At 43.4% G+C, this 446,389-nt stretch overlaps 2 protein-coding genes and 2 long non-coding RNA genes across 26 annotated transcripts; 2 read left to right on the forward strand and 2 right to left on the reverse strand.

The window, feature by feature from the left end:
* Window positions 1-14,872: 14,872 nt before the first annotated feature.
* On the reverse strand, window positions 14,873-21,637 carry LOC120403523. The gene is made up of 3 exons (XR_005597567.1): window positions 21,500-21,637; window positions 18,336-18,415; window positions 14,873-14,961 (listed from the first exon to the last, which is right to left on the reverse strand). It is a non-coding gene; the product is annotated as an uncharacterized LOC120403523 (long non-coding RNA).
* Window positions 21,638-48,697: 27,060 nt separating this feature from the next.
* On the forward strand, window positions 48,698-309,113 carry SYNE2 (spectrin repeat containing nuclear envelope protein 2). 15 transcript variants are annotated; one of them, XM_039534632.1, is made up of 115 exons: window positions 48,698-48,716; window positions 84,015-84,143; window positions 99,478-99,539; window positions 103,008-103,103; window positions 103,548-103,625; window positions 103,718-103,810; window positions 104,703-104,878; window positions 106,822-107,018; window positions 107,780-107,880; window positions 108,732-108,833; window positions 110,179-110,316; window positions 111,347-111,511; window positions 112,911-113,023; window positions 114,204-114,360; window positions 117,379-117,475; window positions 117,993-118,180; window positions 118,358-118,522; window positions 118,898-119,053; window positions 120,320-120,493; window positions 122,761-122,919; window positions 123,184-123,357; window positions 125,670-125,804; window positions 125,955-126,110; window positions 126,205-126,255; window positions 127,517-127,734; window positions 128,017-128,092; window positions 129,470-129,588; window positions 130,223-130,346; window positions 132,546-132,703; window positions 133,825-133,972; window positions 135,282-135,889; window positions 140,520-140,699; window positions 141,529-141,679; window positions 145,406-145,564; window positions 146,264-146,425; window positions 149,580-149,681; window positions 151,544-151,744; window positions 152,767-152,938; window positions 153,899-154,011; window positions 155,536-155,738; window positions 156,166-156,285; window positions 156,381-156,669; window positions 157,935-158,104; window positions 160,613-160,925; window positions 164,965-165,120; window positions 166,673-166,938; window positions 168,297-170,418; window positions 171,582-171,904; window positions 172,564-172,708; window positions 173,820-174,035; window positions 174,476-174,741; window positions 175,508-175,676; window positions 178,836-178,991; window positions 180,807-180,947; window positions 181,294-181,476; window positions 182,304-182,441; window positions 184,767-184,952; window positions 186,078-186,200; window positions 188,519-188,701; window positions 194,634-194,759; window positions 200,594-200,791; window positions 201,210-201,284; window positions 205,438-205,557; window positions 206,154-206,270; window positions 209,796-210,029; window positions 213,343-213,525; window positions 214,718-214,837; window positions 216,465-216,577; window positions 218,499-218,634; window positions 219,797-219,928; window positions 220,465-220,617; window positions 220,876-221,085; window positions 225,121-225,222; window positions 226,389-226,508; window positions 226,702-226,902; window positions 228,049-228,222; window positions 228,767-228,898; window positions 230,468-230,664; window positions 231,498-231,630; window positions 232,317-232,499; window positions 232,972-233,121; window positions 233,967-234,143; window positions 235,553-235,708; window positions 237,542-237,694; window positions 243,190-243,360; window positions 243,463-243,596; window positions 244,030-244,234; window positions 245,695-245,874; window positions 247,334-247,462; window positions 251,922-252,076; window positions 252,443-252,590; window positions 253,441-253,535; window positions 255,932-256,166; window positions 258,527-258,721; window positions 259,953-260,078; window positions 263,349-263,504; window positions 266,177-266,335; window positions 267,630-267,796; window positions 282,072-282,234; window positions 288,110-288,297; window positions 288,469-288,619; window positions 289,512-289,694; window positions 292,622-292,759; window positions 293,920-294,114; window positions 295,567-295,849; window positions 296,196-296,264; window positions 297,087-297,226; window positions 298,326-298,461; window positions 300,371-300,582; window positions 301,546-301,746; window positions 302,624-302,752; window positions 303,261-303,452; window positions 306,060-306,146; window positions 306,330-306,373; window positions 307,863-309,113. In XM_039534632.1, the coding sequence occupies exons 2-115, from the start codon at window positions 84,065-84,067 to the stop codon at window positions 308,086-308,088; spliced, it is 20,358 nt and encodes a 6,785-aa protein (XP_039390566.1). In that variant the 5' UTR covers window positions 48,698-48,716; window positions 84,015-84,064; the 3' UTR covers window positions 308,089-309,113. The 15 variants fall into 15 exon arrangements, with proteins under 15 accessions (XP_039390566.1, XP_039390567.1, XP_039390568.1 ...); XM_039534633.1 differs by lacking the exon at window positions 48,698-48,716 and adding an exon at window positions 60,861-60,908; XM_039534634.1 differs by lacking the exon at window positions 48,698-48,716 and adding an exon at window positions 83,637-83,653.
* On the reverse strand, window positions 246,348-421,734 carry ESR2 (estrogen receptor 2). Of its 9 annotated transcripts, XR_005597561.1 has the most exons (14): window positions 416,139-416,795; window positions 415,804-415,999; window positions 414,413-414,729; window positions 400,464-400,943; window positions 388,757-388,932; window positions 383,593-383,709; window positions 371,932-372,234; window positions 358,986-359,124; window positions 351,239-351,372; window positions 339,723-339,903; window positions 320,967-321,180; window positions 310,660-310,791; window positions 284,385-284,491; window positions 277,354-277,444 (listed from the first exon to the last, which is right to left on the reverse strand). XR_005597561.1 is itself a non-coding variant. In XM_039534658.1 (12 exons), the coding sequence occupies exons 4-11, from the start codon at window positions 400,892-400,894 to the stop codon at window positions 320,991-320,993; spliced, it is 1,671 nt and encodes a 556-aa protein (XP_039390592.1). In that variant the 5' UTR covers window positions 400,895-400,943; window positions 414,413-414,551; window positions 415,804-415,999; window positions 416,139-416,795; the 3' UTR covers window positions 310,521-310,791; window positions 320,967-320,990. The 9 variants fall into 9 exon arrangements, 4 of the variants coding, with proteins under 4 accessions (XP_039390592.1, XP_039390591.1, XP_039390595.1 ...); XR_005597560.1 differs by lacking the exons at window positions 277,354-277,444; window positions 284,385-284,491 and adding an exon at window positions 246,348-246,446; XR_005597562.1 differs by lacking the exons at window positions 277,354-277,444; window positions 284,385-284,491 and adding an exon at window positions 263,500-263,584.
* On the forward strand, window positions 420,200-439,827 carry LOC120403521. The gene is made up of 3 exons (XR_005597564.1): window positions 420,200-420,364; window positions 421,491-421,827; window positions 439,590-439,827. It is a non-coding gene; the product is annotated as an uncharacterized LOC120403521 (long non-coding RNA).
* Window positions 439,828-446,389: the final 6,562 nt, after the last annotated feature.

The following is a 446,389-nucleotide window of genomic DNA, read 5'->3' on the forward strand; positions in this document are numbered from 1 at the left end:
GGGAGGGAAGAGCTTCCCTCCTCCTCCACACAACCTGAGCCCCTCAATACACACACCACCACCGAGCATGGAGAAGAGCCTTGAAAGTAATGACTTGTAAGGCCAAAAGGAATGAAGTAGGGGGAAGGATGTCTGGTTCAAAGAACAACTAATGAAATAAAGGCAAGTTTCTAAAAAAATACCAATAGGAGTAACTGCAGATGGGTTTAAATCAAAGAGGATCTTAAAATGAGCCAACACACCTGAGTCCTGGGCCTATGGTAATAAAGATAATAATAACAATGCTAGTGTGCCAATGTTCAAAAAGGGCAAGTGTGATGACCTGTAAACCTGAGGCTGTCTCCCATATGTCCCCTGGTGGCCTCAGGACAGCCCTCCAAATGCCTCCTTGCATCAGTTGCCCTCTTGGTTCATCAGATAAACTCAGTACTGTACAGCATTTGGAGTACCTAAATAGCTCTTTTGTGGAGTTAATTTATTACCAAAAGTCCCACTACCATAAAGCAGAATTCTCCCAGTGCAGTGCAAACAGTATATTAGTCTCAACAGTCCAACACCAAATATGGCTCTGGGGTGTCTCACCATGCATACCCCAGCTCTCAAGTGTGGCTCTGGGGTCTTTCATTATGCCTCATCCCAGCCCTTCTACCTAGGGTGCTTCTCTGCCCTATTTCCTTCCCAGATATGGTTCCAGTTCTTGCCCAGAGACACCACTAGGCTCACCCCTTCATTATTCCCCAGCTTTCAGTCCTCTCTGGCCCTCCAGCTCAAAGAGCCAGCAAGTATCTACCTTTGCTACTCCCATCCTTCTGCCCTCCCCAGCCCTCTCTCTGGCCTGGAGAAATTTGTAGGTGACCTTCCTGCTTTCAGTTTTCACCTGCCTGCTCTGGCTCCATTGCTCTCTAGGGAATTCTAACTGCTCCCCACTTCAGAGGGATTATCTCCCTGAAGGTCACAGCCTAGCTCTGCTTCAGAGCTCCAGTTCTGGACTCCTCTCTCTCAGCTGTCTGAACTCTCATTTAGAACTCCGAGGGGCAGCTCTGCCCTCCTCAGTACACCAAATTAGGACAAACCTGGACTGGAACAGGAGAACTGGGCTCAGTCTCATTTAAGGGGCCAGCTACCCTATCACTATAAGTATCTATAGGACAATTACTCTGACATCAATCCTGGGCAAAACAACAGAAGAGCTGATATAGGATTCAGTTAAATTATTGCTACTTTATTTAAATAGGTTAAAAAGGTTGCAACCTTTTCTTTCAGAAGTAGATCTTTCCACTGTTGTTCATCTTTTGTAGTGTTAAAATTAGACTATTGCAATGTGTGCTACATGGGGCTATGCCTTAAAACCATTTGGAGACTGAAGCTTGTGCAGAATACAGCATCTGCTTTATTGAGCAGGGTATCTTGCTAGGACCATATAACTCTGGGTGCTCTGGGATCTGCCCTGGCCGTCCATTGCTCTCCAGTACTGAACCTTGTACATTACTTTCTTAGTAAGCAATCTGAAGTATTAAAATTAACCATCTATCTATAAAAAAGTCATCACTCATGAATTCCAGTGATTACTTCTGCATTCGGAACTTACAGGAATCCAGCTATCTTTAGCAAAATACATAATGAACCAATGTAGCACTTTATTTAGATAAGGTCCAACTATTATCTCACTCCACAGGAAGTAAAGAGAATAGGCAGTTTTGAAAGAATGAGAAGAGAATGCAAATGAGAAAAAAGAATAGGCAGTTTTGTCCCTTTGTCTCCTTATCACTATGCTGTGATCTTTACACACTGCAATAAAGAGGGATGACACTAACTGCTAATATCCCCAGATACTGACTCTGGTCTGAATGATGCAATTATTCTTGAAACACAAATTTCTATGGAAACTTTTTTTTGGTGAAAAATGCAGATTAATATTTCACTAATTTGTGCTGAATTTGCCAAATTGTTTCAGATGGAAAAAAGAAAGCCAAACAAAAAGAAAATTCTGACAAAATAGAAATGTTTTGTTTTGACATTTTCAAAATGACTTTTTATTTCAAAATTTCCTTCCATTTTATTTGTAAAAATGTTTTAAGTTCAAAATAGAAACAAAATGTTTTATTTTGGGTCAAATGAAACATTTATTTCAGCCCCAAACAAATTTTTCTTTTACTTTTCAGTTCACCAAAAAAATTTCATTTCAGGTCGACCTGAAACTGTTTTTTTCAATTTTTCACTGCTGCCAACAAACCAAAAAATTAGTTATTTGCACAACTCTGTTTACAGTTTCACATTTTTCTTTCACACAGTGTTTGCTTTTATTAAATTTTTCCTAAATGATTGGTGTGCTACAGAATTGCAAAACTTTTCAGTCAGGGCATCACTGTTTGCACACTATTAAAATGCTATAGTATGATAAATTCACTGGCTATGTCAAAAATCTGACTTTGCTGGCTAAACCAGATAGGCCAAAAACTGATGTTCCAAATAACATGAATTTGATGAGCTCCAAGTAGCAGCAAAACCAAAAGCACAAAACTTGTTAAAACAGTGAATACTTTACTTCAGAATCAGAAGATCATTGTCAAGGCCTCGTCTTATTTTTCAGAAGTTCTCACTTGCACCTGGTCTTGGGAATGCAAAGAACTTTAATGACCAGCCATTTATATACAGATGTGAGGCACAAATTGTTATTTTCAGTATAACAAACACAAAAAGAAATGAAGACAAATAATGAATGGACCCATATTGGAGGAGTTCTCTCTGTCAAATCACTACAGTAATCTTGCTTCCCCATCCCGGTGCCTATATTTCCTCCAGTGGGCATGCATTAAATGACTTAAATCCTGATGCCAAGGAACTAGTTGACCTCTAGCTCACACCTAATGCTTAGTGAGCTTCTCAAACTATATAGTCCTCCACCTATCTTGACTGCAGGGCCTGGTCAGGTAGGTGTGATCTGAGCATGCCTACTGGATTAGGCCCCACAAGTAAAATAGGTGGGGCAGGGGGGTTGTCCCCATATATCCTACAGACCATTGGTTAGAGCATTCACTCAACCCATTGGATTAGGGATAGTGGGGACCAGCAATTAAATCTCTAAACCCTAACTTTACTGTGAATTGCTTAAACTCATGCCTACTACACTGTGGCCCATTGTCTGACATTACTACGTCAGGTATACCATGTCTAGCAAAGCTAGATTTGATGTAAAGCTATCTAGTAAAGCTTTCTCAGGGAAGTGAGAATACTAGACTAGGACAAGTACATAGTTTTTTTCCAGCCAGTGTAAACAATCTATGCCTACTTTGCTCCAGGAAGCCAATTGTTTGTGTGCCATCAACATAGGCTGTTTGCTTGACTTGGCCTGTATTTTTGGCCTATGCAGCAAGCAATGACAGCTTCTGCAAGGTGACTCCTTCAAATTAACAGTGTCTTGCCCGTCTCTTAGATTTTTCAGTCCCTAAATGACCTTCATGTGTCCTTTTAAACATATTTTCCTGTAACACCTTAGGCATCACCATTCAGGTATCTTTAAACAAAACCCTATCTAGGACTGAGAGCGCCCCTCTAAATTTGTATTAGGGACTGGGAACATGCTGTCCGGACCTCCCTGTGCTAATATCCTTAATCACTTACTGCAAGTTCTCATCCTGAGCTGTTGCTCTGGCAATCACAGTCTACATTTTGTCTGAGACTGCACAGGGGTTTTGAAATCAAATTGGCGTATGCAATGTATAGCTCTGGACTTTGCTCCACTGCATGTTTGTCAAATGCTCTAGAAAGTGTGTCTGTGTGGAGGATGTGGGAAATTTCTGTATTATTTGTATATAAAAAAAAATACATCACACAGTTTCCCCACTCACTTTGGAATTGTTAGCTCCTGGGATTGAAGGGGTTAATTTCTTTCCTGAGACAGGGGACTGGGTAGGCGTCATATAGTCAGCAGGCATATCATTTTGCATGAATAGACTATCAAGAACTGTCAACATACATGTGTAGATACTTGGAGATAAAATGGAAGATAAATGACTGAATATTAAGTTTTAAAGATGTATGCAATGTTGTTGTTGTCATGTGGGTCCGAGGAAATTAGAGAGACAAAGTGGGTGAGGTAATACTTTTTATTGGACCAACTTCTGTTGATGAGAGAGACAAGTTTTCGAGCTTGGACCTGTTCTTCAGGTCTGGGAAACTTACTCAGAGTATCACAGCTAATAGTCTCTTGAGATGTGTTAATTACTTATGCTAGAGGTTCTCACAACCAATTTTTGGATGGCCTCAGATTGAAGCCACCAACTGTTGCTGGGGGCCACTCTAACAATTCTCCTTAAAATACTTAATTAATTTTAGGGGGGAAAATGCACATATACATGTCCAAATCATTGTAATTTATTTATGTAGGTTGCTTGCTTTTTTTATTTTTGGCAGACTCAATAATTTAAAATAATTTACAGTTGTCTCTCTTCTTTACTGGCTCTAAACAGAATAGAAACACAAATAAGGTGCTTTGCATGTTTTGCTTTTTTTTAATTGCTTTTCTTTTTAGACTTGCTAGTCTGTGAAAAGTGACAATTGTCTATTTGTTCATATCATTTTCCACAGCAGACTTGCTAGCTCGCTGGGAGGCTGTGAATGATATTAACAATATCACTTTTCACGGCCGACTTACTCAGCCCTGGCAAGTTGGAGAACAAATTAAGCCCTGGATGTGGATTGGGTAGGGGGCTCAGGGGAGATGGAAGGCAACAGGGTCAGAGACGATGAGGGGGTGAGCCCAGGACGGGAGCCTGGATCCTTGCTGCATGGCTGGGGACTGGAAGAGGCAGCTGGGGCCAGGGGCAACATGTGGGGGGTGAGCCCAGAGCTGGACCCAAAGCCCTGTGGCTGGGGGATGGACCCTGCTGTCACACAGCCAGAGCCTGCTGCCCACCACCCCAAGGCTGAAGCCTGAAGCCCAACCCCCATCGCCCCCAGGAAGGTGGGGAACTCATGCTGGCCGCAGGCTCCTACAGCGTTTGTGGCTCCTGAAGGGAACATGGACCAGCCTCTGCTGATGGTCTCAGGGGAGGGGTTGCTGCTTTGCCCCATGCCCCCCCATCACTGCCCAGGAGGCTGTGGCCACAAGAAAAGCCCACGGTGGCCACATTTGAGAAATGCTGTTCCATCTTGCATTTAGCTGTGATACTCTGAGTAAGTTTTCCAGACCTGAAGAAGAGGTCAATATAAGCTCGAAAGCTTCTTGGTCACACCAACAGAAGTTGGTCCAATAAACGATATTACCTCACCCACCGTGTCTCATTAATTTTAAAGACTGCCAGCAAAGGGAGATAAAATATGTGAAAACGGCAATGTGAAACAAAGAGCAGCCGGGATTCAGTAGACTGCAGCCCAGTGCAAGGATAGATGGAATCCTGGACTCTTAGGATGACAGAGACAGATAGTGCTGCCAACATGGACATGTAAACAAACTTTGCTTTTCCATTCTAATGTAGGGATCCTTATGTACTATATTCCGGTTGACTAATAAATGCTGGATTGTTTTGAAAAGGCTCTCCTGGGTCACTGCGAACGTCTGCTGGTCCTGTGGCTCCCAAGAAGGTAAGTCTCCAACACAGGTCTGAATTCATTTGGAGCACTGGAGGCACCACTGTGAGAACAGAGATGCTGAAGCCAAAGACCCAGTCTCAGAGTTATGAAGCTGTGGGATTCTCCCTGGCAAAAAGTAGAGGCATAGGGCCCGTGTTCCCTGTAAGCTGCGCACTTGTGCGGCTGCCCAGGAGAGATTCAAGTGCCATGCAGTTGATTAACAGAGCCACACACATCCAGCCAGCAAGATGTGTTCAGGTGCCCCTCTCCTCCCCTGCTGCTTTGCAGCCAGGTTGCTCCTGCAGCTGCTCCTGGGATCCTCCTGCTGGCTACGCAGAACAGGGGGTGGGGGAAAGGAGGATGCTGATGTCAGGGTGTCCCCCTCTCAGTCCCCTAGCCCAGCACCTGTACCCCATCTCCACAGAGCAGGGTAGAGGGGACAGGGCTTAGAACTCGCGGCAGCTCAGAGGTCTAAACAAGCCTTCAGGTGAGTGAGTGCCTTAAAGAGACAGTGCACAGTCTCTCAGAGACTTCCCCAGCAGGCAGCAGCCAGCACACACAATCTCTGTCTGTCTCTCTGTCTCACACACACTCTGTCTCTTCCCCTCCCCTTTCCCCATGTACCCCAGCTCTGCAGAGCAGGGGACGGGAGACATGGTTCAGGAGGAGGACAGCTTACAGTGAGTGCCTTAAAGAGACAGCAGACAGGCATCTCTCAGAAACTTCCCCAGCCAGCCAGCCCACAGTCTCTGTGTCACATGCACCCACACACACACACACACACACACACACACAGAGTCTCTGTGTGTCACACACAACACAGTGTGTGTGTGTCTCTCTCTCTCTCAGACACACACACAGTCTCTGTGTCACATACCTCCCAACACTGTTGTTGTTACTTCTTGGTGCTTCCTGCAATGCACATATAGTCTCTGTAATTTTATTATTTCAAAGTGTGTTATTTTATTTTTTTGACTGGTCAACGTATTTCATAATTTTTATTTCTGTCTTACACTTAAATTTAATTCTTTGAGTAGTGAGTTCTAAAATGCCTAACCTGTCCTGGCTGGAGTAATTATTCCTATTGGTAACATTAAAAAATATGTATATTATATCTAGGTTTTTGGTTTCTACTGGTGGTGCACATCCACACATACTTTGGTTCACATAACAAAATTTATTCTGCACATGGGTGGAAAAAATTAGAGGGAACATTGCATATGACCTTTTCTCTAAAGGGGTATGCTCTCAGAAAGACTGCATAATGGTCAGAGGCATAGCACACTCTGTGGATTCAGGACAGTTTGCAACCACCAAATCTCACCCAGGTTTGTATTTGATTTGCAAATCATATGTTCATTACTAAAAAAATAATCTCTGTATTCTTGGGCAAGGGTTGCCAGCCACTCACAAACCAACAGTAGAGAGGCTCCAGCCAATTCCCTCCAGCTCCCTAGCCTTGCACCCCTGGAAGATAGCATCTTGCCCTGGTCAGAAGCCTGACCAGTGTAAGTTTATTACCAAGTCTGTCTCTCCCTCAAAGTGGAAAGCTCACACACTAAGCCTTTGTAACCTGAACTGAGATTTTTGAAGCACTTCAACCAAAACACACAGTTTTAGGTAAAATATAAAACGGATTTATTAACTACAGAAAGATAGATTTTAAGTGATTATAAGTAGTGAGCATAGAGCTCAAAGTTGCATCTAGGTATTGGGTTATGGGGGGAGTGAGACCAAGTGATGATGTCACTTCCCCTCTTTTATAATTTCTTCCAGCTTGCTGGAAAGCTGTTTGTCTGTGACATGGGGTCTACTCCTATTGGTCAAGCAGCCTCCATGTATACATGCTCTCCCTGAGAAGCCTCCATTGTATACAGTTCCTGGGATAGTGAATTTTCTTGAATGGGCCATCAGCCCATCTGTCTCCTCCATCGTTGTACCTGAAAGGCTGGTTGTGGGAGCTCACAACCTCACAACATATTTCAATAACACACACACAGAGCAAAACTTCATAACTTCACATACAATGATAGCACATTGATAGCAACTGCCCCACTCCTGGAGAATGAGTTAAAAGCAGCCAAACTAGGCTGATTGGGGAAGCACCACAGCTGTCACCAGCTCGGTCAGGGCCCAGCTGGCCCTTATAAGAGGGTTAGGGGCCAGGAGGCTCACTCTAGTCCTGGAGAGGGAAGGGCTAGCTGTCTGAGAGTAAGGTACTTGAAGTGGAACAGTGCTGGGGAATAGGGCAAGGGAGCTCCAGCCTGGTAAAACCCCAGGCTGCAGCTTTTGTTGAAGGCCTACAGAGGTACTGGGGCTGCAGAGATACAGCCTGGGAATAGGCAGAGGCAGCTGGTCCTAACTCCTTATCAATGATGAGTGGCCATTGCAGACTGCAGTCTGCCTCAGTAAGTGGGGGCTAGCACTGGCAGTGGCTACTGAAGCAAAGTAGGTTTAGAGGGTTGGGGGTTCCCCTGAGAGGGGAGACCCAGAATGTGGGGGTACTGCTGGGGCAGAATCCTGAGGTAAAGGGCACCAGGGGCTGGGGGGATACAGGGGCCTGAGGTAGGTGAGCCACTGGCCACCAGAGGGCCCTCTGAAGCTGGAGTTGAGCCAATTCCCAAGATGACCAGCAGGAGGTGGTGCATCAGTGAGTCTCAACTCACTACCCAAGCCCACAGAATATTAATGTTAAATGGATCAAGACTTTCAAAATGATTCCTCTCAAGGCATACTTTGTACAAAACATATCCTAATTATATGACAGTGGTGAATATGGGGATTCCAGGGCTGCTTTGAGGTACAGAGTGCCACAGGGGTGCATCCCTGTGTACAGGGCCGGCTCTAGACACCAGCAAACCAAGCACATGCTTGGGGTTGTAGAATTCCAGGGGTGGCATTCCAGGTGGTTGTGGTGGCACAATTCCAGGGGTGGCACTCCGGGTTGTTGTGTTTTTTGTTTTCCTTCAGCAGTTATGCTCTCAGAGGTTGGTTGGTTTATTTTTTGCTTGGGGCAGCAAAAAACCTAGAGCTGGCCCAGCCTATGTACTTTCAGGGCCGCAGAGTTCAATCTGGTGACTACAGCAGTCGTGATGGGCATTGTGGGACACCTCCTGGACATAACCAAAAGAAGGTGTCTACATTGACTCTATGTTGCTCTAACTGTGTCGCTAAAAACTCTATGGTGCTTGTTGTTTTATTATGTTGGCATAGCAGGGCAGTTACATTGGTGGGAGGAGCACTGCAGTGTGTCCATCTCCACCGTTTTATCAACCAAAGCTGATTTTTGTTGACAAAACTGTCTAGTGTAAACAAGGCCTTAGTGTAGAAAAATACTTGGCATCAGCCATATCCCCCAAAATGTACCCCCTTGTAGGTAGTGGGAAATATTTCCTTTTATATATATTTATTTTATTCTTTTGACTCTATGCAAATGAAGGGTTCAATTTTTTTTATTTCTATAATGACCAACTGTCCCAACTATAGGTTCTTCTGCTCTTTCTATGGTTCACAGAGCAATGAGCCTTCCAGCTCCACTTTTAGTCTCTTCCTTTGGGCAAGCAGAACTTTCACAGAGGCATGAATTGTGTGGTGGTTGGGCTCTTTCAGCTTTAATCCTTCAGTGGGATAAGCTCGCCTCTGGAAGCCCTGGGTTTTACCTATTTACCATTCACTACCTGTGGCTTTTCTTTTAGTTTCTGACAACACACTGGCTTTTGCACTACAGTCCAAATTCAAATTAATAAATGTTCCATTTATTTTCAGGTTGACAGTCCATTCATCTGCTTCTAACAGTGTCCATTGCCCCTATGAAAAATTCATATGAGCTAGTGCTGCTGTCATGCTTTTTGTCCACACTGTGCATACTCTACTGGAGCTTGCAATCTCTTGTAAAGTCAGGTAATCCATTACATTTCTTCCCATAAACCAGGCCCTATCCTGACTTGTGCTGATTGTCACAGCATATGCAGCTCCATGAGCTGTTCTTAATTAAATCTGGTTTTTAGCTCCTTGATTAAATCTGGCTTTCAGATCCATTCCTTTCTGCTCCTGGTTTTTATTCTTGTTTTTTGGATTCTCTATCAGGTTTACAGCACCAGAGCACTGTACACCCTCCATAAGCTTCATTCTGGACTGGCTGGGTTCTCTTGCTTGGCAAATTCTAATGGCTTTGTCAAGGGTTAATTCTGGGTCTTCTGTAGTCTCTAGCTGTGTTGTTGTTGTTCCAGATTCCAGTCACAATCTGATCTCTTATTAGGGGCTCAGTTAGTTCTCCCAAAGTGGTAAGATTGGCTTTTCAGTATTAAATCAGTCACAAATTCTTTTATTGTTTTACTTTCCCTTTGTACTCCTGTCAGAGACCCTATGAGCACTCCTCCTGGCCTTCCGCTAGAACTGCTGTTAGGGGAATGCAAGCCTCTGTGCTCTGGCTCCCCAGGGTGTTTCAAGCTCCTGGATCCTGAACGAAGTCCAGCCATTTTCCCAATCTCAGGTTCCCTACCACACTTTCAGGGTGCAGACCTATCTGACATCAGTCTGTGAGTGTTGGAACCTGCTGTCCAGCTGCCTAACACCTCTGGGCACAGTGGGGACCTGTCATGCTCCTAAAATACACCCATCCCCCAGAACTCCACTCCAAAGATTTACAGTTTAACTCCTTCAGGGACACACACTAGTTGTAAAACAGGTAACACCACACACTTTGCCCAGTCTAATACCTTTTATGCTCTTTTATCCTTAATCATGTAAAGCACAGGAGAGTAGCGACCACACAAAACAATAAACATCTGAAACTGCATTGTCCCTCACTTTCTGTCGTCTCCTTCTCTTCTGAGTCCTTGGGGAACCATCTGGGTTCAGGAAGGCAGGCAAGTGAGCTGTTCTCACCTCATGCAGGCTGTTTGTTGCATGCTAGTTGGGCTCTCTCCCTCATGAAGTCTCATCCCTGTTTCCGTGACCTTGCTTCTTCCTCCCCCATGCATCTTTCTGACCCCCTGCTCCTGTGTGTGCCTTTATTGTAAACCCTTCCTGGTCTCTCTTGTTCACCTCCTGGTAACTTTCCACTACTCCCAACTCTCCACTCCCTTCAGACAAGCGGAGGAAGCATCTTCTCCCACCTAGAGCAAACCTGTTCTCCCAAGGTGTTTTACTTTGACTAGATCGCTCACCATTGTCTCTGACAATCCTGCTAACTCATGTTTGATCCACATACATACAGACTCTCCGTTATATATAATTTCATTAAATAATCCACAATTCAGAAGTGGTAGAGAAAGAACTCCCAAATCGTCACAACCCTAAAGTTAATCCAGTACAGTTTCATAGGTAGCTTCCTATTCCTGAGTTTACTGAAAGCTGTTAAATGCATCAAGTGCATCAGAACCTGCTGTTGTCAAAATTAAGGCTACTTCCTGTTTCTTTCTTTTTGCTGGCACCCAGTGCTTGCAGATAGAAAGTGAAGTGCAGTTTAAATATCTTCCATATTTCCAGAGAGTTTCTGGTCTGGTGGAGCTTTTAACTTCTCCATTCTTCCGCTCAGATTATTTTCTTAAATTTTTATTTACCCCATGCCTTAAATATTTATTTTATTCACTACCATGTAGTGTAGCAATGCAGTTCCTCACATACCTCTTTATAACAAAACACAAGCTTCTGCAGCACCCCTCCCCCAGACTTTGTCTGACAAGCTAAACAACTTAGAGATACCCTGTGGTGTTGGGTAGCGTATTTAATTGTATGAATATTTAGGATGGTGAAATTTGCCTTGACATGTATGGATGTAATAAATGGATATTTAATAATACCTGGAAAAGCATGTTTCTCAGGTAGAGAGTCTCTGATGTCAAACTGCTAAAATGGAGTCTGGCATGCCAGGATTATGATAGGGAGGTGATTCATGTAAAAGGGCATGTCAGTGTGGTAGCTGGTGTTCTCTCATAAGACATGAGACTTCTCTAGGCTGCTTGTAGACCACCCTGGCTCAGCTCATCTTCAATGGGGGAGAGTTGTGACAGTTTGGGTTCATGTCTGTGTCCAGGTATGAATTCCATTTGGGTTTATGAACACTATTTATAATTGTAACCATTACTGTGGATTAATTCATCTGTTTTATAGCAGGAACCTGACACATAGTGTCAGAAGAAGCTGTGTCTGGAAAGCTGTGACCCAGCCATCTGCACTGAATGGCTTTCCCTTGATGAAACAATGGGGTTACCACCAGCAGGACCATTGAGTTTGAATGGACTCTGTACTCAGAAACCTGTCTGGGGATAAGGGAGGTGGCTGGAATTCCTCACCTTCCCTAGGCTAAGCACGTGGCTGAGCGAGCTGCAGTTTCTCCCCAGCCCAAAGAGGGACAGTCTGTTTTAAAAGTAGTGTTTTCTAAGGCCATGTCTACACTACAGTTTTGTCAACAAAAGCTGCCTTTTGTTGACAAGACAAACAGTAGAGGTGTATGCACTGCTCCTCCCGCTGATTTAACCCTTCTGCTATGCTGACATAATAAAACCACCATGACCAGTATAGAGCTTTTGGGGACGAAGTTGGAGCGATGCACTGTCTGTGTAGACAGAGCGTTGCTTATGGTGCACTAAGTGGCCTCCAGGAGGTATCCTACAATACTCATCATGACCACTCTGATCACCAGTTTGAACTCTGATGCCCTGCAGCCATGTACACAGGCATACACCCCTCCCTCTTTAAAGCCCCAGGAATTTTTGCTCAGCGTGCGCAGCTCACAGTGCATCTTCCCAGCTGACCATGCTGGCTTCCTGCAGCAAACACACTCCCACCTGGAGTACACTGAAATTGTTGGATCTGCTGGGTCTGTGGGGAGAGGAGGCTGTGCAGGCACAGCTCTGCTCCAGCCATAGGAACTTTAATACCTAAGGGTAGATTGCTCATGGCATGGAGGAGAAGGGGCACAAAAGGGACACCCAGCAGTGCTGTGCTAAAATCTGGGAGCTGAGGCAGGCACACCAGAAAGCAAGGGAGGCCAACTGTTGCTCTGGTGCGGTGCCAAAGACATGCCACTTCTACAAGGAGCTGCACGCCATCCTTGGTGGTGACCCCACCTCCACCACCAAGACCTCCATGGATACTTCAGCAGCATGAACACCGAGGACAAAGTGGTGGACAAGAAAATGGACTTTGAGGAGGATCAGGGACAGGCAAGAGGGTCATCTGGTGGTGTGGCGAGCCAGGACCTCTTTTCAGCTCTAGAGCGGGTCTAAACAGTCCAAGCACTCCAGCTCTGGTGCTCCTGATGCAGGAGAGGGGGAGTACTCATTGTGCTTTGATACTGCAGGAGGACATGATACTGCTTTTTCTTTACTTATATTTAAAAAAAAAAGTAAGAAAGGGAGGAAAAGGGAAGAAGGGGGATAAAAATAACCAACACTATCACTGTTTGCATCTGCTTCTCATTCCCCTGTGCAGCTAGGCAGAAGGGGTGCAGCAGAAAAGTTTAACGTCCTGGGACGACTCCTCCATAGAGATCTCTGGGGAATTTTCCTGAAGGTATTCTGCAATCCTCTGCCACAGGTTCCTTGGGAGGTCACGCATTGTTTCTTCCCACGGTAGGAAACTTTGCTGTGCCAATCAGCAATTACTTCTGGCAAGTAGCATATGGACCCACTCTGAAGCCACATAGAACCATAGGACTGAAAGGGACCTCCAGAGGTCATCTAGTCCTGTCCCTTGCACTCATGGCAGGACTAAGTATTATCTAGACCATTCCTGACAGGTGTTTGTCCAACCTTCTCTTAAAAATCTCCAATGATGGAGATTTCACAATCTCCCTAGGCAATTTATTTCAGTACTTAATCACCCTGGCAGTTAGGAAGTTTTTCCTAATGTTCAACCTAAACCTCCTTTTCTGGAATTTAAGCCCATTGCTTCTTGACCTATCCTCCTATTCCCTCTTCCTTATAACAAACTTTTATGTACTTGAAAACCGTTATGTCCCCTCTCAGTCTTCTCTTTTTGAGACTAAACCACCCCAGTTTTTTTCAATCTTCCCTCATAGGTCATGTTTTCTAGACCTTTAATCATTTTTGTTGCTTTTCTCTGGACTTTCTCCAATTTGTCCACATCCTTCCTGAAATGTGGCACCCGGAACTGGTCACAATACTCCAGTTGAGGCCTAATCAGTGTGGAGTATAGCGGAAGAATTACTTCTCATGTCTTGTTTACAACACTCCTGCTAATACATCCCAGGATGATGTTTGCTTTTTTGCTTTTTTTTTTTTTTTTTGCGCAACAGTGTTACACTGCTGACTCTTACTTAGCATGTGGTCCGCTATGACCCTGTGAAAGTAGAATAAAATTAAAAAAAAAAAAAAAAAAAAAAGAAAAATATGTTGTGTACTAAATTAAAGAAAAAAAAGAAAATGAAAAACAGGTGCAAGGAAAAAAAAAATTAGGCATAAACAAATGTGCTAAATGCAAAACATTAACAGAAGATGGGTAGTAGTTAGTATAAAAAAAAAATATGCATGCCTAACCCAGGTAAACTTATCTGATTCTGCTCCCTTTGTTATCTTGTTAAGTCCTCATCCTTTTATCTGTATAAATAAGATAGTTTGTGTCTTGTATGGGGCTCACATTATCTGGGTGTTATTAGCAGAAGCGCTGTGCTAATAAAACAGAGTGGTCTGACAAACTGTGAGTCTTGAGTCTAACTTTGACAACCCCCAGATCACTTTCTGCAGTTCTCCTTCCTAGGCAGTCATTTCTCATTTTGTATGTGTGCAACTGATTTGTTCTTTCCTAAATGAAGTACTTTGCATTTGTCCTTATTTAATTTCATCCTATATACTTCAGACCATTTCTCCAGTTTGTCCAGATCATTTTGGCTTTTAATCCTGTCCTCCAAAGCACTTGCAACCCCTCCCAGCTTGGTATCATCCACAAACTTCATAAGTATCCTCTCTATGTCATTATCTAAATACTTGATGAAGATGTTGAACACAACTGGTCCCAGAACTGATCCCTGCAGGACTCCACTTGTTATGCCCTTCCAGCTTGACTGTGAACCACTGATAACTACTCTGTGGGAACGGTTTTCCCGCCAGTTTTGCACCCACCTTATAGTTGCTCCATCTAGGTTGCATTTCCCTAGTTTGTTTATGAAAAGGTCATGCGAGACAGTATCAAAAGCTTTACTAAAATCATCATGCAGGAGCTGCACTCTTGCATCCTCACTTACCCTCAGGTGCAAGATATCAGCTTCTATCACTGCTGCCTGTGGAAAACAGTCCCAGTATTCAGAATAGTGTCCCTAGGCATTTGTAGTGATCCTCTTTGGAAACCACCCCACCACTTGTCCCATCTTGCCCCTTCGCCCCGGGTGAAACTCACCATGCTTAGGTCTCTCATCATGCTGTGTGTCTGCAAAGGGAAAACGAGAAAATGATGTGCATAATATCTATGAATCAAGGCTGTGAGTGCACTTTCTCTATTGTTTCTCTAGCTTCTGCAGATATGCCCTTGAGGGTCTCCTCCTGCACACTGGCTCCGTCTGATAAGGAGACGAACCAGGATAAGTAAGGAAGACTTGTTTAGGGAGGTTGTGATGTTCCCCTCTGGTGTTATCTGGGCTGGTGATCTGCTAGGTCCCTCCAATCCTTGACTCTGGGAGCCAGCCTTACCCTGCTGTGCTGTGAGAACCCCAACTCCTGGGCTGTTCACACACAGCTTCGGGCATGTAAGCTGCTCCTTGGATTGTGCAACCAAATGACACTAGCCAATATCTCTGGGCTCAGACACAACCCTAGGAACCTCTATCTTGCAGTGTCCAGTTATGCCCACTGGACACTGCAAGCTTATGAGTTCATCAATTTAACAAAAATTGATATGTACCAGGCTTGTTATCCTAAGGGGGATCTCTGACACGCTTCAAACCAAATGCACTGCTTCAGGCAGAATAAACAGATTTAAACTATAAAGACACTTATTAAGTGATAAGTCAAGGCATAACAAGTCAGAGTGGTTACCAAAAGAAAATATAAGCATGCAGTCTAAACTCTCAACCCTATTAGACTGGGCAGCAACTAGATTAAGCAGTTTTTCTCACTCCACTGGATATTGCAGTCCTTAATAGACAGGTTTGGCCCAGGTTTAAAAAACAATCTTCTGTGTTGGAGTCTTGTCTTCTGCTCAGCATCTTGGTTGCTTGCAGCATAGGTGGGGGCAGGAGAAGGGCCCAGTATGTGTCGACTCTGTCTGTTTTATACTTTCAGTCCATGTGAGTACAAAGGCATGCCTGGAAGTCTCTCCAGAGTCTCTCCAAGCAAGGTTGAGCAATTCCCCTGGTGTGGCCTCATGCAGGTAAGTCATTGCATTGTAGCTCCCTTGCCAGACAATGGCTGTTGATGGGTTGTTTGACACCCCACCCAGGTGTTTGATTACTTTCCTTGCTGTTGCCTCTGGGGAGCTAATATCTGGCTGATTCCCCAACTTACAGCATGCTTTAGTGACCACCATACAACACAATTCTCATAACTTCATATGCATTAATGATACACATACATGACTTTCAGCAGGTCATAACCTTTCCCGTGATACCTTACAAGGCATGCTTTATATGTAAGATCACGATTATATGAAAATGAGGAATATGAGGGTTACAGTATGCTCCCCCAAGGTATAGAATGGCACAGAGGTGCTGCAATCATCTGATGAAGCTGATTGTGAGCAGAGAGCATGGAGGGAGATATTCAATGAAAATGGATAGCCAGGAGGGGAAACAGGGGCAGGAGTGGATGATACAGCTGCTTGAGGACTAAACTGAGGTCCCTGATTGTGCTGCAGGTAGAACACATCTATGCTTGCCTCCCCCTGCAGCCCACACAGAACTACCTTCCATTCCCTCCCCAAACACATTCCTCACGTGTTCCCAGGCCGTCACAATACCTCCATGCACTCAACCCCTCGGGACATGTTTCCCAGTGACAGCTGGACATACACCTAGTTGTGAGAGTCTCATTTCAAAAAGTGCTATTCATGGATATGTCTCTTGTAGGAAATAGTAATGTTTATAAGCCTGCTTAATAAGAATTTACTTATAGGGGAAAAAAAGAATCTTTGTGTCCTAGACATCGTGGTTGCTGCTGAAATTCATACACAGTGGCAATCAATACATTTGCAGACTATAATTAATGCTCACACAGCATCATATTACAAGGGTCATTCAATGGTGCTAGAAAACAATGCTTGGCTCAATGGATTACAGAAAGACACGTTACTGGGGCTCATTGTCAAAATATTGCTTCAAAGCCTCCCTGATTCCTAGCCCCCTGTTGAGCCTCTCTAACAGATCTGGTATCTGGCTGCTCAAAAGCAGCTTCCTGTTGATCCACCTTAATGCTCCACCCTTGCAGAAACTTTTCCCCCCTTAGCTTCACAAATGTTATGCAGAGCACGTCAGGCTGCTAAGGCCATGGGAATATTTTCCTCATTGGGGTCTAACCTGCCAAAAAGGCAGTGCCAGTGACCCTTTAATCTGCCAAAGGCACATTCAGTGGTGGTTCTGCACCTGCAGAACCTGTTGTTGAAGCACTCCTTGCTGCAGTCAAGGTTTCCAGGGTAAGGCTTTGTGAGCCATGGGATCAAGGGGTAGGCTAGGTCTCCCAGGATCACAACTGGCATTTCCATATCCCTAGTTTGAATCTTCTCGTCTGGAAAGAAAGTCATAGCTTGCAACTTTCTATACAAGCCAGTTTTCCTGCAGATTCATGCACCATACACTTTTCCTGACCATCCCCCATTAATGTCAGTGAAACAACCCCTGCAACACCATAGAGAAGGAGGCCTTTCTGTTGATGTACCTGAGGCCAAAATGGGGTTGTGTGCCATCTATTGCTCTGCCACAGTTTGGGAATCTCATTGTCACAAAGCCATCCACCATTTCCCCTCACATTGCCCAGACTCACAGTCCTTCGTAGCAGGACATGATTAATGGCCCTGCACACTTACATCACTGCAACCCCCAGGAGGACTTCCCAACTCCAAACTGATTCACGACTGATCAGTAGCAGTCTGGAGCTGCCAGCTTCCACATAGTGGTCGCCACTCGCTTCTCCACCATGACCCAGGGAGCTTCTTAGCAGCACATGGGAGTCAGGGGTTGGATCTCATCACAGCAGACTGGTGGCCATTGAGAGAGAGCTGGACTGGATCAGGTTGTGATACCTTGCACAGCCAGGCAAGGGATTAAGACCCACACCCAGGATCTCTGCTCTAGGTATGTTGTGGCAAAGGGAGCGCCATAAAACTGCTGCTACCCACAGCCATGAGTAAGTGGCCAGAGATGGGGTAGAGAGAGGGGACTGGGGGAAGCCTTCACTCCTACTCTGCAGCGGGTCAGCAAACAGAGCTGAGCCAGTGAGAAGGGAAATAACCTGTACCTGGCAAAGAGCTATAGCAAATTATTTCCCTCTGAGAATGGGGGGAGAGACAGGGAAAGAACTGTGCCTAAAGCCTGCTCCAGCAACCCACTGAAGACAAAGGGAGTCCTTCCATTGACTGCAGTGTGTGCTGGATCAGCCTCTCTCACAATACCTTCAGGGGCATATTCATTCATAAACACTGTTTGCCTAACTGCTACATTGGAACTCCGGTGCTTTTTATCAAAAGGCGCGGACACCATGCCAATCTCAATTAAAACTGGGACATTCTGAGTTAATTATTTTGGGTACATGCATTACTTTAATATACACTCATGCTAGAGTAAAAGAGGTGTTATTGACAGGAGTTTAACTTACAAGCAGCAAAGTCACAAGTATGTTCTGCAGCTCTGCCCAAACAGGTACTGTGTGATGGGGTTTGCAAAACCCAGACTGACCTGGAAAGGGTTAAGGGAGTGATATGAGCTTATTGGAGTGTTGGTGTTTTTTTCCTGTTTCTGATTTATTTCCACAGATCTGAAGAATTCTATGTAGTTCAAAAGCTTGGACCTACCAAACAGCAGTTGATCCAATAAAAGATATTACCTCACCTTGCTTGTCTTGCTATGAGCCACTTAGTTAAGGGGCTAGTTAGCTGGGAAGGAGTGTAGATAGCTTCTTTCTCAACAGGAGGGCTAGTGCTCTGAGTCTGAGTCCAGAGTGGAGTCAGACAGCTTCCTGATAGACATCTATGTGTACCTGGGACCTGCTGATGGGCTTAAACCAAGCCAAAGCAGAAGGTATCCTACTTGAAGAGACAGAAGCACTAAACCCAGAGGGAAGATGGATGAATAGTCCCACAGAGGCTGTAAATTAAGTCTAGCTGGGGCAAAGACTCCTTTATCTGGTGTTTGTTTTAGACTATAACTTTGGTCTCTGATACCCTGGAAGGGGATTTAACTTGTATAGTGATCTGGCTGGAGGGTTGAGTCATGTAGGCCCACTGAAAAGTCTAGAAGTATGGTTGGGGAAACTGAGGCAGAGTTCCTGCAGTGCTGTTTCTCTCCATGAGGGGACAGTGACCTGCTCACATGCTGATAAAATCTCGATTGCACCCCACACACATTCTTTTTTTTCCTTTTCTTTTCCCCAGGAACAACAGTTCTCTAGTGTTTTAGATAGTTGATCGTGTGTGTGTGTAGTGTTTTTTTTAATCCCTCCTCCTGTAAACCTAAGCTGTTTTAGTTTTAGTTTTAGTTCAATGAGTTCAAAATATACAAGTTTTGGAGAGAGGGGAGAAGAATCAACTAAATTTTGGAATGTTCTAAAAATATTTTTAAATAGCTGGTGGCTTTCTCCCTTGAGTCTTCTGGAGTTGCCCTGCTCTTCTTTGTTCAGGGTGGTGGTCAGGCTATTGCTCCCTGTCCCATGATGGATCTTCAGGCGTGCACAGATATCCCTAACTCTGATCCTTGAAATTAAAGGCTTCTCTACACTTGAAACGCTATAGTGCACAGCTGCAGCAGCGTTTCAAGTATAGACACTACCTACACTGATGGGAGGGGTGCTCCCACCGGTGTAGGTAATCGACCTCCTCAAGAGGCGGTAGCTAGGTTGAGGGAAGAAGTCTTCTGTTGACCTAACACTGTCTACATCAGGGCTTATTGCAGCTTACCTATGTTGCTCAGGGGATGGATTTTTCACACTCCCGAGCAATGTAGCTGGACTGACCTAACTTTTTAGTGTAGACCAGGCCTAAGGTTATGTCTGCTATGATGTGTACACTTGAAGTTAGGGATGTGATTCCCAGCTCCCACTATAATAAGTATCTTGTGCAAGATTATTTTGCATCCTATTCCTCTTCTGATAGTTTTATTATATTATTGCGGCACAAAAGTAGAGTGAGTTTTAATGATTTGTGTACAATCACAATTGATGTTTCTGATCAGCATGCTGGATATCTTTGTTTTAGCATATGAGGTACTCAGAAAAACAAAAAGCAAGATCTAGAAAAAGAAACAAGAAGGAAGAAAGATATATGTACAACTTCTTCAAAATATACATTCTTAATTGGGAATGGGAGACTTATGGGGAGTCTTCAGTTAAAAAGACATTCATATTGAGGTATGTTTGAGAAACACTTCTCTAAAGCTTGTGTTAAAATTTTAAGACTACGGGTAGAAAATGTGCCAAAAAAAATGTGATTTCAGTGTTACAGTGATAAAACTTATTGCAAAAGTGTAACCAGAACATGACATTCACCATTAAAAATGCTACTTTCAAATTGATAAAATTCAAATCTTAAAATCTCTTTACAAACATGAGTTAAGCCTGAAAGCACCACTGTGAGGTAGCTGGTTATTATAAAGAGTTTAGGGATGGGCAAATTGAGGCACACAATGATTAAATAACTTGCCCCAGGGTATGTAGGCCTCAATTCATCCAAACACTTAAGTAGGTGTTGAAGTATATGAATAGGCCTATTGACTTCAATCAAACTACTCATGTACTAAAAGTAAGCACGTGCTTCCATTCAGGGGTCACTTTGTGTAAGTAGCAGAGCCAAGACTATCACTCAGGATTTCTGATTCACAGCTCCCTGCTCTCACTATTAAACAAATATGCTTAGTTCTTAGATTGTAAGATCTCTGGGGCAGGGAATCTCCCTTATGTTGTGTTCATACAGCACCTAGCACAATGAGGCCACTTGAGGCTAATGAAATACAAATAGTAAATGATTATTAGAATATAGTAGAGGACCTTGTTTAAAAAGTGTCTATTGAAGGAACAGTCATATTAAATTTTTGGAAGTCTCTTAGGTGTATAGCAAGGATTGTAATGTTCTAGAGAAAGCTGGTTATAAGGTAAGGTCCTGATTGTGCTCCTTTGTACACAAATGCATTACCACAAATCTTGATTGTCCTATTATTCTACATGCTTGCATCAACTAGCATTGCAATTTTCATGTCGGGCCCATTCATATCTGAGGTAGATTTGAGCCCCAATATACATAAGAACCTTATGGCTATTAAAGGGTTCAACCTGTTAGTGCTTGATTTCATTTTAGCAGTTAACGGCCACTGCTGAAGGGACTTTTTAAACCAACTACATCCAACAACAAAAAAAGACAGTACCATCTTATAGAGGAGTTGGAGCTGTGGAAAGAAATCCATCTTAAGTTACATTTTCCTGGCTACCTTCATTCTTTTCACACTTGTTTCCATGTAGGCTGAAGGAGCTTGTTCTGTCTGATGTGGTTTTGTCTAACTGCTGACCTGTTGTAACTCTTTGTAATATATTTCTTCTTTCTATTTATCTTATTTTGTTCACTTTGTCTCTTCCACCCCATGGTCTATGGAAAATGAATCCAAGCGCACAGATAGGAAGAACCCATCTAATACTCTTAGGCTTTATAGCTAGCACATTAAAGTAGTTTCAAGCAGTAACAGACAGAACAAAGTGAATTACCAAGTAAAATAAAATAAAACAGACAAATCTAAGTCTAATACAGTAATACAACTGAGTACAGATAAAAACCTCACCAGTAAGCTTCCTTTTACAGATTAGTCTCCTTTTAGCCAGCAATCACTCACACCCCTTATAGTTACTGTCTTTTGTCCCAGTTCCTTTCAGGTATCCTTGAGGGTGGAGAGGCTTTCTCTTTAGCCAGCTGAAGACAAAATGGAGGGGTCTCCCCTGGGCTTAAATAGACTTTATGTTGTGGGTGGCGACACCCTCCTCTTTCTTATGCAAAGTCCAGCTCCAAGATGGAGTTCTGGAGTCACCTGGGCAAGTCACATGTCCATGCATGACTCAGTTTTTACAGGCAGAAGCCATTGTTCACATGCTACCTTGAACATTCTCAAGTAGACTTCTTATTTGGATTGGAGCATTCCAAGATCCATTGTTCCTTAAGTGCTTCTTGACTGGGCACTTAACTTTGCAAATTCCTTTCTAACGAAGCTGACCAAATGCCTTACAAAGCTTACTTAGAAATCAAGTAAGTGTACAGCCAATATTCATAACTTCAAGTACAAAAAAAGATGTGTACAAATAGGATGAATAGATTCAGTAGATTATAACTTTACAGAGATGTGTTACATGGCACATGTAGCATAAAACATATTCCAGTTATGTCATATTCCCATAAAGCATTATGGGATACATCGTCACAGTGTCTTCACTTAAATGTGGCTCCTACCGATGTAAGGGCCTCTTTACACCAATTTAGTAGCATCACCTCCCTGAACAGCATACAGTCATGGCTGATGTGATTAGGTCGATGCAGCATCAAAGTAGGCACTGCACTGCTTGCATTGACTGTTACCGGCTTTCAGAAGCTGTCCCACAATGCCCCACAGTGACAATACAATTGATACAAGTGTTCCTGGTGAGGACACACACTGCCAACACAAGGAGCCAAATGTGCGCCCACACGAACACTTTAATAACTATGGTGGCTGTATGCCGACGTAAGTTAGGTTGACATAATTTTGTAAAAAGAACTATTTGTTAGTCTCTAAGGTGCCACAAGTACTCCTGTTCTTTTTGCAGATACAGACTAACACAGCTGCTACTCAGACTCTGCTGCTCGCGCTGCAAAGGCAGCTTCGCGCGCGCCGCAGCAGCGCGCGCGCGCGCAGCGCTGCGCGCAGCGCTCAGCGAAAGCGCTCGCCAGTCCTGTCCGCTCAGCTCTCCTGTGGAATGGGGGGACAGCGGGACAGCGCTGCGCAGCGCGCCAGCTGGGGCACACTGATTACACTGGCGCGCCGCCGCTTGCAGCGCGCTGCAGAGGGTGTGTTTTCACACCCTGCTGCAGCGCTGCAAATTTGTAAGTGTAGCCAAGCCCATAAACCTGTCATAATTTTGTAGTGTAGATATGGCCTTTGATTCAGTAGTATTAATGTGGTGTCACTCCTCTGCCAGTCTGCTCTAGCCCAGAGAACTGGAGAGAACTGCCTCATCCTTCCCACTCTGCATGTTGCTACTTGGTCCAGTTTTGCAATATCAACTCTGCTTCTGGTGGCCAGGGATGCAAAGTCAGCTCTGCAATACCATACCTAATAGGGCATTCTGAAGTCAATTCAATGATGTCACCATCTGTTGGGTTGCTACAAAGTCAACTTTGTGCCATTCTGCCTAGTAGCAGAGCTGTAAAGTCAGTTCTGCACTACTGCTGTTCCACTCAGATCCTGGTCCCACAAACTTATTCCACATGCATAGAATTTCCAGGTGAGGAATCCAAAACACCGCTCTTTAATATACTCCTTGCTCTTTAGAATAGAGCTCCTGATACCTAGGACAGAGCTCTTTTTCCCTTTTCTGTACTTGGCTTGGATTTTTTACAAAACCCAAGTCTACTACTCACTAAATCAGGATGACCCAATTGCTTCAGGGGATGCTCTTCACTATTCTTTCGCCGTTTCATGAGTACAAAAACATATTTTAAATGTGTACAATCAAAATAACTCAACAAATTCCAACTTAAGCAACAAAACTCCCTAGATGGAACTATGGGTAAGCAATATTATAATTGTATGTAAATGAAGCTAGCCAGAGCTAGCTTTTCACCTTCTCCCCTAAATGGGGAGCCCTCAGCCAGTAGGCATTAGGATTACTCTACCTTCTAATATATCTATATCAAGTCAAACAGAATGGCAGAGGGAGCAAGGAAAACATATTGTAGCTGTAGCTAACTGTGTTGCTTCAAGGATGGATTTTAATGGGAACACCTGGGAGGCTGGGGACCTGCATCCCTCTCCCCCTAGACCAGGTATTTAGGCTTCCAGTCCCCCTGCAATTCACTGTGATTATCCCAGCAGGTCTGAGCTCAGTCTAGATGCGCACCTGCAGTTTGCTGTCTCAGTGGGACAATGCCAGGGTTACCAGTGACCAGACAGCTTTCAGAGAGCACACTACATTTATTTTAGGACAAAAGCATTACAGAGAAAACAAAACAATAAACAGTCTACATGCGAGGTAGCATACAAGGTGTCACCCATCTTCCACATGGAGACCCTAGTAAGTTTCCCTTCCAGTAGGATATTGCCCTCTTGGTTACAATCTCATGTTAGTTTTAGAACCAGTAGATGCAATTCTCCCGCCCCTCCCCTCCTCCCCTGGGTACTTCTCTGGAGTTCTTTACCTGTCCTAAGATCGGCAGTAGTTTATCCCTCCCCACCCCCAATGATTTTAGTTCTTGGGGGAAGCTCAGTAACTCCCCCATGTAGCTAACATGTAATTTCTAGCTCAAAAAATACATATGACACTTTTAAATACAAAAGCTTATGACTAATCCTCATGCTGTCAGCATTTGGTACATTTCAATACAAAAGTCTTTTTGAAGTTTCCAGGCTTCCAAGTTTTCACATCTGTCACACACCCACAGTTCCAAATGAAGCCAACAGGAGCTGTGATCATTCAGCATTTCTGAAACCCATTGTGTTTTAGAACTAGCAGGGATAAATCCTAATAAACTCCCCATCTGAATAATTATTATGTAGTAGTTCAAGCATGAAAACCTTTGCTCACTGCAAAAACAATATTACGTTTAAATTGCTGAGATGTTGAAACTTACCTGCTGCAGGCCCCTTCATGTCTAATTGTTCGAATTTAGTAACAGCAGCTTTGAATCTCCCTCACTGCCAAAAACTAATAAAGTTCAAAAGAAATGGTGGGCGAACAACACGACTACAGTAACATTTGCTGTCTGTAATGAGAAATGCTACGTCAAACTCAAATGCTTGCCTTGTTAGCCATGTTAGTACAGTAAAAATCATTAATACCAGAGTATTTATATATTCTGTTTATCATGTAATTATTTCACAAAGGCATACAAATAAAGAAGAGGATCATCACAGGAGATTCATATAAGACTTTTTTTTTTTTTTTAGAAACACAAAGTGTTAAAACAGAAACACTGTAGGACAGTGGTGCACAAACTTTTCCAACCATGCCTCCTCACCTTTTACCATTTAGGGAATCTGCCTGTGCCTCCCTACATTACTGCACAGCCAAGGCTTCCTCAGCAGTGGGCTGCTTCTACCTGGCAGCCAGGCTGCACCGCTAGGGCAGGGCCCAGACCTGTCCCTCTGCCCCTCCCCCCTCAAGATCTCAGGGTGGGGGAAGGTGCGTGCGATGGTCTCCAGGGGTGGAGCCAGCACTGGGCACAGAGACTGCCAGGAGCAGAAATTGACGTGGCACACCGGCCTACGGGCTGGGTGGCCCACTGAGGGTGGCGTTCCCTCCCTACCCTCTAGAGGGTCTGGCCCAGACCCCGCCATGTGGGGCTGGCACAAGCCGCTTGGTGTCGCCACCCATCCCCCTGAAATTCCCCCGTTTGTGGACCACTGCTGTAGGGTATAATAAGGAAGGGAGGGAGATGACTATCGTCTCACTGAAGAAAATTACGGAGATATTCAAACACCTAGCAGACAGCTGGTCTACACTTAAAATGCTGCATCAGCCTGCGCCACTAGAGTCCTTTAGTGCAGAAACACCTACACTGGTGGGAGAGCTTTTCCCATCAGTGTAGTTAATCCACCTCTCTGAGAAACAGTAACCATGTCAAAGGGAGAAGTCTTCCCATTGATGTAGCGCTGTCTGCATGGAGGGGTTAGGTCAGTATAACTACATCACTCCAGGGTGTGGATTTTTCACATCCCTAAGGCCTGGTCTACACTGGGGGGAGGGGGAATTGATCTAAGTTACACAACTTCAGCTACATTATCAACGTACTATGATCGACTTACCGTGGCGTCTTTACCACAGTGAGTCGACTGCTGCCGCTTCCCCGTCAACTCTGCTTGAGCCTCTCACAGCGCTGGAGTACAGGAGTCACCGGGAGAGTGCTTGGGGATCGACTTATCGTGTCTAGACGAGATGCGCTAAATCGATCCCCGCTGGATCGATCGCTGCCCGCCAATCCGGCCAGTAGTGAAGACATACCCTCAGTGATGTAGTTATACCTATATAGGTCTGTAGTGTAGATGTGGGCAGAGTTGCTTTCAATAGGGCATTGTGGGCAGGTGAGTAAGGCCATCTCTATACTACCACTTAAGTTGGCAAAACTTGTGTTGCTCAGGGCTGTGAAAAAACACCCTCTTGATAGACATAAGTTTTACCAGTATAAGTGGTAGTGTGCACAGCGCTATGTCGGTGAGAGAGCTTCTCCCGCTGACATAGCTACTGCTGCTCATTTAGGTTGTTTTATTATATCAACGGGAGAACTCTCTTCTGTCAGTATAGAGCAACTACACAAGTGATCTTACAGTGGCATAGCTGCATCGGGATAGCTGTTCCACTGTAAACACGCTAGTGTAGACATGGCCTAAGGCTGAGGGTGATGGAGAGGGAGAGAAAGGTAGTAGTCTGTCTGAAAAAGAAAACATTCCACATAATGTGCAGAGTCAAAAGAAAAGTACAAAGGTTGATTTTAAAAGAAATCAACATGCAAAAGATTTACAGACCTTGAGAGTGGAATGAGAAGGCAGATTAGAAAATGTTTAGCTAAATGATACCAATGAAATGGCATGGAACATGTTTTTAATTACTCTGAGGTAAGGATTATGCAGAGATTAAGGGAAGTGCATGTTTGTGAAGATACTATAGTTTCAGTAATAGCCAAAAGATCAGAGGTTGCTCTGGACTGTCCTGATTGTTCATTGCCTTGCACCTTGTGCAGTGAACTACTGAAATGCAAAGTGGGTATTAAACACCACTAGCATGGAGTGGTAGCATGTTAACACTTGTTTGGCAGATGTAAATAACTATGTCAGGAGCATGTCAGTGGAAGTTTAGGTCTAAACTCTTGGAAAATGAATCAAGAATAATAAATAAAATAAAAGTTGATAAACTTCTTGGCTAAAATGATAACAGCAGGAAGAGCTTTTCTGGGGTGTGTAAACTGGAGGATACTTATTTATGTAAAAGAAAGTTAGTCTGGTTTTAAGATGACTTAACCATTACTGATTGCTTTGCTATTTATTATAATATAGTTAGTACAGCACAATTTTACGATACGTACACACAAACACTGGTTTCAGCTGATATCCCACGAACTCTGGGAGACTGGCCCATTTAAAACGAGCCAGCGAGAAAAGCTGGCTGACATTCTCAAGGGTAAAGACTCAGGTTCAGGTCTTTAGTTGGTGTACATCTGCATGGCTCCACTGGGGTCCAACAGAACTATACTAATTTATACCAGCTGAGGATCTGGCTCAGAGCACACTCTTTAAATACATAGCCATTAAACAGCTGATCAAGACCAGCCAACATTCTCTTCACTATTTGCCAGGGTTGGAATCTTCCAGTCTTCTCACAGCTGACTGACCTTCCCCTTCAGCTGAAGCCTGGCCTAACGTGCATGAAGGTAGGTGCATGATAAGTGTTTGCAGGATTGGGGCCTAAATTAAAATCCTACATATCACTGCATTCTGCTTTTCAGGAGTAAGAATTGAATTTGTAATTTCTCTGCTCCCCTAAATGTGCATGAAAGGAGAGCACTCCACTTGTTCGATCTAGTGAAAATGTGCTGACTTTATAACAGAAAAAAAAAAAGAAAGGGTAAAGTATGCAAAAATGAAATCAAGAAAGTGAGAGATGGAATTCAGAAAAATCAGTAGAAATCCCTAAGCTTCCCTTTAAGGCCCTTTCCCTCTTCACTTTCAAGTCTCTCCTGAATGGCATCACAACAGAGATGAATCATTAGTAGGGTGACTAGATGTCCTGTTTTTAAAGGGACAGTCCTGTTTTTTGGTACCTGACACTTGCCCTGCTTGAAGAGCAGCTGGAGTATGCTTTTCTTGTCTATTTACTGGCCCTTTGCAAAGCCATCCACTCATTTGATGTCTGTAGTAAAGTGGTCATGATAGGGTTAATAGGGTTATTCAGAGTATGCTCCACCCCTCTCTTATTTTCTGTTTTAGTTAAAGGGAGTTTCCACCCTACTCTGTTGTGATGTAGTTAAATAAAGTAGCAAGTTCCCAGTCTGCAGTTCTGTAAAGTAGATGTATTTTTCTTATATTAAGTGGTCAGTCTCTCTACAAAAATGGTATTTCTCTGTTAGTTTCTATATAACACAATTTTTGAATGTTGCATCTGCTTAATTCCAAAATTTCAAGGAATGTTCTAGGTAACAGTGGCCAGAATCCTATTGATCGGGGAGAAATTGAAAACCCCAAAGAGGGAAAATGAAGGAGACACAGAGCCCCTTGCATCTGTTTAGCACAGTCACAGCTTCATGCATCTCTGCAATTGTCTATAGATCAAATTACTGGTTGATGACATAGAGTTTATTGTCATGCTGCAAGATGTTAACCTATCGGAAGATGAGCAGGTATAATATTGGCACTCTGAATGGCTTATCTCCTAGACAAAATATAGTATTTGGGAGAGAAGGGGAAATGTGGGGGAAAGGAGGAAATAGAGGTTCACATAGCCCCTGGCATGGAGGGGTGGAAATGGGATATCCTGGAATTGGGAAAGGGTTTACACAGAGCCCCTAGCATAGGGGTGAGGGTAGGGGGACTAGAGAGGAAGTGTGAAAACTCAGGACAGAGGGTGGGGGGTAAATAGGTGTCTATATAAGAAAAAGCCTCAAATATTGGGACTGCCCCTATAAAACTGGGACATCTAGTCACCCTAGGTGAGGGGGGAAATGGGGAGAAGAGAGGCTGACAGAGACCTTGGCATGAAAGGAAGGGGCTGCACAGAGAACCCCTGGCTTGGGGGAAAGAATGGCAAGAGGGTAATGGGGGGCAGACAAAACCCCCAGTGGGTAGGAGATTGGGGGTCCCTCGTATGGGGGGAGTGGATCAGTTCATCTTCGATGGGGGAAGAGATGTGACAGTTTGAGGTTATGTCTGTGTACAAGTATGAATTTCATTTGGGTTTGTGAACACTATTTGTAATTGTAACCATCACTGTGGATTAATTCATCTGTTTTGTAGCAGGAACCTGACACATAGTCTGGAAAGCTGTGATACAGCCACCAAGAGCTAGCTGCACTGAATGGTTTCCCCCTGGTGAAACAATAGGGTTAACCACCAGCAGGGCCATTGACTTTGAACAGATTCTGTACTCAGAAACCTGTCTGGGGAGAAAGGAGGTGGCTAGAATTTCCCACCTTCCCCAGGTTAAGCACATGGCTGAGCCGGCTGCAGTTTCTCCCCTGGCCAAAGAGGGACAGAGTCTGTTTTAAAAGGTAGTGCTTCCTAACCTCCAGACAGAAACCATCACTGGCACAGGACCCAGGGGGGGGTAGTGGAGGTAGAAGGGACTTTGCCTTATCTAAAGACACAGGCGAACCCCAAGAGCGAGAGCAGAGTGAGGGGGGTTTGTTCAGGAGTTTATTTCCCCTAGATCTGTAATTCCCTTGTGTTTTTTTTTTTAAATAAAGAGTAGAGTGTGTGTAAGAAATCCCTTTGCTAAGCCTGTGTTTCTTTGCTTTACCACCACATTGTCCCTGAAGGGATTAAATAGAAACCAGAGCTCCCATAGCAGGGTGGTCTTTAGGGAGAATGTGTCTAAGAACCTTGGGGGCTCTGGAAGATGGAGGCACCCAGACTTGGGGTTCCAGTGCTCAAGAAAGGTGCAGACATAGGGACTGCACAGTACTTGGGGAGTGCACCAGAGAAACCCAGAACTAGGTACAATGATCAGCCACTCCCCAGACCCAGGAGCTTGGCAGGAAGGTGGATTCAGTGCTTGGATCCAGTCACAACAGATTGGGGTCCAGTGTGAGAACAGGACTGGAGTAGGATGTGACAATGCACGTATACCCAAAGGCTTTCAAAATCCTGTGTGCTTAAGGTGAGTAATATTTTTGACTGGAGAGTAAAATATTTGTTTCTGCATCATCATAATTTATCATCACGTTACACAGCTGGTGAGCACACTTTATGCCTTAGCTGGTAAATCTTTATGACAATCTTATGAATCTAAGGCACAGCTAAATTGCAGCAAAAATCAAGTTATGGGAACCTTGGGCCAGATTTCTGCCTTCATTTACACCCGTGTAACTACTCCACTATGGAACTTTGACAGAGAAGGTAAGAGTAAACCTGCTGTATTCAGATCTGAATACTGTACAAGATCCACTCCTTTGAGATATAGTGGCATCACCCCAGGGCCAACACAGAAGTGGGGAGTTTGGGGGGGTCAGAGTGAGGGAATAGAAAGCAAGAAGAAAAGAACAAACAGCTAAACAACCTGCCCCCACCCAAACCAAACCCAACCCAAAAAAACCACTCTGCACATGCGCACTGTGACTGTTGCCCTTTGGGCTCATTGCTATTTTTCATTGTTGTGCAGCACTTAGCTACCATGGCAATAGGTGCTTTACAAACACCTAAGAAGACAGATACACAATCACCACTGTCTACTAGGAGAAGCTCAGAATGGGGCTGTGAGAAGTCAGGCACAGATGTCATAGGGACTTGGGAAGAAGATTCCAGAATTGTGCAGCAGTTGAAGGCTGTGCACAGGATTGCGAGGAGCTCTTTCCCCAGTCTATGTGCTCTGAAATAAGACATTTCTTTGTTTAATCATTTTTACTCTTAATGCAAAAGCCTTCAGAAAAGGAGTAAAAAAAAGAGGCCATTCTTTACTGGAAACAGTGAGTTCATTAATTTCTTTTATTGTCTATTACAATGGTTTTCAACTTGTGCTTCGCAGACCCCTGAGGGTCTGCAGACTATGTTTAAGGGGTCCGCAAAAGGTGACTATGAAAATAGTTTCAGATCCCAGAAAAGGTACCGGTATTCCATTTTTCTGATCAATCAAAAGTACATGAATACCCCCACCTAGAGGTCAAAACCTGGAAGTGTTGTTGTTACCATAAAAGCCCACAGTTTAGCACCATTACTCATGCTGCATCAAATGCCATGCGGAGCATGTGCAACATTTATAGTTGAATACTGTTCAGACAGTTTTCAGTCTAAGACTTCTATGGTAGGATGTACACAGACCACAGGCTGAATTTCCAAAAGGGTCCAAACCTCTACTTGAAATTTTTTTAGGGGCCTGCAAATGAAAATAATTTGCAAATCACTGGTCTGTTACTTTGGTTCCTCTTAAGCTAATGTTGAGAACGGTGACTGAGCAGTTTAGAAACAGCAACAGTTCCTCACAACCTGCAGCTTACTCCATCCCTGTGCATAAATCATGACAGGGATGCACCAGGATATTTAGTTGAAAGTGCAAGAGTCTGATTTTTAGTTGTTTTGTTAGAATGGGCATTTCAGAATTGCAGGTTTGGGGGCTCCTGGAGGGATGGTAGGTACAGTGCTAGAGATGTAGCATGTAGGAGTGACACTTTCAGAAGTACCTGAGACTTAAGAGCCTAAGGGTTTGTTTACACTTAAAATGCTGCAGCAGAGCAGCACATAAAAAGGGATGATGTCACAGTCATTGGGTGGGGCTGGAGAGGCAGGTCACTGTGGCCTGGTTCCTCCTTTGGGCAGCTAGGAACTGGGGCCAGCTCCATCCTGAGTTGCATCCCTGAGTGCTCTGCTTCTCCCAGGTGAGTTTATTGCTCCCCTTCCCAGTGTCCTGGGATCCTGGAGGCCCTGGGCAAGCCAGCCAGCTGGGACTGGCACCTCTTCTGCTCTGATCCATAAACAGGGTTGTAGGCACTTTTGTAACTCCAGCAATGCCCACCCCCACCCAATCGCCATGACTCTCCCTAGCCATCACTCCATTGATGTGCTGGCCTCAATGTGCCATAGAGGGGGAGCAGGGGACCTGCTGCTTTCTTTGCATTCTCTTCTCAGGCACCTGGCAGATGAGAGTGACCTGCCTTTTACCTGCTCTGATGCACCTGTGGAGAGCTCTGTGAAGCTCTAAAGCATGTACCTTCCAACTGAAGTTGTCCAATAAAAGATACATCTCGCTCACCTAGTCTGTGCTATATCCTGGGACCAACACAACTACACCACTGCCTACATCACTTTTAAAAATAGGACTTAGGCTCCTAAGTCAGTTATGTGCTTTTGAACATTTTATCATGAGCCCTAGGGGTTAATTATACCTCCTCCTCCCCTCTAGCATGCCTCAGCTTCCCAAGAGGCATGCTAGAGGGGAGGAGGAGGAGGTATACTACATCAGTCGTTCTCAACCAGGGGTCCGGGGCTCTCTCAAGGGCCACGAGCAGGTTTCAGGGGTCCACTAAGCAGGACCAGTGTTTGGTTTTCTGCCCTGGGCCCCAGCAAATCCAAGTCCCACTGCATGGGGCTGAAGCCTGGGGCCCTGAGCCCTGCCACTTGGGGCTTAAGCAGAAGCCTAAACAACTTAGCTTCACGGTGCCCTTTGTGGCCTGGGGCACTGGGCAATTTCCCTGCTTGCTACCCCTTAACACTGGCCCTGGCTTTTATATGCAGAAAACCAGTTATTGTGGCCCAGGTGGGCCATGCAGTTTTTATAGCATGTTTGTGGGGCTTCAGAAAGAAAGAGGTTGAGAACCCTGGTACTACATCATGGTAGGTGGCAGGGACCATCATATAACCACATATAAGCATGGCCATGACCCTCTAATTCTGTCAGCAACAGCTTTAGCACTCCTTCTTCCCCTATGGAACCCACTGTTGAATGCAGATTACACCTCTCCCCACTCTGTGGGTGGGAAGAGGCATACACAGGTGTCCCCTAGTGCACCCACATGGAGCAGGCATTATAAACTCCATGTTTATCGGAGTTTTTGAGAGGCATGTTTGGAGGTAGGGGGGGGTGTATGTGTAACCTTTCTGCCAGGTGGAGCCAGCAGCAACCAGGGCCAGGTTCAATATCTAGGGGGTTCCTTTCCATCAATACAACTCAGAACCAGTTTGAGCTCTGTAATCTGGCGAGTCGGAGCTCAACCCTCCTGCAGACCGGAGGGGAGCCACACCGACTCGCTCCTTGTCCCCTCTAAAGGTGGGCGACAAGAGTCCGGGGTTAGCTCAACCCTACGCCTCGGGCCCTCTGGAGCAGGGGCCGGGCGGCAATCAGTCTCACGAAGGTCGCAGGGGTTCAGACCCTCAGGCAGGGGCTGACCTCAAGGCACACAGTCAATAAGTATACGCCCCGACCCTCGATCAGGGCGGGCAGCAGGACAGCCGTCCTTGGGCCCAGACCCTTCTAGCAGGGGCTGGACAATCACACGGGCAATGCAAGCCCCGGCCTCTGGAACAGGAGCGGGGCGACAGCAAAGTCAATATGAGCCCAGGCCTCTGGAGCAGGGGCTGGGCAACAGCAAAGTCAATATGAGCCCAGGCCCTGGAGCAGGGGCTGGGCAGCAGCAGAGTCAATATAGGCCCAGGCCTCTGGAACAGGGGCTGGGCAGCAGCAAAGTCAATATAGGCCCAGGCCTCTGGAACAGGGGCTGGGCAACAGCAGACAAAGGGCTCAGACCCTTAGGCAGGGCTGAGCAGCAGTTCAGTTTATAAGCCCAGGCCCTAGTTCAGGGCGGGGCAGCAACAAACAGAGGGCTCAGACCCTTAGGCAGGGCTGAGCAGCAGTTCAGTTTATAAACCCAGGCCCTAGTTCAGGGCGGGGCAGCAACAAACAGAGGGCTCAGACCCTTAGGCAGGACTGAGCAATAGTTCAGGTAAGCCTAAGCCTGAGCGCTGGGGTGAGGGGGAGACTGCCACCCGTGAATGGGGTGGCAGGGGGAACACAGGCCCGCCCACTCCACTGTGTTCCAGCCCGGGGCCCTATTAGCGGCTCTCACAGCCGCTGGTCGGTGGGGTCCAGACCGAAACACACCGACATGGGCACCTCAATGTCCGTAGCCTGACAGGGGTCGGCTATCCCCGGGCTACACTCCATATCCCCCTCGGGGCCTACCTGCACACTGGTATCCGGTTCGGGCCAGCCAAAGGTCCTCGGCTCCTCCGGGTCTGGGCTTGGGGGGAGGTCTGGTAGTGCCTCCGGAAAGTCCGGCCAGGCCTGCTCCAGCGGTTCCTCCGGGAAGCAGGGCCGGGAAGCCCCGCGCTCCTCTTCGGGGCGAGGGGCAGTCCGGCGGGTGGTCCCAGTACCTGTCACGGGGCGGCTCGGGCGGCTCCTCCTCCTCGTAGTGGGCGCGGGGAAGCGGAGGCCAGTCTGGGCAGCTGCCTTGGTCCCTAGAAGGCTCCCGGTCAGGAGCTCCCGCCGGCACGTCTGCTCCCGGCGGCTGCTGGCTCCTGACTGAGCTCTGGCGTCTTCCTTTTATACTTCCTGTCCCGCCCCTTGACTTCCGGGGGGCGGGAACAGGAAGTGGTGTCTCAGCCCACTTGGGCGTCTGGCAAGGAGCTCCCTCTGCTGGACCGGAGGGGAGCCACACCGACTCGCTACAAGCTCCCACACAGTAACCTGTGGAAATTACACACAACCCCAGGCAATACTTCCCCACTCCAAGCACAGAATCTGAGTGTAGAAACGAAACTTAATAAAAAGGAGGGAAGTAACTTGGAATTAATTTGGGAAAACACCACAAACAGGATTCATAAACATAAACCATGAGTAAAAGACCCACCCCCAAGTTAGTTAGGCAGTTCCCTTTTCCTCTCAGGTTCTTAAGTCCAGCAACCAAAAGTCCCTTTCACATGCCCAACCCGTCTCTGCACCCCACTCACAGTTGCTGTCCTTGGTCAGTGCAGACCCAGAGTTCAGAGGTGCATCTGCAAAGTTCACCTCCAGCCACTCGCCAACCACCTACTTACTGCTCTCACTGTACCCCTCCACCAGCCACCCTGCTGGCTGCTCATCACCTTCTGCCTTTGCTGTGACTTATACACATCAGTCTCTCAGTGATTTTAGCTCTTACTAGGCAGAGCAAAACTACAGTCCTACCACAACTGGTTTCAGCTCTGATTAAGCAATTAAAATAACAAAAGAGGCTCCTAATGAAACCTATTTAACTCTTTTCTTTGAACACTTGGAAAACAACCTGGGTAAACACCCTCCTGAACAGGCATCAAGTCCTAACTCCCTTTCCTTTCAAAGGGCTCTGACATTCAAGCCCCTGCTTAATGACATTCTTTAAAGTGAGGGTGCCCCCCACCTCATTTGGGACAGGTTAAGCACAGTCCTGCTTTCCTGTATTGCTACAATAATTACAACATTGGTAACCATATTTCACTATCCTTGCATTCAGTACTAAGGTCATTTGTACCCAACACCAGCCAAAGTTGATCCTTTACATATTCATCATTTACAGCTGTGTCAAACAGAGCAGAAGCAAACTGTATTTACATAAACACACCCATAGTCTCTTCCCCTCCCCGCTAGCTGTCAGGGAAGCATTCATTTAGACTCTGCTTACATCTGTCAAAACCCTTTGCTGTACAGAAGGGATGGGTAAAATAGTTTAGAAAATAAGAACAGCCCCCTGACCCTTCAGCCAGTTCCAGATGTGAATTCAAAACCTTTGCAATGCTCAGATGATGTCACACTGCTTTGCATTCCTTCTTTTCCTCTGTGACTGTAAACTGACATACTGTAAATCTCACAAGAAAACATTCTGACTTGCACTTCTACACAGCACGCACGCAGCACTTGAAGCATGAAGTCAGCAAAGCGCCAGCGCTGGGAGAGAGGGAGACTCCTCCACCCTCCTCCCTCTCCCTCCTCCCTGGGGGGAAGAACAGCGAGCGCTGGGGCCGCGCGCGCTGGGCTGATCACACACTGGCGCTTTGCAGCGCCGCAATTTGCAGCGCTGGAGAGGGTGTGTTTTCACACCCTGCTGCAGCGCTGCAAATTTGCAAGTATAGCCATGGCCTTATAAAATGTCCAACCTTGGTCAGCACAAGTCTAAGGAAGCCCTCTATGCCTGAATTTTCCCACTCCCATGGTGCACTAAGCATCCTCCTCTTTCAGATTCCTCCTTATAACACACTTTCTCCACAAATATTCCCTTTTATTCACCCAGCTAAGGTTTTCCATATTCCTATTTATTTAAGGCAGAAAACCCTATGCTACTCTGTTAAATCCAGCCTTTGGTCACCCTGTGCATTTGGTCTGCTTTTCATTGTTTAATACCGGGCAAGATTCTGCTATACTTACTCATGCTGAGTAGTACCTCATTCCACAAATACTCATCTTGAAGTAATCGATGTTAAGGCCACATGGGACCATTATGGTCATCTAAATTGATTTCCTGCGTAGGGTTGCCACAGGGCCACCCAGAAGATACAGGGGGCCTGGGGCAAAGCAATTTCGGGAGCCTCTTCCATTAAAAAAAAAAAAAAGTTGCAATACTATAGAATACTTTATTCTTGTGGGGGCCCCTGCAGGGCCCGGGGCAAATTGCCCCACTTGCCCCCCCTGGGCGGCCCTGGGTTGCCAAGCCTCCAGGATTGTCCTGGAGTCTCCAGGAATTAAAGATTAAAGATTGTCATGTGATGAAACCTCCAGGAATATGTCCAACCAAAACTAGCAACCCTAAACACAGGCCATATAATTTCACTCAGTAATCACCGCATCGGGCCCATAATTTCTGGTTGGGCTACAGTACAGTATATGTTTTTAAAAAGTCAAAGGCAAGTTGTCTAAAATCAATGCATCTACTTATGGAGTAACATACTACTACGCCAACATAAGGGTATCAGAGTCTGACTCATAGTAAATTACTACAAGCCATGAGTAAAGGTGGCATGCGTAATCTGGCCTGTATGTTGGAAGCTCCTCCAGGCAAGCATCAGGTCTCCCTCCCTGTTCTGTACAGTGATGCTCTGTATAGCAGTGAGCACGCTACTGGCACTCAAATTAACAGTTTAGATTTTGCTGGATATTATATTTAATTCATTGTGATCTGTGCTTGAAAGCCACCCTAAGCAGGCATGGATAATATAGTGTTGGTAAGTAACTGTAATATGACCCCACAATATGGAATTGGACATTTTTTTAATCTCAGTAATGCATTCTGTTATCTGTGTATGCAGGTCACTGTATGTGGGAAGCAAGGGTAATGCCTGAGTATGTCAACTGAGCCATGACATTACTGGAAAAGAGGAGAGAGACTAGATTAGAGAAAGACTTTTAAAATCAGTATTTCTCTGGGTTATCTGCCTGCAGGCTTCCCTGAGCATGAAGACACAGTCTGCACGCACAAAAATTATGTGGCAGCATCTTACAGCTTTTTTTCCCCATGTGAATAAGAGTACAATATCATTATAAATAGATTTGTTGCTGTACATTAACAGTAAGACAAGTCCCAGCATGCTATTGAAGCTTATTTGAAAACAGGGAATGAATGGATGAGCAGACATAGTGTGTCTGGAATGTCAGAGATCTTCTATTGTTCTGTGTCACAGCTGGGATCACCTTCACTGCCTATAGCCAGTTGGCAAACTCTTCTGAGTTCCCATTTACATCTGCTGATTTGTATAGCAAAGCATCCCTTGCTAAGGGAGGCAGTTCAGTGAATGTCATTTCAGCGAGATACAGCTTTGTGACAAAGTGGGATTTTTTGTAATATTTATGTGAGGCTGATGTGTGCCTCAGTTTCCTCAATATGCTACATTGTTAACAGGATGCCTGCAAGCCCAGAGATCTACATGGCTTACCCTGGAGGAAGAGCAAGGCCCTTTGGGGTCTGGCACACTGTAAGAGTTCCTCCTAAAGACCATTCCAAAGCTGGGGCCATAGCACCGATCCTGAGGATCCATGACAACCTGATATGTAGGGAGCTAAAAAGGAGCACATAACAAGGCATGAAAATGCCACCCTACAGACACATCCCACCTGAGTGGTATGCATTACTTTCAGCACCATTCAGGTTTGCCCCCTTATTAGTGCTGCCTCTGTACTGCACAACAAGGAAATAGCACTAGTTCCTGTAAAAGGTCTTTCCTTGTCCTTTTCTACCACCCGACCCTTCCTTTCTGCAGTGTGATTCGAGTTATTTGTCTAGATATAGCTATATCATTTTCACCTTCCTATATTTGTAGACTAAGATAAAAATATAATTAGCAAAATCACTATATCACTCCTGTACCCAGTGCAAGAACCTGTGACAGTTGGGGAACTGCTGATGAATATAATCAAATAATTTGCTCCTGAAATAAGACATCCTGGTGGAAATCTTTATGAGAACTACCTGCTCACTGTTTTGCTTTATGCATTTCTGTGGATCCTCTTCACTTCTCCCCTTTCCCTCTATATGTTGATCACATTCATTCCCAGCAATAGAGTCACTGCCTTTTCAACTGAGGAGGGTTGGCTAGGAATCTTTTCAGAGTCCATACTTTTGCTTCATCAGCTGAAAGGAACATTGTGAAATACAAGACTCCTTCACACAGGTAAAGGCTGTGTTATCTAGTCGGAACACTCAGTCCCTGCCAGCCTAGAAAACGTGTGTGTGTGAGAGAGACACGTTACAGTCTATATGGCTCCTCTCCTCACTTTGTTCTGTTCCACCCCTTTATATATCTTTTGCATAAGGTGGGAATCCTTTTGTCCCTCTCTGGGTTCCCACCACCTCCTTCTCAATGGAAAGACACCAGGTTAAAGATGGATTCCAGTTCAGGTGACATGATCACATGTCACTGCAAGACTTCAAGCCTTCATTTCTCCCAGCCTGACTCACAGGGAGGCTTACGTGCAAACAGAGCCATCCACAGTCAATTGCCTTAGTTAATAGGAGTCATCAAGTTTCCAAACCCACCATTAATGGCCCACACTTTGCATAATTACAATAGGCCCTCAGAGTTATATTTCTTATTTTAGTCTCAGATACAAGAGTGTTACCTTTATACAAACAGGATGATCACACTCAGTAGATTATAAGCTTTGTAATGATACCTTACAAGCTGCCCCAAGCAGCATGGGCCAGCAGCCGCAAGCTCCGCCGCGCCGCCCAGTCCCCCGTCGGTCCCCTCTTCGGGAGGGGCGGAGGGGCGTTGGCTGGGCTGGGGCCTCGCCGCCTGCGTGCGGCGCGCCACGGGACGCCGGACGGGCGGCCGCCCGCGCCGCGGCCTGCGGGAGAGGAGCCTGCGGGCGAAGACGGCGACGGCCCAGGGGCGCGCAGCGCCAGGTCATCGCTTCGTCCCGGCTCCTGTGGCCTGGCATGCGGCATGGGGCGGGCGGGAGCACCAAATGACGCCTCCCCAGGATGCGCCCTGCGCGGGCGCGCTTGCGCTGGTGTGCAGAGCGCCCCTGCTTACAAGAGACCTTTTGCATGAAGCATATTCCAGTTACATTATAAAAATCTGCTAATGAGTGAATATAAAGTCATATAAACTGTAACATCACCGTGTGTATATTTCTCTCATACATCTATATCTATCTTGCATAGTTGTTAGTCCTGAACAATCATTTGGTATTGAATTAGTATCAGGAATTAGTCAGTAAATCCAAAAGGATTCAAGTCCAACTTTATGAATGTAAGTAACCGATTCTGTTATCCAATGAATCAATATAATGCAACAATCTCGGTTTTCATCTCTGTAAAAAGAAAAGTGATAAATGGGGGTAAAGTATTGCTTTGTTAAAAACTGAATGGATTCCAGTAGGTTAGGTTTTGTAAACTCTTAAAAGGAATTGACTGATATATTTAAAAAAAAAAAAGAAGTCTTTGATTAGGCAGAAAAGAAATTAAGCAAATTAAAAGCATCTGATGCCAGTCAACCTTCATCTACATTACTCCTAGGTAAATGTTTCCATTTGAAACAAATCATTGCAAAACTATTAAATTTCAAGACAAAAAAAAATACAGCTTTTTCAGATACAATTACTGAGGATATGTTTCATATAGTATGCCACATTAGGAAATGTGACATACTATAACATAAAAGAACCATCATAGTACATAGCTATCAACGCACAGAGTAAAGCCAAATGACAATCTTCTTGTCTTTTGTAGGTTTAGCATTTCAATTTGAATATTGCAACCATGAAGTTGGACTCCAGTGTCTAAAAGACAACAACCGATAGAACTTTTCCAGTAATCTGACTGGTCAATATACCAGATGTAAATACTCAGGGCCAGCTCCAGGCACCAGCCCAGCAAGCAGGTGCTTGGGGCAGCCAACGGAGAGGGGCAGCAGGTCCCACTCTTCAGCGGCAATTCGGCGGCAGGTCCCTCACTCCCTCTTGGAGTGGAGGACCTGCTGCCGAATTGCTGCCGAAGCTGATCGCGGCTTCCCCCCCGCCGCCTCCTTTTTGTTGCTTGGGGTGGCAAAAACCCTGGAGCCAGCCCTGAAATACTTTAGAAGTGCCTGGCTTACTATGCAAAGAAACTCATGCTAATCCATGTTGCACACAAATTCACAAAGAGACAAAATGTTCTCAGAGTGTTCTTTACTATGTTCCCTTTACAACAGTTACAATGTTGTCACATGCCATTTCCTACTAAGCATAACTCCTCCCAGGAGCTCATTCACTGCCAGGAAATGCTCTGAGTTGATTTGGGAAACGTGTAAGTTTTATAAATGCCCTGAAGAGCTTGAATACTACATTTTCCCACTAGATGTCAATATTGCTTACAGCATTTGCAGAGCTTGAGAAAAATGAAGCTACAATCCAATTATTAGATAGGCCTTAAAGTAGTAAGAGTGTGAGAACCTCCTCCCACCAGTACCCTCTGGAAAATACTTTTAACACTACATTTGTTCCAAATGTTTTCCTACTTCCCAACCCACTCATTCCCCCCTTCCCCCTTCTCTCTCTCAGGTCAGAGCCCAGCTTCCTGCCCCTCCCTCCTGAATTCCCTCCCTCCTCTCTCCTTCTCACTGAAGAATTAAAAAAGAGAGGTCCAATCTCCCCAACTCCAAGAGGGATCTCCATGAATCTCGCCAAATCCTGAACTTTAAAGAAGCAAAGAAAAATAATAAAAAATCCAAGAGAAAAAAGACACTTTAGAAACTAATAAAGATAGACAATGAATTATTCTAAGAATAATATCAAACAAACAGAATCAAAATAAGAATTTTCAATTTTAGTTAACAGAATACATACACAGGGAAAAAGAGACACAATCAATAAGAAGACACAGAATTCTGACTGACTCAGATACATCTCTTTAATAGAACTAGCTTGAATAGAGAGAAGTGAATAAGAGAAATAATTTCAGAAAATTAGTTCACAGTGGCGGGGTCTAGACAGGACTTACTGGAACAGACCAAGTTCCACAACTCAGAAACCAGTGGTCCTCTCTAAGATTTTTATGCCAGGTTGATGTCTGTTTTTGTCCAAATCTCACTTCACCCTTTCAGTTTAAACAGAACTCCTTACAGGTAGAACAAAACCCTTAACTAACTACTTATGACATTTCCCACCATAACAAAACAGCAACACACTCAAAAAGAATTAACAATCACAAACACTGTTGGAAGCTAATAACATTTACTACTGAACATATAACTAAGCCTTAAATATGTAACATCAGAGAACTGGGTTGAAGATTTAGATGTGTAACTGTGAGAGAAGAGAGTTTGTGCAACTTTTTTAGAAGGAATGGTTGAGTATGTGAGTGCAAAGTTGTTGTTTCCAAAGTTAAGCTCCAGCGCTGAAGTTTCTTGTTGAGTCCAAGTTTTAGCAGGAACCTCTCGCAGCATGGTCAGTTTGTAGTTAAACCAGGTCCTCAGAGTTGCTAAGGAAAGCTTTTTTGTACAGGCTCACAGTGGGCTTCACTCTTGGTGCAGTGGACCAGTGGAAGGGTTCTCAGACAGCTTCTGACAGGAAAACCGACAGGATGCCCGGAGGCTCCTTTTCCTGCATTAGTAATACCGCCACCCAGGATGCGGGCTTTCTGCTCACTGTCAGGCTTGCTAACTGCATTTTGGTCCGGGAAGCTGGTCACAGGCTCAGGTGCTTAAGATCAGCCAATATAGCTGGCACAAATCTCCTGTTCAAAGGGCCAAACCTAACTGGAGTTGGACTGACTGTTGGTTAGGTAGAAAGCAGGGTTGTATATCAGTGGCACCACTTTGGCCTGTACCTGTTTCTGATGGTTCCTTGACCCACCTGGTTTTGATTGTTGTCTTGGGCTGTTTGTGGTTGTGGTACTGATCGCCCACACTAGTTGGCCCTGCCTACTGAGTCCTGTCCTGTTTTGACCTTCAAACTTCCCACCTTTTTTGGCTTTTTCCTCACTGTTGGCCACCCAAAATGCCTGCATCTGTCATTCAACCAATCCTGCTAAATGAATTGCCTATTCAGTTTGGACACAATTCTGCAATCATCGGCATATGATCGAGGTATGCAACTGCACAGTCTTCCAATAGTGCTAGTAGACCATCCACCAGCCTTTGGAAGGTGGCATGGTGTATATGATCACAGATGTGGGCCCAGAGGTCTACTACATGGGTGATGATGGCAGATTTGCCATGGCGTTCTCATGGAGTGTGATAAATCAACACCCCCACATTGATCTAATGCCCATCAATGGCAGATTTGGAATGGCGGTCGTCCACTTTGGTACTGCTCATCAGTGCGTGGCAGCATTAGATCCACTGGGTGAGCACATTTCCCAGCTCCCCATCTTGACCAGAATTCGGTGTTCATCCCATCTGCAGCGGGGTTGACCCATGGAGTGGCCACCTTAGGTGTCCTGTAAGGGCGGATAATACTCCATGGCATGTTGGTGTCAATGGGAACCCTTCATGGGGTGGCATGGTACAGGGCAGGACAGAGATTGGGGTCTCCAATCGGCAGTCAATGGGAGGTGTGAAGAGCAGGGTCTGTGAGCAGGTCCCTGGAGAGGTGGGATCTGTTGAAGCAGAGGTGACTCAGACTTGTTTGTAGGGTTTCCTTGCCTGTACCTCAGAGGGCTGTTTGAGAGGGGCACCCCTTCTTTACCACCATTTCTAGGCTTTGAAGATCACCTTCTAGAAGACAGGGACTTTCTCTCCAGAATTTCATGTCTTTTTAGAGTAGGTAGATATGCTTGAAGCCTTCTCAGGGATAAATGATATCAGTAGTTAAAGACCTGTTATCAATAGGAATTTACGAGGAGGATGTGAGACCATGCTTCCGCTCCCCATCTACCCAGGGGTTCTTCAGCCCAGGAGGTAGTTATGAGCTCTCAGGTACCCATGGGAATCTTCCGCCTGGACCTCGATCTTACATGACCCTTTGCTGTAGAGCCTTCAAGACCAAGACCTGTCCCCTCTTTGTGCTGCAAGGGTGTCCCTGTCCCTGCCATTAAGTTCCTTGGGTTAGGAGGGTGAGAAGGAATGTTTCTACTAACACAAAGCTGTTGATGCTGCTTTGACTGCTGTAACAGCTCCAATAATGTAGAGCCCTGAGATAATCTAATGGTGGAATTGTTGACTGATGATGTGGTGAATGTGGATGTAACCATGGCCATATATGCAATGGTCCTGTGAGGCCCATTTTGGATGTGCCCACAGAGCCCCCATTGGTCTTTGATATGGCCATGTGGATCCCAACCCCAGTGTCCCTTTTTTAGTCAGTAGATGTTTCAGATGGTTTGTCCATCAAACCTCAAATGGCACTTAAGGCTGTTTTGGCCTGGATCTGTAAATGAAATTTGTTCCTGAATCCTGGTAAATTTGTCAAGAATTTCTGGCACACAGTTTGAGCCTGGTAAATCTGTCACATACTGCTTTCCACAAAAGACCCATGTACTCCCACCCCTGCTCTCTGAGCAAAGTTTTGTCCACAAAGTGTTTATAGACTGCTACTTCCTTGGCCTTCTTTTAGCAAAAAGGGAAGTGTAATATCATGCTACTCCTCTGTGGGGGCTTTTATGGGAAAGTGCACCCTGGCTCCACAGCTATCGCTGTCTTGGGACCTTCCCCTTTTTTCTACCTGGAGACGGGCCTTCCTGGTGGGCAACTGCCCCCCTCCCCCCGCTTACCTCCCAAGGACGCGACACTGTTGAAGCTTGCTTCCCCCTCCATTTTCCCAGTCTGATGCGCCCACTTAACCTTGCTTAGCTTGCCTCTGGATCGTGGCCACGAACTTGTTTCCTTGTTGCCAGCCTGGTGTCTGAACGCGATGGGGATTTTGAGCTGAGGCTGTCTTGGCTGCCAGTGCTGTCTGGCGTCCACTGGAGATTGGAGAGTGTCCTTTCCTGTTGTGGTGTGTTGCCTGTTCCTGAGGCTGTGGCTCTCTGCTGCTGTGGGTCTGGCTGAGTTGATGTTGTTTCTGCTTCTGCGGCAGGTCTCTTCCTGCTTCGGCTGATGTTGTTTCCAGTTCCTCTTCAGAACCGCTTCCTCTGTCGGCCCGGGTGAGTTAGTCAGCGCCGTTGAGCGCTGGCGCTGGTACTGGTTGTGGCCTGCGCTGGGGCCTGGGTCTGGCTCTGGCGGCTCTGGCTGGGTGTTCTGGCTGGCTGCAGCTGGGACTGGAGCTGGTGCTGCCTCTCTGTCTGGGTCTGCAGTATGGCTGCTGGAGGTGTTGCTCAGGTGGTGGGATGGGCTGCTGCAGGTGGTCTGCTGTCTGGGTCTCTGGGGGTGGGGTACTGGTCTGGTGTCTGATGTGATGGATGTCATGTCTGTTTCTGGGTGCAGCATGTGGAATGGGCCCTATGGTTGGTTGCCCAGTGTCATGCCCTGCCCTGGTCATGACATGTTAAAGCTAGCTAATAATTATCATAGAGGTTTTGACATGAAGCCCTGACCAGCCCTTGTACTTTTTTTTTTTGAACTTGCGGTTACGCACCGAAGGTGTTCGTTGATGATTTGACTGGTGTCACGAGGGTTCACTGGATGATGATGAACTGTCACTTTGGTGTTCGGTCTGTCTGTGGCTTTATTCACATCCACTCTCAAAGTTCAGCTGCTTTATTTGCTTTCTTCTCTATAAATGTGTTCTTTTTTCCCTGGGGAGATTCTTTGCATTTGGGTCTTATCTTTGTGCAGGTGCAAGCCCGGTTCATTGATTGTGCATTTGTTTTGTTTTTTCCAGTTCCTTGGGTTGTCAAGAGGCAAGGGTTGTGTTCATTTGGGGTTGCAGGGGTAGGAGGAAGAGGGGTGAGGGGGTGGTAAAAGGGGTTGGGTGTGGTTGTGCAATTGGGTTGTGTGACTGTGCTTTAGTTGTGGGTGTGCTTTTGTGGCCTCTGTGGGTTTTTGGTAGTCTCTTTGGTGTTGCTCCACGATCTCTGCCATCCATCTTCCTCCCATCTCTACCTCAGTGAGTTTTTGGTTCTCCTCATGCCTCTGTGAGGCATGAACGTTCTCAGACATCATCATCAGGAGAACCATCATCATCATCAGGTTCATAGGGTAAGCTCCTTATCATCATCTGGATCCTGTTATCCAAAAATAGCTCTGTTTTTTCAGGAGCAAGCTCTGGAAGCGCTGTGTTTTTCCAGGTAAGCATTCTTGGCTCTGATGGTGTGTGAGGCGTGATCAGGGGGTGGATGCCTGTTCTGAGTGAAAGTTAGGCATCCTGGTGGAAAGTGGCCATGGGTCTCAGCTGAGCTGTGACCTCCAAGGGATAATGTCCGCTGAGCTGAGACTGAGACTAAGCTCCATTGTATATTGGTCTCAAGGAAGGCATCCACAATCACAGGCCCAAAGTTTTTTCAAAAAAAGGCAACATCATCACCTGCCTGCCTGGCGGAAGGAAATTTTCTCAAAAGTTTGATCATGGTGTGGATGGGGTGGTGGTGGTGGATGCTTAGCCTGGATCTTTTCAGGATGCCCTCTCTTTTCTGAGATTGTCTCTCTCTCTTCATTCTCTTTCTCTGATCTTTCTCCTCTCTGGCTTCTGCTCATCTGGCATTCTCTGCCTCTCTCCTGGCTTTTCTCTTTTGGCTTCCAGGATTTTAGCTCTAGTTGGTCACTTGTCTAGTTGGTCACTTGTCTGTGCATGCTCTGTGCCTTTGCTGGCTGGACACCCCTCCTGTGTATGATAACTGTAAAAGATAAATTGTAATTAGATGTGTTGTGCAAATTGTGTGTGTTGTTCTGTACTAGGCAACTCTAAAAATCTAAAAACTCTCTGTCTCTCTGCAAGAAAAGAAATCTAAAAGTCTCTTTGGCTTCCTAAAGTCAGCATTTCAAAAAAACACAAAAAAAAGTGCTTCAAAACTTCTCTCTCCTCGCCAAACCTGTTTGTTCCTGTTGGACGGGATCCCTCGGGAGAGGCCCCCCCCCCACCTGAAGGAATCACAACACAGAGGGACACACCTCCACCCAGAGCAAACACCTCTAAAACTCTTCAGATTCCCCTCTCTTATCTCCCAGGGCACCTGTGAGGGCACTTCCACCTAACACACTTTACACTTCTTTCCTCTGCTTTGCTTTTCTATGCACCAGAAAAGCTTTTTCCTCTTTCCCCAAGCCAAGCAACCAAAAAACCCAAACTGCTCCTCCAAAGCCAAACTCAAACTCAATTCCCCAACCTGGCTGAAGATTTCTTCTTTTTCTAACAATGGGTTCGCTGCCACCATGTCATGTTATGTCATGTTAACGTGTCTGACCCCCCAAGCTCCCCTGGCCCTTCCCAGGGAACAAATCAATCCAATCCCTCTCTACACACAAGCCCACAGCCCCCTCCCTCTCCCTCTCTCTCTCTCTCTCTCTGAGACTCTTGTCTCCCCAGAGTGGCGGCGCCTAGCTCCTTTCCCTCTGATCCACAGTAAGGAACTTAGCCAAGTCCTGAAAAAAACTTAAAATTAAAAAAGAAAAAAAAGAAAGAAAAGAAATACACAATCTCATCCAATCCAAGATAGACATTCATAGGGTCTAATCTTTATTAATCCCTAATTTCTTTTTCCTTTCCTCAGTACAAACAATACAGGCAAAATTATTAAATAATAAATAAAACACACACACAGACAGACACACACAGGATATATATATGCACTAGTTCTTTCTTTCTAATACTCACTGCTTGAAAGAGAGAAAATTAGTTCAGAAAGATGAGCAGACTTTAAGCTGTCTAGACTGGTGTAGTTCCAGACGGCTAAGAACTCAGAACAAAGACACAGAGACCCCCAGTTTCCTCTCTGGGATTTTCAAAATCTCTTCCCTGATTGGTCCTTTGGTCAGGTGTTTCACCAGGTCTGTGTTAACCCTTTACAGGTAGACCTTAACCCTTAACTAACTACTTATGACACTTCCAATCCTCAATTTCACAAGAATTTGTAATGCTTGTGATGGGTTGGATCACAGAAACCCTGTGAGCTGCCACCTGATGTGCCAAGACTACCTCTCTGCCAGCTCAGGACTCCAGCACCCTGTCTTGCTGAGCCAGACACTCTCGTCTGCTCCAACAAAGATCCAGGGTCTGAATTACTTGCCCCAAAGCTGCAGGTTAACCTGAAAAAGCTCACAGACGTGTGCTTGTCTTTAGCACTCAGATGCCCAACTCCCAATGGGGTCTAAACCCAAATAAATCCGTTTTACCCTGTATAAAGCTTATGCAGGGTAAACTCATAAATTGTTCGCCTTCTATAACACTGATAGAGAGAGATGCACATTTGTTTGCTCCCCCAGGTATTAATACATATTCAGAGTTAATTGATAAGTAAAAAGTGATTTTATTAAATACAGAAAGTAGGATTTAAGCGGTTCCAAGTAGTAACAGACGGAACAAAATAAGTCACCAAGCAAAATAAAATCAAATGAGCAAATCTATGTCTAATCAAACTGAATACAAATAATCTCACCCTCACAGATACTTCAGTAAGTTTTTTTTCTCAGACTGGACACCTTCCAGGCCTGGGCACAATTCTTTCCCCTGGTACAGCTCTTGTCTCAGCTTAGGTGGTAGCTAGGGGATTCTTCATGATGGCTCCTCCCCTCTTTCTTCTGTTCCACCCCTTTATATATCTTTTGCATAAGGCAGGAATCCTTTTGTCCCTCTCTGAGTCTCTTTCCCTCCCCCCCCCGGAAAGACACCAGGTTAAAGATGGATTCCAGTTCAGGTGACATGATCACATGTCACTGCAAGACTTCATTACCCACTTGCCAGCACACACTTATACAGGAAGACTTACAGGTAAAACACAGCCATTTGCAGACAATGGTCCTAGTTAATGGGCGTCATCAAGATTCCAAACTACCATTAATGGCCCACACTTTGCATAATTACAATAGGCCCTCAGAGTTATATTTCATATTTCTAGTTTCAGATACAAGAGTGGTACGTTTATACAAATAGGATGATTACACTCAGTAGATTATAAGCTTTGTAATAATATCTTACAAGAGACCTTTTGCATGAAGCATATCTCAGTTACATTATATTCACTTATTAATTTTTTATAAAACCATATAGACTGCACAATGTCACAATGCTTTTGTGCATCCACCCAGCCCCTATGATATCCAAATGCTGCATCATCCTTCAGAGAGCCTAAAAGAACCCGCAAAACTCTGTCTAAAGCCCAATAAACAGTCTAAGCTAAATAAAAATTCCTTTTCTGTCCACATAGGGGTCAATGGCAAAGTGCAGTGTGCTTCTGTAGATCTGGGTTCAGTGTTTGCTTTAAGTTACAACTGTAAGGGATCTTCTTAATTCTCATGAAAATGAAGGACTAATAGTACTGGTAGAAGCTGGATGTAATATGCATAGGCTTCCCACAGCTCTCTTACACATCTTAACTCTGACCTGCTACAGCATTCTGATTTCATTTCTGGACTGCACCTGAGTAAATACAGAAGCACAGTGCCAAACTATGTGGTGAACTTTATTTGTAGTGAACTAGTATGTGGTAATACTTTGACTTTGATATATTTGCATTTTATTTCAGTCCATGGCAGTAATTAAACTTTCTATGGATAAAACTCAGCTGTGTAGGACAAAGTTTTCTTCGGGCCCAGACCCCAAGACTGTGGCATGAACTCCCCCAGGAACTAAGGACTGTAACAAACTTCACCACCTTCTGCTGTAAGTGCAAGCTGCATTTCCATGACCTTGCCTTCTCTAATATAAACATAGCAACCTGTGTGTGCATGTGTATAACACTAGTTTAAAAAAATTCCAAAACAAAACACTCCTGCTGAGGAGAGGATGAGAAAACAATTGCGTGACACATTAGTCACATCACTTAACGAACTAGTGGAAGGTGCAAATACTATGGTGATAAGTGCCATAGAAGAACCTATACAGAGTACAATATTCCCTAAAGTACAGCACTATATTCTTCAGGGCCAGATTCTGTTAGCTTCAGTCATGTTTAATAGTACCGTACTCTGCAGAAAGTTTCACTGAAATCAGCTGTGTCATTCACAGAGTCATACACTGGTCCATGAGACAGATCCTCAGCCGGTATAAATGACCATATACCATTGAAATCAACGCCAGCAGAGAATCTGCCCCAACGTGATTAAGGGTGGCAGAATCTGGCCCTAAATAGCTATTGAAATAGGAAGCCATGTATCACGATGAGAATTTGAATGAGTAAATATGAGACCGTATGATGCAGAACATCAGACGTTTCTTAAAATATCAGAGCTGTTCCTATGCAAAATATAAACAGATGACTATTTTCTAAATATATCCATGATGCCAATACAAACAACAGCCTAAAATGCCAGAACAAGAGGTCCCAGCAGGCTGTCTGAGTGCCAATCTTACTTTTCTTGCCTACAAGAAATTTTGAATGTAAAAGCCTGAAGAATGAAGCAAAGAAGTAGAGCATATTTGAATGTCAACCATAGTCATGTCTTTTCATATTACTGATATTATATAATTTAATACATCTCAGTTTGACAATAAGATATCACATCATTTTCCCAAACAAATCACATCACATTCCCAACTTCACTTCATTTATGAAAATTACTGTGATTACTATATAGCAACACAGACTAATCCTGAAATTGTTACATTAAAGACAGTGACAATTTTGCATAAGTAAGGACTGAATGAAAATTCAGGGAGGGGGCCCCAGTATGATTAACTGGAAAATTAGAATTCTAGTGAAATGTTAATTATACCTGACTGCCCAGAAGCACATTTTAAATATCCTCTTTTCAAATTTCTATGTAAATCCTCATAATCCTACATTTCTAATTGAAACATATGCTTAGTTCAGCTATTTTCCCACTGATTCTTCTTTGAGGCTTTGTGTTAATAATAATAATAATTAATAATTATAATAATAAAGTAGTAGCAGCAGTATTTATTTATATTGTGCTAGCACTTAGGGACTCCAATCATATACCAGGAACCCATTGTGCTAGGAACTCTACAAACACAGAACAAAAAGACAGTCTCTGCCCCAAAAAAGATTACAATCCAAGTACAAGAGAAGTGATATGTATGTAATATGGAGCTTTGGGGTGAGATTTTCAAAGAAGTCAGTTGTCCAAATCCCATTGAAATTCCATGGGACTTGGGTACATAATTCCCTTAGTCAGCTTTGAAAACTCCAAACAAACTAAACATCTGGAAAATAATTAATATACTGTAAATCCCTTGGCACCTTAGAGACTAGCAGCAGCACTGCATGAGAATTGTGGTGAAAGAAGAAGAAAAAAGAAGTGGGTATTCACCAGCAGCTCATGCTGAACGCTGCGTCTGTTAGTCTATAAGGTGCCACAGGATTCTTTGTTGCTTTTACAGATCCAGACTAACACGGCTACCCCTCTGATACTTAATATACTGTAAACATTGAATGTTTATTTATGCAAATTTTTATTCCTAGTGTGACGGGTTCAATCACAGAGACCCCCTTGGGATTGCTACCTGATATGCTTAGATTACCTCTGATCCCATTTTACCTGCCAGCTTGGGACTCCAGAACTCTGCCTTGTTGAGCCAGACATGCTAGCCTGCTGCAACACAGATCCAGTGTCTGGGCCATGCCCCCAAAGCCACAGACTTTAAGTGAAAACAGCTCTGCAGGTTACCTGACTCCAGCACCCAGACACCCAATTCCCAATGGGATCCAAACCCCAAATAAATCCTTTTTACTCTGTATAACGCTTATACAGGATAAATTCATAAATTGTCCACCCTCTATAACACTGATAGAGAGATATGCACAGCTGTTTGCTCCCCCAGGTATTTATCACTTACTCTGGGTTTATTAATAAACAGCAGTGATTTGATTAACTATAAAAAGTAGGATTTAAGTGGTTTCAAGTAATAACAGACAGAACAAAGTAAGTCATCAAGTAAAATAAAGCAACAACACGCAAATCTAAGCCTAATACGTTAAAAAACTGATTACAGGTAATATCTTACCCTCAGATGTTCTAATAAACCTTCTTCCACAGATTAGATTCTTTCCTAGTCTGGGCCCAATCCTTTCCCCTAGTACAGTCCTTGTTAGCAGCCATCTCAGGTGGTAACTAAGGGTTTTCTCATGACTAGCCTCTTTGTCCTCCTCCACCCCCTTTTATAGCTTTGGCACAAGGTCGGAATTTTTTGTCTCTCTGGTCCCCACCCCGCCTTCTAAATGGAAAAGTACCAGATTTAAGATGGATTCCAGCATCATGTGACATGGTCACATGTCCTGTGAGACCCCCACCTTCATTCTTCCTGGGCTGGCCCACATGTACACAGGAAGGTTTGCAAGTAAACAGAGCCATTTACTGTTCATTGATTCTGAAGCACCCTTAATGGCTTCCACTTAATATGTTGACATCAGTAATACAAGTTTATATCTTCTTCTCCTAACTCTAGGTATAGAAATAATACATGCAAACAAGTAGGATGAACACACTCAGTAGATTATAAGCTTTGTAATGATACCTTACAAGAGACCTTTTGCATAAAGCATATTCTAGTTACAGCATATTCACATTTATAAGCATATTTTCATAAAGCATATGGAGTGCAACGTCACACCTAGGTCAACTTACATCTCAGTTTAGAGTTCACTGACGCCAAACTTTTCTTTGTACATAAGGAGCAACATGCCTAGATTGTGTACTACTATGTATATCCCTTTTGCCTAAGCTTGAATCCCTTTGTGGATAAAGTTTCAAAATTGAAGCTATGACAAGTTGCTAATCTTACTTTGCAGAAGAAAATGAATATACTTCAACTCACATCTAACAAGATGGATGACTTGAGTTTCTAGATTAAAAAATGAATTGTATATATGCATTGTATGCATATATCTTAGTAGTTTCTGGGTTTGTCAGTGGTTTGAGCATTGGCCTGCTAAACCAAGGGTTGTGAGTTCAATCCATGAGTGGGCCATTTAGGGATCTGGGGCAAAAATCTGTCTGGGGATTGGTCCTGCTTTGAGCAGTGGGTTGGACTAGATGACCTCCTGAGGTCCCTTCCAACCCTGATATTCTATGATTTGTACAGCTTAAAAATGTTGAGGAAGCAGAGGCAATATCAGCTTGATTTCTTTGTCTCTGCTATTTACTGTTGTATAGAACCAACATTGTGCTAGGCACATTACAGACAATATAAAGATAAGGGGCCTGATTCTGTTCTGACACCAGGTTTACATTTGTGTGACTCCATTAATTTCAGTGGAGATGATGATGTAAATGAGGGTAGAGTCAGGCACAAGGACCCATATTTTTAAAAGGTATTTAGGTGTGTTCCGCTCAGCATTGCCAGGCCTAAGTGACTCAGGGCAGGTCTATACTTAAAATGCTTCATTGGCACAGCTTCACCAATGCAGCTGCGCTGCTGTAATGTTTTGATGAAGCTGCTCTACGCCAGCGGGAGAGCGCTCACCCCTCAGCATAATTAATCCACCTCTACGAGAGGCGGTAGCTATGTCAGCGAGAGTAGCTCTCCCACCGACATAGTGCTGTTCACACCAGCGCTTAGGTCAGGATAACTGTCTCTCAGGGGTGTGGATTTTTCACACCTCTGAGCGACGAAGTTATGCTGAAGTAATTCTGTAATGTAGACCTGCCCCAAGATGGCTAAGTCCCATTTCCAATGGTGACTTAGGTCTGGTCTACACTACAGACCTATATTGGTATAATTACATTGCTCAGGGGTGTGGTAAGCCACACTTCTGAGGCCTGGTCTACACTGGGGGGGCGGGTTCATCGATGTAAGATACGCAACTTCAGCTACGAGAATAGCATAGTTGAAGTCAATATAAATTATTTCTACTTAGCTCCCGTCCTCACGGCATGGGATCGACGGCCGCGGCTCCCCCGTCAACTCTGCTTCCGTCTCTCGCCCTGGTGGAGTTCAGGAGTCGACGGGGAGCGCATTCGCAGATTGATTTATCATCTCTAGACGAGATGCAATAAATCAATCCCCGATAGATCAATCGCTACCCGCCAATCCGGTGGGTAGTGTGGACGTACCCTGAGTGATGTAGTTATATTGACCTAACTCCCTGTGTAGACAGTGCAATATCAGTGGGAAGTTAGGAGCTAAATATCTTTGTGGATCTAGGCCTTTTTCCCCTAGCCTTGAACTATAATATGTTAGCATTAATGAGATTATATTCTGTAGGGTCTGATTTATGGTTAGACTTCAGTTTGGCAGGGAGAGTGGGAATTGAAGCTTAAGATAAAAACTTTAGGGAGTTTGGAGCTACTACTTGTGAACCTGTTCAATCAGAACTTTGGAATATCTGTCAGAGATGAAGGCATTGACTTATTTTTTCCTCTGGAGCACTGCATGAGAATTCTGCAGTTACACCCTGATACAGCAAAGCACAGCATGTGTGTAAGCATGTGATTAGTTCCATTGACTTCAGTGGGACTACTTGGGTGTTTAAAAGTACACATGTGCAAAACGTTTTGCTGGATCAATGTCTTGTATTCTGAAGACCCTATTAAAAATCATACAAATGGTTCCACTAAATGTGGTGGGACAAGGGAGTGTTGTTAAAATGACTACCTTCAAGCTCTCTCACATGCATGGTTGAAGAAAAAAAAAAGTCTGTAAAATTATGTACATGCCTATATGGATTAAAATTCTCTTTCCTCTTCATTTGGGCTCCCTAACTTTGGTAAACAGGCTGTCCATTATTGGTGTATAAAGGCCTATGGCAAAGCCCACTGAAGTCAGTGGAAAGACTCTCATTGACCTCAGTGAGCATTGGATTGAGACCTAAAAGAGTGTTTCTGGAATAAGTCCCCGAACCTGCTGTCTTTTATCCTGTAATATTGTGGGCTGTTGTGCAAGATGTATCGACAGAAAATCTTCTGGATAAGGGAGATTGCATTAAGTTGGGGACTGGCCTCAGAAATGATGAAAAGGGGAATGGACTTTATTTACATTGACCTAACGTTCTTTTAATAACATCTCCTAATAACAGCAATTTGTCATGTATGACTCGGGAGAGTTAGATGTCATAGAACATTTCCATTTTCCTTCAATGTTATAGCATTCCAGAACCATGCTTCCCCCGGCATCCAGAGCTGAGAACAAGAAGAACTATTACCTCTAAATATATGGAGAGCTGTTGACTCCATTGACTGTTGTAGTGATTTAGGTCCCCATCCTGCAAACTAACCCACACAGACAGACATTTATACTCTGTTATACTGAATTCAGTGGGGAATGGGGATGTGCATTGGAACAAATGGAGATCAGCCTGCAGGATCGTGACCACTGTTTTAATTGGCTTTTGATGCCAAGACTTGTTTTATAGGATTCTATTTCACAGATAAATGCAAATCATTTTGAAAGGAGTTGTTATCTGCAGAGATATTAATACAAATCCTTTCATCACACATTAATGAATGTTGCAATTTCCTTTCCAGTTGAGGGTCCCAAGATTTAAGAAATTGCCACATAATCTGCTGTTTTAACACAGCTTTTCTTTGAGAGGAAGGGGGCAGCAGTACTTTCACACAGTATCTGACCCCTCATTTTTTGTTTTGTTTAAAACCAGTCTTCACTGAGCCTAAATAAATGACGGGAGGTGACTTGCCGAATGGAGAAGAAGATTGTCTGGGGTGTCACAGCTGGAATAGAGGAGGTATAGGGGAAGAGTGGACCATCAATGCCTCCATTAGTCAAGGTTTGGTTAAACAGTAGTTGGCTTCTGGAGTTAAACACAAGAGGAAGAGAAGAATCCAGGGGCAGAGCCATCTTTTTCTCTTCCCAGCACTTCCTGATTTTCTGCCCTCTTGGTTTCTTTCCCAAACACTTTCCCAAGTTCCCACCCTTACCTCAGTGCCCAGATCATCGAGTCTAGACTCGGGGATCTCAGTCTGCATATCTTTTTCTGCCTCTCCCTTGCTCCTTTTTGGCTCTGTGCTATGCTGAGTTGGGAGATAGAGAAAGGGGTGAGGGATGTCATGTGGATCAGTTGCTGCTCATTCTAAAGGCCAGAAGACAGCATTTCAGAGGAGGGTATAGCTGGTTGGAAAAGCCCACACATTTTTGGGGGGTGGACAGAGAGCCAAGGGTCCAGGGACCCCTAGGGGGCTGCAAGCAGTTTTCAGGGGGTCTGCCAAGCAGGGCCACTGTTAGACTCACTGGGGCCCAGGGCAGAAAGCTGAAGCCCTACTACATAGGGCTGAAGTCTGGGGTCCTGAGCCCCACCACCTGAGGCTGAAGCTGAATTTAGCTTCATGGGGGCCCCTGTGGCTTTGCAGGGGGAGGGGGCGGAACAGCAACATTAAACATTGCCCGGCTTGCTACCCCCTAACACCGGCTCTGGCTTTTATATAGCGTGGCCAGATGAGACGAAGAAAATGTCGGGACACGCAGGGGAGAGGGGAGGGAGAAAAAAAAAAAAAGCCGACTGCTGCCGGCAGAGCAAAATATCAAGACAGAGATCGGTGAGGACACGGGACAAACACCTAAATATCGGGATGGTCCCAATTTTACAGGACGTCTGGTCACCCTACTTTTATATGCAGAAAACCAGTTGTTGTGGCACAGGTGGGCCATGGAGTTTTTAATAGTATGTTGGGGGAGGGGCCTAAGAAAAAGGTTGAGAACTTCTGCATTAGAGAACAGACCCAACCACTGAGATTAAAGGACAGCACTGAAGTCCTCCATCACTCATAGCACATTTACATTGCCGTCAACAGCCTTCAGAGTAGACAGGGGCAATTCCACGCTACCCCGGGTCCAGGGGTGAAAGTAACTGAGGACACTTACCGGTACGGGGGGGTGGCTCTGGCTCCAGAAGGGGTGGAGCCTCAGGCAGAAGAGGGGGGGTTGGGGTTCAGCATCCCCCAGCCAGCCCTTGGCCTGCATCGCCCTGGGCTCCTGTGTTGATTTAAAGAGTCCAGAGCCCCAGGCCCTTTTAAATTGCCAGCCCCAGGGCAGCTGCTCCCTTTGCCCCCCGGCTCGTCAGCACCTGGGGGGGGGGGTGTGTGCAAAAGAGGCAGGGATGTTAAAGCGCTGCAGGGTCCTTTGCCACGGCAGCGCTTTAATGTTGCTGTGCCCCCCACGTTGGCGGGGCTGCCGACGGCGGGGCGCAGCAACATTAAAGTGCTGCTGCGGCAAAGGACCATCCTTAAACCACTGCCATGGCAGCACTTTAATATCCCTGCCCCTCCCCCCACCTTCGTCGGTGGCTCTGCTGGTATGGACCCTACCAGCAGGGCTCCCGACAGGGGAGGCAAAAGGGGCAGGGACATTAAAGCACTGCTGTGGCAGCGCTTTAATGTGGGCTGGTGCGGGTTCTTACTGGTACGGAGTACTGGCCCGTACTGGCTCACTTTCACCCCTGCCTGGGTCTAATCTCATCATCTCAAATTCCACAGGCATGGAAGGGTGTGTGTCTAGTGAAACTTGTGCTGTTCTGCTGTGCAGGACCTGTAGGTGGGCCCAGGGCTACAGAAGCAGTTGTAGAGTTGCACCATTGCTGGTTTACAACCTGGGGTCCACGTGTGAAGATTCTCTCTCCATTCCCTGTGAAACCCCCAGTAAACTTCTTGGACACAATTGGGCTGTGTACTGAGTAGAATTTGCCACTTACAGCTATAGTTCGCCTTTCAGTAGACTGCAGAAGATTGCCCTATGAGAATGGCTTGTTGTTAGCCTATTTGGCAGTAGCTATGCAGTTGTCAAAGTGGCACTTCCCAGGACTACAGGGATCTTAAATATGCCTAGCTAGCATAGTGTAATACTTGTAGCTCAAGGGCAGCATAAAGAAAGAAAGATACCTGCCTATTAAGAGAAGGCCCATGACACATTAAATACCTAGAATTCAGCTGATGGCCACAGCTGTGGATACAAAGCTGATTATCTGTTTCACCATCATGTCTCATCTTTAATTGTTTGCATTCTGTGTCTAATAATACCTAGCATTTTATATCTTTTAAGTACTGTACAAACTAATTAAGTGCATTAACTAATTTAGATTGTAAACATCCTGGCAGGGACTTATCTTTGTGCTTTACAAAGTGCCGTGTATGCTTATGGCACTGTATTTATAATAATGAAAGACCTGATCCCACTCCCATAGAAGTCAATGGAAAAAGTCCCATTGACTTCAGGGTGAGTTGGGTCAGACCCAAAGCAAGTAAGAGAGTGCCTGAAATAATTATATTTTAGATGGGTAATTGGGGCCAGTAGAGTCAGTGGATATCCATTTTGGTATCAACAGTGGGAGTTCTAGTGTAGACGAGAAGCTGGTGGCTCTAAGGGCTGGACAGCAAAGTGGTAAAAATGCTTGAGCTCTGTGTACACTACTGTTACCAGTAATGGAGCTGCACTGATAAGTTATGGATATAACATTTACAAGTTTAGACAAGACCATAACACACATTTTGGTACTGCTGGTTTAGAGCAGTCCAAATCATGTTATAGACAAGTTAAGGGAGCAAGTTTTAACTCGGGATAGGTGTTGTTCCTTAGCATGATTATAATGCAGTTTGGTACTCCCCACAAAAGAAAGATCAGCTTGGTATAACATGTTTGGGACACTACTCTGTTTATTGCAAAGACAGTGACCTAAATGCTTTAAGAAAAAAAATTACTAATCAGCTAAATGATAATTTTGATATATTTGGAGATGCTATTTTGATTCCTAGAATAATATGATTAAAGCAGCCAGCTGTTGAAGAATCCATGTGTGTGTGTGAGAGAGAGAGAGAGAGAGAGACATACCACCACCCCAAGATTGCTCTAAAGCAGGGGGAATCGATTATTTTTGTCAAGGTCCAAATTTCTTGGTCAAGGTATAGTCAAGGGCCAAACTCCAGAGAAAAATAATTTAAAAAGCCCAACAATAATGGTGATACTAAATAAGTAAATAAAACGATTTCAGGGTCCATTCAAAAGCATCTGGTGGTCAGGATTTAGGCCCCAGTCCACCTTCTCTAGGATTAAAAAGGGGCAACACCTAAGTGGCTAGTCAAAGTTCAGGCCTATAGATGTTCCAGTTTGAAGTTGCAATTATTTTCTTTGATGCAATTTTGTGAATTTGCAATGAACATATATACAGTCCTGTATTTCTTTGCATGCAGAAGAAGCCAAGAACATAAGGGGCTGCAGTTTCTTAACTTACAGCCCCAAGCCTCTTTAGCCAATACCAGACCCAAAAGCGCTCTCTGGCTTTTTCCAGGGTCACACCAGCCCAGATCCCCAAAGATACTGGCTTCTAATTTCCATTGTATGCAGGCTCCTGCTTGCCTTTCTTGCCTCTCCCCCTCTCGTTTCAGTTTCTGTTCTGTGTAATTTCTGTTCCCTCACCCACCCAAAACAATCCTCAGCCAAAATCTCCCAGGCAGATGCATGCACACTTTTTGTCTTAGGTGAGGGTTTAGGCTTACAGTTATGTTAACTGAAGGGTGAGTTCATACCTAATAATTTCAATGGTGTTTTAATTCAACCCGTAACAAGATTTCACCCAGCTTTTAACAAAAGGATTGGTTTGGGCAAACACTATATTAATCTTCCTAGTCAAAATATCTGGATGTAGTGAGTGATCAGTTTAGACTGTAAAGCTCTTTGGGGCAGGGACCTGGTCTTCATCCCTGACTGTAAAGTGTCAAGCACAGCAGTGCCACTATACAAATAAATAAATAATTATCCATAGATAGAGATAATGTTACAAGAGCAGAGTGAATTATATTATGCGTTTACCAAGGCAGGGCTGTCAAGTTACAACTGGCTGTAGCTGGCACTCCCACAAGCTGGAACATTCTTTAGCTAAAGTGGCACTCAAAAAGGTGTGGAATTCACTTGTCTTAAAATACAAGAGACCAAATCTAGCAGTACTTACTCAGAAACTATTGAAACCTATGACAGTTACCTTGAGTAAGAAGTTTCAGAGTGATAGCCATGTTAGTCTGTATCAGCAAAAACAACAAGTCCTTGTGGCACTTTAGAGACTAACATTTACTTGGGCATAATCTTTCGTGGGCTAGAACCCACTTCATCATATGCACGAAGTGGAAAATACAGGTATAAATACATGAAAGGACAGGGGTTGCCTTCTCAAGTGTGAAGTCAGTCTAACAAGAAATCTATTAATAGCAGGACACTCAGGGAGGAAAAATAACTTTTGAAGTGGTAATAAGAAGTAAAGGCTGCTAGATTTGGCCTTGAGAAATGGCTTCAAATATGGGGCCTTGTTCTACTTCCATTTATTTAAATCAATCAGGGATTGATTTGTTTTTACCAGTTACTCTAAAGCAGAGGTCGGCAACCTTTCAGAAGTGGTGTGCCGAATCTTCAGTTATTCACTCTAATTTAAGGTTTTATGTGCCAGTAACACATTTTAACATTTTTAGAGGGTCTCTTTATAAGTTTATAATATATAACTAAACTCTTGTTGTATGTAAAGTAACTAAGGGTTTTAAAATGTTTAAGAAGCTTCATTTAAAATTAAATTAAAATGCAGAGCCCCCTGGAGTGGTGGCCAGGACCTGGGCAGTGTGAGTGCCACTGAAAATCAGCTCGCATGCATGCATGCCATAGGTTGCCTACCCCTGCTCTAAAGGAACCAGGATTGGGCCTTTGATCCTTAACACCAAATACCCATCTAGCAGAATAAATGAAGGAGAAACCTACTTTATCAGCATGGATAGGAACTGGCTTTTGGAATTTTTTTTTTTTAATCCATATAGCCAAGTGATCACTACCAGCACTGACTGTTAAAACCATCTCCCATTCTGATATTTTACTGTACTACTTTGTAATACATAGCTCTAAAACTATTGACTACTATTATGTATTTCTTAGATTAGACAGTTACCTTATGCGCAGATTGAGTTAATATTGTTTAACCATGCTCTGCCCAAAATAAATTGAATTGGATTAACTACTACTCTTCAGTGTGGTATATGCTGTATTGATGGTGGCCATACTGCTGGTGACTGCAACCCAGCTGAATTAGAAGAGCTTTTTGCAGGGCTAGAGTGGGAAATTGGTACATTTTTGACAGATACGGTGAGGTTTAAAAATATTTAGCACTTCCACAGCTCCTTTCAGCCAAGGATCAGAAGTTTAACTCAGTGTAATTCAGTGTTACAAGGACTCCTGAAGGTAGGTGTCAATCCTCCCATTTTTAGGGATGGGTGAAATGACTTGCAAAGATTGTCCCTTCCCCACTACCACATAGCCAGTGAATGGCAGAGGGAAGGAGAACTCCTATGTAGGGGCCCTGGCTCTCTGCTCTCATTACTCCATGGGCCCCAGTGCAGTGAAGGGATGTAGCAGGCTGAATGGGTTCTAAGTGAAAACACTCCTACTACTAGTGGAGCGATTTGCCCAAAGTCACAGAGCTCATCAGTAGCAGGGTGAGACTAGGACCCAGTAGTCCAGGCTACCATTGCCTGCTCCAGCTGCCAGCCGCCCTAGACAACCCCAGGTGTCGCAGGGGCCGCATTTCCCCGGGGCCCCTCTTTTCCTCCTCCCGTGGCTCGGGCCTCCTGGCCCGGCCTGGCCTGTGGCCGTCAGGCAGGTGCCGGGCGGGGGCAGCCGGGCTGCGGGCCCAGCCACGTGCTGTTTGTTTGGAAGGTGGGCGCTAGGCGCGCGGGGCTGGGCTGGGCTCCTCTCAGGGGCGTGTGGGCCAAGGGCGCTCCGACTTCCTGCACTAGGGGCCGCGAGCGGCGGCGGCGGGAGTCGGGAAAGTCCGGGCTCGCACCGGCTCGGGGCGTGGTTTGCAGCCGAGGAGCGGAGCAAGGGGCCGCGCCACCGCGCCCAGTCCCCTCCCGAGGCGACGCCAGGGTCCCCGCTCCCCATCCCCCAGCGCAGGCGGGTGCCCCCTGCCGCCCCCGGACAGTGAGTATCTCCCAGCGCCCCCTGGAGCCGCGGGTGTCCGCCTCCGGCCGGGCAGCAGGGGCAGCGCGGTCCCGGGGGCTCAGCCCGCCGCCCGCGGAGCGTCTGCTGGGGGAGCGCGCAGGAAAGTTGGCGGCGCTGCGGCGTTGACTGGCCGGCGTGTGGCCCCTGCGGGCAGGCGGGGCAGGGGCTGCCGCCGCCGCCCGGGGGCTTCTACCCGCGCTGCCGCCCAGGCTGGGGGAGGCAGGCTCCGCGCCGGCGGGGATGTCAGCGAGCGAGCCGCACGCCCGGGCGGGAAGGGAGCCGAGCGCTGCCGAGAGAAGCCCTTTGTGTGGGTGACAAGACGCCTGGAAAGTACCAAGCGCCTGCCCCTGCCGACAGCACCGACCCCTTCCTCCCGCAGCCCCAGGGGCCGCCTGCCCCTGCCCCTGCGCCCCTCGCTGGGTGGGATGCTGGGAGAGCCCCCCTCCGCCTTCATTGTCTAGGCTTTGGTTACCGTACCTGGCCGCCTTTGTTGGCTGAAGCTGCCTTTGTTCCTTAGGTGTCAGCTTCACCTTCCCTGGCCTCCTGTGACTTGTAACCAGACGCTTTAAAGGAAAAATCAGGCGCCTTATTTAATCAAGCAGTGCAGTTCCCCGCAGGTGTTGGTATTTTTAACATATATTTCAAATGGCTTCAGTTTACCGTTTATTTCATTTTCCTGGCAGAAAAAAAACCCTACCAGTTGTGCACAGGCATAACCACTTGCAGAATCTTTGTGAGATAAATCAAATTGCAGGAACTGGGAGAAGTAGGGAAAAACTAGTGAGACTTAAGGTACGAACCCTCTAATAAGAGAGTTCAAGAAGCATAGGCCACCTTTTTATGTGAAATCGCCTTATCTGTCATTGAGGCAAACTAGCACCCTTTTGAAATCCATGTTTTCCAGCTTTGAAATATTAGTTTCTAATATGAGTATTAGTCCGAGTGATGTGTTTTTGGAGACACCACGATGCTGGAGGACATGTAAACTTATACGTGGAAGAGACAGTCCACAAACCAAAGGACCGGTATTTCTTCCTGACTTGATGCTCTCTTGCTTACGTAACATATGTTATCTTTTAAGATTATTGTTACATAGTCGATTATGTACTTGGATTCTGAGCCTGAATCCTTATTAAGGCAAAATTCCACTGAAGCGCATGGGTGTCTTGGCTGAATAAGGACTACATGAGTTAGTCGTCATATTAACTTTATTACCTGTGTGTGCTCATACAGTCATGTTGTGATGGACAAAATAATACATAGCAGAGGGTTGCACACTCTGTAGCTTCTGTAGGCCGAGCTGATTACACACGTCGGTGCTCCTTGCATCCCTCCATTCCACCGCACAAGCTCCCTCTGGGCCACTCTCCCGTCCCCCTCTATTTTAGGGACTCCCTGTGACACCCCGAACTCCTACAAGTGCCAAGGGCTCTGTGCCCCCTATTTCTCCCTCCAGAATACTAGGGTCCTCTTTTCCTCCTCACATGCCACGGCTTTATATACCCCATATTCCTCTCTTCCCCGCATGCCAAGGACTCTATCCCCCATTCTCCCTCCACTACATGCTAGGGGCTCTGTGTCAGTGGTGTAGCCACGTGGAGGGAACAGGTGGAGCATCAAAAAAAAAAAAAGGTACCACCCGCTGCAGCCCTTCAGATACCCTTTCCCCTATGCCAGGGGCTCCGTGTCTCCTCCTCCCCCCATATCATTGTCCTCCATTTTCCTCCATTCTCCCCACCATCATGGCGGGGGCTTTTTGTACTCCCCATTCTCCACCACCCAGCAGGGGCTCTGTGTGCCCCCCCTTCCTCCCTCTGCCCATATGGCAGAGACTCTGTGTGCCCCCCATGTTCTCCCCCTATTCCACTGTCCTCATTCTTCCCCCCCATGCCAAGGGCTCTCTGTGCCCCCTCCCTTTCCTTCAACACTAGGGCTCATTATAAGCCAAACAGAGACTGCCATTGAGTTGAGTGTAAGACTTTGCTTCACCCAACCAGGTATTATGATTATTGGTTAAACGTATGAGGCCTTACACTCACGTCAGTGGCATTTCTCCGTCTGTAATGTGAATGTAAAAATTCAGGGAATGTTCTAGATATGAGCAAAACCCTACTGATTTTGGTTAAAATCAGAAAACCAGGAACAGGAAATGGGGGATGCACAGAGCCCCATGCATCTGGTTAGCAAACTCATCAGTTTCAACCACTTCTGTAATTGTCTATAGATAAGGCCCTTCATTTTATCCATTGTCTCTAAAAAATATCCGGGTTTCGAAAAAGCCAATAATGGATTTTATCGCTTTCCTCCCAGATTTTAGTTTTTCCTGCACTTTGCTCCCCCTTTGCACAGTTCCTGCTAGAATTCAGCACAGCCCTGTCCACTTCCACTGTGCGCAAAGCGAGATGGGCAGGGAGCTGAGTCCTGTCAGCCAAGACCACCCAACCACTGCAGCAGCAGGCCCTCAGGGAGTAGAAGGGTGCACCCTGTGAGTACTAGCCCCTTGCTGGACAGAGCCCACTCCTGACAACCCTGCAATACAGCCTCAAGGCAGGGGAAGCAGGTGACAGAACGATTCAGTCCAGTGTTAGGACACCTGCCTAGTAGGTGGAAGACCCTGGATCCAGTCCCCCTCCTTCAGATAACTCTTTCATTATTTATTCACAATGGATTAGCTTCAACAGGAGAGAATGAGGGTTCCCCACATGAGTATATCCCATAGCCCAGTGTTTAGAACACTCCTGAAAGGTGGGAAACTGCTGTTCAAATCCTATCTCCCCCTCTGGCAGAGAGGAGGGAATTGAACTTGAGTCTCTCACATCCTTGCTGAGTTCTCTAAACACTGGATTAAAAGTTGAAGGTGGGAATCGCCTCCACCCCTGTTTTGTGTGGAGCAAAGCAGACACCTAACTTATTCCTTCAATAAGACTTAGGTCCCTACCCCAATGAGAGGGGCAGAGCTTAGCACAAATCGCTGTTTTCAGCATCGCCCATTGGTTAGCTTAGGCAGGGAGCCGCCTAGCATGCTGGCTTTTGTGGATTGCAGTCCTAGGTGCCTCTCTCTCCTCATCTATAGCAGCCCAGGCACCTGACTCAGGCTTTGTGGATTGGTGTGTCATTCCTGTGATTTTCTAGGTGTCTAAAAGTTAGACACTATGATGCTCAGCATTGTAACACCCAAGTCCCTTTGTGGGTCTCACTCTTTGGAGCCTAAAACCAATGCCTAAATACTTTAAAAAATGGACTACAGTTGTTTAAAATACAGCACAGGTGGCTTTTGTGGGTTTTAAGTCCTTTTATTAAGTCTTCCCAATTGAAATATAGTAATTATTTGAGGGTCCTGAGTTTTTTTTTTAAACAAATAGATTATAAGTATCAGTTGGTAGCCGAGTTAGTCTGTATCCACAAAAACAACGAGGAGTCCGGTGGCACCTTAAAGACTAACAGATTTACAAATCTGTTAGTCTTTAAGGTACCACCGGACTCCTTGTTGTTTAATAAGATTATACTGTTCTTGAGCATTTTGAACGGCATTTTAGAGATTGCGTTTTTTCGAGCATGTTATATTAAACATCTGCCCTATTTTGCTGGAAGCATACAGAAGCCAAGTTGCCATAAATGATTATGCAGCAAGACTTAGTGATGATTTAATTTTGTGTAGTGTAGTAAAACTAGAGGGAAAGACAACACAGTTTGTTCACTGAAAGTAAGTTCAGCCATGGAATACAGATATTTAGTTACCCATAAAAGGGAATGCAAGAGAATAAAAGAACAGAGAAGTCAAAGCTAAGGTGGTTGGAGAAGGGGTCTATGTCTAGGTGTAATGGCACATCCTCACTTCAGGGAGTGCCCCTTTGTATCAAGGTGCAGTGTTGGCAGGGGACCTTATCTGGCACTCTCAATGGTCACTTCCTCAGCTCTGCAACAGCTCCTCCCTGAGTCTTTGGCATCATGGCCCTCTGGCCAAGTCACATAAAAGTTCACTCCCTTTCTGGAGTAACAAAAAGTCCAAAACAAATGCCCAAGCTTACTGTTCTTCTGGGGCTCCTCTGAAGTCCTCTGCTTCTTGGCCCCTTCTCCTGCCCCTGCAGAGCTTCTCTGGTTCTTCTTACAGGATTCCCCCACTGCCTCCTTTCTCCGGGGACACTGGCAGCTCCATTTACCGGTCTCCCTGCTCCAGGTAGGCCCTATGTAAGAGCTCTCCCACAGGAACGTACTGCTCTCTGTGAGTCTCTTCTATTCCCTGTTCCCATTCCAGAACATCAGCCCCAGGACTGTCTCCCTGAACAGCTGGCCCCTTCACAGGAGTTAGCTCTACTCTTATGGCTCAGCTTTTTAGTCACAGCCAGCCCCAGACTGCTAGGCTTCCCCTTACAGGCAAGTCCTACCTCCTGTGCATCTCTCCTACACTGACTTCCCTGCTCGGTTTCAGTAGTCCTTTCTGATTCCTTGCAGCTGGGGTCACTAACCATCAACTGGGGGCTAGCTGATAGACCACAGGCAAGGCTGAGCCTGGCTGCCTTAAAGGGCCAGCAGCCAGCCTGTGACATTGAGCAAGGGGAGCTCTAGGTTGATCCCAGTCTTTCCAGAGATGTATGTTTACATTATACATCTTAATGTGCCAACGCCTTACTGTCAGACATAGTGTGACAAAGATTGTGGTCATAGGCGTACAGATGCTGTCTGTGCAGGAACCTTAAAATGCTGTGGAAGTAATTCATTTAGCATAAATGACTCTCTATAACTTCATTTTCATGCGTCTTTATTTCTGATGTAAATAATTTGTAACTATAAAATTGAGGGGAGACCAAATTTGTGTGGAAAGGGAATAACTTTGAGACTAACATGAGTGATATCCCTTGAAAGGAGGACATGTGAGAGGTCTGGTTTGCATTGACGCTTGATGTCGGAGGAGTTGAGACTTACTGTGGATTTCAGTGCGAAAGGTTCCACGTCTCTACTGTAGCTGGTTCTTGCTATATGTGTGATATATCGCCAGCACAGCGCATGCTGGAGTGAGGCCTAGTAGTGAACCTTGCAAGGAACTGGAGCTGTCCTCTGGGGAACAAGGACATTTGTTTTTGTTATTTGTACATGAGCTCTGTTAGTTTTTAAAACTAACATATACAGTAGGTGGTAAAATTAGATTTTTTAAAGCCCTAGGAAAAACAGTGCATTATGTTAAAATAAAATCATTTACCCAAACCCTCTAGGTTGGCTCTTTCTGTAGCAGTTTGACAACACCTGATAAATGCATGCTGGGGTTTCAGTCACATGGAATGGAAGCAGGGGTGGCTCTAGGTATTTTGCTGCCCCAAGCACGGCAGGCAGGCTGCCTTCGGCGGCTTGCCTGCGGGAGGTCCTCGGTCCCGCGGATTCGGTGGCATGCCTGCAGGAGGTCCACCGAAGCCGCGGGACCAGGGACCCTCCGCAGGCATGCCGCCGAAGGCAGCCTGCCTGCCGCCCTCGCGGCGACCGGCAGAGCGCCCCCGGTGGCTTGCCGCCCCAGGCACGCGCTTGGCGTGCTGGTGCCTGGAGCTGCCCCTGAATGGAAGCTAGTGAGATATGATATCAAGATCTAATTAGCTGTGAGAAAAGATAATTTATAAAGACCCGATCCTGCAAACAGTTACTACCCAGCATAGTGCTTACCACTATGAGTAGTCCCATTGAATAGAGCTTCTCATGGTAATAAATATTTTGCTAAATAGTAAGGGCTTAGTCCTTCAAGATGCTGAGCACCTCCTGCTGGGTGCTGAGTGACCTCATTTTCCACTGAAATCAACAGGAGTTGAGATTGCGTAACACATTGGCAGAGATGCTGATGACCTTGTAAGGTTAGGCCCTAAGACCTTCCTTGGGGCTCTGCATGGGTGCAGAGGTTTGCCTGTGTGGAAAAATTTGCAGCATCAGTCCCTGCATTAGTAGAGTTGTGGATGACCCTCTTACCATAGTTATTTAGGGAAGTGGTTCTCAACCCAGGGTACACGTACCCCTGGGGGTACGCAGAGGTCTTCCAGAGGATACATCAACTCATCTAGGTAGTTGACTAGTTTTACAACAGGCTACATAAAAAGCACTAGTGAAGTCGGTGCAAACTAAAATCTCATACAGTGACTTGTTTATACTTCTCTATATACTACACTGAAATGTAAGTACAGTATTTATATTCAAATTGATTTATTTTATAATTATATGGTAAAAATGAGAAAGTAAGCAATTTTTCAGAAATAGTGTGCTGTGACACTTTTGTATTTTTATGTCTGATTTTGTAAGCAAGTAGTTTTTAAGTGAGGTGAAACTTGGGGTGCGCAAGACAAATCAGATTCCTGAAAGGGGTGCAGTAGTCTGGAAGGGTTGAGAGCTACTGATTTAGGGCACTCAGAACATCTTACTTCAATTCCTGGATTAAAAAAAAAGCATTTACAAGTCACCTTTAGGAACAAGGTGTTAAAAAGTGCCCTTCATACCTAGTTAAGAACTGAACATGGAAAAATAAATAAAAGAAGGATTCTTCCTCCCTCTTCCCCCTCCCGCCCCCCCATAGCATATGATCCAAAGTCCATTGACGTCAGTAGAAGTCTTTCAGTTGGCTTTGGTGGGAACTAGATCAGGCCCATAGAGAGCTAGATATTTTTTTATTTGTGAAGCGAAGTTTGTAAGAATAGACACAATGAACCAATTCAAGAAGCAGCAAACATTGCTGGATAATGATCTAATAGGATTAAAATGCTTTCTCTCCGTGACAGTGGTTTCAGTTTTGTGTTTTAAATGATAGCAACAAAAGAAAAATACTAATATTTCACACGCTACAGTTTTAAACTTTACAGACTTGATATGATTTCTAGGTCATGTTCTCTCTTTTGTTGAGAAGCCCTTGTTTCAAAGAAAAATGGGCCCTTATTTAGTCTTTGCATTGAGTTCGCTGTAAGAATGATAAAACCTCTTTACTGATAATGAATTCCATAAATAGAGTTTAGCTCAGCAGTTAGCTCATTTTCAAAGTATGTTAAGCTAAACAGGAACAAGGGATCTTTATTCCGGAATAAGGGTGTCTACATGTGGACTTTTTCTGGAATGACTGTTCCTGAATAACTCCATGTGTAGACAAGTTCTAAGTACTGTTTCCAATCTAGCCCCCAATCTAAAGAAACAGCCAAGAAACATGGTTTGAAAGATCAGGCATAAAGAACAGTAGTCATTTTTCTCATGATTTATTTCTGAAGTGGGGTGATATGGCCTTACTCCATGAGTCGTCTTATTGTATCTGTTTGTGATGGTGTTTTCTTAGCAACTGTGGCTCTGTTTTAGATCTGGATGCTCAATTATTGTTTTTGTTTAGAAAGATATAAAGCGATGACATCTCTTCCTACTGCTGAAGATAGTGACTGTGCCTTGTGAACAGGCTAAATCAATTTCTTTTTCTCTCTGAAGTACAACAGGTATTGTTTTTAAAAAGTATAGATGCAGAAGTGCCTGCTTGTGCATGTGGAATGCCTGTCTGTGTACAGTATTGATTACAATAACTGAACACATTCCCAATAATTTTGGATAACATGTATCAGGCTGTAACTGAGTGTGTAATTTTTTTGTTTAAAGAATGGGGTGAAAGTTAGTGTTGCCAACATGCTTTCCTTGCTTGCCTTCTTTACGGGCTTTCTTAAGGGCAGGGGTATCATTTCAGAAAAATTCTAGGTGGAGCAAAGTTGTTTCAGCATATGAACATTATATGCAATTCTATCCTGCAAAGTTGGGAGGGGGGCTGGAGAGTGGAAGACATAATGGAGCATACAGACCTATGAAAAATCTGGGTGGAGGGGATAAACCAAGGTCTGGGGGTGGGAGGTGACTGCCCAACTTGCCCCATAGCAAATGATGCTGCCCCTACTTATGGGGCTTTTTGATGTGGGAAGAAAGTGTCATCTTTAACTATGAACTTTTAGAAACATTAGAAATGTAGGTGGTAATTATAGGGCTTGGTCATGTAATTCATATGCCTAAGACCTGTCTATCAAAACAAATTCTATATTCAAAATTGAGCTCTAGTAACCATAAGGGTGGAGGGCATATGAAATGTTTCAAAGATACTCTGAAACAACATCTGCACAAGACAAATATCTATGACTTGATCTTTGACAACTGGCAACTGACCACATTGCGTGGCACCACCCCAAAAGCGTGGGTGTCCATGACTTTGAGAAGAACCGTGTTGTGCTATTGGAAGCACAGGACCAGGTATGGAAACAATCAACACAATCAGGCAGATGGCTCTGTGGTCAGTGTGGTAAATGTTGTTCTCCCTGAATGGGTGTGTGGAGCCATGTGAAGACCCATTAGTACAAACTGTGATTGTTGATGTTGTCCTGGAAATTGGGGTGAGTTTTACTGTGTTATGGGCTAAACTGTGACCCAGGGTGTGCATCCGTGTTGGTATGTAAGGAGAACAACCTCTAAATCCGCTGTGTGGATCATCTGCATTGTGGATCTCACAGCATGAGGGAGAGCAGCCTCTCTGGTGCTACCATAGGGCAGGGGTCAAGAGTGGGTGAAGCTTTGTCTTCCCTTCTCCCCCCAGGTGAGGCAAACTGTATGGAGGGGCAAGTAAGCTGTGGTGGAAAAAAGGCAGATATAGATCACATCTCACCCCTACAGCAAAAGGGAACCAACGACAGAGTTTTGATTCTCTGTGTCACACTTTGATCCCTAGTCTGCTCTGGGGCAGCATAATACACACTGCCCGTTACATGGAGGTTGCAATACCTCCACAGTCTAGCTGTAGTGGTCGGGGCAATTTCATCTGGTTTGTGGAGTGGGGTAGGGTAAGAGCAAAATCAGTTCTCAGAAGCTCTAAAACCATGTTGTAAAGTCTATTTAAGGAAAGACTATTTAAAAAGGGGGGGACGGGACCCTTACAATTATTGTTATGGAGGTGTGGGAGGGACAGATAAAAGAAGCTTTATGTAAGAAAAGCCTTTTTCCCTAAAGCACACTGGCTGTCAGAACAGGGGCAGGAGGATGACCAATAACAAAGTGGAAAGACAAAAAAGAGGAATGTACTTTGAGATGTGTCTGATCTTGTTGGTCTGGGCGTAACGTTACGGCAGACAGCCCAGCACGGAAGTATGAAGTATGCTTTGTGAGAAAGGACGCTGTGCACCTCCCAACTTAGTGGCTCAAATAGCATGATGTAGGTGTGAGAAGAAATTACTTCTACTCGCCCAGTGCACAGAGCAGCTAGTGTATATGGTACAGCTTCAATGACAAGACTCAGTTTTTGAAGAACTTTATTCTTTGAATTCTAACCTACCTTGGGAGCTTCCTCAAGGCTAAGTCCAGAAAAGCGCTGGATCAGAGCCAGGTATTATTGTTATAACTTCCCACCACAGCAGCATGCACTACTCATGGCCCCTTCAAGGGCCCACTCCCAAGTGTCCCCAACCTGTTTCTAGAGGGGCAGCTCCCATGTTTCTCATTACATAATTTATATAGCTATTAACAAAAATAACAAATACAACATTAAAATATCCAAACAAATTAGTACTATGTATAAACAATCTGAACCAATTTCTAAAATGATCTGTTCTCGGGTCCTCACATACACATTATTGTTTGTGCTATAGGTCAGCAATCCAACTTGTGTAACACAATCAAGTTATGACCATCTCACTAATCATATATTGTTTATTATGTTGTATGGTAGTGCCTAAAAGGCACAAACTGAGAACAGGGACCCGCTGTGCAAGGCACTGTGCAAGCATGTAGTGGCTGATTCAAAGCCCATTGAATGCAATGTGACTCTTTCCACTGACTTTAACAGGCTTTGGATTAGATCCTAGTGTGAGACAATCCCTGTCCTGAAGATCTGACATTCTAAATGACAGAGGCAAAGGATAGGGAAGGTAAACAAAGGCAAAGTGACTTTTTCAAGGTCACTCAGCAGATTAGTGGTAGAGCCAGAAATAGCACTCACATCTCCTAACTCCCTGGCCAGTGCCCCCACCACTAGACAACACTGCTATCTACTATTGCCCTCATAAAACAGACACTGTCTATCAAAATAATGCTTGCTGGAGGACAACCTAATGTCACTGCTTGTTTCCAACTAAGAAAAACCTATGTTTTTAAATTATCTACGCCAGTGATTCATTGTCTTTTCCCCCTTCACTCTCCTCTACCACAAAACACATTGCTAATACCTCAGGATATATTATTGAGATAAGACTGTGTATTAAATAGATCCTGTTCAGTTCTAATTCCAGACAAATACAAGTGCATTCTCCCATCTCATTCTGGGGAAAGATAGAGAACTTGACAGAAGCAAATAGAAAGTAAAAAGGAGAAGGAAAATACCATCTGAGTCAAGATTTGATCTAAAGTTTTTGTGCCCGAGGGTCAGTGGTTATTCACCAAGAGGCAAAATGAATGATGAGTTGAGGTCAAGTCCTTAAATGAATGGATTAAATAAAAACGAATGAACTATTAAAGAACTGGAAGAAAGCCACTCTACAAAGCTAACCATGAAAACTAGAAAGGATCAATCCTAGTTATTTCCAGACATTGTTTTTCATTTTAAGCAACCCCTTGAGACAGAGCTAACAGTGCCAAAGAAGTCAGCAGACTGGTAGGTTTTGGGGTGGCTATTGGTTTTATTTATTTTTTTAAAGAAATGTAGGCTAGGTCACTTGTACCATTTGTTGCATAAATTCGAGTGGGAGTGTTAGGGGTGAAATACACCAGTCACAGGGGATATTCTGTTTCCTGTTGGAAAAGACAATGGAAACAAATAGCCTCTATGGTCCAGATGTAGTGGCTAACAGTGGGAAAAGGCAGCACAGCTGGCCCTATTTTGAAGTTGTGGGAAATCTGAATTTTCTTCCCAGAATACACACTGAATAGCACTTCTGAGTTGGAGAAACCAGAAACTTTTGCAGCACAGATATCCATGGTGAATGCTGGTGCATGGGGAGTGCTGTTCCTTGAGGAGCAATTACATCTCTTATCTCTTGTGTTGACTTTGAATGTCTTCACAGAACACACCTGTGGTCTGATGCTACCATTTCATATAGTTGTTAAAATTCATATTTCAAATGTATGGCATTAGCTGACTCCCAATTCCCTCACTCTCATCACTATGTTCCTCCTTTCAAATATTTCTCAGTAAAGCTAGTCCATATGTCTATTCAATGGGAAAATAAGTTTGGAGGCATATCCTATTACTAAAGATTTGTGAGACTGTGTTCACATGCCAGATTACTGCACTGTCATGATAAATTGCTACCAGAGCTTTGTTCTGCCCAGCTTTCCCAAAACAAATGAATTGGAAAACATGCAGAAATGTACATTATAATTTTGAAAATGCCCACACTGGAGTCCACCTACAGTACCACAGTCAGTCATGGTTCACTCAGCCTTCTGAGTCTTAGAATCATTCTTTCAAACAATATCAGTGAAGAATGGAACAGTAGCTCTGTTTCTACAACACACTTTTTGTACTGCTTGGCTGAACTTGTTGACAAATAACTTAATGCTTTATAACATTGCCACTTGAAAGTCTGCTTTGGTGAGAGAGACACACAAGATCTGTAGATATTTTCCTGTTTTGGCAAAATCAGAAGAAATCCTGAACTGGCTCTAGGAATAAAGCAACTTGCAGAAAGGAAGGATGGTTCTGTGATTAAGGCACTGACCTGAGACTTAGAAGATGTGGATTCAGTTTCAGGCTCAGCTGCAGACTTCCTCTGTGATCTTGAGCAAGCCATTTAATCACTCCATGCTTCAATGTTCCATCTGTAAAACGGGAACATTGTCTTGTTGATATAGATTTTACTCCCTTCAGGATAGAACTGTCCCTAAGTCTTTGTGTATATGTTGCTTAGTTCAGTGGGGCTCTGATCATAGGTGCAGACTTTCCCGCTTTCCCATGGGTGCTCGACCCCCCTCTCTGCCCCCTGCCCTGCCCCCACTCCACCCCTTTCATGAGACCCTGCCCCTGCCCTGCCTCTTCCCACCCCACCCTGCCCCCATTCCAACTCCTTCCCCAAAGTCCCCACCCCAACTCTGCCCCTTCCCTGCCCCTATTCCAACTCCTTCCACAAATCCCTGCCCCGGCCCCGCCTTTTTCCCACCTCCTCCCCTGAGTGCGCCATGTTCCCGCTCCTCCCCCTCCTTCCCGGAGCCAAACAGCTGTTTGGCGGCAGCTGGGCAGAAAGTGCTGGGAGATAGGTGGAGGAGCAGGGACCTGGTGTGCTCAGGGGAGAAGGTGGAGGAGGAGGTAGGGTGGGAGGTGAAGAGAGCTTGGCTGCCAGTGCGTGCAGCGCGCCCACTAATATTTCCCCATGGGTGCTCCAGCCTCGGAGCACCCACGGAGTCGGTGCCTATGGCTCTGATCCCATTTGGGGTGTCCAGGCCCTACTGTAGTACTAATTATAGGTAGTGCTGGTAGCATTACCTGTAATTAAGGTTGACCTGTTTTCAATTGCTTACAACTTTGCCAAATTGAAATTGTTGGGCAGAAATTTTCCATGCCAGGTGACTGCCTCAAGTAGATTTTTTTTTTCCTGGAACATTTCAGCAAGAATGGTTCAGAGACCTTGCAGAATGAGATTGGGAGGAGGGGGGAATATCTTGTTTTGCCCATGTTAAATAAGTTCTGGTAACTATTTCATGGTGAAGTTCTTGCACCTCTGTGCTTTGGAGAAGGGATTTGAAATTTAGCTGGTGTCAGCCACGTGTCTTTTGATCAGTCCATGAAAAGTCCAAATTTGGCCGAGTTATCAGCCTTTGAAAAATCTCCATTCACAGTTGTTCCATAGAGACTTCTTAGATTTTGACAGCGAAATTTTCCAGGAAATCTGTCTGCACTGGATATGCTTGAGCCCAGGCCTACAGTGGGCTGAGCACAGTATTTTACCAGCTATTGCTGCTCCCAGTGGCAGCAGGATCAGGTACAGGAAATGGGAGGGGAAGGAGTCTGTCTCTCCTGTAATCTCAATGCTACCCCTGCTGGTGAATAGGCAGGATGGAGAAGGAGGAGGAAGCAGCGTGACTGAAATGCAGTGGGGACAAGAGTTGGACAGGGGAGAGCAGAGGAAGAGGGAGTAGATTGGGATAAGGAGCAAGGACAGAAGACTGGGAGTTGGGGTGGGGGAGACAAGGACAGGATGGGAAGGAGCCTACAGGGAGACTGGGATGTGGAGCCCAGGGGAGGGAGACTGGGACTTGGGTGAGTAGCCTGGTACGGGCTGGGCAAAGACACTGGAAATGGAATCATAGGATATCATGGTTGGAAGGGACCTCAGGAGATCATCTAGTCCAACCCCCTGCTCAAAGCAATTCCCAGACAGATTTTTCCCCCATCCCTAAATGACCCCCTCAAGGATTGAACTCGCAGGCCAATGCTCAAACCACTGAGCTATCTCTCCGCCCAATATAATGAGGAGCCCCAGGGAGTTGAGGCTGGGACTGCATAAACAAAGAGACTGGGATAAGTAAGGACTAGGAACAGGAGCAGACTGGGTCTGTGCCCACGAAAGAACACTCCCCTCCAGAACCTGGAAATGAATCCAGAATTCCTGAGCCTCAGCAGTTCTCTGCTGGTAGCAAAAAGCTGTGAAACCCACTGTGAATCAGTGTGTCTCATTCTTCTCTAGTGGCTGGTCTGTATAGAGGATGACAATCTAATACTGCTGTCAGTTACTCCATTAGCTCAAGTGGCAGAGATCAGTGCTGTGGATCCAAACTTTCTGAAGACCCGTGTGGTGATCAGTATGGTTGCATGTGGTAGACTTTTGTTTTTTTCAGTTTGCTTTTTTAAAAACCTAGGAAATGACATGCAAAAACCTTCATTAAAAGAACATTAAGGTTGCAAAGTCAAACATTCAAAAGTTAGGAAATATCAGAGTTAAGGCTTATAGCATGTGATTATGTAATTAAAGACTATCAGAATGCAAATGCAGAAGGGGGGCAAATTAACATTGCACAGGGAATCTTAAATATGGCATTTCCTACCTTTTGAGTGTTTGTCTTTGTAACCTTATTGTTCTTTTAAAGTAGTGTTTTGTGTATAATAATAACTTGTCATAACAGCTCTAGTACAGCATAAAGTTCCTTTTCTGTAGGCAGTTGGGCTGACTAGTCACCTCTTAGTTGTCTTAATATTGTTACCAAAAGTGGCTGGCTTGGCTTTCGTTGTACCAAAAAAGTTATTGTGTTGCCTTGAAACCATCCTGTGAATTAAAGTTTAAAAAAATTAAAAAGCACAAGTTCCTTGAAAGCAGAGACAGATACATTGTTTTACTTTGTCTTAATCAGTTATCTAAACAAAAGTGCTTTGTTTCACAGTGCTGAAGGATTTGGTGGAGAAAATCTACCTAGATAAGTTGTAGAAACACAGATTTTTCTCACATCATAAGCACTAAGGTCATCTTTGTCAAAGGGACTCTCATTTTGCGTGCAGACATTTGGTCATGCAGATTATATGCCTGAAAGCAAAGGTCTGTATGCAAACTATATGTCCACAGAGCAGAAGCCTTTTGAAAATAAGGCACTAACTGTCACTCTTGGTGTAATTCTCACCAGAAAGAATTGCATTCTAGTGAAGACTAAGTGATTTCTTACTCCTATGGGTAATCCTTCCAGGTCAGAGTTCATGTATGTTGGTGGGATGGTGGGTGAAAGTTTACACTGCTGTAGCCTGAACTGGACACGGTCTGTCCATAAGGGATGAATCCAGGGCTGTCAATTCAACATCTGCTACTACAGTTAAAGTTTAATTTTCCTATCAAGTTTCAGGAAGTTTGGTTTGAGTTTTACTTTCCCAATCTCTCTCTCCTGTGGTCGATTTCTCGCTCTCTGGCTAATACTGAGCAGCGAACATTACTGAAGAGAGTTTTTTGTTAAGAACCGCTTGCAGGGTGATGCCTCTTTTCTGTTCTATATAGCAATCTAAACAATCCTTGATCTGTAAAGGAATATTGTCAAGGCAGATAGGCCTAACATGAGACCTCTCTGCTCTGTTTTGGGTTGTGTATGAGCATGACATTGTGCATCCCTTTCTTTCCTTGTCACCTTGTTTGCTTTGTCTGCTCTGTTCTTAGGAGACAACAGTGTGCTGCAGTTTACAAGAATCTTGCTCTCTACAAGAACAGGCCCAGGGTCCCAGAGACAATCCCAGGATTTGGTTTATGAATCCACACCAGTCTCTCCAGCACCACCTCACGCTGCTTGTTTCTTTTGATTTTACTAACAGGTTACTGACATTCAGAAGGATCTTTCTTTCCAAGAACAAACCTGTTATCTCAGAGAGAAACCCAGTGCCCTGGCTAGTGTTGGGTCACACCAGCAGAATAATCTGAATTTGAACCATTAGACTGCTTCCTTTATCATAAAAAAACCCAGGAAGTAGGAACGCTGTGAAAAGGAAAAATCTGTACCATTTTCAAGGCCACTTTGATTGTGTGCCTGATTCTCTGATAATGCACTGTGATACAGCACTCTGATAATGTACTGTGGAAGTAATTATAATTTTCTTCCACTTTAAATGCCCTTTACACCATCAGTGGTATCAAATGGCCTTGTGTAAATGAGACTCAGGCCCTGGGTCTCTGTTAAGACAATAAACAAGCAATCTGAATGGTAATCCCAAAGGCAGAATAGAAATGTTTCTAAATAAAAAACAATTTATTGAAATACACTCAATCAAAATAGGCTAGATTTTCCTGTTTATCTTGGTTTGTCAAACTGCCAAGTGAGAGTTAATGTCACCATAAGGGTCCTAGAGGCCTCCTGCCTCTTCCCTTCTGAATGTTGACAAATGAGGCAGGTTCAGGACACCTGGGAGAATGGTATAAAGAGTTGCTCATGTGGCTGTACATCAAGACACTTCTGTTGTTATGGTGGGAACATGATATAAGGAGTCAGATTAAATCAAATATCCTGGAGCTTCCCATTTTTCTCAGCTGACCAATACTGATTTTATGTCAATCCATGTTTTTTATTTTTTTTTATGATGTCCATTCCCCTCAGCCCTTTATGAATGTTTTATTTAATGGGATGGCCTGTGTTGTGGCTGCATCATGCCATGCAGTGGGAAAGGGTCACAGACACAACAGCTATACAAGGGAGCCTTTGGACTTGCTATGCACTAGAGAAAGTATCTCCATTCTGGCCTTGAATGTGCTGCTCTGGAGGGCAGCAATAAGTTAGCCAAGGAAATTTTTCATGTATCCAGAGGCTTCAGCACAATGTGTAGGGTCTGTCGCTATGAATGGTAGTTTCCAGAGGTGAAATCCCATCCAAAATTCCAACTGACTTTGGTGGGGCCACGAGTAGACTTTTCTAGACTTCCTGCACTCTACTGCTCTCGGCATCAGTCTCTTTTTTGAGTTACTGCATAGACTGTTACAGTCACTCTGTTCTTTACTAATGAGAAGAGATAACTGAATGAGGGTAACTGCAGGTTTTGAAAATTCAGATTTATCAAACTACTATATAGACTCCATTTCTGGATATCTAGTTATGAGGAAATAAATCTGAGGTAAACTGTAGCTCTAAAAATAGAACACAGCCAAATAGAACACACGTTTCTCTGGGGGCCACATTCCGGCCTTGGATGCATGTACAGAATTCAGATAGATTTATTTAGGAGTTGTGTTCATGCATTTTTAGGGCAAAATTTGGTCTAGTGCATTGACCTCAAATAATTAAATTTCACAATCTCTCTAAAAAATTACGACAAAGTCTCAGCAGCTAGTGATACCGGAACGATTACAGTCATTTAAGTAAGAGACATATGCTATGTGAAAGTTCAGTGTTTTTAATGAAAACAGCAACATGCTTTAAAAGTGCAGCAATAGTGCAATTTGAAGTATGTAATTCTCCTGTTAAAATTGGTGATAATATGTTTAACAAAAAGGACTATCAGGAAAGATACTTTAAAAAAAAAGTACACATTGTTGTCTGATAAATTTAATGAGAAGATCATTTGTGCTGGTTTAACAGGAAGCACTATTTGTATATAAACCAAAACAAAGAAGTAAAATTTGTTGGCCTTAAAAAGTGACATAGCCTTTGTATAGCCCTATGTTTTGCTTGGAATCTTGCCAGGATTATAAATAGATTGGTGGGAAGCCTCTGGGCAAGAAAAAATGTACCGTCGTAAATAAAATAATCATAGAAGGGACAGTCTTATAACCCGTACTCCTGTTAGTAATTTTACCCATACAGCTAACCTTCAGTGGGACTGTTCTCATAAATAATTACTCATATGAGTATGGGGTACGGGATTAGATCTATAGTTAGAGCCCAACTGGTTCTCTACTGTTCCTGAGCAGAGCTATTTAGGATGTCTAAACTTTTCCATGTTCACTTCTCTTAGGGAAGATGTAAAGTTGTTCCTGATGGTTCAGAGCTTCCCAACTCACATGAGGAGCACACTTTAAAGGAGAGCTTGATACACTGTCTTCTGCAGCAGGGACTTGTGCGGAGTAGGGACACGGTCATGACCCTCCTCACTACCAACTTTGGGGTGACTAGAGTTCTGATGGGAACCAGTTACTTCTCTTGGGAAAAGATGGGGACTATGTTAGGGTACGTCCATACTACCTGCCCGGGTCGGCGGGTAGCGATTGACTTCTCGGAGTTCGATATATCGCGTCTCATCTAGACGCGATATATTGAACTCCGAACGCGCTCCCATCGACTCCGGAACTCCCCCACCGCGAACGGCGGGGAGCCACGGGCTTCGATCCTGCGGCGTCTGGACAGGTAAGTAGTTCGAACTAAGGTAGTTCGAGTTCAGCTACACTATTCACGTAGCTGAACTTGCGTACCTTAGTTCGACCCCCTCCCCCCCAGTGTAGACCAGGCCTTAGTCAGAACTAACTTGCTTTTAATGGATTTAAAGCATACCTTTAACTTTCCTGGAACAAGTTGAATTCTTGCTTGTTCAATGATTTGGGCGAGGAGGGCTAGCTCAGTGGTTTGCGCATTGGCCTGCTAAACCCAGGGTTGTGAGTTCAATCCTTGAGGTGGCCATTTAGGAATTGGTCCTGCTTTGAGCAGGGATTTGGACTAGATGATCTCTTGAGGTCCCTTCCAACCCTAAGATTCTATGAAAGTATGTGATATGTTTTATTTTTCATGGAAAATGAAGCCAGTCAAGGAGATAATGGGTCAGAGCATCAGCTGGGGTAAATCAGTGGAACTAGCTGATTTGCACCAGCTGAGGAACTGGCTCAGCATCATTTGGGGAAAGAGAGTTGTGGATTTATGATGAAGTGTTTCAGCTGGGTGCTGTAGAACTGCAAAGATTGTCCAGACAGTATCCCCCCAGAACCCCTGGGTACATTCCAAGCATTTTTGTCTGGAAATGAAGTACTTTTACATTCTGTTTAGAGCGGGAGTCCATCCTGCTGAGGGTGTTTTGTTGCAAGGGTCTCAGAGAAGTGCATGTAAAAATACCTAACCCCCTGATGATTTTTCATGTAAGTAAACCTATTTAAAAATGGTAAATATAATGTTGAGGCAGAAACCTGCAGGTCATATCTCAGCATGCTGTAAATTACTTTAAAACAAAAGAGGTATCAACCCATCAGAACTTGGATGAAAATGTAAATACCTATAGAACCTTAATTGTTGTGATGTCTGTGGAATTCTCTCAGTCATATATAATGGCATGACCATGACCTTGTCAATTTCCCATTGAGAAGATGATAGAATGCTGGAAAAATAGTCTAAAAACAACTTTACTAGAAACTAGAAAAGCTCAAAACTCATTATAGGTACAGATACTACTGATTATCTTCTAATGTATGCAAAAAATAAAATATACAAGATCTCTGTTAATTATTAGGAAGTAAATAGAACACTACAATGAAAAAAACACTAAAGACAAAAATCAGCTGTTTCTATCCATGACATCTGCTCCAACTGGACTCATGGTTAATAATAATCTGTTGCTAGGATCAGGCTTTAGTTTATATGTAGAGGCCTCTGCAGAGGGAAATACTTTCAGAATTCCTGAGTGGGTCATAAATAATCAGTGGCACTGAAAAGAAGAGAAAAAAAGAACAAGCAATATGAGGATCCACAGTAGGAATGACTGTCATTCCCATTGCAACATCACGTGTGCAGCCAAACTGGTTTATCAGCCGCCACGTATTAGTTGGATAGCACCCTAGAAATAGTTGCTTATAAATAAACAAGCAGAGAGTAAGACTATTACCAACAACTTTGCAATATAATCTTCTGCATATGAGTTCTAATCTAATTAGAACTTGTCTAGATGGGGAAATTTACTGGCAATGTAATTATACTGGTATAGTTATGCTGGTAAATTTCCCTGTGTAGATAAGACCTAAGTTTTTAGGAGCTGGGTCATTTACTTCCATTATCCCAATGATTTTAAATCCACATCAGTCCCAGATTTGGAGATATGCATGTAGCGTATGACAAAGTGAAACACACCTATTGGGTATAGAGATATCAGGTTCAAACAATACGTCCAAATTATAACAGCAACAACAGAAAGTTCTCAGGCTCGCTTGAGGCAGGATTGTTCTCCACTTATTTAATAACCATGGTGCTAATCCTGAGGTCAAAACATGCACATTAGGACCAAACACAGTAGAAACCCTGTGTGCTGGATGGTATCACGGTCACTTCCACGTGGGAAGAACTCTGCTGTAGATCTTGGCCCTGCAGGGTGGGGGAAAGGAGGCAGGTTGGGGACATAGCTCCACAAAGGAGAGAACCAATTCAGCTGTGGCTCAGAGAGCTTTGTCATCCACTCTACACCCAGACCCCGGAGGTTGTAGCTTGGCTGCATGGGTTTGTGGCCCTTATTTCACTTTTGGTTTTGAAGGGTGCACCTCTGAGCTCCCCTGTGTGAGCTCAGGATTTTTCAGGATTGGGTCCCATAGGAGGACTCAGTCGATGTGCACAATGTTTACGCATGTAGCCTGTGTAATTACTGCACACACCCACATTATTAAACTAAGTTAATTTGTAATTATAACACGATAATTACACAGATATTGCTGAGAATAGCATCATTTCCACTATAAATCATATGGATTCTACAATTGGTAACTTCATTTTTTCCCCATAAAATTAAATATCATGACTGGAGTAAATAAAAATACATTCACAAAATACAGTGATCCAAATTATACACTTACAGCTCTGAAATCTCCACTGGTGAAGCCTCTAAATCTGTCTCCGACTCTCCTTTCTTTGGAGTCCAGAATGTCATAAAGGCTATTTAGGAAAGCATCATTATTTGGTCATCTCTCTTGAAGTTAAGCATGAACTTAAGTCTCATTGGGGCATGGGACTTAAAACAGTGTTGCTACCTCTCATGACTTTGAAGTTAGTCTCATGATTTTTCTGGGTTTGACTCATGATTTTTTTAAGCGCCTGGGACTGGCAATACTTACCTAAGCTTAAATGCTTTCCTGAACTTTCAAGAGAGGTGGATAGGCAAAGGTAATTCCTTCAGCTGAGGTTTCTATCCATACTGAAATGGCACACTGCCATTCAAAAGCTTTTAACTTTTTTAAAACATTGTTTTTTCATAATTACCCATTAATACAGTCTGTTATAAGGAACTGGCTTAGCTACACATAATTGTGTCGGATAGTTATCCAATAAAAAAATCAGTGTAAATGTAAAATAAAAAAGGAAATATTTAATAGGAACATGAAAGCAATAGCAATCAATCTTATTAACCTAGTGGGTGCAGTAGATTTATTAAAGGCTAGATATAATACAGTTACTCACACTGAATAGTATCTTACTTTGAGTGAAGTCCCACTGAAGTCAAAGGTACTACTTTCGGAGTCAGATGCTACTCCATGTGAGTAAGAAGGTTGCAATCTAGCCCAAAATTTATGAGGTGGATATTGCATTTGGTTTTAATTTTGGATATGTAATAAATCCAAGTACAGTATGGGTTGTTAAAATTATTATTAATAATTTATGTGTACTGTAGTAACACCTAGAGACACCACCTGAGATTAGAGAGCACATAGTAAGAGAGTTTTCTGCCCTCAAGAGTTTACAGTCTAAATAGACAAGACAGATAAAGGGTGGGAGAGGAAACTGAGGCATGGAGTGGTGACATGATTTGTCACATAGCAGGTTAGTAGCACAGCTGGGAATAGAACCCAGGTCTATTTTCTCCCAGTCTAGGGCACTATCCACTGCGTTACACTTTCTCTTTCACATTTAAAATGTTTTGTTTTTATTGAGACTTCCATAAACACCCATTGTCTTTTAAATACCTTGGGAAAATAATCACTGTAGAACTTTAGGGCCGAATCCTGCTCCACATTTCACAAGCACATTGACTTCAATGTCAGATGAGTAAGATGAACAGGTTTTGGTTTTTAGTGTAGTGTCACCTCATAAAATAGGCCCATGGAAGACAGGAAACATTGGCATTCAATATACACGTATCTTCTCGTTGTTTGGGGATTTCAAACTGTTTTGGTTTTAGAGGTTTGGCGTTCACTCTTAAAGGAACACTGAAAACTGGGAGCAAGCTTTCTTTTTAATTGAACGTTCTTTTAAGATTATGTAGGCAGGGGTGCTGGAACCATGTGTATAGCAGGGGTGCTGAGAGCTATTGAACCAAACTGTAAACCCTGAATATAATGAAAACCACTTCAATCCAGGAGGTGCTGCAGCATGCCCCGCACCTAGTTCAGCACCCAGGGCTGGCTTTAAGCTAATTCCCCGGAATCGGGCCCCACGCCTTAGGCGTCTTTTTAATTAAAAAAAATTTTTTTTACTCACCCAGCGGCGTGTGTGTGTGGGTCCGTTCCGGGTCTTCGGCAGCATTTCGGTGGCGGAGGGGTGGGGGTCCTGCTCCCGATCTTTGGTGGCATTTCAGCAGCAGGGGGTCCTTTGCTGCTGCGGAAGACCTGGAGCAGACCCCACCACCACCGAAGTGCCGCCGAAGCCCTGGACTGCCGCCGGGTACTCGAATCAGGCCCCACCGTTCATAAAGCTAGCCCTGCTAGCAACTAGGTATGTAGGAAAGAAAGGCAGAATGTTTTTTTCAGTGTTTCGCAGGTTTAAATGTTAGCCTTTTATTCGAACCAAATAAACACAGATTGAACCAAATAAACACAGAAAGGAGGGGTTAATTTTCCGCGTCGTGATCAGGAGTTTAGATACACAACTCTAAATATAAATAAATAATAAGAGTTGGGCATGCCACTCGTTATACTTGGTGCTGAAAATGTTCTGTTGTTTGTGAACAGAGTTTGTTTAAGGTCAGATCTGTTTGACTTCATTTAATTTTTTAACTTTTTGAAAAAAAATCAGTCTGTTTTTCAGAGGCCAGTTTTTCTCCCACTGTAAAGTTAAACAATGTAGTTACCACAGTCAAATACATAAGACTACTTTTAAAAAAAAAGAATACTGCATATTGTTCTCTAAGATGGCGTTAGAGATAGGGGAGGCATCCACAGAAGGGAAAAAACGAGGGCTAGAAAATAAAACTCCTTTGTGAGAAATAGACTTTGTGGGAGAAGAGGAGTAGCTAAGATACAGATAGGAACAGCAAGAATGATTGTTCTGTTATGTCAACCATCACCTTTTTTGTTACACTTTAATTGTGTAATCTTTGCAGGCTCAGCTGCTATTGTTTCCAGTCTGCTCTAACAATTACCAAGCAGGAAAAGAAGTCTGTAAAATATAAAGATTTAAAGAAAACCTTTTGGGTTAGTCAGTAACAAATGTACATGAGCCTTTGTCAACCTGACTTCCTACAAAAAGCCTACCGTGTTTTGAATCTTTCTAATTGCATTGCTTTCCTTTTCATGACAAGACACATTTGAAGCCATTATTTGAATTCTGGAGTTCAGCCAGCCGTTAGAAATAACCTGAATAGAGCCAAGGGACAATAACTTTATGATTCAAAAAGTAGGCGTAGTCACTTTTTTCTACATAAGCTAAGGAAACACCTTAGCAGGAAAAAAAATAAAGCATGTCTCCTATCAGACTAGCATTTAAGAGCACCAGTTCTTAATGAGAACACAGAGGTGCTGATCTCCTAACTTTTCTTTTTCTTTCTCATTTCAGTTTGTCAGCTGAAATAATGTGGAAATGATATAATCGTCCTGAAGTTTAATATGGCATGTAAGAAATCATCTCCATTAGCTGAGGAGCAATCTTCCACCGAAATAGATGATCTTCATATTTCACTGCAAGGTAAGTTATGCAAGTTTCATGTAACTTTTCATGTAAGTTTTTGGCAAATGTCTGTGGCTGTGTGCAAGTTGAATGAAAATCTGTGAAATCCATTAAAACATAAAAATAGTATGAGATATAGTCCATTTATTTCTGTGCTGTAAACAGACTTCTGTAAATATCTCACCAGAGGCTTTTCAACTGTAAAGTGAAACACAGTACTGAGTTTTTCTTCATGGTATTTACCGAGTCATTGCCTTTTTTGGAACAGATTTGCTCACAGTTTATGTTTTCCTTAGCTGAACACGTTACTGTAAACAGTTGTCAAGGGAACTATTAAAGAGTTACACAATTCCTATAATTTATTAGGTATCTCTGCAAATTAAAACATGCCTTTGCTTGCCTAATTTTTATGTGCTATTAGTGGAAAGCACTAAATAGTCTTTGCTTTAGATAATAGTCTTGCTGCATTTTCTTCTTATTTCTTGTCTCCGTCCCCTGTGGATATATATTTCAGGGCCTGAATGAGCATAAAATCTCTCTGGCTTCCACACAAACTCATTAAAGACCAGATTCTGCCCTCCTTACTCACAGAGTCACACCCTACAGAGCAAGCAGTCCCCTTTATTTCAATGGGACTACTTGAGTAATAAGGTGCTGATCAGTCTGAGCAAGGGAGGCAGAATTGGGCTCTAAAAATAATAAGCTAAAGGTTCCTCAACTATTTGTTGGAGTGTGCAGGGCTGAGAAGAATTTTATTTTTCCCTAAACTTGTGTCTCTTTGGATAAGTTTTGGAATGTGTTTTTGAAATAGCAATACTTGTGTTTCACATTAATAGGGAGTTTTGTTTAAATGTTTGCAGTATGCTATGTTTCCTTGTTTGGTTTCTTTGATAGCCAATCCTACAGTCTTTCTGCATGCAAAAACTGATCTTGATTTCAGGATCAAGTCCATTACAAAGCTGATTTTTTCAGTTTTTTGTCTGCTCTATGGGAAGATGGGCTGCATCACCCTCTATAAAAGGATTTCCCAATGGCTTACCTATGGTGAAGTTACTCTCTGATTTATTTGAAGGAAAACATTGAAGACAGATGAAGCTGGTGCAGAAAACAAATCTGCAAGGTGTCTTCTGTCATCCTTATCTACACAAATGTTTCTTGAGCTATGAATTGTGTTTCATTAGTATTTACAATGATCTAAAGCAGCGGTCCCCAATGTGGTGGCGCCCGCGGGGGCATCTAAATGCGCCTGCATCCTGGCCGGTGGTCGACAAGTGACGTCATCGAGAGGCATCGCCGCCGAAATGCAGCCAAAATTCGGCGGCATTTCGGCGGATGCTTGACCGCCTCCACGGTCCTTCGTCTGGCACCCGCCAGACAAAGAGGTTGGGGACCGCTGATCTAAAGCTAAACTTATTTCTAACTGATATCTTTTCCTTTTGCACTTGACTTCATTACAGTCAGACAGGCAAGCAGAAAACTTCCAATGGCCTAAGGTTACTCTAAAACAGGGGTGGGCAAATAATGGCCCGCGGGCCACATCTGGCCTGCGGGACTGTCCTGCCTGGCCCCCAAGCTCCTGGTCCGGGAGACTCATCCACACCCACGGCCTCAGCTCGCTCACTCCACTGCCAGTGCAATGCTCTGGGCGGCAGGGCTGGGAGCTCCTGGGCCTGACCCGGTTCTCTGAGCTGCGTGGCGGTGGCAACGGCGTGGCTGGCTCCAGCTGGGCGGTGCGGCTGTAGCGCTGCCAGCCACTGGTGCTCCAGGCAGTGTGGTAAGGGGGCAGGGAGCAGGGGAGGTTGGATAGAGGGCAGGGGAGTTCGGGGTGGTGGTCAGAGGGTGGGGATGTGGATGGTGGTTGGGGAGGAAAGAGGGGGTTGAATGGGGGCAGCAGTTCCAGGGGGCAGTCAGGAAGGAGCGGGGGGGTTGGATGGGGCAGCAGGGGCAGGGATTCTGGGGACAGCCAGGGAACAGGGAGAAGGGTTGGAGTAGGTGTTCCAGGGGGGCCATCAGGAATGAGAGGAGGGGTTGGATGGGGCAGGAGTCCCAGGGGGGGCATGACCGCCTCCCCTAACCGGCCCTCCATACAATTTATAAAACCCGATGTGGTCCTCAGGCCAAAAAGTTTGCCCGCCCCTGCTCTAAAAAGGCACACAAAGTATAGCCCCATTTTGCCGTCAGATGCACATTTGCAGCACCCATCAACGTCAGTGGGAAATGCCCATGAGCATCTAAAGAGAGAATTTTGCCTCAGGTAAACACTTAGGTGTGTGTTTAGCATGAAGTAGAATCAGAAAAGTAAGTTCTAGCTTTAAGTCAGGAGATAGTGTTATTCTTACAAAGGATCATAGCTAGGGCACTACCAAATTCACGGCCATGAAAAAACATCACCGACCATGAAATCTGGTCTCCCCCCATGAAATTTGGTCTTTTGTGTGCTTTTAACCTATACTATACAGATTTCATGGGGAGAGCAGCGTTTCTCAAACTGGGGTCCTGACCCAAAGTGGGTTGCGGGGGAGTGTCACAAGTTTATTTCAGGGGCGGAGTCAAGGTATTGCCACCCTTATTTCTGTGCTGCTGCCTTTACAGCTGAGCGACCAGAGAGTGGCAGCTGTTGGCCAGGCGCCCAGCTCTGAAGGCAGCACCCCGTCAGCAGCAGCGCAGAAGTAAGGGTGGAAATACCATACCATGCCAACCTTACTTCTGTGCTACTGCCTTCAGAGCTGGGTGGCTGGAGAGTGGTGGCTGCTGACTGAGGACTCAGCTCTGCAGGCAGCAGCACAGAAGTCAGAATGGCAATACCATTCCATGCCATCCTTCTTTTTGTGCTGCTAATGGCAGCAGCTCTGCCTTCAGTGCTGGGCTCCTGGCCAGCAGGTGCTGCTCTCTGGTTGCCCAGTTCTGAAGGCAGCGTTGCCGCCAGCAGCAGCGTAGAAGTAAGGGCAGCAGTACCACAACCCCTCAACTCCTTTTTGGGTCAGGAGCCTACAATTACAACACCATGAAATTTCAGATTTAAATATCTGAAATCATGAAATGTACAATTTAAAAAATCCTATGACCGTGAAATGGACCGTGAATTTGGTAGGACCCTAATCATAGATGGGGATTTTGCTTTGAAATAATATTCATGTTATTTCTGAACAAATTGAAATTGAATTTTTAAGTTAACTGGCCGCCATATTGAAGGAATGGAGAATTCAAGGTCCAATAGCCCAGAGATTAAGGGTATGCCTACACTGCGGCTAGACACCTCTGGCTGTCCCATGCCAGCTGACTCGAGCTCATGTATACATTCCAGCTCAGGCTGGAGCCCGAGCACTGGGACCCTCTCACTTCACAGGGTCCTAGAGTCCAGGCTCCAGCCCAAGTCCGGACATCTGCGCTGCAATTAAAGAGGCCCATGCGCCTGAGTCAGCCTGCAGTGTAATTGCAGTGTAGTGTAGACATACTGTAAGAGCCCCGTTTATTAAAATGTCAAGAGGTTATACATTATCTTTGTGCTGAAGAAATTTGAGTGCTTCAGCTCTGTTGAAATGGCAACACAATTGGGCCTAATTGTTTTTGTCAGAATTCTTTCTGTTGGCATACGCTTCATGTGGTTGGCTCTCACATGGGGCCATGTCTGCACTACAGAGTCTGTGTTGGCATAGGTGTCCCAGAATAGACCCCTAGTGTAGATGCTTTGTGTGCCAACAGAAGGAGTTCTGCTGACATAATAACAGCATCTCCCTAAACCACATTAGTTATGCCAGCAGAAACACTCTTCCATCAGCTTAGTTGCATGTATAGTGGGGGTTCTGCCAACATAACTATGCAACCTAGGGGATGTGAATTTTTCATGCTCCTAGCCGAAGTAGTTATGCTAGCATAACTCTGTAGTGTAGACCAAGCCTAAGACATCTCAAGATGCTTTACAAAAAATAATTACAAATATAAATACAAAAACAGACCAAGAAGTGAGACCCTGGTAGAACCATTGGGGCAGAATTACAGAACTGGAATTATATACTTAGAAGAAGTAAAGACATATTTCTTAAGGTAATAGACAGAAACCACTAGCCTTGAAATCAGTAGATCCTCAGTAACAGATGAGAAGTGGGAATAACAGGGAAATTCAAGAGCAAACGCTAAAGCTAAGAGTTTTCAGAAATAGAAGCCTAAAGTTAAGCTTCTAGAGGCAAGATTTTCGAAGTGTCTGGAGATTTTGTGTTTGTCAGTTTTTGGGTGCTCAGCTTGAGACACCTTAGAGAGGGCTCATTTTCAGAGAGTGACTGCTCAGTACTTTCTGAAAATCAGATCACTTATGTAGGTGCTTAAATATGGACTTAGAAGTGTATCGTTAGGATGTTATTTTTGAAAATCTTAATGGAGGGGAGGATAGCTTAGTGGTTTGAGCATTGCTCTGCTAAACCCAGGGTTGTGAGTTCAATCATTGAGGGGGCCACTTAGGGATCTGGGGCAAAAATTGGTCCTGCTAGTGAAGGCAGGGGGCTGGACTCAATGACCTTTCAAGGTCCTTTCCAGTTCTAGGAGATTGGTATATCTCCAATTATTATTTATAATTCTTAACTGTATGACTTATGTTCAGTTTTGTATAATGCACAGGTTAAAACTAGTGCGTATCTTTCAGTATTGGAAAAAAGAAAAACTGAGCAGGTGTGTAGTCTGAGTGACTAGTCTTGATAATACATTCAGAAGTCAGTACATTACTTTACCTGGAAGGCATCCAAGGACATCACAACATTGATCTAATCTGGTTGCTAAAGGGGCAAAGTCTATAATTTTTTCAGTCAGTTTTGGTCACAGCCAAGCAATAGTTCTAATTATGTCGAAGGAATATTTAACCATTCTACTAATATATGGAAGGGCCAAATTCTCAGTTTAGATTAGATGAGCAATTCATTTTAGATTGTAAACTTAATGGGACAGTGACCATCTTTTTATTCCATGTTTGTGCAGTGCTTAGTATAATAGGGTTCTGGTCCATGACCGGGACTCCTAGGTATTACCACAATACACATACATAATAATCAGCTGGCATAAATCAGTGTAGCTCCACTGAGTGAAAATTTGTATGCATTTTATGAGAACTCTGTGATATACAACATGCAGAGCTACAAAAAGATTATGAAATATTAAAATTACGGGTTGTCACAGCCCATGGCCATCAAGATTATGATATTAGTTTGTTAAATTAATGTCATTGTTAAATCTGTTAAATTAATATCAGTATTCTTCATTTGCTGCATTAGCTACTGAACTTGTAGAAAGGAAAATTGTTCGAGGTGTGGCAGCTTCCCCTAAAATTGTCATACTTGACTACAGAAGAAAAGACGTGGTAAAAAAAAACCTGTAGGTAAAAGGAAGAAATGTAACTTGGTTCATAGTGAGTCACTCTTTGTAGTTAGATGGTTTAAGATGATATAAATTAAGTTTAATAAAGCTTGAAAATATTGGGTCAGATTCTAGGTACAATGCAGGAGGTGAGGAGAGTGGGGAGGAGGGTGCACAGGTGACCTTACACCCAGTATTGCCAATCCCAAGCATTCAAAAATCACAAATCAGGCCCCAAAATCATGAGAGTTAAAAAAATCTCATAAATCATATATTTTCCTCTGTTTTTTTGAGTCTTTAGAGTGTCATGTTTTCAGACCATTGGAGGGCTAAAAACTTATTATTTTTAAATGAAAGCTGAGATTTGTATGTAATCACATGACTCCAGCAACTAGGGTTTTAAGACACCAACTCTTGAGAGACCCTTAGTAAAATCACAGGATTTGTCAGTGCTGTACACCTCCAATATTCTCTGCTGCTGCAGGGTCTGATGTGGCATGCAGCATAACTTAGAGCAGCCTTCGAGACTGCTCTAATATGTGGTGGCTCTGCATAACCACCTCAAGGGGCTGCAGCCAAGTCTGGAAGTGGACCCATTGTATTGATTGGGTGTATGTTTGCAATATTTATCATTCATGTGGGAAGTGTTTAATAAAGGAGGGGCAGCTCCTGCCTGGGCAGAGTGTATTGGAGATCATGCCCAAAACATGATGCATTAGTTAAAGGGATATTGCCTCTATTGTATTTATACACGGTGCCTAAATCAGACAGTCGCAAACTGTGCGCAGTGTTTCTGTGGGACCTAAAACTCTTGCTTCACTTGTTTATTTACACTCTTATAACTAAGAGATGGCTGCCTGAGATTTTCTGTTAGATTTCTGTGTTTCTTTCTTCCAGCTTCAGCTAAACGTTCTCCCATGCACTCAGCACAGCTTCAAGCACTGAGCAGATGTTCCTCTGTAGTGACTGCTCCTGGCCACCAAGTGCCATTCCACTGACAGCAGGACTCTCTGCTCTCCTCACATCCTCCTTGCAGATGTCCAACCAGTGTGATATCAGTGAGGAAGGAGGCAGTACCCAGTTGCCCTCGTGCTTTGTTGGCTGGGTGGTGCAAGGGGCAGTCTGGGGGCTCTGCTGCCAACCCCCCTCCCAATAGTGGTTCTATTGGAGTCCTGGTCCCATGGAGAAACTTACAGGCTGCTCTCCGGTTTCAGTTTGGGTCACTTTTTTTCCTCTCTATGCTGTGGGCATAGAAACCCTCTCGCTGAGCTTTGGCAAGGCCACGTAGCTCATTGCCCTTTAGTAACCATGTATGCCACCAAAGGCGGGTATACAATTATATGCAAATGTTGTCTCTAGTACAGTGGTCCCCAACCTTTTTCATCTGGTGGGCGCCAGACAACGAGCAACGGAAGACCGTGGCGACGGACGAGCATCCGCCAAAATGCCGTTGACAAGCGGCAACGTCAATAGGCGTCACTGCTGAAATACTGCTGACAAACAGCGTCATCCAGAGGGGTCGCCGCCAAAATGCCGCCGATATTTAGCGGCTTTTTGGCGGTGACGCCTCTGGATGACGCTGCTTGTCGGCGGATGCTCGTCCCCTGGCCAGTACGCGGGCACACGTAGACGCCCCGGCGGGTACCATGGCGCCCGCGGGCACCGCGTTGGGGACCTCTGCTCTAGTACATGGGGAAAGGCGGCCTGGGCTCATTTCCTTTGATACAAGCAGGGCTCAATGGTAAAAGGTTTGGGAGCTACTGGGCGAAGCAGGTCTGGCATAATACAGAAATTACCTTGAAATGAGGAAAGGGTGTGAGGGCAGGGGTGTATGGGTGGTGGAGGTTAACAGTGAGATATGGCAGCTGGACTGGTATCTGGAGCCGATTAGAGGCTTTTTTCTATTTGCAGCAGGAGATTTTGTCCATTTCTTTGATGCAGGCTAGGATGGGTTGGTAAGTGTCCCAAAGGACACACTGGTCCTTTCCCCAGCTCACCTTTTCCCATACTATTTTCCTGGCAGGCAAGCCTAGATGCACAGGGGTGGTAGGTGTGGTCTCCTGCTGAACAAGCCTAGGCAGGATACAGAATTTACTTTCAGTGCTTGCTGAGCCAATTTGAACATCAGCACTGGAGCGTAATTCCCGTTCTTAACCTGTTTGAGGGCCACTTAACCCTGTGATTCAGTGCTGATGATAGAAATAAAGACAGTATCTCAGAATATGAAATATATTATTGAGTTATGCAATTATACGCTGCTCTGTCTTTTTCATGGAGTGTAGAAAAGGATTAAAATGATGGTGTATGGCCAGTGGAGTGTACAAGTTCCAATTTATTTTTTTATTTGTAAAGTTGATTGGTGGTGGCAAATTTGCATAAATTGGAGTAATGTATTATTTTTATTAGATTGCATCATGTTAGGTGTCATAGCATCAGTGTGACCTCAAAATTCCACTACACAAATAGTGTAGGGAGGATAGGAGGATAAAAAAAAGCAGGTTTTCAGCCGGTTAGATTTTGGAGCTAAATACAAATTCAAGCATGTAGCCTTTCAACAGATCATTAGCAGTGTAGGTGCTCAGTTGTTGTCTTTATTTATTGATGTGTATATATTAATATTTGATGGCACCCAAAAGGATGATAACATAAGAGGATAAGAGCAGAAACTATTTAGGTGTGTTTAATAATTTAACATATTGCAATGATTTAATTTAATTCAAATGTGTTGAATAGTCCCTGAATGATTAAGAAGAAAGAATAACTGTGTTTTCTGTTTACTTGAAACCTCACAAATAGTGATAAGTGGATAGTTTTTTCTGCATTTTATATTAGATTACATGCTTCTTTCCAAAATTGTCTTCTGCTTAACTGAATCTCCTTTATTTTACTTGCATGAGTATGTACCTGTCAGGCGCACTTGGTATTCCAGAGATTACGCAAACGGGGAATTCCTAGATGGTAATCCTCTGTGGTCTAACTTAATCCCTGGTCTATCCAGATTGCTGTTTTATTACAACTAGGGTTTCTGGGTTTTAGCTAGAACAGGAAAGAGTCCATTAAACAACACTGGCTCTGGTTTTTCAGGAGTCACTTTTAAAAATGGAAAAGTTCCTATCAGGGGACTTATAGTGAAATTTATATCCCGTTTACAGTGTCTGCTGTAAATCCCAGCATCCTGTCTGCAGTTCACTTCTTGATTGCACATAGCAACTGCATGGCATGCGGCTTTTTGGTATGTGGTCTTAGGATGCAAACAGTAAATGAGATATGTTAAAAAGTTTTTATGGGTATTTTTCTTTCAGTTTTCAAGTAAACCTATAAAAACAATTGGTCTAAGAAGTTACCTGGTACAATAAGAGTAAAAACCCAACACTGAAAATGAGTAAAATAAACACTCCTATCCCCAGTAAAGAGGAAGGATGGTTCAGTGGTTAGGGTGCTACTCTGGAATGCAGGAGATTTCCTGCTCCAGAGGAGAGGTCCTATGTGACCTTGGGTAAGTTACTTAGTCTCTCTGTGCCTCAGTTCAGTGGCGATAATAGCACTGTCTTACCTCATAGGGATGCTGTGAGGATAAATAAAGATGAAGGGGTTCAGATACCACAATAATGGGGGACATAGAAGTACCTTAGATATCTAGATATATAGAAACCTAATGATCACAAAGCTCAGTAAAATGAGACTTCGTGAGTTGATGAAGGTGTCTGTGAGCTGGTGAATTTGCTTTCAATTTCTGGGAATGGGAAGTCATAAATAGGTGGTTTGGGGTCAGGGGCTCACATTTACCTCCTGCACAGAGGGGTGATGTGATTAATTGATTAATATCTGTGCAGCACTTTGAACACATAGGGCCTGATCCAAAGCCCATTAAAGTCGATGGAAAGACTCTTGTTGACTTCATTTGGCTTTGGACAGACTCATAAAACTTGATGAAAGTATCTTTATTACTGATTGATAACAGAACACTGTATGGCTGGACATTAGCATCAGCTCTGGAGACTTCTTTTTCTGCCTTCCTATTACGGGTGAATGAAACTGCATTCATTGGTGGAGGGGAACGGAATAAATAGAAAGCTCTGTTTTGAATTTCCGCCCATACGGCAAATGTGTAATTATTTTTCTAAAAGTGCAAGGACTTGCCCAGCATTTGCAGCTAACTGGAATTGTGAAAAGGAGGGGGATGGGCAAGGCTATGCTAGAGGTAATTTTCCTGTTCAAATGAAAATGGTAATAAGATAGAAATAAATGAAGTTGCGGGATTGGTTCAATTATTTTAAAATAATGTAATTGCTGTTTAAAATCTGTTTTAAATTTGCTGTTTTAAATAATGTAATTTAACTGTTTAAAATCCATATCTCTAAAAAAAATCATGCAGTACTTCACTAGCTGTGATATCCCAGAGATCCTGCTAATGAATAACCTGTATCAGAATGTTTTGACAAGCACTCAGGGCCAAATTGTGGCCATCTTGTGCTGGTGCACTGTACCACTACTTCCTGCGTGCAGGGAGAAGCAGGCTCTTCAGTGCTGCTACGTCCCACCTTCATGCAGCTGTGCAGGAAAGGATGGGAGGAGGTGGGAAGAGGCATAACTGCACTGCAATGTCATCCCAGGGTTAGTAGAATCAACTTAGCCAGCCCTGGGTTTGTTAACCTAGGGTTTGAGTGTCTACACTCATTGTAACCCTAGATTAGGAATTGTTGAACCATGGGTCATAATCTGGGGCTTCAGAGTCTACAGTGCATTATGTGTGCCCCGAGTCCAACCACCCATACCCCAGACTTCCTAGCATCCAAAATGTGATCACTCCAGCCCTTTGTTTATGGTGCAGCATGGGAAAACCTGACTGTCCACCAAACTAGACTGTCCAGAGGACAAAGAAAATCTGTCCTTAGAATTGTGGGATAGTTGTGGTGGACTCTTAGAGCATGAGCCCAATGGGGCTGTGTCTACATTGCAAAACAATAGGGTTTGAGCCCTGGGTCTCAGCTTGACTCAGGTTTGGACCTTCCACCCCCGTGGGATCCTGGTATCCTGGGTCTGAGCCCAGGGTGAGTGTGATCTGTATGTTGATGGAAGGAGGGTTAGATTTGAGCCTGAATTCGAACCCTGGTCTTACAATGCAGTGTAGACATACCTGAGTGTGTGTGCTGTGACAAATCTATATGTATCACAGAGTAGTCCTTTCCTGGAGCAATGGGGAGACCAGCTGGGAGATTGCAACTCCCTGATTCTCACTTTTTCCTTTGGGATGCTCTTGCAACAGTTCAGTGGTGCACTGCCCCATACTATGTGCTAGATCACATGCCGATGACCTAGCCTTTACTGATTAGCCTATTAAGTAGTGGCTGTGATTGTCCATTTCAGGACATACTAATAAGTGTCCAACAGTTTCTCTTTATCATCAATTACTATATGTAACATATTAATTATTATTGTTCCCCCAAAAAGTTATGCTTTAAAGACTGACTTTAAAAAGCAAGAGAAAATCTGAGGGTTTTCAGGTGTTCTCAAATTATCAGATGCATGTTTGTCTCATCAGCTCCATTTTATGGCATGATAAGTTTGAGCACTGATTTTGCCAGGGGTGAAGGAAGTGCTTTATTAGTTTTTGGATAGCTTTATTTATTCTGGGTCAAACTAGTGAAAACTAGGGCAAGATAAATCCAAGGCCGTTTAGAGTCCTATTAAAATGGCCAACAAAGAACTCATTCATACTTCTAGAAATAAAAATCCTTTTTAATTAACCACATGATAGATACAAGAATTTGAGCTTTCATAAATCATTAAAGCCTTGGAGCAGTGGCCTAGGGGAAATACACATTCACCATAAAAATGAAGAAATAACCATCTGCCGCTCTGTTAGGAACATGTCTAGGGTAGGATGTGTGGTGTGCATGGGCAGATGTGTGTATACTGATCTGAATGTTGTACTACACCTGGCTACTATCCAAAGAGCTCTGTGAGCTATTGGCTATTTTTGTCCTAGAGCTTGTTATTGATTCATGACAGTTCTTTTTATGGGTCAGGAAAGTAAACCGAGCTGTAGGCTAGATGTGTGCTCAATCCTTACGCAGCCCCACAGGGTGTAGGAAGGAGAAAGAACTCCTTCCCCCCACCTTTGCATTGCTTTCATGCTGTCTGGGCACAGTGGCAGCTATAGGCTGCAGGGCCTGCACCATAGGTTTTTCCCTTAGGAGCAACTGGCAGGAGAGTGAGCAGGGAGGGAAGGGGAGTGGAGGGAGCCAACGCACCCTGCATAGGGGGGAGAATATCTGACACCATTAAATGGGTTAGTAAATTACCTGCCCCCCAGTTCAACATGTGAGACTAGCTGCCTAAGTAAGGACTATTCCCATGAGAAAATGTTTGCAGGATCAGGCCCATATTGTGTAACACTTTTGAACATGAACATCAGAAGCAACTGGCAACTGATAGAGGCAAAAGACATGTGAAAGGGCCTAAGGCTCCTCACTGTCTCTCCGAATCAGGCCCAAAAGCTAGTTCTTTGGCTCAGCAACAGCACACTGTGTGTGAGCCTCAGGTGGGACAAGAAAGGAGACGGAACCACTGGCTTCAGTGAAATATTGAGTCTTGGGTATACGCTCCTTTTCAAACCGTAGAAATACGAGCTGTGCTTGCCTGCTACAGCCGGTAGCCACCACCCACTCGAATTTCAGTTAAATAGTTGGCAAAGGCTCCATGATATTTCTGCAGCTTGAAACATAGCAAAGGGGTGTGGTTTGCTTATGTGCTAACTTGAATCTAATATCTTGGTGGTGTTTACCTAATTCCTAGAGCAGTAGTGATTATGATTTGCCTCTAACACTGTATTTCTGTGTTTAATGTTTTTCAGGTTATCCCCTTTTTCAAAACAAAAATTATTTTAATATTAAATTTCTGCATGCACACAGTCTCCTCTCCTTTTTTATTTTGTTGTAATGTTCATTTAAAAAAAATGAACAATAATATAATCACAAGAGAAAATAGAGTGCTACATACTTTGCTGTGGTGGAGTCAGGGTGGTACTATTACAAATAATAGATACAAAGCATGATGGGTTATGGAGAACCACAGAAAGATTGTTTAGATGGATCATGCAAAGTATTATTGATGTGCAGAATATGAATATTTAATTCTGGGCAGATTTAGTATTAAGGCTTTGGTAGATGATCTAGAAATATGAACCAGAATTAGCTATCTACCTCTTTAGGTGTAGATCCTGCATTGAGCTCTGCCCCTTTGTCCATACAGAGGCTCACATAATGGAGCTCTGTATGGGTGCAGAGTTTGATGCTAGTAAAGTCGGATGCAAGATTGGGGCTTTAGAATGGGAATTTGTGTTAGCTCAGGGGTTCTCAAACTGGGGGTTGGGACCCTTCAGGGGGTCACGAGGTTAATACGTGTGGGGTTGTGAGCTGTCAGCCTCCACCACAAACTCCACTTTGCCTCCAGCATTTATAATGGTGTTAAATATATAAAAAAGTGTTTTTAATTTATAAGAGGGGTTGCACTCAGAGGCTTGCTATGTGAAAGGGGTCACCAGTACAAACGTTTGAGAACCACTGTATATTCTATGAGCATAATAAAGTACTTGCTGCACTGTGTGAAATGGGTTTCATTTTCTCGAGCAGAGCAGTAAGGCGTTTTTTATGGGCATATGTTTTGGGGATCTTTCTACAGGGGAATTGCTGGATTTTCATTGTAGAGTAATTGTGCATTTGGCCTGCAGTGCCAAGTGAACAAACTTTCTCTCATATTTATCTTTTGGATTATTTGTGCAGTCATATAGCAGGAAGGCTTTGGGACAGAAGGGCTGTTCAATTTCACATGATCCTCTTTGTTTCTGCAAGCTGCTTACCAGTTTCGAATCTGGACTCATTACATGGTTAGAGATAACTCCGTCCCCTAGATGGTTGCTAGGCTTTGGGTGCCCACAGAGCAGCAGCCCATCGCTCTCAGATCCAGTCACCTTCTACCTCATAGTGGGAGTTCTGGTTGAAGGCTGTAGGGGCAGGCACAAGATTGGAGCAGTGCACAGGGCACTGCAGTGACTGCAGAATGGATCTGGACAATTCTGTCAGGCCATCTTTGGTCTTCTTTCCCCTCACACATGAGGGAGGGGAGGGCCATCAAGACACAGCCCTCCCTATCCCTTCCCAGGCAGGTGTTGGGCTGGCATCCCTCCTCTCACAAAGCCTGGCTGTTTGGGGAATGGTGTTTGGGAATTGTGAGGTGGAGGGCTTTGGAATTCACCAGTTCCCAGCCTGAGGGGTAGGTCACAGACAGCCTTTCTGAAACCTCAGTACCAGCCTACGGGTGGTATAGCCGTTGCCCCTCTGTACCCTATATGTAGGAGTTCTGGGCCTCGGGATCTATGTAAGTGCAGATCCCCAAGCCCCTTCCTCTGCTCACTTCTCAAGCAGACACTCCCTTTCTGGTGCACTGGGGCTACAGAGGGCCCCTGCGCATGATCACTCTGTCTGCACTCTCTCCTCGCATCCTGCATTGTGTCAGCGATGTGGAGGGCGTACGACTGGCTCTCCCCATTTGGGTGAAAATCACACTTTGCAGATGAAGTTCATTCCCTCTGCCAGGCTGGTGCAGTGAGATCTCCCCTACCCTTTTCAGTCTTCTTTTAACCAGTGTTCTAGAATCATCGTTACACAACTTAGCTAACAAGAGCACTATTTTCAAAATGCCCCATGAGTGTGCATACAAGGTGGAACCAAGAGAGAGGGGTAAGCACTGTACACATGTCAGAATTTGTTCTCATTAAGTGGCTAAGTTAATTGGCTGATTTAATCATCTTTCTAGTTGGATACCATAGGTCTCCTGTTACCTTGCACCTCAGATTTCATGGCTTTAATCAGGTGGGATTCAGGTAGTAGGAAGCTGTCAGGGGAGAGGAAGGTTGGTAGCAACCTAAGTTGAATGAAATATAAGCCTAAAGCCTGGGAGGGACACCAGAGAAATCAAAATAAATAAAATTACTGTGGCCCAGATTATGCCTTTAGATTTGTTCATGCAGCTCCCACTGCCTTTAATGTGAGTCACATGACAGCATTTGATAATAATTGTAGTCGTATGCCAATTCACATACTATTCCTATTAGCGATACTGTATAAAAATGAAGAATTAAACACAATTAGATCTTTGGGGGGGAGTCTTAAATAAAAAGGAGGGGAGGGAAAGAAAGAGAGTTTTTTGGTTTTCTTGCAGAGTCAATGGGACTTAGACCCCTCGGGGTTATGTATTCACAAGGACAAAAGCCCTGTAGCACGGCCTCAACTCGGGGGCTCAGGCTGTGGGGCTAAAAAATTGCTGTGTGGACATTTGGATTTGGGCTGGAGTCTGAGTTCTGGGACCCTTCACCCACACAGGATCCCAGAGCTGGGGCTCAGGCCCGAGCCCAGACATCTACTCAATGATTTTTCAGCCTGGGAGCCTGAGCCCTGTGGGCCCAAGTCGGCTGACCCGGGCCTGCGCAGGTTTTTTATCCCTGTGTAGACAAACCCTAAGTGATTTTTGACACTTTTGACAATTTTACCCTAGATCTGAACTTTTAGAATTGCAACAGTCGATTTATGCTGACAAAAGGCCTAAAGCATTTGAGGCACATTTAGAAATAAGTTGAGGCCCAAGCTGTTTTAGACCTATTGCTTTGTAGACTCATTTGTTCATTTTACTATTTGCATTAGTTGAGCTTTTACAAAAAATCTTAAAGAACATTCGGATTCTCTGCGTGGATGGACCTTTCCCTCAGATCAAGCCCCATCAAATCCACTAAGAGTGCATTTTCCAGTTGTGGAGCTCCTTGGAGATGCTTTCATTTCTGAATGGAGGATAATACCAGTTAGATTCCAGAAAATAATATTAAAATCTATATAAAAAACCCACTGAGATAACTGAGGTCAGAACTTAGATTTGAGATGGATTCCATGTTTCTCTTTGAAAAAGTGAAATAAAAATAGTCAAATTGTTTAATTAAGTGATTTTTCTTTTTTCATAGTGGAGCAGGAATGCATCCAGAAGAAAACCTTCACTAGTTGGATAAATTTACAGTTGGCAAAGGTAAGAAAATGGTTTCTGGAAGGCAGTTTTGTTTTATTGTCTTGCAATAATAGTTAAGGTTGCTTAACTACCCGAAATGCTTTTCAGGTTCTGTATCTCAAAATCCTTTTTTTGTAAACATGCCATGGGAAATTTGAAGCAAATTTCAGTCACTAATGAATATATGTGAGGAATGATCTCCAATGTGTATTTTATATTGCTATATTGTTGTTTATTTAGGAAATTTTGGAAAACAGGAACAGTGAAAAAGCTAGATTCCCCTGCTTTCCCCCTACCCCCATACATTTGATGCCCTCTGCTGTCACATGAGCTGTAACATTGTGACATCAGCGATTACCGCTCATCACTCACCCTCCCCCAGTTTGTTTGCACGCTTGGGGAAAGTCACTGTTACCCTTGTTAGCAGGGCCGGTGCCACCATTAAGGTGAACTAGGCGGTTGTCTAGGGTGCCAAGATTTGGGGACGCTAAAAAGTGGTGCCCCCCACAAATTTTGTAAAGCTGTTTCAGCTGCCACTGTGCTGGGAGGGAGAGGGAATCTGAGCCGCCGCCGGCAGCCCAGAGGTTCCCTTGGGTCAGCTCGCCGCCAGCAGCCCGGGGATTCCACCGCGCAGTTGCTGCTTCGCTTCTCCCGCCTCCCAGGCTTGCGGCGCCAATCAGCTGTTTGGCGCTACAAGCCTGGGAGGGGAATTAGAGCAGGGGCAGCGTGCTTGGGGAGGACGTGGAGCAGAGGTGAGCTGGGGTGGGGAGGTACCACACAGCTCCCCGGGACGGGGGGAGAGAGCTGCTGCGGGAGGGGGGGCGCCTCAGGGTGGTGGGGGGGCGCCTCAGGGCGGAGTGGGAGATGGGGAGCTGCTGCAGGGCTTGGGGGGTGCAAGGTGGAAGTTTCGCCTAGGGCGCAAAACTTCCTTGCACCAGCCCTGCTTGTTAGAGAGACAAGGTGCTGAGGTAATAGCTTTTATTGGACCAACTTCTGTTGGTGAAAGAGTCTCTCACCGAAGTTGGCTCAAAAAAAGCTGTTACTTCACCCACCTTGTCTCTCTAATAGCTTGGGACCAACACGGCTGCAACACTGCACCCTCTTGTCATGGCAATGGCTGCCTTTGATAACTGATTTGCCTCAGACTATGATAGGTCACAGGAATAATTGTAATGAAAGCATACTGTGTTGGGATAAGTTACTGCTGTGCTGTTTGGGTTTGTACTGTTTCATTTCAAGATTAATTGTTACTTTCCTCAAAAATGTTTACATGAATACAAAGCTACAAAATGACAGCCCCTTTTCTGTGCTTCTTGTGGTTTTCCAAGTGTTTTATGTGAATACAAATTAATTTAATTACTTTGAATATATTTGTCAACACGACACCGTGTGGTGAAATGTGGGGCTTCACAAAGGTAACAATGATAATGAAATATACATTGAAAACAACAAAGATAGAAGTGCTCTATTATTTAAATAGGACGTATATAAAATATTTTCTTTCTATTAAAAAAACAAGGAAATTCAATAACAAAAAAGTTTTTGTTTAACAATCTTTAAGATTGCCTTCCTCAGTAAACAAACCATAAAAAGTAAGAAGTACAAAGTTAAGGATATAAAAGGATTAAAAAATTGCAAAGTCAAAGCACTATCAAATTAGGAAATGCCAGAATGAATGTTGCCCAAAGAACCTTAATTCGGTGCCCCTGTGGGTATGATTATTATACAGTCTTTAATTACATGCAGAAGTGACTATGTGAACAGTTTGGAGTAAATGACTTGCCAAGCATCACACAGGAACTCCGTTGCAGAGGCAAGGACAGAATCCAAGTTTTCAGGGCGGCATTGAACTGTTCTGACCACAAGACCATCCTTTGTTTTCCTGCTGGCCTCTGGCTCATTCACTACACACCTACTAACTTCTGCAGCAAATGTGGCAGGGGTCCTACAGACAACAGGCTCCTTAACTACACAATCCCAATTCATCCCCAGAGCAGATCCAGCCTGTGCACTGAATGAACCGGGGTTTTTGTAAAATAATACACCTCTACCTTGATATAACGCTGTCCTCGGGAGCCAAAAAATCTTACTGCATTATAAGTGAAACCGCATTATATTGAACTTGATTTGAGCCGCCGGAGCGTGCAGCTCCCCCTCCCCCGAGCACTGCTTTACTGCGTTATCTCCGAATTCGTGTTATATCGGGTGGCGTTATAACGGGGTAGAGGTGTAATAATATGGGATCATGTAATTAATGACTGTATCATAAGGCATATGCACAAGGGGACTGAATTAAGATTGCATGAGCAATGTTCATTCTGGCATTTCCTAACTCAAGAATGCTTGACTTCACAAACTTTTAATCCTTTACTTTGCATTTCCTAATTTTTTATGATTTGTTTACTGAGGAGAGCAACCTTTAATTAATGTTAAACAAGTTGTTGTTTTTTGTTGTTGTCGTTGCTGTTGTTTGTGAATAAATTTAGAACTGTACTTTGGAGAGCAAAATGTAAAAGAATGAATAAACCAAACAAATTTAAATATTCATGGTTCAACAGGGAAAATTAGCCTGGAAAGATATGTTTTAACTGTTGAATAACATGCATGTGGCAGAGACAGGTGTGTGTGGTTATATATTTGTGTGGTGTTTGTGTTTGTTTGGTTGGGGTTTTTTGGTGGTGGTGTTATGTAGGCATTATCATAGGCTGTTAGTTTTATTGTTGTATATTTGTGCTACACTGGAATGCATTTAAAACATTGTTTTAATTCAGTGAAAGTCAAGGATTAACAGAAATAGCTGCAGAGGGGGCAGGTACTTGTAAGCTTTCACAAATCTGCTCTGTCAATGCACTTTGGTCCTGACCTGTGGCATGCCAGCTGTTCCAGTGCTGGTACCTTCTTGAGCAGAGACAGGCAGCCACAACATGGTTTTGCAAAGTCTGCCAATAGCAAGCAACATTAAGGTCATTATCACTTATCTCCAGAGTCAATATTCAAACCTTAGGCTTCGTTGGTGAAAAGCAACAATGTTAATCAACTGCTCTTTCTGACCTTCATATTTTTCAAAGTTAGTTACTGGAAATTTTACCTCTTCTTCTTAGCCTCCTTAAAGGGATAGCTAGAAACATGATCATTTTGGCCCCAATACAGGAAAGCGCTTTAGCGGGTGCTTAAGTCCACCTTTATTCAGGAAAGCATTTAAGCATGTGCTTAAAGTTAATTGGCTTTAATTACTTAAAGTTAAGCACATACTTACATGCTTTCCTGAACAAGGATGCTTTCTTGAACTGGGGCCCTCAGCTTTAAAATAAATCCATTTTCTGTACTGTACTATTGAAATAAGCAGAAAAATGGTAAGTGGAACCAAAAAAAGGGGTAAAGAAATGAAAACTTTTTTTAAAAAAGAAGCAAAACAATCAGTGATATTTTGCTTGATGATGATTTCAGAATTCAGTATATAACTTGCACCTAAATGTATTACTTTTGCAGCATACTCCTCCTTCCGTTATCTCAGATCTATATACAGACATCAAAGAAGGTCGTGTGCTCTTGGACCTGCTGGAAGTACTTTCAGGTCAACAACTGGTAAGATAAAATAAAGGAATGAAATCCTGACGTTGGCCTAAATCCTGTAAAGATTTATGCATGTGCTTAACTGTAAGCATGTTAGCAGTCCCACTGGAGTCAGTGGGTGAGTATCCTGTCACACCCTCCACTGCCAGGAACAACTGTCCCATGGCTTGCAGGCCCTCTCATTCAGAACCAGCTGTCCCTGCTGCTAGGGCTCAAGCAGCAAGAACTTACTGGCCCTGCGCTTGAGCTGTACTGTGCTAAGGAGCAGGCTTCCTGCAGATAAGGACTACTCACAAGGGTCTTGATGCAGCATCGTTTAAGTCAATGGAAGCTTTGCTACTGGTGTCAATGGATGCAAAATCAGACATCAGTCTTTGCAGAATTTGGACCTTTATTGATGAACAATCTAAAAGCTGTGCAATGTTGACTGTGCAATGTTTTCTTTTTACTTTTTAGCCACGGGAGAAAGGATGTAACACCTTCCAGTGCAGAAGCAATGTAGAAAATGCCTTGAAATTTTTAAAGAACAAATCCGTGAGTATTGAAGTTAACCTTAAAATTCACTCTTCACACCAGTTTAGTTTGTGGAACATGTTCCTTCTTTAACAATGATCCTCTTTTTCCAGATCAAGCTCATAAATATTCATGTTGCTGACATTATTGAAGGAAAACCTTCCATTGTGCTTGGCCTAATTTGGACAATTATATTACATTTTCATGTAAGTATTGCAGTGATGTGGGAAAGTATTTTTAATGGAGAAAAAAAAGAACAAAAAATTGTGGCATGAAATCGTCATAAAATGAGATGAATTATGCATAAGCACAAGCCAAAACGCTTCTTATGCTGTATGCCTGAAGTCTTAGCTCAGAGACGAAACATCTAATATGTTCTAATTGGACATTGTAGCTGCTTCTCTGAAATGGGTACTAGAGTCCCTGTTAACGGAACAAGATATGATTGACAGCAGTGTGATGTGCATGTTAATTTTTTTTATAACTGGTTTAAAACCATGGTCCAGATTCTGCCTGCAGGTATGTGCACAGGAGAGACAGCTACCTGTTCTCTGGTCTGGTGCCTGGGCCCAGCCCAGCCTGTAGCAGGCCAGAGCTGCAACAGGGAAGGTTCTTCTCAACCTGGGCTGGAGCATGCTCAATGCAGACAGAATCTTTGGGGAATTAAGTTTGGGTGAATGGCTTTTAACGGGGATGGAACAAGACACCTTCTGGACACAAAGGTCTACCTAATTTCAAACCCCTGCTCCAAAGTATCGGTATGCCACAGCTTTTGAAAGAAAGGGTCACCAGAATGGGCAAAAAAATGTATTTTTCTGTAGTTTTGTTTTTGGAAATCGCTTAACTGTTTTGGCTAAAATGTTCCAAACAAATTCAGCTTGAGGTAGATACTCAGCATGGAGTATATCAGCCCAACAGTTAAAGTTGACAGAGTTATAAACTACTGAAAACAATCTTATAAGAGGAAGTATTCGGCTACCAGCTTCAGCTATAATAAAATCATACTGAATTTCTTATTCTTAATGGTTCTCTGCATCTGATCTCTGTGATTATTCTTCAGAGTGAAGCATTGTTAAACTCTCCCCCTGTCTCTGGTAGATTGAAGAACTTGCGTGGACCCTTAGTAGTAGTTATAATCAGCCATCTCTTGATTGTTCGAGCGTTGTCGACTCATCTGTAAGCCCACAGGCAAGAAAAAGAGGTAAAGTTAAGAAACGGTGGAAGATGTCTGCAAAAAAGGCCCTCCTGTTGTGGGTGAAGGAGCAATGTTCAGTGTAAGTATCATGAAAGGCTTATAAACTGTATCTCATGCTTATTTTTACTGTGTTACCCTATAAAGGTGCTATATTTTGTCTGTTTAATTTCTTAGTGACTGATTACTAGATATAACAAAAAAGTAGCACATTAGAATCTAGTTGACATTTCACAACAATTCTAACAAAGCTTGGATTTCAATTTGGGGCCTAAATATGTTGGCAGGGGTCCTTTAAATATAAAAAGTTGGAGCTAACTGTACAAATAAAACACTGATAAATTGGCTTGTTTGGCTTTCTTTTTTATCAGCTGTCTCCATTCTCTGTGTAATGTGCCTACTGCAATGCTTGCATGCTTTGCCAGTTTTAATCCTGTTGGATTAGGATTTACTGGTTCTCTTAGTAACAAAGTTACACTAATCGTCCAAGAATTTGTTGAACAAAAAAAGCAGAATGCCTAGAAAAGAATCAGCATCCCAGTTCATGTGTTTTCCCCCCAGAGCACTGCACAAGTCAAAAGAAGGTGTCTGATGAGCTAGGGACTTTTTATAGAGTTAAGAAGGCTCAGGCTCTGCTCCAGCAGAGATTTATACACGTGCTTAACTTGACATGCTGCAGGTCATTCCATTGACTTAAATGAGAGTGCTAATCATATGCATTTGGTTTTGCAAGATCAGGGCTTTACATTTGAATATCCTTGAAAAACCATTGTCTGGCACAAATACATTTTAAAAAATATTACCAAAACATCAGCCCTTTCTTTCTAGCTCTCCAGGTTACCTTTTCAGGTGTCACCCCACTAATGATCCATTCATATTAGTGGAAGGTTAGAGTTAGGAGAACCAGGCAGCAAATGTGAAAAATCAGGACGGGGGTGGGAGGTACTAGGAGCCTATATAAGAAAAAGACCCAAAAATCAGGACTGTCACTACAAAATCGGGACATCTGGTCACCCTAGTTAGAGTGTTTGTCAGCACAGCAGGTGCTTTCTGCTGGATGTATATACAGCATTTGTCAGGAGTTGAATCTTACATTTTCTGTATTTTTCATTTGTTTTATTAAGGCTATGGGCTTTGGGTGTAAATGCAAGCGCTCTCTTTTCTAATCATCATTTTTCTTTTGCCCGCCTTTATTCAGCATAGGTATAATCGATTTGATTGTGATTAGAGTGGGTTTAACATATCAGTGACTGCTATAACATATATATATATATATATAAGACCAACTTTGGTTTTTAAATCAATGGACCCTCACGTTTTAATCATGAAAGATTACTGATACCCTGCGTTAACCCCTGTTCAGATACCATCATATCCACATACAGAAACCGTTTTTTGAGAAGTTGTTTTCTCAGTACTCATTGACTCATGCATCTTCTGTGCACACCAGTTATCATCTAGACACCAGATGCATTGTAGAAATTGTGGGATCCCTCTCCAAATATATATTTTTTCATTTCTCTAGTCCTAATTGAGTTGAACATTGTGGAAAAAAAAAATCTTTCCAAAAGTAATGTATTAAATTTAAGGCTGCGATTTTCAAAAAGGCCTCAGGTAGCAAGATGCCTGACCCCTATTGGCTTGTAGAAAAATATCTGGATTGCACTTGGCTAAGCTTAGTGTTTCATTTGTTGTTTTTTGTGCTGTAAAAGGCATTGATAGATGCCTTAAATGTAATAAATATAAAAAGAAAATTTGGTCATCAAAGTTCCCTTGCAGCACATAGCAAGAAGTAAAAGCTTGATACTAAGCATAATACTAAGCATGATACAAATATTTTAGTTTTTAACCGCGCATAATGAGGCTGACTCAGCTTCCACAGAATTCATTGGAAAGATTCCCAGTAACTCGAGTGGGATTTGGATTAGGCCCAGTCGGACATGGTTTACATTGTATTGATAACTGAATATTAAATATTTTGAGAAAACAGAACATGACATTTTATTCTTTATGATTTTGGGGCAGGCATGGATCTATCAAAGTGGCAGATTTCAAATCAAGCTGGAGGAATGGACTGGCTTTTTTAGCTATCATCCATGCCTTAAGACCAGATTTAGTTGACATGGACAGAGCAAAGAGTAGAGCCAACAAAGAAAATTTGAAGGAGGCTTTTAAAATTGCAGAACATGAATTAAATATTCCAAGACTTCTTGAACCTGAAGGTAAATGATCTGTTTTGCATACACTTGGTATAAGGTTTGATACTGATACTGTCAAACCAAGGTCCGTTTATAACAAAGGATACTTCTACACTGTGAAAAAAACCTGTGGCAGCGAGTTCCAAAGCTTGGGTCAACTGACTTAGGCTCAGGGCTCACGGTATGGGCTAAAACTAGCAGTATAGACATTCCCACTCAGGCTAAAGCCCTGTGATGGGAGTGGGTCTCAGATCCTGGGCTCCAGCCTAAGCGGACTGCTATTTTTAGCCCTGTAGCACAAGCCAAGTCAGTTGAGCTGGAGTCTGAGACTTACTGTTGAGGGTTTCTTTTGCGATGTACAATTTTTAATTTTTAATATTTAATCACTGTGATGATTGCGGTTTAAAATGAAATACTGATCTTTATGATAAAAGTAAGAATGCTCTAACCTGAGGTTCTTTGCTGAATAGTTCATAGGGAATCTGAACTAATAGGAGTTTTGACTTGGCAACAATTACAGGAACATCCTTTAGAAGAAAGAATATAAAGCTGCATTATGATGATGATAATTGCCCGTTTCTTTTCTAATTTGCTGTTTTCTATTACAATATTCCTGAGGGAAAAAATCAGTTTAATACTGTTTTTCTCAGTGAAATTTTAACTGAAATGCTGAAAATAAATTTATTTGTATTTGGTAAATTTTCATGATTGCTTTGTAGAATATAATTGTACAATGAAACTGAGAAATATGCAAGAATGATCTAATAGTGTGCTACCTCTCACAGATGTCGATGTTATCAGTCCAGATGAAAAATCTATCATGACTTATGTGGCTCAGTTTCTGCAGTATTCCAGAAGTTTACCAGTGGCTGAAGAAGACATGCAGGTATGTCATTTCTTTTATCATTGAACCAAGCCAAATGAGTGTACTTTTTGCTTTTCATAACTCTAATTGAGAATTTCAACACCTCCTTTGCAAAGCCTGTAGCATGATTCAGTAACATAGTTATAAAGCATGGTGTGATCTTGTCTACAATGACACAACTGAGCTTATTCTAACCTTGTGTGTCTCTATCTTATTGTAACCAAAATCCCCAACATGGTAGATTTTTTTAATAGTGTAGACAAAAACTTTGTCGCAAAGTTCACTTTTTTATTAGTTAAGATGTCCATAAGGATTCCAAACAGCATTTGCAGACCTGGTTGCCTAAATGCAAGCTCCCAAATTTATAGCGAGGTACCTAGATAGAAGTAGACTGATTTTCAGAAGTTCTGAGCAACCCCAGATCTTTCTTGTTAGAAGCTGATATAAAGAGCAGCCAGAGAAAGCCATTTGGAGGGCACAGCAAGAATTCTATTGGGTCTACAAAACCCAGGATAATTGCTCTATGTTCTTGAATGCCATCTACTGGCACCTTTATCTATTAATCAACTATTTACATGTGATAGAATGTTCCTGTAACACCCTGAAGTCTGGCTACTTGTTTCAAGCTACCTTACTGTATTCAGGAAACTAACTTCTGGCACCAGGTTTTAAGATTTTGGCTTTCATCTATTTGTAGAGCCTGATCCAAAACTCATTAAATCACTGGGAGTCTTTTCATTGATTTCAATGGGATTTGGAACAGACCTCTAGTGAGTGGGAAGGCTTCACTAGTGTGTTGTTTTATGGCACAATGCAAACTAAAAATAAGACTTGCAGAATGCAAAAATGGAATTTTCTGCTCCAATTACCAGGGGAAAGTAAAAGCGGCCTTGAGCTGGCTGACTGCACAAGAGAAGAAGTTAACAAAGTTGTTGGTTGATACAGAAAATGAAACATGCTATAGAAAATTTCAAGTAAGTAGCACTATGTGACATTTTTGAATATGATAGTATTTGCAAAGAGAAATATTAAAATAAACCCCCCAAAAGTAGCTTTTCATGTTATTGTCCAATCTGAGGATTTAAATTTAACAAAAAAAAAATAAAAAATCACAAATCTGTCACTGGATTTGGTAAATAAAGCAAAGTCACCGAGGAAGGGTTAAGATAAAATTCCCTCTCCAGAAGGAATGCAGATATATACTTCTCAGTTACTATGGTGACAATATTGCAGGTCTCGCGCCAGTTTGTTGTCACTGAAGGGGTGCTGGAATTGTTGGCTGCTACTCATGGGGAATGGCTTCCTCCCTTTGTACAGCCCAGGTAACCGAGTACATAGAAGGGAGATTTATGGGGCCATTAGAGAAGTAATTATCCACTTCCACACACAGTGAGTGCTATTGCAGCTTCAGTGCTGCAGCAACCCCTAATGGGTGTTGCACTCTGCCCTCTTTAGGAGCAGGGGAAGAATGGCCATACCGCACTGTCCCTAGCCTGCCCCCAAACCCATCATCCATCAGGGAGACCTCATGGAACTGTACTTCTGGAAGAGTATGGGACTTGCAGTCCCTCCCTATGCAGTGTTTCCCCTCGCTAGTGGTTCTGCTGAATCCTGGGCCCTCTACACTAATAGTGGGGTGATAGTCACAATTTGCCTGAGAGAACATGAACCCATACAAAGTCTGACTGAAAACAAGTGATTGAATATAATAATAGGCAGGGAGGAGTGTTTTCTTCTCTTCCTCTTATTTAAGTTCCATGCAGAGTCAGACAGGCTGGATTTACTCGTATGTTCTGCAGCTGGTCTGACTTCCTTCTTGACAGTCTATGCATTGACAGCCAAAATGCAAAAGTAACTGATTTTGAAATGTTCCCCCTTGCCCCCTCCCCTCATTGGGCTACATCTGTGTGGCACACTGAGGCTTTGTATCTAACATGTAATATCCTTCTCTCCTTCAAGTTCCCCATGTTGACTACGCCTCGTCTCAGACAAGATATTTTTCTCAGTATAGTTGAATAGTTATAGCACTAGAAAAAGTTAGAGATATTACTGTGCATTTGCTTGGGAATAATGTATTAACATGATATTAAATAAAGATTCAGCTATAGTGTTATATTGTAAGGCGCAGATACTGCCGTTAGATGATTGTGCCTGATTCCCATTGACCTCAGTGGTTTTATTATTCCATCATTCCTTATCTGGAACACCCACTGAAGTAAATGGGAGCCAGAAATTCACCTCCAACAGTAATATCTGGTTCTAGGAATTATTACATGTGGTAGTTTTCCACTATAGATTGCCTTTCCATTTTAACCCTAGGAAATGCTGTCATTCATGGAATTGTTTAATGAAGAGAAAAGACCCTTTCTGCCAGTGTTGTCTTCAAAAAGAAGTGTGACTGAGCTAAATGAAGAGCAGAAACAGATGAGAGCAGCATGGGATAACCTAATCTCCCAGGTTACAGAAGTATTTCTAGCTGCTGTTTATGTTGTTGTTGTGAACACATTCTGTGAAGAGGATAAATCTCACCCCAGGAATTTGTACTGTAGTATAATTATGTTTCTCCTTTTTTGGGGAGGGGGAGGAATCACTATACTTAGATATTGACCGTGATCCTGAGGTCCAATTGAGCTGGGCCTGGTGTGCCGTGCTCCAAAGGTGTGGAGGAGAAATTGGGGGTTTGTGGGTGGAGGAGGGTGATGGCAAACGTGGCTCTCTTTATGCCTATCTGATCCTAGAGCTGCCAGCGGCATGCAAAGTATGATCTCAATCTGATCATCCTCTGAGCTTGGCAGCATTCAGATGAAGAGTTTTGGGCCAATCTCTGCTTAAAATGTTCGGTTTGACATAATTAGGGCTAAAATAATGAGGCAGCAGAGAAAAGAGCGAGCAATAGAGTCAGCAGCTGACTAGATATTTTTTTCCATGGCATGGGTGGCCTTCCTGCACTATCCAACTCTGCCATAGCAGTACTGTTAATCCCATTGAATAGTGCTTTGTAACAAGCTTGCTCATGTCAACCGTCTCTGAACTAAGGCTTGGAATGGCTAGGGTTGATACTGCCAAGTATTTCTCTGCTTGATAAGTGGCCAGTGTGGATCAGACATTTTTGGTCCACATGTATGGAAAGACAGTCAGAGCATGTTACTCATGATAGAAGTCATCCGCCAAGGTGCCACTAACATTGGGTAAATTTCCCTGTGACAAAACTTTGTTAGTCATCGTATAGCGATAAAAAATGCTCAATTCCCTGTAGCACCAAGAAGATTGCAAGCAGGAGAGCTAATTCTGACCTTGGATGCACCCAAATGACTCCCATTTGGCTGCTCTGGGAACTGCCTGCTTGCTATTGAGTGCAAAAATTGTCTGTGAGATAGTTAGAATGTTAGATTAACAAGTATTATATATAATAACCTTACTAATCCCCTGAGAACAGGGTAACAAACAAAGAGAGAGATTTTACCATTGACATGTATTTATCTTTTAGATTAATGAATGGAAAACAAAGCTGGACCGTGCACTACCCCCACCTCTAGACAGCATCGAGGTCTGGCTCCAAGAGGTAGAACATCTGCTGGCAGAAGGTTTACCTGATTTGCAGGACCACTGTAAAGCAATGGCCCTCTTCAAAGAAAAAATTATCTTATTTAAGGTTTGTTAAATAAAAAAAGACTTGCTAATCTGACCCACTAAAGAACCTACTATGGAAGTGATGTTAGTTTTTGGGAGGGAATGTGGTTACTGGATTGATTGATTTCTTCTGGAGAATATATGTACTTCTAAAGATGCCTTTGGTAGCAGCTGTTGATTTTGAACAATGGCAGGGTAACCAGATAAATACAGAGTTTTGTAGGAAAGTTTTATGACTTCCTTGGGGTGAGATGTAAGAGAAAGCCTTGGTAGAGGGAGTAAATTAATGTATTTTGATCATATTAACACATGGGTGAGCAAACTACAGCCTGTGGGCCACATCTGGCCTGCCAGCCATTTTAATCCAGCCCTCAAGCTGTCCAGACGGAGAGCAGGGTCAGGGGCTACTCCACGTGGCTCCTAGAAGCAGCGGCATGGCCTCCCCTCTGGCCCCTATGCATAGGGGCAGCCAGGGGGCTCCGCTCTGCACGGTTCCTCCGCCCCTAGCGCCACACCCACAGCTCCCATTAGCTGGGAACTGCAGCCAATGGGAGCTGCAGGGGCGGTGCCTGCACACAGGGCAGCATGTCGAGCTGCCTGGCTGTGCCTCCGCATAGGAGCTGGAGAAGGGACATGCCGCTGCTTTCGGGAGCCGCTTGAGGCAACCTTAATTTGTCCCCATTGTACATATACATTATGATAGTCTTTAATTACATGATTAATTCTAACATATTGTAATTATAACTGTGTCCTTCATCTGTGACACACACTTTTTTGTCACCTGCAATTCCCAGGTGGCATCAGTATTTAATAATAGTTTACAGGAATGCTGCATTCCATATTGTGATCATTAATATTCATATGGGAATGTTGTGCAGTACTCTGAGGTTTTCTATGTGGGTACTTTGTATGTTCAATTTGTTGCTTTTGGCAACTGGCACCTGTGATATGTTCCCATTAGATTTGCAGCAAAAATTCCAACTTTGCCATCAAAAGGTTAATATATTATCAATGGGATAAATGTTTTTTTAAATAGTGATTTTACAGTATCAGACAATTAACTGAAGATATTTATTTACAAGGTCTTGCTGTAAGCTAACGTGGCAAAGGAAGAGCTTCATACTTTGAAAAGATGTAATATTGCACTACAGTAACAAACACTGGTAGTATTGACTTAATGCAATATTATATATATATATATATATATATAGAATGGTGAGGTTTTTACTATGCTGTGGTAAATACTCACATTTGGGGGTAATGTAGGAAATGCATTTATACTGTACTGAATAAAAACTGAAGTGAGATCCTGTGGTAAATGTGTTTTCTTAATAGCTCTCACTGTAATATGGGAGTGGATTGTATATTCCCAAATACAATACTTAGCAGTGAAATATCTTAATTATAATATTTTTTTCCAGGGCTTGATGGATTATTTTGACTGTCACTTGGTCAGCCTTCAATCCTTTGAGAATAAAGATGAGAAGGATATGCCACTGGTACCAACTGAGAAGCTAGATGACATGAAAAGAAGGTTGCAATTCTCAGATTTAACCTGTTGGGCTCCTGAGTTGCCTACATTCATATTAAGTTAAATTATTATTTTTAGCAAGCTTAGCACCATTATGGAAAAACACTCCAATTACTTGTTTTCTATGTTCAGTTGTTGTGCACTTAGATGGCACAAGCATAAATGGCCTGTTCCCAATTCTGCAACTGACTTGCTGCATGATCTTGTCCTATCACTTCTCCGTGCTTGTTTCCCCATCTGTAAAATAAGGATAATGATACTTACCCATCTTTTAAAATCATGTGCAGATCTACAGATGAAAGCACTATAAGTACAAAGTATTATTAAATAATTAATATTTTGAATCTGCTAAAGAATTCTGGAATTTAAGGCTCAGCTGACAAAGTCAGCTCTTAGCTCAAAACTGGACTGCATCATTCTGCCATCTCTGATTTCATTATTTGTTGCGCACCATCAGTGTGCTTTGTGTTCTACAAACATATACAGAAACATGGTCCTACCTCAAGGGGTTTGTTACTGTCTAGTACAAACACAGGCAAAGCAGGTCAGCCACATGCTAGTAGTAAGATAGGCTATGACTTTAAACTGGAGTAAGGATTTTGCAGAGGTCAATTTTGAAAACCTTTGTGAAAAAATGTGTTTTGATGTAGATTTTGGAGGAAGGAAGAGGTGGTTTGTTGTATGAGGATTGTGAGACTGTTTCAAGTAAAACAGAAGATGGGTTAGTAGGGGAATATTAGTTTTAATCTTCTCATTAAAAATTAACCATTATATTGAACTTGTGTAAATTCTGAAACACTTTGTTTTTGTTCCATCTCAGTTATGCTGATCGGAGTATCATCATGCAGTTTAAAGCCTACATTTTTTAAAGTGACCAGTGATTTTGTGTGCTTGAACTAGAGACACCTTTCAAGGGCCTGATTTTCAGACAGTGAATGCACCGCACTTTCTGAAAATCAGCCCTTTTTAAGGTTTCTTAAATTGGACAGCCAAAAATTAAGGTGCCAAAATCATTATTCACTTAAATAATTAACCCTAAATATTTTAGAATTTATTTCCTCTTCAACAGTAGGGACTGTTTGCATATATCTAGAATTCAGGTAATTTTTAGGTTAGAGGTTTCTCTCTGTAAATGAATGGCTCATTATATCCAGTTTAATTCCAAAACTCTACTGTTTTCCAGATTCAGCAATATCCAGTCTACAAACTTCAGCATACTTCTAGAATACCACTGCTGCCTGTGCTCAGCTATCTCGGATGAACTGACATTAAAGTTAAATATCAGGGATATCAAATATGGGACTAAGGAATCTGTGGAGTTATTGCTGAGAGATTGGCATGTAAGCTTAAAAATAGTTTATATTTTTGGCAACTGTTCTCCAATTTAAACTGGTGGTAATTGCCCTCTTGGATACAACCTTAGATCTAACTCCATCCAACATGGACTCTCGCAGCTGGAGGCAATTTGAGATTTATGCAAAGAAGGTTGGGTTTCAGGTTGAACCTGTATCTTTATTACAGGCCTTGCTATCACCATGTTCATCTTCTCATTTTGCTGTAGATATGTGTATGCCTCATATAGTTAAATACACTTCAGTCTGGAATAAAGGTGAGACAAGGTAGGTGAGGTAATATATTTTATTGGATCAACCTCTACTGGTGGAAAGGTACAGAGCTCTGTGTAGCTCTAAAGCTTGTACCTTCTTCCACCAATTGAAGTTGGTTCAATAAAAGCCATCAGCTTGCCTCTCTCATATCTGGAACCAACATGCAATAACAACACTACAAACAACTATGGCATGAAAATGTTATTTATGACCACTCAGCAGTTTGTCACTGTACAGCAAGGAGAAACATATAGAGTGATGAAGGACTAACCCCCTTTCTGAAGCTGGTTAATTTTGCTCATTGAAATAAATGAGCACATGCACACTGTGCTAAATGTGACCATGTGATCATCATCTTACATCATGTGATTGTGATCGTCATCTTACACTAAAATGGACCTTGCCAGTATGGATAATGTTTACAATAATACACTGTATTCTGCATTTCTTTCCTCCCTCCGTCTCTTTTTCAGTATCTCTTTTCTGGTTACAGTTTCCCAGAGTTTCATAAAACACTCTGGTTTGGCTCTGGCCTGGATTCAGTGAGGCTTTTTTTTTTGTTGGATCCAGTGAGAGTGATTTCACTCTTAAGTTTCAATTTCATTTAAACCCAAAGCAAAACTCAGTCCAAACCACTGAGTTTCATTTCATTGTGAGTCCAAATCCTATGAAAGTGAGTTTTTGCAGGATTTTGAGCAAAAGCCATGAGTCAAGATACCTTCTCCATGACAGGCCCTCCATAATCCTCCTTGTCCCCCATTTCTCTCTCTCTTTTCTGATGATATGATTGTCTGTGACCTCTTCTTTTCTGTCATTGTCTTCGGGGACAGTTGACTAGCCTCCTTTCCTCCTGTAGTATATGAGGGCCAGCAATATCAGCCCACTCCCTGCCTCAAATTCACAAATATTTCATGCAGGACAGCAGGTGGTCTGCTGTGCCTCCTGTCACAATTCTGCAGCAGCAGGACTCTAAATGTAGAAGCCGTCTGCCACCACCTGCTACTCCCAGAGAGTAATACTCAGCAGCCCTTCTTTCTCCTCCTTCCCAATATGCACATATCCTTATGGTCCTTGTTGCGGATGAGTTGACCTGTCTGATTACATTTTGTGCTTACCTCACATTTTGTGGCTGGTTATTATAGCACATATGGGGCTCAACATTACAGTCCTTAGACAGGCAATTCTCCAAATAGAATCAGGGAGAATTTAGCCTGCATTAGAACTGCAGGATGGGGCAACATGTTGTGTAAAATCACACTGTTCTTGAAGACATCAGCAACAATAACCCATAACATGGATTGAAAATTGAAATTTAGCCTTTACTCTGAATTTCTTGGATTTTGTCAGTTTCATCTGGCTCCTTGGTGTATTGTTAACACAGATTTATTATTATAATGTATTATTGGGCTTTTGATTTTTGGTTTTAATTGATAAACAGCAATAAAACAGTATAAATATAAAAAAAAATCCATGTTTATCCAATAAACACCAGAAAAACACTGGAAATTGTTACTTGTATTTAAAAGATTGTCTGTACAGAGCATTAATGCAGACTGGGGGTGTGTGATTTCTAAAGTACTCTAAGTGTTGCTCATTAACTGGACCCTGTTGACCCTGCTGGTGCACACTAAAGGTTCCCTAGTGTGCATAAATGTAGTGCTGTTTGAAACAGGACGGTGTTAAAGTGCACTAGGGAACATATAGTAACAAAGTTGTGAAACCCCTTGATTTTTGGACAGCTACATACAGTTCAAAAATTTCAAAAAGTAAATCTTAAAAAATGAACTTAATAAATCCTCCAAACCAGAAGTCCTGTATATTAATTCTGTAGTGCCATAGGTGCCTGTGGCACTTTACAGGCTTATCGGAAACAAACGCATTCCCCAAGGAGTTTACGATCTAAGAACTTAATTCTGAAATGACTAATCCTGACTCAGGCAAGTACTGTGTTCTCTTTGAGTCAATGGCCTCAGGGTCTGTCTATATGAACAATTGTTCACAGTAAACTGGGGTGTGAACCTACCCTGCACTAGCCTGCTGTGGACTAACTGTGTGGACTCTGGCGACATGCATTAACTGTTTATTAATGCACTTTGATCTAATCCTCTTTGAAATGGGACTTGATCAACGCTTATCAATGAACTATTAATTTGCTTCATTAGGGTCCACACAAACAGTTATTCCATGGCAGGTTGGTGTGGGGTAGATTCATGCCCAGCTTGTTGCGAATTAAGGGCTGGCCTATGCCTAAAGTAGACAGTTAGGTCAACCTAGCTATATCACTCAGGGGTGTGAAAAATTCACACCTTATGATACTTAGTTAAGCCGACCTAAGTCCCAGTGTAGACAGTGCTAGGTCAATGAAAGAATTCTTCCATTGACCTAGCTCCTGCCTCTCAGATTTACTGCAGTGATGGAAGAATCCCCTCCATAACTGTAGTAATTGTCTACATTACAGCAGCGCTTCTAGTGTAGACATACCTTAAGTGTTTGTGTAGACAAACCCTCAATGTATGAGTTAGGATTACTCACAGAAGTAACAGTTTGCAAGATTAGGCCCGATAATAGGCATAATTCATACAAAGGGTGAGGGATGGGATACAGTGGAAGTAACTTGATTTTGCTCTGTTTATGTTTGCCCTTTATCTTCTGGGTTCATGTTCTAAAAATTAATTGATCACAAACTGAATTTTCTATATATTTTTATGTCAGTCAGTATTACCCATCTCAATTCCCTTTAACTTTGGGCAGGATTTTATTGAAGAAAGAGGAGTCACAGCTCAACTAGAAACTGCTTTTCAAATATGTGAAGACATGAAAAACAAAAACATAAGCACAAATGTCTTAGGTAAGTGCATGCAAATAACATAATACTTTAATAAGAGTTGTGCTTTAAATTGATCATTATTAATGTTTTAAATTCCTGATACTTTTATTTTCTAAAAAAACAACGAGGAGTCCAGTGGCACCTTAAAGACTAACAGATTTATTTAGGCCTAAGCTTTTGTGGGTAAAAAACCTTCCATGCATCTGAAGAAGTGGGTTTTTTACCCACGAAAGCTTAGGCCCAAATAAATCTGTTAGTCTTTAAGGTGCCACCAGACTCCTCCTTGTTTTTGTGGATACAGACTAACACGGCTACCTCTCTTTTATTTTCTGCAGAATGTTGGTTTTGTTTAGTTGGTTTATGTTTTTTCCAAACAGTTAATGATATTCCCCTTCAGCAGCCAGAGGAGGAAGGATTCACTTCTCTATTTTGTCAGTTTCCAAGCAATTGAGAAATATGCTTAATATTATTTTGAAATTATTAATGTGAATCAGTGTCTATTTCTAACATTTGTTTTATCATGTATTTAATATTCTAGTTGGTGATCCTCCAGACACTTGTAAACTATTTAAGATGGTAGACTCTAAGATTTCAATGTGCAGAGAATATATTTACAATGTAAACACTGTCCTACAAAAAGTTCTATGTTCTTGGGCTACTTATATGGAGAACATTCATTTACTGAAGACATGGTTGGACGAAACACGAAAAGGACATCCTAAAAAGGTATTTGATTGACTGCCTCTTTGTGATTAAGCATAAAGATACTTGTTCACCTTTTTAAAGCACTTTGAAGTCTATGAATGAAAAGCACTATAAGTCCAAATTATTATTATTGTTTTGGGAAATATATTAAAGAACTGCATGGGTGTGGTCTTTAATCCTTTCAATGCATCTCTATAGGTCCCCACTGAGATTCTGGCAGACTGGAACTCAGTGCATGGTTCCTTAAATGAAGCTGGAAACTTCTTAATTGAAGTCAGCAATGAGCAAGTGGGATCAGCTATTTCTAAAGAACTGAAAAAACTGAACACAAGATGGGCTAAATTTATAAAGAGAACACAGTTTGTAAGTAACCGCAGCTCCGTTTTCTTTTCATGTGATCATTTTGTTATGTAGATTTCAAAAGCACAGCTGTATTTTTAACAGTATAATTATCAATTGTTATTTACAGATCAATAATCTTTCATACAATTCAGTGTTCTCCATTTTGGAGCAGGTAAAGCAGGCAATACACACAGGTTCCCAGCTGTAACTCTCACTGCCTCTTTGTGTAAAAGTCCTTTAGAACTCTGTTAGCACTGAATGCAATGGTGTATATGGCTGAGACTATATGAGCGCCCCTTGTTTCAGTTTTCTAGATGAGCCCAGAAAAAGTGTATTTATTAATCATACTGTTGTGTCAATAAATGATAGTAAAAATGCCATGCACCATTTTCACAGGAGATGAGATTACTGAGAATGCAAGAAGAGCAAAAGAAGTCAGTTGTTGACAGTAATGGAAATTCTCAGACTCCTGCTGAGGCAGTGCCAAATGCACCCAGTGTTACAGCAGATATATCAACGGAGGCTAGTAAGAAACACATTCAGAATGCAGAGGTAAAGAGTTCTCCTATATTCTAAACCAAATATCAGCACTTAAATTTGGGTAGTTTTATCTATTGAATATACAGCCCCACCCTTTTGGGTACTGCATCGCCACTTCTGTCTCAGCTTCCACCCATGCTCCTCAGGGTGTATGTGATGGTCCCAGGGATACCCAGGGCGGTGAGGCACCTCACCACTTCCTCTTCTTAGTGAGAAGTAGTCTTGTCTCTGCCTGCTATAGATCAGCTCCCTGAAACGGTATGTGGCAGTACAAGCATGGCCTTCCAGGTGTCCACAGGCCTCGCTCTCTCTGTACAGGTAGCGATAGGCACACAGTAACCCCTGAGTACTCAGACTTCTCTGCAGTGTTCAGCCTCTGTTCCCCAGAACACTTACAGAATTACAGGCCTGCCATTCCCACAGGAACAGAACTCACCGGCCTGTAAGATTCAAGTCAGGACCAGCACTTTGCTTATCACCACAGCACTTAGATATAATTATAGTGAAAACAAGAATAAGTTTATCACAGAATAGAGATTCAAGTAATAGTGAGTAAGACTATTGGAAACAAATGGGTACATATTAAACAAAATCATAACATTCTTTCTAGAGCCTATACTTAACTGACAAGTTACTCTTCTTTAGACAAGAGAGTATCTGAACCAAAGTTCTCTCCAGAATTCTCAGCCAAGCCTGGTTGAGACCCCTCTTTCATGAAACAAATGTGCTTTCCCACACTCAAGATAAGATTCTCTTCTCCCGTCCCGTTTCTTTTCCTGTTAGATTCTTTCTGAAGTTCTTTCTTACAATCCTTCATTTGCATTCAGTTCAGACTGGTGAGGGGATCCGCTCTGAACAAGAAAATACTCAATTTACGTGTAAACAGGTAGCCTGTCTGACAGAAAAACTGTGTTTTACCTTTTCTGGTGACTAGTACCTAGATACAGACTTTAAGAACATGTTTTCAGTTTATACACAACACCTGTACATACATTTCACAGTGATATTGATGACCAGAGTGACACCACCTTTCATTTGAGACCTCACATGTCATTCTTTGGTGAATCAGAAAGTGTATACCAGAATCAGAAGATCCCTGTAACCCCATTGCGCTCCCTTGTCAGTTGGCATTAAGAAGTTCTTGGGTCACAGAGCGAAAGCCAGAAAGTGGCCCATAAGCTGGGTAAATGCTGGAAATGTAGGGAGGGGGGGGGAAGAAATTCTGAGCATTTTACAAATACTAACTTTGCTAAGAGTCTAAGTGTTCTGTGTTCTCAGGTTAGAGAAAAGAATGCAGATGTAACTGAACAGGCCACTGAGCTTCTGCCCAGAGTGGAGAAAATTGAAGAGCTTCTCAAAGGAGTAGAAAACTGGGCCACAGAAACTGAATGCCTTCTTGAGACGATCAAAAACGAAGAATGCGTTGGAAGCTCAACAGAACAATCTTTACAGGTAGAAATGCAAATCTAAAGTTTAAAATATCTACCCATTCATCAGATTCTCAGACCTGAGTTATGAATTCAATAGCTTGTGTTAAATGAAGCAGGAATTAGGATTGATTTTGTATTAATAAATGGCTAAGTAAGGGAAGGAGGTGCTGCAGTGTTACTAGGACTAGGTTAGTTGTCTAACATTATTTTTAAGGATGGCTCCTGTCAGAGTCCTGAGTATCTCATCATGGTAACTGCTTTTCCCCCCAGACATTAGCACTCCCGGATTACAATCACAGTCTAAAGAAGAATCTCAGTCCCATTCTTCAACTGGTTACAGTTGTGTGATAAAGGTGCTCCCGCCCCCTCAGTAATCCAGCACACTCCCTGCTGACTAATACCCTGGAAATTAATGCAGTGAGAGTGTGAGGAATGCTGGTGATAATATTTACTGCAGAGGCAATGCATTTATCCCCTGGGGAGGAAGCACTTTATCCCATCAGTCCTCCTTGGCTGGAAAGGGGACCTGTAGATCTCTGGCAGGGGTGTGAATCAGCTGCCTGCTGTGTACTTTGTGCATCTGACCCTGTGGGAAATTGATTCAAACATCCACTCTGTAAAGAAGGAAGGAGTCCTCAGTGTAGTTGCAAAGATCTTTGTTTTTAGTCTCAGGGTTATTTTACTTAGAGATTGTGCACTCCTGCTCTGGGTAAAGTCTACAGTATTAGGAGGTATGGGCATGTTAAAAGAATGTACATGAACTTTCAGAACGTGTGTGCATGTATATAAACTAAATCTCATTCTCAGTGTGACATTTGCTTGTTAAAAATGTGAAAGTGACAAAAAATGCTCTTAAATTTCTATGAGTTGTGTTTCAATAAGATTGTAACATAATGTCCCCCATGAGTATACAAGATCAAGTCCTTGCTTCACTTGCAGTACATAATAGAGAGAAATTTTTAATAAAGCATAGATCAGAGGAATGGTAATGGATAGTTTGAAAATGAGGTGAATATTCATAAATCAGAAGAGCTCTCATAAAGACACACAGTGATAAATATCCAAACCCAGCGGTGTAAGCTGTGCTTTCAAAATATCCAAGCATGTTTTCTAAACAGTGGAGTGCACATTTGAGGCTCTGTTCTGCAAGCAAATATACACACAAATAAATTTGCTTATATGAGACTTCCTGTTTACTTCAATGGGGACTATTCACATGATACAGTTACCGCTGTGTGTACACATTTTCATGATCAGACAATGCACGTGCAAGTGTGTGCTTTATATATTCAGTTACTAGGTTGTATGTATGCAAGCATATTTTAAAGATATATTTCTTTGCCCAACCTGCTATTTTAAAGTAACATATAATGTAGTGATAGCAAGTACAATCACAGAAGTTAAGTACAAGTCAAATATGCGTATGGATGTCACAGGGTCCACTCACTGCTAGGGCGTCTCCTCCTGGCCACTTTAGGGATTAGCACCTTCCGGGTGCTGTGCCCTCCTCTGGCATTCTCTCCACCCTGAGGACCCTCTTGCTCCAGGAGCTGCAGCTTCCTCTTCGTCACTTGGCCTTCCAGGCAGGTCACTATGGTCCTCACTTTCCGGGGTATCGAAGTCTTTCAGCACGAACTATCCCAGGCAGTCCGATCTCCACTTCCCCAGTGGCTGGTAGGGGAACCCGGGCCGCCCTCTACCCCAGGTTCCAGCTCAGGGGCCCTCTCTTCAGCAGCCAAGGTCTGCCTTGCTGCTTTGTCCCTGAGCCTTCGCTGTCTTTCTGGCTCTCCCCACACTCTGGGGTTGCCAGCCGCACAACTCCCTTCTCCCAGGGAATGACTGCAGACTACTTCCCTGAGCCTCCAGGTGCTCTCAGCTCCTAGGCTTTACACAGTCGCCTCCTGTTCCCATCCAGCTGAGCCTCCTCTAATTAATCCCTGCTCCCTGGCTCTTCTTTCATGTGCAGCCTGGATGTTAATTGGCCTACCTAGCCACCTTAACCCCTTTAGGTCTTGTGTGGGGTGGACACCCCATCACAATGGAATTAGATGGCTTGACAAATTGTTTTCTCTGCTTTCTTTTTTGGTTGGTGCCAAACTCTCCCCCACCCAGATGTTGATACTTTGGACTACAAGATAATGACCTGTAATTGCAAAGCATGGTCCATATATAACCAAATATTGCCTACTTTTTCAGTCAATCCTTGCCTTTCAATTCAGTTCCTAAAGTTAAATGATATAAATAATAATATTTAATATTGAAGACATCTGTTGTGTTTCATCTACACAGATCCTAATTGCCAGAAGGACCTTGTGCCAAGAACAAGTTGCTGCAGCAGAAGAAATCTTGCAAGTTTTGACACGTAATATTTCAGGCCAGGTGTCCCTCACGGATTTTGAGACAGCTGGGCTACAGACACGAATTAAAGAAGTCAGAGAGAGACTCCAGGTCTCTGTTCCCTATCACTATCATATTCAGTACACAGATATCCTTATCTGTAGTATTAAATAGTTAGAAAAACGTCTTTTAGGGTCCATGTAAAATATAAATATTTTTAAAATATTTGAGCGACTCTTCTCTTGTCAGGTGCAAAAGGAGAAAAGACTTTGAAATTAATATCCAAAGCTGAGAAACTTGACTCATGTTAAAAAAGAATATTTTAATTGTTTTAACGATACTCATGCACACTCTCAAAATTATCTTTCTTCCTAGGCTGCCATGAATAACCTAGACCTTGTCTCACCCAAATCTGAAGAGACTCTGTCAAAAAAGGAGGTCATGATCAATTTTGAAAAATCCCAGAAGGAGCTTGAAACATCTATTTTAAAAGCTGTGCAGCTCATTAGCCAAAAAGTGAGCCCTGATGAGCACATTTCAAAAAATGAGGTGGGTTCAAATATTTACTTCCTACCTGTGTCATATGAAGCTTTTGACTGTCAGAGCACATTATTTCATAGTGAGATTTTGTGACTAAAAAAATCATCTTACACAAGTGGTCCCCAAATTTTTCAGGGTCATCCCTCCCTTTCCCATGTGCGCCCCCCCCCACTCCAAGCCGAGGCTGGGAGTGTGGCTGCAGTTCCTGGGGTGGGCAAACGCAGACATGGGTAAGGGGGCTGAGGCTGGGGCCGCAGCTGGGGGCAGGTCTGGGGCCAGGTGTGGAGCCACGGTTGGGGGCCCGGGGTGGGGCGGGGCATGGGACCAGGAGCTGGTGCCAGGGCTGGAGGTGGGGCCAGAGCAGAGCTGGGAGTGCAGTGGGGCCTGGGTGGCACTGCCTCCTTGCCCCCATCATGCCCTCGCAAACATTCCTCTGTGCCTCCACAGGTGGACGCACCCCACAGTCTGGGGACCTCTGTTTTACACTGATGTGGAAAAAAGCACATATTTCTTGGCAGTTCTTACAACTTTTGTTTAAAACTTTTTATTTTATCATTATTAACATACCTGAACTTTCTGTAGAAATATTAAGAAATCTTACTCACAACCTGGATTTTTATGTTATCATTATCTGGGTGTATTTTGTTTAAATCCCCAAAATGGTAACTACACATTATAAAATCTTGATCTTAAAATAAGGCTGTTTTTTCCATTGAAAGGATATCCTGAACTTTGTTTCTTCATGTCACTAATGCTAGGAGGTCTCTCCTTTTCCAGCAATGCCCTATTAAACATCTGGCTATTAGTTGTAAGTGCAAAACTTTGAAAGCTGACTGACTAAGTGGCCATCAGACACACAAGTAACTTTTTGCACGTAGCTTTGACATGGTTTGAAGGGAAGTAAAACCTAGTTTAGATTATGTTTATAATCATATGGGGGTGTTATGATGGAGATTTATATAAAAGGAAATTGAAAGTTCTCAAAGCTACTGTAATTCAACCTCCTTGTTTATATAAGCTATTCTATATACTATCTGTCTTCTTATATGGCTCCATCACTCCCATAGCCAGGCAACTATAAGCACTCAAGAATGTAAAGCTGTGAACCACAGTCGTGTTTCATGGCTAGTTAAAAGCCTTTGGTCTCATCCTTTATTGCAGAGATGGGCAAACTTTTTGGCCCTCACATCAGAGTTGTGAAACTGTACAGAGGGGCGGGTAGGGAAGGCTGTGCCCTCACCCCTATCCGCCCCCTCCCACTTCCTGCCCCCTGACTGCCCCCCTCTGAACTCCCAACCCATCCAACCTCCCCTGCTCCTTGTCCCCTGACTGCCCACTTCCGGGACCCCCGTGACCCCACCCCCTATCCAATCCCCCGTCCCCTGACTGCCCCCACCCCTATCCATACCCCCACCCCCTGACAGGGCCTTCAGGACTCCCACGCCTATCCAACCCCCCTGCTCCCTGTCCCCTGACTACCCTGACCCCTATCCACACCCCCATCCCCTGACAGGCCGCCCGGGACTCCCATGCCTATCCAACCCACCCTGCTCCCTGTCCCCTGACTACCCTGACCCCTAGCCACACTCCCACTCCCTGACAGGCCCCCTGGGACTCCCATGCCTATCCAACCCCCTTTGCTCCCCAGACCCTGCTAGCACCTGCCCTTCCCCAGGTGCTGGTCCTGCTGTAACCCTCTAGGAAGCCAGTCTTCTCCCTAGGGCTCCCTGCAGCAGACTAACTCCCTCTGGTCTGCAGCTTCCTTTTATATGGGCCGACTGGGCCCTGATTGGCTAGTCCATCTGCTGCTGTAATTGTCTGCAGTCCCCACCCTAATTGGCTATTTCCCCTGCAGCCCCTCCTTTGACTGCCTGTTGCTCAGCCTCCCTAGGCTGGTTTTAACCCCCTCAGGGCCAGTGCAGTCACAGAGACACAGACCCCTTCCATGCTTCCTATAACATATAGGAAGTGTGCCCCATTTTCTGGGCATAGGGAGGGAGAATAGCCACTGATCCACTTTGTCCACTCCCCCTTGATACAAAATGTTCCCGCGAGAGGTGTTGTGGGAGCTGTACCTGCACTTTCCCAAGTGCAGGGGCTGCAGTTGTCCTTGGCCCTTTTTCAGGCACAGAAAGTGCAGAAGTGCAATTGTGCTCTGGCCTGCCTATGCGTCCACACAAGGGCCTGGGACAATCTGGCCTTTTGCCATTGCAGCCCAATAATAAGTACCTTGTCATTCATTATTGTATAGTTTTGATATGATAATGAAATTGTTTTATGATATACATAAGTGAAGATCACGTCTGTTTTGTTTTTTTCAGGAAGCTTTTAGCATTTTGAACACAAGAATTCTTGAAAATTTTTTGAAAGCAGCTGAACAATTGAAAAATATTTCACCAGCTCATGAAAAGTTAGCAGTGGAGGAAAGATGCAAAGATGTTCGTGAAAGATGGGAGGTGAGAAAATATACATAAGAGAATGAGTTGCTTTTTCTTATCAGGCCTGGTCTCTTGAAAAACAAATTTTTGTTACAGAATAGAGGTTTTAATTTGCTTTGTAGCCCATTGTCACCATCACACTGAGACAGTGCTTTCTGTACTTTGCAGGCAGTTCATCGTGAAATCATATCATGTATTCAGTTCATAATGGAAATTGAAATAGGGAAATTTAATGCAACTTTTTCAAAACTCAATAAGCAAATAAATAAAGAGAAGAAACTCCTTAGCATGGGTAAAACCAAGGGACTTATAAAAGAACACGAGGTACTGTATAAAAATGCTATCCTCAACTTCTCTGCTTGGTGACTGTATTGTATATCCTTCTGCATTTTTCATTTAATTTTCTTTCTAACTTCAGACTGTTCCATCATTGCAGGAAGCAGGCTTTCAAAGAGACACCTCCTTGCCAGTAGGATGCTAAATTTTTTCAGTTTATACCTTACTTTATAATCATCTCTTACAGGTGGTTTTATTTTTAATCCTTATTTACTCAAAATGTAATAATTGAAAAAACAAACTTGATGTGCACTGTAGCTGCCATGCAATGCAGTAGTTGCATGGCTAAGGTCCTATCCATAGAGCTGACTCTACCCATAATGGTTGTACAGAAGCCCCAGTTTAACTCCTTGTTTGTGTTGCACACAAACTAGTCACGTAACCTTAAGTGGTGCTTTACTGGTTCATAGGCCCGTCCTAGTCCTCTGCCCAGGGGTAAATTTCACACAGTGTGTAATAAACTTTGGTTTACATTTAACATTTTTACTCATGTCTCTTTCTCGGTCATCTCTTCTTGAATTTTCTTTTCACCTTAGGTGAACCTGGCCGTCACTGTATTCCCCAAGATCTGCCTATATTTATTTCTTACAGGGATTCTAGGTGTGAACTCCTGGCCTCAGTAAAGTCAATATGAGTTTTGCCATTAACCGTAACTGGGTCAGGATTTCACCCAAGGTGTTTCTATGTGAAGAAAAACAGCACACGTATATAAAAGCATAAAGAGAAACAAGCATGTATACCAGATGCATTCTATTCCTCTCATATTGGCCAAGAGAGTAGAGTATCATTTCTTTCATTGTAGTTGCTTCTTACAGGGGGGAGAGAGTGATGGAGAATATTTTGGGGAAATGTCTCAGTCCAGCTGTCCCTGAAGTCAGTGGGAGATTTGCTATTGACTTCAGTGGGAGCAGAATTGGTAGCTAAAATTGGAATAAAGAAGAAAAGACCCATGTAAGACAGGGAAAATTTCACATTGCAAAGATATTAAGTGAGGAAGTATTGGTCTGTTGGTTAGAGCTGGGGTCTGCAAGTCAGGACTCCTGGTTTCTGTTCTTTGCTCTGGTTAGAATATGATCAGGTAATCATTTAGGCCCAGATTTAAAAATATATTTAGGCACCTAACTTTTATTAATTTGAGTGGGGGTTAAGTGCCTGATTACCTTTAAGAATCTGGTCTTTAACCTTTTTGTGCCTTTACTCAGGTGTAAAATTGGGGCCAACACTTGCCTGCATCAGAGGGATTTTGTGAGAGTTAATTTATGTTTTCAAAGCGGTTTGAGAGCCTCAGTTGAAAGTGCATTTACATGACGAACACTAAATAGAACAATGAAAATAAATAAATATGAAAATAACCACATTGTTATAATTTATCATGTGTTTGTTTCTTCATTTAGGCTTTTTTTTCTCCTGAAGGCAGCCTGAGGGAACTAAACAATTGCCTACAAGTTCTTAAAGGAATGTGTGAAAGATTGACTGCAGAAGAAACTCACCCAGAAACTAAGACACTAGTTGCAGAGTGTGAACAAAAGCAAGAAGAACTTCAAAAATGTGCTGCAGATGTTTACGTAACTCTGCTGTCCCACGTTGGAGGTGGCCAGGCATCTAAACAAGGGTGAATATTTTGCAGGACAATGTATCATAGCTCCATAAAACTAAGACATCTAGATCGTCCTCCTGCTGTTGCAGGATTGTAAGCTGGAGTATATTTTCTCGTGTAATTGTTCTTTTAAAATATTTTAATGAACTAGTCTATGTCATGTTAGATTAATCTTTGGCAGAGCTGCAGTATTTGTTTTTGTCTTTTGATATATACTGCATGATTGCAATGTTTTTTCTTTGTATTCACTATAGTTGCTGCTGTTATTATTAAGCTGAAATTTCTTTTAAACCTTAGGGGCTCTATACTTGCTCCTGAGAATGGAGAAAAGGAAACATCTTCCCAATCAGTTGATATACTTTCAACTCAGGAGGTATGGAATTCAGATCATAGACTCATTGGGTTAGAAGGAACTGCAAGGGTCATCTACTCTGCCCCCTGTGAAGATGCAGGATTTGTTGTGTCTAACCCATCCAAGACAGATGGCCAAAGACATACCATTAGCAAATATTGGTTTATCTAGAGTGGATCCCGGTCAAATGGGGAGCAATTATTATGTCTGTCTATATCCCAGTGGGACTCAGGCACTCCAGTCAAAGCTCAGGACCTCATTTTGCTCACCATGTACAAATTCTTATTGAAAAGACAGTCTCTGCCCCAGAGAACTTACAGTCTAGTTCCTCTCTCTGAGTGGAAGTCATTCCTGTGCAAAGGGCCAGCTCAAGGCCCACTTAAGTTCTCAAAATAAGGCTCAAGTCCTTGTATTGCCCTTCTTGATGGGGTGAATGTCAGCCTCTAGCACTGGAGGAAACACACTTAGAATACGACATTCAGTTTTGGGCCCCTCAGTAGCCAAAAGATGTGAACAAAAATAGGAGGGGATATAGAGATGAAAAATGCTGGAGGGGTTCACTTCTACGGAAATACTAAAATAAAAGAATATGTATAGCTTTATTAAACAATTGCTAATATAGAGGGATACAACTGTTTACTGGGAGTGGAATGCCATAGAGGAAGAGGTCTTGTTATAATAATTGGAGATATATACCTATCTTCTAGAACTGGAAGGGACCTCAAAAGGTCAGTGAGTCCAGCCCCCTGCCTTCACTAGCAGGACCAAGTACTGATTTTTTGCCCCAGATCCCTAAGTGGCTCCCTCAAGGATTGAGCTCACAACCCTGAGTTTTAGCAGGCCAATGCTCAAACCACTGAGCTATCCCTCCCCATGTTTAGAGTGTGGTCCAAAAGGACTACAATTCATGTGACCTGAGATGTACATAGGCAGCACAGTATTCATCAGCAAGACATCCAAAAACATGCTGGTGATCTACACAGAGTTCAGCTTGTGTCTCCATTGTATTAGCACCAATGGCTGAGGATATAGAGGAAACATCTGTTAAGGTAGTTGAGGTTGTAGTATGCACTACTGTGATGAGGAAGCTCTCTCACGCTGTGCTACAAATACTGTCCATTGTATAGTGATGGAATCTGCTGCTTTGCTGATGGCTCAAGTGTCATGTTTATAGTCCATGGAAAGAGGTGTATTTCATAATTTTATAATTTTACTTAATAATCTAGTTTAAGCGAATCTCATGTTCATAAACAGCTGCTTCTTTCAGAAATTGGGTGTGTTTCGCATGAAGAAGTGATTGTTTCTTTCTGCAGTGTATGTATGTCTTCTGATCTTTGTTGAATGCGTAGATATAAGGTAATGCAGTTATCAACATAACTGATTTTTATATTTGATTAGGCATCAGGACCAGCTTCAGGTGTAATTTTGGAATCAGACGTGAAACAACAGAATGGTGAAAGCTGTACAAAGAAGTTTGAGAAAGACAGTGATTTGCCCTTAGAGACTTTATTAGAGAGGTAATTTTTAAATGGCAAAATACGTACATTGAGAGATAATACCATATTAAAAGTTACAAGTAAATTGGGAATTTCATATATCTGGACTATTTTTGCTATGCTGAATTTTGTTCTCTACTTATTCTTCTAAATTTTGTTTAACTATCTATCTTACTATACAGTCACTCACAGTAGTCTCTAAATGTAAATTAGATCTCTATAACAAGGAAACTAGCAGATTTAGTGATTTTTCTGCTTTTCACTCTTCCTTAGTTAGAGGAAGCTTTGCTTTTGGGTGTGTGTATGTGCCTGAATATGATGAAGCCAAACATTCTGGGCCAAATTTCCAGAAATTCATGGTTTTTACACACAAAAAACCCATGTTTGAGCCTGAAATTAGAATTTGCACACACAAATCAGGTAGCTAGGTGAGCAATTACTCCATTTTAAACACAAATGCTTATTCATGTAACATTTGGAATTTAGGTAAAAAAACCAATTACATGAGCAAATTGCTGAATTTACTTTAATTGCCATTAAAGTAATGGCAATTAAAGTAATTGTTCAGCAAGTCACAACCCCAATTATTTTTCCTTTCCTGTCTTCTATTAAAGTAAAGTTGATACTGTCTAAGAACTATTGCATCTTTTCCTAGCTTTGAAACACAGAGGAGTAATCTCGAACTTCATTTACAAAGAATCAAAGATGAAGTAGAGTCTCCTTTTACTGATGAAATAAAAGACACCTCATGCCTTCAGAATAAGCTGCTAGATCTACAGGTAAATATCAATCATTCTGAAGAATATGTTGCTTGTCTACAATTTATATGATATGTTAGGAAGAGGGGGTTAAATTACTCTCTTTTGAGGCCCTCTTTTTCAAGGTACTGAGCATACTGCTGAGGGGTAATCCGTGTCCCCAACTGCTGCTGGCTTCAGTGGGAGTTGAAGACATTCAACAGTCATAGGAAGGCTCAGCTCTTTGCGAGATTGAGGCCTTACACGGCAGTGGAGTTGTGCCGGTGTAGCTGAGAGGAGAGTTTGGACCATTGTGTGCAAAATTACTCCAGCACTATTGTAGTTTGAGAGGATCTGAATTGTTTGTAAACAATTATTATAAACATTATTTTGTCATGCTCTAAATATACTACACACAAAAAACTATGTTAAAAGAACATTGAAGTTGCAAAGTCAATTGCTCCTCCATATTTTACTCCTGGGGAAACTCTGCAACAAAAATTAAAAATTCTGTGCACAATATTTTAAAACTCTGCAAAATTCTGCATATTTTATTTGTCAAAATAACACAATATAATCACACCAGCTTCAATTATTTTTGGTCATTTATTTCAAAATACCTGTCAGCAAGTATGTCTGTAACAATATAGACAACAAAAAAGATTCAGGAAATGTTTTTTGACAAATAGATTCTTTACTAGGCATATTAATACAGAACTCTGAGTATTAATTCATTTAAACTACAGTACAGAACCGTATTTCCTGTGTCCTCAGAAGCAGTGCAAAGGCTTGGGGGAGTCAGGGATAATGGAGGAGCTGAGGGAGAGGGAAATAAATTGCTGGGAAGGCGCTTGGGTGTGAACTTTGAGGGTTGTTGGGTATGGGTGGGAAAAGTATGGAACAGGGTTTTTTTTTGGGGGGGGGTGTCAGGGAGCGATTGTTAGGGAGCTTCCCCCATGCAGACCCTAGCTGACCCCTAGCCTCTCCCATTCAGTCAGGCACATCTGCTCCTGTCCCCATGTGTCCCTTAACCCCCACTCAGACATCCACTCCCCCCATCATGTGGCCCTGCACCCCCTCCCCTGACCCTGTGTGTCCCTGTACCCCCGCCCCCTTTCCCCATGTGTGTCTGTGCTCTCATTCAGCCACCCCCTGTCCCTATGTAGCTCTGCATGCTCTCTCCCATCACCATGTGGCCCTGCACCTCCCTTCCCCTTGTGGCCCTGTGTCTCCACTCCCATTCAGCCCCTGCCCCAGTCTGTTCTCACCCACTAGCCCTAATGAGCCGCTGTCTGACCCCCCCCAACAGCCCACGCTGTCTGTCTCGCTATAGCCCCTGTCTCCTGACCTTGCCTGACAGGCTCTGCAAAGAAGGCAGGCTCTTTCTTTTCCCTAGCTGGCTGGGAGCTGCTGCTCTGTGCAAGCACTACAGTGCCCTCTGGTGGGAAAAAGGCAGAACTGCAGCAATATTTGAGTAGAAGATTTTTTCTGTGCAAAAAAATTAAAAATATGCATGGCTTATTAATTATGTGCGCACGCAGTAGCACAGAATTCCCCCAGGAGTAATATTACTCTTCCTCTCTGATGCCTGGGCACTAAGAGCACAGGAGAGTTTCCTTGCTCTCAATTCCACTTGGTGCCACACTTGCCCCTGGCAACCAGGAGGAACAATTGCAAGGAAAATTGTATTCAGCCCCTGCACCCTGGGCTGGAGCATTTTCAGTCACTCTATGAGCATGGCACATGCACAGTCCAATCACATCTAGGAGCTGTGAGGGTGTGAAGCATACTTACTGCAGACAAAATCTTTGGAGAATTTAGGTGCTGAACTCTAACAAGTCTCTACTGAGTATGTGAAAACCAAGCTAGTTCAAAGGATTATAAATTGGCCAAATTTGGGTGACTTTTCAAAGGGATGGTAGAAGACACATCTGACCCTCCTGTAAAATTTCAAATCCTTGCTACAAAGCTTGGAGGCACTGGAGCTTCTCAGTGAAATTGGTATAAGATTTTTTGTAAACATAGATAGAACTATGTAATTTTTTCCCTAATCTTGTTCTGAAAAATGGCTGAAACTTAAAAAACAAAAAACAAACAAACAACAAAAAAGCCTGAGGCACCCGACATGGAAAATTGACAATTCCTATAATAACTCTTCTAAAGGTAATTTTCAAAATTGACCAGTCTGTTTGCACAATATGATGCCTTTTGAATTAATTAAATATATGTATTTTCTTTTAGGGCATAGAGAGTAAAGCTAATTCTTGTTGGACACAGTTTGAAATTATTGCATCTAAACTAGAAAATCTTATGGATGACACAGGGAAGCCTGTTATCTCTGAAACACAAAACAGACTTAACAGAGAGTGGAGTGAACTTCAGATTATTCTAAATGCCAGGTATAAAATATCATTGTACTTTGTGTTATTTGAGAAATAGTATGTCATCATACAATTAAAGAGTGTATTGTATAGTATACATTTTGCATTGTAAGGCATAGTTAGAATTGTATGTTCTGCTCGAACCCTGGCATTTTTCAATTTAAACACACAAACTTAACATGATCTTAATGTATTTTTATGGAGTATCTTATGCTATATGTTAGCGGTTCTCAAACTGTGGGTCGGGACCCCAAAGTAGGTCATAACCCCATTTTAATGGGGTTGCTAGGACCAGCATTAGACTTGCTGGGACCCAGGGCTGAAGCCTAAGCTCCACCTCCACCTTGGGCAATGGAGTTCGGGCTGCAGCCCCCTCTCCCTCCACCCGGAGCAGCAGGGCTCAGGCTCCGACCCCCACCCCCAGGGGTCATGTAGTAACTTTATTGTCAGAAGGGGGGTTGCGGTGCAATGAAGTTTGAGAACCCCTGCTGTATATGCTTCATATAATATACCACAGGCAATTAGAGATACTTACACTAAGAACCATAGTAAACAAATCTCCATTTTATAAGAACATAAGACTGGCCATACTGGGTCAGACCAAAGGTCCATCTAGCCCAGTATCCTGTCTTCTGACAGGGGCCAATGCCAGGTGCCCCAGAGGGAATGAACAGAACAGGTCATCAGAAAGTGATCCATTCCCTGTCACCCATTCCCAGGTTCTGGCAAACAGAGGCTAGAAACACACTATCCCTGTCCATCTTGGCTAATAGCCACTGATGGACCTATCCTCCATGAACTTATCTAGTTCTTTTTTGAACCCTGTTATAGATTTGGCCTTCACAACGTCCTCTGGCAAGGAGTTCCCCAGGCTGAGTGTGCGTTGTGTGAAAAAATACTTCTACTTTATAAGACCACTTTATAGTATCCCCAAGTTTTCTAGCACAATTTTTTTCAACCGTTGAGTTAAAATGTTTGGAATTGGGCCTGCTCCTATTTAAGTCTGTGGTAAAACTTCTGTTGACATCAGTGAATTGCTCCCAAAGTCTAATAGTTAATTTTTGGTTTTTGCCCTGAAATATGTGCAGGGTCTTTTCTTGCCAGCTTCTCCTGTTCATGTTTATTTACCTTTCTTGTAGAATGAAGTCTTTAAAGATTGCTTTGGAAATTGTTTCGCCAATAGAAAATGAATTCATTCTTCTATGTGACTCAAACGAGCAACTCCACAGAAAGGACATTCAGCAATTTACTCTGACAAATATTGATCTCATTTATGGAGAACTGAAGGTAAGGAAAAACACAGAGGCCACATCTCAGTTTTCAAATGTGAGTACAAGGTGAAACTCTGCAAAAATAGGCATTTGTACATGCAAGAGCTGGATAACTGCATGGGACTTCTCACTCAGGGATTTGGGAATAGCTTCCAGTAGCCTGAGGGTTTTTTTTTGACCCTTCTGACCTTTAACAACATGCTGCCCTCTTCTTTCCGAATAACATTGCTATACAACAGTCATACCCAAGTGTACACCAATGGTACCCATTCAAAATGGAGTCACAAATAGTCCTTCCTCATAATTGTCTTTTTTTCGTCCAAAATGGCATTGGTCCCAATCTAGCTGTTTAGTATCAGGCTTTCTGAGATGAGGAAGCTCCTGCTGCTGCAAGCATGATCAGTAGCCTTTTCTGTGGATCTTACCATCCAAAACCAGCTCCCCAAAGATTCTTAGAGTCAACCTACTATGTGGTGTAATTCAGATTGCAGAATATTTCAGTAGACTATTATTACAACCCTGAGAAGTTCCCCCTGCTGGGCACTCACCAGGCTACAGTATCTTGGGTCCCACATGGCCTCTGCTTGCTAAGGCTGAGCAGAGTTTAGATACTGTCTCTCTGGCACTGGACTTCTGGGTGCAGACCCTATGTCTGACCTCCTTCTTGGCAGTGGGGACCATACAGTCCAATTGCCGAGGCTCTGAAACTGACTCCAGTTGTCTCAAGCTCTCGAGGTAGCTGCTGCATGCCACCAAAGCTGTGGACTCTCTGTTTTACTGTTTTGTTCTTCAGGGAGTGCATGATACTGTAACCAAGTAACAGACTCTGCAGCGGGATTTCTCAGCACACCCGCATTTTACTTTTAGAGAAAGTAGAAGACTCCCCGCGTAGGGCTGCCAACTTTGTAATATATAAAAACTGGACACTCCAGCAGGAGTGCCAGAACCTCCCCTGCCCCTTTCCCCCGAGGTCCTGCCCCTGCCCCACCTTGTTCCCCGAGACCCCACTCCTGCCCTGCCTCTTTCCCCGAGGTCCTGCCCCTGCCCCACCCCTTCCTCCTGAGGGCCCACCCCCGTTCACTCCTCTTTCCCCTTCCCCCTGTCAGTCGCTGCTCTTTCCCTCTCCCCCACTCCCTGTGTGGGTCGGGAGGGACTCACCTGCAGAGCATGCAATGCAACCGAGAGCCGATCACCATTACAGCTTCTTTTTAGCTGATTGGCTGGGCCTGGGGCTCATTTTTTTCCCAGCTCTATGTTTTGCTTGGAATATGAGATACAATTTCTCTTTCACTTTGCTAAACCTGCTGTGGTTCTCTCAATTTCAGAAGGTCCAGAGCTGTATAGTAAATCAGATTGAATTATGCAAACAACTGGAAAACCTAGACAGCTCAACAGGAGATGAATTTAACCTAATAGATTTGCAAGCAGCACGTGAGATTATGCTTAAATATAAAAGGCAGTTTGAAGAAATGAATCATAAAATGCAGGCCAGTGAAATGGTCCTCAAAGAACTAGAAGCTTTTCTGGCCTCATTGAGAAGAGTTAAACTTTCTATTGAGCATGCAACGGACTCTTCAATTTCTGACAAACCTGCGGTGCAAGGAAACACATCAAAAGAAGCTGTGCAGCAAGAAGTTTCTCTGATGAAAGAAAAGGCTAAATGTTTGGATGAGCGCTTGCAGATGGTTGATATCTACTTGGAAGATGCTGAATGCGGGGGAAAGACTTGCTGTGAAAAACTCATTGCGGCTTTATCTGAAAAGGCAAACAAGACTTTTGCCCATTTGAGTAAGCAGGAACTCATCCAAGAAAATGAGTTACAGGAGATTTTTTCCACAAGAAATAACGAACTCTTAAAAAATGTTCAAGATCTACACGATAAGATTAATAAAATAGGCTTGAAGGACCCAACAATTCCTGCTGTTCAACAAAGGTGAGTGTGTTTATTGGAGCTTTTTTAAATCCTTAGTTAATAATTTCAATAAGTTCTGTTGGTCTGGTCTCTATGGCTCCAATCCAGCAAAGCACATAAACTTGTGTGTAACTTTACAGCATAGTCCCATTGAAGTCAACTGATTGTCGTGTTGGATCAGGGACGGCATTGTTTAAAAAGTCTTCTCCATGATATTACTTCTTTAACCCCATGCTGCTACACTTTGTCTGCTTGAGGGAGTTGGGAGGGTTGAATCATTAGCTATAATGACCACCTCTGTTAGCAGTGAGTTTGCAATTTACAAATGCTGCCAAGTAGAGTTATACAATATATTGCTAAACGGTGATACATATTTTGTAGAAACTTTGTGTGTCAAAAGTCAGTGCATATCACATACAGCAAACTGAGAATTTTTCTAAAATGATCCGCATCTTCTCCTATTAACTTATGGCATTTATATATTTGAGGTGGGTCTCTTCTCCCCTTCAGGAAAATTCATTCACCATGTATCACACAGGGATTTGATACATTTTGATCAATACTAATTTATATCCATTGCTTTATTCATGAAATCCATACATTGCCACGCTTTTCATTGAATAGGGCACCTTAACTGAGATTTTAAATTGGCCAGAGTGTCACTCAGTAGTCGAAGGCACTATAATTAGCTACATTAATATAGAACCTATTGGCCTGTGAAATTTTGGATTAGATCCTCAGATGGTGTAAATTGTTACAGCTCCACTGAAGAACTGTGCCAGATTACACCAGTTGAGGATCTGACCCTTCTACAATTAAAGTTAAGGCCAGCTTTCTGTTTAGAGCTCGACTTTTCTAAATGTTCTGAAATCTACAGTGTTACTTGGATTGCCTTGAAATTTGGAGTGCTTCAGGGGTCACCGGCGCTAGGCATAAGCAGACTGAGGGCAGGTCTTCACTACCCGCCAGATCGGCGGGTAGAGATCGATCTATCAGGGATTGATTTATCCCGTCTCATCTAGACGTAGATAAATCGATCCCCGAACGTGCTCCCCGTTGACTCCAGAACTCCAGCTCGTGAGAGGCAGAAGTGGAGTCGACAGGGGAGCAGCAGCGGTTGACTCGCCACCGTCCTCACGGCCACGTAAGTCGACCTAAGATACGCCGACTTCATCTACGCAAAGTTGCATATCTTAGGTCAACCCCGCCCCCCCTTAGTGTAGACCAGGGCTGGGTCTATGTCTCCTCTACAGCATACGTTGGGAAAACTTACGTCGCTCAGGGATGTGAATATTCCACCCCCCTGAGCGACATATGTTACACCGACATAAGTTATGCCACTTGGAGAGGTGTTTTTTTTAATGCTGTTGGGAGAGCTTTCTTCCATCGCCATAGAGTGTCTTCACCTGATGCTCTTCAGTGGTGCAGCTGTATCAGTACAGCTGTGCCACTGCAACGAGGTACATGTAAGCAATTACTTAGGACCCCGAACGGATCAAAGGGGTCTCCTATTATTAGTATGTGTTGTGTGTGTGTGTGTGTGGGCAAAATATTCCTGTTTAGGGTTTCCAATGGACTAGCACCAGTACTTCACGGGGTTCTGCTAGTGACCCAAATTTGGGGCCATTTCACCAAGCGGGTCCTGAGAAAGAGCTCCTGGAAAAAAACATCTTTTTTTAAAATTGAGAGATTCTTGCAAAGCTATTTTGGGTCACAGATAGAGATCAGACAAGGGCTCTGATCATCGCACAAGGGTGTCCAGTGCTCAAGGGTCACTCCAACAGAGGGCATGCACCCACCCGTCCTTTGGGGGGAAATCAAATTAAAAGGATTTTCCTTCTCCAGTTTGGCTTGTCACAAGCATCCTGCACTAATTCTCGTGTCAAATTGATGATATTGAGCATGCGGGGACAGAGGAATGCAGAGCCTGCAAAGTTTCACACTAGCTGCAGACCTCAAGGGGATGAGCAGTAGTCCTTTGAACCTGACCTTTGAACCTAGCTAGCATCAGATGGAGTCCCACCTTGGTCTGAAATATGGAAAAGGTTGGGAGGCTGTTGCTGAAATCTGTCACTGCGGTATGCCTAGAAATCCAGTAACTTTTTTTAAAATTTAGATATGCAAATGATTGCTGACAGGGGAGGGGCATTTTAGGGGTGGAAGAGTGGGGGAAATAGGGGCAATAGGAGGTTGGAGCAGCATCAAGTGGATAGGGATAAATGAGGATGGGTGGTATGGAAGATGAGAGGGGTTGGGGGGCCCAGGTGAAGGGAAGGGGAGCAGGTTGAGTGTCAGAGGACCTGGGGGACAATAGTGGCAGGCCTGCCTGTCAGCCCGAGATTCTCCCCTGCTGTGTGTGTGTGTGTGTGTGTGTGTGTGCGCGTCAGAATTGGAGGGGGAGAGTCTGAGCCCCTCTCCCTACTCCCCCATGTGAGCTGGAATCTGGGGGTCCCTGTCTGAGCCCCACTCTCTGCCCCCCTGTGAGTTGGCCAGTATATGGGACCTCGGCCTATCTGTGGGGGTCTGGCCCCCATCCCTGCTCTCCCCATGTGAGCCAGGCTTGCTTTTCCAGGGGTGTCTGAGCTCCTTTCCTGCCCCCACTTTAGGAGCTGGCGGTTCCTGCCCCCCAGGGGTGCCTTAACCCCCTGCCCGCTATGTGTGTGCCAGGAACTGGGGGGGGCCCAGTGGCGCTGTGGGATCTGAGCCCATCTCCCTGCCCCCCACCCGCCGCATGTGAGCTGGGATCTGGGATTCTTTGCTCTCCAGTGATATCTGAGCCCCACTCTCTGCCTCCATGTGTGTGCCAGAATCTGAGGGCCCCTGCCCATCTGTGGGGGTCTGACCCTCACCCCCTCACTCCACCCATGTGATCCACGTGATGAGATGGGGGTTTGCTTTTCTGGGGGGTCTGAGCCCCTCTCCCTACCCATCCGATGTGATCTGGGAGTCTCGGCCCCCATTGTTGGTGTCTGAACCGCACTCCATGTCTGCCATGTGTGTGCCAAGATCTGGGGGCTCCTGCTCATTTATTGGAGTCTTACCTCCCCTTCTTTGCCTCCTCGCATTTGAGCCAGGTTGTCGAGGGGTCTTGCCTTTCTGGGGGTATGTTAGCCCCCACTCCCTAAACCCTTCTTGTATTCTGGGGGTGTGCAGGAGAGAGACACGCCAGTCTTCTCTTACATGCTTAAAGTTACCGTAACAACCATATAATAAAATTGTTCACGTTTTGGGACATAGCCCATAGGTGAGATTTCTCCCACCAGCCCTGTTAGTAACTCACTCACTCACTCACGCCCGTCACATATGGCTAACATCTCAAAGCATGACCATTATCCCCATTCCACTATAACAAAATGTACAGGAATGGGAGGAGCACTGAAGAATCACATAGCAATCGTGTGGCCTCATGGAGAGACAGGACTATTCCTAGCTTTGCCACTGGCCTGTTGAGTGACTTGGGCAAGTCACTTCACTCTCTGCGTCTTGGTTTCCTGTCTGTAAAATGAGGGTAATGATGAAAAGTTTGTTGAATTCCGCTGAGGGAAAGCACTATATAAAAGCTAAGTCTTTTGGTTATTTCCTATCCACAGTAGCAAACATCAACTGTGCACATAGGTGAGACCTACAACTATCTAAATGATCACTCCTACCAACAAACATTTATCTTTCTCTTTAAAAAAAAGTAGGAAATTAAACGGCAAAAAACTGTTTTAATGCAGAATTAAGGCTGCCTAGTGATAGCTTGTGCCCTTCAGAACGTGGAGTTCAGTGTAATTCACACATCTGAAAACCAGAAACTGCAGAGTTAAGGTAAACAACCACACAACCTTAACTCTGCCCTCTTTGAGCCATGCCCCACAACACACCACACTCACACTCTGCCTTTTCACTGTAATGGGCAGAGTAATGTACTTTCACTGTAATGTATTTGCCCTGGGCTCAAACACTGCGCCTGCGCTGTCCTCGACAGACTTACAAACTTTAACAATCACTTCATACCCTTTTAGAAACCCTCCACACTTGCACACAGAATATACCTAAACCTATACTTTCCCTTACCCATGGTTAAATCCACAGACTGCTTTCATATTCCACCTCACTACTGACATTACCCCCAGCAAGAAGCCCCAGTGCCCTGCTATTGAGACAACATATGTGATTCTGTATTGAAATGATGTAGACGGCACATCAAGGTCCACTTGCACCTTTTTCCTTTGATAACAAATATGGGGGGACTCAGACTCAGTTCTTAAATCAAATCACAGCTTCTCCAACCTACTCCAACTTATTTTTCCACCCTCCAAAACAACTACACCTAACAGAGGAAACTGGAGTGCATGCAGATAATCCCCAGTGGCTATTGCCAGCTCCAGTGGGGCAGAGTTAAGGTTGCATAGGCATTTATCTTAACTCTGTATTTCCTGCTTTTCAGAAGTTTGAGTTAATGCTGAACTTGACATTCTGGAAGGGCAGGAGCTATCACTGGGCAGCCTTAACTCTGCATTAATAAGGTTCTTTCCCATTTAATGTTAGGTTAGTCAATGTGTGCCATTCATGAAAAACTTTCAAAGAAACCTCATACTTACATTTGAAAAAAAAATCTATGATCTGTTTTAATATAGGGCTATATTTTATTTCTTTTCTGATAAAGGATAAAATCATTAACTGAATTGGAACAGGAATTGGGTTGCTATGCTATTGAAATGAAATCCATACGAGAAATTGCTAACAAGTTTCTACAGATTGAAGAGACAAAAGGAGAAGAAGCAGATGAACAGTGCACAATTACAGAAAGGTTGTGGGAGGATACAAAACTGTCACTTGCTGAATGGTAAGGAGAAAGAATGAAAATTTTAAGCAGGTCATATGAGTAATAACATCTCTCATAAAATCAAACGGAAAAAGGGCCTTAAACAGAGATACTTGAAAGTAAATAATATACTTAGAAAAAAGAAAATGTTGCTGTCGTAGTACTAGAACTAGGCAAAAATTCACATTTAAAAACATATTGTATTATTATTGCAATCCTGTAACCCTATCATATATCAAGCTAAGTATGGAACATGGTGAATACTTGGATGAGGGAATGCTTAAGAAACACCTAGCTCCTGATGGAAGTGATGGTGAGTCAAGAGATGACGCTTCCCTCTAAGTCTATACTTAACTAGTGCTCCAGTATGAGGAAAGGGGCATTGTGCCACAGAAGGTCTGAACATTTAGATGAGATACCAGACTGAGATCCTAAACAGTAAGGATGGTATTTTCAAAGCTGCCTACAGGATTTAGATGCCGCATCCAAATCCCCTAGGCAGCTTTGAAAATACCACCCTAAAGGTCCTGTGGAAGTTACTGTAAATTAATACGAATGGCCTGCTTAAATTTCAGTTTGCATAATTACATTTTGTGTACTGAGTTCCTCCTTCAGTTTCAGTTGGAGATAATATTTTTAATTTCTTGCCCTAAACTGTGGTGAAATTTTGCTGTATGCAGTTAAATAGCTGTTGGGTTTCATCCCACTGGTGGGTGAAATGATCCTTCAGAATGAAAGGTGCAATATAAATGTAAGTTATTAATATTATGTCACTTTTACGTGTGGAAGAGAGGAGGGATTGAAGCTGTTCCTTTATACATGTATAGTAAATAATTCTGCCTTTGAATAGCCAGGAGCAGTGTGTGAGGGTGGTGGAGCTCCTGAAGCAGTATCAAAGCTGCAAAAATAGTTTGACGAGCATGATCCAGAAACAAGAAAGTGTCCTCTCACAGCAGACTTCTTACATGGGGAAAGACAATCTGCAGAGGATGATAGCAAAGGTGAGTTCTGTAGAGGTAAAGGGTGTACCTGGAAAGTTTAAATCCAGATCTGATCTTTCCAAAATTTGAGGGAGTTCAGATGTGAGCTGTTGTTCATTTCATTATAGATGTAGGATTGAGCTGCAAAGTTGAGACTTGACTCTGGTTTCGGCTCCAAGCTATTTCAGAGTATGTTCAGAACCAGATTTTTGTGTTAGGCTCATCTCTAACTTTACACAGTAAACTAAGCTCACTTTCAACGTGTGAGATTTAAAAAAAAAATAACAATGTAATAAAGAGAGAGGGTGAAATACTGACCACATTGAAGACAAAACTTCCAGTGATGTCAGTGGGATTTCAGCCATGCTATTTTAAAATATTCTCCCAACTTTCCACCATTTTTATATATTAGAGGCTTTTTTATTGCACAATTTTTAAATACACAAGCAAAGCAAGTTTAGTTATTTAATAAGAGGACATTTTAAATAGCTGAGATATATAAAGACAGACCCTTTTTCCTTTGATAACACAGTAGCACAGTAGACAACATACAATGAACATAATATTAAATGTCATAATTGTGGGCTTCTTGCTTCAGAGAAGTTTCTGGTGTGACTTTGTACTCTAACAGAAGATCAAAATTACAATCCTTGCATATCACTCAGATAAGCACTTTCCTTCCTTGCTCAGAGGAATACCTGGAACACCTTGGGTGAGTTTTTGGGCTGTACCTCTAAGGGTGTGTCTACACAGCTTGCGGGAGCAAGCCTCCCAGCTCGGGTTAGTGCTCTAAAAATAGCTGTGTGGACAGCACTTTGAAGCTGCTGCGGAGGCAGGAGCTGAGGAAGGTGTCCTTGCAGCCATCTCCAGATTTGATTGTGGGGGTGAGGAGGGCATTTGCACTAACAGAATCCAGGATTTCATATTTCTCCCCTTTCTCCTCCTGGCTCACACGCAGTATGGAGGATAAACCCCATCTATGAGAACTTCAGTCTCAGGAGCCACCATCTATTAGATATGGTATCTGCTAACTGTTAAGTGTTCACAGTAATGTAGGCATCAGCTGATACCATTGCAAAAGTTATGACTGATTTTATAGGGAATAAGTGGTCACTCCCAAGTGGTCCTTTTGGTGTTCAACAGACTTTGAAAATATCTTTTTTGAGTGCAAGTGCATGCCTTTCAGCACCATTAATGTTCACTGCATGCATAGAGCAATAATCATGCCTATATAATAATTGGAGATATACCTATCTCCTAGAACTGGAAGGGACCTTGAAAGGTCATTGAGTCCAGCCCCCTGCCTTCACTAGCAGGACCAAGTATTGATTTTTGCCCCAGATCCCTAAGTGGTCCCCTCAAGGATTGAGCTTACAACCCTGGATTTAGCAGGCTAATGCTCAAACCACTGAGCTATCCCTCCCCCCTAACTCTTACAAAGCACTTTTCATCAGTAGATCTCTAAGTGCTTTACAAAGGAGGTCAGTATCATTATCCCCATTTTACAAAGGGGTAAACTGAGGCACAGAGCAGTGAAGTGACTTGCCCAAAGTCACCCAGCAGGCCAGTGGCAGAGCTGGGAATAGAACCCAGGTCTCCTGAATCCCTGCCTAGTGCTTGGTCTATAGGACCACACTTCTTGCCTACAGGCACTTCATAACTGGATAAAGGATTAAGGGGACATCCAACCTCAGAATCTCTCAAATAATTCACATATTATTGGTGCTATTGTTTCTATACTAGAATTATCTTTCTCCACTGGGTCACATGTCCGGTGCTTTAGTTTCCCCTGTTAGGCACACAAACCTATGTAGTTCAGGTAACATCCCCTCGCTTGGGGGGTCTGATTTATTACACTCAATAAGTACAAGCAGTTCCTCCCCATGGGCTGCAGGCACTCCAGCCTCTATACACCCCTTTGGGATTAGTACTTTCTCTCCTCTTGGTGACCTCTCTCGGGTCTGTAATCTTTCAGCCCTCTGGCTTGCTACTACATAGCAGCCCCACACTGGGATTTGCCTGATCCCCAGTCTCTACCAGACCATCCACCAGGCCTAGGTGGCGAGCCTTCTGTCTGGTTTTCTCTAGGTCACATGCTTGTTCATAATCATGTGCCTTATGACTACAACTTCCAGCTTTAGAGGGCTGGAGCCTGTAACAGATGCACCAGGACATGTGTATGCACTCAGGTACCAGTGCGCTGTTACAGTTACTTTCCCATCAAATATAGGACAGAAAGTCTGTTCTCATTCTGGGCCGCAAGACCTTCCCCCCACCTCTTTCTCAGTGGCCGGCTGCATCTATAATATGTCTACACTGCAATGTAAGCCCAGGGTTAGTAGAACTTGAGTTATTGGACCCTGAGTTTGTTAACCTAGGACTTGAGTGTCTAGGTAAGGTAATAAGTGGAGCTATACCAATCTCCTAGAACTGGAAGGGACCTTGAAAGGTCATTGAGTCCAGCCCCCTGCCTTCACTAGCAGGACCAATTTTTGCCCCAGCTCCCTAAGTGGCCCCCTCAAGGATTGAACTCATAACCCTGGGTTTAGCAGGCCAATGCTCAAACCACTGAGCTATCTCCCCACCCCCCTACACTCATTGTAACCTCAGGTTAGGAATTGTTGAACCCTGGGGCTCTCGTGTACACTGCATTATGTGGGCCGGAGTCCAACCACCCATATCCCAGACTTCCTAGCATCCACCCAAATTTGGCCGCTCTAGCTCTTTGTTTGTGGTGCAGTGTTGGAAAACTGGACTGTCCCTCAAATTAGACTATCCAGAGGACAAAGAAAGTTGGCCTATGGGATTCTTTTGGCAGACTCCCAGAGCACGAGACTGCACCTACGTTGCAGAACAATAGGGCTTGAACTCTGGGATTTAGCTTGACTCAGGCTTGGAACCTCCGTCTCATGAGGTCCTGGGTCCGAGCCTTGGGTTAGTGCGATTTGTATGTAAATGGAAGGGGGGGTTAGGTTTGAGCCTGAGTTCAAACCATGGGATTACATTGCAGTGTAGACATATCCTAAGAGAACATTGTCTGGAGAAAAAAGATAGATCCATTAATGTCAAATTGCCAAACACTAGAGGTCAGTATTTCATTTCCTTCATTTTTAAATGTTGTTTATAAATATGCACTGATATTATATTCGTACACTAAGAAATTGTTTTAGGATTTAAATAAAAATTAAAATGAATGGCAGTATGCTGTTTAAACCAATGTGAATTTATTTTGGCAGTTCCTATTTTTAGGAACATGCAGTGATAAAACTGAGAATCAGAATCACAAATTATATCACTCAGAGCTTGGTGTGAATCAGATTATTGTTATACAGATATTGTTTCATTCGGTATCTGAAACTGTATATGGATGTAATTCACTTTTGATGTCTGTGGATATTAATTTGTTTGAGGCAAATTGTTTGGGTCTCATAAGCCAGAAACTTATTTGTAAACCAATATTCCTATTCCTCATTTAGCAATTTACAGTCTGTATCATGATGTAGTTAGAGTGACAGGTGGAATGTTCAGATCAGTAGTACAGACAATGGGATATAATGACAGAGGATGGATTCTTAGTCTCACTGTATTAGATAAAATGGATTATTTTGGGTCATGCTGCTGTGTTTCTCAATTGAAAAGAACAGCATGATAGTTAACCAGAAAAAGAAAAAGATTTGGTGGATAAACAAGAGTTTTGACCAAATGCAGGACACGTGCTTTCAAATATACATTCTTTCTTTTTCACAGATTGAAGCGGTTAAAGAAGAATTTAACGATCGCTCTGAAGATGTAGACAAAATAAATCAGATCTGCAAAAACCTCCACTTCCAAATCAATAAAATGAGAAGTTTCGAGGAGCCTCCCTTTCAGAATGAGGCTGACATTATTGTGGACAGATGGCTGGATGTATGTAAAAAGTAAATTATCAACGAGGTCTTATCTGTTATGCATTATAGTAATTGATTCTGACTTGCGCCTAATATTTAGAATAAATTAAATGCAGAATGTCAAAGACTCTTAAGAGATAAAGTCAAGTGTTTATCAAAGCAAAGCTTAGACTATGTCTTCAACCTCATTGTTTGTGATATATAAGGCTATATATGTCATGGGCACACTCCTATAATGGACAATTCTGGGGCATACAGAAAGGCAATATTTGCTTTTGCTGGTTGGATTTATAAGCTTTTATGGCAACTTCTGTTGGTTTAGACTTTGGGAACAATATGGAAGATTACTGTGCCTGTGCAATTGGTAAGAAATTGAAATATTCGAAAGTGTCAGTCTAAGTAGTACACTGATGCTGAGATAAAATTGTACTTATTGAGTGTAGATAAAATGTGATTAGCAAGTCATGCTGCTAAACCTGTTTTTAAACTGGAGACAAGCCATTGTATTTGATATGGTATTTCTGAAAGCCATATTTAGTAAGAACTGAAATGTCTTCTCTGTGACCAGTGCACAATGAAGACATATGAATTTTTTTTGAAGCTACTGCCCTTGTTGTTTGTGTGGTTCCATCTCATCTAGTCTTTATCATTTTGCCTTTCTGCTAAGAATCTTACTTTGTTTTCTAAAATTTGTTTTTTATTGTAAATCTTGTGGTAGATCAATGAAAAAACTGAAAACTATTGTGAAAATTTGGGAAGAGCTCTGGCTTTGTGGGACAAACTTATTAATTTATTCAGCAAGACTGACACATGGGCAAATACACAACTTAGGAGCATAGAAGAACATCAGCTGACTGAAGAGGAGGTGACACAATTGAAGGTAATTTGACTGAGATAATATTAGTCAATTAAATACAACAAACTCATTCCAACATGTTAAGGATTTGTAGGATATAAAGGTACATATTGGTTAAAAATATCAGTGATACCAGGAGCGGCTCTAGGCATTTCGCCACCCCAAGCATGGCGGCACGCCGCGGGGGGCGCTCTGCCGGTCGCCGGTCCCGCGGCTCCGGTGGGCCTCCCGCAGACGTGCCTGCGGATGCGCCACCGAAGTCGCGGGACCAGCGGACCCTCTGCAGGCACGTCTGTGGGAAGTCCACCGGAGCCGCCTGCCGCCCACCCGGCGACCGGCAGAGCGCCCCCCGCGGCATGCCGCCCCAAGCACGCGCTTGGCGTGCTGGGGCCTGGAGCCGCCCCTGAGTGATTCACAGCGAAAGTCTCGAAATTTGTAATTTTCTCTGCAATTTTGGAGCAAGTTCACTGAATTAATTGTGTACCTCACTAGGATGCAGATCTTGGAAACTTAATGGTTCATTAATTCACTTTGGTTTAGTCCTCTTTGAAATGGGACTAGATCAAATAATGGAAGTCAGCAGGGTTCACAGGGACAGTTAGTTTGCAGCAGGTTAGTACAGAGTAGATAGACACCTCAGCTTGCCAAGAACTAAATGTTTGTGTAGACAAGCCCTGAGTGCATGAGTATGTATCGTGTAAGAGCACCCACAATGTGCTCCAAACACAGAACCTGTCAGAGAAACAAGGATAAGGGTGTGTGAGTGTGTGTGTGTGTGTATGGCCATGTTTAAATCTATGTGTGACGGGTTGGACCCCTTGAAATGCAACCTCATGTGCTGAGATACCACTGAGCCCGCCTGTTACACCAGTTTGGGCACCCTTTTTACCTGTCTTGCTGAGTCAGGCTGTCAAGCCTGTTCCAACACACAGGCTACACTGCCCCCAGCTGCAGAATGAAACAGACACTGAGATCAGTTCTGGGAAGGCTCAGCTTAAGGGACTTGCTCTAGCACTCAGGTGTCCACCTCCCTTGGAGTGCAGACCCAAAGATATATTATGAAATCCACCTCCTCCCTCAGTGTGGAGGAAGGTATGCAAAATTTCCCTCCCCACACACCCCCAGTTAGAAATTACAGAAACGAATTTAATAATAAACAAAACAAAATTTATTAACTATAATAGGCAGATTTTAAGTCGTAAAAGGGATAACAAACAGAGCAAAGCAGATTATTGACCAAATGAAATTAAACAGGCAAACTAAGCTAGTTTCACTAAAGAAAATAGTATTTTTCAACCAAGATATTGTTGCAGGCAGGTTGCAGAGTTTCTGTGGTTCAGAGTTCCAGTTATATTCCTTTTCAGACTGGACCTCTGTCTCAGTCTGGACTCCCCACTTGCCTTCCCTTCAGGTGGCTTTTGCAGTCTTTCTCCTTGGGCAGACAGCCATGGAGAGGAGGAGCCCCATTTGCCTTCCTCCCCACCCTTAAATAGGATTGACATAAGGCAGGAATCCTTTGTTTTCCAGACTTGACCCCTCCCCCCCTTCCCTTCCAGTGGAAAATTACAAGTCCCAGGTAAGGTTTAGTATCAGGTGACAAGACCACCTGATTCTGTAGTATTACAGCATCCATGAGTCAGTGGCGGTATGGAGCATCCACAGGAAGGCCAAGCTTTTCACAGTCCATTGTCCTCACTGATGGGCCATGAGCCCTGTCTGGCTTTTCCATTGTTGTACCTGAAGTGTTTGCAGTGGGCGTCACCCAAAGTAGCATAGTTGAAATACAGATACATAGTCAATATTGCTAACATCAGATACAGAAATGATACAGACATATGGATTGGATAATTGCATTCAGTAAATCATAACCTTTCCAATGATATCTTACAAGACCCATCTTGCATAAAGTACATCTCAGTTATATCATATTCATATTATAAGCATATTTTCATAAAGAATATGGAGTGAAACATCACACCATGTATTGCTATTTTCATATTTTTATTGTTTATCTTGGAATAGTTTGGAATACCTCAGAGCTGCTCTAAAGTACACCAGCTGGCATCTGTCCCCTAAGAGCCATTTTGTCACCTAGAAACAGTTGAAAAACAGTATGCTATGGCCACACCGCTGGCATGCCTCCTTTACTAGGGTTGGGTGTGGTAGGTGTAGGAACTATGCAGAGTTCATACCAGCTGTGGATTCCCTTATGTGAGGAAGAACCCTCAGCAGGGGAGATAAAATCAGTTTCCATCACCCATGCATCGCTTCAGCAGTGCAAAAGAGATCAGGCAAGGAAGGAAAACTGATCCAGCATAGTTATATTAAATGTAAGACTTGTATAAGTTCCCGGGGAATCTCGGACAGTTATCCATTTTTTCCTTTACCATGAAAGATCTCTGTGAATGTTTGTGCAATAAAATTGTTGCAACATATTTAGTGTGTAATATTAACCATCATCCTTAATCACAGCTCCATTATAGCAATGCAGTTAAATACAGCTCATTTTAAGTCTATATGTTTCCAAAAAGTTTAGCATGATAGGAGCTTGATTGTGAAATATTTTACAGCCTATTTAAAAGATGGTTTCCATATAAATTATGTGAAAGAAGTTGCACAACTTTCTTGTGTTCTTTATGTTGTTGGCATGAAACTGGAAACTCCTCTTTGTGCGAACTGGAATGGGTGAGTGGACAGAAATGAGTCACTCGCTAAGTAGGTAGAGAAGGAGAAAAAGGAATATTTTGCCCTGAGTGAACGAGGCACATGGATTCATGAATGTGACATGTAGAATGTTTCTGACAGCAGCTGTTTCAGAAGTTGAAGCTCACCCAGGGTATTTTAACTTGGACAATCAAATTTTGATAGATTTATCCAATGCCCAAGACTTCAGTAGGTGTTGAAGTGGGCTATTATATACCTGGAAATCCACATAGATGCAGACAGCATTATGAAATATCATCAAATCACCCTAAAGTATTACCCTTAAAATATAATCAGGATTTAGTCCTGAACTCATTTCACACACAACTCCCATGGAAATCTGAAAGGGAACTTAGCACACAGGCTCAATAAATTAGTAATATCATCATTGTACTCTAGTAGGAAAATGGAAATTAAATTCGACAGAAAATTATGTAGTTACAGGTATACTAGTGTCGTCCCCCCCCCCCTTTAGTCTTCTTTACAGGTCCAAGAGCAAAGCTTAGAGGAATTTGACCGAAAAGCGGCTGAGATAGAGCATCTTCTTCATAACAGTGAGCCTCCATTGGAGTTGCAGGTAAGGGGTGATGTATATGGTTAACATGATAGCATTGATAATTGTAATCTAGCCATTAGTGCCCTGTTCACCACAATCATTACTTTGGTTTGCCTTGACCACGGGGCAAGGGACATATTTCTGTAGGATATTAAGATCAACATTTAATTTGCCCCTTTTTTAAAGTAAATTGTCTGAACCAAACCAGTATTTTTAAACGTTAAGGGCTCAGTCTGTCCTCTGCTGTCCTGGGATCAAACTGTGGCATTTAGGGCAGGGGAGGGCAAACTACAGCCCGCAGGTCAGATCCGGCCTGTCAGGGCTTTGAATCCAGCCCGTGGGATTGCCAGCCCCATGGCGCCATGGGGCTGGCAGGCTGGCCCCGCAGCACCATGTCCCTGTGGCCCTGCGGGGGGGTGGGGGGGGAAAGGAGGGTAGAGGGCTTCGTGCATTGCCCTTGCTTGCAGGCACCGCCCCCGCAGCTCCCATTGGCTGGGAATGGGGAACCACAGCCAATGGAAGCTTCGGGAGCATTACCCACAGATGAGGGCAGCACACGGCAGAGCCGCTTGCACCACCCCACCCCCTGGAGCCACTGCTGGACACGCTGGCCACTTTCGGGAGCGGCGCGGGGCCAGGGCAGGCAGGGAGCCTGCCTTAGTCGCACTGCGCGCTGCTGCCACCCCGGTGCTGCTTGAGGTAAGCGGCGCTGGGCTGGAGCCTGCACCCCAAACCCCTCGTGCACCCCAACCCTCTGCCCTGAGCCCCCTCCTGCACCTCAACCTCTTGCCCTGAGCCCCTTCCTGCACACTGTACCCTCTCCCACACCCCAGCCCCCTGCCCCAGCGCTACATTCATGGCCCTGCATACAATTTCCCCACCCAGATGTGGTTCTTGGGCCAAAAATTTTGACCTCCCCTGATTTAGGGCCTGATCCAACGTCCTTTCTAGCTAATGGATGGATGCCCATTGATTTCCAGGGGAGTAGGACCAGGCCTTTAGCCACTGCTCCAAGTAGAGGGCATTGAAGAGCCACTTTGCACCAAGGGGAACTCCAGGCAGGCAACAAGCTACTTTACGATGGATTTTTAACATGTCTGTTGTATTTACTGTGTTCTTTTCTTGTAGGGTTCTGTAGTAAGTCAATATAAATGTTTTTGCACTGGTGCATTAATTCCTTAGGTTAAGGACACAGCCTTCTCCCCATATGGGCACATATTTCCAAAAATGAGCAGAATCAGTGTGGCAAGTTTATGTAGGGGGTTTACAACTCCTGTGCAATTCAGACTCAACTTCTTGTGTGCCTAAGCTCTCAAGGATGGTGTTCTGGGGTGAGGACATGACCATTGTAAGCAACTCGGGGGGCAATTTCTGTGCGTCTAGAACAGCTATGAAGGCCATGGAGTGATTCTGTTGCTGTGTACGCTGATGGGGACTTGTTCTGCTCCCTTCTGTCTCCATCCCCTCCTTGCTGTGTCCTTGGAAGCCTGCAGTGGAGCCATGTGGCGCTCTGGTGGCAATGCTTCTGCAGGATGCCTGGGACAGGGCAGAATGTCAGTGTATGGATCAGAGAGGTCTGGCTCCTTGTTGTTCCCAGAAGTGGAGAGGAGACTAGTGCCCATGTTCAGCTGAGAGTATTCATGTAGTCAGAAGAATAAACTTTACTCATTTAAAGCAGCAGCAACACTCTCAGTGTAGGATTAGATTCTTTTCTTAAATATCAGAGATAAGAAAAAAAGAAAGTACAGTAGTTTAGAATGGAGGAAAATGCAATTAATGTAGAAAGGTTAGGTATAAAAAGGATTAAACTCTCTTGAGCCCCATTTTGTAGGAAACTAGTCCAGTAAAACTTCTTATGCTGCTTGTGCATTTCCAATTTTAAGGTCATCAAGTCATCTGTTGAGAACAAAATGGAGCTAATAAGAAAGCACTTACCGAATAAGATGAGACCCAGTGAACTCAATGGCAATTCAGCAGAGCTAAAAGGGGACCTTGACCTTGCCAAGACACAGATTGGGATGACAGAATCACTTTTAAAAGCTTTATTTCCCTCTGACACTTTAGAGATCTTTACGAAATTAGAGGTACTGTATATCAAATTATGCATCTCCTGTAATTTTGATAACCTTTTCTTTCACGGGCAGCTCTTCATATGTGTTTCTGTCATGTATTTTAAAACGGTTGAAGCTGGTAGAACAATGAAGTAAAGAATTTAACTTGACTCCCAGTATTTCCCAAAGTTACCCACAAACAAGAAGGAAAGGCCTGCTTTCTCTGAGTATTCTATAGCTAGCTAATCAGACATTTTAGCTACCTGAAATAGTAGTTTGTGCTGGGCTTGGTAATCACGCACCACCTCAAAAGGTATTAAATTCCCAGTGCATATATTGGGCTGGGTCACATCATGATGTTGGGCTATATTGTAGAGCTGTATCGTTTGCCAGGAGCTGGTGATACAGAGCCAACTATGCTGGCTTTATGCCACGGGGGCATTCCTCTATGCAAGGGAATCCCCACTTGGCTATTTAAGCCAACTTTCCACCCGTTTGCACCTCCAGAAGGGACAGAGCAGGGCTAAGGATCTTGCCTCCTGCATCTAGCCTTGCAGGGTCTAGAGATAACAAATTCCATGTTTAGGAGAGAAGTAAAAATGTATTTGGCAGAAGAATGTTTATTTAAAAAAACCAACAACCCTGTGGCTGCTAAGTGGTTTGAAATGTTAGAATAAGTCCCTGAGAGAGGGATTAGTGTGCATAATGCAGGTGATACAAAGGTGCATGATAAATGCTATTTATTTATGGCCCTGAAGTTTGTTACATTGCTATAACCTCCACCTGTCTGTTGTGTGTGATGCAGAAGTGTGTGCGTGTGTGTGTGTAAGTGTAATAATGCCTGCTCACCGCTTAGTATTTATTCCTGTTCATTTGTTGCATAAATAATGTTAATGTATTTTGACATATTTTGAAATGACCCCTTCTTAAAACAATTTAATTTGTCACAAAACAGCTTTGTACAGTGCATGCTGAAACCTTCTCCTTAACCTTAGATGCCTTTTAATATATCACTAACTTTCTTCCTTTTTAATTTGTTTATTTTTTTAATTTAGGAGCTACATCAGAAAATTCTCCAACAAAAACACCATGTGAAATTACTACAAAAAAAGACAGGTTGTCTGACTCCAGAAGTGGCTGAATTAAAGAAGCAGCTTCAGTGTATCACTGATTTATTTAATACAAAGAAACACATTTTCCAGGATCATTTTATCAGTCTTTTGAACTGTAAGCAAAAATGGATTTCACTTTTAAAGACTGACATACGTGTCTGTGTCGAGGAAGTGCTTGAATGTTGTAACTTGCAAGTCAAAAGTTGAGGGCTAGTTCCTCAACTGGTGTAAAATGGAATAGTTCCATTTGCTGCAATGGAACCATGTCTCCTTACACCAGCTCAGGATCTGACCCTCAGTCTCCACATTCTTTCTGAGCTGTGGGCCCTGTCCTGCAGTCTTTACTTGCACAAAATTCCTATTGAATTAAATGGAAGTTCTGTTAGAATAAAGACTGTAGATTGGGCCCTGTGTAGAGAATCATGGCAGGTCTTTGTGTTCCATAGTGTCTGAGGAACTCCTTCAAGAGTCCATCCTTTCAGATCAGCATTTGAGATCTGGCACTAGGAAAGGTTACCAGAACTTCACTGCCGCAATGCATGTGCGAACAGTGCTTAGTTTCTTGATGTGGCCTATTCATAAGTGCGTATTTTCAGTTCTAGGTGACATATTTTAGTTGCCAAACACAGGACGATGGGTATCTTTAACCTACGGGTGTAACTCCATTGGAGTTATGCCCACAGAGAATTTCACCCAAAGAGAATATCAGCCTGCAGTCACTGGGAATAGTATTTGCTGAATAGTATTTTTTTGTGATAGAGGCCAGAGTAGCAACAGTAAATCAGAATGTTTGATGATAGATTATCCCAGGCAACGTTTTCTGAAAATGTCACAAACAGGCCTCTGAGCTGGGTGCTCCAGCATGTCATGTTCACTGTCAATACAAGGATGGGTTCCAAAAGAAAGAAGTAAGGACAGCAGCATTTTCTGTCATTTTGCATGTACTGAGAGGCAGCATCCAGGGACAGCATTGATAAATATAATTATTAGGAGATTAACTGAAATCTTCATGTTGAGTAGAGATTTTCTGTTACTGGATAAGAAAAAAAAAAAGTCAGACTCTATCTTTCCGCAGATCAGTGTAAGGATTTTAATGACTGGTTCAGCAGCGCTCAGCTGTCTTTAAAGGATTGTTTTGACCCATCAGAAACAAAACAGACATTGGAAGAAAAATTGCAGAAGCTCATGGTAAGATATTAGAATATTTTAAAATATAAAATATTTTGGAAGGAGGTTGCACCCTCCCATGTTAGCAAGGGACTCTGTACTTTGGAGTAGATTCACAAAGCAGTGTGGCAGTCAGTGGAAAGGGTAATAAAATTGTGTTAAGAAGTGTACATTTGAGATAAAGTTCTAACCTACAGTTAGGAAAGTTCAGATGCTAGAACGTACTAAATTGAAGTCATTGGGACTTAAGGATGTGCTTAAGCATTATGGTGAATCAGGGTCTTAGAGACTAAGGCCTGGTCTACACTAAGGGTGGGGGTCGAACTAGGGTACGCAAGTTCAGCTACGCGAATAGCGTAGCTGAACTCGAAGTACCCTAGTTCGACTGACTTACCCGTCCAGACGCGGCGGGGTCGAACTCCGCGGCTCCAAGGTCGACTCCGCCACCGCCGTTCGCGGTGGTGGAGTTCCGGAGTCGACCGCAGCGCTTCCGGAGTTCGAACTATTGCGTCTAGATCAGACGCGATAGTTCGAACTCCGAGAAGTCGAACTCACCGCGTCGACCCACGCGGTGAGTATGGACCTGCCCTAAGGTGATCCTGACCCTATTGAAGTCAATAGCAAAACCCTATGGACTTCAGTGGAACTAGTATTTCACCCTTATTATTAGTATTATTATTAATCTGTATATTACTGTAGCCACCTAGGAGCCCTAGGCATCCTCATTCCCATCAGCCTTTCCTCTCTGATTTACTCCTGACTCCCTCTCTTCCTCTCCTCACAATCTCCCACACTCATCCTCGATGATGTCATCTTCCACACTGATGACCCATCTGACCCCTTAGCTGCATGTTTCCTCACCTTCATGTCTTCCTTCATCCTGCAGCTTTGGTTCAACTCTCCCTTTCACCAAAATGGCCGTTCACTTGACTCGATCTTCACCACACACTGATCTCTCTCTGATCTCTCTGTTGCTCCATTCCTCCTCTCTGACCATCATCTGGTCTCCTTCAGCATTGCCCATCACACACCCATTCTTTGTTACTTAGGCTCTCCATGATTTCCAGCCCATCAGTGTTGATATTCTTGTTTGCCCTCAACCTTTTCCTTCCTGCCCTCTCTTCCCTTTCTTCTGTCAGACTGATACAATGCAAATTGCAGGTTGGAGCAGACAGTCATAGTTTATCAACAGTTGAAGGCCTGATGGAAGAAGTGAGTCTTAATGAGAGATTTGAATATGAAAGTTGTGGATGCTTGGTTCATTCTTCTGCTTTGTGTACTTTACCCCAGAAGAGAATCTCTGTCCTCTCTTCTTCTTTACTTTCCCCTTATATTTCAAGGGAGTTTTTCCATTTGCACTTAGGTGAGGTGGGTTTTAAATGAATCGAACACTGTAAATATACCTTGCAAGAGACACTAATGATTTTTTTTAAAAAGCTTATAGTGATAACACAAACTAAGTTTATATAGAATATAAATATCTGTTATATAGCAGCAAACTTGCTACATGCATTTCTAATTTGTCATGTTTGTGCTTTTGTTAAGAGTTTCCTAACTTTTGAAGGCAAAGAGAGTGACATCCAAGAGGTAAAATCTCTCTTGAGTAAGGTGAAGAGTTATTTGCCTGAAGCAAGTGTTAACCAGCTTAGTAGCTGGGTGAGAGATCAAGAAGCAGAATTACAAAGCATAACCTCCAAATGTCAAAAACAAGAAAAGAAACTTCATGCTTCTCTGCAGCAACTCATTAGGTAGGGAGCTAAAATTTATTCCCAGCAGCTTACTTATAGATGATATAAAGTGATATCATTCTTAAACAATCATAATGAAGAATAAATAACTCTGATTTTCATTGTAAATCATGTGTTACTGAGGAATCTGCTGTTTTCTTCTGTTTTGTTTCACTTTTTCAGTTTTCTTAACAATAAAGAGATCATGAGGACCCTGATTTAGCAACATATTTGAGCATGTGCTTAAAACTTGTCAATGGTTCATTTGAAATCAGTGGGGCTACTCACATGCTTAGTTACGTATGTGCATAAATACCTTGCTAAATCACAGCCCAGATAATTTCATATCTGTTACAGTGAAATGTTATTGTCAATGTTTTTTAGAAATTACAGATATAATACTTCTTACTTACCAATGTATACATTTTTGTGTATGTTGTTTCTTTAGACTTCAAGAAGACAGCAGTGGCTTGAAGGAATGGCTCACCATTCAGGAAGAAAAATTGCCAGAGACCAAAAATGAGAATATAAAATTAGAAAACTTTTACCAAATGCTAATAAAGCAGAGGTAGCCTTGTCTTGGGGAAGGGGGATAGTTTGTATCTTTCTTGACTCCTCTTTGTTACAGCAGATTCACTGTGATTGATTTGTTGTATTTTTCAGAGAATCATTTGACTCCTTGTCTCAGCTGGCAAATTCTTTGAGGGAATCTGGGTTTACAAGAGATGAAACAGTGTCCGAATCCAGTCATCTCATTAGTCGGTATCAGGAACTACAGACACACATAAGTGAAGCACTAGGAATTAGTCAGACACGGTCCATGGAAGAGCAGAATTTTGAAGCGCTTGCACAGAACATGTCTTCTTGGATAAAAAGACTTAAAGAATCAGTTATTGGCTTGAGTTCACGGCAAGACGAGTTGCCACTGGAAGAAAGGATACATCAAATAAAGGTACTGCAGCACACTTATTACTCTGATTTTGCCAGTTGAGGGTAATATATGGGAAATGTATGGTGTGTAATAATCTCATTAGACCCACCATATGTCATTGATGATTACAGTGTACAACTAAGCACGTGGTTGTGTGGTTAATTAAATGCAGTTGGGCAGCACAGGCGGAAGGGAGGGCTACAGTGGCTTTGTGCCCTCCCAATCCTGACTTTCCAGATGCTGGACAGATCCCCAGCATAAATTAGACCGCCCAGGGCCTGTGTAAGTTATAGCAACCTTCCCACGGTTGCCTTGTAGGCTTCAGTGCTGCCTGGAATATTGGCAGTACTGTGTTCTGTTGGCTCACCTCTGATACACCCCACCTATCCACCAGCCTCCTATGCTGAGGTTTGTGAGAGGGTCCTCATAGGGTAAGACATACCGTTATCTTCTGCAGTGCCCAGGGTGGGAGAATCCTCCCCCAGCTAGAAAGGGGTCTTTATGGCGCTTTGGCCTTTATACACAGCTTAAAGGGGCTGCAGTGGGTGTTAGGCTCTCACTCATAGTATCTGAAGCAAATTTTTGCTTTATTTTATCAGAATGATATTGGTGTTTCTATAGCAGTGGTTCTCAACCTTTCCAGACTACTGTATGCCTTTCAGGAGTCTGATTTGTCTTGTGATCCCCCAAGTTACACCTCACTTAACAACTACTTGCTCACAAAATCAGACATCAAAATACAAAAGCGTCACAGCACACTATTACTGAAAAATTGCCTACTTTCTCATTTTTGCCACGCAATTATAAAATAAATCAATTGGAATATAAATATTGTACTTACATTTTAGTGTATAGTATATAGAGCAGCATCAACAAGTCATTGTCTGTACGAAATTTTAATTTGTACTGATGTTGCTGATGCTTTTTATGTAGCCTGTTGAAAAACTACACAAATATCTACCTGAGTTGATGTACCTTCGGAAGACCTCTGCATATCCCGAGGGGTATGCGAACCCCTGGTTGAAAACCACTGTTCTATAGAAGGATTAGGGAATGTGTGTGTTTAAAAAATCTTAGGTACATTTTGGAATGCTAACATTTAAACTGGATTATCCATCCAATTATTAATATCAATTATGTAGGACATAGAAGTGATAATTGTTTTTGTTCAACAGCAGTAGACAAAGAATAAAACATTTTGCAGGTGATACCCTTTGTTAGAATAACTACAAGTAAATGAATAAAGTATGTTACATGTTCTGCTTCTGCTCTTTTGTTTAATGCAGGAAATAGTTTTTCTCAAAGATAAGGGAGATGCTAAAATGCAAAACATTATAGCGCTGGGCAAAATCTTAACAAGTACTGAAGGAGTGAAGGACCCTGCCATTCAGCAGACGATTTCTGATCTCCAGAATCAATGGGAGTGCACTGTTCATTTAGCCACCGAATATCTAAGGTACCATAGAGCTTACAAAGAGACCAGTACTATAGCTTGACCTACTACGGCTATCAGTTCCTCTTCCTGCTTTGCACAGTATATAGTTTCTGTGCTCTTTGTTTTGGCAGGACAAGAAAATGACAACTAGAAAAAAGTTTGAATTTCTGCACTATTCATGATGGGACATATTGTGGCCATGAGTATGGGGTATGAGGAGGAACAGCAGAAACCCCTAGTAGAAAGGTTTTGGCCAGCTCAGCCAGAATTCCTCTGGGAGCCCAGGATGGAGTTGGCAATGTAGAGAAGAGTTGTTCATCCAACCCCAGTTTTGGAATAGCCATTGGCAGCACTAGCCTAGTGCCCTCTTTGCTCCCATTGAGATGGTAGCTGTTCTGTGTGCCCTTTGTGACCGATCCAGGGCCAGCCATGATCTCGCCTTATAAGAGATTTACACTGTCAGAATCAATCTTAGGATTTAAGGAAATCTGTTTCAGAGTAGCAGCCGTGTTAGTCTGTGTCCACAAAAAGAACAGGAGTACTTGTGGCACCTTAAAGACTAACAAATTTATTTGAGCATAAGCTTTCGTGGGCAACAGCCCACTTCATCGTGGGGGTCAGCTCCCCACGAAAGCTTATGCTCAAATAAATGTGTTAGTCTCTAAGGTGCCACAAGTACTCCTGTTCTTTTAAAGGAAATCTGTGTGTCACTAGCAGCACAGAGGTTTTTAAAGACCATGTAGTGATGTGACTGCTTACTGAGGGCCTCTCTGTGGCTATGAATGCCTCCGCAGTGCATGGCTAATAATTTCGCCCTCAAATAGCTCCTTAGACAAACTCCACACATTTTTCTGGGGTCAAAAATACCCCTGCTTGGAAACTGGGTTTATTCACAGAAAATAACTCAATTAGTTATAATTATGTCCCCCAACCAAACATTTCTTTTCCTACTCTGAGGCTTCCTTGTCTGGAGAGATTTTGCACTCTTTCCTTGCTTGTCCAGGGTCGCCTGCCATAGCAGGCCACTCACAGCCCTTTCTGCCTGAAGTCTTATTCTCAAATCCCAGGCCTTGCTCAAGCCAGCAAACCCCTAGCGGTCTCTGTACTCTCTGAGCATCTCCCCTTCACTACAGCCACCTGCGGCCCTTTATAGGGAATTACCTGATTCCACTCAGGTGGGGCTCATCCTGTAATCAGGGTTAGCTTAGCCCCAGACTCTCTGGGCCATGGGGCAAGTCACCCTGTTAGAAACCAGTTTGTTCTAGCTCTGCGAGAGATTCTTCTTGTTTATATCACATGAATTGAAGCATGCAGTATGTGTCCATGCTGGAAGACAGAAGGCCATGGATGTGGTTTAATTAGTTTGCATCTTTATTCACTTATAATATCTGGGAGTACTAGGCAACAAGTTATAGAGTGCAGGGAGGAAGGGGTCATATCCCTGCTGATCCAAACATAGGAGCCCCAACACCCCACCCCAGCTCCCTTAAAGGAGGTCAGGAAAAGGAAAGGGGGTCAGCTCCCCGCTGATGAGATGGAGGAGCCCCCAAGCCCTCTTACTCAGCTCCCAGAAGGGATTCTTCCAGCCCAATCCTGGTAAAGAGGGCATCTCCGTGGCTCTATGGGGTGTAAATACCCCTTCCACTCTTCCAGTGAGCAGGAAGGGCAATGCAGTGACCTTGACCTCACCCCAAGTGCATTGTGCCCTTCCTTGTAAGCTTTCCTCTTTCTCTCCCCACTGTTGCAAAGAGTCCTTAAAGGGGCAATGCACTTCTTCTTCCACCTAGCCAGACACAGACCCACTCACATAAAGGTTTCAGTGGTCACATTTCAAGAAGAATTCTTTTCTGGGTTCTAGTCACTGTTTTACATTAAATTAATGATGTTACTCTGGATTTAGCTACATCTATTTATTTTGATCTGTTCATAATAGATCATATTTTCAATTATTGGCACATAAGTTCCATCTGCAAAATATATTTACGTACCCACTGAATGTATGAACATACAGGAAAATGTGAGTGTGCTGCTCGCCTTTTGTATGAGTAATTACAGTTGCGTGTTTTTCACAGTATTTAAATCCTTTTAATGATCATGAAAAGGTAATACGTGTATTTTCTACAGTATATTACATTTTTCAAGAACCCTTCAACAAAAGGGTCATAAAGACAGTAGGTTTAACTTAGTAGTTAAAAATAAAACTTGAATTGGAATGAGAAGCAAAGAATATACAGCATGAGCAGCAGATCTCAGATTTTAACAACTATGTTTTCATAGGCTGAGATTTAAAAGGAGCCTAAGGGATTTAAGCACTCAACCACCACTGAAATGTAATGATATTTGGATGCTATACTCCCTTATGTCCCTTTGAAAATTTCTGCCTTACTATTTATGGGTAATTTACAACTCAAAGAATAAACCTCATGATTATAATTGGATCTAATGATTTAATGTCTGCAGTTTAATATTTCTAAACAAATAATACAAAATCCTTGAATTCTATTACTGTATTTCCCCCCCTTCTTCAAGCCACCAAGAACAGATTCAACTTCAAAGCAAACGATACGTGCAAAGCAAAGAAGATTTGAGATTAGTGCTGACTGAACTGAAGAAGCAGCAGCAGGAATTAGGTTTTGATGTTCAGGCTGGTTTGCAGGAGAAACAAACTCAGTTAACAAGTTATATAAAACTCCTGCAGAAAGCAGAAGGTTTAATGTTCCTATTAAATGAATTAAAAAGCCAAGGAGATTACCTACGGGATTGCATTGAGGATTCCTGCTTCATGGAAGAATCACGGATAGAGCTAAAATATCTGCATGAAAGTCTGCTCAGCCAGTTGCAGGTTGGAATCATGCCATATTTCCTTATCATATTATTAGTTTTAGTATACCTAATTATTTAAAGTTCTCATTATTTGCTTGTTATCTCATTAAGCTATCAGATCAGAATGTTGTGGTACAAAGTGAGGACACTCTGAAGTGAACTTCTTTACTAGTTTCCTGTAGTGGAATAATTAAAGCCAAATCTTCTCCACTGGGCAAAGCTGAAATAGTTGTTAGTGGTGAGTTCCTCTGCATATTGGTAGGTACAGAATCCTTCCCTGGGCCACAGAGTGGAAGGGGGAACCACTTAAGGTTTTGATCCTCTACTGCTTTGCGCTTTGCCCAGAAGTAAACGATTACACAAAGTGGGGGCTAGTGAGTGTGAAATACTGACAAACAACAAATCAGAACATTAGCATTTTGCATCTATTGGTACAGGGGTAAATGGTTACAAAGTGCAAAGAGAAAGAGGCCTTTTACTTACACGTGCAGTGAACAGCTGCTGATCCTCTGCAGCTGTTGGATTTAAGAGCACGCCACCTGACTGCCTTAGCCAATCCGGTGTCTCTGCCATGGCGCAGCTGCGCTCCTTTGCTGCCTGGCGACTGGCAGGTGCTGCTGCAGACACTGAGTTCACATCATCCGGGTGTCCCGCTAGCTCCCCTCCCCTTTGGGTGGCTCTGCTGCATGTCTTCATAGGCTAAAGCTCAGTTTAATAAATATCATACATCTTGACTCTAAATAATAATTTAAGAGCAAATTTTGCCGCTTTGACTGTGGGTTAAGAGCAAGGACCTTCCTCCATGAGCAATTCCACTGACTTTAGTGGGACCACAGTGGAGTAGGACACTCCTCTATGTGAGTATTGGTGTCAGCATGGAGCTCTTTACTAATAGTAAACTTTTAAAACAAACAAACCAGGAGAAGCACAATATAGGGATGCCAGTGGTGACTGAACAGGATAGCATGCGAGGAAGTGGAGCACAGCTGAAAATGTTTCCTACTACTCTGTGTGATGATAATGAAATGACAAAGGCAATTGATCAAAAAGAGGCGGTAATTGTACTCAAGGTGCTAAGGGTCAGTGGAATCATAAAAAATACATGTTTAAAGTTTAATTACAGAGGGAATGATAGCAATAAACATCCCATTCAGTTACACTGACGTATTCTCGCCTCGGTGTGTGGGGATTTACGTCTCTAACTCCATGATAATGAAAATGAGAATTTATCCTATCCACTCGAAATACATGTGGATTGATTTATTTCATCCGTGTGGGTGGCCTTGAAGTGATTTGCTGACAATGCTGTGTTGCAAGCCACTTGACGCTGGAAATAAATCTACACCTGTGATGTTCTTTTAGCATTTTACCCTGCTAATATGTATATCTGTGTTTCAGTTTATAAAAACATGTGCTTTTTGTGTAGTGTCTGGCCTGATGTAATTAGTATCTACTATTGTAACTGTACAATACCCAGAGTTTGGTTACAAAAACCTGTAATGACCAAGGGCCAGATTGTGGCTTGTGCTTTGTGCTGGAGCAAAGGAATAAGGGTGTGTAAGTCGCCCCATACTCCCTTGTGCTGGCTATCTGTATCCTGGGTAGCAGCACTGGAGTGGAAGCAGAGCCTACACGTTCTCCCGCCATGCAGGGTAATGGAATGGGGCAGGATTGTGTGAAATCTTGGTTCTGACCTCATCCCCCACTGCCCTTGAGACAATGTATTTGCTGCAGCAGATGTGTTGGCAGATGTATAGACCAGTGCAGTTTTGTTCCTTCCTTGGAGCAGCTGGGGAGCTGGGAGAGAGATTGTGACTTTCTCTCTTGGGCTGCTCCTGAGGCCGTGCAAAAATGCGCTGCTTCTTACTCCAGGTCATAATCTCACTATCTATCTTAAATTTCATTCAAACAGAAATAAAACTGAGCAGAACTCCCTGTTGAATCCACTTCTAGAAAATGCCTCACTATATACAGAGGCTTGTTGGACCAAAACAAGGCAAATTCCAGGGCTGGGGACCATTCTCTGAGAATACTTCGCCTTGTGTCCCACAGGATTCTACTCAGCGAGGGTGCAGAAGGGCATCAGTCAATCTCAAGCATTAGACTGGTACATAGGAAGAGAAGTGTAGTCTTTTACCATATGTATCCAAGAACCAGACCAGGTAGGGCTTTATAGCTCAAAACCAACACTTCGACAGGAAGCTAGTGCATCCCACACATAAAGCAGTGTAAAAAGTGTAAGTCAGAAGAAGAGAGCTAATCCATCACTAACCGCAATTTTTCAAAACATTTGTTATGACAAAATTACAGTTCTGCTTCTTCATATAAACCATCTTCCTTACCATAACCTTGCCCGGTGCAATCTTTTATGAGTCGTAGTTGCGTTTGCCTCATTTACTTGTAATTGTAGGGTTCACCACCTTGTCATTTGAAATACTGTAATTATGAGTCAGCATGTCTGATTAAGGCTTTTTGATTACTTGTTTCTTTCTTTTTCCTAACACAGCAATGTTGGGAGCACTAAATCTGCTGTGCAGGGGAGATTTGAGGGAGAGGAATTACTCCCTTGTCTGGCTGTGTTAGGCTGGGCCTCAGCATCTGTAGTGCCTGAAACCCCACCTACATATGAAGAGAAATGTACACCATATAATACCACCCTGCATTTTCCCTATTTTCATTTCACTTGTTTCTTCATGTTTGTGACTTACGTTCCATCTGATGATGCTGTCTTCCCACTTCCTCTCTGACAGCTAGCTGACTTTTTTCATTTCCTTCAATTTCATGGTCCTTCAGGGCCTCTTAAGATGAAACCTGTTTCTGTCTAGTAGATACAATTGCTGTAGCTGTGTAGTTAGGGTAAATGGAAAAGTTCCCTGGTTATTTGATTTTCCTGACTGGATATATTTGGTTCACAGTGAAAAAGTAACAAGAAGAGTGTTAATTATTGTTGTTATTATTTATTTCCGATAGCAACTTACGTGCAAGGCACTTTACAAACTGAACAGATGGCACGGTCCCTGCCCTGAGGAGTTCACAGTATAAGCAGAGACAGACAGAGGGTTGTGGGTGGTGGTACAACAGATAAACCAGATGGCCAAAGTGATACTTGGACACCTTTTAGTAATACAGTGTTGTGCTGACAAAAGATATTTGTATTATTTATATTACAATATAAAGGGCGCCACCCAGAACCTCCCACTGATACCAGGCCTCATTGTGCTAGGTTCTGTACATACTCATAGTCAGAGACAGTCCCTGCCCTGCAGAGCTTATAGTCTAAATAAAGGGTTGGGGAAGGGAAGTAGTATTATCTCCATTTTACAGATGGGGAATTGAGGCACAGAGAGATTTAAGTGATTTGCCCAAGGTCATACAAGGAGTTGGTGGCAGCACCATGAATTAAACCCCTTTCCCCATCCAGTGCTTTAATCATAAGGCCATCCTCCCTATCAATCACAATATATAGACTATTCACAAATACTCCTCAAACTTGCCATTATCAGTCAGCTCATGGAGAAGATAGTGACCTTGCAAATGGTCAAGAAAGGGCATTCCATGTATAGAGAGCATGGAGATGGTTATGACAAAGGAAGCAAATGAAGTGCTGAGGCTGGCATCACTGCTAAACAAAGGGGGCTTGGGCGCAAAGTGAAACAAGAGCAGATGAGTAGGGTGGGAGAGAGTTGAGCAGGACTTTGAAGACAGTGATAAACAGCCTGAAGAAGATGCATTGGAGGAGGGTAAGCTGGGGAGGAATTCGAAGTGGTGATGCCATGATCAGAATGGTGGGCAACATCTTAGCACTTGTATGAACTGTATTAGTGAATGACCATAGAGGAGCAGGCTGAGATAATCCAGGCAGGAGAGGACAAGGGTCTATATGAGAATTTTAGCTGCAGGGACAGAAAGAAAAGAATGGGTTGTAGAGATGCTGTGGAGGAAAGAGTGGCAGGATTTGGACATAGCCATAACACATTCAGCTAAGTAGAAAAAATAAAAGGAGAGATGCTACATTGTTATGTATATTGCAGAATGAAAAATCCTGTTTTACATTCCAGGGTTCAAATGTGGAAATGGTTTTCCAGAAACAGATTCTTCCTGAAGCCCAAGCAAATGCTGAATATATTGGTGAGGAACAAAAGGTCGCTGAGCTGAAAAATCAAACTGCAGAATTGGATGTTGTGTTAGTAAATGAGCAACTAAAAGAGATAGAGGTATGGAACCAGCAAAACTCATTCCCTCACTAATTACATAGCTGAGTTTATTCAATGTTGTATAATATAGCTAATCACAGAATTATTAAACTGTTGCATATAGTCTCATTTTACATTGGACTGATGACACAGTCCCACATGGCATCCTTTAAGCAAACTAAGGAAATGTGATCTAGATGAAATTACTATAAAGTGGGTGCACAGCTGGATGAAAGACTGTACTCAGAGAGTAGTTATCAATGGTTTGCTGTCAAACTGGGCATGTGTCTCTAGTGGGGTTTCGCAGGGGTCAGTCAAGGGTCCAGAACTATTCAATATTTTCATTAATAACCTAGATAACAGAGTGGACAGTATACTTATAAAATTTGCAAGGGACACCAAATTTGCTGAGAGATGTTGCTAGCATTTTGGAGGACAGGATTAGAATTCAAAACAACCTGAACAAATTAGAGAATTGGTCTGACATCAGCAAGATAAAATTCAGTAAAGGCAAGTTCAAAGTACTTCACTTAGGAAGGAAAAATCAAATGCACAACTACAAAATGAGGACTAACTTGCTAGGCAGTAATGCCGCTGAAAAGGACCTGGGGTTTATAGTGGATCACAAATTGACTATAAGCCAACAACCTGATGGAGTTGCAAAAAAGGATAGTATAATTCTGGGGTGTATTAATAAGAGTGTCGTGTGTAAGACACAGGAAGTAATTGTCCGGCTCTATTCGGCACTTGGCAAGGCCTGAATTGCAGTGCTGTGTCCAATTCTGGGTGCCACAATTTAGTTAGGATGTGGACAAATTGGAGAGAGTCCAATGGAGAGCAACAAAAATGATGAAAGGTTTAGAAAACCTGACCTAAGAGGAAAGGTTGAAAAAAGTGGGCACATTGAGTCTTGAGAAAAGCCCTGATAAGTCTTCAACTATATGAAGAGCTATTTTATAGAATACGGTGATTAATGGTTCTCCATATCCACAAAAAATATTGGGCTTAATTTGCAGCAAGGGCAATTTAAACTAGATATTAGGAAAAATGTTCTAACTGTAAGGGTAGTTAAGGTCTGGCATGGGCTTCCAATGGAAGTTGTGGAATCTCCATTGGAGGTTTTTAATAAACTATTGGACAAACATCTGTCAGAGATGGTCTAGGTCTACTTGGTCTCGCCTCAGCGCAATGGGCTGGATTTGATGACCTCTCAAGGTCCCTTCTACCCCTACATTTCTATAATTCTATGATCAACCATGTGAAAACATAGTTTGTGTAAATCCATCTGCATGAACTATGTCTGTAAATGTTTGTCTTTGCATACAGATATACCTGTTTTGTGCTTGTCTGCTGATGTGCAACTGTATATATATGTGTGATTACGTATGTATGTACATGCATGTGCCTATGTGCATCTGTGTGTATGCTCACATTTAACTGAGCATGCATGTGTGTTCATGTGTACACAAATCTGCAATTTTAACCATATTTTGTAAAGACAGTAGGAAGTAAAAATGGTGAAAATTCTCTTTAATTATCTTTCTTTTTTCACTGTTTGTGGATGTGATTGTAGAATTTATATACTGAACTGGAAAAACAGAGAGCCACAGCTTTGTCTCTGAGGCAAGAGTTGTCACCCAACACAACAGAAATAAGCACATCAAACCTGCAAAATACAGAATATATGGTTTTTTGCTGGGACAGGTTGCTTCAAGAATTGGAAGCCATTAAGAAGGTTACGCAACACCATTATCATCTAGTTAATGATTACCAGGAAAAGCTGTCTGCTGTTCAGTCTTCAATGAAAAGTTTATCAACAGAAAAAGAAAACATAAAAACGTAAGTACAAGGAACTTTTTTAGTTTACTCTATAGGGACCACACTTAGGTTGATTTACATCAGTTACACTGATGTAACAGATCCAAATGGAGTTACTCTAGGTATGCACTGGTATAACTGAAATCTGAATATGGCACTGTATCGATTTAACTGAAGTTATATAAGGACAGAGCAAAAATTGGTGTAGTCCAAGTACATTAGTATATTGGTAATAACATTACATTGCATCTAAAGCACTTCAGTAACAATGGCTATGAAAACTATTATTATTATTTATTACTTTTTGCTATGCTAGCATCTAGAGATCCCAGCCTCATTGAGTTACATGCTTTACAGACACATAACAAACAGATGGTCCTACCCTGCAAAACTTAAAATCTAAGTTCTGTATTATTACAATATTTTTTTCCAAAGTCATGGCAGATACAAAATAGATCGCCCTCTTTCTTTGTTAACAAATGACAAAAATAGGAGGCAAAAGGTATTATTTTAAAAAATCTGACACATTAAGAGATCAGGTACCCATTTGCTGTTTACTGAAATATTTTCATATTCTGCAAATTAACTTTAATTGATAGGGAAAGTGTTATTTTCTGTAGTCAGAATGAACTCTGCCAGTACTAAGCCAAAGATAACCAGTACACGTTCATATTTAGTATGTTCTTCAAATTAGCCTTCAAGGTATGGAACTAACCGATAAATCATAATAATGAGCCGGTTTATTTGAAAACACTTTAAAAATTACTTATGGAATTATTTGTTTATATTTAAGTGGTTGCACAGAATTGAATTAAAATATAAACTATTAAATGGATTTAAGGTAGGATTTTCAAAAGCAGTCTTAGGAGCAAAAGTCTTATTGATTTAATCAAATAGATTGGTTCAATCTCAATAAATGGGAATCTTATAATTGATTCCAAACTTTTACATTCATTTTTACATTGGAAGTTACTATACAACAGTGTTAATTTACCCACAACTGATTTAATATTGTTATTGAAGTTTACTTTTTGTTTAGCTTTAAAAGTGGGCTACAAGATAACTCTTCTAAAGAACTGCACACATTATGTTAGTGAATATTATTCCTGTGCAGTTCATACACTGGAAGTTACTGTTATTGCAGTAATTGGAAAGGATAGTCAACTCTTCCTGGGATTACGTGGGAAATAACTGTATACTGTAAAAAGTATAAACTTACCAGGATAAGAAAATTTAAAAAAATGAAAACGTATATTGATTATTTTTGTGAGTGAATAATTTTCTGGTTGGTGGGTATACAACAGAATTATCATTTAAAAATGTGTCTAATAATTCTAATTCTGGAAGATTGTTTTAAATCTTGATAATTTTATTGACAGGGGCCCTATGAGCAACACAGTTCTGGAGAAAATTAAAAAATGTATGGATTCAGTACAGAAGGAGAGAGACATTTTAAACAAGCTGAAAACTGAACAAGATAATTTATCTAGGTATCTGACATGCATAGATAAGGAATTAACAGAAAGCCAAGTGAAACAACTTGAGCGATGGTGGGAACACATAGAGCAATCAGTGCAAAAGAAACATTATCAACTTGTGTCAGAAATTGATGAATTTAACCTTCTCATGAACAAAGCACAGAACATTCAAAAGTTGATAGAGCACCAGCAGCATTTACAAGCTGGGTTGGGTTCCCCAGATGGACAAAAAACCGGTTGTCCAGTATTTTGGACCTCAGAGCTACAAGCCATTAAACACAGTGTTTCTTTGTTAAAAAGAAGAACTGAGCTGCAGATGAAAAGGATTTGGAGTGAGGAAGAAAAGAAAACTTTGGAAAATGCAATAAATGATTTGCAGAATCAGCTGGAAGTATTGGAGCACCAAACTCCTCAGGAGGATGTTCAGATCCTTAGTTCTGATCCCAAGAAATATGAAATCACGAGAAGGATGAAAGAGAATATATCATGGGTCAAAGATTCATTGTTTTCTCTTGATCAGAAGGCAGCACTTTTCCCAGATGATATTAAAATACAGATCAGAAATTGCAAGGCTGTGAACAGTGCAGCTGTAGACAAAGAGTCTACTATTGTGTCCCTGACTGATGAGATCCAGTGTATCATTCGTGATTTGAATCCAGAGGAAGTTACTGACCTAAGCGCCCTTTTACAAGAATTACAGAATTCATGCCAAGCACTTGTTTTAAAATCAGCTCAAAGATTACAACAGCTAGAATTCCAACTGGAAAAAAGGCAGAGGCTTATTGCAGACATAGAAAGGGTTCACAGACAGCTTCAAAGTGCTGAGACACTGACCATTCCCGACATAAATCAAACAATCACATGCTCTGAGCTAGGCAATTTGCATGTCATTTTAAAGGAGCTTTCAAAGGAAATACAGGAGATGGAAGGTCTCATCTCATCACATCTCCAAGAGAGTGAGCACTCACATGGGGAGCTAAACATATTCGAACAATTATTTCTAACTGACCAATTAAGATGCCTTAAGAATAGAGCTAGGAAAATACAGAAATTAATCCAGAATAAATGCCAAACCATGGAAAAAAAGTTAGCTGTCTACACAGATTTCTCTGAAAGAATAACTTCATTGCATCAGGAGCTTAATGATCTATGGTGTGATGTATTGAAACTGGAGAGAGAGGAAATATTAAGTGTAAAAGCGGAAGTTAAGGATAAACTCAATGTGCTTAAAGAGAGAACCTTAGCTGTTCAATCTAGTTTGTTACAAATAACAAAGTACAAGGAAATATTTGACTTTATAAGGCTAAATTGGGACACTTCACACCATGATGAATTGCAAACTCTATTTCTTGAAATTAAAAATAAACTTGAAGGGAAGATTAAATGCTTTGACAACTTTGTTATAGAATATGACAGGCATCAAGCATTGCTAAATGAAATCCAGGCCATGACATCCAGTATAAAGAATGAAGCTGACATACTAACAAATAGCCCTGGCTCGTCCACAGAAACCAATATTATATCAGCACAAATTTTGTGCCACAGAGTTCAACAAATCAGGTACTTAATCCAGGAGGCAGTAAATCAATTAAATATAAATGAAGTCTTTGATGTATCACTCAAAGAGGCTAAAACACAGCAAATAAAGAGACTGGAGGAAGATATTGATGGGTTGCATCAATTTTTCCAAAACATGATAGTGGATCTTCAGGCAGAGTGTGTAAATAAACAAGATTTCCAGAGCAAATTGGAACACACATTACATACCATAAAGCAGATTAAATCTGAGTTTCAGCAGCCTCTTCTGGTAGACTTGGAAATGAAAAAAATTCAGTATGAAAAGATGCATTGTGAAGGAATGCAGGACAGGGTGCAAGCAGAATTTTGTGCCTTGAAAGATCTAATGGGTAAAGAGAAAGAAAAGCAAGAAGAAACATCTTATTTTATTGCTGGTACAGAAGTGAAATTAGATGAACTGGAAGATCTTGAAATACAGCTGAGGACAGATATTGCTTCCCGTGTAGTAAGTATCTTTAGGAAGAGTAAATAAGATTGTACATCCTTTTGTAAGTCTTGATTAGCTGTCCAGGAGTATCCTCCTTACTACAGTGTTAATAGTTTCATGACTTGTAGATACTCTATTAAGTCAAGTAACTGAATTAGATTGAAGCCTTCATTGCCATCTCAGGAATGGTTGGATTATTGGTTACTTTTTAGATCATGATGCCAATGAACAAAGAGATTATTTGTGTTAAACTTATTATAATCAAACAGTGCCATATTCTCTGGCCTGCTGCATTTCTTTTGCACCATTCCAGTGGCACACAGGGAGCAGAAAGCTGCCATATCCACCTTGCTTGTCATTTCCCTGGCTTGGGGGAATCCCCAGCCACATATATTTGAGTGTGTGGAGGGGATTGGGAGAGGTCATACAAAAGTGAGGTCTGGCAATGGATTATAGCCCGTTTGGGTAGATGAGAGCAGCCCTGAGTATACACGTGGGCTTTCCTTTGCTTTATGGACATTACTAAGGTAGTATGCACAGGTATCCTCACCTGCCCAAGTCAGTATGAGGGTTCTAGGGCTTTCATCCACTCCTTAGTCAGGAATGCAGTTTCCATTAACATAGGTCTGCTCCCTACCACCCCCAACCCACAGTACTTTGGCAACAGCTGAAATTTCAGCACTCACCCTGCAACTGTGAGTGTGATCAGTCATTCTAAGATTGCAACACTCTGCTATGACTTGCTGGCACGAAAGTGTAGCGTACTTACCATGCTTCCTGACTCTGTCCCATGGTACGTCTACACTGGGATAAAAGCCCTGCGGCATATCCCCGGCTCATCCGGGTCAGCTGACTAGGGCTCATGGGGCTAAAAATTGCTGTGTAGATGTTTGGGCTCAGGCTAGAGCATGAGCTCTAGGGCCCTCCATCCTCGCAGAGTCCCAGAGCCTGAATGTCTACACAGCATTTTTTCAGCCCTGGCGCTTGAGCCCTGGGAGTCCAAGGCAGCTGACCCAAGCCAGCTGTGGGTTTTTCATTCTCACGTAGACATACCCCCAGTGGCCTCTGAGAGCATCACCTGCCAGGCCGACTTATGTCATTTCTCTGAAATGGCTGTTTTGCAATCCATTGTGTCCTGCAGTTTTTCTTGATTGATCTTTTTGTCTCTGAAATGCTTTCAGAATGCCATAGATGAAGCTCATGAGAATGTTAAGCTTTATACCAAAGCCGTCCAAAGGGCTGTGGATCTCCTCGCTGAATACGAAGCCAGAATTCTCTCAGCAAAAGTTGACCTTGGTAGCCTAGAAGAGTCCTGCCAAATTCTACACTGGAAACAAGAAGAATTTGAGTCTGCAAAGGCCGACATAGAGGATCTGACCTCCAAAGTGGAAAACATAATTAAACCAAGAGCCAAACCACAACTGAAAAATACTTTAAGTGAGCTAGTCACTAAGAATTCAATACTGAGGGAGAAGGCGCAAAGAAAGAGAACTGATCTGCAGAGGTAGGTTTAAGTGATCTATGTAGGCCATGATACAAGGAAGATGATTGACAGTAAAAGTGGAATCTTGTTTTTACTGTGATGGATCCTTATAGTTTAATAAAAAGGGCTCTGTGCAAATACATGCAATTCCCAGATGCTATTCTAATGTGTGAAAATTACTAGGCATATTTAAATTAATGTATAAAGCATTCGCTTTGAGTATATTCAAATAAGTATATCAGCCAGCACTGGGTCTGGTGCAGGGATCAAACAGAGAGACAGAGCATCTCCATAATCCGAGGCTTCGCCTCTGGTACAGCAGTTAGCCTAACATGCCCCTTTCACAGGCCATTCTAGTAACTGGAGATAGTCAAGGCAAAATCAACACGCAGACCACAGTGTCTTCTGCTCCCGGCCCTCAGATACATGTACCAAAAGCTCATTTTATCTTTTTGCTTTTTTTGTTTGTTTAATTCTTTGCTTTTGATCTAATGTCTTTGATTATGTCAATAATAATGTGAAAAGCAACTCTGGGAACAAACCTAAAATATTCGGCAAGTATTGCTTTAAAAGATATATTTGTTCAGTTCCGTTTGTTTGTTACATTTATTATTACACTGTGCATTAAAACTGCGGCAAGGAGAAACTATGGTAAAGTGTATGCTAATTGTGTTTCATAGGTGCTTTGAAAAATACAAAAGCTACACAAAAATCAAAGAGAAGGTATGTGCTAATCTTAATGAACTGGAAAAGATTCTTGGACAATCTTTGTCCCAAATTCCAACGTCTTACAAGGAAGCTCTGGAGCACTTGGAACAAAGCAAGGTAAGTGTGACTCTGAAGTAGCTACAAAACCCCTGTACAAAACAATGATCCAAACAGGCTCATTAGGTCTTGAAACACAAAGAGTAGAAGTAGAGTTGGTAGGCCTGTGTTTTCCTGAGGTTAGGTTTAAACGGGCCATATATGATGTGTATATCATAGTGTTTATCAAATTAACTTTATATGTGCTTCAGATACTTTTGTATCCATGCAAATGTATTATTTTTAGCACAAGTTCCTCCATGCGTCTTGATTGGGGTCTAGACCCAGAAGGGGGAGAGAGATCACTGCTTCTTCCCTCCTACCTCCCTAAGGCCCTTCCCCTGCCTCCTGTTCACATCCCTGTGTTAAAGAATCCCTAGTTTATTCCTTTTCTGGCCTACTGTTGTATTGTACACCCCATTGCAGGCTTTTTATATTTTATATCTGTAATTCCCCAATAATCGCTCCTCCTGTCAAAAAATCCCCCAGAAAACAAAAACAACCACCCAGCCGTCATCCTTGGTAAAAGGCATTTCTCTGCAGGACCAACAAAACAAAGATCCCAAAAAAGGAGAATGTTCAAAAAGTCAAACATAAGGAACCTTCTTAAATGCGGGGGTGAAATCCTAGCCCCAGGAAGAGCAGTGGAAGTTTTGCCATTGTCTTAAATGGAGCCAAGATTTCACCCAATAATGTTAACATTCTCTTTTTGAGCTTTTTTAAAACTTCCAGAAAAACTTTACTCAAAATGAGATGTGGCATATGAAATCTCAGGTGGATTGGTTTCTTTTTGGGGAAGTTAGAGATGTTGAACCTTAGCTAGGTGGCTATTACCATGCCACTGTGAGGATAAAGTAAAAGGTGGTTAGGCAGGTGCTCTATAGCAGATACTGTATAAGCAAATACGATTTCCATTGTTATATATTCCAAACTCTTGCCCAGATTCTCTCTGTCTGTCTAGTTTACCCTGGTCTATCTTACATTTTCTGATATAAAATTGGCTCATCGGTATAGTATCTAGGCATCAGACAACAAAGTATCTGTTATTTAACCCAGAAGACTAATCATGTAAGGAATTGTTTTATTAGATATCCTGATATGCAATATTGTTCTGCTTATTATTTGTATCAAGGTTTTGGTCTCTAACCTTCTTTCGGCTGAAGAGGATCTAATGACGTTGAGACGGGACTCGAGAGACCTGAGCATGATGTGCAAAGGAAGTGACTGCATGCTTGTCAGGATTGTGTCAGCACTGTGGGGAAAGTGGCTTGGTTTGCTCGAGGCTGCAAAAGAATGGGAGATTAACTGCGAGGAGCTAAAACAGGAATGGAAATTTGTCAATGAAGAAGTGAGTGGCTTAACAGATTGTAGAATATTTTGGGAACAACCATAGCAAAACAGGATGCTTAAAGAAGATTACAGGGCCAAATCTTTGGCTGGTGAAAATCAGTATAGTTCCCCTGAAGTCAGTGGAGATATGTCAGTTTACACCAGCTGACTGTCCCATTATCTATAACCTTTTCTTAATGTAAACACTGGAGATATTTATAGAATGAACAGCTGAATTCAGTCGGGCTACTCATTGGGTTTGAACTATGCATGTGTTTGTGCTTTGTTGGATCAGAACTAAAGTGCTCAGTACCCTGCAGGATCAAGCCCTGAGCTCTCAGTCCACACACTGAGCTCCCATTGCTGTTAGTGCGAGTTTGATGTGCATGTCAAGGACATAATATAATGTGAAATGCTGAAGAAAGTGCACTTTATCTCATACTTGTATTATTTATTTAGGTGGAACGGCAAGCAATAATTCTAGATAATCTTCAGGAAGAACTACCAGAAAGTCCTAAAGAGAAAGAGAAGGCCTCCACAGATGCACTTTTAGAATTGCTAGAATATGTGGACTGTTACGAGGAAAACATTGACAGAGAGCAACTGTTATTGCTTTTACTACTTCATCGTATAAGAAGCATCCTGAATGTGCCTGAAAGCACTGAGAGAAAAGCAGACGTTCCCATTCGATACGAGATACATGCAATGCAAGATCGATGTAAAAAGTACGTGCAAGAAACTACACTGCAAAAACATCTTATGCAGAACTACTTAATAGCAGAATGTTTTACTTGGCTCACGTGCATTTTCTTTGTACTAAGAGAATGTTTCCAAAAGTTTAATGGACTTCAAATATGGGCTAAAATTATGTGAAGGATGTAAAATCTTGAATTTTAGAGGTATTGAGGACCTGCAGCTCCCATTGACTGGAAGGGATGTTGCAGGTGGCAGCACCTGTGAAAATCAGCCTCCGTCTGTGTATTTGTGTACAAATTTTTATCGTTATCACGTCATTACTCCCTCATGTACCAGATTTTCAAAGGGGTCTCAACCCAGTTACCAAATTTGTGAACAAAATTGTACACTTTTGTGTTTCTTCATGCTTGCTCTTTGGTGTTTTAATCTTTGTGCACTTACTTTTCAATGCCTGTGTCTTGACACCTCAGCTGTAAGTGTGAAAGCTCTATGTCAAGCCGACATTGGACAGTTAGATGGCTGACCTACTCAATTTGCTTGACTAAACATACTATATTTACTTTTATCTGAAGATTCATGTGTAAAGAAACTTAGAGCGTGAAGTCAAAAGTGACTTAAGTACCAGAAAGTAAGCACACCAAAATATAGACATGCATTTTAAGGCACAGATTTGGTTCTAAATGTATATTTTTAAATATCGGCATTTAATTTTGCAGAATACTCTTTGGAATATTTCACTTTCTAATTAATATTGAGACTAATAATTAATGTTTTCCCAATGCAATTTTTTTTAAGGCTATCACAAAAGGCTCAAAAACATAAAAAATCTGTGCAGGTTGAGATTCAGGAAAGAGACAAGATTAATGAAGAAATAAATGCCGTGAGGAGTTCATTACAAAAGGCCTCATTTTTGTTGCGTGATGGAGAGTCACAAGAGTCTACTGAAAAGGCAGCACAGTTGGAGGTGAGCAGAAGACTGTCACACTGTATGTAGCGGGTCTCTGCTTTTAGATACTAAATTTCACACAGGGGGCTGGAGCCTGCTCCCATTGAAATCAGTGGCAAAAAATATAAGCACAGTGGGATGTGGACCAAATCCTTGGCTCCGCAAAGTATGTGGTTTGGAGCCAGCTAGAACTTCGTGACCTGATCATGTGCCACAGCTACAGAGGCCTGTTCTAATCCTAAGGAGGGATTCAGCCAATCCTGTCTCACTTAGAAATGGCTGCTCAGCTTATATGCATCTTCTCATTCCTCCCATCCTGCCCAAGGATATCTTCGAAGGGGCTGATTCTTATTTCTTGCAGTGTATATTGGCAGTAGCTCCACTGAAGTCAGTGGATTACACTGGTGTAAAATGTTTGTAAGTGAGATCATTATCATGACCACAACCTCCTTCAGTTTTAGGGCATGTCTATACAGAGAGAGATCGTGCATGGCAAGCTGGGGTGCAAATCTACAGTGCTGTAGCGTGCCACACATTAACTGGTCATATGAACCTTGCTGTTGTGCACTAAAAGTTCTGCAGTGCACTTTGACCTCCTGTTGTTTCAAACGTAATCCACTTCAAACAGCAGTGGATCAAAATGCATGGCAGAGCTTTTAGTGCACAGCAGCAGGGTCCACTTGGTGACTTTGTGTGCAGCAAGCTACTGCGCTGTAGATTTACACCCCAGCTTGTCTATACAGAGTTAGTGCATGACAAGCCCTTAGATTTACATCTGGGTTTTAACACATTTTCTAAAACCTTTATATCATTTAAATGTATTTGTTGTTAATCTTGCATGAGTGGCTTATTTAAACTGTAGTTTTCTTTAACAAACTCCCTTATGTGGATTAATTATTGTTATTGATTATTAATATTATAATATACGTTTATTTACGGTAGACCCTGAACGCCCCAGTGAACACTGGGGGTCAGTTGTGCTGGGTGCAGTACAAACACAGAGTGACAATCCCTGCCCCATAGAATTTACAGTCTGGAAAAGTCAAGATGACGAAGGGTTGAGGGCAGGGAATAACCTACGAACATATGAGAATGGTGATAATGTACCTGGGGATTTCTTTGGGAGTAAACACAATGTGGAATATGCAAATACATATCTAAGGAGTTCATGAGCTAGCATTACTGTGATGAAGTCTTTCAAACTTGTCTGTAAGAATTGTTTTTCACTCTGTAAGTACTTGCAGGTCAATGCTGTTATTTCAGTGAGGTTTTTATAGTATCCAAGGGCAAAAGGCTACCATTTCAGCCTCTAAATTCATGATGTATTCCTTACATTGTGCTTTCTGTAGCTGAATGAGAGGTGGAAAACTGACCGGGAGGGATGCCCCTGGCAAAATGAAGCAGTGTAGATAGTACTCCTAATACCACTGCCAGGAATTGGCAGAAGAATCAGCAATAGCCCTTAAAAAAAAAAAGTCAGTTTCCTTAGTTGACTAAATAACATAACCTCAGTATTTGCAGTGTTCCTTCTACTGAGAGTACAGAAAAATCCTCCAATTTCACTTAAAATAAATATATATAAGACTAATATGTGCAATATTCTCTTTCCTATATTTAATATAAGAAACACCTTGGCTACTGCAATTAGGTTTCTTAATCCTGCTTCAGTGCAGGGGGAGGAACTTTAAGACCTACATTTCTATGATTCTATTCTATGAAATACTGACAAAAATGAACTGCTGTGCTTATTTATCTGTCTAAGGCAGTTGGCCATGTTTTAAAGTAGCACCCATGTAGGATAAAGCTGCAGATAGTGAGGTAATGTTATGTAGCCCCTTGGGGTAGGGACCATCTTTTTCTTCTGTTTGTACAGCACCTAACACTGTGGAGCCCTGGTCCATGACTAGTGCTCTTAGGTGCTAGAGAAATACAAACAATAATAATCATCATTATTATCTAGTTCTTTAGGACAAAATTGGGAAGCTTTTATGTACTACAATTTTGCAGCTAAAAAGTATTAACTGCATGTTTGTATTTATATACTGATACGGAAGTCCATTTTACAAAGGGATATTTTCTGCTTACTGCAGGTCAGAGAGTTGTTTTCTTTCAAATACAGGTCATTTGGGAGCCCATAAATACTGGCACAGCCTTAATTGTGGCACTGTTACAGCAAGCTTCTTTGTGGTGTCTTAGGTTTACAGATGTTTTATGTTCTTTACAGTTGGACCCAGTTGTCACAGCAAAATGGGAAAGAAATCTTAATTTCATCCATTGATACAGTGTTTCTCTGCATTGTACTTAGGTGTGGGACAGGATTCCCAAATGGAGGTTAGGATTTAACGGGGAATGATTAAATTTTATAAAAATCATCACCCCATAATCTAACAGTAAAATAAAAAGTTCTCACTGCATAATAGGAATTTATCACTTTGCCCAGTAACTTATTTAATATTTGACACCATACAAAAATGGCAGAGAGTAGGGGAAAGTAACTGTAAAAACAAGAAATTTTGCAAGCTGAAATTTTAGAAAGCCCAACAAACAAGTTTCTTCTTCCTCCTTTCTGTGAGAGGACTTAGTTCAGGTTTTGTTTCTAGGCCACAGGCTGTAGACAATTGTTCAGGTTTCTTTTGTCTCACAAAACCTACATTCCTCACACGGAACTGGAACCTACTGTTTTGAAAGGAGCTGTGCTCTGCAGTTCTACATAATTACATGAAAGCAGACACTTCAGCTTCAAGGCTGTTGCTTTAGCAGTCTTTGTGATGTTATTATAGTAATGTAGCTGTTAAAATAACGTTAAACTGTTAAAGCTTCTTTGAAAGTAAAAATCGAGTATTTGAAACAGGAATGTCACAAAGCTGAACATTAAATCACAGAAGCACTTTAACGTTTTAAACGTATATTATTTCTGTCAATAAGTATTACTGGAACAATAGTTTGACATTGAGTGGTATCAAGTTTAATTAATTCTTACAGATTGAAAAGCATCATTTGTCTAAACCAGTGAATATATTTCAGGTTTAATCTGCTAGCATAGGTTGTCAAGTCAGGTTTTGTAATGTGAAAACAACTTATTTAAATCAACATCATGGTAGAAGACTCACTTAGTTCCTACTGAGTTTAAGTTTTTTGTGTATTATAAGTGCTGAAACCTCTCTGAAATGTTTTTAGGAGATTCAGAGTATAATTAACCGAGCGAATCAAACTATTAAGGATATTATGGAGAAACTACAAATCAAGTATTCAGAAATGTATACAATAGTTCCTGCAGATATTGAAACACAGTTGGAAGACTGCAAGAAAACATTACAAGACATAGAAGAGAAGGTAATAATTTGTGAAATTCACATTTATTTATTTGGAATGTTTTTACACTGTATTATTGCCATAACTACAAGTGTCAATTGAAATGTTAGTTAGTATAAATGCTAATTTTACTTGTATTCCACACTTAGTAAAAATGTATAAACTACAGATAAAATGCATGTGTTACCTCTGTATCCTTTTAAAATATTATAGCAATCAACAAATTAGGGTATAAAATTTATTTTAGTTAAGCTAAATGGCAGATTCAGTAAGGCTAAGAAGCATATACATTCTTTATACCTTCCAGAACACCACTGTTCTCTTTCCCTTCAATCTTATTCTTAAACTTGACCAATAGTGTTTTTTGTCCTCTGTTTCCCAAGAAATGTGAAACCTCATCATGGTATCATACACAGCTGGATGAGATGAGATGTTCAAAACATATGTCTTTGTTTTGTGGGCATTTCAAAGCCATCAAGAAGTTCAACAAATACTTTTATAAACAGAGCTGCACACATGGCAGGGTATTGTTAGTGCCATAATTCTTTATAGCAACCCCTGAAGCACTGTGGTGCCCTAAAAAACTTGCCAGTTAATATAGATAACTAACATTGTCTCAGTATTTTCAGTATTCCCTAAGTATAATACATACAGAATAAATGAAATATCATTTATTTTTCTAGAGCAAAGCTGTCAAAGTTTTAAGAGGGACTGCAGGGTGTGAAACAAGAAGAAAATGAGAATCAGATTGGTCCATTAAGTTTGAGATAAAATTCTAACCTAGAAGCATAGAATTATTGTTGTTTATATTGTTTGTTCATTTTTACTGATTCTAATAAAAGGGGTGAAAAAGAACAAAATGTATCCTCTGTGGTGCACACTGCTTTCATGCTCCACAGTGATTAAGGAGTCTCAGTCCCATTTTCAGAAGTGACTAAGGCATTTGGAAGCCCAAGGTCTGATATGTATCAGTATAGGTATTTTGGAATAGGAGCATGATTTTTTTACTGTAATAGCTATACCAATACACCCCCTTAATGAGGATGCTGTTATACCGGTATAAGTTATACTCCTGTAAGCTGTGCTGGTTAGTATAAGCATCTTTATACCAGTATAACTGCATCCACACTAAGGATGGTGTACTGCTTTAACTACAGTGGTATAATTAATGTACAATTTTTGTGTGCAGACTAGTCCTAAATGCCGAAGTCTCTTTAAAAAATTGGGCTTAGGTTCCTAAATCAGTTAGGCAATTTTGAAAAAATTACCACAACTTACACAAAAATCTTGGTACTCAATATCCCTATTGCTTGTTCCTGTGGAGTTCTGCTGAGAGAGATTCTGCACTTGATGGTTTTTGGGCCTTAAAGTTATTTATTTTTGTAGTGACTCTGAGCATTAATATAGTGGAAACATGTAAAACCTTGATATTTATTTCTCAGGCAAAACAGTGCTATCAGCTGGCAGATAATAGTTCAGTTTTGATTTTTCAGAGTGAGGCGCTGGAGTGTGTCCTTTCCCTAGTACAGGTTGTATCTCTTACATTACTGGCCAGAACAGAAACCAGCAGACGTGACCCAATATTGTACTATATTCTACTGATTTGTATTTAATGCTGTGTTCCACCTGTCATTTTAGTGGGATGAAACTACTGAATGACCCATGAACTCCACACTATATTACTGTTGCTTCTCACAGCAAATCTAATTCTGCCCTTACATTCTTATGTGACTTGTCAAGGAAGTAATACAAAGAATTCTGAAACTTTTTGTGAGACATTCTGAATAAAGAAACAGATCTTTGTTACCTGCATAACTTTTCCCTTTACTATGACAGGTTAGCACCAAAATCTTGCAGAGCTCTCCTCATTATGTGATGAATAAAAAAGTAGAGAATATTAACAATGGCCTGCAAGCTGTTGAAAAGATGTTACAACACAAGAGTGAAAACATTGCAAATGCCAAGGAAATTCAAAAGGTAAGGTCTCAAAAGTCCCCTTTCTGAGTCTGAAGACCATGGGTCCAGTTACTGAATCTGATTTAGGAGACTGTCAAGGGACCTTCCGTTGTGTTTGCCTGCATACACAGAAGCATCTACTTGATGAATACTTTCAAAACCTTTCAGCTTACAGCAAAAGATTTTTTTTCTCATTTGCCTTGGGCATGAGTGACCCAGGGTAGATGCAGAACATTCTGTACTAGTCATATGAGTTCGTAAACCTTTGGAAATTCAAAACTCACATGCCCCAGACAGGAAATATAAATTCGATATGTATCTTGTCAGAATTAGGTCTGACCTTAATGTTTTTTTACCACATATGCAGACAATCTGGGATGTGCTAGACCTTTGGCATTACAAACTGAATGAACTGGACTCAGAAGTGCAGGATATAGCAGAACAGGATCCATGTCACGCACAGGAATGGATGGACAGCTTAATGATTCCTTTGCAGCAGTACCAGCAGGTCTCACAACGTGCTGAGCGCAGAACCACACTCTTAAACAAGGTAAAGGCAAAGCTACAAGTGTTTGGCTTAATAAAGGATCAGACATTAAAGTAGACTCTATGGTTCAAATTCAAAAGTGCCTGCGTGGCATAGGAGCCTAAGTCTCATTGCGGTCTCAGTGGGACTTAGGCTTCTAAGCCCAGGTTCTCAACGGTATTTAGGTGCTTAACTCCCACTGCTTTTAATGTGAGTTAAATACTTTTGAAGATCTTGGCCTAAGTGCCTAAATCACTTATAAAACTGGGAATTAAGTTCCTAAATCACTCAAGTGTTTTTGATCATTTTATCCTGCTTCTTTATTTCATAGCAAGGTTAATTTCACCAAACTCCACAAAAATATATTGAGTGTTCTTTAATTTTTCCCCTTAAATGTGTTTCTGTTCAGAATATAGCTAAAAAGTCATTCAGCTAATCAGGCCAAACTCTGTTGATGTAAGTCGTTATGAGTTCAGTGGATGCCAGTGGAGAATTAGGCTTTCCATCTCTCACAGTTAGGGATTTCTCTCTGTGTAAGTACGATATGGTCCTCACACTCCTTAATGGATTTATTCTCACGAGACCCTTAAGAAGTAGGAGAGTACTATTCTCATTTTAAAGATAGACCTGAGGTAAATTAAGTGACTTGCCCAAGGTCACACACACAGTGTGGCAGAGCTGGGGATTGAATTCAGATTTTCTGTTTTCTCAGTCAAATGTGCTAACCCTGATTTGAGCAGAATAATACCTCATAATTCAGAACTTACTAATAAATACAACTAGTCTTTCATTTATGAGGGATGTTAACTTCAAATGTTATCAAACATACGTTTATGAGTATTTTTTTATAGGCCACTAGTAAGATGGAGGAATATGAGGAACTCTTGAAGAGCATGCAGTTATGGATAGAAACCACCAATCGTTTGTTAACTGTGAAGGCTGAAAATGACTCTGCAAAAGCCCTGAGTAAACATGCCAGTGCCCTTCAAGTAAGTGTATATACAAAATTTCTGTACAGGGAGCCCAAGTTACAAAAACTACGTGGCTTATTCTAAGTACCACCTGCTCATGTAGGTATGGATTTTGCACCAACAAAATTTTTAGGTACAAATAAGGAAGTCCACTGAAAATTTGAACTTCAGTGAAAAATGACCATAGTGATAAAAAATGTCAGCAGACATATAACAATATGACAGTTTTAGTAGGGGATAGATCTGTCTCAGAAAATGATTAACTTTGTGTCCTGGCCTTTGTCTATTTGTTGCACTGCTTTATAGTTTATCAGATTTTACAAGTCATGCTGTTGTTTTTAGTAAACAGTGCATTGATCTAGAATTAGTAGATCAGTTTTTTGGTTCTTGTGCATTTGTTAAAGCATTTTGAGGTGAATTGTTATTCATAAATCAGTTTTCGTTATGCACTTTAAAGTGGACTGTAGTAAGTTATTTCACGTGTCAGGTTTTTGTAACGTTATCAGAGGGAATTTGACGCCATGGGCAGAATGGTGGAAAGACTGGTTTCTGTATGTGAAATCTTAGTTCATAGAATCATAGAATATCAGGGTTGGAAGGGACTTCAGGAGGTCATCTAGTCCAACCCCCTGCTCAAAGCAGGACCAATCCCCGACTAAATCTTCCCAGCCAGGGCTTTGTCAAGCCTGACCTTAAAAACCTCTAAGGAAGGAGATTCCACCACCTCCCTAGGTAGCCCATTCCAGTGCTTCACCACCCTCCTAGTGAAAAAGTTTTTCCTAATATCCAACCTAGACCTCCCACACTGAAACTTTAGACCATTACTCCTTGTTCTGTCATCTGTTACCACTGAGAACAATCTAGATCCATCCTCTTTGGAACCCCCATTCAGGTAGTTGAACGCAGCTATCAAATCCCCCCTCATTCTTCTCTTTTTCAGACTAAACAATCCCAATTCCCTCAGCCTCTCCTCATAAGTCATGGGCTCCAGCCCTCTAATCATTTTTGTTGCCCTCTTCTGGACTCTTTCCAATTTTTCCACATCCTTCTTGTAGTGTGGGGCCCAAAACTGGATACAGTACTCCAGATGAGGCCTCACCAATGCCAAATAGAGGGGAATGATCACGTCCCTCAATCTGCTGGCAATGCTCCTACTCGTACAGTCCAAAATGCCGTTAGCCTTCTTGGCAACAAGGACACACTGTTGACTCATACCAGCTTCTTGTCCAATGTAACCCCTAGGTCCTTTTCTGCAGAACTACTGCCTAGCCACTCGGTCCCTAGTCTGTAGCAGTGCATGGGATTCTTCCTTCCTAAATTCAGGACTCTGCACTTGTCCTTGTTGAACCTCATCTGATTTCTTTTCTCCCAATCCTCTAATTTGTCTAGGTCCCTCTGTATCCTATCCCTACCCTCCAGCGTATCTACCACTCCCCCCAGTTTAGTGTCATCTGCAAATTTGCTGAGGGTGCAGTCCACACCATCCTCCAGATCATTAATGAAGATATTGAACAAAACTGGCCCCAGGACTGACCCTTGGGGCACTCCGCTTGATACCAGCTGCCAACTGGACATGGAGCCATTGATCATGACCTGCTGAGCCCAATAATCTAGCCAGCTTTCTATCCACCTTATAGTCCATTCATCCAGCCCATACTTCTTTAACTTGCCAGCAAGAATACTGTGGGAGACCGTATCACAGAGCCAATTATTTCCTCATAGAAGGCAATTAGGTTAGTCAGGCATGACTTGCCCTTGGTGAATCCATGATGTCTGTTCCTGATCACTTTCCTCTCCTCTAAGTGCTTCATAGAATCATAGAATCTCAGGGTTGGAAGGGACCTCAGGAGGTCATCTAGTCCAACCCCCTGCTCAAAGCAGGACCAAACCCAACTAAATCAAAATTGATTCCTTGAGGACCTACTCCATGATTTTTCCAGTGACTGAGTTTTGGCATGAGAAGGCATGAATTTAGCCCAGAAGAATCATTTGCTCTCAGGACATGACTTTTAGTATAAAAAGTCATCAGAATGTCATTGCTGTGCCTGGGATTTTACTAGTGGTAATGTAGCCTTCCATGGTATGTTGTTCTATATTATAGATGGTGTAATCTGCCATAGGGGGAATATGAATGCAAAATTCTATGAAAGTTTCACTGACTCCTGTTAATCCAAGGATTATATTATTGCATTTAAACAAAGTCTTGGAACATTAGTATGTTTTGGGCTGGAAGGCCAAAGTATTTGAGAATGCATCAGAGGTTTGTATCTGAGCTGAGGTGCATCAGTGAATCTGGCAATCTAAGTGCCTCAAACATGGTGATGTTTTTATTTTTTTTTCTAGATGGCATTGGAAGATTCAGAACAAAAGCAAAATCTTCTACATACCATCTATTCACAACTGGATGAGTTATCAATAATCTTTGAAACAGAAAATATAGTGCAACAGATAAATGAAGTAAATGGTCAAGTAACATCTTTACAGCAAAAGATAGTGGAAATTCTTCCACGGATCCAGCACATGGCTCATGTAAGTCTGGGTAGTCTGAAAAAATAGCCTTTTATTGGTGTTTCATTAGATCGTATACATTATTTGCCATTAGAATGCAAGCATTCTCATTTTAATAATAGCAATAACATATAGGTAAATGCATCATTTAAAAAAAATCCCAATGTGATAATTAAGCTGTAAAATTCAAGAGAAATAGTAAAATAATTTTGGGGGTGTGCGTTCTGTCTCTATGTGGAGGAGAAATACAGTGCTTATTACTAGCTTATTCAAAGGGCTTGTTTCCACAGAGAAATTTGACAGCAGAACTATACTGTTATATAATTATTCTGCTTGAGTTACACCAGAATAATAGTGTGCACATGGGGAGTTATACCAATAGAAGAGTGCCTTTTTCTGGTTTAGCTCATACAGTTTCAAAGCAACATAGGCTAAATTGGAAAAGGACAATCTTATACTAGAATAACAGTGTCCACACAGGGTGCTGTGCGGGTATAATTATATCAGAATAGTTCAGCCAGTAAACTTCCCCATGTATACAAGCCCAAGACTAGTTCATGTGTGACTTCAAGGTTATTTTGATTCCCTGCTCAGGGATTAAAGCTATATCCTGACTAGCTGACCATTAATACCTAAATCCTTATGTGAGTTATGACAAGGAGCCTGTGAAAGACTGTGTAATTAATAGCAGCTAGCTTCTGGATCAGCAATACCTGCTGAATGTACTGTAAATGCAGCAGCATTCAATCTCTGATATTGTACATAATTATTATTTTTTTTAGTAAGGTTCAGTTTAATACCTTTCTGATATGTTTCCAGTCAAAACATATTGTATCATACAAATTGTTTTATTTAATTATTTATTTATGTTTGAAGGGCATCTTGAAAATATTTGTTGTTAATATGAAACATTTAAATGAAAGCCACACATTTTGTGATTCTTATTTGAATTAGAAGAAAATGTACTTCGATTAAATTATTGGAGTACAATGTATTTAGAATTTTGATAAAATTTAGACCTGGTAATTCATTAATTTATTTGGTATTTGTTAAGATAACAACAATAATAGACACAATAACAATTCATGTGGCTGTAAAATGAAATTTCATAGTCCACAAATATTTTGGATATTTCAAAACATCTAGGAGGTGGATGCCATTGAATCTGAAGTGAAAGTGATAGGAAAGAATGTTGCCAAAATTAAGACGATCTTGTCAACAGAAGATATATTAGATTTTTCTCCTATGGAGCATCTTAGACATGGACAGGTGTGTATGTATCTTATTAAACCTTTTTTTCTTACATTGAATAAACAAATCAGCACATTTCACAGATATGAAGATGGCTTATTAAAGCAAACAAATTATTATGATGCATGACTTGGTTTTGAGGACAATAACTGTAAAATACCGAGTAGGTATATTATGGAAATTGTGGCTGTAATTCCCATAATCCAAAGGCTGAAGGAACTTTTTCACAATTAAATTAAGTGGCCTTGTGGTTAATGTGTGAGACTATGAGTTGGAACATCTGTGTTCTCTCTCTGCAGCAGATTTCCTATGTGACCTTGTGCAAGTTGTCTAGGCTTAAATTTTCAGAAGTGCACATTAATTTTTGGTGTCTCCATTTCTGGAAACTTTATGACCTGATTTTCAGAGGTCATGACCACCCAAACTCTAGAGAATATCAACTTAAACTGCAGGCAATTGGCACTTCGGAAAATCAGGCCCTAGGTTTCAGGTTGGACACTCAAAAGTTGAGGCAAAAGTTGATATTAATTTCTCTGTACCTTATTGTCCTCATTTTGTGAAATGAAGGTGATTATATTACCCAAAAGGGAAAATTCATTTGTTTTTTCCAAAGCACTTGAAGATCGTTGGATGGAAAAGTGTATATATGTGCAAAGTCTTATTATCCAAGTCCCTTTCAGTCTTACATTTCTATAATTCCATGATTTATCAATTCAAGACTTCATTGCACGGATATTTTGGCCAGGATGTTCTGCTTTCCATCCTTGGGTACAATAAATCAAAGTTATAAAGATATTTTCTATTTATTTTTTCCTTGTGTCTACAAGCCACATTTTCAGTTCACCTACATGCAAAATTTGTGGATTCAGTTTAAGAGGAGAGCTGACAGTTTGGTCATATGTTTGCTGTTCTGTTACCCAAAGGGTACTTGTAGCTGCTACGGTATATGGAGAAGTCAGTAATATTGTGAAGAAATAGTTCACCTTGAAAACAGTATTCTTCCTTCCCGCTTTGTAGCCTTTATCCACATTAGAGAAATATACAAAACATTCCCACTGATTTGAACGCTTGTGAACCATAATGTAGATAGGCTTCTGCTAGTTAGACCCTGTAAATGGGCTGGACTCACCCCCGCGGCGCCTCCTGCTGGTCGTCCTTGGGAATTAGCTCAGTCCAGCGTTCGGAGCGTCCTCTGCAGGCCGGTGATCCACCTGTCTTCTCCTGGCCCCCATGTCCCTCCCAGGACCCCGGTGCCCCTTTAACTGGGTCTCCCCCTCCCAGGGGAACCCCCTATCCTACTATCCCCACTTTGCCTCAGTATTGGCCACTGCCAGTCATTGTCTAGCCCCACGTCCTGGGGCAGACTGCAGTATCAGCCTGTTCATCATTGGCAAGGAGAGTTTGGCCTGCTGCCTTGGCCTACCCCTGGGCTGCCCCCTGCAACTCCCAGTACCTGTTAGCCCTCTGCTAGGCCACAGCCTGGGGCTTTCCAGACTAGAGCTCCCCAGCCTGTCCCCAGCCCTGCTCCACTCAGGTACCCGGTCTAGCTCCCTGCAGCCAGGCCCATCTCTCTCTACAGCCAGAGAGAGACTGTCTTCCTTCTGGCTTCCCTGGCCTTCTTATAAGGCCCTGCAGCTCTGTTTGAGGTATGGCCCCATCTGCAGCCACTCCTCCAATCAGCCCAGCCTAAAGCCCCTTCCCAGGGCTGTTTTAAAGCCCCAAAAGGGCAGGAGCGGGTAGCCACCCCGCTACACACCCATTTTCACCACCATTTTAGTGAAACCTGCTGAAAGCAAGTCTAGTGGTTGGATAACTAATGTTTCAATGAGTTCCATCAATTTCTGATGAAGTCTGTGTGACTCTGTAATAAGGTAATAAACAGGTCCAGCAACCTTTACACAGAGTCATGCAGATTTCACCTGAAATTGATGGAGGTCATCGAAATGTTAAAATTACCAACCACTCAGTAAAACTATAGTACATTAGACACGACTTTCTGTCTGCACTTATTCATCAGGTAGAATATTCTGTTCTAATTGCATATGTGTTTTCAGTAACATGCAGCATTTCCACCATATGTCTCAGGTCCACAAGACGGACAGAAATAGTCCCAATGGCCCCTGTCCTGCAAGTGTCATGACACACTCCTCTTGGTTTGTACAGTCTCATCATATATTTTTTGAAAACATTCTGAGGTAAAAATTCTCTGAAGGTAAACTGAGAGAAGGTACAAAATCAGTCCTGCAGAATTTACATAATAGAACTTTTTAACAGCGTGACAAAAGTGATCATTGTTTCTTCTTCATAGCATATTCTGGTTATACTTACATTTTTAGGTTATTCTTGGCCACATCAGTCCCTTGCAGAAGACCCTTGCTGAGATACAGGGCTACGAAGAAGGTCTTAGGTTACGAGGAATGAGAATGCAACCTCTCTCAGTCTTCAAAAGAACAGCCCAACTTCTGAAAGAACTGAAAATGTTAGAAAAAATGACCAAGGAACAAAATGAGCTACTGGAGGTAAAGTACTTGCATTGACATCAGATTCATTTGTTCTGAAATTTCATACAAAATTCCTTAAATTGGTGGCAATATTTTTGGTGACGAGACATGATTGTCAAGGGAAGACCATAATACACTTGCCAGGTCTCTTATCTCTGTTTTTGCTGGGTATTTAATACAAGGACGAAGCATGCTGTAACTGTCGTGATGTTTATTTAACTTTTGGAATTCAGCTAAAAGTAGTGTCAGTTTCTTTTTCCAGATAGCTAATGCCTTGTGGTATTACTTAAATACCTATGCTCCCACAACCCAAGTCAAAGCAAGCTGCGGGTGCTCAGCACCGCTTAAATTCAGATCCTACATCTCTATACAGAACACAGAAATATTTTTGTTACATATAGCTAGCATTTAATAGTAATTTAATTACATTATCATTATTAAAAGGTGAATAGTGCAAAGTCTGTTGCTGAAGGAGTTATTTCTAAAGGATGTAATCTCTTCTTATCACTAAAGCACAATGGGCCAGTTTCCCCCACTGTAACTTGTACTGCTCATAATTTTGAAGCTGAACATCTCCTGACCTGACCTCATATTAGGCACTGCAACTGGACTTCTAATAGAGGTTAGCTATCCTGAGAAGCAGTGACTCTAAAAAAGATTTGGGGGTCCTGATGGATAATCAGTTGAATGTGAGCTCCCAGTGCAATGCTGTGGCCAAAAGGGCTAATGCAGTCCTTGAATGCATAAATGGGAATCTCGAGTAGGAGCAGAGAGGTTATTTTACCTCTGTCTTTGGCACTGGTGTGACCACTTCTGGAATAGTCTGTCTAGTTCGGGTGCCCATGATTCAAGAAGGATGTTCAAAAATTGGAGTGTTCAGAGGAGAGCCATAAAAATGATTAAAGGATTAGACAATATGTCAAGGAGCTCAATCTATTTAGTTTAACACAGGGAAGATTACTAGGTACTTGATTACAGTCTAGAAGAACCCACTGGGAGAACAAATATTTTATAATGGGCTCTTCAGTCTAGCAGACAAAAATATAATATGATCTAATGGCTGGAAGTTGAAGTTAGAAAAATTCAGACTGAAAATAAGGTGTAAATTTTTAACAGTGAGAGAAATTAACCATTGGAACAATTTACCAAGGATTGTGGTAGATTATCCATCACTGACCATTTTAAAATCAAGATTGGATGTTTTTCTAAAAGATGTGCTCTAGGAATTATTTTTGGGGAAGTTCAATGACTTGTGTTATATAGAATGTCAGATGAGATCAGTGGCTCTGCATCTTTCCAGACTACTGTACACCTTTCCAGAGTCTGATTTGTCTTACATACCCCCAAGTTTCACCTCACATAAAAACAACTTGCTTACAAAATCGGACAAAAAAAATAGAAAAGTGTCACAGCACACTATTACTGAAAAATTGCTTACTTTCTCATTTTTACTATACAATTATAAAATCAATTGGAATATTAATATTGTATTTACATTTCAGTGTATAGTACAGGGGTAGGCAACCTATGGCACAGGTGCCGAAGGCGGAACGCAAGCTAATTTTCAGTGGTACTCACACTGCCCGGGTCCTGGCCACCAGTTCAAGGGGCTCTGCATTTTAATTTAATTTTAAATGAAGCTCCTTAAACATTTTAAAAACCTTATTTACTTTACATGCAACAATAGTTTAGTTATATATTATAGACTTATAGAAAGAGACCTTCTAAAAACGTTACAATGTATTACTGGCACGCGAAACCTTACATTAGAGTGAATAAATGAAGACTCGGCACACCACTTCTGAAACCCCTGGTATAGTATATAGAGCAGTACAAACAAGTCATTGTCCGCATGAAATTTTAGTTTCTACTGACTTCGCCATTGCTTTTTATGTAGCCTGTTGTAAAACTAGGCAAATATCTAGATGAGTTGATGTTCCCCCTGGAAGATCTCTGCGTACCTCCACAGATACACATACCCCTGGTTGAGAACCACTGGACTAGATGATCACAATGGTCCATTCTGGCCTTGGAATCTTTGAATATTTCTGGTTGAGCAGGAGAGTGGAGGCTCAGGACTAAACAGTCCAAGATGGATCTCTGCATTTCTCAGCATGATGTCATCAAACAGAAGTTTTTTTTCTTCTTAAACACACCTTTTAACTGTTCTCTATTAACGGGAGTGCGTTAGCACCTCAAGGGCTGTTGTTCCACTGCTGGGCTGTTTGGCATTCATACCTGCTGCTGTTAGCATATGAAGGTAGATATCATCCTAGATGTGTGCTTATATGCCCAATATTTAGAGGAGCTGGTATGGAATATGCTAAAAGGTATGCACATTCTTATTGTTGGGGGAAGGCTGGGGCTCCAGTGGCTGCACCAGTGTACTTCAGTGTTCAGTGTTGAAGCATCATCTTGTGGTGAAGATGTACCTAGGTGTCACAAATTTGGGGTCCTGTTCATTGTTTACCCCAGATTTCCTGTGTGAGCCTCTGATGTCCTACATTTGTAAAATGGAGGTGGTGGCAGGCCTGCGAAGTAGATGTATATTATGAAGTTAAGTTTGCAAAGCACGTTGAGATCCTCAGATACAAGATGCTATTCAAATGCAAAGTATTATTATTACATGGTTCCCATTGGTTCAGATGGGCCCTTAGGTATAAGTTTTCGTGCTTTGAAATATATTTTACTTATTGGAAGCAATATAATGTTTATGCTCGGCATTTCCATAGAATCATAGAAGATTAGGGTTGGAAGGGACCTCATGAGGGCATCTAGTCCAACCCCCTGCTCAGCAGGACCAACCCCAACTAAATCATCCCAGCCGGGGCTTTGTCAAGCCAGGCCTTAAAAACCTCTAAGGATGGACATTCCACCACCTCCCTAGGTAACCCATTCCAGTGCTTCACCATCCTCCAAGTGAAATAGTTTTTCCTAATATCCAACCTAGACCTCCCCCACTGCAACTTGAGATCATTTCTTCTTGTTCTGTCATCTGCCACCACTTAGCTAGCCTAGCTCCATCCTCTTTGGAACCCTCCTTTAGGTAGTTGAAGGCTGCTATCAAATTCCCCCTCACTCTTCTCTTCCGCAGACTAAATAAGCCCAGTTACCTCAGCCTCTCCTCATAAGTCATGTGCCCCAGCCCCCTAATCATTTTTATTGCCCTCCACTGGACTTTCTCCAATTTGTCCACATCCTTTCTGTATTGGGGGCCCCAAAGTGGATGCAATACTCCAGATATGGCCCCACCAGTGCCAAATAAGGGGGAATAATCACTTCCCTCAATCTGCTGGCAATGCTCCTCCTACTAATGCAGCCCAATATGCAGTTAGCCTTCTTGGCAACAAGGGCACACTGTTGACTCATATCCAGCTTCTTTGCCTTTATCTCCTACAAATCTAACTCAATCTTTAAATGAGATTTTTTTCATTAGAAAACAGTTTGGAAAAATTGCATTTCTTGGCAACTTGGGTGTCATACTGTGCAGCAAAGACTCTTCAGTCCTGTTGTGTAGGTTGAAAGCAAGTGTAGTCCAATACAAGTCTATTGTCTGGCAAAGATATTACAAAGGAAGAAGTGTATTAAAGCATGAACATTTTATTATTAACTGTGCATCAGAAATGTAGTAAGTGCTCTGTTATAAAGGCAACCAGAATGGAAATAATGTGCTCTTATTTTTTAAAAAAACTCTTGGGTATTTCTTTTGAATACTTAACTGTGTAGGGGCATATGAATGTTTATGTATATATTACTCTCAGTTTACATACATCACATGATATTGTAATAGAACAATCCTAATAATTTTATCATGATTAAATTCCAGCATAACAAAGCATAGTGAAATATAACAGAAACAAAAAGGAATTAGGTGCTGTTGGTTTGTAAATTCCTTGTGGTTAGGTCATCAATCAACTTACACCAAGGATTAATTTGACCCTTTGTCTTTGTATTTTGGCCCATGGAGTGCCATGCATACCTACAGTGCTATATAAATAACACTCAGGTTAGAGAGTATAAAGAGGACAGCGGGGTGTCCTGACTTTCCATATAAGAAGGACACTGTTTTCATATTTTAAGATTAGGACTGTCAAGCGATTAAAACAATTAATCACGATTTAAAAATTAATCGTGATTAATCACGCGATTAATCGCATTGTTAAACAATAATAGAATACCATTTATTTAAATATTTTTGGATATTTTCTACATTTTCAAATATATTGATTTAAATTACAACACAATACAAAGTGTACAGTGCTCACTTTATACTTATTTTTTATTACAAATATTTGCACTGTAAAAAAACAAAAAAATAGTATATTTCAATTCACCTAATACAAGTACTGTAGTACAATCTCTTTATAATGAACGTTGAACTTACAAATGTAGAATTATGTACAAAAAAAAACTGCATTCAAAAGTAAAACAATGTAAAACTTCAGAACCTACAAGTCTACTCAGTTCTACTTCAGCCAATCGCTCAGACAAACAAGTTTGGTTAGAATTTGCAGGAGATAATGCTGCCCACATCTTGTTTACAATGTCACCTGAAAGTGAGAACAGGCTTTCGCATGGCACTGTTGTAGCCGGCATTGCAAGATATTTACGTGCCAGATGCGCTGAAGATTCATATGTCCTTTCATGCTTCAGCCGCCATTCCAGAAGACATGGATCCATGCTGATGATGGGTTCTGCTCGTTAACGATCCAAAGCAGAGCAGACTAATCCATGTTCATTTTCATCATCTGAGTGAGATGCCACCAGCAGAAGGTTGATTTTCTTTTTTGGTGGTTTGGATTCTGTAGTTTCTGCATCGGAGGGTTGCTCTTTTAAGACATCTGAAAGCATGCTCCACACGTCATCTCTCTCAGATTTTGGAAGGCACTTCAGATTCTTAAACCTTGGGTCGAAGTGCTGTATCTATCCTTAGAAATCTCATGTTGATACCTTCTTTGTGTTTTGTCAAATCTGCTGTGAAAGTGTTCTTAAAATAAACATGTGCTGGCTCATCATTTGAGACTGCTATTACAAGAAATATATGGCAGAATGTGGGTAAAACAGAACAGGAGACATGCAACTCTGCCCCCAGGAGTTCAGTCACAAATTTAATTAACACATTATTTTTTTAACGAGCATCAACATGGAAGCATGTCCTCTGGAATGGCGGCCGAAGCATGAAGGGGCATATGAATGTTTAGCAAACTGTCAAATATTGCAGATAGTGGTGCTGTTGTAGCTAAGTTGGTCCCAAGATATTAGAGAGACAAGGTGGGTGAGTTAATATATTTTATTGGAACAACTTTTGTTGGTGAGAGTGACAAACTTTCAAGCTTACATAGAGCTCACCCACCTTGTCTCTCAAATATTATAGATAGAATTTACCCTTTGACCTGCACCTCTCACCTTTGCTGCACAGCATGATTTATTTTTGCTAGTTGCAAGGCTTAGCCTGCAACAGTGAACTAAACTATGCCAAATAAAAGTAGGAAGGTTTTCTCATAAGGTATCATGAAACCAACAAAAAGGCAAAATCATCCAGTTTCTCTTTAATTTCTTCTTTTTACACAACTGTACTGGTGAATATGATTAAATATGTCTGACTTCACGTTTTACAGCCAAAGGGAGCTGAATGCATAGATTTATTTTGTAATAAATAGTTATAGCCAAAGCTACTTACTCTGCTGCCAGTCACAGCTATGATACAGTATTTTTATTTCATTTTAGTTTATTTTTGTTTACGAGAAAACTAATAAAGAACTTGAAGACAACAGAATTCAGGAACACTGAATAAAATCAGCTCACAAATTCTTAATTTAAACCTAGGTACAGATATAGGAACATGGTTGTTTGACTTTCCAGTGGTTTGAATTAATTGCAATAATGATTAGTTTGTTTCTATATTCTACTAATCAATTGAAAATGGCTAATGAAAATTATCCTTTTACAGTCAATCATACAAGAGACAGATGAATGCGAACAAGAAATTGAAAAGTTGAAGCAGTTCTTAAAGAACCAGCTGGGTGAACTGTCGTATGAAAAAACATTGTTTCCTCAGACTGCTTCCTGTCCAGAGGCGAGTTTCATTATTTTCATTTTTTCTTTGACCTGTAGTGTATACCTCTGTGACCAGGACTTGCTTCTAGTTCTACTCCTGTATGCTAATGTGGGGTAAACAGCAACACTTTTTTTCCCCCTCCCAATCATTTCCTGGTGTGTGAAGGCTAAAATAAGTAGGCAGATAGATTTCAACGCAGTATACACGACTATTCATGCATAAGATGACATGTACCAACTAATGTTACACTGTTGTACCTTTAGTTTGTCAGTTAGGTATATATTTTAAGATATATTTCTCAGATCTCATGAGCTAGGCATTATCAAACACAGTCAGTATGTGGATGGCAGAGCTCCGAAGGACATGCAGAGGGCTGGAGGGAGTGGTGTTGGTGAGTCAGTAGGCAGCACTTGTCTTGAGTTTGTGGTGCTCCAATACCCCAACATGGTATTAGGAAGCAGTGTGTGCTGATGTAGGCTCTGTTTTGTAGATGAGACATATAAGCAAAGTCCAGATCACTTGTGCTTATTGACGATGCAGTGGCACTTTCTGCAAGTATAGGGGTGTTCGCCCCAGTGTCATGATATCACAGGATTGGTCTCCACAGTGCCCCTTTGGGATATGACTGGTTCCTGGACTCACCCAACCTCTGGTCCAGCGTTAACATGGCACCAGCTTTGGGAGACTCAGCCTCAAACTCAGTCATGCGGGAGTCCACCCCTTCCTAGGCTATCAAAGAGCCAAAGGGAAAAGAAGCACAAATTAACTAATACAAGCCCTGAACTGGCCTCCTTTCCTCCAGGAATCCTCTGAGAGGCTGTATTCCTGTTCAGCCCTGAGAGGCGAGTCGCTGGTAATAGTCCCAAAGTAACTGTTCTGCATCAGGCCCACCTTCCCCTCAGGGGGGCTCCAATAGGCAGCAGTGATTCAAGCAGTTCGTGCTCTCAGCAGAGCTTTCTCTAGGAGCTGGGGACTGAAAATCTGTTCCTTCCAGGTCTTCCACCGGCTGATCCCGGCTTCTTCCTCTCCTTCAAGCATGAATCTCCTTGCAGTTGTGGCAGGACAGGCCTGATTGGGTAAAAAGCAGTTCAGTAACCATTACCTGGCCTGTGTGGGGTTTGTACACCCCATCACACATGGCTGTATTCCATGTTGGTTAATTATATTTTACTTAAGTAAATTCTCTCTGCTCATGCAGTTAGAGTCTCTAGTTTCCACTTCCTATCCTAAACTGTTGTTCTGTGGCTTCATTAGCTGTTAGACACCCCAGCCGTGGCGGCTTTTTGTAGTGGATGAAGTGATTATATAGTGGGCAAATTTTATTTTATTTTATTTTATTTTTAAAGCATGAAGGCAACATTAAGGTGTCAAATACAAACCTGCAAAACTTAGGAAATGACTGAGTCATACAAGTATAATAGGTTTCAGAGTAGCAGCCGTGTTAGTCTGTATCCGCAAAAAGAACAGGAGTACTTGTGGCACCTTAAAGACTAACAAATTTATTTTAGCATGAGCTTTCGTGAGCTACAGCTCACTTCTTCAGATGCATAGAATGGAAAAGTATAATAATTATTTATAAAGTGCCTCTGAAGTACTTGGCCTGCTGCATATAGTCATGATAACATTAAGACGTCTACATTGTACATGTATAGACCCCTACCAAATTCACGGCCCATTTTGGTCAATTTCACAGTCATAGGATTTTAAAAATAATAAATTTCATTATTTCAGCTATTTAAATCTGAACTTTCACACAGTTGTAATTGTAGGGATCTTGACCCAAAAAGGAGTTGTCGGAGGTTTGCAAGGTTATTGTATGGGTGGGTTGGGGTACAGCTGCTCTTACTTCTGCACTGTCTTCAGAGCTGAGCAGCTGGAGAGCGGTGACTGCTGGCTGGGAGCCCAGCCCTGAAGGCAGAGCCACCGCTAGCCGCAGCGCAGAAGGAAGGATGGCATGGGATAGTATTGCCATCTTTACTTCTGCACTGCTGCCTGCAGAACTGGGCCCTCAGTCAGCAGCTGCCACTCTCCAGCTACCCAGCTCTGAAGGCAGCAGCGCAGCAGTAAGAGTGGCATGGTCTGGTATTGCCATCCTTACTTCTGCGCTCTGCTGGTGGGGTGCTGCCTTCAGAGCTGGACAACCAGCCAACAGCTGCTGCTCTCCAGCTGCCCAGCTCTGAAGTCAGCACAGAAGTAAGGGTGGCAATTCCATGACCCCCCTAAAATAACCTTGTGACCCTCCCCCCCTTCAACTCCCTTTTGGGTCAGGACTCCAATTTGAGAAACGCTGGCCTCCCCCGTGAAATCTGTATAGTATAGGGTAAAAGCACACAGAAGACCAGATTTTATGGTGGGAGACCAGATTTCACAGTCAGTGATGCATATTTTATGGCCGTGAATTTGGTAGGGCCCTATACATGTATAATACATAGGATTGCTAGTTAAACTTTTAAATATATAGCTAGAGATATGTTCAACAGATTGAACATATGGTGAGTTAATGTTAATCCTGATAGTGAGTCATTTCCTGACTCCTGTGTGAGTTAAATTAAGAACCTAAGTGTTGCCTCTTAATATAGATATTTGCATTTAATTTTCTTGTCCTTTTTTTAAAAGAAAAAAATCACCTGCTTAGTGGTGATAGTATTTCATTGGCTGAAGTAGCCTTTGACTTTCATACCTCACTGAAGGCTTTGGAGTGGGGAAGTGGTGAGTTTACATCTCACTAGAGTGATTGCAGTAGAGGAGGAGTGAGCATACCACTTTGATGTTACTCTTGCTTGTCTCAAGACAATTTCCCAGCTATAGATATTAGCACAGAAGTTGCATGTGGGCTTACGCTGCAAAGTCCACCTTTGCAATGGAAAAAGATAGCAATGTCGTTCTTTTAACTACAACTTAGATAGTGCAGCACATTGCCAAATACAGGCGGTATTTCATGCTGATGACTTTCTCCTGACCCGATGGGGAGGCAGTTATTGGAGGGTTTTGCTACATGTGTTTCAGTGTGTCAGGAAAGGTGTATTTATGTCAGCAGCACTCTATCCCGCTCCGACAGAGCCAAAGAAAATTCTTCCTGCCCCTTAGTCATGTCCCCTACATGAGGGTGGGCTGTAATCCTATCAGATGCCTACTGAGGCCTTCTATGCAAAGGCCTTGCCTATGTTCAGAAAATCTGTAAATGTCCAATGCAGTTCCACTGGTCCTTTTAACAGCAGAAACTGTAGTGGAGACAGGGCCCATGATGTGTCATCTAACCTGGGTTAGTTATTTGCTTTGCTTTATTGATGCTCTGGGTGAGCAGCCTCTAGAAACAAGACTGATGCTGAATTTCAGGCCATCACATCAAGGCCAGCTGTTGGGGTTGCACTGCTATCTGCAGGCCTTGAACTGGGTGTGCAGCTTCTTTTCCCTGGCAGAACTCAGCAAACACTAGCTCTTTGTAGCGTGCAGTGCTGCCGCATACATTGTCAACAGTGAAGAGGAGAGAGCACCAAGGACATCCCTGCTCCTGTCTCTTGTACTTCTTTGGCTGGCTTAGATACCTGAGGGATAGGGATGGGGCAGCAGATAGCAAGAGTATTGAGTGGAAGCTGGAGAATTATGGGAATGTCCAGTGTGAAGCAAGAGTCAATGGGACAACCAGTCCCACTGTTAACACCACATGTGCGAGATGCAGGGCAGCTCTACTAAACAGACATGGAAGATAAAAATCCCTTCCTAGGTGTCACGCTGTCTGGAGTGTCTCACGACCAAGAGTGCTAACCTCAGCGCAGGCTGTCAGAAGCAGGGTAGACACCCCAAACTGGTGTTACATTTTACGGGTAGATTTCACCAACCCAGTAACAAATGTGAACTCCTAGAGCACTGTAATAGTCTTACCATGGAGTCACAGACAGTCCCCCTGCATTCTCCAGTCTATCTTGCCACCCAGGCAAGCTGGACTTAGTGATAATTGGTCACCTATACCAAAGATCACAAAATATTCAGGTTACTTCCAGTCCCAAGGGACCAGTCAAATACCTCAGCTCAATTTGTATCTCAGATCTCATACCAAACACAACGCTTGTAGCCAGTCCTGTAATAAACTAACTAAAGGTTTATTAACTAGGAAAAACAAACAAGAGAGAGTTATTTACAGGTTAAAGCAATCAAACATACACACACAAATGAGTTACCATCTGTGGTTCCTAAAGATGACAGAAATGTAGTAATCTGTCATATGAAAATGTCTTTCAGGGTGGACCCAGGGGTAACCCCTGGGGATCTCTGCCTTAGTTTAGTATGTCTGGCCCCATGAGAGTTCAGACAACAAAGAGATGGACAATTTTCTGTTTTATCTTTTACATTTAGCCTTCCAGTCCATGAGACAAGCTCCCTTGCACATAGCATTTCTAAGATCTGATAGGGCCTTTGTACTGTGATGTTCCTTAATGGCTCATTGAATCTTGATAGGCTTCCTGAATGGGTAGAGGGGACAATTCCTGTGCGTGGGTTCACAAGTTCAGAGAAAACATTTTCAAAGTTATAAAGCAATACTTATGTACTTCCTTAAAACATGGACTACAGACATTACAAGTGAGATTAATGAGTGCAACAATTTACAAGCACTTCATAGAGTCTAAACATTAATACATTCTTATAAGACTAATACCTATTTTGAACAAAACTAACAAACAGGTGAGCTGGTTTGGTTTTCAGCTGTCAGTTTGTTGGTGCTCAGCTGATGCCTACAGATGTGGCAAGAGCTGGCACCTAGTCTGCCAGAGTCACACAAGGGTCTGTTTTTCCCTGTTTTTCGGTGTCTTTAATAAAGATGATGCAGTCCTGAGCTACCCACCAGTTGATTTCTTCCTCATAAATACTTCTGTCTCCCTCTCTTCTCATTTCTGATAGAAAAAGCCTCTTTTATAGTTACTTTGTAGAGAAGTTTGTGGGAAGTACAGTCAAACCTCGCAATAACGTGCCCTGCCATAATGCGAAATCGCGTATAACGCAATCATAAGTTGGCTCCCCTTTAAAGCCTAATACCAGTGGTCCCCAACGCCATGGCGCCCGCCTGGACATTGATGTGCCCCCACCTAGTGCCCAGCAGGGGAGAGAAGCCATGGCCCAGCGCCTGCTGGGGACAGAGAGCACTGGTGCCCGCAGCCCTGGAGTTCTCTGTCCCCGGCAGGCGCAGGGCCGCGGCTCCTCTTGAAGCCGGAGAGAAGCCGCGGCCCTGCGCCTGCCGGGGACAAAGAGCGCCGGCACCCGCAGCCTCGGAGTTCTCTGTCCCTGGCAGGCGTAGGGCCACAGCTTCTCTCCCTTGCTGGGCACTAGGAACTAGGCGGCGCACATCAATGCACCACGTTGTGGACCACTGACTGAAACTGACCGGCTTGAAACCCTGCAACACCGCGACCCCGTATTTATTGTGATGGAATTTTTTGGACCCCAAATATCGCGTTATAGCGGGGTTTCACTGTACCATCAACTGACCTGACTAGCTGAGAAATGCAACCCAGCTGCATTCCCTCTATCCTGGGGAGGAGGATCTCCAGGATTTCCGCTCCCATGGCCCTGCCAGTGAGAATCCAGATCAGTGTTAATTACCAAGCCTTCACGTTCCCTATAAGACTACGGCTGGCTCTGTATACAGCTGGTAGGCTGTGTGTTTTGTTCTGAGCCCGCTGCCTCTGAGTTAGTGCTTACCTAAGCATCTCCTGCTGTGACGATGGGGGAATTGCCCCAGTGCAAAAAAGAAGGCCAAAGGGCTGGGATCCCCTCTCACAGTAAGATGTCATTATTACTTATTATATCATCACTTTGTCAACAACGAAAGTGTAAGTTGCAAGCCTGTTGCTCCTCAGGGGGAAATGGAAGACATAAAAGAGCAGATCATCAAATTGTGCCAGAAAAAAGAAGACATCCTTAGGGGTATGAAGAGGTCAATGCTGGAACTTCACCAGCACTTACAGCAAGAACAACCTGAATCAGAGGATGAACTTTCTGTGCCTCTGTCACCCGAGGAAACTGGCTCGGTTGGGAAAGATGCCTCAGAACGGCAGGTAGGTAGAACACCATGCTATCCCTTTGAATGACCCCAACAAGAAATGGTTACATGCATGATATGGGGGCCCTTTTGGGTTATTTTTCAACATGTGGAAAAACAATGTGAGATTGCATGAAATAAACAAATGCAAAATGCTGGATCTGTAATTTACACTGTAAGGAATTGTTTAAAGATTTTCAGTACATTGTTTGCATGAAACAGGATGATAGTTATCTCAATTGTAGACATGATTTTAAAAGCTGAAAAATAAAGGACTTGATTTTCGAGGTTGCTTCGAACCTGCAGCTTTTGATTATTTTAAATGGAGCTGCAGGTGCGTAGCATTTCTCAAAATTGGGTGCAAAAAGCAGAAGAAAAGAGGCAATTTGTGGACCTAAGAGTAACTGGACTCTATCTCTGTATGTACATTGTAGTTGAAAAAGAAAGGATCATTGTCTCTCCTACCATCTTTAGTTGAAGAAACAGAAGACAGTTCATTCCACAGTGAAGTAAGTATAATGGAGACCTTGGTGGAAATAAGATTTATTATGGAATAAATCAGGGGTCCGCAACCTTTCAGAAGTGGGTGCCAAGTCTTCATTTATTCACTCTAATTTAAGGTTTCGCGTGCCAGTAATACATTTTAATGTTTTTAGAAGGTCTCTTTCTATAAGTCTATAATATATAATTAAACTATTGTTGTATGTAAAGTAAACAAGGTTTTTTAAATATTTAAAAAGCTTCATTTAAAATTAAATTAAAATGCAGAGCCCCCTGGGCCAGTGGCCAGGACCCGGGCAGTGTGAGTGCCACTGAAAATCAGCTTGCATGCTGCAGGTTGCCTACCTCTGGAATAAATTATGAAAAATGTATGTGTAAATGTAAACATTTGTAGAATAAATTGCAGAATCCCTAGTAGGGGATAATTTAAAATTAATTTAAAATATGACAGACAGAAATAAAATATCAGTACATATATTAGAGTCAGATCCTATCACCCTTACTTTGCGTAGTACTTCATTCTGTGAATGTGTCGTTGATTGGACCGCTTACAGAGTAGGACTACTCAGTGGGAGTGCAGGTGGTCCTATTGTAGCAGCATCAGTGCCTGTGGCCTTTTACAAAACACAGCGTAGGGCATCCTCTTCCCTACGGAGCTTAGAATCTAAGAGAAATAAAATAAACATAGACAAGATACAAGGCATAGGATTAAATAAAGAAGGGTGTGGCAAGATTATTGGTGGTGAAAATAAGGTGGAAAGGCTTCCTGGGAGAAATGGGCAGTAAAGGGGGATTTTTAGGAGAGAGAGAGCACTTAATGGGCATGAACTGGGGAACTCTTTCAAACATAGAGGGCAACACAGAAGTAGGTGTGGAGGAGAAGGCAGTAAAGAGAGGTTTAAGGCTGGGTATGGAATGAGGGGGGGAGTAGGAGGAAATGAGAGCAGAGATGCAGACAGGGATGGGGTTACGGAGGGCAGTGATACTCATACCTCAGTGGTTGAGGAGCCAAATTAGCAATCAGCATTACCCAAAAGAGCCACAGTACTGTGAATTCATTGCTTCATTTACTATAGTACTATAGGAAAAAAGATACATTAAAAATTTAGTTTGAAATGAGAGCTCACAGCTTTATTAAGGATCTACAGTAATGACACACACAGACAGGAGATATTTATACAGACACAGAAACAGAAAAGGAGAAAATGCACAAGGCAACAGTATGCATCCAATGAGTGAGAGCTAATATCGTGAGGAAAGTTAAAAAAAAGAATTGATGTAAGATGGCTCATAGAAGGTGTGAGTGAGTGTAAGAGAAAAACAAAATATTGATACAAAGACTGGAAAAAGCTGGGGGATGACAATGTCATTGCACAAGTGAATCTATTTCCTATGTTAAGTTCTCCTCCACACCTCTATAGGCCATCTTAATTATCACTTTTTTTTTTTTTCCTCCTGCTCGATAGCTCATCTCAATTGATTAGACTCTGCCTTGGGGTATGCATACCTTCCACCTCATGTTCTCTCTGTATATATATATCTCTGTCTGTGTGTTTATTTCTATGTCGAAGAAGTGAGCTGCTGCTCACAGCTCATCATGCAATAAAAATAAATGTCTTTCTTTAAGGTGCCACAAGTACTCCTGTTTTTTTTTTTATAGTACTATAGACTCACAGTCAAACAGTATGTCAGGAAATATTTATAAAAATACAAAATACGATTCTCACAGCAAAATGGCTGACCAAGTATTATTTTATCAACTACAATTGGTTTATAACATAGTAAAAGCATTCTGATTGGTCAGTGACTTAGATTGGTTAATAATTAAATCACACTGTTGTAATATGTGCTGCAAAAAGCCGCAGGAGACACGTTAAAGAGCTAGTTGCGGCTTGCAAGTCTCAGTCTGAGTATCACTGATGTCAGGCCTTGAAAGTGAGGAAAAAGAGCCTGGGGTTTGATGTTGTAATGTATAGGGCACCAGTGGAGTGATTCAAGAAGTGGGATACATGGGACAGAAATAATTGGCATGGCCTGAGAGAAAGATGATGACTTCAGGAGTCACATGTGGATAGACTAATTACTCTAAGTATCCTTGCTCAAAGGCCATCATAAATAGTCAAGCAGTAAACCCTGTTTAAATGTATGACCAGCACTATCGGTTACCTTTTGACAATCATAGGGTACAATGGGCCCTTTCCAAGAGACACTGTGATGCCACTACGCTTCCCTTGGATAGAATGCTCTGGGAAGAGGCAACAAAGAGTTCATTGCCATATTGTTGTTATGCATTAAATACAAGAAAATAAACACCAGGGATTTGCATTAAGCTAAATACAGCCTCTTACCCCATTGTTTTATTTTTTATTAGCATCACAGACATATGTGACACTTCAGACAAACGAGGAAACATGGCCCTTGTTGGAAGATCTTATAGCATAAAGCCTCACTCCTGCAAACGCACACGCTCAACTTTAAGCACATGAATATTCCCATTGACTCTAATCATGTGGGTAGTCTCTATGAAGTCAGTGGGACTATTCATTAGAGCTGTCCAGAGATTGGAATTCCTGTTCCCTGGGAAATGCCATAATTTAAAAAAAATTAATTCTGAAAAGGAACAAAAACAATAAAAATCTCCCAGAAAATGGCAATTCCAAAATCGCTCTTTGAAAGACTCCTCCAGATGCCCGGGGCTTTGGTAGCATGCCAGGTGGGGAGCTTGGGAGCCGAGCAGCTTGGAGAGCTTGGGAGCTAACATTCCCAGGGTTTCTGGGCTGCCAACGAGTTGGGAGCTCCAGCTCCATGCCAGTTTCTTTGCTAGACTGCTGAGGAGCAGGGGAGCCACAGAGCTGGAAAAAATTTTCCAATGTAAAATTGAAATTTTCCCATGGAAAGTAAATTTTCCATCAGAAAATAATTTCACTGGAAGATTCCTAACCAGCTCTGCAGAAGTGCTTGCGGGATTAGCACCTAAATACCCTCTAGACAGGGGTGGGCAAACTTTTTGGCCCGAGGGCCACATCAGGGAATAGAAATTGTGTGGCAGGCATGAGTGCTCACAAAATTGCGGCTGGGGTGTGAGAGGCGGGTGTGGGCTCTGGGATGCTCCGGGCTGGGATCGAGGGGTCTGAAGAGCGGGAGGGGGATCAGGTCAGGGGGTTGGGCGTGGGGAGAGGCTCAGGAGTGCAGGCTCTGAGCGGTACTTACCTCAAGCGGCTCCCGGAAGCAGTGGCATGTCCCTTCTCCGGCTCCTACACAGAGGCGCGGCTAGGTCGCTCTGCACGCTGCCTCATCTGCAGGCACCGCCCCTGCAGCTCCCATTGGAGCGCCGGAGGGGGCCATTGGAGCTCATAGGAGCCAGAGCGGGGCCATGCCACAGCTTCTGGGAGCTGCGTGGTGCAGCCCCTGACCCAGCACCCCGGCCAGAGCGGGGCCAAGCTGATGCCGTACTTTGTCCACCCCCACTCTAGGACAACAGTTCATATCCTGCCCAGTTCTTGGTAGTGTCAAGGGTTATTACCATCTGATGGTCTTCAGTAGCTAATGGGAAATGAACTGTGATCTCAGTCATTTTTTAGGTGTATCAGCTTCTCAAAAATCATCCCAGTTGGTACAAAGTGGCATCTTTGTTGGCAGTCACAGCAGAGAGACCAAGAATTGGAAGGACATAAACTCCAGTAGCCTTTCACATCTGGAGTTGTTCCCACCAGGTCAACACTAAGGCACATTGGCATGGCAGCATGCAGGAAATGTGAACTGCTATTGCCTACGCTGTGCATGTTTGTGTGGGCTGAGAATTTCAGTTTCCAGGACTGCCAGTCGAGCGCCTTTGCTGATGATCAATTTCATTTGTATCAAAGTAAAAAAGACAAAGAAATATTACTTCATTGAGATAGAAAAAGTATTATAAACAACACAAGCAATTTAGAATGTTTGAGATCAGTAGAAAGGGCTGTCGGCGTCTATCACCGGGAGACGGGGGACTGGAAGTGGGGTAGATGGGCGGCTGTGGGGTTAGGTTTACTGAGTAAAGAAAGAGAACGTGCATGGCAGAAATGTACCATAGAGTGGCTAATGGTTTTAGTGATTAACATTTTCTGAAGACGCCTTTGAACTGCATGTCCTCAAGCTAATGCTGGGCTGTTGCTGTTTTCAAAGGAAAATGCAGTAGCACCAACAGCTGAAAGTTTTTGGCCTTCAGGAAAGGGAGATAAGAGAGAGAAAGAAGACAGCGGTGCTTCCTGGTCCTCAGGCACCCTATCAGATGGCATTTCCCTGGTAACGTTCTTCATGTTTATCCCTGCATGGGGGAATAACTTGTGTAGAGATCCTGTACAAGGTCTGTGCATTGCTTTAGTCCTCAAATCAGCACTTGAGTGGGATTTAAGGGTGCATAGGTCTTGCGTGGCTCCTCCAAACAGGGCTGAATTTCACCCTTTGTGAGCATCCTTTAACAGTTGCCCTCTCAGCAGGAAAACAGTTTTTGTAGGTGATGCTATCTGCCAGTAACACAAGAATGTAAATGCAAACTCGGATTAATAGAGAGTTCACCCCTCTCCCCCCATCCCTTGATAAGAAACCAAATGAGACTTTTAATGAGTGTTTCCTCTACTCTGTGTGTGGAGTAACTTGTGGAGGATGTTCAGTTTTCTGAAGCAGAAGTGGGCAGCATCTAAGCAATCTGATCAACTACAATCTGTTATGAGAGCTGCAGCTATCTGTCTTTCTGTACCTTCACCTCAGACGTGGTTTCCTGCATTGGTTATTGGCCCAGAATGATGTATGGGTTGAATGACTGCTGCCTTTTGAGGCTTCTAAAGCACAACAAGGCAACGGCAATATAAATCTTTCCACCACTGCCTTTCTTTTTACAGGATGCTGATGTGTTAATAGAATCATGTGATAAACATGGCAAGGAAACATCTTTTCAAGTTCCACAGAAAGCTGGAAGTGATGAAGACTCTGCTACAGACCTTAGTAATTGGGCAGTGGTAAGTATGTTGGTCTGAATTTGGTGACCTTCAGGGCATGCTGCAAAAGACATCTGTTTGATAGGGGTTTTGGAGCAGGCTGAGGGTGTTCTTCCCACAACCATTAAAGGATAAAAAGGAGCTCTTGGGGGGGGGGAGGGGTTGGTTTGCTGAGTTACTGTTTGAATGATTATTTTAATTCGAATGGTGTTTTGCGGTAGCACTGGTTATGTGTGAGGGCACCTAGATCCTTGTATAGGCATCTTTCATATTATCATTAATGATTGTTATTGTTATTTATTATTTAAATCAGAGCAAATACATATATTTACTCTTAGAAAATGCAATTTACCAGAAAGCCAATGTGCGTAGTTTCAGGAAGTAAATGTGCTGTCATATATGTAGGTTTCTCCTGGCGGAATTCTGCACCAAAAATTAAAAATTCTGCACACAATATTTTAAAATTCTGCAAAATTGTGCATATTTTATTTGTCAAAATAACACAATATAATCATGCCTGTTTTAATTATTTTGGTAATTTATTTCAAAATACCCGTCAGCAAGTATATCTGTAACAATATAGACAACAAAAAAAGATTCAGGAAATGTTTTTTGACAAATAGATTCCTTTCTAAGTATATTAATACAGAGCTTTGAGTAATAATTCATGTAAACTACAATACACAAACGTATTCCCTGCATCCCTCAGAAGCAATGCAAAGGATTGGGGGAATCAGGGTAATGGAGGAGCTGAGGGAGAGGGAAGTAATTGCTAAGTAGGAGCCTGGGAGTGAACCTGGGGGGCGTTGTTTGGTGTGGGAAATATGGAACAGGTTTTTTGAGGGGGAGAGGGGAGAGATTGTTAGAGAGTTAGGGAGCCTCCCCCATGCAGACCCTGGCTAACCTCTAGCCTCTCCCATTCAGTCAGGCACATCAACCCCTGTCCCCATGTGTACCTGCCGCCCCACTCAGCCACTCCCCCAATCCCATGTGTCCCTGAACGCTCACTCAGCCACCCCCACTCTCCATCCCCTTGTGGCCTTGCACCCACACTCCCATTCAACCCCTGCCCCAGTTTGTCTACTCACTGGCCCTTCTGAACCCCAATCTCTGACCCCACAGCTACCCTGTGTGCCCCACTCTATCCCCCCCTTTCCCGTGGCTCCTCACCTGGCCCTGTGGGCAGGGCACTGTAAGGAATGCAGCCTCTCCATATCCCTCTCCAGGGCTGGCTGAGATGGCTGCCCTCTGTTCTGGCACCACAACAGCCCCTGGCGGATGAAGGTGTAATTGCAGCGCCTCTCTGGCAGAATGTATATTCTGTGGAGGAAAAAAAAATCTGCGAGGGACATGAATTCTGCATGTGCACAGTATTCCCCCAGAAGTAGTAGGTCTGGAGAAAAGATTAGTAATCTGGGAGCCTGAGTCACTGTAGGTTGAAGGAGAGACTGATTAGATTGAGTTTCCTGCGTGTCACCATTTGCTCTGTACTGGCTAGAAAGCATCAGCTAATAACATTTACAATATTAAAAATGAAAAACCAATCACACAATACTTTTCGTGGATTGTTTTTTATTGATACTATGAGAAATGTGGTTCGATGATGGTATATTTATGAACATTCCATGTGCACGACCTAGGTGTCCATTTTCTCTGTTTTCTTATTATCTGCAACAATTTTCTATTTCTTATGCACCATAGAAAATTTACTTTGCACATAAAAAGAGTTTCTCTTTGTATGGGAAACCCCCAGGTATTGTAGGAAGAGAGATGCAGCTTCAGACTTAGTGTAAGGTCAGTCCTAGAAAGGAAACCATACATAATATTCCCAGGATGATTATTGAGATGTTATGTGCCCATATGTTGTACTGGCATCTCTATGAGCTTTCACCATTTTCCGCTGCCCCTTTCTTGCCCTATCAAAGCCAGAGGAACAAAAACTCAGAAGAACTGTTGCCTGTGACAGACAGGCAGTTGCTTCCGCACTAGCTGTTAGTAGAGGAAGCACTATGGGATCCAGAGCCTCCGCTGCTGCCAAAGTCGCCTTACTGCTCCTGTAACAAATTTTCCATTGGAGAGGTCTTCCTTCCTTGAATTGTCTTGAATGGTCATTTTGCCGGCATTGTGATTCCATCCCAGTTTCCCCCTCATATTATATCATACATAGAGATTTAAACTAGTTTCTTTCTAAGATCATAAATTTACTGGACGGAGACAAAAGGAAATGTATTTCTGTAAACACTAAATCAGTTTTCTTTCTCTTGAGAAATACTTTTAGTCAGATAGACCAGGATTTTGATAATTGAATTTTAAATGTTGTTGTGATTCAGAGTGTAAACAAATTTCAAAATGTCAGTGTTTCCCACTGGATAGCAGTCCCATTTTCCAACAAGTACAGTTTTAAGATCTGTATTAAAGATACATTTAAAAAAAACCTCCTACTCTAAAAACCAAAAATAAATGAATCTGCTTTCACCTCTCCATGTGTATTTGAGTGAGTGAACTCATAATAACAAATATATCTAGACTGAAAGCTGAAAATCTCAGCTGACACTTCCTAATACCGCACACAAGCACACTTGCCCATGTATATATTTAATCAGTTCCTGGATGTGTGGTGTTAAATTAGGATTTCTTTGCATTTATGTGTTTAATTCATAATGGCTGTGTTCCAGACCACTGAAGAGACAAGCAACAAAAGTGATGCTTACTTATTTAATAAAGTAACACAGTAATATTGAAAACAACGTGCTTTTCCTGTCTTGTCATCCACCATGTCCCATCTCAAAAGCTAGTGAATACCATACTATTGCTGTCGGTGTGTCTGTACAAACAGTTATTGTTCCACTACCACATTAGGGCCCAAATTGTCAGACGTATGGAGGCATTTTTGCACCCGCTTGCCTTGCGCGCTAAATGGTCGATTCGCATATGAAAATTAGAGATTTGCATATGCATGTGTGTGCCTGCATACGCACAACGCTGACCTGCGTATGCATTTTTGAAAATTTGCCTACTTGTCCAAAACTTAAGAAAATTGTGTTTATTGCAGAATGTTAAAGGCTGCTCCTAGGGTGACGATAAATAAAAGGGAAATATTATTCAAGAGTGGGTTTGAGTTACGACTCTACAATGTTTCCTGCATAGCCTACGTCCTAAATAAAGAATGCTTTTAAAGTTTATTTGGCACTGAACTCCTAAAAGTAGTGCATAAGTATTGCCCAGCTGCAAGCTGTGCATGCCTTAGAATACAACACTTTGCAATTGAACTCACAGAAAAATACCTATCCTCTGGGACAGCTAGTTAATGAACCGTGAGTCATTGTTCTTCCTGTGTGCTTCGGTATACCTGTGTAAATGCAAATTGGCTGCTTGGAAACCTTTTGCAGCAGATCATATGATCATTCAGCGTAGTTGTTGGGGTTTTTCTTTCTGTTTTAACCTGGGAATAAGGTGACAGCCAGTGCAGGTTCATAGCTCTCGGTATGCCAAAGTTAAACATTTTCCTCTGATAGATTTTCTGTGTTTGAATGTCCTTTGCTTCAGGGTGACACGCCTTCTTCTGACACAAATACTGGCCATTGCTTTCAGAACAAACCAGGAGATTCAAAGGAAACAGTGGATATCAATAGGCCCGAGCCTGAAAAGATCCTCCATGTCTGCCAGGTACAGGTTGCTGAGTTGGAGCTGTGGCTAGACAAAGCTAAAGTGTCTCTGGAATCAGAAACCCAGACCCCAGAAATGCAGCAGATGGTGGAACAGCAGCTTGCTGATTGCCAGGTAAGATTACGTGGTCAAAGTTCACTGCTGCCAGCTAAACCAATCGCCCTTCCCCCAATTAGGTGTGTTTGCATAATAGCTACAATTACTGCTTCAGCTCCTGTTCCTGCATACTCTGACTTACACTGTAGTGAAAAGGAACCACTTGGTTTTTATTTTAGCTGCTTTTTTCCAATTATCTTTTTTAAAACCATGTTGTACACATTCAGTTTCCTTGTGTGTATATTGTAGTGTCTGGGATCTTAGATAGGATTTACAGTATACCAAATTGTGTTTTGTAAAGATTTACTGTAATTTACAGAGATCATTTTGGTTTGCATAGTATAATGTGTATAAAAGTTCACCAGTTTAAATTCACTAATAAAAGGTAGGTGTTTTTTTTTAACAAGACAGTGACCTCAGTCATGATAAAAGGTTGTTTACTGAATAGGGAATTTGCTAACCATTTGACATTTCCATTTTATTTTACTGTAGGCTTTTCAGGTAAAAGTGCTCTAAAATTTCTTCTTAAAATGTAAATTTTTGTTTTGCACCCTGGGGCCCAATCCTGGAGACTTAAGCTGAGCTCCACTCTTGCAATAAGAATAGTCCAGTTGAAGTCCATGTGAAGACAATGTACATAACATTATTCCCTTGCATAAGTCTTTGCAGGATCAGATGGAGCTAGAGTGACCAGATGTCCCGATTTATAGGGTCAATCCCAATATTTGGGGCTTTGTCTTATATAGGTGCCTATTACCCCCTGCCTCCTGTCCCGATTTTTCACGCCTGCTATCTGGTCTTCCTAGATGGGACATAGATGTTCAACACTGCAACTGGACAGGTTTATATTCGTTCATGCTACTGTAGCTACAGCTCATTCCTTTTCACAGAGATAGTGTGGATCCTTTGGGGAACACAATGGCCTAATACAAAGACGCCCATTTTAAATCCATGAGTGATTCCACCACTACAAATGACTACAGGCCTATTCACTCGTGGTTCATACCAGGGCTTTATATAAACTAGGAAAACTAGTTTAACTCCACTATAAACCCTATTTAATACCAATATAGAATCACAGAATATCAGGGTTGGAAGGGACCTCAGAAGATCATCTAGTCCAATCCCCTGCTCAAAGGGGGACCAATCCCCAGACAGATTTTTGCCCCAGATCCCTAAGTGGCTCCCTCAAGGATTGAACTCATAACTCTGAGTTTAGCAGGTCAGTGCTCAAACTACTGAGCTATTTAGCTCAATTTTGACAGGTTAAACTCAAAAAGCAACATTTTTCATGGTCTCAACAAGGCCTAGTAGCACAAGGGAGAGTAGCACAAAGCAGCTGCAAACTCAGATATGCAGTCAAAGCAAATTAAGCTTGATGACTGTGTCAGTGTAGTTGTGCTCTTACTATCACAGTTGGAATGGAGAGCCTGCACCTAAAGGTCAAAGGGGAAGAGGATTTGTGGACCATGATCTCCACAAGTATGGTTCCTTACCTAACCACGACATTTTGGACTTCTGCCAATATAAACCCTGGAGCCAAATTTTGGCCCTAATGGTATCTTACTCTGCTTTTGTAGATAGTTAAAAACTACATTTTGAAATGGCTTCCTTTTTAAAACCCACCTCTTTATATATTAGTTAATAAGCAGATTTTTGTATTTTTCTAAGTATTAGTTTCATAACATGAATAGAACTCCTGGAATATTTCTTGCTTTGCAAATGGATATAATTAAAAGTTAAAAAAAAAAAAAGAGAGAGGAAAAAAAGGCTGTACTGTAATTATATAGTCAGAGCATTTTCCTTTCCTCACTCACTGACTGCCAAGTCATTTACAAGACTCATGGATCATGGTGAATAATCAGCTGAACACGAACTCCTAGTGTGATGCTATGGCCAAAAAGGCTAATGGAAGTCCTTTGATGCATAAACGGGAATCTCAAATAGGAATAGGGAGGCTATATTACCTCTATTTTTACACTAGTATGGCTGTTACTGGAATACTGTGTCCAGTTCTGATGTCTACAATTGAAAAAGGAGGATGGAAAAATTAGAGCGTGTTCAGAGGAGAGCCACAAAATGATTAAAGGATTAAAAAACATACCTGATAGAGAGAGACTCAAGGAGCTCAATCGATTTAGTTTGCCAAAGAGACGGTTAAGGGGTGACCTGATTAGTCTGTCAGTATCTTTGTGGCAAACAAATATTTGATGTTGGGCTGGGACTGAGGGGTTCAGAAGGTGGGAGGGGATCAGGGCTTGGGTAGGGGGTTTGGGTGTGGGGGTGGTGGTGAGGTCTTTGGCTGGGAGGGCGGGCTCTGGCATGGGGCTGGGGATGAAAGGTTTAGGGTGCAGGAGGGTGCTCTTGGCTGGGACTGAGGGGTTCAGAGGGCAGGAGGGCGATCAGGGCTGGGGCAGCGGGTGGGGCTTGGGAGGGGGGTCAGGGGTGCAGGCTCTGGGCAGTGTTTACCTCAAGCAGCTTCTGGAAGCAACGGCATGTTCCCCCTCTGGCTCCTACACGGAGGTGCAGCCAGGTGGCTCCGCATGCTGCCCGTCCACAGGTGCCACCCCCGCAGCTCCCATTGGCCGCGGTTCCCAGCCAATGGGAGCTTCAGAGCCAGTGCTTGGGGTGGTGGAAACACGTGGAGCCCCTATGCCTAAGAGCCGGAGGGGAGACATGCCGCTGCTTCGGGGAGCCGCGGGGAGCCACGGCAGGTAAGGAGCATGTCTCAGCTCCACTGCACTGCCAGTGGGACTTTCAACGGCCCCTCAGTGGTGCTGACCAGAGCTGCCAGGGTCCCTTTTTGATGGGCGTTCTGGTCGAAAACTGGACACATGGCAATCCTATCTCTGGCCTATGTTATACAAGAGGTCAGACTAGATGATAACTGTGGTACCTTCTGCCCTTCAAATCTGTGCACATCAATACCATTTAAGTACTGTGATTGCCTTCACAGCAGGTCAAAATCTAGGCAGCATAAGAGGCCACCTTTGTCCCCCTCTCTTCCTGGGCTGTGACCTCTTTGGGGCATCTCTCACAGACTCTAGTCCGTAATTTTCCTGCCTTGCCTATGAATAATTGTATATTAGCATGAGTAATGGAGTTAATGTTTCTCAATGCACAGCCTCTGGGTTGAAAAGGCATTTCCTTTTGTACACATGGTCATACATACAGCTTAATTTATCATTTGCTAGCCAGGTTGGGGATTTTTTGGTAGCTATTTCTGATTTTCTCCCTCATTTTTCTCTAAACAGCTGAAGTGTGAACAGTGACTAGAGTATTAGGCACCTTGTGCTGGTAAAGGTGAATAATTAACTGCTTTATTTCCTAGGTTATGTTATCAGAGATTGAACAAAAGGTCGCTTCTTTATTGGAGGATTGCAGAGATAGGCAGCAAGGAGATCATGCAGGGCCTCAGAAGGAAGCAGAGGCCCTTTCCTTGAAGCTCAAGGATGTGAAGTGCAATTTGGAAAAAGTCCAGGTGATGCTTCAGGACAAATACAATGAAGAACAGGTAAAAAGCCTGAATACTGTGCAAAGTCCTGTGAGAGAGACATTGTGAGGGCTTCAGAGGACTAGTTATAAGAGGCGATGTGAAATTAAGGGATGGATGCAAATGAATGTGCATGTCTGTCACTGTCATTTTAGTTCACAGTGCTGTATAATTATACTCAGCTTGCTGCTTGTAATGGGTTTTAGTGGTTCTCTGAATGATTTTCGTTTGCTTAAAGAGCACAGTGTCCGAGGTCAAGGTTTTATGAGCCACAAATGAGAGAGAATGAAAAAAAAATTAAGATTTAAAAAAAAAATGTTATGTATAATAAAGATCCTGGTGGTGAAAGGTTCCAAGTGGACAATTCTAGAGACTGTAGCCCTCTCTTCAGAGAACAGGAATAGCAAAGGCAGTGACAATGCAAGCTTTCCAACACTGCCCCACCTATGTCGTCCACTGGAGGATCTCCAGCAGTGATGAAAGAATAGGTTGTTCTCTGTGCTTATTCAGTACTCATCTGAGTATCTCTCTGAATATCTCTGCTGAGATTGACTCACTTATTGGCAGTCAGTTACAGCTAAGAGGCTAGTTCCCCACCCACTCTTTTTATGATGGCTTCAGGAAAGTCTGTTAGGGGTGGGTGCATTGGCAAAGACAGCTGCAGGCTCACCTACCCTGGAACAGCACTGTCTGAAAAGTGAGCTGTGGTAGCCAGGGAAGGGGACTGGTGGTGCTAAATTCTCCTGTTGAATACTAACATACCTCTACAAGTATCACCAGGCAGAAAATCTACACAACTTCTGGACCATACGAACCATTTGTAAATTGGAAGCTAGTTTGACAGGCATAAATTGCACCTCGCCATAGTTCATTCAGGCAAAAGTGTTCAGAGTTGGTGTCAATGAAACCTCCAAAACCATGCGTTCCTAAAATTCTGCTACCAACAGTGTGGGGAAGTGAACTAATGGAAGAAAGGACTTTACTGGGAGATGAGAATAAATTCTAGCTCTCCTCAGGTGAAACAGCACAAATATCTTTGCCGCAAGATTCAACTAATAGCCTTGTCCCATCCTTCTGAGAGATCACCCCTCGTTCATCCCCGGTGTATTTTTCACAGCCTGTCATGATACCATCTCTTTCCTAAACTACACACATATATTTTGCCACTTTTTCAATTCTGAGAGCTTTCACAAAACACTGTCTCGCTTTATAGCTCAACAACAGTGAAAGGATCCCTTCAGAACGTCTTCAGCTTGGCAGCTCCAAAGTATGCAGCCTCCTTACCACTGATGTGCCACCGTTCAGCAGGCATAACGGTTTGCAGCAGCCTCGGGTAATCCTACTGCTCATCCCATAGATACAAAATGCAATTGTCCTTTATCTGCTATGTTCAGATATGCTTGACTATGAGGGCTAGACCGTGGCTTGGATTATGCACCTCCACAGGGAGGGAGAGCTCTCCCTGCATTTCTGTGGGGGGGTAACCCTGCCTTGGGTCTGGGCACATGGGAGTAAGCAGGCACTGCCTGGAGTAGGGGAGTGGGGAGCAGAGGCAGGGAATGAGCAGAGTCTTGGCTCCACCCCCAAAACCCTGACCACTGCAACTAAGCTTGAGATGGGGAGGTGATGTAGTTTGCTCCTGGTAAATGCTAGCAGCAAGCTACTACCCCCTGGAGCTGGGGGGGGAACCGTGAGTGTTATTTAACAGGCCTAAACTGATGTAAAAGAGTCATCACACAAAGCAACACTGATTTAACTAAACCAGTGCAGCTTTTGTGTGTGGACAAAGCCTTGAGGGGTGTGTCTGAGGTGCAGGACCTCCCAAGGGTACTCCTGGAGCAGGGCAGCTTACACTGCACAGCTTGATCATGGCTGTGCCTAGAGGCATAAGAAAAAATTGTCAACAGTGTCTCGGGCACTTAGGAGCCTAATTGAAAGGACTTGGGTTCCTAAGGGCCAGATTTTCAAAGTTATTTAGGTGTCTAAAGATGCGTATAGGCATGTAGTGGGATTTTCTAAAGCACCTAAACATGTGTTCAAGGACTTCTGAAAATCCCACTAGGCACCTTTCTGCACCTTAAACACTTAAATATCTTTGAAAATCTGGTGCTAAATACCTAAGTCACTTTTGAAAATGGGACTTGAGGCTCCAGTGTAATTGAGGTGCTTTTGAAAATTTTACCCACAATCTAGCCCACAGTGGCTTTTAAGGTTACTGTTAGCAGATTAAAAATATGAGGTCACGGTCTCTGCTCTGTAAGTAACACTGTAGATTTGGCTGTTTGAAAATCAGCTTTTCCCTTTTTGTGCCCTCTGTCTTTGAAGATTACTCAAGGAAGCAATCCAGACTGAATCACTGGAGACTGGAGTTGCTGAATTTCTAATTCAACTCCCTCGTCTAATTACAGACACACAGTTAAACCTAGTGGTTCATACTCAAGCAAAAGTCTCATTGAAGTCAATGGGAGTTTTGCCAGAATAAGAATGGAAAGATATGGTCCATTATTTCACAGTGTGCTCTGTTATCCTGCCCTGATGTGATAGACATCAATGAAGGCAACTGGAGAGGTTGTGGAATCCCATTATTGAAGGTTTTTAAGAACAGGTTCGATAAACACCTGTGGGGGTGGCCTAGATATACTTAATCCCATTTTAGCATGGGGGGCTGAACTAGAAGACCTTTGGAGATGTCTTCCCGCCATACATTTCTGTGATTTTTATTATGAGCTCTTAGATCTCAACATAGGTTAAAAACAATTCCATAATGTTATATCATCTAAGAAAAGTTATGTATTTGGTAAAGTTATATGTAGTTCACATATATATAATCAGTTGCTTTTTGTTTTGGTAGCTGTAATTTTTTTTATTTATTTTTTTTAAGTGAGCAACCAAGACCATCCTTTGAGAAGAACATGGTTTACACTCTTTACTTTATCATTCATGTTGTTCCTTATTTCCAGGACCTGCCATTAAAACCGACTGAGCAAAATAATCTTGTCGACTTAATCGAATTTTATGTAGAAAAAATGCAGCCATGCTTTGATGACAGCACTACTCAGAAATTAGAGTCAAGGTACAAAATAGAAAAATTAGTCACTGAGCATGTATTATATGGCTTCCAAAACACCATATGGTCTGCAGGATTGCTGTACACAGGAGTTTCTCACACAGGGGTGTGTTGCCAAAAAAAACCAAAAGCAAAACAAAAAATCACAGAAGGAAAAAATCTGCCAAAAGCTGTGCAGTTTAGTGGAGATCCAATTCACACTGTACTATCCCCTGAAATTGGTACATAACTCAAGTGTGTCTGTACAGTGCCTACCACAATATGGTCCTGGTCCATGACTAGGCCTCCTATATGCTATGGTAATATAAATAATAATTATTATTATTGTGTGTCATAAGCTATGGTAGGCATGACCACAAAAACTTATATACAGATGTAGATCAGGTACCTCTATTCTTTTTATTTCACAATACAAGAACAAGGGGACATTCAGTGATAGTAAAAAGCAGCAAATTTAAAACTAGTAGAAGGTTAGAAGTTTTCACACAGTGTGCAATTAGCTTGTGGTTATCACTGAGGCCAAGAGCTCAGAAATATTCAAAAAAGGACTGGACATTTATATGGATAATGAGAACATCCAGAGTTAGCATAGTAAGGATCTTTAAAAAGGGAGTTTGGGAAGTGATATAATCCCTCATATGTCAGGACATAAGCCAACTTCTAACTGAGGAGAGCTGGAAGAAACTTGCCCTACAGGCATGTTACTGATGCTTTACAATGAATTAATTCCAGATACGTGCCAAAGTTTTGTAATGTATGCAGTTGTCACCTATAGTTATGTATCCTGTTGCCTTAAGATACCTCTACATTTAGGCAGTGTGTAGAGTACAGACGCTGCACACACAGCTAGCATGGGTATAAATAGAAGCACAGAGAGTGAGGCGTGGCTGGAGTGAATAGAATAGAGTGCTCTACATGCCTGTCCCCTAGGTATCTACCCTACACAGCTCTCTACTCACCCAAGCAGTGCCTTCCATGTCTACCCTGTTATTTTTAGCAGTGTAGCATCCTGCTGCCTCCCCTGCTCCAGCCTTTCCCAGCTGCAGTGAAAGTCTGGCAGCAGGCAAAAGCTCAGGCAGAGGGGAGAGGCTCCTGCCAGAGCCCTCCCCACTGCTGGAGCCTTTCACTGCAGCATGTAGCTATACATGTAGTGCCTGTCCTGTACATGCCGCTGTAAGCGTAGACATAGCTTTAGCCTTCTGCTGTGCTGCATTGCATTCTGCCCCAATACCGTATGCTACATCATGCCCATGCTTTTAAATGTCTGTGGTGCTGCCTATAATATTATGCTCATGGTAATTAAAATAATACATCACCTGACAGCCATGGAATATGAATATTCACGAAGGCTTTTCTCTATCATAATAGTAATGTTTAAAAAAAACACTATCTTTTATTTCACCTCTTTAACACAACATTTGGTGGTAAGCTAGTACTGAATGAAAGGGAAAGCTTGAAGGAAGATTATTCTTATTAGTTATTATTTCTGTTGTGCCAACTGTATGCTAAGTACTGTACAGGCATATGGAGATATGGACCCTATCCCCAACAAGCTGACAGTTTAAGGCCCCCGTCCTGCAAGGATATGAGTAGAAGCTTAAAGTTTTCATGCTGGAGTCATCTCACTGAATTCAAGAAGTCATTGAAGGCAATGGGACTGTTCACAATACATAAAGTTAAGCATGTATGTAAATCTTCGCAGGATTGTAGCCTAAGTGGATAAGAAGCAAAACAAAAGTGGGAGGAAAGGGAGTGGCAAAAGAAATGTGATTAAGGGTGAGGCTAAAATCACGTTCCGTTGGTTTCGATATGGGTATATGGGGGGCAGGAGGGTAGGTTAAGGGAGATAATTCTATACACACAGTTGTAACAATCTAACGATATGCTAATCTTTCCTTGTTCTTATGATCATGCTGCCCGAACACAGCAGTGACCTATCTGTCCCAAGGAGTGAGTTTGCTGGTCCATTTTTAAAGGACCAAACTGGTGATAAGTGGCAATATTTACAACAAGAGCTGTCTTCTATGATGAAATCTCCTCTGTGTCAGCTTGCTGACCCTCAGGTTTGTTTATGTTCTTTCCAATACAAAATCATTACTACCTTTGAAAGTGAAAAAGTTACAGCTAATATGTGCTCCTTCGTCAGATACGGCAAAGGCATAAATGAATACATTTTGCTTTCTGTATCGTCATACTCTCTCTCTTAACGTCATTAAATAATTGAAAACTGTGTAATAGCTGTCCAGTTGAAAACGTGATTTATAGTAGTCAGTGGTATCATTACACAGCATTTTTAGTATTCCTGTTTCTCTCTCTCATCCTTGAAAGCCATTAGGAGTAGTCATTAGTGCTTTTCTTTAAGTTTCTGTTAGATGGTGTCACTGCAGTGATGAGTGTAATAAGTAGCATGAAGGCCATCTAGAAGAATTCTTGTATTAAATGGTTAGGCCTGATGCTGTCTTTTTTATTTCAGCTGGGATTTTCAAAGAAGCCTAAGGGAGTTAGGTGCCCAACTCCTAGCCTTAATTAAATGATTGGGTAGAGATTAAAGCCCAATTCTTGCAGATGCAAACATAGATCGCAGGGACAAATTCTGTCCTGACATTCACCATTGCGGGACTCATTTATCCTCTATGAGGATGTACATGATGTATGTCAACACAAAGTTTGAGCTGCAGGGATTGAAGATTATTAGTATGACCTTGCAGGTTTTTACTGTGTGGGAACATGAATAGCTTGTACTGTTGTCAGTTTTGTTTGTTGATATTAAAAAAAATTAGTAACTACAAACAAGCTGAGATTTTGTGTTCTAGGAAATGATTCCATTACATTGGACAATATCAGTTACTCAAGGAGGGTCATGAATGGTGAAGGACTAGATCATGCAGTCCTCACTCAGGTAGAACTCAAACAGAAGTAAACAGGGGGGTTGCCTTACTGAAAACTGCAGCCTGTTGTTTCGAAAGACTGAAACTCATAGGGCTACATTTTCAGCCAAAGGCCCAAGTGGCCCCTTTGCATGCACATAAATAGGTTTTTGTGGATGCAGCGGGTGTGAAAACCTTTTTGCAGGTGAACTTCCTGCCTGTTAGTGAAAATGTGACCCATAGGATCCAGATGGTGTTATTTTAATTTTTTCTTTAAAAAATAATATTATGTAGCAATATGATTCCATTTTTAATCTGAACCATTAATCTATCTGTAATTTGCTTTTCCAAACGTTAGATTACTACAGAACTGAATATTCTGCCGAGAGGTGCTGTATGTGGTATTGGAATCCCAACTGTCAAGGAACTGAAAACTTACACCATGCAGCTTGGAGATCTAAGCCAAGAAGCAAATGTTGTACAGACACAGGTACAAATCACATGCTCTATAATTTCCAAAATGACAAGGACTTCTAGAAAGCTAGACATAGCTTTGGCACTATGAAGCACAGCTAGTCAGTAACCATGTTCCCCCAAACTGAGTGTATTATAGAGGTGGGCTTTGGTAACGTTCTTAATGCACTGTAGAATCAGGTCTGGATTTAGAGAAGCACCTTCTCATTTTTCTACTCCAACATTAGCTATTGCCTGGATGCAAACATTTGCTGGCACAAGTGATGTCATTTGCACACCAAAATTGCAACATTAGATAATCGGTCATGTACATGACTTCAGTTGGCTCTGCAATTGGGTCTGCAATATTGCATGGGTGCAAAATAGAAGGTTGGGGTGAGGACTGTTTCCAAATCAGCCATTCAGTATTTTACTAACTTTTTATTGCTAATAGCTTGAGTTGGCTGAATATTTCACAGTTTTATACACATTTCTTTAGTCAATGTTCTTGCTCAGTATCATCTCTGACTTGGTCGGAAGCTCTGAAAAATGCTATAACTTGTCTTCATCCAGGAAAATGGGGCCGGGGAAGCTTCCTTAAATTTGGACAAAAAGCTCTCTGAGCTGCTTTTGGCAATCATTCGGTGTTTGAGCAACATGGAAGAGATGTTAAACACCTGCGTGCTCTCCAATGACGAGGCTGCTGTGCAGCAGGGACTGTATGAGGTAAGTGCACCAAAATGTAGATGGATGGGCATCAATGGGTTTCTGTTAACAGTGAAATAGATAGGTCTCCTCTCTCACTTATGCTGGTGTAAATCAGGAGTAACTCCACAAAGTCGGTGGATTTACACGGAGAAGGCGAATCAGGCCCATTATATTTGAGTAAAAGTAGAAACCTGAGTCCTGCTGGTGTTTTTAAAAGTTGAATCTTCTCTAACAAGGACCATTTTCACTAGCCTTCTCTATTTTTCAATCCTTTAGACTCTGTCTCTAGAGCTGCAAAAACTTCACACAGATATCAGAGATAAAAAGGATGATCTTTTAAAGTCTATTACCTGTGCCGATGGGAGCACTGATGTATTCTTCGAGTGCTTTAACAACTTGCAAGCCCGGCTGGAACGAACTCAAACTGCTGCTGCTTCTAGAAGCAAATCAATGAAAGCTGGGCTGGATCAGAATAGTAATTATCAGGTACTGTACTGCTGAATGCATGTCTTGTTTCACAGCATCTATTAGACGTGTTAGCGTTAATGCATTTTGGATTATAAATGAGCAGTATACAATGGACATTAAAAAAAAATGAAAAAAAACCCCCAGAGAAAGCTTTTCCTAGCTTATTGCTGATTTCAGATACATCTAGGAGTAAATCCTGTCACGTCCCTGCTCCCCACAGTGATAGTTGCATTGGGCTATGATCACAGTAGACGTATGTGTGCAGAACAAGGAGGGAAGCAACCTGGGACCCTGTGCAGGGGGTTGTCACTCCTCTGCAGAGACGCTTGTTGAACACTAACATGCTGTAGGCTATGCTATAGGAGGGGGCTGGAGGCTTGCTTCTGCCAGATGAGGGTGCAGGAGCAGTGGGAGTTATTACAGTCCTGAAAGCAGCATTAGACACTGCAGATTGGCTTATGGGGAGGATTCCTTCTCCACTGGCCCTCCACAGCTCAGTCTACACTGGAACCAGGCACTGTGGGCTATGCACTGGGAACAGGTTTAGCTCATAATGCTCACTGTATTTTGTTGGGGTGGGTTTTTTGCTATACTTAGCATGTGCCACAGTACTGGGTGTCATAATATCACAGTCTTTATTCTTCTGTGAAAGAGGGGAAAGGGTGATGTGAAATGTTCTGAAAGTACCCAAGACAAGGAAACAAAAACAATTAGTCTGGGCAATATCCAAGATCCTACAGAATGTTAACACCAAAAGACCGTGTTTCCTTAGGAAAAATATTGTGATTTTTGTTATGAAATATATGGGCCACATCTGTCCTTACTCAGGCAGACTCCTATTGAAGTGAACAAAAGCAAAGGAAGGACCTTGGGATTTGGCTTACTATGTTCAAACAAAGCTCCTGAGCCCCCACTGTTTGAGTGTAAATGTAGATACTTCAGTGCTAAATTTCTATTGCTATGGAGAATATTTGATCTTGTATCAAAATATAAGGGGAACCAATCCTGCAGTCCATGCTCAGGCAAACTTACCATTCATCTCAAAAGGCTGCCATACAGGACTCATTTTCTTCAGAGCAGGAGATTTTGTACCTCCTTATGTATTTCATAGATTTTAAGGCCAAGAGGAACCATTATGAGCCTCTGATCTGACCTCTTCATCAGGAGCTCTTTAATGACCTGAAAATCAAAAAGGAATCCTACAACAAGTGGAGACATGAACAAATTGCTAAGGAGGAGTACAAAAGAATAGTGCGAGCATGTGGGGATGCAATGAGAAAGACTGCGGCACAAAATGAGTTACTCATAGCAAGAGACATAAAAGGGTATAAGAAGAGGTTCTATAAGTACATTAGGAGCAAGAGAAAGATAAAGGAAAGTGTAGATCTGCTACTTAGTGGGGAAGGAGAGCGTATAATGGATAACACCAAGAAAGATGTAGTGTTTAATGTCTATTTTGGTTCAGTCTTCATTAAAAAGATTAATTGTGAACAGGTGCTAAACACAGTTAATATTAACAACAAAGGGGGAAGGAACACAATCTGGAATAAGGAAAAAATAGGTTAAAGAATATTTAGATTAGTTAGATGTATTCAAGTTGGCAGGACCTGACAAAATTCACCCAAGAGTACTTAAGAAACTAGCTGAAGCCATCTCGGAACTGTTCGCTATTATCTTCAAGAACTCAATATGACGCTCTCCTCAGGGGAGCTCAGAACTGAAAGCTACCGAGTTGCCCCTCTGCCTAAGCAAGTGTGAGCTTTGCTGCAGATTAGACTGTGTGTCAGCTCCCTACCACATGAGTTCGTCGAATTCACCAGCAAACTCCTCAAGACTCTGCCAGTCTTAACCTTGCCTTGCAGGTAGTGATCAGTGAACCCCAGTTCCCAAGTACCCCAGAGACGTCTCTCTGTAGTGACCAGTCCCATTCATTTGACACTTACAGAAATTATTAAGTTCTTTACCTGCAAAGAGACAGTGTACGCACTAGCCTGTTAGGTTAGCTGAGGACTCACTCTGTACTTCAATATAATGACACTGAAATGGTTTATAGTAAAACTAAAAATAAGTTTATTAACAAAGAACAAAAAAGAGAAAAACAGACAGAAATGGTTACAAACAAAGCAAAACATGCTTTTTATTGACTAAAACTTAATTTTAGGAAGTTGCAGTCTTTGCCTAATCAGTTTTCTCACTTACATCAGGTTACATACCAGCATTTCCAGCACTCCAGACCAGAGGGTCCAACTTCCACAATCAGAGGGTGCTGTTCCCTTTGATGGGTAACTAAGGGGTTCTCTCCGCTTTTTATAGTCCAGTAAACCTCTGTAATGTATTTTTGCAAAGGCTTTGGCTACACTTACACTTCAAAGCGCTGCCGCGGCAGCGCTTTGAAGCGCTAAGTGTAGTCAAAGCGCCAGCGCTGGGAGAAAGCTCTCCCAGCGCTGTCCGTACTCCACCTCCGTGTGGGGAATAACGTACAGCGCTGGGAGCCGCGCTCCCAGCGTTGGGGCTTTGACCACACTGGCGCTTTGCAGCGCCGCAATTTGCAGCGCTGGAGAGGGTGTGTTTTCACACCCTGCTGCAGCGCTGCAAATTTGTAAGTGTAGCCAAGCCCAAAGTAAACCCAGACCCTGCTAGGGTGTAGATGCCATGCTGTCTTCCTCATCCTCTGGTCAATTTGCTTTTTTCATTGGCTTAATTACTTTGTTTCCCATAGAGGTAAATGTACTTCCGTTGTATCTGGCCTCACTTTGCTCAATTTACATTGGAGATAAAGGCAAGCTGGTGAAACAACATTCCTTTGTCTACGACAATCTTGTTTATCCTCTCTACTCAAATTGCGTGGTCTGAACATAGTTTAGTAACATATTTCCAGCATACATACATAATTCTTTACACACTAAGTGGACATAAATCATGCAATATTATTAATGACCAGCGAGTCACCTAACTTTGATACATGGAAAGATACTGGAACAAATTATTAAACAATCAATTTGTAAGGATCTAGTGATACCCGTCATGGATTTGTGAAGAACAAATCACACCAAACCAACCTAATTCCCTCCTCTGACAGGGCTGTGGATTGGGGGAAGCAGTAGACATGATATATCTTCATTTTAGAAAGGCTTTTGACAGTCCCAAAGGACATTCTCATAAGCAAACTAGGGAATTGTGGTCTAGATGAAATTACTGTAAGGTGAGAGCAAAACCGGTTGAAAGACTGTACTCAAAGAGTAATTATCAATTATTCTCTGTCAGACTGACAGGCTATATCTAGTGGGGTCCAATGAAGGTCTGCCCTGGGTCTGGTACTATTCAATAGTTTCATTAATGACTTGGATAATGGAGTGGAGCGCATGCTTATATAATGTGCAGATGATACCGAGCTGGGAAGGGTTACAAGCACTTTGGAAGACAGGGTTAGAATTCAAAAGGACCTTGAGAAATTGTAGAATTTAGTCTGAAATCAACAAGATAAATTGAATAAAGACAAGTGCAAAGTACTTCATTGAGGGAGGAAAAATCTAAACAATAATACAAAATGGGGACTAGCTGTCCAAGCAGTAGTACTGAAGAAAAGGATCTGGGGGTTATAGTGGATCACAAACTGAATATGTGTCAACAATGTGATGCGGTTGAAAAAAAGGCAAAAATCATTCTGGGGTGTATTAACAGGAGTGTTCTATGTAAAATATGGGAGGTAATTATCTTGCTTTACTTGGCAGTGGTGAGGCCTCAGCTGCAGTGCTGTGTCTAGTTCTGGGTACCACATTTCAAGAAAGATGTGGACAACCTGGAGAGAGTCCAGAGCAACACAAATGATAAAAGGTTTGGAAAATCCTTTCCAGCCCCACGTTTCTATGATGAATACAGACTGTAGAATTTCACCCAGTGATTCCTGAATTGAGCCCAGAGCATGTAAAAAACGAGTGATCAAAGTGCCATGCTGAATCACCATTCAAGTGTCTTTTCACTGTATGAGATTTATCACTGCCATTTATTATTGAATACACTTCTGAGTTTGCTCCTGCTATTATCTCTTCACAGAATGAAATCAGGCTGTTGTATGATCACTTAATTGAGAAAAAATCTACTCTGCAACAAACCTTGAATGGAATACGTGGGCGTAATGTTGCTGAACAGCTTCAGGTAATTAACTCAAAATACTAAGTTAAGGCAAAATTATCTAGCACTGGACAATATTGTCTGGTTTGTGTCTGTGGTTTTGTGAGAAATAATTTGAGAAATAATATGAGAAAAAAAATAATGTGAGAAATAATTTCATATTTTCTAAGGGCTGGTTCATGCTGTCAGGTGTGCAAATATGGGGGAGAAGGCCCAATGAACCACTCCCCATACGCACACACACACACTATGCCCCCATGCAACAGCTGGGCTGGATTGCAGTCCCAGCACTAGCTGAAACACAGGGCTCACTCGCGCTTTGACTCCCTTGGGGTGCAAGTCACCCCAGCCAGACGGGTTAGGGCAGAGAGGAACCAAGACAAGATACACAAAATACACACAAGCACAAAATACAGCCCTTTATTTGTAACAGCCTTAATTAGAAAGTCCCTTGAGCTTCCCCTTATGGGAGAGGGGACGCTAGTATTTATTTCAAACCTCCCAGCAGTATAAGTATTCACATAAGGAATATCTAGTAAACGGATGTTAACAAATGCAACAAACACCATAGCATTCGTAGTATGGTACATGAATCAGTTAACCTACCCTCTCCTAGTTAAGGGCTTAAAACACCCTAGGGAAGGACAGACAAGATGACAAGATAGTTCAGCTGAGGGCAGATTGCATGCCCTTTCCAGACCATACAACAGCCACCTACCCCTCAGAGATGTCCCGACACCTACCCCGCTATATCTGAAAATCATACAAATCTAAAACTTCCCTTATTTCAGAGAACTCCCTACACCAGATCTCTCGTGTTCACTGGAAAACAAAATTCTGCACCCTCAGAGGTGGTGATGTGTTTTTATTATGACTACTACTGATTTAGTAAAAATAACTGTGCATGGCCCAGTTCATAGGACACTGAATTGGGAGATCTGGATTATTTTCCTGGCTCTGCTACTGGCTGACTGTATGACCTGGGGCAAGTCACTTTCCTTCTGTTTCCCCTGTAGGTCTTGTATATTTAGATTGTAAGCTTTTGAGATAGGGACTCTTTCACTGTGTGTTTGTAAGTGCCTAGCACAATTAAGTCCCAATCTTTAACTGCTATCATAATACCGATAATAATAGTGTAAAACCTGAAGGAACAAAACTACACTTAATTCCTTATTGTATCTTTTATTCAGAAAACTGATATATGTGCGTTGGAGCTACACAACTATGAGGCCCAAATAGCAAAACTGAGAGATCATGGGGAGAGATGTCAGTTACCTGTTGCTCTGATCCATGAAGTTGATAAATTAGAGGTAAGAATACAGAGCAATCAACATTCTATCCTGCGAGATTTGACTCTTCAAAACGAGACACTTTAGCAGTGAAAGGTTTAGGGCCATCTGGCATCCTAGCACGATACGATACTCTAGAAATGGTGCATGCAGGTCTCTGGGTTGGTTTATATCTTGCAAGAAATAAGCTCATTGAATTTTGTTTAATTCCTAGGATGTTATGAATGTCACCTGGGGGGTTCTGAGAGCCAAGTATGCAGAACTAAACTCTCCTTTCGTCAGCGAGAGCCAATACGAAGGCTTGATTCGTGGGCTGGCAGAATTGGTAGACATTGGACGAGAGAAGCTTGCTCAGGACCCAAAGCAGCTAGCGAAAAGTAGAGCTACCTTACAGTCTCACCTGCAAAATCACAAGGTACAGCACATGCAGCACAGCACGGCTCGAATCGTTGTAGAGTATGACTTTCTGTGACTGACTTTTCTGAAATATCATTGCTGAGTAGTTATTGCTATTTCTCCTAGCATAAGAGAGAGTCTGAGGTACTTGAAGTAAGCGCAGTAAATATTTTGAGATAGGATGGTTTCAAAAACAGTAAGTAAAGAGGCTGTTTTCATGCTGCTGGGCTTTTTCTTTTTTTTCTTTTGATTGGTTTGTTGCGAAGGGTTTTGTTGTTGTTGTTTGTTTGGTTACCTCGGGGGAATGGGACATGAGGGGGGAGGGGACGGGACGGTTAGGGCAGAGAGGAAGCAAGACAAGATACACAAAATACATGTTCTGCCCCAGCTGGCAAGTATGGTCATTCCTGGATGGAAACGCACAATTTTGGGGACCTCTTTGGATCGGGGTCTGGGTTTGCTGATCCATTTATCCCTGGTTCGAGCTACCTCGGAATGTATCAAAGTGTCAGGAAGATGTTTTATTATCTATCCAGTATTTTGTAAATCTGTGGTAAAGTTAATTAAGGAAGAGTGTGCAGCCTAGTGGAGTGAGCAGGGATATGGGCATAGGGGCTCCTGCGTTCTACTCCCGGTTATTAACTTTCTGTCTGACCTTGGGCAAGTCTCTGGGGTAGACCATGGCTTTTAGCCACTGGGATGAGCAGGTGATGGTATGGAGGGAGCTCCTACTGTGTGCCAATGTGACCAGCCCTCTCTGGATCTTCTTTGTCCCCTTCCTGTGTGCTCCTCCCTGCCCCATTTGGGTGCTGAGCTCCTGGGATCATGGAGAAGGAGCATTTGCTGTTTCATTGGGTGCAGGAACTGCACTTGTGACAAACTAATTGAGCTCCCCAGCCCTGCAATCCCATATAAGGTCCTGCCCCAATCCATCCCTTACTTCAGCTAACATCACTATAGTATAATGAATATTATTTACCTGGTTCACAGGCGTGTTTGAAGTCCTTGGATGAAGCAGTATATAATGAATGCAAAGTGTCATTAGTATTTATGATTAAAATCACAACAGATGTCCTCACGTAATACAAAGAGTCTGATTTTGATGGAGCACTTGCTATAAAACAGAAAAATAGGCTTGAAACATGTAAAAGTGTTGGTTTTTCAGGGCTTTTTTCACAAGCTCATCGCTCATATGCTTGTCGTGCAATCGTATTCCAAGAAGGTGGCTCCTGCTACATTACAAAAGAAAGAGAAATTCTGGACTGAGCTGGTGGAAGATGTCAGATTGCTGGAACAAAAGGCTTCCCAATATGGCGTACGCATAGAGAGTTTATTAAAGGTAATGGATTAGAATAAACCTGGTATGGAAAATGGAACCCTTTCTATGCTAAAGATACTGTGGCCAGCAGCTATCTACTAGCCATGTCTGTTTGAGGGCAGTGACCGACTGTTCACGCTCTGAGTGTTAGTAATTCATCTCTTTCTCCTCAAATGTGGAATTTACATGCCTTCCCTCCCTCCAACATGAATGGGAATTCCTGTAACACGCCTGTGGTACTTCCTGAACACCCAGACTGAGACTAAATACCTGTGTGGCACAGAAATACCAATAGTACATTAAAATGAAAAGAAGTTTTAAAAATCCAAGTTAAAAAAAAATGTTGAGTGAGAAATCATTTGTGTGTTAACTGAAATCCTCAGTTTTCAGATGATATAGAAGCTACTCTTTAATATATGTTCTCTCTACATACTCTTGTTTTGATATTCTGTTTTGTTGGTTGAACTAAGAATAATATGTAAGTGTTAAAGCATCAGCATTTTCAATGTTTAGAACAGGCATAGAATAAGAGGTACACTGCATTAACATATGGCTTTTGTTTTAGGAATGGACAGAATTTGATGAGTACTCTGTACCTTTCAACAAAGAATTAGAGGCACTTGCTTCTGCAGTGCCTTCTGTGAATTTGGTAGAAGAGACAGAAGAAAGATTAATGGAGAGGATTACACTTCTCCAGGTATTTTTATTTATTTCTGTTGAATCACTTTTTTTGGTAGGATCATGGTACACTATATATGGCAAAAATACTGTTTTAGAAATATCTGCTTAGCACATGCTTAATGTCCTCCAAACAGGGTCCTTCTCATCTCCCTCTTAGCCAAGATAGCAACTATAGTCTGTGCCCAAATGTACATTTCCATATGAAAACAAAGCTTTTTATACCTTTTAAAAGTACTGGGGAGAGGGGTATTTGTAGCCACATTTCAATTAGTTCATTTACGAAGAGAGAGTCCCTGCAGCTGCTCTAAAAGCCGGCATTCAAATATATACTCCAGTGATACACAGAGATTATGAGCCTTATTCAACTCTCACCCATGTGAGGTGAGAATCAGGCCACTGTTTCCAAATATTTGAGCTGCTCTTTGTAGTGAGAAGTCTATCAATTCTATCAACCTCTTCCAAAATTCTGGGAAGTACAGTTAAATCACCTTGAATTCTCCTCTTTTCCAAGGAAAATAAAGTTTGTTTTCTGGAGAAAGGCAGATAGACATTTGATAATTTGTTCTAAACATCAGAGAAGTGCTGTGTATCTGAAGGCAGAACTGCACCCTCACTTAGGATGATACAGTTCTTGAGTTAATATAAATGAGTTTAAAATACATAATGTATCCTGTTAATATGTTTGTCTGCTGGTGCTCCTTAGACTGAGTGATATATGCTTAGGGCTGATCCCCATTCCTGGGGAGTCTTTCCATTGTCTTCTGAGGGCTGAGACTGAAAGTGTGGAAGACTAATCTACCTTAACTGAAGAGCCATGTTTGTTTCTTGGACTTATTTCTATTAGGAGAAGGAATGATTTTAGGTAGAACACAGCATGTAGAAAAAACACAATAGTTACAGATTTGCATATTATTCCACCTAAAACAGTGGCGGCAGTTAATTGTTTTTTTGTGCCAGCATGTGGCTTTTTCACTCTTCAGGGAGCATGTTGTATTAGCAGTATTGGAGCTCCCATACCCTTATGTCCATAGTCAGTCAAGTTTATAAACTTCTACCCTGTTTGCCTGCATTCTGTTTTGTTTTTTTTCACTACGGCTTCATTCTGTGCATGACTATTTAATTGCAAATAAATCCTTTTACCAACCCAAGAGTATTTTGTGTATAACAAGGAGTGTTTTCTGACTGTGCATATTTGTGTAGTGCCTTTATAGAAGTTCATAATCCAAAGTAAACAAATGGATATGAGATTATTCAGCACTGAGAAGGAATGACTTTATCAAAATCCTTAACAAACTGTGATGAACACAGGTGTCATAGATTATCATTTGAATTTGTATTATGAGATGCCTCAAATGAGCCACAATAATTCTGTTTCATGCGGTGGAGCCATGTCATGCTATTTCGTGACATGTCAAGCTACGTCACAAGGTAATATGAAAAATAACTTGTGTGTCCATTATTCTTACCACTGTTCATAACAGAAAATAAAATAAATGCCAGTTGTGAGGATAAAGTGCATGTTTTAATAGCCATATTTCTCTTTTAAAATACACTGTTGTTGTGCAAACTATTTATACTTTGCTAGCAAACCAAAAGAAACATTGATGAAAAACATGCCAGACTTTACCAGATGGTGAAGGAAGGGAAGAAATTGATGACTGTTGTGAGCTGTCCTGAATTAGTAAACCAAATTGGGAAACTAGAAGAACTGTGGTTGTCCTTAACCAAAAAAGTTGGCCATGAGCTGCACAGACTTCAAACATTACTCAAACTCTTGGTCAGGTAAGTTTTTACTCAAGGGGCAATTAGAGTTAGCCACTGCTCTTTGGGGTTTCTCACAAATTCTTCAGCACCCATATTTCCTGAATCATGAGATCAATATAATTAAACTACAGAGTTTGTGCATCTGTTTGTGGAAAACAAAAGTCCAATTATGGTCAAAAAAGTGACTATTTAAATAAAAAATGTCACCTTCTTACTGAATAGATCTTCTTCCTGTGTGTAGTCAGTCATATTTGCTTCCTTTATGACAAAAAATGTCTTCACTTCTGTTGGCACTGCAAGACCAACATCTCTAGGGGAAAGTGAGCTGGAGTCTCTTCTGACTTGCACATCAGAGTTGTTAACTAAAGCCCAGATTGCACTCCCCTGATCTGTAGATGGAGGGTACCCACTGGAGTGTGCTGTCAAAGACCAGGGGCTGGTGTCTGAGCCAGTGTGAAGACTTTGCCTCTTCACAGATGATCCAAGCCTTCAACAGGGCCCCTGAGATCCATATGCAATTGTGTGGTTAATACAGGAAGAGATTCTTTTGAGGCTCAGAAGCTCTGAGGCTGTCTCTCACAGGCCATAAATATGGTGGTTATTTCTTTAATCAACATATGCATGCTTTCAGCAGAACAGAGTTGTCATATATCAGTTCTGTGCTACTACAGTGATGCTGTCTGAGGTGGAAGGTGGGAATCCTATCTTGTATAAACCTGTACGGTCTAGCAGCATACATCTTTAGGTGGATGGAAGGACAATTCTGAGAGGAGAAAAGAAATGTGTTATAGACTCTACTAAGGGATCGAGTCATTTCTAGTCCGTTAACCTGCTTTGTTTTGTTTCTATAGCTACAACAGAGACTCAGACAAGTTAATCAAATGGTTGGAGTCTGCTCAGCAGAGAATGAATTTTTGGAAGGAGCAGTCTCTCAATGTGTCACAGGACCTACATACTGTCAGAAACAATATAGACAACTTGTTTGTAAGTCAAAAAAATCTGCAGTGTTTAGATGCCAGATAATAATCCCTCTCCCCGCCAAATGACATTGCAATATGGCCAGAATCTGCCAGCAGGGCATAGCCCTGAGTATGAAGTGGGGTAGCACTGCACTGCCTCCAGGGTTCCTCTAGGAGGCAGCATGTCACAGTCCTGCTGCTGCTGTTAAATGTGGGTGAGAGAGATTGGGGGTCTTCAACTCTGCTGAAGATATTTCTGTGGATGGGTGGATATGAACCAACCAGCACCTCAAAGACAGGGGACAAGGAGATCTGGGCACCCTGAAGATCCTGATAGGTGAGAGGGGACCAGCAGGTTATTCCCCTCAATCCTCCAAAAATGGTCTTTCAAGACACTGGAGTTCCAACCTGAGAAAAAAGCACCAAATATAGGGTCCTGTTGGGTTAAAAGGGTTATAGGTGGCAGCATATTGGGGTTAAAAGGTCCTGCAGAAAGATAGAGAAGAAAGATCTTGGCTGACACCTGTGTGGCTCAAAGTTTCTCTGGGGTTTACTGAGCCTCAGCAGGTTTCAAGTTTCCATCAGATGAGATGAGTTTTACCAGGTTTCAGTGCAACCAGAATTGCAACCCATCCAGTCAGTCCCTCCTGTGATTGAGACCCTGTCTGTGTTTTTAAAATATGTGTTTTGTTAACTCTCTGTATATTTCAGGCATTTTCTAAGGAAGTAGATGAAAAATCATCCTTAAAGTCATCTGTCATAAGCACTGGCAACCAGCTTCTTCATGTGAAACAAATGGATGCTGCAGTGCTTAGATCATCTTTGGCACAGTTTGAGCAAAAATGGGCAGAATTGATCACTCAGTTCCCAACCATCCAAGAAAAACTTCACCAGGTAAGGAGGGAATCTCAAGTTATTTCTTCATTTGAGCCAAGCTACATGCAGAATTATTTTAAAATGTTACTGATTGGATTCAGTCAAGCACTACATAATGCAGGGAAAGCACTTTTTTCTTTAGGGCTCAATTACCCATCTGACTCACTTTTGGAACATCCTCAGTATTGTATTGAGACTTAATTATTACTGTATTTCTACCTAACTCTGCCTGTGCCCATCAATGTCATATTTTATATAAAGGTTAGTTTCAACAGGCAATAATAATCTTATTCCAGACTTCAGAGATGTCCAAATTTCTTGTTTTAAGTTTGAATCATATCCTAAATTTGAGTATCAGGGTTTACTTGCAAGTTCATACTTACATAATTACATTATGTGAGGCCTTTTTGGGATAAAGATGTCCTCCTCCTTGATGGTCTGATTTAATATTGCTAGCAGATTGAAGAATCATTATATATTTGATTTCCAGCTTCAGATGGAAAAGCTTCCGTCTCGTGAGGCCATCACAGAAATAATGGCATGGCTGAGCCATGTGGAACAACAAAAAGAAGATGATGAGGCCACTGTAAATTTGCAAAGTAACGCATCCCAAGTCAAAAATCTTCTTCAGAAATATAAGGTAAATACGCAAGCAGAAGAACAAGTTGTCTACAGGGTGCTCAGGTACCACAGTAATGGATGCAGTATAAGAGCCAGAATAGAATTTAATAGAATATCCATTTACTTCTAGGTTCCTTAGGGCAGCTGAGTACTTAGTCTTCCAGCTCAGAACATTGGTGTACTCTTGAAGATTAATCCTGTGCTTCTTAGCCCTTTGAACTTTTGGGGTCAGCTTCTTGGTTCTGGTTAACAGTTAAAAGTATTTTCCTAGCATTCATATCCTAGGACCCCTGTATAACAGAATTGACCGCTGCCTTGTCTTGTAGATATTGCCAGAATTTTCCATGAGGATAAACTTAAGGATATTCCTAGCTTCCTTCCTGAGGGGGACATGCAGTCTCATAGGCTCCAAGATATTTGTATTTTTATTACCATATCATCCAGCAGCCCCAGTCGGGTTGGTACTATTTGGTGAAAGGACTGTGTCTTCATGATAAACAGCTACAATTTAAGAGAGAGAGAATCTGCTTTCTTTTGTCCAAATCTTCCTCCTTTCAAAGAAAAGAAATGGCATTTCCTAGCTGTAGTTAGTATTTACTATCAGGCAGAATCGTCTTCTCTGAAAAGATCCATCTGTGTGGGTAAGGACAAAGAAGCGGGGACCTATCTTAGCCCATGCTGTGCGTCTGTTAGCTACGGACTAAGGCCACCTTTGATTTAGACAATGGAGAATGGATCTCTCAGGAAATGCACTGTATTATGGCTCAGAATAAGAAGTTTTCTCTGAATACCACAGAATTACACTATAAATCAGCAGTTAATGGAGTTTATGAAATTTAAATTGCCATCGTAACTGTTTTTCAGGAATACATGATGGAGATGAACTTTAAACAGTGGACGGTTGATTTTGTTAACCAGTCGCTGTTGCAGATCAGCACTTGCGATGTAGAAAGCAAGCGCTATGAAAGGACAGAATTTGCAGAGCATCTTGGTGAGATGAACTTGCAGTGGCACAGGCTGCAGGAGTCTCTGAACAGAAAGGTTTGCTCCTATTTCATGGTTTTATATCTTTTTTTTTTCCCTTCCAATGTTGATTACACGTGTTATAATCCTTTGTGCTTCTATGCTACCTTTTCCCCAAGGATCTCAAAGCACTTTCACATGTGCTGAGTCACATAACACTCCTGGAAGGGACAGTAGGTGGGTGTTTTCACACCCGTGCAAGAATGGGTATAATTAGTAAATTCAGAAAGGGAGAATTTAGATGAATATTGGGGCGGGGGAATCATAATGGTGAGATCCGTTGAGCTGAAGGAAAGCCATATAGACCCCCCAGCTTGAGACATTTAAAATTGAATATAGTAGGCAGTATATGGTAAGAAACAGTCCTGCGCCAGCAGATAGATGACCAAGACCCACTCAGAAGCCACAGAGACAATGATACTGTTTAAAAAGAGGCCAGTCCCTCTGCACATTATGGAACATGATTGAAAAGGGGCAGGATGCTAAAATATCCTCCCCCCGCCTATTTCCATTTAACATAATGATGTTGGAACCACTAAAAGGACTGACTGGCATATCGCCAGCCACACTCATTTGTTATGAAAAACTGTGGTCTAGTGGATGAGGCACAGGCCTGGGAATCAGGAGCCCTGGCTTCTGTTCCCCGCTGTGTGATCAGGGGCAGGTCACTTAACTTCTCTCTGCCCCCTCTGGAAAATGGGAATGATGGAATATGTTCTCCTTATAGAAGAACTTTAAGATCAATGGATGAAAACCACTGTCAAGGTGCATATCGCTATTATTTATTTTATTACGTGCTTACTATTACATATAAATAAATGCATCAGAGTTATTTCACCCTAGTGAAACTAGAAATAATCTGTGGAACAGGCTCAGAGTTGGAGGCAGTGTGGCCTAGCGAATAGAACACTGGACCTGGGTTGTGTTTCAAGCTCTCCCACCAGACCTGCTGGGTGACCTTGGGCACATCACTTCCCCTCTCTGTGACTCTGTTTCCCCCTCAGTAAAATGGGGATAATGATACTGGCCTCCTTTTTACAGCACTTTGAGATCTACTGATGAAAAACTCTATGGAAGAGCTCAGTGATACTGTTCTGTTAGAGAATATGTCAGCATACCCAAGTATGGAGAAATTATGATGTGAGGTATAGAAACAAATGGGGAAAGAGCTATTTACTGTGAATGGGCAGTTAGAGAAATTCCTGAATCCTACCCCTTCAGGCATGACATTGTTAGAATAGACACTGTCAACTGTTAGTATGCTGTGTATATCTGTATACTGTCTTCAGCTATGGTATGACAGGAGAGACTGCCATGATTGAGTCCTACAAGGGACTCCAATCAAAACAGGGAGTTTAAATCGGCGAAACACTTTCAATCTGATATAATTTAATTAAAATGAAATGTTTTAATTCTGTAATTTGCAGATACAAGATTTGGAACATATTTTGGAAATTGTCACTGAAAATGAAAACAAAGTACAAACTCTGAGCAGCTGGCTGGAAGCACAAGGCGAGAGATTGAAATCTTTGGAAAAGCCAGCGAGTCTAATCTCAGTACAGAACACGCTGGAAGACTGTAAGGTAAAAAGTGTTCTTTATGTTGCAAGCATTACCCTTAAGACTTTGCTGGGTCCATGCTACAAAAGTCACATAATTTTTATTTTAAATTGGAGGAACCTACCATATTCCCAAAAGCTTAGTACAGCGTATCACTTTAATGAAAACATGAAATGCAAAATTTAAGAAAGAGATCAGGGCCAGATCCTCACCTGTTGTAAATTGACATGCACCGAATTACAGCGCCCGAAGATCTGGCACAACACAGATGTGAAATTCCACAGTTGTTTTTTTGAACTCTTTTATCCTTTGAATTTCCTGCAACATTACAACAATTCTTAATATTTTCACTACCTTATTTTAGATTTCTTCTAATGGAAAATATTTCATTTTCGTTCGGTTCAGCACATTGATGGAAAGACTCATCTATTTGATTAGTGTGAAACATTCTTCGGTGATACTTTGGTTAGGAAGAATAGCAACTCTGTGGTAACTTGGTATAATTCAGCATTAGCATAATACTTCTTCTGTTTCTCAAATGGGCCATTTTGTCTTTCCCACTTAGTCCTGTTTGCCTGTTGACCTGTTGATACATGAATATGTCATTCTATTATTGATGCTGTGATGCTAGCCTCGCCACATCATGACCTGGCACAAATGCAGTCATACTGCTCCAGCCCTAAGGATATTTTAGGGATTTTTCAGTGGGATAGCTCCATCAAAATCAGGACAGGTGGCAGTCATCTGCCAGCTGGTCCCCAATTACTCTAGGAATATTCAGCATCCATTCAGTTCAGTGTTACTCCTCTTATTTCCTCCCATTAAATGTTTGTTATTTTATTACCATGGTTACTTGTATCTCTCCCAAATTATGCTGCTATTATTCCCTGCAGTGCTATATTAATGCAGAGTTACTCATCTATCTGCATTTTCTCTGAAGTGTATTGGGGGTGAGAATGTACCAGCTAGTTAATAAGATACTTTTGGTATCTCTAAAGTACCATATCTGATCACAGCAAGATAAGAGTCTATGCTTCAGGCTGGTAAAATGCTTAATTAAAATTCATTTACTTCATTAGAAACTAAATGAATTTTAAATAAATTCAAAAAGCTATTGGACAGTGAATCATTAACAGAAAACATGTGCTGACTTAAAGGGCAACATTTTAGTTAAAGGAATCAGCCCATTTGGATGTCTGATCGCGTTGGGGAGCAGTTCTTCTCACAAGTAGTCCCACTGACTTCAATGGGACTGCTTCCAAATTCCAGACCAGATCATTGGTCTAGCTGAGCTATGCTGAAAGGCGAAGAGAAAGGTGGCTTAAAGCTACCTATGCATTCCTCAAAGCTAGGGTCAGCCAGGGCTCATGTCAGGCTCGGTGTAAGTTAAAGCAGCCTCTGGACTGCTCTAACCCATGTCAGCTGAAAATGACTTCCTAGTAACTGTTAGGAAGCCAGAGATCCTCAATGTGTAAGGTGCTCCTACCTTTGGCGCATGCGTATGCTGGAGTGGGTAGGAGGGCTGGAATCTGACATAGGGAATCTTCTGCTGCCCTGCTTGAAAAACTTTCTAGCCCCTTTGCCTGGCATGGTGCAAGGGAGCCCAAGTGCTGGCGGAGGATCTGGCTCTCAGTTCCAAATCAGCATTTTGCATTCCATGTCACGGCCATATGCAGTTTCTTGTGTTCTGCTTGACAATTGTTCCGGTTTCCTGAGGCAAACTCATTTCTGCCAGAACTCAATTGCTGTAAGTTCCCATGGTTAGAAAAATGACATGGGGTTGATTTTAAAGAAGAATCATTTGTCTTTATTTTTATATTGTCACACAGATAAAATTTTAATCTTTCTTCCCTTTAGGAATTAGAAAATCAGCTTGCAATTAAATCCAAAGCTCTTGATCAGCTAAAGGAGAATTATATGGCTTTGGAAGATGGTGCAAAACAAACCTCAGAAGATATGGCTGTCAGAATGGATAAGCTGCATGAAATGAGGAACAGTGTCATCAGTCAGGTAGAGAACTTTGCATTTACACTTCTCCCCAGGATTTAACCTTTGCAAGTGTTCCTAACCCTCTTTGGGAATTTCCAGTGTTACTGAGCTGTTCAATGACAGATCCATAGTTAAGGTTGCAATAGATGTCCCATTCTTCTTCAAGTGCTTGCTCATGTCAAATCATTCTAGGTGTGCGCAGTTGTCTGAGATTTTTGCCTTAGGGGTATCGGTAGGGTCGGCTGTGGCGCCCCCTTGAGTGCCGTGCCCATGCACTGGTATATACGCACCACCCACCCTATGCCCTCTCAGTTCCTTCTTTCCGCCTGTGGCGGTTGGTCAGAGCGCCTTGTCTTGCAATCACAAGATCATTAGCGGTTCTTCAACCACCCATTGTCTGTCTTCTTTGTATATAGTTAGGTACTCAGTCAGCCTTTAAATTAAGTGTTGGGTTAGTTGGTAGTTAGAGTCCCGGCTGGGACTTTGCCCAGGAGCGTGGCCTGCCCCGCTCTCCTGGCTTCAAACCATGCTTCTCATGCAACAGGCCAATGCCTATTAGTGACCCCCATGACGGTTGTCTGAAGTGGGGCGGGGAGTCCCATAGAAAGGACAAGTCCAGACTCTGTAAGCACTTTTGCCCTAGAACCCTGAAGGAGCGGGATATCCGCTTGAGGACCCTCCTCATGGAGGCTGCATGTCATCCTGCATTGGAGCCCTCCCACTCGAATCCCACGCCGAGCACCTCAGCTTCCGTGCGGAGCGCACCGCCAACACCATTCCCCCTCACCAGTGCCGAAGAAGCGACAAAAGAAGAAGAGCCCCCTGACACCAGAAGGGAAAGGGGCCTCGGGCAAAGGAACAATGTCAGGCCATGTGCCCACCCAAGGGCTTCACGGGAGTACCACCGAGGTCAGACCCCCCTGCCTGGCCAGGGATCCGCCTCCAACTCCCGGGAGCGGCAGGGGACCCCAGCTTCTAGGGGCCTCATTGCCTGAAGCAGCCCAGGCGGCTAAAGAACAAGCAGGCCAACCAGCACCACAGACACTGTGCCAGGCGCCAGCCTCGGCTAAGGCCCCAATGCCTAAGGTCAAGCCGGTCATGGGACCACCCCATAGAACAGTGAAGCACCCTCGTTCCCCGGACCTCAGGCATAGATCCCCATCTCGGGTTTCCGGTCAGAAGGCCCAGGTTCCCTGATGCCACGCTCTTCCCTACAAGACATGGGACACTGGAATCAAGACACCAGTCTCCATACTACCAGTACCAGCACGTTTCCTGTCAAAGATGGCCACGGCGCAAGTCACCATCGTCAAGACAGTCTCCCGGACATCAGTGCTCACCGGGGCAGGATCGCTCCCGGTCACAGCAGTGGTCTCCATAATCCCGGTTCTGCTCATCAGGCAGGCACCGATCCTTGCCCTCATCTCACCAGTCCTTGACTAGGGTCAATTGGCAGACTCAGGCCTCGATGGCTCTGCCCTGGTCGCCGGAGGAGCAATGGTCAGATTTGGATTGGGAGTTCAGCCCCTCACCAAGGAGGGGTGATTCGCTGGCAACCTGTGAAGCTGGCACGGTGCCTGCAGCAATGGCATGGCAGCTGGGACAATGGCCTGCTCAATGGCTGTACTGGGACCCGTGGAGCATGCCTGTAATGCCAGTTCCATATTCCCACCAGTCCTCCCTTGCTGCCCCCAGCACTGCCAGAACCGGAGTCTGAAAACAGTACCGAATCTGATGTGGGGGCAGTGCATTGGACTCTAGCACCTAAGGAGTTGTTCCTGGAGCAGGAAGGGGAACCTGCCCCTCCCCCGGTGGTGCACTCATCGTCCTCTCCGGACAAAGCAGTGGTGCGTCCCTCCCAAGCAGGCAGCTTCTCTCCCTCCCGCCCCCCGATGACTTCAAGGAGCACCAGGGTGGCTACCAACTTGAACTTAAAAATTGAGGTTGCGAAGGAGTCCGACAACCTCTTTAACATTATATCCTCCTCCACCTCGGCCTGGGTTGTGATTCCTGTCCACCCAGGGGTCCTTAAGATTGCCAAATTGCCCTCGACTTGAAGGCATATTTCCACATTTCCATTTTCCCGGGACACAGGCGCTTCCTTCATTTTACGCTGGGCCAGCACCATTTCCAATTCACGGCATTGCCATTTGGTCTCTCATCAGCCTCGAGACTGTTCACGAAGTGCATAGCACCAGTGGCCGTTTATCTGAGGATCCGGTGTGTTCACGTTTACCCGTACCTCAACGACTGGGTAATAAAGGGTAAGTCCCGGGACCGGGTGCGGCAGCATCTCGATCGGGTTTGTTCTACCTGTCGCAACCTGGGGCTGTTAATAAACAAGAAAAAGTCGACCTTAAGTCCAGTGCATAGAGTTCATTGGAGCAGGCCTTGAGTCTACTCAGGCCAGAGGCTTCCTCCCCAAAGCTCGGTTCCAAGCCATGGCGGAACTCATCTTGTGCATGCAAGCCCGTCCTCTTGCCACTGCTCACATGTGCCTGCGTTTGTTGGGCCACATGGCAGCCTGTACTTACATGGTCGGACATGCGCGGCTGTCTCAGGCCCCTGCAGGCATGGCTGCCGTCGGTCTACATCCCCAACAGACGCAATATGGACCATGTGGTCTGGATCCCGGACCACGTACTGTCATCACTCATCTGGTGGCAGAATCCTGCATCGGTGTTGGAGGGAGTTCTCTTCACAGCTCCGTCCCCGTTGGTGACCTTCGTCTCCGATGCCTCGGACTGGGGTAGGGAGCCCACCTGGGCGATCTCAGCATGCAAGGTTGTTGGTCGAGTCATGATCGCTCCCCACACATCGACCTCAGGGAGCTCAGAGTGGTTCGCCTGGCCTGCCAAGCCTTCCTACTTCACCTAAAAAGTAGAGTTGTCCAGGTCCTGACAGACACTACAGTGGTTATGTTCTATATCAACAAGCAAGGCGTGGAGCCAGATCATCTGCCCTTTGCCAGGAAGCTCTCAGGCTCTGAGACTTCTGTGTACAAAACAGCATCCATCTCGTAGCCACACATCTCTCCAGGCCAGGAATGCTTTGCCAGATCGCCTCAGCAGGACCTTCTCATCTTGCCACGAGTGGTCCCTCCATCTGAAAGTGGTCAGCATCATCTTCCAGAGGTGGGGGATTCCCCAGGTGGACCTGTTCGCTTCCAGGCAGAACAGGAAATGCTACGTTTCTGCCCAATTTGGGGGATTGACAGAGGCTCCTTGTCGGACGCTTTCCTACTCCCGTGGTGAGGGGCTCTGTTGAACACCTTCCTCCCAGTGCCGTTAATTCACAGGGTCCTCATGAAGATCAAACAGGACAGGGTGAAGGTGATCCTCATAGCACCGGCTTGGCCACATCAGCACTGGTTCGTCACACTGCTGAATCTCTTGGTGGCTGCTCTGTTATGGCTACTGCTCAGGCCGGACCTGCTGTCCCAAAACCATGGCAGTCTTCTGCATCTGAACCTGCCAGCGCTGCATGGTTAAATGTGGAGGAGCAGGAGTGCTTGGCCGGTGTCCAACAGGTCCTGTTGGGCAGCAGACAGCCCTCCACCAGAGTGACCTACCTGGCCAAATGGAAGCTATTTGCTTGTTGGACCTCGGATAAAGGCATTTGGCCCGAGCAGGCTTCACTGCAATCAATCCTGGACTACCTTCTGCATCTCAAGCTCCAAGGCCTGTCCCTTTCATCTCTCAAGGCCAACTTGGCCACTATCTTGGCCTTCTATCCACTGCACGAGGGTAGGTCAGTTTTCACCCGACATGACGGCCAGGTTCCTTAAGGGCCTCGAGTGCTTCTATCCTCACATCAGGAAACCCGTCCCTCTGTGAGACCTGAATGTGGTGCTGTTCCAACTGTTCTTCCAACTGTTTTGTTGAGAAACCCTAATACACCAATGTTTTGGAACAGGGATTTGAAATTCAGCAATGGGAGGTTGCCACGGTGCCAGAGAAGTGCCCTTTTTTTTTTCCACATGGCCAGTAAAAGCTCTAATTTGACCCAGTTATAAGAATTTGAAAAACTCCATTCAAATGTGCTCAGTAGAGACTTCTTATAGTTTAGCAGTGAAATTATTTGACATTTCCATCTGTACTGAACATGCTCCTGCCAAGAGCTACAGGGGCTGAGCAGGACTTTCTGTGCAATTGCTGCTCCCTGCTGCTTTGGGCAACCTTCATTTTGACATTTCGTAATGTTTAATTGCTTAACTTTGCAACCCTAATGTTCTTTTAATGTGTTTTTTTTTTGTATGTAACAGACAGTAGAACCTCAGAGTTATGAACACTTCGGGAATGGAAGTTGTTCGTAACTCTGAAATGTTCATAACTCTGAACCAAACGTTGTGGCTGTTCTTTCAAAAGTTTTCAACTGAACATTGACTTAGTACAGCTTTGAAACTTTACTATGCAGAAGAAAAATGCTGCTTTCCCTTTATTTTTTTAGTAGTTTACGTCATTTAATGACAGTACTGGACAGTATTTGCTTTTTTTTTTGGTCTCTGCTGCTGCTTGATTGCGCATTTCCAGTTCCAAATGAGGTTTGTGGTTGACTGGTCAGTTCATAACTCTGCTGTTCATAACTCTGAGGTTCTACTTTATACTGCTTTTTTCCTTCTAGCAGGCTGGCCTAATTAGGGTCTAGATTGTGACTTCATGGTCCTCAGCAAGGGGTGGTGCACTAATTGCACCACTGCTGGGAGAGTCTCAGGTAGGACTCTGACTCCAACACTGCTCAGAGGCACAATTCCTCCCATGTGTCCCCTTTGCTCCCTGGTGGCAATAATGTGCTGCTGACTGGTACCAACGGTAAATTTTCCCTACCTCTGCACACTGGCTCAGGTACACGTCTTTCTGTCTGAGTTTGTTGTCCAAGTACACTAGCCAATGGAAAATGGGATTGAGCCAAAGTCTGCCACCTCATTCATTGCACAGCTCGTGTATCTAGTGAGTCCTGAAGTTCCTCCAGCAGTTGAATGTGAATACAAGGCTGTGGTTCTGTTTCATATGCATTGTTATCGCACAATGGCATACAAGAGAATGTAGCTCTCTAGAACACTATGGTATTTTATTAGAAGCTTAAACTACCCCAAACAATTTCTGTTCAATTTTGACTAGACTGGAACTAAATTTCCATCTCAAATTGTCTATTTCCTAAGGAGATTAAAGCCTTCAGGAACCACAGTACTTTATCTGTTAGCGGGTATCCTGATATTGGTAGCAAAGAATAACAGTCGTGCATTGTTTCTGCACATTTTCGCCTAATCTGGAGTTCTGGAGTGGTGGCTGCCAAACCAGCATTGCCTTGGTATCCAATTAAAGTTGTATTTCAAACTTATCTTGATACTTCATTTGTGAAATTGTTGTGGATTGTTATCCAGCATGCGTTGAGCTGAAGTACTGAAGTCAGTTTTTATTTCAAAATTACCCATGAAATAGCTTCATTAATACATTTCCTAGGTAAATGTTAAGAAGGAGTAATCCTTTTTCTCAGCAATGATTGTTTGTTTGCAGGTAGCACAGTTAAAAACCTCAATGCAGTCAGTATTACAGCAATGGATAATTTATGACGAAGCCTATGAAGAAGTTAACCTGATGATAATAAGCTCTCTGTATTGCCTAGAACAATGCAAACCTTCTGTAATATCACTGGAAGCTTTGAAAGGCCAGGTGAAGACTCTACAGGTAAATCTACCAAAGACAAAGTAAATGTATTAGTGCATTTTAGCTCAATGAACTGTGGCTCATTCGTCTCTACATCTAATTGTTGTGACTCATTTTTCACAGTCTCTTCAAGACAAAGCAGAGAAGAGTGAAGAAAGCTGGGCCAAGCTCCAGGCTTCTGCTGCTAACCTCAAGAAATACTGTTGTTCCTCATTTGCAGAGATTATTGATCATAAATGCAAGGAGGCACATACAAGGTACGCCTGAAAAAAGACACAAAATAGATGTTGGTAATAAAGGCCCTCGATTCTGCAAGGTACTGAGCATGTGTGTAGCTTTAGGCATGTGAATGTTTCTATTGACTTCATTGTGAATACTCACACGCTTAAAGTTAGGCATATGCTTAAATATCTTGGTGAACTAGGGCCAGTCGACTTTAACATATTGTTTTATTGTGGGTCTGGGTGGTAGACCAAAAAAACAAACAAACAGAAAAAGCAGCAACATAGTAACCATGCAATGCAGTATGGACATTACACATGGCAAGACTGATCTCAGATGCCCTGGTGTAAATCCAGAGAAATTCCACTGAGAATCTTCAAAAGAGATCAGTGTCTGGTCTGTGCACATCCCCGAGTGTAAGGGCAAAACCTAAATCAATAACCTGTGTTATGTTCTTGTATATTGCAGATGGACTCTGGCAAATGAAGAAGTCACTGATGAGCTACAGACAGCACAAGCTTTGTTATTGCTTTGGGAGTCATTTGATGGGTTATACGCTGAGGCAGCATTGAGGTTAGAACAACATGAAGATCAGTGTCATCAGCTCTTGGGAACTCACTTACCTGAAGACAACATGGTGGAAGCCCTGAAGCAGAAGATACAGGATGTGAAGGTACATAAAAGTGCTCTCGCTGCCTTATTTATGCAAGGCTGGACTTATTTAAAAATCCTGACAGTGGAAACCAGGGCCTGACTTCTCTTTTGTAATCTGTCCTTTTTTAATTTTCTTTAATTACATTGGCCCAGTCCTCAGGTCAGTCCAAGCACAGGATGCAAAGAAGGGAAGGAGATGGTGACCTGACTTCATCTCTTGCACTCTCCATTTCTGTGGGCAGCCTGTGACCAGTTTAGCCTCAGCATAAGTTAGAGCAGCAGCAAGGCTTCTCTAAACTATATTGTCTGCAGTGGTCCCCTAGGGAGGGTGCAGTTTGCTCTGGACATGTCTCCTATGCCAGAGGAGGGGTGCCAGGAGTAACTGGCATAGAGCCAGCTACTCTTGCTTAATCCCCTCCAGTGATCCCCAAATGTAAGAGGAATCCCTGGCTGGCAGTTAATGCCAGATTTCCATCCCCTTGCAGTGGCAATACTCTATGAAGGTAACATAGGGAACCTGAGAATCTGGCTATTTTGTAGCACTCATTGAACCAAAAATGATTGACCTTTATTATATATTTTGACCTTTATAAACAGCTGAAGTGCTTACAGTCTGATCCATGCCAAAGACAGGGTCAATACGCCCCAAAGCATATTTTACCTTTCAGGGAAGTCTGTCCTTTTATAGTTAATCTTTACTCATTTCCCACTGAAATATAGTTTTCAGTGGAAAAATGCCCAGGGATTTTCACGTTTAGTATTAAGTGAACGGGGCAGAGGATTACACATTCCAGGATGATATTCTGTAAATCTCTCTCCAGATAAAAGGAACTACAAGCAGTAGGTTGTAGAAGTACCAGCTACTCCCTTCGTTGTTCATAACATTTAGAACTGTAATAATATTGTTGCTGGAGTGGGGAAAAAAAAGCTCTCAATCAATCAAAATGATTCCAAAATCCTGGCAAAGGTGTTCAGCATAGCGGTTAGCAGGATATTATTATCACTGTATAAAGCCATTCTAGAGAGGATGCATATTCTCTCCAATTTATCTCTCTAATCTCCCTCATAACATTAGTATCCGAGTGCCTGAAATTATTACTGGGCAATGTTATCCCACTGAACTTTGAATCCAGATACTAAGGCTGGGAATTTTTAAAGGAGCTGAAGAGAGCTCGTCGGGAGTTGGATGCCTAACTCCCTTCAGCACCTTTAAAAAATCAGCCTAAATCTCTGGGTAACTGAGAGGCAGACCATCAGTAACATCTATGGTTTTGTCCCTCCCGTCACTGTTAATAGACTTATCATCAGATTCCGCCCTGGAGTAAGTGCTTGTCGCTCCCATTAAAGTCAATGAAAGATACTCTCTTAGTCTATGGCTGAATTTGGTTTCCAATGCACATCAACAGAAGGAGCTTAGTTATAGCAATAAAAGAGACACAGGAACATAGATCTGATTTTTTTTTTAATCTTTCACTTTAGATACTGCAACAAGGCCTTCAAACCATAAAGGGAAGCTTTCTCCAGGTTTCTGAGTTGACAGACCAGATAGCACAACAGGTTAATGCAGCTACACAAGCATTTCTCTCAGAGAAGTTGCATCCTCTCAAAAGGATAGCTTATTTGGAAAAGATGTTGCAGATGAAATCGGATGAATTTGAGGTACTTCCTTATATAGTAAATTTGCTCTCAGTACAGTTTTATTCTTCAACAAAATCATGTAGTTCCTGAACTGAAGTTCAGTTTGAATTAGAACTCGGTGAAATCTGAATGATAGCATCAGCTGAGCTGTGAAAGAGAAATAAAGTCCTGGGGGAACAGGTGGGTTACACTTTTATCGTGTGCCTGCTATGCTGTGTTCACTCAGTTTCAATTGTTTTCCCCTTCCACACACACCCTGCTCTGTCACACACTTGTAAGCAGGCCTGTTAATTTGTAATATGGATGGATCTTAATGTCTCCATGCATCATCCCAGTCCAATGCTTGGAAACTCAGGTTGTTTCCTGGAGATGATGTCTCTGATTCTTGATATCATGTGTAAGCTTTATCTGTAGTGTAATATCGTTTTATTTCATTTCTAGTTGTGTAGTCGTTTTCTCTTGTGTAATTTTGTGGTCTTACCACAAGTGATTTCCTTTGTCGTTCTTGTCATTCATTCCTTACACAAGTGTAATTTGAGAGCTCTCAGGCAGAGGGTGACACCAGACCCCTTCCTGGCACAGGTCCCTCAACCCTGGAAATGGGGAGGGAAGAGAAAACTGTGGGATCCCAGACCCAGTCCTGCATTTCTTCCCCTCAGATGGAGCCAACTGGGAGCTACTAGAGCCCAAGTAATGCCCACAGCCCTATCTATAAGAGCAAATGAACCATTTTCATGAATTTCCTTCCTTCTGAGTAGCTGTGCTGTGGCTCCATAATTTCATCCTAAATCATCAAGTCCTTGGTAGTAGGTCTCTGCACAGCATGTCTGCCCTTTTCTCCTAGATCCATGTGGATCTCCCACAATTCACAGGATATGGAGGCTCAGCTCCTTGCCACATGTCTGTATGTTGGGTTAAATCCTACTTCTCAACTGAAAAAGTGGGAGGAAACTGTAAGTCAAAACTTGCAGAGTTTACCACCTTCTATAAGTATGATGCAGAGCTGGTAAACAAGCCCAGGTTTCCCAAGTTTAAAAAAAAAGTCACTACAGGGTTTTAACCACAACACCATCTCTCCTCCCCAGTGAGTTATTTCTCACCGTGACAGTGGACAGTGGTGCCTCTATATGTAATGAAGCATTTTCTTCATTGTCATTTCACTTTCCTTGTTTTTTCATAGTCACAAAACGTATTGCACTATGGGAAAACAGCCATTAATTTCTAGAACTATGAAGCCAATAACAAGAAATCAAGGCTAAATATTTACTCTAAAAATGCAAGGACATATTCCAAAGATAAAATCTAGAAAAAGAATATAAAAAGCATGGTTTAAATATAGACATAAATATTAACTACAAATACACCAGTTACTCTAAGCTAGCAGCTGTTTGTTTTCCCAAGGACGCTGTTTATTATTCTCTTGCTCATATTGAATATATGTATTAAAGCTGATTATAATAAAAATAATCTCTCATCCTAGTTCAACCATTTACAACTGATGGATTTCAATAATTGTCTGGACACAGTGGAAGATCGAATTAAGAAACCTATAGAAGTTTTGGATAAGTTGTATCTACAGGGAAAAGAAGATGACTCAGAATTACTCATGGTACATCCAGCTCTTATGACTATAAAGAAATAAATTATGCATATGTAAGAGAGTCTGTAGGATACTTATTCATGTAGCACCATAGGTACTTCCTGTAGCTTAATTATCATAAATGTTACATGCACAAAAATTATGTTAAAAGAACATTATTAAGGTGGCAAAGTCAAGCACTCAAAAGTTAGGAAATGCCAGAAATGCCTATGAAACTTGAATTTGGCCCCGACCTGCATATCCATTATGATACAGTCTTGAATTTCCTGATCACATACTATTTTTTTTCCACAAGGCCCCTAACTCATTTAGTGCAAAACTCTGTGGCAGAAGCAGGGATAGAATCCAGTTGTCTATTCAGCTGCCTTAACAATGAGACCCTCCTTTCTCTTCCTGCAGTCCCCTGCCTCATTCACTACACACCTCCGATTTCTGCAGCAAAAAAGCAGGGGTCCTACAGACAACAATTTCCTTTACTAAATTAGCCTGATGGATACCCAGAGCAGGTCCATCCTATGCAGGGACTGAGGTAGGGGTCGTCTTGAAAAAAATAGTAATTTAAGTCTGTATCATAGAATCATAGAATATCAGGGTTGGAAGGGACCTCAGGAGGTCATCTAGTCCAACCCCCTGCTCAAAGCAGGACCAATCCCCAATTAAATCATCCCAGCCAGGGCTTCATCAAGCCTCACCTTAAAAACCTCTAAGGAAGGAGATTCCACCACCTCCCTAGGTAACCCATTCCAGTGCTTCACCACCCTACTAGTGAAAAAGTTTTTCCTATTATCCAACCTAAACCTCCCTCACTGCAACTTGAGACCGTTACTCCTTGTTCTGTCTTATGGTACCACTGAGAACAGTCTAGATCCATCCCCTTTGGAACTCCCTTTCAGGTAGTTGAAAGCAGCTATCAAATCCCCCCTCATTCTTCTCTTCTGCAGATTAAACAATCCCAGTTCCCTCAGCCTCTCCTCATAAGTCATGTCCTTCAGCCCCCTAATCATTTTTGTTGCCCTCCGCTGGACTTTTTCCAATTTTTCCACATCCTTCTTGTAGTGTGGGGCCCAAAACTGGACACAGTACTACAGATTCCATTCAAATTCACCAATGCTGAATAGAGGGGAATGATCACATCCCTCGATCTGCTGGCAATGCCCCTACTTATACAGCCCAAAATGCCATTAGCCTTCTTGGCAACAAGGGCACACTGACTCATATCCAGCTTCTCATCCACTGTAACCCCTAGGTCCTTTTCTGCAGAACTGCTGCCTAGCCACTCGGTCCCTAGTTTGTAGCAGTGTATGGGATTCTTCCGTCCTAAGTGCAGGACTCTGCACTTGTCCTTGTTGAACCTCATCAGATTCAGGGCCGGCTCTAGGTTTTTTGCTGCCCCAAGCGAAAAAAAAAACCTCCTAGAGCGCAACTGCTGAAGCAAAAAAGCCCAACCCGGAATGCCGCCTCTGGAATTCTGCCATCCCAAGCACGTGCTCGGTTTGCTGGTGCCTATAGCCAGCTCTGATCAGATTCTTTTGGCCCAATTCTCTAATTTGTCTAGGTCCCTTTGTATCCTATCCCTATCCTTCAGCTGTATCTACCACTCCTCCAAGTTTAGTGTCATCTGCAAATTTGCTGAGGGTGCAGTCCACACCATCCTCCAGATCATTAATGAAGATATTGAACAAAACCACCCGAGAACCGACCCTTGGGGTACTCCACTTGATACTGGCTGCCAACTAGACATGGAGCCATTGATCACTACCTGTTGAGCCCAACGATCTAGCCAGCTTTCTATCCACCTTATAGTCCATTCATCCAGCCCATACTTCTTTAACTTGCAAGCAAGAATACTGTGGGAGACCGTATCAAAAGCTTTGCTAAAGTCAAGGAATAACATGTCCACTGCTTTCCCCTCATCCACAGAGCCAGTTATCTCCTCATAGAAGGCAATTAGGTTAGTCAGGCATGACTTGCCCTTGGTGAATCCATGCTGACTGTTCCTGATCACTTTCCTCTCCTCTAAGTGTTTCAGAATTGATTCCTTGAGGACCTACTCCATGATTTTTCCAGGGACTGAGGTGAGGCTGACTGGCCTGTAGTTCCCTGGATCCTCCTCTTTCCCTTTTTTAAAGATGGGCACTACATTAGCCTTTTTCCAGTCATCCAGGATCTCCCCCGATCGCCATGAGTTTTCAAAGATACTGGCCAATGGCTCTGCAGTCACATCTGCTAACTCCTTTAGCACCCTTGGATGCAGCGCATCCGGCCCAATGGACTTGTGCTCATCCAGCTTTTTTAAATAATCCTGAATCACTTCCTTCTCCACAGCAAGCTGGTCACCTCCTCTCCTCCTGCCCAGTGCAGCAGTCTTGGAGGTTCGTGAAGACAGAGGCAAAAAAAGCATTGAGTACATTAGCTCTTTCCACATCCTCTGTTACTAGGTTGCCTCCCCCATTCAATAAGGGGCCCACACTTTTCTTGACTTTCTTCTTGTTGCTAACATACCTGAAGAAACCCCTTCTTTTTACTTTTAACATCTCTTGCTAGCTGCAACTCCAAGTGAGATTTGGCCTTCCTGATTTCACTCCTGCATGCCTGAGCAATATTTTTATACTCCTCCCTGGTCATTTGTCCAATCTTCCACTTCTTGTAAGCTTCTTTTTTGTGTTTTAAGATCAGCAAGGATTTCATTGTTAAGCCAAGCTGGTCACCTGCCATATTTACTATTCTTTCTACACACTGGGATGGTTTGTTCCTGCAACCTTGATAAGGATTCTTTAAAATACAGCCAGCTCTCCTGACTCCTTTCCCCCTCATGTTATTCTCCCAGGGGATCCTGCCCATCAGTTCCCTAAGGGAGTCAAAGTCTGCTTTTCTGAAGTCCAGGGTCTGTATTCTGCTGCTCTCCTTTCTTCCCTGTGTCAGGATCCTGAACTCTACCATCTCATGGTCACTGCTTCCCAGGTTCCCATCCACTTTTGCTTCCCCTACTAATTCTTCCTTGTTTGCGAGCAGCAGGTCAAGAAGAGCTGTGCCCCTAGTTGGTTCCTCCAACACTTGCACCAGGAAATTGCCCCCTACACTTTCCAAAAATTTCCTGGATTGTCTGTGCACTGCTGTATTGCTCTCCCAGCAGATATCAGGGTGATTAAAGTCTCCCATGAGAATCAGGGCCTGCGATCTAGTAACTTCTGCTAGTTGCCGGAAGAAAGCCTCGTCCACCTTATCCCCCTGGTCTGGTGGTCTACAGCAGACTCCCACCACAACATCACCCTTGTTGCTCACACTTCTAAACTTAATCCAGAGACTCTCAGGTTTTTCTGCAGTTTCATACTGGAGCTCTGAGCAGGCATACTGCTCTCTTCCATACAATGCAACTCCCCCACCTTTTCTGCCCTGCCTGTCCTTCCTGAACAGTTTATATCCATCTATGACCATACTCCAGTCATGTGAGTTATCCCATCAGGTCTCTGTTATTCCAGTCACCTCATAATTCCTTGGCTGTGTCAGGACTTCCAGTTCTCCCTGCTTGTTTCCCAGGCTTCTTGTATTTATGTATAGGCACTTAAGATAACTCCCTGAGCTCCTGCTTTCTCAGTATGAGGCAGGAGTCCTCCCCTCTTGCGCTCTCCTGCTCGTGCACAAGGTGGCCAAATTAAGATTGCACAGGCAACCTCAATTTTTTTATTTCCTAACTTTTGAGTGCTTGACTTTGCCACCTTAAAAATGTTCTTAGTAATGTTAACATAGTATGTTTGTGTGTAATTTCCTAGGTTTTTTAAAAAGCAAACTGAAAAACCAGAAATCCCATCATATGTCATCTCTCTTCACAAGCATTGGAAATAAATAAAGTACAGTAGCAGCCTGGGTAATTTTAATTGCTAGCAGCAGATGGTTCTTCATCATTAAAAAAATCTAAGGAAATCAGAAATGCAATGGAATACTTTATCTGAAGAGCATTACATCAGAATAACTGAATCCCCAGAGCAACATAAAACATAATGAATTACTTTTAAAAATGAATCAAAACATGGATTGCAGGCAGAATTGTAAAAGAGAAAAGGGAAACCTGCTTGGATCTGGGGTTGGTGTAATTCCACCTCCTCAAACTTCAGTATGAAATTTAAGCCCTGCCACTTACGGATACTACAAAATACGCTATGCAGAACCCTTTACTACTTCCATGAATGAGGATTCAGAAGGTGTGTCTGACTTTCCCCCCAAGAATAGTGCAAAGGAAACTGAAAGTGAAAACTCTCTTGTTTTCAGTCCTCTCTACTGGAGGGACGACATAGCCCAATATGAACTAACTATGCTTCTTGAAATTCACCTTTTTCATCCACGACCCTTTTAACCTGAACATAAGGCATTGTTTACATTATGTTGTCAAACATCACAGAAAAGACTTATATTTTCTAGACATGGAAAAAAGGTGATATTTCTGTCAGTTATTTTGTTCCATTATTTGCAGGGCCACATGTTGGAGCTCACTGCAATGTCTCCTGTCATCGAGAATCTGAATGAAGTGAGCTTTAGGCTACCACTCAGTGATTTCACTGGGAAGAAACTACAGAACCTGAATCGACAGTGGGCTCAGAAGACAGCAACAGCCCTGGAGCATTGCAGGTCAAAAAAGCACAATAATTCCCCCAACTGTTTCAGTGTGCATGAGGACAATTAAAAGCAGATTAAAATATTTTCCACAAGCTGGTCCCCAGATTTCCAAGAGGCTTGTCAAAAATAATTCCTCCATTTGAAACTAACTTAAAAACACTCCAACAATTTTGTTTGTTTGTTTTTTAATATTTTAAGTTGTTTGGAGCACAAAGGCACATGTGTTAGCATGTGTTTTGTGTAGAGACTAGCACAATGAGACCTCATCTTGATTAGGGCCCATGGTGCTACCAATCTGCCCCCTTTGTTAGAGCATAAACAATCATAAGTGGAAAATATACAACAATAGACCGGTTCCTGTATTATTTCTCTTAACAGTGAATTTGAGGGAATTCAATCGGATGAAAAGAAATTTCTTCAGAAATGTGAAAACTGGATACAATTTCTAGAAAAGATGAAAGAGGGTTTAAAAGTAAATATTGCTGGCAGATTTGAAAAGCTTCAGGAACAACAGAGAATATATGAGGTAATAATGCTGAAGATTTAATCTGGGTTTTAAAAAAAAATCTTGAAAACCATATCTTAGCAAAGAGATACTGTGGGTGGTATTATAGAACAGCAACAGTCTGTGCAATATATAAATGGAATCCACTCAAAGTGTCAATAGTACATTACATCTTGGGAACATTACACTGGGGCAAGGCTGAGAGGATGCTTCTTGTCCCAGCTGAAATAAATCACAAAATCTGTATCTGCAATTACTAAATACCATGCATTGCAAGTTAGACACACAGAGACAGGATGTCACCCAGACTTTTTTATAATTAGTAGTTGTTCATCTAATTCCACAAACATTATACTAAACATTTACTACTTTGTGTAAAACAGGGATCGGCAGCCTTTCAGAAGTGGTGTGCCGAGTCTTCATTATTCACTCTAAGTTAAGGTTTTGCGTGCCAGTAATACATTTTAATGTTTTTAGAAGGTCTCTTTCTATAAGTCTATAATATATAACTAAACTATTGTTGTATGTAAAGTAAATAAGGTTTTAAAAATGTTTAAGAAGCTTCATTTAAAATTAAATTAAAATGCAGAGCCCTCCGGACCAGTGGCCAGGAGCTGGCAGTGTGAGTGCCAATGAAAATCAGCTTGTGTGCCGCCTTCGGCACACGTGCCAGAGGTTGCCTACCCCTGATGTAAAACTTGTACTCCTCAGGGCATGTGGGCCATATTCTGCTCCTTATTCACTAAATATGGAGCTGTTCAAAAATAGCTATTCCAGAATAATTCTATGTGTAAAGCCCATTGTAAAGCTTGTTTTTAAATGCCCATCAGTTACTGAACTAATATTGTTCTTATTTTTGCAATGTTTGCAGATGCTGCAAGCGGAGATTTCTGTAAATCAGCAGATTTTTAATTCTATCATATCAAAAGCATTACTTTTGCTGGAAACAGGAGAAGCAGAAAAAAGGTAAAAAAAAAATAGATTTTTTCCCCCTTACTTCTTAACCAGGGGCATGCACAAGCGGGGGAGGGGCAAGCAGGGGCATGCCCCCCCCCCCTAGTTGGCCAGGGCACAGACAGAACTCCTCCAGCCCTGCCACAGCCCCTGGACCAGAGGAGCTCTGTAACCCCGCCGCAGCCAAGTACTTGTGTGGATACATTAATTCAGATGGCTCCACGGTGCATAGATTTTCATTGAAATGGTGAGTGTATGGCCATTTATTTCTATGCCTATGATTAAGGCTGTGAGTCTGTCACGGAAGACACGGATTCTGTGACCTCCATGACTTCTGTGGCGGCTGGTGCTGGCTCAGGGACTGGCAGAGCCGGGCATTCCCTGGGCCAACAGCAGCAGTTTGGGTGTGTGGGTCAGGGCTAGGGGCAGGGGGTTGGGGTGCGGGTCGGCGCTTACCTCAGGATGGGGGGGCTCCCTGGCTCCCACCGGCATGTCCCTGCAGCTCCTAGGCGGAGCGGCAAGGGGGCTCTGCCTGCGCCCACAGGTGCCGCCCCCACAGCTCCCATTGGTTGCAGTTCCTGGCCAATGGGAGCTGTGGAGCCAGCACTTGTGGCGGGAGCAACGTGCAGAGCCCCCGTGGCCTCCCCTCTTCATAGGAGAAGCAGAGACACATGGAGCCAGGTAGGGAGCCTGCTAACCATCCCCCCCCAGTGTCCCGGGCTGTGCGCTGCTGCCTGGCCTCTCCCAGCACCAGCGGGGGTCCTGGGCCATGCGCCACCACCTGGCTCCCCCTCCCAGCACCAGTGAGGGTCCTGGGCCACCACCGCCCCTGGACCGCTCCCCTCTCCCCCCGAGCACCCGTGGCCCCCCTGCCCAAGTTTTAGTTAGGGTATATAGTAAAAGTCATGAACAGGTCATGGGCCATGAATGTTTGTTTACTGCCCATGACCTGTCCGTGATTTTTGCTGAAAATACCCATGACTTAAACGTAGCCTTACCTATGATGTATGTGCATGTGTTGATATGGTTTAATGTGTATAATATGTGGTGTTTAATGGGCCCTTCCAAAAGCAGTCAAATTTAAATTCCTGCATATATTCCTGGGTCTTACACAGAGTAATATTGGTGATTCAAGAGGTGACATGCTTCCCTCTGAGTCAGTCCGGAACACCCTCAACTGTCCCTTAAAAGAGACTTTTAAAACCCAAGTCAAAACCAGGTGTGTTCATTAGAGCCTGTGGTACATCTTGCAAAAGTAGAGGTGTGACCACCGGTGTCCTGGCCAAGTTCCCCTTTGGATAATAATTACATTCTGCCTACCAAAAAAACAACAATCCCCTTGTAGTTTCTCCTGGGATAAGATATCCTTCACTTCCTGCCCTAACTGTTCTGCACTGTTAAAGAGTTGCTGTGTTTGCAGCTGAGGTGGCTATACTCTGGTGGTAGGTAAAATGATTGATTTAGTTCGGGATTGGTCCTGCTTTGAGCAGGGGGTTGGACTAGATACCTCCTGAGGTCCCTTCCAACCCTGATAGTCTATGATCCCATGATGATTCTATGGTTGCCATATGTAAAGGACTCAATCCTCTTTTCCTCCATGAGTACTCATGCTGCAACAGGGTGAGAGAGCACTCAAGAAGGGCACCTAGCAATGGAGCCTGCTGATTCTCCATTCACAACAGGACATGGTCTTCTGGCTAATTTTTGTAAACCCAGAATTTGGGTAGTGGAGAGATGAGTTGTTTATTGGCTGGAGTATGAACTCGTGGAACATCTCTAAGAACGACTTATACATACTGTGGTTTTATGTGAACCCCATCCTCCGTAGTAGCAGTAACATTGCAAGTGATTTACCTTTCCTCTTCCCCATTTTTCTCTAAGGCATCATCTGAGCTATTCAAAAAGTATGTTAGCTGAACTCATTTTTACTAGCATGGGCTGAAAACACTTCAGCTTGTTAATGTGGAGCAGGCAAAAGCATATTATATCGCATGGTAGAAACCAAAAACTGGGTTGAAGGGGTTCAGCACTACACAGATTTTTTTTTGTAATGCAGACGGTCTCTAATGCTGCACCTGCGCTAGAGTATAATGGTGACAGGAGGCTGTTCTAGCATTGCTCAAGTACAGCTCTATTTTGCAGTGCAGTTGCTGCCAGTATTGACTTCCATCCACTTCAAGAATGGATTTGGAACAACTTGCTTCTGGGTCTAGCTGTACCATATGCTGTTGTGCCATAGCAGGAGAAACTCTCGTGTTTGTTCTTGTATCATTTTATAGTTTTCTGTCACACAGAAGTTTTGATGCACAGAGAAGGCTTGCGCTTATGGTGCTCCATTTTGTGTTTTAATGTGCTTTTAAGGTGAAGATGACATTCTGTATTAACACTCCAATCTCTGTCCTCTTCAGAACTGAGTTTATTTCCAAACTCACATTGCTGAAGGAGCAGTGGCAGAGTGTTATCCGGATGGTTCAGCAGAGGAAGAAAGATATCGATGGACTTGTGAAGCAGTGGCAGCACTTCAGGGTTTCTCAACAGAATCTCACGAATTTTCTTACTTGTACAAATAACTTCATAGCTGCTGTGAAGAGCCAGGACGGCTACAGCCTTTACCATCTTAGGAATCTAATTCATGATTTCAAGGTCATATTTTTATTTCTTATAAACAAATAGATGATCAGTGATTTTTCAGATTGAAATGACATGTATCCAGAAAAATGAAAGGACTTCAAAGGCATTCACTTTTTGCTCAAAACAAATTGCTGATTTCTTTTCTTAAAGGGACAGTTTCATTAAAACGTGTCTTGATTTATGCATTGTGGAAACCCACAATAAACTCCTAAATAAAATTATGATCTGGGAGCAGATGCAGTTTTTAGTGAATCTGTCCTGATGAAAAGATTCAAAGAACCTCAACAAGTTCTCACTAAAGCACATAGATTATGCCTGCCCATAATATTGCAGAAAGTCAGCCCTGTTTCCTTTTGCTTGTCTTCATTTGAGTGACCTCTGTGAGTAAATTTTCAAAATTCCCAATAGTTCGTGAGTATTTACTGTAATTGAGAGGTTTTATGTTAATGGGAATGTTGAACTGAACATTAACAATGTAAGTTACCAGAGCTGTTTGTTTTTTAATTTAAATGTGACCCTATTCAAAAAAAGTAACTTTAGGCTGAATTATGAACCAAAACCAGAATCTCTTGCTTGGTTAATAGGGCAACACTGTCATGAATTTCTGGATAGAGAAGCTCTTAAAGCTAATAGTTTAAAGTGTAATAGGAATCTGAGTTTAAAGTTGAACAATGTCTGATTTGAAGCCAGCTATATATTTGGTAGAGTACTGAATAATTTTTTGCTTTGGAGAGAAATATTCCGTGACAGAGAATATTTTAAACAATAATATGTCCGATTAGATTAGCCAAACTATTTTGAATTCATTAGAACCTGATTCTGCCAACCTTCCTCGTGTCCAGTAGTACCTTACTATGGGAGACGAGCCCATAATAGTAAGGGACTTGCTAGTGTAAACATGGCATCGTTCACCTTATTGCACAGAATTGTACTTTACACTTGTCCTTTTTAAAAATAAAAGGTGAGAAAACTTCAGTGTAGACAAGGCCATAATAGTTAGTTACGGAATAACCATCAGACAGAGGAAGGTTCTTCCTAACTTCTGTCATTTAGTGTCTTGTTTATGACTTGAAGTATGAAAGCTTATATTCCTTACTAAAAATATATCTCATGTAGCGTAACTGTAGATTTTCTTCTTATCAATATAAATATCTAAAGGTTTCCTGAGTGGCACTAAACTTTTGGCTTCAGTGATACTTTAAGGCAATGAGTTCCATAGATTGATTATGTAATATGTAAAAAATAATTTCCTTTTATTAGTTTTAAATGTGTTGCCTTTCAGTTGAATTGAATATTCCCTTATGTTATAACAATCTGAATAGGAGTACCTAACTGGCCTGTGTATAAGGCAATCAGAAAATTTGGTTTTGATTAATTATTACACTATTCTTTCTGCACAGACACAAGCCATTAACATTAGGACCTAGGAATATTATAAATTTTAAGACTTTCAGTGCCCCACTCCTTTGTTGCTAGCCTCATTTGTTTCATGTTTATTTTCTCCTATTGTTAAAGGTGACATTCGGGGGACTTTAAAAATTATGCTAGTGCCTGTTTTTGCTTCTTTATGATGCATAATGAAGGCCAGAAAGTCTGGCTTTTATGGATGTTTTTCTGCTTAGTTCTTTACCTTAAAAATAACAGGAATGTTAACTTTCATCTTCCCTATTTTTGATGAAGCAGCAGTTAGATCAATCAGGGCCCTGTTCCAGCAGCTGAGGAAACTGGTTCTGTAATTGGCAAGCCATTCACAGTCTTTGTTTAGTCCTGAGCTGATGGTGTTAAATTTGCAGTCTGTGAAAATTACAGAACCAGTTTCTCTGAACAGGGCCTCATCCTCCTGTCTCTAGCTTGCTTCTTGCTTATATATACACCTGCCCAGAACCAGACTAACACGGCTACCCCTCTGATACTTGACACCTATTTTTGATGAAGATCTTGTTAGGGTTCACAGAGCAGGGATGTTTTTAGCTTATTTTACTGAAATGAGGTGTTCAGTCTTTAACAAAGACATTCTTTCTCCAATATGTTGCTTAGTCATTGAAGTTAAAGAGTTGTTAACAAATGCAACATTTTATTAAACACTTGACTTTTTAACTGTATGACTAAAAATCCCATCTCCTCTCAATTGCTCCAATCATTTAACTCATTATAAAGTCAGCATAGCATCTTTTAGACTCAAAACAAGCAGGAAAAAATGCAGGGTTGAGGGGTTTTGTTTGTTTGTTTGTTTTTACATATAACAAAAAGTTAAATAAAAACAAAGAACAAGCCCATTTTTTTCACCCTTTTAAAAAGTGAAATTCCAAGCAGGTTTGTAAAGCTCTCTAATCCTGGGGCTGAGATTTAGAATGTTGTGGTTGGTTTTTTAGAACAAGGAAATACTTCTTCAGAGATGGCAAACCACATACTCCCTCACTGTCGATACTGGGGAGAAGTTATGTAAAGACTCAGACCCGGAGACCAATGCTGTAATACAAGAGGAACTCAGCCAGTTACAGGAGAATTGGAATGATGCCCAGCTTCAAGTGGAGAAGATCATGAAACAGCTCCTCGGCACTGTGCAGGTACTCGACAGGTGTTCTCTGGGGAGGAGGACACCTTGAGATGCCTGCACACTCCTGTTCCCACGTGGAGGAGTTCCAGGGCAGCGTGACCAGTCCTAGGGACAAGCCAGCTAGTGGCGTCGAGAGGCTCTCTGCAGCAAGTGCCCAAGGAGCCCCAGAAAGGGTAGCACCTTCCCAGCTCGTTGTTTTCCCTTCTGTGGATCCTAATATGCAGGCCCTGCAAAGACTACTACTTGACTGGGCTGTGGTAACACCCACAAACAAGCTTACAGGTTGGGGACACAGAGCCCCTAAACCAGTGCCTTTGATTAGGGGTGTGGGGTGTCATGGTGGCTCTGTTGTCCCCCATTTGCCCTTGCAGGGGTGTGTCAGTCAGCGGCCTCTAATCTCAGGTAACAGCTTCATTCTGAAGTTGTCAAAAGACTCCCATTCCCCTTGCTTCCCCATTAGAGTTCCTTGCCAGTAAAGCATCAAGTGTGAACTCCCCAACTCTAGACTCTGAGGAGGCCCTGTGACTCCCTTTGAGATCATTCCCCAACAGCTCCATCACTCTATATCTGGAGGTTGTGGGAAGGCTAAAGTCATGGACTATACCTCTGTGGAGAGGGGCTGAGTAGCTGGGTGGATACTGCTATAATGGGCTTCTGCTCTTTGGACTGCAGTAATGGTCTGTGGGCATGGAGCCGGGCTGAGCTCTGCCCACACTTTTCAGCCATGAAGCACCTGGGTGAGAATTGGGGCCAGTGGCATTAGTCACACTTCTTTACTCTCTTATAGAGCCATTATAGGTGCAGACTATGCCAGAGGCCATATGCACCTCACTATATATACCCCCTCTGAAAATTAAGAGATAGATTCATGAACGTTTCCTCTCTGTAGTAAATTTGTGTTTCAAAGCATAAAAACTTGATATCACTTTAATTGATCCCCAGCATAATTTGAAACTATGCTCCAAAGAATCTTCGTTTGAATAGGAGGAGATGTGAACCACTTGAGCTAAAATGCATTTCAAGGCAAACATTAAATACAAGAGGGCTCAATTCTCCCATTAATCCATGAATGAAATTCTTATTAGGGACAGTGTGCATGCACTGAGAGAAGATCCTGAGGATCAGTCCTCTAAAACAAATTAATTTAGAAATTGCTGTTCTTTAATTCATCCATACAGTACAGTACGTGCATATTGTGAGGTATTTGTCATTCATAACTTCCTTGTTTCTGTAAAAAACAGACCTGGGACAGCTGTGAAAAGCTAATCAAGGAATTGGAAAGCAGGCTGCGAGAGCTTAAGGAAAAAGTAAAAGATCCACTTCCAGAGGAACATGAAGAGCTCTACAAAACCAAGGAACATGTTAAGGTATTGAAAGCACATTTTGTAGAAAAATATTCCTTGTACAATACTTGAGCCCCTAGGAGACTGGAGTTCTGTCTTGCCTGCTCCTCTGTGAAACTGAGTTCTTCTGTGCTACTGGTAAATTGCCTCTGCCCCTTCCCCCATGTCTGAGGTAACATCCTAATCTCTGCAAGTGCTGGAATTTTTTTAATTTGGCAAGACATTTCTTATGTCCTCGATGGGACACAGAGGTTTATCACTTCCCCTGCCTCTCCAAATAAATAAATACATAAATAAAAATTCAAACCCATTAAAATAAGAAGCTAAAATTCCCTTCTCCCCATTTGTCACTCCACCTCCCTCCCCTCTATGTGGTTGGATGTCTTTATTCATTGTGTTATCAGTCTATTATAGACTGTAAAATTCTCCAGGCAGGGACCTTATTATCCCCCTTGCACACCTGTGGCATGCTAAAAATAATAGAGAAAAGGAAAGGAGCGCCAGAGTGGGGCAGCAGCTGTTTAAGTCTTTGCTGCCAATGTCCTGCCATGAAAGTTAAATGGCATGGAAAGTATTTCCAGTGCATGACTCGTTTTGGTAATTTTGCGTTTGGCTTCATGGCATTGTGCTTTATCACCCTGTTTATGAACTAAATTGCTTGTTCTTTGTGGAAACAAGTAAGTTTACCGATGTCAGATGCCTTTGGATCGCTATCAGCTCCCTGAGATCTTCTTTGTGATAGCTGGCTTCCTTTCATGTGCAAGAACAGTCTACTTTCAAACACGTGTGTTGACACAGTGTTTATTAAAAATGCCTGCACCCTGTCTGCATACAGCCACCACCACTGAGAATACCTACAGTGGAGCTTTGGCAATGGAGAACGAGTGTCAAATTGTGTCAGTATAGAAGCAGCACTTAGGTACAAGGGAAAGTATAGAAGGACCAAATAAGGACCCCAGTTTCTTCATTTGATCTTTCTTTTCATGCATAGAGCACTGGACTGGGACTCACACAGGAGACCTGGGTTCCATTCCTGGGCCTGCCACTGGCTTGCTGGGTGACCTTGGGCAAATCACTTCCTTCCCTATGCCTCAGTTTATCCGCCTTTAAAGAAAATAATACTGGGGATAATGACCTCCTTTGTAAAGCACTTTGAGATCTAAAGATGAAAAGCACCATATAAGAGCTGCTAGGAGGTAGTATTCTGTGGAATGGTGCTTTTCCCATCCCATTGACTTCACTGGGCTTTGACTCAGATCCTTTGTTAATGTATGCTGAGCTGCATAAATACATACCCTTATATTTCCAAGGGAGAATTTATTGTGAACTGGGAGAATTCTTTTCAGTTCAATTATCAACCCTTTTTATTTTAATAGAATTTTTTTCAGTGTTTCGTTTGCGAATTGAATGGTGAGTCAGTCTCCTTTCAAAATGTGAATGTGCATATATACAGATGGATCAAAAGAACATGGGTGGCCGGTGAACCGGCCGTTGGGGGAGGCTAGCCCCCAGCCCCTCCCCTTCTGCCTGAGGCCCCACCTCTCACCCTCCTCTTCTGCTCCCCCTCCCTCTCAGGAGCCCGGAGCAACCTCCCACTTCCCAGCCCTGGGCCACCCGAGCACCCTCAGCCCTGGAGCTCCCTACCCCGGCTCCGGGCAGTCCGGCTGCAGCGCCCCCAGCCATGGAGCCACAGCAGCCCGGCGTAGAGCACCAGAGCTGTGGACGGGCCCCCAACCCCTGCGCTGAGCAGTGCGGTCCCAGCACCCCAAGTCATTGCGGCACCTACCTCCCGCAGCCCTAGCTAGCCTGGGCTACGGAAGAGAGGGGCCCCGGGAAGGAACTGCAGGAAGGGGCTTAGGGGTGGAGCGTGGGCAGGGCCACAGCGGGCTCTTTGCAGGGAGACAGCCTCCCCCAACCATGCAGAAGAACTATGAGGGTAGGAGGAGCTGTCTGCTCCCCTTGTGCTTTTTTTCTTTTTTTTTTGGTCCAGTTTACCTCTCCTAGAGGCAGAGCATTTTTCCTTGTTAGCAGAACCAGGAAGGTTTTTTGACAAGTTGTAAAATGTGACTTTCCCTCATGTTTAGAACACAGATATTTCCCTACCGCAGTTTCTTGTGCAATTACTCCTCTACTTCAGTGACAACGTTAACATAAGCACTTTTTAAAAGCCATCAGGAAAGATTATCTCCTTGATAATGGGTCTGGGGGTTGTTGGGTTTTTTTGTTTGTTTTTTAAAATTTTAATATTTTTTAAAAAGTCCGGTCGGCAGCGCAGCGGCGCTAAGGCAGTCTCCCTGCCTGCCCTGGCTCCGTGCAGCTCCCAGAAACTGCCAACATGTCCGGCTCCTAGGCAGAAGGGCAGCCGGCCAGGGAGGCTCCATGCGCTGGCCTTGCCCTGAGCTCCAGCTCCACAGCTCCCATTGGCCGGGAACTGCCAGGAGGAGCTGCGGGGGACAGTGCCTGCGGGCAGCACACAGAGCCCCCTGTGCCTAGGAGCCAGACATGCTGCCACTTCTGGGATCTGCGCAGAGCCAGGGCAGACAGAGACCCTGCCTGAGGTCAGCGCCACCTGGCCGGAGCCCACACCCCAAACCCCCTCCCACATCCCAACCCCCTGCCTGAGCCCTGAGCCCCCTCCTCCACCCCAGCTCCCTCACCCCTGAGCCCACACCCCAAGCCAGGGCCCACATCTCCTCCCGCACCCAACCCCAGAGCCTGCACCCCTAGCCGGAGCCTGCACCCCCTCTTGCACGCCAACCCCCTGCCCCAGTCCAGTGAAAGTGAGCAAGAGTGTTCGGTTTTGTGCGATTAGGAAGTTGGTCACTCTGCCAAACCCTGCAGCAGTGTATCAGAAGATGTTGGGTGTTGGATATCTAGTAGAGCCTATTTTTGTATTTTATAGAGTAACAGGAGGCTTGTTTCTGCACTAATGAAGTCAACAAGAGCTATGCCATTGACTTTAATGGGCTCTGGATCAGGTTCAGAATAACTAACACTGGAGGGAACCCTCTAATAAAGCTAAAGAGAGATTAATCTTTTAAGCTAACCATTTCTCTTCCCACCCTCCCCCAAACAGGATGCAGAGATAGAAGGAAAAGGAAAGGGAGGCTGACCTAAAAGCATCCTAGCAAAGGCTTTCACAGTTTTACCCTTTTGGCTGCCTATGTGTAAATTTCCCCTCCTCTTTTTCTGTTTTCCCCTCCCCCACAGGCCAATCAGAGGATTAAACCAACAGGTTTTGAAAAAACACAGGCGCTTAATCTAAAGGATTGTTTCCCTTGTGTTTAAATGCAGGAACTGGAGAAGTCACTTGCAGACTGGAATCAAAACGTGAAAGAACTTGATAATATGAAGGCAGACTTGGCTCATTATATCCTTGCAGAAGATGTGGTGCTGCTGAAGGAGCAAGTAGAGCATTTGCACAGGAAATGGGAAGAACTCTGCTTGCGAGTAAGTCACTTAGCTGTTGAATATACTGTTCATGTCCTTGTTTTTTGTTGATGCATTTAGGGTGAAATGTCTTGCCGGGTCTAAACAGCAGAAAGAAACATGTTTTAGTGGAGTCTCTTTTGTTGCATTCTTTGCCGATGCAGTTTCTTTATAGCAGCATGGCTGAACAATAGTGGAATAAAGTTAGTCTGGGCTCTGCTCTCTTTGTTTCCATAACACACAGTGCTCCAGTTTTGCAAACTCTTAGCAATGGAGTGTATGAAAGAAATGCAACTGTTGGGTGAAATGGATGGCTTTGTTCTAACTCACAAACTAGAGTGCTAAAGGCTAAACAGAGGAATCGCCTGATGTGAAGAAGGGAAGAAGTCGGGGGAATTGTTTTGCTGTTCCTGCTGCCTACTTTGTCTTATGAATTCACAAATGATGGCATGTTGCATAGGCTGATGTAAAATACAGCTCCAAGAAAGCTAATAAATGAAACTGAGAAATAAATTAGCTTTTCGGTATGTTTAGTAAAAAGGACTGAAACATTAAAAATGGACTTGCCATTTCTTTAATATAATGTATTTCCAAAACTTTGCACAGTTTACTGTTCAACATTTGCCATCTTTTGTGGCCTACTGCTTTATTACATTTAGTTAGCACTGCGTTTAAATGTACTGGCCCAAATTCATTCACAGAAGCCAATGGAGTTACTCCAGGGATGAATTTGGCTCCCTGAATTTATAGATTGGTATATATCGATGTGTAAAATATATGCGTAAAATACCCCAGGGTATTAATAGAGAAAGGTAATGGATAAATAAACAAAATGCTAGATGTTAAGATTCTTGATTTAAGAAGATAGCTTAGCAGATATTTCTAAGCTAGCAACAAATGGAACCCTTTATAGTCATAGAATTACACAGCTCTTTTTTGTAGATTACAAAAGAAACAAAGTTCTCTTAGTATTTAGGGCCCAAACCTTACCTAGGCAAAGGGAGTTTGGGTGCAATGGGAGTTTGGGTGGAATAAGGATTGCAGTCAGGCCCTTCATAATAACTTTGATGTGGGGAAATGTTTTGCCTTAAACAGAAGCCAGGTCTACACTACAGAGTTAGGTCGATGTTGTCGACCTAACTCTGTAAGCGTCTACACTACAGCGTTGTTCCTACCAATGTAAGTCCTCCAGTATATCGAGCTTAATAACTCCACCTCCACAAGAGATGTAGTGTTTAGGTCAATGTAGTTAGGGCGCCATAGCGTCTGTGTAGACACTGCTTTACTTACATTACCTGTCAGCTCTGCATGGAGCTCACAGCTGTGAGGCACTACGCAGCAGAGCCAACAGCCCGGGGTGTCGGCGCCCAGCAGCAGGGCTCCACACCGAGCCAACAGCCCAGGCGATCATTTCCCCACTTCAGTTGGTGCAAGGACTCCTGATAAGGACACACACCACCAGCAGAAGGAAGGTAGGACGTGAAAAACCGCAGTAATTACTGTGGTGGCTGTACATTGAACCTGGCATAGGTCAGTTTAATAATGTAGTGTAAACAAGGCCTGAATGGCTCATCCAATGAAATATGTTCATTATTTTACTTACTACAGCAGATTCTGAACACTGAGAATGTTAGACTTGAAAACATGTAGGCACAATATTTTCAAAGTTGTATGCCTGATTTGGGCACCTTCTGTATATTCATATTTAGACACCTAAATAAGAGGCTTGATTATGCAGTGATGCTGAGCACCATTAGCTCAGACAGAGAGTGCCCAGTGGCTCTGAAAATGAAAATCAAGCCAATGTGCCTAGCTACAGATTAATCCAAATTATAAACTTTTGGCCATTGTAATTCAATTTAAAACATACTAATAGAATACTCCATTTTGTATGTCTTTTGCGAGAGGAGTCGAAGCAGGAGAGTGAAAGATATGTATTGTTTGAAAACAATTGATATTTAAATGGAGAGGTCTGAAAGACTTTAAAAGTCAAACCCTGCAGCTGTCATGAACATTGCAGAGTGACAGGTTTCAGAGTAGCAGCCGTGTTAGTCTGTATCCGCAAAAAGAACAGGAGTACTTGTGGCACCTTAAAGACTAACAAATTTATTTTAGCATGAGCTTTCCTCACTTCTTCGGATGCATAGAATGGAACACACCGACAGGAGATATTTATACATACAGAGAACATGAAAAGGTGGAAGTATGCATAACAACAGGAAAAGTCTAATCAATTGAGATGAGCTATCATCAGCAGGAGGAAAAAAAACTTTTTGAAGTGATAATTAAGCCCATTAATTATGGAGTGCGTTCGGGGATCGATATATTGCGTCTAGATGAGACGCGATATATCGATCCCCGAGAAATCGATTGCTACCTGCCAATACGGCCGGTAGTGAAGATGTACTCATAGACAGTGTTTACTCCTGGTGTTCCAACCTCATGTTATAACATTCTGGTTACCATCTTTAAAAGGAAAACTGGAGAACTCTAGTAAATGGTCCTGTAAATTGGAACCGCTAATTAATTTAGAATTTTGCATTTATAATAAAGTCTGCTGCAATAATCTATTGTTAAAAATAAACATGAATATATATCTTAGTTATGCATGCTTTTGATTATATTTGTAATCGTTGGCTTCCTGCTGAGAGATTTCAGAGATGTTGACAGCTGTCGTGTATTGTTATCCATAGGTGTCTCTGCGTAAGCAGGAGATAGAGGACAGACTCAATACGTGGATTGTGTTCGATGAAAAGAATAAGGAACTATGTACATGGTTGGTAGAGATGGAAAGCAAAGTGTTACAGACTGCGGATGTTAGCATTGAAGATGCGATAGACAAATTAAAAAAGGTAAACAGGAAAGCAGCTTTTCATGCATTCTAAGAATTTGTTGTAGATAAGCCCACACTAAAATAGGAATGTCAAACAGGATTTACAGGCTAAAGATTAGAAGTTTAAACATTTAGACCCCAATTGACAAAGGTATTTAGTGCCTAACTTCCATTGATACCAAGTCCTTTGTCTTTATCCCTACTGCTGATCAATCTCAGAGTCAAAACCAAAACAGAACACCCCCCTGATTGCGCTGCAGCAACATACTGCATTTACACTTGGGACTCCTGCTTCATACACTGGGGAAGGATGTAACCTATGGGTCCTGTGCTTGATATTTGTAGTGTGTGAAGCTAGAGACTCCTCATCTTGGAGTATCCTTTGTAGGTAATCTACGGAGGCCTGGTAGTGCTTCATTGCTCCCCCACTTCTCACCAGTGCTAGCTGTTGTGAAAGGGGCAGTTGGAAGGTAAATGGGGGATGATCCCAGAATACGGAGGGGTACAGTAGTTTTGGTGCTAAGTACATAGGAGGTCACCACAACCAAAAATCCCTCCAAACCCACAGATCAAGTCGGGACACAAACCTGATTTCCTTCTATGGTACAGGACTTGATTAAGTAATAATATATAAAAGCACTGTCTTAAAGACACAAGACAGTAGTCCACTGCCAGTGTCCTTTCCTAATGGCTTAAGGGGCTCAGTAACTAATCCCAGATCACTGAGTATAAGAATACCAGCAAAGGAAGAGCCCTTTGAACTTGAATTCAGGTTCTTTCAAGGTAACTCATTGAAAATTTAAGTTAAAAGAAAAAAAAACCCAAGAAAATACTAGAAATTTAAATTGCTGTTCTTAGGGTTAGGTACCTGAAAGCTTTCAGGTCTTTCAGCCACTTACTGTTTATAGTGTCTTAATTATGGGTACTTTATTCAATTAAGAATAAGTTTTCAATGTAGTACTTTAATGTATTAAAACACCAGATCTAATGTAGTCCTTTGTGGTTTGTTTTCCCTACCCTTCTCTATTTTATTGATTTTTCTGGTTATGTGCAGGCCTTACAGATAGATAATAAACAAAAAAAGGTTGGATCCTCGGCTAGTGTAAACTGATGTAGTTCCATTTTCCCCAGTGGAGCTCTGCCAGTTTACACCAGCTGAGGAGCTATTCCCCCGGTGTTTCTATAGTAGTCTTGGTCATCCCACTTCAAGCCCATCCCTACCCCATATAACAAAGAAACCCAGAAATGTTATTTCAACAAGAAATTGATTTTCAGTATTTGCTGAGAGTAATTTTGGGATTTATTTTTTTCAGGACTGTATGGAAGAAATAAACCTGTTTGGTGAAAATAAACTTCATTTGCAGCAAATGGGTGATCAGCTGATCAAGACTAGCAACAAGAGCAGAGTCGCAGAAATAGACGACAAACTCAATAAAATTAACAATCGGTGGCAGCATCTCTTTGATGTCTTTGGAGGACGGTAAGAACTTAAATTTCAATACTTGCATTTGATGGAAAGTGATTGAAACTAGGAAGTGGCCTTAAACTTTTAAATAAAATGCTATTTTGACAATTTGTATAATGTCTACATGGGGTTCCCAACTAAACTCAGAAGCATACTGACCTGATTTTAAAGTATATTAATTGGGATTTCAAAATTGGCTTAAAAATAAGATTAAATCTATATTTTCTTATTCAGTTTGATTGTTAGGGTTTTCTGGTCTATTTTGAAACCACACTACTCCATGTACACAGCATCGGGGTGTGGGGGATTTTTCTTTCTAAATCTGAGGATTTAAGGTGGAATCAAAGTGATTTTTACTTTGCTATCATTGTACTGAACTTCATTTAAAAATACCATATTGGCTGTGCAGTGATGCGGTAGATTCTCCATCACTTGGAAATCTTTAAATTAACACTGGATGCCTTTCTAAAAGATAGGCTCTAGTCCATGTGCAAGTTATTGGAATATGTGGACATCACTGGGTCAAATCCTATGGCTTGTGTTATGCAGGTGGTCAGACTAGATGGTCAAAATGGTCCAGTCTGCTCTTAAAATTTTTGGAATGTCTAACAAATAGGAGTTTAATCCCAACATTGTAGGCTGCTCTTACATGACCACATCTCTAAGGCCTGCACATTATTTTTAAAATGCAGCATCCATCACAGACCGATAAATTAGGAAAAGCTTTGCCGTGGCAAATCAACAAAATCTGGATAGCCCCATCTATGACCTCTTCTGATTGGATTAAATGTTTTATTTTACTGAAAGAACTAAGAAAACTGTCACCCTGCCCATTGATTGAGATAATCCAATTTCATTATAATCTGTGAACAGATTGAGTCTTTATCCCACCCCCAGCACAGTACACAGACCCCAAGGTAGTGTCCAGACTCACCCCCTTCCTGGGATTTGGGTTTATTGGTAACTCAGAAACAATAAAATGAATACAACATTGGCATCAACCTAAGCCTTCTGCCCAAAATAAACGCTTTCTAGAGTTTCTCACTGTCCTTGTTTTCTGTGGGCCTTAAAGAAGACTCCCACCCCCTTAATATTCTGGTTGGAGCTAAATGGGCCCAACCATCATCACGGCTCAGCTGTAATTACCCTGAATCGTAATGAAGGGTTTTAGCACTTGAGCCTAAGGTGACTCAATAGAAGAGCCCTTCTTTAGAGTCTGCCACTCAGGTCTGCTCTTAATGGATAGGGCACTGGATTGGGACTCAGTAGACATGGGTTCTATTCCTGGCTCCGCCACTAGCCTTCATGGTGATCTTGGGCAAGTCTGTGCCTCAGTTTCCCCATCTGTCAAATGGGGATAGATACTGACCTCCTTTGTAAAGCGCTTTGGGATCTGCTGATGAAAAGTGCTGTATAAGAGGAAGGCATCCAGTTCTTCATGCAAGAGGTTTCCTACTTGCAGTTCATTCCAGTACCATAAATACAATGGAGATCCATCAACAGAAGTGTTATAACTGCACTTTTTCTCTGCCTGTTATAGGTTTGTCGTAAGGTGCTGGGTTTTTAACTTCTGAGACCACTTAGTGTTGCTTTCAGTTTTGAACGTTAACTGTTGTGAAATAATGTTTTAAAATACAAGCTACCATATTTTAAAAAAAAATCTCTGATCTTTGCAAGCAGCTTGGTGCCACTTCATACATTTTTTAGTTTAAAAACTGAATTACACATGGTGTGTTTTACTGATAATATTTGAGAAAGTACTAGAAATTAAACACAAAGGAAAGATTATTTTCTTCACAACACTGTACTCCACAAAGTACTCAAGTAATCTTTGCCATAAACCAACCTCTGCCTGGCTGCGGCTAGGAATAACTTCCCCTTTGCACATATTATTGCATAACTGTCCATTGTGGCAGGGTTTTTTTACTTACCTCTGAAGCATCAGAACAATGGCCACTGCGTTGGGGTTATGAATATTGAACCAGATAGACCAAGGAGCTGGGGGAGGAATGAGAGTGGAGGAGTCTGGACTGGTGAGACTAGGATTTACTGGGCAAAGGGACTGGAACTGGGATGAGAGATTGAGTACTGGGACTGGCTAAGAGAGGAGAATGGGACTGGGACAAAGAGTTGGGTGGGGAAGAGACAGGACAGGGACAGTTTGTAAGGAACCGAATGGGTCACTCTTGTGGGGAATGCCCCCTAGAATACACTCCCCTCCAGAGCCGGGGAGCCTCATCATTCCCCTGCTGTCACCAAATATCTCACTTATCTCAAGTAGCAGGGGTCTGTGCAGTGATCTAAAGGTTCTAACTCTGATGATGTCAAATGGTGGAATTTCTGTTTTTTTTTTCATTATTTTTTTTTTAAACTTAGGAAATTACCCACACAAAACTTTGTTAAAAGATTCATCCTGTGCCCTGAATGAGACACAGGTCCTGTGGAAAAAATAGTATGTGATCCTATCATTAAAGACTGTATCATGAGCTATATATGCACAAAGAGGTCACATTAATGTTGCACAGGGACTCTTATTTCTGTTATTTCCTAACTTTTGAGTGCTTGACTTGGCAACCTTAATGCTTTTAACTTCTTTGCATGTAATATAATATATATCTGTCTATACAATATTGAAATGACAGCAAAACACAGTCAAAAGCCAATCTAATCAATACAGAACATTTTCAATAAACAACTTACTTCACCTTAAACCAATAAACAACCTGAGACAGATGGGCAAATTAGGTGAGTTCTCAGTTTAGACCTTGGAGCGATTCTCTTAGATCATGGTGACAAGCTCAGATTTGCCATATGGCAGCAGCTACACAGAATGGACTTAGCACTTTTATTGTATGTATCTACTTGGCTTGTGCAGTTCACAAAGGCATTGTCATGTGAAGCATGGTTTGATGTAAACTAGGAAGCATCTGAAAACATAATTCCCATGGAAAAAATAACATGCAGACATCTGTTCCTTTTTTTAGTTACGCAAATGAATTTCTGTACAGCTTTGGAGAGACTGTTAGCTAGCCATGCTCTTCTCTGCTTTTCTTTGTTGGCTGGCAGGAAAGGAAAAAAGTAGGGTACTAGACAAACAAAAGTTTAAAGTCTAATTTGAGATTTTGGCCACTTTTCTGAGTGTTCTGCAATTCTACTAATTGTGGAAACATATACCTTAGATTCCAGAACATCATCCGTAATCTTTTCTTATCGCCACTTATTAGTTAGCAGCTGTTACCCTTAAAATGAAATGCTACACGTATGTGTACACACACACACACACACACACACACACACACAGAGACAAGTGTGCAAGGCTCAAAATGTAGAGGAAATGGCATATGTAGGCTGCAGTGGGAGCAGGTTGCCAAAAACACATACACTAAGAATTCACACCCTGTATGCAGTGGAGCAGTACTCTGCAACGATTGCCTTCAAGGATTGAGAGAGCTGTCAGGGGCAGTCCATCATATAGGGCAATGAAGTCCTGTGGCCTCTCTCTATGGCCTGCTTGCCACCAAGATTCTACTGCATGTAGTGTTTTGTGAGCAAGGACAGTGAGGAAAGATTTGCTCTTGAAGCTGTTGTTTCATTATGACTGTCTGCAGACTCAGGAAGCCACCACAGTGGTGGTTCATGCTCAGAGGATATCTGCACAACCCCAGGGTTTAACAATGTACATATTTATAGATGGATGTTTAAACTGCACAGAAAACACTTGAACCTGCATTACAGCATGGTATCTCGGTGGTGGGTCCCTCCAGTGGCCATAACCAAACGAATTAGTCTACAGTAATAAAGTACTTTCAGTATGCATTTTTGTACCCCATAAACATACTGTATATTGCAAGCAGCTTTTCAATCTAATTTCTGTATAAGATTGCAGAGAATAAGCACCATTTCCAAACAGTGTGTAGTGGCTTATTGGTAATGCCTTGTGCTCCTGTGTTTGTTGCGTAGGTTCACGTTCTTTGCCTTACTGAGAATAGCATGAATTGGATGTATGCCGTGATGAGAGGATTTGTGTAATTCTGTGTCTGCAGGGCAGCTCACAATAAATTATAGCAGGGATTGGTTGGAATAAATACATGGCTACAACCCCTATATAAGCACTGAAATATGGGGACATTACCAAGGCAAGTTAACGTTAAGGCTCCCAACATGGTGGTGTCATTCACCTTATACCCCTTCAAGATGGCTCTCATCCATGGTTGTTTGGCATTTCCTATGCATCTGGAGGCTCATAGCCCTGACCACAGCAAACCCTTTGGATGGATAAACAGGGTAGGCTTTAAAGAGCCTTCCTTCCACTTCTTAGAGATTAAGATTTTTCCCCTCCCATGGACAGTCTGGTGAAATTCTTAAACAGCAATCTAAAACTACTATTAAAATAGGATTTCATAAGAATATTGAGGACATCAGATTAAAGCAAAATAAATCGTCTGCATAACACAGGTAGCCTTGCTGCCTGCAACAGGTAGTCTACATACAGTAGGTCCAATCTGTGTCTTTACTGGGAATGCTCCGAGCTTGTCTATATGGCAAATTGGTGCACAGAAAGCCAGTGTGGGAATCCACAGTAAAAGTCCCATTGTCTGTGGTAGCAGTATCCACATGGCGAGCTATCTTGCGGAAAGCTGGTGTGCTGTAGATTCACACCTTCGCTTACGCCACACTAGCTCGCCGTACAAACAAACCCTTAGGCTCTGGCCATGTCTACGCTACAAACTTTGGTCGACACAAGTTACATCATCATTCAGCCGCCGCACTTAGTATATCGCATGTGCACGTACATACTTATCTCCTTGTGTCAGCGCTGCACATGCTCACCAAGAGTGTTTACAGTGCACCAGGGGTAGATATGCCAGTGTGCAACGCACCACCATCCAGTGCACCATCTTTTGGGAAGTTTTGGCAATGCATGGTGGGGCCAAAATGAGTTGGGCAGAGGTGGGAGCAAGGGGTCAACTTCCCAACATGCAACTGTCTCCGTCTCATAATGTCATCTCTATCCCATAATTTTTGCACCTTTTTTCAAAAATCTCATGAACCCATAAGTCATAAGTGTGGCAAGCACAGGATTCATGATTCTCCAGTATTTGCAGAGCCGCAAGCTGATGATTCTTTTGGAGGACAGATTGCTGTGGGACATAATGAGAACCAAGTTGGCATTCACGGAACAGCTGCAGATGGTGGAGCACGACTTCTGGGCCCAAGAAACGAGCACTGACTGCTGGGATTGCATTGTAGTGCAGGCTTGGGATGACAAGCAGTGGCTGCAGAGCTTTTCGATGTGCAAGGCTGCATTTCTGGATCTGTGTGTTGAGCTCGCCCCAGTGCTCCAGCTCAGGGACACCAACATTGAGAGCTGCACTGACTGTGGAGAAGAGAATGATGATCACACTGTGGAAACTTGCAAAGCCAGATTGCTACCGGTCAATGGAAAATCAGTTAGGAGTTGCAGAATCCACTGCAGGGGCCATTTATTGCCTCCTGCTACAAAGGGCTGTGACGTAGTGGGTGGATTTGCAGCACTGCGGTTCCCGAACTGCGATGCAGCAGTAGATGGAACACAGATCTCTATGTTGGCATCAGAGCACTTTGCCACGGAGTACATCAACAGAAAGGGCTACTTTTCTCTGGTTATGAAAGCATTGGTGGCTCACCACAGACACGTCACTGATGCCATTGTGGGCTGGTCAGAGAAGATGCATGATGCTCGCATCTTTAACAACAGGATTTTTCAGAAAGCTACAAGCAAGGACTTTTCCCCCCTGACCGGCGGATTACCATCGGCAATAGTGTTCCTGGGGGACACGGCCTACCCTCTGCTTCCCTGACTCATACCCTACCACCTCAACAGCGGCAAGGAAAGATTCAACTGCCTCCTCAGCAGGTGCAGAATGACAGTTGAGTGTGCCTTTGGTAGAGTGAAGGGACGCTGGCATTGTTTACTCACAAGATTGGATCTCAGTGAGAAAAATATCCCAATGGATCTATCTGCCTGCTGTGTCCTATACAGAGGCGACACGTAACTGTTGATAGTGGGGGGAGAGGGGAGGAAAGGAGGGTGCAATTTAAAAGTTTGGTTGCCCCCTGAACGGCTCGAGTCACAGCACCTCCCCCAGGCAAGCCTCCTCCCACTTACCCTCAGTCTCCCCTCCCAAAAAGCAGCAGCCCATCCCTGCAGCATCCAGCTGTTGCTCCTGCCTCTCCCTTCGGGGTGCAGCTCACAGCTCGCCCGGCCTCTGAGGTCACTGGACTGGCTTGACTCTGCCAGCTGCCGCACAGGGATGGGGCCTGGCGACACCATATGACTAACCGGGGCTGGCTCTGAGTCAACAGGAAAACCCACACCTAGGAATGGGGCGGCCCCACCCCGAGCCCACAGAGGATGGGAGGTTTCCAGCTGTGTCTTTCAAGGCCCCCCAGCTAGGGGCTCCTGCACATTAGCCACCCCATGGCCCTGGTTAAATCCCCCCAGGTCCCTGTGTGAGACCCAAACCAACACCGAGGCAGGCGCAGAATTTAGCTCCTGCAGGTAGGCCCCATTGGCCTGGTTTGAGGGTCGCCATGGGTCAGCACCAGTGTGAGCCAGCCTGCAAAGGGTGGGGAGGGCAGCTCGCTATTGCTGGTGTCTCTGTTTTGAATAAACTACTGTGCACTCATGTATTTTGAACCCACTCCCTGCAGAAAAAAGAAATAAAAATATAAACCCTGGTAGAAATCGGGGTGGGGACATATATTCCCATAATGCCAGAGAAAATGGTCAAATGCATTAGACTTCCAAATAATTCCTTGGATTTTTGGTGTGATTTTCAAAGTTTTAGTGCCGTGTTGGTGATTTTCAGATACATCTGTGTTTAAAGCAATTTTCTCTCCCTCCCAGCCCTTCTCACCCTTCTCTGGCAGTGATATCAGAACAAGGAATTTGTGGTGATTGATTTTTTGACAAATGATGTAATAAGTAAAGATTAAGGGGCAGTTTGAGCGTCAGTGTAACTCCTTGCACTTCATTGGCCCTACTCCTTCACTGGAGGGCTGAGCACAGGACAGGGTAGATTGAATTGGAGTAAGCTTTAATTTGTACATAAAAAGCTGTAATATGATAGCAAACAAGGCAACAGAGAGCATAATCCAAGTAAGCATTTTGTGCATGTGTTTATGTGTGTTTTAATTTTGGGGATTGCTTCAATAGGAAAATCTCTCTATAAATCATCAGAATCTGAGGCTGAAGGTATCTGATTGTACTCAGAAGACTTTACCTTTTGGTTCTGAAGCTTCTGGAGCGTCATCTTTTCATTACCACCCCCAGGCAAGCCTCAGGGTCTTTTTCTTCATGAGCTAATTCTGTTGTGTCAAAATAAAGCTACTTTGTGTTTGTGGTTGGGTTTTCAGCAATTCGCCAGGTAAAAATTCAGGTTAACAGAAGGAAACCGGGGGGGGGGCAGGGGGCGGTGTGCGTGCGCATGCACGCTGTGACACCCCCGCTAGGGGCTTTGCAGAGGAGGAGGAGGATGAAAAAGGCTTCCCCCCCCCCCCCCCCCCGGGGAGATGCTAAAGCAATGAATAAATAGGGCATCCATAGAGGAGGGGTTTCCTCTTCCATGAGTGCTGTGGTTACACAGACAGAATCCTTGCAGTTTGGGATTTACAAGCTAAGGAATGATTTTTCCTTATAAACGGTAAGTGCTGTTTCAATAATCAGCTCTGCGTTTGGTTATAGTGCGTGTAAGAATAGAAATCACTAATTCAGTAGTATCTGTCTGGGTGGTTCAGCAGCCTGGGGGGATGGGCACTGCTATGTCAGCATGTGTGTGTGTGTGTGCAATTTGCCTGTGACAAGTGGATGAGAAAATGGATTATGCTGTGTGGGAGATGCAGTTCATTAGACTGGATAAATAGCATTCAGGGGCCTTCTCAGTTAAAATTTGTACTGGTCTCTTTGGTGTCTCGTATCAATGTCAGTGGAGATTTGGGACTACAATATTATGGATAAATGGAAGGTTTAATATGAAATGTAGCTTGCCCCTTCTTATTCAGTGATTATGTGATATTAATTATCTTCATTCAAATAATAGAACCAGCCAATGTAAAGGTTTCTGGGTTATTTCCAAGAGCCAGAAGCTGCACAGAGAAATGAACTTGCACATATTTAAAGGTTGGGCCCAAATGAAGGCATCATTTCTTAAGCTTGTGTGCTTTATATAGTCAGTTTGCACTAAAATCTACTGAACAAAGATTTCCTGTTATCAGACAGTAATGTCAATTGACAGTGCAATTTAATTTCACCATATTTTCTTTAACAAATCTGAATAGTATCTCTGCTGCCTGACCAGAATGATATTTACACTGATAAACAAGATTTAAAAATATACATCTGAATCTCTTCATCCCATTAAAGAAAAAAATGAGTTTTATTTAGTTTGTTCTTTCTGCTGCATTTTCTGACAGCACTGATTCTAAACCAGCATAGTGCAGGCAGGCACCGTGCAATTCTTTATCACACCATGTTCCTGCCAACACACTTTAGTCCTGGCCTGCAACAAAAGAACCCTTCTACCCCTGGACACCTCCTGAGCAAGGACTGCCAAACATGCCATCCTTTCACGTGGGTTTATGACACCAACATCGAGAAGGGATTTGTTTCAGGCTCCAGTGGTGGAATGTTAGGGCCTGATCCAAAGCCCATTCACATCAATGGGAGTCTTTCAATTCACTTCAGCATCTCAGGATCAGGTCCTCAGTTATAACCCACTTGCACGATACAGCCCCTTGCCTCTACTTGAATTTAGGCTTTAAGATGAAAACATTTAGTAATTGTCTTCCAAGCATGGCTTAAAGCATGCACTTAAGTGCTCTGCTGAATGAATAAGGGCCATATTTAAGTCATGTTCATTGCAACGTACAGGAGACTTTTCAGCCATTTCCTTTTCATAGCCCCAGAGAAGCAAGTTGCAGCTGGGGAATGTTATGACCCAGTGCTGCTAGGAACCAATAGTCTCTTGAGTGGATCTGAGCAAATTGTTTGCAGCTGATTCTGTTATCTAATAAATTAGTGAGCTATATCTGTTTGTGAGCTACCCACACACTTTGATTGTTACAAATGCGTTTGTCATTCAAAGTTATTTGACCAAGGCCTGTGGGCGATCAGGAATTGTTCACCACATCTATTACTTTGACCATTTGCTTGTCTTAACTCACTGTTCATGCTGTGTGATTGGTCACCTAGCTCACATGGTACAGCTTCTGCTCGCTGATTAAATGACTCTCATACCCATAAAGAGCTTTCATGACAGCCATATGATATGAACACTCGCAGCACAAATACTCCTATGGTTCATATTTGAGGAGCAGTCATGGCATTTTCTGCAAACAAAAGTTAATTCACGCAAACACTTGCAGAAAGCAAATATGAGGCTATGATAGCAGAGAGACACACGTGGTTTTTATTCAGTCAAAGGGTCTTGGATTCTTTGGTCCAATATTCCTCCAGGTCCATTCCTGAAGGAATGCTTCCAATTCTCTTTGACATCAGTGGGAGTTGAGGGCACCCGGGATTTCTCAGGAGGTTTTCAGCACTTTTCAGGATTTTTTTATGGCTACCCGGCAACTTCGTTCCTCTGTCGCAATGAAACTCTCTACAACCAAGTTAAAGCTTGTCTGTGTGGGAGACAGAACTTTTTCAGGGGCTGGTTCTGAGACTGTGGAATGAACTCCCCCAGGAACTAAGGACCATTACAAACCTCACCACCAGCTCCTCCAAGTGCAAGGTGTGTTTCTTTGACCTGCCTGCTCCAACAAATACATAGCAATATTTACATTATCTCCCCTCCTCTACCCCTCCCAAAAAAATCTCTCCCTTCCAAAAGAAAACTCTCCACTGTGCACCCTTCTTCCTCTAGGGAGACGATGAGAGAACAAACAACACGTGACAGATGTTAGTCACCTAATGCGCTACTGGAAAGCACTCACATGTTACAGTGTCGAGCATGGAATACAAACCTATAGAGAACAGATTTAGAATATACTAACCTTGAGCCACATGCACAGTGTTTGTTGACTTCACTAAGAATTTACCTGTCTGTGTGTTTATTCAAGGCAGTAGTTTGTTCACATATTATGATGTTGTACCAGCACTGATTTCTGAAAGATGTTTATTATCACCTGTCCGTTTATCTTAGGTTTTAGTTCTCAAGATCAAGATTAATGACCCAGAACATTAAGGCTGGGACGAAAGACATATTCTAGCTGGCATATGTAACAAATTAGTTAATTAGATTGGCATGTCTCTGATGATAATTGTGTTACAAAGTAAACACATGCTAATAGTGCCACAATGGTTGTGCTATAGTTGCTGGCAATCATAACAAACATTTTCTACTACAACAAACATATTGAGAACAATATTTATATCCTGAATAAGGGAGGTTTCTAAGCCAAACACCTGTATTTGCTTTCATCATTGTAAGATCTTTTCCTTTTAAAAATCATTTCACTGTAAAATTTCTTCCTTCCTGTTTTTCCTGATCTTTGTTTATTTGTCAAAGGTGCAGCCATGCAAACACTTACTGTTACTAAGGCTAAGTTTTAGTCACGGGTGTTTTTAGTAAAAGTTATGGACAGGTCACGGGCAGTAACCAAAAATTCATGGCCTGTGACTTGTCCATGTCTTTTACTATAAATACCCCTGACTAAAACTTAGCAGCTCTTGGGTGGCTCTGAGACACTGCCGCTCTGGGATGCCCCAGGCATTTGACAGCTAGTCCCGGCGTTGGCAGTGGGGGCTGACTGCCCCTAGCTGCTCTGAGGCCCTGAGGACTGCTGCTCTGACGGCCTCCGGGGCGGCCCCTGGGACCGCTGCTGCTCCAGCGACCCCGGGGCCAGCTGCCGGGGTTGCTCCTGCAGTGGCCAGTGCGGCTGGCCCCGGGACCACCCCAGCAGCTGCCTGAGCAGGTGGCCTCAGGGGCAGTCGCACCAGCATCTGCGGAAGTCACAGAGGTCCCGGAAAGTCATGGAATCCGTGACGTCCATGACGGACTCGCAGCCTTAATTATTACTTACTGTCACATTGTTTCCTTGTGCTCCTCAATCTGTGTCTATGTATTCCCCTGTTGTCGCTGATGTTATACTTAGATTGTGAGCTTTTTGGGGCAGGGACTGAATATCTTTGTTCTATTTACACAGTATCTAGCACCATGGGGTTGTGGTCCATGATGGGAGACCCTTGGTGCTAAAGGAACACAAATAGTAATAATAATACTAGGTGTACTACTGATATTGACATCCATCGAAGTCATGGTAGCAAGCGCTAACCTAGATAGTGTTTGCAGGATTGCACCTTTAGCATGAATGTGGTGTGAATGAACGGTGCTAGTCTGAGGCCTGGATACCATCAACCAGCCCTCATATGTTGTCCGAATGCAAAGACCTGAGCACTTTATGGTATTCTGTATGTACAATACACAGTGATTTTGTAGATATGCAACGTGATTTGAAAAGCGAAGAGTAGAAAATTGTGGTGTCCCCCAGGGGTCTGTACTGAGGCCAGTGCTGTTCAACATATTCACACATGAGCTGGAAAAAGGGGTAAACTTTGAGGTGGCAAAATTTGCAGATGATACAAAATTACTCAGGGTAGTGAAGTCCAAAGCAGACTGCAAAGAATTACAAAAGGATTTCCCAAAACTGGGTGACTAGGCAAAATGGCAGACGAAACTCAATGTTGATAAATGCAAAGTAATGCATATTGGAAAACATAATCCCAACTATACATATAAAATGTTAGGATTTATATTATCTGTCACTTAAGAAAGAGATCTTGGGGTCATTGTGGGTAGTTGCCTGAAAACATAGCCAGCAGGGAGCGGATGACAGGGGATGGATCACTTATATCCACTCAGTGTGCAGCGGTACTCTAAAAAGCTAACAGAATGTTAGGAAATTAGGAAAGGGTTATAATTAGGAACCATAAATCCATGGTACACCCACACCTTGAATACTGAGTGCAGCTCTGGTCACCCCATCTCAAAAAAGATATATTGGAATTGGAAAAGGTTCAGAAAAGGGCAACAAAAATGATTAGGGGTATGGAACAGCTTCCATATAAGGAGAGATTAAAAAGACTGGGACATTTCAGCTTGGAAAAGAGACAACTAAGAGGGGATATGATAGAGGTCTATAAAATCTTGACTAGTGTGGAGAAAGTGAATAGGAAAATATTATTCACTCCTTCACGTAACACAAGAACTATGGGTCACCCAATGAAAGTATAGGCAGCAGGTTTAAAACAAACAAAAGGAGCCACATCTTTACACAACACAGAGTCAACCTGTGGAATTCTTTGCCAGAGGATGTTGTGAAGGCCAAAACTATTACAGGGTTCAAAAAAGAACTAGATCCAAGTTCCTGGAGGACAGGTCCATAAATGGCTATTAGCCAGCACGAGCAGGGATGCAACACCATTTTCTGAGTCTCTCTAGCCTCTGTTTGCCAGAAGCTGGGAGTGGACGACACAGGATGGGTCACTTATGATTACTTGTTCTTTTCATTCCCTCTGAAGCACCTGGCATTGGGCACTGTCAGAAGACAGGATACTGGGCTAGATGACTCAGTATGACCATTCTTATATCCAGTCGGACTAGAGCCATTTGCTGCACTAGAGTATCAAGCTCCCTTGTCGTATCTGAAAAAGCATTTCCAAAACATTGTTGAAGCAGGGCAATAGCTGCCACGGCAGAGTAGCAATCTACCTTTCCCATGGAAATCATCAATCAGGAATTGTTAATTTATCCGTACAAAACAGATACACAGGAATCACCATCCTGGAGCAGATGAATGGATATACTACTTGTGACTTTGGCCTATTTTAGATGCTAAGATGGGAGTGGGGGAAAATAAAGTTAACCCAACTGGGCAAGAGAGAGCCAGAACCAGATTCCTTCCTGATGTAACTTCATTGACTACAGAGGAAGTATACCAAGGATGGATCTGGCCCACAGTCTCTGCTATCTTTGCAAATCAGAGCGGGACCTTTTCTGAAACCTCTCTCTCTCTCTTTTTTTTCACGAGGCTTATTTAAATTTCTCATTTTAGATTTATTATTCTAGCTTCACCTCTCTGTTTCATGTATGTTAGGGGGCTCTGTTGCACTCTTCTGCATAAACCAGCATGGACATAGTCCATGTGGCCAAAATATCCCGTCGCTATGGAGACAAAAGTATAGATGGCCTGTTTAAGAAGCCATAGAGATGTGTGCCCTAATCCTCAGATCTGCTGAAAACAGAAGAGGCAGAGGCATAGTCCACACAGAGTGCAGTGTCCAAACTCACACCTTTTCCTGGGGTTTGGCTTTATTAACACAGAAACTAACACTAAAACAACACATATATGCAGTTCAAACCTTTTCCCAAGGCATAGCTGTTCTGAGATTTCCCTCTTCAGACTGCTCAACCCATGCCCTGCATCTTCCATCTCTCTCTCTCTAGAGAACAACTCCCATCCCCCAGGTATAGAGCTGGTGTAGCAAACCATCTCCCTCAGTGGGGCTGCACAACCCACTTAACATATTCCCAGCAGGATCAAAATCTGCTGGCAGGGTGCTCGTCCTTCCAGACTGAACTGTAATTCACATGGGAGAGTAGCTTGAGAAAGAGCCCATCCTAGAAAACTAGGGAAAATAATGATTTTTCCACTGCCTTGCCTCATGTATACTTGTACCAAGTAGTTGTAAAATACTACCAGTGTAAATGAGAGGAGTGATCCGAATTGACCAAGTAGTGTTTTAGACCCATTTTGCATGGATGTAAATGCCTTCACTTATGCAAGCAGTGGAGCATGCAGCTCAAAGATTAAGGAGCAGCTCCTACCTGGAATGCACAGCCCTGCATTTTGGGGCAGTGTGGAGTCACACTGCACCCCGGGAAGATGGGGGTGTCTAGATTGTCTCAAATACATAAAACGTACACTAGGGCAAGTTTTCTGTATGCATGTCCTCAGGGAAATAACCAAGGAACCCACTAGCACTCGAATGAGCCTAGGAGGGCCACTCCCTGTTCACAGCATCTCCTTAAATGACTCACTTAGGACCTTCTGCAGCTGTGGAGGCATCCGCTGGTGCCAATTTGGGTAGGTTATAATTAAAATGTGGCTTTAATCTGCAGAAGGCAGGTCAGTTTGGAGATAAGAATACTCTATAAATCATACTTCCTTCATTTCCAGAGCCTCTTGCTAATACTGCTTCCATGTTAAATGTGTTTATAACAACCTGTTTTCTTTCCAATATCCCCAGGCTGAAGAAATTGGAAGGGACCTTTGCTGTCACACAGACATTAGACAAAAATATGAGTACCCTTCGCACCTGGTTGGCTCGCATTGAGGCCGAGCTTTCCAAGCCTGTTGTGTATGACATCTGTGATGATCAAGAGATCCAGAAAAGACTTGCTGAGCAGCAGGTGGGGAAATCATAGCATCTGAAATAAATGGGCTTAAAGTGATGCTGATTGTGATCAGTCCTATGTGTAAAATCACCCATTTCCTTTCCTTGACAGACTTTTCTGTTGTTCACATTTTGAGCCATTGTGTTTCCTGCCTAAGTGAGACAAGGTAGGTGAGGTAATATCTTTTATTAGACCATCTTCTATTGGTGAGAGAGACAAGCTTTTGAGCCACGCAGAGCTCTTCTTCAGGTCTGGGAATGGTACTCCCAGTGTTACAGCAAAATGCAAGGTGGAACAAATTGTTTAGCATGAATAGCACATATTGTAAGGGACCAGTCAAGATATGTCTTGTCTGAATAGTGTCTGTTCAGTCCATGATTTTTAGTGTCTAGCATGTAATGAATTTAAGCTCCCAGGCTTGTCTTTTGAAATTGTTGTGCAGGTGATTTTTTTGTCTTTTATCATTTTACTGAGGAAAAAGTCAAAAGCACTCTATCTACCTGTGGGTGAACGCTTTTCACAAAATGATCACTCTATATCTGACCTACCAGTCCTCATCCTCAAAAGAAAATGACAATACTTTCAAAAGTTCAGCCTGGGAGTTTAAATTCATTACTCTTCTAGACACTAAAAATCATGGATTGAACAGAGACACTGGATTTATGGCTTATTACAACAATCTATAACCAACTAACCCCCTCTTTTTGTCCAATGACTGCAGAGTTATTAATGGGCCACTCTGTCTTGAATGGTCTCTTAGAGTATGTGCTAACTATTTATGCTAAGCAATCTGTTACACCTTGCATTTTGCTGTGAATACCTTTCTTTGACCTGAAGAAGAGCCCTTTGTGGCTTGAAAGCTTGTCTCTCTCATCAACAGAAGTTGGTCCTGTAAAAGACATTACCTCACCCACCTTGTCTCTCTAATATCCCAAGACCAACCTGGCTACAATACACTGCACTTAACAAAGTGTTTTTGAGACACTTTATAGGGATTTAACACTTAGAGAATGTTTTTGAAATTTAAATATTGTAGAAACAAACAAAAACTCATAAAATCCTTTCCTGCATTCCAGTAATGCATTAAGCAATGTGACTATAAAAGCCAATAATGTGACTATAAAAACCTCTGTCTTGTTGTTTGTTCCCTTATCCTCTTCCCCTTTGGATGAGGCTTTGCTTGGTTAAAGACAGCAGATGCTTCAGGGCTAGCCAGTGACATAGGGCTTTTCTACCCTGGCAATTTAGAGCACTGCAACTTTCTCGCTCAGGGGTGTGAAAAAACACTCCCTTGAGCACAGCAAATTTCAGCAATGTAAAGCGCCAGTGTAGACAGTGCACCAGTGCTGGGAGCTGCACCCCTTGTGGAGGTGGGGTTTTTTAGAGCCTTGGGAGAGCTCCCTCCCAGCGCGCTGCCGCAACCACACAAGCCACGTTAAAGCGCTGCAGTGCTTTTACCATTGCCAGTGTAGACTAGCCCTTACACTGTGCCCATGCACAGGAGCGAGGGATAGAGTGAACCTCTCTGCATGGAGTACCCTGACCCATACCTGCTTGCTTCCTCCAGGGCAGATAGGCAGGAATTCCTCACAGGAATGGGCAGGGCCTTAACAAAGCAGCTAGTACAGCTGAGTTGATTTTGGGAGGCAGGGCAGGGCTGGCATTACTGCACTCACCCACTCTTGCATGGGAGAAGCAGGGAGGGGACTGTGGCTCAGAGGAGTATCACTGAGTCCCAACACCTCCCGAGGCTATTGCTGGAGCAGTGCAATTTATGCATCATCACCCCTTGCTTGGGGCTGTGCCTAAAGGCACAATCTAGGCTGAAGTGTCTGCACAAACAGATTAAAAATACCTGCCGCTGTGGGACAACAGCTCCTACGACTTAACTCTGACCATCGCCATAATAGGGGCATTTATAGTTTACCCTAAAACTTTTAGGGCTAAACTTTCCAAAAGTGGAGGCTTACGGGTCTGCCTGCAAACAACATGCATGGCTGCTTAAGCGCTTCGTCCCCTCTTCACAGTCTGCCCCTTTGTCTGAGAAAAACGACCGTGACTAATCCAGATATGAGAGCTCCGTTCCCTGTGGAATTATTTGAGCTTCCTTTCCACAGAGCTCAACACAGCACTTCAGGAGACGTTACAGTCAGGGTCAGACTCACCCTTCGCAGAGGTAGTGGGCATGGCTCCCATTGACTTCAGTGGGAGGAGCTGCACATGCAGGCAGGAGCAAGGGTGGCCTTTGGCTCCCAGTGTTTAATGGTTTAATCTGCAATGGTAACGGTTCTGTAAATAACAAGTAATTATTTTCCCCTCACTCAAACCTTTTAGCTTCCATAGGCTGTGATAAATTATGCCTGGCTGACACCCTAGATAGCTCCTCCTGGGAGTAGAAAACAGAGACTTGGGACACAAAAGAATTGTGTCCGAATTAATTTATTTTTACTATGGCCGTTCAGACTTCAGCTGCAAAGATACATTATTTACTCCTCAGAGTCCTATAGAATAAGCTACTGTTTCATTGCTTGGATTTCATTTTAAACAAAGAAGTCTGAGACCCCTAGCCTCCTTCTGCTGTAACCTTTAAACACACTGGATATGGCAAGGTAGTGCTCACTCTAAAGAGCTCAAAGCAGAAAGCCTTTCACTAAGCTTTGCTTATTGCATTCACATAGGGGTTTGAAAAGATCTTCCTTGGTTTTATTTAAAAAAATGTTTTGATGGATACAGCCTAATGGTGAGGAATATATCTTAATGGATTCTTTTATGTTGGACATCCATGATCACAAAGGTGCTATGTATGCTGTCTTGAATAACTGTTAATTCTAAAACTCTGGGTAATTGCTTGCAGGCGGAGATGCTTTTATAACATGTTTCATTCATTTACAGGTTGAAGATTGCAACATAAGGCATTCTGTTTAAGATTTAAAATACAAATTAAAGATGTCTCAGTATTGCAGGGGGAGTCCAACATTGTAGGGCCAGTTAAATAATTAAGTCTAATAAACTTTGAGCAGTGAAGTGAGGAGTTCTTTGTTCTGTATGCTTGTTTTCTGCCTCATCATTTAGTGTGTTTTAGTTGGTTTGTTTTGCCACTGCTTAATTAAAATGATGTTAACTCTCATTAAGGTGGCAAAACAAACCCCACTGGCTGATCTAAGTGAGAGTAGCTTGTGTACCTGAAAGCAGAACTAAGCCATAAATGACCAAAGTTTAAGTATATAGAGTATTTTACATAAAAAGAAATATCCTTGGAGTTAATGAAAAGCTGCTGCTATTGATAATGATTTATGATATCATCCGTACTACTCACAGAGGTTTCTTTCTGAGGCTCCTAGAACACCAACTAATGCCAGAGTTTTGTATGTATCTTGCTAAAATTCAAATCTGTCTGTCAAATCTTTCAGATTGGCAAACGGAGGGACAGAGAAGTTAAATAACTTCCCCAGCATTAGGAAGCAGCAAGGATTCTGACTGAACTTATTATATGAACCAAAACATAACGGATAATAACAATACTTTGGTAGTATCAGCAAGACGCTTTTGCATTAATAGAATAGATTTATACTCTGGGGGCAAGATTCTGATCATGATTACACCAATGTAAGTAAGTCCAGAGTAACATCACTCAAGTCAGTCATAGATTTACAGCAGCGTAACAGAGAGTGGAATCTGTCCCTATGTACAGGCCGCAGATTCAAAAGACAAGTCTCTTCTTGCGTAGAGAGAACAGCCAGGAATCCAGCGGGGTTCGTTGCCCGGTGTGCGTCGCGCCAATGAACACATCAGGGTGGAGAAGCAGATAGAGTTTATTTGAGATCTCCGAAAAGGCACTAGGAGACCAGCATGTCTCAAATCAAGCGCCCCGATACAAGCAGTCTTTCCCTTTTTATCTTAGTTCCACCCCCCTTCCTTTCCTCCCTCCCCCCTTCCTTCCCCTGTAGCAATTACATTAAGCAATTTTGGCTGCTGCCATTGTAGCTTGTTAGTAATTTTCCCTTCTGCAAGTTATCTTGTCCTTCAGCTGGAGGCATGTAGGCCCCCCTTATCACTACCGCTTTAGACCGGTTTGAGCCGTGTTGCAACTGATAGCTGGCTGTTACACATTTTGTTTTTCAGCTGCTGGCATTTTAGGTCGGTTAAAGTTCAACATGGAGGAGCTTTGGTTCACTTAGGCCTAGAGCAGGAGGGCTTCATCGACACTCGTGGTCTTCCACCCCCCCGAGTTAACTAGGGTTAAGCCTAGTGACACCAACAGTAATAAACTGCTGGTATAGGCCAACAACAGATTACTACACCCCCAGTGGCAAGGAGGAAGCAGGGTAGAATTGTTACTCAAAGTGATGATTCAGCACAAAGCTACTACCGGGATAGCCCAGCTTGGGTATCACCCCCCTTGCCTAAAGTCACAGTCCAGCCCTCTGTGAATAGTCCCATTGAAATCAATGGTGCTTCTCAAGGAGTAACTCATGGGCAGTGTGAATAAGGGCGGCAGAGTCTGGCCCAAGAGGTTCAAGTCACATTTGACATTCTTCTTTATGTGGTTAGATAACAAACTAGACAGATTTTAATTTTAGCAAGATACATACAAAACTCTGGCATTAGTTGGTGTTCTAGCAGCCTCAGAAAGAAACCTCTGTGAGTAGTACGGATGATGTCATAAATCATTATCAATAGCAGCAGCTTTTCATTAACTCCAAGAATATATTTTTATGTAAAATACTCTATATACTTTAACTTTGGTCATTTAGGGCCTAGTTCTGCTTTCAGATACACAAGCTACTCTCGCTTAGATCAGCCAGTGGGGTTTTGGTCCTTTTGTGCTAACATTTTGAAGTTAAACTGCTCATCTTTTATTAATTCCTGAGAGCATCTTCCTTTAAGCCCTTGTGTTCTTCTCTCTTCCTGTGGGTTCTCCCTGGGCTGTAAAATCAAGAACAAAACCAGCCGTGGATTTCTCGTTCAGGAGTGCTGGTGGAATTGGCATTACCATTTAATGAGATTTCCCATTGACATTGTTTGCTTGTGTGGTGATAAAGTTCCAGCAGAGGCATTGAATCTTCAGTAGTGAAGCCAGAAAGAGGTCATAAAAATGTAAACGTGGTTAATATTAAATGGTATTTCCCAAGTCCCTAGGGTTGCATGGGGTGGCTTTTTAGTAGCATTTCCGATGATGTTTTCTTCTCTGACCCTGCACTTTGGATTTCTATTGCACATTCTGTATTTATTGTATTGGTCTCAATAGGAGTTGCACATATGGGATAAGTGCCACATATACAATGGAAGTACAGACTCTGGAGAAGAAATACATAGTGCAGCTTGGACAAGAGAACTTTGCTTTGCATTTTTAAGTGATACCATGGAGTAGATGATCCCAGAGGCAGAAACCGAAAAATTGCAGATGTGACTCTTTGGTGTGTGCCACTCTTCTGCAGTTTGTTATATTACCAGAGTGACATGAATTGTACTTTTGCATTCACTAAGGTTATGAATTATCCTGTGTATTCACCGCTATAGTTTATAGTGGAATAAACAAAGAAGGAGATGCTGATATTGTAAAAACAAATACATTTGTCTTTACATTTTTACAATGTAGAATGTGTGGTTTGGATTTTGAATGTGTATTATACTTGTCCAAATTATTAATGAAGATACTGGACTTTCACTGAGAAATTAAATGGGGACGAATGCACTTTCTTATGACAACTCTCTCATCTCTTCTTTCAGTTTTTCATTTGTTCAACACATTCTGGAAGTCCTTTCATTAAAACTAAAATTGCATTTACTGAGCTGGCGATCACCCTTCTCTGTCCGTTACAACCTATTACAAGGGAATATATATGTTTAGTTGCTTGTTAATTAAACTCTTTTTATTTCCTAATCACAGGATCTGCAACGAGACATTGAGCAGCACAGTGAAGGGGTAGAGTCTGTGTTTAATATCTGTGAAAAGTTGCTGAGCGATTCAGATGCTTGTGCTAATGAGACGGAATGTGACTCCATCCAGCAGACTACCAGGAGTCTGGACAGACGATGGAGAAACATTTGTTCCATGTCTATGGAGAGGCGAATGAAGTGAGTCCTTTTCTGACACTTCTAAGACGTGTATGTAACTGCAATATTTCAGGGAATTCTGTTACATTCTACATGAACCAAATTTTGAAGAGAAAAGCAAAAATTGTTGAGAAATGATTGGCAAGCTTGTGATAAAGCAGAGCCTTTCTTCCCTCTCACCCCCCAACTCAGAATTGAGGAAACTTGGCGTCTGTGGCAGAAGTTTTTGGATGACTATTCTCGCTTTGAAGACTGGTTGAAATCGGCCGAAAGGACAGCAGCTTATCCCAACTCTTCCGAAGTTTTATACACAAATGCCAAAGAGGAGCTGAAGAAGTTTGAGGTGAACACTTTTCATTTCAGCTATTGATGTTTCACAGACACCATGTGTGCTTATTGAGAAAACTAATTCTTGCACATATAAAGCACCTTTCATCTGAGCATCTCAAAGCTCTTTACAGACTTCACAGCTCCTTTCCGAGATATGGGAATACGCTTAAACCCACCTTCAGATCGGCAAACGGAGGGACAGAGAGGTTAAATAACTTCCCCAGCATTAGGCAGTGACAGAGCTGGGAACAGAACCCAACATTCCTGATAGTTATTTGCTCCAACCAGAAGTGGTACTAGGCCACTGGGGGGCCTAAGCAGGAATATTTTCGGGGGCCCCAACACATGCTAATAATTAATAGGGGCTCCCTTGAGCAGCTTGGGGCTCTAAGCAATCGCTTACTCCACTTATGCCTAGCACAGGCTCTGGCTCTAACAAATAGACTGTGCCCTTGAATTAGTTCCTGGGGCCAGTGCCTGAACTGCTTTTAGACACGTTTTCTCCAAGCAGTTGATAATCCTCTAAGCAGTCCTTAATGGTAGATTATTAAAAGCTACATTGTATTTGATCATGTAACTCAGCTGTTTGTTTTGCTTATAAAAATCTAAGAGATTGCAAGCTATTATATACTACATGTATTTTGGATGTGATCATTTATTTCCAATTGGACAAGAAACTGTAATAGACTAAATTCTGTTAGTAGGACAAATTGCATATGTGCTCTCACGTCCTGTGACTTCAGTGGGAGCTGTAAACACACATCTGAGGGCAGGTTGTGGTGATAAAACATAATCAGGGTTTTGATTGATTTTGAGGATCTGATTTTTCTGTTCCATGATTGCAGTATTTTAACGATTCTTTCTCTGAAGTGCAAAGGAATAAGATTACTAAATTTGCATTACAGGCTTTTCAACGACAAATTCATGAGCGACTCACTCAGCTGGAGCTAATCAATAAACAATATAGGCGGCTTGCCCGGGAGAATCGTACAGATTCTGCCAGCAAGCTGAAACAGATGGTACACGAAGGCAACCAGCGCTGGGACAATCTCCAGAAACGGGTTGCTGCCATTCTAAGAAGACTGAAGGTAATTGCAGGGTGTTGTGAGGGTTAGTGTAAAGCACTGTGAGGCCCATATAGAAATAACACTACCTAAGTGCAAAGTTGTTACGAGAATGCTCATCATCCACACAGTTAGATTTTGCATTTATAAATGCAAACCCCAAAGTTTATGTAAGGAACAATAAGGCTGGAAGTCAAACCAGCAAAATCAAAGACAGCTCAAGCTATGGTTGAACATTTGGCCCAAGTTCTCTGCTGCGCGGGATTTCCACTTAGTGCAACCAAAGATAGGGGATGCCATCAGGCAGCCTGTTATAGCTCCCTGATTTTCAGGGTGGATGTGTTCTTGCTCCAGCACAGGGTTAGGGCAGCCTGGGGGCTGTTCTAATCTACCCAAGGTGGCAGTGGTTCCCTAGGGACAGCTGTGCTCCTGGCACACCCTACCCCACCTCTGACACTCCTGCAACCAGGGCCGGCGGGGAAGGGCTTGGCACAGGAGTCAGGTACAAGAAACTGGCCTTTGTTCTTAACTAGAACTAAATATGGAGACGTGGATAAAGTTATCCCAAGAAAGTCTGTCAATCCAAACTGGGATGCTGCAGTCGTAAGAACATAACATAAGAACGGCCATACTGGGTCAGACCCAAGATCCATTTAGCCCAGTATCCTGTCTGCCGACAGTGACCAATGCCAGGTACCCCAGAGGGAATGAACAGAACAGGTAATCATCAAGTGATCCATCCCCTGTCGCCCATTCCCAGCTTCTGGCAAACAGAGACTACGGACACCATCCCTGCCCATCTTGGCTAATAGCCATTGATGGACCTAGCCTCCATGACCTTATCTAGTTCTTTTTTGAACCCTAGTCTTGGCCTTCACAACATCCTCTGGCAAAGAGTGCCACAGGTTGACTGTGCGTTGTCTGAAGGAACACTTCCTTTTGTTTGTTTCAGTAAAGTGCAACCAGCAGTGAATGCAGTAAGGTGTGTAAGTTACCAATCAATGTGTGAGGACACCTCTTGGGAGACCATTTGGTGGCATTTGTCCTTAACAAATAGATTGGCATTAACTAGCGCTGCTGGAAGGTGAAGAGTAGGGGAGTAATAGGCAATGTTTTGAAGAGCATGTCTTTCACCCCTCCCCCAGGTAGTACTGCTCCTGTTCTGCCTCTCTGACCCAGCACCTTCTGTGGCTGTGTTCATGGTACATGATGCACTCTGCTTAACTTCTGCCAGAGTTTGAGAGACTTTACTTTGACTTCTTCATTTGCCTTATGAACCAGTCCTCAGGTGACCTATGCTGAGTGGCAGTCCTGATGCTAAACAAGGCTCTGGGGGCTGCTGCACGAAATATAGGCTTGCTGGGGGCCTGCTGTATCATAAATAGGGCTTTTCATGGGCTAAAGCATAAGCACATTTTACAGAGAATACACCTCCCTATCTTAACCACATCTCTTTTAGCTTTGAACTCCCTCACACCTAATATTGGGATAATTTCAGCACTGGAGTAAGTAGGTGCATCTCTACTAACTTAATTGGAATGGCACCTACCCGTTCCGAGACTGAACATAACTCTGTGCCTTTCTGAATTTAGAGGGCAACATCCTGAGGTTCAACTGAATTGCACAGAGTGGGGCTGGCATGCAAAAGAAGCACAAAGTTCTCTCCCTAGATCCTGGTGTAGTGTTGTACAAGGCCGTTGTAATTTATGCTGGTTTGTGACAGGCCCAAAGGGTTGAAAATGTGCAAGGTATGGTGAAGGGGCATACTGGCCACACCCCTTTCTTCGGCCAGACCTCCTTTTTCCTGCAACTCGAGCCACAGTGGAGGGGAGCAGCAAAAGAGTATCAGGACACCAAGGGGCTCGTTGTAATACTTAGGTAATCCCCTCTGGGCTGGTTAAACTGACTTCAGGGCTCAAATACCTGTGCTGTGGCCTGGAAAAGCTAGTCACAGCCCAATTTATGGTATAGCAAGTTCCCAGCAAGCAGTGGGAAGAAAAATAAATCCCCCCAAATCAGCAGACCTGACTGTAACCAAGCAAAGGGAGCAAACCTGCAGTTAGAAGGTGTCATTTGTACTCTTTTACCTAATCTCTTTTCAGTGTATTTATTGTTTGGGAGCTGTTTAGCAGGCTATGATGGAGAAAGCTCCTCTTCTGATATCCACCCGGGTGGGAGACAGCAGGAAGTAGAACAAATTTATACAAATGGCTTTAACGCCAAATGGCATGATAATTACACTTGAGAGTATTTCCACATTCCAGCTAATTAATCATTTTGCTAATGTGGGGAGGGATAGCTCAGTGGTTTGAGCATTGGCCTGCTAAACCCAGGGCTGTGAGCTCAATCCTTGAGGGGGCCACTTAGGGATCTGGGGCAAAAATTGGTCCTGCTAGTGAAGGCAGGGGGCTGGACTTGATGACCTTTCAAGGTCCCTTCCAGTTCTAGGAGATTGGTATATCTCCTATTATTAAAATATTATTATTAATTTTAATTAGAGATGGGACTTTTTTCCTTTGTCTAAACTAGCTGCTAAAGTTAGAGCAGCAAAAACAACTAAGGCCTGGTCTAAACACTTTTTTTGTAGTGGTAGAACTATGTGGATTAGGGGTGTGGATTTTTTTTTCCCCAGTATAGTTATACTAGGACACCCCACCTAGTGTGGGTGTAGTTATACTGGTATAAAGGTGCTTTATACTCATACTGGTATAAAGGTGTTTATGCCACACAGAAAGGGGAACAAGGTATATAACAGTTTCCGTGCTAGCGGGGGTTGTACTGCTTCAAGTATACCCAATTTAGACTATCTCTGGTGTGTAGACAAGGCCTTACACACGTCTATTTAAAATGAACAGCAATTCTGAAAGAAAATGCCAGTTTTAAAATGCTCCTATGACCATCTTTATTCTGTAACTAAACTAATAATGTACAGCTGCCCTTTTCTTATTCAGTACTTCACCAACCAGAGAGATGAGTTTGAGGGAACAAGGGAAAGCATTCTTGTGTGGCTCACAGAAATGGACCTTCAGCTGACAAATGTGGAACACTTCTCAGAGAGTAACTTTGATGACAAAATGCGGCAATTAAACGTATGTATCATTCAAAATAGCTGTTTTACAGAACAAAGATGATAATGTCAGTCTGTACTCTCTTGACAATGCCTGCCAGTTATCTATGGGCTAATTTAATGACAACATACATTATATGTCCATCAGATCATAATTTGTTATAGGATCAGTAAACTTTAAAAAAATAATTGTACAATTCAACATAAAAAATACTTTCTATAAAATGTAAGTTCAGTATTCAGAGTCTTCAATTCTATCTTTTCATTCCCCCTTACAATGTAGTGTCAATGACAGTTATGCTAAACTTGAAAGATAGCTTAAATCTGGGTAAACATAAACAGCAATCGCTAAACAGCAGTATACCTAAAATCAAAATTTAGAATGTTAGCCAACTTGAAGATAGGTCCAGTCCTGTAATATTATTATTATCTCCCATGAGGATTTTTAATATAACGCAGCATATTTGGGAGGTGTATTCTTTGAAAATTTCAATCATGCACATGTATACTAGCTTTTGTGACATTCCTTCAGGAAGGTATTAATTCTTTGCTACATGAATAATTAAGCTGATATTGCTTTCAGCAGTACTCTTCTGCCCTTTCCCCCATAACACATTCTTGTTGTTCCACCGCACAGATTCAATTTTATTCTGTGAAAAGTTCAAAAGGTGACTTAGTGGCAAGGGGGACTTGATGGTTCAAGTTACCTATAGGTCACTTGTTTAAGCTAATGATGACCAGAAGTTTTTGCCATCTATTTCAATAGCAAAGGTTTTAGTGGCTCTGTCCCTATATCACAAATACAGTCATTGCTACTGGGGTGCTTACTGGAAGACTTTGTGTAGCTTTTCACACGTTTGAGGTATACTAATGAGGTGGGCAAGTTTGAATCGCTATTGCTTGTGCTATTCCTGTTGTATGGATGGAGCACTTCACTTTGTGCTAATTTCAATCAGCACCTAAATTCACACATTAAATTCACTCACACAACTTTTACTAGCAAAACAAAAACCAAATCTTTACAGATGGTGGATAGAAAGCTATCTGCCAAAAGAAGATAGATGATTGTGCCAGTGTTCAGATTCCTTTCACTTTACAATGCTAGAACAGAAGGACAGCCTCAAGCACAGGCAAGAAAGAAACATTGCTTAAGTAACCATTTCTTATATATGTTCAATATAGGGTTTCCAACAGGAAATAACCCTAAACACCAATAAGATTGATCAGCTAATAGTTTTTGGAGAGCAGCTGATTCAGAAGAGTGAGCCTTTGGATGCTACCCTGATTGAAGATGAGTTGGAGGAACTGCATAGATACTGTCAGGAAGTGTTTGGGCGAGTCTCTCGATTCCACCAAAGACTGACTTCCAGGCATCCTGTAAGGGATAAGTATGGTCTTGGTGCTTTGGCAGAGTGTTGGTATGAAAATGAAATACTCATTGTGTAGCAGTAGCTGAGTAGCAGCATGGTCTTAATGCAGGGGTGGGTAAACTACAGCCCAGGGCCATATTCAGCCCTCCAGATGTTTTAATCTGGCCGTCGAGCTCCCGCTGGGGAGCAGGTTCTGGGGTTTGCCCCGCTCCAGCCGGGGACTGGGGTTGGGGACTTGCCTCGCTCTGCGCGCCTCCCAGAAGCAGCAGTATGTCCCCCTTCCAGCTCCTATGCATAGGGGCAGCCAGGGGGCTCCGCATGCTTCCCCCGAAGTGCCACCCCTGCAGCTCCCATTGGCCAGGAACTACAGCCAATGGGAGCTGCAGGGGTGGTGCCTGTGGACGGGGCAGCATGCAGAGCCGCCTGACTGCGCCTCCGCACAGGAGCTGGAGAGGGGACATGTCACTGCTTCTGGGAGGTGCTTGAGATAAGAGCACCCCAGAGCCTGCACCCCTGACCCTCTCCCATGCCCCAACCCCTTACCCGACCCCTGATTCCCACTCCCGCCCTCCAAATCCCTCGGTCCTAGTTCAGAGCACCCTCCTGCACCCCCAACCCCTCAGCCGCACCCCGGAGCCCTGAACCCAGCCGGAGCCCTCATCCCAAACCCCAATTTCGTGAGCATTCATGGCCAACCATATAATTTCCATACCTAGATGTGGCCCTCGGGCCAAAAAGTTTGCCCACCCCATCTTAATGGATTGAGTGCAGAGGGGTCAGGAACTCCTCAGTAATAATTCCAGCTTTGCCACTCATTTTTTATTTGCCAAGAGACAAGACCACTCACAGGGATGTTGTGGGGCTTAATTAATCAATAATGGTAACGGGCTTGAAAATGTTCCATGCAGATTTTTGTACCAGTTTTTATTCCCTTTATTAGCTTCCATAACATTCCATCAACATTTTCTTTTGGATAATCACAATAGATTTGTGTCCCTGGTTTGTTCTTTACTTTCACTTGGGGGACTAACGCCAGTCTTTACTTGTCACTGCGAGCTATTAGCCAATGCTCAGTGTGTTTTGGCTCAAAAAGAAATACCATTTATTAAAAAGAACTTAATTAGCAGAGTAATGCTCCCCATTGCCCACCTGATGGTGCCTCACTGCAACTGGCTACCCATTCTTGTTTGCAGAAGGGAGGCATCTCAGTGGTAATATGGGGAGGAGGGCTAAGTACTGTGCTGAGGTAGAAGATGTGGCTGCCGAAGAAAAGGAAGGGGAGAGAAGTGAGGATCTTCTCTGGGCTTTCCATCAGTTTAAGAACATACGGCGGGGACAGACCATCACAGGCTGATTTCTGCCTGCCACAAAAAATAATCTTCTGAATTTCTCCACTTCTTACTTGTTAAGTGACCTAGGTCTGTGTTCATTCATCACAATATAAAACAATTATTTTTAGGGGATAGAAGATGACAAAGATACATCTGAAAATGAGACAGATGCAGAAGACTCAAGAGAAATGCAAAATGATCCCTGGCATAAGAAGGCAGTAAATGAGGTGCCTTCTTCTCAGCAGTCCCTTTGCCATCTTGTGTCCCCTGCACCAGCTCATGAAAGGTCAGGCTGTGAGACCCCTGTCAGTGTTGACTCCATCCCACTTGAATGGGATCACACAGGTGATGTAGGGGGCAATTCCTCTCATGAGGATGAAGAAGAAGGAACATACTACAGTGCTCTCTCAGGTAAGAGCCAATGATCCCAGACATTTTTGTTTCAGTATAGCCACCTCCAGAACCCCTGAAGTGGCACCTGTTTGTTTGTTCTGGGGTCTTTTAATTTGTAATGGTACAAAAATGTGAGAGTTATTTAACTTTTCATCATATTGTCTGGACAAAAAGGATAGCTTTGTCTAAACTAAACAAAGTTTTGAATGCCCCCCACCCAATTCTTTGTTTTCTAAAAATGTCTGATGAAAATAGTAATGAAGTTTTTCCTTTCAGTCAGTCAATATTTCAGATGTTTTCTATTTAATATTCAGTAAATATTGAATATTTGTCCAGTGAGGAAAATGACGTTATTCTCTTTCAGATGTAGAAATCACTGAAAATCCTGAGGCATATCTTAAAATGACCACAAAAACTTTGAAAGCATCTTCTGGTAGGCACCTGCTAATGCATGTGTCTGAACATGGCAATCTCCCTGTGGCGCACGCTATACTCCTAAACCTGTTTCATATGTAACGTCTGATTTCCTGCCTTGTGTTGACACCATGTGCCATTGTGTCATGGTGTTTTTACGCTGCAGTAGAAACACATGTACATTACAAAACAGTCAAGAACATGCCATTTAGAATTTTCCTGTCAGATGGTTAATGTACATTTCATTATATTGATCCAAAATCTTTCAGCTCTTTCATGGTGGTTTGGTCTGGGTATTATTTTTTTCCTTTGTTGATTGTAATCACCTATTTACTGACTGAGACAGTAGTTTAGTTTTGCAAGTAAAAGCAGCACTTTAACTATCGCTTATCATTTTGCATTGTGTGTGACAGAGCCTTGGGCATGCCATTCGTTAAATCCCAAATGAGCATTCACTATTCTCTTCCAGTCAGGACAGGTCTATTCTTGACTCACTTGTTATGCATTGCAGCAAAATGATAGTATCATGGGAATAGGAACTTCCCAAAACTACGGTGCAAACTTTTCTTTTTTTTAAAATCATACTGCAGACAAACATTTTCAGAAGAAAATAAAATGTCCCATAACTGCATGGCTGTCATTTCATTACCTTCTGGATTACTGTTGACATTTTGCAAATGTGCATGCTTTGCAAGGAAAGCTGCAGAACTGTCATTTTGATGCCATCACTTGGTGCCATATTCTTCGGAACACTTCTTAATTTATTTAAAAAGTAAATGCTTCACTACAGAGTTGAGGGGCTCAGATTCAGGGTTTTCTAATTTATTTTTTTATGTGGCAGGAAAATCCATTTCAGAAGCTCTTACATGGCATTCCCCGGATAGCCCAGCCTGCAGAAAACATCAGTACCACCAGGCAAAGATGGTGAGAAATGTGCGGTCTGGCAGCCCAGAGACAAGTACCCCATATAAGCCAGGCTATGTGAGTTCCAGATCTGTGGACACTAGTTCTAAGCAATTAAAGATTAATTAATACCTGGAGATTCCAGGAGAATCCTAGAAACTCTAGGTTCAAAGTATCCTTTCCCAGCATGCAGGCTGGAAGAGGGGAAGGGGTCTGCCTAGATACAGCCTGCTAGTCCTCCCTTTTCTGGTCATTCAAAGAGCTGCCCTGATGGCAAAGAGGGAATTGCCAGGGTGACTGTGCCTAAGGCAGTGGGGAAGCCAGAAGAGAGCTCATTCTTAGTGGTTGGTTTCCAGCAGTAGTGAAACTAGCAGCAGCTCTACCTTCATCTCCCTTTGGATTGCTTATTGTCCCCGTCTGCCAGCTCACTGTCTCGGGGGATTGGGCCATAGCCATCAATACTCGAGTTCTCATGGGAATGAGGTAGCACTGGGGCCAGGCTAAAAATGGTTATTGTTAGAGTTGCTTGTTCATAGACTCGTAGACTTTAAGGTCAGAAGGGACCATTATGATCATCTAGTCTGACCTCCTGCACAGCCACAGACACAGACACACCCACCCACCCCCTCCTAAAAAAAACCTAACTATGTCTGAGTTATTGAAGTCCCCAAATTACGGTTTGAAGACCTAAAGCTGCAGAGAATCCTCCATATTATCCTGTTGTTAGTCCACCTCCATATTCTTTCTTATAGTAGCTCTTGCCAAGTCTCAGTATCTAATGGAGTGAATGGAAATGCCATTGATACTGGATTTTATACAGTGGTTCAGAATCAGCTAATTTCTATCAATAAATTACTAGGGCCCAGATCTTCAAAGATATATAAGCTCCTAAACTTCCACTGAAATCACTGGAAGTTACGAGCCTAAACACCTTTGAGGATCTGAAGCTCTCACCAGATTAAGTGTCATTACTGTATTTCTACCAGTAACTGTTTGCATATTTACCTGGTATACATAAAATGCTGTTGCATAGAGATGGCGTTCGCCTGCTGCACCTTCATTAAGTGTAACTTTAAAAAACTACACCCTACCACCTTTTATACGAATGTGCATGCAACTTGAAGGTTCATGGGCATTCACAGCATATGAGTTTAATAAACCTGTGAAATAATTCTAGGTTAAACCGCTAGTGTCTGTAAGCAGTGGGAGCACGGACAGTGTGAAAGAAGTATCCGCTGTATTGAGTGATGAAGAGCCCCAAAATGAACAGGGGCTTGTGAGCATTGCAGCTGCAGAGGAGCAATCAGGTACAGGTAAAGAAACAATGTAAAGAAATGAATAATGGCTATTATGAAATGGTTTATTATGTGACTCTCAAGTTAACAAAGCAAAGACATGACAGTGCACTTACATTGAGAACAGATGTACCACTGGTCTTCGAAAGGATGGATTTTGCTAACATTTGCTAAGCCTTCTTCTCACTTGACATTGTCTGACCTGTGTTTATTGCTGAATTCTCAGCCCTAATATTTTATCTATTACTCAAGCATTTCAGACTCATCATATACTTGACTTTTGTCTCCTTACTGATAAAAGTGAAATTGTTCCCATTCATTTCAGTGAGATTCTAGCGAATTCAAGGGATTTTTAATCAGACTGTGAAAATTCTTCACTGAAGCCAAGAAGTATGTTACTTTGACTAAAACAAGATTGGTATAACTTGTTTTCTCAGTAACTTATACTCCAACCATTATGGCAATAATGGTATATTACAGCTCCCATTTACATAAGCTCTTGATTAACCAAGGCTTGGTAATGTTTGCTACATTTTTCACTGTAGAGCAGGTCCATACTAAGAACAGAGACAGTTGAGTGGGCTCCCTTAACCTTACAAGACCCTGTTTTCTGGTCTCAGGTGTTTCCGAGACCTTCATAAGATCAGGTGTGTACCATAATTATAAACCTCCAATAGAGTGACAGTGATAAATTGCAGCTATACCAACTATTTTATGCTGTGACTGCATCAGTTCTCACACTCTGACCAGCATCAAGCCAGGTCACTGTGTGGATGGTAGATCTCCAAGGCAGGCCGGCCTACGTGCTATGGGAAGTGATGTTGGTGATTGAGTGGGTTGGCACTTTTTCTTCTCAGCACAAAAGCAATACCCCAACATGGTTTTATGTAGCACTATACTGCCGGAAATGCCTCTTTCAGATGATGCATAAAACTTGGCCACTTGTATTTACTTTGGTTGTTAATCCTGTTGTTTTTGCCAAATTCAGTCTGGATAATTACATTCTACTTCTCTATATTTATTCTGTATTTTTGTCTCGATAAAGTATTCCTCATTTACTGTAGAAAAAATTCCTGTGTAGTGTTACTATTTTCCAAATAATTGTCATGTAACCTGTCTAGGTTGTAGATCTGGTTGTCAAGCTGACCTTTCAGAGTACAAGTAGTACGTTATAATCATTTTATTATTATGGTATTTCTATACAAGGTGTCGCGGGGCACATACGGCCCCGCAGCCCAAGTCACTAAGGCAGGCCTGGGGTTCAGGACAGTAAGGCCTATTGGCTGAAGTCTAAGTAGCCGCCTTTCTTCCCAGGGCTGTATGGCCCAATCCACCTCCCTGCATGTCAGCGGTGTCCATGGTAGGTCAGCTGGAGTAGGGGGACCCGGGTCTACCCTTCACCCAGTTCCCAACCCAGGAGCTGAGGGAACTGATACCTCGCTGCTCAGTCTTAGTCTCCCATCACTACCGCTCCTTCCCTGGGTCGTTTCCTACCCCTTCTTCCAATGCAGGGGATCCCTCAGCAATCGTTGCCTTGGCAGTCAGCTGGGGTTTGGTAGAGGCACCAACCTGGCTGGCGTTGGCATCAGGTGACTCCAGCACTCTCCCAGCAGGAGCTTGCAGCACAATTAACAGATGGTCAGCCTAGACTGAGCTGAGCTGCTCCCTCTTATACTGTGGGGCATGCCCAGGATGGGTGAGGGGGCTTGGCTTCCTTGGACCAAAGCATGGGATTAACCTCCTCCGGCCCAGTGCAGGACTGATATGCCCCATCGCACAAGGAAAGAGAATATCTGGTCAGAAACTAATTGCAGAATGGGTTCTTTAGAAACGCTAAACTTGATCGTTTGTAAATAATATTCTGTTCTGTTTTAAATAATATTCACATTATTGGTGTGTTAAAGCATTTCTTGGTATATCATTGTAGGTGTTATTGAGAGATGGGAGCTCATACAAGCTCAGGACCTAAGAAATAAACTTAGAATGAAACAGAATTTGCAGCAATGGCAACAACTGAACTCTGATCTCAGTGATATTACTGCTTGGCTGGATAAAACTGAAGAAGAGCTGGAAGAATTACAGAAAGCAAAGCCTGCAACCACTATGCATACAATGGAACAAAGAGTAAAGAAACTGAAAGTAAGTTATCACATACCGAGAAGTGAGGTTTTAAGAATGTCATTACTATTTAAAAGACTTGTTTCTCTGATAATTGCACTGGGTATTATGCATCTCTCAGCAAACTGAGGGGATCAGCTAGCCCCAGAAACTGGACACATTGTGTAGTTCTTCTAATGGATTATTTCAAAAGGTGGAATCATACCTCAGTTATCAGATATTGACTTCTGTTGCGGTGAACATCAAGATTTATTAATCAAATATGCTGAATAAATTCATTATCTCAGTTAATATTAGGTTAGGAAAGAGAACAATATTTAATTTGAGACACCAATAAAAATTGGCATTCACCAGAACATGAAGTGCAGGTTGCTACACTATTTGTGAGGATACTCTTAAATCTAAAAGTTAAACTGGGCTGAGCTAGGTCTGTACTTGGATGGGTGATATGCAAGAAATTGCTAGATTCTTCCAATTTCTAGCTGCCACTCCTCTCTGTAAGGCAGTGCTGGACCCTTGATTTCAGCCTGCTGTTAGGGGGCACTATATTGCTGAAGGTGGGTTTGGGGTTTTTTTGGATATATAATTTAGACTATAAGCTTCTTGGGACAGGACGCATTGCCATCACCTTTGTTCTGTCCAGGCAGTGCCAGTCATTTAATAACTGTAAAATCAAGGTCCTGAAAACTTGTAAATACTATCGAGCTTCTAATAGAATGTAGAATTTTTAACATCCAGGTCCTTGCAGAATTCTACCTTATGCAATTACTTTATTGCTCCTGCAATTGCCAATGGGTGTTCAACTTCAAGAAACTGGGAAAGTCTGCCTTAAAAGTCTTCCCTAGAAATATCTAGAAAACGCTTTTTCAGATCGAGTCACTCCCTGGAATACTTCTGATTTCTTAGTTTGTGGAGGATTATTTTAAATGGACAATAAAAGGTATTGATAATTCACTGAGGGTTCTAATCTGCGTCTTTCTTCAGGAAATGCTTAAAGCCTTCGATAACTACAAGGCTTTAGTGTTCTCCGTTAATCAGAGCAGCAAAGACTTCCAGCAAACAGATAGCACTGAATCCAAAGAGCTTCAAAACAGAGTTAGACAAGTGAATTTGCGCTGGGAGAAAGTATCTCATTCAATGGACAACTGGAGAAGGGGTTTACAACAAACCCTAATGCAGTGCCAGGTAAATAGCGCAAACATTTGTCTTGTAACACTTCGAATGAGAGTTTATTTGTAATGAGCATCAATGATAAGTAGATCAGAGGACACAGTATGGCAGTTGCAGGAATATCAGGAGTTCCTTGGAATTTTTTCTCAGATTATAGATTTCTTAAATGTGTGCCCTTTTTTATGCACAGGATAGCCACACTAATAGTAATTAGCACTTACACTGTTTTTCATAGAATCTTAGAAATGTAGAGCTAGAAGGGACTTGAGAGGTCATCTAATCTCTTCCCTTTCCTCCCCCACCCTTCCGCACAGTGAGGCAGAACCAAGTAAACCTAGAGTCTTAGTCAATGAGAGGGATTCCACAACCTCCTTTGGAAGCTTATCCCTGAACTGAACTGTTCTTTTAGTTAGACAGGTTTTTTTTTAAATGTTTAACCTAATTCTCCCTTGCAGCAGATTAATCAGGTTACTTGTCCTACCTTCAGTGGAGAACAATTGATCACCATCCTTCCTATAACAGCCCCTTAACATATTTGAAGACTTATCATGTTTAAAGCAATTTACAAGCAATCCACACAACAGGCCTGAGAAGTAGCTCTAGCTTATTTCCCTTGTTTTATTGAGGACATGGCACAATTGAAGAAGACAAGTTAAATCACTTGCTTAAAGCCACAGAAGGAGCTGATAGAGTTGGGACCACTAGTCTGAGCTGTTAACTGTAGTTTTAGCACAGGATGACTAGTCATCTTTTTGAGTAACCCTGCAATTTACAACAAACCTAAGTAAAAATACTTGGTCAACTGTGCATAATAACAGAGCAAGAGTGGGTGGTTGATTTTATTACAATATTCCAGGCACACATTCTTGTAAACCTTTACTTGTTTCTTCAGGATTTCCATGAACTGAGTCAGAAACTACTCTTGGGACTAGCAAGTGCTGAAAGTCGAAGGCATAATGCACAATTCACTGATCCAAATGCTGACCCCCATACAATACTGGAGTGCCAAAAAGAATTAATGGTATGTAATGTGTTGGTTACTGAGTCAAGGTATGAGAATAACATGCAAGTTATTTCCACAAAAATAAAAAGTAATATAGTTATTTCTAAAAAATGGTTGTTTGAAAGGAAGCAGGTACAGTTTGGGGATATTTCATTTATACATAAATGGATTTGTGGCTTTATGAATTGGTTGACTAATAAATCTAGCTGAAGCTAAATATGTTCTTGAGTACATAGTCTATTTACAAACAGTACCTCTAAAATCCAGGATTAAGTGCACCAGTTTGTGTTGAAGTATGATCAGGTTATGAATAATCTTTCCCACAAAACCCTCCATTACACCTAAATCCTAGTCTGCAACACCCTCTGTGAATTGTTCCTTTTGGATCATCGGTCATGCTGCATTGTTCATTGGAACTGTTGTATAAATAAAATTAATTCAGCTTGTTATGAAATTATAATCCTCCCATACGTTTAGAGAAATTAGTTATACTGATTGTTATATTTCAAACCATTTCCTTTTTAAGCAACTGGAGAAAGAGCTGTTGGAACAACAGCTTCAAGTAAACGCTCTACAGGAAATCTCCACCTACCTTCTGGTAGAATCAGATGGAGAAGATTATATTGAAGCTGATGAGAAAATACATGTAATTGGAAAGAAACTGAAACAGCTTCTTGAACAGGTTTCACATGACTTAAAAACTTCACAAGGAAACGTGGTGAGTCAGGGGTATGATTTTTAAACTTGATTATTAACAAGTGCTATGATAATAAAGGATACAAGAACCAGTGCTGCAAAACCAGCCCAAAATATAAAAAATCAAGAGTAGAAAGATTGCTGCATTCAGATTTCCAGTTCCCAAGCCTGGGGCCGTTATGTAGGGGTGGGAGAATGATGCTGATGATGCCAACTTCTGTGCATCTGGCTGCATCATCTCTGGGACACCAGCCAATGAGGCAAAGGTGTGTGTGTACTCCACACCCCTGGGTATGTGGGCCAAGAAAGGAAGCAGGCAGGAGGCCTGCCCTGGTGGTGAATGTGTGTAAGGTGGCTCCATGGAATGGAATGGCTAAACACAGGAGGCCAGATGCCAGTCGTCGAGATGAAATCCTCTAGGAGGAGACACAGGTATGTCGTCGTCCGGTATGCCAGTGCGATGAAGAATATGGCTGACACACACACTTTAGGGGAGGCCGGACACGGTCACAGCTGCACTTGTTGTGAGAGAGACACAGTATATAGTGGGTCCATCGCGCAGCTGAAGCTCGGAGAGAGACTCCTGGCGATGGATGGGCTACAAAGAAAGAAGTCTTTCAGGGACAGTATGCCAGCGAGCATGTCGTCAGTGTCCCGAATGGGCAATCATAAAACTGGCGAGAACCAGGTTAAAGACCCAGGAATCTCCTATCACCAAGAAGAGAGAGCCGAGAGAGAGAAGAACAAAATTCGATCGGTTTAGTTTAGCAGCAGCACAGGCTGCTGTGTGTGTGGGATTACCAGTCTGGTGGTGGAGCTGCTGCGATCCGTGAAATGGGGTCTGGGCAAGAGGTAGGGATAGGGGGGCTGGGCGACAGGGTAGCGACCTGGTGTACCAGTGTTGCCTGCCTGGGGGATACGCTGTCATGATCGATCGTGTGTGCTCCTGCCCTGGCGTTTTAGCAGGGCCCTGCAAGCCAGCGTCCATCAGAAACCTCTCCAAGAGACTGAGGGAGGAGAGGTCTTGAAATGGAGGACTTCTCTCTGTTTTGGATACCGTCCGGAGGGACGACTTGTGAGAGACGGAAGGGATCTGCTGAGGCGATCCGCCAGCGAAAAAGCCTGGCATACAAGGCAGACTGCTCAGCTCTCGGACACTGTGGGGAATGAGGATGTATCCTGGGATACACCAGGGAGGGCACTGACTCGGCTCCGAGGAGCCGAGGGAGCCTAGGGGAACGAGGGGAGGACCAGGTGTGGTATCTCTCTCCGCCGGGGGGAGTAAGGTGGTGAGCCACGGGGGGGAGAGGACAAGCCGGCATGTTTGGGGTTTGGAAACAACAGCCACACAGCCCATGTGAGGAAACCTAGGCAGGGCGAGCCAAAGAGCCAAAGTTGTCCAGAAGGTCCGTAGACCTTGTACCACACCACCCACCGCATGAAAGGCTGAGTGAGGTAAGCAGGCTCTGGAGAGATTAGGTCAGGGTGGCTTCTATTCTATTGTGTATGTGGAAGTGGAACCATGGATTTACCATTGATGATCAGCAGAATATACCGGAAGGGTCCCGTCGTCGATGCCACAGGACTGGTACTTGAGCTCGAGTCACGAACGAGAGCCAATGTGGAAGAGAAATGGGACATGAAAAATATCCCAGCGTGAACTTTTGTTGGACCCCGCAGGTCTAGGATATGTCTGAGACCTCCCTCCTGTAAGATGAAGAGAAGAGCGCACGCACTTGCAAGGAGAGGAACTCATGAAAGGGGGGTCCCTAGAGGGACGAGATGGTTAGGAAGGACCTTAACTTGAGGGCCTGATTGAAAGGGGCGCGGCGTGCGGCGTGCATGCTAATAGAGAGATGACTGCTGCTGTTGCCCCTTTTTGGCTTGCAGCCTAGGCCAGCTTTCAGAGAAGGCCTTTGCCAGTGCAGGGCAAGTCCTATATAGTGGACAGCATTCGATCAGGAGAGAGAGCCGAGGAGTATGTCCTGCCCCCGCCAGGGAGGGGAGAGAGAAGAAGAAAGGAGGACAGCGGGGTCCCTGTGTGGCTCTCTCCTGGACAACCCCCTGATCCGGTGGGATCGGGAGCCCGGTGGAAAATAAATACTACAAACAAATAGAGTTAACTACAACTAAAAACTATACTCCTAAAAGAAAATCAGGTTGATTTAAAACTTGTATGTATCTAGAGCTCCTTATTGCCTCATCAAATATGAGCAATTATTGGGATAAAAAAATACACCTGTGTGTGTGTATACATGTACGTGTACATAAACCCTACATGTTGTATGTTCATCAATCAATATTAGATATACCCTGTCTTATGCCTCAGTGGGAGCTTGAATTAGACCATGTTGACATGAATTGACATGTTTTCAAGCTAATATATCAGCACATATCTGCCTCTCATGCTTTCTGTTCCTTCCAAAGCTGTTTCTCACAACTGCACAGGGTAAAACAAGTATCCTAAGCCATGGGTGCTTAGCACTGGAACTGTTCGTTGCTCACAAGCTGGCTGCCATCCATATAGACACATGGATAATTTTTTTAAGATGTCCCTATACAACATTTTGCAGTTTTTATGTTGATGCTTTATGTATACACATTTAGGGGTGTGTGGTTTGTTTTTTAGGACATCAGTGCATTTCTGACAGCAGCAGATGACTTGGATTCTGGAGGTTATCATCCAGTAGTAGTGAAATCCAGCCTACAGGAAACGGCAAGAACTTTTTAAATGAAATGCCTATTTTTCTAAGATTTTTGCTGTCTTTTCACCCCACCTCCCCTTGAATTGAATCTGTTCTTTAGTCTCAAACCTCTTGAAACATGCTCATTTTAGTTATGAGACAGTTTACATTTTAATGTCCTAGAGCTGGGTAATAATAAATGTTTATCTTAACAGGTTGGTGTAAGGAGAACTTCAGAAGGCAAGAGCAACAGTGTCAGGTAGAACGTTATTTTTGGTAGAAATGTAAGAGTACGTTTTAAAATAGAGAGAAGGCAAGGCTGATGGCTTGGTGCCAGTGAACTATACTACCCAATGGCAAACAAATGTGGGGAGATTCTGCTCCTAATGGGTCTGTACACATTATGGAGGCAATGTATCTGGATTCATGGCTGACTTCACTATTTGCCCCAGATACCAACGTGAGGATATAGTGGTGGTACACAGTGTGTCTGCTTAGCCCCTACAAACCCTCTGTTTCACTGTAGTGTTGCACTTTTATGGGAACTTTTCCCCAGTGTGCCCTTTTGGAGGTTGGCCCCTTTACAATTGGCAGAGACAAGGAGCTGCAGCCTTAATTTTTCTTCTCTTATTCCTGAGGCAATGGCATATTCTCACACCCCATGCACCTACAGGGATTACAGCTTTCGCAGGGCTGGACAAATCAGCCATCCCTGTAGCCTGGTGTGGGTGGTAGGATAAGGGTAAATGGGTTAAAGATGCATTACAGAGTGAGGAAATTTCACAATGTGAGGCCTAGCCTTCTATCAGAGAGAGAGCCCATGCAGATACATTAGGCTCTTGAAAACTAAGATATTGTTTAAAAAAACTGACTCCAATAACCCTATGCAAAATGCAGCTGTTACCTTAACCTATTAACATACAGAGCTAAAGCAGGGGTGGGCAAACTTTTTGGCCTGAGGGCCACATTTACGTATAGAAATTGTATGGCAGGCCATGAATGCTCACAAAATTGGGGTTCAGGAGGGAGTGAGGGCTCTGGGGTGGGGCCAGAAATGAGGAGTTCAGAGTTTGGGAGGGGGCTCTAGCTGGGGATGAGGGGTTTGGGGTGCAGGATCAGGGCTGGGGCAGGCGGTTGGGGCTTACCTCACGCAGCTCCTGGAAGCAGCAACATGGTGCTCCTTAGCGGAGGTGCAGCCAGAAGGCTCTGCACACTGCCCCGTCAACAGGTGTTGCCCCCGCAGCTCCCATAGGCCACAGTTCCCTGCCAACGGGAGCTGACCCTAAATGTTGAAACCGGAGGGGGGACATGCTGCTGCTTCCAGGAGCTGTGGCAGGTGTGAATGGAGCAACCTCAGACCCTGGTCCCTGCAGTAGCTTGAGGGCTGGATTAAATCAGCTGGCATGTGGGTCACAGGCCATAGTTTGCCCACCCCTGTCCTAAAGGCGAAATAATTACATTAAAATGTTTGGAGGGGCTTTTCCTTACATATTAGACTCTGTTATTAGTTTTAATGCCTAATAGACGTTCTCCCCCTCTTTTTTCAACAAGCTTTAAGTGCATTTCACATCTAAAGCAGTCTCTGTTTCAATAAGTGAAGGCTGCCTTACTTTACTTAAAGGGGAGAGGAGAAGGTTAATGTAATGGTGCAAAAACAGAGGGCATGCATGACAGTGTGTGTGCAACATTCTAGTTACCTTGTTTTTAACATTTCCCCCATCAAAATATCTGATATCCTTTATTTACAGAATGGAAAACCAGCCTGAAACCACTCAAGCAATTTCCAGCCCCCAATCCTTCTTTTATCGTGTATTAAGAGCAGCTTTACCCCTGCAGTTCCTCTTCCTTTTGCTTCTGCTTCTGGCCTGCATGATCCCATCCTCAGAGGAAGACTACAGCTGCACACAAGTGAACAACTTTGCCCGCTCTTTCTATCCCATGCTGAGATATACCAATGGACCTCCACCAACCTAGAAAGTGTCCCATCACTCTACAATATACCAAAACAAGTTCTCATGGGTGTTTATTTTCATGCTGCTTCTATCAAACAGTTCATCCATGTACTTAAATATAGTACATTTTGACCTTCACTGCTGTGCTTTCCTGACGCACCTGTTCCCTGGGTGCCACAGCAAGAGTTTGTGTACTACCACTGAAATATAAGTGAGGCATTATTTAAATGGCCTCCCTCCAATGCATAGCAGGGAAGGGAACATATTAAACCTCACAAGATCTTTTCAGAATTTCAGGGTTTTTGTGAGTAATACAGCATTCATTGTTTGTACAGAAAATGAGCTTTTTCTATAGTTTTTTTTTTAAATTCTATAAGCAACATACTTTGATGCACTAGATACAAGCATTTTATAAATACAGTCCTCATAACTTGGAAGGTCCACAGAACACAAGCTGACAGACTAATAATGGGACATTAGTTACAGACACTATGGTAATGCAATGTTAAACACTAATGGTCTGTGTCGTGGTTTAATATGACAATAGCAATCTTAAGTGCATGCACATATCATTGGCAACAGTTTGTATCTTTGGGTACTGTAGTAAACAGATTTAAATCTGATATTTTTGTTATACTGTACTTTATTCATACAACACTTTCAGTGAAAACAATACATATTTTATGTGCAAAGAGTTAGGACCGCTGTGTTGTAGTGGGATGTGTCTTTTTTATACTATGTTTTAAATAAGAATTGATTATATTGCATGGAAGTGGTTTATATTGTGCATATTTTCTAAATGAAAATAATTATGATGTGGATTATACACTATATGTAAACTGACTTTTTAATCAAAGATTTTTGGTTTAATAATCTTCTCAATAATGTACAGTATGCCAAGAGATTTTTATAAGTTAACTTTAAGATTCTTCACATTTAAAGTGAAGCTAAAACTTCAGGTGACGATATGAGAAAAAGTTTTAGTAGAATATGATGTTTGGTGAAGGTCCAGTAAACATTTTTCTCATTAAAATTCTGCTGATGGTTGCAGTGACTGAATCCTTTACCTACTGGACTTGATGCTTATAAATGAACATATGAAGCAAAATGCTTTAGAAACTAAATGGGGTGCAGCAATTTGCAAATAAGGACACTCCATAACTGATCCACTTTTTCCTTGCAAGAAAACTCAGCAATAGGTTATTTGCAACTGCATAGCTCAGTCTTCCCCCAACCCCCACTCATCTCTACAAGAGGCGTAAATTCAACAATTTAGTGCCCCCCCCTTTCAAGACCATTGTCTTGAAATACCTTCACAACCTTAAAGCAATTTCTGTGAACTTCCCCATTATACCTCACTCTTAAAGAAAAGGGGGACGTGTACAGTGAGGGAACTCACTCCAGATGGCAAAAAGAGACCTTGCTGCAGTGCTAATAATCTTCATTCCTGGCTGCGCTGTAGGACACATGAACAAGAAACAAACCTGGGGTCTAACACCATGTACCTTTTGGAGGTGGGGGGAAGAAGAGATTTTAAAACCAGTTTTACAAAAATGCACAAAATACCAGATTTTGTATCTTTCCTACCCCCACCCACATTTGCTTGCTTTGGCATACTTGTAACTCTCCTGCTACTCATGAGATCCACAGCTACACTCCCCATCCCCCTTCAGACAGGTCTGTAAAAACAACTTCTTGTATGTTTGCATCTTTGGAAAGAGGAGAGTCCTTTAAAATCTCCCTGCAGTGAATGTAAATAGATTATGCCCCAGGCCTGTACACCCAGTGTGCACTAGAGCCCCCACTCTAGCTTGTTCTCAGGAACTGCTAGCAGGGAGTGGCGCCACCATAGTGAACGACAGACTGAGGAGGAGAGATTCCAAGTATAAAGAAGCAGAATCCAAGCTGTTCTGCTTCTCACCAACCAGAAGTCCTCCCTGGCACAGGGGTCTCCTATTAGTGACCCCAAATTCTTAGTCCCCGAGATGTAGCACATTAATGCTTAGGGCACTGCTTAATGCACTAGTGTCTTTGAGAATAATCAATTGGCTTTTCTGACTTTTGCATATATGTTGCATTTTTGTATTTCTTTACATTTAATGTTTTTGCTAATCCGGGCTTGAGGGTAGTCGACATGATTCAAACCAATTTTTCAGCAATATTGTATCAGTGGGTAAGAAAGAAGGGAAGAGTGATTTTATCCCCTCTTTCCCCATCCCTCTCTTCCCTGCATTATACCTATACTTATTTCATTTTGAAACGGATTACTTTTATCTTGTCTAGAGCTTCTGTATTTTTAGTTCTTTACACCTTTATCAAATCCAGACAGTCTTTCCCAGTTTGTCATAAATGCCCATGTAAAGCTTTCTGCTAAGTACTGATTTTAAATTGCTGACAGACAATATTCAATATGTATGCTATTAAGCAACTTTTGTAAGAGGAAAATTAAAGGTCAAAGGAAAATTTCAGTCTACAATTTACCTTCATTACGTACAATTTATCAAATTTCCAAGGTGATGTGATATAGAATATACAAGGAGCTTTTACCATATCTCAAAATGTCCCAAAAAAATAAGTTGGAAAAGAACCTTACCAAGCTATCTTTCAGACTTCTTCAAAATTATTTTTACTCTCAGTTGATTACAATAACCCTTTCGTAGCTTGATACTGAAGTCTGGCCTCTGATTTTTCACTGTAGGGTTACTTCCTAGGGCTGGGCTGTTGGCTGTTGAAAGAAGAATTTTTTTAAGATAAAGAATTAAGTTTTGCAAATAGATGTGGTACATGAGGTAAAGCAAAACATTCCTGAAGTTGGTAGACTCTCATTTAACTATTTTACTCCTTAGGAAATTAGCTATTTCTCATGTAGATCACACGTTACAGATGGCTTATTTCTAATAATTTTCTATAGTTCACTGGGTCTACTTTTACTAGTGATTGGAAAGAGTTTTTAGATGTTGGGAGGTAGGCTGCATCAGGATCAGTTTAACCCAAAAGTTCCAGTTCACCCTTCATCCTTGCTGCCAAACAATAAGGGAAAAATCAAGTCTGTGATTTAAAGTGAGTCACCTCCAGCAAATTATTAAAAAGCTACTACTAACAAAAAAATACATTACGCTTTGTATGATACTTGTTTATTCCACCACAAAAACCTACAATCCAAAGAAATACACATTACTTGAAAAATACCACAAGTTTACAGAAGTAAAAAGCAGCTGAGATAAGGTAATTTTTTCCACTTGATTTGGCATTCACAAAATATTTGAAAAGGCACCAAATTCTAAAAACATTTCAGTTTTAACTTTAACTTTTTCACTGAAGGTACACATGTGAAGCAGGATTTAGAATACAAAACTATGGGAACAGTACACATTCACAATCACTGTACAGTATTAACAATTCATCGAGATGCTAACTGCTTTTCATGAAAGCAAACCACAAAAAATATGAAAATCCATTATTTAGCCAGTACCACTAAAAATTAGCATCCTGCTAAAGTGGCAGTCTTTAAAAGCCTTGAGAAAGACAAGAACTGATACTGACCACAGCATACTAGGCATTCAGTTAATTCTTGGTAACAAAGATTGCAAAACTTTTTTTAAGGTGCGTAGATAGAAGTAAAGGCATAGAGATGAACGACAGCATCCCTTTTGAATCACTACAATTTATTAGTAGCAAAACTTGATAAAAATGAATGCGTTTTTACATTGCCCACAAATACACCTTTATTTACATGGCTAAAAATGTTAAATGAGTAAAAAGATTTTGTCCTTTTTTTTTTAGATTTGTCAGTATATCTAAGCATTAAAGATAGTTTATAATATTAGCTATTTTTTGTTACTCAAAGAATATACATAAAAATTATCTAAATCATAATGGTAACAATATACAACAGCGCTATAATTTATCATCATTTATCTCAGATGAATTGTGGTCTTATATAGACAGTATATGTAATGTTCAGTATACACTTCAACAATCCATCTACTTGTATATGCTTATATAATTTTCTTCAATATTTTAGGCATCGAGTCAGCCTCAAGCCCATGCTTAATTGCCTTGCTGAATCAACACCTTAGTGGGATATAAATAGACACACTAATGTAACATGCCTGTTTCTCAAAGTAGTAATAAAAAGTAGATATGTTCTCATTATTCTCAACCCCCCACCTATGCAGCAATCCAAGCATCCATTCTATTTACAATAAGGACACAATCCTCAGCTATGCTGAGTGTAAAGGAGGATATCTTTTTGCCTCCTGCCAACCTCTCCCCGTACAAGGTAAAGCAGCCACAAGGTGTACACCAGCTAGAACAGGCTCCTACAGACCATTCTGCCAACCAAGGAATGGCAGAGCGCCCCACACTCCAGCCCCACCCCCTCCTCAAACTATAATGCCTTTTCTCTTCCCATCAGCTGGCCTCAACACTCCCCCTGTGAGAGACCATCAGGAAAGGCTAGGATAAAGCCAACTATACCCCTTTAAGGTATCTAAAATTGGCCACTCAAAAATGGAGGCACCCAAAAATCACTAGTCACTTGAAAATCTTGGCCATCAAAGTATGAAAGAAACTTATAAACAAACATTCATTCATCATAAATATGTAGGCTCCTCAAACAAAATATATATATTTTGGCAGTACCATTGTGCATTAAAATTCCATGCTGTAATTACAACCACATTTTTAGTACACCTGTGCCAAAGTGTATTCTAGTGTGGAACAGCTACTTCAATACATGGCTACATGGTATCATTTGGACAACCTCAGAGATTCAGAGCATACATTTTGGGCCATGCCTTTCAAAAATTCATAATTCAAGTTTCAAAAATGTTATAATGGATAGAGCCAAACTTTTTGGATACTGCAGTGCACAATTAGATGATAGGGGTACATTTGCAGAAATAGGCCCTGGAAATAAAGGACCTGACTTTGAAGGATGTTGGTCTTCAAATCCCAATGACATGAATGGAAGTTGAGAGGGGCTCAGCATCTGGCAGGATCAGCCCTAGATGTGCAAGTCCCTTTCTGTTAGTTTCATATTCTAAGCTGAATCACCTACAAGCTGCTCTAAATAGTGTGTATATCTTTCTATATAAATCTATCTTCCAGGAATGGCCATACCCTCAGAAGTCAAAGATCATTGGTAGGGGCTTTAGTGGAGTGAGGAGGCCAGGAATAAAGGAAAACATTGGGAGATCATGAAGGACTTCAGCCATCAGAATAAGTTCTCTTTAATATAACCACAATAAAGATATTAAAATAGCAAACAATTCTAGCAGAAAAACATAACATCTATCAATATTTAACATGCCATCACTGGGAAAGTTTTCAATTAACAAAATGTAATGTTTTCCACAGGTTTCTACCTTTCAACCTTTAAGTTAACCATATGGCTGATACAAATCATGGGAACAAGTACTTGTACAGAGAAAATGATTAGTCAACAAATCATTCAAATCCACACATCTTAACTTCTTACTGCTGCAATGTGGGACCAAGACTCTTAAAACATGGGGGACACTGCGGAACCTCTATCCCTGATATGTGAGACACCATTTTACCTCCCTTTCCCCCTTCTGTTCCCTTCCTCATTTTCCATATACTGTTTTCCCCTCGCCTGGCTCTCTCCAGGATACTTCCCATTTGTGGCTCCCTTTTCTTCTCACAGTATCAGAACATTTCAAGTTGTTTGTATTCTGTGAAGAAATGGTTATTAACCTTTTGTAACTATTGTTCTTTTAGATGTGTTGCTCATGTCCATTCCATGCTAGGTATGTGCGCACTGCATGCACTGTTGCCAGAGATTTTTCCCTCAGTGGTATCAGCTGGGCCAGCTCTAGGGCACTCTGGAGCCATGTGCACATGAGCTGGTATAAGGAGTGCTGCCAGCCCTGCACCCTCTCAGTTCCTTCTTGCCGGTAACTCCAACAGAGGGTAGAAGGGTGGGTCATGGAATGGACATAAATAACACATCTCAAAGAACAGTAGTTACAAAAGGTTAGTAACCATTTTTTCTTCTTCGAGTTCTTGCTCATATCCATTCCATGCTAGGTAATTCACAAGCAGTACCCCAGTAGGTGGTCTCGGAGTTCATGGATGTGCTGACTGCCACACTGCTCTCCTGAAACTGGCATCGGGCCTGTTGGATGATGGCATAGTGGGACTCAAAGGTATAAACCGACAACCAGGTTGGGGCTCTGCAGATGTCCTGGTTTGGTACCGGTGCACGTAATGCTGATGATGAAGCCTGGGCTCTTGTGGAATGAGCAGTAATGATGGCTGGAGGTGGGATGTTTGCCCATTCATAGCAAACCCAAAAAGAAGTGGTTATCCAGAATGAGATTCTTTGAGTTGACACAGGTAGCCCTCTCATCCTTTCCACTATTGCCACAAAGAGTTGCGTGGATTTGCGGAAGGGCTTAGTCCTCTCAATATAAAAGGTGAGGGCCCGCCTAACATCCAATGTATGAAGCCGTCATTCTTGTGAGATTTTGGGAAGAAGACAGGTAGAAAAATGAGGTGGTTGTTGTGGAATTGTGATATCACCTTTGGCAGGAAGGCCAGATGAGGGCGCAGTCGGACCTTGTCCTTGACCTAAGGGCCTTGATCTCAGAGACCCTTCTGGCCAAGGTGATCACCACCATGCAGGCAATCTTTCAGGAGATAAGTAGTAGGGAGCATGATGCTAATGGTTCGATGTGGGAGCCAGTAAACCTCGACAGGACAAGGTTTAAGTCCCATGGGGGAAGGGACGAAAGGTCAGTTCATAAACCTGAGGATAGAGTCTTTCCAACCCGTTGAGAAACCAGACCATCATTTCGGATGGAGAAAACTGATCTGCCATTCACTGGGGGATGGAAGGCTGAGAGGGCCATCAAATGAACTTTAATAGATGAGAGTGCCAGACCCTGCTGCTGTAAGTGGAGCAAATAGCCCAAAATAGACTGAAGAAAAGATTGAGATGGAGAGAGATCCCATTCAGAGGCCCAACAAGTGAAATGTTTCCACTTGACCAAACAGTGGAAGGCTTTCTACTGCCTAGCAAGACTCATTGAACCTGTTCTGAGCAGGCCTGTTCTTCAGGGTTCAGCCATGCAGCATCCATGCAGTTAGGTTCAGGGAGGTGAGGTTCAGGTGAAGCAACCAGCCATTGTCTTGTGAAATCAGAATCAGGTGGAGTGAGAGGTGAGATATCTCAAGATGAATGGAGTGTCTCACACAGAAGTCCCATAGATCGACTGCCTTTTGACACAGGGCAGGGGATCGGGCCCCTCCTTGCTTGTTGATATAGAACATGGCTGCTGTATTGTCTGCCAGGACTTGAACCACCTTACCTGAGACCTGGGGAAGGAATATTTGGCAAGCCAGGCACATTGCTCTGAGTTCCCTGACATTTATGTGCAAGAAGAGCTCTTCCTGGGACCAGAGGCCCTGAGGTTGTTGAGATGGGTTCTACACCCTAGGTCTGACACAGATGGTAGTGGGGCAACGAAGGGCACCTCCATCATTACCCACCTTGGTTCCTTCCACCAGCCCAGGGAGGGACTGTAAGTACTAAGTCCAAGTGGTGGCTGCTCAGGGACTATACTGATGCTAGCCACATCTGGAGGTGCCTGAGGCGCAGCCTTGCATATTGAACCACGTAAATACAAGCCGCCATGTGATCCAGTAGCTTCAGTACACTCAAGCTGTTGTGATTGGGTGGGCCATGACCTTAGATACCAGGTTTGTCATGGTCTAGAAGCGAGCTGCTGGCAGGAGGGCCCTGGCTTGGGTCAAGTTGAGCACTGTACCAATACATTCTATTCTCTGAACAACAAGAGTTGATTTCTGCTCATTTATCAGCAGGCCCAGCACCCTGAACATGGTTCGGACTGTGCTGATGCTGTCTTGCACTAGAGCCTGTGACTGACCTTTGATCAGCCGATCATTGAGGAACAAGTAGACCTGAATGCCTCAACACCTGAGGAAGGCTGCTACAACCCCATACACTTCGTAAAAACCTTCGGGGCTGCCGATAGGCAGAAGGGTGGTGAATTGGTAGTGGTAATGACCCACTACAAACCTGAGAAATCTTCTGTGGTCACAGAAGATAGAAATGTGAAAGTATGTGTCCTTTAAGTTAAGGGTGGCATACCAGTCTCCAGAATCCAGGGAGAGAATGATGGAGGCTAGGGAGACCATGAGAAAGCTCAGTTTCTTGAGATTTCTGTTGAGGTGACACAGGTCCAAGAAAGGCCCCTTTTGCCTTTGGGATTAGGAAATATCGGGAGTAAAACCCCTTCCCTCTCAAGTCTTAAGGAACTTCCCTCTACCGCCCCCATATGTAAAAGGGATTGCATCTCCTGGATAAAGAGTTCCTCGTGAGAAGGGTCCCTGAAGAGGGATGGGAGTGGAGGGTGGGAGGGAGGGGTGGATAAAAACTGAAGGGTATATCCAACTGTCACTGTACTCAGGACCCATTGGTCCAATGTTATGGATGCCCAAGCTGGGCTGAAGAGCAACAGATGGTCCAAAAATGAAATGGGAGGGGGAGGGAGCAGACCTGAAATGGTGACTTGTACAGCACTCTCATGCTCACCTTCAGAAGGCCTGCTTGAGACTGCCAGAGTAACTCTGAGGCTCTGACTGGTAGGCTGAGGTGGATGGGAATGGTTGGCACTGTTTATAACCTCTGCCTTTTCTTTTGTAGAGTGCCTGTCTTGCAGCTCCCAAGAACCGAGGAAGCTGCTGCGGCCTGAAGTGTTTTCTAGAGGCAGATGGAACATATAGCCCTACAGGTCGTAGGGTGGACCTTGAGTCCTTCAGTCCATGAAGTCTTGTGTCTGTCTGCTCCGAGAAAAGGGAGGAGCCTTCAAATGGGAGGTCGTGGATTAACTGATGAACCTCATGGGGAAGACCAAAAGACTGGAGCCAGGAACGGCGCCTCATGGTGACCATGGAGGCCAGTGTCCAGACAGACCACTGAGTTGGCAGCATCCGGAACCACCTGGAGAGAGGTCCTGGTCACATTCTTACCCTCTTCTAGGGGGGTCTGCAAAGCGTCAACTCTTGAGGGCAGGGAGTCTGAACTTATTCAGGGAGATTAAAACTATCTCCCCAGCAAAGCTTGCTGATTGGCGATATGCAGTTGGAAGCTACCCATGGAATAAACTTTTTTTCCAAAAAGGTCCAGTTTCTTAGCATCTTTTTGTTTCGGGGTAGCACTCAACTAGCCCTGCCTGTCCCTATAGTTAGCTGCAGATACCACTAGGTACCCTGGGGGAGGGTGCGAGTACAGGTAATCGAACCCGCTTGCTGGCACATAGTATTTTTTCTCTTCCCTCTTTGAAGTGGGGGCCAGAGAAAGAGTTTGCCATAGGGCCTTGACTGGTCCCATCACCGCCTTACTGATGGGCAGGACCACTCTGGAAGGAGCTGCTTCAGCCAGGATATCAATAAGGCTGTGTGATGTCTATTTGAGCTCCTCTATCTCCAAAGCCCAGGTTTGAAGCGACCTGCTTCAGAAGGTCCTAATAGGCCCTGAAATCATCCTGGGGAAGACAAGAAGGTTTGCACCGGAGGAGGGGATCCTTCCTCTGCCTTGACTATGTCCACTAGGGACATCTCCTGGACTTCGATACCAGCGCAGGTACTGGAGTCTGGATCCGGTGCCAAGCTGGAGGGAGCGGCAGCCTGTCTCTTGGAGACCACCGAGTAGGGGCAGTGGGAAGAAGGCCCCGGTACTAGGGGAAAACCCCAAGGATTCCAGTAGGGACACAGGAGGGAACAGAGTGCGTCAGGCATCTTCCTGGCACCAGCTCCTGCAGGGGCAAACCCCGATCTGCTCCTGGCATCCCATTCCCTGGCAAGCCACCAGTCCTTGAAATCCCAGCACTGTATGGAATCCCTGGGGTTTTCCCCTAGTACCAGTACCAGCGTGTGCAGCCCCACCCCCCTGGAGCACTGCTTTACCACGTTATATCCGAATTAGTGTTATATCGGGTTGCGTTATATTGGGGTAGAGGTGTACCTACATTAACAGTGAGACTAGCTGTCAGCTGTTGCACTGAAGAATGTATACAAGTGAAAAAAAGCAAGACTTAAAAAGAGAAAAAAAATAAATAAGTGACCTCTCTATATTGGTTCAGCAAAAATAAGCTAAAAATGACAAAGTTGCAATTGCAACCCTTCCTTAATATATCTGCTCAAAAATCAAATAAAAATAACTTTGAAGGGTATTTTAAAATAGTTTTTAGAGCAAATAGTTTTCTTCATTTTCTTTTGCATGTGTTTATTGTAGGACTGCACATGAATGCAGGACTTTTTTATTTAAACACACACACACACAGTGATCATGTAAACATTTTTTAAAAAAAATTATAAAGAGTTACATAGAGTTTCCAAACAAAAAAGACCAATGGGACAAGTGGTTCAGCCAACATGTAACTACATCTTTTAACACTTTTTAGACAACTATATGTACTGCTCAGTACAGTTTCAATCAAAACAGGCACCTGTGAATTCAAAACTATATCTATATTTTTTCTGTCCATTTGTTACAGTAGCTATTACACTAGTGCTGGGGGTCTCAAACTTCATTGCACCACGACCCCCTTCTGACAATAAAAATTATTTCATGACACCCAGAAGGGGGATTGAAGCCTGAGCCTCACTGCCCCAGGTGGGGGGGGCCAAAGCCTGAGCGCCACCGCTTCGGGCAGGGGGGCCAAAGTTGAATCTCAAGGGCTTCAGCCCCAAGCAGGGGGCCTGCAACCTGAGTCCCACCACCCAGGGTGGAAGCCCTCGGCCTTTGGCTTCGGCCCCAGGCAGTGGAGCCTGGGCTTCAGCCCTGGGCCCCAGCAAATCTAATGCCAGCCCTGGTGACCCCATTTAAAGGGGGTCACAATCCACTTTGGGGTCCCGAACCACAGTTTGAGAACCGCTGCAATATAAGAAAATTAAAATACATCAATATCCTTGTGGTTTTTTTAAAGTTAGCAAGTATGAAGACTGTCCTCAACATTTGTTATAGTATGAGATCAAAACAAGTCTACAGATCAGAATCTGATTCATTGAAAACACTTGTGTTTACCCTTCTTTTAAAATACAATGTCCTTGGCTTCAAAATGTCAAGATCAAAAGCTTGAGTAATATTTACAATATGCCACTGAACCAACAAAATTTCCCTATTAAGGGCCTGATCCAAATCCCATAGAAATCACCAGAAAGCCTCCCCCATTGACTTATATGGACATCAAATCAATCTCTAATTTAGTTTAGTCACATACCTAAAATGACCACAATATACAACTAAACACTATGGTATCTAGTCAAGTCTATTAATCTCCAGTGTTATGATCAAAGGCTAATGAGTTTAATTCTAGCATGAAACAGAATATTACATAAGCAAATGACAGAAAAAGTATTTTCTTATTTTCCAGCTGAGGCTATGGACCATATTATATGTCCTCTCAGACTCAGTGCACCTTGGACAGCTGCAGAAATCAACAAGACAGACATTTCATATGACTACATATTTAGTGATATGCCAATAACGAATTGCCACACATGAAGCAGTGCACTTCATAAGTGATCCATCCCTTGTCATCTATTCCCAGCTTCTGGCAAATAAAGGCTAGGGACACCATCCCTGCCCATCCTGGCTAATAATCACTGATGGACCTATCCTCCATGAATTTATCCCACAGGCATTTTCCCCCTCTCTCATTTAGGGTTCTTTTAGGAGGGTTGAAAAAGCATAACTTAGGGTAGAGCTTCCCTAGCAAAGCAAGTTACATGCAGCTTCCACTTGAAAATAAGAGAGCAAAACTGACTCATGTAAGTAAAAGCAGATCCCAGCTGAGCCTCATCTCTACTCATGCTACCACTCCCTACAGTTATGTACACTGCATCACCAGAACCCCACGAACCTGACAATACTGCTAGACACCTCTGTACTCAAGATGGAAGTGAAGAGAAGATTGTGAAATTGCCTAGGAAACCATTAAAAAAAATAGTTCAATGGACTGTATCACATTATTTTTACTAATGCACATAATAAACATTAATGTCTTGATCCTTCATACCTACACATACAGTTATCACACATTAAGTCATCATAAATACACAAAACAGCACATTAATCTCAGTGACAATAAATTTTAAAATGTAGTATTAAATGAAAATGACTAAGCAGTCAAGTCAACCTTTAAGCAGTTGAGAACCATGCACAAAGAAACAGTTCAAATACGAAGAGTAGGCTCACAAAACAAAGAAACTTGTTTTTATGTTTATGGAGCTGGTCTTTAAAGTGGTCCCAGAAACAATTCTGAGTGGCTCAAATGAAGCCTGAGGAAGCGTTTCTGTGTTCCATCTGCATCCATTGCATAATCATACAAGGAATAAACTCATTTAAATTTTGCATGTGTCTTGGCACTTTAACCATGTTAACTGAAATGTAGGCATTTCCCCAGTGATCGTCATCATATACACATAATCAAATCCCTCCCACATGATGTAACAGCTGTACATTTCATATGTTGATATATTGGAGTCAGGACACTATTCCCAGCTCTCCACTGACTTGCTGTGGATTCTTAAGCCAGTCACTTAGCTTCTCTCTGCCTCAGTTTATCCATTTTTTAAAAAGGGGTAATAATTTCCAATCTCACAGGGGTATTGTGTTCATAAATCTCAGACAGAAAGCATTAGTGTAAGTGCAAAGTATTATGTCAGAAACATGGACAAGATGTGCTTTGCACAATACAGGAGGTGATATACAGCTTTATCCAAGATAAACGTGCAAATCTGAAAGATTAGAATAGGGCCCCAAAAAAGTTGTCTAAGATTCATAAAACATATCAAGTTTTTGACAGCTCTAAATAATGTTGTTTTGCTTCACACTTTCCTACAAACCTGATCTTCCAGGTAATTATAAAGTTACTGTTCTGCCATATTCCGCATATCATCTCTAGTATCAGTTTGTTCTGATGGGCCAAATTCAGAATCTGTGACTGCAGACTTTCTTTGACCTCGAAGCGTGTGTGCATTCAGCATTTCCAGCAGCAAGTCATAGACTGGGACCACATTTTTACACTTCATGCTCAGAAGGTGCTCCATACCTTTGTTACTGTGAATAAAAACAACAATAGGTCAACATTCTGAAGTGGTTTAAATTCATTTAATCTGAGTGGGGTTTTAGGGCTGGGAGGCAGTGACACAAGTTAAGAAGTCAACACCACCACTCTTTTCTATTCATAGTTTCAAAATTGCTAAGGGCTTAACCATCTTCATCCTCACGATCTCTTAACATAACAAGAGGATATCATTTTAATCCCAGTTAACAGGCTGCTGTGTACTGTCTCTTTAAAGGAGCAGCCAACTTAATAAGGTTTTGTGACGGTTATAGTGAGAGTGGCTGAGCACGGCAGAGAAACGCTTTTGTGGAGAACTCGGGGCTGGAAGGGTTGTTGAGGTCCCCTTGCAAAGAGTAACTCGGTGGTGGAAGCCAAGATGAGATCTTCATGCTTGTCTGCTGGCCGTTGGTGCCAGGGCTGTGAGCCACAGAAGCACAGCATTTGAAGTATCCATAGTTGCAAGGCAAGTGCTGACTGAACCCCTTTCCTGGCCTGGGTGAACCCCAAAGCATCACACCATGGCAGATGAAAGGCTGAAAACGTTACCTGATTGCTTATGCACCAGGTCCACAGGATATCTTCCTGGCACAGAGGAGTAGATCTGGCTCCTCCCTGTTTACCTAAAATATAGCTGTGGAATTGTTAGTCATTAATCAGATGTTCTTTGCCTGGATGTAAGGAACAAATGTGGCACATGCTATTTGGATCACTCTGAGCTCCAATATGTTGATGTGTAAGTGAGACTCTTCTTGCAACTACGTGCCTGAGCTCCATGTGTGTCCAGATGATCCTTTCCATCCCAAAGTGGAAGCATCCATCACTAGAACCTTGGTATGGAGCAGTGGAGAAAAAGGAACACCCTTGCAGACTTGATCTGGGTTCTTCTACCATTTAAGGAAAATAGAGTGTTTGGGGGAATCTGAACCAACACGTCTAGATGATGTTTATTGGGTGGTAAGTACCATCCTAATAAACAACAAAAGCAAATTCCAACAAATTGAGTCACAAATGTGCACAAAGCCATATGCCCTAGCAATTGTACACATGTTTTTACTGGTATCGGAGGGCTTGTCTGTAGTTGATTTATGAGGAGAAATATATTGTCAAATCTGCTTCATGGCAGATATGCCTTCATTGTGGTGGAGTCTATAAGTGACTCAAAAAATGGAATTTAAAAGAGGATTTGTCTTTGCTGATATCAAGCCCCAAAATAGAGAACTGCTGTAGAATGTGATGTATGCTGTTCGTGATTTCCTGAGGAAAACTTCCCTGAATCAGCCAGTTGTCAAGGTACAGGTATTCTAAAATGCCCTGCCTTCTTAGGTGTGCTGCTACTACAGCCAGACATTTTATAAATATTCTTGGGGCTGTAGACAAGCTGAAAGGCAACCATATGTACTGGCAGTGTATTTATCTTCCCACCTATGAACCACAGGTATTTCCTGTGCACTGAATGGATGGAAATAAGCATCTTCCAGACACAGAATGGCAAACCAGCCTAGAGGATCCAATTTAGGGATTATTGAAGCCAGGGTCACCACTCTCAGTGTGAACAAGCAAACAAAGGTGTTCAGATCTCTCAAGTCCAGAATGAGATGTCAATCTTGGGAATTAGACAGCCACAGGAACAAAAAATCCTCCCATTAATTGAAGAGGAACGTTTCAGAGAAATAGAAGAGATACAAGGAACTGCACCTCTTCATGTAATAGTCTCTCTTGAGAGGAGTCTCTGAAAAGGGACAGGGAAGGCGGTTGTGGGGTAGGAAGCTCCTGGAACTGCATGAAAAAATGGTTACTCACCTTTGTAAATGTTGTTCTTCGAGATGTGTTGCTCATATCCATTCCAATTAGGCGCGTGCATGGCCGTTGGAAAGTTTTCCCCTAGCAGCATCCGTTGGATCAGCTGTGGAGCCCCCTGGAGTGGTGCCTTCATGGCACCTTCATGGTGCTCAATATATACCCCAGCCGACCCAATGCCTCCCCAGTTCCTTCTTGCTGGCTACTCTGACAGAGGGGAAGGGGGCGGGTTTGGAATGGATATAAGCAACACATCTCAAAGAACAACAATTACAAAGGTGACTAACCGTTTTTTCTTCTTTGAGTGCTTGCTCATATTGATTCCAATTAGGTGACTCCCAAGCCTTACCTAGGCGGTGGGGTTGGAGTGAAGCAATGTAGACTGCAGTACCGCTCTACCGAAAGCCATGTCGTCCCTGGCGTGCCAGACAATGGCGTAGCGCGAGGTGAAGGTATGCACCGAGGACCAAGTCGCTGCCCTGCAGATTTCTCGGATCAGTACCTGGGCCAGGAATGCCACCGCCGAGGCCTGGGCCCTAGTGGAGTGAGCCATGAGAGCTGGGGTTGGTACTCTGGCCAGCTCATAGCAAGTGCGGATTCAGGATGTAATCCATGAGGAGATCCTCTGACAGGAGACTGGGAAACCCTTCATCCCGTCCGCCACTGCAACAAAAAGCTGGGTCAATTTCCTGACCAGCTTAGTGCACTCGATGCAGAAGACAAGGGCCCTGTGGACATCGAGGGAATGCAGCCACTGCTCCCGGGGACCAGCGTGAGGTTTAGGGTAAAAAACAGGCAGGAAAATATCTTGGCTAGTATGAAAGGCTGACACTACCTTGGGAAGAAAGGCCAGGTGAGGTCTGAGCTGTACCTTATCCTTATGGAAGACCGTGTAAGGCGGTTCCAAGGTAAGGGCCTTCAGCTCGGAGATGCACCTCACCGATGTGATGGTGACAAAGAAAGCTGTCTTCCAGGAGAGATACAGGAGGGAGCATGTGGTCAGCGTTTCGAATGGGGACCCCATGAGCCTTGAAAGGACCGGGTTAAGGTCCTATGCAGGGAGAAGCTGCTGGATCTGAGGGTAGAGGCAGTCCAAGCCCTTGAGAAAATGAGCAACCATTGGGTTGGCGAAGATAGAGCAACCAGACACGCCCGGGTGGAAAGCCGAGATGGCTGTGAGGTCAACCTTCACGGAAGACGCCGCCAGGCCTTGCTGTCTCCAGTGCAGAAGGTACTCCAAAATGAGGGGCACTGGCGCCTAGATGGGGAGGGTGTGGTGCTGGTCACACCAACACAAAAACCGCTTCCACTTCGCCAGATACATGGCTCGAGTGGAGGGCTTCCTGCTGCCCAGCAGTACTTGTCATATGGAGTCCGAACACAGAAGCTCCACAGGGTTCAGCCATGCTGTGAGGTAGAGAGACCACAGGTCGGGATGACAGAGGCGACCATGATCCTGAGTGAGCAGGTCGGGAAGAAGAGGCAACGGAACTGGAACATCCGTGGACAGTTCCAACAGTGTGGTGTACCAATACTGCGAGGGCCACGCCAGAGCCACCCTCGCCCCATCTCTGTGGATCTTGAGAAGGTGTAAAAGCAGGCAACCCGTCCAGGGAAGCAGAAACGCGTCTATGAGGGAGCCCGGGCAGCAACCCTGGAAGGAGCAGAATGCTGGGCACTTCCGGTTGCTGCAGGAGGCAAACAGAGCCACCTGGGGAAACCCCGACCTTTGGAAAATGGGGTGGATGACATCCAGCCGCAGAGACCACTCATGAGAGTGGAAGGACCTGCTGAGGTGATCCACCAGCGTGTTCCGGATCCCAGGAAGGAAGGATGCCACCAGGTGAATGGAGCGGGCTATACAGAACTCCCACAGTCGAAGGGCTTCCTGACAGAGGGGAGAGGAGCGGCCCCCCCCTTGCTTGTTGATGTAGAACATGGCCATGGTGTTGTCCGTGAGAACCGCCACACAACCACCTCGCAGGTGCTCCCGGAAGGCCTGACAAGCAAGATGCACCACCATTAGCTCCCGAACGTTAATATGCAGGGCGAGGGTGGACAGGGACCACAGACCCTGAGCCTGAAGGTTTCTGAGATGAGCGCCCCACCCCAGGGCTGACATAGCCATGACCAGGGACAAGGAAGGCTGTGGGCTGTGAAAGGTGACCCCTTCGCACACCACCCGGGGATCTAGCCACCAGCGGAGGGAGGCGAGGGCCTGCTCCAGAACAGTGACCACCAAGTTCAGGCTGTCGTGCCCCAGGCAATAGACCGAAGCAAGCCAGGCCTGCAGCGGCCGGAGCCAGAGCCTGGTGTGCCAGGTCACATATGTACACAAAGCCATGTGGCCGAGGAGAGACAGGCAGCATCCTGCCATCGAGGTTGGGAAGCTCCAAAGGCCCCAAATGATACCCACGATAGTTTGGAAACAAGAGTCCAGCAGGAGGGCCCGCACCTGAACAGAGTCCAGAACCGCCCCGATGAACTCTATTCTCTGGGTCAGTTCTAGGGTTGACTTTGCTATGTTGAGGAGGAGACTCAGCCAACGAAACGTATCCCTGGCCAGGCGGAGGTGGGACTGCACCTGCTCTCTGGTGCGGCCCCAGATCAGCCAGTCATCGAGGTAAGGGTATACTTGCACCTGCCGTCGAAGGAGGAAGGCAGCCATGACTGACATACATTTGGTGAACACACACGGGGCCGTGAAGGACCGTGAACTGGTAATGTTCGTGGTTGACCACAAAGCAGAAGAAGCATCTGTGTACCAGATGAATCACTATGTGGAAGTATGCGTCCTTCATGTCGAGGGTGGCATACCAGTCTCCAGGATCCAGGGAAGGTATAAATGGTGCCCAGGGAGACCATGCGGAACTTCAACTTGACCATGAATTTGTTGAGCCCATGGAGGTCCAGGATGGGACGAAGGCTCCCTTTGGCCTTGGGGATTAGGAAATATCAGGAGTAAAACCCCCTGCCCCTTAGTTCCCTTGGAACCTCCTCAATGGCCCCCATGGCGAGGAGCACCTGAACCTCCTGAATAAGGAGTTGCTTGTGAGAAGGATCCCTGAAGAGGGACAGGCAAGGAGGGTGGGGAGAGCCGGCAGGAACAAAATGAGAGAGAGTATCCCACTTCCACCGTGCGAAGGACCCAGCGATCCGTGATTATTTGCGACCAAGCACGGTGGAAATGGGATAAACGATTCAAAAAAGGGAGAGTAGCATCTGGGGTTACTTCAAAAGGCCTGCTTGGAGTCCGACAATGGCTTGTTCAGGCCCTGGGCCTGTCCAGATGGGGAGTTAGAGGGTTTCCTCCTGCCATTACGCCCCCACCATCTATAAAAATCCTGCCTTGGCCGAGGAGGGTAGGAGCGCTGCTGTGGTTGCTGAGGTTTGAAGTGTTTCCGCTGGGTTGCCGGGGTGACTTAATTGTTGCCCTCAAGTCTTTAAGGCTGTGCAGCCTAGAGTCAGTCTGTTCCATGAACAGACCCTCCCCATCAACGGGTAGGTCCTGCAGCGTCTGCTGAACAGAGGCTTGCAGCCAGGAGGTGCGCCTCATGGCAATCCCAGAGGACAACGTGCGCGCAGCCGAGTCTGCAGCATCTAGCGAAGCCTGCAAAGAGGTCTGTGCCACTGTTTTGCCCTCGTCAACCAGGTCCCCAAACTCCTCTCTGGATTCAAGAAGCACAAGCTCCTTGAACTTCAGCATGGAGTTCCAGGAGTTAAAATTGTAACGGCTCAAGAGCACCTGCTGATTGGCGATCCGGAGCTGAAGCCCCCACGTAGAGTAAACTTTACGTCCAAACTAGTCGAAGCGCTTGGCGTCCTTCGACTTGGGCACAGGGGGCGGCTGACCATGTCGCTCCTTGTTCACAGCTGCAATCACAAGAGAGCAGGGCTGTGGGTGAATGAATAAATAGTTATACCCCTTCGAGGGGACAACATACTTGCATTCCACTCCTTTGGCTGTAGGGAGGGATGGAGGCCGGGGTCTGCCAGATGGTTTTGGCATTAGTCTGGAAGATCCTGATGAGAGGCAGGGCCACCCTTGACAGGCCTTCTGGGGCAAAAATGTCCACCACAGGATCCTCCAATTCCACCACTTCCTTGGCCTGTAGGTTCATATTGTGCACAACCCAGCACAGGAGGGCCTGGTGGGCATGGATGTCAATCGGGTGTGGCCCAGAGATAGAGGTGCCTGCCAGTGCCTTGTTGGGAGAGAAGGAAGAGGAGGCCACGGGGGAAAGAGTCGTCTTGACCCCCCTGCGGTGTGGGGACCCGATGTCCTGCATCACCAACTGCAAGATCCAGCTCAGGGACCGGAGTCGGAGTGGGACCCAAAGCGGGAAGAGCACATGCCATTTCTTCCATACCCCCAGGAGCAGGCCGACTGGCAGTGACTTCTGGCACCCGTGGCTTGGAGGCAGCTAACCAGGAAGCTCCAGATGGTGCACCCTGGGCCTGATGGTACACCCACTGAGTCCAAAACGGCCACTGGGTGGGTCCCTGTCCACGTGCCTGCCATGACCCTTTCCCCACATCAGGGAGGCCACAGTCTGACTGGCGACGGTCCAAAAACCTCAAACCCATTTCCGATCCCAAGGAGCGAGAGCCGGAGCATGAGGGCCAGGGCAGCGCTAAGCAAATCTGCATCAGTGAGCGCCAACAGGGAGGCGTGGAGTAGTGCCATGAAGCTGGGGTGCGGTGCCGAGACCGGGATCAGCACCTTGACATGAAGTGGGGCCGAGATGACGAATGGCGCCGGGTTCAGGGTCTGCTTCATGACCGTGACTGGCAGGCAGAATGGCGCCACGACCTGGAAGAGCGATGCGATCTGGAGTGGTGCCGCAAGTACGACCAGCGCCATGATGGAGAGCAGGGCTGGAACTCCGAGCAGCGTCGGGAACGATGCAGGAAGTGGGAATGGTACTGCAGCTCGACCTCTGGTGCCGATAGGTGGATCAACACTGGCTTGCCCTGAGATGGTGCCGACCTCAAAGGCACTGGGATCTTGTCATGGAGCTGAGGAGACCCCGATGCCATCATGGCAATAAGGTCCCTTGCCGCCGCAAAGGTGTCCAGGGTAGAAGGTAGCTGGACTTCCATCGCTCTGCGGGTCGGGGAGTCCAGTGGTACCGGACTCAATGGATCCCCCTCAGGGCCGGCGTCAACGGTGCTGGGGCTGTGGCCTTTGCTCCTGGGTGCTCCCCTCTGGGACACGCCCCAGTGACTGGCTCCAGGGAAGCTGGTCTCAGCGTAGGAGAGCCACTCTTTTCTGACTTCCATAGAATCATAGAATATCAGGGTTGGAAGGGACCTCAGGAAGTCATCTAGTCCAACCCCCTGCTCAAAGCAGGACCAATTCCCAACTAAATCATCCCAGCCAGGGCTTTGTCAAGCCTGACCTTAAAAACTTCTAAGGAAGGAGATTCCACCACCTCCCTAGGTAACCCATTCCAGTGCTTCACCACCCTCCCAGTGAAAAAGTTTTTCCTAATATCCAACCTAAACCTCCCCCACTGCAACTTGAGACCATTCCTCCTTGTTCTGTCATCAGGTACCACTGAGAACAGTCTAGATTCATCCTCTTTGGAACCCCCTTTCAGGTAGCTGAAAGCAGCTATCAAATCCCCACTCATTCTTCTCTTTTGCAGACTAAACAATAAGAACATAAGAATGGCCGTACCGGGTCAGACCAAAAGGTCCATCTAGCCCAGTATCTGTCTACTGACAGTGGCCAATGCCAGGTGCCCCAGAGGGAGTGAACCTAACAGGCAATGATCAAGTGATCTCTCTCCTGCCATCCATCTCCATCCTCTGATGAACAGAGGCTAGGGACACCATTCTTACCCATCCTAGCTAATAGCCATTTATGGACTTAGCCACCATGAATTTATCCAGTCCCCTTTTAAACATTGTTATAGTCCTAGCCTTCACAACCTCCTCAGGTAAGGAGTTCCACAAGTTGACTGTGCGCTGCGTGAAGAAGAACTTCCTTTTATTTGTTTTAAACCTGCTGCCTATTAATTTCATTTGGTGACCCCTAGTTCTTGTATTATGGGAATAAGTAAATAACTTTTTCTTATCCATTTTCTCGGCATCACTCATGATTTTATATACCTCTATCATATCCCCCCTTAGTCTTCTCTTTTCCAAGCTGAAGAGTCCTAGCCTCTTTAATCTTTCCTCATATGGGACCCTCTCCAAACCCCTAATCATTTTAGTTGCCCTTTTCTGAACCTTTTCTAGTGCTAGAATATCTTTTTTGAGGTGAGGAGACCACATCTGTACACAGTATTCGAGATGTGGGCGTACCATGGATTTATATAAGGGCAATAATATATTCTCAGTCTTATTCTCTATCCCTTTTAATGATTCCTAACATCCTGTTTGCTTTTTGACCGCCTCTGCAAACTGCTTGGACATCTTCAGAGAACTACCAGATAAGACGACAGGGCTTAAGGCGTATAAATATATAGGTTTTTTTATAGTTAAATAGCTATATAAGATGACCCCTTCCCCTAAGTCGCCCCCTTCCGCCCAGTCCGGAGGAGTCAGAGAGTCGCCCCGGCTGGGCTGAGAGGAGCAGATCCAGGAGCCCCCAAGAGCCGTGGGGGGATTTAAATGGCAGCCCTGGCCCGAGGCCACCGGAGGCTGCCCGAGCCCGCCAGGCAGAGCCCAGCGGGGGGAGTCAGAGGGCTTCAGCGGGGCCCCCCAGCTGCGGCCGCCAGCCAGCCTGGGGCAGCCAGGGCCAGCCTGGGCTGGGCTCTGGGGGGCCTGGGCGGAGAGCGGAGAGCCCAGCCCAGCCATCCCTCAGAGGGCAGCTGGGCTGCCTGGGCCCAGGGCCCGGGAGGAGCCCAGAGCCTCCCAGCCAGCGGGGGATCGGGGGTTCTGGGGCTGGGCTGCCCGCTGGGAGAGAGAGCCCTTTAAATCCCCCAGCCGCCGCTGTTATTATACGGGCGATAAGATGACGATTTTTGGGGGGTTTTTTTTATATAGAAAGTCGTCTTATACACTGGAATATTCCACGATGACTCCAAGATCTTTTTCCTGACTCGTTGTAGCTAAATTTGCCCCCATCATATTGTATGTATAGTTGGGGTTATTTTTTCCCAATGTGCATTACTTTACATTTATCCACATTAAATTTCATTTGCCATTTTGTTGCCCAATCACTTAGTTTTGTGAGATCTTTTTGAAGTTCTTCACAATCTGCTTTGGTCTTAACTATCTTGAGTAGTTTAGTATCATCTGCAAAAAGAACAGGAGTACTTGTGGCACCTTAAAGACTAACAAATTTATTTTAGCATGAGCTTTCGTGAGCTACAGCTCACTTCTTCGGATGCATAGTTAGTATCATCTGCAAACTTTGCCACCTCACTGTTTACCCCTTTCTCCAGATCATTTATGAATAAATTGAATAGGATTGTCCTAGGACTGACCCCTGGGGAACACCACTAGTTACCCCTCTCCATTCTGAGAATTTACCATTAATTCCTACCCTTTGTTCCCTGTCCTTTAACCAGTTCTCAATCCATGAAAGGACCTTCCCTTTTATCCCATGACAGCTTAATTTACGTAAGAGCCTTTGGTGAGGGACCTTGTCAAAGGCTTTCTGGAAATCTAAGTACACTACGTCCACTGGATCCCCCTTGTCCACATGTTCATTGACCCCTTCAAAGAACTCTAATAGATTAGTAAGACACGATTTCCCTTTACAGAAACCATGTTGACTATTGCTCAACAGTTTATGTTTTTCTATGTGTCTGACAATTTTATTCTTAACTATTGTTTCAACTAATTTGCCCGGTACCAACATTAGACTTACTGGTCTGTAATTGCTGGGATCACCCCTAGAGCCCTTTTTAAATATTGGCGTTACATTAGCTAACTTCCAGTCATTGGTCCCTCAGCCTCTCTTCATAAGTCATGTGCTCCAGCCCCTTAATCATTTTTGTTGCTCTCCGCTGGACTCTTTCCAATTTTTCCACATCCTTCTTGTAGTGTGGGGCCCAAAACTGGACACACTACTCCAGATGAGGCCTCACCAACGTCTAATAGAGGGGAATGATCACGTCCCTCGATGTGCTGGCAATGCCCCTACTTATACAGCCCAAAATGCTGTTAGCCTTCTTGGCAACAAGACCATACTGTCAACTCATATCCAGCTTCTTGTCCACTGTAACCCCTAGGTCCTTTTCTGCAGAACTGCTGCCTAGCCATTTGGTCCCTAGTCTGTAGCAGTGCATGGGATTCTTCCATCCTAAGTGCAGGACTCTGCGCTTGTCCTTGTTGAACCTCATCATATTTCTTTTGGCCCAATCCTGTAAATTGTCTAGGTCCCTTTGTATGCTATCCCTACCCTCCAGCGTATCTACCACTCCTCCCGGTGCCACTTCTGACCAAGAGAGTGGGAGCCGTGCCGAGCCGATGTCGCCGGTTATGGTGTCGGGGAGTGTCAGTGCCATGGGTCTCAGTCCAAGTCCAACTGCGGTGCCACCTCCACTACCACCGCCAGGGTGCTGCGCACCGAAATGATCGGTGCTGGGTCTTGCTGCACCGAAGGAGGCTGAGGGCTAAGAACCACCTCCATAAGGAGCTGCTTCAAGTGAAAGTCCTACTCCTTTTTAATTCAAGGACAAAAGCCTTTGCAGATCCTGCACTTTTCGGCTTGATGAGCCTCCCCCAGACACTTCAGACAAGAGTCATGGGGGTCACCCATTGGCATGGCTTAGAGCAGGACCTGCAGGGCTTGAATCCCAGGGACTTGGGCTTGGAGCCAAGAAGAAGAGTCAGGGTGGAAGGGAAACCCCCCAACTCGGCTAACACTAACTAAAAACAAAAAACAAGAACTATAAACCAAACTAACAACAACTATCTAGAAAGCTAAGGAAGCGTGGAGATCAAGCAGAGCAAGACACCACAGTTCCAACGACCATCACGGGAGGTAAGAAGGAACTGGGGAGGCGTCAGGTCGGCTGGGGTATATATTGAGCGCCATGAAGGCACCACTCCAGGGGGCTCCACAGCCAACCCAATGGATGCTGTTAGGGGAAAACTTTCCAACGGCCGTGCACACAGTGTGTGCACACTTAATTGGAATCGAATGAGCAAGCACTCGAAGAAGTAACCTTTTTATATCATCTATGGAATCCATTGGTTTGTGATAATTTTGTTTATTTTATTTTCAGGAAGTCTGCAAGAATTCCCAAATGGGGTAGGGAACAGGTATGAGTGGTTTCTGACAGCTCTCAAAGTGACTGTCAAACTATCTGGAAGACAGAAACAGCCTTATAGTGGTTGCAGTCATAATGGATGAAGGTCTCTTACTACCTCTTTCTGGTCTTTGATAAGGCTGGTAGTATGAAAACGCAGAAGGTTATCTGGAATACATTTGATGTCTAGAGGTTTTCTTCTTCTAAGCTAAGGAGTGTTCAACTCCCAAATGCCTCAATGTAACTCGAGAATCTTTTAAAGAATGTAGTGTATAATCAGTTTAGCACTACAAAGTTCGTTCCCGTTGAAGGGGAGTTCCTTGACTGTATTCTGGACTTCTCTGAGAATTCCAGCGGAGTGAAGTTAGAATCCAAGATGCCATCAATCTAGTCCACAGGATCTGATAACCCTCTTGCTCTCTCCTGAACTGTTGTGACTCTGGGAGAACCTGGTGAAGGGTGTGAATAGACGCATCAATAGTATGCAGAGAGGTCCATGTTGCAAGTTGACCTGTGATCAAAGATCTCACTGCCTCTTTTTATTCTACTGGAACTATCCAGTAAGTGATACCATGTGCCAATTAAGATAATCATATTCTGAAAGGAGAACATGATAAAAACGGTTACCTACCTTTTGTAATTGTTGTTCTTCGAGATGCGTTGCTCACATCCATTCCATTCTAGGAGAGCATTTGCCCACGTGCACAATCGTCAGAGATTTTTGCCTTAGCAGTACCCCTAGGGTCGCTGTGGTGCACTCTGGAGTGCTGCGCTCATGCCACAGTATATCAGGGGCCGCCAGCTCTACGTCCTCTCAGTTCTGTCTTGCCAACAAGTCTGACAGAAGGGCAGGTAATGGAATGGACATGAGCAACATCTCTACGAACAACAGTTACGAAAGGTAGGTAACCGTTTCTTATTGTTCGAGTGCTTGCTCATATCGATTCCATTCTAGGTGACTCACAAGCAGGATCCACGGAAGTGGGCTTGGAGTTCACAGTCTTGCAGCACTGCTCTGCCAAGCCAGCGTCGTCTCAAGCTTGCTTGGACAGCATGTAGTGTGACGCGAACATGTGGACGGATGACCAGGTGGCAGCCCAACAGATTTCTTGGATTGGCACCTGCGCCAGGAAGGCTGCTGAAGATGCCTGTGCCCTAACTGAATGAGCCTTCACCAGGGCTGGCTCCAGGCACCAGCACAGGAAGAAGGTACTTGGGGCAGCCAATGGAAAAGGGCGGCACGTCCGGGTCTTCGACAGCAAGTCCCTCTCAGAGAGAAGGACTGGCCGCCAAATTGCCACCAAAAAATGAAGCGGCATGGTAGAGCTGCTGCCGAAGTGCTGCCAATCACGGCTTTATCTTTCTTCCCCCCCCCCCCTTCGCCGCTTGGGGCGGCAAAAAAGCAAGAGACGGCCCTGGCCTTCACGATCACCGGCAGAGGCACCTTCGCCAGCTCATAACAGTAGCAGATGCAGACCATGATCCAAGATGAGATTCTCTGGGCAGACACTGGACAACCTTTCATCCTGTCTGCGACTGCAACGAACAACTGTGTTGACTTACGGAATGGCTTTGTTCTACCTATGTAGAAGGCCAGCATCCATCTGACATCCAGGGTATGCGCATGAGGCTTTGGACAAAGGACTGGTAAGTAAGTATGTGTCTTGACCAATATGAAACTGGGAGACAACCTTAGGCAGAAAAGACAGGTGAGGATGCAGCTGGACCTTATCCTTATAGAAGATCGTATACGGCGGCTCCAACGCGTGTGCCCTGATCCTATGGGCTGAAGTTATAGCAACCAGGAAGGAGACCTTCCAGGAGAGAAGCAGGAGTGAGCGGGAAGCCAAGGGTTCGAAGGCGGGGACCCATAAGCCTTGACAGCACAAAATTCAGGTCCCAAGGCAGAAGACCAGGTCCCGGACATGTGGGTAAAGGCGCTCCCGATCTTTCGGGAACCATGCCATCATGGGAACCGCTCTGAGCTCCCTGACATTGATATAAAGGGTTAGATCATTTTGTAGCCAGCAGCCTCGGGTGTTGAGCCCGCTCAGGTGGGCTCCATCCCAGATATGACATGTCCAAGATGGGGTCGCAAAAGGAACTCCTTCAGCACTGACTCGGGATCCAGCCACCAGTCCAGGGACAAGCGGATGTGGCTTGGCACCATGACCACACAGTCCAAGTCGTGCCTGCTGGGGACATAGACCGAGGCCAGCCATGCCAGCAGAGATCGTAGATAAAGTTGGGCATGGCTGACCACATACATGCACGCAGCCCATCAGTCGCAGGCATTGTCTTGGATGGCTCTTTATGTGGGAGATCAGGTCCAACAAGGCCTGAAAACGCGCATCTGGAAGGAAGGTCTTGGCCTGCGTGGAGTCAAGAACCGCTCTGATAAACTCTATACATTGGACTGGCGTTAACATGGACTTTTCTGTGTTTATTAACAGGCCCAGGTCACTGCAGGTGGACCACACCACATCAAGGCTCCTCTACACCTGCACCAGAGACCTGCCCTTGATGAGCCAGTCATCAAGATACGGGACAATCTGGACCCCTCAACGTTTCAGGTAAGCCGCTACCAGTGACATGCATTTTGTGAACACCCTGGGGGCTGAGGATAGGCCAAAGGGTAGCTTTGTGAACTGGGAGTGGTGCCCAGCCACTATGAAATGCAAGAATTGCCTGTGTCCTGGGAATATGGAGACATGAAAGTAAGCGTTTTTTTAAATCCAGAGTGGTGTAGCAGTTCCCTGGATCCAGGGAAGGGATAATGGAGGTCAGGGAGAACATGTGGAACTTCAACTTCTTGAGAGACTTGTTTAGGAAGGATTCAGGAATAGAATTCTCTTCCTTCCATGTCCTGAGGAACCTCCTCCACAGCCCCCAAGTGCAGGAGCTTCTCCTGAAGAAGGATGGGGAAGTGAGGGGTGGGTGAGAGGAAGGGGCAGATAAGAATTGCTGAGTATAGCCCCAAGCTACCAAATCCAGGACCCAGTAGTTCAACATAACCTGCAACCAGGCCAAGCGGTAGGGAGAGAGGTAGTTGAGGAAAAGGCGGGTAAGAGCTGGTTGGCTGACTGGGGCGCCACTCTCAGGCACACCCCCAAAATGATCGCTTCTGGCCCCCTAGGTGTTTGGCAGGCCCAGGCTGGGCAAGTGAGTGAGAGGAAGATGGGCATTGGCGACTAAAGCTAGCATCCTGTCTCCTAGTAAAGCCTTGGCAGGTAGTAGCAGTCGGAAGGGCTTTCTGGCTGATTGTGGCATGTGCATGCTCAACAAGCGAAGGGTAATTCTAGTGTCCTTCAACCCATGTAGCCTGGTGTCCGTTTGATCAGAGAAGAGACCAACTCCATCAAAGGGGAGGTCTTGAATCATGGTCTGGAGGCCCGCTGTTTGGAGCCAGGAGCTGCGCCCTATAACCACCGCCGATGTGACCACCCTGCTGCCAAGTCCACTGTGTCCCATACCATCGGCAGGGAGCATCTGGCCACCACAGTACCCTCCTCTACCAGGGTGCCGATGTTTGGGCCAAACCCTGAAAGAGGGATTCCTGGAACTTTTTGAGACTATCCCAGAGATTGAAATTGCACCAGCCAAACAGGGCCTGATGGTTTGCCCCCTGGAATTGCAGGCTGGCGGTTGAATACATTTTCCTCCCAAATAAATCGAGTTTCTTGACCTCTCTGTTTTTGGGAGGCGAAGAGGTGTGAATCTGCTTGTCCTCAGCCGCAGACACAACCAGCGAGCCTGGGGTTGGGTGGGCATAAAGGTATTCAAAACCTTTGGCTGGAATGAAATACTTTTTCTCGGCCCATTTCGAGGTGGGAGGGATCTGCAACAGGGCCTTGGCTACCTTGAGAACCCTGGTGGGTGTAGAGGCTGAGAGGACATTGAAGAGGGTGTCCTCCTGCTCTGCCATCACCTGCACCTCGAGCTCTTGGCCATGTGCTGGAGAAGGGCTTGATGCTTCCTGAATTCATCCAGTGGGCTAGCTCTCAAAGGTCCCACAACCGCCTCATCCAGGGATGACGAGGAAGACTGGACTGCTGGGGGAGGTGCCGGAGTCTCGACCACCGCCAGAGAAGGAGGCTTGGGGTGGGCACAGGCTCCTCTGCCCCAACCTCAGAACTGGCATCCGGTACCGGGCCTGGTGCCACCAACCAATGCTGTGACACGGCCACCAAGTGTTGCGAAGGGGGTATTGTCATGAACGGTACGCCCCACGCGCTCCAATAAGGCCACTGTATTGGCCACTAGCCATGCTGCCACTGTAGTGCCAGAGTGGAAGGAGCGGGATCCAGTGCCCAATCTTGCCTATGGGACCTGGGTGATGGTATGAACTGGCCCTCCATACCGGAGGAACCACCTTCCGGCAACCAGGGAGGAGCCGTTGACACCTGCATTTGCTTACTGGTCATGGTTACTGCCATCCATTGACCAGGTGTAACAGACCACTGATGGTAGTGGGGAGACCGGTACCAAGACAGTGAACGTTCCCCCTGTGCCGGCACTCAATACCAATGCCTGGAGGACAACTAGTGAGAGGATGAGCAGCGCCAGGATTAGCAGGAGGACTGTTGACCCCGTGACAGTGAGTAGTGCTGAGGGTATCTGGGGGATTGACGATGCATCTCGGACCTGCCCAGGATCCTCAACACAGTGGAGAAGATAGTCTGTCCGGCGACCAGCGGTGTTCCCCTGTCCCTGAGGGGTCTTAATGACAGGCTTGCCCTCTTGGGGAGCCTTAGTCGGGTCCTACGACACCGAGGTCATCATTGGAGCAGGTGGAGACCTGTGTTCTCTCTATGCCTGGGGAGCCTGGGATGACAACGGCACAGGCAAGGGTGTCAGTCTGATATCGCTCCCGGGAGTTGGTGGCGGACCTTTTAAGGGGGCTGAGAACCCCAACCAGGGAGGCACGATCACATGGCGCCAGAATAGTCTGGCGGTCAGGCCTGGGTTCCTTGGTAGCTGACCCTTGGGCCTTTTGCTCAGTGCTGAGGAGCGCTTCTTGGCCTTTTTCTTTGGCACCGGCGATGGAGAATGGTGCCAGGAGGAGCCAGGTGCCGGCAGTGCGCTGTGCATGGAAGCCGAGGCACTCGGTGCAACCTGTCTGGTCAGCTCAGAAGCTGGGCGGAGGGCGGACTCCATCAGAAGAGACTGGAGGCGGATATCCTGCTCTTTTTGGATGCGGCCAAAAGTTTAAGAGTCGGTGCCAGATCTGTAATGTGTGACTCCACCAAGCACTTAAGGCAGCTGCTATGTGGGTCACTTACAGGCATAGGCCTGTTGCAGTCTGAGCAGGGCTTAAACTTGGGAGACCGGGGCATGCCCCAGCTGGGACAAAGTCCCAGCTGGGACCCTAACTACTAACTAACAAACACTACTATATGCAAACTATGTACAAAGGCTCTAAGGCACGAAGTTCGAGAAGGAGATACCAGAGGGGTCTTGGTATCTTCTATCTGCCTTTTCTGAGGTCATGAGTATGGATGCTGGCTTTTGACAGAGTAGCTGGGGAAGTTCTAAAAGGCTTTCACTGATAGGCATTGAGTCTTTCATGCAAAGACAAAATCTCCAATAATTTGTGAGCCTTCTACTGGACTGTCTACAGGAATCTCCAGCACTTTTGCCATCCTGCAAAGAAGGCCTTGAAATACCCTACAGTCATTAGGTGGAGAGGAAATAGATTGCACAACAGCTTCTTCTGGCAATGAAGATGATATATGAGTTGGAATTGCATCAGAGGACTTCTGCTAAGATTGTTCCTCTTCTGGAAGTTGAGCTGAGAGGGCTGTTTTTGTTGTGTACTGACCAACTTCTGTGACAAGGGAGACTTAGGTCTCCTTGCTTAATGAACACTCCAAAGTGTCCAGTAAGACCATGGAGAAAGACCATATGAGCAATATGTAAATGGCCAGAGGGTGTGTACCAGGTATTCTCTAGAAGGTCCCCTATATTCCCTATGCTTGCTATGACTTCCAGCCCTGAAATTTCTATCCCAGTATCAGAAGTAAAGATCATAGAGTCGCACTCTTGGAGACTAGGAAGGTGAGCTACACCCATGAATATCAGAGGCAGAAGAAGCGTAGGAAGACTCTCCTTACAGGAGGAGAAGCAGACCTTGCAGGAACCTGAGGGTTGGAGTGGGAGGACATTTGTGATAAATAACGGGGGGGGATAGCTCCCTTTGATGGACACCCAGCAGCCAGTTAGCTGTAAAATCCCTCTTGGTAGCTGTTCTTTACTTGCTTTACCTGTAAAGGGTTAAAAAGTCCCCCAGAAAAAGAAAAAAAGTGGGCACCTGACCAAAAGAGTCAATGGGAAGGTAGAACTTTTTAAAACTGGGAAATAAACTTTGCCTTTGTCTGTTGTTCTCTGGGCTGGAAGGACAAGCAGCCATGCTATAAGCAGCTTAAGCCAGGCATGATCATAAATCATAGGATCATGCCTAGAACTACTTATCTGAACTCCGAATGTGTAAGTAGATCAGAATGTTTAGCTAGACGTAATTAGGGTTATTTCTTTTATTTCTTATTGTCCCGTGGACTCCTCTGTGCTAACTCCAGATGCTTTTGTTTGCTTGTAACCTTTAAGCTAAACGAGTGGCTGGTGAGGCGGAGAGGAGTGGCAAGACTGGTGAACAGGCAGCCAGCAGGGTGACGGCGGAGAGGCACGACAAGCAGCCAGCAGGACAGCTGATGGAGAGGTGTGGCGAGAACGGAGAGCAGGTGGCTGACGGAAGCAGCAAGCAGGCGGCCAGCAGAAGCAGTAGGTGAACAGCCAGCAGGGTGGCTGGCGGAGAGGGGCAGCGAGAGACTGCCCGAGCAGCAGAGCAAGTAAGGTACCTCTTTACCCCACCCGGGGGGAGGTGAAATCTGCAGCTGCACCTCTGAACTCTAGGTCTGCACTGACCAAGGACAGCAACTGTGAGTGGGGTGCAGAGACGGGTCGGGCACATGAAAGGGATGTTTGGGTTGCTGGATTTAAGAACCTGAGGGGAAAAGGACACTGTCCAACCTACTTGGGGGTGGGTCTTTTACTCATGGTTTATGTTTATGAGCCCTGTTTGTGGTGTTTTACCAAATTAAAGCCGAGTTACTTCCCTCCTTCTATTAAAAGTTTCTTTTCTGCACTTAGACTCTGCTTGCGAGTGGGTAAGTATTGCCTCTCAGAGGCACCCAAGGGTGGTGTGTAAATTTCCCAGGTTACTGGGTGGGGGCTCAAGCCAGTTCTGTGTTGTATCGATGGAAAGGAACCCCTACATATTGAACCCAGCCTTGGTTTCTGCTGGCTCCACCTGGCAGAAGGGTTACATAAGATGTGCACTTTACGGTGGATGCAATGTGCTGCATGTCAAAGTGATTTGAGTATATTATTTAGTTAATCCTGTCAATTTAGAATAATCTTACAATGAATACCCTAAAATGATGATACCATTTCAAGAGCTTGGTCAAGGTTTGTTGCTGTAACAACAAATATTAAAACCTCAAAAAGTTACATAATTCTGTAAAATATACCTTGCATGCCTGACATGAGAAAGTAACATCAACAAGTTAGCCAAACGAGTTGTCTGTTGCTGAGATGGGATTCCACTTTTTGCAATAACCCACACCAAAGCATCAGTTACTGCATTAAGCAAGTGATGTAGCTTCCTGTTGCTTTCAGATTCTTCTGCAGCAGCTGATAATGGAAACATATCTAAACAAAGAGAAGACAGAATAGCATTACAATTCACCAGAAAAAAAACATGATCATGGATTGCCTTTGGATGTAATTTTTCAATAGAATCAAATAAAATAAATTCCAAGTCCTACTAAAATTATGTTATGATTCTTCATGTTAGATCTCGATCTCTGATAGAAACTTTTTTACTCATCAATTCTGTTGTGCCATTTGCCTAATTAAGTATCCCCCAATATTACAACTACATTAACAATTGACTTCTAGTATCTACTAAAGATACAGGGCCAGATTCTTGGGTCTGGCTGAGTTTCACTTACCTTTGCATTCTCCAATTTTGGATGTCCCCAGGGGTTACTCCGGCCCTTTGTTTAAGTAAGAGCAGTTTCACGGCTTCTCTAACAGCTCCCTCCCAGCTCTGAAACAGCTCCTACATAGGGATGGGTCCAGGAGCAAAATGGTACATAACTTGCTTAAACACTTTACTGGATCAGGGCTTTACTGCTTATCAAGTGAGTGAGGAAGGCACGGTGCGTGATGTACAGCCAACTCCTTGGCTCTACCTGTTCAAACCTCCTTACAAGTCAGAAATGTGTCATACCGCTAGCATAAACTGTGAAATGTTAAAAGATAGAAATAAAACAAATTAATCAGGGAAGACTGTGGGAGGAGCAGGCAAGGAAGTAGTTGAAACTAGCATTATTGATGGAGCAGAAGAGACCAATGTGACAAAACAGAGCTGGATAATTAGGGAGGGGCAGAGTTGGCCCTGAAGGTTATGATATGAATCTTGAATTTAATATGGTGGAAGAGCAATGGAGGGATTCACAAAGGAAAATAGTCTTAAAGGATGCTGTGATAAATGAGGGGAGGTAGCTCCCTTTTATGGACACCCAGCCAGTCAGTAGCTAGAGAATCCTCCTTAGCAGCTGTACCCTAATTGCCTTAACTGTAAAGGGTTAAGAGAAGCTTAACCTGAGTTGGCACCTGACCAGGGAACCAAGAGGGAGGCTGCACCCTTTTAAATTGGAAAAAAAACTGCTGGGTGTGGTGGGTTTTTTCTTTGTCTCTTGGGCTGGAGAGAGGAGAAGGCAGCAACAAGCTGTAATCTTTAAACCAGGTATGGGAAATCATTAGCATCATACGTAGAAACTCCTCATTTGGAACCCCAGATATGTAAGTAGCACAGGAAAAGTTAAGACAGATGCGATTAGGAATCTTTTTGGTTGTTTTGGTTTGTGGATTCCTTGGTGCTAACCCCAGGTGCTTTTGTTTTGCTTGTAACCTTTAAACTAAATCCCAAGAAAGTTATTTTTGGTGTTTAATCCCTAGAGCCTGCATTTTCAGATGTTTCTTTCTTTTTAAATAAAATTTACCTTTTTTTTAAGAATCCTTTGATTCCAAAGTCCTTAGACAAGGGGTTGGTCTGTGTTCACATTGCTAAGGCAACTGGTTGGTATTTTATTCTCAAGCCTCCCAAGGAAAGGGGGTGAAGAATCTTGGGGAGATAGGGATTCCAAGTGACCCTTCCCTGAATATTTGTGAAAATTACTTGGTGGTGGCAGCAATATCTGTCCAAGGCAGAAGACTGTGCCTTGGAAGAGTTTTAACCTAAGCTAGTAGAAGATAAGCTTCAGGGGGTCTTTCATGCGGGTCTTCACATCTGTACCCCAGAGTTCAGATTTGGGGAGGTATACCCTGACATGGTGGCACAGCGGTGGGATCATTTTGAATCAGAAGCACAGACCACAGGATTTTAAAAGGACACATTTTTCCTTTTGGCTGCTTGAAAGCGAGGGAAGTTTTTGTTTTTCTTTTGATGCCTGTGGGAGAACAGGCAGGCAAAGGGTTCAGCCTGCACAGCCAGAAAGTCTAACAAGCAGTTTATTTTTTCCCCCTAGCTCTTGTGGCAACAAGGTAGCTATTAGGGTAAGAAACAGCCCAGTGCATGAAATTGAAGTCGGTCACCGAAACCCTAGAGCAACCAGTCTTCCCAAAGCAGTACGCCTAGGAGAAGAGACCCAGATCAGGCCCAGACATCCAATCCCATGGCAGAACTGCTCGGAGAGGCTTTGGGACCAGAGATTTCCCCAGCAGGGATGGTCAACCCTCCCCAACCCAAGATCCAGGTGCCAAGATGGAAGAAGGCCCTTAACCTAGACTGAGCTCTAACTGTGGGCACGTGAAGACCAACTGCAACTCATCACCCCGGGGTCCCACCGAGAGCCTTCAGGTCCAGATGCCTCGCAAGTACCCCCAGAGCGAAGGGAAATTATGAATGTGGGCCAGAGGAAGATTACTGCGTGGAGAGACACTGGAGCATAGGTGTCAGCTATCCACCAATCCCTAGTGGACTCCAAATTCATCGACCCAGAGGCCCAAGTGATAGTGCAACTCTTTTAACTTGCCTACAGCCAAGTTGCCTGTCCAGTATGAGGGCTGGTCAGGAATATGGACTTTTGAGGTCTATGATGACTACCCAATTCCCATGCTGCTGGGAGAAGTCTTAGCCTATCATGTGAAGCTAACCAAAATGGTGGGGATGGTCACCTGCAGCCAAGCTAAACAGGCCTCCACACCTAACTCCATTCCTGAGCCTCCTACAAGGGCCCAGCCTGTGTCCCCAGATACCACAGGCTCAGGGACCCAGAACCAGACCCCAGACCAAAGCGGTTGTAGATCCAGTTCCTGGGACCCAGCCAAAACCAGCCCAAGGATGGGAACTGGCGGAGCAGTCAGCACCAGATCCTGTGCTTGAAACCCCACCAGCGTCAGGGGAGCCAGCAACTGAGGGCGCCACAGAACCTGCACCTGCAGCAGCAGCTAAACCTGTGCAAGAGGCTCAACCAGAGCCTGAAATACAACCTAGTGCACCAGTGGAGAACAGTTCACAATCAACGGAGACACCCCCATCACCTGCATCGCTTCCAGTGGGACCAAGCCCAAGTGCACAACCCAGTGAGGAATTAACGTCTCCAGCATCGAGAGAGTAGTTCCAGGCATAGCAGGAAGCAGATGAGAGCCTTAAGGGACATTGGACGGTGGCACGGAGTGACCCACTGCCTCTCAGCTCTTCTAATGGTTCCAGGTTTGTTGTTGAAGGAGGACTGTTATACAAGGAGACCCTTTTTGGTGGGCACAAGAAGGACTGGCATCCTCAGAGACAGTTGGTAGTTCCAACTAAGTATAGGGAAAAGCTCTTGAGCTTAGCCCATGATCACCCTAGTGGCCATACCGGGGTGAACAGGACCAAAGACCTCTTGGGGAAGTCATTCCACTGGGAGGGAATTGGCAAGGACATTTCTATATATGTCCGGTCTTGTCAGGTGTGCCAGAGGGTGGGAAAGCCCCAAGACCAGGTCAAGGCCCCTCTCCAGCCACTCCCCATCATTGAGGTTCCAGTTCAGCGTGTAGCTGTGGATATTCTGGGTCCTTTCCCTAAGACGACACCCAGAGGAAAGCTGTACATACTGACTTTCATGGATTTTGCCACCCGGTGGCCAGAAGCAGTAGATCTAAGCAACACCAGGGCTAGTAGCGTGAGCCAAGCATTGGCAGACATTTTTGCCAGGGAAGGTTGACCCTCCGACATCTTTAAAAATTCAGGAACTAACTTCATGGCAGGGGCCATGAAACATCTTTGGGAAGCTCATGGGGTGAACCAGTTGGTTGCCACCATCAAACAAACAAACAGTCTATTGGAAAGGTTTAATGGGACTTTGGGGGCCATGAAACGTAAATTCGTGAACAAGCACTCCAATGATTGGGACCTAGTGTTGCAGCAGTTGCTCTTTATTTACAGGGCTATATCATATCCCAGTTTGGGGTTTTCACCCTTTGAACTCGTTTCTGGCCACGAAGTTAAGGGGCCATTACAGTTGGTGAAGCAGCAATGGGAGGGGGTTACATCTTCCCCAGGAACTAACATTTTGGACTTTGTAACCAACCTGCAAGACACCCTCAAAGACTCTCTAGCCCTTGCCAGAGAGGAGGCTGCAGTAATCAAGATGAGAGATGAAGAGGGCTTGGAAGAAAGTTAGCTGCATGGACGAGAAAGAAAACATTGGCTTTTAGAAATATTATGGAGAAAGTAGTAACAAGTTTCGAGACAGCCTGGATGTGAGGGGCACAAGAATGGCAGATTTGGTCACATGTGGAACTTAACAAAACAAAACAAAAAACAGCTGCAGTTTGCTGTAAGCAAAAGGCAAACCTTGAGGTGCATGCTGCTTTTTAAAAAATCCAATAATTATCTCAATGAAGCTCCATAAGAATAGTTTAAATCTGAAAATGTGAAGAATTTTCCTATTAGAAGGCCATTATCACAAAGTGAAGCAATCAAGAAATTCACTGAAGCGGGACAAGGAAGGGGGCTGGGAGGGGTGGTCAGCTGTAAACTGCAGGGTGTAGCCTGAAGAAACTGTATCTAGCACCAAGTAGTCTGAAGTGACACGGGACCAGGCCGACCAGAAAGAGCAGAAGCGGTTGAGGAAAGGGAGGGTTGGATCCAGTACATTGGCTGGGGTGCCGTCCTCGAGCAAACCCTCAAAATGACTGCTTCTGGCCTCCCTGACTTCTGGGATGGTCAGGTTAAGCAGCCGGACAGCAAGAGGATGGGTAGTGTCTCTTAGACCCTTTGTCCTGGTCCCCTCTCCTGTAGAAGCCAGACCGGGGAGCCCCCCAGGACTTAGATTGCCTTGGAGGAGGTGGAGGGCGGAACAGCTTCCTGGACTGCTGAGGGGCATGCAGGCCCAGGGAACGGAGGGTGGCTCGGAAGTCCTTGAGTCCATGGAGCCTAGAGTCAGTTAGCTCAGAAAAGAGCCCTGAACCCTCAAATGGCAGATCCTGTATTGTGGTCTGCATCTCCTGAGACAGCCCAGAAGCCTGCAACCAGGAGCTGCTATCACCGACATGACCACCCTGGCAGCCGAGTCCATCACTTCCCAGGCGATTTGGAGGACTCTGCAGGCCACCACCATGCCTTTGTTCACCAACGTGGTGAACTCTTGGGCACAATCCTGTGGGAGAGCCTCCGTGAACTTATTAAGGGAGTCCCACAGGTTAAAGTTATAATGTCCCGGCAAGAATTGGTGGTTAGAAACCTTAAATTGTAGGCTGGCTGTCAAATAAACTTTTCACTCGAATAAGCCGAGTCTCTTGGCCTCTTTATTTTTGAGCGTTCCAGTGGGGTGGCCCTGTCTGTCCCTTTCATTGACCGCGGACACGACTTGTGATGCCACAGGGGGATGAGTATACAGATCCTGCAAAGGGCTTTGAGTGACACAGTATTTCTTTTTCGCTTTCTTGAATGTTGATGGAATAGATGAGGGGATTTGCCACACAGACTTGGATATTTTGAGAATCCCTGCGTGGAAGGGCAATGCAATTTTTGCAGGTGTGGTGGCAGAGATGATATTGAAGAGGTCCTCTATCTCTTCAAAAGCAGCAAAGAGTCCTGTGGCACTTTATAGACGAACAGATGTATTGGAGCATGAGCTTTCGTGGGTGAATACCCACTTCGTCGGATGCATGTCTATCTCTTCAGCAACCTCTTCAATTTCCAAGCCTAGATTCTCTGCCACACATTTAAGGAGGGCCTGATGCTCTTTAAAATTGTCTGGGGGACTGCTGGTGTGGGACGGTCTGGCCACCATCTCATTTGGGGACAACAACGACTGAGTGGCCTGAGGGATGGCGTCACCCCCTTCTTTGTTGGGGGAGGGCTCACTCAGCACTGGAGTACAGGCCATGGGTTCTGCCTCCGCCCTGTTGCTGCGCTCCGATTGCGGCACTGGCAGCACCTCGGACGGCTTGTCTGATGCGGACAGGGAGGGCTGGGAGTACTGGACTGGCATTACCGGCACCCCACACGGATTCCAGTACTGCCACTGCCATGGCCCCTGCTGAGTCGGCACCGTGGCCGGTGCCACCTCAGTCTCCTGCATCAGAGAGGAATCACCCTGCCTCGGCGACAGGCTGAAGTCACGGTCTGAACCTTTGAACCTGAGGCCCAAGTCCTCCTACTGACCCTGGCACAGCGACGGGGAGTTGCGCCGCCTTCTGGAGGAACAGTACCGTGGTGAGCATGACCAACGTCGAGACCCCAAGCGAGGCCTCCAGGATGGGGACCAACAACAAGGAGACCTTCTGGGAGAGGGTGTTCGGTGTCTAGGCAACCTATGGCCAGACAGTAGTCGATACTGGCAGTACAGGGAGCGACACCACAAGTCCAGAGTCGCCCGCCTAGTAGGAGTGGATCTCGTCAGAGATCTTAGCCGTCTGGCCGGAGAGCTAGGGTGTGGTGCTGGGTCCCAAGATCACAGCAAGGGGACTTGCGTCTGCGATCCAGCGACCTGGAGCGTTCCGCCAGTCTATGCTGCAGCATCCCAGTGGCCTTCCCCTTTGGTGCCTCAAGCAGAGCCATATCAGTCACCTGCGGAGTTGGTCAGCCTTGCTTCTGGGCCACTGAGACTGCTTCAGGCACTGCAGGCCCCATCACAGGCTGGGAACCCTTGCCACTACCTGGGGTGGGGGGTACCTTGGCGAATTGGTGGGTCCGATCTCCACTGTAATCCCGTGACTCCTTGTAGCGGGCGCATGGCCTGAGAGAGATCCTTTGCCTGATGCTCCTCTGTCCTTTGGTGCCAAGGGGCTTTGTTTCTTCAGCTTCTTCTTCGGCACTGGCAAGACGGAGCTGTGCCAGGCCGAGTGTAGCGCCATGCTGTGCACCGAGGCCAAAGTGCTGGGTGTAGGTGCCGCAGTAGAAGGCTCCGATGCCAGATGAAGAGCAGCCTCCATCAATAATGTCCTCAAGTGTATATCCCGCTCTTTGAGTCCGCGGGCAAAAGTTCATACATTGCATGCATTGCAATGACCTTCTCCCAGACACTTAAGGCAGCTATTGTGCAGATCGCTGATCGGCATCAGCCTGCTGCACTACACACATGGCTTAAAGCCAGGGGAAGGGGGCATGGCCCCCTCGGAGCAAAGTCCCAACGGGAGACTCTCTTAACTAACACAGACTATCAACTAACTATGAAACTATGTACAACCACAACTAACAAGTCAATGGATAAACCGCTACTGTTCTTGCAAAGCAAGACGAGGCGCTCCAACCAACCATCACAGGCGGTAAGAAGGAACTGAGAGGGCGCAGGGCCGTCAGTGCCTGATATACCGCCGCATGGGAGCTCCACTGCCGGCCCTACAGACACTGCTAAGGCAGAAATCTTCAACAACTGTGCACGTTGGTGTGTGCACAGCTAAAATGGAATCGACATGAGCAAGCACTCAAAGAAGAACCCCTTGCAGATATTGCATCGGTCTGCTGGGTGCGCTTCCCCCAGACACTTGAGGCAAGAGTTGTGGGAGTTGCCTGTTCCCATGGGCTTGTGGCAGGTTCTGCAAGGTTTAAATCCTTGGGATCGAGACATGACTCAAACCCCAAGGGGGAACAGGAAAGCTGGGGTGGGGGAAGAGCCCCCACTCCTACACAACTCAACTCACTAACTCACTTTAAAACACTATGCAAACTATTAAAACTATGTACACACAGCTAGCTAATAGAACTAGGGGAGCACTTGCAAGAACAAGCAAGCAACCGCACTTCCAACGACCATCACTGGCAGTAAGAAGGAACTGAGGTGGTGCCAGGTCGGCAGGGTCCTATATTCACCGCCACTCCAGGGGGCTTCACAGCTGACCTGACAGGTGCTGCTAGGTGAAAAAAAACTTTACAAGGACTGTGCCCATGGTGCGTGCACACCTAATTGGAATCAATATGAGCAAGCACTTAAAGAAGAAAACCTACTTCTCAATGGGAGTGCTGTGAAACAACAAGCAATCCTTCATATTTAAATCCTAAAATTGCATATCAGACAGATAGTTTCCCATTTGTAATATTCCTAAAAAGTTTACTGTGGAGATAATCAAAATATTACAAGCCTTCTACTATTGGCACCTGATGCCATCTCCAAATACTAAAATGGACACGACTGAAAACACAACAGTGCTTGCAGAACAACTTAACCTGTTCAATGTTGTGTCCTGAGCTGCTGCAGTGGGAATAATATGAAGACTGTGACAACTGAAAAATGTTTAATTAATTATGCTTCTTTTAATTTAATAATGCTGAATTATCCATGAAGAAGAAACCACAATGTAGCCTCTACACAACTTGATTTGCCACATATTGTACTAGATCGCAAGTCTGCTGCAGATTATAGAACAGCTGCAGGTAACTTGCCTTTGTCAGGAACTAGAGAAGACTGAGGAAAGAGCTTTCTGTAAACTATAATTCACACTGGAAAGTCAATAGATTGTTAGAATGGGATCTTAGTGTTCTTACTCACAGAAAGGAAAAAAAGAACAGGGATTTCAGAACCATATTAAAGGCACCATAGTAAAAATAAAACAATGTAGTAGTTGTTTAAGAGCTTATGGTGTTTTACATACCAGCAAACTGCAATAAGAAAATATATCAGATCCTTGTATAAGCCTAAGCCTAAGAACCCTTTTAGCTTTTGTCTTCAGTACTTCAGAGAGCAGACAGGTGACTTGCTGTGAAAATCTGGACAAGAAGTTATTTTTATTAGGTTATCCCATGTACTGTTATCACACTGCTCACTCAAAAGCATAGACTCTTCAGCATATGAGAGAAGGAGACATAGGGCTAGTCTACACTGGCAACGTTAAAGTGCTGCAACGGCAACGCTTTAACATGGCTTGTGTAGTCACTACGCCCCTAGTAGAGGTGGGTTTTTAGAGCGCTGGTGCACGGTCTATACTGGCGCTTTACAGCGCTGAAACTTGCTGCGCTCATGGGGGTGTTTTTTCACACCCCTGAGCAAGAAAGTTGCAGCGCTGTAAAGTGCCAGTGTAGACAAGCCCATAGACAAAGGGCTAGACTCTCAAATAAGGTCCAAAGAGCGTAGATGCTCTTGTAAAAGTAGATGCTTTTGTAGCTCAGTGTCTGTGCTTGTTTTGCAAGCTTTAAATCTATAATATGGTCCTCTCTGATCATTAGGGAAGTTTAAATCTAGCATTCAGTGTTTACCAACTATATGCAGAAAAATTTAAAAAATACTTTGTCCTACAGCAAAAAGGGACAAAGTAGCCTAAGTCAGATGCTTTCACTTGGATAAATAAAAATCAGAAAACAATGGCCAGTCATTTTTAAACAAAAAAGCTTTCAGAGCATAGAAAAGAAATCTAAACTTAAAATCTGTCATGTCTATCCATAGCATCCATATTCCTGCCTGCAATTTGTCATACATTGACATGAAGTATTTTAATGCCCAAAGCTATACCAGTACACCATTTCACCCAAAAAGTTATATGGAAGCACACAGTATCAAACTATGGGCTAAATTCTGCAGTCCTCACTACTGTAATTTAAATGGGAGCATCCCCAAAAGTAAGGATTGCAGGATTTTGATTTTGGGGTTTGTTTTTTTTTAAACTATAATTTTCTTAATCCACTGAAACAAATTTTAAAATCCCAATTTCTAAATGGGCATTTCAACATTATGATAGCAACCACTTTCAGGCCAGTTATGCAGCCTGTATGCTGGAAAATCTTCCACAGACTTGAATGAGAGATTTGTCTAACAGACTGTGATAGAGCTGGTGCCTTCAAGGATTAACAGAGTACCCACAGCATAGTTATCACACATTCAACATTTGTAAAATTAAACATACATCTAATTTCAAGGTTTACTAAACTCGTTCTTTCCCAAAATTCTCAGCACAGTATTTATGTCTTTCTTCTTGTCCTTATCTAGGCTGGCCTTGTAAAAAAGAAAAAAAAATCATACAGGTATGGGATATGATTACTGAGTTTAAACTGAGGCGCTTACACAAGATACCTAAAATACCGTGACCATGTAAGGACCCTGTAAGAAAATAATTATTTAAGGCAGTGAGTCCCAAAGGAAAGGAAAAGAAAAAAAGAAAAATAATAGCCCCACAGCCCTGTCCCCAAAAAGTACTCTAGCTGGTATCAGAGATCCTAGTTTCCAAGGAGAAATGATCTCTCTCTAAGGGTGGGATTTTCAAAGGCACATAAGTGATTTAGGAGTCTAAGTACCATAGACTTGTGCTTCTAAATCAAGTAGATGCTTTTAAAAATTCTATCTTAAATGCTTCCATGTTTAAAAAAAGATCATGCCAGCCCATCACCATATGCATGTTGACAGGAGATTATGTCCTCCTCCTGTTTTGCCCTCAGATGACATGGAAGGAGCCTTGTACCAATAATATGAGCACTTGTGAATACCTATGGTTTTTAAGCCCACACAGAGATTTAGGAGGCAGTACTGAGTTCTCTTCAATGGTATCTCATTTAATTTTACCATTTAAATGGCTAGCTTTTTTCTAACATGGCTGTTTTACAACCATCACATTTTTGTTTGTCTGAATAATTTTTTAACAAGCTTGACTTTTTTGTACTTGTGAAATGGTTTTGATCACATATTTAGATTATTAGATGAGCAAGACTCTTAAGAAAATGTGTTGACAAACTTGCTAAGTAAAAGGATAAAATTCTGTTTTCTATTAAAATACTGGTACTTTACTTATTTATGGATAGACAACAGCTGGACATAAGTATCTCTGATTCCCCTTCAGAATTATCCTTAGGCTACATACAGAAAATAGTAGATGTAAACAATTTCATAATTTGTTTATACAGATGTTGTTTTGAGTCACATCACTACACGATGGACTCTGGGATGAAATGATTACAGCGAAGTCTACCAAGAACAAGGCCAATACATAACATGAACCACTGGTGTAAGAGAATGTAAACCAGGGATGTAGTTCCCAAAAACATTTTGCAGATCAGCTGAATGCTTTACATTATTTCTGCTGGTGAATTAATAATAATAAAAAAACCTGTGGTATAAAGGGAGCAAAGAGGCCGCAGACAGCAGCCCAGAGGGGCTTACCCACATCACAAATGCCCCTGATCCAGAGGGATAAGAGCAGAATTTCCCACTGATCAGCAGGCTCCAGCAATTTAAAAGGACAAGCTCCTGACCCTTCTGTGGGCCATAAACTCCACTCCCTGAAGAGTGCGTGCAGACTTTTGAGTCCCTTTACCAGGTTTTACCCTGGAATGCAGCCCAAAAATATCTTTCTGTCTAATAATAATAATATGACCTAGGACTTGACTGAATATACCAAACAAAAAGCCATGAAAACGTTAGCAACAAAAAGCACTTTCTATTTTTTCTTTCATTTTTTTTTCAAATGGTTCATGTGTCCTTTGATATTTTTGCCAATTTTAGACACAGAGTTTTCCCCTAAATAGTCAGCACAACTTGACATACCTCAACGGCAAATGTGTACTCACTGGAATTGAGAAGAATCATAGCCTTGACACACAGATACTCCTTGTGCTGTAATTTCAGCTCTCGAAATCTTGATGTTGTGGCCAGGAGCATGTCAAAGATTTCCAGAATTCCTTCTACACATTTCCCCTCATCCCTATATAAACATAGATCAAAGAGATGATCCCCCTGCACAAAAGAGCTTACAATTTAAGTATAAGAAAAGAGACAACAGATGGAAATAGAGACAGTGGAGTACAAGGAAATAGTTAGACAATATTGGTCAGCATGCTAGGCAGTGATCTCAGCTCACTAGCTGCCTGTGGTCAAGTTTTTTTTGTTGGCATCACGGCAAAGGAAAATGTTAAGGAAGGATTTGAAGGACAAGCTATCATTGATTTAAAAGAGAAAAGTGAACTTTACAAATAACTATTTGTTTGAGAAGGTACATTCCCTATAGTAGCTGAAGATCTCCATAAAAATCGGATCACAGACCAAATATAACTTCTTGAAAACTTTTTTTTTATTTACAGAATACCCTTAATGTCTGCTGACCCAGACTGCCCTACCTCGCAGAGATGCGGGAATGTATACAACAGGCAATCCATATAGTGCGTTAAAGCACCGCGTGCTATCATGGGCGTGCTCGGTGTGGCCACCTGGAGTGCCCCCAGATTGGCCACCATCCGACCTCCACCCGTGAGGCGATATGAGCAACACATCTCACAGTGGCAAGAGGGGGTGAATGAGTGGAGATCTCAGAACAACAACAGTGATTGCTCATATCCATTCCATGTAGGTGATTCTTTTGGAAGGAGGTCTGATCCAAGAGTGACATCTCGGTGGGCACAAAACAGATGGTGTGGAAGGGGAACAGTTCTTGGAGTGATTGAATCTGAGGCTCCAGGGAGGATCAACATATAGCCACCCAGAGGTCTCAGGGAAAGACCAAAGAGAGGGAGAAGTGAGGAGGAAGAGGAAAAGGATGCCTGTGAAACGAGCAGTAAGGTGGCCAGGCAGGCTGGAATGGGCGTGCCTGGAAGAGGTGCAACGCGCTCGGCCAGACCAACATGGAAGTGAGTCCAAGCTCTGACGGAGGCTGGGTCTGAGAGGGTGGTCGAGTCACAAGCGTATGGGGTCAACAACGTGGAACCAGAAGTGAAGTTCGCAATCCGAACAAAAAAAAGTGAGCGACGAGGTAGACGAAAAGTGGGGGCACAAAATAAGGGAGCGATGAATGGGGAGGCGATGAAAAGGCATTGGAAGTCTGCCCAAATGGAAGCGTACCGGGAGGAAGGGAGGTCATGTCACTCCCGATGAGATGATCGAGGCCATGAGACAGGGAGGAAGGGCCGAGGTGGTCACAGGAGCCTCTTGTTGAAGAGCTCGAGACTTGACCAGCCGGGAAAAAGGTGGAGAGCAAAAAAAAAGATCCTTAGGGGACAGGCATCAAAGCTAAGAGAGTTGCAGGTGGCTCGGATCAGCATCAGTTGAAGAAGCACCAGGTCCAGGTGAAAGACCAGGAGTTAAGTGAGGGAGGAAAGGGTTGAAGACCAGAGACAGAGGATGAAATGAAATGCCAGAGAAATGTGAGTTGAAGGAGGCGACAGAGGGAGGAGGTGAGAGGCGGAAGATAATGATGAACTTCCCTTGGAGGCCGCTGCTGTTAGAAGATCATCTTAATGAGTGAGGGAAGATCGGAGTGAAGGATGTTGGAAGATTTGTGAGTCTGAAGAAAGAAAAGACTGCCAGTTGGGCAGAGGAAACTAACGAAAGTGAGGAACCAAGAGACCACAGGAGACCTTAGAGAACTGAGGCAGAACAACGTAAGCAGATGGTTTAGATTGGGCAGGCCGGCACAGGAGGTGCAACGAGCTGCAGGATAGTGGCGGGGTGGTTTGGTGATTGTTGAGCAGCAGGGGTGCATGAGGTCTGGCGGGGGAGGGTGGGGAAAAGGGGGACCGGTCAGTGGTATGAGGTACCTGTGGGCTGGGCAACGCCTGGGACACGGTTGGCTGTGCCTGGTGTCCTGTGGAGTGGCCAGGACCTGCGACCAGTGGCTGGGCGCGAATGTGTGGGACGGTGAGCGGCTGGAGTTCGGCATCAGAAGCAAGAGCAGCCAAGATCGAGCGGAGAGCTTGGGCAGCGGCTCGTCTCTCTCTCTGTTTTCGCGAGAAGGCCGGGGAAGGCCTCTGTAATGCATCCAGAGGAGGAATCAACCACTTGAGAGACAGGAAGGATCCGCTGAAGCGATCCCGCCAGAGAAAGGGGAGAGAGGAGAGGACAGGCGTGGAGTCCCCGATTGAGCTGTGCAGGAGTCCCAGAGCTGGAGCGCTCCTGCAAGAGAGAATTGAGCTGTGAGCTCGGTGAGAGTTGGACCGCGCAATGTGGTGCGAGCCGAGAACGTGCTTGCACAGCGAGACACACAGCCTGTGTAGGTGCTGTTGAGTGGCTACAAACAGAAGACTGCTGCTCGCAAGGTGCTGCATTGATGCAAGGGCAGAGGCAGACCAATCTCAAGGTGGGGACATTGATTGGACCCAAGTGAGCACAGCAGGAAGAGATGGGGAGTCCATCACTGAGGTGGGGTGAGAGGTGGAAGGGATGGAACCCATGCACAGGTCAGGGACAGGGTGGCCCGATCGCGACAGCGCAGGACACACACATCAGGCACCCCGTCATGCACAGAGCCCAGGAGGTCTGGGGATCGGTGCCACCATGACACGACCATGCTGTCTGTGGCTGGGAGAGGTGAGTCACGTGCAGTTGGCAAGGATGTTGCCAATGCCCCCCAGGGCACTGCAAAGTTGGCAATGTGCGGCCGAAGATGGAGACAGGTTGGGAAACCAAAGTTGCAGGAAGGGAAGGAAATCAAGGCTTAGTAAATGGATACTGGAAGTCCAGGGTGGAAGGGTGCAAGTCTATTCAGGTGGAAGTCCACTCCAGTATCAGGTGGCCTAGTAATCATCCTGGAGAAACAATCAGAGGGATATCTCGCTATATGGATCATCGCCCGGTGTGGAGATAGGGTGTGGGTCGACGCCCAGCGTGGTAACCAGCGACTGGGGCCCCGTGGTATGCGAAGGCGGAGAGGGCGGGCCACGCACGCGACGACACTGTGATACAGCGGGGCTGGGCGATTACGATTGGGAGGACCGGAGGGTACAAATGGAGGTAAAGAGGCCGTAAAACTGAAATGAGAACTGAAATGAAATGGCGACGTGAAAACGTTCGGTGCTCAAATGGGAGCGGCATACCTATCTCCGGGATCATATGACCATACGGTCCCCATGGGATACCATCCGGATCCAGGTATATCGGATATCCAACTCATCTCCCGTCGGTCATAGGATATCTATACCCCTTCACTTTTAGAGGATCAGGAGAACCTGGATTAGAGACCTTTTTCCCCTTTGAGATGGAACCTCTCCCCTAGTGCTTGAGGATTGGACTCCTCCTCAATCTCTTGAGAATTGAGCGTGAGAGGCCGCTTCTGCCAACCTCAACTCGACGCAAGGCCAGCCTGCCCCTGCACTGAAACTGCGCCGCTGTCGCAGCTGGCCTGGGTGGCCTGAGCTGGCGGCCAGGCAGCTGCAGGGGTGCGGCAGGAGACTGCTGAGGGAGTGTGCTGTCCTGAGCAGAGTGCATGGGCTGCTTGCCCAGCCCCTTTAGGCCTTCGCACAGTTTTGGGTGATTTGGACAGTCCTGGTATATTGAGCAGCAGCTCCTGTGAAGGGGCTGCACGCTGTGAGATGAATGAGCCTCCTCGCCAGTCCGAGGCCAGAGTAGCCACAGCCAGAGTCCCACATCCAACAAGGAGTCGGAAGGAATTTCGTGGAGTCTGCCATCCAAAGCCAGCAGGAGGTCTTCAATCTGACGGGAGATCTGAGAAACTAACTCAGTTCTCTTGACCCCGCCCATGATGCTCTAACGCAGAGGCAGGGCTTGGTTTTGGGAGTTGCGGGGCTACGCGGGGCTTGCTTGTATTGCACCACGGCCCAGGGCCCCCGCGAGCGCCTTGGATCTAGGGGCTGCCTGGGGCTGGCCGGCCCCCTCCTCCAGGCTGACTGACTGGCTGGGGGAAGGAGGACAAGGGAGAAAGCCTGGAGGTACTACAGAAGGTACTCCATGTGACATATTATATACTTGGCTGTGGGGCTGATAGAGGCGTGAGACTGGGAGGCTGTACTTGCATTGGAGGTAGGGCATTGGCCTGGATCACCTTCATGGGCACAGGGACCACCCAATGGAGAGCCTCTACCGAGATCTCTCTCTCGAGACTTATTCCTCCACTTGGAGGTTTATGATCCACTCTGTCTGAGGTCTCACCAGCTGAGGAGTATATTGAGTGCCACTCGGAGGAGAGGTCGGGATGGCCCTGCTCCGCCTCATCTGGGATCTGGGGAGAAGAGGGGACCAGGTGTGTGGGTCCTGGGGGGACCCTTCCTGGACCTCCTCCTCCTGGGTGGGGATGGGAACTGCACAACCGGCCTGATCCCCTCCGTGGGAAGAGGGGGGAGCTAACTGTGTCGCCTCCTGTCCAGTCTGTCTCGCCAAGAACAGAGCCTCTGGAGGACAGGTAGGGAGGCCTTGATGGGGATAGCAAGCTGATGCAGCCACTGCCTGCAGGCAGGGGTCTGGCCTGGGGCTGGGGGCACCGGGGGACTCTGGTGTGGTGCGAATGTATGAATGATGGCCCAGAAGAATGGGGAGCCATGAGGAAGAAGCTCCAGACGCCTATGATTCGTCACCGCAGTCTGGGCTACCAGTACCGGGCGCGAGAGAATGGTGGGCGCGACCGGCGCGCGCGGAGCGGAGGCGAGATACCGAGGCTCGGCGCGGGCTGGCCGGCCCGGGAGAGGAGTGGAGTGTGCCTGGAGAGGAGGGGGAGGCTCGAGTGCCAGGAGTCGGATCGGGCCGATCTCGCCCGGGGCATATGCGCTGCACCCGATGACGGGGAACGGTGCCAGCGGTGTGAGTGGGTGCCTGCACCTGCAACGCACCAGGGACCGAGGGCGGGACCGCCATCTCGAGGCCGGCGTGTCTGTGACGGTCAACGCGTGCCGGTCGTGAAGCCCCTGCAGGAAGGCAGGACAGCCGAGGGTCAATACGCGGGCGGTGCCGGCCGAGGCCGCAATCAGCGGCCATGCATCAACTCCTCGCTGTGGAAATGTTTCCGCGCGGGGAGTGGAGGCTCTGTGGACCGACAAACCGCCCTGGAGCGGGGGGGCGTTCAGGCCGGGGAGGAGTGGGGGAGTCGACGGCCGGTCGGTGGTCGGGGGACCGTGGGCCCGTGCAGGTATCAGAACCGCACAGACATGGCAGTATAGCGCCGGAGGCAGCGCTCTGCTGCGCAGCGCAGCAAGCGAGCGAAGCGAGCTCAAGCGCAGCGTACCGGGGAGGTGCCGGTACCGACTTCGACGGCTCTTGCATGGCGGTGTGGGCGGTGCCAACTGGCCGGGGCCGCCCAGTGAGTATGGTGGCGGTGCGAGCAGGTATAGGTGCGGCGGGCAGTGACTTAGTAGCAGCTCAGCGCAAGCACAGCTCTCACCGCGCACGGTTCAGGACGCCCTCGACACAGCACCGACTCGAGGCCACTGCATGGCCAGAGTTAAGCGGTGCGGATATTGCGAGTTAGCGCGTGCCGGGCGATCGCCGGGCACACAGCTTAACATGGGAGCAGGGGCTGCGGGCAGCAGGGCGGGACGCAGCGCTCGCCCTCAGGAGTCCTGAGAGATCCAGGAGGACTTTGATGCCAGCGACGGCGGCTTGCGGCCGGCGGCGCGGTGGGCGATCCGGCCGGAGGGAGCGGGCGGACTGACCAGTGAGCGCTTCTTGCCGAAGACGGAGTGAGAGGAGCAGAGAGGAGCCAGAGCCCTCAGAGCTGCCTCCGTCAGGTCCCGCTTCTTTGTTCTCGGCTTTCTCTTTAAAGGCCTGCAAAATCACACTGAGGAGGAGGAGATTCCTCAAGGCAGGAGAGGAGAGGATCTCTTGTCAGCATCGGCTTGTGGCGGCGAGCATTATAAAACGGCATGGGACGGGGCACTGGTGAGGGGAAGGGATAAACTCCTGAACCCCTGAAATAAATAATAAATATATACTACTATAAACAAAAAAAACAAAAAAAATACAACAATAATATAAAAATTATAACTAACGATATAAACTAGATTAAACAGTAGAGTAGAAGTGGAAGTCAACCGCCGCGCACTTCCTTGTCCCAACACGATACGGGCGGAAGAAGAGGAAGGTGAGGTGGGTCGGTGGGTATAATATATCCGCGGTGTGTGGCGCCATCCAGGGCGGGCCAGCCAGCCGACCCACTGAGTTGCTAGGGTAAAAGTCTTCCGACGAACGTGCATGCGGCGCGCACACACCTACATGGAATGGATATGAGCAATCACTCGAAGAAGAATCAGAACATACCTGCTTTTATAAAAATCCAATGCATAACACATTTTTCTTAGTAATTTCTTTAGCATCGTCTTGAACAAAGCATATCCTTGAAATGATTTTTATGTAAGTAAATCAACATTTATGCCATATCATTTGGAAACAGAATTTGGTTCCTTTGCTACAGAACCAATATTGCCTTTTAACTATCTGCAGCTTAAGGGTACATCCACACTACCCGCCGGATCGGCAGGTAGCGATCAATCTATCGGGGATCGATTTATCGCGTCTCATCTAGACATGATAAATTGATCCCCGAATGCTCTGCTGTCAACTCCGGAACTCCACCAGGGCGAGAGGCGGAAGCGGAGTTGATGGGGAAGCTGCAGCCGTCGATCCCGCACAGTGAGGATGGGAGGTAAGTCGATCTAAGATACGTCGACTTCATCTACGCCATTCTCATAGCTGAAGTTGCGTATTTTAGATTGATTCCCCCCCAGTGTAGACCAGGCCTATAAGATGATGCTTTGTATCTCACTCAGGCACATTACTGTTACAGATCTGAATTTTTGCTTTTTTTCCCCATAGGTGCAAAGTGCTTAAGAGACAATATTTTAGGGCCAGGTAGAATAGTAGATTATTTAATTGACTTTTCACCTTTGGGAACCTGCTCAAAATTCTGATTAGGTCTTGCAGAGAATTGTTCATATTACATCCCACCCAACTGGTGCCAGTTGGGTGGGATGTAATTCATGCGGATGCCTGAAAATGGCAATATGGTCACTTGTAACATATGAAATTAACTCAACTAAAGAAAAGTTTTCAGTGTTTATTTTATTTATATAGCACACAGACACACAGCTATTCCCTACTTCACTAACATTGCAAAGCCTGTTATTTTTGCCATATTTAGAAAAATTAGTGTACTATAATGATACTGCAAATAGAGAAGATGCTATAGAAATATATTTAGGTGGGGATCATGAGATATGTTTTGATAAAATGTCTAGTCTTTCTTGGGGGGAATATAGTAGCTACAAAAACTATTTTTAAATTGTGTTTTTTTAAAATTTAGTAAGTGTCTACAGTGCTGGACAGACACTAGAGAAATCAACAAATACTGGTATGTTGAACATAGTTATTTATGACAGGAATTAAGGACCTCACAAGTTTGATCCACCTGACAATATTATTTTTGTCAAGAGTTCTTGATCTACTGGAGAGATTAGGAACCTCATGACATTATTTTTACAGCATCATTTACTTTCACTTTCAAATGTGAAATGTTAATAGTATCCCTAATGGCCATATGTTCCCTTGTACCATATGCTGAAATTAAACATACATCAGAAGAGACTAATTTATATTTTTCCTTACCTGTCTAATACAAGATCTGGTGCAAAAATTAGCTTGCCAGGATAATCAATCGACCTCCACATCAAACCCACCATTAAAACTTCCATCCAACAACTCTCCAAGAGCCTCACTTGGTCGTACAGACTGAGCTCTATGAAGCCTAAAACAATGAAATAACAACATCAGACATGTCCACCTATCTGTTTCAGACACTAGAAGAAAATAGTCACAAGTTATATGTTGTGGAGAAAACTTACCACAAAACAGTTTTAAAATCATGACGAATCATACCTGTGCTACTGCTTTTGCATATAGGATGAAATTCCTCTGTATGCACAGAGCCAGCTCTAGGTTTACACACCTCTCTGAGCAAGGTAAATTTCTATTAGCAGCAACAAAGGAACAGAAGAAGCAGTAGCAGAGTGTAACTCATTCCATTCCATTCCATTCTACTGCTCCTACTGGAGAACTGATCCTCCGCTGCTGCTCCTAGTAGGACACTGCTCCAGTACAGAGGATGATTAAGAGACAGAACAACAGAGATAAAGAGAGCGGGAGAGAATACACAAAGAGAATTAAAAATGAAAGAAACAAAAGGATGGTCAAATGTAATGAGGCTCAAAAATCAAGGAGGGACAAACGGAACAAGGGACCAGACCAGTGGTCTAATTTCAGTGCACCTGTGTTCACAACCAAGCTTAAGCCTTGTCAAACCTGGGTATCTATAGTTGGGCAACTAAACAAGGTGCATGACTTCCAAACAAACACCCATAATTCCTCTAAAACCCCATAGTGGAAAATCATGACGTAACCTGACCACAGATGCAGTTTATTCCTAACCCTTTTCAATCAGTTGAATTAGATTTTTATATTGTGAGATTTTTATAGCCACTCAGGTTCTTGTTATCCTGCCCAATATATCTGTGGATGTTCTCATTATTCATAAAAATGCCCAATTCCTATTTTTTAATCCACTCAACTACTGGACTTGATGTATAGTAGTAATGAGTTCCACATGTTCGTATACATTTTGTAAAAAGTATTCCCTTTGTGTAAGATTTAAATGTGTTTCATTCAATAGCCCCTTCTTATAGTAAGAGAAAGGAAAAAATAGGAGCTTCCAATTTACCTTCTCTAAGCCCAGGGTCCCATGCTCTCTATGATTCTTTTGCCATGGAATATGCTGGGAAATTCATGGCTTGCTGCAGGTTGTGCTCTAGAACATTTGTTTTCAATAAGTGAGATATATTTTTGAATTGAAAATGCCTGCTTTGTGCAAGTTGTCAGGGTGAAGCTGGAGGTTTTGGTAAGCTATGGAATGGGCTGTTGGGGCTTTTGGAATCTGTTCTGGTATGGGAGGCAGTATGGGATTGCACATAAAGCACAGTAGCTGTCTGTTTTTGTTAAAGTGATCTGCAGAGAAATAGTTAACAGAGCTAGCATTTACATTGTCATCTGTAGACTTCAGTGTTAACATGGAGAAGCTCATGCTTTTCAGAGCTATTGTTTCAGGCAGTCTGCAGACTCAGGGAGACAATTATGTCATGAGGTCTAGAAATATAGATTTTAAATAATGAAAACTTGGGTTGTGGCAACAACAAATCAAACTTAATATCAAAATAAACAACACTGGCTACTGTATGGATTATATAATTCTTTTTCATATTTAATTTAATAAAAACATCGATTTTTAATTTTCAGCTGATATAGAATTACTAGAATTACTGCCAGTGTCACAGAATCTGGATCCAATTATCGCACAGAGTCTTATCTATATAATTTGGTATTTTGTATACTTCTATTATGTGCCCCTTGTATGTGTCTTCTCTAAATGAAGATTTAGGTCAGTCAAAGCCAGACAAGACTAAGAAAAATCATAGAGATACACATCAAAGTTAAGCAAATGTGCATCACTTTGCTGAGTTGTAAATTAACTGTAACCATGCAGGAATAGGACCTGTCGCTTTAGACGGTGAAAGGAAAACTTTTGATCAATGTACAGTGGCAGTCAAAAAAGCATACCAAAAACAAACAAACAAACAAAACAAATACACAAAAACAAAATTGGCAGTATAATAAATAAGATGCCATTATAAAAATTAAAATGTTCTAATGCCACTATATAAATGAAATGGTACACTCTCACCTGAAATATTGTTTTTGGTTCTGGTCACCCTATTTCAAAAGTCCTACTAAGCTATGGAACTCAATGGTATATAGTGGGAATGAGTTCTAGTCACCCTATTTCTATTGCCAGTGTAATACAGGAGGTCAGATTAGATGATCACAATAAGAACATAAGAACAGCCATACTGGGTCAGATCAAAGGTCCATCTGGCCCAGTATCCTGTCATCCGACAGAGGCCAATGCCAGGTGCCCCAGATGGAATGAACAGAACAGGTAATCATCAAGTGATCCATCTCCTGTCACCCATTCCCAGCTTCTGGCAAACAGAGACTACGGACACAATCCCTGCCAATCCTGGCTAATTGATGGATCTATCCTCCATGAATTTATCTAGTTCTTTTTTGAGCCCTGTTATAATCTTGGCCTTCACAACATTCTCTGGCAAGGAATTCTACAGGTTGACTGGGCGTGGCGTAAAAAAATACTCACTTTTGATTGTTTTAAACCTGCTGCCTATTACTTTCATTTGGTGGCCCCTAGTTCTTGTGTTCTGAGAAGGAGTAAATAACAACTTCCTTATTTACCTTCGCCACACCAGTCATGATTTTATAGATCTCTGTCATATCCTCCCTTAGTCATCTCTTTTCCAAGCTGAAAAGTCCCAGTCTTATTAATCTCTCCTCATACCACAGCAATTCTGTACCCCTAATCATTTTTGTTGCCCTTTTTTCAACCTTTTCCAAGTCCAATATATCTTTTTTGAGATGAGGTGACCACATCTGCACGCAGTATTCAAGATATGAGCAATAGTCCCTTCTGGCCTTTGAATCTATATGAAAAAGAATATAGCAAAAGTAGACAACAGTGAACAGTGCAGTTCCTGATCACTACTACGTTAAACTAGCTAACCTAAAAAGAATGTAACTTTAAAAGCAAAAATCATTTTGAAGATTTCTATGCCGCTAAACTGAGAAAAATATTTCAGCCTGATCACACCCACTAACACCAAAAATATATTCTGCAATAGACAAAAGCCAATGTGGCAAATTGAAATCACAATAGAACAATATGACCAAAAATAATACCCTAAAAAATAGAAACACACATTCAAATTAAAGAAAATATTAATTAAAAAAATACTTATGAAAAGCAGCAATAGCTTGCCATCTAGGAAAGTAACTAATATAATGCACATACCCATTACTGTCACTTCTGCTTTGAGTGATAAAATAAGACAACAAGTAAAAGTTGTGTTAGCTATCACAAGAGGTAGTGTTGGGCACTCAGAATTGGGAATGCATTCAATTTAATGTCACTTCTATTTTCTGCATTGTTCTCAAACTAATTGTCTATTCTTATTCTATAAGACACAAGCTAATTAGTAAAAATAACACACACAATACTCTTATAATGCTTCTAGGATCTGTATGATGATTTCTAATTGCCTTAACTTTTTTCCGGTAGTTGGAATATCACCAAGATTTGCAGTGCTCTGAAAATAAAGACACTACAAGTATGCAAAAAACAAACCAAACAAAAACTCAGCAACAAAATATAGTAATCAGAGTGGCAATTAAAGTTCTGTTTCATGAAGGACTTGAAATTTTAAAAGTTGGCTCTATTCAAACTGGATTGAAAACTGAAAATTTAATAATTCTCTGTGAAATTAAAATAATCTGAAACAAAAAATAATTTAATGCTTTAAATACAATAGTTACAAAGAAAATGCATTAAACAAAACATACATTTCTTTCTGAACACATTGGAACTTGTCCCCAAAATAAAATTAACCTAATTTTGCAAAATGTGTAATTTCGACAGAACCACATATTCCAATGGAATACAGTTCTGCAGTTTCTCCAATCAACCTGAACAGTAACAAAACATTCTGATGCACAATAGGAATCACTGTTTAGCGTCCTCTTCCTTAAATTTACACATATTTTACACCACTAGGAATAAGGGTGAATGGTTTAGACCAGGGATCAGCAACCTTTGGCACATGGCTCGCCAGGCCAATAGGGGATGTGGGAAGCGGCGCGGGCCAAGGGATGTTCTGGCCGCTGCTTCCCGCCGCCCCTATTGGCCTGGAACAGCGAACCACGGCCAGTGGGAGCTGCGATTGGCCAAACTTGCAGACATGGCAGGTAAACAAACCGGCCCGGCCTGCCAGGGTGCTTACCCTGACGAGCTGTGTGCCAAAATTTGCCGATCCCTGGTTTAGACATTCAAGCCTCAGTTCGCAGTCTAATCTTCTTTCTTCAGCTTGCCATGAGTTCTCACCATCTAGTTCATCTCTCAAGCAAAAACTCAATCCTGCAAACACTTACCACCAGATGTCACACTCACTACCACTAATAGTCCTACGGTAGTCTTACTGGGACTACTCTTAGTAGTAAGCACTATGCTTGAAGATAAGTGTTTGCCTGGTTGAGTCCTATGATGCTGTATCTCGGTGTTCCTTTATTGTTTAAATGTTTCTTTTATTTAGCTACTATTCTGCTGGTGAATTTGCTTCTCAGAAAACTGAGGGACTACAGTCATTGGCTTAGTATATGCTAAACAATGTGGCCAAAGAGAAGGCAAGCCTCTTCTTACAACTTTGTCAATGATCTGCCACTTAGACTAGCGAGTAGATATGGCTGAAATTTTTCAACCAAAATTATTTTTCAACAGAAAGTGACACTGAAATGTTTCATAAATTTGTGTCAGTTCTACTTAACTGTTTCAGTTAAAAAAAAACCCTAAAATATATTCCCAAAAAATGAAAAATTATGTTTCAACATTTTTTAAACAAAAGGTTTCAAATTTTTTAGTTCCAAATAACTAAATGTTTTTTAAAAAATTAAAAAACATTTTTAAATAGTAAGAACCAAAACAAAAATGTTTTGATTGTGTCAAAAGACAAAGCATTTAATTCAACCTGAAATTAATTTTTTGATTTTTCAGTTTGCTAGAAGTTTTGAAATATTTTGTTTTCAGTTCAACTTGAAAAATTTTTCTTCAATTTTTCAGAAGGGAAAAATCCATTGTTTCACAGCTTTACTGGCAAAACTGTTCCTATTTTTCTCCTGGGCCCTTCTTGAACAGAGATTTGTGATCAGTTACATTCTGATTTTGTAAGAAGAAAAAAAAAAAGAAAAGCAGTAGGTCATAATAACAGGGTTGGCATAAAACTGTAGATTTTCTAGCCCAGAACAAATAAGGTTATGATTTAATACTTGTTCTTTGCATTACCAATAAATGAAAAATAAAATAATTCCCTGAATATTCCTAACTATTTTTGCCTCTAAACAGAACATGTAATCAATCTGAGCACAGTATTACATACTACTTAGCAAGCTGATGCTCTTGTATAGCAACAATGAAGTAAATGCATGTTGTTTTCAATTACTATAATGGGAGCCGTTCATCAGAATTCCAGGGATGAATTTGGTCTTAACTGTTTTAAAATTATAGCGCTATTTTAAATTAAATTAAATACTTAAGTGGAGAAAGATATATTCATCACTATTCAATCTATTAATCACTGTTGACATATTAAAATGCTAATTTATGGTTCCTAACAAAACTGCTCTTTAGTCCACTTCTCAAAAAGGACATAATTAACATTACATGTTATTGCTGATCTTGTCTAATAAACAAGGGTTCATTAATTTTAAAATGATATGGTTGCTCTCTAAATCAAAACATTTTTGGTGAATTATGGAGGTCAAAGAGTTTTTATTTCTGAGGGAATTCTGTGCTACTGTGCATTGTGCATAATTAAGGATCATCACATATTTTAAGTTTTTTTCCCCCCAGAAAAAGCTTCTGCTGGAAAGTTGCTGCAATTCCACCTTTTGCCCACCAGAGGGCACTATGGTGATAGAACGGAGCAGCCGCTCCCAGCCAGCTAGGGAAGAGAAAAGAGGTTACTCACCTTTGTAACTGTTGTTCTTCCAGATGTGTTGCTCATATCCATTCCAATTAGGTGTGCGCGTGCCATGTGCACGATCGTCGGAAGATTTTACCCTAGCAACACTCGGTTGGTTGGGTGAGGCACCCCCTGGAGTGGCACCTTTATGGCACCGGATATATACTCCAGCCAGCCCAGAGCCCCCTCAGTTCCTTCTTGCCAGCTACTCCGACAGAGGGGAAGGAGGGCAGGTTTGGAAAGGATATGAGCAACACATCTCGAAGAACAACAACAGTAACATAGGTGAGTAACCATCTTTTCTTCTTCGAGTGCTTGCTCATATCGCTTCCAATTAGGTGACTCCCAGCCTTACCTAGCAGCAAAGAGTCCTGTGGCACCTTATAGACTAACAGACGTTTTGGAGCATGAGCTTTCGTGGGTGAATACCCACTTCGTCAGATGCATTACCTAGGCAGTGGGGTCGGAGTGAGATGTTGCAGAGTGCAGAACAGCTGAGCCAAATTCCGCTTCACCCCTTGACTGCTGGATGATCGCATAGTGGGAAGCAAAAGTATGCACCGATGACCAAGTTGCTGCCCTACATATCTCCTGTATGGGTACATGAGCCAGGAAGGCAGAGGACGAAGCTTGAGCCCGAGTGGAGTGGGCAGTAAGGTGCGTAGTTGGGACACCAGCTAAGTCATAGCACGCACGGATGCATGATGTGATCCAGGATGAAATGCGCTCAGTGGAGACTGGAAGGCCCTTCATCTGGTCTGCCACAGCTACAAACAGCTGGGTCGTCCTCCTAAAAGGTTTCTTTTGTTCGTTCGATGTAAAAGGCAAGGGCCCTGCAAACATCTAGGGAGTGCAGCTGTTGTTCTTGTCGAGAAGTGTGCGGCTTTGGATAAAAGACCGGGAGGAAGATGTCTTGGTTGACATGGAAGGCAGACACCACTTTAGGAAGGAAGGCAGAGTGTAGTCGCAGCTGTACCTTGTCCTTATGGAACACCATATACGGTGGGTCCAATCTGAGGACTCTAAGCTCTGACACACGTCTCGCCGAGGTGATAGCTACGGGGAAGGCTGTTTTCCAGGAAAGGTACAGGAGCGAGCAGGTGGCTATCGGCTCGAACAGGGCACTCATGAGTCTGGATAGGACAAGGTTGACATCCCATGTAGGGGCCAGATGCCGAATTTGCGGGTACAGGCATTCTAATCCCTTGAGGAACCTGCTGACCATGGGATTGGAGAAGACCGAGCGCCCATTTTCGCCCGGGTGGAAGGTCAAAATCGCTGCTAGGTGTACTCTGATGGATGAAACTGCTAGGCCCTGCTGTTTCAAGGACAAGAGATGGTCTAAGATGGTAGGTACTGGCATCTCCAGAGGGGCAATATTGCTCAGAGCACACCAGCAGGAGAAACACTCCCACTTGGCCAAATACATGGTAGAGGGCTTTCTGCTACCCAAAAGTACCTGCTGCACCGAGTGGGAGTCGTCCGTGTTCCTGAGCGATCAGGTCTGGCCACAATGGAAGTGGAATTGGAGTGGTCACCGACAGATCGAGGAGAGTGGTATACCAATGCTGCCTGGGCCACGCCGGGGCGATCAAAATTAAGTGGGTCCTGTCTATGCACAACCTGAGAAGGACCCTGTGGACTAACGGGAATGGAGGAAAGGCGTAATACAGGCGGTTTTTCCACGGTATCAGGAAGGCATCCGACAGGGAACCCGGGAAGCGTCCCTGGAGAGAGCAGAACACCTGGCACTTCCAATTCTCACACGAGGTGAATAGGTCTATCTGGGGAAACCCCCACTTCCGGAAAACAGAGTGGATGACGTCCAGGCGAATTGACCTCTCGTGAGCCTAGAAGGATCTGCTGAGGCGGTCCACCAAGGTGTTCTGGACTCCTGGGAGAAACGACGCCACCAGGTCGATCGAGTGGGCTATGCAGAATTCCCACAGGTGAATGTCTTCCTGACAGAGGGGGGACGATCGCGCTCCCCCTTGTTTGTTGATATAAAACATGGCTGTTGTGTTGTCTGTGAAAACTGCAACACAACAGCCCTGAAGGTGCTTGCGGAACACTTGACATGCCAGGTGCACTGCTCTCAGCTCCTGTACATTGATGTGCAAGAAAATCTCGTGTGGACCAAAGGCCCTGTGTACGAAAGTCTGCACGGTGAGCACCCCAACCCAAAGATGATGCATCCATGGTTAGGACCAGGGAGGGCTGCGGGGCATGGAATGGTACCCCTTCGCATACCGAGTTGGGGTTCAGCCACTAGACCAGGGAGGTTAAGACTTCTGGCGGTACCATGACCACTGTACCCAGGTTGTCCCAGCATGGGCGGTATACGGTTGAGAGCCAGGCCTGAAGTGGACAGAAGCGCAGTCTGGCGTGTCTGGTCACGAAGGTACAAGACACCATGTGTCCCAGGAGACCGAGGTATGTCCGTGCTGTCGAGGTCGGGAAGCTTTGGAGGCCATGGATAATGCTCACCATCGACTGAAAGCGGGCGTGCGGTAGGCACGCACAGGCAAGTCTTGAATCCAGGACTGCTCTGATGAAGTCTATTCTTTGGGTCAGCTCCAAAGTGGACTTTTTGACACTGAGCAGCAGGACCAGCTGTCTGAACAAGCTCATGATGAACAGAACAGGAGATTGCACCTGGTTCTTGGAGTGACCCTGAATAAGCCAGTCGTCGAGGCACGGAAACACTTGGATCCAATGTCGATGGAGGGAGGCATCTATGACGGCCATACACTTTGTAAAGACTGTTGGTGCCGTGGATACGCTGAAGGGAAGGATGGTAAATTGGAAGTGCTATTGGTTGACCACAAAGCAAAGGAAATGCCTGTGCGGCTGGTAAATTGCTATGTCAAAGTATGAGTCCTTCATGTCGAGGGCAGCGTACCAGTCTCCAGGATCCAGGGAAGGAATAATGGTCCCCAGGGAAACCATGCAGGACTTCAACCTTACCATGAATTTGTTGAGTCCACGCAGGTCCAGGATGGGCCATAGCCCGCCCTTTGCTTGGCAACTAGGAAATAATGTGAGTAAAACCCCCTGCCCCTCAGTTCCCTTGGAACCTCCTCTATAGCTCCAATAGCTAGGAGCGTTTGCATCTTCTGTAGAAGGAGTTGCTCCTGAGAGGGGTCCCTGAAGAGGGACAGGGAGGGAGGGAAAACAAATTGAAAGCGGTATTTACTTTCCACCGTATGTAGGACCCAGCGGTCTGACGTTATATGGGACCACACAGGGAGGAAATAGGAGAGGTGGTTGTTGAAAGGCGGGGAAGGATCCTGGAAGAAGACTGGTGCTCCGCCCTCAGGCACACCTTCAAAAATGTTGTTTGGACCCTGCCGATGGTTTGTGGGGGGCCTGGTTCTCGCCTGTCTGAGGACCAGACTGTCTCCACCTACCATCCCAGCCACAACTTCTAGAGAAGTCCTGTCTCAGCCAAGGATTAGAGTAGGTGCGATGTGGTTGGGGTCGGAAGAGCCGACGCTGTGTCACCGGGGTGCATGCCCAGTGAACGCATGATGGCCCAGTTGTCCTTCAGACTCTGAAGTCCATCTTGTCCGAAAACAGACCATGGCCATCAAAGGGTAGGTCCTGAATAGTCTGCTGGAGTTCTGGTGGGAGACCGGAGACCTGTAGCCACGAGATGCGGCGCATAGCTACGCCTGAGGCTAGAGACCTAGTCGCAGAGTCTGCCGCATCTATTGAGGCTTGCAAAGATGTTCTGGCTACCTTCTTGCCCTCCTTTAATAGGGCCCTGAACTCCTTCCTGTACTCCTGAGGAATAAGCTCTTTGAATTTTTGCACTGAGTTCCAGGTATTATAATTGTAGCGGCTCAAGAGGGCCTGCTGGTTAGTCACTCTGAGCTGCAAGCTGCCAGTAGAGTAAATTTTGCACCCAAATAAATCTAGGCGTCTAGCGTCCTTAGATTTAGGAGCAGGAGCTTGTTGGCCGCATCTTTCCCTCTCATTAACAGACTGTACAACGAGGGAGCATGGCTGGGGATGAATATACAAGTATTAGTAGTCCTTGGAGGGGACCAAATACTTCCTCTCCACCTCTTTGGCAGTAGGAGGAATAGAGGCCGGAGATTGCCAGATCATAGTGGCATTAGCCTGGATAGTCTGGATAAAGAGCAAGGCTATTCTGGTTGGGGTGTCGGCAGATAGAATGTCCACTATCGACCTCCACCACCTCCTCCACCTGGAGGCTCATGTTTTGTGCCTTCCTGCGAAGCAACTCCTGGTGGGCATGGAGGTCTATAAGTGGGGGGGGCCAGAGGAAGATGTACCCGCCACCGCCTCGTTGGATGAAGATGAGGAGGATACTCCTGGGACTAATGGGTCCTGGGGAAGGTCTTGCTGGGGAGGGTCCAGCTGCCCTAAGTCCACCATGCTAAGGGCAAGGGCCTGAACTGAGGGCAGGGCCGTGGCCTACGAACCACCCAGGGGAGGGCGAGTGGCCTCCGGTATCAAGGGCTCCAAGTGGGCAGAGTGAGAAGCCCCTGAGGGGACCCCTTGGGCCTGATGGTATGCCCCAGGGGTCCAAAAGGACCATTGTGGACATCCCTGACCAGGATCCTGTCCCTCATCGTGCCATTGGCTAGCACCGTCCGCATCTTGGTCCTGGACATGGTAGCCACTTTCTGCCTGGGACGACCTTGAGATGGGACGGGACAGCCAAGGTGGAGCCAAGCGCTTATGCTGGGTCACCTTGTCACGTGGTACCGCACCACGGAGATGGAGATCAGCGCCGTGGTCTCGAGCGGTACCGCGATCCTGATCGGGACCGGCAGTCATATTGGTGCCGGGAGGCAGATCTGGACCTTGACGAAGATCTATGGGCGGAACAGTGCCAGGAGCGACTCTGAGTAGATCGGCACTTGGACCGGCGTCAGGATCGGTGCCAGGAGCTGGACCAGTACCAACCGTACCGGGAAGATGATCTTTGTGTGACGGAGCAGCACCGCGAGTGTGACCGGTGCCGGGACGGCGAGCGGTGCCGTGAACAAGACCAGCGTCTGGATCAGGACCATGACCAGGATTGGGACCAGGATCGGTGCCCTCCTGTCTCTGCGACAGAGGACGCAGCATGGAGGGCTTTCCTTTTGAGAGACCAGCCCGTACCAGCGGTATCGAAGGTTGCGACGGTCTCGGCTCGGTGAGCGCAATCAGGTTGCGTGCCGTGGAGAAAGTCTCTGGAGTGGACGGCAGACGGAGCTCGACTACGGTACAAACCAGGGAGCTTACATGCACCAGAGTCAACGCCCCTTGTGGTGCTGGAGTCAACGGTACTGGGGTTGGTGCCTTTGCAGGACGGTCCAACACAGGACGCAGTTCCAAGGGAGGCACAGGCGGTGCCGGCAACTGCAAGGGAACAGCAGGTTGTTTGAGCTGCTTCTTTGGTCCCGGAGACAGCGAGTGGCACCACGCTCGTAGAGGTGCTGGAGATGTCCGGTGCCGGGAGTCTTTGTTGGTGTCCGGACATGGTGCTGACCCTTCTGGTGCCGCAGGGGTGCTGCGAACCAACGAAGTCGGCGCCGGGTCTCGGTGCAGAGCCGAGGACATCAGGCTAAGTGCCACTTCCATAAGGAGCTGCTTCAAGCGAAAGTCCCGCTCCTTTTTAGTCTGAGGCTTGAATGCCTTACAAATGCGGCCCTTATCAGATTGATAAGATTCCCCACAGGCACTTCAAGCAGGAGTCGTGGGGGTCTCCTGTAGGCATCGGCTTAAGGCAGGCCGCGCATGGTTTGAGCTCCACAGTTCCAATGACAGTCACGGGTATTAAAAGGAACTGAGGGGGCGCTGGGTTGGCTGGGGTATATATCCGGCACCATAAAGGCATCACTCCAGGGGGCGCCTCAGCCGACCCACCAAGTATTGCTAGAGTAAAATCTTCCGATGATCGTGCACGCAGCACTCGCACACCTAATTGGAATTGATATGAGCAAGCACGTGAAGAAGAAATAGCCTACCTTCTTCACAGCACCTGTGGGCCAGGTCAGGAGACAGACAGCATGGGGCTGCTGGGGAGTCACAGAAAGGGGCTTATAAGGGCTAGTCAAGTAGGACAGACTGGGGCAGGGGCTGAATGGGAATGGAGGTGCAGGGACACAGAGAGGAGGGAGATGCAGGGCCACATGGGGACAGGGGACAATGTGTGGGGCCATATAGGGACTGGGGGGGTGGCTGAGTGGGGGTGGAGGGACACATGGACAGGGGATGCAAGGAGACATAGGGACAGTGGCAGATGTACCTGACTGAATGCAAGAGGCTAGGGGTCAGCCAGGGTCTGCAAGGGGGAAGCTCCCTAACAATCCCTCCGTCCCCGCCAAAAAAACTGTTCGATACTTTTCCTACACATACCCAACAACCCTCCAAGTTCACACCCAGGCTCCTTCCCAGCAATTACTTTCCCCTCCTCAGCTCCTCCATTACCCCTGACTGCTTCTGAAGGGTGCAGGAAATACAGTTCTGTACTGTAGTTTAAATGAATTATTACTCAGAGTTCTGTATTAATATGCCTAGTAAGGAATCTATTTGTCAAAAAACATTTCCTGAATCTTTTTTGTTGTCTGTATTGTTACAGACATACTCGCTGACAGGTACTTTGAAATAAATGACCAAAAATAATTGAAACTGGTGTGATTATATTGTGTGATTTTGACAAATCAAATATACAGAATTCTGCAGTATTTTAAAATATTGTGCACAGAATTTTCACTTCTTTTGTTGCAGAATTTATAAGTTTTCCACTGCCATTTTAAAAGTATAATCTTAAGGCCTTGAACCTACACATTTATTGCCATGCTGCTTCTACCTCAGAATCTAAACAATGGATTAATATTTATGGTAGAGGTATTTGTACTTAGTACAAAATTTATATGGAAAAAAATAATTTTTGAAATTCTTACCAGGAATTTTCTTGGCCCAACCAATCATGTGAACCAATTCTTTGTCTGCAAGTTTTGTCAATGACATCATCATGGAGACTTCTGTAAATGGCTTGTTGGGGCGACTCACCAGCAACACATTAGGAGGTTCAGCTTCAAGTAATGTTAAAACAAACTGCTCAGGACTGAGTGCACTAAGAAGGATTTCTTTCACTCGGGTTATATTTTCACTATTCTTTTTAGCTTTGCCAGGGCAATGCACTTGATCTTCTGAATTACGATGACGGCGTATGATACGATACCCACAACGTTCTCTTCTTGAACCTGAGACAAATAAAGTTACATAATTACATTGTTTTTTTCTACCACCGTTTTACCTGAATCCAAAAATGGGGAAAGACAACAAGTACATTCCACACTGAAGTTAGGATTTTCAAAAGCACTCAGCACTGGTTTAACTATGCTTCCATTGACCTTAGTGGTGGCTCTCTTTTAATCCAAAAGAATATAACAAAGTGAGCTGGATCAGATCAAAAATCTGTTTTAAACTCAGTGGAAAGCTCCCATTGACTTTAGTGAGAGACAGATCAGGTCTTCGATTGCAAACAAAACAGATATATACATATACAACAGAAATAAATAGTAAGAATGAGTTCTGAAAGCATGTCAATTGATCCAAAATAAATGTCTCACATGGAAATACAAGCTGGGCCTTATTAAAGGCCAGAAGTTGTTCGTTTATTGTTCACTATGTCACAGAGCAAGCTGATTTGCTCTGGCTGTGAATACTACTATACTTGAGAACATCATTAATTGTACTTTGAAAAAATGCTAAGAAAAAGTCTGTTTAAAAGAGGATACTCTCGCTTCTCCCAAAATTTAGCTATGAGATTTTTGAAAGCAGTCAGCCTTGGCCTAACTTTCATCCCACTTTGTTGCTGAATATATTATATAAGAAAAAGGTTTTGTTTTTGTTGTCATTCTAGTTACTGCTAAATGGTTATTTGTAAAATCTAGGATTTTGCTATTTAAAAATCAGAGGTGTATTTAAATAATTTATCAGAAGATGTTCTTAAACTGAAATTCTGTACCATAACACTTATTTTCCTAAAATAAGTATATCTGAAGTAAATAAATAAATAAATAAATAAATAGTTTAGAAGTCAAATTTTTGTTTTAGAGCCATCAAAATGTTTTCTCAGTCTCAGTATCTGTCAAACTACTGATATGTAAGAATAAGCCAGTGCTAGTATCAGATGTATTTTGGGCCATTAATGGTCAACTAACTGTGCAATACACTTTATCAAGATCACAACACATGGCAGCAGTGTTTAGCTTTGTTTTTTCTAGCAGAATTTTCTTCAAATACCCTCTCTCAAAATCTGCAGGACTCTCTAACCACTACAAGATAAATTTCATACTAATGTGTTCCACACTTTTCTTCTTGTCAGGAGAAATAAGATTCCTTTAAATTAGGAGTTGGAACAGAAAGCTCTTGCACCACTTCACACTCTCCACCCATAGCTATTAGCCATCCCTCTTTCAACAGGACATTAAATGCAAACTAACTTTATCAATAGGTCATTGTTTAATTTAGAGTAAAGACAAGGACCTTGACTGGACCTTCACTTCAAATACATATAAAATTAAGCATCAAAGAGTCAACTAAATAAATCTCCCAAAGTACTGGAAACATAATCACAGTAAAAATATTGCTTGACCATAGAATCAATACAAATATAATTGAGCTGGACAAATATGAACAAATAAAATAGATCTGCTATATACATTTGTTTAAAACTGCAGGACTATACGTCAGCTGTTTCTATTACATTTTTCTCAGCTCCTTTTATATTCCAAGAGGTTGTTGCAGAACCCAGTGCAAATTTCAATTTTTCATGTAACCTTGGGCTTATAAGGATAATTTTTAGGGGGCAGTAGTGGGTTGTTGTTGTTGTTGGTTTCTTTAATAGTTAACCTTTAGCACTGTCAAAAGAGTTGGCAACAGGATTTAACAACCATATAAACCCTAGGTCACCATTTAAGGATAATAAATACAAAAGGAAAAGATTAACTACTCTGGTGTGACTTGCAAGTCTTGGAAAGCCTGTATTTATTGAAGAGTTAGAACAATGAAATACAACTAAATATACAGCTCTGTATTCCCATGAGTTAACATTCTGATCAAGTTAAACACTTAATCATGTGCAGAAGTCAACAGGACTACTCACACACTTAAAGTTACACACACCTTGCATATGCTGGGGCTTCTGTGGGCCAGTCAGGTGCCCCAAAACAAGTTAGAGCAGACTGAGGGATTGCCCTAATTTGTTCCCCAGCTGCAATAATTCCTGTGAGCATTTACACCAGCCAGGAATAGCTGTATGTAACACCACACCAACTATATCTCCTGTGCCAAAGTTCCTGTAGAGTGGAGTAGGGTCAGTTATTCACCCAATAACATCTCCCCATTTGTCAGGATATAATGATTTTGTAGTCCCTTCATTTCCGGGGCACAACACACTGATGACTCTACTCTCCTAAAGCCTCTTACTCTCTACAGAATTGTATAACCTATATTAAAACATGTTCATGCTGTTTTAAAAAAACAAGGTCAATTTTTGACCCAGTGTAGTCACATTGAGTGAGAACAGAATTTGGCTTCCTGAATTTAGAGTTGAGGTAAGCTTCCAAATTGCCTTTTTACTAAGTACTATTTGAGGGGCTCTGCTATGTCTGTTCTACAATTAATCATCACAGAGAATCCACCACTGAACTTTCATCCAGGTACACTACTAAGTCTTTATTCCATGTAAAGTATATAACAATGTAGTTTTGGGTTAAGCCTAATATTTCTTTTCAGTTAGTTGCTATTTGTGTGTGTGTGTGTGTGTGTGTGTGTGTGTGTGTGTGTGTGTGTGTGTGTGTGTGTGTGTTTCATTCTACATCTTACTCCTATACTGTCACACAAATATTGATATTCACAGGCTGTATTAAGACTATACAATTGTTAGTTTTTCCTACAAAGCAGCAAGATCTTTTAAATTACTTTAGAATGAAATATTCAACTAATTCAAATTTCATCTCATCATTTCTTGTACTTTAAAAATATAATAATGTTAGCATTTGTGCTCTATTTCAAACATAACAGCAAAACTTGGTCCATCAATGGCTATTAGCCAGGAATGGTATCCCTAGGCTCTGTTTGCCAGAAGCTGGGAATGAGTGACAGGGGATGGATCACTTGATGATTACCTGTTCAGTTCATTCCCTCTGGGGCACCTGAGTACCAGCCACTGTCAGAAGACAGGATGCTGGGCTAGATGGACCTTTGGTCTGACCCAGAAGGGCCATTCTTATGTCAAACTTATGTTTAATTTCAATGAAAACTAATCTGTATCCAGTGCACAATATCAAAATTCGATAGAAAAGTTATGACATTTTTCCTTAAAAGACCTCTTTTGCTCCACAAATATACTTTGTGATAATAAAACAAAACAAAAAAAGAAATAGGATACTGAATTATAATTTGTATTTAGTTTAATTAATCTGAAATTGTCATAATAGACAAACGATGATTCACATATCAGCACATCTGGAATGCAGTTCTTCAGTAAATAACAGGATGCAGTTTAATTCAGTATTAAAATTTATTTTGTTTGGATTTGAAAAAAGAATTATAGCAAAACATGACTAACAACATAACATTTAGATCTGCTAACTTAATTAACAAATCATGATACAGCACCTTTTAAGTTGATCAAATGTTGTTTTAAATTATTAATAAAGCTTCCATGATTTCTTTTGAAACATAGTGCACTCTTAATATTTTATCCTATCTTTTCATCTATAGCTCTTTAAGTACTTGACAAAAAATGTGCAGACATATTAGCCCAACATTATATTTGGCCTAAGTACAGCAATAATCTGTATGAAAAGCTTGCAGTCTAGCAAATAACACATTGACATACAGAGATCATGATTTGTTACTCTCCCTGCCACAAACTTCCTATGTAACCTTTGGCAAGTCACTTAAATGCCATTCCTCATTTACGTAATCTAGAAAATGCAGGTAATACCAGAGAAGGTGTTTTGGTAAAGGATGCAGAAGTCAGTCATTTTACCAGATACTTTCATTTTGCAGAATAAAGCTGTAATTAACAACGTACCCTGTCATTTACATGGGACTCCACAATAAGAGCACTATTTTCACACATTGCCTGGGATAGCAGATAAACTAGTCACCAGAGCAGAACAGATGCATCATATTAAATAAGGTACTAAAATTATTCTTTTTTTGTTCATGGTCAATTAGTGAACCAAAAAAATTACAAAATTTTCTAATTCTTTCATTATTTAAAATGAAAAATTATTTTTGCTTTACAGATCATTTGTTTGCTTTTTATTTGCAAGTTGCAAATATTGCCAATTTCTGCTGTGTTAAATAGTTACAGAAGTCAGGAGCATTGGTTCTGCTCCCTAAATGATGGCTTATGTAACTAACAAAATCAGCATGAACTGTGAATTTTACAAATTAATATACAATTCAAAATTCACTTTTGTTTGATATTTGAGCTTAATTTTTATATGTATTATTGACCCACAGATTCATTCAGCTATACTGATCACAAAGAAGTTGCTGTCTGCCAGACACTGCAGAACAATGGATTAAATTACTATAATTTCTACAATGGCTACAATGAAAGCCAGTGCTGTGAAAGTCATTTTCTTTCATTTCTAACAACATAAGTAAATCTGGAATATTTGAAAACTCCACCTAAAAAAGTGAGTTCAATTTTCTAACATAGGGGAAAGGACATCTAAATCCTGCGCTTGGCAACTCGAACTGGCACATGCATTTGTAAAAAGCCTGACAAGCCTATTGACTGATGAAAGTACTGAAAGACAAGATTTGGACATTCCATTAATGACCCACACATTTGAAAAATCAAGCTCTATATTTTCTGAACTCCTTTAATACCATTTATTGGCAGTACATGGAGAAACATAAAATTCATGCAAAAAAAGAAACAGTGAAAAAAAATAAACCCAGTCAATAGGAAACCTGACGAGTCATTAAGGAAGAGGTCTACTCCAGTCCCAGCAAGTAACAAACAAACAAAAAATACCAACCTAGCCACTCCCAGAGTGGATAGGATAGCAAAAAGATGAATACCTCCCCTCTTCTTGATTGCCCTGGATAAATGGCTCAATCCATGTCAGGGTCACCAAGGCCAATATCAGAAAGCTCCAAAAGATATTCAGCTGAGGCAGTGGAACTCCAAATCGTCTCAGCTCCTCCAACGCTGCAAAAGGAGCTCCCAGTCCACACTGAAAAAGTAAGACAAGTTGAGGGCAAAGATACCCATACTTGAAGGACAGGTTCAGGTAGAAAGGGTAATCAGCATGGTGATGCGCACACATCACCCACAAATTATCCAACTTTTCTGATACACTTTGCCTGAGCCTGCTGGACTGGGTTTATTTTTTATTTTTTTGCATGATTTCTGTTTTCCCCTTGTGCCTGGTGAGGTGTTAAACAGTTACTTTTCCACAGCTGGTCATTTTGCAATTTTTTTCTGATGTTGTTGATGTGGCGATGTGTTTTCTCTGATATGAAATTTACCAGTATACTAGCCTTCTTAATCTGAAGAGTGAGCCACAAGGATTCCTAAGGAGAAACTTGCAGATGCAGTGTCTGAGGTTCTCATTTTTCTTTTGGCAGTGGTGGTATTTCCCATATTAATCTCCAGTATCACCTTGATACAAAGTTCTAAAAAAATAACCTTCACCACCTGTAGTCTGCTGCTTGGACTTCTTAGACATCACTGCCTTCTTAAATGATGAGAAGAAAAATCAGACCAGGAGACTGCACAGCAATGTTTTCCTAATGTCTTCCACTGTTTCAAAGGGTTTATGTAGAAACCAATCATGTTTTTAAATTATTGAAAACTTCTGTCGATGAAATCCCCAATGAGGATTCGTTGGCTTTAAAATCTGAAATTATATTCATGCCAGATTTTGCAAACTCAGTTTGGGTTTTACTTTATGGAAGCTTTCCATGCTGCAGTGGCTGGTGCTTAATGGACTATGTTGTCCCTCTGCTGGGAAGCAGAGCTCCATACCAGCCCCAGCTTGCCAAAAGTCCACTTTCCCAAGTATCCCCTCCCATCCTGTGTTTCAGTACCAGAAGTGGACCAAACCAAACTATTCAGTACAAGAGGGGGAAGATACCTCAATTTAGGAGAAAGTGGAACAAACCTTCCTAGTCCCTAGAGTAAACAGTCCTATTAAAACAAATCTCTAACGAGAAAAAAAGTGAGTGGAAAATTTATCGTTTTGCTCCATGGAAAATAGTATTTTATTATCTATGAAAAAATACATCTTTAATTATGGCAGTTTGTTTTAAATGCATGGGCATATGGAAGTCAATGAGACCTTTACCTAATGAACTGTGGGATTGAGCCTACAATCCATATTACTAAAGTAGGCTTCTGTTGCTCACGTCAACCCAAAATCTAAATTTGATAGACATCACCTTTTCTCACAGATGTCTTGTAAGTGACCTGATGAGATGCTTTGAGACAATTCAGTTTTGATTGCAAGATACGTAATTTCTGTTTTCATCTTCCAAAAAACTGAACTAGACAGAGTGCTCATAAATTTCATTTGAGGAAACTTATCTGATTTCAATGTAACTATTTTAAAAAACACTGATGTTATTTATTTGTCTTTAAAATTCTCATATTTAAGCATTTTTAAGGAGCAGTTTTAGTCTACATTGAATGTTATTAGAACACGAGTATATTTGGGAGAAAACAGTAAAAATTCCAGTTCTATAAATTTAGGAAGATAAATGAGCAGTGTCAATCCAAGATTTAGATCAGTAGTAGTAGTAATTACTATCATGCCCAGTCATGTATCAGCACCCCATTGTGCTAGGCACTGTACAAACACAAAACAAAATAGACAGTCTCTGCCCAGAAAACTTAAAGAAGCGTTTTAGAGATTTCTTTTTTCAGCACAATTAGAACAATTTTTGGTCACTTTTAAAAACCATTCTCCTGCAATTTTTTGAAACTCAGATATTACAGCTCATTTAGGTCCCATTCCTGCAAAGACTTACACTTGCTTAACTTTATGGATTGTGACTAGCCCCATCAAAGTCACTGACCACTCAGTGAGTAAAATCTGCAGAAGTGGCTAAGTGACTTAGGACCCTAAATTGAATTTTCAAAATGAAATTAGGCATTTAGGCACCTAAGACTCAGTGAAAGTCAATGGGAGTTAGGCTCCTAAAGACCAGAATTTTAAAATTATTTAAGTCACCTAATGATCTGGACCTAAGAGTGAGATTCATGAGAGAGCTTGTGTAACAGATTTATTGGGCGTAAGCTTTCATGGGCTAAAACCCACTTCATCAGATACATGGAGTGAAAAATACAGTAGGCAGTTTATATATTATAGCAAATGAAAAGATGCCTTATCAAGTGGGGGGAAGGTCAGTGCTAACAAGGCCAATTCAATCAAGGTGGATGCTGCCCACTCCCAACAGTTGACAAGAAGGTGTGAGTATCGACAGAGGGAAAATTACTTTTTAGTCAGCCATTCTTCAACAAAAAAACTTCAAAAACAGTCTTCAACGAGAAACTGCAGAACTGGAATTAATTTGCAAACCTGACAACATCAAATTAGGCCTGAATAAAGACTGAGTGTGGCTGGGTCACTACAAAAAGTAATTTTCCCTCTGTTGATATTCACCCCTTCTTGTCAACTGTTGGGAATAGGCCACTTCCACCTTGATTGAATTGAACAGACTAACACGACTAATCCTCTGAACAGGAGACACCTTGTGACTCTTTAGCCTAGCGGTTAGAGTACTTAGCCAGGATGTGGGAGACAAGGGGTTAATTCCCCCCTCTACCAGATGTGGAGTAAGGATTTGAACTTGGGTCTCCCACCTCCCAAGAGAGTGTCCTGTCTACAGGGTATTGTGGGTCAGGTCTCTCTCCATCGCTACTGTTGGAGTTCTTCTACTGTATAAATAATTAAATATTCACTGGTTCCACAAGCGAGTGACTCTATATCCAATGGGATGTGCAAGGTTCTAGTCCCACATCAAGTTGGGAACTGAATCCAAGTCTCCCATATCCTGAGTGAGTGCACTTTCCATTGGGCAAAAGTTCATAAAAAGGAACACCACTCATCCTCCTCCCCCAAGGGCAAGATAAGCTGGGAAAGGTCTAGTTTATGAATCCCAGTGGGGCTTAGGTTTAAATTAGAGTATGTCTACACTTCAAACTGGGGGTTTGATTGCCAGCTCGAGGAGCCACACTAATGCTAGCTGTCATTGGGCTAGCACTCTCAAAGGAGATTGCAGCCCAGCAGTGAGAGTGGCGGGAGGGCGTAGCTGCCCCAAGTACGTACTTAGCATCTTTAATGGGCTTACACTTGAGACAGTTAGCCCCTCCCGCCACTTGCACTGCTCATGCGCCTCCTCGAGTTGGGAATCACACCCCCAGTTCAAAGTGCAGACATACCCATCCATAGGTGCCAAGCACCAGGCAGTGACAGGACTTTGGCACATGTACACATGTCCAGCTGATGAAATTGAGGTGTCTGGGGACTTTAATGGTAGAAACTTAGGTGCCTAGGGATTTTAAGTGCCTACCGAGTTAGGCAGCAACTGAGCATGGGTTTGTGAATGTCAGTGGCAGCTAAATATTGACATTTGGCAACTGGACACCTAACTCCCCTTTATGAATCCCACCCTAAGCATCTAAATCAATTCTGAAAATGGAGCAGATGCATCTGAAAATGTTACCCAGTACATAAAGTTAAGATGCGCACACATTTGCAGGATTGGGGGTTTACTTCACAAGAACCAGATTAAAGCAACTACCCTATTATCACTATTTACTTTTTACATTTCCCTCAGCTTAAACAATCAGCATTAATAATAAATAGTAATAAAATATTCCTAGCTCTTATATAGCACTTTTCATCAGTAGAGCTCAATGCACTTTACAAAGGTCAGCATCATTATCCCCATTCCATAGAAAAGTAAATTAGATATTTACAATTCTCTCAGTTAAATTTTTAATCTAACAATGACCCTTTAAATACTATATATTTTTTACAACAAAACCATATAAGAACGTAAGAGCAGCTATACTTGGCCAGACCAATGGTTGATCTAGGCCAGTATCCTGTCTCTGACAGTGGCCATTGCCAGATGCTTCAGAGGGAATTCAGAGGAAATGAACAGACCAGGGTAATTTTGAGTGATCCATCTCCTGTCATCCAGTCCCTGCTTCTGGCAGTTGGAGGGTCAGGGACACCTGGAGCATGGGGCATCATCTTGGCTAACAGCCATTGATGAACATATCCTACATAAACTTACTTAATTATTTTCTGAGACGAGTTATACTTTTGGACTTTGCAACATCCCCTGGGCAATGAGTTCCACAGGTTGATTGTGTGCTGTGCGAAGAAGTACTTCCTTACGTTTGTTTTAAACTTATTTATTCCTTCACATAGGCAGCAACACTTCACTATTCACTTTCTCCATGCCATTCATGATTTTATAGATCTCTATCATACCCCTCCTTAGTCATCTCTTTTCTAAGATGAACAGTGTGTCTTTTAATCTCTCCTCATGTGGTTCCATACCCCCCTACTCATTTACATTGCCCTTCTCTGAACCTGTTTTATTATCTCTCCCTTCCCAAAGGTTCCTAATATTCTTAGCTTTTTTGACGGTGGCTGCACACTGAGCAGATGTTTTCAGAGAACTATCCACAATGACTCCAATATCTTTCTTAACTAGTAACAACTAATTTAGATCCCATTGTTTTGTATGTATAGTTCAGATTATTTTTTCCAAAGTGCATTACTTTGCTGACATAACTGCTTGTGCGCACAGCGCTGTGTCAGAGGGAGACGCTCTCCTGCCAACATAGATACTATCGCTCATTGAGCTGGTTTTATTATGTTGATGAGACAGCTCTCTCCCATCGGCATAACACGGCTACATGAGCACTCTTACAGCAGCACAGTTCTATTGCCACAGCTGTGTCTCTATAAGCTTTTAAGTGTAGACTGTAACATTGCACTCCATATGATTTTATGAAAATATGCTAATGTAACTGGAATATGCTTCATGCAAAAGGTCTCTTGTAAGGTATCATTACAAAGCTTATAATGTTACTGAGTGTGGTCATCCTATTTCTATAAATGTACCACTCTTCTCTAAAACTAGAAATATGAAATATAGCTCTGAGGGCCTATTATAAATTATGCAAAGTGTTAGCAATTAATGGTGGGTTGGAATCTTGATCGCTCCCATCAGCCAGGACAATTGACTGTGGATCGCTCTGTTTGCACGCAAGCCTTCCTGTGAGTCAGGCTGGGAGAATGAAGGCTTGGGGTCTTACAGTAATATGTGATCATGTCACCTGAACTGGAATCCATCTTTAACCTGGTGCTTTTCCAGTGAGGAGGGGTGGGAACCCAGAGGGACAAAGGATTCCTGCCTTATGCAAAAGATAGATAAAGGGATGGAACAGAACAAAGAGGGAAAGCCATCATGAAGAATCCCCTAGCTACCACCTGAGCTGGAACAAGAGCGGTATCAGGGGAAAGAATTGTGCCCAGGCCTGGAAGGTGTCCAGTCTGAGGGGAAAAAAAGTTACTGAAGCATCTCTGAGGGTGAGATTATCTGTATTCAGTTTGATTAGACATAGATTAGCACATTTTGTTTTATTTTACTTGGTAATTCACTTTGTTCTGTCTGTTACTACTGGGAACCACTTAAATCCTACTTTCTGTATTTAATAAAATCACTTTTTACTTATTAATTAACTCAGAGTATGTGTTAATACCTGGGTGGGCAAACAGCTGTGCATCTCTCTCTATCAGTGTTATAGAGGACGTACAATTTATGAGTTTACCCTGTATAAGCGTTATATGGGGTAAAACAGATTTATTTGGGTTTAGACCCCATTGGGAGTTGGGCATCTGAGTGTTAAAGACAAGAACACTTCTGTAAACTTATTTCAGGTAAGTCTACAGCTGTTAGGGGACGTGATTCAGACCTGGGTCTGGGTTTGCAGCAGGCTAGCGAGTCTGGCTCAAACCAGGCAGGGCACTGAAGACCTAAGCTGACAGGGCAGGAAAGCAGGAGCAGAAGTAGTCTTGGCACATCAGGTGGCAGCTCCCAAAGGGGGTTCTGTGATCCAACCCATCTAGGATGACTAGATGTCCCGATTTTATAGGGACAGTCCTGATATTTGGGGCTTTTTCTTATATAGGCTCCTATTACCACCCCACTCCCTGTCCCGATTTTTCACACTTGCTGTCTAGTCACCCTAAACCCGTCACATAGACATTGCCTTAGGACCTAATCCAGCAAGGTGTAACATCCAGGTGAACTGCAGGTTGCATCTGCAAAAGTAAAGCAGTCTTCTTGCATGCTACACGTTGCACGACTGGAGCCTTAATGTTTCCTACTATTTTTCTTCTCAAAATGAATACTAACTGGAGTGACTCTTTCTCCTGAAAATCAGTGATTTCCTTCTTACATGTATATTTAAGTCTTACTTTAGTTACCTGTCATGCCTTTTTTTAGACTTAAGCATAACTTAGAAGTTGTATAGAAAAGACAAGGGGATAAAAACTCACCACATTTCATCATTCCTACTTCACAGCATTTCCGTAGTCTACACGCCTGACAGCTTTTACGCCTATTTTTATCTATTGTGCATTGATTGGTAGCTGGACAGATGTAATCATTGTGTCCTGCAACAGGATATAAAGAAAAAAAATTAAATCTCAAGCAATATGTTAAATTTCTTCTGTTAGGTAACTTGAAAAACGTTTTGTAGCTGATATAATGCTGAATACTATTATTAGAGCAAAAGGTATACAAAGAAAGGTATTCAACATCGTTACAGAATGCAATAAATATGGCCACTGATTCTGGAAAGCACTTAAGCATCAATGAAAATTAAGCATGTGTTTCTACTTAATGTATTAAGTACTTACCTGAATCAGGACCAAAGTAATTTTTTCAAAAGTGCCTAAGTCACTTCAGCTCTTAAGTCTTAGAAAAATCAATGGGACGTAGGCTCCTAAGTGTCTAAGTCACTTTTGAAAATTGGACGCAAGTGCTTTTGGAAATTTTACCCAAAGTGCCTAATTTCTATGCTGTATGAAATCTCAAACATTCTGATTCTAGGTATTCTATGAAGCAGATTTTCATTATCAGTGCATGTTTTGCTGGCACAATGCCACTCGTTTCAGTGGAGTTTCAGCAGCAGAGAATTTTGCCTAAGAGGCTTCACTAGTGTACTGGAGTAGACTATTATTTTATTAATTAAATACAACCAAGTTACTTCCCATAAAATACTGTGCATTTCCCTTGCAGAAATTAGCCATGGATGCAAAATATTCTCTATCAGTTGCAGTTTATCAGTCTTCTCTCATATATTTGGGGGGGGGCTTATATTTTTAATTGCTGTAAAATTAACAGATCTATCCAAAAAAATAACAGAAGGGTTTATGTTCTTGGTTCATGAACAAACAGTTCAGGAGTTCTTTTCCCAAGGGTAACTATTTTAACTGAGCTACTGTGAACATTTCCTTGTAAAATTAAAATATTTTCCAACCTTGAATTTTTCAACCTACAGTGCTTAAAAAACATCAGGTTACAGTTTGTCTAATGTCTTACTGGCAGGTGTGACTGACAAAAAAGCAGTTCAACCTGGGCAAAAAGGGTATAAGGTGGCTTTAAGCCACCTTTGTTGCCTCCTGATTTTAGGTTGCACCAGGGTCCAGCGCAATGTTCCCTCTAATTTTTTCCATCAATGTGTGGAATAAATTTTGTTATGTGCACCGAGGTATGTGCAAATATGCACCATCAATAGAAACAAAAAAACTAGATATAATATATATTTTTAAAAAGTTACCATAGGGACAATTACTCCAGCCAGGACAGGTTAGGCATTTTCGAACTCACTATTCAAATAATTTAATTTAAGCGTATAAGAGAAATAAAAATTATGAAATGCATAGACCAGTCAAAAAACTAAACTAACAGCACTTTGAAAGATATACGTGCATTCCAGCAGGAAATACCAAGAAGTAACAACAAAAATCATACGTGTGTGTGTGAGAGAGTGTGTGAGAGAGAGAGAAAGAAATAGTATGCGTGCTGGCTGCTGGGGAAGTTTCTGAGAGACGCCATGCACTCTTTCTTTAAGGCACTCACTGAAGGCTCTCCTGCTGTCCTGAGCCCCATCTTCCCCCTTCCCCCACCCAGTGATGGGGTACATGAGGCAGGGCCGGCTTTAGGAAGTGCAGGGCCCAATTCAAACAGTTTCAACAGGGCCCTGGCAGGGATGACCAACAACAACAAAAAAAAAACATGTAAAAAAACACGTGGGGCTTGTATTCACCGGGCGGTGCTCTGAGTCTTTGGCGGCATTTCGGCAGCAGGTCCTTCACTCGCTCCAGGTCTTCAATGGCACTGAAGGACCCGCTGCCGAAGTGTCACCGAAGACCCAGAGTAAGCGAAGGACCCGCCGCTGAAGTGCCGCTGAAGACCCGGAGAGAGTTAAGGACCCACCGCTGAAGTGCCGCTGAAGACCCAAAGCGCCGCCAGGTGAGTAAAAATTAAAAAGGTGCCTCTAGCCAGGGAAGGGATTCTCACTGCGCGCGGGGCCCGATTCAGGGGAATGGTGGAATAGGCCTAAAGCTGGCCCTGGCAGGGGGGAGGGGAGAGGAGAGAGAGAGAGCTGGCTGCTGGGGAAGTCTCAAAGACTGTGCACTGTCTCTTTAAGGCACTCACTCATTCACCTGGGTGGGGTGAGGGGCACGTCTACTGACACTGTGATAAATTCACTCCATCCATTCTGCAGATTTAGAGCATTTTTTGCCTTAATTCCTACTGCTTTTCTCCCCTTTGTATTGTGTAAGGAAGGACAACATAGGCCCTTCCATTCTTTAATGGAACAACTTCTACCCTCAGTTGCATGCATACATAACTGCCATTGACTCCTATGCAGACAGAATTTAGCCCTAAAACTGGCCAGCTAAAGAGACATTTAGCTGAACTGTAGATATTCCTGAGCACCACTTTTCTAATTAAGGGTCATAAGTGCCAAATAATGTTGAAATTTACCTTTAAAAAATTTCCTCCACATTTTCTGTGCAAGCTAAAACCTTAAAATGATTTGCCTTTTGTGGCATCCACCCCTAATCTATTACAACTGTAAACTCCATATAGACAGAGTTCAACAGGGAAGTACCAGGGGTTTTGTTTTTGTTTACTTGCCCATAAAGAACATAACTCCCCCATCTGGCATGCTGCTGTGCCAACTAACTGTACAAAACTGTACAATTGTAAAGATCTGTGAACACCAGAACAGAAGGCATATAATGAAGAAAAGTGAAAGGCCTCAAGCCAAAGCCACAATACTAACATATGCTCCCAAAAGAAAAACAAAATTATGTGGCAAAACTCCCACTGACTTCAGTGGAAGCAGAACTGGACCATAAGATACTACAAATATCTGATAGCAAGCAAGGGATTTCTCAAATTGCTTAAGGCCAAATCAGCCTCCACTGATCTGAGGGAAGGAAAACTTAGGCTAGGTCTACACTGAACAGTTATATCAGCATATATGCATCAATCAGGGTGTGAAGAAACCACATCCCTGACTGTCATAGTTATGCCTACAAAACCTCCCAGTGTAGATGCAGCTATGTTGATGGAAGAGTGCTTCTGTTGGCAAAGCTAATAGGGGGCGATGCCAGCATAGCTATGTACATATAATCTCCAAAGTTTAGACATACCCTTAGTGTGGTGATCAGGGTTTTCCCCATGATTCTTCTCTTGTGTAAGAAGGGTTCATACTTTGTACCAACTGCCATGGTAACAAGTTAAAATTTTGCCTCAAAGCCTTTAAATACTAGGGGATCCATCCTGCTCAGGCATCTCTGGCTTACTGGCAGCAGAGTTCAAATCAATCTATGTTGCCTGTGACTACCTAACTGCTGATGTCGCTAGAATCCCCTAAAGGGGAAGTTCTACAGTGCACGTTAAGCCATCCTCAGATTGAATGAACTGTAAGGAACTTGCTGTGTTCAGATCCCATTGACCCCAATAAAAAATTTTCTTCGAGTAAGCATTGGGATCCAGGTAGGTAACAAAACCTTCTTCTTTCTCTGTGTCTAGTAAAATTATGTTTTCGCTATTTGCTTTATAAAAACTTGACAATTACTCAAATCATAAAGGTTCTCATGAAGAAATCATAGTTTTAATTTAATACAGTGCTTTTACTTCAAATTTGATGTAGTTACAATAAATCAGTGTGTAACTGTACTTCAGAAAATAACTGTAATCCCACAGTATTTTATGCAGTAGGTACAGGCATTTAAATACTAAAAAAAAAAAAATAAGTACTACAGATAATTTAATTGACATTGGCTATTGTAAAGTATTATGGTGATTGTCAAAAAGGGATAACTTTTTATTTAATAAGGCTCCCACAAAGCCAGCTAGGTAGCCTAAAGGAAACTTTAGGATTTTGGGGTGGGGGAGTTAAGCAACAACCTGAACTAGCTTGGACACAGAGTGTAAAATATGTTTTGTATAGTGAAGGCCATTTTTTATTTATTTATAGAACTTCTGGATTAAGACCAAATGTTATCTGCAGAGGTGAATTAAAATGTTCAATGAACTAAAACATGTATCCTGTTCAATGCTAAAATATAGGTGAGCAAAGAATATAATCAGGTTAACATTTTTCCTGGACATACTACTACAAGACCAATTTACTGAATATGTACACAAAATTCTCATTTATTATTTTAGGTTTGATTTTACTGATTTCACACTACATGCAGATTTGACAGTCGTGTTGCATGCACAGTACCTATGCTATCTTGAAAAGGCAAATCACTTTTGTACAAATTGCTACTCAGTGGGTGAAATTTGCTCTGTTACACAGGACTCATGCAACTACTTCGACATCAGTAAATACCATTGCAAAAGGGGAAGAGACGTATGAGCAGAGAAACTATGGGGGCCTGCCTTTTCATACCTCAGATATTACAGAGTCAGGGTCTGGCCTAGATCTAATTAAAAGAGCACAGAGAAGACTGGGAGCAGGCCAAGGGAGAGGTTATTGAAGCTTACTGGTATCCAGTGGGCCAAAGCCCCAACCAAAAGGTATGCAGAAGAAGCCACTATTTCACCCCACAGATTGTAACAGTAGGCAAGGAGAGACTACATTATGTACCCACAGCCATCAGTGGGTTTGCACTGAGTTCCAGTATTTGAGAACTAAAACTTTGCAGTAAGGCTTTCAAAGATTAGAAGGTGAGGTTTATCTTGATCCTAGTTAAGAAGTGCTGCAATGTGACCCCATTAAAATAACTTATGGATATTACCTAGTATGAGTGAGGTTCTTTAGAGTTTATTTATTTATATCAGTGAAACTCTTAGTTATTTTTATCCTCCCCACCCTATCTCCACTATCTCTACCTTTTATCAGCCACAATTATTACACCAACTTTGCACTTCTGAAGGCAAAGTAATCTGTAAGAGTCTGAGTGCCATTTCTCTGATATGTCTGCTCCAGGGTTTTAAATGGCAACATATTTTGTATCCTTCCCTAAAGAGATCTAGTGTCCATTCTCTTCCCAACGCCAACAAACAAAGGACCATAAGATAAAGTATTCAAATCATGTTATACTACTGTACACTAATTGCAACTTATGTATATGATCATATAAGACACCACCTTTTTAAGCAAAGGCTTCCAAAACTAATTTTTCCTACCTTGGATACTTCTTTTAAAGAATGCTTTACATCCTTCACAAGACCAAACGCCATAGTGATATCCTGAAGCATAATCACTGCAGACTGCACAGAAGTGTGCATCTCTTTTTGAACCAGGACTGTTCACAGCAGGACTTGTACAATCACTGCCATTAGATTTTCTTTTTAATGTCTCTCTGAAGGAAAAGTAAACAAATCAGTTATAAAAGAATAAAAAATTAGGATATATTTCAAATTCTCATTTTTCATTGTATTCACTTTAGCCTTTTTAAAGGCTCATTATTACTGAGCATGTTGCAATCTGAAACACTCTGTGTTAAGTGTTTGTCTCACAACGTAATTAAAACAAATGCTGTAACTCTAATGTTGTTGATACAGATTGTCTGGAAAGATTTGGAGCACCCAGGAGAAGAGATTGTACTGTTGAAGTGATAATTATACAAACTCACAGAAATTTAAATACACAGGACCTAGTGAATGGTAAGTGGGCAGCAAACGATTGGATGTTGTATTTAGGAAACTTGCCATGGGAACTGGAGCTCTCAGATACCATTATGACTGATGCAGTATAAAAACTAAATAAAATAGCCAATAGACTTTAGTCTGCTACATACTGGCAGTCACTGGCAATGGACAATTCTAACTGGAGCAATTTCCTGGTAAATTTCTATTTTGAGTCCATCTTAAGTTAGGAAACTTCCCCTCCTTCATTATTCCGAAAAATTAGTCTCATAAGCAGCATAAGAGCGTCCCGAGGTTCACCAAAAGAACCCATTTCTAAATTGTTTGAGAGTACTAATATCAAGAGACAGGGTTTTAATCAAACAGGTTTTTTGTTTGTTTGTTTTGGGTGGGGGGGTTGGCTAGTGTTTTAATTGCTGGTGAGAGAGTGGTCTTGGTTTCATTTTAGTGACAACAGAATGCAGGTTGTGCTACACACCTTGCTTCAGATGTATTCATTCCCTAATGAGGAGCTTCATTCATTCATTCCGGCTGGATGAATCTCAAATGACTGATAGAACTGAATTTGAAATCTCAAGGGCCAGCTCAGTAGACTGGGGACAGTGAGACTTATCAATAAGTCCTTTACTGAGGTTACCATGTTGAAATGTCCTAATGGCAAGACTCTTGGACAAAAGGATGCCTGGATACAAGTAGGAAGGGGAAAGAGAGAGAGGCAAGGTCACTAAGAGCAAAACATTTCTTGTTTCTGAGGTATAACAACCAGTTCCAAATACAATACTTATTGATCTGATGAAGGATGGAGTAATGTAAATGGGAATTGTGATAAGAATAGGGAATCAGTTGATTCGTGTCATTGGATGCTATAAGGAAGCAATAAGAAATTAGAGGGATTTAGGAAGAGGTAGTGGTGCTAGGGAATTATTTCATAATGTATACCCAGAGAACAAGATGTGTTGTAAGCAAACTGAGAAAAAACACAGCATCTTGCCTTTTGGATGACTGTAGCAGATCTTAAGTCCTTGGCAAATAGAATTTGTAGCTAGAACTGGAGAGAAGAGAAAGTTACTCACCTTGCAGTAACTGAGGTTCTTCGAGATGTGTGTCCCTGTGGGTGCTCCACTCTAGGTGACGGTGCGTCCCGGCGCTGTCGATCGGAGATTTTCGGTAGCAGTGCCTGGTTGGGGCGCATGCACCCAGATGGTATCTCCCGTCTAGTTGGAATCTTCCTGAGTGCATGCGCCCCACACCCTCCTCAGTTCCTTCTCTACCGTGGAGAGTCATCTCAGTACTCCAAAGTAGAGGGGAGGAGGGTGGGGAGTGGAGCACCCACAGGGACACACATCTCGAAGAACCTCAGTTACTGCACGGTGAGTAACTTTCTCTTCTTCTTCGAGTGCTGTCCCTGTGGGTGCTCCACTCTAGGTGAATGTGTAGCAGTACCCACTACGGTTGGTGGGACTTTGGAGATACGGCAGGGAGTACTGAAGATAGTACTGTATGACCTACTAGTGTGTCTGCCGTGGTGTCTTGCGTTAAAGCATAGTGTTTTGCAAACGTGTGTTCAGATGACCATGTAGCTGCTTTGCAGATATCGGGAATGGGAACGTTGTGTAGGAAGGCAATGGATGCCGACATGGCTCTAGTGGAATGAGTTCTAACGCCTTCAGGCGGTTGAAGATTCTTCGCACGGTAACAGGATCTGATGCAGTCAGAGATCCACTTGGATAGGCGTTGTTTAGAAATAGCCGTGCCTTTTGATCTTTCGGCAATTGAAAGAAAGAGTCGTGGAGACTTGCAAAATGGTTTAGTCCTGTCTAAATAAAAGGCAATTGCTCGCCTGACGTCGAGAGTATGCAGGGTTGCGTCCTGTGGCGTTTTGTGAGGTTTGGGGTAGAAAGTTGGTAAATATATAGGTTGGTTGAGGAGGAAGGTCGATACCACTTTAGGAAGAAATTGAGGATGCGGTCTCAAAGTGACTTTATCTTTGGAGAAGATTGTGTATGGAGGGTGGGCCATCAAGGCACTTATTTCTCCAACTCTCCTTGCTGATGTTATGGCAACTAGGAAAGCCACCTTCATGGACATATGGAGATCAGAGGAGGTAGCCAAGGGCTCAAATGGAGGTTTCATGAGAGCATGAAGAACGAGGTTAAGATTCCATGTAGCCACTGTTGTGTGAATTTCAGGGTAGAGATTTTGCAGGCCAGAGAGAAAGCGTTTAATGGTGGGGTGTGTAAAGAGTGAGTACCCATCCAATAGTTCGTGGAAGGTGGTAAGTGCCGCCAGGTGCACTTTGATGGAGCTAAGCGAAAGTCCGTCCTGTTTTAGTTCGAGGAGGTAATCTAGAATGTTAGGAAGGGTCACATTGTTGGGTGCTAAATGTTTATGAGAGCACCAAAGAGCGAAGCGCCCACTTCTGAAGGTAGGTTTTATGGTGGAGTCTCTCCTACTGTGCAGGAGGACATGTAGGACTTGCTCGGAACAAGCTAGTTCATGGGTTTGGAACCATGAAGGAACCAGGCCGTGAGGTGGAGCTTCTGGAGTTGGGGATGAAGGACCCGCCCGTTGTCCTGGTAAAGGAGGTCTGGCCTGTTGGGGAGAGCCCATGGGTGACGGGAGGACATGCGGAGAAGGTAAGGGTACCACGTCTGCCTTGGCCAAGCCACAGCAATAAGGATGACCTGGGCCTTGTCGTCCGCGATCTTCCGAATAACCCTGTGTAGTAGAGGGATAGGCGGGAAGGCGTACAGGAGGTAACTGTTCCATGAAATGAGGAATGCATCCCCTAGGGATGCAGTCCCGAGTCCCGCCCTGGAGCAAAACAGGGGGCATTTTCGATTTCGGGTCGTGGCGAAGAGATCTATTGATGGAGTGCCCCAGTGGGAGAAAAGGTGTTGGAGTACTGTGGGGTGCAGTTCCCACTCGTGTTCTGTGGAGAAGTGCCTGCTGAGTGCATCGGCAGTAGTGTTGTGGCAGCCTGGTAGATAGGAGGCGATGATCTGTATTCGATGTTGTATGCACCAATTCCAGAGTCGAATGGCTTCCATGCAGAGGGAATGTGATCTGGCACCCCCCTGTCTGTTTATGTAATACATACATGCTATGTTGTCTGTTAAAACTCGCAGATATCTGTTCTTTATAAGGGGAAGAAAGTGAAGGCATGCTTTCCTCACTGCTCTGAGTTCTAGGAGATTTATATGTAGATGCGTCTCTGATGGAGACCATCGACCTTGTGCTTTGTGTTCTCCTAGATGCGCTCCCCAACCTATCAGGGAAGCATCCGTGGTGAGCATGAGCGTTGGGGATCGTTGCTGGAAGGGAACCCCTGCACAGAGGTTTTCTGGACTTGTCCACCATTGTAGGGAAGTTATAAGATTGGGAGGAGGAGTTAGCAGCATCCCTAAGGGATGTCTGCTGGGTTTGAAATTGGAGTGGAGCCAGCCCTGGAGGCATCTCATATGTAGCCTGGTATGTTGAACCACGAAGGTGGTAGCTGCCATGTGACCAAGGAGCTGTAGGCAGATTCTTGCTTGTGTCCTGGGACGAGTAGATAGTGTGCGTATGAGCTGTGTGATAGTGAGGAATCTGTTGTATGGGAGCGAGGCCCTGCTCTGGGTTGAGTCGAGATGAGCTCCAATGAACTCTATCTGTTGCGTGGGTATCAGGGTGGATTTTTGGGTGTTTATTTGGAGACCTAGGCTGTGAAAGAGGGAGATGGTGAGACGCGTGGCTTGAAGTGTGTCGCCACAGGAGTCGCCCTTGATGAGGCAATCGTCTAGATAGGGGAAAAGTGTGACTCCGTGTTTGCGGAGGTGAGCCACAACGACGGCTAAGGTCTTGGAAAAACTCTTGGAGCCGTGGAGAGTCCGAAGGAAGAACTCGGTATTGGAAGTGATCGTGACCGATTGTGAATCGTAGGAAGCGTCTGTGAGCTGGATGAATCGATATGTGGAAGTAAGCGTCTTGTAGGTCGAGGGCTGTGAACCAGTCCCCATGATCCAATGCGGGTATTATTATGCCCAGTGTGACCATCTTGAATCTTTGTGTCCTCACGAATTTGTTCAGTCGGCGTAGGTCTAATATAGGCCTCCATCCCCCGGTCTTTTTCTGTGTTAGAAAGTAATGGGAGTAGAAACCTGTCCCTTGGTGTTGCAGAGGCACAGGCTCCACTGCGCCTAATTGCAGAAGGTGAGCCACTTCTGTGCGAAGTAACTGCTCGTGGGAGGGGTCCCTGAAGAGGGACGGGGAAGGGGGATGGGTAGGAGGGTAGGAAATAAAAGGAATGGAGTAACCGGTCTGAACTATTTCGAGGACCCAGCGGTCCTGTGTGATCCGCTGCCAGGCATGTTGGAAATACTGGAGGTGGTGGCCAAATGGGAAAGTAAGTGGCTTGGTTTTGATTTTGTCTGCGTTTGGGAGGTCTATTACGATTCCGAGTTGTGTCGTACGGTCTGGATTGAGGGCGATAATACTGACGTGTTCTTTGGTAGGGCTGGTATCGCTGTCTCTTGGGAAGAGATGGTTGAATGCCCAGGGTGCGCAGTGTCGCTCTGGAATCCTTCATGGTATGGAGGAGTTCATCAGTTTTTTGGGAGAAAAGTTTGTCCTTGTCAAATGGGAGATCCTCCACTTTAGTCTGGAGTTCTTTAGGAATGCCGGATGCAGAGAGCCATGAGGTTCTGCGCATAACCACAGCAGTTGCGGTAGTACGGGCTGCTGTGTCCGCCGTGTCTAAAGACGCCTGTAGGGCTGTTCTGGAGATTAATTGTCCCTCAGACAGGATTGATTTGAAGTCTGCTCTTCTGTCCTCTGGTATGTAGGAGGCAAATTCGAAAAGCTTATTGTAATTATCGAAATCATAACTGGCGAGGAGGGCAGAGTAGTTAGCAATCCTGAACTGTAGTGTAGAGGATGTATAAACCTTGCGTCCCAGGACATCAAGGCGTCTAAGGTCTTTATCCTGAGGGGTGGGTCGATATTGTGAATGTTTGGTCCTCTGTGTCACTGCATCAATGACAAGGGAGTTCGGTGGTGGATGAGAGAATAGGAAGTCTGCGTCCTTTGCAGGAACGTAATATTTACGCTCAGCCTTCTTGCAAGTTGGTACCAGAGAAGCTGGGGTTTGCCAGAGAGTGTCAGCTGGCTCCATGAGTGCTTCATTTATAGGGAGCGCGATTTTCGAGGGTGCAGATGGTTGAAGGATTTTAAGGAGTTTGTGTTGCTTTTCCTGAACCTCTTCTAAGGGAATATCCTGGCTGATCGCAACCCTCCGAAAAAGTTCTTGGAACCGTTTGCAGTCGTCCACGATCTGTGGAGGTGGAGGGAGGCTGGCTTCATCTGCGCCTGATGGAGAGTTAGGATTAGGCGAATCAGGATATGGTGCATAGCTCCCCAGTTCAGGAGGGGGTTCAGGCACCCTGGAAGTGGATGGAGCAGGAGACTGAGGTACCGAAGGAAGGTGATTGATAGGAGGATTCTGCCACGGGTACCACTGCGGCCAAGGCATGGGGTAGGAGAACCCAGGCATCACCCACGGAGGGGCAGCATAGGGAAACTGAGGCTGCTGAACTTGAGCCGTGACCTGAGGTGGTAAAGGTGCCTGTGGAGGAGAAGCAGGAGGGGAGAACTCTGCCTGCTGTTGCAGTTCAAGGTCACCGTCGGTGAAAGCCATTTCAGGTGGAGAAAGTGGCAGGTCAAGGAAGGAGTCCTCTGCTTCCAGGAGTGGAGAGTGAGGCTCAGGTGGCACTAAAAGGTCCCTTTGAGTGAGCAGCTGTCGTTCCTGCTCTCTAGGCTGAGCTAAGTCTACTCTCTGCTGTAGCTGTTCACTAGGCAAGAGTGACAGAGAGTCTCCTGTTGTATTGGGCTTGGACGCCCCCTGCAGGGGGTCTGCAGCTAGTGCACGGGTAGCAGAGTGGCTGGGTGCCGACCCTGCTCTCGGTGCCGAGGCTGATCGAGCTGTCGGCACCGCAGCTATTTTTGTCGCTGAGGCAGAGCGCGCTGGCGGGATCGCGGCTGCTTTCAGCACTGAAACTGACCAGGCTGAAAGCAGCGCGGCTGTTCTTGGTGTCGGTGCCGACTGCGCTGTCGGCACCGCTGCTGCTGCTGGTGCCGAGGCACGTGGTGCCGGTGTTGCAGCGTGCCTGGGTGCCGCAGAGGAGTGAGGTGTCCGTGCCGCAGCCGTTTGCGGCGCCAAGGGGACCGAACGGGTAAGTGCCTTCCCAGCGCGGGAAGTCTGGTCCCTGCCTGTCAGCTCTGTCAGAGCAGTAGCTGAGGCATTCGAAGAGGCTGAGGCAGCTGTCTTTCCTGCTGTCAGCACAGGGGGTAGGGATCTCGCCGGAGACCCCTTACCCTTGTTAGAGTCTCGTTTGTGAGACTTCTGCGCTTCGTGCCTCCACTCCAGGGAGGGTGAAGCGACGCTCCCCACCGGTTCTGATCTGGCTGGGGAGCGTGTGGGAGCGGGTTCCACTTTTCCCGTCTCCGACAGTGGCTGCAAGGATTTCTCCATCATGATGATCTTGAGGCGCAGATCCCTGTCACGACGAGCTCTTGATTTGAGGCTCGCACAGTGTTGGCACTTTGCGGGGATGTGGGTGTCCCCGAGGCACTTCACACACTGGGAGTGACCATCTGACTGTGGCATGGAGTCCTGACAGGAGATGCATCTTTTGAAACACGAAGCTCCTGGCATTGTGAATTGGAGATGGGCAAGGAAAGTGTCTCAATGGGAGACAAGCCTGAGGGTTTTTTTTTTTGTTTTTTTTTTTTAAACTAAGTAACTAACTATGTAACTATACTAAAGGAAGGGAAACAACTGGGAAGTAATTAATAATTATTTCTATGTTTCCTACAGAGATCAGGGAAGAGAAGGCAGCACTGCTCCGAGTCCCGTCTTCAGCCGAGGACAGTTGAGAAGGAACTGAGGAGGGTGTGGGGCGCATGCACTCAGGAAGATTCCAACTAGACAGGAGATACCATCTGGGTGCATGCGCCCCAACCAGGCACTGCTACCGAAAATCTCCGATCGACAGCGCCGGGACGCACCGTCACCTAGAGTGGAGCACCCACAGGGACAGCACTCGAAGAAGAATATAGTGTTCTGTGTGCATGTAGGCAACAACAGAAGCTACAACAAAAAAACCCAGAAGCTACATAATCCTTTATGTGCCTAGATATAAGCAAAGTAGCAGGGCCTTCAGACTTACTCTCAGATTCTACTCTTGCTACATTCTAGTAAGAATAGACAGGAGATAAGGTATATCAATCAGTGTAGGCAGTAGGGTTTTAAGTTCTTAGGGAGGTAGCATATATTTCTGGGGCAGGAAAAACCTATCCACCAAAGACTCTACGTGGAACTTTAGAAAAGCACTTAAATATACTCCAGTCATACTGAAAGGATGAATAAGAACTCTGATTGTAAAGGAAAATGTAGAAGCATGCTTTAACATAGTCAATGTTGTTTTAACTATCACTAAAGCAGATTTATCCCAGTTTTAAAGGACAAAGGCACAAAAATAATTAGCCTACTTTAGAGATGTCAGCTGTAATAAAGGCGCTTACAAAAACTGGAAAAGCTGGAGAGAGGAAGAAGTGGTTATCTAGCACATAAGAGATTATTCTGAATAGATTTTGACACAAAAATATGAAAAGGGAGTGTGGCAACTGAAAATATTTACTGGCTAAATTCAGTTTACTAGGATTTAAGAAAAATGAATAATTATTGGGTACGAATAGACTGCAGAGTATAAATAAGATTAAATGATTAACTAGCATGATTCTGGCTCACACATGGTTTAACCGATTGCCAAATCCAGAGTCGGAAATTTATACTCTCTCAAGGCAATTGGCAAGGACCAATCTCGGGGGGGGGGGAGGGGAAGAGAGGAGGCATTGAGTGGAGATAATTAATTAGAATCAAGTTGGTGTATCCCACATGATCAATTTCCTGCTATTTCAGGGAGTGAAAACTGGTGGACATATTCCTTCCTGTCATCTATTTCACTGTTTCTGTAGGAAAGCAAGTCATCTGGGGTTTAGTGTTAGAAGCATAGCTGTATTTTTATGCTGTAAATGAGAACAAATGTTCATTAGCCTAATTTTAAATTTACAATGAGGATTAAGATCAATTAAGAATACCTTAATTCTACTAATTGATAAACTGTAAAAAGTTATGTTTCAGAATATTGAAATCTCTATTATTAAACTTTAGAAATGTTAAACCTGGAAGTAAAAGAAAATTACACACTATAATGCACAACTAACAAATGTTACAAAGCAGAAAGCAAGCACTATATATTGTTAAAAACTATTGGAGGGGGAAAGACTAGAACTGGTTGTGAAAGGAGACTCCTGGGCCTCTCAAACAGCATCATAAAAATGCCCACGAGAATTAATAATTTTGTCTTTGTAACAGGGTATAAATAGTGTGCAGCAAGGCCACACATTGAACAATGAGGCAAAAAACAAGATATTGAATGGCTGCTCATTAAAATAGTATCCTCCATATTGTGCAATGAATGAAGCAGGGGTCTTGTGAAAAAAGTAGTATGTGATCATGTAATGAAAGACTGTATCATCATCAAAACATGCACCAGGGGGCCAATTTGAGGTTACACAGTCAACCTTAATTTTGGCATTTTCTAATTTTTCACTTTTGAACCTTAATAATGTTCTTTTAACATAATTTGTGTGTGCGCACACGTGTATAATATATCCTCATCAGGGCCGGCTCTAGGTTTTTTGCCACCCCAAACAAAATAAAATTTGGCTGCCCCCACCCCAGCCCTGGGCTCCCCCCCACACCCCTGCTGCCCCAGCCCTAGGCTCTCCCCCCCCCACCTGCACCCCCTGGCACCCCAGGCCTGGGCTCACACACACCCCGTGCTGCACCAGCTCTGGGCACCCCTTACCCCCCACCAGTGCCCCCCACCCCTGCCACCCCAGCCCTGGGCTCTGCCCCCTTCACTCGCACCCCCTGCCGCCCCAGCCCTAGGCTCTTCCCCCCACTTCCCCACCTGCATCCTCCTTCTGCCCCAGCCCTGGGTCACTGGTGACTTGCTCCCAGGGCGGGTCATTCAGCAGGAATTTTGGATGTGCACAGAACACAGACAGGATTGGAACAGAACTGCAGTAAAGTGGAACAATTTTCAGCTTGTATGATTGGAGGATATATATTATAAGACTATCCTCCATAACTGAGGAAAAGTTGAGGTGCCTTTATTATTCTTTTGTTCCACTTTTTGTTTCTATGGGGAATTTGCCAATGCAATATCACTGTCTTCCTTTTAAACAACTAAAAAAAAACAACAAAAAAAAAAACAATGGCTGTTGAAAATAGCAATTCCAATCCTAAAAACCACTGGGAAGCATTTCTTGCTCAATTTTATCTACTTTTTCTACAGCAAATTACAGTGGATCAGTATATTTGATTTGGGAGAAATGAAGTAACAGCTGCCCAAATTGAGCTTGAGCACTCCTGAATTTTGAGGTGTTCAGATCTGGAAGGCAGGTGCTAGATCAGGGGTAGGCAACCTATGGCACGTGTGCCGAAAGCAGCACGTGAGCTGATTTTCATTCACACTGCCCGGGTCCTGGCCACTGGTCCGGGGGAGCTCTGCATTTTAATTTAATTTTAAATTAAGCTTCTTAAACATTTTAAAAACCTTATTTACTTTATATACAACAATAGTTTAGTTATATATTATAGACTTATAGAAAAGAGACCTTCTAAAAATATTAAAATTTAAATTAGAGTGAATAAATGAAGACTCGGCACACCACTTCTGAAAGGTTGCCAACCCCTGTGCTAGTTTCCTTTTCTGAATATTAGCTAAATCTGGAAAGGAAAAGTCAATTTCTGCTTCCATGGCTCAGAAGTGGAAATCCTCCTAAGTGCCTGGTACTGTATCTAAAGCTGCCCAGATCCAGTAGAGCCTCCCCTCCCTTACTTTTCATTTTAAATTCTAGTGGGATCCACGTACCTCCCTTGCTAGGCTTCAGATAGAGAAGGGCACTGTCCATTTAGTCCACCCAATTCCTTCTTTCGGGGCTGCAAGGTGAGGTCACGCCAGTATCCCTAAGCCAGTCTGGGGATGTCTTCTGAAGGGGATACCTGGGCCAAAGCTTTCTACTCCTTGGGCATACTTGTTCCCCATTCACAGTCCCACCCCGCTCGAGCGGTGAGCTCAAGCTGCAGCATGGTTTCAGCTACCATACTCCCTTCCCCCCTTTCCTGTTGGTAGTGGCCAAGGGAATGCTGGGAAATATAGTTCTTTCCCTGCTCCAGGCCTGGTTCTATAGGCAGGGAGCTAACCAAGGAACTACAGCTCCCAGGGCCCCCTGTTGGTTCTCAGCTCCCAGGCTCCATCCCTGCTAGCTGCCGCCCCTGCAAATGGGCTGCCCCAAGCAGCTGCTTCCTTTGCTGGTGCCTAGAGCCGCCCCTGATCCTCATTCTATGCCAGTGGTCCCCAACCTTTTCGTCTGGCAGGCGCCAGACGAAGGACCACTGCGGCGGTGAAGCACCCGCCGAAATGCCGCCTCTCGGAAAAATCAAATGCGCAACTACAAAATGGGGAATAATTGGCTAGTTGGTAGTACTGCTGAAAAGAATCTGGGGGTTATAGTGGATCACAAATTGAATATGAGGCAACAATGAGATACAGTTTAAAAAAAAGGCCAATATCATTCTGGGATGCATTAACAGGAGTGTCGTATGTAAAACATGAGAGGTAATTGTCCCACTCTACTTGGCACTAGTGCAACTTCAAGCTGGAATACTGTGTCCAGTTCCAGTGCCACACTTTAGGAAAGATGTGGGCAAATTGGAGAAAGAATCCAGAGAAGAGCAACAAAAATGATAAAAGGTTTAGAAAACCTGTCATATGAGGAAAGGTTAAAAAAGTATCCATGTTTAGTCTTGGGAAAAGAAGACTGGGGGTGGGGAGGAGAAACCTGAATCTTCAAATATGTTAATGACTATTATAAAGACGGTGGTGATCAATTGTTCTTCATGTCCAAGGAAGTTAGAAGAAGAACTAATGGGCTTAATCTGCAGCAAGAGAGAGATTTAGGTTAGATATTAGGAAAAACTTTTTAACTATGAGGTTAGTTCAGATATGGAATAGGCTTCCAAAGGAGGTTGTGGAATCCCCATCATATGAGATTTTAAAAAAAAATACAATCTTAAAATGACTGATAAAATGTCAAGTAATAACTTGCAAAAATGCTGAAAGAATAAAATATTTACCTGTTCATAGGCAGTGCATGGTCCGCTGGTCTTGCGTCACACCATGGGCTCTTTGGTTGCTCTGCATATAAAAGTGATGACTGGCAATGTAATGTCAAAGGTGAAATATGGCCAGGAGCAGACCATAAAACATTTGGGCTTGATGTCTGCCTTACAGATGCACTTTCTGAATCACTGAAATTGCTAGGAATGTTGTAATTCATCATGGCAGGACTATAGAAAGCCATTGCAGAATATTCGTGTCTGTTTTCCACATAAGATGAAGGAATATAAATCGGACTCTGTTGCATTGTCAGAGAAGACTGACTGCAGCTATAAACAGGAGAGCTGATGCCAGAAGGTGAGCTTTTAATTTCTATTTTACTACGTCCAGTATCCTGAATTGGCAGTAACTGAGAAAACTCCTTGTGAGAAGATGCACAGATGGACATTCTGAAGCAGAGTATCTGTTGTTCAAATATTCATCCTAAGATATTTAAGCTAGAAAAATAAAAATGTTAAAAGTTGCTTAATTTTCTAAACTAAAGAGAATACAGGTAATAAAACTGCATGTGTTGAGGCTTTTTATATAGTGGTAAAGATGCAGACAAAATTAAAAATAAAAATGACAGTGAAAAATAATTCACACATTGCATTTAAGCTTCAAATTTGCTTTCTAAAATGTCTAAACTGTGTGTGTAAATCTTAACACATTTTTGAAGCGTGCTATTCAGAACTTTGATCTCAGAAAATCTACTTGAACATTTAAATGCTTCAAATTAAAAAAAAAATCCCATAAGTCTGCAAGCTTTTATAGTTATCTGTGAATTTTCTCCCCTCCATTTCCCCAATACACTTTTTTCTGTGACCTAGATTGGCTACAAAAATGGAAACAATCCCTTTATTTACCCACAGTAGACACATTGAACCAAATTCAGCCCTAGTTCAATTTAGTCCAGTAAAAACAACTAAACTGCCCTGCTAGAGATCTTTCCCTGACCTGGAGGAATTACCTTGTATTGGCATGCAAAATATGACCCCAAAATCTGAACTTCATCCCAACTTTTACAGCAGGGGTAGGCAACCTATGGCATGTGTGCCAAAGGCAGCACGCAAGCTGATTTTCAGTGGCACTCACACTGCCCGGGTCCTGGCCACCGGTCCAGGGGGTTCTGCATTTTAATTTAATTTTAAATGAAGCTTCTTAAACATTTTAAAAACCTTATTTATTTTACATACACTGCGTGTCACAGAATACATGGCCCTCGCAGATCTCTTTGCTGATCCACAGAAATATGACTTCTGATAGGGAAGCTGCAAAAGCGGTCATGTGCAGTGCAGACCAGTCGGTCTGGACACCCAGAGCAGCCGGTAGAGACGTAAATCACCACTGGGGGGAGTGAGGGCGTGTGTGTGCGTGTCCCTCTCACTCACTATTGCAGCATGCTCAGCCTGGAGGTACAGGGCTTTGGGGTATTTCTGAAGAGGTAGGCGTGGGACAGGCTCTGTTCCCTCAGGCAGAGGAGAATGTAGCAGCCTGCCTGCTTAGTGATTTGTTCCCATTGTTCTTAGTGAATTCCCCCAGGAGTATAAAACAGGTGTAAAAATTTTAAGGCTCCTTTACATTGCCAGAGTGGGTTAAAGGAGCCTTATTGGAAAGGACAGTATGGCCTTATAAAGGCTTATGGCACTTCAGTGATTAGAAGTGGTCTAAATTTTTGGACTGAAAATTTTTTCTATCAAAACGTGCTCCATGAACTGTTTGCAACTGACCTTTTTGGAGATGGTCAGTAGCCAGAATAAATTGTGAGTTTGAGTCCCCAGTGCTCACTTGCTCTTCAGCTACCTATGATGTAACACTGAGCATATGGCTGCATATATTTGTTGACTAATAATTAGAAGTAAAGGCAACAAAGAATCCTGTGGCACCTTATAGACTAACAGACGTTCTGCAGCATGAGCTTTCGTGGGTGAATACCCACTTCTTCAGATGCAAGTCATCTTGCATCTGAAGAAGTGGGTATTCACCCACGAAAGCTCATGCTGCAGAACGTCTGTTAGTCTATAAGGTGCCACAGGATTCTTTGTTGCTTTTACAGATCCAGACTAACACGGCTACCCCTCTGATACTAGAAGTAAAGGGTAAATGCTAGCTACCTTACTATTTACACAGACGGGGTTTGGTGATTTCCTCCAATACTCCCATTCTTCACTCATTGTACTGTAGTTTAAATCAATTACCAAAATAATTGAAACTAGCTAGATCATATTGCATTATTTTGACAAAAAAATATGCAGAATTTTAAAATAATGTGTGCAGAATTATTTCTTTTTTTGGCACAGAATTCCCCCAGGAGTAAAAGAAAGGGCTTTTGGTCTTAAAAAGGCTGACTTCAAAGAGGGGCAGGGAGATGGCAAGCCTTGTGGGAGAGTTGGAAAAACTTTGGCTTACTAGGGGAACATAAGACTGATGGACCTCTGGTAAGCTTTTAGCATGCACATAAGAACTTTTTTTTTAAAAAGTGTTTGATCTGTAATGCATAAATGTATTTTGCTTTGTGAAGACTGGATGGTAACTGGTCTACACTGTTGTAGCCCCTGGGAAGAAAGATTGACCACAGGTGCTGGATCTCAATCAGATCTGTTGGGGAAATCACAGTGAGGTGCAGAGGGACTGCAAGCCTAAATTCCTGGTCTGGAGGGGAAGAGACAACTCTCCACCCAAGAGAAGTGACAACGAAGAACCCTGAAACCTTTAAGTGGGTGCCCTTGAGGAAGGCCAGGTGGGGGGAGGGTGATCAAAGGTGCAGTTAACCCTGAAACTGTGACCCACTAGATCAGTGTTTTCAAAATTGTGAGTTGTGACCCCCAGTAGGAACATTGTATTACAATCTGCATAGATGGTACCAAGGCCAGACAGGACAGGTAAGACCTGCTGCCTTGTCGCATGCCCCTAAAGACCTATGACTTCACTATTTAATGCACTGTCAAGCTCTTGATGCTAAGAAAATGTCTGAAAATCTATACCATGTATATCAGGAAGCTGTTAATGAGCTCCCTTAAAGGTTGCCCTGTATATACACTCAGTTTTTTGCATTGCTCTGTGATGACATGGATTCCCTTCACCAGCAACTTGTTTTACAATTAAATCAGGTGATTCAAGTGTTAAATTGACTCTGAATTAAGAGCAGAAGTGCATGTTTCTAGAAGGATTAGCAATATTTCCTTGCCAAAGCCTTCAACAGTTTAATTGGGTGTCACACACAGTCTACCTGAGCAAATTATCCTAATGAACTAATGTCTATACTGCAATAAAACACTCACAGCTGGCCCATGTCAGCTGACTTGGGCTTGTGGGGCTCAAGCTGCAGGGTTCTAAAACTGCAGTGCAGACAGAAAGGCTCAGGCTGGAGCCCAGGCTCTGGGACCCCGCAAGAGGGCAGTTGTTTCAGATTCCATTAAAGAAACTGGAAAGACAAGCAGAAACCATCAAAGATTCATAATTTATCATTTCAGGGAATTTCAGACTCAGCTGCGGGATTTTTTTTTATTATTTTTTTTGGATGACCCACAAAGGGAAAGAGATGGATCACCAGCAACATCACCCAAGGTGTTGATTTGCGCCACCACAAGAGAAACAGACATATCCTATGACAAGAGCCTGCACTTGACTTTCCCTGTCCACAAATTTAGCAGATTTTAGCTGTCTTTGAAAGAGGAAAGAACCCAGCTTTAGTTGCAGAAGCAATGAAACTTCCAAACCCATTTTCACTCTCTCTCTCTCTACAAGACACATTTCTCATCTATGGTTGTAATACTTCATTTTTCTTTCCATCACCTGGCACTCAAAAATGACTTAAGAATGAGTTTTCACCAATTCCTCCTTTGTCTTTCATCAACAAGATGGATGAGTATCACATTGAATGGGAAGAGGATTTAAAAAGTTGTACTTGCTTTAGAATTAAATTTCATTTATTTGAAACTTCATAATTAGTTATTTCTGATAAGGTTACAGTTACACAATTTTGTCTGCTTGTAGACAGGATTAGAGGTCTTGAGGGATGGGGCTGTAAAGCCTCTCTTAGTCTGGAAGGGCATCACCAACTCAAATAATTTGGGAAGCCATAAACTAAAATAATACTGATTTTAAGACTCAGAGAGTGGGGATAGGTCTATATCAAATTATGACCTCTATGTTCTACAGTGTGTGGGAAAATTAGCTCTGTGATTGCACAAGCCTAGAGATGCCCAGTGGCAGGCATGTGTACTGCAGACCTACCCAGAAAACTGTATGAAACCTCATTGAAGGACTATGCTGCACTGCAACGCGGAATAGGAGGGTGAACTGCAGAGTGCACCAACATGTTGCACTCTGCAGCCCATGTAGACGCAGCTGTTCCTAGTTTGTCCTACCTATTTCACATTAATGTAGTTCTGCTTCAGACAGGACTATGTTCACATGAGCTAGGTACCTTTCGGTTCATGCCAGTAGCAGCCACACTGGGCAGTTAGAGCATAACACTTTGGTGTGCTCTGCCATCAACTTTGAGTGCCTCCCAACTACTACCCTCCCCCCTCCGCAAGGGTTTTCTACACAGAGAACTACCTGGGGAGGCGTAAGCATGACTAGGGTAGTACCGGAGCATCCCAGTGGAGTACATGGCAAGGAGACACAGACTCTACTTAAGAATGGGATGCTGCTCTGTGCAAGGCAGCCAACCATCACCATATGTAAGAAGGACTTGCAGGAGAGACTCTGCCCAGCCTGGAACACTAACAGACATTGGTCCCACCCCTTCAGAATAGGTGTAGTTGCATTTGGTATTTCCAGATATTTTGCCGCCCCAAGCACGGCAGGCAGGCTGCCTTCAGCATCTTGCCTGCGAGAGGTCCCTGGTCCCACGGATTCAGCAGCACGCCTGCAGGAGGTCTGCCGAAGCCACGGGAGCAGCGGACCCTCCATAGGCATGCCGCCAAAGGCAACCTGCCTGACGCCCTTGCAGCAACCGGCAGAGCGACCCCCGTGGCTTGCCGCCCCAGGCATGCGCTTGGCATGCTGGTGCCTGGATCTGCCCCTGCTTTCACCGCAGATTTGACAAAATGCAAAGAAGGTATTAATGTGTGATTTCTAAAGATAGCTACAGCACTCAACCCAAGGTTTAAGAATCTGAAGTGCCATCCAAAATCTGAGAGGGACGAGGTGTGGAGCATACTTTCAGAAGTCTTAAAAGAGCAACACTCCAATGAAGAAACTACAGAACCCAAACCACCAAAAAAGAAAATCAACGCTGGTGGCATTTGACTCAGATGATGAAAATGAACATGCATCGGTCTGCACTGCTTTGGATTGTTATCGAGCAGAACCCGTCATCAGCATGGACGCATGTCCTCTGGAATGGTGTTTGAAGCATCAAGGGACAAATGAAACTTTAGCGCATCTGGCAACACTGGCTACAACAGTGCCATGGCCATGCAAACACGTGCTCTCACTTTCAGGTGACATTGTGAACAAGAAGCAGGCAGCATTATCTCCTGCAAATGTAAACAAACTTGTTTGTCTGAGCAATTGGCTGAACAAGAAGTAGGACTGAGTGGACTTGTAGGCTCTAAAGTGTTTCATTGTTTTATTTTTGAATGCAGTTATTTTTTGTACATAATTCTACATTAGTAAGTTCAACTTTCATGATAAAGAGATTGCACTACAATATTTGTATTAAGCTAATTGAAAAATACCATTTATTTTGTTTTTTTACAGTCCAAATATTTGTAATCAAAAAAAGTGAGCACTGTACACTTGGTATTCTGTGTTATAACTGAAATAAAAATATTTGAAAGTGTGGAAAACATCCAAAAATATTTAAATAAATGGTATTCCATTATGGTTTAACAGTGTGATTAATCAATCACTTGACAGCCCTAATTCAGAGTACTGGACTGTACCAGACACACAGAAAAACAAACAGGAATTGGGGTTTGAGATATGTTGCTTGGGGGACTGCTAAGGAATGCTTCTATCCACTGAGGCCAATTTGATTTAGCCAAATACCACACAACTGAAGAAACGTTTTTTAAGAAAAGTAAACAAAAAAAATTCTGAGTCCTTGAATATCACTTACCTTCATTAATTTAAGACACTGAGTGCAGAATTCACAATTTCATTGACTTCCAAACCAGAGGATAGCATTAGTATCCAAGACTATGCAGAAACATTGTCCAAACTTTTAATGTTGTCCCCACAACCAAATAGGTTTCTGGTCTTTAAATAGCTCTATATTTTCAATCGTCTGCAGTATATTGGACAGTGAATATCCAAGATGCAGAGCAAGCAGAGAATTGGTCAAATAGGTACATAAGTAAATAATTAAACTATCTAAAACTACATGCAACTGAAAATTGCTGCTTATTGCAAATTACCTGTCTCAAGAGTTTTTTAAAATGTTTTGTACTAGGCAGCTAATTTAAACAGTGAACTTCTGCATTTTTGGAATTATCAGAATGAAAATACATGTTTTCTTTATTACCTGGAGCCTGAAACAGAAACAATGACTATACAACTTTTCCTAGAATATGCAACAACTTTGTAACCAAACAGTGGAGTGACGGATATCCTGATATGTCAGCCATTAAGGTTAAGTCACAAGATGCTCATTATTTTCTTGAGAAGTCAGACACTTTGAATGAAGAATTTGTCAGCCACATAGGACTAAGATGACCTCCTCTCCCCCACCTCAAATTTAACTCCCTTCGAACTATAGTAAAATAGTCACTTTTTTCCCTTGCTGATTCAGTAAACGTATATTCCACTATCACACAGCTTAAGCTGTTCAAAAAATTCTCGCAATAAATCCTACATGTATTATTTTGCTGAATTAAAATGTGCTGTATCATGCAGTGATAAGAAGATAAACAATCCTCCGAAAAGGTGATCATCAGCAGAGGAACATCAGACCTATCCTTTTCGGGTAACAAATCTAAAAGTATTCTCCCACATCAATTTGTCAACAAAACAGGTTTTAGAACAAATTGATAATTATACAGTAGTAAGTCACCAGAACCAGATAGTATTTCACCCAAGAGTTCTGAAGGAACTCAAATATGAAATTGCAGAACTAACTGTGGTAAAGTAACTCATTGCTGAAACAAGCCTCTGTACCAAATGATTGGAAAATAGTAATGTAATGTCAATTTTTAAAAAGGACTTCAGAGGTGATCCTGGCAATTACAGACTGGTGAGCCTAATCCAGTAATGGGCAAATTGGTAGAAACCAGAGTCAAGAATAGAACACGGTAGGAATAAATGTTCAGTTTCCACAATGGAGATGGGTAAATAGCAGCATCTCCCAAGGATCAGCACTTGGACTTGTACTGTTCAACATATTCACTAATGATCTAGAAAAGGGAGTGAACGGTGAAGTGACAGAAGTTTGCAGTTGATACAAAATTACTTAAGATAGTTATGTTCAAAGCTGATTGAGAAGAGGTACAAAAGGATCTCACAAAACTAAGTGACTGGGCAACAAAATGGTAGATGAAATTCAACCCTGATAAATGCAAAGTAATGCACATTGGAAAAAATAATCCCAGCTACGCATATTAAAATGACGGGTTCTAATTTAGCTATTGCTACTCACGAGAGAGATCTTGGAGTCAGTGGGTAGTTCTCTGAAAATTTCAGATCACTGTGCAGCAGTGGTCACAAAGGCTAACAGAATGATCGGAACTATCAGGAAAGGGATAGAATATAAATCAGCAAATATCATAATGCCACTATGTAAACCTATGGTGTGGCCACACCTTGAATACTGTGTCCAGTTCTGATCTCCCCATCTCAAAAAGGATACAGTGGAACTGGAAAAGGTTCAGAGAAAGGCAACAAAGATGATCAAGAGTATGGAATGTCTTCCATATGAGGAGACTTACAAAGATTAGAACTGTACATGTTATAAAAGAGAACACTAATGGGGCATATGATAGAGGTCTATAAAATCATGTCGGGGGGGGGGGGGAAATGTGATTTATCCTTTCCCACAATACAAAAACCCTGGGTCACCTGATGAAATGAATAGGAAACAGATTTAATACAAACAAGACAAACTACTTTTTCACACAATGCACAATTAACGTGTGGAACTCATTGGCATGGGATATTGTGAAGGCCAGGAGCATACCTGGGCTCAAAAAAGAACTAGATAAGTTTATGAAAGATGGGTCCATCAATGGGTATTAGCCAAGATGGTCATGGATGCAACACCATGGCCAGGGCAACCCTAAATCTTTGACTACCAGAAGCCAGGATGGGAAGACAGGGTGGATGTCTTGTTGTGTATACTTCCCACCACTCCATTGATCTGACAGTGCGGCAGTTCTTATGAAAGTCACTCTTTATGCATAGTATGGAACCCCTACTCACTGGTTGTTTTATAACATACATCACTCATTAAGAAAGCAACATTACATGCCTCATTCTCCGGGCACACCCTAACTGCATAGGGTTTGTTACACCTAATCTTCCTTGGGTATCTAATGACAAAACTATTTGTCAAAGAATTTTTTTTTCAGAAAGTGAAAAGCAAGAATGAAGATAACCTTTTCAGATTTCAGATCCAATCCTGTAAGAGGCTGAGCACCCTAATATCTGAAAGGGTCAGGACCATAATGAAGAAAATATTTAGCCAAATGGAAAAGCTAGTTTGCAATTTGATATAAGGGAATACAAGTATTTTGACATAAATGTCTGGCCTTGGAGTTACAGGGGGCACTGGCAACTTCAGGGAGCTCTCTCTACAAATCTTAACAGTATGTAAACGTCCAGTGGATGAACAGTTGTAGCAAGACCAACTTCACTCCCTGCTGGGAGCAGCTGAAGCAAGACTGGCAGTAGATAGCCACAAACTGGCACAGGGGCTGGATTTTGTTGATAATATCATTTTCTTTGTTTAGCCATATAAAAATATAAAGTTGTATAGTATTAGTATAGTTGTAAACTATACAATATTTGTAACATGAGGAAAAAACAGATCAGGAACGGAGAATCATTCCCCATGTACAAAGCTATCTAGTAAATCAAGTGTACAAAATTGTATTCACATAAAACCAACATTAGCAATGTTGTTAGTCAAACCAGACAGACCTTATTAAAGTGCTGAGAGGAAAAATATATTTCAAACACATGAAGAAAAAACATAAGATCCCAGGGAGGGAAAAGATATGGCACCATAGCCTCTGCTGTCCCTTCTCTCAAAGTTTAAGACCATCAGAGTCAGGGCCACCTGGCAAGACTGGAGAGAGACTCCCCTGTCCTCCGCTTCTGACCAGGTGCCATCAGCAAGTAGAGTTTAAGATCTAGTTCAAAACCTATTGAAGCCAATGGAAAGATCTTCCATTGACTTCAATGGACAATGAACCAGGCCCTAAACACAGGTGAAAACCTACATACTTTGGTGACTAACAGCCTATAAACAACTTGACTGGTTAGATACCACGGGACTCATCCTCAGCTAACATAAGTTTGTGTAATTCTATTAACTTCAATAGAGATATGCCAATTTATAGCAGCTCAGGATCTGGCCCAATAGCTCCAAAATGTCCTACGAGTAAATTCTGGCCCCACTGAAGTCAATGGGAATTTTTCCATTGACTTCGATGGGCCCAGAATTGCTCCCCTGAATGACTAACTAGACGTGGGACACTCAGACATCAGGAGTATACAGCAACTTTTTATCATGGGCTTGGATCATCTTGACCTTAAACCCAGGAATCATTCTTCTCTTACCTCTGTTTCATGCTCCTCCAGGAATCCTAGTATAAAATTTCTTTTAATTTTAGGGCGGGGGGGAACCTTACCCTTTCAAATTAATATTTTTCCAATTTAAAATTGGAATAGTGTGTGTATCTTTCCCCCCAGATGTACTGCCTTAAATATCTTTGGATGTCTATCACCATTCATACTCATATTAACTGTAACTGCTTGAGGCATTTTTAAAAAGTTAGTTAATTTAAAATGTGCACTTATGATCCTACAGTTGTAGCAGTCTTCCCTAGTTACAGGATGAACTGGCTTCTATGCTAGATTTATATTTCCTTGTTTCAGGATGGGGAATTAAGAACAGCACTGTACCTCTTTCTCTTTCCAGACCATCAAGGAAATACCCTCCTCCTAAATAAATAAATAAATAAATAAATAACCCACACACACACACACTTTGAGAAGGGTTTCTATTATTGTCTGTCTTCACTGCTACAAATAAAAATAACAAACCATTTTGGATTATGCTGTGAATAATCTTAAAACATTTCTACTAATTTTATTACTGTACTTATTTTATTAAGCAATTAACACCTAGAGCCTTGGCCTCTTAAAATATATTCAACATTGTTATATTAGACTACTTCAAATCATCTGTCTGTGCAAGACAAAAATATTAAAGGCAAGAGGCCCTGATCCATCACTACCAGTCTTTCTGCGATACTGCTGCACCTTTTGGAAGCTGTGCACCAACCTCATGCCTTTTCATGTGACTGCCAAGCTTTTCAAGGTGCACCGTCATTCTGGAAGGAAGCATACCCAGTGTGTGTAAATTACATACTAGAAGTACACAAGGCACTTTAGGTTTTATGTAAGATGTCAGCAAAATGGGGCTTTTAAATACAAAGGGTTGCTTTAGCCCTAACTGCAAAAAGCAAACAATATCAAGGTGTTATAATAAAAACATAAAACATTGACATTTCATGTCAATTGGAAAAATGTGTGTAGTTTTATTTCATATTTCAAATGTAATGTAATTTATTTCAATGTACTAATCTACTGCAAATACTGTTACACTTTCATAGCAAAATATATACAACTCAAGCACTAAAAAATTCAAGACTTAATAAACTTTGCCAAAATTTTGTTTTAATTTCACCCAAATTACTTTTAAAGTAAAGCTATGTAATGGTATTTGCTAAACAAGACTTGTAACTTGAAATACATCCATTTTGCAATTATCTTGATTTATTTACATCACTGTTCTCAGCAAGACACCAAAAATACCATTTTAATACATATTTTTGAAACCTAGTATCATCTTTTTCAGAACCATTTAGTCACATGAAAATCTAAGTATTGCTCGCTCTTGACTACACAAAGAAATTACTAAGCAACTATGTTTTATATGTATGTAACACATAGTACCATATATAATTTTAAATTAAAAATAGTGTCTAATATCACCCATATTTAATGGATAGAATAAAAACTTGGCAGACTTTTAAACAGTTATTGGACAGCCGTGTGCTGTACCAAATCTACAGCACTAACAAACCCTACCAGGAAAACAAATCTAACAAAATAATGGGTAAAATCCTGATCAGATTGAAGTCAGTGGGAATTGTGTCATTTGCCAAGAAGTTAAACTACAGACTAGAACAGGGGCGGGCAAACTTTTTGGTCTGAGGGCCACATCAGGTTTCCGAAATGGTATGGAGGGCCGGTTAGGGGAGGCTGTGCCTCCCCAAACAGCCAGGCGTGGCCCAGACCCTGCCCCCATCTGCTCCCCCCTGCTTCTCGCCCTCTGACTGTCCCCCCCAGGACTCCTGCCCCATCCAATCTCCCCCTGTTCCCTGACAGCGCCCCCACCCGGGACCCCTGCCCCATCCACATCCCCTGCTCCCTGTCCCCTGACCGCCCCCGCCACCCCATCCAACCCTTCCTCTCATTCCTGACTGCCCCCTGGAACCCCTGCCCTATCCAACCACTCCTTCTCCCTGTCCCCTGACCACCCCTGCCCTTGACTGCCCCCCCGCCACGCCATCTAATCCCTCACCTCCTTCCTGACTGCCCCCACGGACCCCTGCCTCCATTCAACCCACCTGTTCCCCACCCTCTGGCCACCCCACCCCCTATACCCATCCCCACCCCCTGTCCAGCACCTGAACTCCCCTACCCTTTATCCAACCCCCACTGCTCCCTGCCACCTTACCGTGCTGCCTGGAGCACTGGTGGCACTACAGTCGCACCTTCCAGGGTACCGGGACAGGCAGTTGCACTGCCTGGCTGGAGCGAGCCACACCACCATGCAGCACAGAGCACTGGGTCAGGCCCTGGCTCTGCAGCTGTGCTGCCTGGCGAGAGCTAGCAGCCCTGCAGCCTAGAGCATTGCGCCAGGGCGAGCTGAGACTGCGAGGGAGGGGAGATACACACACACACACACACACACACACACACACACACACTACTGTATTTTCCACTCCGTGCATCTGATGAAGTGGGTTCTAGCCCACGAAAGCTTATGCTCAAATACATTTGTTAGTCTCTAAGGTGCCACAAGGACTCCTCATTGTTTTTGCTGATACAGACTAACAAGACTACCACTCTGAAATCTGTCACCATGATTGAGTTACTTTGGGATTTCTGTTTTTTGGGCCTGATGATTTCTCTCTCTGTAGGAACAGATCAGCAGACTTTTCTCTGTGGACACTTCCTGCCAGTAACAGAAGTGTGCTGCAGACACAGATGTGTAATATGGAAGAGGAACACGGGGAAACTGAGGTAATATAAAAACTCTGCATGCTCGGGGATCATCATCCCTCTCTGTGGTAAGCCCCTCTTACTTGTACATACTTTGGAAGAGAGAATAAGGGTATTCCAAAGCTAGAGTTAAAAACAAAACAGAGCTGAAATTTAAACTTACGTGGTGTAAAGGTGAACATTATTTCTTTTAATCCACCCACCGTAAAATTGCTTTTCAATAGTTTAAATGTATATTTTCAAATACCATTAACATATTATAAGAATATTATCACTTAAAAATGCATACAGAAGCTCACATTTGTAGATGGGAATAATGCCACCCAGATAAATAAAAATATTTAGGGCTGCTCTGCTTAAGACTTCAGTTATTTCCTCAGGAAAATTGAAAATCAATTTTCATCTTCAAAATTATGAAATTACTGGTAAACAAATTAATTAAGATACTCATGGCAATAATTTTAAATCCATCTTCTCCGTAACTGCTTGGAATTTCAAGCATTAACATTGATCTTGAAATTCAAACTGGTTAAGAGAGACTGCTTGTTAACAGTAGCTTCCACCTGAATGCCTCCTTGTGGCCAGAGGTGCTTTTGCAGTGCCCTGCCTCTAGCCACTCCGTCTTATGGGCCCCTTAAGCACTGCAGAGTCTTTGTTATGGCTTACAGCCAGGGCCAGTGCAAGGATGTTTCACGCCCTAGGCGAAACTTCCACCTTGCATACACACACCCCGCGGCAGCTACCCCCCCTCCACCCTGAGGCGCCCCCCTTGCAGCAGCTCCCCACCCCCCACCTTCCGCCCTGAGGCAGCCCTCCCCGCCCCAGCTCACCCCTGCTCCTCGCACGAGCACCCCGAGCATGCCATCGCTGCTTCACTTCTCCCGCCTCCCAGGCTTGCGGCGCCTAAGCTGATTGGTGCTGCAAGCCTGGGAGGCAGGAGAAGTGAAGCAGCTCACCCCTGCCCCGCCTCCTCTCCGAGCACGTCGTGGCCACTTCACTTCTCCCGCCTACCAGGCTTGCGGCGCCAATCAGCTTAGGAACCGCAAGCCTGGGAGGTGGGAAAAGTGAAGCACCCACGGCGTGCTTGGGAGGAGGCGGGGCAGGGGTGAGCTGGGGCGGGAAGTTTCCCTGTGTGCCGCCCCCCTGCCTTAGTTGCTGCAGGCGGCCCTCCCCGCACTCCCCTGCCCCAGCTCCCTCTGCCTAAATGCCAGCGGTGACCAGGGCAGACGAAGATCTGGCTGCCGCGGTCGCTGCTGAAGAAAATGGCGCCCCCTAAATCCCAGCACACTAGGCGACCGCCTAGGTTGCCTAAATGGTTGCACCAGCCCTGCTTACAGCACCCCTTTCTGGGGATGGGGTAACACTAAATGCAGTCAGAGTCCTTAATCACAAAATAATCAAACAAAGGCCACAATCATAAACTCTACCTGAAGCCAGCAGCCCTCCCATCCTATTTACTTACTCTTTCTCGACCAAACACATCCCTGCAGCTTCCTGCTGTCTTATATTAAAGCACCTAATTCCCCTCAGGTGAGGCTCCTCTTGTAATCAGGTCTAGTTTAGCCCCCAGGCTCTCCAGCCCAGGGCAAGCCAACCTGTTTCTACAACAAAATTGTAAACAAAAGTCAAGGATTTTTAAATCCCATACTGATTACCAATTTTTTTATTTCTCCTTTGAAGATCTCTAAGGAAGTTTTTAAGTGTCCAAGTACATGTAATGTTACTAGAGGTTTAATGATGCTGACAATACAGTCACCAAGAACTGATCCATGCCATATTCTAAAAATTAAAGGAAAAAATATGTCGTAATCTTGCATAGACAGAGTAACTATAAATTACATTTTTTCTTCAAATAGGAGAGGGGATAGAAAAGATGCAGGTTACATGCACAGGTAATGTATATAAATAATATAGATGAAATGCAGTTTAGAGAAACTTTTGTGAAAGCCCCTAAAACAGTGACTAAATATTGTGGGTTTAAAATCTGTGTATTGGACATTCAGAAATGTATTTGTTGGTCCAGTAAAAAATGCCATACTTCTATATTATCCATTTTTTCCTGAGAAACTATATGGTTACAACCTCCGTGATTTTGAGAGGGAGAAGAATGATAAGCATACTCAACAATTCCAAATCTGATTCTGTATAGTTTCATATTCAAATATAACTTACTTCTAAGTGTATTCACAACCATGCTTAACATTTTCCTTAATAATATGAACTATTTGCTCTTTAGGCTATTGTCTAGTATTTATGCAACTTTTTTTCCCAAGCCCCAATACTGTATCTACAAGACTTTTAAAAGTCCAAAGTTAAATTATTGTAAAGTTGCTTTAGCCCCCTCAGAAACTTGGGATTTTATTAAATGTCTCTAGGAATGAGAGACCAGATGATTCCATTCCCCCCCCCTTTTTTTTTTAAAGGCAGAACCATTATTTGATTTGAATGAGGCCCTGTTTAAGAATGATGGCTTGATATAGCCCTATGATAATATACTCTCCTAGCTTTAGTGTATTTCCCATTACAATACCAACACCTTATATTTTTAAAAGCATCCTTAATAAATAAAATGTCCCTCTTATCTAATTGGGAAACATTTTCAAACTACAAAATTCTTTATATTACAAAAATAAATTAAATATTTGATGGTGAAATCTTAATCATATTAAAGTATGAGGTAATCAGGTATATAAACACAGGTTTGTAGGAACAAAGCTTGAAAAGAAGGTTCAATACATCTTCTGGAATTTGATTTCCACACAATTGAGTAAGGGCCTGATCCAAAGCCAACTGAAATTTGTTTCTCAAATCAGAAATGTCTGTTTTCCCATAAATTGTGTGAAAAACACTCACCTTAGTTTCACTGCAGTAGTGCCATTGTAAAAAACTTTTGTTTAAAAAAAAATAAATCTTAAGTAATCTGTATAGAAAACTATTGCAAATGTTCCACGAAATCCTCAAAGAATTTCTGAAGAGATAATGCGTTAAAGGATCATTTATCTGCACAAACCGATATTTTTAAGAGCATAATCTTGTAATGGAATTAAACCTGTTAAAACAAACCCAAAAGGAAATGATATCACAGCACAAAAATTTAAAGATATTTTACTGTTCACATACCTAGTGGTTATCACAGAGCTTTTACAACATTTAAAAAAAATACACATTTGAGCTAATTCAGCACCTACCTGATATACACTTTTAAGGAGTAGAAAACCTGTTGTGCATCAGATAGCAATAAATGTAACTAGGGTTTTCATACAGCATTTCTGGATTTGTTTTCCTTCCTTATTTCAGAGAATCTTTAGCAGCAATGCCCACCACCACTTGAGGACTCAAATACCAATCCTTACAAAGCAATATGATGCCAGCTCATCTGTACAAGATTACACAGATACTCTCAATGTTTCCTTTCCCAGTGAAGGCAAGACTTCAAAATAAGTTCCTCCTCCTCCCTTCTGACATGACAAATTCAAAGGCTTGCCGTTCACTGTAATTAGAACTCCCAGATTGCATAAACCAAATATTCTCATATATACCAATGTAATTTGAATTATCAATATATCCAGCAGCATAAATCTTGACACTGATGTACAAATTAAACTTTAAAAGCTAACATTAGCTTCTTCTTTTTTTAAAATGAATGGAAACAAGCCCGACATAACTAATCTTTAGTTTGAACTTGCTCTTTTAATCACCTCACACCTTTCTGGTAATCCATATACTTGAAAAACCTCATTAGACAATATTGCAGTACATGCTTTTAACCTTTAAAGGAAAATAAAGAACCTGGACTTATTTTAGCAAAGTCCAGTTACAGGTCTTTTCAAACAGCAAGCTTTGCTGATGGAAATTAAGCCAGAAGCCCCATAGTCAATAGCTTCATAGTACTAAGAACTCATTTAGCACTTTTCATTTTTAAAGCACTTTATGAACATTAAAACAAGGGCCAGATTCTTATTTATACAATATTTATACTGTTCTGGCAGCATGAAGGGACCTGTAAGTAAAGTGATGTAAAGCAGGCTTTGGGCCAGATTTTTAAAAGTATTCAGGCATCTATAAGATGCAGATAGGCACCCTACTGGGATTTTCAAACACTCCTCTACAGGTTAGGTGCTAGCCACCTAACCTGATTAGGTGCTTTTGGAAATCCTATTAGGAGTCTATCTGTATCTTTAGGTGTACCTACCTTTGAAAATAAGGTTCTTACTGTAAATGAGAATCAGGCCCTCACTCTTTATAATATGTCTTTGGTTTTCAAAGGTCATCAGTAATAATACTGTTAGCATTAACACAAATTGAAAGTATTCCAGATAGGGAAGTCTTTAATGGCTCACATATTCTTTGGATAAGAGTGAAAGTGGGCTACATTCACCCAAAATGGCACAGGGAACAGCAGCATTTCCCTTCAGGTTTCTGTTTGTAATAGAGCCTAAGAGCCCAAGTCACAAACCAGGACTTCATTTTGTTAGGCACTATACAAACACAGAACAAAGAGACAATTCCTGCTTCAGAATTTACTGCCCCCTGGGACCCTTAAGCTAAATATAAAACAAGAGAAAACAGATTAAGACAGAGACAAAATGGAGTACAAGGGAATGATACAAAATAGTGAGGTCTTTGGGGGCTTCACAGGAACCCTGCCAGCAGATGCAGTTGATGTGCTGAATCCCCTATCTTTCCTGGTCAGTTTTTTAGTTGTGCTAACCACTGAAAGATCCTTCAAATTATTTTAGCTGAACCCAGCATGGGGGGGGGGAGAGAAGGGGTGAATTTGGAACAGAGGTACAATAATAAATACTAAGACATTTCTAAACTTAATGTCCATTTTTCCATCTGCAGTAAATTATGAAGATATTTCTGGGAAAGCTAAGGAGGACTATAAATCCTTCTGCCAACTATGGCACAGAAACTGTTGTTACTGTAAGTCCTATTTTACAACTGTTCTGTTGCACATCTTTATATGCTGACTCTTGGCAGCTCAGTATTAAGACCATTCCTGCTGGGGAGACTGACATATTGACCCATACTTGGGTTCACACAAATCCTGTTACTCTGCAGTCCCACTTCATGGATCCAGCTTTATCCTCATTTCACACTATCCTGCCTCTGGTCCAAACTAGGAAAATTCCCACATTGCAGACAGCAGGTGTTAACATGTGCAGCTGAAATGGTGCTGAAAACGGCTTGCCTGCAAGTGCAGACAAGACCAAACCAAGGCAAACAATTAGCCTTGCTCTGAGCAGTTTTTCGTGCTACTGAGATTCTCTCACAGCACTGTGATGCCTTGCTTATATACTGTTCTCTGGGGTCCCCACACCATCCTCAGCTGATGTGCAAGTCCAAACACAGCCCCCACAAAAGCCAGTATAAGGTCTAAGCCCTGGACCCCTCCCTGCTTTCTGAAGAGGGTACATAACCCCCGCCCCCGTTTTCCAAGAGGCTGAGGGGGTCACTCACCGGCTTCCCACCCTTCCCGGCTCTCCGAGGAGCTGCGGGGGGGCTCACCAGACCCCCCCCCATCCCGGCTCTCCGAGGAGCTGATGAAGGGGGCTCACTGCCTTCCCCACCCCCAGACTCGCTGAGGAACTGAGAGTGAGATTCAACGGCTTCCCCCCACTGGGCTCTCCAGGGAGGGAGTGGGGGGAAGACTCTCCCGCTTCCCCCACTGGGCTCTCCAGGGGGGAGGGGGCTCGCCGGCTTCCCCCACTGGGCTCTCCAGGGGGGAGGGGGCTCGCCGGCTTCCCCCACTGGGCTTTCCAAGGGGCATGGGGGGCTCGCTGGCTTCCCCCACTGGGCTCTCCAGGGGGGAGGGGGCTCGCCGGCTTCCCCCACTGGGCTTTCCAAGGGGCATGGGGGGCTCGCTGGCTTCCCCCACTGGGCTCTCCAAGGGGCAGCGGGGGGGGGAAGAGGGGCTCGCCGGTGTCCGGCTTCCCGCCACCCAGCTCTCTGAGAGGCTGAGGGAGGGAGCCCTTACTGCTTTCCCTCCCCAGGACGGGCGCTGGTGCTGAGGAGCTTCTACTCCCCCGCAGCGGTGTCTGAGGAGCGGGTCGGGGTCGGGCCACCCAATCTCCCGCCCCCAACGCGCAGACCCTGCACAGAACGGACGCTCGACTCAGCGCCACCCTCCCTTTCTCCTGGCCGGCTCCCCGGAGAGAAAGAGACCGAGAGAGAAGCCATCGCCACCTCCCGCCCCCGCGGCGCGCGCCTCATTTGCTCCTGGCAGGCCCCTCGGTCGCTAGCCCCCTAAGGGTCCTAATCAGTTAGCCGAGACGATTCAAATCCCAACCCCGGCGGCTGGAGCCAGTGCTCTAAACTGATTGGCCGCAGGGAGAAAGTGGCTTGGCCAATGGGAGACAGGGTCACATTTAGGGGCGGGGATGTGGGTACCCTAGTGTAGCCCTTGGGGATACGGCGGTTTGCTCGTGAGCCCCGCGCCATTAGGAAGTGTCCGAGGCCCGCTCCCTTTCCCTCAGGGCCGGTTTCGCCGCGCTTGTCTTGCCCTTAGCAGCCCTCGCGCCACTGGAGGACCCTGCCAGCAGCACAGACCCTGCTGCCAGAGCCCCCTGGCGGCATAGCAGCGCGTATCCTCCACAGCAGCCAGCCTCAGAAGCAGGGCTGAGGCACAGTTGTCCTTTCAGCCCGTTGCTAGGCTCGGGAACCGCCCCACGGACTAAGATCAGGTCTGGTGAGATGATGAGCCCCCTTCAGCACTCCCTGAAGCTGCCCAACCTCCCTCTGTGGCACACCTGGGGGAAGCCACAGGGGTGAATCTGGCCCCTCAGGGGCAGCTAGTAGTGTCAGCTTGCTGCAAAAGAAAACTGCTGTAATCAATCCATATTTGACAATGAGCACCCCCCGGCGGGAAATGGTGTGATATTTCTGTAGGAGCCTTTTACAAAAATATAAATATAAGGGGGCACCATAAATCCTAAACAACTATTAAGATCTGCATTAAAATGCATCTCTGTAATCTGCATTTGAAAAGATCAGCATTTGTAATCTCAGCTAGGAGCCAAACGTATAATTCTAGGGATAAGTATCAGGGGGTAGCCATGTTAGTCTGTATCCATAAAAACAACTATGGTGACCACGTGTCCCGATTTTATAGGGTCAGTCCCAATTTTTGGAACTTCTTCTTACATAGGCACCTATTACCCCCACCCCCTGTCCTGATTTTTCAAACTTGCTGTCTGGTCATCCTAAAAACAAGGAGTCCCGTGGCACCTTAAAGACTAATATTTATTTGGGCATAAGCTTTTTTTTTTACCGACGAAATAGTTTTTTACCCACGAAAGCTTACGCCCAAATAATTCTGAGGATAGTAACTAAAAACCTTGAATCCATATGACTTCAGTTTGCATTAAGGACTTACTGTACCAGATAACTGGCTGGAATAAAGGCACACCAGGTAAGCAACCAGAAACATAAGGTTACATGAGGTCAGAGGTCAGGCTTCTACTATAAAGATTTTTTTAAACTATAAATTAGAAGAATGTCTTGAAGTGAATATATTTTACATGTAGTTATTAAGAAGATTTAAAATAGAAGTTATATATGCATGGAAAGGCATAATTCGAGTCTGAACTACAGCATTTACAGCTGTTGAACTCAACATTTACCAGCTCTCACTGAGAAAGAAAGATGAAAATAAACTGAGATGAGATGTAACACAGGACTCTATGTTCCCCTTGTGCACAAAGTACATGAAGGGGAATATATTATAATGTCAATGAAGCCACAATGCAAGCAAGTCTCAGAACCATTCAGAACAGTGTAGCTGCTGGGGGTACAGATGCACTGACCTGACATTATGTCCTCAGTTAAAAAAAGGAACCCCTATCTAATGCTTCTCAGTTCCTCACCAACTCCTCTAAACAATTACAGTAAAAGAAAGGAGGAAGAAGGGGTCAGTGTGGATCTGCAGAAGCAATATATTTTGAGAACTCTAATTAACTGTAAGTACTCTTCCATTCTCCATTATGAAATTTCTTCTGCAGTTCTCCACGCAAGGCCATCACCTATCAGTAGTCTTGCTTAGCTTTACCTTAACCAATCACTTTACTAAAATATTACTAACCAATCCTAACATATTGTAACAAAATTATCTAACCAATCAGACCCCAGCACCTTAATTTACACTTAGCAAAATTGTTTCTGTCTGTTACATAATTAATCAAAGAACAAGACAGATGATACAAACAATAGAGAAATGGGGACCATGACAAAACAATAAAGAAATGAGGATTTCACAACCACAATTATTGATAAGTGATTTCTTGCCAGACAGAATGCTATCAAACTAAGTTTTCTTTAGCCATCTTAAGATCTGGTGATATTAGGACAGGATCTCCTCCTTAACAGCCTGATATTACATTGTTTTAATGTAATTTAGATGGAATGTGAGGATGTGACTTCCTGCTTCTTAATTCATGGCTGCTGCTCTCTTAATATGGCTGCAGACAAAGGCCTTAAGCCTTACAATATGGCTACAGGAAAAGGCCTTATCCTTACATAGACTCTCTTGACTTCCACAGACTGGATACCCAAGAAGATGTTAGAGTACTCCCTGATCTAAATTGAATGTAACTGCACCTACCATGGGAATTGGTGAAGGCTGAAAGAAACATTTTCCCTTGAAAATATTCCAGAGGAGGAATTGCCTATTCAGTATTTTACTGAGTCTGGATTATACAGTGTCACACTGAAGCTGTGAAGTCCAGGGTGGGCCTGAGAATTTAAATAAATTGAAGAGGCCTCATACCTAAGTTTGTAAAGACATTATGACAGTATTCTTGAGCCAGAGCAGACAGCTGATTCCTTTCTTCATGGACCATTTTCTGCAACTCCAAAATATGGTGCTGAAGTAGAAAGGTAAGTCCCATCTAGGAATCCAGGGTAGTCCCAATAAAAGTAAATCCTGACTGGGTGGGAAAACAAATATAATTTCATTTATGTTTGTTGTTAGATGTTTGGCTGTGTGTGTGTTTTTTGTGTTCTGTCCCAGCTCTGCACAAATAGTTGGCACAGCAGACCTCGACTGAACTACCCAATAACCACAGACTTGGTTCATAGTGAAGGTACTTGGTCAGGTTTATTGTCAAAGCAACACAGTCCTAATGTCGTGGCTCAATGGTTATAGGTACATTAACACATGTATGCCCGTTGCAATGGACTAGCTCAGTTAACGGGCGGGACTTTCCATTATCCCCTAGGCCAGCCAAAGACACTCCCTCTGAGATACCTCTTTATACATCACGTGTTGCCCTATCTGACATGCTAGGTACCACCCTCTGACCTACCTAGGTGCCACCCATTACCTTGTATATGTTGGTTTGATCAAAACATCTCTATCCATCACAGTCATCCTGACCTTATATTTAAGATGGGTCAGCGTCTTCCTGTTATCTTTGGAAAATGTGTTGGTATTGAGGTGTTCTGGTACCATCCTTCTGAAATGTGTTTGCCTGAATGTTCTTGTGCCTAGCACTACTTAGGAATGTGTATTTTGCAATATCAGCCCTCTTTTTGCCAGGTTCTGTGAGCAGGGCCTGCCTCTAGTTCACAGCCTGACAAAGCTTTGACCACTACTTAGCCGAGGCTTCAGGCCTCATACCAGGCCACTGATACAAGAGCTTATGTTTCAAGCCTCTTCCTACTACAATGCTTAAATCCAGAGCCCCAATGAGATAACAGGTGCCCTAGAGCACTGGTTTTCAAACTTTTTTTTCTGGCGACCCAGTTGAAGAAAATTGTTGATACCCACGACCCAACGGAGCTGGGGATGAGGGGCTTGAGGTGTGGGAGGGGCTCAGGGTTGGTGCAGAGGGTTAGGGTGTGGGGTGGGGTCAGGAATGAGGGGTTCAGGGTGTGGGAGGGGGCACTGGGCTGGGGGCTAGGGGGTGCAGGCTCTGGAGTGGGGTTGAGGATGAGGGGTTTGGGGTGAGGAAGGGGCTCTGGGTTTGAGAGGGAGCTCAGCACTGGGGCAGGTAATTGGGGATGTGGGCTTACCTTTGGTGGTTCCCAGTCAGCAGTGCAGCTGGGGTGCAAAGGCAGGCTTCCTCCCTGTCCTGGCACCAAGGACCACGCTGCACCCCAGAAGCAGCCAGCAGCAGGTCTTGTTACTAGGCGGAGGCGCACAAGCAGCTCCGTGCGGCTCTCACCTGTAGGCTCTGCCCCCACCCCCAGCTCCTGTTGGCTGAGAACCAGCCAATGGGAGTGTGGAGCCAGTGCTCAGGGTGGGAGCAGCACGCAGAGCCCTGTGCCCGCCCCCCTGCCTAGGACCCAGACCTGCTGCTAGCCACTTCCAAGCCGCAGCACAGTGTTGGAACAGGTAGGAACTAGCCTGCCTTAGCCGGGCAGCGCCACTGACGGGACTTTTAACATCCCGGTCAGCTGTGCTGACCAGAGCCGCCACGACCCAGCGTCTTCCATTCCACAAACCAGTACTGGGTCACGAGCCACAGTGTGAAAACCACTGCCGTAGTGGTCCCAAGTAACTGCTTGATAAAAATTTCCCTCCAAGAGCCAATCATCTAGGAAATGAAAAACCTGAAACTCCTGATGTCAAAGATGGGCCTGATGCCACCACTGCTAAACATTTAGTAAAACTTGTGGCACCAAAGCACAGGACCTTCTATTGAAAATGCTTGTCAATGGTCAATACTGTTTTAAATGCAGGGCCCTCAAGTCTGAACAAGTGACTCATTGAGTGTGGATAGAATCACAGAATATCAGGGTTATATAGAGATAGTATTATGGTTGTTGCAAAATATGTCCTTCCATGCTCACCTCAGACAGACTTTGAATATTTTTTCGTTAGAGCCATGGAAGACATGTTTTATTAATTTATATTATTAAGTATTCTTTACAGAGCAACAAAAACATTCTAACTTTATTATGTTTTTCTTAAGTATCCAGACAAGGGAGTTGGGGGGTGGGACAGAGAGTGGAGGTATGAAGTCACTGCCTACTTGCGTTAGTAATGGATAAAGTAATTTGGTGTGGGAATGGGTGTGACCAATTAAATTTCTGTCTTCATCAGTAGCATTTCTATAAATGTCAATGATTGTATTCAATTCAAGGTTGACAAATAGGTCTATTTTTTACTGTACAACTAATGTACTTAAGTAAAATTGTCCCACTGAGCAAGAAGGTATGTTTCTATCGTGTTCAGACTAGAGACAGAAAGGTCAAGATGCAGATAATACTGCTATTGTGAGAACAAGAGGAAAGAGAAGTGAGTTACAAAGCAGCCTGAAGTGGCTGAATGATTTCCAAAGTATCTATAACAATTGAAGCAACTGGATTTTGTTCTTTGATCAATACAAACACTTAGAACAACTTGGCCTTTAAGTGGTCTGTTTTTAAAAATGTTGGATTAAAAAAAGAGAAACAATTGCCTTCACCACTGTAATTAGTAAGAAGTTGAGTTACAAAAGAGAACTCTTGCACCCTTATTAATTTTCTGCCTTCACTGTCCACATGAAATTGCATTTACCTGCAAGTTTGTCCAGAACATCCATCTTAAACATGATCACAAATCAGAGCCAAGCCAGTAGGACCATCTGCAGAAGGATCTTAAACAAGACTGCTGCATTAAGGGTGGAGGCAGTGGCACCACTGGGGGGAGGCAATTGCCCCTCTCTGTGCTTCATACTACCTGTTAATTTTAGTTGCTAACAATGGCAGCACTCAATATCTTGTCAGGTGCTTCACTGAATGAGCCAAGCACCACCACGTACACAAACTAGACACGGCTTCCTGCCTCCTGTTTTCTTCCTCTCTTCCCACTTCTTCTTTCCATCTCTGCTGCTTTGTGTTTCCCTGCCCCTTCACACTGCATCATGTGATAGTTTTACTCTATGGCCACCAACTGAAACCTTGAGCTTGGTGGCTCTTGTCTGTGTGGCAGGTGCTTACTTCATAGATCCCAATTCTAATCACTTTACTCTGTGCTAGCAGCACAGAGAGAGAAAGAGAGCTGAGCTGCAGGGAAACATTACCCAGAGGGTGAGACACACAAGATGAGAGGGGAGAGATTATAGAGGTATAAAGAGAGTAAGAAAGATCCTGGAGGGTGAGGGAATTGAAGGAGGAAAGTTGAGAGCAGCACGAATGCCAGAGAGAACTCCAGGTTCAGCAAAGTTTAGAAATTGACGATACGTGCCTCCTCATCTTGTGAGGGTGACTGGTTGCATGGTAGTGGCTGCAGATTTAAAATGCCCTTGGGGCTTCAGCCAGACCCACAGCACAATGCTATCAGAAGGGAGTATGGGTAGGGTTTGCTGGACATGATCTCTTTTTTGGTCTGCCAATCTCCATCCAAATGGATTTTTTAAATATCACCAAATATGCGGGATTTCCCCTCTGCCCCCTCCCCTCCCATGCAGCTGGAGCTGCAGCCAGGCCACCCTGGGAGCTTACAGCTGAAGTTGAAGCCAGGCCACTTGGGGGGCTTACAACTGGAACCACAGCCACTCAGCCTACCAGAGCCACTCTGGCAGCCAGATCTGAAAGCAGCACCTGCCAGCAGCAGCGTAGAAGTAAAGGTGGCATGGTGTGGTATTGCTACCCTTACTTCTATGCTGCCTTCAGAGCTGGGCAGCTGGAGCGTCTGATCTCCCTGTGCCATGGAAGAAAAGATGGCACTGTGCTTTGGGTTTACTCTCTGCCCACGTCCTTCAAACCAAGGGCGGGGGGGGGGGTTGCTGGGGACCTGGCAACAGTGGGTGGGAATGTGCCTGGGGGTGAGCAGCTGTCTGGGGCAGGACCAGCAAATGTTTGCCATTCACTGAACTGGCTAGCCACTGGGAGGCATTTCCAAAGCATATGTGGCAATGTGTGCTGCTCTGACTGGTGTCAGCCAGCCAGGAAACCCAAAGTGGAGCAAGTGCCCAGCGTGCAGCCCAGCTGCAGCATGGGGTCTGTCCTTGTAATGGGTCCTCAGAACACACTGCTCAACCTGCCCCTCTGTCATCCCTATTGGAGGAGAGATCTCATGTCCTCCCCCCAGCATGCATCACAGAGGAGAGAGAGCACGGGGGTGAGGCCTCACAGGACCTACTGCACAGCTCATGTGGTCAGCCAGGCCCAGGGGGGCAGGAACTCATTGCCTGGCTGTTTGGTTTGGAGGGGGCTGCTGGTTTTATGTTGTATTTTAATTATGCTTAGAGCCATGGAATGGGGGATTTCTGGGGGTGCTACACATCTAATTCCTCTTGAGTTTGATTAATTTTGTTAAATTTGATTTGTTGTAAACACTTTTGAGTTGGAAGTGAAGTGACCTACCACTGAACATAATGCCAAAACAAAAATGTAAATTTACTGGAGAACTAAAGACAAAATTTCCATGTTTTTGTAGTAGTCAAGTAGAATGGGAAGCAGAGAGCTGGATATGCAGAGCTGGTGTGTATATCTCTGTTGCAAATAAAGGTGCTCTTGATTAACAAGCTCATGTGGATTCTGAGATACAAGAAATTAATTTGAGGGGAAAAAAAGCTCATCAGCAAAGTTAAGATTATTTTGTTAAACTAGGCAGCAAATCAGAGGATCCTGTTAGTGCAGCAGAAGGCATTCTAGTGTTTCATGCTGTCATGCATCATGATAGTTTCAATGGATTGCACATCTGTCTTACTGACAAAGACATTCCCTGATTTTGAGGTAGTCCAAACATTTTCAACTGCTTGCACCAAGACAGAAGAGATTATTAATTCTGTGCTTGCACCACATTCTTTTGATGCTGCTTGGAAAGCACTTGAGGACAATGATATTCCTTACTGTAGTGTTGCTGCAGATGGAAGCAATCATAGTGCTATGAAAACACACATAATGAGACTACAATTGCACAATACATCAAGGAAACTCTGGGAAAGAAAGGTTTGAGAAGTGTATTGCATTTGCAGGTAACAACTGCAATACAATGTTTGGAAGATTGTGGCATGAAGAAGACGGCAAGAACGTGTACAAATTTAAAGAAGCTGTTGCAGAAGGAGACTTTAATCGATGTGGGTTGCCCAGCACACATTTTGAACAATTGTGTCCATCACAGGGCAGACACATTTGATGTTGACATTGAGAGCATTATTTTAAAACTCTCTATTTTCATATCTACACTGTCTGAGCTGAGCTTCTGAAGGAATACTATGAGTTTGTTGACATTGAATACAGAAAGCTGCTTTACCACAAGACGACACAATGGCTGTAGTCAGTGCCATAACAAGGGTGAGGCAAGTGAGTCATTTGCCTCGGGCACCTAAAGTTGAAGGGTGCAGAAAGGCCCCAGAGCATCCCTACCAGAATGAAAGCTGCTGCTGCCTTGGCAACAGGACACCAGCAGGCAGCTGAGCAGCTAGCTGAGGCAGCTGCTGCCTGTCAGGAGGGGGGAGGAGGGAGGCACAAGTGCTTTGCAGCCCTTCTCTCCCCCAGCACCCACCTGGAGGAGATGCTGAGGGGGCTTCCGGTGGGAGACAGGATCATCTGCAGCCAGTGGATCTCACTCACCTGAGCAGCTTCTGGGCCTTCAGTGAGTGTTTGACCCTGTGATCCACCCCACCCCCTTCCCAGCCACCACTCCTGAAAAGTGGGCAAGGGGCAGCCCCATCACCCACTCCCAGTGAGGGTACGGTGAGGGGCAGCAGGGGGAGGAAGGAAGCCACATGTAATGGCAGTCCCCTCCCCCCCAGCACCCACCACCCCCTCTCCAGCCCCCAAACTCTGTCCCAGAGTCTGCCCCAGCCCTCTGCACTCCTTCCCAGAGCCTGCCCCCTCCACACATCCTGCACCCCACCCCGTGCCCCAGCCTGGAGCCTGCACCCAAACTCCATCCCAGAGCCTGCACCCCTCCACCCATCCTGCACCCTCACCCTATGCTCCAGCCCAGAGCTTGCACCCAGCCCTCCTCACTCCATCCCAGAGCCTGCACCCCTCCATCCATACTGCACCCCCACCCTGTGCCCCATCCCAGAGCCTGCACCTAGCACTCAAACTCCTGCCCAGAGCCTGCACTCCTCTACCCATCTTGCACCCCCACCCTGTGCCCCAGGCTGGAGCCTGCACCCAAACTCCATCCCAGAGCCTACACCCCACAGCCCAACCTCTCAACCATCCTACACCCCAATCCCCTGCCCCAACCCAGGGCCTGCATCCCAGACCTCCTTCCCCACCTAAACTCCCTCACAAAGCCTTAGGCAGGTGTGGGGCAGAGTTTGGGGGAGGACTCTGAGCATTCTGGGCACCAGCAAAATTTCTGCAAACCTGCCACCCCTGATACTTGAAGGGGGGGTGAGGAGGCGAGCGGCAAGTCAGTGGATGGAGGGGGCCCCCCATTTTCTGTATTTTAATTGTTGGTACTTGTAGAAGTGCAGACTCACCCCTGCGGCACCTCCTGCTGGTCTGTTCTGGGAATTAGCTCATTGCAGCTCTGGGACACCCTCTGCAGGCTGGTGATCTGCCTGTCCTCTGGCCCACCATGTCCCTCCCTGGACCCAGTGCCCTCTTACCTGGTGTTCTGCCCCCTGGTAGTAACCCCTCAGTCTTAGGGTCTCCCCTCCCCATGAACCCCCACCCACTAGTCCCACCTCACCTCAGTATCAGGCTACTGCCAGTCATTGTCTAGCCCCACATCCTGGGGCAGACTGCAGTATCAGCCTATTCATGACTAGCAAGGAGGGTTTGGACCTGCTGTCTTAGCCTACCCCTGGGCTGCCCTCTGTAACTCCCAGTACCTATTGGCCTTGTGCTAGGCCACAGCCTGGGGCTTTCCAGGCTGGAGCTCCCCAGCTCCTCTGCCTTTCCCCCAACCCTGCTTCACTCAGGTACCCTGTCTCTAGTTCCCTGTAGCCAAACCCATCTTCCTCTACAGGCAGAGGTGGACTATATTTGCCCCTGGCTTCTCTGCCTTTATAGGGCCAGCTGAGTCTGTTTGGGGCATGGCCCCAGCTGCAGCCACTTCCTCCAATCAGCCCAGCCTAAAAGCTGCCCCAGCCACAGCCCTCTTCTGGGCTGTTTTAAGCCCTTTGGGGCAGGAGCAGGGGACCACCCTGCTACAGTACTGCATTAGCAGCAAAGAATCCTGTGGCACCTTATAGACTAACAGACATTTTGCAGCATGAGCTTTCGTGGGTGAATGCCCACTTCGTCGGATGCAATAGTGGAAATTTCCAGGGGCAGGTAAAAAGAAGCAAGCTAGAGATAACGAGGTTAGATCAATCAGGGAGGATGAGGCCCTGTTCTAGCAGTTGAGGTTTGAAAACCAAGGGAGGAGAAACTGGTTCTGTAGTTGGCAAGCCATTCACAGTCTTTGTTTAATCCTAAACTGATGGTGTCAAATTTGCAAATGAACTGAAGCTCAGCAGTTTCTCTTAGAAGTCTGGTTCTAAAGTTTTTTTGCTGGAGGATGGCCACCTTAAGATCTGCTATTGTGTGGCCAGGGAGGTTGAAGTGTTCTCCTACAGGTTTTTGTATATTGCCATTCCTAATATCTGATTTGTGTCCATTTATCCTTTTCCTTAGAGACTGTCCAGTTTGGCCGATGTACATAGCAGAAGGGCATTGCTGGCATATGATGGCGTATATTACATTGGTGGATGTGCAGGTGAATGAACCGGTGATGGTGTGGCTGACCTGGTTAGGCCTGTGATGGTGTTGCTGGTGTAGATATGTGGGCAGAGTTGGCATCGAGGTTTGTTGCATGGATTGGTTCCTGAGCTAGAGTTACTATGGTGTGGTGTGCAGTTACTGGTGAGAATATGCTTCAGGTTGGCAGGTTGTCTGTGGGCGAGGACTGGCCTGCCACCCAAGGCCTGTGAAAGTGTGGGATCATTGTCCAGGATGGGTTGTAGATTCCTGATGATGCGTTTTGACTGCTGTGTGCATTAATATAGCAACCCCCTGGGTCTTTGAATGAGGCTTTATACTTGGAGGGGGATGAGGGGGTGAGCGGCGAGTCGGGGGCAAGCAGATGGGTAAGTGGCGGGTGGGCAAAGAGGCGAGCAGTGAGCCAACAGGGGTTTTAGGGGCGGGCATGGGGGTTTCTGGCTGGGGAGAGAGAAGGTGAAAGGAGGTGGGTGGGTGGGGGACTGACTAGGAGGGATGCAGCAAGCCAGCTAGGGGGTGAAGAGGAGTGTGATGGTGGGGCTGAGCAGGGAGGGGGTGGGTCCTATTTTACTGCTGTGATCTGCGTGCTGTTTCTTCCCCCCACCACCACCTTCCTTTTTTGGCCCACAGCTGTTTCCGCAGGGTGGTGCTGGGGAAGGGAGGGTTTGTGTCCATGGGCTGGGCGGTGCTGGGGGGGGGGGTTGCTTCCACAGGGCCGGGTGGTGCTGGAGGTGTGGCACTGGGGGGGCGCAATTTTATATTCTTGTCTTAAGTACAAAAATAGCTAGTTACGGCTCTGGCTGTTATTATTTCTAGGTATTACAAGGCTGCTTCAGATATTTCCATCCTTGAAGTCATTCTTCCTGTCACGGGACACACCACCCACTCTGATTAAGAAATTTTTAAAAGATGAGTTCAGTGGGATTTACTTCTGGCACATGCACTCACTCATGAGTGCATTCTAGTCACACATTCAAGAAATAGAAATGGAACAACACTGTCGTAGAAGTGGTGAAAAGCTTGAACTCAGTGCACACTGTCCTTCTTGAATGCAAGACCCAGAACTTTGTGTCGCTGAAAGTTAAGGGACTACTACTGGCACAAAAGCACAAGGAGGGACTTGATGAAGAGTATAACATGTCCTGTGCTAAAATAGAATGTCTGTACAGCACACACTTAGAATATTTGGAGATGTGGAAGGCACTCTTGGAAGACTTCTCTTATTCCATGTGGATTGCCCTGAGTGAGACACCAAATTGGAATGATATAGAATTTTATGTGAAATACCTGACAGAGAACAGGGTGCAAATTGATGACATTAAGTGCTTTGATCAGTTCAGCAATCTCAAGAAATGTATGGAAGGTTACAACAGTGATGAAGAGTTCAATAATTTGGTAGCACACCAAAGATGGACCAAATATTTTGAGAAGTCCAAAAACATTGAATGTCACTCAGAACTGTTAAAGACCGTTCTTTGCTGTTCCCTTTCACAATGCAAATGTAGAGTGAGGTTTTTTCAGTAAGGCAAAGCCAGTGAACAAAGGAAAGGAACAACTTGACTGTTGAGTTGCTGAAAGGGATCCTGCTTGTACAGTACAACTTCAGATACACATCTTGCAAACTTTCATGGCTATTTGATGAGCAATCACCCACTCTTGACAAAGATGTGCCCATGCATATTTCTCTGTAGAGCAAAACAGGAAGAAGCACAGTAGGAAAGGACTCACTGCATGCCAAAAGTTACATTTAAATTTGATTTACATTTATTTTGAGGCCATTACGCTAAATGTTAGATATTCAAAGTAGAAAGAAACTGTACAGTAGAAACTGCACCCCTCTCCCTTCCACCCTCCCTGCCCCCAGCAGTGTCCTCTTTTTGGGAACCTGAAATATCGTAACCCTAAGTGTGGGTGAACGGGTATTTTTTCTCCTTGGCTGTAAACCAAATACAGCCTTTACTTCCTTCTATGGAGAATTTTTCTCTTCCTGGTCTATTTCCAACTGATGTTCCAGGACAGAAACATAGCAATTAAGTAGGAGTTGTGACTTGCATAGTATTTCCTAATGCATTAGTTCAATTTTTAGACCATGTTTAATACAGATATTAAAAATCAATATATCAAGGGTATTAGTGAAATGCAACAGTTAGTGTTTGTCCTCAGATAGACTATTGCAGGGAAAGTGTCTAATTTAGCAAAGCTGAGTATAATGTTGGATTTTAATTATTCTCTTATAACAAAGGATAAAGTTATGCATCAAAATCAAAGCTATTGGTATGTCCCTACAGCAGAACAGATATCTGAATAACTTCACATATCCTTGCATAGGAAAATGAACATGAATGAATTCTTGACATCAGAACAGAAATCAGAATACATTTTGAAAAACCCAAATGCTGTTCTGGATCACAACACAGGGATTAGACTGCATTTACATAATTTTACTATAATTTTTTTTCTCATCCCTTGCCTCTCAAACCAAAGATGTGTTCACATCCCATTGTTTGGCATAGGCTGTGCAGGCTGAAGCAAGTGTATAAAGCACAAAACTAACTGAACCTAAAGTCTATACATCTGAGTCTTCAGTTGGAAGGTCTTATTTAACTATGCCACAAAATTCCCCAGAACCTCCAGTGCCCTTATCTCCCAAGTCAACAAAGATTATGGGAGGGAGGGAAGGGAGGCCTGCAAGGAAGGAGCAGGATTCTTGGGTAGAAAAGCTTCATTGAACACATGGGAAGGGCCGGGGGGCTGTGTATATCTGGAGCTGCTTCAGTAAAATGCAGTGTATCTAAAATCGCAAATGCTCTTGAAATAGATCTTTTGAAGAATAAAATGTAAAAATTAGTCTAAGCACTTCCAGGGGCCAAAGTGGCCTCAGAGCCCCTGCTGCAAGTTGCCCCCCCTTCCCAGAGTTGAAATCTGAACTCATGCCACTGGGTGGAGGAGGTTACATGCTGCCTACCATTACCCTCCAGACCCAGAACTGTGCAGGTAATTGTAAATAGGCAGCCCATGTAGTAATCATAGACTATCAGGGTTGGAAGGGACCTCAGGAGGTCATCTAGTCCAACCCACTGCTCAAAGCAGGACCAATCCCCTGACAGATTTTTGCACCAGATCCCTAAATGGCACCCCCAAAGATTGAACTCACAACCCTGGGTTTAGCAGGCCAATGTAAAACCACTGAGCTATCCTGCTTGATGACAGCTGCCTATTTACAATTACATTTTTAGACCTATTGGTTAGCCAGCTTTTCATCCATTTAATGTGTCTCAGTAGAGCCACACTCAAAATATTTTCTTGGCAGGGGCGGCTCCAGGCACCAGCACGCCAAGCGCATGCTTGGGGCAGCAAGCCACGGGGGGCACTCTGCCGGTCGCTGCGAGGGCGGCAGCCTGCCTGCCGTGCTTGGCGCGGCAAAATACCTAGAGCTGCCCCTGTTTCTTGGGCCTACGTCCTGGGCTGGATGTTTGTAAATAGGGTTATTTAGAGGGTACCTGTTTGGGGTAGATTTGGCCTTGCATCCTTCCTCCTGTGAACAGATCTGAGACCTCCTTTTACAGTGTGTAGTTCCCTTTGGGGCTTTTTTTTTCCCCAATATCCATTCTGGCCTGAACGTGCTAATCAGCAGCCTGAGCAGCTACTTTCACTGTGTCAGGACACTTTTCTTATATGGTAACTCTGATTTCATCTGAGCAAGCATTAAAGAAATGTTCTTGGATGAATAAATCAAACAATTTCTCATAATGCCCTTCTGCCCCTTAACTTTTTACCCATTTTTCCTATAATCAGATATTTTATGCATAAATTTTTCATGACTGATATTGTCATGCTCCTTTAGATTTGTAAACTTTATGCAATATGATTCTATCATAATTTGAAACCTTAGCAATACAGCTTCTGTATATTTATCATGGTTTATAGCTTCCTCCTGGTCTAGACCAGAAAAATACTGGAAAGCTTTTCCCTAAGTGTCAGCGATCAGTACAGTCATTTATTTGTACTTAGGGATGCCATTGGCCTGGCATATTCTTTTAAAAGCAGTTAAGTACTCTTCTATACGTTCTCAGTCTTCAAAAGGTGGACACAGTCTGTCCCAGCTGGGTGAATACGGGGTGGGCGGATTGCCCACAGGCTGGGGAATACCTTTCTGCTTCTCCAGCTCTGAGCTCTATTTCTTGTGCCTCCATCTGATATGTATATGCTCTCTCCTCTGCTTTGATCACCTCCAGTTGTCGCTGGTGGGCCCATTCGTCTGCCTCCTTGTTGGCATGGGCTGTCTGGATCACCTCCATTCATCTCTGGTAGTCCTGCTTCTTTGGTGGCTTTCTTTTGCATTCTGAGTTCAGCCATCTGCAACTAGTGCTTGTATGCCTACTTGTTTTTGCCGATCTGTAGTTTGGTCAGCTCTACTTAAGCAGCCATATCTTGCAGGGAAGTAATGCCTGGCTGGTTTCCCAACCCTGCGTTATCTCCCTCCTCAATCTCCTCCTCCTTGCTCAAAACACTTAATGGGTGAGGTTTTCAGATCCTGTGCTGATTTTCCCCTTGTGGAGTAAACCATATTTCAGACACAAACTCCCAAGATGCTTTTTATCCATTGTGTCCAAGGACAGAAATATAGTGTCAATCTATAAAAGGGAAAATAAGGATAACCCAGGGAATTACAAACTAGTCAGCTTAACTTCAGTACCCAGAAAGATAATGGAGTAAATAATTAAGCAATCTATTTGTAAACTCCTAAAAGATAAGGTGATAATTAACAGTCAGCATGTCAAACCAACCTTCTTTGATAGGGTGACAAGCTTTGTGGAAGCGGGGAAATAATAGATACGGTATAGCTTGACTTTAGCAAGGCCTTTCATACTGTCTCGCATGACCTTCTCATAAACAAACTAGGGAAATACAGCCTATATGGACCTACTATAAGGTGGGTGCATACCTGGTTGGAAGACCATTCCCCCAGAGTAGTTATCAGTCATTCACAGTGAAGCTGGAAAGGCATATGGAGGGGGGTCCTGCAGGGATCAGTTCTGGGTCTGTTTTTGTTCAATATCTTGATCAATGATTTAGATAATGGCATAGAGAGCACCATTATAAAGTTTGCGAACAGTACCAAGCTGGGAGGGGTTGCAAGTGCTTTAGAGGACAGGATTAAAATTTGAAATGATCTGGACAAACTGGAGAAATGGTCTAAAGTAAATAGGATGAAATTCAATAAGGACAAATTCAAAGTACTCCATTTAGGAAGGAACAATCAGTTGCACACATACAAAATGGGAAATGACTGCCTATGATGGAGTACTGCGGAAAAGGGATCTGGGGACCATAGTGGATCAAAAGCTAAATATGAGTCAAGAGTGTAACACTGTCCTGGAATTAGGTTCCAAAGAACTTTCTTTTGGACCCCAGTTTATATACCAGTAGTTAAAACTTTGGTTAAGGTATGGCTGAGTAGAACCTATCATTTTAAACTAAAATATTACAAAACAGTATTTTTCACCAATACTAGACCATTATGAAACAATTCTTTAACCAATCATACCCCACCACCTTAGTTGATTTAAATTTTGTGAAATTGGTTATGTAACAGCCAGAAACAATTAAAGAATTGTTGATACAGATAAAAATAGAGAAGTAGGGACCAAACAAGAGAGAATTATAGATTTCACCATTACAACTGTTAACATTCTGTCTAGCAAGGAACCACTTATCAAACATCTTAAGATCTCTTTCTTTATCTGGTTATGGTGGGTACTAGTAGGACAGGATCGCCTTCCTAACAGCCCGATATCACATTGTTTTGATGCAATTTAGATGGAACATGAGGATGTCACTCTTGCAACTTAGCTCATGACTGCTCTTTTTACTGCAGAAGGCCTCAGACCTTATCGTTCCAAAACTTATTGAAAATCAACATGAATGGTCCTGCAAGCTTCACAGCCGGATCCTTTAAAACTCCTGAATGCAAGTTATCTGGATATGCTGATTTAAAAATGTCTAACTTTAGTAGTCTCTGTTTAACATCCTCCTGAGATACTAGTGGAATGGAAACAGTGTTATCTCCATATGATGAGACTATATCATTTTCCCCCAAATACAGGACAGAAATATTGATTGAACACTTCTGTCTTTTCTGCATTATTATTGATAATTCTACTATTTCCGTCTAGTACTAGCTATTGGCGGGATTTTTTTTGTTCCTAATATATTTAAAAAAGAAACTGGAGCCAGAGGAGCAGCTGCAGAAGCAGTTTAAGGAGGGAACCACAGACACTGATGATGTCATCAGAGTATTTTCTAATAAAGTTTTGACTGGACAGTCTCTCTCCTCTGCTGATTGCTCCAAGATCCTCCCAAGCCCTCTCCCACAGTCTCTTCACTCAAGGTATGTCTACACAGCAATGTAAGCCTGGTCTCAAGCCTAATCCCCCTTGTATCCACACACCAATTGTGCTAACCTAGGGTTCAGACCTAAGGTCCCAGGACTCTGCAAGGCTGGAGAATCCAAGCCCATATTAAGAGGGGACTTAGAGTCCAAGAAGCCCTATTGCTTTCCTGTGTGCATGCGGCCCTAGCTTGACTCAGGTCCTGGAAAACCTCTGGATATATCCCAGAGTTCCCAGTGGCAAGCAGCCAGCGCAGTGGCCAGAAGAGCCATTGCTGTCTAGCAGAGTGTGTGTCTCTGCTGGTCTCATGGAGGCAGCAACTCCTGCTCTGGCTCCATCTTGCTGCTACATGCAGCTTGCCTGGAACAGGGAGCAAAGCTGACAGGCAGGATGTGGCTTCTGGCTGCCAGGATGTTGGGGGTCATCCCTCCCCTGGCTGTGATGAGCCAGAAGCCCTGCTCTCCCTGCAGGGCAGCCACTTGGTCCCTGCTGCTCTCTCTGTCACTTGTTCCCGAGTGCCCCCTGCCTGGAGCTGTGTGTGCAGGGGCACTCCGACTGCATGCACTGTCAGGGCATCAAAGGGGAGCCAGGCCCAAAAACTTGCCCTGGAGTGTGGCAGGGAAAGGGATAAGGGATCCCTGAAGATTGCTGGAGCACAGTGCACCCCACACCTGAGGATACACTTCACTGCGCAGCAGCCATGCTGGGGTGTGTATGTGTTCTGAAACCTACATCATTTGTCAAACTTCAAAACAAACAGATAAAAATAAATTTAAAAAAAAAACCACCTTCATTGTGTCCGAGACAAACACAGGATGGAGTAAGTATTTAATTGAGAGAGGAAAATCAAAACATGACAGATTGAAATTTCAAACCACGTGGCCGTTTATTAACAAGGGATAAGTTACAACTTGGGCCGGGGGGAGGTAATTTATCAACTAGAAATATTATCAAGATAAACCACACACAACTTGAAAACAGTCTATTTGCATCTAACAACAAGAACTAAACGACCTATGATCAACCGCTTACTAAAATCCAAAATAGACACGCAAACTGAGTAAACTGAGCACGCATTAACCGAATGTTGTGAAATACACCAACTAACCACAACAGTAATTAATACAACAATTTGATTCTCCTATACTGTATACACAACTTTGCACCAAATAAGGGAGAAAGAAGAAGAAGAAAAAAGAAGAGGCTAAGCAAACAAAGTGTTTACAGAAATTAAAATGCACATACCACACTCCAGGCGCAGCTGACCAGCAGTACAGACACAGAGTGCATGACGAATTGAGGGGAAGTAATCCTAACATGACACGACACGAGCCAGCAAAATCCGGAGGAGACCCTGACTGAAAGGGTGATCAGGCCTTCCAGCTAACACGCGGGCACTCCTGCCGTTTTTGGCGCGAGATACAGTTTTATTCAAAGACTCTTACTCGTGCCAGCGTCTAATTGGTCCCTAGCTCCTTCGCCCTCCAGGTTCCGAGCTGGAGCCCTCTACGTCAACAGGAGCTGCACCCGGCACACTACTCTTTTGCACACAACACGCTGGTATTGTAGCACACGGCACCAACTTGACCCACAATTGACCAGTTAGAAGGTTCGGGAATAGGCACACGGCACTATAATGTTGCACACCACACTACGGTGTTGCACACGGTACCAATGTGCAACCACATTGGTGACCAATGTGACCGACAATTGGCCATATTGATGCCATGTTTGAGCATGAGTTTAGGGTTGTGACACATTGCAAAGTTTCATTTTAATAGTTTTAATAGTTTGTCAGCCCTAATTATCCTCAGAACAAGTGCACATGGGCATTTTCCTGCCAATGTGACTCAGCCTAGAGATAGAGCGCCCAATTCTCAGATTAGAAGGTAGTTCATTATAAAGCCTTCTCAAACTGCAGTCATTCTATTGAGACAGCCATTAAAGGAGCTAAGTATGCAGTTTCTGTTCTCATGTGCTCCTTATGGGTCTGTGCACTGCAGTGTGGATGACAGAGCCCTAAATTCAAGTATGGGTCTGAAAATCCTTAACCTCAAGTCCAGAGTTCCCTGACACAGGTCAGCTGACTCAAATCCCACTAACCCTAGGCTTACAATGTTGTGTAGTAGACATACCCTCAGAGTCATTCTATATCTGTCCTTCATCCTCTCTTCCTTCCTTGCCTCCCTCTTCTCACCTGCTGTGTCCCACTCAGCCCTCCCCTGTTCCTTGTCTTTCTGGTCAGTTTAGCCCTAACTCAATCCACCATCCCTCCCCAAAAAAATTGTGGCACTCACTGGACATTTGCTACCATGTACCATCACACTGTTCAGTGTGCTTGTATGTTATAGTCACTTTCCTTATCCTGTGTCTGTCTAGTTTATTGGATTGGAAGCTCTTCAGGCCAGAGACTTACCACTACTCTGTGTTTTGTACAGTATCTAACCCAATGGGGCCTTGTTCTTAGTTGCTCCCTGGGCACTAGTGTAATACACATTATTTTATTTAATTATTATAAATCTGAAAAGTCATTAGTTTCAGAAGACACATGAGACAGACTGAAATACTACATACTTGGGGGAAAGTGAGCAGTTAAGCATGTTGATGTTTGTATATACAAACACCCATTTCATCACTGTACTGGAAAATATAGCTGAACTGAATTTTCTATGGAGTTTGAAGAAAGTTTAACAGCCCTACTTGTTTTCTGTGTTAATCAGTGTGTACTTGAAAGAATTACATGCCTTCTAAGAGAAAAGAATCAGTCCACACTTACTGAAAAAACATTCCTTCCAACTGGTGTTCAGAAGAGTGCTACAAGACATATACATAACCTCATGAGCAGAGGGCGGAGCGGATACCCTCCCACATAATGACCAGCAAAAAAAAAATAATAATAATAATAAAATCTCAAAGAGGGAGAAGTTCACAGATTTGCAAACCTGAAAACCTGTGTTATGCTTTAGCCCACCTCAGCACATAGCAGGTTTATGAACATTAAAAAATTAATGGCAAAGGAACACTGAAGCCCATTAATCTGAATGTGTGCCAGCCAGTATGCCTTCACTGACTAAAGGTGCAGTGAACAGCTAAAAATTAACCTGGCCCTTTTAGGCTAAACAGAGCCATGTCTCTGGCTCCATCTCTGTTGTTACATAACAGATAACAAAACTCCAGTGGGGCATGGTGCTGGCACATAGGTACGTGGTGTGATTTTTCAGAATCTCTTTTGGGAATAGTCATGTATGTGAAATAACTGGTACTTATGATTATGCTATTTCTATGCATGTATATTCATCTTGTTAGTTATGGCAGTTATGAATATTAGCTATGTTTACTACATGTTTGCTCCTGTGGTAATGCCCACAAGGTATTTAGTCAGCACATGAAGGGACAAGTCAAGTTGAATGGCCCATTAAGGAACACTTAGCTCACAATTGACCCTGGAAAACAACTGTCTACACTTAATGGACTTTTTGTGAATGTTCTAACTAGAATATGGGTGGGGGTGATGGACATGTAACTTGCCCATGTGACTCCAAACACCATCTTTAACAGTGAGAACAGATTTCCCTTTACTTGGCACTTGGCAAAAGCTAAAAGGCCCTGGCCTGGAAACATCTCCATTTTGTTTCTTTCCTGCTCCAGCCTCTTTCCTGTTCCAGCCTCTGGACTATGAACATATACTAATGGGAGCATTCTAACCAAGGGAATGAGCACTTTAAGGTAATCTGGAGCCTTAATATTTCCTTGATCCTTTGCAGATGGACTTATGAGTTGGATATGGTACAGAGACTGTTCTAGCCTCATTGATTGCTGATTTCTCCATTGCAATGGACAAAGATCAGATGTCTGCTGACTTTTTCACCAGTCAGCAGCCTTTGATACCTGTGGTATAAGCAACATAGCTCTTGCTTGAGTGGTTTTGTTATTTCCTCTGTCAAAGCCTGTTCCCACTGAACTGAATAGCAAAACTCCTTTTGATTTCAATGGGAACAGGATTTGGCCCCAAGAGATCAGAGAATGTGATTTTGATCAATTGCTTATCTGTCCAAAGACAGTTCTCATGCATGTTCTGCCAGGCTGATTTTGATTGCCCCTCCTGTATGTCATGCTGAGGAAAATAAAACAATTTGGGCTGTAGTTCTGTCAAGATGTACATGGCACACACAGTTCTATGCCTCTTTTCCATCAATCCCAGATGGCGCAGCATCTTTGCTTTCCTAGTGCCTGGCGGAGAGCAATACTTAGATAAAGGCAAGCTGGCAGAAGCTTAGTTTGGACATAAGGGAGGCACTGATAGTGTGTTAAGGGAAAGTGGGGTGATTGTCCTTCCTATCCTTCTTTCATTTAAGAAGTTTTCAATTTGAGGTGCTGCTGGATCCTCAATGACACCTGGAAGTACAGGTAGCACCAGGAGCCCAAAGCATCATTTTACAACTGCATCTGTTTAGACAGGTAAGGGGGGTGTTGGAGGGAACAGGGAGAAGTGTGGGGACCCCGGGCTGGGGACAGGGCAGGGAGGAGTCAAATGGAGGGTCACAGGGGAAGGTCACATTCCCCCCCGCCCTTTTGTCCCTCCCACAAGTACAATACCAACAAGAAATGATTTCTACTTGCACCACTGTTTAGAAGTTCCCAGTGTTGCCTGAAGAGGATGTTATTCTGACAATAACTCATTGGCAGGTATGTGAACAGCTGATGTAAAGAAAAGCTTGCTTCATCTCATGAGTGAAAACAAACAAACACAAACGGAGAACCTTGTTGGTTATACTTATGTACAAATATCAAGAAAAAATAAATTCAAGCAGTAGTATAGGCAGAGTTGGTAGCTGCTCCTAGTGTTTAAGTTGCCTAATACTTTCCATTATAAGGCCCTGAGTTCTGTTGCTTATCACTTTGTAAAAATTCAGCCATTTGGGCTGAAATTTTCTATGCTGAGTGCCTCAGGCTGAATTTTTTTTTTTTTTAACACTTCAGCAAAAAAGGGTCCAGCCATTTCTCAGAAAATTAGAGGAAAATATGTTGTTTTTCCCATGCTAAACATGTGTACAACCATTTCACTGGGAAGCTGTCATACCTGCATGGTCACAGAAGGAACTTGAATTTTGTCAGGGAGGTTGCCCTAGTATCAGGGATGTGCCTGTCGTTATCCCTATGAAAACCCTCCCACATTTGGCCAAGGTATAAGATTCTGAAAATTTTAGTTTCAACATGCCCAGTAGGGTCTTGATTTTGCCCCAGTGAATCAGTGAGAATTTTGCCACTGAAGTCAGTGGGAGCAGGATCAAACCTCAGAGGTTTGTTAGTGTGGCCAAACTCTCCGAAGATTCCACCCTCATTGAGCATTCTCCATTCCCTCACAGCTTCGGCATAGCAGCGAGACTGTGTATGTGCCATACCCACAGACTACTAAACATGCTCTTTCTCAGAGTTGCAGCCAGCTGAACATGCCTTTTGGTCCCTCCTGCTCTTTGCCTGTGGCACACAATAGTTTAGGTCTCCTGAGGACTGTTATACCATGGTCTAATTCTGGTTGTTGGCTTGGGTTGGGAGTGGCTGGTTGGTGTTTAGTTGCTTCTGATAGGCTGGAGCTCAGATTAGATGATCTGGCGGCCTTTCTGGCCCTAAACTCTGTGACTTTGACTCTGTGACCCTGTAATTGCTCTTCTTGGGTGCTGGGACCACCTTCCCATGCTGTGCACCAGAATTGGGAGAGCAGAGACACTGTCTCTTTTATGCTCGTTGCCCACCTGCTGGATCTCAAGCCCATCCTTGCATAGTAGAACCACAAGCTGCAAGTGAGGGAGTTGGATTTGCTTCTTACTAGCGAGGAGGAGTAAGACCCCTCCACATAAATACAAACTGGCCTATGGCCTTCCCTACCCCACCCCCACCACAAAATTTTGCTCCAGGTATCTGGGGAAGAGCAAGCCACTATTCTGCCCATAAGTGAGGTAGCAAGGAGTGTGCAGAGTCTTGACTGAAGCTACTGCTGGGGGAGAAGTGGAGGAGGGAATCCTCTATACACCTTGTCGGGGGGTGTAATGGATTATTTATCTCCTAGTAAAAAGAGGGAGAAAAGATGCCTGGGCTCTTCCTGGGATGTTGTGGTTATATGCCACACCTTACACTATACGTAAAGGCACAATCTAGCACATAATTAACCACCACAAAATACACGTTAGGGTCAACATTTTCAAGTCTTCACTAATTTTGGGTGCTAAACCTAAGAAGGCTAAAGCCTGATTCTCAGAAGTGTGGAGCACTCACAGGTCCAACTATAGTTAATAGGGTATGTGGGGTAAAAAATTAAAAAGCACCTAAGTGGGATTTTCAGAAGCACCTAAGTGGGTTAGGTGTCTAACTTCTATGGAATTAGGTGCCTAACCTGCTCAGATGCTCTTGAAAATCCAACTAGGTACTTATCTGCTTCCTTTGGCACGTAAATACCTTTGAAAATCTGTCTCTACATTATTTAGATGCTTTGAAAAATTCATGCAAGGTGCTCAACACCTCTGAAAATCTAGCCCTAGGTGTCTCAGAATTAAAAATTAAAAGCAACCAAAATTAGTGGACCTTTTAGAAAATGTTGGCTTAGATGCTTTCAAGGACACATGAACAGTAAATTTTCCAGTTTTCTTTTCTAACACATCACAAAGGAGACCAATATTGCATTAACTTTTGTTTACCATTTCATTAACTATGCTCCTAAATCAGTTCTGTTTTAGAATCATATCTAGAACTTTTTAAAAATTCTGTAATTCTGCAGCAGATATGTCTTTACAAAAATGTTTTGTAGCACTAAAGTAATTTCTGCCAAAGCCTTTTTCAGGTTAAAAGAAGAAAGAAAACCACTATAATTAAACATTTTTGTATAATTTGTATAGTTAGTTCTGGGCTGATATATTAAATATTTCTTGCAGCTGTACTGTACAGTATATGTATCACTGACCAGTAATTGTAATTCAGAATCTATTTTGTTAAATGGTTTCTTCTGTCAGGAAAATGTTCCATCTTGTAATAGTGGTATTTTATCCTATCAAAAAATGATTAGGCTAAAACATCTTAGTAAATGCCATAAACTACTCAATAACATCAAAAATTGAAGATGTACAAAGGCTATCCAATTACTTAGGAAACATCTCAATTTGCAGGTAAGAGACCTCATTTCCTGCTTGAATGAGTAATCAAGAAAATATAATTTTCTTTTATATTGATCGTGATACAAGGTACAGTCTTACAACAGGTGCATACAATGCCCTATTACGTTTTCTTTATTATTATTAGAAATTCATCTTCAAAACCAGTTCACTGATTTCCCTGGGAAAGGAACCTCCTTTCTGGATATTTTTATGTACAGTTTCTAAACTCTTAGCTGTGTAAACTGAGGACGGTAGACCGGCTTGGACTCTAAGTGAGACCTTGGCCTGGTTGAAGTCAATGGACGTTTTGCCATTGACTTCAGTGACCTTAGGAATCAGGATTGCACCTTCTGTATTGATCTATGAAGAAGCGGTAGGAAAGTTAGTATTCAAATCCTGAATACACTTGATTTTTCACTAAACAGGTTTCACTAGCACACGGTGCTGAAAATAATAAAACAAAAACAGAACATGCGGAATAGGATATTTTAGGATCCCAACAGTGGCATCTTTTTAGTTGTGCTCACTACAGGACCGAAGGATGGGGCACAGGAGACTTTATGCCACCTTACTGGGGGGCAGGGATAGCTCAGTGGTTTGAGCATTGGCCTGCTAAACCCAGGGTTGTAAATTCAATCCTGGAGAGGGCCATTTGGGAAACTGGGGTAAAAATCTGGGGATTGGTCCTGCCCTGAGCAGGGGGTTGGACTAGATGACCTTCTGAGGTCCCTTCTAACCCTAATCTTCTATGAACACGATTTGGAGGCTGGCTGGGGGGGCAGTTCAGTGCTTGGCATGAATTACAGCAGTCTTAGGGTTTCTTTAAACTATATCCTAAAGGTACCATTCCTACAGTCAGGAATAATCAAATCCTCTTTCTCCTGAATACACCTCATATGCCAGGAATTTCAGGAGTGGGTTGGTGGAGATCTGTAGATTCCCCAGGTAGCCAGATCCTCTGGCTAGATGACCATTTTTGCCACTCCACCAGCACAAAAGAGCCAACTCAAACCTGAAAATCAGGCTCCAGAAGTTTTAGTTCATTTTAAGCAGACCTCTAGTAATATATTCAATAAAGCTGTTAGCTTTTTATCTTGGTGCTGAGATTTAGTGTAATAAATAGTGTCATATCATCAGTGAAATACTAGTTTGGGGGTTGGTATGAACTGCTAGAAAACAGAAAAAAACAGGCCTTTTAAGTTTGCACATGGGCAAAAATTTAGCAAAGTGCCACAGATGCCACAATTCTTGTCTTTGTGGCAATACAGTGTTGTAATACCATGCCTTACCACATCTCTTGATATTGGTTTGACCTGCCTCTTGCTAAAAGCTACATTTTTAGCAAAAATTGTTACTATATTTTAAACTATGCACATTTGACCTAATTCTCTTTTCATACTAATTTTACACTGTTCTAATTCCACTGACTTCAGCTGAGTTACTTCTGATTTACCCTAGCGTGAAAGGAGAATTTAGACCCATTACATCTGTGTTACTAGGATATGATTTATGTGAGCTTAACTGGACAATTGCCTTGTAAATACTTCAGTATATCAGTGTTCGTTTAATATCTAGTTTTCCAGGTCAGCTATTTAATTTTTAAATCTTTCTAAACTATATGTTTTTGCTTATCCCTTATAACGTTGTTAAATTATTCCCTGTACCTTGTAATCCTGAGGTCTTTGTGTGGAAAACAAAATCCATAGAAATATAATAGGTGTGAGTGAATTGTCAATGGCAAGAGTATGTCCATAGCCTAATACTTCTAATTTCTCATTCTAGTATAAGATGGAGGTTGTTTGACCTTAACTGTATTAGCAATTAGAATAATTGGATTATAGATCCAAAATCTTCTGAGGAGTGTTACAAATCTGTAGGATGTCCCTCACTTGTTAAATTTTGCATCTGGATCTCTAACTTAGCTGAAGGATGGTAAAATACATTTAGCTCCTTACTGGGTACATTTGAGAAGGCTCTAAAGTTTAAGTATTCCAGCAAAGGTTGATATTCACTCCTAGAATGAACAGTTCAGACGATAGTATAGGAAAAACTAATAACATTAGCCTATTCCCTACATCTTTTTGCATATCTTCCCATCACACATGTGGAAGATTTGATCTGGAGATGACAGATGAAACATGCAGATGCTCAGAAATACTTTATTTAGTCCATATTTCTGAGACATATAGTGCAGATCTGTAAGTAGAATTGTTAGGTTAGTTCTCATGCTGTCACTTGGACAGCGTAGAGGCCATTATATGCATTAATGCATTCCCATGATGTTCTGTGCTGAGCCAAATTTGGCATTTTATGGGGAAGGATGCCTGTCTAGTGATACCATCTAGCCAGTAAGCAGAATTGGGACCACTGTGAAAGACTGTACTCTTATGTTCACCACTTTTACAAAACTGTGCATTGTGAGGAATCATTTGAAAACTCATAATTCACGGATCATTATTGTCCTGGTAAAACATGTGTGGTAACACTGTATGTAAAGTATAAGATTCTTCTGTATGATGTTACTAAGGCATATTCCAAATGTGAGGAAGCAGTCCAGACCAGTTCCTTAGAGACAAAAGGTAAACTGATGCCTCATCCAGGTGTCAACACAATCAAATGGACTATCATCTGGGTAAGCAGCCATTATTTGGCAGGAAAAAGGGTGTGAGTGAGAAATTTACATCTTGACAATGGAAAAGCCGGAGGGTTCCCGTGTAAACAGAATGGCTGTTGCCTGAACCCCAGCTGGAAATGATTATCAAAGAGGAGGAAAAGATATAAAAATGAGGAACAGAGGACACAAATCACCTCTCTCCCCTCATCTCTACTCACGTCATCAACAACGTTTGAAAGATAAAAGAAGCATCGGTGAACTGGGGGAGTGGTCCTGGCTGAAGGAATCCAGCCAGACTGCTGTAAGCATTTGGTGAGAGAAACCTTCTGCTTTGAAATTCACTTAGCTTGTTAAATTAGAAATTAGTTTCCCTTTACCTTTTATTTCTTTGTAACCAATTCTGACTTTTATGCATCATTGCTTGTAATCACTTACATCTATTTTTCTGTAGGTAATAAACCTGTTCTATTGTTTTAATTAAACCAGTGTGTATTTGGATTGAAGTGTTTGGGAACTTTTATTTGAGATAACAGGGTTTGTACATATCATTTTCTGTTAATTAAATGACAAACTTTCTATAAGCACTGTATTGTACAGGAGGTTGCTGGGCAATCCAAGATGCACATTTCTGCGGACAAGTCTGGGACTGCAAATTTGCTGGTGTCACCCTGCAATAAAATTCAGGAGTG

Source organism: Mauremys reevesii, linkage group 4 (genome assembly GCF_016161935.1).
Source record: "Mauremys reevesii isolate NIE-2019 linkage group 4, ASM1616193v1, whole genome shotgun sequence".
NCBI classification, from domain to species: domain Eukaryota; kingdom Metazoa; phylum Chordata; order Testudines; family Geoemydidae; genus Mauremys; species Mauremys reevesii.

Excerpts from the sequence above, each read along its gene's own strand:
- SYNE2 (XM_039534632.1), top strand. The coding sequence starts at position 84,065 with ATGGCATGTAAGAAATCATCTCCATTAGCTGAGGAGCAATCTTCCACC. Across the intron at positions 160,926-164,964 it reads GTCTGCTCAGCCAGTTGCAG|GGTTCAAATGTGGAAATGGT; the intron begins GTTGGAATCATG and ends TTTACATTCCAG. Across the intron at positions 194,760-200,593 it reads AGACTGCTTCCTGTCCAGAG|GGGGAAATGGAAGACATAAA; the intron begins GCGAGTTTCATT and ends GTTGCTCCTCAG.
- ESR2 (XM_039534661.1), bottom strand. The coding sequence starts at position 400,894 with ATGTCCATCTGTGCATCTTCTCACAAGGAGTTTTCTCAGTTACTGCCA. Across the intron at positions 359,125-371,931 it reads TTGGGCCAAGAAAATTCCTG|GCTTCATAGAGCTCAGTCTG; the intron begins GTAAGAATTTCA and ends TCATTGTTTTAG. Across the intron at positions 351,373-358,985 it reads CCAGATCTTGTATTAGACAG|GGATGAGGGGAAATGTGTAG; the intron begins GTAAGGAAAAAT and ends ATGTTTATATAG.